Source organism: Pleurodeles waltl, chromosome 10 (genome assembly GCF_031143425.1).
Source record: "Pleurodeles waltl isolate 20211129_DDA chromosome 10, aPleWal1.hap1.20221129, whole genome shotgun sequence".
NCBI lineage: Eukaryota > Metazoa > Chordata > Amphibia > Caudata > Salamandridae > Pleurodeles > Pleurodeles waltl.
In genome coordinates this window covers 1,046,516,104-1,047,013,473 of record NC_090449.1, presented here as the reverse complement: position 1 = coordinate 1,047,013,473, position 497,370 = coordinate 1,046,516,104, and the positions used below count along the sequence as shown (strand labels likewise).

Below are 497,370 nucleotides of genomic sequence, written 5' to 3'. Positions count from 1 at the left end.
AGTAACGCATCAGTGCTCCAGGGGAGGGACAAACACATGAAGAGGAAGGAGGCCTATGTGGCGGACCAATAAGAAGCAAGAAACTCAGAGTGACAATGAAGTCAACCAGAGGTAAGTAATGGGTGGCCTCTAAGCCCACTATTGAAAACAAAAGGACTTGAAGAGACAGCACGCATGCTGTCTTAGGCGAGACCTAAAAAGAGATATTGACCTTATTCTGGTCCCTCTGTATATATATTGGGAAGTCTCTGGAAAATATGGTGACTTCACTGCTTTCTTCTGTTTGATGAACAGTTAAAAGCGCACTGGTCATGACATGTTATGCCGTAAACCACTGTGGCAGTCTGTGCCTGTTGTGCTTCTCCGAAGAACAAAACATGTCTGGGGCTATGAAAATGAAAGATTGGAAGAATTGATTAGGTGTCAGGCTAGGAAAAGGAAATGTTGAAAGAAATGAATAGCTCTCAGGCTTTGCTTTACTGGATAAACTGCAGCTTTGAATAAGATGGAGCACATTGCCCAGAATGCACCGGGAGGGCTGCAGAGACATGTTTCACTTAAAACTCACACATCAAGGGTATTGATGTGTATCAGTCCTGTTTTCAGTGCTGCCAAATGGAGGTTTCTGCTTTGAACTAGGGAAATTTTTACAACTTCACCTACCCTCACATGCAGGGTCTCCATGTTTCTGTTTTATTGACTAGTTTCCCCATTGTTTACTTTTCCTCACTGGTGCAATTATTGTGTACCCATGACGTTTGATATCCTTTATGTGCAGATGATAAGTAGACATACTTTATACTTGAAGGGTGATGTGTGTACCAGACTGTGGGTGCAGCAAAATGTGCTCTTCCTAAACAGTCCAAAGACAGAAATCCTGCTTCTGGGACCAGTGGCCTCTCCACAGTTTCCTTCTGCATGGCCCTGAGGTCAGTACTCCACTCCCTGCAAGACCAGAAGATTCAGAACCCGTGTATCCTTCATTCATTCCTTATCTGACTGCTGCTCTCCAGAGTGCCATCTACTGTTGTGTAGCCATTTTAGCTATAGTTTTATACATGTTATTTTATCAAACTAGGCCTGCCGCTGTGCACTTTACCCTAAATATATAGCTTTGTTATATTAGTTTAACATTAGCCACATTTGCGGCCTTGTGTTAACTTCTCTATCTAGCCGTTCTTTGCCTAGGTCAGCACTTCATTCTTAAACAAGACATTTCTTTCACTCTGTGCTTTCTCAAGGCTGCAGTAAGATAGGTTGCCGGCAAAGTGGTACGCTTTGTTTCTAATGTTCACAGAAACATACACACTCTTACGTGGGGATCCTTTCTTGGAATATCAGATGTTTTATTATAAAAAAAACACTACTTTGACCCATGTATGTTAGAGGAAGATTTCAGCCAAATGACCACGAATGAGTGCTGATTGCTGATTGCTTTGCTGCAGCTGCTTATGTAGACCACAGGCCTCTTGCTCAGGTCTGAGGAATGATGTCTTCCCAGGGGGAACCTGAAGGGCAGAATTAGTGCTTAACATGCTGTTCTCTAACATAGCTTAGGTAGGAACTATCACTAAAAACCTTAGTGACAACATGTTAGCGTTATTCTTGTGTTTTACTCTCCTCATCACAATTTTAATCTTGTTGTGCTTCATCGTCCTAGTTATTGCAATACATGCTTTATCTAAGATGCAGTTACTTTAATAAAACCTTATTGAACTATATTCTGCCTCTGACTGTCCTTGCACATGTGAGACTAATGTAACTGAGAGAAACGGATGAGATCTGAGTGACCACGATTCCCCTGAGGAGTCATGTATGTCATGCGTTCGGTTGTCCCAATCATCCCTACTCTTGGGTGGAGAGGAGGCACTGCTAGTTAGCCGGAACGAACCCGGATTAGGCCGACAGGTGTCACGTGGTGCGGGATCAGACTCAGTCCCCCGCAGTACAGGTGATTCTGCCGCCCGAATCTAGTAGTCTCATTAGGATAATGAGAACCTACGCGACACCACCATCTGTTCCACAGTGTACCCCTCCTACTGTTTCCGGACAAGATTGCCTTGTTCCTCTTTGCAGTATCCTCCCAGTTGTAGAACTGCAGCAGCATCTTCAGAGGATCCCCATGAAAACCGATAGTGAAAAAGGGGCTTATTTATGAGAGGCTCACACGGCTGGAGTGTCACGTTTTGTGACGCAGCGGTGGTGCAAACCTCTCACAAATACCTTTGAGGGCACGCAGCGCCACTTTGTGTGACTTTGGGTGGAGGTGAAGTTGCTGCGTTGCCTTACTCTGCACCAGCGAGTCGTTACATGGACGTTGCGTGGATTTTCCTGTGCAACACCCATTTATTTTGACTCTACCCCAGACTTACTTAATCACGTAAAACATTGGGAAGTGCCGAAACCTTACCCCTCCTGAGGTGAGGCGTAACGAGGAAAAATATTTTTTTACTTCTCATTTTGTTCCCCTTTCTGTGTGTACTGCATTCTGCCAAAACCCCGTAAATAAGGGCCAAAGAGTCTTATACACGCTGCACCCCTATGGTGTTGGTAAAAGTATAATTATTGTACCACTCCTTCACTCAGTTATCTTCACTGGCTCCCGATCAAAGTGAGAACCCTTTGTAAGACACTGTACATCAGCCTTCAATCTCTCTGTGGCTACCGGCTATCTGGCCGAAGGCTTCAAGCCCTCCTTACTAATGAAACCTAAAAAAATGCGGCTTCAAAGTATTAGCGGTCGGCTCATCAACACTGGAAAAGCTTGGAGAAAGGTCTCACTGCATACAAGGTTCTACCCTCTGGAAGACATTGCCTCTCCCCTTAAGGCTGGAAAGGACATCCTGGGGCTCAGAAGAACCCTGGAAATGCACCTCCTAACGTCAGTGTAGTGCTGAGGCTGTTCTGTTTGAGCCCAAGTCCATACTAGGTTTCATGTCCGCTCACTTTCCTACAGGCCGCGTACGTCAGATGGTCGATTGCTCAATGCCGACCTCTACTTTTTGGGATTTCTTCGAAAGATCCAAAGAGATGCTAGAGTCCTGGCCTCCAAATGAGATACTTGAACACTTGCACTGCTCTTCATGAGTCTTACTTCAATTCAACTGTCTCATCCGGTGGTCTTCACACATCTCCACGCTTGTTCCACCTTCTCCTCCCTCAGCACTCTCAGGCAGCAAATTTGTGCACTTTGAGGGCTCCACAAACCCCTATAAAGACCCGTTTGGTCCCGGAGGCCACTATGTGCTCTGTGCGCTAGTTGGGACTATAGCATGAGAAAATTGTGAACTGATATTGGGTGTATTATTGTGCTTGTGATATGACGTGTCCAGCATTATTCCTCTGGCCTACCAAGTCCCCCATCAGAGTATGATGGCCTCAAGCTTGTTCATGCACCTTTCAGCACGGTATCTCTGTATGTGGGATATGACAACACTATGTTAGCATTGGGGGTATTGATGCAGGACATTGTGTTCTGATACAGGACTAATGCATCTGTTGTACAGGTCTGTGTGTCTCCTGACGATTATTGGGTTGAATACTGGTGGGTCATCCTTTCAAATGTAATAAAATGACTTCCATTGAGTTGGGCAATAATTAACATGTCCTCTGACCTAGAAAATATGATATGTGCTACATAACTACATATTAATATATTCCACAAAAAGACTTATTTCTGGTAAGTGAAAGGTTTGGCCTGAGTTACTGGTGGACACCAATTGGTGCCAGCTCTGGTTACCGGGTGCGGTGTGGGGACCCGGCACTTGATGGGTACCAATTACCATTGTAATTTGAGGAAGGTTATGATGATGATGAATTAGTTTTGTAAAGCGTGCAATTAGCTTAGGGGTGTCCTGGCGCTAACTCAAAAGAGGGTGAAAGATGAAGGGAGAAGAGAGAACTCACGATAGGTGTGGAGAGTTACAGAAAAGACAATGGCTGTTTAGTGCAGGATGCTACAGAGGCAAGCATTCCCAGAATTCAGAGCCTAGGTAAGAAAAGCAGGTCCTCAGGATATTCCAAATTGTGATGCTCAACAATGAGCCTCTGATAAGACACAAGAGAGAGAGAATGAGAGCAGCAGGTAGGTAATGTGACAGCTTGAGTGTGGTCTTACAAATATAAACCCAGTCCAAGGCACCCTGGATTCTAATTATGTGAAGATGATGCAGGAGCAGAGGATGGGGGACCATATCGAACATGGCAGATAAAGGTAACAGATTCAGGATTGCATGCCTAAGATCAGAAAATGATGGGTAAAATGTTTGAATCAATCTCTCTCACTGGTATTTACTTTGTGCCGCATCAGAGACCATTATTTGATTCCCACCATGCCACCTTAGAAAGGAACCAGCCTTGGTCCTTCTCAATAGGAACAGTCTAGCCCAAAGTGCTAGGCCAGGTTCCCTCTGAATAAGAAAGCACAAGCTACCCTAGACCAGTAGTGTTGTTGTCATGGGGAGAAGAGTCTGGGATCCAGTCCAGGTCAAACTCAGTAGCCAACACAGGTCTTTGAGGGGGTGGGAGAAAAGTCCTGTCGAATCTGCACCCGTGGTTTATGGTTCCAATCTAGGGCCTGGTGCAGTTGTGCAGCCCAAGTATAGGCCGTTACATCTGGGAAGCCCAAATCACCTTTGGCCATGGTTCACAGAAGGATCAGGAGCGCGACTACTGGGGATTTGCCCTGCCACATGAAATCTAGCATCTTTTTCTGGAAATGTGATAACGTTTGTCTGGGTATCGTGATAGGAAGAGTCCGTAAAGTAGAGAACAAACAAGGCATAAAATTAATTTTCAGGCTGTTCCACCTCCCCAGCCAGGAGATTCTCAGCTTGTCCCACCGATACAGGTCTGTAAAGCGAGCAGTAAATAGAGGGGGGATGTCACTGTGGTATAGATTGTGTGTGTTGGAAGGACTAAGCCTAAAGCCCATATTTATACTTTTTTAGCGCCGCATTTGCGCCATTATTTGATGCAAAAACGGCACAAACTTGCAAAATATAATTGTATTTTGCAAGTTTGCGCAGTTTTTGCATAAAAAAATGACGCAAATGCGGCGCTAAAAAAGTATAAATATGGGCTTAAGTATCTAATGGCCATCTCACTCCAAGACAAGTCATTACGTTGAAGAGGTGCTCGCATCTGTTCAAGTGGGTCCACTAACCCCGTTTCTTGTGATTTGGAATAGTTGATTTTGAAACTAGAGGCCTGTGCGAAGTGGTCAAGCTCTGTTTGAAGAGCTGGCAGTGTTCGATCAGGATTGACCACAAAACAAAGGTCATCATCTGCAATAAGGCCACTTTGTGTTTCTGGCTCCGACCCTTAGGCCATTGATGTTGGGGTTATGAGTAATGTCAGCTACTACACGGTCCATTGCTAGTGTGAAACCAGTGGGGAAAGGGGACACCCCTGTCGTGTTCCCTTGGTTATGGGTATGAGAGAGATCAAATTTTATTAAAATATTAGTGACACAGAAGTTAGCATATGGTTATTAATTAATCTACATGTAAAGGCCTAACAAGGAAAATAACACAAGTTGAAAAATTAGCATGTTTGAAATATGGTGAACCATGTGGCCACCATCTGAATTAAAAACCACGTTTTAACATCGAACGTTTTGCATTTATATTAAATGAAGTACTAATGTGAATTAATGTTCAGTGCTTTATTAAAATGTAGATAAAGAATATAAGTATTAAATGAATATGAATTAAATGCTCTTACTTTGATTTTTTTTTTTTTTTTTAATGTGGGTTACCTGTGTGCAGAAAAATAAATGCATGTTTAAAATGATTCTAACATGTTGTAAATAATGTTTGCAATTAAATAATTTGCTTTGCATATATGAATTGTAAGGTGTGCACTAGGTTTATTAATGTGTAAATGTAATGGATATTAAGGCTTCTTAGCTTGACTAGGCCTGAAAGATTCATTATGCAGCAGTAATGGAAAATCACTTGTTTATTCTGTCCCCTCTGACCTGAATTCTTTCCCTAGGATGTTAATGTGAATGTTGAAGGTCCTATTGTATTGAAGGCAAGAAACATGTTTCGGAATAGCAACATTGCTTTATTTGTTCTAGCTGTTGAAGAGGACCGGAAATTCGTATTTCTCATGTGAAATGTGTTAGCTTAGTTTATTGTGTGTTGTGAAAAAGGATATTAAGTAACAAATAACTAGAGAATGTAATATTTAGTTTGAAATGTGTGCAATCATCCAATGACAATGCACTTTTGCTGAGACGATTCATAAAAGTTGCAAATTCAGTGGTGCCAACTGCAGCCATTGGATGCTGAAACCGACCTCCGAGGTGTGCCCACCTGAGGAACCAATGAATGGATTGTGCATTTTTTAATTAGTGAGAAACTTTAAACTTGGAGTCAGTCTTCACTTAGTCCCACTTTTGCTTCGATGTTGTTCAGAACTCTGTCAGAGTCCACGTCTGTCGTTACCCTCCTATTTTTAAAGTCCTCCGATGAGTTGTCTCATTTTAGTCTTGATTGCCCTATTTTGTTATGTGGGTCAGTACTAATAAGGCCAACCGATCCTGAACTGCTGATCTGCTTTATATGCAGCTCGTGTTCTGCACTGTCCTGATGCTGCTGTCAGCTGACGCCATAAGAAGGTGACCGTCCTGCCTGATGAATCATCTCTGTATGCTGTCCCATGAGCAGAGGTATAACTAAATGTGGTTTCTTGTTTCCTTTTCAGTTAGGTACTTACACCAGTGTATTTTATAGTGAGTTGCCCTAGTTAGATGTTTTTCCAAATTATTTTGTCTTTCTTTTATTCTTGTTTTTGCCTGCATGTGTTAGCTTTTCCCACACATGCAAGTCCCGATTTGTGTTAGTGTTAGGAATGGCCCTGCTCTGGATCTGAAATCTGAAATTGAATCTTAAATAGTATTTTGATGATTTATTGATGTCACCATCATCTGCTTTGAATTGGAGCAATAATGTGCATATTGTGTTGTTGCTAATTTATATTATTCTCTTGGAATGTCTAACGGTATTGATGTTTAGTAGGCTAAATCTTTTCAGACGTTTTGATCAGCCTATGGTTTTCATGTATGTTAATAATTTAGTTTTTTGTACTATATATGTGACATTGATTTTGGGATTGTAATTTTGGAGTTTGATTTAGTGTTTAAAGTGTTCATGGTGTTTAGTATTTTTTATGGTATACTGTCATTGATTTGTGATTGAATGATTCTGACTACTGCACTCTTTGCCAAGCCCAAAGCTTCAGATGACCTCGAGATGTGAGATTGGTAATGGTGTCTCGCCTGCGCGCTGGTGGTTTACGAACCCGGATCGGGAAGGAAATTCTTCCGGGGCCTCAGCGCTTCTTCAGTTTCGGAAGCAGAGCTATGGTTATGTCTTGTGAGGCGGAGTCAGAATTATCCCACATTGTGAGTTGTTCTGGGTGTAATGTACGGGATGATGAAATTTCAGTGTTGTGTTACAAGTGTACGGTATGTGTTCTGAGCAGGGTTTGCACTTGCAGTGCTTCGGCTCAATCCCAGTGAAGTGTGATGTATGAACAGAATAGGTAATTGAGTAAGGAGTTTGCCTACTCCAAGTAAGAGAGTGGGTAGTTGGCGTACTCCAAGTGAATGTTGGGCTTTGTGCTAAAAAGAATTGCCCACATGATTGTTGTTGTAACGGCTCCTGCGAGACTAAGATTCCGGGGTATTGTACAAGTGTATGAAGACACTTGGTTAATATATTGTCAGCAGGTAGGTTGTTGGTTGATTGTGCGCTGTCGAAAATACCAGTAGATTTCCCTTGAGAGTGTATATGTTGTTGGTTGTTAGTAGGTGAATTCTGAGTGCAAATGGAGGATCTTTATCAATTGGGGTGAGGTTTGCGGGTCAAATCTCACTTGCGTTAGTCAGAAAGCCATAGCCGGAAGAGTAGCTGTTTGTGCGAAAGGACACAGTTGAAAGTTCCGTACAGCTTATAAAGCTTTTGAGTCCTACTTGTAGTGAGCAGACAGGTTTTGTGCTCACAATATTTGCATTTAGGTTTTGTTTGAGAGGTGTAGGAGATGGCTCTGAAGTGAGTAACAGCTGCTGAATGGAGCAAGTGCAACGTTATTTGGTCCGCGCTGGGATAGGTCTGCTGGTGAGAAAAGCTGCGCACAGATTGGTGGACAAGACTGCGCTGCTATGGATTGAGAACAGCTCATGCAAACGATTGTGGGATTGAAAATTACTTCCTGGTTTTGTAGATTTTGTGTTTGTGAATAAGATTTGTGTAAAAAGTACGTTTTTGTAAGCTTTAAAGAGTGCATTGAGAGGAGATGTTTTTAATCCAGTTAGGGAAGGTGAGCCTACTTCACCTGGGGGTACACCAGCATTTGAGGTAAAGGAAGAGAGAGGGGTTTCAGCATGTCATTGGTTAAATCAATGGTGCAAAATAACTGAGAAGGAAGGTACCTTAGCTTTTCCTAGTTATGAAACATTTAACTTACGATTTTTAGATAATCTGAGGAGGTTGTTGTATGAATCCAAGCCCCTTTCTAGACCTGCACAATTTGAAGCACTTGCTATTTGGAAATTAGTTGCGAGACAAAAAGAAGCTCAGAAATTTGAAAGGAGAATGAGGAAAGCAGAAAAGATGCTAGTAGAAGCTAGATAGGCTGCAAAGCAGAGAATGTGGAGAGCAGATATGTTACATGCAGTGAAGCTGTTTCCAGCAATTACTCAGGAAGGTGAAGGAAGTGTTAACCCTAAAGCCAAAAAGAAATCTGATGAAGATGCTGAACAGAAATTAGGTGAAAATAAAAGGGTTGCAGATGTTGAAAGTGATTCGGATGATGAATTTATAACTCCGTTGTTGCAGAATCATCCCCCATCGTATAATGCAGTCATACCAGGAAGCCAGAATATAGTTCCAAGGGTTGCAACTGCTCCAGTTGCACAAAGGCAGGTTCAGATAATTCCAAATGTGCCTATCGCAAATGTTGCACAGGTGCCAGCAGGTTATCTGACACTTCCAAATACTAACACAGTTCAGAATGTCCCAGTTCCAGTTATGTCACAGCCAATTCAGAATGCAGGAATGACTCAGTTTCGGTCCACACCTAATGTACAGACACCTGCACAAGTTATGAATCAAAGACAGGCCATGCCAATGTAATCCCCAGTAATGACATGGCAAGATATTGCCCTGAATCAGTCAAATCAAGCTTTTGGTACAGTATTAACTGGCCAGGGTAAAGGATTAGTGTTCCAGCAAAATCAGTCAAATTTGTCAGGACCAGAAGCATATACAGTTCCCATAACCATTGATCCAGTAGTCCCGTTGTATGCCCCGGGTAATAACGAGAGTGGTCCCCAGATTCCAAATCCGGTATCAGCAATGAATTCACCTTTTGGAACTAATGCAGAAATGGAGAGACTGAGCACTACTGTGCCAGCCATGCTCCTCATGAATTCTTTTGGACTGAATCAGACACATAGTGGACTTGGTACACTGATTGATGTGACATGTCCTCCATGCTCCGTGGGATCATCTGCGATGGCTCAAGAGCAGGCTATGAGAGCTCCATGGAACGTACCACAGTTTATGCCCCTAGATAGACGTAATAACATTAGTTTGTAAGGGTTACCAGCACAACAATTAACTGAATGGTTAGACAATTTAAGTGAAGCATCAGTCCTAGGAAACATGCCTGAGGGAGTAAGAACATTGAACATGGCCAGATTAAAATTTGAATTAAATGAAATGATTGAGGGAACACTTGAATTAGACAGATTAGATTCTTACAATGAAAATTAATTGCGCTTCATGTGCAAGGATGTTACTCTTCCATCAGGACAGGTTTATGAGAAATTAGCTAATTTGGCAGAGAAATATGAAATCAATATGAATAAATCCAGACAGTTGAAGAGTTGCAGATTCGAATTTGATGCGAGAGGCATTACAAACATGAGATCATCTGGAGTGAAAATTCACATTACGGAGTTAATTCAAAGCATTCAAACATGGGGAGCATTAGATAAATGGGAAGGCAGATGGGTGAAGAAAAGAGATCAGAAAAAAGCTGAATGCATCTTCAAATGATGTACAGCAGGCTGAAGGTGCTGTAAAAAGTATGCCAATGAGAAAAATTCCTGGAGGGAATTGTGTTCATGTTCCTTGGAACAGAAGTGACATGCTGTCATTTTCAAATGATTACCCAAAGTTGAGGGAGAAACCAGTGGAATGGTACCAGCAAACAGAGAGGTTTGTCAGGCTTGCAAAGTGCTTGTGGGAAGACCTGAACACTTTATTTGAAATTGTGGTTCCACCAGATTTGTGGGTAGAGTGTAAAAGGAGTGTTGATTGGCCAATATGTGAACCACCGAGAGATGCACTAACAGGTGGGCTGTCTAAAGAGGTGATGAAAAACTAATACAAGGTGATTGAGTTTTTGAAAACTAGAGTTTCCCCCAAAGATACTGTTTGGCAAAGAATTGACAGGACATCTCAGGCAGCGAAGGAGTCTATTCATGCTTATTATGAGATACTGCTAAAAGCATTCAGACAATACAGTTTCACAGAGACTACTGAACTGAGAGACATGATCCACTTTGTGTTTAGATTTGTTCAAGGACTGAAGCCTGAAATTAGCAATATGATTCAGAATCATTTGATTTGTTGGCAAGGAAAGCCGATTGATGAAGTGCTGCAATACACAAAATATTGTAGTGATGAGATTGATTTTATATAGAAAAAGTTGACGAAAAAGGCAATGGTGATGCAGATCAAGTCTGACCAAGCAGTAGGTATGCAAGGTCCACAAGGAATGGTGAATGCAAGGTACACAGCAGCATGGTAATATGGTGCCTCAGTTCAGACGTAGAGGTCGTGGGATTAGAGTAGATCCAAATACAAATGTGGCTGATGTTCAGAACATGAGGAAAATGCTTCCTTGTCATGCGTGCAGGAATGTCGGCCATTGGAAACGGGAGTGTCCCTTTAATAATGTAAATAGTTTGGTCCAAAGTGGTGGTGTTGCACAGATGGTTGACAACAGTGAATTTCAAAATCAGAGTTCAAAGGCCCCAAACTTAAAGCATGAATGTTCCCATTGGACCAGTCCCAATGCAGGTTCCCCAGCAACAAGTACAATTTCCCAAACAGCAAATTCATGCCCCACAGCAAATGCAGATACCACAAGCTCCGATGGCACAGCAACTGGTAATGGTTCCTCAGCAGAACACAAACCAAAGAACAGGTGCAAATGTAAATCATTTAATCACACAATACCTATTGATTGATTTCAGTGATGACATGAGTGAATGGTACATGAGTGAGAGTTCAGAAGAGGAGGAATGTGTGTTGGCTGCCTCATTGGAGGTAGATCAGCTTGGTCCTTATGGGAATTTGAGTGTTATGGGTCATGATGTTTCATTCTTGGTTGACACTGGAGCAACTCGTTCCACTGTCAGATCTGCAGAAGTCCCTAATGTGTCCCTTTCCTGAAGAACAGTTCAGGTTGTGGGAGTAGCAAACCAGCATTTAGTAAATCCCATTACAGAGCCTATTCCAGCGAAAAAAGGCACATTTGAGGGTCTGCATTGATTTGTGGTTGGTGATTCAAGTCCTGCGAGTCTGTTAGGAAGAGAATTGCTATGCAAATAAAAATGTTCCATCACTTGTACACATGAAGGGATAGCAATTCAAACTCATAGTAATGATGACACTTTCAATTAAACTGATGAGATATATCCTCTCATTACATTGTTTCCTGCCATGACAGTTAAAGACTTGCCTGATGATCTACAAGAGACAGTAACGTTGAAAGTTTGTAATCTCTCTGGAAAAGATATTGGACTTAGTCGATATGTTGAACCCATCAAAGTGACAGTAAAGCCAAATGCAGTTTTGCCCAGAACACCGCAGTAAAACATGACCCCAGAAGTGACTGAAGGTATTATCCTAGTAATTGCAGATGTTGTTGTCCAGGGAGTGAATTCACCAATTATGGGATTCGAAAGTCAAGTGGGAAGTATAGCATAGTTCAGGATTTGAGAAAAGTGAACAAAATTGTTGTATCCTGTTGTCCCGTGGTGCCGAATCCAGCAGTGATTTTATTTCAGATTCCATGTGAAGCAGAATGGATTTCAGCTATTGATTTGTCACAGGCAGTTTTCTCAGACCGTTTGTACGAGGATAGTCAATTCCTCTTTTCATTCCAATTATGCAACCATGTGTATTCATGGTGTCGTACTCCACAGGGGTTTTTGGAATCTCCATCCATTTTTAATCAGATCCTGAAGAACTTTGAGTCTGAATATGCCGCTTTAGTGCAGTACATTGATGACCTGATGGATGCGTCCAATACATGTGAAGCTTGTAGACTGGGTGTCTTAGCGCTATTGAATAATTTGGGTGAGAACGGACACAAGGTTTACCCTGCAAAGTTACAGTATTGTCAGAAAGAAGTAAAGTATTTGGGTCATCAAATTGAGGAAGGTGCGAGGAAAGTATCCTGAGACAGAGTTGCAACAAATATGCAAATGAATCCCCTAGTTACACAAATAGACGTCAGAATGTTTTTTGGCATGGTGAGCTATTGTCACCAATGGATCCTGAATTCTTCAGTAATTTCCAAACCACTGCAGAAGTTGACACACAAAGAAGTCACAGATCCAGTCCCCTTCAATGAAGAATGCATGAAAGCTTTCACTAAGTTGAGAGAGAGAGTTTGTGCAGAGCTCCAGCTTTGGGAATGCCTGATTACATGAAACGTTTTGCACTGTTTTGTCATGAATGTAATGGTTGCGCTCTTTCTGTTTTGACGCAGTCACATGGAGGCACAGACAGGCCAGTGGCATATTTTTCTGCCACACTGAATCTTGTCGCTGCTGCTATGCCCGGCTGCTTGAAAGCCGTGGTTTGAGCTGGTGTGCGCATCAGTCTATGCAAAAGCATTGTAATGGGACACCCTTTAAATATTTATGTCCCACATTCAGATGAAGTACTTTTAACCCAGTCCAAGACCCAATATTTGACCAATGCCTGTGTTACCCGTTATGAGCTGTTGATCCTAGGATCCCCAAATGTTGTAGTCAAGAGGTGTGCGGTCCTTAACACCGCCACATTAATGCCTGTAAATGTTGATGATTCAGATGATGTTATTGAAATGGAACATGACTGCCTTAATGTCACTGAACTGTGTACCAAATCCAGACCTGATATTCAGGATACTCCTTTAGAGGAGAATGACCAAGTTGTTTTTGTTGATGGCTCCTGTTTAAGAGACAGTGAAGGTACACTTAGAGCTGGATATGCAGTTTGCACTCTCTCAGGAGTTGTCGAAGCCTCATGGCTTCAAGGAGTCATTTCTGCCTAAGTAGCTGGATTGGTTGCTCTTACAAGAGCATGCTGAGTATCTGAGCAGCTCAAAGTGACAATGTTCACAGATAACCAATACGGATTTGGTGCTCTGGCACCAGCAAGGTTTCATGATCTCATCAGGATCACCCATTTGAAATGGTGAGAAAATTCATAATTGGTTGAATGCCTTACAGTTGCCTGAAAAGATTGCTGTTGTAAAGTGTTTGGCTCATCAACGGTCAAATTATTATGTATCGCTGGGCAATGCCTATACTGACAAAATTGCCAGATATTGTCCACTTCGTTGCGTCACTTTCCATAAAGAGTGGAGTAATGAAAGTGACACCAGTGAGACAAATCAAAATGTCCTAATGTCAGTAGTTGGTACCTGGGATGAAATTATGAGATTGCAGGAAGAAGGAACAGAGGAAGAACACAGAGGTTGGATAAAAGCATGTTGTACTCAAACAGAGGGAGATGATGTCTGGATTTCAAATGAAGGGACAGTTGTGTTGCCAGATTGTTTGTTGAACTCGATGGCTAGATATTATCATGGTCAGCTTCATCTTGGCAGAGATGCAATGATTCACACATTCAAACAGACACGGTACAACCCAAGATTCAGATTTGTTGCAGAAGTGGTTTGTCACAGATGTGTTACATCCCAACAAATGAATGTAGGGAAACGCACAGTGGTTAATTGGAGCCACATAGGTAGATCGGGAAGTCCAATTAACACAATGCAACTTAATTTAATTGAGATGCCTGCTTGTAATGGATTGAAGAATGTATTGGTCATTCTATGTGTGTTTTACAGATTGGTTGAGGCTTACCCAACACGAAGGAATGATAATCTCACTGATGCTAAGCTGCTGCCTAGGGAACTAATACCTAGGTATGGATTCCTGACTTCTTTGGAATAAGATTGAGGAACTAATTTTAATAATGAGATCATAAAGTTGTTGTGTTCAGCACTGAACATTAAGCAAAATTTACACTGCAGGTACAGACCAGAGGTATTTGAATTGGTGGAGAAAATGAATGGAACACTGAAAGCTCGATTGGCAAAAGTGTGTGCCTCTACAGCATCTAAATGGCCTGATGCATTACCACTTATCCTGATAAGCATGCGTAGGACCCCTGACAGGAAGACAGGCTTGTCTCCCCATGAGATTCTGATGGGTTTTGCAATGAAGCTACCAGCAGTAAATGCACTTGTGAACAAAACGGATGACTTAGTGCTGGATTATTGCAAAGGTCTGGCTGATGTGGTTCACTCTTTCTCTCGTCACTTTGAAGCAGCACGAGTTCAAACGTCCCAAGAACAGTGTCACAGATTGAAAGTTGGAGATTGGGTCATTATAAGGAAGCATGTGAGGGAGACTTGCTTAGAACCAAGGTGGAAAGGACCGTTTTGGGTTATCTTGGTGATCACAACAGCTGTGAAGTGTGCTGGTCTTCTGAACTGGATCCGTGCAAGCCACACACGTAAAGTCCGTGTCCTCTTGAAAACACAGAGGCCGCTCGCCAAACTCATCACGCCACCATACAGCCATTGTGAGCTAAACCCTGCTGACCCTATTTTGAATTTCCCGCTGAGCCGTAACATTGCAGCCGGCTCGTAACCGAGCCAGCTGCAATGTGGCAGTGCGGCCTGTGCAGCAGCACCCGTTGTGCATTTCACGGCCCGTAATTCGGGCAGGGGACTGCGCGACACGGCTGTATATGGGGGCCCTTGCACTACCCATGCCAAGTGCGTGGGCAGTGCAGGGGCCCACAGGGCCCCCGTGCCCTCATTCTGCCAGCCTTTCCAATGCGGTGTAAACCACCATGGAAAGGGTGGCAGCGCTGCCCTGGTGGATTACAACCGCTCGGACCACCAGGCTGCAGGCAGCCTGGTGGTGTCGGCGGTCAGACCGTGGAGGCTCCACCACTGTCATAATGTGTCGGCCGGACTGACATGATCGCAGCGGTCCAACCGCCACCGTGAGTCGCCAGACTCATAATGAGGCCCAGTGTCTGAGCCAGCAAGAGCGAATGCCGATGAAGAAGTGGTTTGACTTGACCAAGCTTTGAGTACGGAACCAGTGGCTCAAGCAGAAAACTTGCAAAGTGGTGAAAGTGCAAGCAGTCTGCATGCAGATAAAGGTACAGACAAAAGTGCAGAAGAGCAAAGTCAAAGTCATTTGTTTCCTGCCAGTGCAGCAAACGTTGTGAAAGTAGTTGCACCCGAAAAAAAGAACTGTGGAGGGAAGTAAATGGCCTGCAGCTGCACATGAACTGCTTGCTGATAAACTCCCATCAGGACCAGAAGTAGGCAAAGAGTCAAATGAGAGTGAAGATGAAGATGGTGCTGTAAGGAGAACAGAAAGGGAAAGAGTGCCAAGTCGCAGATACTCTTATCCTGAATGGACCTATCTTGTCCAAATGAATGGGAGAGCGAGTTTATGGCCTTTTGTTTTGACGGTGAGAATTCAGTTGAACATTCTGGAACTTGAAGGTGCATTTGAACAGAGCTTTGAAATAACCTTGCCAATTTATCAAATAAGGCATTACACTCTGGAAGTAATAATAAGCGATCATCAGATTGTGTTTTATTGAAAACGAACATTGAACTATTTTTTAGAGCTTTTAGTTGAATCTTGAAGAACAAGAACTGCTGTAAATAGTGCAAAGACTTTGAAAAGTCGCTTTGTTTTTGATTTTTGCTCACTTTTGCTTTTTAATTTTCTTTCTGCTTTTTTCTTTTCTCCTCTTATTCTATAGAAGCCATGAATCCTAAACAGGGCAAACACAGTAGGTGCAAATATGTTTGTCTTGTGGCATGTATGATTGTGTGCATTTTATTGATTGCGGGAATGAGTGTTTCAATGAAAGGAGAGGCGCAAAGCACAGCAGCTCCAAGTCAGAGAATGACAACATGCAAGCAGGATAAGTTTGATAAAGATGAGGGATTGCTTCATTTAGATGACACAAAGGGAGATTTGTTTTCCAATGTTTATTATAGTTTATTGTATGAGTACATGAACACAACGAATGTGCGTGATTGGTATGTGTGTACACAAATTCCTTCATCAGTAGAAGAAGGAATCACTTATCATAGTTTACCACTAACTTATGGAATTAGTTGCATTTTATTATTAACGCATCTGTACAATCAAGAGTACATCAGTACTTCTATTCCAACTATGACTTAGTTTTCTTTTTGTTCCCATTAATCAGCATTTGAGCAGCATTGCAAAATCTAGGAACATATAGTAGGGGGATTTTTTGAGTCTACACTGACTGTTGCCACAGCATATGCACACCAAAATCACTTAACACGTCTTCTCACACAAGTAGAAAAGGAGTTCATTAATCAAGTAGATGATAGAAGACAAGCCATGAAAGAAAGGATAGATAAGGGTATGGTTAGTAAGAAGAAAACAGTACAAAATACACCTGATGACAGGGACGCTTAGCTTTTGATTGGCAGCATGTAGGGAAGCTTTGCAGATATAGGCTGCAATCAAAAGTTGACAATAAGTTTGGAAGAACGAGTGAATGCAGACATGTGTCCCTGTTCAAGAGTGTATAGGATTTTAAACTGAATGGACAAGACCTTGCTGTACCTGATGTTTATTACATCTGTGGTAAAAACACTTATTACTAATTGCCAAAAGGCAGGTATTGTACATACTATTTGGGAGTATTTTTCCAAAAATCTATCCAGTGAACAATATTGACAATCCAGAAAGACCAAAAATGAGATTTAAAAGAGGAGTAAGTAGTTCAGACATTACAGGAGGTAGTTTTAGAACCTTTATTCCATCAGGGGGTGTGATCTTGAATGACTTAAATATAAGGAAGTTATCAACAATTGTAGATAAGATGTCAGCTGATTTTTCAGGTGGAATGCTCCTAATGGACACAGAAATGGGTGTGGTGAGGTCAATGATTCTTCAGAACCGCCTTGCATTAGACATCCTTTTAGCACAAGAGGGCGGAGACTGTTGAGTATTGAAGTCACAGCACTGCTGCCCTTACATACCCAATAACAGCAAGGAGATCTGGAGATAAGGAGATACTTGTTTAATTTGACGAGTCTCAAAAATGACCTATATGGCCTGAAGGAAACAAATGTTTGGGAGACAATAGGTGAAGGATTCTTGAAGGTAGGATCTTGGTCTGGGAACTTAGGAATTGGTTTTGTGAAAATTACCCTGAAGCCTTTTTTGATTGTGACAATGTGCATAATTTGTACACTTGGATTTTACAAAGCTTACAATTTATGGAGAAAAAAAGAGCAAACAATAAACAGAGGAGTGAAGAAGTGGATTATCAGATGATGAATAGAATTGACAATTATCGCAAACCTAGATCTATGCATTATCAAACTACAAGGTTTTGACTTATCTCACTGTGAACGAGAATAGTTATTTTGTGACGGCATGGATTGCCATCAGAGGATGGACTGAGAGAAGTCAAATTTTATTAAAATATTAGTGGCATAGATGTTAGCACATTGTGATTAATTAACCTACATTTAAAGGCCCACAGAGAAAATGATATGGGTTGAAAAATTTGCATTTTTGAATTATTGTGAACCTTGTGGCCATAATTCGTATTAAACACAACGTTTCAAAATGAGAGTTTGGCATATATATTATATGAAGTACTAATGTGAATTAATGTTCAGAGTGTTTTATTAAAATGTAGATTAAGAATGAAAGTATTAAATGAATATGAATTAAGTGCATTTGTTTTGAATTAATGTAATTTTATTAACTCGAGTTACATGTGTGCAGAAAAATAAATGCATGTTTAAAATTATTCTAAAATGTCATAAATAATGTTTGCAACTAATTAATTTGCTTTGCATATATGAATCGTAAGGTGTGCAGTAGGTTTATCAATGTGTTAATGTAATGGATATTAAGGCTTCTTACCTGGACTAGGCCTGAACAATTAATTTTGCAGCAGCAATGGAAAATCACTTCTTTATTCTGTCCCATCTGACCTGAATTATTTTCCTAGGATGTTAATGTGAATGTTGAATGTCCTATTGTATTAGAGACAAGAAACATGATTCAGAATAACAATGTTGCTTTATTTGTTCTAGCTGTTCAACAGGACAGTAAATTCGTAGTTCTCATGTGAAATGTATTAGCTTAGTTTATTGTGTGTTGTGAGAAAGGATCTCAAGTAACAAATAACTAGAGAATGTAATACTTTGTTAGAAATATGTGAAATCATTCAATGACAATGCACTTTTGCTGAGAAGATTCATAAAAGTTGTAAATTTGATGGTGGCATCAACAGCCATTGGATGCTGAAACTGACTTCCAAAGTGCGCCCACCTGAGGAACCAATGAATGAATTGTTCATTTTTTAATTAGTGAGAAACTTTTAACTTGGTGTCAGTCTTCACTTAGTCCCACTTTTGCTTCGATGTTGTTCAGAACTCTGTCAGAGTCTAAGTCTGTTGTTACCCTCCTATTTTTAAAGTCCTCTGATGAGTTTTCTCATCTTAGTCCTTATCGCCCTATTTTGTTATGTGGTTCAGTACTAATAAGGCCAACTGATCCTGAACTGCTGATCTGCCTTATGTGCAGCTCGTGTTCTGCACTGTCCTGATGCTGCTGTCAGCTGACGCCATAGGAAGGTGACCGTCCTGTCTGATGAATCATCTCTGTATGCTGTCCCGTGAGCAGAGGTATAACTAAATGTGGTTTCTTGTTTCCTTTTCAGTTAGGTACTTACACCAGTGTATTTTATAGTAAGTTGCCTTAGTTAGATGTTTTTTCCAAATTATTTTATCTTTCTTTTATTCTTGCTTTTGCCCGCATTTGTTAGCCTGTTCCCACATATGCAAGTTCCGATTCGTGTTGGTGATAGCCCTGCTCTGAAATCTGAAATTGAATTTTAAACAGTATTTTGATGATTTATTGATGTAACCATCATCTGCTTTGAATTCGAACAATAATGTGCGTATTTTGTTGATGCTCATTTATATTATTCTTTTGGAGTTTCTAACAGTATTGATGTTTAGTAGGCTAACTATTTTTAGACGTTTTGGTCAGCCTATGGTTTTCATGTATGTTTATAATTTAATTTTGTGTACTATATATGGGACATTGATTTGGGGATTGTAATAAAGCTTTGAAACTTTATTAGTTTGGAGTTTGATTTAGTGTTTAAAGTGTTCATGGTGTTTAGTATTGTTTATGGTGTAATTTAATTGATTTGTGATTGAATGATTCTAGCTACTACACTCTTCGCCATGTCCAAAGATTCATTCGACCTCGAGAGGTGAGACTGGTAATGGTGACTCACCTGCCTGCTGGTACTTTATGAACCCGGATCAGGAAGGAAATTCTCCTGGGACCTCAGCACTCCCTCACGTATGTCTGCTGTGTATTCCTCATTGATTTTTTAGCTTAGCTGTTGGGTGTTAGAAATTGGCTTGGATGAACGTTCTCATTTTGGGTCCATTACAGTTCTTGGTGAGAAATGTTGATAGGTAGCGCCCGTCTACTTTATTGAGGGCTTTATCCCCGTCAAGGAAGAGGAGAGCCATCGATTGATTCCTCTTTTTGGAAGCTTCTATTACGGTGACTGTTAGCCAAGCGTTATTGTTGGCCTGCTGATTTTTGATGAAGCCTGATTGACAGGGAGAAATTAGAGGGGGCCATACGTGGTTCAGGCGTTGAACTAATATAGATGTGAATATCTTTCCACCACAATTGAAGAGGGCCATTGGTGTATAATATAGCAGTGTGAGAGATCCTTACCCGGTTTAAGAGTGCAATGTTGGAAGTCATGAGAGTGTCTGTTACCTGCCCAGTTGACAAGAAAAGATTCAAAACATTCACTAGGGGTAGCCAGGAGGGAGGCATATGCTTTAAAAAAAACGGGCCATTTAGCTACTTGGGCCTGGGGACTTGCGCACAGGGAGGCATTTACTGCATCAAGTACATCTGTTGTGGAGATATCTTGTACTAAAGAGCGCAAGCCAGCTTCCAGGCCTGGAGGAGAGACGTCCCCAAGGTAGTCGTCTTGGAATTCAGGGTCCAGCACCTGACTATGAAACAGCAATGAGTAACACCTGTAAGAAAATTGACTTAATCTCTTCTGTGTGGGTTGCTGTTTCGCCATCGTCAGTTTTGAGTGCCTGAATGTGATTCCAGTTGAGTGATTTAATATCAGAGTTTATAGGCGAATAACATGTCCTCCTAATCACCGTTTTCATAATAGATTTGGCCTATATACAAGAACTTCTTGGCCACATCCTTCATTTGGAGGTGTTCTAATTCGCCCCTTATTCTGCGCAGGTCTTCCATTTTTCTGAGGGAACCCCCTTGTTTTTGTCTCTGCTTGGGAGAGCTTGAGCTCCAGGTCACCTCTAGTCTGTTTGGCCAAGTGTTCGAATGTCGCTGTGTGGGGAGCTTAAGTCTCCTCGAAACACAGCTTTGGGCGCACCCCACAGGACAGAGGGATTAAACTCTCTGTTGTCATTTTCAAGCGAAGTAGTGCTCTATAGTATATTTAACACAGTCCCTCAATGCTACTTCATTAATAAAACAGGATTTCGGCTATGGTTTCTGTGGTCAGAGCAGACAAGAGGGGCCTCACATGGCTATTTCTAAGGAAAGCTTCATGCAGCATTTAAATCACCACACCTAGAGCACAGTTTGTGTTAAGAGTTTTATTCCCCATCACAAGGCTCACTTGCCGTGAAAGCAAACACTTTAAAAACATTCAATTCTAAGTTAAGAGGTAAAAGTACTATTTTATTTTTTCTTATCAGGTAAATGGGGCTAAGCTACAAATTCCAATGATGATGCAAAAAGAGAGAAGAGAAGGCAGGTCAAGAAGAAACGGGAGGAGGCAAATAAAACAAGCATTTCCAATGCAGTGGGTCTTCCATTTGCTCGGGTTACAGCTATTGCTGTTGTAAATTCCTAACTGGACTTTTCTTGCCACTTAAATTGAAAATGAAAAGTAAAACAGTTGACATATGCAAACTGATTTCAAAGCGCCACAGCCGCCATGATTGTGAGTGCAAAGGAGAGACACAAAAGGAAAAAGAAGTTCGCTCGCAGTCAAACGTATCTGCAATCGTGTATTTATGCATGTAACAGGGGCAGCCTGCAAGGCGGTAACAAAACCGTCCCAAGGAGGAACAAACGTAACACATTTCCCAATGATAACAAAGGGTTTTTGAAAGGCAAGCGCATGAACGAGTGATAGTGATGGGCGTGGGTAAAGGCCCACAATACTTACAACAGGTCAAAAACCTAAAAAGAGCTAAAGATAACTGAAGAGATACTTAGACAAAACAGAAGTGGCGGTGTGAAAAGGAACGCAGCAAAAGAAAGAAAAGTGAGAATCAAAATTTGTGACAGTTGGGGTTAAGGGAAGAATGGGAAGAGGTAGAGAAAAAGCTATTCACACAGAGAAAAAATATTTATTTTTCCATTACACGTTTTTTTACAACTTAAGATAGGACTGCAACCACTAATTTCATAATTACATCAGCATATAAAAGCTATGTTACAAAAAACATATCTTCTCCAAATATACAAATTTATTTTTAAGGGTAGCTTAAAACATTTGTCACCACAGTTTGCAATGTGTACATATGGATATATATTTTTGTGTGAATATATATAATATATATCTTTATTGTTTTTACTTTTTTCAGGCTGAAAAAATATGACGTTCTGTCTTTCTTAGCAATATCACGTAACACTGTTTTGCAAAGTAAAAATATACCATCCCAGAGCTTCTATGTCCTTTCTTCTTTCCCTTACAATGTGGTGCTTGCATTCTTGTCAGGACATGAGTAAACCATGTAGGAAAGATTTCTTCATTTTAATACAGTCTTGAAAAATAGCTTTTCTAAACTTTTAAACTTTTAAAACTTTACAACTGAGGCGGCCCCCAACTTTGTGGAATTCAAACAAACCTTTCTGCCCTGCATTTTTGTCCAATAATCACAATGCACACCAGATTCAGTCTGAAACCTGGTGAAAAAATGTGAGGATCTTCCCACATGGTATGGACATGTAACTCAAGGCCTTCATGTACACTTTGCAAAGATACCTGGATTGTTTGAGAACACATACATTTTAGAAACCAAGTCTTGCAGAATTGTATCTGACCATTTAAGAAAATTGTGTAAGATGCGTCTAATGATGACAACATTTTCATACCCTGATGCCATCTGTGCCAGGCGCACTCTGGCAGAATAAAGTGCCTCGTCTCAATATCCTATACCACTCTCAGCAAAATACATATAACTTTAGGCGCACTGTGGCATTAGCTTTGGTCAGAGCGGTAGCCAGTCTTAGCTTCTCGTCTCAAAAGACAGTTTTCACATCTCTATTGTACTGATATTCTCATTTTTGAGCACTTTCCATCTCTGGAGGTGGACTCTAAAACTTGCTAGGCTACACTGAACCTAGACCTGTCAGAGGCTTCTCCGGACTTGAAAGACACCGAAGACTTGTGGTGTCCCCTTGTTTTCTGGCTTCTTCTCTATGTCTGGATCCTGCGAACGAGGCATAAGTAATCGTAAGGGGTAGCTCGCACCCCTAAGTCAAGTAGGGGAGAAGGACTGCAAACAAATTGAAATCAGAAAACACAGAAAGAACCAACCGATCACTGCAGATTCTCCTCTACTCTTTGAGTTGGAGATATATTGTCCCCTGACCGAACTTGGTGTATTGGCTGTCTTTACACAATATCTTGTGCTTCGTCAACCAATCCCGAGCCAATGTAGCATGACAGAGTTGATGGGGGGGGGGGGGGGAGTCAGTCAATGTCAAATCTTTACATGTTCTAGAATGAAGCTCCCATAGCCCATTCAAGAGCAGTGATGCAAAATGTGTTCCTTTTCATAACCTAAAATTTGACTTAACAGGACCACATGGCTCTAGATGGATAAGCACGACAGGCTCGATAGGGGTGAGTCAGTCACGTAATGTAGAAAGTTTAGAGGTTCCAAAATAATGTTCCTATAGCTCACTCAAGATAAGTGTGGGAAACGCTGAATATGTCCCTTTTCAAAACCTAAAATCTCACTACATGGTTCTAGTTCAATTATTTAGAAGAAATATTTTCGTTGAATCTGGAACATGCGCCTGTTGGAAATGAAAAGAGGCAAAGCATGTAAAGGCTAGCAACTTCAAATTTGAGAATTACAATAAAGGTAAAAGGCCAAGTTTGCAGATAATCCGCTCTCCCTCTGTCAGGACACATACAAAGACGTTTGTAGTGAGCACACGATTACTAGTCGCTACTCAAATGACTGGTAGTGGGAGACCCACACAGGCAATGGGCAGAATTCAGTTCCTCTCTTCCTACATGTCTCCCTGAGAAATCTGGGGCTAAGGTGTTTTCTGCCTCCTTGAGACCCTCCTATAAATACGGACATGTTGAATGAAGTGGTGTTGGAAGTTATGCCAAACTCTCCCAGTCTTGGTCAGTCTTACAAGAAAGTGGTTTACAACATCAAGTTTGTATCCACGCTTGGAAACCTGAGTATTTGGCGATCACAAAAGGTAATGGGTTTAGGACCTGAAAAATGAAAAGATGGTACTTTGTTGGAAAAATAATTCTAAAACCAATCTTAGACACCAACGGACTTGACATGAACTGGGTAGACTTCCTGCTGGCTGTGTTTTGGCCACCGGCTGGGGGTAAAAAAGACCTTTCTGGGGGTACGATCTGCAACCCCTGCTTTAAGGGAAATGATCTCCATAGACTGTTCCTGGAGATGGAAAGCAAACACTGTGGAACAAGATAAAGAGCCAGAAAAGGAGTTGTGATCCTCAATTCACTTGTTGGTCCTAACTAACTACGTGCTCAATTTCTTCATTGTTCGTACTTGACAAGGCAGTGCCAGATGCCGCAAATGTGCTACACTGCACTACCAGTCAATTTAACTCTCATGCTCTATCAACAGTGCCAGGATAGACTTGGGATTGCATGAATGGATTTAAAGTGATGTGACTATCACATTTTCAACATTTGCATAGATGGAGTACCTGACAAACAGAGGGATTCTTTGTCTCCTCACCCATTAGACTTCCATGAGAAGAAACTGTCCACCCGTTGAGATGTTGGTTGTGGAACCAGTTAAACCAGATCTCTAGTACCCGCTTTTTCACTTGAATAAAATGTGTAAACCAATTCAGATCACGATCTTTGACTCCTCAGTTCCATAATGTGCAAAACTTTGATAACTATAAAGCAACCCCCAAAGTTAGGCCTTTTTTCATTTACAATAACGCAGTGCCCTCGGGGGGTAGCTAGGGTGCTGTGGTCAAAAGGGGCAAATCATTGTACAAAGCCCGGCTGCTAATGTGCTATTTACAAAGAGTTTCTGTAGGTTTGTAGATGGCTGAGACAGGTTAGCTACTAATAAATTATATGTTACTTTGGTCAGTAATAGAAAACAATGTGCTCACTGCACACCTCATTCCTGTACCCACCGACTGTCATGCCAAACCCATGGCACCATAATCAAAGACATTAGAAAGAAAGGCTCACTGGCGTGCGGCTGGCTACGGCTCTGGTGTATTTTAATATTTGATTGTCTTTTGCAGAAGTAGGCTAAGCTTTTAAAGAAGGCAAGCTACATTAATGGGCTACAAGCATCACTTGCACAATATTGCTTCCGACCTTTCAGTATTGACATACGGACATACAAGACATTCATACTTTCGCTGCTTGTTCCATATATATATATCTACATATACAACACAGGCGAAACGTTGTGATAAGGCCAAACCTTGTTTTACCCCACAATCATTTTTTTTTTATGACATAACATTTTTTTGTTTTTTTTTCTTAAAAATACATGTATTCTACTTTTAATCAGAAAATAAATATATCACACTATAATACAGGATCTCTCTCTCTATAAAATGTAAATATGGATCATCTTTCAGTATCAAAAGGCTAGCTTACTAGATCCATACTCTCGCCATACTAGGAGAAAAACATCAAATGGCTTTGCAACCTGATCACCTAAACTTTGCCAACTACTTAAATCCATGCCCAACACCTCAAGGATCCATGTTGCCCCTGAAGGGATTTTATCAATCCATTTAACAATAACATGTGGGGGCTGATTTAGATATTGGCGGACGAGTTACTCCGACAGAACCGTGATGGATATCCAGTCAGCCAAAATCTATATTCTATAGGATATAATGGTACTTGGATTTTGGCGGATGGGATATCTGTCATTGTTGTGACGGAGTAACTTGTCCGCCAATATCTAAATCAGGCCCGTAGACTTTATCGACATTGGCTTTAGCTCTGAGCAATAAAGAAGACTTCAGCACTTCAGGGAGATCCATGCAGTGAGAGGTCAACGTGACACACACATGTTCTGCAGAACAATACAAGGACACTAGACTGTGGCTAATAAAGAAGCAAAGACCTGGGGATGTGATCAGCAGCAAGTCCCAGAGTTGTGCGTGAGAACGCAGTAAATTCATCACCACTGCCTTCTGCAAATCTATGGAAAATGGATTTGATGACCATGACCAATGTGGGACTAGATGGTCGGGAGCAGATAGTTATGTCCCATAAAGTGCGACTAAGAGAAGTATCCTGTATTGTAAAAAGGAATTTAGAATCCCAAATTTAAACTCCCAATCATCTGAGACTGTGTCTGGAAAGAGGGTAAAGAAACATTTTCCAAACAACACAATACAAGCACTAACATCTCAACATGAAAGTGCACTAAGGTGAAGAAAGATGACACAAGAAAAAGTTAGTAATCGACTCAATAATGTATTTGGTAAGTAATTAGGAACTTATGCCGAAATTGTTTAGTTCAGTGGTGAAAAAGGCACCTCTCTCCGAGCAAGATCTAACAGCAACATTCATCTAACTCTCACAGCATTATGGAAAAAAGTAACATTGTAGCTTTCTGAGAATGTCTGTAACTTAAGGCCTGATTTAGAATTCGGTGCAGAGGTTACTCAGTCACGATGGTGGCGGATATCCCATCCGCTGAGATCCAAATCTCATTATCTTCATTAGGATTTAGATTTTGGCGGACGGGATATCCGTCACCGTTGTGATTGCTAAATCAGGCTCTGGATTTCTTGCAGACGTACAAAAAGGGCTATAAGATAGCATTGGAAGGTCTCATCAGATAGAACGCGTGACCCATAACAGTTGGAGGCACCATAATAAGTGCAACGTGGAAGCTTAGATGAGGATTCTATTCCACATCAATCACGGAGAGATTAAACACTCAATGGTGCATCTCTACTCTTTGGAAAAACTAAACATTCTAAAGTCAAATAGGATTTGGCAAAATGGAAGACACTAGGATGTGTCCTAGGATCATGAAAGGGGGATTACAGGTAGTGATTTTACTGTTTCAAGCCCTGAAAAATCTCCTTGGCTGCTTGAAATTGCAACAAGGTTCATTTAAAGGTAAAGTGATTTAGCCTCTACTCGACTGAAGTGGCAAATTCATTGATTTAACCTCCCTGTTATAGGTTCAAAGGATTCGGAAGCAACCAGTCACATATCTTCCTTGTAGACTGATGGTCGACTGCGAGTTCTGGCTTATCAACCAACAGCAACCTACAAGCCCTAAATGGCAGAGTGCTGTTGGCTAAAAATCTGAGCCTGGTTGAAGGTATCACACATGAGAAGGGACAACTCAGCAGCAGAGTCATCTCTAAACGACGAGCAGGCCTGGAACAGAGACTATTACATGTCCGCATTACCACCCACATGCTTCCAGGAGTGCAGAGAGATCATTCAAAGCCAGGATCACCTGTAAAAGGCCAGTAGGGTTTGGTAAGGGCCGATCAGTTCATAGATTTGCTTCTGAAGTCCCGGTAGGGCTGGTTCAGATTTAGTCACATCAGATCAGTGAATGAATGGCTAGTAGTGCTTGGCACCATCAGTCACATCTAAAAGGCTGCTGGACTGAAAAAGAGCTTGTCGTACCAACCTTGCATCTGAAAGGCCAACAGAGTTGAGGCAGAGTCAGTCGCATGACATGCAACCTCAGCAATCTAACTATATCTGTGTCACTTGATGAAATGTAATTTTTTCCAAAGCTGGGATATTTGTTGAGTGAATATTCATCCAAAATGGTCTCATTGAGCTATTGACAGACAAGGATGTTTATTGTTACCCAACTCGTTTTAACAATATCAGAGGTATGAAAGGCTAAGTTGATTCAAAGGTATTTGAACCCGAGCCCGGGGGTCAAGTGATGTATTTGACCTGACTGCCAACAGTCCTGATTAAAGGCAGTAATTTTGACAAACCTAAAAACCTATATTATTAAAATATATATTTTACTCCTACGTTAAGAAAACATGGTTGAGTGGAAACCTAGTGGGCCAAGGCTTACTCATTTTATTAGGTACCCAGATAAGATGAATGTATGGACAATGATTCTATTAAGTCTACATTTACATTGTCCACAGTGGTTTTCATGAAAATGTGACATGAAACTTGACCCTTGTGGACCTAAGTTGTACAACTCAATTTTTACGGAAACTGTTGCTGAAAATGTAGTATTTCCACCACCAGTGCTTCTGAAATGCCAAATAGATGGGACAGGGAATGGAAGAAAATTGTGGAAACTACCTTATTGAGATGAATTCCTAGACCATCCTCATCATGAACCTCGAAAAACATGATACTATGAAGTAGACACAGAAAGAGCAGATGGATGATTATATCTTGCTGGCCTCTCCAACCAAGGAAAATGCTATGGAAAGGTCATGAAAACTGACAATTCTTCAAGCCCAGCAAAAAATGTTGTATGCCTAAAACATCAATGTGACATAACATCAACAACTCCATTTGCAGAGAAGCATTTTCAAGACGCTGGCATCCAACTACACTATTCCAATGTAATGCACTAATATTGCAGTCCAATCAGAACCCAGAGCAGTGCATGAGATGAAGATTTCCCGTGTGTCCGAATCAAGCACTTTTAGTGGTCTCAGAGGCAGATGGCAATGTTTTATTTTCTTGCTGTGCACAAAAACATAGTGGAAATACTGCAGTACTGGGTTGCTTTGTGATTATTCTCAAGTAGGATGCGAAGAGGCTTTATTGGCAAATTTATTGCTGGAGATATGGATGTTTTTTGGAGTGGACTCTACTTAACTGTAAACATACATCCTCCTTGCCTTAGTCCTGTTGCAGTCAAGGTCTTGCTCTGCTAACCCCAAGTACAAATGGGTGTAGGTGAAGATCACCTGCTTGGTGGCATCTTTCTTACATCCTGACTTTCTTGTTCTCCAGATTCATAATTGCTGTTCAACACAAGGAATTGAATCGAAGATGTATCGTGAGTGAATGTCACATGACAAATGACCTGCAATAGGGCTACTCACAGAGTGCTCTCACCAGCTGCTGGAGACAGAAGGTGAAGAGTACTGTTGAGTGAAGCATGTGAGACTGAAGACCAACAAATGTCAATCAGTAAATCCAGGCCACAAAGGCCATCCATTGCATGAATGGATGGGGAGGTCCTTCCACTCATCGTACCAGGAGGGATCTAGATTTAATGCCGTCAGACTGGCCAATCAGTGAGGGAGAGAATAAGGGAAGCCACTGGGATGCTGAGCTGAACTAGACGAGTTGCAGCTGTTGTGATGCAACTGCAGACATCATTGGTGAGATCCAATCAATATCTGAGACACAAACCTAGAGTAGAGGTGATGGTGTCACCACCAGACTGGTGCAAAGTCTGCACTATGATGCTTAAAAGGACAAGGTTGATGACCTCACTGGAGGAGATAGGGGGACATATCACAGAACCATTTAGGTAACTCAAGGCTCTGAAAATTGGTTTTGGGTTATATTTTAAGATAAAATAGGCTGTAAAAGAAAGGGCAAACCAAAATGTTAAGGTTTTGATGCAAGAAACACCCAGAGAAGTACTTTTTTACTCAGAAAAGATGATGTTTGCTTCTAGTTGAAACAAGTCTGCATCTAAGGGGTAGACTAAATTCAACATGATATTTGTGGGGAGCAATCCAAGTGCTGAACTAATGAGGTAAAGGCCAGAGGCCACAAAGAATCAGCTGAAGTGCATAGGTTAACTGCTGAGCAGAAAGGATAGGCCCACAGCCCAACTATATCTCGCTTCTGAGTTCTGAAAATGTATAGACGTCTCACAAGCGAACAGAGGTAAGAATTGCATTTAGAGCAAGTGAGCAAGAAACTGGTCTCCTCGATATGACTCGAGTCAGGATGAATGCTTTATTCACCGCCCTTTACCCGCTAAATGTTACGAAATCATGCATCTCCTGGCTGATGACTAGGTGACCCGGACCAGGCAAGATCTGTGAATGAAATGAGGAGTTAAGTAGAAGAGACTAGGCATGCGTAGAGTTCTATGTTACATCACGCTCATCTGAGAGGTCAGTCTATGTGGTGAATAAATGGAATATTGCACTGTGTCATCTTTTCTGCTTACCACCCTTTGTCACAAGCATAAGCACAAGCGATGGTTCAATGGTGAATAATGGAGCTATGGAGGGAGAAACTGAGGAACCAAGCCTCCAATCTCAAGCCTGAACTGAACATTAACCTGCAGTCGCATTCACTGTCAACATTCCCCGCTCAACCTCAGTACCAAAAAGAACCAGAAAATCCATCACCTATTGCCATCATCAAGCTTGGCTCTGGGCTGAGTATCAGGCAGTGAAAAGCCTCCTAAAACCCAAAACATGTCTACTGTGTGTATTCCCCATTGTAAAACCCTGTTGAAGTGGCCACCATAGCAGCCAGAGAAAACAGCGCAGAGTCAAAACAAGCATGAGGAGGAAACTGTACCCCAGACAAGCAAAGCTCAAAAGAAACTAGGTCATCTACTAGCATGTTAAGAGTCTTTATCCAATCATGTCTCAGTTAGGGTTGAGGATTTTGTGTCCGTCACCACATGTATGTGAAGACATAGCCCAACTTGGAAACACAGCCCTCAAGAACAGTCCCACAAATGTTTTGGCTATGGAGATATTTCGGATCACATTCTTCGTTCTGCGTTTCTGGACAGTTTTCTGCAGCCTGGAAACAAATTCTGAGCACACCACAAGAAATGAAAACATCTCATTGCACAGTGATCGTATTATCATAAGTGTCCTGAAGTAGCTTCGAGTCGCTGCTACACCGATTGAAGTCATTAGCGGCCAGGCAAGAAGTTGTTTTCTGGAGAAGCAAATGTGGTTCCTTTTCACAGGAAAAGTTTGATTTTTTTCCAGTACATAGATCCAAGCAGAGAGGCGAGTTCCTGGTGATTATGTAGCTTAGTTTTTTTTCTGCTTTGTATATTCTGTTACCTCCACACCTCCCCGGAGGGGCTGTCCCCGGGCTTGGTTACTTGGCAACATTTTGAAGCCCTCTGAAACTTGCTTTAGAGGTATCCCAAAAGGTCTCTCTGTGTGGGCATGAAGATGTTGGTATGGCTTCCCTCTTCCACCATGAACAATAAATGACATTACAGCTACAGGCAGTGATCTAACTGCTAAATAAAGTGCTTCTCACCCGGGTTACCAAGAGCATGGCCAGCGATGATGGCATCCACCAACCAGAACACAGTTGGAGAGGATCCTTTTTCAGTGGTAAACAAAACAGGAGATCATTCCTTAGCAATCTAATCCTCTTTTGAATACCCTGGTTTGCTTTATGCCAGGGACTTCTTTTTTTTTTTAATTTGCTTCTTCGTCAGAAAGGCAGGTTGGGCGCTGGTGATCACATTCGGCAAAGTCTGCTGAGAACTATCGCCCAAGGCACAAATTGGGGTAAGGTGTGTGTTAAGGGGAAGGTTTTTGGAAACAAACAAAAAAGACATTCAGGGAATATGTTCATTAGTGTCGGTGAACATGTGTACTTTGCCGTCCCTCGCACTTACATACAAGGACAGAAGGAACGGAAATGCTATAATCACAGGGTACCCGCTTTACAGGGACATTTTCACTAATGTCTAAGCAATAATAACAACATAATCAATAATCCAAAAACATTAAATAAGTGCTAGGCCATGGAATGAAACACCGCCCATCCTCATCCGACTGCGACCCGCCCTCGCGAGCGCAGCGGGCGCCGTCGTTCGAGTTAGAAAGCAAGAGTCCTCTCTAATCCTCGAAGACCTCCAGGAAGAGAGGAGGGAAGAGTTCTGTGGGGCACTCCACCTTCATGTGCAGGAAGCGGCTGGCGTGGCAAGCGCCAATCATGCGGAGGTCCGTCACCTTCATCAGCAGCTTGGGCCAGAAGTGCGTCACGTTGTGCTTCCGGTAGTTGATGTAGTGCTCGAACGCCAGGAGGAAGCCCTCCTGGAACTTCTCAATCTGCTCCACGTTGCAAAGGCCCGGGCGATCTGCAGCGAGAGAAAAGAGTGAAGCATCAGTACGTGCAAGACAAGGATGCAGGCCAGGCCCTGCAGCGGGATCATGCATGCTATTGTTATTGGGTCCATCATCTCATAGCTAAAGGATAGACTAGTAAGTACATGAGGATAACTGGGATTGGGAACTATCAGATCATAATTTCCAATTTTCTTCCCACATTTTGTTTTTAACCTTGGCATAGGTCCTACTGCCCATAGCAAAATTACAGCCCAGTACCTACAGCCAATTTTAATCCACCTATTTTTCCAAACCTTCACTTTCTTCAGCTACTGGAACAGACTTTATGCTCAGTATCTGTTGGCACCCACTGAAAAGAAATCTGGCAAATAGCCCTCTTGCAGGGCCCGTCGGGCATTGCAGCGCCAGCCCGATGAGGAGCAAGCCGGATGATGAAGCATGCCACCTAGTGGTGGGTGAGGGGTTTTGCTCCTTTCAAGCAATTGCATTTGGGTGACCTAATGGTCCTTTTCTAATGAGCACTGAGGAGTTTTCACATACAGAACAGTGTACCTAGCTAGTGTTGCTAACAAAGAGGATCCCTGAACTACTCTTTGTTATCTAACTGCTTCACAATGAGAGTTCTTCATTATTGCCTCTGCAGGTATCCAAGCACTAGAATTACTCCTAAGGCACACACTGCAGAAAGTATATATGTAAACCGAAGTTAATGACGCCCCTCTGTTCAGTGATCTGGTGTCCACCAAAAGTTGAGCCCGCAAGGGTTGCTGCTCCCTCAACAGCTGCTCTGGAATCTTAAGGGGACATAACATGCATTCTCTCCAATTAAGTTGGGAAAGTTACGATGTCATCAACTGGTCTGTTCTCCCTACTCCATTTGGTAAGTTGGCGCACCTGTGCTTGCCTGAGGGCCAAGGGGAATCTACCCTATTTTGATTTTGGAAGAACCAGCCAACGTAACATTGAGGCACCTCCTATTAAACCAGAAGGTGTGTCCCTTCATAATAAATGCTTTAACCTCAGACCACAGCATGACAGAGCACAGTGATCACCAAGCCACAGACCTATTTTGTAAATTACCAGCCTACATATAGTCACCCTATCTGAAAAGGAAACACCTAAAGGGCTGGAGATGCAGTATTAGGGCATTATAAGAGACTGTCCATTCCTTTTTGTCAAAGTGATTGACCAAGAAACAACAGTGCCATGGTCAGTGACTGCTTTCAGCAAACTCCAAACTATGGAAAAGAGGCAATACAGTTTGTAGGCACAAGGGGGGGGGAGTAATCCACTTTATATATTTTGTAAGTGTTGTGCTTCCGGCTGAGCTGTGTAAGCTTCACCATTCAATATTTTTCAAGGAGGACAAGCTTCAATCTCCTTTACCAGAATTCAGGTCTGGTGTACTCATGCTTGCAGGAGAGCCATCACCAAACACAAGTATGTGTTCCTTGAGCTGAAATGGCTGGACCAGTTCAATACACACTCATATAGACATGCTCAGGATCGGATGAACACCTGTATAGCATGACCAGCAACAACGATATCTACTAACATGCACCCCTACATGCCCTCATTGGTTACAAGGACACATCACCAACACGGCTAGCAGTAGCAACCAGGGCATGCACAGACAGGTTCAACTGAGGGCATAAGGAGGAAGTCTGGAGACACACACATCTCTCTCTCCATCTCACACCCACCTAGAGACATGAGAAGCATGAGGATGAGACGTACATAAACCATCTCTCTCTACCACTAACTCACCAGAAGACATGAGCAGGACGGCCTGCAACAGAGCCACCTCGGTATCATCCAGGTTAAATGCCGACAGCGACACGCCCAAGTCGAAGATGGCGTCAGACACCACACCCAGTCCCCCATTTTTCAGCTGGTCTCGGGTCACTGCCATTTCTCCATTCAGCGTCAGTGTCTGGCTCTCGGGGTCATAGCGCACGGCTGCCCTGAGGGACATGATCTCCATGCAGCAGCCCTTCAGTAGGATGATCTGGTCTTCACAAGGCAGCTGGGAAGAAGCAGAAGAATGGGTCAATTAAATTTCAACGTAGTTTATACTAACAGTACAAAAGCACACACGTACCACAATCAATATATTGTATTTCTACTACATATGGTTCCTGGTCGCTATTGCATCAGGGCTCTTCCACGCCAGACAGCTCGGCAGAAAAGTATTTTCGACCACGATTAAATAATGAAAACAGACATGCGCAAGAGCAAATGCTGAGAGAAGGATCATACTGAAAAACAAGTGTTGAAATAAAGATATTGGAGGAAGAAATGTTAAAAAGCAGAGGAGGAGGGAAAGATGCAGAAGAGAGAAGAATGTGCGGAACCATGGAGGGTTGATGAACACAAGAACAGAAAGGAATTTCACTTTCATTAGGAGACAAGCTAAGAGAGTGGGCACCCTGCTAGCAAGGCTCTGTGGCTGAAGGACTGGAGACTAACAGGATGTGTAAAAAAAGACCCACTCAAAGCAAGGAGGAAGATATATATTTGGGTGCTGTCAGCAGAAAATGCAAAAGTAGACTAAATTAAAATATAAAATAACTATTAACAAGGTGCAGCGGTAAGAAGAAAACGGAAAATCATGACACCTTATGAGACCCTGTGTGAAAAACATGTGGCCTTCAGAATCAGAATTAAAGCTAGAATTAAAACAAGTGGAAAACAGGGCACAATCATCAACCGCAGTAAGAAAGAGTCCTGAAGGCATCTTTCCACATTTGCACCAGACATAGACTTTGTCCAAGGTGTCATTGCTAAAGTCTGATCCATTGAAATGAGGCCAATGGCTTTTTCTTAAGGACTCAGTGAGAGAAAGGATGCTTGAGGCACACACTTGCCATTACTGGTGATGGTGGATTGCATTTGTCACATACCACCCATTTAGGCCATGTCAGCGCATCAGCTCTAAGGCAACATTTGCCTTCTTTGGCTCAGTCCAAGAGTGCCTGGTATCTTTTCAGTGAGAAATCAGGATCCAAGTCAGATAGTTGGTCCCACATTGGTTTGTTGAAATCTAGCACGAGCATCAGGAACATAGGCCACCCTGAAGGAAATTCTTGCTGTCTAGTAACAGTTGTTGTACCTTTGCTATCTCTTGGGATCCTCTGTGGGGCAGCCAGGCCACTGCTCCATCCAAGGGGAGCCACTATGGTGCACGTTGGGCTAATTCTAAGAGGAAGGAAGTGAAAAGAGCACGACCATGGCATCTCCTGGAGCCAACAAGTTATTCTCACTAACTTTGGTCATGACCTGTAATAAGAGAGGAGAGATCATCTCTGTAGGGGAGTGAAATGACACAAAACCAATATTGGTACATTCACATAGGTTTCTGATCTTTAAAACTCAATGGACAGTGTTTAAAGGGACACCCATCCTGGTGAACTATGTAACTCTGGTGAAGCAGGCACACATACTTTGGTGGTACTATATTGAAAGTTTTTATTTTTCCTAAAGTGGGATGTTAAGCGTCTATGAAAGTACGTAACTATTATACCTACCTATGACTTTTAGCCTTCAGAAGAAAACACAGCTAGAAGGGGCCAAACACATGTTGTCTGTGAATCATCAATCATGGCAATAAACCAAACACACACCCATACACACACACAGAGACATCAAGTTTAAAAATTATTTAAGCCATAAAATGTATGGGTCGTTATTTTAGCTAATGGATTATCAATCTTTGGAGATGATATTACCAAACAACCGCCAGATAAAGCATGCTTTGCATCAGGTGCCCTGTGCCCATCTTATTCTCCTCTGACAGGTATTTGCCTTCTGGTGGAAAGAGGGCAGTGCACAAATTCGAGGACTTACCTCACTAAACATAGGTAGCTTTTTGGCAAAATCCACCACTCTGGTAATGGCAGGTGTGATGATTTTTGTAAACTGGCTAAAGGCTTCCAGGTCGACTTTCCCACTTTCCGGAGCATTCATGATTGGTGCCTGCCCAATAACTTCCGGCTGTAGAGGCAAAAATAACAAAATGTAACTTATCACCCTCTGAACATTGCTCCATTGAGTCATGATGAGTATAAGAATCAGAAACTTAACAGGGCATCCAGAAGAATAACTTTCCTCTATCTGGTAACATTTTCTAATGGGTAGTCAACCTTTCCCAGATTTATCATCTAGAAGAATTTTCAGACAAACGTTTAAAGAATCCATCTATCCGGCTTTAGGCATTGATCCCCGCCACCAAGCGGAGATAAGCTGGTGCATCAAAAGTGAAAGGAGTGAATTGTCTCAAAGATGGCTTCGCTCATGCCTTTGATGTATGTTTCTTTCAATTTCCACGGTCTACAGAGATCAAGACAACTGTTCATGGTCATATGCTCCAATCATTAGTTGTAGTCTACTGGCTAGTCAACATAAAAGCTCAGATCTATTTGGGTGAAGCCACTGGACATGCTCCTTCCTTTGGAAGGATGCTATGGTGGGAAGAAACCTCAGAGACATCTTTGAGAACGATGTGATTCAACGTTACGCAAGAAAGGCTGGCAAATCTGGAGAGAATATGTTTATAAAAAGGGCATAAGGACCCTGCAGGAAGAAATATCCACTGGCAATAGCATGTGTGCTTTAATAAAGTGGCTACATGCATCAGGAGAGTGAAGTACCGAGCATTTCCAAAACAAAGGACAACAGCAAAAAACAAAACTGATACAACCCTCTGGTGCATTAATGGATTTAGAAGCAATACTTCTGCTTGGCCAATGACACAGCACCCTCAAGACCCAAACTTACAGAGACATTTGCTTATTGTTATTAAAGGTTCCCTAACCCTCCGTGGTTTGGTCCCTAATACCTGCTACGCCCCAACCCTCCTGTTAAATACATAATTACGTAGCGCTGGGGCAACTAAAACCAGTGTATTTTGACAGCCACTACCTGAGTCTCAAGATTTCTTTGCTGCTAAACTCAAACTTAGGTATGTTAGTTCACCTGAGCATTTCAGTCCATAACACTTAAGTTCACAAGTGTTTTTGGCCAGAGAAGTCCTAAGTGAGGGTTGGATTATTCTGCATTTAGAGGGGAAACCTGAGGAACTGCCAGCAATCAACTCATAACGGTCAGTCCGGAGCTCCATAAATCACTGAAAATATATCTCCACCTCAAAAGCATCCCATACAATATCCTGCAAAGAATGTTCAGGGTCCCAGGAAGAGGAAGCCATGTCTATGGTACTAGAGAGCTACTCAATCCGAATCACAGGAAATGTTTGTGACCTGCCTCCAGATTATGAGATTACAGAGAGCTTTGCCTGGAATCCTTGAAGCTAAAAAAGCAGCTGGTGATTCCCAGTAGGGATCTGCCTATCTACTGATCCTGTGTGTGTTTGAATCCTCTGCTAAATTCTCAAGCAAAAGGGCTGCAATGGCGTGAGCTGTGGGTATATGATCATGAGTAATATTTCAATACAGAGGTAAATTAGAGGATTTGAATTCATCCCATAGTGAAATCTAAGAATTGCTTTTAGTTACTCAGAAAGTTTTGCAATGCACAAGGTGATCAGATAACGCGTATAAGACAAATCCCAAGCCAACACATGCTTCGTGACCTGTACTATAACTGGGTAGCTTGATCAAGCCTTGAACTAATTTTAAAATTCCAAGAGGAAAATAATGCTAGTCTCAAAAGACAAAACACTCATATGTCTTGAATTCCAAAGTTCTGCATTCAATTGGTTGATCGTCTGATAGGATTATTTACATTCTTAAAATCTGATCACTTTTATTGGTAGCATCAAAAGAGCAAAAAACTGGTGACATAACTATGATCTTCAAAGTAAAATCAATCTTGTTGGTGGCATGATAACCCCTGCTAAAAGACAATAAAACAGAGGCTATTAAGCAGCAAAAACATAATGATTTTCTCATGCTCCACCTCACTATGAAGGGTTTTTTCTCTTTCTATTACTTGTCACATCACTTATGCTGTCTGGTTTAGCCACATCACAGAAGTTTCCATATTTCTCTAGATCCAAGGTGGCAGTGGTGGGGGTGGGAGCACCTCCATGGAGTTCCTGTACCGGAAACACCCCGCTGACCGCCCCATCGTCCTCTCCCCGAAAACCTAGCAGGCAGGATGGCACAGAGTGGTATTCCACCAGAGTTGCTGGGGTGCAGCTCTGCACCTCTGGATGGGCCGGGCTGCTTGCAGACGACAGCTGGGAGAGCAGCAGCAAAGCATCTGGCAAAGGTTATGGCAGTGGACCTGGGTGGGCGCCTCCTTCTGGCGAGACTTTGGATTATCAGTCAACAGGACTGTGAAAAGGAGGAGGGGAGTCCCGATTAGGGTGGGGGAGTTGGAGGCCTCGTGAAGCAAGGGGAGCACTAATGAAGAGGAGTCTGGGTCTCCGGAGAGGCCAGGATAGACTTGGCCTCTCCTGGCTGCTTTGTACAGAAGTGTTGCCCTTTCTTCCTCTTGTCCTTCAGTTTGCCGTGTTTGCCTTTGGAGTGGTGACCACCCTCAGACAGAGTAACTCATGACATCTCGCTTCCCTTGGACAACTTTCTTCGACAGGAAAGATCCTTCTGACATCAAAGAAAGGGAAGAGCTTTCTGACATCAGAAAAGTGAAGCTTGTTTGCCATCAGAGAGAGGCAAGGAGCTTTCTTCATCAGAAAAGTAGGAGTGTTCTACCAACAGAGAGGGGGAAAGAACCCTCTGCCATCAGAGAAGTAAGGGTTGGCTATCATCAGAGATTTGAAGCTAGTGCTATCAACGAGGGAATGGTGGTCCATCGTCTGAAAGAGGTAATCCGCTTATAGCATCAGAGAAGTAAGAGTATTCTACAGTCAGAGAGGCAAGAGCCCTCTGCAAACAGAGGTAACAGTGTTCTAAAATCAGACAGAGGTATGAGGCTTCGGTCAACAGACACGTAAGAATATTCTACCTTCAAAGCGAGGCAGGGTATTTCTACCACAAGAGAAGTAAGAATGTTCTACCTTCAGAGGGAGGTAGGCTACTTCTACCACAAGAGAGGTAAGAATGTTCTACCTTCAAAGGGAGCTAGGCTACTTCTACCACAAGAGAGTTAAGAATGTTCTAACTTCAGAGAGAGGTAAGGTACTTCTACCACAAGAGAGGTAAGAATGTTCTACCTTCAGAGGGAGGGAGGCCACTTCTACCACCAGAGAGGTAAAAACGATTTGCAACACAAAAAGATGATGGACGGAATGCTGAACATTGTCAAACATTCACAGATCTGGATTTAATCCATCGTTATTTTGCTCGTCACGCCATTCCAGTTGGGACCCACCCGTATGCAAATCAGCCTTGACCATGCTCCCCATGGGAACAGTCCAACCCGAACTGCCAGGCCATGTCCTACCTGGACCAGGAAATGATTTACCATCAGTGAGGCACCACCCTCTTGCATCAGAGAGGCAACAGTCGTCTGCCATCAGCGAGGAAATAGCCTTTTATCATGAGAGAGGTATGAGTGATCGATGATCAGAGGTAAGAGTGATCTACCATCAGAAAGACAAGACCCATCTGTCTTCAGATAAGTATGAGAGGTCTATCATCAGAGAGAGGTATGTGGTTTCTGCCATCCATCAGAGAGGTAAGAGTGATCTAACCCCAAGAAGTGATAAAGGCCTCAGCCATTAGAATGAAGCAAGAGGTCTCTTCCATATGAGAAAGATGTTGGAGACTTACATCCTTTGAAAGAGTGTACAGGCTTCTTCACTGAAAGACAGGAGGCCAGGCTCTATCCCTAGAAAGGCTGCTGGTTCTGTCTTGTATAGTGCAGTCCCCCCAGACACACCCCGCTCCTGGGACTCGCTCCAGGAACTCTGATTCTAATTTGAGCTATTTTTGTCTCCTATAAACAACATACTCCTAATTGAGATGAAGTTGCATATGGACCATACTGACTGACCTTTGAGTGCCCTGAAGTGAGGGAAGCAGTACATAACCCCTTGAAAATGTTCCTTTTTCTGCTGTCAATCATGCTTTGTGTTACCAAGTGCTTTTCCGCCGCTTTGAAAAGGAAGGAGAAACACTGAAAATGTAATACCATGTGAAATGGAGGATCAGCAAGGGCTGCTGCATGATTTACACAATAGAAAAAAGGATGCTGGTAGAAGATGAAACTGAGTTCCGGATGCACTTGCGTGCTGACCATGAAAAATCAACATTCATCGGTGTAGATGTTGTTTGGGTCAAGGTGTGATTTAGCGATTGCAGGCACTTGTACAATCCTCAGCACATTGCCTTGCATTGTGAGCTGCTACTCTTCTGGCCTCATCCCCAGATGTATGCTTTAGCCGCTTCCCAATACAGACTGTACAACAATGTGGGGCAGGACACACCGAGGCTCCTACCAGGAATTTCCTCTTTTGCTTCCAGTGGCTTCCCTGTGCGTTGGTGGCCACGTGTGCCTCGGTGACGATGTGGATGAGCTCCCACTCCTCCAAGTTTGGCTCCGGCCGGGTGATGAGCGTCTTCTGCAACTCATCGCGCCGCCTTTTCTCGCGGTTTTCTTCGATGAGCTTTCGTTTTGCCAGCCTTTTGCTGTCGTCCAGCACCACTGAGATGAAGGAGGGGAAAAAAACAGTGTGTGAGAAACAGCAAAGCATCCATTTTTGTGCCGGAGACATTGGACAGGATGAGGAGAGTGCTGTCTTTGGGGTGAAGTTTGAAAGAAAGTTAGAAAAGGATAAACTAGGTGGAAGAGAAAGGTAGAAGAATAAAGAAGGTTGAACGAATGGAGGGAGGTAGGAAGGACAGAGAGAGAAAAAGCTGATAAGGAGAACAGAAGCAAGAAGGTGAAAGAGGAAAGGGTGGAGCAAAGAAGACAGGGAACAAGCAGACAAGAAGTATGGAAGGTAGGGAGTAACAAAGGTAGGAACAAAGGAAGGAATCAAGGAAGAAATAGGGAGAGAGGTTGAAAGTTATAAGAAAAGTGATGGGAAGAAAGAGTTAAGGCAAATGACATGTCTACAAAGGATGGGAGGAAGCATAGTTATAAATGAATCAGGACAGAAAAAATAACAAAGGAAAACAGCAAGACACAAGAGTGAATGACAAAGTAAAATGAAGAAGGAAGAGAGGAAAAACGAAGAAAGAGAGAAGTACAAAGCTGATAAAAATAAAAGAACAATTAAAAGGAAAACGAAACAAAGAGGAGGAATAGCTAAAAGATGAAGTTATAGGAAGGGAAGAACAAAAGATCAGAAAGAAAGGGCTTTGGGAGAAGTAAGCAAGGAAGGAAAGGAGAAGAAAGAGGTGAAATGAAAGGTCAAAAAAGAGAAAAAATAAGAAAGAAAAGATTGTGAGAAAATCTGAAAGAAGTAGGGAATGAAACAAACGATGAATGAAAAATGTAACAGTAGGAAGGGTGATTGGGAACAAAAGGTGTAAGAAAAAAGGGCCAGGTGAAGTACAATAAATAAATTAAAAATTCAAGGAAGAAAGAAAGAAGAATGACAGAATGGAAAATGGAAAAAGTATAGTAAGAACAGAGTGGAAGAAAGGATAGAAAGAATAAAGAAAAGGAAAGTAAGAAAATATAAACGAAAGAAATAAGACAAACTGATAACAAAAGGGTGATAGAAGAAAAGAACAACATGGACAAAAAAATACCTGTGAACCCTTTATTCTTAGATCTTTGGGAGTCAGGGCTATGGGTGAGGGGGAGACCAGCTTCCCAGCAGCTCAATGGGAAACATGTTACTATGTCAAGAAGCAAATACAAAAATGCAACTGGGCCAAAGTTTATAGTTCAGGACTAAAAGTTTGCCCCTAATCCCACCTAAAAAGGGAGAGATGCTGAAATGGAAAAATAAGGAGTAACGCTTACGGTCGGTGGCCATGCCAACGTAGGTGCATTTCTTGAAGCGACATTCTTGACACTGGTTCCTGGTCACTTTGTCGATTACACATTTTCCTTCATATTTACAGGAATACGTCGGGTGGAGGTTTTTTTGGATAGTTCTCCGGAAAAAACCCTATGAAGTGGAGGAAAAACACGAAGCAGATATCTGTGTTAGGCTGTATGAATGCTCTGATTTGCATGAAGTTATTCCAAGCAATGGATCTGCAAGGACGCTTGTCTGCTCTCACCTGTGTGCAAGAGCTGGTGGCTACCTGAGTCCTGGAGAAGACCTCCCTAAGAACAGCAGTGCTGCATGTGGAGAAAAGGCTACATACCTGTAACATGGCATGTTCTGCATCATATCATTCCCAAGTTTGCTTGGAACTATTTAGGGATGTCTTGCTTTTATTGCGTCGCATCATAGTGGGCAGAGGATTCACTTCTTGGAGCCAAATGTGCTTCATTAATCCCTGGCTCATCTTCCTGCATGGCGCTATTTTGAATGTATTGACTTGGGAAGATCACAACTGTGGCACAGTGGGGCGATGGGACACATGTGGATCTACACACTCAGGTTCTTGCTCCAAAATGGGACCTTCTTGAAAAAAAACAGTTTATATTTAAAGGACAGAAAAGATTAGAACCTAAAGAAATGTGGGCCCTGATCAGTAAAATGTCACTTGAACAGACTTTTGAGGGCCCCATTGTCTACGTGAGCTTCCGCCGCTAGGGCAGAATCCAGCCGACAGGGTGTGCAGTGGGCAAAGATGACAATTGCAACATAAGGCTTGATTCAGATCTCGACGGAGGGAATACTCCGTCCCAAATATAATGGATATCTGTCAGCCGTGTTATGATCTCCGTAGGCTATAATGGTATTGTAATACAGTGGATGGGATAGCCGTCACGCTTGGGATGGAGCATTCCATCCACCAAGATCTACATCAGGCCCAATGAAAGCAACTTCACAGAAAAAGTGAATTATTCACATCTGTGAACGGGTTCAAACTCGATGTCACTGCTGCCGCTTACCCTCAAAACTGAAGCATCCTCAAAGTCAGAATAATGGGGAAGGTGTGAAAACTGCACAAAGCCCATTAAGAAATATTGAGGGGTGGGTACCCTAGACTTTTGGCTGCACGAACACCTATTCTCGAACTGCGACGTGAGCCCCAGAGCAAATGAAACGCATCAACTGCTATGCATTTCCCTCAGAAATGTTCAGCAACCCTTCAAGTGACAATCGGGATTGGATACAACTTCCCAGAAACAACCTGCCAGAGAAATAATGTTTCCCAGATGGACAAACCCCTGTGCAGAAGATACTGTTGAAAACCTGCCTCTAGATGATGGAAAAACATGGAAAGACAAAAATCCTATAAGATTGAAGTACAAAAATAAACCTCATCAAGGTATTTGACCAGAGTGACTTCATCTCTCCGTTCTGCTAAGGCTGGAAACAAGTCTTGTCCACAGGAGAAGTCCTGCTCGTCTGCTCTGGAGAGGAGAGGAGCTGCCTGAACATGAATGACCACAGCAGGAGTCATCTGATTTAAAGTGCCTGGAGGATTGTAACGATACATACTTCCTGTCGTCAGGATCACTCTCTGGACATGTAAAACTTTATACTTACTACATGGGAATACACCCTATATCGGAGCAAAATTGGTGACTTTGGGGATTTAAGCCCTGAAGAAGTCTCAGGCAAAACACCAGTACGACAAAACGTGTTGACTAGAGGCTAGAAGCTTGTAGATGTAATTAAAAGACGAAAGTTGGAATCAATTGGATTAATTTATCGTGGAATCTTAATGTTGTATACTCAAAGGCGTTTTTTAATATTAGAATGTGTATGGTTCCTAAGGGTTGTTTGGGGACCACATTTCCTTTTGGAGCACCTTTGAAATAACGAGATTTATAGATAACTTTTTTACTGTTTGTGTGCGCTAACATTTATACCCAGTCACCTTGAGATCTGAAATTTGCCTGGAGGATAGGTTGGGGAAATGTGCCATCTCTGGACGGTTTCTGTCTTGGTTGAAACCCAGTGAGTTGGCCCCTCTTGTCCTAAGAAGCACTGAAGACAGAGGATGAAGTTAGTACCATAGCACACTGGGTAGAGTTGAGACATTCTCTCTTCTCGCACTGAAGCCCACAGCCAAGAAGTGAAACTCAAAGGCTTTTTAACATTGCTGGAGATGCACAATCCCTGGTTCACAGAATGACTGTACCACAGACACCCATGGTATTCTGATTATAGTGCCCATCTGCTTGAGCACAATAAATGTATTTAATATTGTATCTTATTCCTAAAAGGAACTCTGATCTTCGACCTTTTGTTGTGTTCCTTGTTGTAACACGTGCTAGATGTACATAAAGGACTACAATGTACGCAGACATAACTAGGACTGGACAACTGAGCCCAGTTCACCAAGAAAATTAGAATAATTCGAGCAGAAATGTATACTTAAGCCTATATATATTTTCCAGCTTTCTGGAATTCACAAACATTCCCAGGAGTATGTCTGGAGAGCTGGGCCAGACACAAGGTTTCAGATGTACTGACATCGTATTCCTGCTGTGTGGGATGTCCCATAGTCCACAGATAGGATTCTCTGTGCAAACGCACACTTACCTTTCACTAGTGAGAAACCCCTTCCCCCACACTCCCACCAAATGTGGGGGTGATCCAGGCCCCTATTCACCATGGAAAGTCTAGTCTCGTTTCCAGGGTGGAATTGGGAGGAGTTTGTAAACATAGGGACAAAAGTCCATGTGTGTGGGGGTTCACAAACCTACAAAGTTCACCCCATGATTTGAAACACCCATTCGCCCACCCCTCGACTGGGATTTACTGAAGTGGAGAATCACTTCGCGAATTTCTGGCAGGCTTAAAACAGGCAAATTCGGTCATAAACTTATGTTTGCAACCAAATTTAACTTTGTGAATAGGGCCCTGTGTTTCTAGTGTGTATTGATTGTGTCAAACTGTGAGTTACAAGCTTAATGAGGCTCAGTTGCTCAACCCGGACACTGTTGACACAACAAAAGTATTCAAAATGAGTAACTTATTTCTACAGGTCAGCAGTGACCAGGACATTTATTCAAACTTTAGGAGCCTGTACACTCCGTATGATGAGCGGGAACCACAGAAAGCACAGATGCGACCCGACAACATACAACATGCATTCATCCCCAGCTTAATGTTCAAAACTCTTCAATTACATATTGAGGTTGTTCCCTTACCTTACAACCTTCGCACGTGATGCAGCGATAGTGGTACCCCGTGGCCTTGTCACCACACACTACACATAGCTCGTCCTTTTCTAAGTAACTGGGGATGTACCCTGAGGGGAAAGAGAGACAGGGGGTGAGATTACGGGTGAGTCGAATCTGTCAAGCAAGCATCACATCCTCACTTACAAAGAGGAAATGCACCATTTGAAGAATAATACACCCAAGGCACAAGTTTTGTTTGGTTAAACTTCAGGGAATTGATTGTAGCAAAAAATATATTTCAAATGATCCCAAGGAGGTGCTCCATGAATATTCAAGGGAGAGTACTGTGGTATGGAAATATTGAGGGAAAATATCGAAATTGAAATACTGAAAGGTAAGTATTGATTTCTATACTTAACTCAATATACATATATCACAAATATATATATCCACTTCGCATTCCACCAATATTTATAAACAAAAAGGACCGAAGCTTGCTGTGTTCCGATACTTGCAGAAAGTTTTAATCAATTCACTGCTGCCACCGTCGATATATATATTTTTTCATCCAACGAAACTCCCCACACAACCTTTCCTTATTTTGACAGAAGTAAACGTATATATATATATATATATATATGTATATATATATATATACACACACACACACAAATATAGATACATATGTACACATATACATATCTTCAAATCTTCAAGGTACGTAAATCTGGATTTAGGAGCAGTAAATCTATACTTCCTATATATGCACTTACATTTTGATTGTTTGGTCTTCGATATGTTGTCCAAGATATTCTTGAATCATGATGTTCATATTGTCAATATTCAGTTGTGCAATCACCCCTAGCAATATATTACAAAAAACTGATACTAGACAAAACATATGAGATCATAGGTTTCAGGTAAATGATGGAAGATAAACAATTCTTAATAAGTGATTTGGAATACAAGATCCCCAGTAATGGATTCTTATTTGCAGAAATGTGATTCTTGATAACGGATTCTTGCTAACTGATTCTTGATACATGGTTTTACAGATTGGTATTAGACTACAGATTGTATTATCTACACTCCAGTCAGGAGTTCTGAAAAATGCCTCTCTCTCTCTGCTGAGAAGCGTTGCCCTCCAGTCAGAAGTTCTGCAGACTTCCGGTCTCTGCTGACGTGACCTCTGCCCTACAGCATGGAGTTCTGCAGACTACTTGTCTCTCTGCTAACATGACCTCTGCCCTCCAGTCGGGAATTCTGCAGACTTCCTGTCTCTCTGCTGACATGACCTCTGCCCTCCAGTCGGGAATTCTGCACACTTCCTGTCTCTCTGCTGACATGACCTCTGCCCTCCAGTCGGGAATTCTGCAGATTTCCTGTCTCTCTGCTGACCTGACCTCTGCCCTCCAGCATGGAGTTCTGCATACTTCCTGTTTCTCTGCTGACATGACCTCTGCCCTCCAGCATGGAGTTCTGTTAACTTGACCTCTGCTCTCCAGTCAGGAGTTCTGCAGACTACTTGTCTCTATGCTAACTTGACCTCTGCCCTCCAGTCAGGAGTTCTGCAGATGTCTCTGTCTCTGCTGAAATCACCTCTGTCCAGTGGCGTAGCGTGGGGGGTGCAGGGGGGGCCGGCCGCACCGGGCGCAACATCTTGGAAGAGACTAAACTAAATCCACGGGTTAGGGGGCGCAAATTACTTGCCTTGCCCCGGGTTAGGGGGCGCAAATTACTTGCCTTGCCCCGGGTGCTGACAACCCACGCTACGCCACTGCCTCTGTCCATGTATTCTTATCACCTTCTGACCCAGGCACTGGCATCATTTAACTGACCGTTGCCAGCGCCCTGTGTCTGTGACTAGGCTGGTCCGAAGTCAGGGGACATTAAGGCAACGACAACCTCACTGAAATGTCTTTCTGCTACTGAGCTAGGCCTGGCACAAGTGCGACAATCAGAGAGAGAAGATGATGTGGGAGGCCACTTGTAGCCATCCATCAGCAGGCTCGGCTCATGTGGGCGTGGGACCTGTGCTTCTGAAACCGGAGGATGCACTAATGTGTACCACAAAGGGAGGAGAGTGAAGTGCTGTGGACTACAGTCCACCTCCAGACTTACAAGTAATGGTATACTCTGCAGGCTGAACAATGTACCGTACATCAGAGGTCTTCACGCATTTTTGTTCCAAGTCCCCCTCTGAGCAGAATGTTTGCAAGCTGGGCCCTTTACCAAAATGTTATGCTAAGGAATTGGTCTGAGGGAAGGGGTTGGGTTTAAGAAATAACTTCGGAGGCACCCCTTAATCAGTCTATAATACACGCAAAAGTGAAAGTTTTAATAAAGCAATTGTATGAAACTAAAACAGAAATTGACCAAATACCCTGCGCCACATACTCGTGGTTCGGCTGTCTGCCTGTGCCTATGGGCCAGGTTTACCTGCACCTACTGAACTGCATGCAATGGCCTTGAAAATCAGTCTGTCACCTCCATGTCTGTTGTCTCCCACCCCAGGGACATTGCTCCAAGACTCGAAGCTGCATCGAAAGCTAAAAAACGAGCTGCAACATATTCGATAGAGGTGGGCAAAAAAGGTTTGCTCCGCCGGCAGAGTTCGCAGAGTTTTGTCCACTCTGCATTCCACTTGGAGCACAGAGCTCCGGCAAACTCTACCCAAACAGTGTGTCACACTTTTTTCATGCGCACGACTCTCCAACTGAAAGTTGCCAAACGCCAGCGAGAATTTGCATCCCCTAGTACAATTTTTGGGCGCTATAACACCTCCTGGTGATATTTCTAAATGCAAGCGGCTGAGGCAGGTCGCGACTGTTCATGCTGAGAAAGGCGCTCAATCTACTTGAGCAGCAGAAGGAAGCAGCGCCCTCTGGTGCACCGCGTGGTGCAGTTCGTGCTGATTTTACCGCGCAGAAGGTGGTCCTGGTGCTAAAAATCAGTGCAATCAGCGCAACATGCCTGAATTCCGCCCACTCGCAGAACTCTTACGGAGTTTTCAAGTAACCCTGTGGAATGCGGCAGAATGAAACTCTGTAAGTTCTGCCCACCCCTAATCTTTGACCCTTTCTACACCAAAGGGACTGGGTCCTATGCGAGCAATGCAAATGCCCCCCCCCCCATTGTGGGCAGTAAGACAGTGACCTCTCACACTGATGGAGAGTAGGCGGGCATGCATAGTGATGCATGCTCAAATATGCATCATAGCCCCTCGCGTTATGGTGTATACGTATGCAGCGAGCACACTTTATGATGAGGTGAGCATTTTATTTTTATTTTTAACTTACTGTTCCATGATGCAGACACCTACCTTGCAGAGCTCCAAGGTGTATTTTACACAAGAGAGCCTAAGCAGCTAATTGTAGCTGCCAGGACCTCTGAAAACATAAAGAAAATGTTTAAAGAAGTGTGATGGGGAGACGGTACAGCAGGCGGGGGGCAGTGCCCATTGTTAAATGCTGGTGAACATCTAGCGCGGAGCAGCTGGGTGGGGGCTGTGAAATTAAGTAAAAAAACAAGCAGGAAAGAGTGGGGGAAGCAACCAGCACAAATGGAGATCTGAGTGGAGAGCAAGACATAAAAGAGAGCATGTGCACGCTCACTGAGCGCTTAAAAGAATAGTTCCTTGAATAGAAGCAGTTGAAAGACACAAGTCATCCATTCGAAAGGATGGTAAAGAAGCTATGGTCCTGAGGAAGGAAAGACAAGAGGAGGAAGAAAAACTATCCAATGAGAAGTAAGCAAATGAAATTGACAAGAAAGTCAACCAATGGCACGCATGGGCTTACCCAAAGTGTACTGTAAGTATAAATATCATTCGCCTCAAAACCCTCCTCCGGCTCTTTAAAAGAGGAAGCCTGTGTGTGAATGAGGACAGCCTGGAAACATGCCAAACGAGCACCTTCTGGGTCACAGACCATCTTTATTGACATTACATAAACAGAAAGGCAGTAGTGAAATATAAATTGCACCTCCTGTTGAGCCAACATATATGTGGATAATCTAAACAAAGGACACAGCTGAATAGGGTGGTGCTGGACAGGTATCACGCGCCCTGCTACCAAGGCACGAGCAACAATGGTCCAATAGGTCCACTGTATACTAGAGTATACAAAGATACCCAAGCACTCAAATAGTATCCCAAAAGTAATTGTAGGTCCATAGAGTAAGGATTTGTAGATGATAACCCCAGTCAAGTGAGTTTTATTGAAATGTGGAAAATTCCGTGCTCTAAATTGCATATTTTATCACAACAGGAGACACGTGTTTTGTCACCATCCATAATAAGTATAAGAATTTATGTTGCCAAATTTCCCGAGTATGGTTTGTGATTATTTTATGTACATTTAGAAACACATGTTGACTGTTGTGATAATACATGCAATTTGGAGCATGGAATCTTCTACATTTCCTTGGTCAAAAGAGGTGAAGGACGAGCCTCTGATGAAAGGAGGGACAGGGTGAGACGAGAGCCTATAAGGCACCTCTGGATAGGATAACAAGGCGTCCCGGATTTGTGGGGACAGTCCCGACTTTAATTTAGCGCATGTCCCGTTTTAGGGAGAGGGCGCCTTTTTATGTTTTCCAAAGCAGAGATAGTTTAATGAGCACATTATTAACAGGCATATATACTGGCTTAAAAATTGCATTTAATTTATGTTCTTAGTTTCTCTTCTGTAATTCTGTGCTGGTGGGCGCTATGTAATTCTGCGGGCTCGGTTAAAATAAAAGTGTAGTACTTTTTCTATTTTTGTGAAATGTCCCGGTTTTTGGCTTTAAAGTTCTGGCACCTTAAGCCTCTGTGGAAGTGCCACAATGGTGTACTGAGATGAAAGGAGTGACCGTGTGAGAAACAGAGCACTGGTGAAAGGAGGGACAGGATGACGATGAGAGCGGACAGAGCTTTACAAGGTGAGGGAGAGATAGCCCGTGGGGCACCTGGAGGAGTGCCACAGGATAGACAAAGGATGGGGTGAAAGGCGGAGTCAGGTTAGAAGCAGAGAGCCTCTGGTGGAAGGAGGGGCAGGGTGACAAGGAGAGCCCGTGGAGAGCCCGTGAAGTACCGGTGAGGAGTGCCACGAGGATAGACTGACAGGCTAAGATGAAAGGCTGAAGTCAGGTTAGAAGCAGAGAGCTTCTGGTGGAAGGAGGGACAGGGTGACAAGGAGAGCCCGTGAAGTACTGGTGAGGAGTGCCACAAGGACAGACTGACAGAATGAGATGAAAGGCGGAGTCAGGTTAGAAGCAGAGAGCCTCCGGTGGAAGGAGGGACAGGGTGACAAAGAGAGCCCATGAAGTACAGGTGAGGAGTGCCACGAGGATAGACTGACAGGCTAAGATGAAAGGCTGGAGTCAGGTTAGAAGCAGAGAGCCTCTGTTGGAAGGAGTGACAGTGTGACAAGGAGAGCCTGTGAAGTACTGGTGAGGAGTGCCACGAGGATAGACTGACAGACTCAGGTGAAAGGCGGAGTCAGGTTAGAAGCAGAGAGCTTCTGGTGGAAGGAGGGACAGGGTGACAAGGAGAGCCCGTGAAGTACCGGTGAGGAGTGCCACGAGGACAGACTGACAGACTGCGATGAAAAGTGGAGTCAGGTTAGAAGCAGAGAGCTTCTGGTGGAAGGAGTGACAGTGTGACAAGGAGAGCCCGTAAAGTACTGGTGAGGAGTGCCACGAGGACAGACTGACAGGCTAAGATGAAAGGCGGAGTCAGGTTAGAAGCAGAGAGCTTCTGGTGGAAGGAAGGACAGGGTGACAAGGAGAGCCCGTGAAGTACCGGTGAGGAGTGCCACGAGGACAGACTGACAGACTGCGATGAAAAGTGGAGTCAGGTTAGAAGCAGAGAGCTTCTGGTGGAAGGAGGGACAGGGTGACAAGGAGAGCCCGTGAAGTACTGGTGAGGAGTGCCACGAGGATAGACTGACAGGCTAAGATGAAAGGCTGAAGTCAGGTTAGAAGCAGAGAGCTTCTGGTGGAAGGAGGGACAGGGTGACAAGGAGAGCCCGTGAAGTACTGGTGAGGAGTGCCACAAGGACAGACTGACAGAATGAGATGAAAGGCGGAGTCAGGTTAGAAGCAGAGAGCCTCCGGTGGAAGGAGGGACAGGGTGACAAAGAGAGCCCATGAAGTACAGGTGAGGAGTGCCACGAGGATAGACTGACAGGCTAAGATGAAAGGCGGAGTCAGGTTAGAAGCAGAGAGCCTCTGGTGGAAGGAGTGACAGTGTGACAAGGAGAGCCCGTGAAGTACTGGTGAGGAGTGCCACGAGGATAGACTGACAGACTCAGGTGAAAGGCGGAGTCAGGTTAGAAGCAGAGAGCTTCTGGTGGAAGGAGGGACAGGGTGACAAGGAGAGCCCGTGAAGTACCGGTGAGGAGTGCCACGAGGACAGACTGACAGACTGCGATGAAAAGTGGAGTCAGGTTAGAAGCAGAGAGCTTCTGGTGGAAGGAGGGACAGGTGTCAAGGAGAGCCCGTAAAGTACTGGTGAGGAGTGCCACGAGGACAGACTGACAGGCTAAGATGAAAGGCGGAGTCAGGTTAGAAGCAGAGAGCCTCTGGTGGAAGGAGTGACAGTGTGACAAGGAGAGCTCGTGAAGTACCGGTGAGGAGTGCCACGAGGATAGACTGACAGACTCAGGTGAAAGGCGGAGTCAGGTTAGAAGCAGAGAGCCTTTCGTGGAAGGAAGGACAGGGTGACATGGAGAGCCCGTGAAGTACCGGCGAGGAGTGCCACGAGGACAGACTGACAGAATGAGATGAAAGGCGGAGTCAGGTTAGAAGCAGAGAGAATCTGGTGGAAGGAGTGACAGGGTGACATGGAGAGCCCGTGAAGTACTGGTGAGGAGTGCCACGAGGACAGACTGACAGGCTAAGATGAAAGGCGGAGTCAGGTTAGAAGCAGAGAACTTTCGTGGACGGAGGGACAGGGTGACATGGAGAGCCCGTGAAGTACCGGTGAGGAGTGCCACGAGGACAGACTGACAGACTGAGATGAAATGAGTGACCGGGTGTGAAACACCCTTTGGTGAAAGAGGGAGAAGGAGACAATGACAGGGGAGAGACAGCCCGTTCGGTCACCAGTGGGAAGTGCTATTAGGAGAGATTGAAAGGCTGGGTGAAAGGAGGAGTGTGGTAAGAAAAAGAGACAACCTCTAGTGAAAGAGGAGACAGGGTGATAAGGAGAGCGGAGAGACAGCCACGAGTACCGGTGGGAGAGACGGCAAGTCTGTGACGAAGGACAGACTAAACGGCTGAGATGAAAGGAGGGACCGGGTGAGAAGCAGAGAGCCTCTGCTGAAAGGAGGGACAGCATGACATGGACAGACAGCCCGTGAAGTGCCGTTCGGAAAGACTGAGATACAAGAAGGACCGGGTGAGAAACAAAGAGCCTCTGGTGAAAGGAGGGGCGGAATGGTGAAAAGGGGTGACAACCTTTGATGAACAGTAGGGAGAACGTGAAAAGGGGAGACTGACAGCGTACGATGAAAGGAGGGACGGGGTGAGAAAAATAAGCAGGAAGTCCCGTGATGAATTAAAGGAGCTAGGGGCGAAGAGAAACAGAACTTGGGATGGATGGATGGCAGAGTTGGGGATGGATAGATGGGAGAGCCGATGATGGCTGGCTGGCTGCCTGGCTGGGTGGATGATGGATCGATGGCAGAGTTGGGTGATGGATAGATGGGAGAGCGGATGACGGCTGGCTGCCTGGCTGGATGGATGGGAGAGTGGATGATGGCTGGATGGATGGAAGAGTGGAGGATGGATGGATGGAAGAGTGGATGATGGATGGATGGAAGAGTGGATGGTGGCTGGCTGGAGGGACGGGGTGAGGGGAGGCAGGGGCCTGTGGTGAGTGCGGAGACAGGCGGGGGGAGACGGGGAGATTGTGTTGAATGGACGGTCGGGGGAGAAGAAGAGACTGGGACCCTGTTATGGGTGGAGAGACATGATTACAGGGTTGGGAGAGAGCTGCAGATTGAGGCTGATAGGGTGGGGATGAAGGAGAGAGAGCCTGCGACGGATGGAAAGACAGGGTAAGAGTAGAGAGACACCGTGGAAGAGTGTACAGGAAGGAGAGACGGAGCCATTATCGGGCGTAGATTACTGAAAAGGAAAGAGCGCCCCGCAGCGGAGGGTGGACCGACAGAGTGAGAAGATGCAAATGCCCCCCTGAGGGGTGCACTCCCTCGGTAGAGCTGCAGGGGGCAGTGCCCGGGCGGGCATCACTGAATGTGAGTGGAATGGGTTCGCACGCCCATCTCAGGCCCGCGGTGCCCCCACGCCCGTGGTGCCAGGGCCTCTCTGCAGACGTGTCCCGACCTAGGCGGGCAAGCGGCCCGGGGGGCTGGGGTCAGAAAGGGAGCCCCTGCCCACGGTCTGTGGACACCTCGACTGGCACCTGCGGAAGAAAATACACTTAGGGGCAAGCAAGAGGGTATCTAATGTGTCGTAGCCCATAGTGTAAGAAGGACGTGCCCCCCGCCACCTACACCCCCCCCCGGGGCTGCTTGAACTGTGAAATATATCAATAGTCACAGTTTGGTTGTCCCCTCTGGCCCAGGTGTCACTGCACCCGCTGCACCAATGGAAGCTACGCGGCGATGTAGCTTATAAAACAAAACCGGATGAAGAACACAAGATGACTAAGGAGCACCGATATTGGTCATACTGTTATTAAAAATGTAAAATTCGCACGCAGGGAGCTGTAAAATACACATTGTTCTGCCGCGAGAGGCGCGAACACAACACACGTGAAAACTTTGACGGCGGCATTAAGTACATGCGACAGAGAAACACAAGGACACGAGAACAAGGCACGCGCTCACCTCCTGTTACCCCTCAGGAAGAACCCTTTTCATAACTTGTCTTATTGAAACATTTTATAATGACGCACACAGTCGAATTGCCTACACTCCAGGGGGGGCGTAACAGCTCCAGGCAAAGTATACTTTAATAGGTAAAAGTGTTCTGGAGAATAAAGCGCGAAGAACACTTTAATACGGATATTGACAACGCACTGTCCTTTCCAGACCTCCAGCGGCGCAGCAAGTACAGCGCACTGAGGCGTGCTGAGCACAAGGACACAGTACAGAAGCCACAGCTGCCTGACGTCACTTCCTCGAGAAAGGCCTGTGCCCTGCTTCCGGTGCGGGGTCCACTCCTGCAATCTGTCTCCCCACTTCTGAGAGCACGCTCTCCGGCCATTGGCTATTGCACCGTGCCTTTCCGCTTTGCACCCATTGGCTATCACCATGGTCGGCTCCACTGTCCTGCCATTGGCTAGCACCATGGTCCGCTCCACTGTCCTGCCATTGGCTAGCACCATGGTCCGCTCCACTGTCCTGCCATTGGCTATCACTGTGTACCGCTCCACTGTCCAGCCATTGGCTACCACTGTGTACCGCTCCACTGTCCTGCCATTGGCTATCACCATGGTCCGCTCCACTGTCCTGCCATTGGCTAGCACCATGGTCCGCTCCACTGTCCTGCCATTGGCTATCACCATGGTCCGCTCCACTGTCCTGTCATTGGCTAGCACCATGGTCCGCTCCACTGTCCTGCCATTGGCTAGCACCATGGTCCGCTCCACTGTCCTGCCATTGGCTATCACTGTGTACCGCTCCACTGTCCTGCCATTGGCTATCACCATGGTCCGCTCCACTGTCCTGCCATTGGCTATCACCATGGTCCGCTCCACTGTCCTGCCATTGGCTATCACCATGGTCCGCTCCACTGTCCTGCCATTGGCTAGCACCATGGTCCGCTCCACTGTCCTGCCATTGGCTATCACTGTGTACCGCTCCACTGTCCAGTCATTGGCTACCACTGTGCACTGCTCCACTGTCCAGCCATTGGCTACCACTGTGTACCGCTCCACTGTCCTGCCATTGGCTACCACTGTGTACCGCTCCACTGTCCTGCCATTGGCAATCACCACGTTCCGCTCCACTGTCCAGCCATTGGCTACCACTGTGTACCGCTCCGCTGTCCTGCCACTGGCTACCACTGTGTACCGCTCCACTGTCCTGCAACTGGCTATCACTGTGCACTGCTCCACTGTCCAGTCATAGGCTGCCACTGTCTTCTCTTCCGCCATTTAGTCCTCTCCAACTAGTGTTCGGCACTATATAACTTCATTTTACTCCACTCCATGGTGTCATCCCATGCATTCTAACTAGACCTGAGCGAAATTTTAATTACGCCGGAGGAATTTTAGTAATTTTGCATTACTCTTGTGATGTGAAAGTACCAAAAATGATGCGATTTCGCCAGTTCACTTAATTTAGAGTAATTTAGGACAGAAATGTCTACCGCAAGAGCACAGGAAAAGAGCACGCTGGACTGCTGCGGTTCATGTTCTGTCGCATTTAGCATTCTCTAGTTCATTTTGGACACAAGGGTGCATTTTGGGTAAGAAAATATGGGTTCTCCCATTTGTAATGTAACCTGATGTTATACATCTCCACATACGCAGGGCCACTGGAATCATGCGCCGGGATTGTACCACGTTATGCAGAAGGGTTGAGTAAATTAGGTGGCAATAAAAGGCAAATTACGCAGCATAATGCGGCACATTATGTAATAGTATTACTTCATTATTTCATCATCTTTAAAGTTGGTAACACTGGGCATTGCTTGCACCTCGTTAGTATCAAATTGCTACCAAAATACATCAATAAGCAAAAAAAGGTGGCAAATCCAACTTTGCAAAGAGCTGCTGCACTTTTTAGTAAATTTTGAACCGTTTGCAGTTGAAACAATGTCATTATTTTTGTTAAAGTCAGCAGATTATGTGGCAGATGGATTATGTGGCAAATGCAGCAAATCTATAATTACTCAAGAATCTCAGCGGCTGTACGATTGCATAATTCCAGTGTCCTTGCACATATGGTACAATGCATCAATTCACTACCTGAACCCTCAACGGGGCAGACATATAAAGTATGACAGGTCCTGTGAACCTTGCTAGTAACGGAAGGGCACGGATACAGGCTACTGCAGTCCACTTAACTAACCAGTCAATACTAACCAGACCAACCTGTGAAGACCGGAGAGATCTGCTACGCAGTCCTGGCCACAACAGGACTTCGATATAATTCACTCTGCAGGTCCTATATAGTCACATGGTCTACAGACTGACATCGTATAGTGTCAATGATAACAAGCGTTTGCAATGCAATGGGTCTCGTGTTTGCTCGAGTTAGACCTATTAGCATTATAAATTCCTAACTGGACTTTTCTTGCCACATAAACTGAAAATGTAAAGTAGAACAGTTGACATAAGCGAGCCGATTCAAAGCGCCACGACTGCCAAGATCGCCGAGAGACACAAAAAGAAAAATGTCAGCTCGCAGTCAAATGTATTAGCAAACGTGCAATTATCCATGTAACTGGGTCGATGGCCAAGGCGGTAAAAAAACCGCCTCAGGGACAAACGTAAAGCATTTACCAATGATAACAATGGATTTTTGAAAGGCAAGCCCACGAACGAGTGATAGTGATTGGCGTGAGCTGGGCCTGATTAAAAGCCCACATAGATACCAACACGTTGGAAAAGCAGAGTTTGCGCGGTGCTATGCTCGACCTAAAAAGGATGTATTTAATTCAATGTGTCTCAGTAAATCCCCTTACTTGACATTTGATAATGGCGGTTGTATAAGGGAGAACCAGAACACAGTGCACCCAGGCAGGTCTCTGATTCCTCTCTCTCCTCCTCTACATTTGGTAGATGCCCTGATCTGTAAAGTCTCGGAGTAGATAATATCCTACAACAGCCAGCATAGGGAACTGGAGGGAGAACATAAAAAAAAACATTGCAACACAATAAAGGAATTTTAAGAGCTGATCAGAGCCGCTAGGATACCAGAAGGTATACAATTGTGTACCATTTTCTACACATTGTCAGTCATTACATTCTTTCATCGTGTTCTACGCTGTCCTCAAGCTAGTATCTGCCTGTGTGACGACCCAGCTTACCACCCTTGTCTACACCGCTCCATCCTACTGGCAGGATGTGCCCTCTTTCTGAATACCAGCCCGGTTCCTTTAAGTTCTGACCTGCTCCTTTATCCTACTGCTGCCCCAGTGCTCACACCTTCTCTGCCTGCTATTGTGTTTCTAATTTATTTGAGTCATTTTTGAGTTTTCTATAGCACTAGCTAGACCTGGGAGTATCAAAGCGCTTTACATGCCATGAGAATAAGTTTACGTGACGCTGAGTTCCCTTGTGTTCTGTTCAGGATCCTCAAGCAGTGCCCATCACTGAGCCACCCTGCCTTCCCTGTCACTCAGTCTTCTAACTCATTCCAAGCAGGAATGGGGAGTGAGTCACGGGTGCAACCTCAGCCCAACCTTCTTCAACCTGTACATTAATGACTAGTCAGGACTAAAGGAATCGCAGGTGCCAGGTCAGATGGGGATCTGTTTTATGCAGATGATCCAGTCACCCTGAAGTCCATCACAGAAGAACTCTAGAGCAGTGGTTCCCAACCTGTGGTCCGGGGACCCCTTGGGGTCTGCGAAGTCTCCTCAGGGGTTCTGCGACTGCTTAGAAAATTAAATAATATTACACCGATTAGGTCCCCGGCTTTCAGTAATGACTCAGTGGGGGGTCCCCGGATTCCAAAAAACGATTCAGTGGGGGTCCTGGGTTCCAGTAATGATAAAGTGGGGGTCCATAGAAGTCAAAAGGTTGGGAACTACTGCTTTAGAGTATTAATAGTCAAAAAGAGGATATAGAACATTCAACCCTATGACAAAAGTCTAAAATAATGATTTTACAAAAAAAAAGTTTAAATTCTTTCTTAATCGAGCAGAATTGGGCAGAACACAATCTACACATGACCAGTGCTTAAACTAAGCAAAATACAGAGTTTTAAAACGGCGACAAAGACACTTCAAGAAAAAAGCCCTGCATGTTTTGTTCGCTATCAGTGGCACAATTCAACCTCCCAGTGAGAATAATGCGGTAACCCTCTGTGGCAGCAGCACTGCTTTAACTGGCCTGGTACTGTCCGGTACTGGGTACCGACACTTTTCTATTTTGAGAGGAGAGTACCTGCACTCCTCAATAAAAACGCAATACTTTTAATTGGAGAGTGCCTGCACTTCTCAGAAACAAGCAGGCACTCTGGCACAGAGTGCCTGCACTTCTATTTTTCCATTCCAAGCACTGGGCAGCAGCATCCACAGACCTTGGTGCCGGGAGGCGAAATGCTTGGCCTAACACAACAAAAGGGTTAACAGAATGGGGCAAACCCTTAACACAAACTCTGCACCCCCAGGTCTGCAAAGAAGTTTGTTGTATACACAGAAAATCCCAAATCGTGGGTGCAGAGCAGAACTGGGGAGAGTTCCACTGCCCCTAACTCACGAGAAGTGCATCTCTACATGGTGGTGTCACATCAAGGAAAGTGACGTAAACGCCCTCCACTACCAGACACTGAAAGTACAAGTTGTAAAATCATCTAACGAATGGCACCTAACACCACCAAAAATCACTCAGAGAAACCCACGCAGAACCCTACCACAGGAGGCCAAACACAATAGGTGGGACTGACAGAGGGCTTAGAACAGGCCCAAAAGATGCTCTACAGCAGTGGTTCCCAACCTTTTGACTTCTGTGAACCCCCACTTTAGCATTACTGCAACCCGAGGACCCCCACTGAATTATTATTGGAATCCGGGGACCCCCAATTGAGTCACTACTGAAAGCTGGGGACCTAATCTGTTAATATTATTTAATTTTCTAAGCAGTCGTGGACCCCCTGAGGGGGCTTCACGGACCCTCAGTGGTCCCTCGACCACAGGTTGGGAACCCCTGCTCTACAGCATGTATTGTGAGGCACACTTGAGACAACACAGTAACCTAGAATGCTAGAGATCACTGGGAAGAAAGTGGTGTCTTGTAGAATGCCTCACTCTGGTGAAAAGCATAAAACCCAGACAGAGTGAGTACAGTCTACGCTGGCATAGAGACTGAACACAGGACAAACCGCAAACCCATAGAGGAGAGTTAGAACAAAGAGTCACTAGGGAGATGTAGAAGACTGGGAGAAACTTTACCCTCCACTGCCCTGCCTATAAATATCAACGAGACACGTACTTCCTCAAGCAACGGAAGTCTTTACTCCTCAAAAGTCAAAGCGTTGAAAAAGCCAACTGGTCTGGCTTGCATTTGGAGTCATGACTAAAATATTTGTTAAACAGTCCGGTGCAGTGGAAAACTGAAATAAAAAAAGCTACTTTCCCCTTACAATGCTAGTATGAACCAAATAATTTACTTGGTGCGATTCCAGAAGTCTTTTGAGATGCAAAACCGCCCCTCATGCACTGCAACGCATGCTCTGCCGAGGAGGTGAAATGATCCATCAAACCACCAATAGCACGAGGCGAGGCGCTCATTCTTCTGTGGGGCGGAGCCTAAGCCCGTCTATATTTACATTAAAGAATTGGTAACAATAGGTTACGTCACAACTGTGCTCCCAGGCAGACCTAAATAATTGCTACCATCCCGGAAGACCTGACGCCAGCAGTTGAGGACGTTCTTTCTGTTTGTGTTCGTCTCCCCGCCCCCTGGTGTTATTTACCACTCGTGGGGTTCACCCCTTCTCCCCCACGGCCTTGCCACGCGACTTACCGCAATCCTTATTGTTCAGGTGACTATATGTGGTGGTGTAGAGTCGAAATGAGGCCACACCGGCTAATTCTCTGAACCAGGAATGTATTTAATGTATGGAATGTGGCATTTCTTGCGGCAAAATGCAGACAAATCATTGCACATAACACCCATCCCTGCCACATTTATACACAAATGCCGCAGCTAATTACTAGATGTCTTGACCTGATGTTCATCTCGCAGTGTATTATGGGATATGTTGACCCCACAAACTTCTGATAAATCCAAATGTATTTCAGCAAATTAGAAATCTCTCTTACTGAGGCGCCAGGTCAGATGTTCTGTAGCTACCTATCTCCTGTTTACTCAAGAATAATAAAAGAGATTGACACTATAAAGTGTGCTTTTACTGTTGTCTTTTTGTTATTAATTTGTATTTCGCAGGTAAGAAGTCTCTGTAATAATATCCTTGTGCCTGGAAGCCACAGTATTGATGTGATTAACGTGTTAAGGTGCTCTCCATGCCAGAAAGGAATAATTTGCACCATTAGTGTGACAGGTGTAATCACCTCGAACACTATGTGATCAGTCCTTGTTCACAACAAGTCTAAAGGTGATGTCTCTATATGGTGACCGGAGAAGGTTTACATAGGGACATTGAGTACACGGCCTGCATATCATTCAACCTGGATTCGTAGTATATTTATAGATATGGTCCTATCACACATTTATTGTTGCTAATGTATACTCTAGTGTTAGTGTTAATTAAGAAATCTTGTTAAAAACTCATACTTTTTTCGAGTTCAGGGTTGCACAAAGTTATAATTCCACCAGACAAAATTTTGTAAAGACGACAACCTTCGCGGCATCACAAATCTGTGAAGCTTTTCCCTTTGCAAAACTTTATTTACGTGCACAATTTCCATAAAGAAATTTATTTTTGGTGCGTTTTCCTACAAATATATAAGAGTATGAATCCTCCTGCAAAAAGCAGTTTTTCAATTTCCTCCTCCCAGAATATCTAGTTTTGCTGGATTTGTCAACTGCTTGTTTTTCTTTTCGAAAATCCCCAGCTTCATGAATTTGGTGAAATTAAAAAAAGACACATTGGTGAAAGTCACTTTTGCACACCATGGGAAGAAGTGAATTAGTTTAATGCTTTAATAACGATAAATTAAATTTTAAATGTATTGTACTGTGCTTTTTGTAAAATGTTGTCTGAGCCCAGATCAAGCTAACTGTCCTCTAAACCTCAGTCGCAGTGGAACAGGGGGGAGTTTTGGGGTCCACCCATAGCTGGGTGACCATGACCGATGGGAAGTAAGTTTGGTGCGTCCACTGGAATAAGATGAGCGGCATCTATCCATTCATTCATTCATTCATTCATTCATAAGTCTTCCCGAGTGCAGGTCAGTTGAGTTTCTGTAAGGTAGGTAGGCCTATAACAGCAACAAGTGGTAACAATACTTCTGCGAGAAAATACTGTATGAGGCCTGCGTGTGGGGAAAGGTAGGCGTGCAATCTCCTGCACAAGGCAAGACAAGTTGGTTGTGATTTGTGAGGTTCAATAGTCACATTCATTCATAGCAAGAAATTGGGAAATGCAGACAAAGTGGATGGGGGTGTGAGAGAAGGTCCTGCAGCCTCCAAAGGGGTGTCAATGTCCTTTAGATCAGAAAGACATTATGCGTCATTTTAGGCAAGTCCACGCTATATTAAGAAACAGTTGTTAGGTCTACAAGCAACATTGATGGTCTTGCTGTGCAACAGACCGAAGCCGATCTAGGTTTCAAGACTCGACCATAACATAGGGGCTGCGAGTTCCATAAAGGCTGCTGCCCTCGTGACCCAATTTACCAGGGTCTGCCCCAGAGATGGATGTTGGACCTTTCCTGGGATGGGGCCGGCCATGTTGTGAACAATCCCAGGTAAGATCGAGGGATAGTGGAACCTACCTGTAGTAACATGGAGGATACTGGGTTATTTCAAAAGCTGCACCTCAAACGCTTTACAAGGCCATTTGGAAAGTTTATACCCGGATCACCCGTGGTCAATGCTACTTGGAGAAACACCCCCAAAACTGCCTTGGTCAAATCAGGGTTGTCCATGGCTAAGCCAGGGATCCCCAGAGTTGGTCCGTGGATACAAGAGGGAGTGAATGCAGCCCCATCTGGCGGAGTCCACTTCAGAGGTGGGGGAGCTGATCTGAAAAGATGGGTTGTGGACCTCCCTCCAGAAATCATTTGAGAAAACAGAACTTTCTCGAAGATTCTTGTAGATACTTGTAATCGACATAAAAGCAAAGGTCCCACTTCCCACTAGGTCTGATGGGCGGGTAGATTTCTTGTGTAATTCCCCATGGTTTGAAAGGTGCCCACTTCAGGAATCATTTGACAGAACAGAACTTTCATGAAGATTCAGAGGGAACCAAATACAATTTCCACTCTTTCTCAACCTAGCCTTTAGCAAAACAGATCACATTTCCCTCATCAAAATGTTGCACTCATCGACTGAGCCTCTGCCCACTGATCCAAAACAAACACTCTGTGGATCAATTTATTGGATGCAGAAATCTGAGCGTGTCCTGAAACACCCCGGGTGCAAATCTCAGAGAGTCAATGATATGAAAAAATTGATCACAAGAACTCTGGTTATTACAAGTATTAGACTGAATAAAATTAGAAACCCATGTGGAGGCCAGAAAAACAAATGAATAATTTCCTTTTTTATTCTGCAGTGCCTAGCGACTCTCTGAGCTTCAGAGCACTATATATATATATATATATATATATATATATATATATTCTGCTTTAACACAGCATAGGGTTATTCCTTCCTTCGAAACATCCCTTTGGACCCCAGTCTACCACAACCACACGCTTGTAGTCTCCTCAACTCTAACATTGTCTGCTTCGTACACATTTCACCTCTCTTTTCCGTCCTTCGACTTGTCCATACATCATGCATGGCTCTTAAACTACATGGTTCACCCGAATTACTCGCTTAGCAACCTCAGCAGATGCTACTTCCAGCTTCGGCCAGACATCGCTCATGGTGGTCGTCGCGACAGGTAAGAAACGCAATATTCACCACCACTCACTCTGCAACTCAACGAAACAACTCAGCCAGACACAAAGACGCAGTGAAAAGAAATAGATGCCCCATACCTTTCTTCAGAGCGTAGGATGGCGACTGCGCTTGTGAAAAAGACGACTTTTCTTCGGTGAAATACTCTGTTGGGCCATAGTGGTTGAGTGTGGTGTCCATGTCAGAGTACTCGCCTTTAAACATGTTTCCAGGGTAACCACAGGCGTAAGGCTGATTCAGCGCCCAGGCCTGTTCCATATAGATGTGGCTGTTGTGTAGGGCAGCCGCATCACAGGCACCGTAACCCTGGTTATCGTCAATATATGCGCAGAAGTCTGGCGGCTGTAGGTAGCAGTTGAGACCAGGTCCTGGGGGAGCTTCCGCCTCTTGCATGCAGTAGTTCATTTTGAGGTCTGTGGCTGGCTGCTACGTTGACCTACACTCAACAGCCAATGCATGTGCATGGGCGTGGGGCGGCGACCAAAGGAGGACCAGGGCAAGCGCTGTCCAAAACCTCGCCTCCAAATGCAAGCTGGTTCAACCTCCCTGGAGCTCCAGGCGTGCCAAAATGCGACTTGTAATCGGTGGACTGCCCTGCCAGTAAGCGCCCTGGGAAGGAGGTTTATGACAGTTCAACCAACTAATCTGTGACTGCAGCTAATTCCCAGGCAAGATGGCGGCCCAGGCCAGGTAGAGAAGGCCCGCCACACTGGGAGGAGGCTTAGAGACACTGCGGCGGTTCCACGGTGTGTAGACAATACATTGGCCAGACCCACAACTCAGCCCCTTTTTCTAGGTGATTAGGGAGCAATTTGCAACGACTTCTGTCACTTCTGATGAGATCTTAAGAGGAAAAGACTGAAAAGTAGCCAGAAAGCTTCACAAGATGCCCTGGAAATCCTTAAATCAATACCTTGGGTTTTGTTTAGGGATAATCTCATTGACGATCGAATGGCGCCATTTTGACCCTCCAAACAACAGACTAGTTTTGCAAAACTGAACATCTTAATCCCAGGTTCGCTCTATTGATTTTCCTCTACAGCTGTGAAAGCCGGCAGCTCCTCTCTGCCTGCAGAAGTAAGCTGATTTCTGTGGGCAGAGGGGGTTTAAAGAAATTCCAGACCCAAAATACTAGATGTGAACGTACTTAAAATATATATCTATTAAAAAAAAAATATATATATATATATCGTTTTATATATATATATATATATATATATATATATATATATATATATATACACACTTATTGTGTATTATATATATATATATATATATTTATATTTGACACAAAGATGTCCGAAATTATTTGACCAAATTAATGATTTACAAAAAGTATCTGTTCTGCCAAAACTTGAACTTTAAAACGAATATCCAGCAATATTTTTCTACTAATGGCAGAAAAGATAATTCACTCTGAGAAAAGAGCAGGCAGGCAATTATTAATTTGCGATTTCTCAGCCAGTTACACAGTTGATGACATTGTTTGCAAACACTTTTCTTGCCAGGTACTGATCCGTAGTAGGGCAGATCCTGCCGGGGGAAGGCGAGGGACTCTGCGGCGGGTTAGGGAGGACTGACTATTATGAATCTGCCAACTTTCGGAGGAAGATTTAAATCGTTGTGAAAAATCGACTTGCAGGATTAGTGCTAACACATATTCTGTATGACGGTGGCGGTTCTCAACTGATGGAGAATCTGCTAAGAACAGGTTTGTCAACTTTGCGGCAAATCATGAAATTGACCGTCACCACCACCTCCCATTCAGCACTGATGCCTGCCCAACCCCAGTCTGACGAGGGGGGTGGTGAACAGATGTATGAAGCGTGAAATGATACTCGAAGGGGGCCCTGCCACACTCCCATGTACCTGAGGGGTCCCCTGCCACACTCCTATGTACCTGAAGGGGTCCCCTGCCACAGTCCTATGTACCTGAGGGGGTCCCTGTCACAATCCTATGTACCCGAAGGGGTCCCCTGCCACACTCCTATGTACCTGAGGGGGTCCCTGTCACACTCCTATGTACCTGAGGGGTCTCATGCCACACTCCTATGTACCCGAAGGGGTCCCTGCCACACTCCTATGTACCTGAAGGGGTCCCCTATGTACCTGAGGGGTCCCCTGCCACACTCCTATGTACCCGAAGGGGTCCCTGCCACACTCCTATGTACCTGAAGGGGTCCCCTATGTACCTGAGGGGTCTCATGCCACACTCCTTTGTACCCGAGGGGGTCCCTGTCACACTCCTATGTACCTGAGGGGTCCCCTGCCACACTCCTATGTACCTGAGGGGGTCTCTGTCACACTCATATGTACCCGAAGGGGTCCCTGTCACACTCCTATGTACCTGAGGGGTCCCCTGCCACACTCCTTTGTAGCCGAGGGGGTCCCTGTCACACTCCTATGTACCCGAGGGTGTTCCCTGCCACACTCCTATGTACCCGAGGGGGTCCCTGCCACACTCCTATGTACCTGAGGGGGTCTCTGTCATACTCATATGTACCCGAAGGGGTCCCTGTCACACTCCTATGTACCTGAGGGGTCCCCTGCCACACTCCTTTGTACCCGAGGGGGTCCCTGTCACACTCCTATGTACCCGAGGGTGTTCCCTGCCACACTCCTATGTACCTGAGGGGGTCCCTGCCACACTCCTATGTATCCGAGGGGGTCCCTGTCACACTCCTATGTACCCGAGGGGTCCCCTGCCACACTCCTATGTACCCGAGATGGCCCCTGCCACACTCCTATGTACCTGAGGGGGTCCCTGTCACACTCCTATGTACCTGAGGGGGTCCCTGTCACACTCCAATGTACCTGAGGGGTCCCCTGTCACACTCCTATGTACCTGAGGGGGTCCCAGCCACACTCTTATCTACCTGAGGGGGTCCCTGCCACACTCCTATGTACCTGAGGGGTCCCCTGCCACACTCCTATGTAACTGAGGGGTCCCCCTGCCACACTCCTATGTAACTGAGGGGTCCCCTGCCACACTCCTATGTACCTGAGGGGTCCCCTGCCACACTCCTATGTAACTGAGGGGTCCCCTGCCACACTCCTATGTACCCGAGGGGGTCCCTGCCACACTCCTATGTACCTGAGGGGGTCCCCTGCTTCACTCCTATGTACCTGAGGGGTTCCCTGCCACACTCCTATGGGTGGGGGTCCCCTGCCACACTCCTATGGGTGGGGGTGCCCTGGCGCTTGCTGATGCACTCCGTTGATGTTTTAATCACTGGTTCCCACTAACACTCCTTGGTCAGCTTTATGTCCGGTGTGGGCTTCACACAGCGCTTCCAGAGGGCAGATTGGAAGCGGGGATGGGAGTTCCCATTCCTAATGTATTTATATAGCGCTTCACACCCGTCCCCTGGGGAGGCGCTTGCTGTTGATCCCTTGAAGATATCACACAGTTTATGCCGGTAATGCAAGATGCCACGCGATGGTTAATCATGATGTGAAATCCCCAAGCGCCCACTTCCATGACGTTTGTTTGAGGACTTGGGACACGGAAGTCCCAGTTTTCAATGGGGATTCGATTTTCTGAGACCTCGACACGGGCACGCACGAGGCTCGTTGCCTCAAACCGTGAGTAAAACCTGTGTACTGGGACAGTGTAAGTGCTTTAAATGGAAATACAGAAGTGCAGGTACTCAGTACCGGAAAGCACCTGCCCATTTAAAGCACTGGACATTACTACAAGTGCATTTAATATACAAGGCCAACAAACGTGATGTGCGCAAAGTACGTAGGAAAGCCTTTCAGAATATCACAGAATCCCCTCTCTACACCAGGATATAGCTGTATAGCGCTTGGACCACATTTAGGCTGCTTCAAAGCCCCCATCGCTTCAAAGTATGAAGTGGGTAGGTGGGCAGTATAAAGTGCGGTGGTCAGAGGAAGGCAGGCCGGAGACTTGAGTGCAAGAGAAATGCAACAGTGACATAAAACAAGCATTGGCAAAGCCACCGAGCCTCACCTTTGGGACCTACCTGGCCTGCGGTAGAGCGTTGGGACGCTGAGCTGCATTGCCAACATGCAAAATAAACAATAAATGGCAAAGCTAATAGATTTGGAACCAGTGGTTTTTATCAATGTTACTGATTGTACATTACATATTTTATGCAATACTGTAAATTAACTATTTGCTTTAGTGCAATGTTGTATTGTAATTAGAATTCAGTAAGCACTGACAAAGCCAAGAGGCTGAGTTATTGGGTCTTCCAATGCTTGTATAGTACATGTGAGTTGAGTGGCACTTAGGTGACTGAGTGAGTTCTGCCTGTGGGAGGGTGTACATGATGGAGCACGACTGAGAGCTCTGGAGCTGAGGCTGAAGGCAGTGTGAGTCAGTGGGCCATAACAGTGTTCGAGTTACATGCTCACCCAATCATTGGCCTCTCTCCACTGTGCACATAGAGACATACCATTTGTAATTACGAATTCAAATTATGTACAACAAAATCATTGTTGCCTCTCATTTATATCAAACTGGTAACAAGCACTCACAAAGCCAATAGGTATAGCATTATTATAGCAGAAAACTCACAAAGAGGCACTTACGTGCTGATTAGTCAGCATACTGCGTAAAGCACAGGATGGTAGTTAAAAATTTTTTAAGCCACACCCTTAATTGTTTATGCCATTCCCAGTCGCGGCTGGTGACTTGAAAAAGTGACTTGGCGGGGGCAATGAAAGAAAAATAAACAATAAAAAAATATATATATATTTCACTGAACGTCGCCGCCGCTCTCTGCTGCACTGAAGGCACAGGCTCCCAGCCTGCCCTGCGCCATTCATGACGCTGCTCAGAGCAGCGTTACGATTGGCTGGGCGCTCGAGCGCAGACTGGGAGCCTGTGCAGGCTCTCTCCAACTCGGCAACACAGTGCCAGGTTGGAGAGCGCCCTTGTGTACATGTGTTTTTGGCCGGCTTGAGACGGCCGGCCAAACATACATGCGCACTGAGGGGAGTGCACAGAGCACTCCCCTCACCGCTCGTCACCCCATGGCCCGCCCTTTTAGAAATAATAGGATAACAAACATTGCTTATTATCCTTTTATTTTTAAAGGTTTGCAGCTCCTGTTGCTGCTGGTAGGTGGAGGTGACGCTTCTCCGTCCAAGCGGAGAAGCCCCCTTGGCCACACTTCTTTTAGAGTCTCCCTCAAGTTTTTCAACTCACTTAAAGCACTGTGGGCCATTACAGGTTTTTGCATGCAGACGGCTAAAAGCTGTCTCATAGGCGAGATCTAAAAACAGTGCTGCTGTAAAACTGTGGAGTCCTTGGAATCAAATCTAAAACTTATGGAGCAGAAATAGGGAGCGACCACTTTGCTCCTCTGGGGCGCTCACTCTGCGGTGTCCCTGGGAAGGAAGGAGCTCTGATAGTGGGATGTACCAGAAGGGGGAGCTGTGGACTTGAGTGAGTGAAAGTTAAGGCCACACCTCTTCCACTGTGGCCCCTAAGCTGTGATTGCAGGGCCCGGGGCCCTTGGTGCCACCTCAGAAGAGGAGCTGCAGTATTTGTTCCCGGCGGTGGTTATGCAAAAGTCCTGTAGGTCATTTGCTCCTTGGCAAAGCAAATACAAATATCCTCAGCTTCTCTGGGAGTCAATCGCAAAGGGAGAAACACCTGCAAGAGACAGCAACGTGGAGCAGAGAGGGCAGGAGCAATACGGAGCGTGCGGGAGCAGAATAACTAAGGACAGCGGTAGGGGAAGCAACAGTGGTGGGGAAGCATCACATGGTAGAGTGGAAACAACACAGGAATACAGTGGGGAAAGCAACATGGAGGAGGTGGGGAGGAGAGCGAACTAACAAGGAGCGAGGGAGAGGGAGCAACGTGGAGTGTGGGGGAAGTAAATGGGCAAGACAGCAACAGGTGCGGGGAGAAGAGAAGTAAACAGACAAGATAGAAAGTGCAGAGGGGAAGAGAAGCACACTACACAGACAGATGGAAAACACATCCACCATTCTGTAGTGCTTAAATAAAAAGAAAAAAAAGCACCTAAAAATGAGCAGTGGAAGTAATGCGTCCATGTTCCAGGGAGGGACAAACACAAGAAGAAGTAGTAAAACCCACACAAGCTAACAAATAAAAGCTATGCAAATGTGAGTGGCACTGAAGACAACCAATGGTAAGCAACGGGTGGACTCTAAGCCCACTGTAAGTTGACAAAATGTTTCATAACACTCAACGCATGTGCTGTCTAGCAGGTGAGGCCTAAAAAAAGGTGTGATGGTAGTCACGTCATTCCTGCTGAAGCATGAAGGTGTCAGAACGCATGACCATACCAGCTGAATGATGCGGGCACCATTTGTTTGATTTTTAATTTACCGGTCCATGAGGTAGCAGACAGTTTACCAGCGATGCCTAGCACAGGGTAAGTGTGCCAACAGATGCCCACCATGTGGCACAATGCGCCTACAGAAGCCTAGCACAGGGCACAGTCAACTAACAGACTCCTTCCAGAGGGCACAATATATACCTATCACACAGCACAATGTACCAGCAGATGGCAAGCATGTGGCACAATGCACCAACAGACACCAGCACATGGCACAATTTAGAAACCACAGAGCACAGTGTACCAACAGGTACACAGCAGAGATCACAACGTACTAGCAGATACCCAACACAGGGCACAATGTACCAACAGATGCCCAACACAGAGCACCATGGATCAAAAGACACCTGCCACAGGGCACAATGCACATACAGATGTTCACCATGGGACACAAGGCACCAACAGGGCACAATGTACTTTTTTCGACAGAGAGAAGCAAAAAGGAAGGGAACTACTTCCAGAGCTTTTCTTGGGTGGGGAGCTTTGAAGCAGTGTAGCAGAACACAAATAACCTGTGACCTGGCAAGCACTTGCCAACTCTTGCTTTATCCTTCCTCAAGAGGCTGCCATCTCATTACCGTTTCTAGGTTGGGCCTATGAGACAGCAAAGCTGTTTGGTTGCAAAAGACTTATTGTCAGATTACCAAGACCTAACACTGGGCTTAAAGTCCACCCATTGCTTATCATTGGTTGGCTTTATTTTCACTCTCATTTGCTTGCCTCTTATTTGATGGCTTGCCTTGTCCATCTTGTCTTTATCCCTCCTTGGAGGATATCCTCTTTACTAGTGTCCTTCCACTGCTCACATTTAGTGAACTACTTATTACTTTTTGCTTAAGCACTCCACAAGAGTGCATGTGTTTTCCAGCTGTCACCCTAAAGTTATTTTCTCTCCCTCCGTGGTGCTCTTTTGTGTCCATCTGCTCCCCCCGTGCTGCTCGGTCTTGTTTTTTTTTGCTGAAGCACTACACAAGTGCATGTTTTCCAGCTGTCTCCCAAGTGTGCTTGTCTTCACCAACCCTGCGACCCATGTTGCTCCCTCTCGGCTGTGAGCTTCTTTGGTGTTCTTCCCATTTTGTGTTTCTCCCCTCACTCCAGCCTCTGTGTGCTGCTTTTTTCATTCTTTCTCACAACCTGCTCCTCCATTACTCTCCAACACTTGCAGTCCTTTTTTTAATTGGTGATTTCACTGTAAAAAAATATTTATCTGATAATCCAAGCGGTGCCGGCCATCTTACTGCCCCCTCCGTGGTACTTCCATTCATCCTCACGCATCTTCTTATCCTCCATGGTCAGCCTAGGACTTCGACTCGCTTCGGCAAGAGGGGGCGCTCTCTGCTCCCTCCTCAATACAGCTCTCACTGGCGGGAGGTGGATAGAAACCGATGTCCTGCTGGGAGGCAGACCTGGTCTCTACCATGGAGAAATTGGCAACAAGGACAGATGTGACAGTAAACCTTTTCTGACTTACTTTATTGGTCACCAAGAGCGGCATTTGAGGGGGATAATAATAGGTGATTAAAGCACTTCCTGAAGAGGCCTCTGTTTTGACTCACCATAAAGCAGCACAGAGGGTTAATGAGCTTGCTGCAGGGCACATGTGTAACATGCAGATCACAGATTTGTATTTTACAGAGCTAGCTCAGTGGGTTCCTGATCTGTCACAGAGATACTTTTAACTTGCAGTTCATAAGTTACAATCATTCTAATTTAGCTCAGTAATCTATGAACTGGCATCAAGGCACTGCATGTGAACCGCAAAGCATACGTTTAGAATCTTATCATTTTTTTTCTCATTTTAAGGTCAGTAAAAAGGCTCCTTTGGATGGTAATAAAGTCTTATTAGTAAAAACAAGCCCACTACAATACAATGTATTAACTTTTAAATGCTCAGTTTGTGTTTCTCCAGAGCAAGCACTCTAAACATATAATGCCTACCAGCATGGGTGATGTGTGACTTCTACACCCTACAACCCTAAAATGTGGAGAGTGAACTCAACCCCCACACTCCCAGATTAGCTTCTTTCATGAGCAGCATCCTAAATACAGACTCCATCACTGCTGCTCCAGGAGCTCTACGTGGGACTATTTAAGGTGCTGTGTGCATGTTTATGACATTTATAGCAACAAGTGGGTGGACCAGATACTCCATTTTATGAGATGCAGGTCGATCATAAAGATGCAAGACTGGGCCAGGCATGCGCAATCCACTAGACATGCTCCTTTAATGAAGTGCGAATTCCAAGCACCGGAAACCACTGGCTCAAATTAAACTCTGGGCATAGATGTAGAGACAACTTCAAAGAGATGAGGAAGAATGAGAAACTTCACTACCATAAGTACTGGAGCAAGCACACCAGGAATAAGATCTGAACATTCAATACTTTGCAACACACTTCAAAGAATGTATGGAAGTTTGTGTTCTCAGAGAACATCATCACAATTTGTGCAAATCCCTTAAAAAAAAAAAAAAAAGATTTAAAAATTATGCTATAAAAAACAATATTACCAAAAACACAAAATTGAAAGAAATACACACAGCTTTACAAATATAAAAAATAACATTCAAAATCAAAAGAAGTCAATCAAAAATTGAAAATAGAAAAAAGTTCACAGATTTTTTTTTTTAAAGATACCTGTCAAAACAAAATCTGCTTCTTAATTTGTTGGCTGCAGATTGTGGTCTATGGACAGACACTGTGGACTCAATGTATTGTCTGTAACTAGAAGGTATGTACAGCACAGTTTTTACATTTGTAAACAAGTATTTGCAATGCAATGGGCCTCGCGTTTGCTCGAGTTAGAGCTATTAGCGTTGTACACTCCTAACCGGACTTTTCTTGCCACATAAACTGAAAATAAAAAGATAAACAGTTTCACATAAGGGAACCGATGGCTGCGAAGCAAACACACAAAAGGAAACAGAAGTTAGCTTGCAGTGAAACGTATTGGCAAGAGTGCAATTATCCTTGTTACCGGCAAAAGTGCAATTATACATGTAACCAGCAAATGTGCAATTATCTATGTAACAGCATCGATGTCATGCAAAGCGTGCGACTACTGCCCAGTGATGTCGCGCTACCTACGAAACAAAGAGAAAAAGTAGTCCAGAAACCATACAGAAAACATGGAGCCTCGTATGTTTTCAGTAGTTGGCCGGTGTGCTCGAGGCGGGCTAAACACCGGAAAAGGCATAACGTACGCATGCCTTTCACTAATCAAATCAAACGAATTTTAAAAGGCAAGCCCACGAACCAACCAAAGTGATGGGCGTGGTTACAAGCCCATAGAGAGATAACAACATGGACAGAGCGCTTTGTGCGCTCGACCCTAAAAATGGAGTGTAAAATGCTATCAAAGGAAAAAATGTATAGGCAATTATAGTGCACTAAGTACAACAGACTGCTCTTAGACACTGTACTTAGGGTCGAGTAAAACGTATGATTTACATAGAGGAGCAATGTCAAAGAAAGAAAAAACAATATGAGATAAACCATAGAAATGTATTGAAAAAAAAAAACAAAGATTAAAGTGGTAATGTAGGTGTGCTTACTAATAAGATCTTAAAGTACCCTAAACAAAATACTGAAATACTGAATTTCTCTGACAAAAGAAAGGTTTAAGTGGCATTATAGTTAGGTGTGGAACTGAAGCATAGACTTACTTTTCAAAATGAAAAATTACTGAAAACCACAAATTACAGTTTAGTGAACTAACTGTAAATTACGCCCCTGTCATGCACGGCTTATGATCTCACATATTTCATCACTCATGACATGTGCTGATTGATGCTCTGAAAACAGCACTATTTTTTTTTACCAACACTGATAGGAACAGGAAGTGCTTTAAGCTTCCCTTCAAAGTTTTAATTTGTTTAGATGAGCTAAATACCTTGCAAACTGATTCAGCATTGTGTATTACAGAAAATAATTCACAGTTACAAACTCTTTGATGTAAAATGCAAGCTTTACTGGAAAACATTCAATAGGAAGGCTTAGCTATGTAATTTTTATCTGCTCCTTTTAGTAAAAAACACTTCTCATGTTTTGTGTTGTGATCACCGACACAAAAACCCTCTAGGCAGAGAACACCCTGGCCTGTGCTTTTAATGGGAAAGCATTTCTACCAACCATCGGATTACCCACACTGCCTCGCTGAGATAAGTCTGCAGGCGCTATTTAGGACCGCGAGGCGAGTGTTGTCTTTGATAGCAAAAACCTATGTTCATATTTTGGCGTTATGCCAGAATTGATGTAACACAACAATTAACAAATATATATATATATATATATATATATATATATATATATAGAACCTACATCAGCTGTCTGGTTTCACCAAAAACATAGAGGGGCTTCCTTTCTTGGTCACCATTGGTTGGCTTTACTGTCACTCATTTGTCTGTATACTTGATGACTTGCCTTATCCATCCATCCCCTGAAGCACTGGCAATTTCATGTATCATTACAATCTTGTCTTAAGTACTGCATTAGAGTGCATGTGTTTTCCAGCTAGCTCCCGTTGGTGGTTCTCTCCCCCCTCAGTGTTTTGTGTTGCTTCTATTGCTCACAAGTGTTTCTACCCTGCCCTCCTTCGAGATCCGCTCGCCCTCATGCGTTCCTGCCCCCAGCGCCATGTTGGAGTCTCTATTGCCTATTTGCTTTTCTCCACATGCTCTATGTTGTCCTCTCTCACCCGTTTGTTCTTCTCTTTCCCGAGTTCTGTGTTGCTGTATCTCACCCGCGGGCTTTTACCATGCCTTCATCTGTGATACGCGCCCCCATGTGTATTTCTCTCCCTTTCTTGCTTTCTCCCCCATATGCGTTTTCCCCTGCAGCTCAGTGATGCTCTCTCACTCACTTGCTTTTTGTTCCTATGCACTAGGTTGCCCTCTCTCGCTTGCTTTTCTCAGTGCCCCACCTGTGCCTTACGTGTTGCTCTCCCCACCCGCACCCCCTCCATTGCTTTCCCCCACCTGTGACACCTGTTGCTTCTGCCCTCCCCTATGTAACATCTGCCTCCCTTGTTACTAACCCCTGCATGAAAAAAACACTTTCAACTTGGACTGGTAAATTAAATAAAAAGTGCTTGCATTGTTTTGTAGGTGCGCACATTCGCGGGCCACCAGCCTACAAAATTATGTAGGCGGATGAGTCATAGGCACTGCTTTAAATGGGCCGGTACTGTCCGGTACTGAGTACCGGCACTTTTTTATTTTGAGAGGTAGAGTACCGGCAAATCTCAAGAAAAACATAATACTTTTAATTAGAGAGTACCGGCACTTCTCAGAAACAAGCAGGTACTCTAGCACAGAGTACCTGCACTTATATTTTTCCATTTTAAGCACTGGTCATAGGTGTAATGTTGGCGCCGTCCGACATTAAATTTTTCGGTGTGAAAAGAAAACACCTGGCACCAGTATATTTAACTGTGTGGCCGAGGGTGGCTAGTGGAGGCTACTCGAACTTGCACCGGCCTCATGCAGTGCCTCACTGCCCGCCTCCGGCCTCGCCCTTTTTTTATATGTGCTCACCTACGACCTCAGGGCGAGCCACTCGCAAGGAAAACTACAGGGGTACAAAACATTCTGGCACGGGTGGCTTCCACACCCTCCCACCAGTGGTAGTGTCCGGTGACCAGTTGCGTCACTGGCACACGACACTACCATAGGCTTCTTTTTTTTTCTTTTTTTTTTTATGAATGCTCTACAGCATTGCTAAAAACCATCGGCAAAGCCAATAGGATACAAAAGCGAGTCCTATTGACTTTGCAAATGGTTATTTTATGTACTGCTACAAAACAACGCCAACACTGTGTGAAACAGAGCACAAGTCGGGGGTACGCAGCGTCCACCCACTATTTTCTCCAGGTGGACGCCATCCACCCTGCCAAGTAGTTACGCTGCACTGTAATATGCTGAACTCGTCCCGTCGTCTGCTTTCCTTCTGAGCAGCAACGTGCAGGCGGCAGTGAGGGGGACTTTTATTTATTTTAAATTTGAGCTCCGGCCAAAACAAAGGCGGAAGTTAAGCGGCCACTAGTCTTCCTTTTGTTCTCGCAGGAGCTATCTAGAGCCTCACACCTTCCTGCAAATGCAACGGAGGCACCGGGCTTGTTGTCACTTCACAGGTACCTATGGAAGGCATGATTTGGACTTCGGTCAGTCCCTGGGCATACAGAAATGCATGCACAGTAAGAATGTCAGATATGCTGGTCTGTTCCTGTATTTACAGAAATAGCAATTTAAATATCACTATTTTTTTTAAATTTCTTTTATAGTGCTACCTATCCCAGTGCAGGGTGTCAGAGCGCTTTGCATCACATGTACAAATTATACACTGACAGTAAATCAGATAAGTGTAACTCTGTTTACAGGATGTGTTACATGGGATAGTGAGGGTTACAAGATGTAGGAGCCACATGTCCTTCATAGCTCACTGTGCTATATAAGAAGGATTACAATTTGTGAACTGCAAGTTACAAAAGGATCCCCATGTTAAAAGCAGTAGCCTTCCTCCTTTCTGCATAAAATAAAAATCTGTCATGATGTGCAGTGCAGGAGACACATTAACGCTTCATGCTACGTTGATTCGAAACTGGAACTAGACATGACACACGTCTCCAGCAAATGTGTTAACCACCAGAGTGATCTAACAATTATTCTTATTACCTGAGAGTTAAGGGAAATACCAAGCTCTCTGCAGCAGGTGCCTTAACCCCATAAGGTTTTTTAAAATGCAGTCTGTGCAACCAATTCATCAGTACAGATTTATTGCCAAATTTCACCTTGTGTCAATTTCGTTGTGGCAGATTTAAAAATATAAATATTGAAATTGAGACCTAGATTTTGCGTTGGGGTTGTGCCACCTTTCTGGCACAACCCCAACTCAAAATCCAATTTGTTACACCTGGTAATTAGCTCATCTATACTCCTTATAGACCTGGTAAGGATATGTGTATGGCCTTCAGATCACATGCCACTTATTTTGATGTCATTTCCTGTGATGACGCTTGCGATGTCACGCGCCATGATGTCACAGGTGTAGTGTCCAACTTAGTTAGTCCCCCCACGTCTGTTTTTTTAGGACTTTGCCCTGGTGCGAAACAAGGCAGCAAAGCACACCCTTTCAGTGTGTACAGTAAAACATTTTTGCTACATTTTATAAACATTTATATAGCGCTTCACAGCACACTTCTGCGTTTCTAAGCGGTGTAAATGGCAGGTGTTATTATAACCGAGTCTATTGTTAACAGAGTGCTAAAGAGCATCGGGGTGCGATCAGCCCCAGCCGGGCAGTTCATATAATCCGGCCCATATACGCCTAAAGCAATCGTTAGCAGCACTTGTGCACAAGTTTCCTTCGAGACAAATCCAATTACAGCACACGGGTAGCGCTGCGTGCTGTGCAGCTGACATCTCAGCACGCGGGGTGACGCTGTGCTGAACTTGCATCCCTCAGCAATGCTCCGATCGAGGCCCTGAGATCGATACATTAATGCGCATAATTGGATGCCCACACGGCGGGGGTTGCTCGGCCATACTCCGTGGAGTTAAGTGGCCTGACCCCTCCGCACCCCAAACACAGATGGCTGCGAGTTAAGCAAGTGTGCCTTGAGGCGGAGAGCTTAACACCGGCGGGAAAATATGGTTCAAAGTCTGCGCCGACTCTGTGAAAACTGAGGGGGTGGGGTGACAGCTGGGGGGCACCGGACCCATTAGACACGAGAAGTTTACTGGATGAAACGAGACTTTGGGGGCGCTTCTTACGCGCGTGCACAGTAGTAATGTTTAGGGGGGAAACAAGTGGAAACACCACCTTGGGAAGAAAATTTAAATATGCTGCTAGTATCGGTTCATCTGCCACATTACCAAGGCTCCGCAATAATGACAGAAAAGGGTACCTCTCGTGAAAGTGTCGGTGTTTAAAACAGGTGCGCGCGCAGGGACATGAGGGCGTCGTGCAGCAAAGTGAGCATGCATTCCATGGGGTAGAGTTTGACCTTAAACCCGGTCAGAGTGTGAACACAGCAGACACTGGACTGGAGTAAATATGTACTGGAGTAAAGATGCAAGCTCTGCCTCTGCAGCTCCTCGTCCATTTAACCGCCACCTGGAGCAACCTTATGAATTCTTCCTCAGTGCTCGACGATGGTGACCAACCGCCAAGGCGTCAAAGTAACACGGAGGTAGGATCAGTACTGCAGGAGTATTTCAGCGCAGCATCACTACTACATTACCAGTCTGTAATAGCAGAGAGTACCTGCGTGCAACTTCAGTATTACAGTACCAGTCCCTAACGGTAGAGTACCTGCGTGCAGCATCAGTACTATAGTACCAGTCTGTAAGGGCAAAGAGTACCTGCATGCAGCATCATTACTATAGTACTAGTCTGTAACAGCAGAAAGAACCTGCACGCACTACAATGTATTATACTAGCAGTCTTTAAAGGCAGAGAGTACCTGCGTGCAGCATCAGTTCTAATAGTACTAGTCTGTAACAGCAGAGAGGAACTGCACGCACTATCATGTATTATAGTAGCAGTCTGTAACGGTAGAGAGTACCTGCGTGCACCATCAGTACTATAGTACCAGTCTGTAACGGCAAAGAGTACCTGCATGCAGCATCATTACTATAGTACTAGTCTGTGACAGCAGAGTGGACCTGCACGCACTATCATGTATTATAGTAGCAGTCTGTGAAGGCAGAGAGTACCTGCGTGCAGCATCAGTTCTAACAGTACCAGTCTGTAAAGGCAGAGAGTATCTGCATGCAACATCAGTACTATAGTACCAGTTTAATGGCAAAGAGTACCTGCGAACAGCACCAGATCTAAAAGTACCAGTGTGTAACGGCATAGAGTACCTGCAGACAGAATCAATTTTAATAGTACCAATCTGTAATGGCAAAGAGAACTTGCGTGCCCCATTAGTACTATAGAACCTTCCTGTAAAGGCAGAGAGTGCCTACGTGTAGCATCAGCTCTAATAGTACCAGTCTGGAACCCCAGACAATAACCTGTGTGCAGCATCACTACTATAGTACCTGTCTGTAGCGGTAGAGAGTTCCTGCATGCGGCATCACAGAATAATACCAGTCTGTAAAGGCACAGAGTACCTGTGAGTAGCAGCAGTACTATAGTACCCGTCTGTAATGTCAGAAAGCACCTGCATGCAGCATCAGTACAATAGTACCAGTCTGTAACCACAGCGAGAACCTGTGTGTAGCATCAGTACTATAGTGCCAGTCTGTAGCTGCAGAGAGCACATGCATGCAGCATCAGCACTAGAGTACCAGTCTTTAATGAAGAGAGCAACTGTATACAGCATCAGTACTACAGTGTCATTCGGTAATGGCAGAGAGTACCTGCTTGCAGTATCAGTACTAATAGTAGCAGTCTTTAACAGCATAGAGTACCTGCATGCAACATTAGTACTATACAACCAGTCTGTAACAGCAGAGAGTACCTGCATGCAGCATCAATTCACCCAGTACCAGCTCGAAATGGCAGAGAGTACATGTGTGCAGCATCAGTTCTGATCGTACCACACTGAAATGATAGAGAGTACCTGTATGCAGCATTAGTTCCAATAGTACCAGCCTGCAACGATACAGAGTATCTGCTTGCATCAGTACTATAGTATCAGTCTTTAATGGCAGAGAGTCTCTACGTGCAGCATCAGTTCTTTCAATACCAGTCTGTGATGGCACAGAATGCCTGCAGCATCAGTACTAATAGTACCAATCTTTAACAGCATAGAGTGACTGCATGCAACACTAGTACTATAGTACCAGTCTGTAACAGCAGAGAGCACCTGCGTGCAGCATAAGTTCACAAAGTACCAGCCGGTGATGGCAAAGAGTAGCTCCAGTTTTAATAGTACCAGCCGGTAATGATAGAGAGTACCTGCGTGGAGCATCAGTATTATAGTACCGGTCTTTAACGGTAGGAAATACCTGTGTGTAGCATCAATACTACAGTACCAGTCTGTAACAGAAGAGAGTACCTGTTTGCAATGTCAGTACTAATACTACCAGTCTGTAACAGCAGAGATTACTTCCATGTAACGTCAGTACGATAGTACCAGTCTGTAACGGCAGAGACTACCTGTGGTAACAACGGAGAATACCTGTGTGCGGCATCAGCTCTAACAGTACCAGCCTGTAATGTTAGAGAGTACCTGCATGCAGCATCAGTACTATTGTACCTGTCAGTCCCGGCAGAGTACCTGCTTGCAGCACCAGTCTTATAGTACTTATAAGTTATATACTGGTACTGGTAGGTTAATGGAAGAGGAGGTGAGGGGAGAGAGATGAAGGGACTAATGGAGGAGGTGGTGAGGAGAGAGAGGTGAAGGGACTAATGGAAGAGGAGGTGAGGAGGTGAGGGGGAGAGGTGAAGGGGCTAATGGAAGAGGTGGGGAGAGAGGTGAAAGGGCTAATGGAAGAGGTGGTGAGGGGGAGAGGTGAAGGGGCTAATGGAAGAGGTGGTGAGGGGGAGAGGTGATGGTAATGGAAGAGGTGGTGAGGTGGGAGAGAGGTGAAGGGGCTAATGGAAGAGGAGGTGAGGGAGGGAGAGGTGAAGGGGCTAATGGAAGAGGTGGGGAGAGAGGTGAAGGGGCTAATGGAAGAGGTGGTGAGGGGGGAGAGGTGATGGTAATGGAAGAGGTGGTGAGGGGGAAGAGGTGATGGTAATGGAAGAGGTGGTGAGGGGGATGGTAATGAAGAGGTGGTGAGGGGGGAGAGGTGATGGTAATGGAAGAGGTGGTGAGGGAGAGAGGTGATGGTAATGGAAGAGGTGGTGAGGGGGAGAGGTGATGGTAATGGAAGAGTTGGTGAGGGGGAGAGGTGATGGTAGTGGAAGAGGTGGTGAGGGGGAGAGGTGATGGTAATGGAAGAGGTGGTGAGGGGGAGAGGTGATGGTAATGGAAGAGGTGGTGAGGGGGAGAGGTGATGGTAATGGAAGAGGTGGTGAGGGGGAGAGGTGATGGTAATGGAAGAGGTGGTGAGGGGGGAGAGGTGATGGTAATGGAAGAGGTGGTGAGGGGGGAGAGGTGATGGTAATGGAAGAAGTGGTGAGGGGGGAGAAGTGATGGTAATGGAAGAGGTGGTGAGGGGGAGAGAGGTGATGGTAATGGAAGAGGTGGTGAGGGGGAGAGAGGTGATGGTAATGGAAGAGGTGGTGAGGGGAGAGGTGATGGTAATGGAAGTGGTGGTGAGGGGGAGAGGTGATGGTAATGGAAGAGGTGGTGAGGGGGGTGAGGTGATGGTAATGGAAGAGGTGGTGAGGGGGAGGGGGGATGGTAATGGAAGAGGTGGTGAGGGGGGAGAGAGGTGATGGTAATGGAAGAGGTGGTGAGGGGGAGAGGTAATGGAAGAGGTGGTGAGGGGGGAGAGGTGATGGTAATGGAAGAGGTGGTGAGGGGGGAGAGGTGATGGTAATGGAAGTGATGGTGAGGGGGAGAGGTAATGGAAGAGGTGGTGAGGGGGGAGAGGTGATGGTAATGGAAGAGGTGGTGAGGGGGGTGAGGTGATGGTAATGGAAGAGGTGGTGAGGGGGAGGGGGGATGGTAATGGAAGAGGTGGTGAGGGGGGAGAGAGGTGATGGTAATGGAAGAGGTGGTGAGGGGGAGAGGTGATGGTAATGGAAGTGATGGTGAGGGGGAGAGGTAATGGAAGAGGTGGTGAGGGGGGAGAGGTGATGGTAATGGAAGAGGTGGTGAGGGGGAGAGGTGATGGTAATGGAAGTGATGGTGAGGGGGAGAGGTAATGGAAGAGGTGGTGAGGGGGGAGAGGTGATGGTAATGGAAGAGGTGGTGAGGGGGAGAGAGGTGATGGTAATGGAAGAGGTGGTGAGGGGGAGAGAGGTGATGGTAATGGAAGAGGTGGTGAGGGGAGAGGTGATGGTAATGGAAGTGGTGGTGAGGGGGAGAGGTGATGGTAATGGAAGAGGTGGTGAGGGGGGTGAGGTGATGGTAATGGAAGAGGTGGTGAGGGGGAGGGGGGATGGTAATGGAAGAGGTGGTGAGGGGGGAGAGAGGTGATGGTAATGGAAGAGGTGGTGAGGGGGAGAGGTAATGGAAGAGGTGGTGAGGGGGGAGAGGTGATGGTAATGGAAGAGGTGGTGAGGGGGGAGAGGTGATGGTAATGGAAGTGATGGTGAGGGGGAGAGGTAATGGAAGAGGTGGTGAGGGGGGAGAGGTGATGGTAATGGAAGAGGTGGTGAGGGGGGAGAGGTGATGGTAATGGAAGAGGTGGTGAGGGGGAGAGGTGATGGTAATGGAAGAGGTGGTGAGGGGAGAGGTGATGGTAATGGAAGTGGTGGTGAGGGGGAGAAGTGATGGTAATGGAAGAGGTGGTGAGGGGGGTGAGGTGATGGTAATGGAAGAGGTGGTGAGGGGAGAGAGGTGATGGTAATGGAAGAGGTGGTGAGGGGGAGAGGTGATGGTAATGGAAGTGATGGTGAGGGGGAGAGGTAATGGAAGAGGTGGTGAGGGGGGAGAGGTGATGGTAATGGAAGAGGTGGTGAGGGGGGAGAGGTGATGGTAATGGAAGAGGTGGTGAGGGGGGAGAGAGGTGATGGTAATGGAAGAGGTGGTGAGGGGGAGAGGTGATGGTAATGGAAGTGATGGTGAGGGGGAGAGGTAATGGAAGAGGTGGTGAGGGGGGAGAGGTGATGGTAATGGAAGAGGTGGTGAGGGGGGAGAGGTGATGGTAATGGAAGAGGTGGTGAGGGGAGAGGTGATGGTAATGGAAGTGATGGTGAGGGGGAGAGGTAATGGAAGAGGTGGTGAGGGGGGAGAGGTGATGGTAATGGAAGAGGTGGTGAGGGGGGAGAGGTGATGGTAATGGAAGAGGTGGTGAGGGGGGAGAGGTGATGGTAATGGAAGAGGTGGTGAGGGGGAGAGGTGATGGTAATGGAAGAGGTGGTGAGGGGGGTGAGGTGATGGTAATGGAAGAGGTGGTGAGGGGGAGAGGTGATGGTAATGGAAGAGTTGGTGAGGGGGAGAGGTGATGGTAGTGGAAGAGGTGGTGAGGGAGAGAGGTGATAGTAATGGAAGAGGTGGTGAGGGGGAGAGGTGATGGTAATGGAAGAGGTGGTGAGGGGGAGAGGTGATGGTAATGGAAGAGGTGGTGAGGGGGGAGAGGTGATGGTAATGGAAGAAGTGGTGAGGGGGGGAGGTGATGGTAATGGAAGAGGTGGTGAGGGGGAGAGGTGATGGTAATGGAAGAGGTGGTGAGGGAGAGAGGTGATTGTAATGGAAGAGGTGGTGAGGGAGAGAGGTGATGGTAATGGAAGAGGTGGTGAGGGGGAGAGGTGATGGTAATGGAAGAGGTGGTGAGGGGGAGAGGTGATGGTAATGGAAGAGGTGGTGAGGGAGAGAGGTGATGGTAATGGAAGAGGTGGTGAGGAGGGAGAAGTGATGGTAATGGAAGAGGAGGTGAGGGGGAGAGAGGTGATGGTAATGGAAGAGGTGGTGAGGGGGGGTGAGGTGATGGTAATGGAAGAGGTGGTGAGGGGGGAGAGAGGTGATGGTAATGGAAGAGGTGGTGAGGGGGAGAGGTGATGGTAATGGAAGAGGTGGTGAGGGGGAGAGGTGATGGTAATGGAAGAGGTGGTGAGGGGGGTGAGGTGATGGTAATGGAAGAGGTGGTGAGGGAGAGAGGTGATAGTAATGGAAGAGGTGGTGAAGGGGGGAGAGGTGATGGTAATGGAAGAGGTGGTGAGGGAGAGAGGTGATAGTAATGGAATAGGTGGTGAGGGGGAGAGGTGATGGTAATGGAAGAGGTGGTGAGGGAGAGAGGTGATGGCAATGGAAGAGGTGGTGAGGAGGGAGAAGTGATGGTAATGGAAGAGGTGGTGAGTGGGAGAGGTGATGGTAATGGAAGAGGTGGTGAGGGGGAGGGGTGATGGTAATGGAAGAGGTGGGAGCAGGAAACGAGGCATGAAGCAGGTAAGGAGGGGTGAGGGGGGGTGAGGGCGGTTATAAAATAGGCGGGGAGGGAAGAAAGGAGACTACTGGGGCCTTTAAGAAGGTTTGAGCGGGAAGGTGAGTTGCAGTGGGGGCTGACAGGGGAGATGGGTGGGTTTACTTTTGCCATTTCCTTAAAGAACACTTTATAAACAAGCATAGGCAAAGCCAATATCCCTCCTCATAGTTACCAGCTTTTTGGCTTTTTGAGTCTTTATTTTGTTTTCCTGGGCTTTTACGGGACACTCCTGTGGGCGCTGCCACGTCCTCACCAATATAAAAACAGAGCAGTAAAACGTGAAAATGATTTTTGTATGAAAAAGCGGATATTGCCACAGTAGACCCTGGCACCTAACAGAGGCACTATGGGTACGAATTTGCTCTTCGTGGAAGCAGCGCCTGCCCCGTGAAAGCCGAGTTTGCCCCGTGGTGTAGCGGGCCGATGAAGAATCAAAGTGGCGGAACAAAGGGCCAATTGAAGAAGAGAGCTGGCTAAAAGTTCATTCAAGGAAGTGTATTCACTTTTTTACTCGATAAAAGGGTCTTGAAAGTGGTACATTTAAAAAAGAGACTAAAAGTAGCTACAAGCTGGTCTCATGCCTCTCAGATAGGCTGGCACCTCTGCCTATAGGCGAAAGGTTGGGGCTGTCAGTCTCTTGTCCGACCCTGCCCCAGCCCCGTTGTCTTTTCAGAGTCACTGCTCTCTCGTGCACACCTCATTTCCCTGCAGGCCACTGTCTCGCAAAGCCTGGAACCGGCACTGAAGAGACAGGAGACATCACTGTGTCGTGTGATCCCCAGAAGAAATGAAAAACACAGGTGAAAACAGTAATTCGAGTGAACAGGGACCTAGAATCGAGGGAGTGTATGGGGTGTTACCCCCTTCCCCCCCAAAAGAAATGTATTCTGCCGGAATAGTGGGGTATAGGGGCAAACAGCCGGGCATGGAAAGGTTTCTGTCTGATTTCATCTGGCCCTTTAAACACTGACACCGGTGACAACACACAATCTCTTGCTCTCTCTTGTTCCCTCTCTGTCATTCTCTTTCTTTACCTCCCTCCTCCCAGCCCCATCTTGGAGAGAATGTTGGTTGTTTTGCAAAGTATTGTGTTTCCTGTCACTGCTTTGCTGTCCATAACAAACCGCACCCCCTCCCACCCAACCGCCCCTTAACCCTCCCTCATGCCATTATGTAATGTATTTTAACTGCAGCATCATTGTTGGATAGTCTGCAGATCACACACTGCCTCACCCCCAATATTTCTGCCCGGGATACGCCCCTGAGAGGGAGTTATTCAGAGCATTTTATGGTTAGTTAAATGCACGCAGACGTGCATGTATATGTGAGACCGGCTGCCTTTCCGAGGACTCGGGCCTGTGACCCTGAGCTGCCACAGAGCACACAATTAGTACCTGAACCGGCTGAGCTGCGTCCGTCTAAAACGAAAACCAGGTTCCACTGATATGGTGTTGGTTGGTAAAAGACTGGTTGTTTAATAGCAATACGATGGATTTCTCTCTGATAATCTGCAAAGTGCCTTATGTTCGAGGGGGGCTGGGCGGGGGAGACATTCCTGGGGTGCCGAGGGACCACCTCGGCTCCGCGCACAGGGTGTCTCCTCGAACAGGCGGCCCCACAGATGGCGCCCGGATCAATACAACGGTTCAGACATCTTATTGAGACCTAATCGGGACATCCGAAGGGATGCGCATGTGTTCACCGTTATCCTCAACACCGGGGGCGCAGAGGATCTGTGGACTTGTCTGAGGATGCTGCAGTAGCCCATCTCCTGGTCCTCCGGGTGGAGGAGGTCCACCGGTGCCGAGGCACTGGTGGATGCTGATGGAGGCCTGGCCCTAATACAGCATCCTGTGCCCTTGTCCTAGCTGTGTCCTTCAAGGAGCCTTCCCGAAGCATCTTTAGAAGATAAAGTGATGGGCAGATGTCGATGGAGGGGCGACCTAAGGTGAGCAACCGCCTTATCCTAAGAAATCAGGTGCTTAGAGCAGTTTAACTTTTGTTTTGAGGTGACACCCTCGCTGACACCGTAATCTCGCCTTACCTGCTGCTCAAGCCTTTAAGTCGCCAGGAAGCCAATCCCCAACCTCTCCGCCCCTGCGCGTGACTCATGTGCCCAAGTCAACCCCGGCAGAACGACAACAAAAAACTAACAAGGTGCCATGGTACACACATTGACACACAGTTCCAGGGAGCAAAATGCTGTGGGGCAGAGCTTTGCAGGTATACACCAATGGCTATTGTGACACCGGTCCAGCAAAGATCGTGTCACAACAGCTCTAATAAGGTTGTTAAATAGGGTTTGAGGATGATGGGCTCTTGAATGGTACTCATGGGAGGGCACATCAGCATCACTCATGCACACCTGGACACAGTGCTGCTATAATTGATGTCCTCTGCTGCCCTAATGAGCTACTTTGCACCCTTGTTACCTGTCTTGTTCCATTCGTTGTCCTCCTTCACTGCGATTGTCCCTCCATGGAGCCGGTGGTTGGAGCGATTGGTCCAAGCTGATGCTGGAAGTCGCTGCACAGGGTGGTCCTCTCTCCCTCCACCATCCACCATCTTCAGATGTCTTCTTCTGTACATAGAATGGTTGGGAAGCTCTCCTGATGTTGTCCAATGGTCGGCGTGCAGCGGACGGCTGCTCGGCAAGTCTCTCAGTGGAAGGCCATGTCTTGTAGCATTGGATGGTGCAACCTAGCTGGGTCTCACCATTGTCAACATTTTGGTCAACTCTGGCATGCTGGATATTCCGCTCCTGCAGACGTCTTCCTTGCTGGTGGTCCCTGCCAGCGTCTCTCCTTGGCACAGATGGGGTGCCAGTGTTTTTAGCCATGCCCACTCTGCCACCATTGCCTGAGATCCTGTGGCGCGATGTGATGGTTCTCAGACGGAGACTGCAGGAGATGCAACCTTCCTGAACACTCACCACCAGACGCGTGGGCCTGAAGTGCAAGCGTCCTGCATTTAAGAGCGCGGCCCCATTGATCACTTGAGGTTTTGTAGGTCGGGGCTGGTCAGGAAGGGTTGTCAGATACCCACACCACAACCCACTGAGGATTCAGCCCGGCGTGACTGCTCTTAGCGTAGGCTGACCTGACCCGAGCAGGGCTTCCTGAGGTGGCCACCATATTTATGGAAACTTCTCTTCTTGTGGGGACTTGCTCCTGTAACACTTCACATGCCACCAGCACGTCACATTAAAAATCAAAATAGTATTATTTATTATAAGCACACGTATATTATATTTATTTTTGTGTGTGTGTGTGTATATATATATATGTATATATATAGATATATATATAGCTATAGATATATAGATGTATATACATATACAGTTATATTTGAGACAATTTCTACATTTTTATCTACACAATTTTAGTGGCACAACATTTTAGAGCAATTTGATTAGATGTGCTAGGGGTTGTTCATTGTTTTCATTTCATTTGCTGTAGGTATGTTTCGTGCTTAAACATTGCATTCCCAAAGCTTCCGTTCCTTAGCTGATCCTGTGATAAGGACTTAATGCACCACGGTAAATTTAGACTTTCGTGTAAGTTTATCATTTTTTACCATTTCCAAACTACGAGTTTAACTTTCCTAATGTTTGTTTACGGCTGTGGAGACTCCACAGTTGGGGCAGAGAAGTCCAGAACTAAAAAATATAGGATATGCTTATCTTTTTATGTACTGAGTCTCCCTAATTGTGAAAATAATATTAGGAAAATTAATCTCGTAGTATGCTAATAACAAAAAAATAGTAAACGTTCACAAAAGAACTAGTTTACCTTTCTGAATCAGTGGAGGGCGTGGTGGTGGGCAACATAAGTAATATCAGAAAGGGAACCAACCCACGACAAAGAAATGCTATTTTACAATTACAAATATGAACATATTTAAATGAAACTTGGGTCGTTAAAGTAAAACTATGAAAGACCCCAAAGAAATGCTTCTCAAGACAGAACACGTGTCCTGCTGTACAGAATAAACAAACGCATAAACGTGCTTCCGTCATCACCACACGGGCCATCAGAGATGGCGTCTTTGCCAGGAGTGGCTCACAGTGCTTTTTAGGGGTGGGCAGGAGGGTTGGGTGGGGGTGGGGCAATTAATTAAGAAAACATTTACCTGTATTGCCGCCAATACTGCGCCGCTCCTCTGCTACAGCTGCAGGCACAGGCTCCCAGCCTGCCCTGCAGCCAATCCGAACGCTGCTGTCATGTGGCTGGCAGCATGACAGCAGCATTCGAATTGGCCGGAGCGCCCAGCCAGAGCGCTCCCAGGCAGAATGGGAGCCTGTGCCTGCTCTCTCCAGCCCGGCAACACTGTGCCGGGCTGGAGAGAGCACAGTGCGCATGTGTGTTTGGCCGGCCCGAGACGGCTGGCCAAACATACATCCGTCCCTGTCATAGCCCGTGGCCCCGCCCCTTTTAATACAAAATGATATTAAACATCGTTTATTATCATTTTATAGTAAAAGGTCTGCAGCTGCTGGCGCGGGGCAACGCTTCTCCGCCACAGAGTATTCCTGTAATGTATTTATTGAACATAAACTAAATGATGCGATGATACTGGATTTTCAATGTTTCTTTTCAATACATGACAGTAGACCTGATTAAGGCAGGAGACTCCCAATTTTTGAAGCAAAAAATGTTTTTTATTTGCTGCCTCCCGCATGAAATTGCATCTGCTTCAATAGAAGTCAATGGGGGAAATCCATTCTTCCGATTATTTTTTTTAAATCTACCACTTTCCCCATCTGAAATGTTGGCATGTATGCTTTCCTGAGTCTGGATATAAGATAAATAACTTGGCATTCTCGTCTGATGGTCAGGGCTCACTGGACAATACAAAATAATATGCGATTCAGCGCGCACTGTTTGGAAGACAGCGCATCATGTGCGCTGCGAGCGCAGTGGAACGCATGTTAAAGGATGCACCCTTCTCACGCAGCATGGTTCCTCCCAGGGCTCTGGAAGAGTGGGGGCCTTGCACAACCCTCCCTGTTTAGGGCTAAAGGAAATCCACCCCTCACCCTCCAAATGCCCGTCATGCTAAGCCCCTGCCCCTGTGAGCTTTGGGCACCATCACGTCCCACCCCACGCCGATGCCAGCCCAAGTGGTGCTATGCAGTGGTGTAACAAAACTTGAGGGGTTTCCCTGCAAAATACATGGAGGGGGCCCCCATGTTACGGACCAGGCACGAGCTCTCATCCAGGGGCCCGCTGCCCATGCACACTGCCTGAGGGGGGCCACCTGAAGCTCTGCCCCCCCCCCATGCGCACCGCAGGGGCTGCGGGGGCTATTGTGACAGCACTGCTGATATCCAGTCCTAACAGGCACAGTCCGTGCACAGGCGCCCAGGAAAGAGAGTAAAGTTTTATCCTACTTCTCATTGCTCGAAGTTTCACCACAATTGAGGCGGTATCCCCACTGGAAATACTTATGAAGAGTAAAAAAATAAATAAATAATAAAATGAATCAAAAGGGATTTACAGATTGCCATCTATTCATCTATTCATAAGAGGGCTGCCTTGGAAACACATGATTCTGTCCATTGACTAGACTGCCAGGCAGCGAGATGAAGGGAGAGGGCGACGTGATGGCGCTCCTACGACGTCAGTAGAGCCAGCAGGACTATCTCACCCAGAAGGCTTGTACCCACCTTGGGATGGGAGCCATGGTGGTGAGTAGCGGCCCTCTTTGCAAATGGGTTACCATTACCTTTCAGTAGTCTGTAAAATATTATTGTTTTGCAAACTAATTTTCGGTGAAGGGAATCGGTATTTGGAAGGGACGCCGTAAATACGCGAATCCAAATCCAGATTTGGTATGGTTTCCTACTGCCATTAGCGAATCAGTAACCTGATGCCGAATCATTAAATGGGCTTAGTACGTTCCAAAAACACAGTTAAAGGTTGCAAACCCTGCCATTTACTGAATCGCAGGAGCAGTTTGTGCATTCGTACATCCGGGCATAGGTTAGTTTTAGGCCGCGGATTCGGTGACGCGGATGATGCTACACGGAATCGCAGGACTCGAATACTCGGGGACTCGAGACCCAGTATTATTTTAGCTACAGAGCTCCACTTCTGAAGGGACCACTCTGGCGAGTCTTACAGCAGCTCACCTGCAGCACACGCGTCGCCATGCCCATGTCATGCAAGTGGTCATGTGAGGCACTTGAAAGCACAACAAAGGTCCACCCAGGAAACAGAGGCGCCCGCACAGACGCCATCTTGTCCCCTGGACTCTTCAGACATGTTCACTTGCGGTCCCAGCAAGGGTGGGCGTGGAGGGTCTTTCACATTCCCAGGGGCTCTCGCTATGATGGGCAGAAAGGTTCTTATCAGTCCCTCCTACCTCAGGGGAGTGTGAATGTTTCCCCTTAGCAGTGACACCCACACTGAGGTCACTCCCCTACTGTGCAGATGGAGAGGGCCTTTCAACAAACCCTTTAAATGCAACATTACACCAGATCTGGGCAACATACATTTAGTGACAGTCATGGGATTTATTTTTACGTTTTTAGTAAAAGATACCGGGAAAACCACAAATTTGACTTTTGTTGTGCTAAATGTATTTGCCCTTCTATCTATCCCTTCGTGTGCCGGTTTTTGTGAATTAATTCGACAGACTGAATCTCACATCAGGCGCAACAGGCTGCCGCTGAGCAAAGTTTATGTTTGAACAAGAGGGCGCTGGACACTGCACACCTGTCATCTAGCAGAGGGCAGTGAGTGTCCAGGGGCTGCAGTAAGTGGAAGGGTGGTGTTAGAGCATAGGGAAGGAAGTGTGTGAGCAGAGGGGGCAGTGTGTGAGCAGAGGGGGCAGTGTGTGTGAGCAGAGGGGGCAGTGTGTGTGAGCAGAGGGGGCAGTGTGTGTGAGCAGAGGTGGCAGTGTGTATGAACAGAGGGGGCAGTGTGTGTGAGCACAGGGGGCAGTGTGTGAGCAGAGGGGGCAGTGTGTGTGAGCAGAGGGGGCAGTGTGTGTGAGCACAGGGGGCAGTGTGTGAGCAGAGGGGGCTGTGTGTGAACAGAGGAGGCAGTGTGTGTGAACAGAGGGGGCAGTGTGTGTGAACAGAGGGGGCAGTGTGTGTGAGCAGAGGGGGCAGTGTGTGTGAGCAGAGGGGGCAGTGTGTGAGAGCACAGGGGGCAGTGTGTGAGCAGAGGGGGCAGTGAGTGAGCAGAGGGGGCAGTGTGTGTGAACAGAGGAGGCAGTGTGTGTGAACAGAGGGGCCAGTGTGTGTGAACAGAGGGGCCAGTGTGTGTGAGCAGAGGGGGCAGTGTGTGAACAGAGGGGGCAGTGTGTGTGAGCAGAGGGGGCAGTGTGTGTGAGCAGAGGGGGCAGTGTGTGTGAGCAGAGGGGGCAGTGTGTGAACAGAGGGGGCAGTGTGTGTGAGCACAGGGGGCAGTGTGTGTGAGCACAGGGGGCAGTGTGTGAGCAGAGGGGGCAGTGTGTGAGGGGCAGTGTGTGAGCAGAGGGGGCAGTGTGTGTGAGCAGAGGGGGCAGTGTGTGTGAGCACAGGGGGCAGTGTGTGTGAGCACAGGGGGCAGTGTGTGTGAGCACAGGGGGCAGTGTCTGTGAGCAGAGGGGGCAGTGTGTGTGAGCAGAGGGGGCAATGTTTGTGAGCAGAGGGAGCAGAGAGTGAGCAGAGGGGGCAGTGTGTGTGAGCAGAGGGGGCAATGTTTGTGAGCAGAGGGAGCAGAGAGTGAGCAGAGGGGCAGTGTGTGTGAACAGAGTGGGCAGTGAGTGAGCAGACGGGGCAGTTTGCGAGCTGGTAGGGGCAGGGAATTGGGTGGGCAGTGTATGAGGAAAGGGTGTGTAGGAGCAGAGGGGGTAGTTTGTGAGGTGAAGGGGCAGACAGTGGAGAGGGCAGTGACTGCGGCTAAAGGGGGGGGGAGGGCAGGAGCCGAAGAGCAGAGACCGGGAAGTGAATGAGCAGATGAGATAATGTGTGCGCGCACGCGAACGCGCACAAAGGGAGTCGGAGCCGCCGAGATTTGGGAACTAAAAGCAAGGTCAGTCTTAAAAATAGATCAAATTGCACACGTCACAAATGGGGGAGCCCCACCCGGGTCACCTGCAATGCCTCCTAATTTCTATTCATAAATGGCTAATGTGATGTGAGTCCACTCGATAGTTGTATGAACTTGGCTCCTAGGCTTGGAGCTCATTCTAATGCTGGGAAAGAAACAGGGTGAAGCAGGGTGGGCCCTGGCCTGGTCTCGCCTCTGGTACAAATGTAAGTGATGCTGATGACGAGTTGGTGGACACCCTGGACAAGAGGTTGCAAGAAGGCTCGAGCAGGTGGCAGCCTAAACACAATGCAACCGAGAGCCTGGTCCTTCAGTGAGGCGACCGACATCTCCAAGGGCAGCCCAGGGCAGGCGGGTGCCCTCGGAGGGAGCCCAGACAGGAACATTGGAGGCATCATTTTAATGACCTTAAATTGGCCAACATGAAGAACAGGTGGCAGGGCAGCAAGGGGACTGAACAAGGCTAGATAGTCCACGCAGAGGCAGCCCTCGATGTAGCACCCAAAATGCCCCAGTTAGGGCAGCGTGGAGGTTTTAGTCTATCTGGAGAAAACCCAGAGAGCTGCTTTTGAAATAGTAACCCGAGTGTACGACACACCTTTCAAAGATGAGCTCCAAGTTTCATTCACACAGAAAGAATGGGGAAAAATAGATTATTGTGGGCTTCAAATTGCCAAGTTTCTTGGGGAACAATACTAGAGGTGTGGGGTCTCATTCCAAGGTTAGAAAGAGGTGGGGTCAGGGCATCGAAACTAGTTTCATACGGGAAAAAGTGAATCCATGAAACTGTCTCTTAAATAAGGACAGAAAAAAATCTGTAATTGATTAGAAAAGTGTTGCATGCCATCATATAGAAGTTATATTTATTTACAAATGTAATAATACGTAATACGTTACTGGGGCCAACTCAGTGCACTCAAGGAAAACAGAAATAAGAATAACCCCCCCCAAAAATGAGAGGAAGAGGTTAGAGTCCGAACATTTTCGGAAACCTGTCCTGTAACCATATTTTTTGATGTCTCTTCAAAGTGGTAAAACTCAAGCAGAGAATTTCAGCCTTTAAGAGTTTTCTGAACTGCAGATAGTTAGAGTTGGAGCAAAGCTGTGGACTGATGCAGTACCAAAGTCTCTGGCCTCAGTTCCTCAATTGCCCCAGAGATGTTCCCAGTGCTTAATTTGTAAATAAAGAGTTGCCGGTGCCCAAAGCCCTCCTCTTAAACACTGCTGCAATTAAATGTGCGAATACGGAATACTGAGGCACCGTAATCCTGAAGCCATCTCGGGCCTCTTCAATCCATTTAAAGCCACTCCCTGCCCCTTCAGCTCCCTCTTGCAGCTTTCTGCTTTCTCCCATTGTGACGCTTTTTAGTTTTTTCCTCCTCCGTCTTTCCCATAAGTGTCTTTTGCTCGCAGCAAATGCTTGAGGCAGAAGAGCAAGCGCCGGCCTCAAAAATAAGTGCCGTGCTCAGCACCGGAAACAACAAGCACTAATTAAGCACTGGATGTGCCTCAATGCTGGACTCCTGGGGTCTTTTGGAGAGTCACCGATGCCAGTCTTAAGTTCCCAGCAGGGATATAATGTGAAGGCAGACTCCGCATGCAAGAACAGACTTTTAAATTTGACTCTGTGCTCCACCAGGAGTTTCTGGAAGGCCAGCACAGGCTGGCCAGGAGAAGCCAGGAGAGGAGTGGTACTAGGGGCCCCTACACACCACACATTTGAGTCCTTCAGAAACGGCACCGCCAAATCTCACATCAGCTCCGCTGCCATTTGGCTAGGTTTGTGCTACACAAAAACACCTACACACTCAGAGTCCATGCACTTATGGATCTGAAAGGGCAGGAACACTGAGTGTAAACTGATGGTTTTCACCAGCACACTGAGTTGTGGGGAGTAGGTGAGATGTGAGTTCAGAATCAGTTCCAGGGTTCTTACCTGCTGTGAGGGTGCAGGGGCTGCCTGGAGGGTCACAAGCTAAGCCCAGGATGAAGACATTTTGTTCGAAGTAAGCGCAAAAATAAAGCTTTATAACATACAAGGTTCAAGCACAGGGGCCTGGAAATTACCGAATGAACATACACACTTTATTTTATTCAACTTGATGCAACACTTGTAGCTTGTTTGGGGGCCACAGAGTTCACTTTGGACTGCACCCCACTTCTCTTCGCCATGGTTGCAGTTCTTGTCTATTTTGCTGTTCCCCCAGTTCTGCAGCTCTTTGGCATTACCTCTGCTGTCTTAAATTAAAGTATCTCAGTTCTTGGAATGAATACATCATCACAGCACTGCAGTGAGGAGATGCCAGAAACGCACTCTTTCTCACACAAAACGAAGATGAATTGTTTTACCCCAAGTACACAATAAAATACCACCACATTTATGGACAGCCAGCAGAAACATAATCCAAGAATTTGGAGGGAGGTTATGGTCAGAGCTAGTTGAATTCTGCGAGTCAGAGGCTGTAGTACATATTCCACATAATTATGGATTTATCGCACTTGCTACATAATCAGTCATCTGCTGCATAATTTGCAGATTTTATAAAAAAAAAAGAAGTGTTTCAAGCTCTGATCAAAAGTGAGTTAAAAAATGTTGCACACATTGGAAGACAAAGGACAAAGATTAGCTGCTCACCTTTCTGTTCCTAATTGTTGAACATATACTAAACTGGTACTACTGAGGTCAATTTTAGTCGAGACGATATTCATGTGCGTCCAAATTAAAATCAGAGCATGATAACATTGCTACAAAAATTCCAGATGACGCTGACTAATTTGCATCTTCTTGCATTATAATTTATTCAACCATGCCACATAATTTGATCCTCCAGTGCCTCACACCAGCTGTCCTGGCAATGGTTTATTAGTTCGAAGTTTTGGCTCCGGAATGAAACTCTTTTGTTCTCAACACAATGTTTAAACAACAAACCAGGCTAAAAGTGAAATATACTTGTCCCCATCTCCTATGAGGCCAGTGACCACGTCTGAGCCAAGAAGCGATCATTGAAACATCTAATCGGGAGATAAACAACTGCCCCTAACCCCCACTACCCTGCCGCTATTCACTCCTCCATTTGCAGTTTCTTCACATTTCCCCCCCCCCGCACAGCCCCCAATGAATCATCCTCCTTTCCCTTCCGGTTGTCTTCTGTTGACTGTGATCACTGCTAAAGACTGAGGCCCTGTGCAGGACTTCAAACATACGGTATTTGGTGGTGTTGAGACAGTCATTTGGACCCCTGTGGAGAGCCAGAAAGTTCATTCACTGACATAGGAGTCCTATTTCTGATGTGTGTAGTCAGTCCATGGACAGGAGACTAATGTCTTCTCCAGGTCAAGCCCCTCCCTCGATACACTTAAATAAAATAAATAAATCCAGGATTTGTAAAGCGCGGCAAATCACCCGTGAGGGCCTCAAGGCGCTGAATTGTAGCACGGGGAGATTATGTGATTTGTCCAGAGTCACAGGATGTTGCGCCCACGCCGGGACTTGAACCTGGTTTCTCCAGCTCCGAAGTCAGCAGCTCTGGCTGTTACGCCTCATTCTCTCAGCTTCCACAAGTTATGCTGAGTAACATACAACACACAAATAGGAGTTACTTTCTCACCTATGCAATGCCATCTCTGCTTGAACGACTCAATCAGAACACTATTTTTCTCCTAAGATGTGGCATCCAGTTGCCCACCAGAGATGGAGTGGTTGGCCATACCACGTTACGTGGTGTCACCCCACAGGTCAAGGACAGAAGGCTAGTTTCTATATGTTCTGTGACATCTATATATTGTCTATACTGTGTACCACGGAGTCCACTTATAGTGGGTCCTGGAGTAGGCCCCCCGCGCTCGGACTTGGGCACCATCTTGGCTCAGTGAGTGTGGCACATGAACCAAGGTGTCCAGCTGGCCTTGACGCAGCATTACCATTAAAAGGTGGGGGTTGAGACGTCAGCATTCACACGAAAAAATGACTAAAGATTGACCATCTGCATAATTCATCGTAGCCTCGGGTGCCCTTCGTTTCCTTGTCTCAGGCCACATGATTATGCGGAAGGATGAAACTGCACTTTTAGTTAAACAGCTGCTACAAATGTCTTTCTTATGCATGAGGCTTAACTATTGTTCTGCCGTAAACAGAGGCTTCCCAGAGCTCTTGTGTTTCATCCCATGGTACAAACTGTGCTGCCGGTTCACCTGCTTCTAACGCTGATGATGTCAACAAGTGCCACATGTCATTAGTTTCCTACAGCGATATCTTGATTGTAACTGCATTCTTAAATATGCATGCACCAAACCCTTACTCTAAATATTTATAGATAGATTAATGATTCCAGTAAAACATCAAACGGCATCTCCATGGTGATCCCAGCACATCCAGGATTCACCACTCCCTCCCATTGCCTAAAGATGGGAACTTGCTCCCTCTGCCTGCATGTCCAGGAACTACTGCAGAATAAAAACATGACACAGGGCGTTGCTGTGCATGCGCACTTCTCCAGCAAGGCGTTCAAGCTCTTGTGTAAGTTTTCTGCAACCGACCACCAGGGTCGGATTGGGAAGGCATGCAGGCGGGCACTGGGCAATGGGCCGGGGCCTTAGGGTCACCTGTGGACCTAGAGCATCAGGGCTTGATTTAGATTTTAGTGGACAGGTTACTTCATCACAACTGGCAGGCCCTGGCAGACTTTAGCTTAGCCCCCAAGAGGATGGCACAGACCCCTAGAAGCAGTGTCCCGCTCCCCTTCCGTGCTGTCAGACTGAGCCAGGGGACGGGAGAATACAGCAGCCTCCTGGGAGGTAGATGATATGGTCGTTGAGTCATCTTCACCCCATCAACAACCCCCCCTGCCCAAGCCAGGCTGGGGGCCAGGTGTTGCTCTGGCCTTTGGGCGATTCTCACCTCAGCCCCCCCCATGTGTCTGACCCAGTCCAGCAGCAGTTCTTTTCCTCTGAACGCTGCCCAGCATGCCATCACATACAGGCCATGGTGAGTGGGGGAGGAGGGAGTGTACAGGGACCTCGCTTGGGGCCAGGTGTTGTCACCTTGGCCCCTGTGTATTTTAAGCCTTTCTGGAGGGACTGTGCCTTTGCATAGGCCTCGCTATGAAGCCGCCTTTCCCACCGAAAAAAATAGAGAGGATGTGAACTACGTTTCGATGCCAGTGTCGGTTCAGCATCCCGTGCAAATCAATTAATTTCCCAAGGCCTTGAATAAAAATGAATTTGATCTTGTGTAATGTAACTTGTGCACATGCAAAGTGCTCCAATGCCTTTGGGCCAAGGTCACGTTATATAAAACTACACAAACACAAAATAACTGGGCAGATCCTGCAAACGCCTGAGCATGATAACTAAAGAGGACTCTTTATATAAAAACATTTGTATTCATTTTTAACATGGCTTTTCTGCCTTTATCTAGCTTAACTATCAGTCAAGGATAATTACTGTAGCATTAGTACACATTTTCGTAATAGCCAGGACAGTAAAACACCAGTGAAGCTGGTGAGAAAAACGGCCATGTGGCAACCCTAGCTAGATCAGGTGTTGTGGCCTTTTGCCCTTTTATTTCACCTCGACAGCCGGCCAAACTGCAGTGCTTCTAATTTCCATCAATTTCACTAGCTCTAAAAGCTTTCAAATTCTTACCTTAACAAACATTTCTCTAAAATTTAGTCCAATGACACTAACCAAATGGTGATCCATAAAGGGACGATCTGCGAATGGCCATGTTTTTGGGAGTGCCTTGTCCTGTGACCCCAATCCGCTCCTGCCCATCACAGGCAGTTCAGTGTTTTTGAGCACAAGCCAAACTTTGCAGGCAAAACATTTAGAAGATGTTCTGTTTTTGTGGAGAAGCCCGTGTCTTCTGTATTAAAGAATGGTGAGGAATTTGGTGAGGTGGGAGCAGAAAAGATTCATTTATCAAATTTAAGAATAACAAGCATTTGCAATGCAATGGGTCTCGCATTTGCGAGACTTAGAGCTATTAGCGTTGTAAAGTCTTAGCCAGACTTTTATTGCCACATAAAATGAAAATGAAAAGTAAAACAGTTTTACATAAGTGAGTCAATTTAAATTGCCTCGGCATGAGCGTGAAGAAGCACACAAAATGAACCATAAGTTTGCTCGCAGTCAAACGTATTGGCAAATGTGCAGCGAAATCGCGCTGCGAAGGAAATAAAAAGAAAAAGTAGTCCAGAAATCATGCTGAAAACATGGAGCCTGGTTGCTTTCAGTAGTTGACCAGTGTGCTCGAAGAGGGCTAAATACCAGAAAAGGCATGATGTATGCATGCCTTTCACAAATAGAATCAAATGATTTTTAAAAGGCAAGCCCACGATTGAACAAGACCAGTGGGCGTGGTTAAAAGCCCACAGAGAGATTACAGCATGCTAGAGCGCTTGCACGCTCAACCCCAAGAAGGAGGGCATTGAAGCCAATTTTCAATCTAAGCACAGAGTGTGATAGGAGAAACTTGAAGTGACGTTTAAGGATTTAGAGATTGTCAGGATAAGGGATGGTGGAGATTGACAAAGGCTCCACCAATTTGGGAGAGCTGCGCGTATTCCACCAAGCTGGGCCCTAACTAGGGTTGTGGCACGGGGATTGACTGGCTGGAGCGTGGACCCAGAATCACTAGCGTGCTTCCAGGGTCGTTCCCAGCAATGAAGCAGCCCCGGCCATAAAAGGTGGTGCGAGGTGGCAAGCTGATCTCTTTTTGCCCACTCTCCACCCCAGACAGACGCACCTCCAGAAGCAGAGAGCCCCACACATCGCCCGCATTTGACCTAATAACGTTGGAGAATTTGGAAGTGCATTGCAAAATCCTTTGCAGGCAGCATAAGGGCAATTTTAATCCTTACAATTTCTAACTGCACCCTCCACCAAAAGCCCTCTTAAAACACTGGTCTCTGGCTCTTTAAGCTGAAAGAGAGCTTCAGTTTGTCCAGTTTGCAGCTGTATGGAATACATGTAGATTATGTACAGTAGAGATAGATGTACATGAGACTTTCAAAGCGAAAAAAACTATACAAAACTACAAATAAGTAAATGAATGAAATAAATGCCCCTGGACTCTCCGAGTCACCACGACCTACTCAGCATCCACAGAAAATTTTGTGGATGAAGGCGGAAGTCGAGGTACTTTTCATGGACCTCAACTCTGGAACCCAGGGCCCCCCTCAGATCTGGCATCTGGATGTCTACCGGACCTTCAGGAAAATCTGACAACTCACCCCACTGTGCCTCGAAGCTCCCATCACTTGGTTGTGGAGCGACGAGGTTGCGCATTAGAAGCCCACATATCTCTGTGCTGCATTAATAGAGCAATATAGAGTCATGTGGGCTTCGTAGGATTCTGGTGTGTGCAGGTTAACTGTATCCTTATTTGTGCTTTATTTGCTTAGTAATTCTTCTATTGCTCTATATCACTTCAGACTCGTGGCACTTTCCAGTAAGGGTGAGGACAGCATCTGCTATGAGGTAGGGCCATTGAAGATTTGAATGTTCTCACTCTGCTAGCAACAGAATGATTTCCTGAAGAACTAGGTGTCTTTGACTTTTTGCTTGACTTTAAACCTTTAGGTGCAAAGACTCCATTGTTAGGTTTGATAAGTAACTGCACTTGCGCCATTCATGGCAAAAATATTGTATTTTATATATATACATTTTGTTACATTCAGTTTTCTACATTTCTTTACAGAAAACAATCAACTTCTTTTTTGCACTGTAACAGGTATTAGTTTTATTTCATTTGCCTGTGCTTGGGTTCATGCCTGACCCTGATATGGGTGCACGAGTTAGCTTCATCTGCACCTCGGAAGAGCCTGACTTCAAGATGGTCGAAGTCTTACTAGAACAACATGGAAAGCAGTGATCCCACCAGACGTCAACCATGATGGGATCAGGCTATCAAGCGTGCCACGTGGAAGCCAATCAGACTTACAGTACACACTTCACCTGTGGACTCTAAAACGCTTTAATCCATCTTGAGCCAGACAGCGGTTCTGCAGGCTCTGTCCATCTATCTTCTTACCTACGACAGCTCGTGAGTCACGAGCGAACAATCTAGTGCAAGGCTGCAACAAATACACAGCATCGCTAAGACAATGCTGCCATTCTATTTCATCGAGGTGTATCAAATTAAATACTCCCTGAATTTAACATCTCATCAAAGCTGCCCCTCATCTCAAGATATCATGGTTACTGATTCTAAAATTCGTTCATGTGTTACCTTAACACCAGCCATTTCAGTCTATGATGTTCTGTTTTCTTCCCTGTTGTTTAGTTATCATTATGTCCCATGAAGTCACGTGGTCTCAATTGTAGTTGGCAAAATGTCACCCTGCATTCTTTCTACATTTTTCTATAGCTCTCTGGTCTGGATTTAAACCTTAATTTGAGGACTTATCATGCTTTATCAACCATTTAAGAAATATTTTTTACACTGAACAAACCTCAAATACCCGTTGTCTCTGTCGCCTTGCAGGGGTTTTGCTGTTGAGGGCAGCTTTACTGAGACTGTTCTTTTTGTTTTCCTCATTAGACGAACTTGAAAGACAGGAATTTAAGTCGTATTGCGGGAGGACTTTTAATATGGCTCGGGTCATCCTGTGGGTGATTGCCCTTCTTATCAGGATGCCTTGCTAATATAATACTAATGAAAAAGAAATATTGAAGCTAAATAAATCCAGGATTTTGTAGAGTGCGGCAAAGCACATATGAGGGTCTCAAGGCGCTGATTTGTAGGCACGGGGAGATTAAGTGATCAAGTTGATTTAATTTGTTTGAGTATAGTATTGCACTTTGTAGAACAGTCTTTATTCAAGAAGGTGAGTGAGGATGATTATTTGCCATATACGGTGGTGCTGGTACAATTTTCAGCGTTGGCAGTTCTGGGGAAGAAACAAAGATATTGAAGGGTGAAAGGGTGTTCCCGGAGCAGAGGGAGACTGTAGAAGGAGAGAAAAGTTAAAGAACATGAACATTCTAGAGTTAGAAACATCTGTGGCTGAGTCTATGCTTACAAAGTTGTTTTGAGTGTAAGCATTATTGGAGTAAACGGAGAATGCTAGCCTCTGTGTTTTTAATAAAATTATCTTGCCATGCTTAGGAGACGCATCATTCTTGTTGTCATTTTTGCAGCCAGAGTAACGAATGTCTTGCACGGGTTTAATTACTTACAATCTATTAGATCCTCTGCTCATGTCTTCACTTATAACCTTTCTGCATTTGTTTCAGACAGTGCTTAATTTGAGTCAGTGGTTTCTGGTGCTTGGGCACCAGCACATAACTCTCAACACCAGCACTTATGACAGTCTTCCATATGGTGGCGCTGTTTGACTAATTTTGAAATAAGCACAATAATAGTTATTTAATAATTTAACACATCTAATACCTGTAGTTCAAGGTTTAGGTGGCTTGGAAAAGTTTGAATTGTCACACTTGTAGGAGTCTGATGGTCAGTAGTTGTGTTGGTACTGGCATTGGCAGGGGCAATGGATGGCGCAAACTGCAGTGGTCTCTGGACGAGGACCCTGAACTTATTTTTTAGTTATTGTTTACAACTAGGTACTGGATTCAGACACTTCTGGACTTAGGACTGAATATAAATACTAAAAAAATCTGAAATTCAGAAGTAGCAATTGCTTAACAATTGAACATTTTAGCTAAATAAATAATTATGTGTTTTGGGAAGTATTTTCTGCAGTCATATCTTATTCATGTAATGTTTTTTCTAAAGTTTGAGTAAAACAATATGAAAAAATGCACAATTATTACATGTAACAAGTGGTTAATTCATTGCTGGAAAAACGGCAGTCCTGCCGTGTTAGGAAATGTTTTGGAGACAAAGTTAAATGAGAAATCCTTACACACTTCAGGCTTAATGAAGTCTTACAGTGGTATAAAGTTATTGTAAGTGCAGACTTTAGATTAAATTAGAAAACAGAATCCATGAATATCAGCTCCCTATTAGTTCTATTTCAAATCCACATGTCCCAAGCCTCCCTTTCTTGCACATTGCAGCATTTTTTTGTTTCTAAGAAAGCTTATTTTTTCATTATTCCAGCTGAGGATGCTGAATCTAAATGTTAGCTGGCTGAAAAGAGGAGTTTGGGACACTTGTGCAAGCATGCTGGAAAATACATAGCATCTTGGTCAGAATCATCATAAAAAATTGTTTCTTCGGCTGATTATGTAAATTGGTAAGTGTCGTGTAACAGCGCATGGATACTCTCACGGTGATTAGTTGCGCCGTATAAATCGACAAAACAGACTGAAATCAGACAGCCCCATATTTGCTTTCAGGAAACTTGGGGCCATATGTACGAACACATTTCCCCATAGACACAGAATGGGTAAAGCCCCTTGCTACATCTGGCCCCTGGTGATTTCTTTGACATATTGAAAGAGGTCTGTAAGCTTTACAGTAGTTGCATATTTTGTTTGATTTAGTGCTGCACTTGTATCCTGATGTTTTGTGAGATTCCTGGACCAGCTTCTAGATGCCAGATCATCTGCAGATAACTGGACCTGAAACTATGAATCTTCTCAGTGTTTTGAACTGCAATGGGAAAAGGTCAATATACAAATCAAAGTTTATCATCGAAAGTGGGTAGCCTTGTTCCTTGTTATATGCAGTTTTTTTGTTTACAGATTAACTGTGATGGGGTCCAGTGTATGTTATACAATACCAACATTCATTTTGTGAATACAAGGCCAAAACCCATTTGCTGCAAAGCAAGGACCAAATATTTCCATCTTAGATGATCAAATGCCTTTTCACAATATAATCCTTAGCATTTAGGAAAACATAGTTGCATTATCAACGATGTCCTTTTGTCACGAAGCCTTGCAGATTCATGTGTATTAATACCGACATAGATGCTTTAAGATTTTCTTGTCTGAGACACACATACCTCTTTCTGTTATGATTGTTTGATAACGTCTCTCCACACCCCATGAAGCCAACTTTAAAAAATCTGTATTTTACAAACTGTTCTTAAATTAGACTACATTACATGTTCAACTGTCACTCTAAGGGAATTTCAAGAAGTACGGATTGATGAGACAGTGTTTTGTTGGAACAACTGGGCTTACACCAATACCAGGTTGGGAAACAAATGTGTTTGTGGATAAAGATACTATGCACCATTCTAAGGATTATAGCAAAATAGCAAATGCAGGCTTATGAGCAACTCTTTATATTGTTGTAGTGAAAGAAGGCCTCAGAATCAATTTAGGAATAAGCGGAGATAAATTTCACACTGGTTAATTCTCAACTGATGTCTTTACTCTGGCTTGTAGCTCACAGGGGTGTTTCAAGCCATTGGCTTCAATTCTATCAAATTAGTTATTTGACAGCAAAGTTCACTAAGCAGTGTCATGACTTTCAAATTCACAATGTCCCTTTGCATGTCCCCTTATCAATAGGAGGTTCTCATCTCAAGAAGTAGCATGTGAGACGCTGAAAGCTTTTTATATGGACATCTTCAGATAGACTAATGGTTAGTCCAATAAAAAGTATCCAAGTTAAAATGCTTGTTTCCTGCACTCAAAAAACACATTAAGAGAGGTTAACTATCGCCCTGCAGGCGGGTGAGGGGAGAGACAGCCCCTACCTGCAAGGGCATGTCTGGGTGTCCATAAGACCTCCTTCACCACCTCTGGAGGGCTTCCATCAGTGGGTGCACTGACAGTGTGCCACCGTCAGTGCATCTCCAGAAAGTTTCTTTGCCTTTGCGCCCACTTCTATAGTACAGCGCAGAGGCAGAGAGATTTCTTTATTTGCATGGGGCCACACCCCCATGCAAATGAGGGAACGCCCTCTGATAATAACGCTGGCGCATGTGCCTGTAATACAGAAGGCGCCTCACAAGCATCTGTGGCACCTTCTGTAATACCAAAGAGCCCCGTGGGTTTGTAAAGTGAGCCCAAACACCTGTTGCGCCCCTGGGCACTTTGTGTACTATAGCCCATATATGTTACAAGTATAGTAAAGCTACACTTGGTTTCTGGATGTCTTGTCCTACAACATTTGCCCGACGCACTTTGCCCCACACCCTGGTTGTGGGGCCACCCCGCATGGTGGACAAAAACTCTAGTTAACCAAGGCATCCTTATGTTTCTCCAACAGGGCTCTTTGGACTGAACACAGACCTAACAGGGCCTCTCTGTCCCCTCCAACTATTTCTATTTGTCACTTCCGGGAGTAGGCCCCCTACTGCCCTTACCCTCTCTCTGCGGCGGGGGACTTCGGTGCCTGCCGGTGTGTGATGGAATAGTTTGTCACTGGGGCCAAGAACACTGTGCACCCGTGCACCACAGCATTGTGTGCCTATGTCTCCTGCTTATTATGCAATAATCGCTGTGTATTTGATTACAGACCTACTCAAATCAACTCTGTAAACCAGGGATATCTTAAGGATTTTGGGTCCCAGGCCCAAACTTCTGTTCGGAACAGCTGTGAATTTATGATCCAGTTTCAGCTCTTTCGTGCCCTCTTTGGCCAGGGTGCTGACACTGCACAGGCACACGCGTCCAAATTCTAATGCGTTTACTTCTAATATTCAGGGATTGATACATGTTTTCAATATTGCAGCACAACACCAGATGAATAATATTAATGCAAACAACCTCTGTGACACCCTCCCATGCCTCCTATGTGAGGTCCTTCTTGGATCTGATATCAACTTTTTTTATGACATAAAACAAACACAACATTTCTCTGCAAAATGCCTGTAATAGACTCTCACACATCACCCACATTAAAAATTAATTAAAGGAAAGCGGTATTTAAAACAATCCCTTTAAGAATTATTCAAGATCATCAGGCCAAGACTTCCTGCAGAACGGAGCTGGCTCTATCAGGGCCCCCTGAAAGGCAGGGGCCCGTGGCCAGAGCCCTCTTTCCCCATCCCTTAGAACGTCTCTGCTGTAAACTTGGGAGCTTTCGAGGTCTTCGTGTGGACAGATCTATTGCTGCCTTGATCTCACCACGAAGGAACCGATGTACACACGGGCCCACTGCAGAGAACTGTCCATCCCTCTGCAGGGGTGCTGGCCAGCTCTGTCCAGATTCAGGGTGGACAGGACTCCCCCTCCCCCTCCGTGATGTGCTCACCAGCAAAGCGCCCAACGACACTTGCACACAGTGCAGGCACACCGAGGAGGGCTTGTGCAGGCACTCTGCGCCTAGATCACTTGCCTCACAGCACCAGAACTCTGGGGCCATGCACTGGTGTGCCCCTCGCACAACACTGACGCTCTCACGGTTGTAAGTGTCCCACACTGGTTTTAGAGGCGCTGCAATGGCATCACTATTAACATATCATATAGAGATCATGGGCGCCACCTGCTGGCCACATCAAAGCAGTTCAGGCAGCAGTATGAAAGCAACAAGCAGAACTTGATTTAAAGTGATATAGGGCTGTGGGAAATGACTGCTGGTTCTGCATCAATGCTTGTTCGTGCTCCTAGTGTGCATTAGTTTACTGAAAAGGTGATGAGATAGCTCAGATCGCCCTCTAGATATCTGTGAATAACTGGCTCGTCACAAGTTTGTGTCCTAGTGGCCAGACTCAGCCTTTCATCCTTCAAATGCTGATGAAATGAGCACCATAAAATCAGCACAATGCCCAAAAAGTGGCATTGTGCTGAGCGCAAAACAGTCCAATTTAACCCTGAAGTTGTTCCTAATGTCCACGGGACAGATGACCCCTTTTCGTTGCATTCGCCTTCCTCTTTTTTTTATTTTCAAGTTTTATGTCTTCCCTTCAGTAAAAGGGAGATCGTTTTGTTCAATTAAAAAATAAAAAAAATAAAAAAAAATGTCTCTGATGCACAGAGAGATTTCTCCCTACGTGTCAGGCGATTCTACATTTCGTCTGCCCAAGGCGCATAAGAGCAGGGACAATCAGACATTCATCCCACCCTAAACAGGGTCGGTCGACCACCACTTTGACCCAGCAATCCTCTACCAGATAGACCTTTGGGCCAGTGATTTCCATTGGTGGAGCCAACTAAGGCTGACAGCACACCCTACAAATGGGGTGAGGAAAGCAAGACTTTGGGGCGAGGGAGCCCCAGTTTACAGCACTCCTGCTGCGCCCGTTAATTACATATTGCACTCATATTTCAACATAAGGAACTGGGCATTATCGACAGACACATTGTCAGACACACGTTTCGCTCCCTCAAGAACCTTTCTCAGGGCCTGACCAGGCGCAGTAACTAGAATGTAAGATTGCTAATTCTTGGTAAATTCCTTCGCAGGTGCGGTTTTCAGTTCTGTGTGTGCAGCTGATGCCAAGCACATGAATAATGATGATTTTCAACACTAGAGGAGATACTTTAAATCCAACATAATGAATGAACTACAGACATGACCTCTTTGGACAAGAAAAAAGAAAGTCACAAAAAGAAGAAATGGAATTAAATAAATGAAAGATATAACATGTTTTTGCAGTGCAAAAATGCAAACATTATTTTGATTATCTTATATTATGGCATATGTCCACGATGTACACAAACATTTTTCAGCTCAAATGCATAAGATTTAAATTGTTAAGATTAAATACATAGTAAAATGTCAAGACGCGGGTCAGGGTTTTAGCGGTGGCAATCAGAAAGGACTATGGTAGGGTAGGTGTTGTCCTGTTCTCTTTTAGGGATAGTTACCCCTAAGTGTGTCCCACTAAAGCCTTTATTCCAAGCCTTCTATGCCTGGTTTTACATTTACACTCATTGCAGATTACAACACATTGTGCTCATTCCTAAGCTTGCATTGGTCACTTCCTCCAGGTCCCACATGGAGGACACTGTGTGGCCAGAAGAGGGCAAAACGTGCCTACTTATTGTTCCCCATTAAATGTATGAAAAGCAGTAATGTTGCGCACAGACCAAACATACCGCATGTAATCTGTGTTTCACCATTGTTAATGGCGAGAGAGAGATTTTACGCCTGGTACCACCATGGCACTGAGACCTAGGCCATGAGTGTTCTGATTGATGATGGTGATCTACTTCTCCAAGTGCCTAGATGACAGCTGCCTAGCTCTCCAAGCGCCTAGATAATAAATGTCTAGCGCTCCAACGCCTAGATGACGGATGCCTAGCTCTCCAAGCACCTGGATAATGGATGTCTAGCTCTCCAAGCACCTAGATGACGGATGCCTAGCTCTCCAAGCGCCTAGATGACGGTTGTCTAGCTCTCCAAGCGCCTAGATGACGGTTGCCTAACTCTCCAAGCACCTAGATGATGGTTGTCTAGCTCTCCAAGCGCCTAGATGATGGTTATCTAGCTCTCCAAATGCATAGAAGACGGTTGCCAGCTCTCCAAGCACCTAGATAATGGATGTCTAGCTCTAGTAGCACCTAGATGAGGGTTGTATAGCTCTCTAAATGCCTAGATGACGGTTGCCTAGCTCTCCAAGCGCCTAGATGACGGTTGTCTAGCTCTCCAAATGCCTAGATGACAGTGATCTAGGTCTCCAAGCGCCAAGCTTCAGAAAACCATTGAAAACTTGTATTTTTCCCAAGTAACCACACATTGCCTTTCATTGTGTATAGCTGCAGTTGTTTTGTCCCGGCCGAGGTGGCAGGATACCAGTTTGGTGACAGTGCGCTTTATAAATGTTTTAAAAAAAATAAAATAGAAGAGCTGACTAGGAATGACTGAGAAACAAAGTGAGGCTCCTACACAAATCACATGCACACATTCACTCATCAGAGTTTAGATACCTGACATGCTGATGGGCATCAGGGGAGAGTCGTCATCCTCATTCTGCTCTGTCTCTTGGAAGTCAACTGCGAAGAGAACAAAAGGGAAATTAGGTCTCTGACGTACACCACTAGGGGGTCTCTAGTTACCTGAGCACAGGTAAGATACGAAGGTCAAGAGACAAAATAACACCTGAACTGAACTGTATCTAAAACATCACCATCTTTAATCTCTGCAATTTCAGTGGAACAGAAGCCCTCAGAGAAGTCTGCAGGGGGCAGCGTAGAGCAGTGCTTGATTTGTAAGAAGAAGTAAGTGCCTGGGCCCTTCTTGGGAGGCCCCTCTCCCTGCACTGCCCATGCCAACCCTTTCGGCAACAGTACCAACACAACTCCAAACCATCACACTCCCACAACTGTGACAATTCAGACTCCTTCAGGCCACCCAAAGGTATATTAACGGCAGGAGAAGCAGGTGCTATTTTTTTTAATGTATATTGATTTATTAAACACATTTGTTATCCTCATCTCAAAATTAGACCGCACGCCGTGCATCTGTCACAAGAGCCAGAGCTGACAATTAAGTGCCGGTGCCGAGCACCAGAAACCCCCGGCTCAAATAAAGCACTGGTGTGGAGCAATCTAGCACCAATTCTACCAGTTTCCTATCTCACCAGTGCTTTGAGACGCGAATGACATGCTTCTGGGGAACAACATATGGGAATCTGTCTTATCAAGCTTAATCACACATGTTTCTTCTCAGTATTCCACTCGTAGACACAGTCTGCATTCAGCAGTCGAATCTTAGGGCAAAATAGGACTACATCATGGGCCAGTGATTGGCCATCAAAATGCAACAAGAGTCGCATTTTGATTAAGAAACGTTGTGTGAGTGATTATTTCATCATTGTCACTTATTTCAGAAGAACTGGTCATTAAAAACAATTAATGGATCCTGAAAACTGATTTTTAAGTAATTGAATTGCTGAAACAATTATCAACACATCCAGTTTTGATTGTACATTTAGATGTTGCATTAATACGTATTGTTTCTCAGAGAATGTTTTTAGATCGAGCCTACCGGATAGCAAAGCTGTCTGCCTTAGAACGATAATTGCTGTTTACCTAAAACATGCAGGGGTTTGATGCCAGTCCGCTACTTATCACTGGTGGGGATTCCCGTCACTCATTTCCCTACTTATTATTCGTCTTCCATCTTGTCAATCTTATGTTTGTCCCTTCCATGGAGCACAGCCTCTTTACCATCTCGTGATTGGCTAGCTTCTATGCTTTCAATGCTTGCTTTTCAAGCACTACTTTTTAAGGTTGAGCACGCAAGCGCTCTGTCCCTGTTGTAATCTCTCTGTGGGCTTTTTTCTTTTGGGTTAAGCACTCTATGAGAGTGCATGTGTTTTCCACCTGTCTCCCTCGTACACTTTCTTCTCCCTGCACTGTGTTGCTCTCTGTCCCTCTGCTCATTGCTTTCTCACCTACGTACTTCTCCCCACCTGCTCCTCGTGGCTTTCTTGCCCATTGCTTCACTTCTGTTTCTCTTCCCTACCCCGTTACCCATGTTACTTCCTCCCACCCAGGCACTTCTTCTCTATCACATGTTGCATATCTTCACCAACACCGCCCTCTCTTTTGCTTAACCCAGCATAGCCCTCTCTCTGCAGCTTCCCCCTCCCAGGCCCTTTATATTGCCCCCCATCACAGGCTCTGATATCTCCCTCCCATCTGCACTAACAAAAAATACATGCTTTCAGGCTAGTTATGTTTTTCCTACAATCCAACTCAGTGAAAAAGAAAAAGAAAACGCTTGCGCCATTTTGTACATACGTACATCTACAAAATGACCACCGCATCATAGTATCTTTTTATTTTAGTTTGTATTCCTTAGTAATGTTGCACAAAATCAGGGGTGCTGTACAGTGTGGCTAGAAAACAACTAGCAAAACTAATAGGTCCCAAAGGCAAGAGCTATTGGCTTTACCAATGCTTGATTTGTATTTATTTATTTTGTGTGTGTGTATATATATATATATATATATATATATATTAAAAAAACACACATGTATAGGCCACACATTCACGAAGCTACGCAAAACAACGGTACAGGCCAAATATGAAAGTGAGAGTAAAGTCTTTAGTTCTTCTTTTATGTCAGACCTGTCCCGGTTTTTGCTCCTCAAAATCTGGTCACCTAGCAAGCGCAAATGTTCTTCTGCACATTAAAGCCAGGCCTATTGGCTTTGCCAATGCTGGGGAAGGGAGGTTGAGAATTTCCAAAAGATATTGATTTCTGTGTAAAGTTCAAAACAAGAAGGTGGAGTACAAAACAGGGCAAACTGTGCAATTATTCAGTGTACTTGTCATATTTAAAAAGACCCGCATAACAGCCAATGGCAGCACGCCCCAGAAGGCGGAATGATACACTAAACAGACAATAGCATGAGGCGAGAGAGTTATTTCTCTCCGTACAGCCAGAGCCTGTTCTAAGTATATATTAAAGTACTGGTAACAATTGGTGAATCCTGGTCCAAGAACCGTGGGAGTTCTGCTTTTTCTAAGCACTTCAAGTTTTGGCAGATAAAGGGACAGTGATTTGCTTAAGAGCGCACTGTTTGGTTCCACAGAGAAGCCTGGATAGTGACTCAGAGCTGAAGTGAAATAATGTGACTTTCCTCACTTCACTGGGTGACAGAATGCGGCAGGTAAAATGATTCATTGTGCATCTGGTGCCACCTAGTGGAGCATGGAAGTTCTGCCGCAGCCGGATAATGCTCACAGGGAGAATACAGTACTCGGGCGGATTAAATGCCCACACAGCCTTCACAGGGACATTTAATAAAGCTCAGTAAATCCGCACACACCACGTTTCACGAGTCTTTCCTGGAAACCGCATCTGCAAAAGAAATTACAAAAGTAAATTAAGATTGGAAAAGTTCGGAGAGAATTATTTTAACTTTTCCCGCAGGGGAATGTACCGCGAATGCAGAGGTCAGCGTTCACTGAACGCTTGAAATGAACATTTATCTACCAATGACAATGTGTTTTATCTAGCTTTCAATTGCATCTTTGGCACACAGTGCTCCCGTGTGTGCACATAACCGTGATATGATGATCTCCAGATGGAAACAGAAGTTGCCTTTGTTCGGTGCTTGCAGACGGTGCAGGAAATACGCGGGGGTTGCAGCCGGATTCCGGATCCAGAAGCTGAACCGGACCCGGGATCAGGACTGGACCTGGTGGAATATGCTCAATTTGTCCCGGAACACACCCAGCAGCGCCTGAATATTGACTGCTTTCTGTTCGGAGAAGCAACCTGCAGACAGGGGGCTTTCACTTCTAGCCTGCCACACCCAAAGGACTCATTTAAGGGGACTGTCAGACACGCCTTTCTGTGATTCCAACACCTGTGACTTCACCGCCTTTCAGCTGCTATTTTCATCCCTAATTCTGGGGTTCCTGGAGTAACTTTTCCATTTCCAGCACTGCCCACAAGCAAATATACCATCTAGTCAATGTGCAAAGCGTGCCATTTTCAGGAGATGCTTGCAGAGGATCACACCACTTGCTGCCTTATTCATTTCTTTAGATGTTATGTTTTTGATTTTGGAAACACCAATGTGGCCCAACAACAGTGTGTGGCAATAGTCCACTTCATCCAATGACAGTCTGGGGTTAAGGAGGCTCTTCCGTCCTGCTCCCTAAAGTGACTTGGATTTAGCAGGAAGGAGATGTAATAGTGGTCAGGGTTTGAAGTGGGCGAGGCACATACAGTCAGTAATTAAAAAGTGACTTTGAAATGTGTCCCTATTGGGCCCTATAGTCATGATCTTAACCAAACACACAAAAATATGGGTTCATTTCTCGACAATGACTGTAACCCCCCTGGAGGTAATCCAGGTCAGCAATACAATTTATGTTGACATTTAACGTTTTACACCATCCTCAATTTCCTGAGATGGTTAACTTTTTCCAGATGTGTTTTCGTAGTTTTTTTCAAGCAACATGTGGCTCTCGTGTAGTGCCTCCTAAGAGCAGAATCACTTTGGGCATTTGGGTGAGTTCATGTTGTGGGTGGATGCGTATGGCACAGAATGATTAGAAGCAAGTAAGCCGAGGCTGAAGGCAGTGCATGTTTCTCACTGCGGTTACAGAGGTGGTCAGAGTAGTTGCACATCCAATCTTTGGCCTCTTAGCTGAATGTACAGAGAAATGGTCACATGTGTACCATCAAGAAGACATCGCTCTGCCTCCCTGTCACTTGCCAATACTCCCCACATCTACCAAAGCAGAAGTGGAGGACGTTCCTTCTCTCACATCGCAGCAAAGACCTGGAACAGCCTCTGCACGCACCTCCGGGCCATCGCCACACTTCCAGAATTCTGAACCGCCCTCAAGACCTGTTCGAATAAACATCCGACACCTGCAAACACCTGGATACCCTATCGGGTGATTAGCCGCGCTTTACAAATCCTGATTGATTGAATTGTAATTGTAGGGAAGTGTGTGAGGGAGATAGCAGTTGAAACAGCACCAAAGGAAAAGAAAATGCAGTGCTTACCGGTGAGTGGGTGGTTGTGTGTGCTGGCGGGATGGTGAAGTGAGGGAGAAAGAAGTATGTGCAGACGGAGTGGCTGAAAAGATGGTGCTGAGGACGAAAAGGGTAATGTCAGATATTTAGACTGAACATTTCAGAAAGATGTGGGCAGGAAAAGGGCGTATCTAACAAAAGGACGGCAGAGAAAAGTGGCGAGTGATTGAGACACTGCGAAGACCGCTAACTCTCCCGCAGACCGTAGTAATGTTTGATTCACAGTCTCACATTTTCAGAATTAAAACATTTTCAAATCTAATCATCCAGAATCAAATCATCAATATTAATGAATTTGATTCTGCTAACAAGCATTGGCAACTACCCTTGATCTGGCCTCTTTTAAGCATATGCATGGTGTTATTTTATAAGTCTGGATGCAAACACAGAAAACTCACAGAACGGTACCCAAGTACTGTTCAGGTGGCATGCTGTGTGAAACAAAGGATTCAGTTTACATGCTTTAAAGCCACACCCTTAATTACACAGGTCATCCATCTTTGTAAAGAGTCTTATACTTCTTTGACCACGCCCCTTTTAGGGACCGCCATCTTTTTCTTCCCACTTAAGGTGCTGACGGCATCTCGTTTGTGGTCCTGTGCACGGTGTGATCTACGCTCATTACCTCCTCACCCTACACTAAAGACTCAGATGGACACCCTGGGTGGACAGCAGTGAGTTTCTAGACACTGGACTCTCTCTTGCAGCCACTTAAAGGCAGTCTAGGCACTCACATCTTGCACCAATACAGTTTTCAAAATTTGTGGCTATATTGCAAAACTTGTAAATATTTTGGAAAAGTGTGGACATGTTCATCAACATGCCAATTTGCGAATGATTTTTGTGCGAACAGTGTAGTTTGGAATGTGCCTCAGACTATGGCAAGCGGAAGAGCACACATAAGGGGTCGAGGGGAGTTACCAGAGGTAACAAACGTAATCTCATTCAATCGTGTTCTTTCGTTAGCGCTTCTCCAGGGGTGCGTATAGTGCCTTGCATAATGTGCACATAGGCCTCGGACTCTCCCATGTCTCACAGGTATCCATAGGCTTTGCACTAAACTTGGGGCCCCACTGAGGAGTAGGAGCCCTCCTCCACTACACCGCGCCAAAAAGGCCCTGCTTTCGCCCCTAGCCTTCTCAATGACTGTATCAACTCTTAACTATTTCACACTTACCACCTGTAAGGTACACCTGTGCCCTCCACGTAACTGATTTACCAAGAAAATGTATTTGTATTAAAATATCCCATTGAGAAGTAACTTCATCACTTAAATACGCGCCGTCCTCACTGAGAAGTCCCCATCAAAACTTCCCCACTGCTGAAATTAGGGTTAAAACATTTCCAAAGCCAAAAGCCAACCAAAGTGCCCTAGCAAAGAATGATTCTGATTAAAAGATGCATTTTCTGCGAAAGACCCAGGCCCTGAGTGCCTGGCAGTGTTCCCAGTTCTGACATTGCTATGTTTAAATTACACTTCCCTAGGAATGACACAAGGTCCACAATCTCTGCTTAGATGTGATAACTGACCGTGCGAGTCAGGAATGGATGCAGAACACATAATGAGAGCGTATGATGCCTTCAGTGGTGTGCAATTTGTGCCCATTAAGGGCTCACATTTTCTTTACAGTCATCCTCTGGAGTCAAGTTTCCCAAACACGGGCTGTCATTAATTGTTCTACAGTTCCACGGGGAGGCAGGAATGGACGGAAGCCCAGAAGTATGAACAGCATGCATGAGAAATGTCAAAACAGTGGAAGCAGCCAGGCCCAGAGGTCTAACTCCACAGACGACTGGAGGCCATGTGTACCAAAAATCAGTGTCAGACAGGGGCGGCTCCTCCATGAGGGTGGAGGAGCGTCGCCCCCCCCGCCAGCAGCGGGAGCTGCAAACCTTTTTCCCAAAAAATGATCATAAACTGTGTTTATGATGGTTTTTATGGGGGAAAGGGGCGGGGCCACGGGGTGATGAGAAGTGAGGGGGAGTGCTTAGCACTCCCTCTCACAGCGCATGTGTGTTTGGCCAGCTGTCTAGGGCCGGCGAAACACGCATGCGCACAGGGCTCTCTCCAGCTCAGCAAAACAGTTGCCGTGCTGGAGAGAGCCTGCACAGGTTCCAGTCTGCCTGGGAGCGCCCTGGCTGGGCGCTCCCAGCCAATCCTAACAGTGCTCTAAGCAGCGTCAGGATTGGCGCAGGGCAGGCTGGGAGCCTGTGCCTGCAGCGAGACGGGAGGAGGCAGAGAAGCGGAGCGGGAGCGGAGGTGTTTTCTTTAATTATTATTACTTTTTAATTTAATTTAATCCCCCCCAGTCCCCTCACGCGTGCATCACCCCACCCCTTTCAATTAGCCTGAGCCGCGACTGGTGTCAGATGAATCATGCCCTGACAGAATATCTCAAGGAAGAGACTTGTGCCCAGAAGATCAGAGCCAGGGCAGACTTCTCAGCCCCACTTTCTCTGACTATGTTTTTCGTTCTTGGCACCTTATCTTCAAAGGTGGGAGACGGGCACGGAGGGTGCAGAATTTGAGCAAATGAGCAGTGCAGAGATATTTAAGAAGTAAAAAAAAACACTGCAGGCAGAGACGTTTAAGGCATTGGCAAAGTGGGTTCTGGCCAAGGGCCCCAGCCTTTCAAGGGGCCCCTGATAGAGCCAGCTCTCTTCTGCAGAGCATGTTGCCCTAATGAACTTGAATAATTCTCAAACAGCTCTGCTAATAATACCGGTTTTCTAGAATTTATTTTTAATGTGGGTAATGTTGAGAGTCTATTACGGATATTTTGCAGACAAATGTTGTGTTTATGTTTCGTGCAAAATCCGTGAAAAGGTTTCAGTTCAAAACAGGACCTCACATATGAGAAATTGGAGGATGTCACAGATATATTTTGAAGTAATATTAGTTAGTTGCTGTTGTGTTACAAAATTTAAAGAACATGTCACTATCCCTGAATATTAGAGGTTAACACACTTAGAATTTGGATGTGCCTGTGTGCTGTCACTGAGCTGGCCGAAGAGGGCAGGAAACAGCCGAAATTGGATGATAAATTCAAAGTTGTTCTGAACAGGGGCCCCCAAAATATGTTTGGCCCAGGCCCCCCAAAAACCTTAAGATGTCCCTAAGTACAGGTTAGGTTACTGGGAACCCATGAACTAGTAAACTTAGCTTGGTCCTCTTGTGGGGCCTACCTAAGTCTGTTTACAAAAGACAAGTTACCAAATAACTCAAGTTCCACACAAACCCAAGGTTGGGGTTAGTGGTTCAGTGTCTGAGTAGCACCAAATATTTAGCAGCGGCTGCCCCATACCTCAAGGGAAGGGGCGGGACAGAGACAGAGGGGGTGGTGAAATAAAAAAAAAAAAAGAGTACCTTACTACGATGCCGCCATCTCCTGCCGCCTCGCTCGTTCCTCCTCTTCCCTCAATGTGGTGTCCCCGCAGTCCCTGGCACACCAGCCCAGGCTCCCCAGCAATCCTGGTGCTGCTATCATGCTAAACTTAGCATGAAAGCAGCATCAGGATTGGTCTGCAGAGCTTGGACTGCTGCTCAGACACAACCCTGAGGTCTGTGCAATTTCTCCAGCCCCGCCGGGCTGGAGAAACCCAAGTGCGCATGTGTGTTAGGCCAGCCTATGACAGCTGGACAAACACACATGCGCACTTAGGAGCACTCTCTCCTCTTCCCCCTTCCCACCTCCCATGGCTTAGCCCGCCCCTTCATGAACACGCTGCTGGCTGAGCCAGCAGGTGAAAAGATAAAACTATTGTTTTATTTTTCTGCTGCTGGTTCAGCCAAGGGGGGACGCTCCTTCGCCATTGCGAAGAAGCTGCCCCTGCAAATATTGTGAAACAGTAAAGGAATTTCACAAGGAAAGGCACTGTGGACAACTAGTCCCATCAAGGTCAATACCGCCTCCTAAAGACAGTGCCACCAGCCTTTACATCACCAGAAACTACAACAAAAAGAATGCCAACACCATACGCACCAAAGATGATGCCAGAAGTAAAGGCAGAACCATCGTAAATGCCAGTACCGCTGGCAATGCCATTATAATTGGTGATGCTAATACCACCAGTAACATAAACCCTGCTGGTAATGACAATACTGCCAGTCAAAAGCATAGCACCAGTAAAGACTCCACCTTGATTAAAGGCAACATAATCAAGAAATGCACTGGCACCCATAAAGACAATAACACCTGTAATGAAATTACAACTAGGGCTGGGTGAAATTTTAATTATGCCAGCGTAATTTACTTAATTTGGGGAATTTACCAACACCACCATCAAAGGCACTGCCTGCAGTGACATCAGTAGCAAATGTGATTACAACACCACCAGCGAAGGCACTGCCAGCGGTAACGACAGCATCAAATGTGATTACAACACCACCAGCGAAGACACCGCCAGCAGTAACAGCAGCAGCAAATGTGATTACAACACCACCAACGAAGGCACCGCCAGCAGTAACTACAATAGCAAATGTGGCTACAACACCACCAGCAAAGGCACCGCCAGCAGTAACAACAGTAGCAAATGTGATTACAACACCACCAACGAAGGCACCGCCAGCAGTAACAGCAGCAGCAAATGTGACTACAACACCACCAGCGAAGGCACCGCCAGCAGTAACGACAGTAGCAAATGTGATTACAACACCACCAACGAAGGCACCGCCAGCAGTAACGACACTAGCGAATGTGATTACAACACCACCAACGAAGGCACCGCCAGCAGTAACGACACTAGCGAATGTGACGACAACACCACCAGTAATATACTTCAGTGAAGTTTGGTCATTCAAATGCCCCTCAAATTTCTATCCATGTGTTTATGATTCAACCACATTTGAATAGTAGATGATGTTCTGTTTCCAGAAACTGAGTAGAAAACCTGAAAGACTTCTTAGTTTTCTCCTGTAATCCATTCTCACTTTACCATAAACACTGGCAAATGGCCTAGTGAAAATACATACCCTGTGTCTGGTGTCCGGCAGAACTTTCAAATAACATGAAATTGTCATGTTCTTTGAAACAGTCATTTAAGTACTTAAAGGTATTTAGAGGGTAGAAACCACAGTTTGCAACAATATATAGAGTGATTCCATTATTATAGCCGAGATCACCTGTTTGAGAAAAAAATCAAAATTTTCTTGGTCAGAAGCACCTTATTGTAGTTGGAGCTAATATCCAATTCTTCCCCTCGTGTTAGTACAGAATTCAGCTTGCGAGTCCCCTCAAACTCGGTCAAGGTCTAAGAGCCTGATGTAGGACTTGGCTTCTGTCACAAACATGACGGGTATCCTGTTTGCCCTATTATGATCCCATGATGTCCTATGGGGCTCGTAACATGGCGGACGGGATATCCGTCACATTTGTGACAGAGTATTCCATCCGCCAAGATCTAAATCAGGCCCTGATATCCTTTGTATCTGTGTACCAACATAGAAACACATGCTTCTGCTAATACCGGAGGTAACTGCAGTCTCTCTAGTAATGGTAATAACTCGAGAACATCCGATCCCACCTGTAATAAGAATGACACAGTAAAATCAATGTTACCAGCAATGATAAAACCACTTTTAATGGCAAAACTACCAGTGACAGCAATACAATCAGTAGTGCCAAAACCATGGGAAAATCATCAGTAAAGATAATACTATTGGAAATATCAAAACTGATAGCAAGGGCAATATCTTCAATGATGGCTGCATCACCAGTAAATTTAATGTGACTAAAGAAAGCAATGCCACCAGTAGAAACATCAGTAAGGACAACACTACCAACATGGAAAAGATACTGCTGAACTTGTCCACCCACCAAAGAAGAAAATTCAGATACATATTGAGGCTATCCACCATGAATGGGAGTGTTCAACGTATACAAGGCCCCTCTCGCTGTCATCGCCAGAAGCCACGGAATGAACATGGTGTCATATGCCGATGACACACAATTCATCATTTCCCTCACCGAAGACCCGGACACGGTCAAAAGGAACTTTCATGCAGGAATGGAAGCCATCGCCACCTGGATGAGAGAAAGCTGCTTCAAGCTCAGCTCCGACAAGACAGAGCTCATCATCATCAGAAACACCTCCTGGTGGCCCACCTCCCTCAGCGCCTCCCCCTTTACCGACTGAGCATGCCCATAACTTAGGAATCATCCTCAACTCCTCCCTATCCATGACCCACCAGGTAAACTCTGTTGCCTCCTCCTGCTGACACACACTCCACAAACTCCAGAAGATCTTCAGATGGATCCCAGGCTGTTGTAGGGCAGTCACCCACGCCTTAGTCACTAGCAAGCTCAACTACAGCAATGCCCTCTATGCAGCACCTCAACTAGGAACATCAAAAAACTACAACTCATCCAGAAGGCTGCCGCCAGGCTCATTCTGGACCTCCCCTGCCAAGAACACGTCTCCCAACACTTGAGGACCCTCCACTGGCTACCGGCCGAGAAGCGAATCACCTTCAAACTTCTCACCCACACCTAAAAGTCCATACACAACACTGGACCAGCCTACCTGAACTACTGTATCTTCTTCCACCCCCACCAGATACCTCCACTCCATCCAGATGGCCCTGCCCACCATCCCTCGCATCCGCAAAACCACCGCTGGAGGACGATCTTTCACCTACACTGCAGCAAAGAGCTGGAACAACCACTCCCTGCACCTCAGACAAAGCCAGCCCCTCACAATCTTCAGGAAGAACCTCAAGACGTAGCTTTTCAGATGAGGATCTTCGGATGAGGCCCCTCCTCCACCCCCCAGCGCCTTAAGACCCTCACGGGTGAGTAGCTGTGGTCTACAAATATTGATTGACTGAAGAAAAGATACATATCTTGCTTTCCAGAGGAGATTATTTGCCTGTGTCTTAGTGACTCTGAAAATCCCAGAGCCACTTACCATTTGGTGTCCTAAGAAGTCTGCCCTTAGACAACACAACCAGTGAGGAAATTTCACTGATACCAGCAATACCATTAGGAAATGCAATAAGGAGTAAAGACAGAAGAACCAATAATATCCTCACCATTTGGATTTCCAATGGCGCCAGCAATGCCAATACCACATGTCATTACAACGCCAGCCGTCTAAAGGCAGCATCAATGGTCAACACATAGGACCCGTAGTGATAATTACATCAGTAAGGCCAAAACCACCAGTAACTAAATCCCACCAGTAAAAGCAAAAAGAACAGGTAATCACAATACCACCATTTGTAGAAATACCTTCGATCAAAGCAACCCCACTGGTGAAGGTATAGACACTAGGACTGCTAAGGCTACCACTAGTGGCAATAGCCTCAACAAAGTCAATCCTTCCAGTAGAGGGAAATACATCAGTGATGCTAACACCATAGTAAACACAATGCCACCAGTAATACTAAAAATACTGCTTATGTCAAACACCAATAGGTACATTGCCACCAATACAGGCATACTAGAAGAAAAGTCAATGCCATGAATCTAGTAGTGGAAATACCACTAATAACAGCAGTACCACCAGTGATACAGTCCACTAGTACATTAATGGCAATATCATCAACAACAGTAAATACCCAGGTCAATGGTAATGCCACCAGGCCTAGATACTGCACAGGGCGAGCTCTTGCCTTGCCAATTTTTGTTTGTAAAGCATGGCTAAAAAAAGTAAAAGAAAAAAAATGTTTCAAAATAATGGAGAAGACAAATATGGCTTATGGCATCTCACAACTGTACGTTGAATTCAATGTTTTCAAACTTTTCCAATGACGTGGTTTATTTTACAAATGCTTTCACTCAGGAAGCTCTGAACAGAATTGGAAAGAATACAGCAGGGTCAGAATGTAAAGAGATCTGCATGCCAAGACCTGTTTTACTTTTCATAGGTTTCAGGCATTTGGCCATCTGCAGTATCCCCGGGGACAGATCCGTGGGCTCCCAGGACACCAGCTGAATGTTATAGTACCATTTGGGTGTCTGAGCTTGTGTTTTCATGCAATTTGTGTAATGCAGAAGAACAAAAAAAACAGCTCTCAAAGTCTGCTCTTTAGCCACACCCCAGGATACACATCACTGTACTGTGCTTTTACAGACAAGCTGGGAGGGGTGATGAGCAACACAATGGAATGGCGGGTATTTGAGGTGCGGAAAGCAGCACAAGTGTGAGAGAGCTAGGAAATACATGCACTCTCATGGAATGTGGAATGGAAAAGAAAAATGTAATACTTGCAATGTGACCTGCAACACCGGAGCACCCGCACATCCAACCACCACCACCATGCCAAAGACGTCTGCACCTGAACAACTCCACTGCCTCCTGCACACCTGATCACTCTGCAAGAGGGTCACTGAGATCTGGGACACAGTTACCTCCCGCACCCCCATTGTCTTCTTCCTCACCGAAAACTGGATCAACTCTGCAGCCTCTCCAGACATTGCCTCGGCTACAAGATAGCATACTGGAACCACATCAATAAACACGGAGGTGGAATGGCCATCATCTACAAAAAATCTATCCACTGCACCACTGCCGCAGACAACACCCCGTTCCTAGAAACTCAATTTTCAACCCCAGATCTATAGCAAAACCAACGTCAGGGGCACCCTCGCCTATGAACCCCCAGGAACTTGCCCCAGCTTCTGTGACACCATTCCTGAATTAATCGCCCCAATCAAATTCAAACTCTACTTCTTCCTTGGACACCTTAATTTTCACACAACCCCAGCAATGCCAACACTGCCAAACTCGTTGAAACCATGAACATTGGACTCACCCAACTAGTCACCGACCCCACACACTACGCAGGTCACACGCGTCACCTCATCTTCGCATTCAGCGACAGAGTCAAATACAGTCATGCATGACACCGAGCTCACCTGGACAGAGCCCACCATCGTCCACTTCACCATCACAGAATCCCCGTGCACTGACTCCAAGCTGCCCAGCACCTCACACCACAGCTGGAACATGGGTATCAGAGAGCCAATGGACTGGCACCCTCAGCGCCACCTGCCCTAACACCACACCCATCCTAGAGCAAGGTGTCAAGTTCTTCTCCGTCTGAATCACCAACTACACCAACAGAGTCACTCCTGCCAAGCACAAAAACCCAAGCGACCCACCAAACAAGCCAGTTGGTACACCTCAGAACTGAGAATCAAGAAATGCAACTGCAAGTGAGTAGAAAGAATACGGCGCTCCAGCAAGGAGCCCACAGACCGAGCTACCTTCAAATCATCCCTCAACCAATACCACCAACTACTGAAAGAGGCGAAAAGGAACACCCTAGCCAACCGCATCAAAAACAGCTCCAACCACAGCAATAAACTCTTCAACATCATCAGAGAGTTCTCCAACCCCTCAGCCACCGAAAACACCATCACACCTTCTCAGGATCTCTGCAGCTCCCTGGCGGACTTCTCCCACAACAAGATATCTACCATCTACAAAAACTTTAAACCCCAACCTACCATCGTTGACATCCTCAGCCTCTTAGCCCCCACAGATTCCAACCCTAATGCGGTTTCTGACTACCTGCTCACCACCTGGGACCCGCTCACCAAACAAAACCCCACAGCCATCATGAACTTGGCCCACTCAGAGGCACCCACGGATGCCTGTCCCACCAAATCTACAACCTCGGGGGCAAGATGCTCAGCAGCAAGCTCACGGCCATCTTAATTTCATCAATAACCACGGCCTCCTTCCTCGAAATATGGTAGCACACAGAAGTCAAACCCCTTCTGAGAAAATCTTCAGCTGACTCCAGCTAATGCAAGAAAAAGCTCCCCATCTCGCTGTTCCCCTTTCCCACCTAAGTCCTCGATAAGGCCATGAACCACCATCTCATGCAACACCAGGAGATCTACCACCTTCTGGAACACTCCCAATCTGGATTCTGCACCAACCAAAGCACCAAAACTGACCTGATCGTTGCCGCTGACAACATCAGAACCCACCTCGACTGGGGAGAAACGGCAGCCCTGATCGCCTCAACCACTCAGCAGAATTCAACACCAAATGCCACCACACCCTTATCAAGAGACTGAATCACATCAGAATCCAAGGAAACACCCTCAAGTGGATCACCTCCTTCCTCAATGGAAGAACCCATAGAATCTGCCTACCATCTTTCACCTCAAAACCCAAGGACATCATATGTGGTATCCCTCAAGGCTTGGCCTTCAGTCCCACACTGCTCAAAATCTACATGATCCGCTAGGCTGACATCCTCAGATCCCACTGAATGAGTCCTCTCACTATCAGAAGATCCCCACCACCACCACCACCACTAAGGCCACCTTCTGCAGGTGCATGATGGGCATCGCCAAAAGGATGAAAAATAATTGCCTAAAACTCAATACAGACAAACCTAAGTGCTGATCTTCGGAAACAACACCTCCCTGTGGAATGCCACCAGGCGGCCTACAGATCCTAGACCAGCACCCACCCCAACACACCATGCACACAACCATGGCATCATCCTGGACAGCAAGCTCACCATGAAAAACCAGATCAACAAAGTTTTTTCTGCCTGCTTCCTAATTCTGTGCATGCTTCATAATACATTTAAATGGCTCCCCGTCAACATCAGATGAACCGTCACTCAAGCCATAGTCACCAGCCAGCTGGACTACGGCAATGCTCTCTACGTAGGAATCAGCACTCACCTCCTGAAGAGACTGCAGACAATACATGACTCAACAGCCAGACTCATCCTCGATCTCCCCAAACAGACCCACACCACCCCTTACCCACTGGCTCCCCATTCAGGAGAGATGTCAATTGAAGATGCTGATCCACACCTTCAAGGCCCTTCACAACCAGGGACCAGTATACATCAACCACCGCCTGACCTTCCACCAACCCTCCAGACTCCTGCTTTCCGCCTCCCCCTTGGACACCCCCGCATCTCTCAGAGCAACAGTGTAGGATGCTCCTTTTCCTACCTTGTGGTGCAACTTTGGAACGACCTCCCCCTTCACCTTTGGACCTCACCCTCTCTTCTGGATTTCAGGAATGGTCCCAAGACCTGGCTGTCCAACTGAACTGAGCTGCTAGCTTTGAGCACTAGGATACCGTTGTGAGTGATCAGCCAGTTCTATAAATGCACTTGTATTGTAGTGGGAGGATAAAAATCAGCGAATCAAAATAATTTTAAAGATCCTATGCTTATCAAGGAAGAGGGACAAACACATGAAGAGAAAGGAAAACCCACACATGCTAATGAATGAGAAACAAGTAAATGAGTGTGACAATAATGCCAACCCAGGGTAAGCGACGGACACACTCCAAACCAACTGCAATTTCACAAAAGCTTGCACTGTCCGTTAAGTGAGACCTAAAAATGCATGATGCAGACTAAAGTCTTTTGACAATATCCAGTTTATTTCTGATATCATCACAAATGTTTCAATCCCGTCAATGGGACAAGATCAATATTTAGTGGGCAATCACCCTCGGCTCATCATTTTATTGATAGTTACCAATTTAATAAAGTTAATGGCCGGAATGGTCCTACGGTCCACATTTAGTAGTCCACAGCTAGGCGCTCCTCTAGTTTATGGGTGGATAATTTGGGGCGACTGTGCAATGACCTGATTCCCACAACCTTTTGCAAACTATCCTCCGAGTATAGCCTGCAGCGAGCTCTCCCCACCCACCTTGAGTAGTCCAACAGGACATCATCTGCTGATACTATGCACGCTGCATAGGGCTCTACCTATTTCCATCGAACTCTCCCTGTCTGAAGTGTGCATTCTCATTAACCTTTACCTGGAAACTCTGCATTTCCATAAACTCTACATGGCTGCACCGTGCATTCCCAGTAAGCTCTACCTGCCTTCATGGTGTATTCCTACAAAGCCCCAACTGCCTACAAGGTGTTTTCCCATTTCCCATAACTCTGTAATCCCATTAAAACTCTGCATCCCTAAACTGGCCATTCCCTGAAGGCCATCTTGCCTGCTTTGTGTATTCCCATAAAGCCCTTTCTGCCTCACTGTGCATTCCCATTAAGTTGTACTCCGGCTGTTTATTCTTATTAAGCCCCACCTGCGAGCACTGTGTATTCCCATTAATATTTTCATTAGGCATGATATAGTTACACTGTGTATTCCCATTAAGGGCCGTCTCCCGGCTTCCAATTAAGCTCTGTCTGGTTCCACACTGCATTCATAGAAGAAATAGGACCTGTACTACAGTGCTTAATTGTAGAGGTGGTTTCCGGAGCTTGGCACTGGCACTTAATTGTCAACACCCGCACTAATGATAGTCTGCCACTCGGTGGCACTGTTTGCCTAAAAGAGAGATGAACACAACCACAGTTGTTTATTAATTTAATATACATTAAAATGACTAGTAACTGCTGCCCAACACATTCTTATAGCTTCGGGAGCCTGGAATAATCTGACTTGCCACACTTGTAGTGTGTGATATTTAGTAGTTGTGTTGGTTAGTCACTGGTGACGCTGGCGGGGGCAATGAGGGGTGCAAGCTGCAGTGGCCCCCTGACGAGGGCCCTGGCCTTTTTTTTTTTTTTTTCCCAAATTAAGCCCTGATGTACAAACAGCCATAACCTGCCTACAAAGTAGAGACTTTAGCAGCACTCCTCAAAGACAGTCTAGGTTTCTGTAGCCTAAAGCTCTGAAGCCACCCTGAGCTCAGCGGGGGAACAAGCACTCCCTAGATAGGAGTGAGCACGGTGCACTGTCAACAGCGAAGGATCACTCAGTACTTGGTCACTCGCTTACTTCACACACAACTCTCCCAACATTTCTTGTGTTTGCAGTCGTATATCAAATAATACTTTTTTTAAATGTGTAGTAACCAAGGGAACCAAACCAACATATTGGCTCACTGAAAGTAAACGCCATACTTTGCACCCCTCTCCACACTGGTACTCATCTAAACTTGTCTGCACCAACTGGAAGAGCAGGGCCTTCTGACTGCCTGCCGGGTGCCAAGCCCAACTTGTGGTGTACAAGAAAGGGTGCCATGATTAGGGCACCCTCTATTAGGGGATGTGACATTCAGGTAGGCTGCATTACCTGAAAAGGTATCAAATGTCCACCACAGGGCCCCTGTGTTTATTTAAGGCAAGGCTACTTCTTATGTTGTTCATAACCCTGGCATAAACTTTGAAGAGGGCAGATCTTAATTCTTATTACCCTGCCCTAGAGGTCAGCCCTACTCATACCTTGTAACTCTTCAAGCTCCAATCCTGAAGTACCAACGATAGTGCCTAGATACACGTAGGAGCGCTGAAGGTCAAAAGGTTATGATAGCTCAATTTTGTTCACGCACAACTCATCCACTTGAGTTGGCCAACCACCGATAGTGCTTGATGGATAATATAAAGATTGCCTAAGTGGAGCAATATTTTCCTAGAATTCGACTATATCACTCGTCTAATTTAAAAATGAATCACTTAAATTGCGCTTCCAAAGAAGCGACAATTTTGGAGGGCAAAATATATCTGGACACTATTGGACAATGGTGGCTCCTCCATTTTGGCAGGAGAGTGGCCCCCGCAAGCCGTGGCAGCTGCAAAACCTTTACCAGAAAACTCATCATAAACTTTGTTTATGATGAGTTTTCTGGTAAAGGGGGCGGGGCCATGGCAGTGACGTGCACTGGAGCACATGTGTGTTTGGCCGGCCGTCTCAGGCACATGCGCACAGGGCTCTCTCCAGCCTAGCAACACGGTTCACAGTCTGCCTGGGAGCGTTCACCCTGGGCGCGCCCAGCCAATCCTGACGCTGCTCTGAGCAGCATCCCGATTGGCGCAGAGCAGGCTGGGAGCCTGTGCCTGCAGCGCCAGTGAGAAAGCAGCAGAGCGCAGCGTCAGAGAAGGTAAGATTTTTTGTATTTAATATTTATTTCCATCCCAACCCACCCTCCCGGGCCTGCGAGCCGCTGCTGCTATTGGAATCAGCACATGTAAATAGAACTGGCAAAGTTCTAACACACTAGGACTACAATGAGCTTTGAGCGCCCCTGACGGCCATTTTTTGGAATAGAGGAGGTGTTCCAAAAAAGTACACTTTAGCTCCACCCTTCATGCCCAACAATCCAAACATGCGTGTTTGTGATGTACCCTACAACATGCGGCATAGGACATCCAGCATAAAAAGCAATAACAACAAAAAAACTGTTTTGTGTGTGGGGGGAGAGGCAGGGGGTCCAGATTATTTATTTAATATGCAACTTTTTTAGTTCACAATGAAATGTCTGCATTTTCGGAAACAGGCAAGCTGAGAGTTCAATCAAAATGATATTGTTTCCGAATGATATTGAAAGTTGGCACATTCGGAATCAACCATGTAAAGTTCCAGCGGCTTATTATGATTTTGGTTGCTTGGTAGCACTTACTGCTGCGGGTGGTGCGTGTGTGTTGTATGAGTGATTTTAGAAATATGCAACAATGGACGCTTTTTTTCTTACAAGCAGAGAAGAACAGGCTCAAAGGCTGTAAGTGGTGCTTTTCATCCAGCTCCTGTGTGGTCTCACATCATGTGTGATGTGTGACGCCTTTATTTATGCGTTTTTATATAGCACGGACATTACTCAAAGGTGATAGAGCGCTTTACAATAGACCTTCTGCAAGTCTTGTTTTTAGGACACAGTACGTTACTTGGTGGGACATGTAGGCCCAAATTTCCAATAAAAACTGAAGTTTCGGGATGCGGGGGCTTTTGGGTACAAAGCCAGGACTGGCTGAAGGTACTGGACAGGGCATGGCGCCAGCTAGCATTTGTACTGTTCAGCCAAGCTCTAAGAAGCCATCTCAGACCTCTCATTAAAAAGAAGTAATGTCGCCATCTTTCAACGAAACACCAAGTCTTACAACAGTAATTCCCAAAAGGGGGCAGCAGCGAGGCCGTAAACGTAACGTGCGCCATTAATGGTGGCAGCTGTGGCGGTGTTGCATGCAGCACCCTGATGCGTGTTACTGATGTGCACTGCCACTGCAGCATGGGCAACCTGTCGATTCTACCGTTCACAGGTCCCCCAGAGGCGTAATGCGGGTCTGCGCGCCACCGCTTTACGACACTAATGCATAAAATCCCATTACCATCCTAGTAATGAGAGAAATTAAATCAACGGCGGTATAATCCGATATGATTCATCCAGGTGAGCCACAACAGGCTCCATTCACAGCGGTATAACGGAAGGTCACCTGAAGCGGACCTCGTCTAATATGGCAACCTTGGCGGGAAAGGCTTCAAATGGAGCCATTATGGTTCAGCGGCACAAAACAAAGAGGCTCTAAAATCTAATGTGTTAGTTTAAAATGTGGGACGGGAGCCCTGCAGCAAGCGAGGAAGAAAAAGTAGTGTTGCTCAGATTCAATTGGCCTCCTTGACTCTCCTCTTTCCATTGTTAGTGAGAAACGAACAGCGTCAACATAGACAATGGCCCTCACTTTGCAGTAACAATCAAGTGAGTTACAAAAGCGGAGAGAGAACACAAGGTCTTGTGGGTTCAGGCTTATGTTCTCAAAGCAGGGTAAACAAGTTCATTCCTGATATGCACCTTCAATGTTCTCAAATTGTTTGTGATTTAATTAACTCTGTGGCAAAAGGGTCTCTGCTGCCATGTCTACGTCTCAGTTGTGGCCATGTTTACGTCAACACTCAATTGCACACAGTCGTTAAGTATGCTTTCCTGTAAGGTTGTTATCAAACATGTGGCCATGTTCAACTCTCAAAGACCTTTGCTCCATCCCGACTGGTGTTGGACATGTCACAAGTTTGACTTTCAACCAATGAAGATTTTTAAGCTGCCAGTTCTAAGCATGCGGAGCCTTTCAAAGCTCACTGTGCCACAGCAAACAAGCTACACCTGACTCAAGAATCCCAATCAGGCAAAACAGGTCTGGGGTTGCTGGAATTCCAGTTTAGGGAGGACCTGGCCTGGAATTCCAAGCTGGAGTGTTCCTACTAGAGCAGGGTCAAGACGGATTTGCTTATGGCTGGGTCCAAACTGAAGTGGTATGGTGGGAATAGGAACATGGGTCGGAATGCTTTCCTCTGCAAAAGCTAACGTTTAGACTTTTTGCAAGCATCCTCCCATCACCTTCTGTGTGCTTGTTGGGTCTTTCAATTTTACCTTCCCTGTCTTAAATGTGAAGCTGCAAGTCCTAGCATGATTAGCACTTTTGGCTGAAAATTAGGACTGGTCGAAAGTCACCCTCATGGCAAGGGCCCCCCAGACCTGACACCGGCCAGGGGACAGGAAGCGTGATGAACGTTCGCCTCAATATGCTACCTTCATGGTGTGGGTGTGAACAGCCGTACACATGAAAAAGAACAGTTTAATCCAAGCCCCTATCACTTGCCAAAGACAAAGAACTATGGGGCAGCACAAGCTTTGCAGATAGGAAGAGGATTATAGAAAGACACTAGAGTTGAAGTAATCGGACGAAACATTTTCATTGCCATCCAGCAGGTCACGGTCAGTCTGGAGGAAAGTGGCTTTTTCCCAGATCAGTCAAGGAGTAGAGGCCACCGACACATAATCGCATGCAAGGTGAACCTGAGACCGCACGTGTTCCCAACACACCAGGAAGTTAGGTGTTTGGACTATGATGGAAATATGTCTCCCAACGCCTTCTCGGTTACTCTAGGCAGCTTGGTCAAGCAGTCACAGACTAGACACTGGTGTGTGATTTGAGGGTTGATTCAGATACAGTGTAACACAATATCAGCAAACACAAGACAACTACATGAACAACCAGGATTACTGCTTAATTTTTTTTTTAACACTTTAAAATCAAAGCACAGTAATAAACAAAGTACAATGGTTTTAGTTTCAATTTTCCAGACCTAGCTTTTCTTCAGTAACTAAGGAAAGTGTGTTTAGGGCTATGACCTTTTTCTTTGATTCAAAGACAATTTCTGGCCACAGAGGAGACTTTGGGTGTCATCTTGTGAGGCAAGGGGACTTCCTAAACCTATTACTGCACCCCTCAAGAAAGCCACAGATGGCCAAAGATCCAGGACCACAAGGAATCCTTTCTCAACACAGGGTGGGAGGAACTAGCCTCTGGAAGGAGTGCCATCCGCATTTACAAAAGGAGGCCTTGCAGGAAATGCGTATATAAAGACATAGTTAAAGGACAAACTTCGTAGTGCGATTGCGCCACATATCCGGCCTCCATACATGCTTCCTACAGGAAGATGAGAAGATCTGAGATATACCGTCCCATCAAATAGGGATATTAAAAAAAAAATTAGAACAAGGAGAAGTGCATTGGTCGAACAGATGATGAAAGACAGTTCGTGAAGTGCCTTTGCATGCAAAGACAGGGATCTCGTTGTTGTTTTCTTTGCGGAGGAGATTTGGAGTTATGAAGTATTATGGCCCAGGGAAAGGTGTGCATGTCAACATCGTTGGATCCTGGAGTCTAGGTCTTATGGGAGTCCATTGTGAATGCACTGGTGGCCCATGTGCCGGTATTACCAGATTGTGGGTTCTGTCCTTGAGGTAAAATTGTGGGGACTGTGGGACCTTGGTTGATCGACTCATGGACCTCATTCACTACATAAGAGTGAGGCTTACTCCCAGAAATTCAGGAGAAATGCACAACTGGATCAGGAATAAGTCACATTTACAGAAAAAAACATTGTGATTCATGATGTAATTCTGCAGTAGGAAAAGATATGGTTCACGAAGGCCTGTTATTGAACAGTGTGATCAAGAAAGTGGGAATGAAAGACAAACCTGTGAAAGATGAACCCAGAAAGAGGTGGACAGTGTGTCATGTAGGGCTTATTGTATCCAAAATATTGATCTAAGACTGTCAGTATCATCACTTCGGAGATTTGACATTTGCAGCAATCCAGTCTGGAAAGAAGAAATGAAAAGGTAATGGGGTTTAAAGGACAGACATACCACTATGGCCAGGTTTGAAGTACCTGGTGAGTGCCTTCGTTGGCCGCACCATGACAAAGTCCATAGATAGTGGGCCTTTATCCAAGGCACGAGATGCGTTTAATGTGAGTGAACATTTTGCCAGTGGCTGCCATTCAGATGACATCTGCTTCATCACTGGGACGATGCACAGGTTCTGCTAGTTAGAGGAAACTGTGGTCAATGGACCACATCTTGGTTCAGTGGTACCAACAATGCTTGATGCAGCCTCTTTGTACCACATGCCAAGTCAACTGACATGGGAGCTGGGAGGTGAAAAAGGCCTGGGGAGGTTCACAAGTACTTTTCAGAAATTGGTCGATTACATGAGGCACTAGATAGAACTTAAATAAAGCTTCGGACTAACACATGAAATGAAAAAGGGATTTGTAAAGCACACTTAACCCGCAGGTATCAAGGCACTGCACCTAAAGAATTCCAAGCCCTGTCCAGGATCCCAACAAAACAAAAACAGAAAACAAAACAAACCTAAGCTAAAAGGAATAAGAAGAAAGAGGAAGAAGCCACTGATCTAATACATCTTTAAGAACAGGCCTAGAGCGTAAAAAGCCAGGTTTTTAAATGTTTTCAAAAGGAGACAAAAGAGTCAGTCTCCCCGATATATTTGGGCAGGGTGTTCCATAATGTAGCCTCTTGCTTTATTCAATAATAAAATACATCACGGACCCAACTTACAAAGCCACCTTCCCAAGGAGGCACCACAGAAGACATGAAGGATGTGATCCTGAACATTGAAGGAACACCTCACTCTCATTGTGGCAGAGCACATTCTCCATCTTCCAGTTTCAAGATCAGAGGAATATAAAGGAAAGTGATGGGTGGAACGCTTGAATTAATCTCAGCCACTGGTTATTACTTGGAGCTGCATCCCAGTTCATCGTTTTTCAATTTCACGACCCGACATCTGAAAGTCTAGTTTTACTCATGCGATCAATTAAGTAAATGAACAGACATGGATGAGTTTAACCCAATTAAGAAACCAGCCAAGATACAAGGCATGCTATTCTGATGGAACTGGCGGAATATGGCAGTTTTTTCACGACATGTGTGATCTAGGAACTCACTGCGGCTATTCATAGAAATAAACGCTTGTTGAGAACCCATTGCTCCCATATCTGTGGCTCCTCTTCCTCATATACACACCACAAAGACAGCTTTGAGACACTCCTCTACAAAGGACTGCACAATTCACATTCTTCCCGCTCTGGCCTCCATAGATCTGTCTTTTACCTAAAAATATAAAAGTACCTAACTCAAGGCCATCTTTTCTAACATTGACAATGTATACACATATAGCACACAACAAGGTTAGATGCACCTCAATACAAATTCAGCAACTATGCTGCAAAGGCCTGCCCTTGGAAAGATTTCAAAGAGACCACAAAAGGCAAAAATAAACAGTGGGAAAGTATTTGTGGTATACAACTTGCCATTTGGACTGCACATCAAGGATGACACTTTAAAATAACCTTATAAGAGAAATCCTTCAATGAACAGGCATAAAGAAACCCATAACCATCTCCTATCATCCTCAGGGTGATGCTCACACTGAATGTGCCAACAGAAGCCAGCTTGAAAAGCTGGGTATCGTGAAATCTCATCAGAAACTGAAGTGAATACAAAATTCAGTAACCCAGGGGTATGCATACAACTGGAATATTTTACCTGGGTTTATCGTCTTGCCTGATGTACTAAAAAATGCTAGCAGCATCATGGCCCAGTAAAACACCTGCAGTCAAAATTACATGAGCAAAAATGCTACATCTGCAAATCATTGATCTGCAGCCAAGGAATTCTAATATACTTGTTTCTATGGTCGTAGAGGGGACTTACTTCTCTGGAAATTTTGTAAGTGTGCTTTGGTGGTGCACTGCCAATGGATTGGGCACCCACTGATCTATACCTTTGTTGATATTCACAAGTATTTTAGATACCTTTTCTCACACCCACTGCTCTTGAAAAAGTATTCATCAAGAAGATGGAAGTTGGGAAATGAGTGTGGGAAACTGTGTCAAACAACTCAGGGAGTGTAGGGAAAGAAATTCCTTCACAAATGAAAACAATTTTCATGCCTGCAAAAAAAGAGTAGAAAAATGTGCTGGAATTGTGTATTTTCAGATCTGCGAACAATCCACACTTGTTTGATATATTTAGGCCGGAACCTACCCTAGGTGGTCGTGAGCCTATTGCCTTCTCATGAGCCCTGTGAGGGTCAGAGTCCAATACCTGCCTAACACCCCTCTCTGAAGCCCTCTGTGGTCCTGCGCCTGATGTTTTATTGCTTCGGATAAATACATACCTTGTCGCTTGCTAATTTCTGCTACTCATAGCGGCATATGACATTATGCACAGGATTCTAGCTCACATGTTTAGGCAATGCCCTTAATTATATAGGCCACAGCCCTTGTAAACAATCCCTAGCTATGCCTCTTTGGCCACGCCCCTTTTAGCGCCTCCCACCCCACCCTGGCATCCCACTTCAGGCCATGCATGATGTGACAGCACTGCTGGTGCTGCTTGTGGGTCAGAGGCGATCAGAGGAGCAACCCACGGTCGTCCTCAGGCTACTTCTCTGGATTCCCGCCAAACCTGGAATGCAGTTTAAATCCCTGACACATGTTTAGACAGAAGTGGATGGAAGGCGTCCAGAATCCATAAAAAAGACATTTCATATCCGTAAATCACATAGAACTCTGCGACCACAATACTAACAAAAACAGAACGTTCCCAGATGTAAGTGGAGAGCCGCAGGAGGGGAGGCCAGGCCGGCGTGCGGATGGAAGTCATTCAACGTCGGCAAAAGCGCTACATCCCGTAACACGAAAACTGCACCCTAGGGGTAATCTCACACAACTTGAAAAAGTTCTCATTGAAGTTTATAACCATGCCACTGGAATTATGTCATTTGGCATTTCCGGCGATTTTCATATATTTATGGATTTGCCACATAATCCATCACCTGCCTCAAAATCTGCAGATTTTATCCCAGAGAAATGTTTCAGGTTTAAGAGGATCAAAACTTTATAGAAACTCAGCAGCACTCACCGCGCAGTGGAAGATCCTTTGCAAAGGTCGACTGGTTACGTTTCTGTTACTTATTGTGGTTTTTGTGTGTTAAACCGGGATTAATGAAAACACTTTCTGGGCAAACGTTTCAACAAATGTAAAAATGACTAAATAATAAAGTAATACTATTACAAAATGTGTGGCATTATGCCGCATAATTTGCCTTTTCTTGCCACATAATTTAGTGAACCCTTCCACATAATTTGGTCCTCCTCTGCCGCATAACTCAAGCAGCCATGCTCATAGCAGAGACAGCAGATTTTCAACAATGTACCCTGCATGGTGTAGCGTGCTATTCGTGTATTAATCTATTCAGTGCACCAACCAGGGCCAGTAGGCGCTATGCAACTGCAAGGTGCCATCACACACACATAGAAACACTTTTCACACAGGCTCCTAGCAGAGGCAACAAACTTCCATCACCACTTGCCACATGGTATAACGTGCTGTCCGTGTGGATAAGTGCTTCAGCGCCCCAAATAGTGACAGTAAGCGCTACGCAGATACTACAATATAATAGAGGCATCGAAGCGCTAGGGCCCAACATCCACATTTCTGGCGCCTTCTCTAAGGGTAGATGACGACCTTCCATAATGGTGACTAACAGCAAAAGACACCAGGCAGGAGGCAGGAGAATGAGTTATTATTTCATATTATATACACAGTGGTGTCGGTTCCCAAGCGTTGTAAATGACAGATTATCCATCAGTTTTTATATTTGCATCAGAGGTCTGATAGCACTGACATGTTATGTCTCAAAAAGTTTTTTTGCATTTTATGTTAATTTGTATTGATGTTTTTCCATCTGCACCAGCAGTCTGATAGTAGTTTTTAATTACCGGAAGGTGTTGTCGGTGTATAACCGATTATATTTTTATACTGTCTCTTTTATGAATGATTTGCAATGATTTTGAGTAATCGTGCAAAAAAAAAAAAATTAAACATTACCCAGCTAAATTGAACTAAACTGATCACCAGAGATGAGTGAACGTCTAAACTGACCTCTGTATGCTAGTATTATTTCTTCTGAAAAAACGGATTCAAACCAAAGCCACAAAAATAGCTGAAGGAAAGAATAAACAAAAACAGAAAGTATAAGACATGAAAAAAAACGACATTTGAAATGAAAAAAAATCCAAACACACAAAAATAAAGCTAATAAAGAAATATGAATTAAAGGGGAAAACATGATGAACACAGGTCATGTGTCATGGCACGTGCCCCTTGACATGTGCGGTGCTATTGAGGCGGAAACTGATAAAGCTGGAATGTGTCCTGTGCTGAGAAGAGATGGTAGAAAGCCACTTGTATCACATCAGGCTCTAAACACAGACATCACTAAAGTCATCATTCAGTGCAAAATGAAACACTGGCCCTGACAGGAGCTATTTTTGTGTGGATCTGCTCCTTGTGAAAGAGCAAACTGCAGTCACTCAAAGTGAAGTTACTCAGTGGCTGAAGTAGACTGAGCCATCACCCCATGTGGTAAGCTTTATTGGGCAGAATCCAACTGTGAATGACAACTGGCCAATGGGTGAAGAGATCTGGCTGAAAGGCCCTTTAAGTAAATATATTATACATATCATTTTTGTAAAATCAAAAGGTCTTGGCTAATGCCACACCTAAGAAGAGTAGCTCAATCCCTTGAAGACTGTGATGGATAAGGGAAATGAAGTTGAAATTATTGCCAATTGTGAAGCAGATCTGATAAACTATTTTAGATTGCATTTTGAAATTAAAACTAGAAATAGGAGTTCTTTTCAACAGTAGAAACACAATACACCAAAACTTTGCTAATTTGATGTCAGTTCATGAAAAAATACAATCTAGGTCCCAACCCTCAGAATTAAGGATAATATTCATACATTTACTCTTATAGGATAGCAGCTACATTTAGAGCAATGGTGAACTCTTTTGGTATTCACTAATGATCAGTAGAGCATATTTATAAAATTACAATTGTTCTAGATTTTCAGGTGAACTTCACCATCGTAAATTTTCACATGCATAATCTCCACCAGGAAATTTGAGAAACATTTAACTTTTTATTTTCGTTCCTCCTACACTCCTCTCCTGGAAACTAGTTTATAACTTATCGTTGCAGGAGTTAACTTGCTTGCACTTCAAGAGTGAGGAATTACCCCCAAGAGGTTATGTTTATACTCACTAACTTCAGTTTGTGGCTAATACCCAACTTTTGCAGGTAGGACCTTCAAATACCACCCACAAAGCCACTCCAACCATGAATCTGTGGGCACAAGAAAGTCACCCAAACCAGCAGAATTTGCATAGTCTCAAGCTCCATTTCTCAAGTTGGAACTCCACCATCCCTGATTCTCTGACTCAGGGTTTAGACAATGCTGTGATAAATGTACAAGCAAGCCCTAGATGAATCGAGGTGTCCAAACACCTACGTGAATCAGGCCCCAGATGCTTGCAATAAGTGAGTTACTTAAAAAAGCACGATTCACTGGAGTCCAATCCTGTTTCTCTATGTAAATCAATAGGGGATTTGATAGAAACCTCAACTTTTAAACAATGTTTGGCTTGCACAAGGCTAGACCTAATTTCAAGGGAATACTGTGAATGACAGAGGAAAATGTAGGTAATCCAAGGAAAAGAACTAGTCCACTGGAAAGTCCCTCCTGGTTGAGGTTGCGAGGAAGGAATGCTAGAACTGCGCAAAATGTTCCAAAACAAAAAATTCTAGGAGACTCTCCTTAAATCATGACTCCTGTCTGAACTTTTTCTGGGAAACATTGAAGCAAAAAGGCGGGGCCGCCTCGATGAAAATCTGCATTTACACAACTACCCCTTGTTTCTTGATTGAAGTTTGGAAAATGCTAGAAACAGCTCCAGATTGGTGTGGGGTGGGAGTAATCAGGGGGTCACCATTGCAGATCCCAGTAAATATGCTTCATCCCACACTTGATATACTGCCCGGGGTGATAACATAACATGTTCCCAGTGGAAGCATAGGCTATAAAAGGCCAGCAGGTCTCCTGTTACAGCTCTGTTATGGGACTGTCATTCGTAAAGCGCACAATTGCCATTTCTGTGGCCTTCTAGTGCTTTGTCGGCCACTTAACACCTCCTGATCACAGTTTTGCAACGGAACCCCCCACTCAGGCAAAACCACTGCAACCGAACGAATAAAAATGTATAAGGCCCATTGCTGTTTACAAGTTCACACCCAAAGAGGGGAAGACACACACCTCCGTAAGCTTCTTGCCTTAAAATCCTACAGATTAGCTGTGCAGCCCACACGCGTGTGGGCTTACTCTGCAGCTGTGCATGTTGTGTTCCCCTACTTCTACTGTCTCCCCAGCAGTGACAGCGGAAGTGGTACCTCTGGAAGGTGACCCAGGACCTAGTCCTTCTTCACTTTCCACACTGCAGCTCAGTCATGTGACCCACGAGGCAACCCGCCATCAGGGCTCACCCTGCGGAACCCTCCCACAGGCCACCCAGGTAAATGAGGGTAAGGGCGTCTTCCTATCAGGTCTTCCCTGTTTGGGCCAACTGGGGCCACATAGGTCCCAGGATGAGAAAACCCCACCCTAGACTCCCCACATCAGTTCCCTTAATGCCCTCGTCATGTCCCCACCTTTTTATGTTCCTAAACCTTCAACAGGATTGGCCACCATTCTCCCCCTAGTACGAAACACCCTTGTGAGTGGCACTAAGTGAGGATCCCTCCGAGTAATCACCACGGTTGGTTGTATGATGCCTATACCCTTGGGCTGCTCCCTCTGCTGCCCCTGCGCGGGCCCCTCAGAGCAAGTACAATGGGGGGTCATTAAACAATTGCTCCTCGGTTACCCCACAGTAGACCCAGATGGGAGTATCCCAACGCCGGCTGTATAAGGCCCAATCATCTGAATTTCTTCTATACGCCCATTAGGGCATATACATACTGCCCATTCCTATGGATTGCTACTCGGGCACCTCTGTGTGGACTTCAAAGCATATATTCAGTTGAAGAATGAGTATCTTCAAGGGTAGCACCCTTCACCTCTGGTGAGATGGTTGGTATATGCAACAGTGTTTAGTCTCACGCGTTTTGATTACGCCCATGCATGTTTGAAGACATAAGCTGGCTGTGACACGGTCTGAGCAGCGTGCTTCATACATGCATTGTGTCAAGAGGAACCACAAAGCAGTTACCCATTTTCTATCCATGTACATGCTAGAATTGCATGTATAGTTGTGCTGCATTCCATGTTGGTTGAATTTACCAGGGCACAGACACAAAACACAAGGGCACAACTTTGGCCCTTACGCACATCGAATTCTCACCCACATAGACCACATGACAGACACACACTCCTCTATCCAAAGAGGGGAGTGTACCTGTCCACAAATACACTTCAGCACCTCCCCAGGAGTACGTATAACTCTATAAAGACATCATCAATACAATACAATAGAGCTCCTCTTCCACAAGGACTCCCCTCCAACAATCCATACGGCTGCACTGTCTCACGCGCATGCCCGGGTGGTACCGCAACTCACCAGCAATGGGGGGTCCCAGGGTCCATCATTTCCTTCAACATTCCACCTATTCTAAAAGTTGTTTCCATTGGAGGGTGAGTCTCCCAGGACCAGTGCCCCCACAACACCACACCACACCTGGCATCTGTGCCAGTATCTAGAGACTTCTGCATATAGGGCGCCTTCTGCGTTCTGTAGCGCCCATCACTTCCACCTCAGAGCAAAAAAGATATGGGAGACACTATGGGCCTGATTCTAACTTTGGAGGACGGTGTTAAACCGTCCCAAAAGTGGCGGATTTACCACCTACCGTATTACGAGTCCATTATATCCTATGGAACTCGTAATACGGTAGGTGGTATATCCGCCACTTTTGGGACGGTTTAACACCGTCCTCCAAAGTTAGAATCAGGCCCTATGTATGTCTCTACATGGGAGGCACTGTCCAGGGACCACCCAGACCTGGCATCAAGGATGCCAGCCGCAGACAGATCAGAGGTGAACAGGATACACCCGAGCTCATCGGTTCCTTTTCCAGCTATAGCTTTCGGTGGATTTTGAGTTTATTGAGAGGAATTACTTACTCCATACAGTATGAGAATTCCAAACCCTCGGCCACATCCCGGAGTAAGCCCAGCCAGCTTGTTTTCAATACCCAAGCAGAGTAAATGTACAAAGAGTAACTTTGTTAACTGCTGGGACACCAGAGGTAAACTACAGTGCCCCTCAGAGATTCCACCCAGTAGCCACTGAGAGCCCCAGGATTCACAGAAGAGACCTCAGGCCACGGTGTTATAAAGTCAATGTTTCTACTTCTGCATGTAATTCTGCTTCCTTGAATACCCTAACATTTCCAGACAACCGATTGAAGCAGACACGAGCGTTACACAGCATCTGAAGCCCTGAGGGCTGCTGCAAAGCTCCAAGGCCTTGCATTGTGCGCACAGAAAGCAATACTTTACCTTCAGCTAGAATACCCAGGACGAAAACAATGGCTAAGAACTCAACGTTCCAAGTGTCCTGGTGCGACTTAAAAAAACACTTAAGAAAACTATTTAACTGCTTCCTAGCCACGCGGTCAAATCATAGATACATCCATCCAGGTCTTATAGAGAAATCGAGAAAGGACAAGCACCTCTCACTTGCTCTGATCCAAAGTCTGAGAATAAAAGATAAGACCACAGGTCCCTAAAAATGGGTTCTGGTGGCCACCACCTGCAAGCGCGGCGTAAAATATTCACTGTGTAAGATACATGGGAAAGAGTCTGTCTGCATCGTTCATAAAATAATTGATTTGGAATATTAAGAGCCTGGCAGTGTATACAGATACAGGTTATGTGGGTGTTAAAATCTGCCATCAAAAGATACAAACAAAATGTTTTTTTAGATTCATATGGCTGAACAGATCAGATGGCTTTGCTGAACAAATAGAATACGTCACTGAAGCCTTATATGGATTGGAGGATCTTTAAAAACATATTGCCACCGAGTCAGGGCACCAGCATGCTTGCATCGATAGGCAGATTCATAATGTGTTTTGTCCAAAAAGATCATCTTCAAGGACTGGCAAAGGTTGGCTCCCATCAGGAAGGTTCATCACTGGTGGCGATATTCAGTGACATAAGTTCTTAAAATGTAGATAGCACATATGCGGGTGTTAAGGGTGTAATATGTCATTTATTACAAGCTGAATGCGGCGAGAGACCGTCGTTCACAAGATGTGCAGCCTCAAATCTGCATTTATAGCTTATGCCATGCTGTTGTTTTCATGTGCAGTACTTATTAAGAAAGGCGTTTAACCATAACCAGAACAACAAGGGGTTAAATCTATGCAGAGAAATTAAACCACAGTAATTAGGCCTTGTAAATATGTAATCAATTGTTTACTCCACCCCCTCCGCATGGGATGACTCCTGGTGGCCTACCACTCTGGGAACCACTCCGACTCCCACCGACCACACACGCAACCTAGGATTCATCTTGAACCCCTCACCATCCATGACCCAGCAAGGCAATGCCATCTCCTCATCCTGCTTCAACACCCTCCGCGTGCTCCGAAAGATCTACAAATGGATACCCACCAAAACCAGAACAGTCACCCAAGTCCTCGTAAGCAGCAAACTGGACTACAGCAAAGCCTTCTACGCAGGAACCACGGCCAAACTCCAGAAGAGGCTGCAACGCATCCAGAACGCCTCCACATGCCTCATCCTGGACATCCCCCGCCACTGCCACATCACAAACCACCTGGGAAACCTGTACTGGCTCCCAGTCAACAAGAGAATCACCTTCAAACTCCTCACCCACGCTCACAAAGCACTGCACAACACCGGACCAGAATACCTCAACAGACGGCTCTACTTCTACACCCCGGCCCGGCATCTCCGCTCCGCCGACCTCGCCCTCGCAACTGTCCCACGCATCCACAGAACTACAACCGGCGGTAGATCATTCTTGCACCTCGCCGCCAAAACGTGAAACACTCTTCCCACCCACCTGCGCCAGACCAAAGACCTCCTTACCTTCAGCAAACGTCTCAAGACCTGGCTGTTAAGGCAATAGCTGCACCTCCGTCCCTTCTCTTCCCCCCCTCCTCAGCGCCTTGAGACCCTCACGGGTGAGTAGTGCACTTTACAAATTCCTGATTGATTGATTGATTGATTGACTATGTCTGTAAGTGATTATACAATGAAATGTGTAGGCATTAATCTGAGTTTTCTAAATGTAGACATGCTATATACTATGGTAATAAATTCTGTTTTCTTTTTTACTAGACTTGTTACTATTACCTTTGTTAGGAACACAATCCATAGCATGCACAGCAGCAATGCAAATTGTAACTCGCACACCAAATGCAGTGCTCATGGAGTCAGAGTTAATGCAACAGAATCAATTACAAACTTTATTAGTATGCGTACACATTAAATGACATGCCACATTCTAATTACCACTTAAAAGGGGATGAATGCAGTATTATGTGTGACTTTAAGCAGCTCTTTGAAGCACATGGCTCAAATTAGAATTACACAGTTCTGTAATTCATGCAAATTCGTCAGAGTTATGGGCAAATAAAAAGGAGTCCTTTTCAGCTGCAAGATATCACTAAAATGTAACTTCTTCATGTTCAACCTAAGTATCTTTTTCAATATTCATTTCTGAAAAACTACTGAACTGGCTTACACCAAACCATGAAAAACACAATCCTTACTTTCATTGTTAACCTTGTGGTAAGTTTGGAGTAATTCCATTCAGCTGTTTTTCTGTAGCGAAGACCAAAGAACCCTGTGGAAATTGAAATGCTGCATCAGTTCCCGTCGGAGGAGCAATCCAACAAATTCAGGGCTTTTGGCTCTCAAGCATCCAGGTCTCCCTGGGACACCTTTTATTTGTCCACCTTTATAACCCAATATTTACTAACTTTGGTATTAGAAGTTCTTGCTGCTGGGAGCCGAAGGATACGGAAGGGAGGATGAGCCTAGCTCATGTTGAAAATGGAAGACATACAATGTAGTTTGTGCAGAAGCCTCTCATCCCAATTGTCTATCCTAGGATGGTCCATCTCAAAAGGATGAACCCCTCCCCTTCCTCGAGTAAGGACTGGGATGAGGAAAACATGGACTCTTCATACTTAAGATTATCAATCAGTAATGGTTCAGGGTCTGCCAGGGACCCTCTTCTACAGGAAGAAAGGCAAGAACCGTCCATAAGGCAAAAGGAAGTCACATGGGACTGATGGGAGGGCACTGGGGTGAGACACGCATTCAAGGTTTTGTTAGAACCTTAAACCCATCAGGGACGTATGGACACACGCCAGTAATGACAGGGAGCCTTGACTTTTAAATGCAAAGTCTGCCCATTTGTGGGAGGCTATAAGATTTAGGTTTGCCTGTTGCTGGGGCAAGCATTTCTGAGTTAGGAGTCCAGATCTCTAGTCAACATTTAGAGATTATGAGTACTTGGGAAACTCACTCAGGGCCTGATTCAGATCCTGGCAGAGGGGAATACTCCGCCACAAACCTGAGAGATATCCCGTCCTTCATGGTACGATCCTATTATATCCTATGGGTATTGTTATACGGCGGACGGGATGTACATCACACTTGTGACAAGACTATTCCATCCACCAGGTTCTAAATCAGGCCCATAATCTCCTATGTCACTGACACGTTCACCAATGCCATGCACCCCAGTGCCATCATCATAGACATCAAGGGCACCTACCACCATGCCAACCAATACACAGACCAATGCTGCATGCCCCAGTGCTTCCATTGCCTGTACCAATGCCAGAAACCCTAATGGCACTAACACATAGACCAATGCCACATGCCCCAATACCACAAACACTTAGACCAATGCCACGTACACCAGTGCCATCAAAATGTAGGCCAATGGTGCATGCCTCAAGGACCCCCTGTACCAATACCAGAAACCGTAATGTCACCAACTTATAGACCAATGCCACATGCCCTAGTGGCACACACACACCAATGACACTAACACATAGACCAATGCTGAAGGCTCCAATGCTACCTATACCAATGCCACACACACCTATGTCACCATCACATAGACCAATGCCACACACACCTATGCCACCAACACATAGACCAATGCCACACACACCAATACCACAGACACATAGACCAGTGCCACACACACACCAATGCCAAGCAACACAGACCAATGGCAAACACACCAGTGCCACAAACACATAGACCAATGCTGCACACACCAAGGCCAACCAACACATAGACCAGTGCTGCATGCTCCAATGCTACCAATAACTGTACAATGCCAGAAACCCTAATGCCACCAACACACAGACCAATGCCACAAAAACATGGACCAATGCCACACACCAATGTCACCAACACATAGAACAACACCACACACACCAGTACTAACCAACACATAGACTAATGCCAACCAGCACTGCAAACCTCTGAATCCAAGGGACTTGTTCTGCTTCCGAACTGCTTGCTTGCAGGGTGCTCCTTTGGCAAAAGAAGTGTGTCCATTGGTGCTTTTCTGTTTGCCTAAACTGTTGGTGAGTCACTGAGAGGTAACTCTTCCTCCCTCTTGGCAATAAAAAGGACCTGTTGCAGAGTGGTCTCTAAAACAGTATAAGCATGTGGCCACCCTGGAGCAAACGTGGCCATTCTGCAGCATGGCCAGCTTCATCCTTAACACTGTTGTTATCCAAGCAATGTTTCTACCGCCCCTTGGCTTTACTGCTGCCTAGTAGAAATCTCTACTATACTGCTTCACCGTACTGCTTTACAATGGCCATGTTTCCAGCTGTCCCTTCACTGCTTCTGCAACATAAAAGGATGATGGACGGAGAGCTAAACAATGCAAACACTCACCCCCAGTCACAGATCTGGGTTTAATCCATTGTTCTTTTGCTCACCATGCCACCCCAGTTTGGACCCAGCCATATGCAAATCAGTCACTGCTTCCGGCACAAGCAGCTATCCCTGTGCTCGGCCTACAGTCACTGTGGTGGTGGAGAACCTGGGAGCCCACCGTCCGGCACATCTCTGTCCTGGTGCTATCATGCAACTGTTGTCAGTGCTGCTGGGGTCATTGTTGACATACTGCTTTGTTGTGACAAGTTCACTGCAGTCCACATCGCATCGAAAGAGACAGAGGAGTGAAACAATATGGCTCATCCGGTCTGTGCTACCATTTCTTAAAGGTGACATCCGGTCCCCCTTCTCTCTGCATCCAGCCCTTCTCCATCTCCCAATGCCAAAGGGTTTGAGACTTGCTAATGTCTAAGAAACCCTTTCTCTTGGTAATTCAATTCTTCAAATGTTGTTAACAAAAGAAATAATATGTCTTTGAACCAAAGAGTATGTCGACCATTCTGGGGACCACAGAGTATGTCGACCATTCGGGGGGGACCAAAGAGTATGTGGACCCTTCGGGGGGGACCAAAGAGTATATCGACCATACTGGGGGACCAAAGAGGTCCCCCTGCAACCTCACAAAAATGAGTGCTTCTAGGAAAGACAAACGAATAGTATTTTACAAACTGTATTTCAATGGGAATCACAGAGTTTAAGGAGACAGGGGCAGTACACAGGTGGCAGAGGCTGAGACCATGGGAATGGAAGAAGGTGGCCTTCAGTTGTTACAAGAATGAAATATTTGTAATGTTTCCTCTTGAGAGCTAAGATGTGATAGGAAGGCTTGGAACACCATAGACTGGCATTTCCTTCAGGCACTGATAGCATGAGCCAGAAAACATGGCCGCAATAGCTACTTGGCAGCCAAGAAGGCTTTCAGGAAGGCACGGCTGAGAAATGCTGGGGTGCCAGGGTGGTACACCCTGCCTCCAAGCACCATGAATTGAATGTTGCCAATAAAACTGTTTCAGGTGGTCTGCTGTGAACAAGGGAATGTGGGATTTGGTTGGTCAAACCCTTGTGGTGGCAACTGGAATTGTATAGACAGCTCCTCCCTCATCCCCCCTTTTGGCCCAGTGTCCATCCTCTCAACTAGAGATATATATTTAATTTGAATGTTTGTAGAGTTTTAAACCAGATGAATTTCAGAGTGCTACTCTCAGTACGTGTCTGTGAGTTATTGCCATTTGTAGCTGCCAAGACTACTTTAGAACTGCAACTTTTAATATCTCTGTTTTCATTTCTTCTCTGATTTTTAATAACTTTTTTCTGTTGGTTTAGCAATGCATCCCATATGCCTGGGCCTCTTGCCACACTCTGTTCCCCATACAGCGTATTAAAACACAGTCCTTTTCAATGCAAGGGTTGCAGTGTTTTATAGTTGGTTCACCTAAGCATCCATGTAGGGTCTTACCACTGACATTGGGCGTTGTACATGTTGTGTGCACCTGCTCCTGAATTCGGAACTGTCAAATCCACAGCTGGGATCAGTGGTGATGTCACTACTGATCTTTACTTGTATGGTATTCATCACTCCGTAGCAGTGATGCAGTTGAGACATATCTAGGTTTTTAGTGTGCGTATGTGTGAAAATTGCATTTCTGATGTGGGACACCTTAATTTTTGTCTATGTACATTCAGATAACATCTGATCTAAATTCTATGTTTAGAGTCAATTTAGCAAAACTGCATCTACCAGGTTGCATTTAAAATATGAAATCTGGAGTATACATGGTGGGCACAGTCCAAGCTCTGAGACAGTGCTTAATTTGTAAATAAAAACATGCCGGTCCCCAAAGCTCTCCTGTAAAACGCGCGGCTAATGCAATTAAATGTGTGAGCACGGAAAAATAAGGTGACGTAATCCTGAAGCCATCTCGGGCCTTTTAAATCCATTCACAGTCACTCCCTGCCCCTTCAGCTCACTCTTGCAGCTTTCTGCATTCTCCCTTTATGAAGCTTTTTTGTTTTTCTCTTCCTCTGTCTTTCCCAAATGAGTCTTTTGCTCGCCGTAAATGCTTGAGGAAGAAAAATAAGTGCTGGTGCCCCGCACTGGCAACCACCTGCTCAAATTAAGCACTGCCTGAGGTAGACCCATTTCAGACCCTAACCCACTTTTTTAGGGGCGAGCCTGGGTTGCATGCACTTGCACATGTGTTTCACTTGCGAAATGCTTTAGGAGCTGGAAAAGGGCTCGGAGCCCCGTCCATGTCATGTCAGTGTCTTTCATTGGTTCGTGGGCTTGCCTGTTAAAATCTGCTTGCTTTCATTAGTGGAAGGCGCGCATACGTCATGCCTTTTCCGGTGGTTAGCCCTCCTCGAGCGCAGCGACCAAGTACTGAAAACATGCGAGGCTCGCTGTTTTACATCCGGTTTGTGGAATACTTTTTATCTTTGTTCGCAGCGCGATCTCGCTGGGCAGAAGTCGAGCGCTTTCCAGGACATCGACCCTGTTACAAAGTTAATTGTACTTTTGCCGGTTACATAGATAATTGCACTTTTACCGATAGGTTTCACTACGAGTGAACTGTAGCAGCGCGATCGCGCTCTTTTTTTTTCATTTAATGTGGCAAGAAAAGTCCGGTTGGGAGTTTACAACTGCTAATAGCTCTAACTCGGAGAAATGCAAGACCCGTTGCATTGCAAATGCTTGTTTTATTTGTGGCAACTCTTACTGAGAAGGCCAAATCCGTACCAATAGGGATATACAGAGTGCGAGCCACTTTAAATCGTGGCCCTGGTAGGCGCAGAGCTGAATGCAGCAGCACGATGGTCTCCCAGGATTAAGCAGGACGTTCATCCTGCAAGAGTCAGCAGTAAGTAGAAAATGAGCTGAGAGAGAACTACGGGTGCTGAGGGCTGGTTAGCACATGCTAAGTGACAAATACAGTTTACACCGTTACTTAAGTCCTGTTATGCATAAGAGAAATGCTGTCTGAGACCTAGAATGATTTTTCCAACAGGGAAATCAGAAAATTACCCAATAAATCGATAGCCGACCCTGCTTCAGCCAGTGCTTAATTTGTAACATAGCGAGTGCCTGTGCCCATGCTCAGAAGCTTGCGGCTGGCTGGTGGTATTAACTGTTTCCGCGCCGAATACCACGGCTGCTTCGTCCTGAATTCGCCGCATGCCTCTAATCCACTGCCAGGTACGCCCTGCCACTTCATCTCACTCTTGCAGGTTCCTACTTTCTCTCTTGTTGAGGGGCATAACAAAGGCCCTCTCGGCTCCTTGGGGGGAAGGGTAAGCTTCAGTGCCCCTCAGCACAGCTCCCGGCCTGAGTGACTCCGGAGGGCCCCCCACCCTCCATGTTCTGTGTGTGTGTGTGTTTGTGTGTTTGTGTGTGTGTGTGGGGGGGGGTTGGGAGGGGGTAGTGGGCTTCCTGTTTCGTTACCCCAGTGCCCTTGTTGGCAGTTTTTCCGTTCTCTCTTCTTTCCCGTTTTGTGTTTTCCCCTCTTGTGCTCTCGGGGAATATGTGACAAGGAAGGAATGAGTGGTAGTGGGCCCCACCGGCTCAAATTAAGCACTGGCTTTAGCCTGAAAGTGGTCTTGCGGGGAGAAGCGCCCCCTCAGCCCATGATGCGCCACAACCCCACAAGTCACGTGATTCGACGGGTCCCTAAGAAGCTGCGTCGCTCCCCCTTGTGCAGCTCAGGTGCTGTTGTGAACAGGGCTCCAGGGACCGGGGGTACAGGATCTCCCCCCCTCCCCCCCCCAGAGGAGCATCACACAGCAGGAGGGCCTCTGGCAGGGACCAGGCAAGGACTGGGAACCCAAAGCAGCCCTTCAACTGTCCGATGAGCCCGTGGGTTGAGGTGTGGGTGTGTGTGTGTGTGTGTGTGTGTGTGTGGGGGGGGGTTAGTACCTGGACGCAGGTGCTGCTTACTCAAGCATCCTGAGAGCCCCGCACAGGCTCTGAGCACTGAAACCAGCGCTCATTCCCAGGCACGTGAGGGGTCTGGGGCGCAATGTGCTTTAAATGTTGTACCGGGGGCCAGCTGTGCTACGGCACTACCGATCTGGTAATACTTGTAGTACGGAACAGGCAATGCCAGGGGGTACTGAACTGGCAATGCTGGCACTACTCATCTGGTAATACTTATAATACTGAACTGGCAATGCAGGGGGTACTGAACAGGCAATGCCGGGGGTACTGAACAGGCAATGCCGGGGATACTGAACTGATAATGCTGGCAGTACTGAACTGCCAATGCCGGGGTACTGAACTGGCAATGCTGGGGGTACTGAACTGGCAATGCTGGCGGTAATGAACTGGCAATGCAGGGGGTACTGAACAGGCAATGCCGGGGGTACTGAACAGGCAATGCCGGGGATACTGAACTGATAATGCTGGCAGTAATGAACTGCCAATGCCGGGGTACTGAACTGGCAATGCTGGGGGTACTGAACTGGCAATGCTGGCAGTAATGAACTGGCAATGCTAGGGTACAGAACTGGCAATGCTGGCAGTAATGAACTGGCAATGCTGGGGGTACTGAACTGGCAATGCTGGGGGTACTGAACTGGCAATGCTGGCAATATTGAACTGGCAATGCTGGGGGTACTGAACTGATAATGCTGGCAGTAATGAACTGGCAATGCTGGGGATACTGAACTGGCAATGCTGGGGATACTGAATTGGCAATGGTGGCAGTAGTGAACTGGCAATGCCGTGGGTACTGAAATGGCAATGCTGGCAGTAGTGAACTGGCACTGCTGTGGGAACTGAACTGGCAATACTGGCAGTAATGGACTGGCAATGCTGGGGGTACTGAACTGGCAATGCCGGGGGTACTGAACTGGCAATGCTGGTTCTACTGATCTGGTAATACTTGTAGTACGGAACAGTCAATGCTGGGGGTGCTGAACTGGCAATGCTGGCAGTAATGAACAGGCAATGCCAGGAGAACTGAACTAGCAATGCTTGAGGTACTGAACTGGCAATGCTGGGGTACTGAACTGGCAATGCCGGGGGTACTGAACTGGCAATGCTGGGGGTACTGAACTAACAATGCTGGCACTAATGAACTGGCAATGCTGGCACTAATGAACTGGCAATGCTGGCAGTAATGAATTGGCAACACTGGGGGCACTGAACTGTCAATGCTGGCAGTAATGAACTGGCAGTGCTGGGGACACTGAACTGGCACTGCAGGCACTAATGAACTGGCAATACCGGGGGCACTGAACTAGCAATGCTGGCAGTAATGAACTGGCAGCGCTGGGGGCACTGAACTGGCAATGCTGGCAGTAATAAACTGGCAATGCTGGGGATACTGAACTGGCATTGCTGGCAGTAATGAACTGGCACTGCTGGGGGCACTGAACTGGCAATGTAGGCAGTAATGAACTGGCAGTGCTGGGGGCACTGAAATGGCAATGCTGGCAGTAATGAACTGGCAATGCCCGGGGGTACTGAACTGGCAATGCCGTGGGTACTGAAATGGCAATGCTGGCAGTAGTGAACTGGCACTGCTGTGGGAACTGAACTGGCAATACTGGCAGTAATGGACTGGCAATGCTGGGGGTACTGAACTGGCAATGCCGGGGTACTGAACTGGCAATGCTGGTACTACTGATCTGGTAATACTTGTAGTACGGAACAGTCAATGCTGGGGGTGCTGAACTGGCAATGCTGGCAGTAATGAACTGGCAATGCCGGGAGAACTGAACTAGCAATGCTTGAGGTACTGAACTGGCAATGCTGGGGTACTGAACTGGCAATGCCGGGGGTACTGAACTGGCAATGCTGGGGGTACTGAACTAGCAATGCTGGCACTAATGAACTGGCAATGCTGGCACTAATGAACTGGCAATGCTGGCAGTAATGAATTGGCAACACTGGGGGCACTGAACTGTCAATGCTGGCAGTAATGAACTGGCAGTGCCGGGGGCACTGAACTGGCACTGCAGGCACTAATGAACTGGCAAAACCGGGGCACTGAACTAGCAATGCTGGCAGTAATGAACTGACAGTGCTGGGGGCACTGAACTGGCAATGCAGGCAGTAATGAACTGGCAGTGCTGAGGGCACTGAACTGGCAATGCTGGCAGTAATAAACTGGCAATGCTGGGGATACTGAACTGGCAATGTAGGCAGTAATTAACTGGCAGTGCTGGGGGCACTGAAATGGCAATGCTGGCAGTAATGAACTGGCAATGCCCGGGGGTACTGAACTGGCAATGCTGGGGGTACTGAACTGGCAATGCTGGCAGTAATGAATTGGCAATACCCGGGGGTACTGAGCTGGCAGTGCCGGGGGTGCTGAACTGGCAATGCTGGGGGTACTGAACTGGCAATGCTGGCAGTAATGAATTGGCAATGCCCGGGGGTACTGAGCTGGCAATGCTGCTTCAGATGCTAAAGTCCATGTGCATTCATATATGGGTTTGCAGTTGTAGATATGGCAAAGGGGCTTTACACCCCGTGGCAGTCATGGCAACTGGCATGCCAGAGAGGCCCCCATGCTACCAATCGCGGCATGGGAATTATATGTTGTGGGCAATGAGAAACCTGACAAGACAATGATTACTTTACATACCAGGGAAGGGTGGAAACTAGCATTGTGGCACAATGTGTAACACACTGGGTAGACGTTCTGTCTGAGCCTGTAAGGTTCTTTACCTGTGGGTGGTCGGTAATCAACACCACTCCCGCCACACTTCTGAACATAGTATTACCATGAGCTGGCGCTGTCATGTGAACATCCTTGGAGCATACAGTAGGACAGTGGCACATCTGGGCAGCACCCCTGGCAGGATGTAACACCGGGCACCGTATTATTAGCAGAGCCTAGAAAAATACAGCAACACCCAAATGTGGTGGCCACACCTTGGAATATCTGGGCCACAGTCATACTTGTACAGAAAGTAGCCTATCATGATGACAGCACTTGGGCATTTAATAACACACCTTCTTAAAGGCACAGAAAGCTTCATGGGCTACTGGCTGACACCAGAAAGCATTCTCTCCTGAAAGTGTTCAGAAGTGGTGTTATTGTTCTTTCAGTGGACTTTCCACTGGGATCAGACAGGAGCTACATCTCCTGTGGCACACAAAGGGCCTGATTTAGAGGTTGGTGGATGGGGTTGCTCTGTCACAAACGCAACAGATATCATGGCTGACACATTACAATCTTATTATATCCTATGGTGATTGTGAAGTCGTGGACGGGATATGTCACGTTGTGACGGAGTAACCCGTCCACCAAACGCTACATAGTGACAACTTGCATCAAGAGATTTGTATCAGTCGCGCCACTTTCTGGTTGCCACGTAGTCGACGTGCAACCACATGAAGATATCACTTCTGGTTATCAGGACAAATCCTGCTGGATTAAAACCTTTGTTAGTTCTTTTCAGAGATCATTTAATCTGTACCTTTAGGTTTATATTTTAGCGATGTACTTGAACAAAGACATTGATTCACTATATTTTTTCTCCAAAATGTTGTTGGTAGGTGGGGCAGCGAGTGTTTGGAAATTGCCTGTCCTGTCTCCAAATCTCTGGAAAACGTCAGGCCTGCTCACTACTTTTCTTTGCAGTTCAAGGTTGGTCAGAACCCTGGAGACTTATGAAGACGAGTGGGACACAGGATTGGGGTTTGGAATAAATGGGCACAAGGATGCGGTGACGGTATATGTGCTGGTGGCACAGGGCATGTGGCATTGGTGGCACTGGGGCATACAACACTGGTGTATATGTTGGTGGCACTAGGGTACGTGGCACTGGTGTATCTGTTGGTGGAATTGGGGATGTATTTATGGTGCAGGTGTTGGTGGCATTGGGGAACACAGAATTGGTGTATGTATGGGTATGTGGTGCTGGTGGCACTGGGGTAACGTGGCACTGGTGCAGGTGGCACTGGGGTATGTGGTAACGGTACAGGTTCTGGTGTTATTGGGGCAGGCTGCAGTGATGTATGTGTTGGTTGTACTGGGTATGTGACACTGGTGCAGGTGGTGGTGGCACTGGGGTACGTGGCACTGGTGCAGATGCTGGTGGCAGCAGGGTACACAGCACTGGTGCATGTGGTAGTGGCACTAGGGTATGTGGCACTGGTGAAGGTGCTAGTGGAACTAGGGTATGTGGCACTGGTGCAGGTGCTGGTGGCACTGGGGTATGTGGTAACGGTGCAGGTGCTTGTGGCATTAGAGCATTCTGTACTGTTGTAAGTGTTGGTGGCATTTGGGTATCTGGAACCGGTGCAGATTTTGGTGGCATTGTGGCCTGTACAACTGGTCTCTGTGTTGACTTGCATTGGTGCATGTGTTGGTGGCTGGTTGTATGCTATATTGTGGTATGTGTTGGTGCCACTGGGACATGCAGCACTGGTGTATGTTTGTGGCATTGGTTTATTTGGCATTGGTGCATGTGTTGGATGCACTGGGTATGCAGTTATGGTAAAGGTGGCATTGGGGCATGCAGGATTGGTGAATGTGTTGGTGGCACTGGGTATGTAGTTATGGTGAAGGTGCTGCTGGCTTTGGGGCATACTGCAGTGCTGTGTGTGTTGGTGGCATTAGAGTATCTGGTACTGGTGCATGTACAACTGGTCTCTGTGTTGGCTTGCACTGGGGTTTGTGGCATTGTATACATGATGGTGGGATTGGTGCATGTGCCAGTAGTAGCCCTGGAACATGTAGCATTGGTGCATGTGTTTGTGGATCTGGGCATTTGGTAACTGTACAGATGTAGGTGGCACTGGGGTACGTGGCACTGGTGCAGATGCTGTTGGCACTGGTTATGTGGTAATAATGGGACTGGGGATAAGGTAATGATGTAGGTGCTGGTGGCACTGGGTATGTGCTAGTGGTGTAGATGGTAGCAGCACTGGGTATGTGGTAAATGTGCAGGTCACGGTGGCACTGGGTATGTGGTAGTGATGCAGGTGCTAGTGGCACTGGTTATGTGGTAATGGTGGCCCTGGGGATATGGTAATGGTGCAGGTGCTGGTGGCACTGGGTATGTGGTAGTGATGCAGGTGCTAGTGGCACTGGTTATGTGGTAGTGTTGTAGGTGCTGGCGGCACGGGGTACATGGTAGTGATGTAGGTGGTAGCAGCTCTGGGCATGTGGTAATGGTGCAGGTCCTGGTGGCACTGGGTATGTGGTAGTGATGCAGGTGCTAGTGGCACTGGTTATGTGGTAGTGATGTAGGTGCTGGTGGCATTGGTTATGCGGTAGTGATGTAGGTGCTGGTGGCATTGGATATGTGATAGTGATGTAGGTGCAAGTGGCACTGGGTATGTGGTAATGGTGATGGTGGCATGAGATATGTGGTAGAGATGTAGGTGCTCATGGCACTGGGTATGTGGTAATGGTGTTGGTGGCACTGGTTAAGTGGTAATGGTACCGGTGGCACAGGTTATGTGGTAGTGATGTAGGTGCTAATGGCACTGGGTATGTGGTATGATGTAGGTGCTGGTGACACTGGGTATATGGTAGTCATTTAGGTGCTGGTGGCACTGGGTATGTGGTAATGGTGCTGGTGGCACTGCGACACGCAGCGTTGGTGCGTGTATTGGTAACTAAACATCGGTCCCATTAGCACCAGGAAAGGCTTGATGGGCAGACATCCACAGACTCTAAGCTAGCGGCTGGAAGGCTGAAGAGAGATGTGGTAAACAGGCCCGCAGGACCAGCTCCCACAGTGAGGCAGGGTCATGGTGCACAGTTCCAGCACAGAGGTGCCGCACCAGAAGTCTGTTGTCTGAACTTCCACCAACCGGTGAGAATATTACACTCTGCCTCACTTTCACTTGCCCATAGTCCCTGCATCTACGGAAGCGGAAGTGGAGGATTCTCCTTCACTCACATTGCAGCAAAAGCCAGGAACAGCCTCCCCATGCACCTCCAGACCATCATCTCACTTCCGGAATTCCAAATGGCCTCAAGACTTGGCTGAATAATCCTCCGGGACATACAAGCGCCTGGATACCATATTGGGTGATTAGCCACGCTTTATAAATCCTGATTGATTGATGGACTGGTGCGTGGCAGCTCCCGCACACTGTGACACGGCACGTGACTTCCTCAAGTTTGGAATCTAAACAGGAACACTACCCACTGGGCACCTCTATGACACTCATCTTGTAAAACAGGACAGCAGCCCCTGAAGTGACAGCTCTGCCTGGATATTACTAAACAAAAGTGGTGAGAATGTATTGCAAGGACATCGGGGTGGAGGTAAAGAAAGGGACAATCCCAAAACAGAACGCTTTCCCCCTCGGTCCTCCATCCCTGGGACATTAGTACATCCACCAAACTAAATTGTCTATCCCTTTGGGTTAAAACATCTCACTAGGGACAGAGATGCATGCAGAGGCTCTGTCAGTAGCTAAGCTCTATGCTTAGTCATCAAACAACCAAAATCTGGGTTACAACGTAAATCATTCGATAATCCCAAAACCACCAATGAAAAGAGAGTAAAAACACCACCAACTGTCCACGTGCAGCATCCAACAGTGAAAGGCAGGATGTGAAATTGTTTTTGAGATTCTTAAGAGTCTGGCATGAGGGAAAAAGTATCAAAGTCTCAGGAGACACAGAGTGGTGCAGTCTGTGGGGGTTAATGTCCCCAAGCAAGGGTACCATGGGTTGTTGACATCTTCTCTGCCTGCCTTCCACCCTTTCCTCTTATTGCCTTCACCATGTACGAGGTATACAAGAAGGCACAGGACCTGCATATTATGCCACGATGGAGAAACAAAAGGTTAAAAGCAGTGGTTCCCAACCTTTTGACTTCTGTGGAGCCCCGCTTCATCAATACTGGAGCCCGAGGCAGCCACTGAATCATGAATGAAATCCGGGGACCCCCACTGGGTCACTACTGAAAGCTGGGGACCTAATCTGTTAATATTACTTAATTTTCTAAGCACTCGTGGACCACCTGAGGGGGCTTTGTGGTCCCCGGACCACAGGTCGGGAACCACTGGTTTAAAGTACTAAAGATGGTGTCACTGGAGGCAGAAAGGGCCTGGTCCTCAGAGAAGTTTATGTAGGAGTGGTGAAATAAAGCAAAACAGTTCTTCTGTGTCAACAGGTCTGGCCTAGGAAAGCCCGAAATAAGTTCCATTTATTTTCACAAACATATACAACAGGGATTAAAAGTGGCATTAAAAGCATAAAACTGATGAAAAATAAAAGCCTGGTGTCTACAGGTGGCACACATAAGTTTGACCCCCAAAAAAAAGAAAATAACGACCTATCAAAAAACATAAAGAAGCCAATGAAATTAAAACAAAATCAAAAGGAGTGATTGACCTACCCTATCTGCCCTGGCACTGGACTACTTTCTTTGCGCATGTGCACATGGGAAATGCCGTCACTCACAGTGAAGAGAACCAATGGCTGAAGTGGACTGACTCATTGCCTCGTGCTCTACGCTGTGGTGGACATAAGCAAAATGCAAATGCCACTCTAATAAACCAGTGGACGAAGAGATCTGACCGAAACCCTCTACAGGCATATTATATATTTTTACTTCATATATATATTTTTTAATGAGGCTGACAAGTAGGCTAAAATACAAGGGGGTGCCAGATCTCAAAGATCTGGGGCCATACTATATAGGCGCCCTGGGGGTGTAATGGGCGTTTGTGCCCACTGAGTGCCCCGGGGGCACTTTGGTATTACAGAAGGGGCCGCAAACGCTTGTGTGTACCCTTCTGTAATCTAGATAGCGCTTGCACACATATTGCACCAGCGATATCACTGCAGTGTGTTCCCTTATTTACAAGGGAGCGTGGTCCCATGCAAATGAGAGAATCACTTTGCCTTTGCGCTCACGCTGTATTACCGACATGGGCGTAGAGGCAAACATGCCTTTAGAAGGCGTACTGAAAGTTTTCCACAAAAATGTGGCACATTTGATCCCAGATTCTCAAAGGTTTAGCATTAGTTTAGCGTTACAAAACTAAAGCTAAACTAATGCTAAACTGTTTTGGAGATTCACAAACCAACGCAAATTGGTATTTGCTTTGGCTTGTGTGACAAAGTAACACAAAGCAGTGCAATGCACTGCTTTGCGTTACTTTGTGTCAAGGCGGCGTTGCATTGGTGGTCCATGGGCATACCCATGCTACAACCCATGCTTTTTTATGCTAAACCCTATACTCAAACATCAGTATAAAGAATTTAGCACCAAAAATTAACACCGCTGAAAAGCAGGCGTTAAACAGAGAAATGTTTACATGTGTGCTGCACTTTACAGCAACCATACAAATCAGGAAACACATTTCCACTGGTTTAGACATGGTATTTTGTACAGGAAGTTTAATCTTCCTGTACAAAACCTATGCTAGACTCACGCACACACCCTAGCACTATGGCGTGTGCATGGCAGCTGAAATCTGCACCGGTGCTAGGGAGAGGGGAGGAGAGAGCCATTTTTATGTGAATATGCCGCTCTGTTGCTCCCTCCCTGTCACGCAGCGCAGCAACATTGGGTGAAGTGCTGCGTTGCCTGTCACCTACCAGAACCTCGGCATCAGGGCACCTTCTAAAGGCAGAAAAGGGGTCCTGTGGACCCTTCAAACATCCCCTCGCAAGTGAGTGCAGTTACTCACTGCACCCGCCTGCAAGGGCATCTCTAAAAGCCCTTAAAGGTGCAGGCGGGTGCCATCTGCACAGAGAAATGCAGAGCAGCTTTTAAACAGCTGCTCCATATTTCTCTTAAATGTGCTGCCCGTAGGGCGTCACGAGGTTACAGGTGCCCTGGGGACACAGGGGCAGCGCATTCAATAGAATATGGCGCACTCTTGTTGTTTGCGCCGGGCACACCTCTGAAAAGGTGCGCATGGCGCAAACAAGGAGATTGTGCCATATTATGTAATATGGCCCCAGGACGGCAGACCAGCTTGGTCATTTAAATGGGCTCATTCTAGATTGGTTTTGGGTACCATGCACACTCTGTCAAGCCTACCCAGGTGCCATGCTGGGCTTAAATTCTGCATCGCACTAAAATTCATATCACCCAAGGCATTTATGTGTTGTTCTTAAATAACTGTGAAAAATTACTTTCTGAAGAACTTAAGATGTTTGTGCTTGAGTACGTTTTGGAAGAAAAGCAAGTGAAAATGATTCAGTACTGTTGCTGCCCAGGGCACAGACTCTAGGAATTGGCAGTGAATGTACATAATAACTCTTATGTGAACAGAGAAGCTGACCCTTGGGAAGCAAAACTTCCATACAGATCATGGCTTCCTGAAATGAGGAGAGTTTTTCCCATCACTTGATAGGACCATTGATTTGGAACTCAGCCAATAGGTTAGTTCATCACAACGTTGACGGGTATCACGTCCGCTGAAATCTAAATCCCATAGGAAATGATGATACTTAGAATCTGACGGACGGGGTATCTGTCACCGTTGTGGTGGAGTAACTCATCCACCAAGTTTTAAATCAGGCCCTATGTCTTTCACTCGAATGAACTCATCAAATCTTTCAAAATCAATTTCAGGAACACTTAAACTCGCTGGAAAGGCTGAATTTACTGAGAACCAAGCTGTCTGATATCCAGGATTATATGATTTTTAAAGGCATCCTGCACAGATGTCTCCCTTAAAAACATTCCTGTTACGGACTTTTGGGATTGATAGAATCCTTCTTTACGAAGCTAAGATGCTGCAAAATCCAGCCTGTGTCATGCCTGATGGATCTATAAAGATCTTTAAGAACCCGGGGATCGTCTGCTGGTCTCCATCATATGTTTGTGCGCCTCAGAGATGAGGGTACCATGGTTACCTATTGATTCTATACATACATCAGTTTCCTAGGAGACAAGATATGCCTTTCGATTTGCACAGGCAGGGAGATGGCCCCTTCCTTTCAACTTATTGAGAATGTTTTATCTTTGTGGTGCAAATATTTCCAATATGGGTAGATACACAGGACAAGGTTGTGAATAAAGAGACACAAGCAAGGGGGTTCACAGCTAAAACATGTAACAAGATGAGCAATAAGTGATTGCAGCACACCTCTCTAATCTGCTTCGCACCGGCCCTTAATGGATCTGTGGTCACACCAACGTAGTCTTCATCTTCTTCCTTGCCCTGGGTCTTACTGTATCTGAAATAGCACCAAATAGGTCTCTGTAGGCTTCTGCCCACCTTTACCCATCCCTACTTTATCTGTAGTCCCACAACATGGTATTCATCACCTTCTTCTTCTCCATGGTCCTTTCTGTGTCTGTACTCGTACTAAAAGCGCTTTATAGTCTTTCTTGCCCTCATCCTTACCGTGCCTGTACTTATAGCAAAGGAGTCCTCATCTTCTTCCTCGCCCTGATCCTTACTGGACCTGTACTCAAACAAAAGTAATCTTCTTCCTCACTCTGGTCCTTGCAGGACCTGTACTTACAGCAAAGGGTTCGTCATCTCCTTCCTCATCCTGAGCCTTACCGGACTGGTACTCGCATCGAGTGTACTCGCACAAAATTAATCTTCTTCCTCACTCTGGTCCATACAAAATCTCTACTTGCACCAAAGTGGTTTTCATTTTATTTCTTGCCCTGATCCTCACCTGACCTGCACTCCCATCAAGTGTACTCACACAAAAGTAATCTTCTTCCTTGCTCTGGTCCTTACAGGATCTGTAGTCACAGCAGAGGGGTCTTCATCTTCTTCCTCACCCTGATCCTTACTGGACCTGTACTTGCATCAAGTGTACTCGCACAAAATGAATCTTCTTTCTCGCTCTGGTCCTTACAGGATCTGTACTCACAGCAGAGGAGTCTTCATCTTCTTCCTCGCCTTGATCCTTACCAGACCTGTACTTTCATCAAGTGTATTTGCACAAAAGTAATAATCGTTCTCGCTCTGGTCCTTACAGTATCTGTACTCACTGCAGAGGGGTCTTCATCTTCTTCCTCGCCCTGATCCTTACTGGACCTGTACTCGCATCAATTGTACTCGCACAAAAGTAATAATCTTCCTCGCTCTGGTCCTTACAGGATGTGTACTCACAGCAGAGGAGTCTTCATCTTCTTCCTCGCCTTGATCCTTACTAGACCTGAACTCACATCAAGTGTACGCACACAAAAGTAATAATCTTTCTCGCTCTCGTCCTTACAGTATCTGTACTCACAGCAGAGGGGTCTTGATCTTCTTCCTTGCCCTGATCCTTAGTGGACCTGTACTCGCATCAAGTGTACTTGCACACAAGTAATAATCTTCCTCACTCTGGTCCTTACAGGATCTGTACTCACAGCAGAGGAGTCTTCATCTTCTTCCTCGCCTTGATCCTTACCAGACCTGTACTCGCATCAAGTGTACGCGCACAAAAATAATAATCTTTCTCACTCTCGTCCTTACAGTATCTGTACTCACAGCAGAGGGGTCTTGATCTTCTTCCTCGCCCTGATCCTTACTAGACCAGTACTCGTATCAAGTGTACTCGCACAAAAGTAATATTCTTGCTCGCTCTGGTCCTGACAGCAAAGAGGTCTTCATAATCTTCCTCATCCTGATCCTTACTGGACTGGTACTCACATCAACTGTACTCGCACATAAGTAATCTTATTCCTCGCTCTGGTCCTACAGGATGTGTACTTGCACCAAAGTGGCCTTCAGCTTCTTTCTCCCTCCAGCCCTTATGTGATCCGTACTCACACCACAGTGGTTTGAACCTTCTCCCTCGCCCCAGCCCTTACTGAGTCTACACTCTCTCCAAAGTGGTCTTCACATGCTTTGGAGAGCCAGGCACAAACTCCCGACAAAGTGAATAACACCAGATTTCTGGTATTTAATGGCATCAGGCCTACAATCCAGAGAGAGATCCCTGTGCCACTACCCAGCACACATTCTTGCCCTTGAAGAATATGACCAGGACTCCAACTGGCAGTGCTCCCATGCACACAACACAGGCCACAGAAATGTGGTCTCCCACCCACTTGCATTTGGTGGAGGTGGCTCCTTTATTCCCAATCTTGCTGGTCAACAGTTACAAACAGACCTGAAGGCATACTTCCAGAGATCCCTTTTTTGTGTTAAGGTGAGTTACAGAACCGAATTGTCCCACTGACACAAGGATGCTGATCTCCCCAGAAAAGTGTCCACTGCTCAATGAAGCATCACTTCCTCCGTAGAGAGGAAAGATGCAGGAAACAAAATCAACAACTATTTAAATAAGCCAAATGAATTAATGAGATGTGATAGAAAGTAGGCAAGTACGCTTGTTTTATCATTGTCTTTCTTTCTGTAAATAAATATAATAGGAGACTGAAGAACATTAGGCTTGTAGAGCCCTGAAGTCCCCTTGGACCATTCTCTTTGTAGTCAAGGGCCCTATAATTTATTTTGGCCAACACGGTGACATCTGTTCACCTACACCATGTGCTTCTGTCTTTCCCCAAAATGGATACTACTGAGATAAGCTCCATCCCTGTGGTCTAGCACCATCCAGGGTACCAAATGTACCTTCTCATGCAACTCCAATGAGTAAAGGTTGAGTCACTAACCATGGCTGCACATGATGGGAAGATTGATGCAGCCTGCCTCTTAATGAATATGCGTAAGCCGGATCTTACCTGATTGGATGGTGTTATCGGTAAGTAGCTGTTCAGGTAGAGCCACACCCGTCTTCAGCCTCTTCCTGCCGCAGCCTGGGATATGACTGCGAGAACAGGAGTCCAGTCCTGCTGGCCGCAAGTCACTACTCTATGGAGAATTAAACAAATCCACATCACAAAAAGAAACCCCTTTCTATGTACACAGGAGACAGAGGGGCAATTTACCGTCACAGATGTATGGGAACGCTTGAGTAGTCGAAGGGGCACATGTGACGTCAAGAAAGCAAAGGGCATTAACACTGTCGCCACCACCACCACCAGAAATTGCCACCACTTTTGCACAGTGTAGTAATGAATAAATACCCTTAATGAATGAGCAGTTATGGAACACTAAACAGTAATGATTAGGGAACTGGATTCTTAAATTGCTTCCCTTATTGACACATTGTTCAGAAGAAGAGTCTACACGATGATGCAAAACCTACTTTACAAACAATCACGGTTTCACCATTGTTAGAGCTCATCAAAGCAAACCAGTTGCAAGCTTAAGCAAACAGTCACCGATGTAATGTGGAATGATAATTGGCAGTTATTGTTCTTTGTGTGCTGGGTGGTGATCACAGACAGGTCAAGGGTTGCACGTGTATTTCCACCCTACAACACAGGTAAAAAGGGCTAAGTGGTCTCTTGGACAGCACCTCCAGAAGGAGGGCTCTGCCAAGGATTGATGGTGGTCCTCAGATGGATCCACTATTAGCAGGTCTGTGGTAGGCCTAACAGCTGGTCCAAATGTTCTCAACGCGTGGACTCACAAAGCTGCAGAACAGAACCTTCCTTTTTTTATGCAGTGTTATATCACGCAAACTCCACCTGAAGGTACTGGAGCGCTTTACATGAGCACCGGTTACATTGCACAAGGACACATCCATTATTGGTAGCATGAGGAGATTAAGTAACTTGCCCAGAATCACAGGATGTTCAGCCAATGCTGAGACTCAAACCGGGTTCCCCGGCTCAAAGTCGGCAGCTCTGGCCGCTAGACCACATCCTCTTCCATGTGAGGCGGTGGTGCCCAATTAGCATCAGGATTTCCTGTAGGCACATCAAGCCCACCCACCAGTAGCCTTTGAAGACTCCCATTGAAGAAGGCATCGTCTATCTCTCTCCTTGGCTCCTCCTACAATATCCAACACCTTTCACCAGGCGAAAAGGGGTAGCCCTACCTACTGGTGGGAAGAAAGGTAATAACCGGACGACTCCGTGAGTTGAACAGCTGCCGCTGACATGCAATGATCTGTCATTAACGGGCAAGAAGGCAGGGCTGATACAGCTCTACATCAATCTAAAGTCAATAAAATCATGACCATTAAATAAGGTAATAGTTACACCTGTTACTTGCAGCTATTAAAATAACTGAATTGCTCTGTAAAAGTAAGTTATTAATATGAGTAGTTGAGTAACGAGTACTCACAGATTTACTGTCTCAAAGCAATGTGGCTTGCAGAGCATTCATTCATTCATTCATTCATTGTAATCGAGCAGTCCCCGCGTTTCTATGAGCATGAGCTGGGGATCGTGCTTATCTCTCCTCCTTTCTCAACCCCCCTAAACCTACAGAGCACAGCCATTAATATTTAAACTCTGTAAAAGCTGAGGATAAACTCTCAGACCTTCAACTTTTTGGGGATACCTCAGAAGACAAAACCAATACTCACAAATTGAAAATCAAAAAAAAAAATGGGAGAGACGTACTTTTAATTTCTAAGACCAAGCAAGTTTTTGAATGTTTTGCACTTCATCTGGATGGAAAAACTGACCAGGACAGTTTCGGGCACCCCTCGCTGGATCATCTCTTTCCATTTTCCATGTTTGTTTTATTATGTTGTCCCTAGCGCTATATAAATATTGTCCAAAATGTCTTCTATTAAACTACTCACTTTTTCTGGGGGAAAACACCCCAGAAAGAACATCAGTTCCAGAACACCTGCAGTTACAGTGCTTGGTGTGCTGTGAAAAAGTGCACATCCCAGCCTTGGGATGACATCTTACAGCTCATGGAGAAGTGGAACATCTTCAGTCAAAGGACTGTTCCATGTAGTTGTGTCACACTGTACACCCTGCAAACCTCAGACTGCACCGTACACTGGGCACCATGTCTGTGAAGGAGCGAATGGTCTGGTCACGATGAAGTGTAGTGTGGGACTGTGATGGCACAACCTTCACCACTAGGTTTGCTCTTATTGTGTCCATCTACCTTACTCCGGGACCTTTGGTCCTGGGCTGTTTTGGTCCAAAGAGCACACAGGTCTGGGGCTCTCACTCCTGGGCCCTTTGGTCCTGGGCTGTTTTGGTCCAAAGAGCACACAGGTTTTGGTCTCTTACTCTTCAGTCCTGGGCTGTTTTGATCCATGGTTCACACAGTTCTAGGGCTGTTACTCTTCAGCCCTTCGGTCCTGGGCTGTTTTGATCCATGGATGATACAGGTTTGGGGCTCGTACTCTTCGGTCCTTCAGTCCTGCGCTATTTTGATCCATGGATCACAAAGGTCTGGGACTCTTACTCTTCAGTCCTGGGCTGTTTTGATCCATGGATGATACAGGTTTGGGGCTCGTACTCTTCAGCTCTTCGGTCCTGGGCTGTTTTGATCCATGGATGATACAGGTTTGGGGCTCTTACTTGACACGTCTTTGCTGCATACAAGGAGTAGATGTTCCTTCAAGTGACAGGAATTCATCTCTCTACCTTGCATCCTCTTCACCCAGGCATCGATCCGCCTTTTTGGTGACCAGGCACCGGTTTGTGGCTGACCTGTGTCTGTAGTGAGGTTTCTTCTTGCAGGACCACATTGCATAAGTCACTGAGGTAACCAGGGGTTGAGGAGAAACGTTTGCTCCCTGAAGGATATGAAGTGATACCAGCACTGGTGGAACCCACTGCTCCAAGGAGTTATAATACACAGCTTTTTGGGTTCTTCTGGTGTTACCATTTGGCCAAGCCACCTTGGGTGGTTCCCTCCTCTATGTACCGTTCTACATTCCAGTGGGTGGCGGGAAGGGAATTGGGGCACATGCACTGTGACTGAGTGCTGGAAATCCAACGGCAAAGTCAGGGCCGGTTTTAGTGCTGGTGGCACCTGGTTCGACAGTCATTACCCGCCCCCCCCCCCCCATTGCCTTCTACTCGGTTTCCCTCACTACCACCATGCAAAAATGCCCCTCATCTCTCCATAGCCCCTCTCTCACATACATTTCATTTGTTTTAAAGCGCTGGTAAAAGCTGGTTTTAGCAACACAAATGTATATCTATCCAAACAAACTTTTTTAGCAACATTAGGAATAGAAAAAAAACCCTGTGACAAAAGCAGTAATCCACTCAGCTATCCACATAAAATACAGATATGTGATGTGCACAGAACGTGTTCTTTGCAGCAGGCATATTAACCCTCTGCACTACTTTATGGTGAGTCAAAACTGCCCCTAGGCAAAACTCTGATCTCTGTCTCTAGCAAGAACATTGATCACAAGTTATCTTGACAATTTTATTGCTGCCTGAAAGTTGGCTGTACAAGGAGCTCTACAGGTGTTTTTAAACCATAGGTTATTGCTAAACATAGCAACCCCCCCCCTTGAGGTTTGCACCCCACTCCCCAGGTCAGCACCCAGTGAAGCCGCACCAGTCGCACTGCCCTAAAGCCAGCCCTGGGCGAAGTCCTGAGCAAAAGCGCCCTTCCTACCGGCACGTCGCACAGAAAGAGGTCTCAACCAAAGATACGCTAAGGCCGTTGCTTGCACCGACAGCCAAACCAGGCGGCTGTGGTAGAACATCTGCTGAACCGGAGAAGACACCGCGAAGGACCTGGAGACCTCAGTCTTCAGTGGCATCTAGTCTAGAAGACACCACTTCACCTTTCCTGTAAGTGCCTAGTATTGCCAGAGCTTCTCGGCGCTCTGCTGGGCACCAGCTGACTGGCAGGGTAAGTGCCAAAAGGCTATAACTCTGTGGTTTGACCTCAACTGCCGACCTGAAACACAAAGGTGGCTAAATATCTATTTACCTGCAATAAATGTTATGACAAAGCAAATGATTACTTTAGCTTGAGATAAGGAGCGCCATTAATGCCAGCAGCCAATCGGCTCTGCCTGCACACCATAAACTGGAAGTAACTTCCAACCACTTCCAGTGGGAAGCCAGCCCCTGCAATGGGCATGTCCCTAAAGCGCAGCACAATGGGTTGCCCGGAAGGGATCATCAATAGAAAATGGCCTAAAAAGAGACAAAACATGACAACACAGGCTTGGCATAGACAACTGTCTCCCTGGTCTAGATGTCTACATGGGGTGACCAGATTTTAAGAAGCAAAACAAGCATTTGCAAGGCAGTGGGTCTTGCATTTGCTCGAGTTAGAGCTATTAGCGCTGTAAACTCCTAACCGGACATTTCTTGCCACATAAATTGAAAATAAAAAGTAAAACAGTTTCACATAGGCGAGCCGATTGACAGCGCCACCGCCAACATGAGCATCAGCGTGAAGAGACACACAAAAGGAAAAAGAAGTTCGCTTGCAGTGAAACTTATCAGCAAAAGTGCAATTATCCATGTAACGGTCAGTGTGCAAGGGCGTAACAAAACCTCCCCAAGAAGGGACAAATGTAAACTATTTACCAATGTCAAAGGATTTTTGAAAGGCAAGGCCACGAACGAGTGGTAGTGTGAGGTGGGTGTTGTTAAAAGCCCAGATACATACCAACACGTTGGAAACGCAGCGCTTGCGCACTGCTATAATCGACTTAAAAACCGGGACACGCCAGACACAAAAGTAGGACTAAAGCCTTTGACCTTACTTCTGTCTCTGACCTGCCACGATTTTTACGTAGCCCTGTGAAAAAAAATATATCTATATATCTATCTTTATATACATGTATATATATATATACAGATATATATCTATCTATATATATATATATATATATATATATATACAGATATATATATATATATATAAATATATAATCCATATGTAACATTAGCTATGGCCTGACCTCTAACCTCCACCTTTAGCCCTCCCTGTACTTTGTCTCCCAGGCGCATGAAGCCCATGCGCTGCTTGTCCTGGGAAATCCTTGATGTGTCATCACCCTATGTCTACATAATGCTTTAGGTATCAAACTCGAACTTGATTTTGTTTTGATGCATCACATTCTGAGACCCCTGCTTCTGAAAAGCATAAGACTTCCTCTTGCCCATACACTTTTTTCCAAAGAGGCTGCATTTCTGAAAATCACACAAGTGCAGGAGTGAGAATGAAGATCTAGACAAGCATTGGCAATGCCAAAAGCTCCAGCTTATTAACGAAAGTGTCTTTTGTGTCACTGATGGACTTGGGTAATCGATAATTCATCATACATGTACTCTGTCAGTCACCTTTGCATTCATCCATCCACTGACTCATCCTTTCATTCACCATCTGAAAAAAACAGTAGTAAAACGCAGACAAACTCAACATATGCAAGATAAAAGTAGAAACAAGGAAAGATGCTGCTCACTTAACGTGGCGGACATGTGCCTTCAGTAATGAAACTAAACACAGCAGCGGGTGTCCATCTTGCAGTGGCTTTTGAACCGAAAAAGTGACCTTGAAAGAATAAAAAGCCTTGCTTAGCTAGTGAGAAGACTTGTATGGATCACACACAGTGCTTCATTTGTAAATGAAAAAGTGGGGGAGGGCAATGTTTTGCTGAAAAATTGTATGTTAGTATGTCGATTCCCAAGGCTAGTGCTCTAGATTCCACCTCATGCCTCTTGAATCCACCATCAGACATTTTCTCATTCTTGTAGGTTCCTGCTTTTTCTGTTTTTTACGTTTTTCAGTCTGTCTCTTTCCACTGGTGTGTTTTTCACTTTCCTCCTGAGAGTCTAACACTGAAGAGGAAAAATAAGTGCTGGTGGGCACCACCTGCAACCACTGGCTCAAATTAAGCACTGCTCACATCACTTAGAAACTTGCATTTGACCATGACTATTTTGTTCTCCAGGAGTGATCACACAAGTTGTTACCTTCAAACAGGAGGTCAGTGGTTTCTCCCTGGGCCTCAGGTGCAGAAAGTTCAGCCAACAAGCCTGCATACTGCGAGGCCAGTACTCACGGTCATACTGGAGGTCCTGATGAGACAGTGCACCATCAGCTGTTTCTGCTCACCGATTATCATGCCTACATTGAGCTTAAAGGTATACTCATCCTCTACATGGTCTGGAAGCACTCAACCCAACCCACATGTGGAGCCCACAGCAGCCATGCTGGTCCTGGGTTTGGCTTGCCTGAGTGAGAGTCCCCTAGACAGTGTCAATGCCCTGTAGGAAGTCACCAAAAGTTCTGCCTTCTTTTGCACGTGGAAGGTCCTTCAGAGGTGTCACCCCTCACTTTAGGAGTGTCCAGAGACAAATTTTAGAATGTTTTGGGTGAATGATACTTACTGTTCTGAGACTTTAGGATTGACTCCTAATGGCAGGATGTCTATCAGACCCCGTGAGCCTGTTTGGAGCTCCAGAATGAGTCCTGGGCGTGCTGGAGGAAGAGGAAGATGGCACCACAGCAGAAATGCAAAAATTCTCAAAGGACAGGAGATGAGAGAGAGGATTGTTGGACTAGTCCTGGATCTAAGAAAAGAGCGACAGCCTGGTCAACTCAGGATCCAGCTCCACCTCCGATGGGGTGGGGTATCAGTCCATTCTACCAGGGAGTCCACCTTCCCAAAGTGGGGGGGGGCGGTCAAAGGTGAACTTTGAGTAGTGGGATCCTGAGAGAATTGACCGCTGGTACCAGCTGTGGATATGGGATACCTAGAACTGCACCTGAGACTCCTGGCCCTCCCAGGATCTGATGATCTAAGGTCATGCATGCCAGGACTGGTCCAGTTTGGGGGCAGCTTCGCCACAAACATGCTCTTGGTGATCAACCGGAGAGGAGGACTCAACTTGAAGAGGTGCTTATTGGTGCAAACTTGTGTCCTCTGCACTTTGGGGTATCCAGGGAGACTGAGACCATGTCCAAGCAATTAGGGAAGCATGCGTCTTTCTCATCCTCTTGAGGGAGTTAGCGTCAAACTCAATGCAGGAGACAGAGAATGCGGGTGGACCTTGTCAAGCTGGAACGGGAAGTGGGTGCCCACAAAAAGAGAGGCTATCCTCTCCTCCCTGGTGCAATTCCCTCACCTGCTCCAGAGTTACAGGACCAGAATGACAATGGATTCCTTTTGCTCGCTGAGGGGGTGAGGCATGCTCAGTTGTTTGGTGCAGCAAGTCAGCAATACCACACTCAGATGGAGAGAGCAGCCCGACAGCAAAAGGTGCCACAGCAGCTCAGGACCTCCTCGTAACATGGAGTAGGACTAGACCCAAAGGCGCAACAGACGCTGTGGTGTGATCCACTTCAAGGCGCTTGACACCCATTCACCGTTAGAATTGAATACATACAGGTTTGCCTGCAACGAGGTAGAATGGTCATGGACTCTGAACTTTCCCCACTCCCTGGGTTACTGAAGCCACATTCCTGCGACTAGTAAGGATCTCTGGATAGGATGCCTGATGCTTCACGGACAGCGGTTGCTGCCTCTCCTGAAGGAGTCTCCTGCAGGATAGGGCTGACCTTACCCACGCACATGCACGATGCACAGTCCCACAGGGTCCTCGTAACAAGTGCAGCACAAAAAGCACATGTGCAGCAAACGAGTGTCACCCCAGCAAGAGACCAGGCATTGGAGGGCCTACACTGAAAATAAAGTGTAATTTATGTGCTTCAGTCTTCCCTGTCTCTTATCCTAGTGCTTAATTTGTGGAAAAAAAAATGCTGGGGCCCTCGTCAGAAGGCCACTGCAGTGTGCACACCCCAAAGCTCCTACCAGCACTGCCAGTGACAGAACCAACACAACTACTAACCATCACACCCCACAAGTGTGACAATTCAGATTATTCCCAGCCCCAACGCTGTAAGAGTGGCTTGGACTGCAAGTACTAGTTATCAGTAATGTATATTGAATTAATAAACAAATTGCTTTGTGTTCATCTTTCATAAAGACAAACAGTGCCACCTAGTGGCAGACTGTCATAAGTACCCGTACTGACAATTAAGGGCTGGTGCTGAGCACCGGAAAACACCAGCTCAAATTAAGCACTGTCTTATCCCTACCCACACCTAAGAATGGACGCCCCATTGCTGCAGTCTCCCACTTGCTCCTTGAATGTTTACATCCAATTCTCTACTCTCTCTCTCTCCCCACACCCACCAGCCCACTCTCGCTATGACCACAGAGTGCTCTGAAGTGGTCAACAACAGAAAATAACACACAAAAATCTAGTTTATGTGTCCTTTCTTTCTGATATCCCAGTGATCAGGTTGCTGCCTTTGATGCTCATCTCAATGTGTTCGGTTTTCACGCTGCAGCTTGACGCCCTCTGGAGAGATCGACCTGTAATCGAATTGTACTTTTTATTCCTTGTTGCTGGGAGATTCAACTCATTTTACAGACCATTTCTTGTAATTCCTCCACCTTCGAATCTAAGTTATTAAATGGCTTTCTGGATGCTATCATCCCATATTCAGTCCTCCAGCAGCCCATCTGCTGCCTCGTTATTCTTAGTAAAGTGACCATAGGGTCACCTTTCTAGATATATAATACATTTTCTAATTTTCCTGCTGCCTTTGCTGCCTTTCAGAATTTCCTTAATTTCCTGAGGGTTTCCACGGGGAGCCACAGACCTGAGATTGTTGACCCCCCCCGCCCCTGTTAAACACAATGTCCAATAGAGTGCAGACACCATGTCTGTGTTTGCTTTTATGCTAGTGTGACCAACAGAGATTATGTGGCCTTCTGCCAGTGATTGGTTTAGGCATGAAGCCCACAGCCAGGCTTCTGATGAAGTTCCAGAGAAACACCCTGCCCGGGCCTTTTTATTAATAGTAATATTAATGTAAAGCTTTCTCGCCTTAGAGGTAATTAAAGAAAAACACATTTCCAAACACAACCTTTTTACTGTTTGCATGACTGTCTTTATTCTGATAATCATTTGAAGAAAATGAATAATTTTAATTAAAGTTTGCAATCTACCTTTTCCTATATCACATGACAATACAGTTCAGCATAATTCAAGCTCTCTAAATATTTGCACAAAATGGAAGTGAACCACATACAGGTGAGAAATAGTAATTTATCCAGGATCACTCCATTTCGTCAGATGGCGAAGCCACGATTGGAATCAAAAGTTGCCAGGGTGCACAACTGACGACAGATAAACTTTAATGCATTGCTTTTCTTAACCTAGGGGTGCAGTAAACTTAATCTGAGTCACTTGAGCTATACTAAACTTCTGAATCCTAGCGCTGTCCACGGATTTTTATTTTTATTTTACAAATTTCTGGGGCATGTTTAACTTGTTATTTCTTCCCTCCCAACCCTTATATCACCCCCTGAAGCTGTTTTTTGTTAGCTCTGCATTGCCCTCATCCATTGTAACAACAGAAAAGCCACTTAGAAGCGGTGTTTTCTGACGTTTTACGGGTGTCCAATGGACACAGAGGTTGAAGGTTAACAAAAATGACCTCAGCCAATTAGACTAATTCGGATCCTGCCGTTCACTAAGGTTGCTTGAGGAGTCTCCAGGATGGGTCAGAGAGTGGAGTAGGGAAATGAAACTGACAGGGGTGTGTTTGCCTGTGTTGGGTGAGAATGGGGGGCAGTTGGTGCTCTCTTGCTACATGGCACGAAAAACAGTTCATTACTGTTTCCCTTCATAGAGCACCCTTGACTTTGCCACGTTTTCCCAGTCCATATCCTTGGGACACAATTCACTTGGATGGATGGATGGATGGATGGGTGTGTGTGTGTGTGTGTGTGTGTGTGTGTATATATATATATATATATATATAAATACATCCTGTTTTGGATGTCACCCCATGCCCCCAGGAGGTTAGGGCTGTGTAATCACTCATGACTGAGTTCTTTTTGCTTCCGGTGTTTTTGCTTGCTTGCTACAATGAAGGCGGGTGAGATGGTTAACGCTGAATTCCTTGATACCGGTCACATTCACTGTTATTTATTTTGTAATCTATGCATGCCTGGTGGTTCCCCAATGTGTATCATTTATTTGCCAAGTTATTTGAAATCATGCTGCTTCTGTGTGTGCAAAGTTGCTCAAAGAAAAACAAAAAAGCTCAATTCTTATAGGTAAAATAAATAACTGGAGTCTAGGCTTCCTGCTCACAGCCTTGTGGCTGCCCCCTGGCTTTGCCTCCAGCTTCTTTTAACCTGGTAGATACAGGATGTGCAGTGGCCAAGAGAGGAAGTTACAGCCATGGGGCGGGAATAAAATAACAAGCATTTGCAATGCAACGGGTCTCGCGTTTGCTCGAGTTACAGCTATTAACGTTGTAAATTCCTAACTGGACTTTTCTTGCCACACAAATTGAAAAGGAAAAGTAAAACAGTTGACATAAGCGAGCTGATTCAAAGCGCCACAGTCGCCATGAGTGTGAAGGAGAGACCCAAAAGGAAAAAGAAGTTCGCTCGCAGTCAAACGTATCTGCAATCGCGCAATTAGCCATGTGATATGGGCGGTGTCCAAAGCAGTAACAAAACCGCCCCAAGGAGGGACAAACTTAACGCATTTACCAATGATAACAAAGGATGTTTGAAAGGCAAGCCCACAAATGAGTGATAGTGATGAGCGTGCAGTGGGCGTGGTTAAAAGCCCACAATACTTACAAAAGGTCAAAGCGCTTGCGCGTTCGACCTAAAAATAAAAATGAATAGAGGGCTAGTGGTTTGCCTGTTTTCAGGAATAGGACACAACCATCAGAATTGGGGAAAGGAACTCTGGACTTGGAATAATGGAGGTTACTAGTAATCTGAACTTTGTCATTGGCAGACAAATAACACTGGTTAACACCCTGAAAGGCGGGTAGAAATGCCCTAAGCAGACTACAATGTTTGCTTTAGTCCCAGATTTCAGGAGAACGGTGGGCTTCACTTTCCCACGAGGTCTGCTTAAAGCCTCTCCAGGCTGCAAACAATGTGCCTCTCGCTGGTGTCTCCAAAGTTTGAAAGAAAATACTCATAATGTGCCAGATTTGTCCACCGCCCTCAGTGTGAATAATTATGGGGCAGGGGGCAGTAAAGTCTGTTTTCAGGGCCACTTCTGGTCTGCTGCACTGCATATCTCCCTGCTAGCTAAGTTACCCCTCTTGCTTCTGGGAACCTTACCACCAAGACTTTTCTTCTGGTGACCATACTTGCCAGACTTCTCTTCTGGGGACCTTACCTGCCAGACTTCTCTCCTAGTGACTTTACTGCCAGACTTCTCTCCTAGTGACATTACCTGCCAGACTTATCTTCTGGGGACCTTAACTGCCAAACTTCTCTTCTGGGGACCTTACCTGCCAGACTTCTCTTCCGGGGACCTTACCAGCCAGACTTCTCTTCCGGGGACCTTACCAGCCAGACTTCTCTTCTTCGGGACCTTACCTGCCAGACTTCTCTTCTGGGGGACCTTACCTGCCAGACTCTTCTTCTGAGGACCTTACCTACCATACGTCTCTTCTGGGGACCTTACCTGCCAAACGTCTCTTCTGGGGACCTTACCTGACAGACTTCTCTTCTGGGGACCTTACCTGCCAGACTCTTCTTCTAAGGACCTTACCTGCCAAACATCTTTTCTGGGGACCTTACCTGCAAGACTTCTCTTCTGGGGACCTTACCAGCCAGACTTCTCTTCTGGGGACCTTAACAGCCAGACTTCTCTTCTGGGAACCTTACCAGCCAGACTTCTCTTCTGGGAACCATACCAGCCAGACTTCTCTTCTGGGAACCATACCAGCCAGACTTCTCTTCTGGGAACCATACCAGCCAGACTTCTCTTCTGGTGACCTTGCCTGCCAGACTTCTCTTTTGGGGACCTTACCAGCTAGACATCTCTTCTGGGGACCTTACCTGCCAGACTTCTCTTCTGGGGACCTTGCCTGCCAGACTTCTCTTCTGGGGACCTTTTCGCCAGACTTCTATTCTGGGAACCTTACCAGATTGACATCTCTTCTGGGAACCATACCAGCCAGACATCTCTTCTGGGAACCATAGCAGCCAGTTTTCTCTTCTGGGGACCTTATCAGCCAGACCTCTCTTCTGGGGACCTTACCTGCCAAACATCTCTTCTGGGGATCTTACCTGCTGGACTTCTCTTCTGGGGACCTTACCAGACAGGCTTCTCTTCTGGGGACCTTACCAGCCAGACTTCTCTTCTGGGGACCTTACCAGCCAGACTTCTCTTCTGGGGACCGCCTCTCTGACCCCTTGGTGAGTTCCTGGCCTAGGGGTCAGACACTGACTGACACCTCATAGTCCTTTCAACTTGCCACAGAAGTCACAATTTGTATGCGTCAAAGCACAGCTCCCGGGGGCGCGAATTTGCGCACACTGGGGACCCAGTGACCCTTTTTAAACACCCCCCCCCCCCTCACCCCCCGGTACATTACAAGGGAGGGAGGACACTCACGCACCTGGTGAAGGAATGTGAGGGGCCGAGCGCTCAGTCCTACAACAATATACAACCTATAAAGAAGGAAGTGAGCGGGGGCGGCCTGGCTGTCCTGGGCTTGGCGCTGGCCTCGGGTGACCCTCTGCGTGAGGCTGGCACCGCGGTCTGCCCGACCCCCCGCACCCCTCCCAGCTGGAGGTAAACAGCAGACTCAGGTGCCGCGAAGCCCGACCCAGGCACGCACTCATCCTCTTTCCATAGCTCCCAGACAAACAAACACTGCGCGCAGCACCGCCTCCCGGTCTGTGCAACCAGGCGTGCGTCCCTGCGAGGCCTCTTAAAGGGGGAGAGCACCAACCGCATATCGGGGTTGTCCTCAACAGATCCTGCAGCATTACAGGGGCGCCCGGCTCTGGGTAGCAAGGGAGTAGCCAGAAAATTAAAATAGCCCCCACTTCGAATCAAAGCGCTCCTGTCACCAAGCAAGAGATGCAAGTGAGCCAGGCCCTTCATGAACAGCCTCCTCGTCTAGCTATTCATTCTTTCACCCTTTCATCTACCTGCTTCAACTTTATATTCTTTCATCCATCCATTCGTCCATCCATCATTCAAACTTCTGATTCTATCCATTCATCCACCCAAACACCCAATCTACCATCCGTCCATCAATCCTTCCATCCATCCATTCTGCCACCTATCTATCCATTCTTCCAATCTGCAAACCATCCATCTAGACACTCTGCCATTCATACATCCTCCCCTACGCTCTGCCACCCAATCACCCTTTCACTCATCCATGCATCTAATATTTTGCTGATCCATCTCTCCATCCATCTATCCACTCATCCAGCCACTATTTACTCATTCATCCCTTTACCCTGCCATCCTATTACTTTCCATCTATCCCTTTTCTCTGCCATCCTTCCACCTGTCCAACCCCCTGTCCATTCACTCATCCATCCATCTATCCCTTAACTGACTTCCTTCCACCTGTCCATTCACTCATCCATCCATCTATCCCTTAACTGACATCCTTCCACCTGTCCATTCACTCATCCATCTATCCCCTAGCTGACATCCTTTCACCTGTCCATCCACTCATCCATCCATCCATCCCTTAACTGACATCCTTTCACCTGTCCATTCACTCATCCATCCATCTATACCTTAACTAACATCCTTCCACCTGTCCACCACTATCCATCCATGCATCCCTTTACTCTGCCACCCTTTCACCTGCCGATCCACTAATCTATTCACTCATCCATCCATCTCATAACTCTGCCACCCTTTCACCTGTCCATCCACCTATTCACCCACTCACTCATCCACCCATTCCTTTGCCATCATTTCACCGGACCATCCACCTATCATTCACTCATTCGTCCACCCACTCATTGATCCATAGTTCCTTCTTTTCACCCTTCCTTCCAATATTCCTTTCCGTCTTCTATGCGCCCAGCTGATGTTTCTCCTCGCTCCAGCTGCTCTTCTGTTGACGCTGTGCATTAATGAAGAGCCTATGTCTGCCGAGTTGCCCATCAAGAACTGCACCCCCGTTGTAGCTGCTAAAGCGGGGGGTCAGGGTGCCCCTTGCTGGGTACCCTACATGACAAGGCTGCCCAGCGGACCTTGTGTTTTACCTCTCAGTGCCGTCAGACTGCGGTAAATTGCAAAGTGGGGACAGTAACATGGTTGTATTGTAAGGACATTTATATAGCGCTTCATATCCCTGTCGAGGCGCTGAAGAGCAATAGTTTGTGTACTGTAATGAAGTACACGGCTGAACTATTATTAAGCTGCAGAGTGGCCGAAGTGGAAAGCAGTTTCTTGTCCTACGTCAAAGACAAGAGTTCACTCTTATGTTACGTCACGTTCCCTAAACCATTGATGGAGGGAGAGAGTGGGCTGGGAGAGGCAGGGCCTTGTGCCGATAAGTAAATCACACAACAGGTGGTTTTAGGGGAAATTTGGCGCTCACAGTCACACAATCCTTAGTGACAATAATTATAATTCTGGTCCAAATCTCTTAGGAGGCGGTGCTCTTAAGAGGGAGCACACCCACAGCCCCCAAACATTAACTGTCAATAACGGACTGTTAATGTTTGTCAATAACAGCTTATGACAGTCAATAACAGGAAATCACTGCCATTAACGGGAAATGACAGTCAATAACAGCAAAATTGAACATAATAAACAGATGAGAACTATAACCTTGACCATTAGTTTACTATCATAACCATCTCAGTCCTGCTGTAGAGATCATACATTTTCCACAAGACAGCAACTACAATACAGGCACTTTTTTCCAGTGGAAGCACACCATTTATGTCCAAACCAATGCTGTACTTAAGTGTTTAGCATGTGGGCGGAGCCAAAACCCCTCGCTCTGATAAGCCCTCCCAATTTTCTGTTCATTATAAAAAGTAAAGACAGCTGAGCTGTCAAGACGGACCTAAAAAGCAGGAGTAAACTAATGGCGCCAGAAAAAAATGTACTAGGACAGGAAGGAAAGAACTGTGAGATGGGGTCCCTGCGCACTGTACCCTACTGTGACCTATACCATAAGGAAACGGCCTGGAAACTCGGGAAGCCAACATATATGTTGGGGGAGGAGTCTTAGCAATGCACGTGCCTCGGCTTTGTGCATCCATGCTGTTTAGAGGCCATTCAGTGCTTTACATACAAAATCATACCACATTCAACTGTTAATGCAATAGTGCATTTGCCAGTCTCAGCCAAATAAAGCTCCGTAGACCAAAGTTCCAAGATTTGCTTTGAAGATTTATTGAAAGCCAAGTCCCGCTGCACGTATTCTTCAGAATATATCAAGAAACAGCCAACACGTGTTTCGTCAAACAAGGTGGCTTTCTCAAGGCTGTAGATATACAAACAAAGTCTCACTTAGAAAAGGCCTCGCTCACACCAGGACAGCCTTTCGCGCAGGCGTGACAGCTATTCTACGTTCAATTTACTATGTGGTCATTTTACGGTTAATGAAGAGGGATTTTGAAGTTTTCATACTTTTTTGGAGGAGCTATTTCGAAGTCACATTTGACAAAAGTGGTGTGAAGAACCAAGAAATGTTTGAAACACTGAGCTGCCAAAGATCTCCCTCCAATGGGACCTTTCAGCTGGTGTGAAATATACACAACCATGACTTATATTTGCATACGTTCTATGCCAGGCCAAACTATGCCGTTTGCACAGTTAAGGAACAATGATAGACCAAGCTTCAGAACAGAAAAGCTCCAATAAATACTCTAGCACAGATTAATTGAAACGAGAAATGGCTATGAATATTACGGTGGATTCCTGGAAGTATTAACTATTGCCGGATGCTAAGGAATTGGAGCGGATATATGCAAATTAGCCCAGGGCGCCAAAAGTCCTCGCCCAGCCCAGACTTGGTCTGCTCACTTTTTCAATGGGCCGCTGACCTTTGGCTCTGTAATTGTTACAATTGGTACACCGTGTACCAGTGAGTTTAAAGCCAGACGTCGGCTTTCATTCCCTTCCACACAAGTGGAGGCGGCGGATGCCATGGTAACCGGTGCGTCAAGAGGAGGACGCACACTACGTCTTTGCACTCGGGTGCCGAGGACCGCCATTTAGTTCTGCAGACGCTGTTCACATCATAATGAAAGAGACTGTGGCTGGAAACCCAGGTACATTACTGAGTGCGCACCGGAGGGCTGGACCAGCAGAAAGTACTCCCTACTCAGAGTACCCCCTTACTACTAGGAAGCTGAAGTATTCCCCCTTTCAAATTAAAGAAGTGCAGGTACTCTCCCATTCAAATGAAAGTGCAGATACTCACCCTTTCAAATTAAAGTGCACACACTCTCCCGTTCAAATGAAAGTGCAGATACTCACCCTTTCAAATTAAAGTAGTGCAGGAACTCACCCTTTCAAATTAAAGTGCACACACTCTCCCATTCAAATGAAAGTGCAGATACTCTCCCTTTCAAATTAAAGTGCACACACTCTCCCATTCAAATGAAAGTGCAGATACTCTCCTTTTCAAATTAAAGTAGTGCAGGAACTCTCCCTGTCAAATTAAAGGACTGCAGGAACTCTCCCTTTCAAATTAAAGTAGTGCAGGAACTCTCCCTTTCAAATTAAAGTGCACATACTCTCCCTTTCAAATTAAAGTGCACACACTCTCCCGTTCAAATGAAAGTGCAGATACTCTCCCTTTCAAATTAAAGTAGTGCAGGAACTCTCCCTTTCAAATTAAAGTGCGCATACTCTCCCTTTCAAATTAAAGGACTGCGGGAAATCTCCCTTTCAAATTAAAGTAATGCAGGAACTCTCCCTTTCAAATTAAAGTGCACATACTCTCCCTTTCAAATTAAAGGAGTGCAGGAACTCTCCCTTTGAAATTAAAGTAGTGCAGGAACTCTCCCTTTCAAATTAAAGTGCACATACTCTCCCTTACAAATTAAAGGACTGCAGGAACTCTCCCTTTCAAATGAAAGGACTGCAGGAACTCTCCCTTTCAAATTAAAGGAGGTCAGGAACTCTCCCTTTCAATTTAAAGGAGTGAAGGTAGTCAGTGCCGGACAGTACCTGCTCATTTAAAGCATTGCAGGCCTGTGTGCAGCAGAGTACCTATGAGGGAACTCACTCTACAAGCAGGGGGCCTGCATAGGCCTGGACTGGCAACCAAAATGAAACCTGGACAAAATGTTCAAAACAGCCCCCGCCCCTCCCCACCCACCTGCTAGAGGCCTCTCCTCGGACAGCTGCCAAGTTTTCCAGGCTTATGCCTGATGTGCTGCTCCAGTCCAGGTTATTTCGACCAGTAGTCTTCTTTAATAATGGAATAAACACGACTACAAGTCCCAGAATTCAAAGAAAAACCCGGGACTGGAGCAGTACATCACACAGGGATCTTGGAAGCTGAGGCAGGGCTGGCATGGTCGAGTCCTGGCATCCTATTCTGCTCTGAAACTACCTTCCAGGAAAATTCCAGGGAGTCACAGTGCTGGGTCTACCTGCCCCCTCCCCCAGGCCTGTATATTACATCGTAGAAGATGGCCAGGTGCAGAAAGAGAGGAATGATAGGACCAAAAGAATGAAACAGGAAAGCAAAAGAAAACAAGTAATGGCAAAGCCAATAGGTCTCACCTCTCAATGGTGTTATACAACCTTCTGGCTTTGACCTTGTCTATTGCGAAAAAGAAACAAGCATTTTTAATGCAACGGGTCTCACATTTGCTCGAGTTGGAGCTATTAGAGTTGTAAACTCCTAACCGGACTTTTCTTGTCACACAAATTAAAATTAAAATAAAACGGATCGCCCTGCGTGGAAAATAAACAGATAAAGTAGTCAGGAAACCAAGCTGAAAACATTGAGCTTTGTATGTTTTTGGTACTTTACCGGTACTGTGTAGGTGGGCTAAACACCAGAAAAGGCATGACGTGTGCATGCCTTTCACAAATGAAAGCAAGCGGATTTTAAAAGGCAAGCCCACGAACCAATGAAAGTGACTGGCGTGACATGGGCGTGGTTGGTGCCCCAAAGAGAGATTACAGCATGAGACGGACCACTTTGCGCGCGCCCATAAAAAATCTTGCCTGCCGACGTTGAACAGGATTGGCAAAAAAAAGTGCAGACGCATGATGACATAAGCAGCACGTGCATGTCAACAAACAGGATCTCTCGTCATGATGACATAACTTTTAACTTACTGTTTCAAGATGGCGAGCGTCAGTTTTGGAGCGGTAAATTAAAAGAAATATGTCAACATTACAGTAAAGAAAAGAGGAGCTGCCCATTAGTGAACTGGAGCTGTCGGGCCTGCCAAAAACTACAACAAAGGTTTTTTTTAATGAACATGAGAGTGAGAGTAACACGTTGGTGAAAACTCAACGCTGAAGCGGAAGCGAGTGAGTAACAGAGGAGTTTAAAAAAAAGATTTAAAAAAGGTTGAATGAGAGCGGTGGGGGAAGCAACAGGAGAGCTGGAGGGCCAACATAGGGATTTGAGGAGGAACCACCCGACGAGGGAGACAGCAAGAAAACACATGCACTTCCATGAAGTGTGCAAATAAAAAGAAAAATAGTTCACTGAATGCAAACAATGGAGTTATATGAAACGTCTAATCGAAAGGGTGGTTAAGAAGCTGTGGTCCAAGGGAACCAAAAGAACCCTGGCAAAAATGCTCACACCAGCCCTTTCCCCCCCTCCTCTCTCCCTTATCTGTCTCTCATTCTTTCTCTCTGTCTCCCACTCCTGAAGCCCCTCTGTGGAGACTGTAGTTACCTGGGGAAACTGGAGAAAATGAGATGTCTACAAAAGCTACAGCCCACCAGGGAAATGCCCAGTGGAAAAAACAGGCAGTGTAGGAATGCAGGGGAAGGACAGGAAACCTACTGAATAAGAAATAAGCACATGAGGTTGACAAGAAAGCCAACCGATGCTAAGCAATGGGGTGACCCAAAATCCCTGTAAGTGTTGATGTTCTTCACAACATGTCTGGAGCAACAGACAGCTAAAAGCTGAAGATGTTTCTAGGTAACAACTAAAAATAGGGAAGGAAAGGTTATGAAAAGATGAGAGACATGTACAGGGCGGGAAGCAAAGAACAGGAGAGCAGAAGTAGTGTAATTCTTGACGCCTGCAAAACATCAGATACTAAAAGATCAAAAAATGATGGGAAAGGGTGCTAATAATCATGAATCAGGGTTGAATGGGCCCCTCAGGACTCGGTGCCACTGCACCTGCTGCACCAATGGTAGCTATGTGCGTGATTTGAACCTCCATTCATGGGTGTAACGCAAGCCCTGGCAGCCCCTGTGGCGAGTGGGGTGGAGGCAGCCCATCCTAGCCCTCAGGGGGCCCCAATTCAGTCCAAGGCCAACGACTGTGTGAGATGTTGGACACTAAGGGGCCCCTCTTCACATTCTCCTACTGAGTTCATCTTTACATTGTCTGTTGGAAGACAGTGGCTCTGAGCTCGCCTCATCACCTCAGTCAGGTCTGTGCGGCTGCAACACTGGCTCAGAGCCGGTGTGAAAAGCATCCTCAGTGAACTCAGGAAGGGTTGAAAACTAGAGAGTGCAGACGAGAGGAAGGGAGGTGGTAAGAAAGGGAGAGAGAGAGAGAAGCTACCAGCAAGAAGAGAAAATAATGGGGGAGAAAACAGAGAGAATAGAGTGGAACAGCATGAGGGGAGAAACCATGAGGGTGCATTAGGAGAGCGAGTGGTTCTCAAGTTTGACTGGTGCTGGAACCCAGGAGATTGCACCAGATCTCGGCTCTGACAGCCATTTCTATTACTTGGCTGGATCTGGGATGCTGAGTTGGTCCTGCTGTCATTTTCCGACACTGGGACACATTTAGCAGCCCTCACAGTGTTGTCCGCATTCCTTTCAGAGCAGCAACCTGCAGGCAACCAGGCTTCCTTGTTGGACTTCCAATTGGGCACAAACAAAGGACTGATTTAAACAGCCAACAGCCCTTCTTTTGTTCAAGTATCATCCTGGTTGGGAGCCATGTAGAGCCTGGCATCTAGATGCCAGTGCAATGGAAGAAACGAAGGCAGCTTATCGCTTCACAAGTGCTTTAGAGAAACCATGAGCTGGAAGTAGGGGTTTGACATTGTTCATCCACCAAAGTAAGAAATGTGGACGCACGGTAAAAAATTAAGATTTACCTGCGTGTGTGAGTAATTACACTAATAAAGATTTGAATGGCACCTACTAATTTATTTTTTATTGAATTCTTTAATAGAACAGCAGGCGGTTTCAGAGCGCTTTCCACAACACACAGCGACACACTAAATCATTCAAGTATGTAAAAAGACAACTGATACATAGGACAGTGAGGATTATAGGCAGGGCCGTCAAAAAAATGGAATTCCGCAGCGATGGCTTTTTTTCGTCTAGTTATGAATTTGCCACATAATCCATCATCTGTGGCATAATCTGAGACTTTCAACAAAAATAACACAGTTTTCTGCTCAAATGGATCAAGTGTTACTAACAATGTTGTGGAGTGCTCACATGCAGGGAAGGCCCATCACAAAGGTTAACTAGCCATCTTTCAGCTGCTTATTTCTGTCTTTAGTAGTTAAAGTGCTACTAATGAGGTGAAATATTTGCCCAGACAGTATTATCATATGTACAAATTAAAGAAATAATGTGATAACAGTCAAAAATGTGCCGCATTGTCATATAACTTGCCTTTTCTTGCCACATAATTTATTCAACCTTGCAGCATATTTGGGTGCCCCCTGTAGCACAATTCCAGTAGCCATGACTAGAAGGTGTAGGAATCACATACGGTCCATACTTGAAGACATTACATGCTAAGAGTGGACGATCAGAAGACACAAAGGGGGTTATTACAACTTTGGAGGAGGTGTTAATCTGTCCCAAAAGTGACGGTAAAGTGACGGATATACCACCAGCCGTATTACGAGTTCCATAGGATATAATAGACTCGCAATACGGCTGGTGGTATATCCGTCACTTTACCGTCACTTTTGGGACGGATTAAAACCTCCTCCAAAGTTGTAATAACTCCCAAAGTACCGATAAAAAACACTGTAAAAATCTAAACATATAACTTATTGTTTGCAGGTAGAGCCTTGATGCCAGCGAACAGAGCACTTTGATATATCGGAACAGTGATTCCCAACCTGCGGTCCGGGGACCCCCTAGGGGTCCGTGATGCCTCTTCAGGGGGTCTGCGACAGTTTCAAAAATTAAATAATATTAACAGACTAGATCCCCAGCTTTCAGTAATGACTCAGTGGGGGGTCCCCGGATTCCAATAATGATTCAGTGGGGGTCCACAGAAGTCAAAAGGTTGGGAACCACTGTATTAGAAGAATTGTAATGCATGAACTAGAAAGAACAAAACCTCAGCGTCAAAAGCAATAACCAACATACAGTCCTACATAAAAAACGAATCTGCGATCCTTATGTTACATAATTTACTTTACAGCAGGCACATTAACTCTCTATGCTACTTTATAAGTCAAAACTGTGACTGGACAGAACCGGGAACTCTCCCAGAGCTACATTACCGATCAGAGTTACTCTACCCTACTGTAATCCCCTCAAACTTTGTAGACACTCAAAGACATCTGCAGCAGGTGTCTTAACCCTGCCAGATATTTTAAAATGCAGCCACTCTTTTTGTGACCATTTAAGTAAGCTAGAACAGATTGTGTGGTATTTGTTTGCAATTTCTTTGCAGTAGATTTACAAATGATGTTTGGGTGACTGGCTCTGCTGTTCAAGCCCCACCACTTTTAACTCCACCCTCTTTCCTGTGCCACACACACCTTGATCCCCAAATCATGAGTTCCTGGAGTAATTTTTTTCCCAGTTTCAGCACTGGGGGCAGTCACAAGGCTGTGGCGATGGCGCTGCGGTGGAATAGGTCTGGGACCCTCGCACAGCTCCTCTTTCAGGGTCACCCGAGGTGAGGCGCTTCATTCACTCGAGGAGGATTTGGTGCATGGTGGAATGCTGTATGTACCACCCCCGACCCCCTTCCCCCACGCCCCTTCTCCCCCCGCATGCTGTAACAGTGTCCCTGAAACAATTGCAGTCCTGACGCCCCCGGAGACCGTCTCTTTCATCTGGGCCCAGCCGGGATTACCTGCAGAGCGCCCGGAAGATTCCTGCTCGGCGCACCGCTCCCCCGTGCGCGCACGTCTGACCCTCTGCACACCGAACCTATCTTCAGAGTGCACGCACTCAAGGCGTTCACCCCAGACGACCCGAGATGGCATTCCTTCCAGGGACTGATGTACACACCGCGTCATCCACTGAGTCACCGCACGCAGCGCCCCCGCCTCCAGGCGCCGTGTATGTAAGGACTAACATGTGCTACAATACCACCGGTGTGTCATCGTTCTCCCCAGCCTGTCAGTGTGGTAATTTACCACGGCATTTCCGCGATGTAATGCGGTACTGAAGCATCGGACGTGTGATTACCCACTGGCATATAATGTTTAAATACTTCACACCACGAGCAGGGTGCATGGGAGGGGCCCTAGGAGCAGTGGCGAGGGAGAGAAATGCGGATTGATTGGTAAGTAAGAGAAAATACAATATTCTGTAATATAAGCAATATTTTTGAGGACTTTCACAAAGAGTGTGCGTGCGTTTTTTGTCTGTAAAAAATACCTGAAATCCCACTGGAATCTCACAATATCAGACTGAATTCACCTGTACCCAACTTTTTTAACAAAATAAATTTATAGGGGGGTGTAGCATCCCAAACACCGCCACCCCCCACCCCCTCCACGAAGCTACGCCCCTGCCAGCTGCTGTGGCACCGGGATCTACTGTTAGCGGCTACTGATGTTTTTACTATGTCACTAAAGACGGGGGCTCAAATTTTATGCATACATTAGGGGCCACAGACCCCCAACTCTGCCACTGTTACTTAGTGGCGTAACGAAACTTGAGCCCCCCCCAGCAAAATTACATGGACCCCCCCCCCCCCAAATTCCACTTTTGCTCAGGTACTCCTCCCCCTAGACCCCCCCCCCCCCAACACACACTCAACACCCCCGTGCCGCAGGGGCTATGCCTAGGGCGACCGAATCTTGAGACCCAAAAACTAGTACATTTTTAAAAAACGGAAGGACTACAATTTGACATCAACGTAGCAAGGCTGAATGATAGCTCTCATCAACATAGGAATACAGAAGAGGCACTATGAAAAGAAATATAATGTAATTTTTAAAACCAGCATCATACCTGTTAATAAAATTGTTTACTCATAACAGCTGCTAACTAGCACAGATTTTGAACACTTAAGAAAGTGCCTTTCGCTGTTTCTAGTCGACCCCCTTTAAAAACCGGGACATAAGCCATATCTGCTGAAATCTGCCAGAGTAGGTGGTGAAAAACCGGGACTGTCCCGGCATAACCGGAACGCATGGTCACCCTAGCTCTGTTACACCACTATTGTGCTTAATTTGCAAATAAAACATGCTGGTGCCCAAAGCTCTCTTTTGAAACACCTGTCGCTGCAATTAAATTTGCGAGCACAGAATACTGAGGCATCGTAATCCTGAAGCCATCCTAGACCTGTTTAATCCATTTACAGCCACTCCCTGTCCCTTCAGCTCACTCTTACAGCTTTCTGCTGTCGCCCTTTGTGACGCTTTTCTGTCTTTCTCCTCCTCTTTCTTTCCCATAGATCTTTTGCTCACAGTAAATGCCTAATGCAGAAAAATAAATGCCAGCCCCCCAGAATCAAGTGCCACCCCCCCCGCAACCACCGCCTCAAATTAAGCAATGGCTGTTACCCTCTTGTGTACCGTTCCTGGAGCACTCCAAGCTGGGCACAACTTGTGGATACACTGGAAATATCCACTCTTTTCACAGGATGGACGTTACTTACCCTGCTTAGAGGTTGGTCCCACAGAAATATGCTAAAAATTGTCCAGTTTAATTTTCAGACCCAGATACACATTGAGTCAAATTTCAAGCAGATATGTGCAGGAGGGGAGGGGCTTATCAGATTCCAGCTGGGCCCATAACAAATGCTAAGTTAGGGGCCATCAGGCCTCCTTTGGTTGGAATATCCTGGCTGGGAGCTATCAGGACCATCACACACAAATGCAATGAATGGGAAACAAAGGCACACTGCTTATCTCTTCAAAGGAACTTAAGAAAAGCAGCTTTCAACTATGTTGAGATACCCATGCACTGTAAGATGTTGGCCTGTCCCAGTATTTTCACAAATAACAATTTAAATACCACTATTTTGTTTTATTTCTTTTATAGCGCCTCTCATTCCAATGCAGGGTGTCAGAGGGCTTTACATCAAATGTACACATTATAAATTGACAATAAATCATATGTGTGTAAACCAATATGTAGGGTCTGTTAAATAGGAGAGTTACAATCTGTAGGAGCCACATGTCCTTCATAGCTCACTGTGCCATATTAGAAGGATTACACTTTATGAACTGCAAGTAAGAAAAGGATCCCTTTGTTAAAAGCAGTAACCCACGCACCCATTTACATAAAATTAAAATCTGTCCTCTGCGTGTTATATAATGTGCTTTGCAGAAGACATATTAAACCATCCAAGGCTACCTAGATTCAAAACTGGGACTAGACAAAACACAGATCTCTCCAGCAAAATATGTTAACCTCCAGAGCTATTTTACCTTTATTATTATTCCCCGAGATTTAGTTGGCAAACAAAGACCTCTGCACCAGGTGCCTTAACCTCATAGGATATTTTTCAATGCGGACTTTGCAACCAATTAAGCAGAACATTTTCACTGCCACGTTTCTCCTTTTTGCCAATTTCTTTGTGTCAGGGTTTTAAAAAATAAATGTATATGTTGTGGTCCAGATTTTACGTCATGGTTGTGACACATTTTTGGCACCGCCTCGACGCAAAACGTAATTTGTGAAATATTGTAATGCACCCAAATGTACTAATGATAGACCTGCTAAACATATGTGTTTAGGATCTGATGTCACTTCTAATGATGTCACTTCCTGTGAGTTCATGGGTCATGGTGCCACCGCCTGCGAAGTCACATGCTGTGATGTCATGCACTGTGATGTCACGTGCCATGATGTCCCTTACATGCTGCCTAAATTGGTTAGTTCCCCCCACTTCTTTTTTTTAGGACTTGTGCCTTGCAAAGTGCCCCTAGGAAAGTTGGACATTCAGTTGTGAGTAATTTTCCACATTTTTAGGAATTATCACACAATTCCTGGTGCACTCCCTGGATGCTGTAACTGTCGGATATTCCCAGAGTTATTTACATGTGTATCGCTTTACACACAAAAAAACACATAATGGTGTACTTTTCAGGTTAGAGTTGAACAAACAGCACAGCTATCTGGTTTGCTTACAACTTCTTGTGGGCATTTGGAAAGCTTTCCTGGGAATGCATTCTGCCCATTGCTTACCATTGGCTTTTTGGCTTGTAAATCATATTTTATGGCTTCTATTTGTCGGCTTTATTTGTTTTAGTCTGTTGAGCTTATGTTTGTCCCACCTGTTACCAAACTTTATTTACGGTATCCTTCCAAGTGCTCCCTTTCTGTAAACAGGCCTTTAAATCCTGTTCTTATCTTGTAAAATTTGCTGCAGTCAAAGACAGAGGTCGAATGCCAGGCTGTGTCTTTCGAGGGAGCTTGGTGTTTACTTTTCTTTCTCCGACTTCAAAGTTAGAGGATTTATGTGACAATCATGCTGGTTACTGGGGGGAATTCTGATAATTCTGAAGTCTGGTGGAAACAAATATTTGAATACCATCAAAACAAATCAATACACTAGGTGATGACATTTCCACACATTTTCGTCTGTGCACTGTATACTTTTATCAGTAAAAATGCACGTCTGTGCAAACTGAAGATGTGTTGCCTATAATGGCAGTGCTCTACCTCATCATTCATACTCTACTCTACTTCACTCTACTCTGCACCACTGCACATCACTGCACTCTACTCTGCACCAGGAATCACTCCGCCACTCTAGCTGTGCCACACTGTGTCACTGCACTCTCCTCTGCACATTCCACTTTGTTCTACACCTCTCTACTCTGCATCACTCTACGCTATCCCACTGCACTATACGCCACTCCTGTCTATGCTACTCTACTCAGCAACCACGCACTCTATGCCACTGCACCCTGCCCTGCACTACTACAGTCTACTGTGCACCATTCCACTCTACACCACTTCACATTACTCTGAAACCACTGCACCCTATGCCACTGCAAGCTATGCTGCACCACTCTACACCGCTCCACTCTATGCCACTAGCACCCCACGCCAATCCACTCTGAACCACTGCACTCTAAGACACTGTACTCTACAGCACTTTACTCTATGCCACTGCACAATACACTGCTTCACTCTACTCTCAAACAATTTACTCTATGCCACTGCATTGTCCGCCACTCTAATCCACTCTGCACTACTCCACTTAAGACCACTCCACTCTATGCCGCTGCACTCAACACCACTGCGCTCCCCGCTACTTTACTCACACCCAATACAGTATTCGCAACAGTACTGTGTACCACTGTGCTCTACGCTTCAACACTCTACTCTATGCCACTGCACTCTATGCCACTCTATTGTACGCCACTTCTCTCTATGCCACTTTACTCTGCACCACTCTACTCTATGCCACTGTACTCTACACCAATGCACTTTATGCCACTGCACTCTGCACAACTGCACTCCACTCTGCAACCCTAGACTCCCTGCCACTGAACTCTATGCCACTCTACTCTGTGCCCCTGCAGTCTATGCCACTGCACCAATCTACTCCACCACACTATACACCACTATAATCTACTGTGCACCACGGCATTCTACACCATTGCACCCTACACCTCTTTACTCTGCACCACTCTACTTTATGCCAGTGCATTCTACTTTACTATGCACCACTGCACTCTACATCACTCCAGTCCAGGCCGCTCCTCTCTTCTCCAGTGCACCCTACACTGAAACAATCTACTCTACGCCACAGCAATTAACTCCACCTTCCTCAATACTGTGCAACTCTATACCAGTCTACTTCAGACCTCTGCACTCTACGCCACTCTACACCACTGTACTCTGCCCAATGTACTCTACACCACTTTACTCAAAACCAGTGGACTCTATGCCAACTACTCTGCACCACTGCACTCTATACCACTATACTCTATTATGCAACAATCTACTATATACCACTGCACTCTACACCACAGTATGCTATTCCTTTCTACATCATAGCACTCTGTCATTGCACTGTACTCCACTCTATTCTACCCTGCACCACTGTACTGTACGCCACTACCCTCTACTTCACTTTATTCTGCAACAGTCTACGCCCTGCAGTCTACGCTAAAACTCTATGCCACTGCACTCCAAGACACTCTACTCTGCAAGACTGCACTCTCTGCCACTGAACTGTACTCCACTACATGCAATGCCACTCTACACCATTGAGCTTTATGTCTGCACTCTACTCCACTCTAATCTACTCTGCACCACTGTACTGTACGCCACTGCTCTCTACAGCACTTTACTCTGCAACACTCCAAGCTCTGCAGTCTACGCCAATGCACTCTATACCACTGCACTCTACACACTGCGCTCTAAGACACTCTACTCTGCAAGACTGCACTCTGTCACTGAACTCTACACCACTGCACGCAATACCACTCTTCACCATTGCGTTCCAAGCCACTGCACTCTACTCCACTCAATTCTACTCTGCACCACTGTACTGTATGCCACTAACCTCTACTTCACTTTATTCTGCAACAGTCTACGCACTGCAGTCTATGCTAATACACTCTATACCACTGCACTCTGCACACTGCAGTCTAAGACATGCTACTGTGCAAGACTGCAGACTGCACTGTCACTGAACTCTATGTCACTGCATGCAATGCCACTCTTCACCATTGTGCTCTATGTCACTGCACTCTACTCCACTCTATTCTACTCTGCACCAGTGTACTGTGCGCCAATGCTCTGTACAGCATTTTACTCTTCAGCACCCTACTCTAAGCCACTGCACTGTATGCTAATGCACTCTATAGACTCTTTCCTCTGCAAGACTGCACTTTCCGCCACTGAACTCAACGCTACTCTGCACCACTGCACTCTGTCACTGCACTCTACTCTTCTCCATTCAACTCTATGCCAGTGCACTGTAGACCACCACACTCGATACCCCTCTAATCTACTCTGCACCACTGCACTCCGCACCACTGCACTGTATGCCAATTGAAACTCTATTCTGCACCATTCCACTTTACCCTGCACCACTTTACTCTGCTCTGAAACAATCTACTCTACAAAACTGCACTTTACCCTGCTCTACTCCACCCTGCACCACTACACTCTATGCTATTGCACTGTATGCCTCTGCAGTCTACAATGAGCCACTCTGTCACTGCACTCTACGCCAATGCACTCTACAACAATTTACTCAAAACCAATGCACTCTAAGCCACTGAACTCTATGCCATTGTACTCTGCACCACCGTACTCCTTCTAGGCCACTCTACTCCACTCTATGACGCTCTGCTCCATTAAACTCTACTCCACAACACTCCACTCTATGACACTCTACTCTATTAAACTCTACTCCACTCTACAACACTCCACTCTATGAGGCTCTACTCCATTAACCTCTACTCCACTCTACAGCACTCCACTCTATGATGCTCTACTCCATTAAACTCTACTCCACCTTGCAACACTCCACTCTAGGACGCTCTACTCCATTAAACTCTACTCCGCTCCACACCACTCCACTCTATGACGCTCTGTTCCATTAAACTCTACTCCACAACACTCGACTCTGACGCTCTACTCCATTAAACTCTACTCCACTCTACAGCACTCCACTCTATGATGCTCTACTCCATTAAACTCTACTCCACTCTACAACACTCCACTCTATGACACTCTGCTCCTTTAAACTCTACTCCACTCTACAACACTCCACTCTATGACGCTCTGCTCCATTAAACTCTACCCAACTACACAACACTCCACTCTATGGCGCTCTACTCCATAAAACTCTACTCCACAACACTTCACTCTATGACGCTCTGCCCCATTAAACTCTACATCACTCCACAACACTCCACTTTATGCCGCTCTACTCTATTAAACTCTACTCCACTCTACAGCACTCACTCTATGACACTCTACTCCATTAAACTCTACATCACTCCACAACACTCCACTCTATGACGCTCTACTCCATTAAACTCTACTCCACAACACTTCACTCTATGACGCTCTACTCCATTAAACTCTACTCCACAACACTTCACTCTATGACGTTCTGCCCCATTAAACTCTAAATCACTCCACAACACCCCACTCTATGACACTCTGCTTCATTAAATTCAACTCCACTCTGCAACACTCCACTCTATGACGCTCTGCTCCAGTAAACTCTACTCCACAACACTTCACTCTAGGACGCTCTACTCCATTAAACTCTACTCCACTCCACAACACTCCACTCTATGACGCTCTGCTTCATTAAACTCTACTCCACTCCACAACAGTCCACTCTATGACGCTCTACTCCATTAAACTCTACTCCACTCTACAACACTCCACTCTATGACGCTCTGCTTCATTAAACTCTACTCCACTCCACAACAGTCCACTCTATGACGCTCTACTCCATTAAACTCTACTCTACTCCACAACAGTCCACTCTATGACGCTCTGCTTTATTAAACTCTACTCCACTCTACAACACTCCACTTTATGACGCTCTGCTCCAATAAACTCTACTCCACAACACTTCACTCTATGACCCTCTGTCCCATTAAACTCTACATCACTTCACAACACTCCACTCTATGACGCTCTACTCCATTAAACTCTACTCCACTCTACAACACTTTACTCTATGACACTCTACTCCATTAAACTCTACTCCACTCTACAAGACTTTACTCTATGACACTCTACTCCATTAAACTCTACTCCACTCTACAGCACTCACTCTATGATGCTCTGCTCCATTAAGCTCTACTCCACTCCACAACACTGCACTCTGTGATGCTCTGCTCCATTAAACTCTACTCCACAACACTCCACTCTATGTTGCTCTACTCCATTAAACTCTACTCCACTCTACAACACTCCACGATGCTCTGCTCCATTAAACTCTACTCCTACCACAACACTCCACTCTGTGACGCTCTGCTCCATTAAATTCTACTCCACAACACTCCACTCTGACACTCTACTCCATTAAACTCTACTCCACTCTACAACACTCCACGACGCTCTGCTCCATTAAACTCTACTCCACTCCACAACAGTCCACTCTATGACGCTCTACTCCATTAAACTCTACTCCACTCTACAACACTCCACTCTGACGCTCTACTCCATTAAACTCTACTCCACTCTATAGCACTCACTCTCTGACACTCTACACAACTCCCTCTATTCCATTCCCAGCTATTTTACTCCACCCCACTCTACGCCACTCCACTAATCCACTTTATGCCACTCTGGTACTCCACTTCACACCACTCAGTGCCACTACACTTTACTCCACTGTATGCCACTTTACGTCATTCCACTCTACTACACTTTATGCCACTCAAATCTGCAACAATCTACTCCACGCCACTCTACAAGAATCTAGTCCACTGTGCACAACCCCCTGCGCACCACTCCACTCTGCTCTACACGATTCTATAACCCTCAGTGCCACTCCACGACACTCCACTGCACTCTACCCCACTTACCTATGTGAGACCCTACTCCACTCTAAGCCCTTTCACTCTACGACACTCTGCTCCCTCAACAAGTCTATTCCACTCAATGCCACTCCATGACACATTACCTTATGAAACTCCACACCACTCTTCTTTACCTCACTAACTGTTAGCCATGCTCAACAGCAGTCAAGCCGGTGTACAACTTGGCTTGAATAGGCGAGACTTACTGTCTTTGTGGAAATGTGGAAATGTTGCGGAAAAATCCATTCACATTACCTCTATATCAATTCCAGGAGTTTCTCCCCATCCCTACCCTGAAAACAGATTTACTTCTGTCCTTGGCTGGTGTTAATCTACAAGTAATGTCAGGATGAGAATCTATTAGAAAAAAAGCTGTTTTCAATACCTACTAAAGTGCAAGTCTGTGGATGTTCAATAACCTGGAATGCCCATAGATTCGCCTCTCTGAGCAGGTTTGGTCACAGGGAAATGCCCCCAGGTTGACAGAATTTCAGTTTGAGTTAACTGGATTTACAAGAGCCAAGTCGCACCGTATTACCCTCATGTGTGCTTTGGTTTGCATCTTAAGTGAATTTAGGTAGTTTAAAACGCTGTGACTCAACCTCAATGATGACCTGAGTATTTGGGGTTGCTTTAAGATTTAGGAACAGTGTTTAAACTGCAGTTTAGGGTTACAGCCGGTTGGTCTAAAGCCCAGTAGTAGGTATGGTTAAGGATGAGGGTTAGGAGTTTAGTGAGGTTTATGATAAAGGAAAGGGCCATGTCAATTTCTTTACTGTTACCACAATTAGTTACTGTAAAGTTTCAAAGTCGCCAAAAAGCTTTGCCGATTCAATGTTGCAATCTGAAGCCACACTCCTGTGACCTCACAGAGGGTAACCGAGAGGTCACCACAGCCTATGGATCGAGTGCCAGGGATACCGGTGTCTTTGGAGCAAAAATGTCTCCCTTCACCAGCCCCATGACTCTGGAACTCACTGGCCCTTGCTGTGGGGCACACAGAGAGACATCTCCTTTATCCCAAATCCATTCGGCCACTTAAGATTTTCATGGCACTTTAAAGTGCATTCATCCAACATAACAAATGTAAAGCTATGCAAGTCTTCAACCGTGGCAGCAATTTACAAATCTGACTTATTGGATCAGAAAACAGAATCCAGCGTAAAACTGGAGATTGTGTACATATTCCAAGTTACATCTAATGTGAGACTGATTAGCCCCACTCTAATTTATTATAATAGCATAACCTCCCACACACCACACATGGCAGCACAATATACTTATCAAAGTATATATCAACATCTCACTAATGTCAACCAACTGCCCTGTGGTTGCCCAAGCATGTGATTATCCGATTACCACCGTCCAGCCCAAGTTCTGAAACAGAGCACTCTGCAAGGCCCAGACACAAACATTATAGGGAGTTTCATTACAGTTCAAAGACAGCTGCATAGCGCGGCGAGAGAACCACAAATTCAGTTTTGGCACACGCCAGACCGACAATAACAGGGCATGGAAAAGAGCTGGCAGGGACCCTGGTGCAGGCGGCCAGTGATGGAAAGGAGGACTTCAGCGATGCAAGTCACTGTGGGCAAGTGGAAGAAAATTGATTATTAATTGGGGAGGATGTGAATCCTTCCCAAGTACTAAGTCTGAATTCTTTCCAGGTCCCATCCACAAATTTAATAAGTCAACCTGGGCTCAACTCCTGCTATTTACTGCACAGGGCAGACAGGCTTAACTTAGGGCAAAATGTGAGAGCCTTTTAACAGTACCAAAAGTCAAAACACAACACTATGACATATCCCACAAACAATTTCTAAAAACAGAGAAAATTTTAATGAGAAAATGACACAAACATGATTAAAATCCATTTAGGGGAATTAGAGATGTGTATTTTTAAACTTTTAGGGTAAAAAGTGCCAAGAAAAAGTAAAATGCTAATCAGACGTCCCTGTTAGCATTTGACTGGGACTTAGGCGCAATCTCAGGCTGTCCCGATGAAGCAGAGGTCAGATACACCAAGCGGGTCTTCCCGGCCAAAGATTTTACCTTCTGACTTAGTCTCTACAAAGGAAGTCAAAATCTTCCACTAGGGAAAGGTTGAGGGCTGTATTCGGCGAAGACCTTAAAAAACTGGGATGCCATTGGCCATGAATTTTGGTGGGAAAAGCTCAGAGTGTGAAAAATCAAATTTGGGGTCTGATAAAGCCCTCTTGTCAGTGACATACTTTTCACACGGTCACACACTGAAGATTTCTATCTCCATACTAAGTCTCATTTTTTGGAGCTCAAAATCCTACAGCAGGGCAAGCCAAGAAGCAGTATCCAACAAAGTCTTTTGGAAATCAGACACCTTTAACACGAGGTCCTGCTGGATATTCTAAGGTCTTGCAAGTCCAAAAAATGTGGGCAACTTTTCAGATTTTCTGAAGTAGTTACTTGTCGTTTCTTCTAAGACTCCCAGGACTATAGGGATCACACTTTGGCGCCAGGACTTGCTCCAGCAGAGGTCACCAGTAAGCTCCAGTCTAGATCCAGTTCGTACTGTCAGCTGGACACTCCTGGAAGAGCTCCTCTTGCAGCTTGTTTGTTTCTTTGTAACCACACATGAGATCAGACAACTGACCCTTGGAGTCTACTTCTCAGTCCTGGGCACAAGAGGAAGCACGTCCAACTCCCCACTTCTCCTAGCATGTCACAGACAACAGATCTAGTCCTCTTCTGTTCTTGCACGGGTCCATAACGTGTTCTCATGAGCTGGAGGGGTCAGTTGCTATTACTGAAGGATTCACTAGCCAGTGGGAGGGAGGAAATCCTGGAAACTCCCTAATCAGTGAGAAAAAAATGTAGAAGAGCAAACTGTTCTACTTTTGCAGCACATTCTGTTTGCCATACTGCAAGCCATCCCATGGTGTGCTATTCCGAGTAAATTCCAACATGGCAGAATCCTTCTGCACTTGGAGGAGGAAGAGACTGTTCTCTTCTATAGACACACTTGAGGTTGGGACAATAACCAGGCGTGTGTCCAGGGATCTGAGCAGTCCTCTCCTCCTCAACCATACTAAACTGGTTCTTGGACCAACTCCTCCTCCCTCTGACCTGGCTACAGTTGGCTGTGGGAACAAAGTCTTATCCCCCCTATGTGCTCCTCGACACTTAACTATGATTGGGCAGGCTTCTGCTTGGTACCTTTCAAGTTAATGACATTCCTGAACCCTCCTTAACTGCACTTTCTGAGCTGAGGGTAGCGGCGTACTTCACAGTCAGGCCTTTCTGCCAAATGCTTAAGCCATTGTTTCTGCTCTGGGAGCAGTTTTCACACCTCATTAATGGCGCTGACAGCTGCACAAAGGCGAACACTATGTGTCCTATGGGAACTTCAGGTACACAGAGTCTAACTTTTTACGTTTTTTTCCTGCATATTTATCAAAATCCAACTTCACAAGTTAATTGAACTTTTAACAAATATAGAGCTCGGTGGTTGAAAAAATGTGTGTAGTGTATCCCAACCCAGAAATTGTATTTTCATTTCACTTTAGTTTTCCTCATAGATTGAGCTGCAACATTGTGCAGTGAAAATAGCTTCTAGGTGCTAGGAGCATGCCAAAACTAAACTATAAATGTACCACTTTTACATACAAGGCAAAGTACCTCAAGGGCTACATAGCATTTTTTGGGTGACTTATTTAGTATTTAAAGGTAGCATTATTTCCTGTCAAACAGAGGTACTCTGACAGGTTCACCTGCAGGTTTAAAGACAGCAGCAATCAGGCTACAAATGTAAACCTGAACCCCATGCTTTCATTGTCAGCTTAGTGGGTGGCACAACATGTGCTATAGTTCACAGGTGACATTTAACTTTTGATGCCACTGGTATATTCTCCCCTATCAAACTATGGATTTACTGGAAAGTTAAAATTGGGGATTAGCAAACTTTACCATGTTTTAGGGGTCAGAGCACATACAGTGGGGACTGGACAGCAGTGCTCCACAGTGCAGAGTTAAAAAACAAAAAACACTGAAGCCTGCCAGGAAAAAAAGTGTTCATGCAAAAAAGGAGTAAATTCTCACAGCCAGCAAACACAGAGGCTTCCAAGTTTACCAGGTCGGTGCACGAGGAGCTCATCCAGCCCAGGTTACTATCTTTACAGTCTGGGATTTTGAGTAAGGTGACTAGATATTTAAAATCAGAAACTGGAACAGGCTACAGAAATTGGAGAATGACTTCCAAATGGAAGTATTATGATAGCCTACACTAATAATACCACTCTCCAACAAACAGCCGTGGTAACACGCAGCTCCAGAGACAGCTCTATTCTCTTCACATTTCAGCCTACAAGCAATAGAACCACCTAAAAGTAAAACATAATTTTGGCATTTTCATTGAATCATATAGTAAAAATAATAAAGGCATAATTTGTGACCCGCCTTAAAAGTTAGTTTTGTGATTTGGGTGATGAGAGACGGTGAGCCTGTCATGCTATCTGGCCTGGAATGTTTTGAGAAATGTAAGGCTTGCTTTGTATGAAACAAAACAATACAATAACAAATTTGCAAAGAGTTCATAAAAAAGGCACAGGACACAAAAGTTTCTGAGCATGACATGTTGACTGTGCCGCATGTCAAGCGTGGCTGCTACCACTTCTCTCAGAGCTAGTCTGCTGTATTATCACACTGCATGGGGAGAAGGGTCCTTTGAGCTGCAATGATGAACATTATTTTATTTAAGCGTTCAAAACCACTCACATTTCCCCCCAAACTGGAAAAATTATTTTGGTGTGGTAAAATATGATGCCTGAACCATCAATAAAAATAAAAAAAACTGGGAGTATGCGTGGAAATCCGGGACATCTAGTCATCCTAATGTGTGGTGCTTTCACGGCGCTATAAAGTCAGGACTACACTTCCCACAATGCAATGAATACATCTGGGCTGCATGAGCGGACCTGGGAAACTTGAGAGCTCTGTAATGTCTATTATATATGTAAGCAAGATGGAAAGAAAGAAAGGCTTATGAAGGCCAGGCAAGTTAGCTTTGCCAATGCTTGTTAACACTATAAGTTAAGGCTTACAAACCCAGTTTGAAGCAGATAGCGCTTAATGGAAGAGTTACAGGGCTACGCTCTACCCACGAGTTACTTTCTCTCACTAACACAGATCAATCCTTTGGAATTTTGTTTCACCAATAGACAGAGACCCTGTTGCAGCCAATTAGAAACATGGCACAGGCGCCAACAGGCCCAAAGCCCTGAGGGTGACTTTCAGCCAGTCCTCGATTTTCAGCCGTAAACACCAAACCTGGGCTGTCCAATAGGAGCCCAGGAGAGCCAAATCCATGACAGGTTGTCAGAGATGAATATGAATGTAAATAATTGACATAGTTGGGGCATCCTGAAAAACAGGCACGAGTCTCACCATCCTTGACCCTAGGTTGGGTACCCGTATAGCCCATAATTGCAGACATAAATCTGATACTACAAGTCCCAGCATGCTTCACCCGCTCTTAAGGCTCCCCCACCTGCCATGGTCCCAGATGCCAGGGACTGAAGGGCTGTCTGCAGAATCTAACATACCCAGGGCCACTGGAGATATGCGGCAGGTGAGGGCCAAATTAGGCGGCAGGGCTGAATAATTAATGCGGCAAGAAAAAGCAAACTATGTGGCACAATGCAGCAGATGTTGTTATAGTATTACTTCATTATTTCATCATTTTAAAACTTGATGACACTGTCTGGGCACTGGTTGCACCTCATTGGTACCAGTTTAACACTCAAATACAGCAAAAAGCAACAGGAAGGTGACCAGTCCAGCTTTGCAAAGGTCCTTCCACTGCGCAGCAACGTTTCTGAACTCGAAACATTTTTTTTGTTAAAATCTGCAGATTATGTGGCAGATGATGGATTATGTGGCAAATCTATAAATATCTGAAAATTGCCACAGCCACACAATTGCATAATTCCAGTGGCCCTGAACATACTCAGCTCTGCTCCGACAGACAGATCTCACTGCCATGCCAGGGACGGGGGGTGATGCCAGCCACAACCAATGAGCTGAGCTAAACAAACACTGCTGAGTGCTTAGCATAAGCTCACACACAAAAAATTCCGAATTAGCACTAATTCTCAAAATCCCTTTCTCTAAAGGGCTCCGAATACAAGCACCGAGCAGGAATCACAGAAAAACTAACAGGCTGCCTTAGCTCGCCCAAGTGAAATTGTAAATGTAATTATAATTGTAATAATAGTATTTATATAGCGCTTACTACCCCTGATGAGGCATCAAAGCGCTTTTCGGCGAGTAGCACACTACTCCAGAAGCCTTGAGGAATTAGTGGTAGATTAATATAGGAAAATATGAGTACAGTTTTAGTATTAGTATGAGTTAATTTGAGCCGCGGATATGTGAGGTTGTTAGTTGGATTGACTAGAGTAATGGAGGGGTAGGGGAGGAAAGAATCCAGAAGTGTTAGTTGGGAGTTTATAGTACTAGGATGAGGCTTGGGATGAGTAAAGGCAAGATGGAGGAGAGAAGAGCCTGTGGATGGGGTAGGGAGATCACAGTAGCAGGAGGGGTTTTGGATGAATCAAAGGTGAGATAAATGAGGGAGAATTTTTGAGGGTTGTTTGGGAGATCATGGTAGTAAAGTGAGGTTTGGGTGAGCTAGATGTGGAAGAGGAGGGAAGAGCTTAGGCTGGGTTATTTTGAAATCATGGAATCAGTCACAGACAGGAAGACAAGAAGAGCGGAAAGTTGGCAACCAGAGGACGCTGCTCCTTGCTCTGATGGGGTCTTTCAGGTTCCAGATGCTGAGCCTGGCACATATTTACATATCATAGTCCTCAGGGCCTCTGTTTACTGATTACGCAATGAGTGCACATTCAAGTTAATGGGCTTGTTTAATAAGATTAAACTTTTGGATAGTAAATATTTTAGCTGAATGATACACTGGAGCACTGGAATTATTCGGCAGGGGAGGGTTCAATTTTTGCAGCAACGCTGACTATATTATGCGGCATGAAAAGGCAAATTATGCAGTGTAATGCGGCACGTTGTGATAATATCACTTCATGAGTTTGGTGTTTTTGCACTTTTTTAACACTGTCTCGCCACTGGTTTCACCACCGTAATAAGAGTTTAATATCCATCCATCCAGCCATCCATCCATTCAACCAGCCATCCATCCATAATTTCTTTCTTTCTCCCCTTCTCTAACCTCTCTCTTCTCCCTCCCTGATCGCTTTCTCTCTTCACTGTCTGGGGGGAGCTGGGGAAAGTGACAAGACAAGGGTTTTCAGAACTGCAAGCTCCATCCCACCAGGGAAATGCCTAGTGCAATCAAAGGCCTGTCCGGCTGACGGCGCCAGAATAGGGAACACATCCAGTTGTGCGATGGAAGGGCACCATTTACTTTTTCTTCACATGAAATTCCAATCATGGCAAAACTAACATTTTTGTTTAGGTTTCTCCGTTTAGGCAACAGTTCTCTCCTTACCGCTAGCCTTCAGAGAAGGCATAATGTCTATAACATCTCTAGAACCACGTCATCCAGTCTTTTTACTCCCTTCTTTCCAGCTGTGTGATCCTGGGCACTTGAAAGCATCTCCTCGTCTCTCACTTTCCTTCTCTAACCCAATTAGGAGAATCTAGGAAACAATCCACCAACAGGCGCTATATACACCTGCTGATGAACATTTCTTCACTCTGAGGGTGGCCCCCTCAGAGGATGGACTTATGCCTGTGACAGAGACAAACCGACCTGCACTGATGCTTGAATTTATGACAACAATGAGATCGATCGCATGGGCGCAGCAGTGATTGCAACATCAAAAAATAGCATTTGCAATACAATAGGCCTCGCATATTTAGAACAAGTTAATTGTTATCTTTTGACGATAAAGCCCACCAGCAAAAACAGAAGAAAACATGAGAAGAAACTGAGAAAAGAAGACTTGGCAAAAAAATTAAGGTTAGCTTTTAAAAATAAAACTTTGCAATTTTGTTTGTCCTTCTGGGCACGTTTTTTGCCAGTCACAAGCCTTCTGTTTGTGGGGCACTAAAAGTTTTAAAAAAATTAAAAAATACTACCTCAATCACGTCGGGAGCAGCTGACGGGCACTTATTAAGTTGAATTAATTAGTGCTTGATCCCTGCTCCAGACAGAGAAACGGAAATGATGCCAGGCGAGCCTTGATGAATTACGAGGCTTTAAAGAAGAGTGCCACGAAAACCCCTCAAATAGTGAGCACAGTTGGGGTCGAAGTCCTTTACTGAACACAACAGAGGCTCGCAAGCGAGACGCATGCACTAGCGCATTCACCTGCAGGCTCGACCCTAAACAGAACAAGACCAGAGGATGCCACACCCCTTCTTACATTTCTAGGTTACTTTCCCCTGTACAAGGCTGCAGGCATGACATACGAGGTTATCCACCTGACCTGCATGTGCAACACAGAAGGATATCCACCTAAGCTGCGTGTGTCACACACATGGTTATCCACCTGAGCTGCATGTGCAACACACAAGGCTACCCACTTGAGCTGCATGGATCACACACTAGAGTATCCACCTGACCCGCGTGCGTCACCCACAAGGTTATTGGCATATGCTGCATGCATCACACACAAGGTTATCCACCTGCGCTGCATGTGTCACACACAAGGGTATCCAGCTGACCTGCAGGTGCCACACACAAGGTTATTCATTTGTCCTGCATGTGCCACACAAAAGGATATCCACCTGAGCTGTGTGCATCATGCACAAGGTTATTCACCTGAGCTGCGTGTGCCACGCACAAGGTTACTCGCTTAAGCTGCAGACGCCACACAAACGGGTATCCATCTGACGTGCAAGAGCCACACATAAGGGTATCCACCTGACCTGCAGGTGCCACACACAAGGTTATCCACCTGACCTGCAGGTGCCACACACAAGGTTATCCACCTGACCTGCAGGTGCCACACACAAGGGTATCCACCTGACCTGCATGTGCCACACACAAGGGTATCCACCTGACCTGCAGGAGCCACACAGAATGTTATCCACCTGACCTGCATGTGCCACACACAAGGTTATCCACCTCACCTGTAGGTGCCACACACAAGAGTATCCACTTGACCTGCAGGTGCCACACACAATGTTATCCACCTGACCTGCATGTGCCACACATAAGGGTATCCACCTGACCTGCATGTGCCACACAGAATGTTATCCACCTCACCTGTAGGTGCCACACACAAGAGTATCCACTTGACCTGCAGGTGCCACACACAAGGGTATCCACCTGACCTGCATGTGCCACACACAAGGGTATCCACCTGACCTGCAGGAGCCACACAGAATGTTATCCACCTGACCTGCATGTGCCACACAGAATGTTATCCACCTCACCTGTAGGTGCCACACACAAGAGTATCCACTTGACCTGCAGGTGCCACACACAAGGTTATCCACCTGACCTGCATGTGCCACACAGAATGTTATCCACCTCACCTGTAGGTGCCACACACAAGAGTATCCACTTGACCTGCAGGTGCCACACACAATGTTATCCACCTGACCTGCATGTGCCACACATAAGGGTATCCACCTGACCTGCAGGTGCCACACACAAGGGTATCCACTTGACCTGCATGTGCCACACATAAGGGTATCCACCTGACCTGCATGTGCCACACATAAGGGGTTCTACCTGACCTGCAGGAGCCACACAGAATATTATCCACCTGACCTGCAGGTTCCACAGACAAGGGTATCCACCTCACCTGCAGGTGCCACACACAAGGTTATCCACCTCACCTGCAGGTGCCACACACAAGGTTATCCACCTGACGTGTACAAGCCACACACAAGGGCTCCACCTGTACCGCCCTGAACAGCTGCCCCACAAAGTACAGCCCTCCGTAGAAACAGAACGCTAAGAAGCCGCGCCCTGCACAAGGCGGACCCTCCCTGACTTCTAAAGCACGCACCCCCCACCACTCCTTCTCTGGAAGCGCGCCAACCCCCGGGGGTGTTCTCCAGGGGCACGTCAGGCAGGACCTTCCACTTACCCGGGGACCCCACCTTACAGCGCACATAAAACAGCTCTGCAGGAACCTCTGTTTAATGAATACAACACCCGCAAAGCAACCCGTGGAACCCCGGTACCTGATTAGTGCACACCTGCCTGGCCACGGCACACCTCCCAGCTTTGACTATGTAAATATATACATACCATGGTGCAGCTGGCCACAGTTGTCACTCTCTGTACGAAGTGTAAAACGCTTCGATGTCTCATGTTGTCCTCAACATACAGAATTTAAAATAAACACTCCCCACACAAAGTGCACCTGACATCATAGTATGTTTATCTCGGGACTGAGTACGTGCATCTTACACCTGCCGACAACGTAAACCCATCTTCTTCTCTCTTTCTGCCTATCACCGTGCACTGTGGTAAAGAGCTCTGCCACCGTGAGGTAAAGAGCTCTGCCACCCTGCCCAGCGCCTCTAGAGTGCTACATCTAGGAAGCATCATACGGCGGGGGAGGGGGGAGAGATACCCCACGCCAACCCCTCCGTCTCAGTAAACACAACCCTCTGATCAACCACGGGTCTCATCGCCTGGCTTCCTTCCTCCTTCTCTGAGGCGTAGGGGTGGGGGCTACTGCCAGCAGTGGCCTAACAAAAGCCCCTGCGGAGAGGGGGGGATCCTCCATGCACTTTGCAGGGGGGGCTCAGGTTTAGTTCGCCACTGGCCACCAAGTCCCTACCCCACAATCAGATGACCAAGCACAGCACCTGTTTTGTCAATAACATTTGTGTAGCACATTTCTGCCATCTGCATAGCCTCGTAGCGCTTTATTTCATATAGTTAGGGACTTAAGCACAGCGCTTTAAGAGGGATGGAAAAAGTAGGGGGTGATGGGAGGTGGTGGTGGCTTCAAAGGGGGCGTGGCCTGTGTAACGAAGGGTGTGGCCCAATAGAGGGGATTAGAGCCCTGCATTGCACAAGTTCATAAACAAACAGATCTTGACAAAACCACAACTTGAAAACATTAAAAGGTTATACAGAAACATATTTCTGTGCCATTAGAAATAGTAAATCTGAAAGGGAAAATTTGGGGAGAACACTGGTATGCCTAAACAGCTGACTCATTTTCTGGATTAGTTATTAAAGACGTTGCGTTGTCGTACTGCATAGAGACGCCTAATGGAGATTGTTAGAGCTCCCTGGATTTATCAGCAAACGGAACAGAAATGGTCACTTTCCGTTTGAAAATGTTATAATGTGCAGAAGTGCGATACCTACAGGTTCTGTTTTATCGGGAGAGTCTACTCTAGGCACAGAGAGCAGTGTTGGGGGGGGGGGGAGGGGCGAGGGGCAGGGATGTTAATGTATGTCTGCTGAGAAAGTCATTTAAGCAGGACATTCGAGCAAAGAGTTTATCATTGTGACCAACCCACGAATGAGAAATATAACTAAATCCACTGAACAGAACTCTGCGTCAGTGAGCGCGGGGACTTTCTACCCTAACAAAGGCAGGGTTTTAAAAGGATGCCTTATTCTCCGTTTTAAAACCTCTCCTTTTAGTCTCAGAAGCTGAAACTGCGCCAATATTCGCACGTCCTCTCTCAACTTCTGGTTGGACAGAGCACCACTAGGGACTTGAATGAAATCCTTGGACAGTGCTTAATTTGTAAATAAACACGCGCAGGTTCCCAAAGCTCTCCTCCGAAACAGGCGGCTGCTGCAATTAAATGTGCCAGCACTGATTACTGACGTAATCTGAAGCATTCTCGGGCCTGTATAATCCATTTACAGCCACTCTCTGCCCCTTCAGCTCACTCTTGCAGCTTTCTGCTTCTTCCTTTGTGACGCTTTTTCGCTTTTTACCTCCTACGTCTTTCCCATACGTGTCTTTTGCTCGCAGTGATGGCCTGATGCAGATAAATAAGTGCTGGTGTCCCCCCCTCCCCCCGCACCGTCAACCACCGGCTCAAATTAAGCACCGCCGTTCGCAATTATGTACTTTTTAAAAATTATTTTAGGTTTGGAAAGTGTCCAGGAGCTGCTAATACTGCGCAGCAGGAGCCCACGTAGCCGCTTTACCGCCTGGGGTCTGCCCACCACGCCCTCCCTTCTTGCCGCCTGTGGCTTCCGTGGCCTGCACTTTTACCTTCCTATTAGCTGCTGATGGGGCAGCAGACGGTCCCTTTGAATTTACCTCTGACCCCGGGAATGGGGGTTACGGCTACCGAGGCCAGATTCTTTTCACGTCGCGAGTAAGGGCAACAATAGATGGCCCGATACAGACTCGTCTCAGCGCCTGGTTTTTAAAACCCCCAGTGCTGAGCACCGTCAGGACCCGGATCACTTAAAGCCCCGCGTTAGCACATACAGATCACGTTACTGGTGCTTCCGTTATTACACAACTCAACGGTAGCCAATTTATTGACCTACGAAGGATGAACGGCTATACTAAGCCTCACTCCGGTGTACAACCTATGGATTGAAGATCACAAGTAGTTAAGTGGTACAACCAAAGAAAATGGATATACATGTTTGTCACAGAAACCCTTGGCACAGAGATGTTTTAAGGCAGGGGCAAAGTTGGCAATTGCCCATGGTCCCCTCTTTCCAAGACCCTTCCTTCCCCCCAAATGGTAAAGTTGTCTTTCTTCCAAACTTTGTTAATTTCTCTATCAGAGCATCTCTGTATTTCTCCCTCTGACTTCATCTACTGAATACCATTTTGTTTTAGGAATTTTGAGGTCCCAAGAAAGACATTCAGCTTTTTTTTGTTAAATTGTTTAGTGGAATTCAATATTATTTGGTATCATGTAGGTTGAAATAGCAGAAAATAGGTAATACAATTTAAATTTCTTCTGATTAGGGGGTCCAAAACATTCCTTGGCCAGGGCCCCGAAAATTCTTTAGATGGCACTGACTTGGCACATTCCATTCCGCCCTGTTAGCTCTTCGGTGCCATTAAACATGGAACAGCGACCTCACGAACGTCTGATCTGTGCAGCAGGGATAATCCGTCTAAACTGTCTGGACTCCGCCTCGCTGTGTCACGGATCAGGAAATGTGATTATCCGGCCTAAAAGGCTACAGAAGGCACCTGAGCTGCAGGTCTGACACCTTGAATACCATGGGAAGGAAGCGCCTCGAAACAGCGCTGGTACTTGTGCTGCTGCACTTCCAGACGAGGGGGACACAGCTCTGTGCTTAATTTGTAAATAAAAACGTGCCGGTGCCCAAAGCTTTCTTCTAAAACACGCGGCTGCTGCAATTGAATGTGCGAGCAGAGAATACTGAGGCAGCGTAATCCTGAAACCATCTCGGGCCTCTTTAATCCATTTACAGCCACTCCCTGCCCCTTCAGCTCACTCTGGCAGCTTTCTGCTTTCTCCCTTTGTGACGCTTTTTCGTTTTTCTCTTCCTCTGTCTTGCCCATTAGGGTCTTTTGCTCACAGAAAATGCTTGAGGAAGAAGAATAAGTGCGGGCCCTCACAAATAAATGCAGGTGCCCCGCACCGGAAACTACCCGCTCAAATTAAGCACGGGCACAGCCTTCGTCAAGGGGGGCCGGTGGCTTCTGCAGTCTCAGGACACATTGGTGAGCCTAGCAGTGGCATAACAAAGCTTGATTCCCCCCTTGCGAAGTACATGGAGGGGGGCCCCTTTGAACTCACTCAGGAGCTCTCAGGCCTGGGTTCTGTGCCCAGGATGGCCCTTTAGGGCTCGCCCCCCGCACCGCGCGAACTGCGGGTCCTTTGCTACGCCACTGCCGAGACGGCCATTACCAAGTCCTGATCTAAGCTGTTTTTAGCATGAAAGTACTAATAGATTTCTTCATATTCACGCGAAACCCACCCTGACACAGCCGAGGTTAGGGCAAAAGACCGGGCTCCCTGGCAGGGAGCATGCAGTGTTTTTCAAAGGCTAACAAGGGCCCTGTGGTTTCTTAAAAAGCATCAGCGATGCCACCTCATGGGGACAAACCCCAGGGGACCCCTCTCCTCACAGTTTCCGAGATGATGTTTGTCTTGGGAGGCCGAGTGTTTCTGCTGAACAGTTTCCTAGCAGCAGTGATCTGAGTTTCCCATAATAAACACCAATAACTTATCACCTCATGTCTTATAAGTAGGGCTCACGGTTTTATGGTGTTCGTTTTTTGACATTTCCGTCTAAAGTTATCCATATTTTTTCCTAAATTTATCTGTATTTATCCATATGTATTTTGGGCAAAAAAATAAGCAAAAACGAGTATATTTCTACATTTACCTAACCGCTAAAAGTGGACTGATATCCGAAGGCCTGACATGTTTCAATGATATGGACACCACAGATGATAAATCAATGCACTTACGTGAAACATGCAAACTGTAGTATTAACCTCCTGCAGATTAACTGCTGTTTAAGCCTCATGCCTACAATTCCTTTATTTTTTAACCCCCATTACCTGAGCTGATGGCCTGACACTCATGACTGACGGCATATAGAAGCACTCAAAAACAAACTAATTCCAGTTTTTGTCTACATTTAAAAATAAATACAGAGAGGACAATAAAAGGGTTTCTGTGTATTTATCTGTAAAAAAACAGTAAAAACGGAAAACAAGGAGCCTTACTTATAAGGGCCATGATTAAAAGGTGTGCGTGTTAGCTGATTTAATATAAGGAACTACTTTTCACAGCATGGGTCAATGCCTGGACTATACATCTAATTTAAGAGTGAGCAGAACTCGCGGAGTTTTACTGCACTGAATTCCGAGGAGTTACATAAAAAGTCTGCGAGATTCTGCGGTCCTCCACGAGCTGGTGGGAAGCAGTACGCTACGCTGCCTGGGCTGATTTTTAGCACAGGGAGCTTGTTCTGCGACGAGAAGTCAGTGCGAATGACACCTCGCTGCACGCCAGAGGGTGCTACTGCTTGAGCTGATTTTGCTGCCACTCGAATAGATTTTCTACTCGAGCTTCAGCTTTTCCAGCGCATATGTCGCGACTCCCCGAGACCGCCAGCTTTGGGAAAATCTCACCAGGTGCCTGCCTAGTGTCTGAAAATCACACAACGGGATGCTAATACTCGCCATGCAAGCTGCAAGCAAGGAAAAACTCCGCCCAGCGCTGGATTGCGGAAATTTGTTTGGAACTCCATTTTACATGCGTAACATGGATAAGCCAAAACTTCTCAAACTTAGCCAGTGGAGCGGACATTTTTAACCCACCCTTAATATAGTTCCAGTACAGGTTTCTTGAGCTCAGTGCTAGTAGAAAGTCTGAAAATCACCTCACTTTCAGGACATGACAAGAAACCAAAGGTTTGAATCCTGCAAAATAACTAAGAGTAGGCCTAAATGACCTGAACTAAGAATGTAAGCATGAAACTGACTCCAGGAAGTAGAAGGCTCCAAGAACTTGCCTTGCATGAATCTTTGGCACCTTCTGGGCACTGCTATGATCGCATCTCTGGGGACGCTATAGTACCTGGAGGTCTGTGGCCTTGTTGATCTGCTCGCCTGCCTTAGGACCACGCATGGGAAGCCACCATCCAGAGAAAGCATACCTCTTGGTTGCCACCCATGTGTGCCTACAGCCCTCCAGGGACCGTCTTACCAGGCACCAACAAAGGGCTAAACGTTCAGGTGGGAACGTTCTTACTAGATCAAGGTGAATATATTGGTGACCCCAGTGGCCCAGCGAATACACATACAGAAGGCTGGTATGTGTCCCAGAATCATTACCAGTGGCAGAGTTTAATTTAAGCATTCCATCCATCACATTCCTCTTCCTCAGATGCAGTGCTTAATTTCTATTAAAAAAAATAATAAAAAAATAAGTGTCAGGGCCCTCGGCTGAAGGCCACTGCAACTTGCACCCCCTCCCCCCCCCCTGATTGCCCCAGCCAGCATTGATAATGACAGTGCCAACTAACGGTGGCTTCTCCTTCAGGGCATAGGAGCATCACCCCTCTGCCTAAAATGCCTCCCAGGGATAAAAAATAAAATGGTCATAAAGCTAATTTATTGCCATTTTGTTTTCCATCCTCCCTTCCTGAACCGAGTTTCAGGATGGGGCGGGGCCACTGCTGCAGAGTGGCAGCCAAGAGCTGTGCATTTAGGTTTAAAGTGCGCATGTCTTTTTGGCCGACAAGCGCACTTTAAACTTCTCTAACCCAGCTGTCATAAGACAGCTGGGTTAGAGAAAGCACAGGGCTCCGGCGCTATGGTGAGTGCCGAGACAGGCCGCCCACTCCAATCCTGGTGCTTCTCTCATGCTGGTTACCACCATGAAAGCAGTGCCAGGATTGCTCAGGGAATTTGCTGCAGTGAGGACCAAGTAAGTGTTTTTTTTCTAATTATTTACACCACTCACCTTGCATGTACGCATCAACACCACATTTGCTCACCCCCCCCCCCCCACTCTGCCTGCATGCCAGCTGGTACCAACACAACTACTAAACATCAGACCCTACAAAAGTGACAATCCAGACCCCTGAAGACACCAAGGATAGCTTGAGTGGCAAGCATTGGTCATTTTTAATGAATATTGAATTAGTAAACAACTGTTGCTATGCTCGTCTGTAAATCAGACAATCACTGCCACCATGTGGCAAACTGTTATAAGTGTCAGTGTTGAAAATTAAGTGCTGGTGCCAAGCACTGGAAACCACTAGCTCAAATTAAGCACTGCTCACACTCTCTAAGCATGCCTGATGTTGCTTGTCACAGCTCCTATGCTCATTGTACCACTGGAGTCAAGGCCTACCTCACAGATGAAGCACAAACAGCCTGTCTGTGGGTACCTTGGTTCGCATTCAGAGAGCACGTCCCTTGGAGGTTTGGAATGCACTGTTCTTATTACAGAAGGGCCAGGAATGATGTCCATAAGGTTGGTGGCTGTCTACAGTGACCCAGTGAGCAGAAAAGAGACGGACTGGAGCACGGCCCAGAGTAATCACCAGCAGCTGAAACTCACTCAGGTGCTTCACCTGTCACCTTTTTGTTTTTCTGACAATAGATTGCGGCACGTGACCCTTATCCATAAGCTAGTTTCCTCGATATTTAAACTGCTACGGCTAGAAACTTGTTCACTTTTACTTACCTGCATTTCTAATGTGTTTTAATCAAGTGTTTTGGCATTTTAAAGCTATAGCCTTGACTGCAGGAGATCAGGGAAACAGAGAAAGGAGAGGCAATAGTTGTGTTATGTATACTGTGGGAATTAGGGCCGGCTTTAACACTGCTGGCGCCTGGTGCGACAGTATTTTTTGCTCCCTCCCCCCACAATGACCTCCTCTTCGGATCTACTTACTACATCCTGACAAAAGTGCCCCTCATCTCTCCAAAGCCCCTCTCTCACATGCATTTTGTTTTAAAGCGCTTGTAAAGGCTGGCTTTACTAATCCACACAGCTATCCACATATAAAATACAGATCTGTTCTTTGCAGCAGGCACATTAACCCTCTGCGCTACTGAAGGGAAAGTCAAAACTGCCACTAGACATAAACTCTGAGCTCACTCTCTCTAAATGGGAACATTAACCACTAGAGTTATCTTGACATTTTTATTGCTGCCTGAAAGCTGGAGGCACAAGGAACTCTGCAGTGGGTGCTTTTAAATGTTATGTTATTGCTCAACACGGCGCCCGCCCTTGAGGTGAGTGCCCTGCCTCCAGGTTAGCGCCCTGTGCAGCTGCACCAGTCGCACCGCCCTAAGGCCGGACCTGGTAGGAATGTCCCAGTCTTCACAACACCACCCAGGAGAGTCCAGGAGCTCTCAGCTGTCAGCCTTTGTTCTAAGTGTGACCATCCATTTCTAGCGACTGACAGTGGCCGAAAATGTTTGTTTCTTGCACCTCTGGAGAGATTGAAAGCAAATGAACAAAGAGTACGAATGTAAGAGACTCAGCGGTCCCGGAGGAGTGAGCAATCTCCTATGACGACCACGAGTGTGATGCGATCTCGGCGCCAGGACTGTGGGTAACGAATGGACATAGATATACTACACAGAACACAGGGGTGGCACATTTTAATATTTGTCATCTAAACCAGTGCTTAATATGTGCTTGTTGTTTCCGGTGCTGAGCACCAGCACTTATTTTTGAGGTCAGGCGCTTATGAGAAAAAACGAAAAAGCGTCACAGAGGCAGAAAGCTGCAGAGGTGAGCTGAAGGGGCAGGGAGTGGCCGTAAATGGATTGAAGAGGCCCGAGATGTCTTCAGGATTACGCTGCCTCAGTATTCCGTGATCCCACATTTAATTGCAGCAGCCGCGTGTCCAAACAGGAGGGCTTTGGGCACCGGCACGTTTTTATTTACAAATTAAGCACTGATCTAAACTGAATTTGTAATGTTTCTGCCTTAAATTTGGCCGTAAAATTGCTTGGGATGAACTCGCAAACAGAAAAAGAGACTCGTCAACTAAAAAAACATAAAGAAATTACATGAATAGTTAAGCCTACTATCATTTGGTTGTGGGAATGTCAAGGCACCACTCAACTTTGAAGCCATTCTCCGGAGCAGCCCGTGATGACTCGGGCACAGTGAACGTGCGGCCACTTAACACCAGGAGAACCGCAATATCTCCGCTGGAATGGCCATTATTACAACCCGGCAGGCTAGGTGTGACATTACTCTACGGATGCCACGTGGTACCTTATTATAGCTCATCACTGACGTCAGAAGGGGCCTGTGACGACTTACTGCACTTTGCTTTGACGTGACAGTGTCTTCTGCCAAGTTACAAAAGCGCATTAAAATCACCTCCTTGGCAAAGAAAGCATTGGCCACTGGTGCATTTATTAAAAGTTTCCTTTCCTTTTCTGGTTCTCTCATCCTCGCTCTAAAGGTCACAGACATTAGGTAAAAAGGACGAGGCTTCCTCTACGTCTGCAGTGCGCTGCTGAGACCAGGGCAGGAGGGGCCCATCTGCATCTCACCGCAAATCAGGACCAGGCGTCCGGCTTGCGTCTCACAATAAACAACCGAAAGAATGTGTTTAACCCAAATTATACTCGACATCCTGCTTTGTTCTAGCTCCAAATGTCAGATTCCACATGCTATGTGCACCCGAAGGAGTCGTACAAGTAAGAATGACGTCACCTGTCACAGAGGGATCTGCAGATGTACACAGGGGAGAAATTATTGCTATAAATCAATTCTAATTCAAGTTACAGCAGCTTTTCATGATCTTGTACAGAAGGTCGCTCTTAGTCTTGTCCTTGGGGGATCCCTTGCTTAGTAAGCAATAATAAAAGCAATATTTGCTGTTTCGCTCTGTAATACAAACTTATATGGGCATATGCGCATGCGCGTCTTACTGCGGGCCTAGAGGGATTTAAACTTACCTGTTCTTTCCTGGGTCCCATCAGTGTGGGACTTGGAAAATGCAACTGTTGGAAGAAGTCTAGTCTAAAATGTTCTCCCCGGACACTCTCTGCCTAACACCGGAAGCTAGTCCAGATCCAAGACCCTACACCGAGGATGGACTGGAGGTGATCCTACAACAGGCCAGTTGGCAGCTGGTTGTCACTGGGGCAGAGAGACTTCACACTCTGGTTGATTCCGTCCATTCTTGGACCCAGTATTCTCCAAAATAGGGGTACGCCCATACAACCCCACTATACATGGGGAGTCAATACTTTACATATGATATGGTATATTGTGGGAACTAATCATAGGGTACTTCAAGCCTTAATAATGAGCATATAAAATTACTCAATGGCCTACAAATGGAGTTATTTAGTGTAAACAAATCTTTAATAAAGTATCTTAAACTGTAACAATCCACATTCTTCGAACTGTGAATTTGAAAGATACTTAAGTTTTTGTATAGTGTAAACACGTGACAATACAAATTATAGAGTAACACAAAAATTATCTTTACAAAAAAATAATAATTCTAACAAACAAAAAATCCAATTTGCCTTCGGTCTTCCAGCTGGGGGTCGCGTAACTAGTTAGCACGGAGGAGTCTCGTTCGCGACCCCCAGTTGGAAGACCGAAAGCAAATTAGATTTTTTGTTAGACTTTTACATTTTTTGTAAACATCATGTTTGTGTTAGTGTATACTTTGCTTGTGTTGTAATAAAAAAAAAGTATCTTTCAGATTGATGGTGCAAGTTTGAAATACTTTATTAAAGTTTTTGTTTTCACACTAAATAGCTCCACTGAGTCATTTATATGCTCATTTGCAAGGCTTGAACTACCTATGATTAGTTCCCACAGTATACCATCTTATATGCAAAGCACTGTTGGGCTCAGGCCTGGACAGGGGGCAGGTATCCTGGCTGTGTCATGGGAGAGGTGCCTCGGTGAGAGCCGGGTGAAGGGGGCAGATGGAGTTAGAGTGGTGCTTGGAAGAGACATGAGGGAGACGCGGTAAGACCCATGGCTACCGGGTGCTTCACACCATGAGTGACACATTCAGCCACTCCTGTCGTTCCAGCCAACAACAAGCCTTTGCATGTTGTGCTTTTCAAGCCCATGCTTAAAATGGAAACACGAATCAACTACAAGATCCAGAATGCAATGAGCGGTTTCGTAAAAGCCAGGACTGGATGATGGAGCACGCATGGAATGGGGCCAGTCGCCAAGAGGGAGATGTGACGAGTATAATGGTAAGAGAGAGACGGACAGACGAAGCGCGAGAGACATAGCAAGAGAGAGCGAGAGACTGAGATGGGTAGACAGCAGAGGGGACAGTGCGAAATAGTGAACTGCTTCTGACGAACTCAAAAAGGCTCCCAAAAGGGCTCGATCTCCACTTGTTTCAGTCAAGTTGAACATAGTCTGGGGGGCTCTTATACCCTGTGGTCACAGTATGTGAGTACTGCTTGGTACAGTCTCATTTAAAACCAAGTTGATGACGCGTTGACAACAATATATCAGACGAATAAATGACTTCAGCCCCCAGTACCATCCAATATATTTGAAAATTATTGTAATTTGAAATTGTATTTATATAGCGCTCACTTCCCAGACGTGGTTTTGAGGCATTGAAGCGCTTTGTAGCGAGTAGCCCAGTATTCTGGAACCCACGCTTAGAGGTGAATAGTTAGCAGACTGGTAACATGTGCTTTCTTTACCTTGTTGGATTACCTGTGTTAAGTTTGTGCTCCTGAGATATCATGCATTTACTCCTCTGCTTTGATCAGAAGTAGATTATTTGAAGTGGATTAATAATTGGAAGATTGGGGGTGGTGGGCAGGTATGTTTACAACTTTTTTCAATTCACAAAAGAATTTCACGAGTAGTATTTTTGCTACTGTGGAGCCTCTGCACTTGTGGAGGAAGCTTCTTAAAATACTACTCAGAAAATTGCTATGTGAATTACAAAAAATCGTAAACGTACACAATAGCGTAAGTTTACATTTGTGAATTAGGCCCTAAATGTCTTTACAGATAGTGACCCGTTTTCAATACTGTGACACAGCTGCAACTCACTCGTATTACTGCAAATAAGCTCTGCCATCCCCCCATTTCTCATTCCTGAGCTCTTTTTTCAGCTAAAACATTTTTTTATGAATGTTGCATGAATGATAGATACACTTCTCTGCAAAATGTAATAGACTCTCTCACATCATCTACATTAAAAATACATTAAAAGGTATTTGAAACAATCTGCTTAGGAAGTACTGAATGCCACCAGGGCAGGACTCTCTGCAGAAGAGAGCTGGCTCTATCAGGGGCCCTGGGCCATAGCCCACTTTGCCCAGGCCTTAAAACGTTGCTGGTGGTGGGCATGAGTGCCAATTGTTGAAGCAAATGACGAGGAAGGATTGCAACACCCTCTAAGTAAAGGTAACATGTACGTCAATAAAGGGGTGGAAGTAGCTGCCACCCACCCACAATGACCATTTACTCTAGATCAGTGGTTCCCAACCTGTGGTCCTGAGACACCTGGGGGTACACAAAGTCTTCTTAGGGGATCCGCGACTGCTTAGAAAATTAAATAGGATTAACAGATTAGGGGCCATATGTACAAACACTTTTTCCCATAGACATAGAATGGGTAAAAACCTTTGCGACATGTGGCCCTAGGTCCCCATCTTTCAGAAAGGACTCACTCGGGGATCCCTAGATTCAAATAATGATTCAGTGGGGGTACCAGGGTTCCAGTAATGATAAAGTGGGGGGCAACAGGAGTAAAAAGGTTGGGAACCACTGCTCTAGATCCTTTCTTACAATATTACAGGATTTAGAATAAAATAAACGCCTGGACTGGGTAGGATTTACTGGTGCAGACCGTGCAAATCAAATGCAGAAAACAGGATCACCAGTAGCAAGACCACATGAGTCAATCCCAGATTCAAGCACTAAAAGGAGCAAGTCTGAAGGCAGTCAGCACAAGGTGACAAGGATCACACTGAGTCCAGTGCTCACCTGCACCACACAAACTGAAAGTGAGTTCATGGCCCTGATGTTTCAGATTCAATTGAAGCAGTGCTTAATTTGAACCGGTGGTTGCAGGTTGCGCTCGTCAGAATTTGACCCAAAACAAGACAAAGAAAAAAGGAGGAAAGACAATACAGAAAAAAACAGTAACAAAAGGAGAAAAACAGTAACAAAAGGAGAAAAACAGCAGGAAAGGAAAAGCTTGGAAGAGTGAGCTAAAGGGCAGGGGATTGTTCGCTGGTGGATGAAAGGGGCACGAGTTAGAATACACACAAGAGGGTGGGGATAGACATATCGGACATTCGGTACTACTAGCCACAGGCTTCTGATTTGAGCAAACCTTTGAGGCCCACCATTTAATTCTGTACAAATTATGCACTGTAATGACCCTTTAATCCCAGTCTGAGTAATGTGAACATTGTTACGGAAAGACCGGGGCCTTCTGGTGAAAGCCCTATGCTGCAGTGGAGAGCAATGAACACAGAAGGCAGTAACAGGGGACCCCCAGCAGAAACGATGACGTCAGAAGATGCTCTGAAGGCCGGGTCTCTCTCCTCACTTGTCGCGCGGCGGGGAGGGTGGCCCGGGATCTGTGGCACTGCAGAGATATCCTTTGTCTGAAATGTTTGTTTTCTGATGTGTGAGGTGCAGAGGATGTGCGAAATGGAGAAATGAAGCCTCCTTCACTGGAATCTCTGATGATCACGTCCAGTTGGGTGGAAGCTCTGGTGATCAGTGCCAGGGGGTGAATCCCATCCTCTCTTCCCGCCAGGCAACCAGTGAAGAGTGCGGGGAACAGGGACAGGCAGCCACTGGGGAGAGCAGGGCAGAGGCGCAGGCAGCCACTGGGGAGAGCAGTGCACAGACAGCCACTGGGGAGAGCAGTGCATGGCCACAGGCAGCCACTGGGGAGAGCAGTGCACAGGCAGCCACTGGGGAGAGCAGTGCACAGGCAGCAACTGAGGGGGGAGAAGCAGGCCAGGGGCACAGGCATCCACTGGGGGGAGCAGGGCACAGGTAGCTACTGAGGGGGTGGGGAAGCAGGGCTCAGGCACAGGCAGCCGCTGGGCGGAGGGGTGGGGCAAGGCACGGGCACAGGCAGCCGCTGGGCAGAGGGGGGGCAGGGCACGGGCACAGGCAGCCAATGGGTGGAGGGAGCAGGCCAGGGGCACAGGCATACACTGGGGGAGCAGGGCACAGGCAGCCACTGAGGGGGTGGGGAAGCAGGGCTCGGGCACAGGCAGCAGCTGGGCGGAGGTGGGGGGGGGCAGGGCACGGGCACAGGCAGCCACTGGGTAGAGGGGGGGCAGGGCACGGGCACAGGCAGCCAATGGGTGGGGGGGCAGGCTAGGGGCACAGGCATCCACTTGGGGGAGCAGGGCACAGGCAGTCACTGAGGGGGTGGGGAAGCAGGGCTCAGGCACAGGCAGCCACTGGGCGGAGGGGGGGGGGAGCGGGGAACAGGCAGCCACTGAGGGGGTGGGGAAGCAGGGCTCGGGCACAGGCAGCAGCTGGGCGGAGGGGGGGGGCAGGGCACGGGCACAGGCAGCCGCTGGGCAGAGAGGGGGGCAGGGCACAGGCAGCCACTGGGTGGAGGGGGGCAGGGCACGGGCACAGGCAGCCACTGGGTGGAGGGGGGGCAGGGCACAGGCAGCCAATGGGTGGGGGAGCACGCCAGGGGCACAGGCATCCACTGGGGAGAGCAGGGCACAGACAGTCACTGAGGGGGTGGGGAAGCAGGGCTCAGGCACAGGCAGCCACTGGGCGGAGGGGGGGAGCAGGGCACGGGCACAGGCAGCCACTCGAGAGAGCAGGGCACAGGCAGTGACGGGGGAGAGCAGGGCACAGGCAGCCACTGGAGCGAGCAGGGCACAGGCAGTGATGGGGGAGAGCAGGGCATAGGCAGGCAGTGTTATGTTATATTGATTTGTACGGTGCACTAATCCCTCGTTAGGTTGTCCAGTGGAGGGAGTAAGGACAGGAACGGGCAGCCGATAGAGATGGCGATAAGCAGGGATGTGCAGTCAGTAAAGAGTTGGGGGGCAGGAACCGGCAGACAGTGAAACGAGATGGAGGCAGGCGTGGGTATTCAGAGAATACAGCGAGGACTAACAATGCGCAGCCAATGAAGGGTGCGGGAAGCAGGGATAGGTAGCCAATGAAGAGAGCAAGAAGGGGTAATGAGTAGCCAATGAAGAGAGCAAGAAGGGGTAATGAGTAGCCAATGAAGAGAGCAAGAAGCAGGAACAGGCAGCCAATGAACAGCGCAAGAAGGGGTAATGAGCAGTAATGAGCAGCCAATGAAGAGAGCAAGAAGCAGGAATGAGCAGCCAATGAAGAGAGCAAGAAGGGGTAATGAGTAGGCAATGAAGAGAGAAAGGATCAGGAACAGGCAGCCAATGAACAGCGCAAGACGGGGTAATGAGCAGTAATGAGCAGCCAATGAAGACAGCGAGAAGCAGAAACTGGCAGCCAATGATGACAGCAGGAATGGGCAGCCAGAATGGCAGCCAATGAAGACAGGAAGAAGAAAAATGGGCACTCAATGAAGACAGCAGGAAGCAGGAACCGGCAGCCAATGAGGACAGAAGGAATGGGGAGCCAATGAGGAGAGCAAGAAGCAGGAACAGGCAGCCAATGAAGACAGCAAGAAGCAGGAAATGGTCAGCCACTAAATAGATCAAGAAGCAGGTCCTGGCATCCAGTGAAGAGAGCAAGAAGCAGGAATGGGCAGCCAATGAAGAGAGAGACAGCAGAAACAGGCAGCCAATGAAGAGCTCAAGAAACAAGAATGGGCATTCAATAAAGAGAGGAACAGTAGAAATGGGCAGCCAATGAAGAGAGCAAGAAGGGGCAACCAATGAAAGAGTAACAGTATAAATGGGCAGCCAATGAAGAAAGCAAGAAGGGACAACTGATGAAGAAAGCAAAAGCAGGAATGGGCAGCCAAAGAAGAGATCAAGAAGTGACAGGGGGCAGCCAATAAAAAGACTAAAGGCAGGAACAGGAAGCCAACGAAGAGCTCAAGAAACAGGAATGGGCAGCAAATGAAGAGATTAAGAAGGCACAGCCAATGAAGAGATCGAGAAGCAGGAATGGACAGCCAAAGAAGACATTAAGAAGGGACAGCCAATGAAGAGATCGAGAAGCAGGAATGGATAGCCAAAGAAGAGATTAAGAAGGGACAGCCAATGAAGAGATCGAGAAGCAGGAATGGACAGCCAATGATGAGAGCAAGAAGCAGTAATGGGCAACCAATGAAGAGATCAAGAAAGAAGAATGGGCATCCAAAGAAGAGAGCAAAAAGCAGGAATAGGCAGCCAATGATGAGAGAAAGAAGCAGGAATGGGCAGCCAATGAAGAGATCAGGAAAGAAGAACGGTCAGCCAAAGAAGAGAGCAAGAAGCAGGATTAGGCAGCCAATGATGAGAGAAAGAAGCAACAAGGGGCAGACAGTTGAAAGAGTGGACAACAGGGATGGGCAGGCAATGAAGAGAATGGGACAGGGACAGCCAGTCAGTGAAGCCAGATTGGAGCAGGGACGGGCAGCCAGTGTAGAGAGCGAGAAGCAGAGATGGGCAGCCAGTGTAGAGAGCGAGAAGCAGAGATGGGCAGCCAGTGTAGAGAGCGAGAAGCATAGATGGGCAGCCAGTATAGAAAGCGAGAAGCATAGATGAGCAGCCAGTATAGAGAGCGAGAAGCAGGGATGGACAGCCAGTAAAGAGAGCGAGAAGCAGGGACGGGCAGCCAGTGTAGAGAGCAAGAAGCAGGGACGGGCCCAGTGTAGAGAGCGAGAAGCAGGGATGGGGAGCCAGTGTAGAGAGCGAGAAGCAGGGATGGGGAGCCAGTGTAGAGAGCGAGAAACAGGGATGGGGAGCCAGTGTAGAGAGTGAGAACCAGAGGTGAGCAGCCAGTGCAGACAGCGAGAAGCAGGGATGGGCAGCCAGTGTAGAGAGCGAGAAGCAGAGATGAGCATTCAGAGAGTGAGAAGGAGAGGCGAGCAGTCAGTGTAGAGAGCAAGAAGCAGAGTTGAGCAGCCAGTGTAGAGAGCGAGAAGCAGAGATGGGCTGTCAGTGTAGAGCGCAAGAAGCAGAGTTGAGCAGCCAGTGTAGAGAGCGAGAAGCAGAGATGGGCAGCCAGTGTAGAGAGTGAGAAGCAGGGACGGGCAGCCAGTATAGAGAGTGAGAAGCAGAGATGGGGAGCCAGTGCAGAGAGCGAGAAGCATAGATGGGCAGCCAGTATAGAGAGCGAGAAGCAGGGATGGGCAGCCAGTATAGAGAGCGAGAAGCAGGGACGGGAAGCCAGTGTAGAGAGCGAGAAGCAGGGACGGGCAGCCAGTGTAGAGAGCGAGAAGCAGGGACGGGCAGCCAGTGTAGAGAATGAGGAGTAGGGATGGGGAGCCAGTGTAGAGAGCGAGAAGCAGGGATGGGCAGCCAGTATAGAGAGCCAGAAGCAGGGACGGGCAGCCAGTGTAGAGAGCGAGAAGCAGGGACGGGCAGCCAGTGTAGAGAGCGAGAAGCAGGGATGGGGAGCCAGTGTAGAGAGCGAGAAGCAGGGACGGGGAGCCAGTGTAGAGAGCGAGAAGCAGAGATGGGCAGCCAGTGTAGAGAGCGAGAAGCAGGGACGGGCAGCCAGTATAGAGAGTGAGAAGCAGAGATGGGGAGCCAGTGCAGAGAGCGAGAAGCATAGATGGGCAGCCAGTATAGAGAGCGAGAAGCAGGGATGGGCAGCCAGTATAGAGAGCGAGAAGCAGGGACGGGAAGCCAGTGTAGAGAGAGAGAAGCAGGGACGGGCAGCCAGTGTAGAGAATGAGGAGTAGGGATGGGGAGCCAGTGTAGAGAGCGAGAAGCAGGGATGGGCAGCCAGTATAGAGAGCGAGAAGCAGGGACGGGCAGCCAGTGTAGAGAGCGAGAAGCAGGGACGGGCAGCCAGTGTAGAGAGCGAGAAGCAGGGATGGGGAGCCAGTGTAGAGAGCGAGAAGCAGGGATGGGGAGCCAGTGTAGAGAGTGAGAACCAGAGGTGAGCAGCCAGTGCAGACAGCGAGAAGCAGGGATGGGCAGCCAGTGTAGAGAGCGAGAAGCAGAGATGGGCAGTCAGAGAGTGAGAAGGAGAGGCGAGCAGTCAGTGTAGAGAGCAAGAAGCAGAGTTGAGCAGCCAGTGTAGAGAGCGAGAAGCAGAGATGGGCTGCCAGTGTAGAGCACAAGAAGCAGAGTTGAGCAGCCAGTGTAGAGAGCGAGAAGCAGAGATGGGCAGCCAGTGTAGAGAGCGAGAAGCAGGGACGGGCAGCCAGTATAGAGAGCAAGAAGCAGGGATGGGGAGCCAGCGTACAGAGCGAGAAGCAGAGATGGGCTGTCAGTGTAGAGCACAAGAAGCAGAGTTGAGCAGCCAGTGTAGAGAGTGAGAAGCATAGATGGGCAGCCAGTGTAGAGAGCGAGAAGCAGGGACGGGCAGCCAGTATAGAGAGCAAGAAGCAGAGTTGAGCAGCCAGTGTAGAGAGCGAGAAGCAGAGTTGAGCAGCCAGTGTAGAGAGTGAGATGCAGAGATGGGCAGCCAGTGTAGAGAGCGAGAAGCAGGGACGGGCAGCCAGTGTAGAGAATGAGGAGTAGGGATGGGGAGCCAGTATAGAGAGCGAGAAGCAGGGATGGGCAGCCAGTATAGAGAGCGAGAAGCAGGGACGGGCAGCCAGTGTAGAGAGCGAGAAGCAGGGACGGGGAGCCAGTGTAGAGAGCGAGAAGCAGGGATGGGGAGCCAGTGTAGAGAGCAAGAAGCAGGGATGGGGAGCCAGTGTAGAGAGTGAGAACCAGAGGTGAGCAGCCAGTGCAGACAGCGAGAAGCAGGGATGGGCAGCCAGTGTAGAGAGCGAGAAGCAGAGATGAGCAGTCAGAGAGTGAGAAGGAGAGGCGAGCAGTCAGTGTAGAGAGCAAGAAGCAGAGTTGAGCAGCCAGTGTAGAGAGCGAGAAGCAGAGATGGGCTGCCAGTGTAGAGCACAAGAAGCAGAGTTGAGCAGCCAGTGTAGAGAGCGAGAAGCAGAGTTGAGCAGCCAGTGTAGAGAGCGAGAAGCAGAGATGGGCAGCCAGTGTAAAGAGTGAGAAGCAGGGACGGGCAGCCAGTATAGAGAGCAAGAAGCAGGGATGGGGAGCCAGTGTACAGAGCGAGAAGCAGAGATGGGCTGTCAGTGTAGAGCACAAGAAGCAGAGTTGAGCAGCCAGTGTAGAGAGCGAGAAGCAGAGATGGGCAGCCAGTGTAGAGAGCGAGAAGCAGGGACGGGCAGCCAGTATAGAGAGCAAGAAGCAGAGTTGAGCAGCCAGTGTAGAGAGCGAGAAGCAGAGATGGGCAGCCAGTGTAGAGAGCGAGAAGCAGGGACGGGCAGCCAGTATAGAGAGTGAGAAGCAGAGATAAGCAGTTAGTGTAGAAAGAAAGAAGCAGAGACTAGCAGTCAGTGAGAGAGTGAAAAGCAGAGGAGAGAAGCCAGTGAAGAGAGCAAGGAACAGGGACGGGCAGCCAGTGAAGAGAATGAGGAGCAGGGATGAGGAGCCAGTGTAGAGAGTGAGAAGCAGAGATGAGCAGTCAGTGTAGAGAGCGAAAAGCAGGGATGGGGAGCCAGTGTGAAGAGCGAGAAGCAGGGACGGGCAGCCAGTATAGAGAGTGAGAAGCAGAGATAAGCAGTTAGTGTAGAAAGAAAGAAGCAGAGACTAGCAGTCAGTGAGAGAGTGAAAAGCAGAGGAGAGAAGCCAGTGAAGAGAGCAAGGAACAGGGACGGGCAGCCAGTGAAGAGAATGAGGAGCAGGGATGAGGAGCCAGTGTAGAGAGTGAGAAGCAGAGATGAGCAGTCAGTGTAGAGAGCGAAAAGCAGGGATGGGGAGCCAGTGTAGTGAGCAAGAAGCAGAGACGAGCAGTCAGTGTAGAGAGTGAGAAGGAGAGACGAGCAGTCAGTGTAGAGAGTGAGAAGCAGGGATGGGGAGCCAGTGTAGTGAGCAAGAAGCAGAGATGGGCAGTCAGTGTAGAGAGTGAGAAGGAGAGATGGGCAGTCAGTGTAGAGAATGAGGAGCAGGGATGGGGAGAGAGTGTAGTGAGCAAGAAGCAGAGATGAGCAGTCAGTGTAGAGAGCGAGAAGCAGGGATGGGGAGCCAGTGTAGTGAGCAAGAAGCAGAGACGAGCAGTCAGTGTAGAGAGTGAGAAGGAGAGACGGGCAGTCAGTGTAGAGAGTGAGAAGGAGAGACGGGCAATCAGTGTAGAGAGCAAGAAGCAGAGACGAGCAGTCAGTGAGAGAGTGAGAAGCAGAGACGAGCAGCCAGTGCAGACAGCGAGAAGCAGAGACGAGCAGCCAGTGCAGACAGCGAGAAGCAGAGACGAGCAGCCAGTGCAGACAGCGAGAAGCAGAGATCAGCAGCCAGTGTAGAGAGTGAGAAGCAGAGATAAGCAGCCAATGTAGAGAGCAAGGAGCAGAGATGGGCAGCCAGTGTAGTGAGCAAGAAGCAGAGACGAGCAGCCAGTGTAGTGAGCAAGAAGCAGAGACGAGCAGTCAGTGTAGAGAGTGAGAAGGAGAGACGGGCAGTCAGTGTAGAGAGTGAGAAGGAGAGACGGGCAATCAGTGTAGAGAGCAAGAAGCAGAGACGAGCAGTCAGTGAGAGAGTGAGAAGCAGAGATGAGCAGCCAGTGCAGACAGCGAGAAGCAGAGACGAGCAGCCAGTGCAGACAGCGAGAGGCAGAGATCAGCAGCCAGTGTAGAGAGTGAGAAGCAGAGATAAGCAGCCAATGTAGAGAGCAAGGAGCAGAGATGGGCAGCCAGTGCAGACAGTGAGAAACAGAGATAAGTGGTCAGTGTAGAGAGCGAGGAGCAGAGACGAGCAGCCAATGCAGACAGCGAGAAGCAGAGATAAGCAGCCAGTGTAGTGAGCAAGAAGCAGAGACGAGCAGTCAGTGTAGAGAGCGAGAAGCAGAGGCGAGCAGCCAATGTAGAGAGCAAGGAGCAGAGATGGGCAGCCATTGAAGCGAGTTTGCAACAGGCTGAATACGATGGCTTGGTTTCAATCTTTAGATCGCACAAGCGGCGCTGTTCTGCAGAAACCAAGGCCCCTTGATGAGGTTATTCAGGATTCCATCCTTTTGGGAATTCAAACCTGGCAAGCAACAAGTCACAAAGGGGATATCACAAATGTGTGTCTGAGGTTCGGTGAGGTTCTTGGCCAGTTTAACTTGACAGCGACAAGGTGACTGCCAGAGTTCTTGACTCCCAAATGGCTCATTTGCAGCATTCTTATCTGCAGAGGTTGAAACAACAGGGAGTGTTCTGAACTAGTGTGTAGCTGTAATTCTCACTCTTGGCAAGAAAGCAAAATCTCTGCTCCATGCTCAGCCACCAACTGGCTTCTGAGATGCCGGAAATACTCCCGGACTCTGGTCTCTTTCCAGCTGGCAACGAAAGACCACAGCTGCATGTGTAGGGCTGGTTATAAATACACATCTCTAACACTGAGGAATGCAATATCTAAGAGGACACTGGCCGCCATGTAAATCAGCTGGCAAAACATGGCCACCTAGACCGGCGCATCGTTGACTGATGGAGGGCATCCAGGAGACGGGGCGACGGAGCCGATACCAGGATTGCCACCAAAGGACGCGATGATGCCTCGTGTTTGGAGCAGTACACTGTTGTGTTCCCATAAAACCAGTGCTTTAAATGGGCAGGTGCTGTCCGGTACTGAGTACCTGCACTTCTTTAATTTGTAAGGGAGAGTAGCTGCACTTCTCAGCACTGGTACAACACTTTTAATGGGAGAGTACCGGCACTTCTCTGAAGCAAGCAGGTACTGAAGAGTGATTATCTGCACTTTTGTATACCCATTTTAAGCACTGCATAAAACACTGTCACCAAATGTAGCTGTCGAAATACAAAACCTGTCCTTTTTCACGCCGGAGATCCCTCCCTCCCTTTCCTTGTTCCTGGATGTGAAGGGATGAAAGACACAAATTTGGAATTTGCATGTTTGCTGGGTTTCAGCATGCTTATTCATGCATGCTGATCCTTGTTCAACTTAATATGTGCATTGAGTCCTGTGGCAAAGAACTGCACCATTCTGAAATTAGGACAATCACACAGGCAGGGCCGGTCTCAATGTGACAATAAATAAGCTCTTAATAATTGTTTACAACTTCATTAAAATCAGTTTTATTAAAAGGTGGATGTAGGATTAGTGCTCACTCAGCAGCCTTCATAAAAATGCATAGAAGGTTGGGATGATGGCCCGTGGAGGCCTCACAGCCTCCAACTGTCCATGTGGGATGTATTACCTGCCCTTTGGCTATCAAAATTAAGGAAGGTGGCTGTTACCTATTTTGAGGATTGGCAAGAAAGCCCATTCCTAAAGCACCTAGATGCCATGTTATGCATCTGGACACTGTGCAGTTCCACTGAGGTCCATAAATTAGCGCTGCAAGAGGAGAGGCTGAGAGAGGCTATAGAAATAAAGCGCTTTAGCTGTGCTTTCAAAACATTCCAAATCCAGCACTTCCGGCAAGAGATGGGCCTATTTGCAGTATCCGTGGCTTCTTGTTTGGGGACCACTTGGTGGGTGGTGGCAGGGCCAGCTTTAGGCCTGGTTGGACAATCTTTTTTGGCGCCCCTCATGACCTCCTCCTCGGATTCCCTCACTACCATCCTGCAAAAGTACCCCTCATCTCTCCGTAGCCCCTCTCTCACATACATTTCATTTGCTTTAAAGAGCTGGTAAAGGCTGGCTTTACTAATCCAATACATTTGTGTGATCTGCACGGTACACATTCTTTGCAGCCGGCACATTAACCCTCTGTGCTACTTTATGGCGAGTCAAAACTACCACTGGCAAAACCCCAATCTCTCTCTATAGCAGGAACATTAACCATAAGCGTTATCTTGACATTTGTATTGCTGCCTGAAAGCTGGACACACAAGGAACTCTGCAGCAGGTGGTTTTAAATCGTATGTGCTAAACACAGCCACCAAAGAGGTCAGTGCACCCCCTTTAAATCAGTGCCCAGTCCAGGCGCACCAGTGGCAACACCCTAAAGCTGGGCCTGGGGGGGTCTGGTTTCTTCTTGACCCTGACCAATGCGGAAGATATGGGGAGCAACAGACACAATGCAGTTTGGTGAAGGGCTAAAGTACTCGAAAACATAAGGTACAACCAATGGCGGAGAAGTTTTTATACAAATATTTAAAATATATTACCACAATTAAAATAGATTTCACCGGCTCATAGCAGTAGTCTATGACGCTTTGTATGAACATTTTCAAAGGATGCCTATTGTAGCCTATATAAGGAAATACAACTGTTCAGAAATTAATGTATCTGTTCTTATAAGCCATTTTAACAGCACTGGGGAAAATCACTAAGCGAGGCCTTTGGTGCATGTGGTCACCCTGGAGTGGAGCTATGGAGGATAAGGAAAAGGTTTCTTTTAAACTTGAAAGAATTCTTGGATTTCAGTTCTCTCCAGCAGAAGATGGTAGCAGGCAACTTCCACAGCAGGCCAGCAGGCTCTGGTTAACTGGACATGAGCCATTAGTAACAAGGGTCTGAGCCGAAGAACAGGTTCCAGGCAGGAGAAGAAACCTCGGAATACCAGGTCATCAGTCCTGTACATTTAATTTCTCCTAGCCTTTGTTTTTTTATTTTTATTTATTTTTTACTATTTATAAGTTTCTCAAAATAGGTAAAGGTCTTTCCTGTGGATCACAGACTGTGTCCCAAGAGGGTTCCACAATCTCAAATTGCCTTAGCAGGAACCCGTTGAAGGGTCTTTTTGGAGACAAAAATACTACATACTTGGATGATGATTCAGAAGGCAGAGAAAGGTGCAATAATGCTAGATGATTGAGATAAGTCTCTCCCAGTTGGCGATTTTGGCAATTAAACTGGAAAGGACCAAAACGTTTGCATGAAATGCCATATGGCAGATGTTCTAGAACCAAAGCAGTTAGTGCCAGCTTCCAGATACCAGTGAACAAAGGTGAACTCACCAAGAGTCAGAGGCCCCTGCTCTGGGCTTCAAAGATCTCGTTCGCTCATCTCCGCAAGGGACATCTGGGGCTTGGTGGGCTAATGGTCCTGTTCCTTCAAAGTCAGAGAAACCGAGCACCATAGCTACCAAGAACTTCTCAAAGGCCTTTCAGATGCTCAAGTTCAGAAACGAGCCAATGAAACGCCTTTCATTACACACAGAACGTTTTGCTGTCCTGGAAGCAGGCTCAAAGGACAGGCCAGCGAGCTCTAGAGGCGGCCTTCAGCTCTGCGGGGACCTCTGGCTGCAAATACCTCTCCGTTGGCACGAAGACTAGAAACGAAGCGAGGATGTTGTGAGAGGTGGACCAGAGGATGGAATGTTAAAATGAGTTCCTATCCTTTGACTGATCGAATATTCAGGGTATTCAGTTTACTAACCGAAAACCTCTTACCTGTGCCACGTACCCAACTTTAAGAAAATATTGGAGACCAGAAAATCTCTTTAGAGTTGTTTTCTGGGCCCCAAACCTCACACTAAACTCCATCACTTCAAAAAGGAGACAGAGCGTTCTTGGTGAAAAGTGTTTTCTGCTTCCTCCGTCTTTTCTGTCAGTACTTCTAAGCGCATGATATCTGAGTGCCAAGGGATGGGAGGACCCGTCTCCTCTTTAGAGATCGGAGTATACGTTCACAGGATGCTGTCTGGAGGTAACAAAAACCTGTCTGAGGGGAACCCCGCTGCAGGACGTTTCCTTGACAGTTAATTCAGTAGGGGCTGGACAAGGAGTAGAATTTTATTTCGGATAAAAGAATGCATTTGGTACCAGTACACAGAATCTAATTGAAAATTCTGAATTATATCAGTTGCCCTAGCAGTGCTGCAGTGATGGAGCAGCTAGAAGTTTCCTCAGCGGAGGTATAAGGCGCTAGTTTGTATTTATGAAGAAAGGGGAGTAATGTAGCCTAGACCAGTGGTTCCCAACATTTTGACTTCGTTGGACCCCCACTTTATCATCATTGAAACCCAGGGACCCTCACTGAATAATTACTGGAGTCCGGGGACCCCCCCACTAAGTCATTACTGAAAGCTGGGGACCTAATCTGTTAATATTTAATTTTCTAAGCGGTCGCGGACCCCTGAGGAGGCTTCGCGGACCCCCAGCGGTCCCCGGACCACAGGTTGGGAACCACTGGCCTAGACCTACCATGTTACACATATGAGATGTGCTCAGCACAGAGACACACTTTAGTGTTTAGGAAACGGAACAGGACTTCCGTGGACTCCACAAAACAGCATTGTGCCCGGCAGAAGCAGCTAACCGCCCCAGCCCCGCTTACACCTTCACTGAAAACTGGTTATTCGTCATGAAGATCAATCACCTGCTTACTGAAAGAAATTAGAAGATTTGACAAGAATATGCAAACATCAAAACTCTAATGGCATCAATTTGAAGGTTGTAGACAAGAAAAACACGGGGTACAATGAAGGGCTGAGCAGCCCCCCACAGAGTTAATGTACCACTGCTTCACAGTATTTATGTGAGCAGGGAGTACTGAAACCTTAAATGCCACTCGGCAGCTTGCAGAGCCGTGGTTATGTAAGACTAGCTGGTGTGTGTCAAAGCATTAAATGTGGGAGCCCTCGTTTACTCTTTTATGGTTTTTTAAGAACAATTATTAAGAACTAATGGTTTAATGAGTGAAGCAGACGAGGTGGATGAGATGGAAGAACAAGGTGAAAGGTCAGGGAGCGGGGGGGGGGGGGGCAGGGCCTGCATGCACCGAGGCTTGGGGTCAGCAGCAACAGGTGAACTGCTGATGTCCAGGGTGGGGGGCTGCACCCATTTATGGAAGCCACATTTAGGGGGCATCAACAAAGGTGAAGGAATCCAGAACGAGGGTACCACTGAGTTCCAAGAGGTGCTGAGGCTGTTTACTTACAGACTTCTTCGCCACAGTCGTGATTCTTCCAGTGGAAGGGCCAATGTGTCACGGGCTCTAGTGCCAAGAAGGAAAAGGCCTCTGGCCGCTGTCTGAACTGTCTAATGCAGCTGTATCCGGGGTTTAGAGCGCCCCTCAGGCCTCTGGGCCCCGGTGCCACTACACCTATGGCAGCTACACCCCTGGATTCTTAGATTTTTCCTAGTCTGTGTAATTAGGATGAAACGAAAGGGTTAAATGACAGCAAAAAAACATGTTTCATGGCTTGGTAAATGTATTCCTTCAGAAGAAGAACTGAACACCCTCCCACTATAACGTGAATAGGGTTACAAACCGGTTGCCGGGACACGTTGGAACCGTGTGAGATCTCTGCTGTGAGAAGGATTGTAAGAGAAGCTAGAACAGACGTCATAATTCACTCGTTATAGAACAACACTGCCAAGGCCAAAAGGTCTGGCTTTTCTTGGGGAATGTTTGCTACATTTGAATGACTTTGTGTGTGTTGTCCCATGCTGTGACAAAAACGACAATCACACGATGAAGCAGCATCTAAAAACTGCAACTGTATAGAAGCTGGACCCAGGGCATCTTTGCTGAACAGACTGCATGAGTGCACAAGAGTGTACATCTTGAAAACAAAACAGCTGTAACTACAGCATAATGTTATCATCAGAGCAAAGCAAACCAAATGAATGTGCAATGAGGGCTTAGCACTGTCTTTATAACAGGCGAAAGCATCCAGAAAGCAAACACTTTCTAACCTAAAACAAATAGCACTTTCTGAAATCACAACACAAATCAGTAATGAAAATGTTTCCCGGTCAACAAAGTTAATCCATCAAAGAGCACACACTGGGATTCAACCACAAGCTACACATTATGTCACACCTGCGGCCCAGCAAAATGGCTACTTATTGCCCCATAGCCAAGCCCTCCTGGAAATACAAATGTCACAATTTGACCATCCACAAAAAGCCATGTGGAAACTTTTGAGAGCCAAAGGCCACTCCCTCTGTCTGCAATTCTTCTTGTACTTTTTTTTTTAAACAGAATTGATGGCATGAGGTCCTCCAAGTCCTGTAAGTCAACTGAACCCAGACCTTAAAATTAGATACTCCTGCAGAAAGTTATGGGGCAGAACAGACTGTACACTGACTCTCACACTTGAGGGATATACTCACACGCGAGGCAAGAGTGCGCTTAACCATGTTAAGACTGTGGAAATAATAATTCTATTACTACACCCCAAGTCGGGAACTCCACTGTATTACCAGGCAGAAAAAGCCATATTAGATTCAGAAACATGATAAAGCAATCCTATTCTACTGTCGCTGTGAGAGAGATGTCACATCTATGCACCTCAAACAAACAATGAGCTTGCTCAAAGATGAAACTCTCAAGCAAAGTACCAGTACAGAGATTTGAAAGATGATTCCCAACCATGGCCACTTAGAAGCTAGACTACTATCCCTGAGCTGCTTGCATGGCACATTCCCCTGAAATGGCAAGCCTTTCCCACTACATATGTTCCTGGACAAAGTCTGTGCATATGAGGTTACAAAGTGCAGAAGTCACTTAATGATGTGATGTGCACTTTTATCATCTATCTATCTATCTATCTATCTATCTATCTATCTATCTATCTATCTATCTATCTATCTATCTATCTATCTCTATGTGTATATCAACATTATCAACTTCCATCTTTCAGCTATGATTAAACCTCATACCAAGAGAAATATATGTCAACAAACATGAAAAATGAGTAACATTTCATGTGTATTTCTATATCAGTGGCCTCTGAGTGCATCATGTTTCTAGGCAGAAGATGTGAGCAGTAATAATTAGGGGTCTATATTAGTCTAGATGTAAATATTATACATTATTTGCATCACTTTAGTGGAGCAGATTGATTTCGATTGTAATAAAACCAGGGTTAGGCTTCTTCTGTGTCTCTCGCGCCCACCGACCTCTAACTGCATAGAACATGTATGAGAACATGTATCTGCATGGTACGTGTGGCTGCAGAAACAGACATGGCCCCCGGGTTACTGCACAAAGTACCATCTAACCCGCTTGGCCACCATATAAGGTGCTGGCCACCTGGCTGCAGACCAGTGTACACCACCCCCCGTCACTGCGGTGAGCAGTGACCACACAGACCGCAGGGAGCCGCTTCCCACTTTAGCTCACTCCACAGTCCTTTGCTGGACACCCGACAGTCCAGGTCCTGGCAGATGAACTAGTTGAAAACTGCACCTCGGAGCTGTGGGGTGTTGGCAGCTATGTTTGTAGAGTACCTAAAAGAAGGCGTGTGAGGCACCAGGTCTAACTTTCTTTTCTTCACAAGCATCTGGCCCCAATCACCAAGTGAGACGTGTTGCTGTGCACCTCGTTTGTTATAAAACTGCTCTTGTAAACACAACCAGGTTATTTGTGCAAAAGACACTCGAAGGACTCTGATCTGCGATGGTCCCTTGGAGGCAAAACAACTATTTGTGGAGCCTTAGTGAATGTAATCACAAGAAAGGAAATACACAGAATTAGCCCGACGAGGCCCCAAATATAGCAATGCAGCCAGTTAATTCATCATGTCTTTCAAAACACTAGCAGCATTGTACTGAGCAGCAAAGGCTGACAGCGCAAGATGCTATCTAACTTAGATAATGGCATCAGCTGTTACAACTATAGAGCTGCCTTGTTACCTTAAACACAAAGATATCTGTTGCTGACAAATGTCTGGAAGAGGACATGGTGGGCTGTTATGAAACAACAAAACCAAAAACACAAATTATTCTCGTTTGAAAACCATTCCTCAGGCACCGAGCCAGATATTTGAATTAAAATGTACTTCTGTACATCTCAGACAGACATACACAGAGGTCACATCCAGCGCTCTTCAATGGTGGGTAACACAAAATCCATAATTTCTACCTATGGTGATAGCTAAATCTGCTTTAAAGAATAAAAGACGTGAAAAATCACTATTTGCATGTGGCTGTAGAATATTCACTAAAGATTGCCTCGTAAAGATGCAAACCTCCAAACAAGGGCAAAAGACACCATCTCAGGCTTCCGCTGAGTCACTACTGAATGATCGAGGACGCCTTTTTAACCAATTCTAGGTCAAATTGTGAGAGCCAAAACAGGGCATTATTTGGTTGCAATGTGCCCCAATAGATCTGGCCTTGCTTAGCTGTTACAATGTTTATTTTTTTGCAAACATATGCCACAAAAAGAAAAAATATGCCGTCATTTAAACATGACTGCCTTATGCTGGCAAAATATTTAAAATGTAAAACATTAAGATGCAGCTGTTTACAAGTCATGTTTTCAGACAAGGCTTTCAGTCATACCCCGCATTGTATAATTGCCACCTAACCAAGCAGATACAATGTAAAAAAATCACTTCCACACTTTATGGCAAACTTTAACAAGGTGCGCAGGCAAAATAAGCAGCATGTATTTAAAGTTCATATAAAAAATAAAAAAACACATCTTGAATCGGATTTGCAAATAGAATATTTTTAGGCAGCAGTGGGTAATGTGCACAGGCTTTGTGTCGCTCAAAGGGGAAGTGACCAATGGGTAAAGTGGGCTGTCCCACTGCCCCGTTCTGTATTCGGTGGTGCGAAGAAGCGAGATGGGAATGACAATTTAACAGACCAATGGATGTACCCGCTGACCAAAACCCCTTCTAGGCATGAATTGTATGTATGACTTATTTAGGGATAATGGATAGTTTGGCGAGACAGCTAAAACTGTCTCATAGGCCGGACCTAAGAATCAATCAATCAATCAATCAAATAATTTCTTATGCGCACTACTCACCCAGTAGGGTCTCAAGGCGCTGGGGGGTGTGGGGTTGAGTGATTGTGAGAGGCCACTGAGGAGGTGAGAAAGCAGGAAGGGGATTGGACTGTACTCAAATGGGAAAACACACCCGCCAATGGCAGGCGATTAAGGAAGCTTGGCTCGAGATTGTGCATTCTAGTGACTGGCAGAGTCAGACAGCACTCACTCTGGAAAGTATTTTCTAATCAAGCTCTGATCAACACTGCCACAGTAACAGTGATTATTTCGGATGTTATCTGGGCATTTATGAGCAATAAGACACTAAGTAAACTTGACAGTGCAGAACTATGCAACTTTTCTATTTGTTCGGACACTTACAAAACACTTTACTTTCCTGGCTACACTTTAAAACCAGTTTTAAACCTGGTTATGGGCTAATTTATGGTTATGGGTTCTGCTATCGTTATGGGTATTTAATGTTATGGGTATGCACTGTTATGTTATGACTATTGGTTATGTTATGGTTATGTTATGTGTTATGTTTATGTGCTATGTTATTGCTATGGGCTATGTTATGTAATGGTTAAGGGCTATGTTATCTTTATGTATTATGTTATGGCTTTGGGGTATGTTATGGTAATGGCTTATATTATGGTTATGGATTATTTTATCGGTTATGTTATGGCTATGGGTTATGTTATGGTCTGGTTCTGCTATGGTTATAGGTATGTACTGTTATGGGAATGTAATGTGTTAGGATTATTTGTTATGTTATGAGTTACCATTCTGTTGCGGTTATGGGTTATGTTATGTTTATGTGTTACGTTATGGCTATGGGTTATGTTATGGTAACGGCTTATGTAATGGTTGTGGGTTATTTTATCGGTTATGTTATGGCTATATGTTATGTTATGGGTTCTGCTATAGTTATGGGTATCTAATGTTAAGAGTATGTAATGTTATTTTATGATTGTTGGTTATGTTATGTTATAGTTATGGGTTATGTTATGTTTATGTGCTATGTTATGGCTATGGGCTATGTTATGTTTATGTGTTATGTTACGGCTATGTTATGATATGGTAGTGGGTTACGTAATGTTTAGGGGTTACGTTATGGTTATAGGTTATGTTATGGTTTATGTGATGTTATGGGTTACGTTATGGTTATGAGTTATGTTATTTTACGGGTTGTTACGTTAAGGGTTACGTTATGTAGAGTTGTAGAGCATACTATCACCGAGAGCATCCTGGCACTGACAGGTGTAAGTCTAACCCTACCTAGAGCCTAGTCGGACTACTAGAGAAGGCAACTCTTCGGCTTCTTGCAGAAGTCTAGAAGTCAGGGGGGCTCTGATGCATAGCAGCAGGTCGATCCACGCTGCAGGAGTAAGCACAATATTCAGTCCATGTCAGTGGCGGTAGTAGTGGTTCTCAGTTCTTTCTATGTTCTCAAAAGAGATGAAACGTGGGTTTTCCTGCTCTGTTTTGACCAGCAACATTTGAACTAAATCAAATCAAATAGGTGACTTGTCCTTTGCAGGTGGCACCTGGCGCCAGAGAGCTGTCCAAGAGTTCCCAAGCACATCTCCAATCACAAGTTGCAAAAATCTGGATATAGGCCAAATTCAGAGGCCATCTGAAAAGCAGGGATGATTATATAAGAGATAAAAAGTGGTTGCGGTATTTGCAATGCTTTTAGACAAACTTCTTTGAGCACGTGAACACCTTTTTTACGTAGGTCTACACACTGCCTATTTTATCACTGCTAAGTGCTCTAAGAAACCGGTGCCAATTTAATGGTACTCTGTGTACTACCGCTATAAGAATAGCAGGCTATGTTGGCCTTGGCAGGATTGACATTCATGACCAACAGTCCACAACAGACGTCGGTGGTGAGCATTAAACGGAGTCGATTTGTTAACTAATTTCACAATCGGTGCTTGTCACGAAGGAAGCTGCAGGCCGAAGCTTTCCATACCAGCAGGGTTGTCTAAGACTTTCATCCTTCTCAGCTCGGTGGAATGTTTACCAAAGAAGGAGGTAACAGAAAGCTGCTATCATGTCGTGCGGATGTGGGAGAGTGAATTCTATAAAAAGAGCAGCGGTTAACTCAGTTCCTCAGGTGGGGGAGTTCTTGTTGGGTGAGCGCATCACCCGCAGGCCCCCATGAATGACGCCTATGTGCGGCACCTGGACACCCATCACAGGATGGAGCCGGGCGAGCCAGCACCAACGTCTCCATCTTAATACTCCCGCCTCATTAGTGGGTCCACAGAGAGCAGGATGTGGTCAGGGGGTGGCTGACTCCTTCTAATGTTCAACCTAGCTGGCTCTATTTGCAAGGAAAATTAGGGTCTGGGTTTTCTCATAAATTCGTGAGCTTTAATCTTAGTTTAGCATCACTGAGCTCAGAAGTGGAGGGGGTGGAATGGGAGGGAAGAAAGAGCCAATGTTCCAGGCTTGCGGAAGCTGTCCTTTCTTGAAAAGGTCGGATGAGACCAAAGTGCGTCAAAGTGAGCTCTCAAGGCAGATGGGGGCTGTTGTGCACCACACCCCAGGGAGGAGCTGGTCTCAAGGTGCACTTTTGCTCCTTAAACAGCAATGTCAGACAAAACACTTATTTGCAAGGCAAATTCAGGCTCTTTTGATGCTCACGTTAGCGTGACAGAGATTACCACAAACCCTGAGGCCTTCCGCTGCCGAAGAGTTGGAGGCATGTACGAAATGGAGATATGGAGGTAATTTATGTTATGACTGACTAAGTCTCAGGCCTAGTGGCCTCTCACAGGCACAACTCTCTCGATCTCCTTGCAGGCCACATGGATTCTGTTTGCACCAGTGTCACTTTAAGATATATTTTTCAAAAACGCCATTGCTACAACAGTCTTGCCATTTAGCAGTGCTGTAAATATCAAGCTTTACTAACAACCATATCAATGATGCTTAATTCATCCACCTTGGAAAAATGAAAGGCAGAACCAGCCCTGCCTTGATTCCAGCTGACGACCTGAAGATTATACACAGTGATCTCATTCAGCCATTTTACTGCTTCAGCTTGTGATAAAGTTGGTGGATAATTCACCAAGTGCAGTGCTGGCCCTGATATGCTCCACGGACAGGTGAATTACTACAAGATAAGGGAGTACGGAACTGTCCAATCTTCAGCCAGCACTAATTTACTTTAGTAAAATGCTGGTTTATGACTCGGTGTAGTATCCCATGTGCCCCACTCCCTGTATGTCTGAGCTGGTGTCTGGAATGCTGGGACTCAAGGATGTAACAGGGTCCTGGTGTGTAGTGTGCAGTGGAAGCCGGGAAACAGAAACTGCTGGTCGGTGGATCGAGCCATGACAGGACTTACCTGCCATTCCATACCCTAAACGTCTAGCATGAAATAAGGAGCTGGCCTCCTACCTGAATGGATCCAGACCCTTGCATGAAGACCCCGCCCTCTAACCACAACACTGGGCGCTGCCCGCTTTATAGGTGGCAGTGGTACATTCTGCCCTCCATCAAGCTGTGCATTAAAAGTGGTGGGGGCCCTTTTATTTTTTTGCGGTTTTATATAGTGCAACCTCGACGCAAAGATATTGGAGCACTTTACATGAGCACCAGTTACATTACAAAAGGACACATTCATTTTTGGTGGACACTGGGAGATTAAGTGATTTGCCCAGAATCACAGGATTTTGAGCTGATGCTGAGATGCAATCTTGGTTCCACCGCTCCAAAGTTGGCAGCTCTGGCCTTGTCGCCACATCCTCTCTTTGATGTGCCAGCCATGACATGTGCCCTCAGAGACCTGATAAAAGCCAACTGCTGTGACCAACCCGGGGGTACAATACTCGAGCAGCAACAACAGACCGGGCTGAAATTCAAGCACCCCCTGCACTCCATCTGAGACTAACAGAAGGGTTCTTGAGGGCTAAAACCCTAGCAATACTCCTCAGCACCGTTTGCACTGATTTTACAGTGCAGAACAAGCTCCCTTCTCTAAAAATCAGTGCCAGCAGCGCTACGTGCAAGAATTCCGCCCGCTCGCTGAACTCCATGGAATCTCGCTGAGTTTTTATGTAACTCTGCAGAATTCCGCAGAGTGAATCTCTGCAAGTTCCACACAGGCCTAATTAGAGCATTTCACAAAAAAAGTGAGAAAGTGGTGGGAATGCGATCATCCTATTCCCTCCATAATAATCATGCAAAGCCAAAAATCTGTGCTTTCCAGCCTCTCCTACCCATGCTTGCCTTCTCTGCATCGCTTTTGCCCCTCCCACTTTCCCTTCCACTGTTTCCATCCGCAATCTTCGTCTCTTTTATTCCTTTCTCTAGTCACATCTTCTTCTTTCCTAATATATTAGGTTTCCCACTGTCTAACATCTGCAATAGTTTGCTCTTTTGTTGCCTTACGCATAACCAACAAATGCATAGCTGCTCTTCTTGCTTCCTGGCTGGAATACTGCTAGTCTCTTTGTTGGACTCCCTACTTCCTCGCGAGTCCAGATCCAGTTTCTCGTTTTTCACCTGCATCCTCTTCTGTTCATCTCCCAGGGCTCCCACCTCTCCTTCTCAGAGGTCCATTTCCATGGACTTCTTTACTGCTGGTTCTCCCGTCTTATGTTTAAATGGTTCCATGGTCTACACTCCTATCCATGATCTCGGTTCTCGCGCACCTCCTTCAGCTGGTCCTGCTTTGTCCACCTTATCCTCAGTTTCGGTGTTGACTCTGGAATTCTCTCTGTTTCTCCCCCTTCTAGTCCCAACTCATCTACCTGAAAAAACATTCTTCTTTCTTTCGCTCTTGGCACCTAGGGCGATGAGTCTTTTAAATTTTTAGTGCAGTAGTATTTAATCTACGACCCTTTGGTGAAAGAGCTCTATATGGATAAAAATAAATGCAATTAATTAGAATGATCTAAGGCATGTCCAACTAAGATGCTTGATGAGGGAAAACAGGGATGGGGGATCCAGGCAGAGAAAAAAAGACTCCCTGTAGAGAAAAGAAATTGCAGAAGAACCTCTTGGGATGGTAAAACAGCAAAGCCACACATTTTTTACCACAAGAGTAGGATGCGAGATGTGAAGATGTGCTGGATCGGGAAATTTAATTCAAACGCACTTCTTTCCACATGTGTTCCTTTCTGTGCCCAGCTGGGGTTCAGAGGCAACCCTCGGTCACAATTTTACGCTCATCAGGTGTCCCATGCACAGTCAGTACCCAGCAAACCTCAATTTCTCAGTGACAATTCCCAACAAAATGTAAATGCCACCACAGGCCTAGCTACAACGAGGTGGGCTTCAGCCTCCAGGGCAAAAAAAAGGCAGTATCACACCTGCCATCTTAACAAGAGTGCAAAGTTCAAGAAAAGGGAAAGACAAGGTGTGACGTTTTTTTTTCTTCTGAAATATTTTGTTTTTAGGTTGAGGCGGATTAGAAGTAGTAAGCAACCCTGTGCTGTGCGAGAGCAGTGTTTGATTAAATGTAATGGATATTACAGCATTCGATTTAAAGGGCTGTTTGCCTCTTTATGTGGCGGGGCTTTGTGACATCACCACACTAAGGCTTCCTGGGACGTGTTGCTTCACCAGGCAGTGGGGGGGGGGGTGATATGTATCAGAGACAAGGGGGTATCATTTTGCAAGACCTGACACTCACCATCGTGCCAATTGATGGAGACTTCCCAAAAGTGTGGCTCTTTTGAGGGAGTCTATCATCCGCCATATTAAGGCTCAGGGTATTTAGACAGATTTCAGTGCGCTTACCATATATTTCTTTCTATAGGGTTTTGTAAAGCACTACATTGTCACCTGGCACAGTGGCGTAGCGTGGGTTGTCAGCACCCGGGGCAAGGCAAGTAATTTGCGCCCCCTAACCCGGGGCAAGGCAAGTAATTTGCACCCCCTAACCCGTGGATTTAGTCTCTTCCAAGATGTTGCGCCCGGTGCGGCCGGCCCCCCCTCCACCGCCCACGCTACGCCACTGACCTGGCAGTCATATCGAAGTGCTAGTCAGTGCAGGCGTTAACACTGGAACAGCTACTACACAAACTGTGGAGTAATAGAAGCCTACCTACCGAGTGACTTTCCACCATGTTTCAGCCCCTTTTGTTGGATACGGTTGGAAGGCGATGATCAAAGGTCTCTAGTTATAATGAAGGTCACATTTTCACTTGCCCAAGTTTGTGGCATTGTGGGACTTACGCATGGAGGCCAAAACCTTGAATTTGGTTTCTGATACAACCAACAGCCAGCGGAGTGGTTTCAGTGTAGGTTTCACATGGTCTTGTTCCCTGAGCTTGAGGAAGTCTTCCGGCCTCACGTTCCCCTCTCTGTAATCTCACCACGTTTCATTCGTAGACCAGCTGAAACTTGCCCTGATCTGCAGGTTTCAAGTTCAGGCCCCAGCATGGGTGACTGAGGCTTCTATCAATTCAGTACCACTGAGATGGGTAATCTTAGCATCTGTTGTTTACAGTCCTTAGAAATGTAAAAGTGCTGAATTAATAATTATTATAGCTATTACATGATTTTACAGTAATCAAAATGTACAATAACCAAAGCTAGAGTTAGCTCCAATCTGTTTGGTCTGTAGGAAAGGGAAGATTTTCTGTAGCATTAATAGCCTGCCATGTTTATCAGGCAGGCAAGCATGACCCCTAGGCAACCTATGTCCCGATATCAATTTGTGGGTGCCCAGAAAATGGCAATCCGTTCGAGTGAAGATATAGTGGTGGTTGAATTTATCGTTAGGCAGACAAGGCTTTGTCATCTATTGATGCATGTGTGCGAGGTATCTGGTGCATATCTGGTTGACTTGTGTTGTCCTCCAGACTGATGAAAGTTTGGGTACCATCTCTGTACACTGGAAATTGATCTGGTAGTTCTCCAGCATTTGGAAGCACGTATGTGTTTAACCATGTTGGTGACAGGCGAGAGGAGCAGGATAAACGGCAATATGCCACATTGCGTGTGGATGACCTCACGGATCCCACCCAAACCCCCGGACTGTAACTGGAGAGGGAGGAATAGAGTCACTGAGTGAAAGTACCAAACTTTACGTTGTGTTTTTTTTTTTAAGAAGAAGAGGTGGTACCAGGCTCTTGATTGTGTTTTATTTCAGGTGCCCTATATCCCACTTCTTAATTTATCGCTTGTTGTAAACATTTCCTGGAAGGTCCCACTGAAGTCAGGGGCTCGTTTGATAGAATTTGAGGATCTCGATTCTTCAGAAGTTTTCATCAAACTTGGTGCATTGAATACTATCGGTGGCTATGAAGCTTTGAGTCTATGAACCAGGTTCAAAACATTCCCCACTTCCGTCAGTCTGAAGGACCTAAGCTTGTTTGCTTGCTGTGTGTGGGGGGAGGGGCACTGGCTGGGACAGGATAGACTCGCAGCTTTTTCTGACTTGATAAACAAGAGAAGTTGCTTGCAAAGTTGTTGGGATGTGGTCAGACTGTTTACAATTGCGTCTCAACTGCTTAAGTCTTTGAAAATATTAATGACTTCCTTTGTCTGGTGAGAGGCTTCGCTAATGTGTTTGAGAAATGAAGCTTTTTCTTTTCTCTTAATGACCTCACTATAAGCTCTTGCATGATTGTTGCACCAGGTCTTGTCTCTTTCTGACCCTGTTCTGACCCATCCATGCTCAAGTTTGGGACCAACTTTAAGTTTTGCCAGCTTCCTGCAGACTTGGTTTTTGTTAGCCTTGAGGAATGTTTGGAGACATCTAAAGACTTGGCTGTTCGAGCAGTAGCAGCCCCCCCTCCCTCAGCGCCTTGAGACCCTCATGGGTGAGTAGAGTGCTTCACAAATTCCCTGATTGATTGATTGGTTCTTTGTTTTTTCTATCCACTCAGTCAACAGCAACCTTGTGCAAAGACTATTGTTATCACAGATAAACATGAAATATTTATGAAGAAAACCGAGGCCCCTTGTAATAAATAGCAGCTGGTTCCTTTCTATTCCCACACAAGAGCTTACCTTGTGAAATTGGCCTTTCTAGAGACGTAAATAAAGTTCTGTCGGGTAATGGGACAGGTCTTCTGCCCGAACCCAGTAGAAGGTAACTGCCTTTGGTCATTTAGATATTGGTGAGACGAAGACCTATGAATTGGTCATTGCTGTTTTTTCAAGGCCTGGCGTCAGTCACTCTGGACAAGTGTCATTCACATCTTTCTTCTTTCTGCCCACTCAAGGATACCATACGGCCGGCTCCATCCATTGACTGTCTACCTAGCTTAATCCCATGTGCACCATCCCCTGAAAGCGAGGGCACTTCAGTGCCAGGGTTTGAACGACTTTTCCTTTTTTTTATGTTACCTATAGTTTTATCATTTTTGCATATAACATGTGCTAAAATGAAAAAAGAAATTGTCAATCAAAAAAAAGGGTGAAAGGAAATGGCAAAGCAATCGCTGAAGTTGAAGAGAATTACTCTGTCTGTGCCTAGCGCTTCTTGTGAAAGTGCAAAATGCTGTCACTCACTGGAAAGTCAGCCAGGGGCTGACTCACTGCCCCATGCTGAAGTGGAAGGTGGAAATAAAATGCGAATGAGATGATCAAGAGGGCTGGCTGCAATCCCCGATATAATATAACATAATATAGCATAATATGACACAATATAGCATAACAATATAACATAATAAAACATAATATAACATACTATAATATAACTTAATATAATATAACATAACATATATATATAAATTTACAAAACATAATATAACATAACATAATATAACATAACATAATATACCATAACATAATAAAATATAACATAACATTACATAACAAACCACAATATAACATACTATAATATAACATAATATACCATAACATACTATAACATAATATAACAAAACACAATATAACATACCATAATATAATATAACATAACACAAGATAACATAATACAACATACTATAATATAACGTAACATAATAAAATATAACATAATATAACACAATATAACATAACAATATAACATACTATAATATGACATAACATAAAATAATATACCATAACATAATAAAATATAACATAATATAACATACCATAATATAATATAATATAACATAGTATAATATAACATAACATATACTATACATACATTACAGTATATATTATATCATATTATGTTATATTATGTTATATTATGGTATGCTATGTTATATTATGTTATATTTTATTATATTATGGTATATTATTTGATGTTATATTATGTTATATTATAGTATGTTATATTATGTTTTATTATGTTATATTGTTATGTTATATTGTGTATTTGTATAGAGCTACTAATCACCCATGAGGGTATCCAGGCGCTGGGATGCAGGGCTCAGTCGAATAGCAAGGTCTTGAGTTTCTTCCTGAAGTCTGCCAGCAAGGGTGTTGTCCGAGGTGGAGGGGAAGGCCGCTCCAAGACTTGGCAGTAAGGTAGGAGAAGGAACGGCCTCCGCTGCAGCCTCGGCAGATGCGCGGTGTTTGTGCGAGGGTGACGGAGCGAAGATCTCCGGATGGTTGGTAGAAGTTCAGGCGTTGGTTGATGTATGCTGATCCTTGGTCGTGAAGGGCTTTGTAGGAGTTGGTATCTTGAATTGGCATCTCTTCTGGATGGGGAGCCAGTGGAAGTTCTAAGGTGTGGGGTGATGTGGTCTGTTTGGGTAGGTTGAGGATGAGTCTGGCCGCTGAGTTCTTTATCGTTTGAAGTCTCTTCATGAGTTTGGTGGAGGTACCTGCAATACAATGCATTGCCGTAGTCCAGCCAGCTGTGACGGTTTTCCTCGTGTCAGTGGGGAGCCATTTGAAGATTCTTCGGAGCGTGTGGAAGCAGGTGGAGGAGACTGGGTTGACCGGATGCTTCATGGTTAGTTTGCTGTCCAGGATGATGCCAAGGGTGCTGGCGTGGTCTGTCGGTCTGGGAGTGGGCCTGAGTTCTGTGAGCCACCAGGTGTCATTCCAAGGAGCGTGTAGTTGCCAAAAGTCAGCAGTTTGTTTTTTATATTCGATTCTATTCTACTTCATGTTATAACATATTATATAAGCATAGGCGCGCACGCGCGCAAGACACACACACATACACAATGTACAGAGGGACACTGAATATAGGGGCCATCAATCGTATTTACAAATCGCACAGACGTCAACAGAGACATTCTAGAGCCCTTATTGTTCCTAAATTCTGATGATGTAAGACTGGGTAAGAGAACAAGCTTTGTTCACTGAAAGGTCCCTTTAAAACAGGCCCAAAAGCTGGCACCTAAAGAGTGCCCAGGCAACCAGACGGACACTCCCAAAGCATTCGGTAGCTCTGTGTTCTGCTATTTTAGGAGCGTGTCCTCAAGAGTCTGTTTACATTACATGGTCATAGGTACTCGTGATACACAGGACAGGAATGTACCCTCGTTACATGCTGCTCCAATGCGTGTATTCTCAAGACACTTCCTCACAGTGCAATTTCTGTTTCTTTTCTGCTTCTCTGTTCCTAAGAGCTAATTTTAGTGCAAGAGGCAGAGCTGCCTCGCCTTGACTGCGCCCTGCTCAAGGCCAATCTGTCGCTGTTCCAGCCTTCTGGGTCACAGAACAGGTTTCTAGGGGCCCGTCATGCTGAACTCTGGAATTTATGCATTGATGCAAATTAAAGGGGGAGGGTGTGGCGTAACGGCCTGAGATGCCGACTTTGGACCTGGGGAACCAGGTTCGCGTCTCAGTGTCGGCTCAACATCCTGTGATTATGGGCAAAGCACTTAGGGCCCGATTTAGATTTCAGTTGAGAGGTTACTCTATCACAAAGGTGATGGATATCCCATCTGCCAAAATATAAATACTATTATTTACTGTGAGATTTATGTTTCCGCGGACTGGATATCCGACACTGTTGTGATGGAGTAACTCATCTGCCAATATCTAAATCAGGCCCTTCATCTCCCCGTGGCTACCAGAATATGAATGTGCCCTTGTGTAACATAACTGGTGCTCATGTAAAGATCTCCAAGTGAACTGGAGCCTGACCTTCAAAAAAAGTGGAAGATGTCAGTCGCCCTGAGCACTGGCCAGCTCAGCTCATGGCACCTAGTGCCATTTCTTACTCTAAGACACTGACACACTTTTGTGCACCACACTAATATGTCCCTGGTGCTATGATACCCTTTGCGTATTGGCTGATCCACACCATGCTGGTCTGGGTCACCTGATGGAAATAGTCTGCTCATCATACCGGACTCGCCTGGTGGCCAGTTACTAGGACAGTTAATGAGGCCATGAGCGTCACTAGTAAAGCCACACACATTCAGGTGTGGTCAGGCTTAGTTTCTTTCCGTGCCAGAAGTGATAAAATTGTGCGCTTCAAAGAGCCCTGGTGTGGTGCTGCCCACCACACTCCAGGACAGTCAAGGAGCAGCGGCCGGGGACTGACTCACAAGTGAAGTGAGAGTGCAAGTGTGAAAAACTCACAATATCAGTATCACCTTCTGGGGTCGTGCTCCATTGCACTATGAAGGAGTATTGCCCGGGTCACAGTGAGGGAGGACCACTCTACCTGGACACTGCGCCTTGAACAAAAAGTGAACATATCCTGGTGCAAACTACAGTTACTGTCTCATATTGACCCTGACTAGGGTTACAGAATGACTCCAAGTCCATGGGGACAGAGTGCTTTCGTCCTGGGCTTTGAGCTAACATAAGAATGCATTCTGGGAGTTGTAGTCTTGGATCGCTTCTGCCTGAACTACCAGATTACTGTGGTTTACTAAACAAAAGGTCGTGACTAGAATGTTATCCTACTGACATGGAGCCCAACTAGGATACATCAGAGCTTCAAAAGTAACCATGACGAGGGTGACGACGAAGATGACTCTGTCTAAAGATAAACAGATGCAAGATGTGGTGTGAAATGTTCAACACCAACAGTGAGAAGGATGCATGTGGGAACTGGACAAGGCCATGCCTCAAAAACACAATACTGCTGTATGAAAAGAAAACCGGAAACAGATTAAACTAAACACTGGCTCCTGACAAAACATGAGGAAGTTTGTAGACAAACCCAGACTCATGCACCATCATGGTAGCCCCCAGGGACTCTCAAACCAGGCCTGCACAGAGATGCATTGGTATAGGTCCCTTTAAGACTAGGCCTTGTATCAGCGTCCTAGAGATGAAAGTGGGTGGGTGATCACGGTGGCCATCTTGAAGTGGCATCAAACTACAAAAACATCCAGAAAGGGAGAACCGTGGGCTCCTCTGATAGGGACATCGAACAAAAACATGATCTTAAAAAACTATAAAATCTCTGTTCCTTGTTCAAAATGCAGGCGAATAAGAATGTGGATCCTATCTTGGAAATTTTCACTGACACAACGGGCATATAATAATAAAAAAACCTCAGGGCCTGATTTAGATCCTGGCGGAGGGGAGTACTTCAGTCCACCTTATTACGATCCCATGATTTCCTATGGTGATTGTAGTAAAGTGGAGAGGATATCTGTCACGGTTATGATGGAGTATTCCCTCCGCCAGGTTGTAAATCAGGCCCCGGGTCTACCATCACAATGTGCACATCCGAGCAAACCAAGCCAGCAGCAACCAGAATGCAGAACTAAAGCAAGATCAAGAAACAACAATGTCAAAATTCATCTACATATTTACAAAGAGAGCACCAAGCATTATGTCTGTAACTAAAAAGAAAATCACCATAACAAGAGAAATAGCAGCAAACATCATCTCTATATATAAGGAAGCCCAAGCAATTAATACTCAACCAACAAAGACAACACCAAATGTTATCAATATAACCAAATAAAAGCACGAAACACCCTCTCCATCCCACGCATTAGCCAAAATAATATAGCAAGAAACATTCTCTTCATGAAGAAATAGTCTTGATCATCTTCTATACAATCTATAGTTGGTGGATGGGATATCCTAAGGCACATCAGCAGAAAATGTATGCCTAAAATGTACTGGACACAATTAATTAACATTTCGATGGGTGCTAAGTGACTTTGGGAAATTAAATAACGTGTTCTGTTAACTCTGAATGTGCCATTGTTCGCTTTACAAACAGACAAGGAAACCGTGCACGCTTTATCACCTTCACCAGACAGGTTAAGGGCAGAAAGAGGTGGGCGTGTAGGCTACAGTCCCACAATCAAGAATAAAATCTTCATACCCAGCATCGAACCTGCTGCGGACAATAACAATAGCCACAACCCCCAATCAGACATCTTTGCACAAGCTCACCCACACACACATGTATGCACACAGACACACATACAGCGAGCTAAACAAGTGTGCATGTGGTTAACACAACAAAGCTACAACCCTTACCTTTGTAAGAACCTTTAAAGGCATTCCACTGGTAAGACAGCGTTCATAGACTGCTCAAAACTGCCCGGCCTCCATGCGCTTTCCGATTGCACCTGGAAAACAAAGACAGATAGGTAAGAAACATGATATAAAAGAGTGTGATGCTGCGTTACATGTATACGCTGCTGAAGGTAATGCCACAACCCTACCCTGGGGGAAGCAACATTTTGCTGCTGAGAAACTGTCATGGGGGCAACCTTTGCTTCAAGCAGTGAAAATGTCACCCCCCATGTTAGATGCCCAAGAATTGGCCCTGATAATATAGAACAGGGTTCCTGATATTGCCCATCATCAGATTACAGCAGATCGGTGAAAACGTAGCAATTTTTTTAGGGGCACACTTGTTCCTATACGATCTCTAACAAACGCAGTGACTTGTGATAGGCTAATCAGATACAGAAGAGGATACCTGGGGGCATATAATGGACTGATATGAAGATAAGTAAACCTATGTTGATTCAAGCGTAAATATATTTACTATGCACATTTCTACGGCTACCAGAAAATACGCCTATTGTTAATGATATTTCTATAAATGTTTGCGTACGCAGGGTCATCGCTGCAATTCCGATAGATCACAACCAAAGACATGATGGAGAAAGCCAAGGCCTGCATCAGGCCATGTACAATGCATGCTCAACACTGAAAGGATGTCAGTGTGCACAGTGAAAGTGCTCTACTTAAAGATCCTTGGACTTTTCTGCAGAGTATGACACTGATCAAACAACTGACCTCCCTCACCCACTCCCCCAGAGCCTCTTTCCCTCACCCACTCCCCCAGAGCCTCTTTCCAGACAGCCTGGTCTCTATAAAAGTTTTTAAAGTTTTAATAAAATATGAAGTCTCACTCCAGGCTCAGTGGAATGATTGCTTTTAAGAATGTGTTGTTTCAGAAACAGTGTCCCCTGAAAAGTGAATTTTACATGCAGCTAAAATACAAGATTAATGTGCATTTTGTGTTGTTGCTCTTGATGTACTGGCATAAAGCAAAAATAACTTGCAAAAGTCTAAGAACTTATCCATAATTGAACTATGGAAGACAATTCTCCTGCCCTGAACCCTCTTCACTGTTTATTGAAAAGTGCCTTCTTCAGGACATTCGGCAATCACCCAAGGACACAGTTTACAAAGATTTTGGGAGCAAATATCTCTCCTCAACATTCCTTGATCATCCACTTCTACACACTGTAGCGAAACCTCTAAATGTCATGTCCGGCAGTGTCAAAGCAACCAAACACATATCAAGCTCATAGAATGACTCTGTCCCGGCCCTACAGGCATGCCAAACTCACGGTGCTGTGTAGAAATGTGATTTCTCTACCTAATTCTGCCTTCTACCCATATAACATCCCCATTTGTAGGCAACCAGAGGCACCATTTAAAGACACAAATGGACAGAAGAGCGTTGAAATGAAGAGTTTTCTGCTATCAAGCAGCTCCTCCAATACACCAATTGCCCTCTGAGTTGCAAGTCTAACTTTATGTGCCTGGTGCTTTTCGTATATCATCACAAGGTCTGGGCACGCTCCATGCTCAATACCTGCCAGATTCTGCATTGTTTGCCAACATGCTGCACACCATTGGTGAGCCCCACTGGGAGTTCAGTAGGGAAAAGGAGTGAATGTCTGTACTTGGGAGTACTCTTGAAGCCCATGAGAGGAGACATGTGAAGGGTGGGGAGCAATGTGCAGAAGTCATGGCGAGACAAATCTGCTGTAGGGTATTCTCTGGGGGGAACGAAAAGCTGCAGCTGATTGACACTGGTACACCCCCACAGCCACCCACAGAAATGATCATGGTGTAGTGCAAGGGTTGACGAGAGTACACAGGCGCTCTGACCAGAGTCTGATAAGTTTCTGTCTAGCACAGCATATGGGAGCTAGGAGTGTCCTGCCTAACACAGCACAAGGGAGATGGGAGTGTCCTGTCTAACACATCACATGGGAGATGCAAGGATCCTGTCTAGCACAGCACATGGAAGATGCAAGGATCCTGTCTAGCACAGCACATGGGAGATGCAAGGAACCTCGTGGGCAGCTGGGAGTGTCCTGCCTAACACAGCACAAGGGAGATGGGAGTGTCCTGTCTAACACATCACATGGGAGATGCAAGGATCCTGTCTAGCACAGCACATGGAAGATGCAAGGATCATGTGTAGCACAAAACATGGGAGCTGGGAGTGTCCTTCCTAACACAGCACATGGGAGATGGGGTAACCTGTCTCATACAGCACATGTGAGATGGAAGTATCCTGTCTAACACATCACATGGGAGATGCAAGGATCCTGTCTAGCACAGCACATGGAAGATGCAAGGATCATGTGTAGCACAACACATGGGAGCTGGGAGTGTCGTGTCTAACACAGCACATGGGAGACGCAAGGATCGTGTATAGCACATCACATTGGAGATGCAAGGAACCTCATGGGCGGTGAGAGTATCCTGCCTAACACAACACATGGGAGATGCAAGGATCCTGCCTAGCACAGCACCTGGGAGATGCAAGGATCTTGTCTAGCACAACACATGGGGGGTGCAATGATCCTGTCTAGCACAGCACATGGGAGATGCACGGATCCTGTCTAGCGCATCACATGGGAGATGGAAGGATACTCTCTAGCACAGCACATGGGAGATGCAAGAACTATGTCTAGCACAGCACATGGGAGATACAAGGATCTTGTCTAGTACAGCACATGGGAGATGCAAGAATTATGTCTAGTACAGCACAACGGAGATGCAAGGATCCTGTCTAGCACAGTGGAGGTGCAAGGATCCTGTCTAGCACAGCACATGGGGGATGCAAGGATCCTGTCTAGCACATAACCTGCTGATACAAGGACCCTGTCCAGCGCAGCACAAGGGAGATGCAAGAAACCTTTACAGCACAGCACATGAGAGATGTAAGGATATTGTCTGGCACATCACTTGGGGCATACAAGGATGCTGTCAAACTGCACAGAGGAGATGCAAGGAGCCTATGTAACACAACACATGGGAGATGAAGGTCCTGCAGGGCTAGCCAGATAAACATCACAGGCAGCCCCTTCTGTAATCTAGGATGTTGGGGAGCCAGGCATTTGGGGACTCTTGCTAGAGTACAACATGCTTTTACAAAACTTGTCTCTTCAACAAAACATTTAACCAAAGAAACCCCACCAGCAGGCAAGTATACTCTCTACTACATTTATGTGCTCTGTTTTCTGTCTACAGTTTAACCTCGCTGTGCACAGTTTGAGGGACCTGGACTCCAACTGAGTCAACATTGGTCTTGCCAGGGCAACTGTCAGCTCTTTGTCTGAGGGAACAGCAAATAATGCAGCAACAATTCTACAAAACGTATAAATTGCATTGCTGCCCAAAAGCTTCTGTTTGCTATTGTGAAATGTTGCCTCTAGGGTTCTACAAAGAAACCAGGATACTGTGTGTATTGTACTGTATTCCGGCAGGGAAAAGTGACTGCAAATGTAGAACTGTCTGGGGAGAAACTCGTTTATTGTATGTTGCACTCCTTCTTAGGTCTGGCTTGATAGTGCAGCTCTATGCACGACGTATTGTAACCAACTCTCTCAAACAGGGTAGGCTTTGACCCCACCCAGAATAGTCTTACCCTCTCACAAGTACAATCACCACAATCTTTGTCTCTTTCAAATTTGTATCTCCTATATGCATTTTATACAGAGAGCAAACATGTTCGCTGCTTTTTCCCAGCACTGACCAAGCCAATGGGGCAAACTTTAGTACGAACAGCATTTTTGAATGCAATGCATGCAAGCAGCATTTGTGCATGCCTGTGTTTGCATGCATGAGTGCATTAAAGCCAAATCTGGCTCTGCCAAAGCTTGTTTGAATTGATTATTCATTCAGCAGAAACTTATGTTGGTGGCTTTGGAACTGTAAGAAAAGAGGGACCTATTTACCCACTGCCTGGCTTCTCTGGAGTGACTGTCTTTGGCTATCTATCAGTGGAGTAACTATTCTCAGGATGTCCTAGAATAAAATGCTGGACCTCTGCAAAGTATATTGTGAAAAAGGACAAAGTTGTGAACACATGAGCTACTCTACGTGTTACTCTAAGTCAGGGCAGGGCCAGTGGAACTATGGGATTCTGTAACCACGGTGATGTTCGCATAATAATGGATTTGCCGCATCTGCCACGCAATTCATCATTTGCCGCATAATCTGCAGATTTTAACAAGAGTGTTTCTATCTCAAACGGATCTAAATTTATGGTGACTTAAATTCCTGCACACGGGAAGGCTTTTCGCAAAGGTCTGCTCTTTCAGTGGCTTATTGCTGTAAATGGATGTTAGAATGGCACTAATTAAGGTTAGTGAACATTTTTCTCAGACACTGGTACCAGGTCTAAAAATGACAATAATTAAGTAATACTATAGAAAAATGTGCCGCATTATTCCGAATATTTTGCATTTTAGTGCCGCATAGTCAACCCTGCCTCATAAATGAATCCTCCGCTGCCACATAATTGTAGTGGCCCTGGTTATGGGGAAGCCTACTCAAGGTTATTCCCTCCTATCAAAGCAACTGTGAGCAGAGGGTCAAAGGGCATGTTCGTCTTGCAATGAGGAGAACAGTGGGCATTCATCGTGGCACTGAAACAGTTGGAATGAACTTCTATGGGAATGTGCCACCATATTGCAAAATGAACATTAACTAAACTATTTGGGCAAATCAAACTTTCACCATTGGAGCAACAGCAAACTACTGTCTTCACAATTTGCTACGATTCCCTCAAAGCAGCCAGTGGCACAGACACAGGCCTGCTCCAACTATCAGAGAACAGTGCAGCCTGGAACACCTGTGACCATAAGATCTTGAACCGGAAGCAGTGGACTCAGCCCGGACATGTTACATTTTTGCAATCCTTACGGTGATTCTTGGTATGAGAGAGATACGAGCTGGGATATATACATGAGTTAAAGCACTGATGAAAGCCGTTGACCCATAGAGGCACAGAAAAGACTGAAACATGCACGCAAAGTATACATTTGATGGATGGTTCATTATATCTGATTATATCTCATACATTTTCATCATATCTGGGATCCCGCACCAATAAAGTTGAATATCCTATAGATGTATACCTAAAGGTATTTTTATCAGTAATCTGGATCCCTGCAAATATCCAGTTGATTTTATCTGGACTCTGGAACACTGGTCGAGGCCGCCAAGGTGGTAACTACCTGCCTGGGCGCGGATAGGTCACTGATGATGCAGCCTGCAACAATAACAATTGCAACAATAACAATTGCAACAATAACAATTGCAACAATAACAATTGCAACAATAACAATGCCTGCAACAATAATGGGTGAGATGATGTATCCCTTTCTCTTGGAAAGCTGCTGTTTACATAAAGGAGTGCACTAATTGCTCGCTCCATGGACCTAAGCACCTGTTATGTGCTACATATTTTTAGTACTAGAGCTTGAGGAGGGCTTGTCTGGACAATAGCCTCTTTCTTGCCACCGAACAATAGAAGCCACATTTTTTGAGTGGATTGGATATTGCATTGTTGTCACCTGCATGCTTTCACTATTCTCGGTCATGAAACCATCTAGCTCCTTCAAGGATGACATCTGCCTCTTGGAAGCCTCTGATAAGTGACCTTCTTGCTCACTCGTCTGCTTTGGAGCCTGGACTGATACCGACAATGTCTTGGTGGTGCCCAACACCTTTTGTTAATATTTGTCTTTATGGTGCTGAAATGATGGTCAATGCCTCTGGACTGGGTTTATACTTTTTCTGTGACCTGTGCCTGTCGACAACTTTGTCCAAGAGTGTGTTCACAAGCTCCTGTGAACTCTTGACTGAGTCTTCGCTTTGAAATGCACCACCCAGAAGAGGAATCCCACAAGAATTGTTGAAATTATCTGGTAAACATGTGAATCCCTACAAGTTATCAGAGATGGAAGATAAGTAATTTATGGCCTGATTTAGAGTTTGGTGGGGGGTTTATTCCGTCCCAATGCTGACGGATATCCCCTCCGCCGAAATATAAATCCCATTATATCCAAAGGGATTCATATTTTGGCGGATAGGATACGTGTCACTGTTGTGATGGAGAAACCCCTCTGCCAAATTCTAAATCAGGCCCTTAATGTGTGAATCTGCCCGAGAATGAGGATCCGAGAGCTAACGCAAGATTGCTATTATAAAGGGTGTGGACGCTCGTCCACCCAAGCTCTACGAGTGTTTCCTTGATAATTATACAAAGACTTGGCACATGCAGAGGGGACACTCCATAGGAATCAAAGGTGCCCTTCCAAAGCATTTTTGGGAAATAGGTACCTCTGGGCTGTGTTAATACGTAGCCCACACAGGCGGCTGCATATGGTACCTCTTAAGACGGAAATGTCACAACCCAGGCACCGCCAATGTTTGCCCCATGCTTATTAGCAGCAGGGCTGGGGCAGCAAATGTTTAAAAAAAAAAACAGGAATCTGGAGCAAAACTCTACTCAATAAATACCTTGAAAGCTCCCTCTATGTAAGGTGCAGCTTAACATCACAGCCTCAAGGCTTGGCAGGCTGAATGGGTCTGTGGGAAAGTATCCGACACCCATATTGACATGTTTCCTTTAGGGGCACATGCAGAAGTGGCAAAGAAAACTGAGTGTATATAGCACGGTCAGCAGGGCCAGAATAAGAGAGCGCTTCATTCAGAGCCGGGGACCAACCTCCTGGCTGCCAGCCTCCCCGGCATCTTATAAATCAATTTATGGGCAAGTCCTAGATCCATATGTCTGCCTCTGGGCATTTTCCAAGCCTTCCACGACCAGATGATTCTGGCACAGATCTACTGCTCTGGGAATTCAGTGAAACCCACAGATGTGTTTTCCTTGGCACCCAACAAGGGTTTCGGTCTCATAAAGTTTTGTTCGCGAGATGTTGAACACTGGTTGAAGGTTGTCCTTTGAGCCCATTTAATCCCACTGCTGGGTGTTATTTTACATGTGTGATAATTATAGGCTGGGTGGAATATGCAGGGTTTATGTGGACGCCACCCTACTGGCTTCAGCTCAGCGTCAATACTGCATAAAATGGCTGACACTTGACGGGCGGGGATTTTATTAATTGCAATGGCAATAAAGTTATTTTGATCTGTTGCTACTATGTGCAGTTGACCTACCCCCATGGAAAATATTTTCAATGACAAGGCTCTCAACTTGATGGACATTTCTTGAAGGCTTAATGTCCAGTGTGATTTACAGTCCTTTATGTAATGTTTTATTCTGTGACTTCTCCAACTAATGTCCATAAAGATGTCGGATCCACTGGGCGATAGGAGCCACCTGGACCGTGCAAGCTGCCCAAGAGCCACTCTATGAGGTCTCCAGCTTTACCTTTCTAATTACACTACGTGTAAAGTTCACGACTGACCTGTAACTCTCGCATTACGCCACTGCTGTAACAGAACAGCAGTCTCACGCTCATGCCTGTACTACAATTCTATGCATTACATCAGTGCATGAACAGAACAGCAGTCTCCAGCTCAAGCCTGTCCCACAGTTGTCTGCATTACTCCAGTGCATTAACTCAACAGCAGTCTCCCGCCCATGCCGGTCCCACAATTCTATGCATTACACCACTGCATTAACAGAGCAGCAGTCTCCCACCCATGCCGGTCCCACAATTCTCTGCATTACACCACTGCATTAACAGAACAGCAGTCTCCCGCTCCAGCCTGTACTACACGTCTATGCATTACACCGGTGCATTAACAGAACAGCAGTCTCCCGCTCCAGCCTGTACTACACGTCTATGCATTACACCGGTGCATTAACAGAACAGCAGTCTCCCGCTCATGCATGTACCACAGTTCTATGCATTACACCACTGCATTAACAGAACAGCAGTTTCCCGATCATGCGTGTACCACAGTTTCCTGCATTACACCACTGCATTAACAGAACAGCAGTCTCCCACCCATGCCGGTCCCACAGTTGTCTGCATTACTCCAGTGCATTAACTCATCAGCAGTCTCCCGCCCATGCCGGTCCCACAATTCTATGCATTACACCACTGCATTAACAGAGCAGCAGTCTCGCACCCATGCCGGTCCCACAATTCTCTGCATTACACCACTGCATTAACAGAACAGCATATGCATTACACCGGTGCATTAACAGAACAGCAGTCTCCCGCTCCAGCCTGTACTACACGTCTATGCATTACACCGGTGCATTAACAGAACAGCAGTCTCCCGCTCATGCGTGTACCACAGTTCTATGCATTACACCGGTGCATTAACAGAACAGCAGTCTCCCGCTCATGCGTGTACCACAGTTTCCTGCATTACACCACTGCATTAACAGAACAGCAGTCTCCCGCTCATGCGTGTACCACAGTTGCCTGCATTGCACCAGTGCATTAACAGAGCAGCAGTCTCCCACCCATGCCGGTCCCACAATTCTCTGCATTACGCTAGTGAATGAACAGAACAGCAGTCTCCCGCTCATGCGTGTACCACAGTTGCCTGCATTACACCACTGCATTAACAGAACAGCAGCCTCCCGCTCATGCGTGTACCACAGTTCTATGCATTACACCACTGCATTAACAGAACAGCAGTCTCCCGCTCATGCGTGTACCACAATTCTCTGCATTACACCGGTGCATTAACAGAACAGCAGTCTCCCGCTCATGCGTGTACCACAGTTGCCTGCATTGCACCAGTGCATTAACAGAGCAGCAGTCTCCCACCCATGCCGGTCCCACAATTCTCTGCATTACGCTAGTGAATGAACAGAACAGCAGTCTCCCGCTCATGCGTGTACCACAGTTGCCTGCATTACACCACTGCATTAACAGAACAGCAGCCTCCCGCTCATGCGTGTACCACAGTTCTATGCATTACACCACTGCATTAACAGAACAGCAGTCTCCCGCTCATGCGTGTACCACAATTCTCTGCATTACACCGGTGCATTAACAGAACAGCAGTCTCCCGCTCATGCGTGTACCACAGTTGCCTGCATTACACCAGTGCATTAACAGAGCAGCAGTCTCCCACCCATGATGGTCCCACAATTCTCTGCATTACGCTAGTGAATGAACTGAACAGCAGTCTCCCGCTCATGCGTGTACTACACTTCTATGCATTACACCAGTGCATTAACAGTCTCTTGCTTATGCCGGCCCCACAATTCTCTGCATTAGTCCACTGAGTTAACTGCACAGTTTGTCTCCCGCTTGTTAGGGATGCGTCTTCGCGAAGGTGTAACAACTGACAGCGCAACTGCTGCATGGGAAGAGAATGTTCTGTCATGGACATGCCTACTGGGAGGCATTGCCTATGGATAGGGGACCTGCCCAGACCTAATAAACAGTGTTGGTACATGATGAGGCTCCATCCTTGCTTTTAACTTTGCTTTTGCTTGAACTTTCCTCTCTTGCGATGGTCTCCATCACGTCTTATGCAGCACCAAGTCTGCAGGGAAGTCCTGCACTCCTAGTTTCATCCTGTCATTAAACATTCTTGGCTCCGGATTCTTGATTTCCAGGTACTCCTCCTGAAGTTGCACATCATGTTCCATCTGCATTTTCCAAACTCACAGATCTGAAGGCCTGTCTCACCTGCAGGGGCCGAAGGAAGAAGATGGATGCCTCTGCGTCACACACCAGCTCCTGGTCAGGGGTTCCTTTCAGTACGACCCTTAGTGGAAGGCTCACTGGAGGACGAGGAAACTCAAGGTCCCCTTCTAGGTCTGAATTTTAAAGTGACAGCTGCTCTATCGCCAAATCCTTCATCGCTTAGGGCCTGATGCAGATTTCTGCAGAGGGGTTACTGCGCCACACCAGTGATGGATAGCCCATCCCCGAAATATAAATCCCATAGGAACAGTGACAGAGTAACCGGTTCACCGAAATCTAAATCAGGCCCCAAGTCTTTCTGAGAAGTACTACTTTTTTTTATTTTTTGAGGCGGTCATAAATGACCTTTTGTAAAACAAAGCATCTTCAGCATTAAGCTATGAGGCTACAATATGTTTGTCTATTCCCAAGGATCAAAAATGCTATTAGCATTGGGGCAAGCTTCGATTCCATGGTAGGTTAGACTCTACTTTTGTAAGAAGATGTAAATAACTCCGGCTCATCAAGAGTTGGCAGGTGATTCAACAGCCGCCTGCTTTGTGAAAGACTTCACCTGCGCCCCTGGAAGAAGAGAGTCCACCATACCCAGGGATCCCGCCCACCCTCCAGGGGATCTCTCTGCCTGGAGAGCATCAGCTGGTGTGGCATAAGCAGTGTAGACACAGCTAAATGCTAAGTGGAGATCATACTTTTTGGCCAACTTGGGATTTTTGGGTCCCTCAAATTTTAAAATTAGGAGTTTCTTTGAGAAAAAGAAGAAAAAGGTAATGGTCGTCATGTGTTTTCAACCTGTGCAATGGACCACTGCTTATCATGACTCAGTATGCCAAGTCTCAAGTGGCAGAGCCAAGCAGGGAAATTCGCTGGTGGTAGCCCCACTCCAAACAGGGAAGGGCAACCCTAAATCAGCAGTCTTTTGGCTGAGGGCCACAGGACGGAGGGTTTCCAAGTGTGGATCCAAATGAGGCTCAGTCGACAGAAGTTCTGCACTTCCCCCACCTCACCACCAAACGGATTGGCGGAACTGTGGGCCCGATTCACAAATTAAAACTTAAACCAAAAGTTTACGTTTACGGCTTTTGGTGTTCACAAAGGTAAGTTCTGAGTAGTATCTTTATGTCTGCACTCAGGGCAGAATCTCTACACTCTGGGCAGAATATCCACACTCAGGGCAGAATCTCCGCAGAATCTCTGCTCCCAGATCTGAGTGTGGAAACTCCTCCCTGAGTATGGACGTAATAATACTACTCCCAGCTTACCTTTTGTGAGTACCGCAAGTTGTAAACTTGACTTTTGGTGTACGTTGACGTTTCTGAATTGGGCCCTGGGTCTTCAGTAGGGCAGGAGCTCTCCATATTTGCTCCAAATCTCCCTGTCTGTCTTCAGAATCCACCTGTTTGTAAGGTATCTGGGTTCTGGTTGACTCTGGGATGAAAATATTATCCGTTGGGTTCTTCCTGTGCAGAGGACTTTCATCTTTCTCATTTTAGCCTTGCTTAATCCTGCAGTCAGTGTTCCTGATTCACTGAGCTAACATAGGTTATGGATGGAAATAGATCCAATGATGCCTGTCAGGAGCTCACGTAATAATTCCCGACAGGTGTAAGTAGTATTCCTGTGGTGGATTCTGCAATGACTGCTGGGAAATCTGCATTAGTAAACCCCACTCACAAATGTGGGGGGGATTAAGTGCGTGATTTGCCTTGCCAGTTTGTAAGCACCCACAAACTTGTGAGTTTGTTGACCTCAAGAAACTCCAATCTGACCCTTTTCCACCCTGGAAATGTTTGGAGTCACTTTATTCTAGAGCAAAATTCTAGACAGAAAGCAAAGGTAGAATCAGTGCATAGACCTCAGGAGGGCCCGGACCCTCGAGGGATGGAATACACACCCACGATGCTGCTGCAACACATAAGAGAAACCTACTACATGGCTTTGTCCATGCGCTGATCTGTAAAACTGAACCAGTATTGCACCCCTTCTATTCCTCATATACTTCATACCTCCTCTCCTTCTTCTAAGAGCACACCTGCCAAATAATTCGGTTCCACACGATATCGGCTCGGCTCACATGGTCTCCCAATGAACAGCCGATGTCACATGGCAGCAGCGAAGACGAGCGAGAAACCATTGCACAGTTTCTTTTCAGCTCGTCTTCGGAGGCTTTGAACAGCCTTTGTCAGTGGTTCCCAACCTGTGGTCCAGGGATCCCAGGGGGTCCGCGAACCTCTTCAGGGGGTCCGTGACTGCTTAGAAAATTAAATAATATTAACAGATTAATACAGGGTATATAAATAAAGTGGACAAATATACAATGAAAAATTTATAAAACGTAGTGTAAATGCCAAGGAATTTGAAATTGAATTAGTATCCTCAGATTGATTTGTGGGAGCAGCGCGGGTGCGTCAAACAGAATATATTATGGACAATGCATTGCTTAAATTGAATTTAGAAAATATCCAACCTTCCAATGAAAAATTAATTTTCTATTATATTTGCTTGCAAATTAAATAAAATGTGTTATCATTTGTGTATGGGTTTGATGAATGCTCGTGCCGGTATTTTTTGTGTACTTGTTTGGGGTTCAAATAATTGACAATGTTTAAGCCGCGTCCCTGGCTTTCAGTAATAACTCAGTGCGGGGGTCCATGAATTCCAATTATGATTCAGTGGGGGTCCCCGAATTCCAGTAATGATAAAGTGGGGGTCAACAGAATTCAAAAGGTTAAGAACCACTGGACTATGTCCACTAAGTTATGTGAAATCACCGATGGAATTGTGTGGCTTCAGCAAGCTTTATTCTTTTTTTGTAGGAGGGGTTTAAAGGGGGAGGGGGCAGAAGTCCCTCTTAGGTAGTTCTTAGAAAAAGCTCTCACCCTCTCCAAGGCCACACCCCTTCTTCACACGGTGAAGTTTTTTTTTTTTTTTTTTTTTTTAAGTTGCCAGGACCGTAATGGGTTGTAGAACAAAGACTGCTACACAAAGGCCCTTTTCTAAAATACAGTAGAAAGGGGAAGCAAAAACATTTGAGGCAGTGCATTTTTCAATCCATTTTATGGTCTTAAAATTAGTTTTGAAGAGTAGAGAAGTGCAGTTGTCTACTTCCAAAGAGTCCATCTCTGCTACTCTCAAGCTTGCATTTGATTGGCTGTCTGTGATATCGGCTGGAGACGGCCCCACTTATCAAAGTCCGCTGTGTGCCTGACACAACCAACCGCAGTGGGCCCGCGTCCGGTCTTTGATATCAGAGTCCACCGAGCTGGAATAGAACAAACAGCGGCTATATTTAGAAACAGATGTTGATAATCTGAAACCAACTCCTCAAAAGTATGAGCACTTCAGTTACTTTGGGGGAACATATTAAGTAGTTTAACATAGTCATGGGGGGCAAACTTTGCTGACTTTAGAGGTCAAATGGGCAAAGCACTTATATTTCACATCAAAAGAAAGCATGGGATGCTTTTAGAAGGATTGAGGGTTCAGCCACTGCATGCCATCCATCGCTACCTCCTCTACTTAATTTGAGATGGTGCTTACCGATGCTCAGCACTCGTTTCTGCCCACCGGGACTTTGGAGTTCTTCCGCAGACAGTAGTCCTGAAACGTATGGCCGGGGCATAGTTTGGTCAATAACTTTGGTGGTGGTGGTGGGTGGGTTCGAGGGGGTAGATTTAGATTTTCCAATAATCACAATGGCATATAATGTTAACATATATTATGCGACAAGCAGGGCGCCGGATAGGATTTTAGGGGGCAGTGGGAAGGGAGAGGAAGGCTGATTGGTAGTGGTACTAAGTGAGAGAAATCACAATATTTTGCAAAATAACTAATGTTTTTGAAGACTTTCAAGTGGAGAGAGTATGTGCGTGTTTTTGTCCGAGTGTATGTAAAATATTTGCAGTGAAATCCAACAGACACCCCAAAATACTCGACTGAAAGCACCTGTACCTATTTACCAGTATTTACATGTATGGGGTGGGGTGCAACATCCCAACCCTCCACCCCCTCTGAATCTACACTTCTGACCATGGCACTGACTGCTTGCCCTGTCCTGTACCACTGGCCCCGCCCAGTCACAGGACTGGATGATACAACGCAAACTGCAGCTAGTGCCTGACATCATCTTCATGGCGCTCCATGTATGTCACGTGACAATTTAGCTTTAAAAACATGCTGGGGATGTTTACAATCATCCTCATGCCATCTGATGACTATGGGTGCAAGGATTGATGGGTTGAACAAAGTCTACTGGGGGTACTGGGTAGCTCTGCGGCTTAGAGGGGGCTGGACGGGTGAGCTGCGGACCATGTGGGGTCTGCAGGCTGGGTACTGTCACAGGTGTCCTAGTATTTGTGTCTGTCCAGCTGATGTCTTGGCCATGCTGCTGGCTCCAAGGTGTCCTGCCTGGCCCACCCCAGTGCTTGTTGCATGCCCTGTGCGACCACGAGTGACAAGTACCAATCTCTTGTGCGGCATAGTCGGTGCTGAAGCCTGCAGGCGGCTGCCTGGCCTGACGATAGCGTGGAGCCACTGAGAGGACCAAGGCCCGCCCCACGGCGCCGGAAGAGAGTATAGCCCAAGACCAGCAGTTGGAGGCTCACGCTGGGCAGACCCAAGAACGTCATCCTTCACTTTGGGAAGATCTGCCAATGTGAATGCCAGTGCTCTGCTGGAAAATAAAGACAAGTTGGGTCCGGGTCCTGCCTTTGTACTAGCGGTGGCAGCGAGCCACGGCCATAGTGGAAGAGGGTGGTGGGAGGAACAGTCTGGGCGATGATGTTGTTGTCATCATCATCACCATCATCATCAAATATTATCATTATTATTACTATTATTATTACTGTTTTTCTTCTTATTATTATTATTTGCAGCCGACTGGAATTTCCTCACTCTTCTTCCACTTCCAGCCTCCTGCCGGGGCTGCCACTGCACACTGTGGCCTCTTACTGAAGACGGTGGGATGGGGAGAGAGCGGCCATCACCGACAAGGAAAATGAAGACCAGTGCATGTGCTGATAACTGCCCCAGTCACCTGGGGATCAACCGTACCACTAATGCAACCAGCCTGACACAGCTTATCGCACCTGTCCCGTACACCGCTAGACATGAAACAAGGGTGGAAGAGCCACAATCGTGCAACGGCATGGCACAAAACCCATTATTTATCAAGTACCCCAACATGTGTATTCTCTGACACTCACAAGTGAGTTTATATTCTACAACTCTTTAAATCAGTATTGTGTTAACATCACTCTCAGGTTCACTTATTTCCAAGAGCCGCCATTTTCTAGAGACACTCTACTGTGAGCCATTTCTTACAGTTATTGTGTCACAAACGTGCCCTTTGCCTCTGAAAATGACCCCGTTTGTTTCCTCTTCTCAACAACATTTTTGATGGTCCCCTTAAAGGGACAGGTACATGCAGTGCTTAATCTGAGCTGGTGGATTTTTTTTTGGACAGTTTTATATAGTGCAAACTCCTCCCGAAGGTATTTGAGTGCTTTACACGAGCACCAGTTACACTACACAAGGACACATTCATTTTTCAAGGCACAGGGAGATTAAGCAATTTGCCCAGAATCACAGGGTGTTCAGCTGATGCCGAGACTCGGACCTGGTACCCCGGCTCCAAGGTCAGCAACTCTGCCCGTTGCGCCACTTCACATCCTCTCCCCAAAGAGGATTTTGCAGGTGGGGCCCACTGGCACTCATTTTTGGGGATTGCCACTTATTTTGTCTTATCAGACTTTCAGCCAGAGCAAGAAAAAGTAAAACACAAAAGGAGGAAAGGAAGAGAAAGACAGAAAAACAGTGACAAAGAGAGAAAGTAGAGATGAAAAATAACCTGCAAGAGTGACATAAGGGGGCTGACGGTGTCTGGGGGTGGAGGAAAGAGGAATGAGATGAATCAAGCGAGTGCTGTATTGGTATTTGGCAAGCCCAACATTTATCACTAACCACTGTGGGCTTCTAATAAAGATTTGGTCACCATACTTATGATTTTACAAATTAAGCACTGACTTCATTGTGCCATTTTTAGGGTCGAGCCTGCGATAGCATGCGCTAGCGCATGCGTATCGCTTGCGAGACGCTGTAGTAGTTAGAAAAGGGCTCGGAGCCACGCCCATGTCACGTCAGTGTCTTTCATTGGTTTGTGGGCTTGCCTTTTAAAATCTGCTTGCTTTCATTAATGGAAGGCATGCATACGTCATGCCTTTTCCGGTGGTTAGCCCTCCTCGAGCGCAGCGACCAAGTACTGAAAACATACGAGGCTCTCTGTTTTCCGTCCGGTTTGTGGACCACTTTTTCTCTTTTTTCGCAGCGCGATCTCGCTTGGCAGAAGTTGAGCGCTTTGCATGACACCGACCCTGAGACCGTTCCTATTTCCATGTCCATTTTTAGCCTTGCGATCGTGCTCATTTTTTTCCATTTAATGAGGCAAGAAAAGTCAGGTTGGGAGTTTCCAACTGCTAATAGCTCTAACTCAGAGAAATGCGAGACCCGTTGCATTGCAAATGCTTGTTTTAAAAGCCACCTGGTACATTCTGATCTACCGGATCACGCCTTGTGGGCTCCAAGCCAAGCTGTCATCAAGACCCATCCCCAGTCTGCACACAGAATGACAGGGAAGAGAACTCACCCCTCCAGCAACAGGCAGGGACGGTACAAAGGCACCAAGCATTGCAAAACAACAGAACATCAAAAAGAACATTACAAGTGATTAATGTGACCTCAGTGTGCCGTTTATCATTTCTAAATGATCCCTTATGGAGACAGCAAACCACAAATGATGGATTTGCATAATTATAACTAATTACAGCACGTATCAGTTAATCAAGGCAATCGGGGTCAACTTATCCATTAAAATATCTTCGTTTCATTGTGGTTTAAAAAAAAACCATAAGGATATCATTTGCAAGAAAATCGCAAAAACACATAATTGCAACCACTCCCTTCTTAGAGACGGGGTTGTAGGACGTGTCTGTTCCCACATTCAAGTATGAAAATAGTTTTCCAAGACGAATGGAAAAGAAAAACTTCACCTCAGAAAGTGCAAGCTTCCCCCTGCTCTAGTGATATCCCTGTGTGATGGATGCAAGTGCCGAGAAGCCAGAGAGATCACGCAATTAAGCTCTATTCAGTCCTCATGAAAGCTTTGCTTAATGCACAAGGAAAATTGTGTCTGTCCAATAATTTCGTTAACTGTGCACAAAAATGGAAAGTCGATTACTTTTGCAAAGGTCTTGCAGAATCCATCAATTTTCTCAAACAAAATGTGCAAAATCTCATATCTAGGTAATTAAGTAGCTTAGTAAATTTTACAAGATTATCTGCAGCATTTTGGAAGGGTTTCTAGAAAATGGCACTTTTTCAATGCAGATTTTGGTCCTCAGGGAGTCTAAGGAGAGTGAAGCCGCTGGAAAAGAGAATGAGAGATGATTTCTCTTTTTGCCCGGATTAGTATTGCATGCCATCAACTCACTGCCAATGATTTGCCAGGGAGGCTCCCCTGATCTTCCTAAATACACCTTGGGTCTCTTGTGGCTTCCCGCCTGCCACAACCTTGAATACAAAAAAGGGGTGGGGCTAATGCTGATTTGCATATGATTGCTTCTAGTCTGGAGCGGCACAGTGATCAAAAACATTGTAAGCAAATGTAATTCTCTACATCTGACATTAATTCATAACACTCCATCCACCATTTTATGTTCTGGTCAGTGAGTTGCTCTGTGCATCAACAGTGTGCCTAGACCCTTAACTCAATGTGCCATAGGGAGAGGGCGTGGCGTAATGGCCTGAGCTGTCGACCTCAGAGCTGAGGGAACAAGGTTCGAGTCTCGGAGTTGGCTCAACATCCTGTGATTCTGAGCAAATCACTCAGTTTCCCTGTTCCTACAATTCAGCACCTTGAGACCCTCACGGGTGATTTGCTGCGCTCCACAAATCCTCGATTATTGGATCATATGAATCAGGCTGCCCTTCTCTGATGAGGACCACCAAGGCCTAAATATGTCTCAGGCTTCCCCATACACGGGGGCATAAGTTAACAGTTCAGGCTAGACCACCCCTTTTGGAGCATTTGAATGTGGTAGGTTTCCATCTGGAAACAACAAACGTACTTGAAGTCAGCTACAAAAAAAATTCTAAGCACTCACAACCACAAAAAGCATTGAGTTTGGTAAGGGGGAGCAAAACACACAAATCTTACCAGACCCGAAGGGTAGCCATTTAGAAGGCTTTCCCTATCTGCGTAATGAGGGAGTGGTTTGTTCTCCCTGGTTCTTAAGAGGATGGCCCAGAAAACTAGGGAGTGTAACACGGTTTCCCGCACCCCAGGCAAGAGCTGGGCTTGACAGGGGCACCGAGTCTGTTTGCACATTTTCCTGCCATGTTTTCTGCACTTCAGATCCATCTAACCCTGTCGCCAGTGGTATCTGGTTGTGTGTAGGCAAGGTACCTTCGAAAGGTGGGTTCCTCTTGAAAAAAGAGCCACTACGCTGGGTCAATTTCTAGGCTCCTCTTGTCAAATATGGAAGGAGTAGATCATCATTTTGCGGTTTGCTATTGACTGAAGGAAAGACCCGGCAAGCCAAAGCTCATTCCTGCTGTCCATCAACCACTTTAAGAGTGAAATAAAAGCCGCCTCCCCCACATGTATCGATACAGAAATATCACCATAGAGTAATCTGTACGTAACTGGGCCGGGGCAAGAGAGGTGTAATCGGACAGTGTTCTCTTCATCACCGGGCAAAGTTTGCAAGAGGGATGCGAATGCACAAAACCGAGTTCGAAGGTGTCCATCGGTAGGGTGGAAGGTCAGCAAAAGGGGATTCCTATCCAAGCCACCTTCATGGCCAACAGTTCTTGTTGAGTCAACTGCAAAGCTGAGAAATTTGTAAATTAATTTTAAGGAGAAAAGAAGAAAGCGCATACAAGACAAAACAAGAGCAGGTAGTTTGAACAATGAGGACAAAGACAAGCAATTGAACAGTCTAGGTCAGATTTGTGATCCTAGGTCTGACATCCCTTAAAAGTACTCTTCATGAAATCAGACGATGATACCCCTGTTCATGGCACGTTGCTTTTTTGATGATGTTGATGAAGAATTTTACATCTTTTCCTTAAACTCCTACAAAACATTTTCCATGAAGCGAAAGATTTTTTACATAAACGGAGCAACAAAATATGGCTGCGTCCTACAATATCTGCACATAGGAAATGAAAAACAGAGGTGTCAAAGAGCTGAAGATTGTCAAGTAAACCCTCTGTGAATGTGAGAGAAGCCTGCCCTTCCGACGGAGAACACTGAATTTACCGAAAGGCAGCAGTTGACCCAACACTCCATTAGCCCTTGGTTGGCCATCTGAGTTGGGCCTTCTACCCATCTCTTCCATTTACGGGAGGAACTTTGCAATCACCTTGGTTGGCTATCCCACCTTGACTCCAAAGGTCAATTCAGTAGTCACGTCTTTCTTCCACCTCCTCATATTTTCCTTTCCTGAGACTCCGACGTTGAGCACAAGCCACCGTAGCCCAGGTACTCTGCTCTCTGGATTATGCCAATGGAGTTCACCTTGGTGGACTAGACGCCCTTCTTGCCAGACTCCAGTAGGTTTGGAGCTCGGCTGCAATACTCTGTCACCTCTAAAAATGGGCCCACATCCCTCCAGACTATCAAACCCTTTGTTCAAGACTCTCCGAACTGACAACTAACTCTTCAAAGAATTAAACCATCATTCCCACAAGAAAAGCTGTGGTGGTATCAGTCTAGACACAGTCTTCACTCAAAGACTTGACACTGGTCGCGTTACAGAGGCACTTCCTTATTGGTTCAAAGTGCCAAAACTTTTAATCCATACCATGAAAATATAAGACCACCTCTCGTCCCAAGACCTATACAAATATCTTCTGCATTTCATGGAACATCGTCCACCTCCACACATCTGAAATGTTCTTGTTGATTCGTGGTTCTTCCTAATGTGGCCACTACTCTAGCGCTGAAAAACCTAATCACTAACTCTAAACCTGACCTTTTCCCTCTCCAATGACTATCTAATCGAATATACATTTCTGTACCACCTGCAAGAATGGATGCAATGTGAAGGTTACTGTGACACCTGGGGCACATCTCTGGCCCTACTGAATGACACCTAGATCTTCCTGGCGAGGACGCCTTGAACTTACTGACCATACAGCTTCCAATCCCACAGACAAGAAAATAATACTCCAAGACCAGAATGGCAGGAGCTGAGTGCTAGACAATGAAAAGATAATAACAGAAGCAGTTTTGGAGATCATTCTAAACCTCACATGACCAAGAGGCATAAAACATGTGAAAGCTTTCTGAAGCTAAATACAGTTTTTCGTGGATGCCACCGAAAGGAGACAGCTGCCATCTCAAATGCTATTCGGTGCAATACCCGGAGTGCAACCAGAAAAATCAAGAAAATCAAATAGCAGAAATTCACATACAACTAATCAATATGGAATGCATTTATGCAGTCAATGGTTATCCTGAAAATGTGTCATGGATCTGATTTGTTTGGAGCGATACTGAACTGCCTCTGATAATCCATCTTCAACAGAAATACGAGGCATCTCTGACATGGTGAGGAGCACTTAGGAACACGTTCAGATGGCTACTTCTGTAGCTGCAGATTATGTTTTCCTCTGTAATATACATGATCCCAACAACACTATTCCGGTGGGCCATGCGGGCACTTTTAGTGGTGATGCATGCATACTGGTCAACCAAAGGTGGCATAAAGGGTGTGACGTTCAATGGGAGATCGAGACGGGTGAACTACTTCTCCAATAATGGCCGTTCTTCTCCAAGATGGCGCTGGCCAGAGACAAACTTTCATGAGTAACTTGCCATGCACTTGCCCAATGCAAAGGTGGAGTGAGACGGACTAGCCACTGTGCCGCCAGAGATCTAGAGCACAGGTGGAGCACCCTGCAGGACAGACACACAGGAAGTGTCCAGGCTATGCAGCTTACAGAAAAAACATCGAGTAATGTCCAGGTGGCAACTTGGAGGATCTCCGCGAGGTATTGGTACTGTCACAGGTGCAGCAACCTGCAGGACAGACACACAGGAAGCGCTGGTCTATGGAGCTTACAGAAGGAACAGGGTGATGTCCATGTGGAAGCCTGTAAGATCTCTGCAAGGTAACTGCCACAGGTGGTGGCAAGAGAGTCATACAGGAAACCCCAGGTCTAATAGGTGGAGGAAACTGTCAGACAGTTGGACAGGAAGTGCCGGTCTATGCATCTTACAGGAAGTATAGAGTGATGTCCATGTGGCAGCCTGTAAGATCTCTGCAAGGCACTGCCACATGTGATGCAAACTGTAAGATAGTTAGACAGGAAGAGACAGGTCTATGGAGCTTTCAGGAAGTATAGAGTGATGTCCATGTGGCAGCCTGTAAAATCTCAGCAAGGCACTGCCACAGGTGATGCAAAGGGTAAGACAGTCAGTCAGGAAGTGCCCTGGTCTATGCAGCTTACAGGAAGTATAGAGTGATATCCATGTGGCAGCCTGTAAGATCTCTGCAAGGCACTGCCACAGGCGGTGCAAAGGGTAAGACAGTCAGTCAGGAAGTGCCCTGGTCTATGCAGCTTACAGGAAGTATAGAGTGATATCCATGTGGCAGCCTGTAAGATCTCTGCAAGGCACTGCCACAGGCGGTGCAAAGGGTAAGACAGTCAGTCAGGAGGTGCCGGTCTATGCAGCTTACAGGAAGTATAGAGTGATGTCCATGTATCAGTCTGTCAGACCTCCACAAGGCTCTGGCACAGTGACAGGTGGTGCAAAGGGTAAGACAGTCAGTCAGGAAGTGCCCATCTTTGCATTTTACAGCAAGAGTAGGCTGTTGTCCAGGTGGCCGCCTGTAAGGTCTCCGCACGGTGTCGGCGCTGTCTGAAACAGAAGGATTCCTAGCGCTGCAGTGATGGATCTCCGTGTAAGTCACAATACTAGTCAATGAAAGAGTTTCTTGCACAGGTAACCGAAGAAAAGTGCAAAAATCAGGAATAAAGTACAAGAAATCAAATAAGAGTAGAGTGCTTGGTTTTCCAAGTATTTTCCCCACCGAAGGTACCACGAAGTGCACGGAGCACGACTCGTCGCGTGACTCACTTGCTGTGTAAGGGAGGCTGGGCACGGCGGGGAAGGGGGCGCGTTTTATGATTAATCTGTCAAAAGTCGGTGACTTTCCTCGGATGACCCTGTTGGCGAGCTGCCCGGACCGGCTCCTGTCACTGAATCTGCGCGTAATCCTGGAAATCTAGCGGCGAAGGGCAGGCTGAGGGTAAACAAAGGACTCGCGAGCACCGTGAGGTAACAAGGGCTTAGGGCCGCTCTCAGGGCCCTCCAGCCGCTGCAGGCTGACTTCCCACAGATGTCTAGACACGGCCCCATCAGAAGGAAAAGACAAATTAGGGGGCGCGAGGAGGTCGGCGGGAACGCCACCCTGCCAAGCGCGTGCTTTCATAACAGCGGCATCTGTAACAATAATAACATTAATAACGCATATTAAATGCCCTGCCAAATCCAGAAGAGATATCCGTGCAGAGCCTCAGCACCGCGGCCGCAGATGAAGCTCTCCCGGAGGACTCGTATGTTTGGATATATTAAAGAAAAATCCAGGCTTGGGCCAGCTGCGAGAAGCCCAGCTCAGCACGAGGGTTGTGACTTATGTGGGCAATAAATCGATGTTAGTGCCTGGCCGGTCTGTTAATGCGCGTTAATACACCATTTCACACTTTAACATGGTGCCCTCTGGGAATCCTGCAAATTGTACAACGTCACAATGGGACTTTTAATAAAAATTAGTTTAGATACATAAGTGACAATTACTCAGCCCTCCAGGATCCGTGAAGCATTAATTCATGCATCCACTTGCTTGTGTACCGATTTACAGGCATGCATGGGTGTCTGTCTGTCTGTCCTCTCGCTGGCCAACCACCTTTCACTCTCTGTGTTTCTCTTCCACTCTCTCCCTTTCCCGGTCCCCGCACCATTTTTTTTGTGCCCGGACGGAGAGACAAGATGTGGCGTAATGGCTGCCGACTTCAGAGCTGCGGGAACCAGGTTTGACTCTCGGCGCCGACTCAACATCATGTGATTCTGGGCAAATCACTTGGGGCCCGATTTAGATTTCGGGACGGGTTACTCCATCCGCCAAAATATAAATCCCATAGGAAATAATGGGACTTATACTGCGGCGGACAGGATATCCGTCACTGCTGTGACTGAGCACCCTGCCCGCCACTGCTGTGACTGAGCACCCTGTCCGCCACTGCTGTGACTGAGCACCCTGTCCGCTGGAATCTAAATCAGGCTCTTAATCTCCTCATGCCTACAATTCAGTGCCTCGAGGCCCTCACGGGGGATGTGCTATGCTTTCCAAAACATGGATTATTACTGACAATAAGCAAGTCGCCAAGAAACTCCAAGCCCTTGCAAAGTTCTCCACCAGCTGCCTGTCTACAAACGAGCCCTCTTCAAGCTCCACAACCGCACACAGTTCCACACTGAGACCAAACACTTCTGCATAGTGAGTCTCCTCGCACACGTCCCCCACACCTGCCGAGCCAGGCCGGTGCCTTTTCCTACGTGGCTCCCAAAGCCAGGAACGACCCCCTCCACATCAGCGCCACCAGCTCCATATTAGAATTCCACAAGAAACGAGACACGTGGCTCCTCCAGTAGACTTCCGTCAGGGCTGCACCTCCCCTCCTAGGTGCCATGATGCGCTCCCGGGTGGTATGGCACCTAGGCATGCGAAGAAGTATACCTTAACAAGTCCGCCACAATATATGTTTTGTTTCTCTCTGTTTCGCTTACACTTTTACCCGTCTCTCTATTTCTTTTCTTAGTTTTTAGACAGTGGGGAAAAAAATCATCAGGGCTCCCCTCCAAAGTTTTCACAATTAATATATTAAACTGGCAATGTTTAAATATGTCTAGACTTATTTAAATATTACAGTTAAGTTCTGTTACTGTTTAAAAAATGCAATGCAGTGCAATGCAGAACATACAATTCTGGCCAGGCAGGCCTTACCAACACGTGGAAGTAACCAAAGTGTGATCATTGGGGTGGGGGTATTATAGAGTATTTGGGGTCCCTTCCCTTTTGACACATACTCCCAGCTTGGATATAAAGGACAAACACCTTAGTAAGGGCCCATTACAGAGGGGTTTGTTGTGATCATTTTTTTCAGCTTAAAATAAAGCACTGTTTTCAGCATAGTGCTTCTTTTGACCAGTGCCTGGTCCCCTCTGGGAGTATCCCCCTCACCACTTCCCCCCGAGGCGCGAGGACACCCCCCCCCCCCCCCCAGTTGGAGATTCCTGGTTTAGATACACTTAAAGCTCTCTCTCGCCCACACTGTGTTTCTATTCCTACCCACATGCATCTGTTTAGGGTAACAAGTCTCTTTACAGTTCATCTCTCAATACATAACACATCACTCCCTATGAAGACACACATATCATACCATCCAACCAGAAGTTTCTATGTCTCTGCCATTTAAATTGTTCTTTCTTTTAGACAAATCATGGACTGAGATTGCTTCTCAATTCCACAAACCTGCCTTTCTCCAAATTCCAGTCTCTCCGTCTGCCTTCACTTCCTTCGGCACCATATGCGTTTCTCTTCCTGAAGCATTTCTCCCCCACCCTCCCCCCATCACTCAGTCACCATCCGCATCTCTACCACTCTCCCCCGATCGTAGCAAATTTGATAAAAAGCAAATGGAAAAAGTTTACCCAAGCTATTCGTCCAAAGTCTTGATGAAAAGTACTCATACATAAATGCATGGACGGAGCCTTGACGTCAGCCGCGCGCCTGCGAGGAGCCCAATCTGCCAGTCCGCATTAAAGTCACCCGGGCTGGCATGGCGCACAAGGAGAAGCCTGCAGGATGCATGGCACCATTCAGAGAAGAACGCAGGGCGGCCTCTGTGCTCGGAGTGGCACTGGGCCGGAAGTCGCTCGGGTGGCTTCCTGTTTTGTTAACGTGCACACAGCAAGCCGCGGTCCTTCACCTGTGCGCTCGGCTTCGCGCACGACATAGTTGCGATCCTGCCAACATGAGTGGCACCGACGGAATGCTGACGGGGAGCCTTGATTGCAAAGTAGGCTTTCACGGAGTAACTGCCCACACAGCACAGTGATTCGGGTTGAAAATTGCAGCCACTCCTGAGTAAACCTCTCCTTTGTCACGGTGCCAGTTGCAACAAGCCAACACCTGAACTTTCTTGTTGACTGGCGTTCTCCCCACCTTCACTAAGGCCTTACTATCTCCTAGGTATTCATGCATTGATATAACCTACTTTTGAAAACTAAAAAAGTTGGGTGCCAATGGTCTGTCTTCATAAACACCATTAACCCATCCATCGGTCTTACGGATGCTCTGAATTTCCAAGGCTGCGAGTGTCATTTTGCGTCATGGTTAGTAGAACCAATGGGCACTGCCAGAACACTGTGAGGTGCTGCTTTCCCACCCCCCCTCTTCCAGGTGCTGCCCTGGGCTGAGTTTCCCTTTCTTGCTACCAGACCCCCCTGGCTGCTGGAGCCTTCAAACCGTACAGCTGGATGGCAGATACAGAACAGGCCAGAGGCACATCCGACTTGGTCTTCAGCTAAACTCCTGCTTCCCCACTACACAAGCTGAACAATCCTTGTCCCCTGCACAGAATTAAGTATCCTAAAGGTCTATGTCTCTGCAGTTGGGCCTGTAACACTTCTCCGCCTCGCCCACTGTTTACGTACCTGCTTGTGATGCCAGCCTGGGGCCAACCCAGTTGCATGATCCAGGTTATTCAGTATCACCCACACAGCCCGGTTCATAGCTCACAAGTGCTCCATTGCTAGGATAACCCAACTTTCCAACCACATAAGAGGCCACCACGGGTGTCCTTCTCTTCACCAAGCATCATTCACAATGTCCGCACGAGGGTGTCTTAGCACAGCGTGCATGAGCAATGATTCATCCTCATTTAGGCCAGAGAGTGAATGAACCCATGCTTGATGCCCGACACTACCCCAGACCCCTCATTTACTGATTACCACCAATTTACCTACTGAAGATCTCATTGTGTCATCTTAGAACACTGGAACGCTGCGAGCTCCACTGGAGACACTGGACAGCCAGCGGGCCAATAATGCCCGGTATGGACCGTCTGCGCCGACGTTCCAGTGTCTGCCTTTCTGCTTCTTTTCGTTTGATTTAGAATATTCTTCCCTCTGTGCATTGCAGCCCTTGTGCAGGCTTTCATCTTAAGAACATGCACACATATGAAAGATTTCATCTGCAACCATCATGCGGCTTTGGCAAGAGTAAAGAGAGATGATGGGAAAAGGAAGCTTTTCAGTTTTTTTCTGAAGTTACAGGTGCAAGTCTGCAGATGCAGGAGGAACCCAGGTTGTTCCAAAGAGATGGGGTTCAAGGATGGAGAGGATCTCTCCCCAATCCTTTGTTGACATTGATGAAGCAAGCTCTACCGGACTACCAGAGAAGCTCACAAGAACATAACCTTCCAAGGTGGCCTGGGAAACCTCTGCCCAGGTCTTACCTTCAGTACACAAAACATTATTTTCAACCAATGGCGTCCTTCTGATGATAAGCAATAGAGGTCGCAATGCTTGCTGCCCAATATTGCTCTGGCTGCTGCGTTCTGCACACGCTGTATTTGCTGGACGGCGCAGGGTGGCGGCCCTAGCTACGCAGTCCTGTAAACCAATCAGGAATTCACTTAAACTTGTAAACCAATTAGAAATCCCCTAACTCTTGTAAACCGACCAGGATTCCCCTAACACAGACTGGGACAGCTGTGGATGCTCTCCTTAGGCAAGGTGGAGACCTTGCATTGACCCCAAGATGATGGAAACAGGGCCCATCAAATGTACACTAGTTTGCTGATTTATGACACGCCGGGAATTAGCAAGAATTACTGGTTCAGCTGCAAATTTGAACATGTTTCTTATTTACTGAATTTCTACTGCGAACGCTGGCTTTAAACCCTTCCCCGACTACTTAGATGCACTGTTAGCCCAAGTGCAAACCTCAAAGCCTCCAACTCCTTATTACATTAATGGCTCAACTGCATTCACAAAAGCGTGACACTACATAATGCATTACCTTCCAGCATGCAAGCCTGAACTTTTGCCATCAAGTACTACATTACTAGCAGTACTGCAGCCCCAAAGTGCCCGCTGCTGGATTAAGGGCCGATGCAAGCCTGATGGTTCAAGTTTAAGAAGACACCTGTCCCCCGCCTTAGAAAACACAAATGCACAAAGGCAAATCGTGCATAAGAATGGGCTACGTGCCACACTGCCTCGAGCACAGCTCCAAAGCCTCCAAGCGCTCAACTCTCCAACTGCTGAGCAAGGAGAGGAGGTTCCTCAGATAAGCACTGGTCTTGGAGAACAGCAGATCTTCGCTCTTCTGAATGGGTAAAGTTTGTGTCTTTTTGGTGATGTATCATCAAACAGCAGTCTCCTGTGCTGATAAGTTACCACTTCAGGTGATTTTCTTATGTCCCAAAGTAACAAGTATTAGCATAGCATAGATGTACCCACAGGTACCGGAGAGCTAAAAACAGGCATGTATTGCTACCCAACTCAATGGTACTCGTTCAGCAGTAATAAGAAGCTTGTAAGTTGTCTCTCAATGTTTGGAAGATATAAACAGTCAAAGTCACATCTATGCTTCATTTCTGAGATCCTAGGGCCAGAGTCCGACTGTGGGTGAAGGCGCAGAAGCTTTCGGCACACGCTTGTACCCACGGACACTGATCAATGCACTGATACAAGTTCACTGTAGGTGAAGAACCACCAGATCTCTGTGGAGTATTAATTGAAGCAGGCTCTGGAAGACTGGGTGGTCATCAAAGCATGGCCACCAGGTATGCACGCGATCCACACTAGCCTGTCGCAAGTGCAAGGGACCCACCAACATAGCCACCCAACACCGAGCGGAAGGCACATGTGCTCGGCTCAGAAGACATCTCTCCTAGGCAGGACCAGCCACCTTTGCTGCTCAGGTACCACGCTGCAGAAGAGGTGTGCTGAAAACAGAGTGCAGGATCCCACTGCGGTTTCACCAGGATTCGTATCCCAGGTACGTAAGGGAGATGTCAGGGTGGACCATTTGCAAATACGAACAAAAAGAATCGAAGCCACAGCAAACACTAGTGAGAACCAAATCTGATTCATTCTAGAAAAAGAAGACAACAGCATACCCGCATTAAAAAATAATCTGAAAAATGACAGCTTAATTATGCGTAACAAGCCCCATCTCTACCACCAGCAAAACAGCTCTATTTATTTGTTGGCTTAAAACTTTAAGAATTATCAATAGAGCTGTTTGCCCTGGAGGTCCAACCGACCTTCTGGTTAGAGGCTTGCAGGGATTATTTTCCACTTTGCTAACTTGGTGCTAGTGAGTTTCAATGTATTACTTTATCATAATAAACAGTATTTGTCTTTTTTTGATGTAATGTTAAAACTACGCCTTCTCTTGTTTAACAAGACTTAACAGAGGACTACAACGTCTGGTGTTTACTGAAAAGCACAGACAAGGGCGGTGATGATCTTGCATCAGTGGACAAGCGAGCAGGTTTCTCTGCAGTGAGAGATTTGCTGCTTGTTTTCTGCCTTAAGTTTGTAGTCTCTGTAACTGAGTGCTTTGTATCCTTCAAACTGGCCTAGATACCTGACCATTTCTATGGCTGGAAGAACCTTCTCTACCTTTATACATTAGGGTTTCTTTGTAGGTCAGCCCTCCTTTCACATCCACCAAAAACCACAACTTCAGCATGGAAAGCTGTTTAAGGCGGCAGGAGATTAAACTATGCATTATATGGGCCAACAAAAACACACCAACTTCTATGAATGATCGGAACAGAGGATACATAGTCAGTCATATGGTGAAGGCACAGAGGTCGACAAAAGCAAACAAACACAAATGATGGACGGAATGCGGAACCAATCAAACACTCACCCCCAGTCACCGATCTGGGTTTAATCCATCAATTCTTTTGCTCACCACGCCACCCCAGTTTAGAACCAGCCATATGCAAATCAGTCTTGACCCTGTTCCCCACATGGGAACAATCCAGCCCGAACTGCCAGGCCAGGTCCTCCCTGGATCGGATCAGGAAAAGTGTGTGGTGTTATAATACCATACAAACATTTTTCAATGCATGTGTCTGTCTTCAATACAACTTTCCTACCCTACATGCCCTGATTTGCACTGCAGGCAAGCCCTAAACAGGAATCCAACAAGCAGGTTTTACTGGTATTTAATTACTCACAGTTTGAAAAGATTTCTAAACACCACCCCTTTCTAGTAAGCCACTGAAATTGTCTTAATCAACTTAAAATATTTACAGCATTGCCACATCTCACCAAAACCTTCCAGCTCTTTAATCACCTTTTTATCTGCCTTGTCATCGTTTTCTCAGCCATTAAACTTCTGAGAGCAACCCCTGTTATTTTAAAAAGAAAATTATGGCTCAGGTCTCCTCAATGACCTCCTCACGGTCCTTCCCAATTTAAGATGGAGTCTGTTGTGCTTCTCATCATCCAAGATTGATACTTCTCAATTTACACCTTAGATTCTGCTTTTGGTATCTTGCCTTTAGATATGCTCATATAATTTCCTGTGTTCTATTCTTTCTCCTTATACACACCCATGTGCTGCCTGGTTTTCCCTTCAATTCCCTTTATCATTGTTTTCTACCTTGCCCATGTATTTCCCCACATTTCTCACTTTCATTCTTAATGGTCCCAAACTTTGGAATTCCCAGTCTGCTGATAATTAGTCCTCCCTTTGTCTTCAAAACTTTACACATTACAAATTTCTTAAAACATTTCTTTTTTCAAGGCTGCCATTCTCTCTTTGACTTAAAACTTGAAATGTTGATTAATCCTACAAATTTAGCCTGATGAAACATATTTTTACTTCAAGCGCAGTCTGTTGACACTATAAAAAGTTCTTATAAAAGTACATGTAGGCTGTACTATGATTAACAAAGTATGTTGGACCAAAACTTCTGAATTAATGTTTCTGTGATTACAAAATTAACAAAACAGATTGATGCCTTGGTATCACAGAAGGGAAGAACAACTAAATTACAATTTTGGATTTATTTCCTAAAGTTTATACTGGAAGTTTAAGAAATAAAAAGTATCAGAGTATATAGCTGGAGGTGATATGCAGAACTGTGGGTAACGGTGGAGCAAACATACATGACATCAACAAACATAGGCTTACATTAAGAATAGGCTGCCAAGTGGCATATTCATTCAAAACAAATTGAACAATCTCAAACGTTTCTCCTTACGTGACAGTAGGATGCTCCTTCAAGGCATAGCTCCATTGGAAAGGAGAACATCATCTTTAAATTAACAGAACTAAGATACTGTGTTGCAAACTGAGATATAAAGAGTGATCAAATATATTTCAGAAAAAATATCTGCTACTACCTTTCAAGCTGGGATTCCTATCTGATTTACGACCCACGGGTATAAGCATCTGAGCCCATCAGGACAAATACTATTTAATATCAATGATATAAACATTTTACTATATCAAAGGAAGACTCAAAAAGCTGAAGTCATATAAGACACTTATACAACGTCAGAAAACACCAAGAGTAAGTTTCTGTTAATATTAAGCCTTATCCGAATCAATTCAATGTGTGTCTATTTATTCTCACTTGCTTTCTAAGTCCTGAAGAAGGCAAAAGCTGGTAAGTGTAGGCATGAAACGTGTCAACAACCTTTTCAATTAAGCAAGTCTGAAACTTAGGTTTTCAGTTACTTGTATTCTTTGAGACTAACATCTACTGACTGCAATCCAAGAACACTTTGGTGCTGCAGGAGGTGTAGTGCTTTGGCCATCTGGACTGACTCCACCCCTCTGTCTGCGTCAAGCACCCTCTGATGCATTAGAATTATGGACAGGTGGTGAGGGATGGGGGACATTACATTTATTAACAAGTAGGACAAGACAGCACCCCTCAAATAAATATAGTTTCCTATACATTGTGCATTGCTCCGAGCGTGCTATAAATGGTCGGTGCTACTATAGCCAAAGGACCATAGTACCTATTTTCACTATCCAGTCATTAAGAAGTCCTGCGCTATACCATCAAGCAAGGATGGGGATGTGAGCTATGATGTTGCTGAGGCAGAGTGGGACTAGTAGGTGGACAGGACAGTTCTTTACCTTGAGTGAACAGTCTTCTCGCACTATATTGACAACCTTTGTTCCCCGCTGCGTTCTTGCGCAGTGGCATCCTGCTTGCAGTCGGGCCCAGCCACAAAGCACTACACTAACTCGCTGTTCTGTTTACAAGAGCAGCACCAATCTCTGCACTTTTTACTTGCCTTGAGAAGCAAGAGATTCTTTATCCTAAAGATTTGGGTGAATTCTGACATGCAGCGTTGATCTGGGGGTTATAGATACGACTAAGCCAGTCAATAGAATTGTTTTCATGTGTGCACTCTATACAGTTGAAGGGCCCAAAAATATTATATTACCAATATGTCATCCAGAACCTTGAATATATTCTACTATATTCATTGAACTTCCCATGTGAAATAAAGAGAAAACAATTGAAAACAGAACAAAAATAAAAACAAATGATAGTGATATACATAAACAAAAACAGTTACATATTTTAAAATACTAAATACATCAAATATACAAATATAGGGTTAAAATATGTATTTATTCTCTTAATGGGGGGAGCAGATTCCCTACTTTATTAGAAGTAAAAACACAAAGAAGGTATCAACAGTTGTTGCATGCAGAGTACTGCACAACACTTCAGTCACACGTGCCAACTGCAAAAGGGACCATCAGCATTGGAGCTCCCAGGGAGCTCAAAGCAGTTGTTGCATGCAGAGTACTGCACAACACTTCAGTCTCACTGCAAAAGGGACCATCTGCATTGGAGCTCCCAGGGAGCTCAAAGCAGTTGTTGCATGCAGAGTACTGCACAACACTTCAGTCTCACATGCCAACAGCAAAAGGAACCATCTGCATTGGAGCTCCGTGGGAACTCAAAGCAGTTGTTGCATGCAGAGTACTGCACAACACTTCAGTCTCATGTGACAACTGCAAAAGGGACCATCAGCATTGGAGCTTCAAGGGAGCTCAAAGCATTTGTTGCATGCAGAGTACTGCACAACACTTCAGTCTCATGTGCCAACTGCAAAAGGGACCATCAGCATTGGAGCTTCAAGGGAGCTCAAAGCATTTGTTGCATGCAGAGTACTGCACAACACAAGGGACCATCAGCATTGGAGCTCCCAGGGAGCTCAAAGCAGTTGTTGCATGCAGAGTACTGCACAACACTTCAGTCTCACATGCCAACAGCAAAAGGAACCATCTGCATTGGAGCTCCGTGGGAACTCAAAGCAGTTGTTGCATGCAGAGTACTGCACAACACTTCAGTCTCATGTGACAACTGCAAAAGGGACCATCAGCATTGGAGCTTCAAGGGAGCTCAAAGCAGTTGTTGCATGCAGAGTACTGCACAACACTTCAGTCTCATGTGCCAACTGCAAAAGGGGTCATCTGCATTGGAGCTCCGAGGGAACTCAAAGCAGTTGTTGCATTCAGAGTACTCCACAACACTTCAGTCTCACTGCAAAAGGGACCATCTGCATTGGAGCTTCCAGGGAGCTCAAAGCAGTTGTTGCATGCAGAGTACTGCACAACACTTCAGTCTCACATGCCAACAGCAAAAGGAACCATCTGCATTGGAGCTCCGTGGGAACTCAAAGCAGTTGTTGCATGCAGAGTACTGCACAACACTTCAGTCTCATGTGACAACTGCAAAAGGGACCATCAGCATTGGAGCTCCCAGGGAGCTCAAAGCAGTTGTTGCATGCAGAGTACTGCACAACACTTCAGTCTCACATGCCAACAGCAAAAGGAACCATCTGCATTGGAGCTCCGTGGGAACTCAAAGCAGTTGTTGCATGCAGAGTACTGCACAACACTTCAGTCTCATGTGACAACTGCAAAAGGGACCATCAGCATTGGAGCTTCAAGGGAGCTCAAAGCATTTGTTGCATGCAGAGTACTGCACAACACTTCAGTCTCATGTGCCAACTGCAAAAGGGACCATCAGCATTGGAGCTCCCAGGGAGCTCAAAGCAGTTGTTGCATGCAGAGTACTGCACAACACTTCAGTCTCACATGCCAACAGCAAAAGGAACCATCTGCATTGGAGCTCCGTGGGAACTCAAAGCAGTTGTTGCATGCAGAGTACTGCACAACACTTCAGTCTCATGTGACAACTGCAAAAGGGACCATCAGCATTGGAGCTCCCAGGGAGCTCAAAGCAGTTGTTGCATGCAGAGTACTGCACAACACTTCAGTCTCACATGCCAACAGCAAAAGGAACCATCTGCATTGGAGCTCCGTGGGAACTCAAAGCAGTTGTTGCATGCAGAGTACTGCACAACACTTCAGTCTCATGTGACAACTGCAAAAGGGACCATCAGCATTGGAGCTTCAAGGGAGCTCAAAGCATTTGTTGCATGCAGAGTACTGCACAACACTTCAGTCTCATGTGCCAACTGCAAAAGGGACCATCAGCATTGGAGCTTCAAGGGAGCTCAAAGCAGTTGTTGCATGCAGAGTACTGCACAACACTTCAGTCTCATGTGCCAACTGCAAAAGGGACCATCAGCATTGGAGCTCCCAGGGAGCTCAAAGCAGTTGTTGCATGCAGAGTACTGCACAACACTTCAGTCTCATGTGCCAACTGCAAAAGGAACCATCTGCATTGGAGCTCCGTGGGAACTCAAAGCAGTTGTTGCATTCAGAGTACTGCACAACACTTCAGTCTCACTGCAAAAGGGGTCATCTGCATTGGAGCTCCGAGGGAACTCAAAGCAGTTGTTGCATTCAGAGTACTGCACAACACTTCAGTCTCACTGCAAAAGGGGTCATCTGCATTGGAGCTCCGAGGGAACTCAAAGCAGTTGTTGCATTCAGAGTACTGCACAACACTTCAGTCTCACTGCAAAAGGGGTCATCTGCATTGGAGCTCCGAGGGAACTCAAAGCAGTTGTTGCATGCAGAGTACTGCACAACACTTCAGTCTCACTGCAAAAGGAACCATCTGCATTGGAGCTCCGTGGGAACTCAAAGCAGTTGTTGCATTCAGAGTACTGCACAACACTTCAGTCTCACTGCAAAAGGGGTCATCTGCATTGGAGCTCCGAGGGAACTCAAAGCAGTTGTTGCATGCAGAGTACTGCACAACACTTCAGTCTCACTGCAAAAGGGACCATCTGCATTGGAGCTTCCAGGGAGCTCAAAGCAGTTGTTGCATGCAGAGTACTGCACAACACTTCATTCTCACTGCAAAAGGGACCATCTGCACGGGAGCTCCCAGGTAGCTCAAAGCAGTTGTTGCATGCAGAGTACTGCACAACACTTCAGTCTCATGTGCCAACTGCAAAAGGGGTCATCTGCATTGGAGCTCCGAGGGAACTCAAAGCAGTTGTTGCATGCAGAGTACTGCACAACACTTCAGTCTCACTGCAAAAGGGACCATCTGCATTGGAGCTTCCAGGGAGCTCAAAGCAGTTGTTGCATGCAGAGTACTGCCCAACACTTCATTCTCACTGCAAAAGGGACCATCTGCACTGGAGCTCCCAGGTAGCTCAAAGCAGTTGTTGCATGCAGAGTACTGCACAACACTTCAGTCTCACATGCCAACAGCAAAAGGGACCATCAGCATTGGAGCTCCCAGGGAGCTCAAAGCAGTTGTTGCATGCAGAGTACTGCACAACACTTCAGTCTCACATGCCAACAGCAAAAGGAACCATCTGCATTGGAGCTCCGTGGGAACTCAAAGCAGTTGTTGCATGCAGAGTACTGCACAACACTTCAGTCTCATGTGACAACTGCAAAAGGGACCATCAGCATTGGAGCTTCAAGGGAGCTCAAAGCAGTTGTTGCATGCAGAGTACTGCACAACACTTCAGTCTCATGTGACAACTGCAAAAGGGACCATCAGCATTGGAGCTTCAAGGGAGCTCAAAGCAGTTGTTGCATGCAGAGTACTGCACAACACTTCAGTCTCATGTGCCAACTGCAAAAGGGACCATCAGCATTGGAGCTCCCAGGGAGCTCAAAGCAGTTGTTGCATGCAGAGTACTGCACAACACTTCAGTCTCATGTGCCAACTGCAAAAGGGACCATCAGCATTGGAGCTTCAAGGGAGCTCAAAGCAGTTGTTGCATGCAGAGTACTGCACAACACTTCAGTCTCATGTGCCAACTGCAAAAGGGGTCATCTGCATTGGAGCTCCGAGGGAACTCAAAGCAGTTGTTGCATGCAGAGTACTGCACAGCACTTCAGTCTCACTGCAAAAGGGACCATCAGCATTGGAGCTTCCAGGGAGCTCAAAGCAGTTGTTGCATGCAGAGTACTGCACAACACACCAGTCTCACTGCAAAAGGTTAATCTGCACTGGAGCTCCCAGAGAGCTCAAAGCAGTTGTTGCATGCAGAGTACTGCCCAACACTTCATTCTCACTGCAAAAGGGACCATCTGCACTGGAGCTCCCAGGTAGCTCAAAGCAGTTGTTGCATGCAGAGTACTGCCCAACACTTCATTCTCACTGCAAAAGGGACCATCTGCACTGGAGCTCCCAGGTAGCTCAAAGCAGTTGTTGCATGCAGAGTACTGCCCAACACTTCATTCTCACTGCAAAAGGGACCATCTGCACTGGAGCTCCCAGGTAGCTCAAAGCAGTTTTTGCATGCAGAGTACTCCTGTGCCAACTGCAAAAATTGACCATCTGCACTAGAGCTCCCAGGGAGCTCAAAGCAGTTGTTGCATGCAGAGTACTGCACAACACACCAGTTTCACTGCAAAAGGTTAATCTGCACTGGAGCTCCCAGGGAGCTCAAAGCAGTTGTTGCATGCAGAGTACTGCCCAACACTTCATTCTCACTGCAAAAGGGACCATCTGCACGGGAGCTCCCAGGTAGCTCAAAGCAGTTGTTGCATGCAGAGTACTGCACAACACTTCAGTCTCATGTGACAACTGCAAAAGGGGTCATCTGCATTGGAGCTCCCAGGGAGCTCAAAGCAGTTGTTGCATGCAGAGTACTGCACAACACACCAGTTTCACTGCAAAAGGTTAATCTGCACTGGAGCTCCCAGGGAGCTCAAAGCAGTTGTTGCATGCAGAGTACTGCCCAACACTTCATTCTCACTGCAAAAGGGACCATCTGCACGGGAGCTCCCAGGTAGCTCAAAGCAGTTGTTGCATGCAGAGTACTGCACAACACTTCAGTCTCATGTGACAACTGCAAAAGGGGTCATCTGCATTGGAGCTTCCAGGTAGCTCAAAGCAGTTGTTGCATGCAGAGTACTGCACAACACTTCAGTCTCGCTGCAAAAGGTTCATCTGCACTGGAGCTCCCAGAGAGCTCAAAGCACAGTAACAACTGAAGTATACAGCAGTAAGGACAGTCTGATCACGAGAGGTGTAAACACTTCTTTCATGCAGTTCTTCTCAAATGAGTCTTCATTAATTTAAAGAGAATTATGACAGCACAAGGGTCCACTGTGATAGGCAGACAGTACTGTGCTCTTGTGGACACGTGGCACAGTGTCCCCAAATAAAAAAAAAACACTCTAAACAAATGAATACAGTATTTTAACATTCACAAAGAGATCTTTATATTGAATTGGCCCATTCGACGTTCCTTTTTTGCAAAGCATATGTTGTTTTCTTAAACAGAAAGCAATATGTTCAGCTGCCGCTCAGAGTTTCTGGACCTGGATTCTGACATCCCTGAGCTGCCAGCCCCTCCATTCCTAGGATGTGTAATACAGAAAACTTCATGTTCAGGCAGCAGTGACTCTTCTTTGGTGGTTTTCCGCTGTAGATGGTTGTTATCAAGTCTGCCAGTCAATGAATGGTTCTTGCTTCTTGCCATCACATCTGTGTTATCTCTGCCTTCTCCCCAAGGAAGGCAAGTATATATCCGTTGACCTCAGAATATCAAGGCACGTACTTTTCCATTTTAGTCAGGATGAAGTGAAAACACATGCCAGATGACACAGTTTTTCCAGAAGTAATACAGTGGTTCTGCACTCTTTCTGTAGCTGACATTGCAGTGACATAAGCAGGTCTACCACATTTAGTGAGCTCCAAATCTCTTATCCCACTGATGTGTTTACCCTCTGATCAAGACCAAAGGTGGTCAGGGCAGAACAGGCCAGGCAGCAGGGCGCTATATTGAACCTTAGACCCAGCATCTCATATCAATGTCCATGGGTTCTTACGCATCTAAACTTCAACCTAAATATCTCAAGTCAGTATCCTTCAGTTCTTATGCACCCTAATCTCTACCTATGACCTCAGTCTCTTAGGGACTTCTGCATCTAAACCACAATCTCGATCTCAAGACAACATAATGCAGGCCTTATACATCTAAACCTCAACCAAAAATCGAACGTCAATGACCTAAGGGTTTTGCACATCTAAACCTCAACCTAATATCTCAAGCCAATAACCTTCAGTTCTTATGCATTTTACTCTCTACCTAAAACCCCATGTCCGTGTCCTTAGAGTCTTGTGCATCTTAACCTCAACCTAATATCTCAAGTCAGTATCCTTGAGTTCTTATGCATCATAATCTCTACCTAAGACCTGTGTCTTAAGGTCTTGTGCGTCTAAACCTCAACCTAGATCTGAAGGCAAAGTCCTTCAGTTCTTACCCATATAAACCCCAACCAAAGATGGCAAGTCAGTGTCATTAGGGATTTGCATTTCTAATTTGCAACCTACAACTAAGATCAGTGTCCACATGGTCTTGCATATCTAAAAGCCCTACCTAAGATCTGAAGTCAATGTCTTTAGGGATTTTCTCATCAAAATGTCAACTGAGTGTCTCAAGTCAATGTCCTTATGGGGTTGCACATCCTCACCTTAACCTAGGCCTCAAGACAAAGTCTTTCATGTCTTACACATATAAACCGGAATCTAATATTTCAAGTCGATATTCTTCAGTTCTTATTAGTCTTAATCTCTTCCTAAAACCTCAGTGTCCTAGGGTCTTGGGCATCTAAACCTCAACCAAATATCTCAAGCCAATATCCTTCATTTTGTATGCATCTTAATCTCCACCTAAGACCTCAAGTCTGTGCCCTTAGGGTCTTACGCGTCTAAACCCCAACCTAATATATCAAGTTGATATCCTTCATATCATTTGCACCTTAATCTCCTTCTAAGACCTCAGTGTCTTAGGGTCTTGTGTATCTAAACCTCAGTCTAGACCTTAAGACAATGTCATCCAGGTCTTACACATCTAAACCTCAACCAAAGATCGCAAGTCACGTCCTTAAGATTTTGCACATCTAACATGCAACATACATCTGAAATCAACATATGTATGGTCTTGCACATCTAAAACTCTACCTAAGATCTCAAGTCAATGTACTTAGGGATTTTCACATCAAAACATCAACCGAAAATCTCACGTCTGTGTGCTTGGGCATCTAAACCCCAACCTAGAGGCCTAATGCATTTCAAACTTGACCTAACATGTCAAGTCAATGCCATTAGTAACCTACCCATCCAAACCTCGGCCTTCGCCCTAAGGCTTATTTTTCCCAGGTGAGGCATAACAGCAGCAGAAAACGAATTCTAGATTTCACTGGTGTCTCCTTCATGAGCACAGGACTATGAAAAATAATAATTGAGCGCCATGGAAAAAGAATATTCCTCTTCTAATCGTTTCTGTACAAACAATCATGAGCAGCATTTATTGGGTTCATAATCTTAGCATTTGTACCTTGGTTGGCACTTGGAATCCAAGAAGGATGTTGTCTCCTTCTTATAATTTGCATCTCCTTTTTGTGTCTTGCTAGGGTAAGCTTTAGCTGTATGCTAGATGGGTTGTGGCATAAAAAAGGAAAAAAAGAGTATAGAGAGATGTGGTTTGGATGATGATAAGCCTCTTTATGGCTTGTCCACATATGACTGGCCAACAGGACTGGCGGTGTGGGCAAACTTGCATGCCCTGGTGAGTTATAAGGTAGGGGGCTGCTTTTAGGACTGCATGGGCTGCCATGCTCCCGATATGACAGGCCTTAGCTAATACATTGAAACATCTGCACAGCTTTTGGCCCATTTGTTCCTAAAAATAATTTTGGGGAGTACACACTCCTCTACACACAAGCACACAAGCTACAAAGACAGGCTTGCTCACCATCAAAGCAATGTGGGCTGATCTGGCCATTTTTGCCAGAGCTGATTGCAGTTCCCATTAGCCAGCAGTATTAGTCAACCAGAGTGTTTTCACGGCAGTGCATGGGATACGAAGAATCCTTGCACTGCCATAGAGACACACTGCTATGTATACCCCTCCTGCCTTGTGTGGCAGCATCAGGAGGCCTGCAGTTTCCCGCTTTGCACCCCAGAGGTGGCCAGCCCCTTCCAGAGCGCCCTGAAAGTACAGATGTCCGAGTCCACATAAAAACCAACTGAAATGAGTGCAAACACTACAGCACTAAAGCTCAAAGCAACTGCAAGAAGCAGTCCTATTGGATGGAAAGTGGATTCCCCTGATATAAGATGGCTACTGTGTTCAAATGTAAAGACGGAGCAATGTGTGGGTTAGCATCACTCAAGCATGCCTTATTACATGAGATCCTGAGGACTTGCAGTGTTTTCTCACAGTGTCTTTACACCTTTACGCAATCTGCTCCATTTGTGCTTGCTGATGCTGTCCCATATGTCTTGTGCCATCTATGGAGATACCATCAGAGTCACTGAAGGGATTGTGATGGGCCCAACTGCAACATACCAAACCACTCAAGAGCAAGCCATCAGTGCGTGGAGTTCAGCATCTCATCAGAGCTCTTGCTTGTTCTGGGCAGCCCCCTTGCTGCTCAGCATCGCTTGATGTGCATGGAGACTTGCCTGCCTGGAGTTCCTAGCATCACCTCAGTCCATCAGCAGACCTCCAAGGAAGCCGTACTGAGGTTAAGAGTGCCATGCCCTGTGTGCTCACCATCTTGTATACTATAGCAATTCAGTGCTTGTACGGGAACCTGTACAGCATTGCCCCACATATGTGCAGGCCAGTTCTGTGACCCAATACAGAGCCAGCAAAGAAGATCTGTGGGGCCAGTTGTAAAACCACCTTTTTGGTGTGGTCATCCCACATTTTTCACCTTTTGCTGGACCCTATTTTCTTGCTAGCTTTAGAACTCTTTGCATTTTACCACCTCTAACCAGAGATAAAGTGCATGTGCTCCCCCTTTTAACTTGGTCGATTTGGCTTATTCCTGATTAGCACATTTAATGTGCCTGTAAATCCCTAGGATATGGTGTAAAAAGGGCACCCAGGGCCTGAAGTTAAAAGCCACTTGTGGACTGCATCGTCTACTGTGACATGCACTATAGCGGGTGTGCAAACATGGCTTCAGGCCTACCACTGTAGACTGACTGTAACAGTCCAAAACATGCACTGTGACATGCCAAAATAAACCCTATTTCAACTCAGAGAATCTCTCTTTAAAATACAAGTTACCCCCAAGTATGTCCACAAAGCAAGGTGCATGGTATTTAATAGTGGGACGTGCAGAAAATTAGAATTATCATGTCGCTACAGTGACAAGACCCAAAACACTATTTTCATTGTGCCAGGCCTAGCTGACCTATGTAGAAACCCAGAGTACATATTATAATACTAATACTGTATCTTGGGAAGGGGACCAGATAGAAAATCATTAAACCATCATTCTTACTAGTTAGCAAACTCCAAATCAATATTGAAGTCAGATTTTTATGATATATTAATGAAGAGTATCATTTATGAACTTAAGAGTTAGCTGCATTATTTGTGAGAAGACTAATTATCATAAACTTATGCCAGCTCTCAACCTGTCCTCAGCCATGAATAGGTGTGAATGAGGTTTGAAATGCCTCCCAGAGGCAAACAGGCCGACCTCAATAGGCAGAGATGACTCCATTGAACTCTACAGAGTATTCAGAATGGGGGCTGTGGGTATCTTGCTCGAGTGCCAAATCCTGCTTGACAGGTCTGTTGGGTTCACATATAGCACTTGTGGCACACTTCAAAGGAAGAGAACAGGATGCCAAGACAATTCTTGTGTACCCACTGTCTGGTTGTTGACGGGCCCTGCTTTTGTCCTACCAGACTTCTGTCTCTGGGTCTGTTGCAGGTACAGTATCTGCCCCAAACTGGATTTTCTTCTAAGATGTGGGTGGGCACTAGGATTAACACATTACACTCCCCCAGCCACCAGACCCAAGTTTAGTGTGGCAGAAAACATTTCTTATCTTGACAATGCCTTGACACATTGCAATCGGTTAGAGAGGGGCCAAGGGCCATCCCACCCACAAGCTCATTTCAGGCATAAATGTGGCAACTCCAGGAATCCACTTCAGAACACTTTCTGGACATGTGGAAGATCAGAAGAGAACTCAATCTGCTGTCAGCAACCTGGGGGGGGGGGGGGGGGGCTCTAAAGGTCTGGACCTGCTCCCTCTTGTACCCAGGACAAAGCAGTGGACTCCAAGGGTCAACTGACTGTCCTTCTGTGTGACTATAGGGGGAAAACAAGCTGCAAGAGGCCTTGACCTGACCAGAGGCAGATGGACTTAAACTAGATCCTACTGGTGCCTCTAGCCTCTAGCCTCTGCCTGACACACTCTACGCGGCTCCCCTGAGGCCCTTGGTTGTGTTAAAAGTGTACTGTGGTGGACTGGGACTTAACGATTAGGGCAGAAGGTAAAGCCTTTTGCCAGGATGTACCAATCATCGTATCCGACCTGTGATTCATTGTGGTCAGCCTCCAATTGTGCCTACGTCCTCATGCTCCATCACCATGGACTATGATGCTTTTTGCTCTTTAATGCTATTTCTACTTAAAATTTAAAAAATGTAAACCTCCTGGTCCACTTGTTGGATTTTTGTAATTTATGTGTCATTATATTTTATTCAATTATTCTAATTCAGTTTGGGATTGTTATTATTTTGCATTTTGACTTTATTATTGTTTTGATACTTCGTAAATACTTTACACATTGCCCTAAGGTAAGGCTGTCTTCTCTGTGCTTTAGCTACCTGGGGGCTGAGCTCAGATTAATTTTGTGACTTTGAGGGTTCACCCTGACAAGAGTTGTGATTATTGTTTGAGGTGGGTCGTCACCCGTCCTAAATAATATTCTCATTTCTTACATAGGGATATCTGCCACTGCACAAAAATAAAAAAATAAATCGAGAACTGAGCCACTGCTTAAAAATAAATTATCAAAAAATTACATGAGATTAAAAACATGAAGTTTACAGAAAGGAGGCGGATGCTGTGTTTTTCATGTGTACCTCTCTGTTTGTTACCAATGCTGTACCCCTGCATACAAGCAGGGGGGCGCTGTCCAGCGTACCTATGTCCTATCTGGTGCATCAGAAAATCCCCAAAACCGATCAATAACAAGAAAATATAGTACTGATTGGTAACGCAGGAGTACAACTATGGAAGTAAGGGCTCTGTTCAACATTTATGCAGCTATGCAAACAAACTGTGCACTCAAAGGAAAGATCTGAGGTGGACGTAGCCTGTCTGGGCCTCCAAATCACATTCATGCCTGAAGGAGCATTGGCAAAGCCTACAGGTCTGGGTGTATTATGATGAAGCAGGCAAAGATATGCTGGTGCTTGCATGTGTTAGTACATTAAAGCCAGCTCTGCAATAAGTGCTTGTTTTAGAGTTGTCTGAGCCCCACCTCAACTTTTTGTTAATATGACTATACTTATTTTATGTAGTGCAGACCTAGCAACTGGAATGGCACGGCAAGCAAAAAAACATGGATTAATCCCAGATCTGTGACTGGGGGTGAATGTTTGATTTGTTCAGCATTCTGTTCATCATCTGTTCCTTTTGCATTTGTCGCCCTAAGTGGGAAGGGGATGCCCAGATGTGGGTCCCATGCTTGCTCTACCACCAGATTTAAGGTAGCCTGACAGATGAGGGGTGATACCCTAATACTGGTCCTAGGATGCTTGTTTCTGGTCCAGGGAGGACCTGGCCTGACAGTTCAGGCTGGACTGTTCCTATGGGCAGCTGGGTCAAGACCGATTTGCATATAGCTGGGTCCAAACTGGAAAGGCATGGTGAGCAAAAAAAAAAACAAAAACAATGGATTAATCCCAGATCTGTGGCTGGGGTGGGGGGGGAGGGGGGTGAATGCTTGATTTGTTCAGCATTCCGTCCAATATCTGTTCTTTTTCCATTTGTCAACCTAGCAACAGGGCTCAGGACACTTCACAGCAATAATTTTAAAAAATACATACAGCTTAACTACAAAAAAAACAAAGCATTGCCATTAAAAACAGAAAAGGCAGTGGTACGGGGGTAACATCAGCCCTGAGGCCCCTGGGATGACAGGGATACATTTACCCTTCACGGGGTCACCCACTGATTGACTTGCACACAAGGACTGTGGAAATCTGTGAAGCAGGCAGCGGGCGCGCATTTTTTTGGGCCCCTCGTGAATCCCTGTGTTACGTCATTAAAACAGCAACCAGTCAAGCACCGATGAAAGAGACGAAACGTGTGCATTTCTGGGCGATAAAAACTGGCGGGGGCGGGTCTTCCGCAGTCCTCTTCCGGGCATGTTCGGATTCCTCCCGCAGGAACAGAGAGGCTCCTGCAGGAAGTGGCGCATTAGTGCATTGAAGCGAGAAGGATGATGAGGTTAGCTCAGTCGAAATTAAAACTGCTGTCTGGCACTTCAAGTGCCTGGTAGGACCTGACTAAGTTATTTATAAGGTGCGAAAAAGAGGGGGGCTCGTGGGTGCGTTGTCAAAGAACGTCTGAGGAAAAACAGGAAGAGACACAGGCATTACGGGTAAGAAAGGCACCGGCAGGGGCAGGGCTGGCCATGACTGACTGCTCAGTGAGTCTGCTGAGGGAGAGGGGGCACTGGGGTAGGCACAGGAGCTGCTATGTGCCCAAAGTACCACCGAGCTGTGCATAGGGATGGTTAGACAACATGGGGGGAGAGTGGTGAGAGGGCAGGAAGTTAAAAGACATTGAGGCTATGAACTCCCTGCGATTGGGGGAAAGAAAGCTCTACCAGCCCTTTTGTGGTATGTTGGGCATGGGGTTCTAAAAACATAACAAGCATTTGCAATGCAATGGGTCTTGCATTTGCTTGAATTAGAGCTATTAGCGCTGTAAATTCCTAACTGGACTTTTTTTGACACATAAACTGAAAATAAAAAGTAAAACAGTTGACATAAGCAAGTCAATTCAAAGCGCCACAGCCGCCATGAGCATGAGCGCAAAAGAGAGACACAAAACGAAAAAGAAGTTTGCTCGCAGTCAAACGTATCGGCAAAAGTGCAATTATCCTTGTAACAGGGTCGCTGGCCAAGGCGGTAACAAAACCGTCCTAAGGAGGGACAAACGTGAAGCATTTAGCAATTATAAAAGATTTTTGGAAGGCAAGCCCACGAACGAGTTAAAGTGATGGGTGTGCCTTGGGCGTGGGTAAAAGCCCACAATACAACAGGTCAAAGCGCTTGCACGCTCGATCTAAAAATTAATCAGGCCTGGTCTAAAGACGTATGACCTGCAATTTAAGTAAAGGGCCAGGGGATGCCCACCTGTCGTCCTTCTGTCCTCACTCAATCTTGAATTGACTACAAAGAAGGTTGAGCTCCCACGGTAAAGACCTCCCACATCCCACACACAACTATGACGTGGGAACACATAAGGATGCACTGCAGGTCCAACAGCAGGTATCCCTCCACGAGTAGGAACTGGCAAGGCTGTTCCACTTCCTACTTAGTCTGGTATGTCTGGAGCCCTCCTGAATTCACCACGGATGACATATTATTGTGACAAAACAAGGTGAAAAGTTCAACAAGACAAGTATAGGTGGCCCAATATCCTGTAAAGTCTTCCTTGGTGATTAACTGTGCTGTCTTTGCCCCACATGAAGGGTGGATCCAAGATTGTCCTAGATCCAGGACTCCGGGAAAGTAATTATCCGATGACTAAAGAATCAGTTATTGTGGCTGGAAATTAAAAAAGGCTGTGGTGACATAACTGCTGGATCTAGGGCAGGCATTTTCATTGAACAGATGACAACTCCATACTTAACATGTGGCAATGACGTATTCACTACGGACTGAAACCCAAGGCACAGAGACTCGATAATCCATGGATTAGTCTTAATGCACGTGTATCATGTTTGGACACTGAAGGCCCAAGGACATAACAGGACCCATTGTGTGCAAGTGCCACTACTGAAGGGTTGATGGTTTACAGATGCAGGGAAAGTGCACAGGAGTGTAACATCAGATGGGTTGCCATCATGGTTAGCAGAAGATTGGTAATTGTACCAAGGAAGGAATGCTGCCATACACTGCACAGGGTGAGAGAACTGGCTGACAGTGAGGTTGGCCAACAGAGCAAGTGGGACATTCAAGGACTTTGAGAATGGCACTCCGGGTCAGTGCTCTTGTATTCGAAAGGTGGTTTGCTCAGTGGGTTTGGGGTTTTCCTCCACCAATGTTTTTTATAACCACAAATTCCTAAACGCTGGAGAGAATGTCCTAGCCCACTTCAAAGGCACTTGAGGTCCTAACCTGGAGATGTTGATGAAATCTTTACACAATTTTCTTGATGTTACTGTTAAACTAGGTAGCAGGATTTTTTTGTGAAATAATTCAGGGGTAACTGGTCTGAGTTTCTAGGAGTGTGGCTTCTTTACCAAATCTTAGTTTTTTGCCAAGCAGCGGCTGGTTGACGTTCAGCATGGCAAAAATGGCTTATGTAAGCTGTGTGTAATTAAAGGGCAACCAGTAATCTAACTAACAAGTTTCTTGTGGGTGAGGCCTCCATATATTTAATGTAGGCAGATGTTCCAGCCCTGTAGGCGGGTTGGCGGCTTTAATTTTTTTTTGTGTAGTCATGTGCAAGTTAGTGCACAAACTAAATACCTTGATTAGAATAATAACATCACTTGACTTCCCTGAGGATGATCAGTGATCATATGATTTGACTGCCACATTCACACTATATCCTTCCTCCAAGGCACACTATGGTTTTCCAACCTCATTCCCTTTTTCCTAATCCCTACACCACCACCCCGGCCATCAGTCTGCTCAACCACCCCCCCCACCCTTCCAGGGAGAGAGGATACGTAACTCGTAGCCATAGAAAATGGCCCAATATTGCCTTTGAGAAGGTCTGCTAACATCATAAGCAATGAGGACCAGTGTCCCCAGATCCGCAAAATTGCAACATAGAACCCTATCAGTCAGGATATCCGTTATGCATTTTTGTATAATACAAGTTTCTTTCGCCTTAGTTTGCTTGAGGAAGCTGTTTGCTACAGACTGCGGCTAACAATGGCACTGGTTGTCATTTTTCATTGACTCATTTTTTACAATATTGTTAACAAAACAATGGACAGTCATGAAGGCAAGTGGACTTATGCGATTCTGTGGTGCACCCTGCCTTGCCTATTTATCAATTTACTGCATTTTGGACCATAATTTGCATAATTCTTATACAAAAATGTTGTTTCTGGCCGCACTGGGTGCAAATGATAGCATCTAAGAATATGCCGCACTATAAGCAACTTATGCCAGATAATATGGGAAATGTTGCAGCATAATTGGCCTCCATGCCACATAATACTAGCAAGCTCAACAATGTTGCTTCATTATGTGCCTGTTTCTTATGTATGTGTACATCTGAGTAACAGATGAATGTATGTACATGTGTGTATATATATATATATATAAATAAAACATCTGTTTAACATCTTTCATGAGCACCCTGACCTACTCTCGAAGCTCAAAGTACAGAGATGAGCAGTCACACTACACGGTGGGATAAAGTGCAGAGGTCACTTCTGTGGGAGGCAGCAGTCCTACAGCTTGGGCGTCCTGCACCGGTCTCTTTCTCCTTTTCACGCCGCACTTAACACCTGTATTTCCCCTCAGCACCCTGTACTTCCCCTAACACTGCTTCCACAGGGAAACAGGAATGAACAACACATCTCCACCAGTCACACTCTATGGGAAGGAGGCACATGCTGTACTATGCAATCACCAGCAGGAGGTGTCGTGAGCTAGGCCGGTTTGCGTGGGAGGAGCCTGCCAGGAAATGTACAGAGTTGGTGCCCCTGGGAAATCCTGGAGACTCACAAGATGTGCCTCCCTTTTAGAGGTCTTTGGCCTTTTGTCTCAGGTGCTCCTGGCTAACAACAGCAAAAAAGGCATCAGCCCTTGCTAGGCATGTGACAGGGAAAGAATCTCTTACATAATCCATAGATATGTCATGGCCACATGTTCAAGAATCTGACTGCATTGTGACTTACAACACTCGGGTCAATTTCCTTGGCATGAGATGATATATTATGTAACATATCTTATTGTTAGAAGGAGCTGAGCCCTGGGCAGTTACTGGCCAATGAATGAAGGACAAGACAGAGGCCTCTTTAGAGCACTCATCAGATGCCCTGGAAGCAGTACACTTTTTATCCAACCAACGCATTGGGGGTCTGTGGAATAACGCTTAAGGATGTCACTAAGATTACTGCAAACCCCATCAGTGTAATACTTGTCGACCTATTGTGTGAAGGAGAAGTCTGGGACCCAACAATGACAACTATCGAGAGTGGCACAAACCAGCCACAGAACACCCGGGGGTGAGAGGATTTGTGTACCCAGAAGTCACACAAAGAACGAGGACACCAGGAACTAGGAAGTTATTCCTGGCTACAAAGCACCTAGAAACGGATTGTTATAATCTAGCTTCAACCAACAAAAAAAGTGAGACATTCCACTCTGAATCCAGCCAGCAAGTGGACGGAAACAGACAACAAAGCAATCACGAACACACTCCAGGCTACGCAAACACCACAAGCCAGGACTACCAAAGCACGTGTGACGTCATCTCAAAAGGTCCAAGATCCAGGAATACCATCCCCAGGTCTATCGCAATCACCATCACAGGCCATAGGATGTCGGGCTCAAGACCCTTTTCTATCTCTACCTGTCCTGAAAATCCCCCACCGTCCATGACCCCAACCCGTCTACAGATGGCATCAAATTACAATGATGTATTTGTGATCAATCAATTTTTCTGTGCCTAAGATTCCTCTCATGTTCAGAAAGAGCAGAGGAAAAGGTGTGGTGATTTTTTTTTTTCCAGAGCTTCCCATGAAAAAGAGAGATCCCCATCTGTTACAATTAAATACCATTAGCATTTATATCACTTAATAGCTTTGGGAATCCTCTTATCAGTTATGCTGATAAAGTGAATGTTATGTTGTTTGACTCCTCATAGTGTCTTTAATGACTTTAAATAAGACCAGGTTGTGCACATGTTGTTCTAAAAGGTTACCAGGATGCCTGGAAAATGTGAGCATAGACTATTACAACTTGGTGTACGCCAGCCTTTGCATAAAGCTTGGTGACAAATTGAAGTGGACGCCCAATTAGGCAGCCGGTCAATGTTTAGTCAACTCTTCAAGCTCTTTGCTGACCACAGGTTGAAATTCAAGGTCTTGCAGACCATACATTTGACTTTCTGTACAATCCCTGGGGATACCTGGAGTACCACTCAGAGGGTGCCAACCAGTCACCCACCCCTCAACATCTCCACTGTCCAAGAATCAGTAAAGCCATGGAAGCAGCTGAAATCAGAGGAATTTAAAGAAGCCTTCATCTGAGAAGGATGCTGATGTACTCCATCTTAGTGCCTAAGTAAGAGACCTCTTAGGACAACATTCAGAAAAGTGCCAAAGTCACAAAATATGACCCGCCTCGACCCCTTCTGCTAAGTACATCCCTGAAGCAGCTAAAAAGTCAAACCTAACATATAGTAATAACCTACTGCGCCAGATACATCTCTAAAAACCCAATGCATAAGTTAAGAGCAGGCATCTTCCTATGTAAATGCGCCTCAAAGCTGCTGATGGGCGGCATGTTTGGGGCCATAGAAAGAATCACTAATAAATAAATAAATACATAAATAAATAAATACACATGCTTTAGTCACTAGGAAGAGACACACCAAGCATCAGAGGTATAATTTGCATAAATTATGTGGGTGTGCTCTTTTGGGGGCAGTGGGCAGCTTCTAAGCTTTCTACGTTTTCATTTCCGCATATTGCACTTTTACGACAATTTTAAAGTGTTTTATTGTATTTCCTTAAACTGCGCTTTTATGGCTGGTATCTCAGCGAATAAAGTTATTTAATGATGATGATGTTGATGATGATGATGAATACTTATATACAAGACAGCAAACAAATCCCAAGTATTGGCAAATATGCCCAAGCTACCTCCAGAACCATTTCAAAAGCGATACCCAAGCAGGCCTAGGATGAATCAATTTTTTTGAAAAGGGGAGCTGAGTTTAAGGGAACGTAAGATGTTCAAAGCCGCTCGACACAAACAAGTTTTTCGAGTCAGCGAGGCAAGCAGAACATGTCAGAGAATTCATGAAAGACATGCAGGTTCTCTTTGAAGACAGTTTCTGTTGGCCAGGTTCCAAATTATACCATGGCGGAGAGAAGAGGAAAGTACAGCTACAAGGCAAGGCGAAGGGAAGAACCGTGGAAAATTAAACGTGTGGGTTGGGGTGGGAGCAAATGTAAAAAGCAGAGGTGGCGGAGAAGTGAGAGGCTTATGCTGATTGTGAACAACTATGTTATATATTAATCTGGTGTTCACTTGTGCCTCGGAAGTCAAAAATAAGATTGTTGTAAAGCACACATTGTACCCGGGGACACCCCAGGATAGGACTTCTGAACGAAAGTGGAGCGCCTGTGATCAAATCTAATTCACCAGATACAATATTCTACAGCAGTGGACCACCAAACTCCTGTAACTTCTCTTGAATAAACTAATAGATGCAAATATTATATGGAATAAAGTACCCTCTACCATACATTATAAGGATATTGCAAGCCATGTCTCAGCAGAATAACATTACTTTCAGAATAAGTGAAGTGACTTTGATGTTCCTGGGTGCAGCTCTGCAGCAAAACCACCACTAATTGCCTTTGGAAGGAAACCTGGTGGGAGAGATCCTGGCCATCATCAGATCATCATTATTGGAGAAGAGACCTAAATGGATGACCTCTCAATCCTCATGGTCTACGTCCGCAACAAAAGCAATTATCAGAAGGAATAAAGAAACTGACCTCGTATGAAGCAACTGCTTAACAAGAAGATAACTAGACTGTTAGTGGAGAAGGCCCATGAAGTCTGAGAACCACATCTGGAATGGACATACCAAGACTATTACTATAACTATAACTGTGCATCCAGTGCTGCCATATATTTCTTACCACTCACAGTCATGTGGGTGGAGTGAAAGGCCCAGAGGGTCATTTCCAATCATTCTGCATGATAACATTTCATGGGATCTGAAAGCTCCAGAAGGTAAACATGTTGAAATTGTATGTTAAAGAGGAGGAGAAACATGCACATGCAAGTCATCTCTAGGCCTAAAAGGCACAGCCTTGGGCTGCCTGGTTGAGCTGCTGTGGGCAAATGGAAATGATTAGGAATTCTACTGAGACATGTGGGACCAAGAGCTTCTTTCTTGTGGTGTGTATGTGAGGTCATAGCAGAGGAACAGGAGGCACGAGCTAGAGGCGAAACATAGTCCATAACTTGGAACACTGAAAATCCTCCAGTGATAGGGACCAGGATTGAGGTCCGGCCAGTGATGCTTTACTGCAGATCATTGACTGGGGTAGCGTCTCCTTGGAGATATCACAGGCCACTCTGATCTGTTTGTCCTGAATTTGCTTTTAGATCAGAAGCCTTCAGCCACTCTTGCTACCTCATGGATAGGCCCTTGTTCACTGACTGAGGAGCAAAGTCTATTAGATCCCTAAATAAGTACACTCCACCGTAGTTGCTTTTTTTTACAGGTTGGGAATTAAATGATCCTCTTCCAGGTTTTGGAGCAGGGATGTATAGCATTAAAATCTGTGCGAGGAATGTGAACCACAGACTGCCACAATGGCATTAGGGTGTCTGAGTAGACGTCAAGAGCACTGATAGGCATTGTTGAGCAAACTGAGGTTACTGAGCAATAAGCGCACAAAGTCGGGAGAGGATGTGACATAACGGCCTGAGCTGTCGACTTTGGAGCTGGGGAACCAGGTTCGAGTCTCAGCATCGGCTCAACATCCTGTGATTCTAGGCAAATTACTTAATCTCCAGGTGCGTACAATTCAGCACCTTAAGACCCTCACAGGTGATTTCCCGCGCTTTACAAGTCCTAATTTTATTCTTTATAAAGCTTTAAAGACAAGTCTCTTTCTCAAAGGCAGCTCTTTTAACAACTAGACCCAGGACTGAGTGTTTAGGAATTTTTTGCTATTGTTTGAACGTTAGAATAGGTTTCATTGATTATCTGATAAATGTCTTGTCTTTTTAACTAAGCCAGAAGGACTGAACCAGACAGCATACCACAGAATCACTCATACTATAGAGGTTGGCACACAGGAGTTCCTTTACTGAAAGATTTCAGAGCAACAGACAGGGGTCAAATAGTGGTTTCACTTTAGCACCTGAGCTGTACTCAGATCTTGTTATTAAATACCAAATCTCAACAAGGTGAACACATTGGTCTTTTATAAGTCATAAAAAAAGGTTCCCACTATGAGTTTTGTCCCTGGTTTTGTCCTAAGATGGTTTCAGATTTTCGGAACCTTCAAACATCTGTAACCATCCTATTGTGCTAAAAGTGTAGTTAACCCTGAGTTGGAATCAGTCGGTTCTCAATGCTGCTGTGAAGCTAGATTATTGTAAACCCCAATAATACTGCTATGGTGTTTGTATATTTAATACTCTGACTTGTTCTTAATATCTTGTAAACTCTGCAGCAATTATATTATATTGTAAACCTGTCTGTGTTGTTGGTGTGTTGTAAACACTTCGGTGCCGCTATGAGGCAAACCCTGCTGCTATGTTGGAGACATTCAGAGGACTGGTGTGTATTTGGTGTTTTGCTTCTCTGCGAGTGCCCATATATCTATGATGTCCAGTGTAACCACACTCCCTGTCCTCGAGACTATGTGTTACCTGTCCCATTATCAGGGCTTCCCAGAAATGACCACCCTGGAGAGATGTAATAATGAGATCACTGCAAGGTGTTTCATACAGGGGATTCAGCCTGAGTTCAGTGCTTCTATTTTGTAAATTTAACTTTTATAAATAATCTTTCACGCCTCTCCCTATAATGTCACTGTGTAGTAGTGTGTGCTAAACTTGGCTTAAGTATTAAAACAACTGTCCATTTCATTATTATGGAGTTTTTCTTTGGTTATATTTTTTGGTCATTTTTCCCTTGGTGGGAGAACCCCAAAAACCATATTACTCCAACTCGACCTCCTCATCACCCTGATATTTTCTCAGCATGTTTCAGGGAGACCCTGGCACACCCACCTTTCTTGTTTATTTCACCTTTCACTGTCTCACCTACATTTTCCTTGTTTTTATTTTTACAGTTTGTGCAGAACTGCACCGTGCCCACCCACTGGCCGATGGCACAGTTTGTGCAGAACTGCACCATGCCCACCCACTGGCTGTTGGCACAGTTTGTGCAGAACTGCACCGTGCCCACCCACTGGCCGTTGGCACAGTTTGTGCAGAACTGCACCGTGCCCACCGTGCCCACCCACTGACCGTTGGCACAGTTTGTGCAGAACTGCACCGTGCCCCCCAACTGGTCGTTGGCACAGTTTGTGCAGAACTGCACCGTGCCCACCCACTGGCCATTGGCACAGTTTGTGCAGAGCTGCACCGTGCCCTTACTGAGGGCAGGAAGAAGCCGGGGGCTGCATGAAGCACGCACGCAGAACATTGTGGGTGCCCAGGCGATGAGACTGAATTGTGAAGTCCTTGGTGTGGGTTACAACAAGCCACAAACCATCTCCGCAGACAGGAAGAGAAAAAAAAGGAAACCCAAGAGACATCCTGTGTTGGGCTCCTAGAGCAGCCGGAAGCAGTTTCATTTTCACCCCTTGGCACTTGCATGCAAAAGTGGTTTGTTACTATCAAAATTACTCATAGTTGATGCCACAGGAAAGAATCAGATGTCTATCAATGACCCCACATTCATAACAAGCATTGGTGAAGTCAATAGGTCTCACCTTTGCAAGACCTATTGGCTTTGCCAATGTGTTTTAGCCATGAGTACACCAGCGTGGCTGAAATTTAATAGCATAGAAGAGCTTGATGTGGAGTGTTGTAGAGTGGAATGGCGAAGAGTAGAATGGAGTGGCATAGTGTTGTGTACTGGAGTGGCATGGAGTGGAGTCACGTACCATGGTGTACAGTGGATTGGCGTACAGTGGAGTTGACTGTGTTGAGTGCATTGGTGTAGAGCATTGCAGAGTAAAGTGGTGTAGAGTGCAACCCCAAAAAAATATGTGGCATACAATGCAGCATCGTAGAATGCAATGCTGTGGTGTAGAGTGGTGCAGAGTATAGTAATGTAGAGTGCACTGGTGCAGAGTGGAGTGCTACAGCGTGCAGTGGCATAGAGTGCATTGGCACAGAATACAACAGTGCAGAATAAAGTGTCAAAGAGTGCAGTGGTCTAGAGTGCAATGGCAGAGCAAAGTGGTGTCGAGTAGAATAGTGTAGAGTGGAGTTGTGCAGAGCAGTGTGCAGTGGTGAAGAGTGCAGCGGCATAGAGTGGAGTGGTATAGAGTAGAGTGGACTGGTCTATAGTGGATTGGCATAGAGTGTTCCAGAGTATAGTGGCATAGAGTGAGTGCAGAGATTTCAGCGGCATACCATGCAGCGTCTTAGAATGCATTGGCATAGATTAGAGTGGGGCATAATAGAGTGCAAATTCATAGAGGGCCATGGTATGGAGTGGTGCAGAGTAGAGTGGCATAGAATGCAGCAGCATAGAGTGGTGCGGAGTGTAGTATAGTGGCGTGGAGTGCAGAGTACCATGGCGTACAGCGCAGAGCAGAGTGGTGTTGATTTTAGTGGTAGAGAGTGCAGTGTTGTAGAGTGCAGTAGTGTAGAATGGCAGAGAGCGCAGTGGCATATGGTAGAGTGGTGTAGAGAGCTGAGGCACAGACTATAGTGCAGCGACGTAGAGTACAGTTGCCTAGAGTGCAGTGGTGTAGAGTGCAGTGGCATAGAGTAGGTTGTTTCAGGTGTAGATTGGAGTGGTACAGGGTGGAGTGGTTAGTGTGCAGTAGTGCAGAATAGAGTGCAGTGGCATGGAGTGGTGCAGAGCAGAGTGGAGTGGCGTAGTGTGAGTTTTCATGGTGTGGAAGCACACTGCCATTACAGATAGCACATTTTCAATTGAAATGACCATTACATTTGCAGAGACATACAGTTTTGCTAATAAAACTATACAGTGCGCAAATGAAAATTTGTGCAAATGACATCACCCAGTGTATTGATTTGTTTTCATCATATTAAAGTATGTTTCTAACACACTTCAAAAAAGAACATGTGCTTCATTTGTGCGTTGCTAATTCAGAAATACTTGCACAGTTTATTTAAATATTGATGTATGCTAGAAAAAAAACATTTCCTTTTCCAGTATCCAGCAAGATTGCTACATATCTTCTCTTATTTTGAAGCCAGAGAAAGAAAAGTAAACACCGAGCTCACTTGGAAAACCGAATCTGACATGTGACCTCTGTTTTCGAATGCACCGCTAATGCGAGAAGATAAAAACAAGATTTACAGGCCTGTTTACAGAAAGGAACACTTGTTTGAAGAATGCAAGAAGAGGGAGTGTCAAAAGGCTTCGCTCCTTGGGAGGGACAAACTAAACCTGAGCAGCCTAAAACAATAAAAGTCAGCAAATAGAAATGCCAGAAAATGTGAGTTACAAACCACAAAGCCAATGGTAAACAACAGGTGGAATGCAATCCCACGGAAGCCCTCTGAATGTCCCCAAGATGTCTTTAACAAACCAGACAGCTGCACTATCTGGTAGGCTTCGAACTGAAAAATAACTGTGACCTAAGTCCAATAAAAGACCATAGATTGCAGTGTTACAGCAGGAGGTTTTACACGATGATACACAGGGCTCTAGTTACTAATGTCTTACGCAATGTAGTAGTGGTTGAGAAGATGACACATGGACCACTACACCATCAGTACATTATTGCTTCCATATGTTAATATAGGGGGATGGTGCACGCTATGGCCCCAGGAGCCCAGGAGCCCGACAGCATGGAGCTGGGCTGAACATGATATCCACAGGACCTCTTAAGTTCATGTGGGAAGATGAAAAGGTGTTTACATACAAGGTGTCCCCACCCATGAATAAAGATCTAGTATTTTTGATTACTGAATCCCTCTACCACCGAGTTGTAACAATATTAAAACCTCATAACTGAGGAATATATTTGGACTTTGCAAAACTTGGGTGTGCCTTTTGAAACACTGAGCTTCACAGTTTCTCCAGATCAACTGGTTTTGCCTCGAGGTCTTTAAAGGAGGGACCTTCCATCATCCTTAGACAGTTCAATGGGGCACACAAAAATTCATAATCACGAATAATAGGATGAAAAGTGCAATTAAGTGCTGAAAAAAACAAAAAAGATACAAAAAGAAAAGGAGAAGTGCGTTTGTAGGGGTTAAGATGAAAATTTCCCACGCCTCAGACTTCAAAGCATTCACACCACAAAGCACATGTGTTCGCCGTTGGCAGTATTGACAGATTACAGGACAGAGCTACATAGAAAATGATGACTTGTGTTAATGAACAGGCAACATTACAGCCTAGTCTCATGCAATGAAAACATGCTCAATCCTTATTTGTTGGTCCCGGATTAAGGGTATGTTGCTGAGGGTTGAGTTAGCTCGCTCAGTGATGACTTTAGTTCTCAGGGCTGCCTGGTGCACAGCTGCAGAGCCATTCTCTGGCTGCCAGTCCATTTTTGGCAGGTGGCTGCATGCCAACAGTGTGTTATGCATGGGTGGCAGTCAACATTGTAAGGCTGAATTTCAGGAAACGAGGATCCTACCTGTAGTAACACAAATGTGCCAACAGATAATACAGGTCTAGTGACAAGGTCCCGCCGGCTGCCAACCTACAAGACACCAGCTCCTCTCGGTGCTTAATTTGTAAAATAGGAAGTGCCATGGCCCAAGATATTTCTCAGGAAGTCACTGCAGTTTGCACCATCTACGGTCTCTGCCAACACAGACGAAAACTAGCACCAGCGACACCTGCTTACCATTAAAGCCCTAAAAATGTGACAGTGTGGGCTACACTCTGTGACCCAAAGGTAAGAATGTCCTGAGCACCCTAGTATTACTGTTTTAGGAATCATATATCAAGTTGTTGAACACTTGGTTCACATGCTTTTTTTTTTTTTTTAATGGACCGACAGCGCCATCACCTGGTAAACATGTCTTGGTGTAACTAAATAAGTGCTGATGCTGAGCGCTGACAAGCACCACCACAAATTAAGCACTGGTCCCTCCGAAGACTGTTTCTCATTACTTGTCAACTGATAATCTAAACCTAGCCGTACAACTCTATTGGAGCCTTTCATACTGACTGTAGAGGAGCAAAAACGGTCTTGGCATATTCAAATTCTATATGCAGAGGAACATATTGTTTCTTGATCATTAGCTGCAGAATTAGATCTCAGAACTGCTACTGAGGTTGAACTCACTCTCAAATTACCTGGATGTAAACATACTTTGGTATAATTCTCTGTAGTCTAGCCGTTGTTACCAGTGTATGAACGTGGGATCTCTCTTATGACCAAATAGTTCAGATGGGTAAAAAGTATTGTAGTGATTAGAAATATCTTCTCAAAGCTCTAAATTCTAAAAATAGCCATGAGGGTAGTTTGGGAATACCTATTTTCCTGTGCAGCCGTGTCCACTTCAAAAAGCTAGCTCTTCGGTAAACCTACATACAAATCAGACGTGGAGGGTGAGCCTTGCCAGAAACTGGGAGCATAGGAACCAAGTATAAGTTTGCCGCAATTAGTTAAAGGTTTAAGAACTACTTTATTGCCAGGCTAGATACTGAGAGGTGGTCCAAGAAGCCAAAGATCTAAGCCAGCAAGCTGTGAAAATCAGCAGGAACATTCTGCATGAAGCGTCCACTCGGATTCAACCGAGCACTGCTTACAGAATGTACATGTAGCCCAAGAGGATGCTGTATAGATAACCACAAGATGAGGAGCACTTAGGGCCTGGTTTAGAGTTTGATGGAGGACTTAAATCCCATAAGATATAATGGGATTTATATTTTGGCCAATGGGACATCTGCCACCGTTGTGTCGGAGTAACCCGTCGCCAAACAATAAAACAGGCCCTTAATCTATTTTTTTTATGGTCCTCCCAGCATCAATATGATATAATTCATGTCACCACATCTTATCGTACATTAATTCATTACCTGATCTCTCATCATCAACGGGCAGGCATATAATGTATGACAGGGCCTGTGGAGCCTTGCTGCCAACCGGATGGCACAGATAAAGGTGATACCAGCATGCTTATCTAATCACGCAATACTAACCAGAAAGACCTGCCAAGATGAAAGAAATCTTAGGATACTCCACCCTGCAGGTCCCATGTAGTCACATACTCTGAGCAGCCACCTCCTACTATGACAAAAAAAGGCAAAGAACACAGACCATCCGGGCAAATCTCTTCAATTGGTATCTGACAATGGCAATCATAAACAAGAACTTGCAATGCAACGGGTCTCGCATGAGCTCGAGTTAGAGCTATGCGCTTTGTAAACTTCTAATTAGACTTTTCTTGCCACATAAACTGAAAATGAAAAGTAAAACAGTTTCACATAAGCGAGTTGACGGCCACCATAAGCGTGAAGGAGACACATAAAAGAAAACAGAAGTTCGCTCGCAGTCAAACGTATCGGCAAAAGTGCAATTATCCATGTAAACAGCAAAAGTGCAATTATCCATGTAACAGGGTTGATGTCATGGAAAGCGCTTGACTACTGCTCAGCGAGATCGCGCTGCGTAAGAAATAAAAAGAAAAAGTAGTGCAGAAGCCATGGAGCATCGTATGTTTTCAGTAGTTGGCCGGTGCGCTCGAGGAGGGCTAAACACTGGAAAAGGCATGATGTATGCATGCCTTTCACAAATAAAATCAAGCGATTTTTAAAAGGCAAGCCCACAAACCAACTAAGCTGATGGGCGCGTGGTGGGCGTGCTTAAAAGCTCACAGAGAGATTACAGCAGGCTACAGCGCTTGCACGCTCGATCCTCCAAAAAAGACTATAGTGCAGTGTGTACTGGCAGAGCTGTGACCCCACCAACCTGCATTAGAGAATGAGTCAGCCCCAGCAGAAAAGATGCTGTGAGGACATGGTCAGTGGAATCCAAGGGGAGGAGAAAGGGAGGTTCCACTACACTGTCCTAAGCAACAAGGTACCTACTCAATCCTGCAGGACGGTAGGATGGGACTACAGGTGGAGTGTGGAGGCTTACACTGACAGAGGGTTTAATCCATGAGTACCATCTTCCATCTTTTGCAAATACTACTACTAAGGCGCCTAGAAACGACGTATGTAACCTTGCACACAATGGAAAGCATAATCTGTGTTTGCACCAAGCTGGAACTTTCAACTGGGATAGGCTATCTCTTGTGCACTTCTCATTATTGCTTCCGCTCTTAGAGTTGTCCGTCTTTTCTTTCACCGCCCATGCGCAGTCCAAGCTCTGCTGAGTATCCCGCGCGGAGACGAGAGCACAACGCCCTCTTTATACACGAGGGCAATCTTCCACGTCCTCTGCTCCTTCTCCAGGAGGAAAAGCGCAACATTACGCTCGTGAAATGCAGTGAGAATGCTGGGATTCTTTTCATAGTTTGGCGTAAAGGCGAATCAAATTAGGAGGAACATTCCACAATTGTTTTCTAATGTTTTGGCTAATCAGATTGGACGAAAAGTCCTGCGGGGGAGATGCGGATTACAAGCATGTACGGTCAACAATATTTCGACAATCCATTTGGGAATTCTGCCCCGGAATATCCCCCACACTCCTAGTTGCCAGAGTGCGCCATACAATCGCTGTAGAGCAGCTGATGTCCAGCAACTCGAGAATTTTTAATATCACACACGTTCAACTCCTGAGTCCATCTGGAAAGTTCCCTGAAACATGGCAGAGCATCACTGACAGACGGCACTTCGAGTTTAGTGCAAGATGTCTACAAACAGCAAAGAGACTTTAAGTATTTCAAATTTTGCTTGTGGAAGTGTGGTCTTGTGGAAGCTGGCGGAAGAACAAGGAGTGAACCACCGAGGCCAGTACATTGAGACAAAACTTCAAAAGATCAGAGCACTGAACATGGCAATAAATTGCTAGTTTAGCCTGGCTATTGCGGTCTGAATTAGCAACAGGGCTGCTGAATCTGGAAAATTCGGTGCCCTGGCCACCTGCCAACGAGAAATGATTGCCCATGACAGGTTCACAGGAGCATCACATGTGCTTTAAATAGACCACATGACCATGATACATTAGATCAGTGGTTCCCAACCTGTGGGCCGGGGATCCCTGGGGGTCCGCGAAGCCTCCTCAGGGGGTCAGCGACTGCTTAGAAATTTTAATAATATCAGTAATGACTCAGCGGGGGTCCCCGGACTCCAATAATGATTCAGTGGGGGTCCCTGGGCTCCAGTATTGATAAAATGGGAGTCCAACAGAAGTCAAAAGGTTGGGAACCACTGCATTAGATAGATAAGATAACTCGAAAATGTTATCACATTTATATAAGGTGATAAAAATTGACTTCCAAATGCCAACAGATGCTGGAAACGTGGTACATGAGCGTACCGTGGCCAAATGAGCCCAGAGTGATGGCTTACCAAGTGATAAAGAGTTTTAATTTTATCCATTAGGATAAAAAATAGCGAAAAATGTGGAAAATTTAAGGCGATGCTGGGCTGTGATTGACACAAGAGATTAAAGTTTTACACATAGGATATACAGAAGTTATTTCAGACCAAAAACAAAAGCTTGCTAATATGGTGGAACAGCGTCAGTCTCATGCGCTTACATCATGGTGAACAACGTTTCGACCCCTGGTAGTCCATAGGCCCTTAGGCCATCATCAGGATATACATGAATTGCTGAGCAACTGGAGATCTCTAGGAGGTCTGTTAATGGGGCCAATGGACCCTTTAGGGCACGACAGAATTAATCAAAACAGTCGGTGGCAATGCTGTCACAAGCGGTTCACGTAGGCATCGATCGGTGGCTAAATGGAAAGCTTGTAAGAGGCGCAGAAGGGTCATCAATCGAAGGGCCAGTGAGGACATTGAAATAATGGTGCCCACTAGGTTGATTAGAAATAGGTGTGGTTGGATCGTCGCCTCGCCTGGAGGTCCGCCAGCCAGCAGTGGTGCAACGGATGGTCACCCTCCAGTCATGCAGAAACCTCCAACCACACCTTACTGGTGTAGAGGGCCTACTGGCTGTATACAGGATTCCCACTGGTGCTCACAGCATTGAAATGCATCTCAGGTAGATATCTTGAAAATTCGGAGTGATTTCAGTCCCTCTATTACTAACTTATATCTCCTCACACGAGGCAATTCTGAAGGTGCAAGTGATAACAGCACAGAGCACAGAACATTCCCATCTTCCCATCTTGAGATACTGACTTTTTAACCCTTGTGCCTTATAGCTATTTTAGTGTGTATATATATATACATACATATATATATTTGGTGATGGTATCCGAAAAGGTGTTAGCTTTAACTAATTTATGCAGCTCTGCCAATGAGGTAAGAACCATGGTTAGATGTCGCGGATGTTCTTCTGGGAAGTTTGACCACCAGCACTGAGTTTTGAAAGTCAGACTGAGAGGAGACATAGCCAATGGTCCTGTTTTACCAACCATTAAAGCCACATTTAATGCAGTAAAGATCCACATTACTCTGCCTAGTGGGCCTCGCACTCATGATTGCACAATCTTGGAAGGGGGTGCTGCACAGAGGCACTCTCAGAGAGCTGACCAGGGCAGTCGGTCTGTGGCAGTGGCGTAGCGTGGGGGGTGCAGGGGGGGCCGGTCGCACCGGGCGCAACATCTTGGAAGAGACTAAATCCATGGGTTAGGGGGCGCAAATTACTTGCCTTGCCCCGGGTTAGGGGGCGCAAATTACTTGCCTTGCCCCGGGTGCTGACAACCCACGCTACGCCACTGGTCTGTGGGGCATAGCTCAGGCCACTTATTAATGGCCTGCTGGTCGTTCACCGGGGATTTCCACATTCTGGAACACCGGGCTATTTTACCAGGCGCCAAAATAACAGCGGAGAACAGAGGCTCAGCATGACCCCCCCCCCCCCCCCCCCCCAATTTCACTATCAGAGGAAACTTGCAAAGCTCTTCCCAGGAGCCTTTCCTAAAGACCTGGCACTGTGCCCCCACCGCAGAGCAACTCGCTGTGGCACCTCCCCCTCCTCAAAGTCACTTAAAGCAGCTGGTAAATGGAAGCCCCCCCCCAACGAACTGAACAGACCCTGTGAAAAGGACGTGGTTATTATTGGTCTGGTGGGTTAGTCCCCATTCAAGGGTAGAGGAGGGGGGGGGAAGCCTTCTGATCCTCGTTAATAAACCATTAATTTTGGCATCAGTGTCTCCCAGACGAAAGGGGGGAGGGGGTCTGGGAACACGTAATACGGCCCAGCAATAGTCATTTTGGGTACAGATTGAACAAACCGGCCTCACTGTGCAAATGGAAATCCGCCCCTTTGACCTGTTTGCAGGTCAGAGCACCGTGTATTCATCATTTTTAATGTTGTTTCCGACAAACAAGTTTTAGATTATCTTTTCTAAAGCAACTAGTTAAATTTGAAATAAGGACCGAGGATGTGTATTAAGACCACCCGCAGAATAGTTAAATCTGAAGTCAGTTTGTCTATTTAATGTGAGCTCAGTGGCTCTCATTCACCGAGATGTAGGTCACCAATAAGAGTGCCACCAGGGCCAACTCAGCCCTTTACCTTTCCGAGGTCAACAGAATGAGTACATTAGAGAAATATGACAACAAAATATTAATGGTGGAAGCACCTAGAGGCAGCGGGGCCATATGCAGGAAGGTATTTTAGACGTAAACATGAACATTTGTGGGCATTCTCAAACCACCATGTGTTTACCGCCCTGGAAATGGTGGTAAGGTTACTACAGCCGGTGGCAGAAGAAACTCTCCCTCTCAGGACGGACCAGAAATAAATTACCTCCTCGTTTGGGTGGATTTTAGGGAAGGGCTTTCCTCCCCCCGGAAAATATTTTTCTTAATCAATCAGCAATTTGTATAGCGCTGCTTATCACCCATGGGGTCTCAAGGCGGTCTCTGCGGAGAGAAAGAAAATGAAAGTGTGTGTTGGCACGGAGGGGTGCCTCTGTGCAGAAGTTGATGCTCCGTGGAATTCCTCATGGGTTCTTGGGGGATGGGGGGCATGGGAGGGTAGGAGCTCTCAGGAAATGACATACAATATTCATTGAAGCCCAGCCCTGGCCCAGCTTTACAGGTGCATTTCTGTGAATAGTGCTGAACAGAAAAAAAACATTTAACAGTAGGCTCTGACGCAGATGTAAAACTGTTTGCACTGTTAAGTGTTTTTGTGAAAAGGGCGCTGGCACTATATGGTTTGTGCTAAATGGTCAACATTTCATCAGCACCAGAAGAAAGCAAATTATATTATTTGTTTTACAGCATGATCAGTTTGTGGAATTCCACCTTTATTAAATCATACTCACTGAATGCCCTCTCCTATGACACCACAGCCAGTACATATCGATATTGTACCATAGCTAGCCGGTAAATATAACTACCTCTCTATATGACGCCATACCCAGTACATCTCTATCCCATCCTAGCTAGCCAGTAAATACTTCTACATCTCTCTATGACATCATAGCCAGTACATCTCTCTATGACATCATGGCCAGTACATCTCTCTATGACATCATATCTCGATGACATCGTAGCCAGTACATCTCTGTATGGCACTACAGATAGCCAGTGAATACCTCTAAACCTCTCTATGACATCATAGTCCGTACATCTCTCTATACCATGATAGCCAGTGCATCTCTCTATGAAATCATAGCCAGTACATCTCTCTATGACATCATAGTTCGTACACCTCTCACCATCATAGCCAGTACATCTCTCTATGACATCATATCTCGATGACAGCTAGCAGTACATCTGTCGATTATATCGTAAGTAGCCAGAAAATTCGTCTACATGTCTTTATGACATCATAGCCAGTACATATATATATATATCATATCTAGCCACTAAATACCTCTATGACAGCAATCACTAAAAATAAACTAGCCCAAAGGCGTTCTTTCATTTTGATATAACCAATGATACAATGGTTCCCTGTGTAGAGCAGTTTGACTCCAACACACATGATGGAAGGAAGCATGGGGGCCCTTCTCCCTCCAGGTATATTTAATCCCTAGGGGTTAGTTCACCCTGGACTCCAAGGTACCCACGGATATGGTTCAGGGCAGCACACACCTCTGTGGTGCACACTGACTGCTGCGCTGCAGGTGGGAGCTGAAATAACGCGCGTGGCCTTACTTCTGGGCCCCGGGCCTCCTTTGTCTGTGAGTTCAATATTTCTGTTACCCTTGAAAGGACACAGTTGGTAAACACGCATTGAGAAAATAGGAATGCATTATAGAAATAACAGAGCCATCTTCAAATTTAACTTCCAACTGGGGGCACAACTCTACAGAAATAAAAATAATTTCGAGCGTGTTCACTGATCTTCAGATAACATCATTAATGCGCTCACCTGGTCGAAAGGCAAGCCCAGCGCTTTAGAAAAACTCTAAATTAAAGTATCGACTCATTCATTACACGCCTACGTGTAATAATGTAAACTCGTGTTAGAATATGGATATTATTCATTCACGTTGAGAGGGTTTCAGGTAAAATAACCCATGAATATTATCACTCATTTTAAAAACAGGTGAGAAAGTGCATCGGCTTAAGTGACATAGAAACACGTCTTAAGTGCGCTCATTGGACGCCATCTTGGTGCAGGTATGGACAGGTGACAACACTCGGGACAGGTGTGAGCACCGCGGAGATGCAGAGGTTTGTAATCCACGCTTCAGTGATGAACAGAGCCACATTATAAAGCAACCAGTGCGCCCTCGGGTGAACTCATTGCGCAGCAGGGTGGCACGGGGAAGTAATGCAGGTACTCACTATCCAAAGTATCTGTTTGACCTGATAAGTGCTGGTACTCTGCCAATTAAATGTACCGCAGCAGTGCCGAGGGACGCAGGTACCGACATTAAATGTATTGTAGGAGTGCTGAGAAGTACCAGTACTCTCCCATTAAATGTATTGCAGCAGTGCTGAGAAGTACCAGTACTCTCCCATTAAATGTGCTGCAGCAGTGCTGAGAACTGCAGGTACTCTCCCATTAAATGCACTGTATCAGTGCTGAGAAGTGCCAGTACTCGCCCATTAAATGTACTGCAGCAGTACTGCGAAGTGCCAGTACTCCCCCATTAAATGTGCTGCAGCAGTGCTGAGAAGTGCAGGGACTCTCACATTAAATGCACTGTAGCAGTGCTGAGGAGTGCAGGTACTCTCCCATTACTTGTACTGCAACAGTGCTAAGTGCTGGTACTCTCCCATTAAATGTACTGCAGAAGCGCTGAGTAGTGCAGGTACTCTCCCATTAAATGTACTGCAGAAGTGCTGAGAAGTGCAGCTACTCTCCCATTAAATGCACTGTAGCAGTGCTAAGAAGTGCCAGTACTCGCCCATTAAATGTACTGCAGCAGTGCTGAGAAGTGCCAGTACTTGCCCATTAAATCTACTGCAGCAGTGCTGAGAAGTGCAGGTACTCTCCCATTAAATGCACTGTAGCAGTGCTGAGAAGTGCTGGTACTCTCCCATTAAATGTATTGCAGCAGTGCCGAGAAGTACCAGTACTCTCCCATTAAATGTACTGCAGCTGTGCTGAGAAGTACCAGTACTCTCCCATAAATGTGCTGCAGCAGTGCTGAGAAGTGCAGGTACTCTCCCATTAAATGCACTGTACCAGTGCTGAGAAGTGCCAATACTCGCCCATTAAATGTACTGCAGCAGTGCTGAGAAGTGCAAGTACTCGCCCATTAAATGTGCTGCAGCAGTGCTGAGAAGTGCAGGTACTCTTACATTAAATGCACTGTAGCAGTGCTGAGGAGTGCAGGTATTCTCCCATTACTTGTACTGCAGCAGTGCTGAGAAGTGCTGGTACTCTCCCATTAAATGTACTGCAGAAGCGCTGAGTAGTGCAGGTGCTCTCCCATTAAATACACTGTAGCAGTGCTGAGAAGTGCCAGTACTCGTCCATTAAATGTACTGGAGCAGTGCTGAGAAGTGCCAGTACTTGCCCATAAATCTACTGCAGCACTGCTGAGAAGTGCAGGTACTCTCCCATTAAATGCACTGTAGCAGTGCTGAGAAGTGCAGGTACTAGGTACTCTCCCATTAAATGGATTGCAGCAGTGCCAAGACGTGCAAGTACTCTCCCATTAAATGCACTGTAGCAGTGCTGAGAAGTGCTGGTACTCTCCCATCAAATGTACTGCAGCAGTGCTGTGAAGTGCCAGCACTCTCCCATTACATGTACCGCAGCAGTGATGAAAAGTGGAGGTACTAGGTACTCTCCCATTAAATGTATTGCAGCAGCGCCGAGAAGTGCTGTTACTCTCCCATTAAATGTACTGCAGCAGTGCTGAGAAGTGCAGTTACTCTGCCAAGAAATGTACTGCAGCAATGATGAGAAGTGCAGGTACTATATCATTTAATGTACTGTAGCAGTGCGGAGAAGTGTTGGTACGCTCCCATTGTATGTATTGCAGTAGTGCTGAGAAGTGCAGGTACTCTCCCATTATATGTATGGCAGGAGTGATGGGAAGTGGAGTTACTCTCTCATTAAATGCACTGCAACAGTGCTGACAAGTGCTGGTACTCTCCCATTAAATGTTTTGCAGTAGTTCGGAGAAGTCCAGGTACTCTTCCATTAAATGTACTGCAGCATTGCTGTAAATCCAGCTACGCTCTCATTAAATGTACAGCAGCAGAGCTGAGAAGTGCAGTTACTGTCCTATTAAGTGTACAGCAGCAGAGCTGAGAAGTGCAGTTACTGTCCTATTAAGTGTACTGCAGCTTTGCTGGGAAGTGCAGGTACTCTCCCATTAAATGTACTGCAGCAGTGCTGAGAAGTGCAGGTACTCTCACATTAAATGTACTGCAGTAGTGCTGAGAAATGCAGGTACTCTCACATTAAATGTGTCGCAGCAGTGCCTAGAAGTGGAGGCACTCTACCTTGCAAACTAAAGAAGTGCAGGTTCCCAGTACCAGACAGTACCTGCTCATTCAAAGCACGGGTCCATTATCTCTATAAAAACTGATCTTCAGGTGCTAAGTGTGCCTCCACCTTCACCTCTGCCCCCTGCCGGGTGTAGCCCGCATTGCATCTGATGAATCAGAGGACGGGGACAAACCAGAGACCACCAATGAGGCAGCTTCTTACCTTGCAAATGTCATCATCCTTAGGGATGTGTGAGCAACACTGCAGTGCCTTTTCTACCTTGCACACGCCATCGATCTTAGGGATGTGTGCGCAACGTTGCAGTGCCTTTACTACGTTGCACACGCCATCATGCTTAGGGATGTGTGCGCAACGCTGCAGTGCCTTTACTACTTTGCATACGCCATCATGCTAAGGGATGTGTACGCAACGGTGCAGTGCCTTTACTACTTTGCATACGCCATCATGCTAAGGGATGTGTGTGCAACGTTGCAGTGCCTTTACTACGTTGCATACGCCATCATGCTAAGGGATGTGTGCGCAACGTTGCAGTGCCTTTACTACGTTGCATACGCCATCATGCTTAGGGATGTGTGCGCAACGCTGCAGTGCCTTTGGGGTCCTAGGGTGGTTCTGGCCACTACACCACAGAGCAAAGAAACAGGCCTTTCTGCACACCAGAAAGATCTCCAGACCAGAGGAAGACCCTTGACACCTGCGGAAAGGTGCACCTGACTGCTGATGTCCACAATTCCACCTTACCTGTCCGGTCCACCTGCACTTCTACAACACCAGTCGTTAGATTTTAACAAGTTGAGTTGTCAATGTGTAGTGAGGGAATCCCTCAGTGATGCGCCCTTTCAATATCACTCAAGCTTTTTACCATCTTGGGTCTCCTACTGTGTCCATGGCACTTAACCTCAGAGGAAACATCTATTTCTACCTAGCGCTCTGTCTTCCACACTCTACTGTTGCGCTCTTACCTCTCCTGTCCATTCTCTCCCTCACGCCTTTCTCCTGCTCCTCCTCCCATCTTTCTCCATGTCTTCCTCTTTCAAGTCAATTCAATTCAACAATGCTTTATTGCTTGGTGTCTTAATTCAATTCAACAATGCTTTATTGCTTGGTGTCCTGATTCAACAATGCTTTATAGCTTGGTGTCCTGATTCAATTCAATAATGCTTTATTGCTTGGTGTCTTTATTCAACAATGCTTTATTGGCTTGCTGTCCTGATTCAATTCAACAATGCCTTATTGCTTGGGGTCTTGATTCAATTCAACAATGCTTTATTGGCTTGGTGTCCTGATTCAATTCAACAATGCTTTATTGCTTGGTGTCCTGATTCAACAATGCTTTATTGGCTTGTTGTCCTGATTCAATTCAACAATGCTTTATTGCTTGGTGTCTTGATTGAACAATGCTTTATTTCCTCAGTGTCTTGATTCAATTCAACAATGCTTTATCCGCATGGCGTCTTGGTTTACAGGCTGATTGGTACTGCAGTATCTACTCTCAGGCGAGACTTAGGGTCTCGCTGGCGTCATGGGCTGATGGCCGTTCAGCTGCCATTCCTGTCACGTCTACTTTCTTTCTGTGAAGGATGCTGATCTTCTGTCTAACCTTGAGCCCTGTGAAGCTGGTGATCCTGCGGGAGAATTCCCCACAGCAGCAGCTCCTTGTTTCCATGTATTAGAGGCAGTTCATCTCTGTCTGCCTGTCTCTTTCTGCATCCTTCAAGACATGTCTCATCATGTCCCTTGGACTCTTTTGCTGTAGCAACTGAATTCACTGGCCTGGGCACATCACGAAGTGCCTTTTCTATGACTGAGTGATTACTAAGGTCACCTGGCTCTCTTCGATCTTCCTAATCACACCTAGCCTCACCCAGTACTCGCTCTTCCATTCAAGATCTGTCTTCAACCCAACTCTAGAGAGAACTTTCATTGGTGCCGCCCAATTACCGGCACAGTGTGCCTATTGGAGCGTCTTCCCCAGCCTGGTACTCGCTGAATGACTAGGCCATACATGAAGCTGTAAATCACGTCTTTATTCCTCTGCGTGTACCTGCGAACTCCAACATTCTAAAGCAAGTTTTCATACAATCTATTCTAGCGAATATGTCACATATTGATATAGAGTCATTGGAGAACGAGAAGAATTCCGTTCTAAATCATGCAAGACACTACAGGTATGAAGTTGTAAAGACGGCTCTGGACCACACATGAACCCAAGTTTCTCAGGGAAATTGGCAAATTCACCTTCATGAGTTGGAGAACTTTCTAAAAATCTCACAGACTGCTAAGTCGAATCAAGCCCTCACTTTTTGGGTTTAATCAAGTGGAAACTACTTCTAGCTGTTCACTGAGGAGTGGGGGGTGTGGGGGTCTTCAAATCTTTAGCTACATCTACACGCTGCTGATATAAGACCTGAAAACACACTCGGGCCACTGAGAGGTGTGCGGGCACCTGATGGAAAGAGATCCCCTCCCAATCTCCACCAGTCCCCTCAGAAATGTGCAACTACAGCCAACACCTGCTGGTTACACAAATGTGAGGATTGCTTACTTTTTATTTTTTTAATTTATTTAATTTTACAAAAAACATAAGTGGCGTGGCTCACGTTTTCTTCACAGTCCTGCAGCAGGTAATATTGAAAGTCGGAGTGCCAAATACCAAGGCTGTGTAGTCTTGATTCTATCACCCACCACCAGACAATCCCGGTCTCTTTATTTCCCTCCTAAAACTTCTTTTTCATCCCTTCCTTCTCCCTTTTCCATCCTTTTTTGCCTTTCCTTTCCTTCTTCTTTCCCTCTCCTGTGTTTTTCTCTCTCTTGCACTGTCTCACACTTTGTTGGCGAAAAAAGTGCCCAGTCCCTAAAATGAATGCCTGTGGGCTCTTTGCGCAACCACCGGCCTTAAATTAAGAGCTGGGTGTGACGGGATGTGATGGTCACCGTCATTAAGAGCTGCAGGCAGACTAAGTAACTCCAGTGTAGTCATTTCAAAATTATTACAACATACTCAGTGATGGCTCCTCTGTTAGGGTGGAGGAGCATCACCTCCCCCCGCCAGCAGCAGCCGCTGCAAATCCTTTAACAAACAAAACAATAGTAAACCATGTTTATTATCATTTCATGTGTTAAAGGGATGGGGTCACAGGGTGATGAGCAGTGAGGGGAGTGCACTGTGCACTCCCCTCAGTGCGCATGTATATCTGGCCGGTCGTCTCGGGCCGGCTAAACACACATACGCACTGTGCTCTCTCCAGGCTGGCACTGTGTGGCTGGAGAGAGCAGGCACAGGCTCCCAGTCTGCCGGGGAGAGCAGAGAGAGCAAAGAGTACGCCTGGGATCCTTTCTGAATCTTTGAAATGACAGTTACCTGCTCTAAAAGTGGGAGGCATCCCACAGAGACAAACTGAAAAAAATTTGGATTGCCACCCTGTGAATCAGACCTACCAAGTTTCAAACATGAGTTTAACATTTTCCTCTTTGTGGAGGTATCCTGCTTTGTTCAGTGTTGAATAAACCTGCAACACCCCTTACCTACTTGTTGCATACAAATGGCACCATTTTGTTCGGAACTCTATTGCGTAGGAGATCAGCTCTCCACCATCATCTCACCAGGTAAAGCCTTGACTGAGAAGAGAAAACAGGTTGAAGCTAGGTTCCTGAATATGTGGAAGCGCTAACAAGCTAGAAAATTGGCCCTAAATTTGCCCAAATCCCAGGTTCTACTGGTCCAAGGACGCAGCAGACTCTGGGCCCACAGGTGCTTCAGGTGTTACAACATCTGGCCAGACTTCACAGCTGTGGTGGAAGGTTGCTCCTCCATAACTTGATGCTGGAAAAACAACTTGCTATTGTGCTACAAGTGAAATTTGAGGAGGTTTTGCGATTTTGAAGGTTTTTCGATTTTTGGTGATTTAGGCAAATCCACCATGAGACTACGACTGTGAAGGCAGAAGTACTGGTCACTCACTCATAGGATAGCAAACCGGCCTTTCACCACTCAGTTTTGTGACTGATTCTACGATTCATCCAAAGAACGCAACATACTCCAGAATAATGCTCATCTTTGTAGTTAAAACTTTGTGTGAGTTAACGGATGCACAAGAATATTTACGGAGGCCTTCTGACTGGTCAGTACAATGGGCCGGATTATCAAAGCTATTTCAGGTGTGCGTGGTTTCCACTTACTGAGATCCTTGTTTACTTTTGACTTCCACAAGTCTCGTCTAACTCTAGGTAGAAGGTTTACTCACAAGAAGATGTACCTGTGAGTACATCTATGCCTGGTAGAGGGTGAATGGGCATTGGGATCCTGTTTGTTCTGGAATAGAAAGCAGTGCTTAATTCGTAAATAAAATTGTGCGGGTGCCCAAAGGTCTCCTCTTAAACACGCGGCTGCTGCAATTAAATGTGTGAACAAGGAGTACTGAGGCAGCGTAATCCTGAAGCCACTCCGAGCCTCTTCAATCCATTTAAAGCCACTCCCTGTCCCTTCAGCTCAGTCTTGCAGCTTTCTGCTTTCTTCCTTTGTGACGCTTTTTTCGTTTTTCTCTTCCTCCGTCTTTCCCGTATGGGTCTTTTGCTCACAGTAAATGCTTCAGGCAGAAAAATAAGTGCCGGTGCTCCGCACCGGAAACAACAAGCACAAATTAAGCACTGGTGGAAAGTACCTGACAGTTTGAAAACACACACACAAATGCACTTGTCTGTGGTTAGTCACACACTTTTCCTGGATATGGTTGGAGATTTACTCCTGTCAAGGGCAGGATTAATCAATCTCCAGGGTATGAATGGCCAGGGGGGACCTCTGAAATTAGAAGGGGGAGGGAGGAGGAAGTAGGAAGTAGGAGGAGCTTCTCAAAAGGAAAAAATATTTTCCCCATGAAAGAAACAACCTAATGATTCTTACTTGTGTCGATGCAAAGGGCATTATTTACACAGTGACAACTGTTGCACGTGTTGTGGCAACAGTTGCAGGTTTTAGGAGTTCCAAACTTTGGAAATCTGCACCTTTGCAAGCTAATAAACCAGCGGGAGCAAGTTTCTTTCAGGGATTCTTCCCAATATGTTTCATGCATTGCTCTTCGAAGTTATTAAAAACAAACCCGCCTAAACAGAAGAAAAAAAAAAAAAAACAATTCAACCATTCTGGAGTTCATTGAGTAGGACACAGTAACCATGTTCAAATATTCCGGATCAGTGCTGCATGGGGAAACACCGCTTTTACAAAGCTACTCCTTAGTAATACTTGGGTAGGAGTAACGTTTTATCATATGAGTAAAAGTTGGAAAAAAAAAGTCTCCTCCACTAAATACCTTCGAAAATGACTTTTAACTCTGGCAACGAGCTGTCCCTCTGAACTCACCCAAGGGCCATGGATGAGCCTGATGGGAATACTGCAAATGTCCTTTAGTTCCAAACTCTGGGCATCTGATGAAGGCAGTTAGTGATTTACAACCCTGACTAATCCAATCCTGAAACAACACAGCCAGAACAAGTACAAATAAGCAGGGAGAAAAAACAAAAGAGATTAGATGGAAAAATATTAGGAAGTGCAAACAGTTCAGGCTATTATGAGCCCTAGCAGATACAATTTCTTCCTTTTCGTATTTGGCTTTCATGTGGAAACACACTTCTCCATATTAAGTGAAAAGTCTTTCTTTCATTTGCAGAAAGCAAAAGCCAATGATTCCTGCCATCAGTAGACATTTGTGTCCGCCAGATGAAGCTCTAGAAGGGTCTGAGTGAGTCATCTGCACAAAGAGCTGGCTTCAGTGTGGAAGTCACACACTCAAACTTTGGGCATTATCTTAGTGTCTGCAGGACAGAGCAAGCTCTGGGGCTTGTCTGTGGCCACAGGACACTGCAGCCTTTTGTGTTGCCTGTTGACTCACACAATCCCAAGACCAACATCATGAGGACCGTGGTGACAACAAGCCACACTTGTCTCGGTCACAGGCACCCTGTAGAGTCGCTGGCTTGGGCACAGGGCGCTGGGTACTAGTTTTGTGCCAAAACAAACACAAGGCGGAGAAGGAGTTATGAGTTTGTGAGGCAAACAATGAGCATTTATTGTGCAATGAAGATGGCTATGACCGCAGCGACTGGGAAGGAGTCTGAAAAGTGCTGGGAATAACTCTCAATGGAGGGGACTGTGCTCGAAATGAACTCTGACTGGATGGCCAGAAGGACCCTCTGGGTTAACTCAGGACTTGGAAGACGCGGTCAGTTGACTGACCTAATGGGCAGCGGGCCAAATGTGCACAAATCATTTCTTTGAAAAGATGGCGGACAAGTGCCGCGACGGGCAGTGGCCAAGCCATGAACAAATCAATTCTTTGAAGACGTGGCTGGTTGAGAGTCCTAACGGGCAGTGAGAAGGCCATGAACGAATCAATTCTTTGAAGACGTGGCCTGTTGAGTGTCGTAACGGGCAGCAGACACGCCATGAACAAATCAGTTCTTTGAAGAAGTGGCTGGTTGAGTGTCCTGACGGGCAGAGGGTAGCCTGTAAGCAAATCATTCCAGAACCTCTACAAGGGATTCCCCATGACTACCACAGGCAGAGAGTACCACCACTCTCCACACCATATGTGTATTATGGCTTCCGTTCACCAGTGGAACTTAAAGCGTCTTAGTTCTTAACTTCAGCCTGAGTAAAGAAAGAATTACCTTGTTCACCAATATTTTGCTGACGCCTTGGAAAAGTTGGACCGTCCTGTCTAATGTAATAAATGCTACAATCTTTGCTAAACAGGGCCTGGACACACCTCCACCTATGGGACGAGGTAAGAACAAACCTTGTCCTGCATGGATTTTGCCATTCCAGCAAAGGTGAACGTCTACCCTTTCAAGACATAGGCAGGCCAGACACAACAAAGCCTGCGTGCATTTCAAGCCCGGTTATCCTCAGTGATGGAAGTAAAATGCACTAAGCCTGGCAGACTCACAGCTGGTGCAATCAATTATTCATTGGAACCTGAAAGTTCAGTGAAACCACAGCTTTCCCTCAAGGTGGCACAATCTACTTTACGCCGTTTGCATGCTCGCCTGTCCTAATACTACTGATCCCAAATAACCAGTCACAGCTTGCGGCATACAAAAGGGGCGGGGCGGCCCGGGGGTGGCGGTATTAAATAAAAAAATAAAAAACAAAACCACTTACGTCTACTGCTGCTCCCTCTGCTCCTCCCGGCCCTCCCGCTCCTCTGCAGGCACAGGCTCGCTCCCAGCCTGCCCTGCGTCAATCCTAACGCAGCTTATAGCAGTGTCAGGATTGGCTGGGAGCGCTCAGCCAGCGCGCTTCCAGGCAGACTGGGAGCCTGTGCAGGGTCTCTCCAGCCCGGCAACTTTGCTGCTGGGCTGAGAGAGCCCTGTGCGCATGTGTGTTTGGCCTTGACGGCCGGCCAAACACACATGTACTTTGATGGGGAGTGCTGTGCCCTCCCCCTCACTGCTTGTCACCCCAAGGCCCAACCCGTTTCCCAAAAAACAATAATAAACAGAGTTTATTATCTTTTGGTAAAAGGTTTGCAGCTGCCGCTGCTGGTGGACGGGCAACACTTGCCAGGCTCTTCCCTCTTCTATCCCTCCTCTATCCCATTCAGTCCAACTAACAGACTCACACGCCCACCGCTCAAATGAGCTCGTATTGCCCTGTACTAATCCACCACTAATCCTAGTTGGGTTCCAGAGTAGCGTGATACTCGCCGAAAAAGCACTTTGATGCCTCATTAGGGGTAATACATGCTTCATAACTATAATTACTGAGCACAAGTACACTTGCTGTTCCCCCAAATCTTTAGATATTGGCCCTTTCTTGGCTTTTCTCCTTCTTGTGTTCCCACATATAAACCACTCCCTTATTTATGTTGGTAATTATCTCAGTCTTCCCTATGGGAAACAGTAATCAGTGGAGTCCATATGTGCTGTATAAGCATAGAACTCCTCCAGTAAAACGAACCCAGTGTGGAAAAGGTTTTTTTTTGCCTTCAGAAAACATGTAGACTCAGGCCTCACGGGATGGCAGAGCTGGTTAAGTTAGGACATTTAAACAACGTTTCTCTTCTTAGCAGTGTAATGGGATTCTGGGAGTGCAATATGTTTTGGCCTCCTCTTCAAACCCACCACATATTTGAGAAGTATGTGTTAGTAGATCAACTACTTACAAAAACATATTGAGTGTGGAGTCCTGGAAAACTCAACTCTTAATTCACTTTGCTTCTGGCAGTATTTTGCTGAAAATACCATACAGCACTAAACAGATTGTAAATGTCAATTATTGTTGAATTTCTGCCAAGCTCGAGATCTTTTTAAAGATTAAAGCTGTTCTGCTGGCCACCTGGCCCAGTCTCTCTCCTGCAACATTATATGAGAAGCCACATAACACATAAAAAGGTCGAAAATGTCTCCTCTGTTGGGCGAGAGGAGGCCAGTCTGAACCATATGGGGAGTCCCAACCCTACCAGCACTCTGAACAGGCGAGAAAGAAGGTCATTTACAGATTCATCCAGCAAACAAGGATGATGCAACAAATGTGAATACCTGCCCCCCCCAGCATTGCATTTATCATAAGCACGAATAAATAACACAATAGTGCGACTAATAAGTATTCATCAATGCCTCTTTGAGCTGCATTCTTCATTTACCATACTGAAATCGCGCTTTGGTGATGCAGGAGGCTACAAATATAAACTCACGACAGATGCCTTAAGGAGTCGTCACGCGTTCGTGCAAGGGTAGCATCTCTGTACTGTCTCCTGAAACATGCTACAGTTGTTGATGCACAGTTAAGCCCAGTACTATAGGTCTGGTAGCTCCAAGCTCCATCAGTATGAAGCCCTATGTTCAATCCTGTCTGCCTTAGAGCCAACTTGGAATGGACTCATTGCATCTGGCAGAGCACTGTGCAGCAGCTAATAGGCCAACCTTAACTTTACATCGGACACCCGTGTCACCTGTCCCTCATGGGGCAGTGTCTCTGCCCCACCCCTGCCGGCTCTGGCAATCAGCAGAGGCCTTCCTGTTTCATCTGTGGTAACACCACTGCTAAGCTTAGTCTCTTTGAAGCCCCTGCGTCAATACCGCCAGGTTCCTTGTGGCACTCTTCTTTATAAGGCAACTGATGGAAAATTAGGAGAAAAAAAGTCAGCATTCCTTCTTCAAACTTTGCTTCCTGGTCTGGGGATCTAAGCAATGCAAGGCCGGCTATGAAAAAAATACTAGGGACCTGATTACAGTCTTGGCAGAGGGGGTTAGTCTGTCACAAACGTGACGGATATCCCGTCCACCGTATTACGATCCCATTATATCCTATGGAAATTATTATACAGTGGACGATATGTCTATCACGTTTGTGTCGAAGTATTCCATCCGCCAAGATGGTAATCAGGCACCAAATTCCCGTGACCTCATGTGCGACTGCCCCTGCCCACCTTCTGCACTCAATGATAGCTCTCCTACTCACATTGCAGACCTTCTCTCCGCAAAGGTATATCATTCACAATAAAAAGAGTCGATGACTAAGGCTGTGGAATATACTTTATCTGCACAAACTCAATATCTTGTGTGATAATGCATGGACTTTTCAATTCATTTTTTCAGACATCTGCTCAGGGTAGGTGTGCCCAGCACATCTACAACATTTCTACATATTTTGGTCAACAAACCCTCTAGGTGCTCCCTTGGCAATTTCCTCAAACTGGGCCAAGACACGCATGGCATCTTGAAGAACACAACAATTAGGAAGGAGTTGATATCTAAGCCAAGGACCACCACCCTATTCTCAAGGAAACAATGACAATCTGGATGCATTAGGCTTCTTTCACATACAAGGGTATCCCGCACATCGGGTGTCTCTGTAGAGGTCATTCTGTTCTGGCTGATGCCCCTCCCATGGTCAGATGATGCTCACCTTAGGTTTTTCAGTGAAGGAGGGGTCAGCTAAAAACACTGTCCGCACCCAAGGTGGGTGCAATGTGCATCTACCAAGCCCGGGAAGATGCTAGCCCCTGAAGCCCTTGGGTGAGATACAACAGTTGAAGTTGACCAGATAGTGCAAGAAATCCTCCAAAATCTTAAATCAAAAGTTGGGATCGATTTTTTAAAAGGTGTCTCCTTCGAAAATCATTACACCTGAAAGAAGAAACATAAAAGAAACCAACTGGTTCAACGAGCCATGCAACAATAAACAAGGAAGCACAGCGATTGCCAGAAGATTTCACAAGTCCCAATCATGCAAAGGTCCCTCTGAGTGTAGAACACTCTCCAAGGGCTTGGCAATTGCCAGAGATCACTAAAGCAGAAAGACAAAATTCAGTGGAAAAAATGGTGTCACCAAGCTCAGCCGTCTTTGCACAAGCCCATGTCTTCCCAGCAACAAACTGGTGACATTTTTCTACAACAAAGCAAGTCCATCACAAAAACATTGCTCCTTCACCTCTGCAGAGGACAACAAGTGCCTCAGAGCCTCCGGTTCAACCAATGTTTGGGCGAAAGCTGCAACATGAAAGTTTTCTAATTTAGTCGTCTAAGATCTTCCCCTCACATCAACAACCAAATTACCACGTCACTTCCCATTTGTGAAGTGCCAGTTATCACCTCAATCCTAAAAGGGAACAAACATTTATCACAAAATCCCAGCAAACAATTAAACCAAGTTAGTCCTCTCCTGTGCTGCAAAGATGCTTGAACCAATAATAACAGCACCACGACCTGCCAACCTGCAGTTCCATAACCTGCTAAGGAACAAGAAGTCAGGATTTTGTCCACATCATGGCTGAAGCATTATTAGCTGAACATCAAGCAAAAGTTACTGACCATTGGGATGAAGGCCAAGTGCATAATTCGGCCTCTCCAAAGTATTTGACAATATTGACCATAGAGTTCTACCTGTTCCATCCAGTTACCTACAGTGGCGCAACTGTTGACGATATTCTGCAGTTCACATTATTCACCTAAAGATGCACAAATCACATCACATTGGGATTAATTCTATCAGCATCCATTACCATCACTTGCAGAGTTCCCCAAGTTTCAGCCCCTCTTGCAAACCTTCTTCAATGCATACAAAGCAACGCTTTCCAGCGTACAGGGAACACCAAACAGTGACTCCAGCCTTTATGCTGATGTTACAAAGGTCTATCTTAAACTGGAGGGGAGATCCGAGGCACATCATCAGTTAGGCAGGTGTCTCAAGCACATTCAGTGCTAGATACAACTAAATTGGTTCTGCGGAACTGGTTAACATATTGAGATCGTGCTCATAGACATGTCCTAAATCCATGGGACCCAGCTCAACATCAGACTTTAAAGTGTGCAACAAAGATATCCTATTCAACAACAAAATTCTATTCCCTTACAAGAGGAACCAGTTACCAACATCACATTCTGTCAATAATGACCGCTCTGGTGTACTTAAGCCAATTAACACCCCGATTATGTCCGCGATTACTTCAAGTCCGGGTAAAGGTAATGGCTTTCAACTGTGTGCCTTACAAAAATATCTCCAATGTTCTTCAAAGGCTACAGAACCATGCTACATAGGTTGTACAGCTTAGACCACAATAAGCACATTATACCCACCCTTAAGACTGTTAGCTAATTACTATTTGAAGAAACACTGCAATTCAAGATATTCTTTGCAGTCCACAAAGTGGAATCCAGGCTCTCCAACCAAGGTCCTTCTGCCCCACCAGCCACCCGTGTCCCTGAGGTCAGCCTGCTGCTCCCACTCACCATCAGAGGCCCCTGAAGACTTCAGAAGAATGGTTGAAGTTCATAAGAGGTTTGATGAAACATACCTTCTGCTCTAAGCATAGAGGTTCCAAACTGTGGAGCCACATCACCCCAACTTCACCAACTCCTCTTGTCTTTTGGCTGTCAGATGCCCAAGGCCCACCCTCTGCATGTGTCTACTACATGGGAAGTGACTCGAAAGCGTGGCTGCTCCAACCTCAAGGACTTAAGATTCTTACATCAACATTTAACTTTAAAGAGATATCTATGGCTACATTTTTCAGAGGATGCTCTCAAACTAAGACATCAACACGGTCAAACTGCCTTCCTGGTATAAGTCTGTGCAGTGCCAGATAAAACCTACATTGCACTCTAGCGCCCTCCTCTGATAGCCAATGAAGCACCAGAAAGAGTTCACGCAGCATTTACAAAAACCTTCAGATAAATAAAATAAAGTGGTAGATAAGCTTCATGCCTGACATTTGATCCAAACTTGTTCTCACTTTAACAATGAAAGACAGAAAACCTGAAGCAGTGACAGGAAAAGAAACCACGGAGGGATAAAGTTGCATCATGTACCTTATGAATGCGTATTAAAGTTTGGTACTTATTTTGAGCACTTGTTTGTTGCAGGTTATTTTGTCCTGAGTTAATGCCATTAACCACCACACCTAGATCTATAAGTGGAGAGGTATCATATAATTATAATACGTAACTACTGAACAACTGCTGAACCCAACCTGGCATCAGTCCACGCATCAATGACCATAAGTGATATAAATTTAAAGTATGGGGTGTTGGGTCAAAGGTAACCATACATACTGTAGACAGACAGAGCCATCTTGTGATGGGAACAGTATCTGCGGTGATGTATTCATGGCTGCCTGCTGATCCTTGGGCCTAATTACGCACTTCAGAGGTAACTACCTTACACAAACTACTAAGATATTGCCCCGATTGGATATGATTTACAAGAGACGTTCACAAAATAGTTGGAGCCTCTTGAAAGAGAATAATGGAGTGATCCGCTAACTTCAGTTCATGAAACAGTTGGTCACAATTTATTCTGCTGTACATTAAGACCAATCACAATGAAGCAGATTGATTCATATAATGACACCACATTTAATAACAAGCATTTTCAATGCAACAGGTCTCGCATTTGCTCGAGTTGAGCTATTAGCGTTGTAAACTCCTAACCAGACTTTTCTTGCCACATAAATTGAAACAAAAAATTTAAACAAAAAAACCCAATCGTGCTGCATGGAAAATAAAAAGATAAAGTAGTGCAGAAACAAGTCTGAAAACATGGAGCCTCGTATGTTTTCAGTAGTTGGCTGGTGCGCTCGAGGAGGGCTAAACACCAGAAAAGGCATGATGTATGCATGCCTTCCACTAATGAAATCAACCAGATTTTTAAAAGGCAAGCCCACGAACCAATGAAAGTGACAGGCATGACATGGGTGTGGTTAAAAGCCCAAAGAGAGATTACAGCAGGGACTTGTGCGCTCGATCCTAAAAATACTTTTGTCACAATTGGGTATATAAAAAGATTCTGAACTTTCGTACCAATGTTGACAGATTTTAGGATGTATACTTGCATCATTTCACATAGATAGAACAAAGATGGACATTACCTTCACTGAACTTTAGACGCAGCCAAGCGAGGTGATTTCATTCCACAGCTGAGCGATTGAACCTGTATGATGAGCAGGGACATCACATCACCTGAATTTGCATCAAGCCTTCTAGAAGAAGGCTTTCTAGAAAGCAGCATGAAATTCATGCACAGAAAGCCTGTGCAGTGCATGCAGACAATGCATACAAAGGATTAAATCTTGAACCTCTATCTGCTCAACTGTTGAACCTACCAATTCACTGTGGCTTTAAGGGAGTTAAGGGCTATATCATTGTTAAAGGACCGTAACTTGTGACATAACATGGACCTGACAGTACAATCTGGACTTGCTGTTGGAGCTCGCTAGAGCAGCTATGCTGATCCTACCTGGGCCTACTGAGATTATGAGCCTCAGGACGGCTTTATTTTCTCTAATGTTTCCGGCTGCCTGTGATCATGCAAAAGAACTTTAAGGAGATAAGGCAGCTGCCCACTGACAGGATTTTGACTCCCACCCCCATTTCAAGAAATGCATTTGGTGTACACCTAAAAAGTCAACACGTCCATGTCTTGGACTGAATCCAAATGTTGAACGTAACAACTTGAAGATCCGGTTCTTGCATCAAGTAGCATTTTCCTGCTGAGGTAACAGAACACGGTTTGTGTCAGCTTGAAAGCACAAGACATAACCTGAAAGCACAAGTAATAACCTGAAATAAAAGCCTAGTGTCACAAAAGAACTCCTTGTGACAAGGGAAAAAATTGCTATGCACCAGTGGATTAGAGTTGCATAGTCTTCTAAAACCAATGCACTCACATCCATTTCAAATGCAAAAAGAACAAGTGATGGACGGAATGCTGAACAATGTCAAACATTCACCCCCAGTTCAGAGATCTGTGCCTAAATCAATCGTTTTTTTTGCTACCCATGCCGTTCCAGTTTGGACCCAGTTATATGCAAATTAGTCTTGACCTTGTTCCCCATGAGAACAGTCCAGCCCGAACTGCCAAGCCAGGTCCTCCTGGATGCTTGTTTCCGATCCAGAGAGGACCTGGCCTGGCAGTTCAGGCTGCACTGTTCCCTCGGGGAACATGGTCAAGACTGATTTGCATATGGCTGGGTCCAAACTGGGGTGGGGTGGTGAGCAAATAAACAATGGATTAAACCCAGAACCCTTTGCTTTAGTCTATAGAATAGGACCTTACCCCAGAGATACTGATTTCTTTTTGCTCCAGATTACTGCGCACCAAGTACGTATTATATGACCCTTTCCTCAGTGGGAAAACTGGAGACACTCATAATATCCATGGCACATAATGCACTGGTCCAAAGTAACCTTATTACAGTCTCAAAAATGATGTCCAGGTATGATATGTTTATACTACAGTCAAGATCATTCTTAAAAGCAACCTCCAACACTGCAGACACCATGTCAATTCACTTACCACCTCTTAGAAGGGACCATATTCGTCTCCATTCTCAGGGATAATCTATTCTTCATTCAGTGTTTGCATAAATCATCATATGTCATCAACTTCCCTCCCAATAATCACACAGCCAGACAAAGAATGGCAAGGGGTATATATAAATATATATAAATATATATATATATATCTGAGAGAGAGATAGAGTATAGGAGAGAGAGAGAATGTTATCACTGCTTTTACTGTGAATAGATGTCTCATTAAAAAAGAAAAGCCTGTGACGATCGAGATGCTGCTCAGGAAGATCTAAATTTAGATTTCCAAGAATTCTCTGAGTTTCTGGGTCTCCAATGCGCGCTCTGATGAAACACTTTCTATTAGAGTTCTGTCTACTTCCGATGAGAAGAGGGAGAGAGAACAGTGTGTGGGAGCCTTCATGGTTGTCAGGACACAGTCAAGAGTTCTCTCTAACCACATCTGAAGCAAAAATGTGTGATTCAAGGAATGGCTGCTGCTGGTCAAGGTTAGACCCAGACATCTGAGCATCCGCGTGTCTTCTTACAGCAACACGAAGCGCTCTATAAAGAATATCTAGAACACCTCTCAGAAAGTCTGCTTTCCGAGGAACATATTATGCTTCAGGTTGCTTCTCAAGAAGCCAGGGGTGAACATTTTGTATAGAACTCCACATGACACTCAATAAAGCAAATCTGAAACCCTTAGGATTGGCCTCCCACACCGTAAAACATGCCTCACTAAGCCAATCCCATCTTTAACTATCTCGGCCCGGTGCAAGAGGCAGCACCAGATGACTCATCCCTCCCTTTTGTGCGAAAATAAAATCGCTTTTTGGATCGGCTTATAGCAAAAAAAAATCAATCTTTTTTAGAATGTGGTATTATTTTATAAAACATTTGGATGCTTCCTCGCCTGAAGTGTTTTTTTGTTTTCAATAATATTAGAATGTACTTAAAAATAACCTTAACCTACTTCTGAAGGGCTGAGAATTTATTACAAATTGATGGCTTCCTCAAGTCTTCTTTTTACCCACTTGGGCAGTGCATTGCTATGCAGAGGTTGGTCATGCCATGTGCTCGAAGCATCCTGAAGGATGTGCTTCTCGGTGGCAGTAGTCCGGATCCTCTCCGGCACTGCTGAGATAATTTCTTTATGCGTTTTATATTCACAATAATTTGCACCATCTTCAACCACAAAGATTACAGGGGCCACAGCCTTCGCCTTATAAAAGGACTAAGACAGAGGCAAACTGGGTTTCTCTATTCTAAATCAGGGGAGGGATGGTGGGTGCAATAGCAGGCAGAGGCCTTTGCATTCTGGGTAATTGTGCCTCCTCATGAGGTGGAATATGATGTTGTTGGAATCAAAGAACTGGACACCTAAATGTTGCCTTCCTGCTCTAGGGTCTCCAATGGAACAGTACAGGGGATGGGGTGATGCCAGGAAACATGGGCGCAGTAATGCTGCGGAAGTGAGAAGGTTGGACCGTGCCACCAAGCACAGGTCACCGTGCCGCAGACACACTAGGACAGTGACATCGCAGGGCTGATGCGAATCCTAATGCAGGGAAATAAAATGTACCCCTTGCCCCTCTCGTAGGAGAGTCAAACGCAGCCATAACTGGTGTGAAAGGGGACCCGGTGCCAATGCACCTTTTGCACCGCCGAGGCAGACCACAGAAAGCGCAAAACATGTCATCCATCGGTCTATAATTGTGCCACATCAACCGGGCTCTTCGCGGCAGAGCTCAGAGCTGTGCTTAGCACCTCAGGTCTCACCTTTGAGGAAAGAGCTCTAGGCACTTCAACCACTGAACAGGCCCACATCAGTGCTTAATTTGCAAATAAAAAGGTGCCAGTGCCCAAAGGCCTCCTCTTAAAAACGCGGCTGCTATAATTAAATGTGGGAACAGGGAATACCGAGGCGGGTAATTCTGAAGCCACCTCAGGCCTCCTCAATCCATTTACAGCCACTCCCTGCCCTTCAGCTCACCCTTGAAGCTTTCTACTTTCTCCCTTTGTGGCGCTTTTTCGTTTTTCTCTTCCTCCGTCTTACCCATATGGGTCTTTTGCTCGCAGTAAGTGCGTGATGCAGAAAAATAAGTGCCGGCTCTCAAAAATAAGTGCCAGTGCTCCGCACCGGAAACAACAAGCACAAATTAAGCACTGGTCCACATCAAGTTCAGCAAAAATCTGGAAATAATGGACGAGAAATAAATACTTGAGCTGCCAATTAGATAAAAACACTAGATCAGTGCTCACACTCTGGTGCAGGCACTGGGGAAGCAAATGCAAACTGCACGATGATCGATTTAGAGTTTTCTGGTTATAAATCATAAACAACTTCTGGAAACAACATTTATGGAAGTTTTAGCACATTTATGGGTATAGGTAACAAGGAGTTATTTTATTGTTACAATATGGTATTACACTATTACAAACCTTTGTAATGTGGCATTACTGTTGCACCCAGAATCTGCAGAAAAAGTAGGAATGTTTGGTTGCCCTGTGCCTATTTTATCTGGGCCCCAAAAATCAGCTTGGTCAAGACTTATTTAAACAGCATCGCTTAATATCGTTTAAAAAAGTTTCAATAAATGATAATGCTAGCTCAAAGAGATTGCCCTAAATCGCACACAGCAACAATGCAATTTAGAAGATGGACATCTTATCCATCATTTTGGCATGAGTGGTGTGATGTCACATAATGCCACAGATTCTGAACTTGTTAGGTGGGGAAAGGGATGAAGGTCAGACGAGCTCACAGGCACACCAGTGCTTAATTTGTGCCAGTGGTTTCCTGGTGCGAGGCACCAGCACCTGTTTTTGAGGGCCAGCTCTTATTTTTCTGCATCAAACAATTACTGTGAGCAAATGACACTAATGGGACGGAGGAAGAGAAAAACGAAAAAACGCCACAAAGGGAGAAATCAGAAAGCTGCAAGAGTGAGCTGCAGGGGCAGGGAATGGCTGTTAATGGATTAAAGAGGCCCGAGATGGCTTCTGGATCACGCTCCCACAGGATTCTTTGCTCAGTGTTTCTGAGGAGAGGTTTTGGCACCAGCACGTTTTAATTTACAAATTAAGCACTGTTAGAAATGGGGTTTCTGGTTGGCTAGGGTATGCACCTCAGCCAGGCAGAACTTACCCACTCTAGTCAGGGCAAGGGAGTTATACGTCCAAGATAACCCCTGCTCACTCCCTTGGTAGCTTGGCACGAGCAGTCAGGCTTAACCCAGAGGCAATGTGTAAAGCGTTTGCACAACACACATACACATGTGACGCAATATCCCCACCACAAAGGATACACAACACCAGATTATATGAAAATATACTGTATTGTACACAACGCAATTATCAGACCAAACATCACATATGAGTACTATCCTGCTACCTTAGCAGTTGTCAGAACGTTACACATTAGTTACTCTGCAAATTAGCAGTAGTCACACATAACACACAGGTTACTCAGTATTCTGCAACATAAGCAGTAGTCAGGAAACACGTTATCACATTAGAACACTTGTCATAAGAATATCATAAAACGCCCATAGTAGGAACATTAGAAAACATATGGCAAGTTAGAAAATACATATCAGCATGTCATGCCCATAAAAGGAACATTTGCATACACATATGTAAAAACATCAAACGCAGGTAGGTAATATATGAATCAAACAAAAGTCTGTAGAAAGAACTTTGGATTGCAACTATATTGGTCCTTTAAACAGTACCTGGTTGGATGAAGGCACCTCCAGTGCCTAGAAGGCGAACAATGGGGCCCGGCGATCCTATGAGCAAAACGGGGGCCTCCCTTATACTCTGGGGTCAGAGGAGGACGACATGCACCTCCTCTCTTTTATAGACAGGCCCTTCCGGGGACCGTGATTGCTGGGGGCCCCCCAGTGCCTCAACCGGCCCTCACGAGTGGGGCCAAAGCCAGCAAAAACAACTTAGGGCAGGAGGGGGGCACCACCCACCCCCTCCCGTTTAATGACAGGCCTCTCCCGTTGACCCGCGATCTCTGGGGCCCCCCGGGCCTCCACTGGCCCTTCCACCAAGAGGGGGGGGGCCACAATAATGCCCGTTTTTCCTAACAGCAGAAAAGGAGCGTCCTGTTCCTAACGCAGAGGCCAGGGGGAAGGGGGCACTCCCCGCGCCTTCCCCAGGTCCTGCCGTGAAGCCACAAGAAGATCGGACCCCTCCTGGGGCCCGAGCAGACACTCGCCTGCACCCGATGCGGTGCGCGAGTGTTCTTCCAGCTTCCTGGGCCGCTGTGGTGATCTTATTTAAAGGGGCACAATGCAGCAAGGAGCCTACTAGCTCTCAAGGCTCCATAAGCGCGCTGCAATCAGCGCTATGACAGCCGCAACCCCGGAGAATCACCCCTCGTGAAGAAATGGATGCAGGGGTCAGGGGCCACAGTACCCTGCCCCTGGGGAGCAGAATCTTAAGACAAGGTCCTCAGGTGAAGGGCCCAGCTACAGGCCAGCACAAGGGAAAGGAAGCAAGTGGCAAGTCCTTCACAGTGACCAGGCAGGTCACAGGTCAGCACAGCAGCAGCAGTCCATGGCCGTTCCTGGTGAGTCCTTTCAGCCTTTGGTGTCCAGTTCCAAGATGATTCCAAGAGTCTCCAAATTGTGGGGAAAATTCCCCTGTACTTATTGTCAGTTCTTACAATGTTTTATAATGGTAGGGAGAGGAGGTTCCAGCCAGTTACAACTGGTTCTGGGAGTGCCCCCTCTCTCCTTTCAGCACAGGCTCCAAACATCAGTGGGGGGTTAACGACCCTATTGTGTGAGGCCAGGGCACAGTCTTTACAAATGTAGGTGTGCCCCCCCTCTCCCTTCTCTCAGCCCAGGAAGACTATTCAGTATGCAGATGCACCTCTGTGACACCTCCACCCTCCCTGTGTACAGGCTGTCTGAAAAGTATGCACAAAGCCCCAACTGTCACTCTGCCCAGACGTGGATTGGAGTCAAGATGCAAAACACCAGAGTCATAAGTACAGATAAATGCGCACTTTCTAGAAGTGACATTTCTGTGATAGTAATTAAAAATACACCCACACCAGTAAGCAGCATTTATTATCACCATCACAACCATACCAAACATGCCTACGCTACCCCTCATAAATCAGACAATACCCCTTACACATAAGGAAGGACATTTCTAATGCAATCCTATGAGAAGGCAGCACTCACAGCAGTGAGACATCAAGTTAGGCTGTTTGTCACTACTAGGACAGGCCACGCAATATGGCACATGTCCTGCCTTTCTACATACATGGCACCCTGCCCATAGGGCTAGCTAGGGCGTACCTTAGGGGTGACTTACATGTAGTAAAAGGGAAGTTCTGGGCCTGGCAAGTAAGTTTAGATGCAGGTCCCTGTGGCAGAAAACTGTGCACTCAGGCCCTGCGCTAGCAGGCGTGAGACAGGTTTTGAAAGTCTACTTCAGTGGGTGGCGCAAGCAGCGCTGCAGGCCCAGTAGTAGTATTTAATTTACAGGCCCTGGGTATAGAGATACCACTGTACAAGGGACTTATAGGTAAATTAAATATGCCAATTAGGTATAAGCCAATCATACCAACTTTAGATGGGAGAGCACCTGCACTTTAGCACTGGTCAGCAGTGATAAAGTGCTCAGAGTCCTAGAGCCAACAGCGAGAGGTCAGAAAAACCAGGAGGAAGGAGGCAAAAAGACTGGGGATGACCCTGCGTATGGCCAAAAGTCCAACACAACCCCCTACCAGCCAAAAGCCAGGGGAGAACAATCAATACCTTGATGTACTTCCCTGATTGGGGCGAGAGAACAAGGACCCAGGCCCACAACAGCAGGGGCATGTTCCAGTTCTACGCTTTCCTGACTCCACTTGGATCTCTCTGTCAATGCTTCCCAGGCAGCCTAGCCCAACCCACGGGGGTTCTCTAGCTGCCAATGGCCAGAACCAGGCCCCAGTCCATCTAGGAACCTCTGGTCTCTGAAACCATAACGAGTGGGGGGTGGTAGCCCCAGGTGCAAAGCAACCTGTCTCCACTCCACTTCCAATCAGTTCTGGGGATCTACCCTGCCACTGATCCACCAACCTGGGGTCTGCACCCATAGGTTCTACAGGGGCTAAAGGCGAGGCTCTCCTCCCTCTACCCCTCCTTCTAGGATCCCACCCTCCTCTCCTAGGAGGGTTATCACCAGAATCCACATTTGCCAGGGTGCTGGGTACAGCAGCCCTGCACAACTCTCTTGCCAGCCCAGGATCACTACCTGGCGACTGACCACCCAACCTAGGGACGACACCCTTGGGTTGCACCGGGGTCCAGGGCAGGCTTCCCCCTCTCTGAACCCAACTTCCAGAGTCATGCGTCTCCCCAACGTGGGAGAAGCCACCAGAAATTTCACACGGGGAGGTGAGCACACTAACTGCCCCCCCAACCAGGTTAGAGTTTACCCCCTGAACCTGTCTATCTAGTCCAGGGACGACACCCTTAGACTGGACCATTGCCCAGCGAACCATACTTAATTGGGAGCACACCTACCCCCTACCAGATCGGAGCTTACCCCCTGAATCTGGCAATCCAACCCAGAGTCACTACCCAGCAGTTGAACCACTGCCTGGCACACCAGTACTTCCTTGGGAGCACACCTACTCCCCATCAGGTCAGAGTTTAACCCCTGAACCTGATCATCCAACCCAGAGTCACCACCCTGCGGTTGAATCATTGCCTGGCGCCCCAGGACTTCCTGGGGGGCACACCTACCCCCCCACCAGGGAAACACCTTCCCCAAGGGCCAGACAAGAGTCTGGCTGGCGCAGGTCTCCTGACCTCTGCCCATCTGACAGAGTCTGGATTCCCCCCCAGCCCAGAAATGGTCTCACCAAGGTCATTCCTGGGGGGCTCTGCTCTCAGAGCTGACCCCTGACCCTCCAGGTTTTCCACTGGGGCCCCCAGCCCCCTCTCAACCCTATGCCTGGATTTCCGCCTCCGCTGTAGAGCGAGACTACCAGACACCAGGACCGGCGGAACGCTATCACCAGCCACCCGCCCAAGTCCTATTGACAAAATGGGATCCTTCTGAACAGCTGGCCCTACACCACATGCTAGGCTCACCTCCTGGCGTTCACTCATGGAACCCTCCAGGACCTGGGACTAGACCTCGGGTACCCTGGGCCTCAGCCCAACCCCATTCCCTCTCTTCTGAGACTGGACATGGGGTGCCTTACCCGCCCCAATACACTGGGACCTACCTGGGACGCAAGCCTTTCCCACCACACCTGGTTGGGAAACAGCTAGACCACTCTCATTAGGAACACCCTCTAATGCCACACCAAACCCTCTGGTACGCAACCAGAAGTCTGCCTCCTTTGCAAGCTCCCTGGGGTCAGAGAGCTCACACACTGACAAGTGTTGGCGTAACTCTGAAAAACAACAACGAAGCAGGTGCTCTCTGACAATCAGATTAAACAGCCCTTCAAAATTGTTTACTGTGCTACCCTTCACCCATCCATCTAGTGAAATGCAGCAATCCTCCACAAACTCCTCCCAAGACTGGTGGGACAGTTTCTTACCACCCCTAAACCTTTTTCTGTATTCCTCAGGGGAAAAACCATACTTCACAATCAGTGCATTTTTTTTTACAGTGGAGTACCCCTCCCTGTCACTCTCTTCTAGAGTCAGTAGGGCATCCCTCCCCTCCTCAGGAATAAAGCTCCCTAGGCCAGTTCCCCATTCCTTCTCAGGGATCCTGCGCTCTACCAGAGCCCTCTCATATTCCTTTAACCACTGACGTATATCACCCCCCTCTTGGAACCTAGGTACCAGATCTATGGGTATGTGAGGAACATCTTTGCTACAGCACTGTACATTGCTGCCACCACTGGACCCCACCTGCAGCGCTGGTGAGTCCAGAACCTTCAGACTGCGCTCTAGAGCGAGTCTTTCTCTGGCAAAGGCCCTCTCCGCCTCTGCCATGTTCTCCTGTACTAAGGCCTTCTCTACCTCAGCCCTTCTCTCCTCAACAGCTAGGCGCGCTAACTGCAACTTCAGGTCCCTCTCTTCCCGCCTATCTCTTAGCTCATCAGGCGTCAAGGAATGAGAGGTAGCCCTGCTTCTTACACTGGACCCAGCAAGGGACTCCCTATCACTGGGGCCTTCCCTGTCAACTGGCGTCCCCAACCGGTCATTCTCACCCTCCTGATCAGTCTCTCTACCACTCTCTAGGGATGAGGTCTGGGAGCCCTCCCATTGGGAACCCTCGCTACACTCAGGATCCTCTGGGTACCCCCTAAGCATACTCCCTCCCTGGGTAAATGTCACAAACCTTTCAAAGAAATTCAGAGATCTCCTGAGGTCCCCTTCTACAGGCAGCCCTCTCTCTCTACAGAACCCCTCTAATTCCCCCTGCGTGCAAAACGGCAGGTCCTCTAAATCAAAGGTAAGCCCCATCTTGAAAAGGTACAAATAACTCAACTGTGACAATCACAATACCCAAGCGTGAGAACTGAAAACAGGAAAAATGACCAAAGAGAGAAAGTTAAGAGAAGCCAAACATGTGATGGTCTAAACGCAATCCTTGTAGTGAAATAATGAGTCACAATGGTATTGTGCAAGCGCAAGTCCTATCCCACCGCTGACGACCAATGTTAGAAATGGGGTTTCTGGTTGGCTAGGGTATGCACCTCAGCCAGGCAGAACTTACCCACTCTAGTCAGGGCAAGGGAGTTACATGTCCAAGATAACCCCTGCTCACCCCCTTGGTAGCTTGGCACGAGCAGTCAGGCTTAACCCGGAGGCAATGTGTAAAGCGTTTGCACAACACACACACACGTGACGCAAAATCCCCACCACAAAGGAAACACAACACCAGATTATATGAAAATATACTGTATTGTACACAATGCAATTATCAGACCAAACATCACATATCAGTACTATCCTGCTACCTTAGCAGTTGTCAGAATGTTACACATTAGTTACTCTGCAAATTAGTAGTAGTCACACATAACACACAGGTTACTCAGTATTCTGCAACATAAGCAGTAGTCAGGAAACAGGTTATCACATTAGAACTCTTGTCATAAGAATATCATAAAACGCCCATAGTAGGAACATTAGAAAACATATGGCAAGTTAGAAAATACATATCAGCATGTCATGCCCATAAAAGGAACATTTGCATACACATATGTAAAAACATCAAACCCAGGTAGGTAATATATGAATCAAACAAAAGTCTGTAGAAAGAACTTTGGATTGCAACTATATTGGTCCTTTAAACAGTACCTGGTTGGATGAAGGCACCTCCAGTGCCTAGAAGGCGAACAATGGGGCCCCCGGCGCTCCTATGCGCAAAACGGGGGCCTCCCTTTTACTCTGGGGTCAGAGGAGGGCGACATGCACCTCTTCTCTTTTATAGACAGGCTCCTCCGGGGACCATGGTTGCTGGGGGCCCCCCAGGGCCTCAACCGGCCCTCACGAGGGGGGCCAAAGCCAGCAAAAACAACTTAGGGCAGGAGGGGGGCACCACGCACCCCCTCCCATTTAATGACAGGCCCCTCCCGGGACCCGCGATCTCTGGGAGCCCCCCCAGGCCTCCACTGGCCCTTCCACCAAGGGGGGGCCCACAGTAATGCCCGTTTTTCCTAACAGCAGAAAAGGAGCGTCCTGCTCCTAACGCAGAGGCCAGGGGGAAGGGGGCAATCCCTGCGCCTTCCCCTGGTCCTGCCGTGAAGCCACAAGAAGATCAGACCCCTCCTGGGGCCCGAGCAGACACTCGCCTGCACCCGATGCGGTGCGCGAGTGTTCTTCCAGCTTCCTGGGCCGCTGTGGTGATCTTATTTAAAGGGGCACAATGCAGCAAGGAGCCTACGAGCTCCCAAGGCTCCATAAGCGCGCTGCAATCAGCGCTATGACAGCCGCAACCACGGAGAAGCACCCCTCGTGAAGAAATGGAGGCAGGGGTCAGGGGCCACAGCACCCTGCCCCTGGGGAGCAGAATCTTAAGACAAGGTCCTCAGGTGAAGGGCCCAGCTACAGGCCAGCACAAGGGAAAGGCAGCAAGTGCCAAGTCCTTCACAGTGACCAGGCAGGTCACAGGTCAGCACAGCAGCAGCAGTCCATGGCCGTTCCTGGTGAGTCCTTTCAGCCTTTGGTGTCCAGTTCCAAGATGATTCCAAGAGTCTCCAATTTGTGGGGAAAATTCCCCTGTACTTATTGTCAGTTCTTACAATGTTTTATAATGGTAGGGAGAGGAGGTTCCAGCCAGTTACAACTGGTTCTGGGAGTGCCCCCTCTCTCCTTTCAGCACAGGCTCCAAACATCAGTGGGGGGTTAACGACCCTATTGTGTGAGGCCAGGGCACAGTCTTTACAAATGTAGGTGTGCCCCGCCTCTCCCTTCTCTCAGCCCAGGAAGACTATTCAGTATGTAGATGCACCTCTGTGACACCTCCACCCTCCCTGTGTACAGGCTGTCTGAAAAGTATGCACAAAGCCCCAACTGTCACTCTGCCCAGACGTGGATTGGAGTCAAGATGCAAAACACCAGAGTCATAAGCACAGATAAATGCGCACTTTCTAGAAGTGACATTTCTGTGATAGTAATTAAAAATACACCCACACCAGTAAGCAGTATTTATTATCACCATCACAACCATACCAAAAACGCCTACGCTACCCCTCATAAATCAGACAATACCCCTTACACATAAGGAAGGACATTTCTAATGCAATCCTATGAGAATGCAGCACTCACAGCAGTGAGACACCAAGTTAGGCTGTTTGTCACTACCAGGACAGGCCACGCAATATGGCACATGTCCTGCCTTTCTACATACATGGCGCCCTGCCCATAGGGCTAGCTAGGGCGTACCTTAGGGGTGACTTACATGTAGTAAAAGGGGAGTTCTGGGCCTGGCAAGTAAGTTTAGATGCAGGTCCCTGTGGCAGAAAACTGTGCACTCAGGCCCTGCTCTAGCAGGCCTGAGACAGGTTTAAAAGTCTACTTCAGTGGGTGGCGCAAGCAGCGCTGCAGGCCCACTAGTAGTATTTAATTTACAGGCCCTGGGTATAGAGATACCACTGTACAAGGGACTTATAGGTAAATTAAATATGCCAATTAGGTATAAGCCAATCATACCAACTTTAGATGGGAGAGCACCTGCACTTTAGCACTGGTCAGCAGTGATAAAGTGCTCAGAGTCCTAGAGCCAACAGCGAGAGGTCAGAAAAACCAGGAGGAAGGAGGCAAAAAGACTGGGGATGACCCTGCGTATGGCCAAAAGTCCAACAAGCACTGAGCCACACCGTCCATCAGATGCAGTGGTACCAGAGTTCACCACTCGGTCCATATTGATTTCTGCACTGGGTTCTACCACACTACCTTGCATCACTACTTTACAGCTCTCTATTAGTCTACCTAGCAGTTGCGGCTCACATGTTGCTGGTGTGGCGGCGCGCGCAGGGAGGGAGGGGGGCCAAACTGAGGGGAGAGAGCGAGGGTGATTAAATTAAAAATAATAAAAAAAACACTTACCTGGACCGCCGCCGCCTTCACGACCGTGCTGCTCCTCTCCTCTTCCCTGCTGACAGCCTGCAGGCACAGTCTCCCAGCCTGCCCTGCGGCCAATCCTGACGCTGCTTGGCTGGGAGCCTGTGCCTGCTCTCTCCGGCCCGGCAACTGTGTTGCTGGGCTGGAGAAAGCTCTGTACGCATGTGTGTTTGGCTGGCCCGAGACGGCCGGCCAAACATACAGGAGCTCTGAGTGGGAGTGCTGAGCACTCCCCCTCATTGCTTGTCACCACTGTGGCCCCGCCCCTTTTCCCAAAAACGCTAATAAACAAAGTTTATTATCGTTTTGGGGGAAAAGGTTTGCAGCTACCGCTGCTGGCGGGAGGCAACACTACTCCACCCTTATGGAGGAGCCGCCCCTGCTACCTAGTAATCCCCTAGCTTGGAATCAGGGGTGCTGCAGCGCACCCAGATCATCCTGAAGGAGGGCAAAAGAAAAACAAGCATGTGCAATGCAATGGGTCTCGCGTTTGCTCAAGTTAGAGCTATTAGCGTCGTAAATTCCTAACTGGACATTTCTTGCCACATACATTGAAAATGAAAAGCAAAACAGTTGACATATGCGAGCCGATTCAAAGCGCCACGGCCGCCATGAGAGTGAGTGTGAAGGAGACACACAAAAGGGAAAATGAAAAGTAAAACAGTTTACATAAGCGAGCCGATTCAAAGCGCCACGGCCGCCATAAGCGCAGAGAGACACAAAAGGAAAAAGAAGTTCACTCGCAATCAAACGTATGGGAAAGCGTGCAATTATCCATGTAACAGGGTCGATGGCCAAGGCGGTAAGAAAACTGCACCAGAGGGACAAACGTCTACCATTTACCAATGATAACAAAGGATTTTTGACAGGCAAGCCCACGAACGAGTGATAGTGATGGGCGTGAGGTGGGCATGGTTAAAGGCCCACATAGATACCAAGACATCTGAAAGGCATCGCTTGCATGCTGCTATGCTCTACCTGATAATAAACAGGCATTTGTTTTTTTCTTGCAGCATTTACTGGTGTCCAAGACAGAATGCAATACACCAGACATTTCTTCTCACCAAATGCCGACTGTTGTTTTAGCACCATGGTTTCTTGTGATGTGTATGGAGCAGTAACATGTCACTGATGATGGACGTTACATATCCTGAGCGGTATTTGTTAAGGGTATAACTTCTGCTGTAGCTTTAGAGTTTAGGCGTGTGATTTCTGACACTGCTAAAACGGAGTGAAAAATGTCTCTACTTGGAATAAATAAGGACACTTAGAGCGGAAAAGGAGCCCTCAGTCCTTTGAATAGGAATATAAAAGCACAGACGCTCACTCTGCAGAGAACCTGTTTGCTCAGAGTGCTGGCACTCTCCCACTAAATGTACAGGATCAGTGCTGAGAAGTGCCAGTACTCTCCCATTAAATATATTGCAGCAGTGCTGAGAAGTGCAGGCACTCTCCCTATAAATATATTGCAGCAGTGCTGAGAAGTGAAGGCACTCTCCCATTAAATGCACTGCAACCGTGCTGAGAGATGCAGACACTCTCCCATTAAATGTACTGAGCAGCACTAAGAAGTGCTGGTACTCACCCATTAAATGCACTGCAGCAGTGCTGAGAAGTGCTGTACTCTCCCATTAAATGCAGTGCAGCAGAGAAGTGGAGGTACTCTCCTATGAAATGTATTGCAGAAGTGCTGAAACTTGCAGGTACTCTCCCATTAAATGTATTGCAGCAGTGCTTAGAAGTGCAGGTACTCTCCCGTTAAATGTACTGCGGCAGTGCTGAGAAGTTCAGGTACTCTCACATTAAATGTATTGCAGCAGTGCTGAGAAGTGCAGGTACTCTCCCATTAAATGTACTGCAGCAGTGCTGAGTAGTGCAGGTACTCTCCCATAAAATGTACTGCAGTAGTGCTGAGAAGTGCAGGTACTCTCCCGTTAAATGTATTGCAACAGTGCTTAGAAGTGCAGGTACTCTCCCATTAAATGTATTGCAGCAGTGCTTAGAAGTGCAGGTACTCTCCCGTTAAATGTACTGCGGCAGTGCTGAGAAGTTCAGGTACTCTCACATTAAATGTATTGCAGCAGTGCTGAGAAGTGCAGGTACTCTCCCATTAAATGTACTGCAGCAGTGCTGAGAAGTGCAGGTACTCTCCCATTAAATGTACTGCAGCAGTGCTGAGTAGTGCAGGTACTCTCCCATAAAATGTACTGCAGTAGTGCTGAGAAGTGCAGGTACTCTCCCATGAAACGTATTGCAGCAGTGCTTAGAAGTGCAGGTACTCTCCCATTAAATGTACTGCAGCAGCGTAGAGAAGTGCAGGCACTCTCCCATTTAATGTATTGCAGCAGTGCTGAAAGAAGCAGGTACTCTCTCTTCTAAATTAAAGAAGTGCCGGTACTCAGGACAGGACAGCACCTGCCCATTTAAAGCACTGCACCTGGGGCACTGTGAGAAATGATGATGTATTAAATGATTTCTTGTGGTTGCTATCAGAGCTGGGTTTCTAATTAACTCTTTTGCAGCTGCAGCCTGCCCTTGATGGCAGAGGGGCCCAACCCCGACCTTTCTCTAAAAATACAGACTGACAGCAATTGTGTAACAAAATGTGTGGGGGGGGGGCTGCTAAGTACATAGTGGGGGTCCCCCTCCAGACTCACTCAGGAGCTCTCAGGCAAAGGTACTGTGCAGAGAGGACCCTGGAGTTGGGGGACCCCCTCCCCTTCTCCCCCCACACTGCACCGGCTGCAGGTGCCTATGTTAGGCCACTGCCTATCAGGCTGAAGAAAGTTCAACCTGACAGACACTGTTCATGTTAGACAGCTAGACACTATATATCCGCTAAATGTACGGGCGCCTGGCTGCCTGATCTGAACATTTCCAGGCTGAAGATGTCCCCGCCCCGTGGGCGTGAACTTACAAGCCTGGCAAAGTGCTTGAGGCTCTTCTCCCTCATAATCAGTGACTGATGGCCTTGGACCTGGGTGCTTCAGTTTTAAGCCCTTAAGTGCCCAGAGCTGAGTATCTATCAGTGACACTCGTTACAAAGTGGGGTCACTATGACCCCAACCCACCCTGTGACGAATAAGGGACTGCTGCCTCCTCTTATTGGCTGACCCATGACAAGGTGAGCCAATGAGAGGCCGCGGCAGTCTCAATTGTGAGGAACCACCAAGAATCCCCCTTCCTCCCCAAACTACCCCCGCCACCCGAGATCACCGCTGTGCCCTGTACGTTTTTTTTTGTAATGTTTGATGTGTGAGTGTGTGTATGTATGATTTGTATGTGCTGTTGTGAATAGGTGTGTGAATGCATAAGTACGACTGAGTTATTTTGGTGTTCTTGTCTGTAGGTAGGACACAGACTGAACGCTGAGGACTGAGAATTATTTCATGAAAATCCTTTTCAAGTGACCAGGTGGTAGCAATAAGTGACAGGCAGATTCCCTCACAATAGAGTGTCTGAGAGAGCATGGGTGAGAGAGAGAGATGGAAGTCCTTTGTAAGTAGTGCTGTTTCATCACCTCTCCTCTGAGGAACAAATACTCAGTCCTGCAGGATGCGTTAACTGTTGGGGGGAAGGGGGGAGGGGGGAGAGTAATGAGGTAACCAAGAGATACATTCCTCTTTTTCATTTTTCACGAATAAACATGCCATAATTGTGAATCACAATCAAAGATGACGGTAAATAAATACTGCTTTACATACTCAACAGGTACTATTTTTTTAATACTAAAAATATCGAACTAGAGCATTTAACTGCACAAAATGCTCAGTGACCTAACTTCATCTGTCTTCAGAAGTCCTACAAATGTAGCTAAAGGTTCAACAAGACGTCATTTTTATGGGACGGTGTTATCTATAAATGACAGTACCCCAGCACCCCATGTTCTTGCCATGTGTGCAAATGGACTGCAGAATGCTTGATTGGATTTACCCACTCTCCCCCCCACCCGATCACGCCCTACCTCACACCTACTGCTGACTTGGGCAGGCTTATTTGGCTTTTGAATAACACTCGGACTTTTCACCAGTCTTTTCGCTTTAGTAAGATGGCGCTCTTGGCCAGCACCCTCTACAGAGAGTGGGCGGGCCTAGTTTCACTTTCGGTTTCAGCACTCAGTGAGGGAGCCCTGGCCAGGTGGCAGGTAGGAAGCCAATAGCTGCCGGCGGATTTTATTGTCTGCCCTGAATAACCCCGCTGAGCCGCCAGCCCAGACAGCTCTTTGTCCTGGCACTTAGACGCTGATCGCAGAGCATAAAGCACATTATTTAATCAGCAGATAAAGGCCGTGACTGTTGCTTTGCGCTGGTTTACCTTTGATTGCCGGATAAAGGGCGCCAGGCTGGTAGGGCTCAACAAGGGATGCCAAGTGGCCGGTGTTTTACCACCTTGAGGCCTCACTTAGGATGCTCCGGCAACGCAGGTAAGTGAGAATGTGTCTGCTGACCGGCGTGCTGGACGGTACCATCTCTGCTCAGAGGAAGCATTGTTAGTAACTACTGTGACACAGGGTGGTAATTACCACCCAGATAAGCAGCAGCTACAAGATGGGGTAATACCCTTAAAGATGCAGAACTCACAGTCATTACCGTCGATGCCACAGCAAGAAACAGTACACAACATCTGCACCCTCAGAGGAGGGGTGGCAACTCAAACTGCACCTGCTGGCCTTGTAATACCAATCCCGGAACCTACCTACACATGTTTTTAAATGTCTTAAGCTGTCTCCCTTTTGGGAACAGGTATGGACAAGAAAAGGGGAAGTCACCCACGTTCACATTCCATTCTCCCTTGTAGAGTTGTTTCTTGGGGTGGGGGGTGGGGGGAGGGTCGTTGTAGTAATTCATGGACTCAGAATAAAATGCTTCGTAAACTAGTTGACTTGTTGATTGAAGTTGGCTTACAGGTAATTAAATCTAATTGGAAATCGTCAGACAATATTCACCTTTAACAGTGGTGGAATTTGGCATGTCACAACCGTCGACTTGATCGCCACAATTTCCATTCTGCATTGTTATCAGTCAAACGTGAAAGACTGTGGGAACTTTTAGCTCGATACTCGACTTTACATGCAAGTGATACAGTTTAATTACCTTTCTGTCCTAATATATAACGTTTAGGCCATTTGTTTTGTTCTGTGGTATGATCTTGTTTGACCTATCTAAGGATATGGGCCCTACATTTATTTATGTACGAAGTAAACCATTTATTGATTTATTTGTACAATAACACTTCAAACAGAAATGTTTACATAGCAGCATCTGCAGTGGAAAGAGAAGTGCAAAAGTGGCATAACCTGGACAAAAATCAAGTCTTGGTTCTTGGAGACCAGCAGCATTCAGTTCCCAGGGCTACGCAGAGTTCCGGGGGCCAGTCGTGGGGAATATCAGAACACACTAGAGGAAGCACACATACAGAACTCGCTGAACTAAATTTCAGGTAACAGCGCTCTATTTTCAGTGGTTATGAAACCTCTCAGAGCAGTTTTGAAGTCCAAAAGGGAGCAGTAGGCACGAATGTTGGATGGTAAGAATTCCAACAAGGGGGTCCTGGAAGGTAGAGAGAGCTCCCTGGGCCTGGAAGAGGCATATGGTGGTTAAGGTGATAGTTAAGTGTTGGTGGCTGACATATAATTGCAGGTGGGCAGGAGTATAGAGTAGGAAGGTATTCAGAAGAGAAGTTACTACTGTAAACAACATTACAAGTAGTTTATAGATGGTGCCATTCTTGGTGTTAAGCCAGCCAACCTGTTGCCAGTACGTAGACAAAGCAGTTAGCTGAGGGTGCAAGTTATAAAGTTGTTGATTTCGTCAAGTGAATCAATTAAAAGTTTTGGGGGGGGGGGCAGCAGGCTGATGCATTGATCAACTCTGCTGAATACTAAGGCGTGAATTAGTGTTTTGGTAATGTTACAGGGTGGCAGACACTGGACTTTCTAGATGAAATCATGTTACAGTAGCTGGGTTTGCATTTCTGCTAGAAACACCAAGGGTTTAGTAGGTGAACTTAAAGGTAGTAGTTGAGGATGAGAGAACAGTGCATCAGAAGGGAGTGACCTTTAGAGGCAGGGAAATGCAAAACTTCAATTTCTGAGGAGTTGAGCATCCAAGACCCAAGTATCATCCAGTAACGAACTGCGGTGAGGACTTTGGAGATGTGTGATTGGAGAGGAGTTGTGAAAGTGGAGACGGAGGATGATTTGGGTATCTTCGGCACAGAGGTGGAATGAGAGCAGTCGAAGTAGGAGATGATATCGTTAAGAGAGGTGGTGCGGAGAGAGAAAAGGAAGGACCAAGGGTTGGTCCTGGTGGAATTCCATCTGGGAGACAGGTGGGAACGGAGGACTCATCATTCCATGGAACCATGTAGGATCAGATGGAGAAGATAAGTCCTAAACAGTGAAGAACTATGCCACTCAAACATAGATGGAGAAGGGAGTGGGGTGATCGTCTGTGTAAAAGTCAGTAGAGATATCCGAGAGCATGAGGACAGCCGAGTGGCGATTGCGACGGACAGTGCAAATTAATTTACAGACGTGGGTGAGCGCTATATCCAGTGAGTGAAGATTATGGAAACCAGACTGGAGAGGGCTGATTAGGCTGTTGTTGAATAAGCAGTCTGTGAGACGATTGAAGACACGTTTCTACAGGGAGCTTTGAGAAGAATGGAAAGAGAGATACTGAGGGATTTTCCTTTCACTGGGGAAGCCCCTGCTTATTATAGTCAAATTAGCAGGGCAGTGAGGATGTGAACTTAAATGTGTGGCAGAGTAGAGGGTTGAAGAAAGCAGCAGACGTTTGAGAACTGTAGGCCTGAAGGTATCAGATCAGGTGCAGTCCAGTACTTGTCCTCTGGGCCCACCTTTGCGCTTACAAGCAGAATGCATGATCAAACTCAAGACATCTTGTTAACTGTACTCCACGCCTGAAAGTGGCCTGTACTTTGCCTGACAACACCCGCAATAGAGTACATACAAAGTGACTTTGTCAGTGTCCTCCTTACTATGAAACCTGGTTCATTACCCCTTCTACAAGAGATTAAGAAGGTATCCCTCCTATGTTTTTAACCCTTCTTGAGAGATCCTATGCTTTTTTGACTTGACACTGTCCACATTTAGAAGGAATGATGGCCGTGTTACAAGTACATCAGGAAACGTCAATCTAGAGCAGTGGTTCCCAACCTGTGGTCCGTGAACCCCTGGGGGTCCGCAAAGCCTTCTCAGGGGGTCCGCGAGAGCCTAGAAAATGCGAAAATATTAACAAATATTGACAAATTCGGTCCCCAGCTTCCAGGCGGGGGTCCCCGGATTCCCATAGTGATTCAGTGGGGGTCCCTGGGTTCCATTAATGTTAAAGTGGGGGTCCACAGAAATCAAAAGGTTGGGAACCACTGATCTAGAGCACATATGGGGGAGGGGCACTATGGAAATAGGAGGCAGGCCTTACACTTATAACCATCTCATTGGAGGGTCTCAGCAACTTACTAACAGATCATTCTACACAAAACCAAAAAACAACCAAGAATCACAGATTCAAAAAAAGAACAACCACAGGTGACGCATCAACAAAGGATAGTGAAGATAGAAAAAAGCACTGTGCTCACTATGTGGACCAAGAACTCTGCCACAACCCGAAATATTGGCGCTGAAGGTCTGCTCACACGTCCAACTAAACTTTATAGCGCCACATGGATGCTTGTTGCGGCTTCAGTCGTGCCGCCAAATACCCATTGGGTATTGAGGACTTTGGGATTGGGATTGGGATTGGGTTTTGAGGACTTTGGGATTGGGATTGGGATTGGGTCTTGAGGACTTTGGGATTGGGATTGGGTCTTGAGGACTTTTGTTTTAACCACAGGATGATATCGGACCTACAGTGTGCCCACAAACATCTACGAGCGCTTTATTGAGAACCACCAATTTATTCTGACATTGGTACAAATCTCAGATGTTTACAGTGCTGTTCGCGCCACCACCCACTGCAGAAGATTATGGAGTTTGCTCAGCCTACAGAAAATTGTTGACAAGGAAAGACTATGTGAGGGCAGAGGGATTTTCCAAGTAGAGTTTACTGCAGGTAAAAATGCATAAGCAGGCTGGAGTGAACTCCGATTGTTGCTGGGATTGTGGAAGGCACAATGGCTGCTAAGGTCATGTGTTCCCTACCAGGGAATGGGGGGTTGATTTCTACCAGAAGGCTGGACGTGTGGGATTAAGATTTAGAGTTTGGTGGACATAGTAGTCAATTGCAAATGGGATGGAGTTGACCAAACCTTCGGTCCGCCTGCCTCATTTCAAGATGGGAGGACTTCAAGCTTTCCGTCGGCAGAGCCCCTTTGGCTCACTCAATGGGAAGCTTCCTCAGAAGGCCCAATGGAGTACGAGTAGTCAGAGTAAAGCCATCATACCACCCATCACATTTAGAGCCGACGGTATGTTTATGTGCGTCCCTGCCAGGAAAAGCCTGTCATGAGATACAGAACCAAAACAATAATGAACTCCACTTAAGCAGAGAAAACTCTCACAGTGAAAGTCATTCATTTTTTTAAAGTTTTTTTTTTTTTAGAAGAAAACTTAAGCTTTTTGGAGTTTGTTTCTGGAAAAGTTAAAGGTTTGGTACACTGCTGTTACAATTTAAGGCTGCCACAAAACAAACGTTTCGCACCTTAAGGAAAGGACAACTGGAATTATGCAGCAGTGGAGGGTCAAATTATGCAGTAGGGTTCAGTTAATTATGCCGCAAGAAAAGGAAAATTGTGCGACATCGTGTGTCACATTTTGTGATAGTATTACTTCATTATTTTGTTATTTTTACACTTGTTAACACTGTCTGGGCATCGGTGGGACCTCATCGATACCCATGTCACACCCACATGCAGACAGATGAACAGTCAACCTTTGCAAAGACCCGTCCCCTGTGTGTCAATGTGTACAGCTGCATTTTTAGTAATTTATTAACTGTTTGAGCTAGAAACAACATTTTTCGTTATATCTGCAGATTATCCAGCAGATGATGGCTGCACAATCGCATAATTCCAGCGCCATGCTTATGGGTAACCAGCGTGGCAGTAGTTACTTTCAAGGGACAGAAATGACCACTGGGATGGGAATCATCTCTATATTTCATAGATGGCATCCCGCAGAGATGGCAGACCTAATGCCATCCCTATGGATGCTAGTCCATCAGCCAAACAATAAATGAGGCCCTAAATCTTCTAAGGATATCACTTACTGCAGTGGAATATTATATGCCACATAGAGCATTATTTTATGCAAAACATGGCATTTTGAAAGTATGAAAGACAAAAGTAAATGTTCTATATATGACTTAACAAATGGTTTGCCTTTATCCGCTTCCAACAAAAAGTCTTTCGGTTTTTAATGAGCTTAAGGGATTCTATTGCATTCTTTTAGTGAGTTATATGATCATTTGCTTAATATCTAAGCGATTGCCTGGGTGTGTAGTGCACCTTGTTCGGTTGTGTTGGTGGATCTGTCCTTCTAGGCGCTATTTATTTCCTTTCCTGATCATTTAATACCAAACGAAAATATACCAAGTCATAGGTTTTGCATGTCGAGCTAACATGCATTTGAATGTTTCTTCTATTTACTGTAACTTATATAATGTTTTTATTATTTACTGTAACAAATAATTTTCCATTTCCCTGTGATTTTGTACACTCTTTGTTGCATAGAAAATAAGCGGTATTCTGAGCTGCGGTTGGCTGGTGCATTAATATTCACTCTTGTGTTAAATCTAGAAGGATATATAACTCAAGGGCACAGGCCTGATGAAGTTACAGCTGTTTCCTGCAGCACCTACAGAAAAGGCCTGCTCCTTCATTTTCAGTGTTTTGGAAAAAAAGCTGGGTGTGTCCAAAAAGTATATTAATTTGCTCCTCATAGGGAGGTTCAATGCTCTAAATAACTGGAAAAATCCCTTCTCTCTGCAACGCTAGGGAGAGTGTGATATTTTCACAAAGCACTAGCCTCTCACTCATTACTGAGTAAGATCATCCATCCATCCGCCTTTTACCTGAGGCACGGGGACAACATTAGCTCCTGGCAGAGGGATCCTGGAGCAGACTAGTGATTGTGCCAAAGCCACCTGCCTCGGACTGCCCGGCCCTACCACAGATCTTGCTAAAACTATTCCGCATAGGAGTGAATGAGGCCTGGAGAGAATGAGCAGAGAAGATGAACAATATCCCACAACATACCACCTCCGCAGTGTTCCACGACATACCACCTCTGCAGTGTTCCACGACATACCACCTCTGCAGTGTTCCACGACATACCACCTCTGCAGTGTGCCACAACATACCACCTCTGCAGTGTTCCACAACATACCACCTCTGCAGTGTTCCACAACATATCACTTCTGGAGTGTTCTACAACATACCACCTCCGCAGTGTTCCACAACATACCACCTCTGCAGTGTTCCACAACATATCACTTCTGGAGTGTTCTACAACATACCACCTCTGCAGTGTTCCACAACATATCACTTCTGGAGTGTTCTACAACATACCACCTCTGCAGTGTTCCACAACATATCACTTCTGGAGTGTTCTACAACATACCACCTCTGCAGTGTTCCACAACATACCACCTATGCAGTGTTCCACAACAACCACCTCTGCAGTGTTCCACAACACACCACCCCTGCAGTGTTCTACAACACACCACCTCTGAAGTGTTCCACAACACACCACCTCTGAAGTGTTCCACAACATATCACTTCTGGAGTGTTCTACAACATACCACCTCTGCAGTGTTCCACAACAACCACCTCTGCAGTGCTCTACAACACACCACCCCTGCAGTGTTCTACAACATATCACCTCTGCAGTGTTCCACAACATATCAACTCTGCAGTGTTCTACAACATACCACCTCTGCAGTGTTCTACAACATACCACCTCTGCAGTGTTCTACAACACACCACCTCTGCAGTGTTCTACAACATACCACCTCTGCAGTGTTCTACAACATACCACCTCTGCAGTGTTCCACAACATACCACCTCTGCAGTGTTCCACAACATATCAACTCTGCAGTGTTCTTCAACAAACCACCTCTGCAGTGTTCTACAACATACCACCTCTGCAGTGTTCTACAACATACCACCTCTGCAGTGTTCTACAACATACCACCTCTGCAGTGTTCCACAACATACCACCTCTGCAGTGTTCTATAACACACCACCTCTGTGGTGTTCACAACACATACATCTTCTGCAGCATCCTACAATACACTGCTTCTGCAGCATCCCACAACATACCACTTCTGCAGCGTTCTACAACGCGCCACCACAGCAGCATCCCACAACACACCACCTCTGCAGCGCCCCGCAACAAACCATCACAGCAGCGTCCCACAACACACCACCTCTGCAGCATCCCACAACACACCACCTCTGTAGCGTCCAACAACACACCATCACAGCAGCATCCCACAACACAAGACATCTGCAGCATCCCACAACACACCAACTCTGCAATGCCCCACAATATACCATCACAGGAGCGTTCCACAACACACCATCACAGAAGCATCCCACAACAAACCAAAGGAGCATCGCAAACACACCACCTCTGCAGTGTCCCACAACAACCCCCTCTGCAGTGTCCCACAACAACCACCTCTGCAGTGTCCCACAACACACCACCTCTGTAGCATTCTAAAACACGCCACCACAACAGTATCCCACAACATAAGCCACTGCAGTGTCCCACAACACATCACCACTGCAGCATTCTAAAACACACCACCACAGCAGTGTCCCAAAACACACCACCTCCTGCAGTGTCCCACAACACACCACCTCTGCAGCACCCCACAACACACCATCACAGGAGCGTCCCACAACACACAATCACAGAAGCGTCCCACAACACACAATCACAGAAGCGTCCCACAACAAACAATCACAGGAGCGTCCCACAACAAACAATCACAGGAGCATCACAAACACACCACCTCTGCAGTGTCTAACAACCACCACCTCTGCAGTGTCCAACAACAACCACCTCTGAAGTGTCCCACAACAACCACCTCTGCAGTGTCCCACAACAACCACTTCTGCAGTGTCCCACAACACACCACCTCTGCAGCATTCTAAAACACACCACCACAGCAGTGTCCCACAACACGCCACCTCTGCTGTGTCCCACAACACACCACCACAGCAACGTCCCACAACACTCCACCTCTGCAGTGCCCCACAACACACCACCACTGTAGCGTACAACAAAACACCATCACATCAGCGTCCCACAACACACCACCTCGGTAGCGTCCAACAACATACCATCACAGGAGCGTTGCAAACACACACCTGTACAGTGTCCCACAACACACCACCACTGCAGTGTCTAACAACCACCACCGCAGCAGTGTCCCACAACACACCACCTCTGCAGTGTCTAACAACCACCACCGCAGCAGTGCCCCACAACACACCACCACTGCAGTGTCCCACAACAACCACCTCTGCAGCATTCTAAAACACGCCACCGCAGCAGTGTCCCACAACACACCACCGCAGCAGTGTCCCACAACACACCACCGCAGCAGTGCCCCACAACACACCACCTCTGCAGTGTCTAACAACCACCACCGCAGCAGTGTCCCACAACAACCACCTCTGCAGCATTCTAAAACACGCCACCACTGCAGTGTCCCACAACACGCCACCTCTGCAGTGCCCCACAACACACCACCGCAGCAGTGCCCCACAACACACCACCACTGCAGTGTCCCACAACACGCCACCGCAGCAGTGTCCCACAACACACCACCTCTGCAGTGTCTAACAACCACCACCTCTGCAGTGTCTAACAACCACCACCTCTGCAGTGCCCCACAACACACCACCACTGCAGTGTCCCACAACACACCACCACTGCAGTGTCCCACAACACGCCACCGCAGCAGTGTCCCACAACACACCACCTCTGCAGTGTCTAACAACCACCACCTCTGCAGTGCCCCACAACACACCACCACTGCAGTGTCCCACAACACACCACCACTGCAGTGTCCCACAACACGCCACCGCAGCAGTGTCCCACAACACACCACCACTGCAGTTTTTACAACATCTCTGCAGAATGTCTATCCTGTTGCAACAACTTGCAGGCTCTCTGATAGAGCACAGAACAAACAGAGAAGATTAAAAAAGCGCTGACTCGTTTTTTTTTCTCCTCGTGTCGGTAGGGAGCAATAAATGTGTGTTCTTCTCGAATAAACTATCATAATGGGAGCGGGCGCTTTTCCCACAGCCTCCAGGCCCTTCCCTGCAGAGGTGCTTGGCTCTCACATCACCCGCGGTATGCGAGGGACGCAGCCAGAGACCTGCGGCCGGGCCCAACATACGGTGTCACTCTATCTAGGCTGGAAAACACATGTCAAGTCTCTGCGCGGAGCCCGAATTACTCAAAACGGAGGTTACATTTTTGATGACACCATCCCAATATTTCACTTTCACCGCAAACACTGGAGAAGAGAGCTCAAATAATTAAGGGCAGACATTCCCCTGTGGCACTCGGCTCTGACACAGATTTACAGCCCCAGACAGAACAGAAGAGTGCTAGCGCGCGCGCAAACTTTTCCTACTGGTCCCTCGCGGCCTGGACACGAGTTCATCGTCACAGCCAGAGAGCGCAGCTGTATCCCTCCGCACCTCTGGTCTGCGGTGCTGTTATATAACATACGGCTCGCGCCTAGGAAATAAAATCCTTAGGCTTGTGCCCCACCAGTCTGCTGCATTATAAAACTTCTCAATTACAGCTGGAGTCTGGGCTCCGCTTGCAACAGGGCACTTGCATTACTATAAAAATATTAACATCACGAACGTGCTGCAGTTCTACTTACCTGTCCGAGGGGGGTGAAGCAAAACTGTATATTTATAGATGTATTAATAAGAATGGAAGGGGCCATGAATCCCAAGACGTGCGCGTCACAAGGCCCCTCCTCTCCCTCAACAATGTAAATAAATAGCAAACTACACTGTGCACATCTGGATACGTGCTTTATGTCATAATGTTGTTTTGTATGCATTTGTTAAAAAAAAAAAAAATATATATATATATATATATTCCCTTGAAAAACAAAGGTTACAGGGACGTTATAGTTAGGCTCACATTATAAACATACCAAACCATTGAAATTCACCTGCTAAAGTTAGAGTTTTCTCAAGGAATTGTAACTCGTGCACTAAAGTAACTATATCTCGCGCGTATGCATAGTTTTTCTCATAAAAAATTGTATTGCAAATATTACATTGATATTATCAATGATGTTCTCAAAGATGTACTGAGTGCTGTAATTTGTGGGGTAATTAGCAGTACATGGTGAGTGCATGCGTAATTAGCAGTGCATGGTGAGTGTGCGAATTATAGTTACCTTAGGGTACGAGTTATAATTACTTGAGACAACATTAACTATAAACGAGTGAATTTTTATGGTTGGGTACTTTAAAATGTGAGCCTAACTGTAACGTCCATAACGTTTAGTTTTTTAAGTGAATTGCTATGTTTTTAAAATATTCTATCTCTTTACTTTAACGTCCCTCTAGCCTTTGGTTTTTTTTTCAATGAATTTCGATGTTTTTTTTAACAAAGTAATTTTCATTACTTACGTTAATCCGACTACCACTGCGCACGGCTGCGGCAGTTGGCCGCAGGACCTGGCCTGTGGCCAGACCCTGTGGAAGAACCCCTACAACCACCCAACCCCAAGACGCACACAGCCTTTGGCCATGCACAGCAGTAGTTGGCCGCAGAATCACAAGCCCCGCCTCCCCCGGCTGATTTCGGCCCCGGGGAGCACATCACTCAGGGCACGGTCTAAATATTACATTATTATTTTGGTGAAGGGGGGTGCGTGGATCCCCTCCCAGGATCAATCTCGGCCCGGGGGCCTCATTATCCAGGTTACGGCCTAAATATTGAGTTTTCCCCTCCCCAGGCCAATCTCAGCCCCAGACTCCTCATCCCCCAGGGCCTGGCCAATTGATCTGGGTGCCCCCCAGTGCACCCGGTGACAATGGTGGGGACTGTGGGGAAACGTGAAGGCCCCCACAGTCCCAGCCGGCTCCCCACCTCCTGTGGGTGCTGGCGTTGCTGTCACAGAAATTGAGGTGCTAAAGCAGCTCACTCTCTGCGAGAGCAATGTTTCCTCTGTTTCCCTGCCTGCTTCTCTGTTAGGTTTCCTAACTATAACTTCCCTGTAACCACTGTTTTTTTCAGTGAATTTCTATGTTTTTTTTTAACGTAAAGTAATTTATCATTACAATACGTTAGTCTAACCTGAGGCCAGGCCCTGCTGCCAACTCCCTAAACCATCCAACCCTGTGCTGCACACAGCCTTTAACCATGTGCAGCAGGGATTGGCCGCAGTGCCTGGTCTGAGGCCAGGCCCCATAACCACCCAAACCCATGCTGCGCATGGCCTTTGGCCATGCACAGTGGAAGTTGCCCGCAGGACCTGTCTCTCTGGGAGCGAGAATAACTGTTAAGAGGGTGTCTCTGGGAGTGAGAGTGGCTGTGAGAGTCTCTGTCTGGGTACGAGTGGGTGTGAGAGTGTCTGATTGCCCTCCAATGGATGAAAGACGTATACACCTCCACAAAGGATTGCAGATCATTTTTCAACATGGATTTGTGGAGTTAACACTCTTGCTTTGCCAAGCCCAGGAGTTAGGATAATTTGTCCTTTCCAGAAAGTGGAGCTTCTACATTTAGATTTGTAAGTGCTTTCTGTTGAGGTTTAATTTCTGTGAAATGAGCATCATGACCAGAACGGTAGCTCACCTGCTCGTTTATCCAACAAGAGTCCACAAATTGCGCTAAACGCCTAACCAACTGGAGCACTTCCTACTGGTTAGGTAGTAAGTGATACCTCATTGGGTAAATGTCCAGTGTGGGGGACGGGGGCCATGCGGCTCCTCTCCCCCAGCTGATTTCAGCCCTGGGGACCCCATCCCCCTGGGCCAAAGGCACCCAGTGTGCAAGGGAACCGCGGGGGAGCCTCAAGGCCCCACGGTCTCAGCCAGCTCCCCACCTTCTGCGGGAACTGGCATTGCTGTCACAGAAAGGAAGCTGCTAAACATGCAGGTCCCTGTCTGTGAGAGTAATTGTTTCCTCTGTTTCCCTGCCTGCATCTCTGCGGGCAGGGCAACCGAGGAATCCTCCACTTCCATCAAGCGAGAGCTGTTAGACTGGAACCAAAGTGTTTGCTCTGACTTGGTGGGAGCTGTCAAAGCTCCTGACAAGTCACAGCAAACAACTATGTTCCGGGAGTGGGCACCCTGGGACCCAGCCCTGGGGGGTGGTGATCCCCAGGACCATTATTGGCTCCACAAGGGGGCTGGGCAACCCCACCAATATTAAAGCTAGCCCCGTGGAGGTGGTAGCCTACAGGTGCCGGGAGACTGCGACAGACCCCCTTCATTATGCTTTTTTTTTCATCCCCATGGAGGTGGAGTTCCTTGGGGCTCCATGGTGGCTGCGCAGCCCCCCCTTATTGTGAATAAATTGCTCCGGAGAGGTGGGGGTGCACGCGGCCCGCATATAATTTATTGTTAGCCCCGGGGAAGTGGCGGCCCATGGCCCCCCCATACTATTTATTTATGCTTCAGGGAGGTGGCGGGCCCTGAGGCTCAGGGGTCCTACAGACCCCTCCTAGTATAATCAGCCAATTTTGTATTGGTGAGGTGGTGTCCCATGGGGCTCGGGGGGCCACACAGCCCCACTGTATACTATTTAAGCCCCGGGAATATGGCAGGCGGTTCCTGGGGCTTAAATAAGCCCCAGGAGGAGGAGCCTGTGCACCCCACTAATTTTTCAAATGCCCCCGGGACCTAACCCTTCCGGGGCTTTATTAAAACAAGCACTGAGCCCGTCTTTTTTTTTTATTATTTTTTTTATTTTTGCCGGATCAGCCGCAAGTGCTTTTTTGACACTTTATTGTGGATATATATATAAAATGGCCAGTGGAAGGGTACGGCCAAAACGCGTCGCTATGACCTGGAAATGGAAGTCTGTTTGCCATAAGTAAATAAAATTGTGAAACGAACCAGAGTGTGCCGCTGTCATCTGTGACCTCTATGTGGCTTGTGAAGGGTTACTGTGCCACGGATGGGAGTCTATGGCGATTTAATACAATACATATATATATATATATATATATACATATATATATATATATATATATAAATATTAGATGAAAGGGATTAGAAATGTGTAGTGATATAAACATTTCACTGGGGATTTTAACTTGTCAAAGTTGTCTGCCTGTGCAAACTTATTGCAACATACAATCTTTGAGGCAGTTAACTATTTTTCTCATATGAGATTCAAAGTACTGTCACAAGAACATGAAATTTGACCTTTACACTGTAGTAATAAACGTGTGCACGTTCATTGATAAGTACAGGTGCTCTAAATAAGTGGGGCAGGTTTATTTTAATGGGCAGTGCTTTATTTGTCAATAAAAACGTGCTGGTGCCCAAAGCCCTCCTCTTAAACATGCAGCTGCTGCAATTAAATGTGCGAGCACAGGATACTGAGGCAGCGTAATCCTAAAGCCATCACAGGCCTCTTCAATCCATTTACAGCCACTCCCTGCCTCTTCATCTCACTCTTGCAGCTTTCTGCTTTTTCCCATTGTGGCGCTTTTTCATTTTTCTCTTCCTCCGTCTTTCCCGTATGCGTCTTTTGCTCGCAGTAAATGCTTGAGGCAGAAAAGTGCCTGCCCTCAAAAATAAGTGCTGGTGCTCCGCACCGGAAACAACAAGCACAAATTAAGCACTGTTAACGGGTGTTGCAAATATTATGCATATATTATTTTATAATGTTTGGTTGTGTAATAAAGCAGGAATTGTTTGACTTTCTGGCTGCTAATCCTACTCATGCTGACAGCTGGTTTTTGTGCCAAGCCTCTGACCACATGTTGTTCTGAAGCCACTTCTAGATCGGAAATACAGATGTTTTGCAGATGTTGCATATAACCCCACTTGCACACAAATAACAGAGTGTATTCGGCCTTTCTCTAGTGCTGTCATCTCACCGGACCAAGACCATTAAATGCTTCCAAAGTTCTTTTCAACCAAAAATCTGCAAACACTCCTTCTCAAAGCAGATGGTGTTTTTGTCATTACATGACACCTACATCTTGCATGTTCTGGCCCCTCTACAATCCTTACAATTACTGGCAGTAAGCTTCAATTTCAGGTCACAAACCTTCACCTCAGCTTCTTTCCAAGTCACTGTAAGAAACTACCCTTTTTTGCTATGGTCCCCCAAATCTGCTTGAGTTTTTCCTCTCAAACATGTGCTGTATATTGAAACTCCTCATTTAGTCTATTCAACTCTCTATAGGTCCACTGTAAATGATGTCTAAAGTGCACCTATGGCATGGAAAGTTGTGTGTCAAAGTCAGGCTGCAATATTGATTTTAAGTAACCACGCATATGACAAACTTACATCTACAAGGAGCAGCACTGTGTTCTGGGTTTCTATTTTATATGCACTGCAGAGACACATGGCAGGTAAAAATTACATTGCCAAACAGGAAAAGACAGTTTTATATGTTCAGAAATCCTCCCTAAGGTGAGCCTTATAAGCCCACAAGGCCTGCTGCTAATATATACAAAGAAAATAGGCCATGATACATATTGGGCTTAGAGCAGGGTTTTGCAAAGTCGGTCCTGGAGAGCCGGGTCCATGCCAGTTTTTTAGCATATCCACATTTAGAAACAAAATGTTTCAGAAATCTACATTTTTCTAAATGTGGATATGCTAAAAATCTGGCATGGACCCGGCTCCCCAGGACCGACTTTGCAGAACCCTGGCTTAGAGTATCCTCACACTGAAATGAAAGCTAAAATCCACTTCACTGTGTCAGTCTTGCTAGGCATTTCCCTAAGAAAAAGAAAGCTTAGATGACATTACAACCTTAGCCCACCATCTCTACTTCAGAAAAGTCTATAAGAATGCTTCAATTTTATTTCCTAGTCGGTTTTTAAATTCTGATGTATTGGTGAAATCAGATTTTTGATAAGTTAAGCAGAAACGTAACTTTGTAAAGGTGTACTTTATGCTGTCTGAGCCAGAGATGGCTTAACACCATCATACCGCCACAGATGCGACATGCTTCCTTGGCTGGGGGAGTTAAGGACCCCGGCTCAGAGCACAATGGCCTGCCTCTGAGCCAAGGAAATGCTGATGTGTATTAACTATTGTCAACTTAGTAAGAGTTAGCAAGGAAAGGAGATACTATAAAAAATGTTTGTATTGTAATATATGTGTATATAGTGATTGGTCCTGTGTTTGTTGTGGTCATAAAAGTGTTTATGAATTTATAAACCCAGGGACTGTGAGCAAACTAAGAGCATATCCCCTGATACTGTTCTAATAAATAAAAAAAATTGCTTAGCCATATATTGGGCTTTCCAGTGATTAATTTACGTTTTCACTTGGTCAAATTATGATATACGATTTTTTCTCATATGTCTTGTTATTCTCCTGTAGGATAAACCCAACGCCTTAAGCAGGAGGGAGACAATCATATATTTAACTTTGAGGGGCCATAACTAGCCACAATCTTGGCCTACGCTGTGCTGGGAGACATCAACTTCCAAAGAAAAAGACTAAGTCAGAAGCCAAAAACTTGGGCTGGGGCAAACCGCTTGGAGTATTTGCCCTCTGCTCTATCGCGGTCAGCATGAAGCCACACATAGACCTAGCCATAACCTGTTTGGATGAGCTTTGTGTATTTTTGCTAAATTGTTCTCTATTTTTCTAAATTGATTTGGGAATTTTACTGTGTTGTGTTCTTTACTTTAAATTTGGATGTACTGCTTGAACGTAGCACACACTTCTCTGAGGTTTTCCTGCTGTTTGAACCACATCTACCAGGGGGTGAGCAGAGAGTCTCCCTAGAACTGTGTTGTAACCTAAACAGAGTAGGTTTGTTGTGTTATTACGAGTACCAGTTCACCAAAAACAAGAACCCCATTTCTGATTGTTACACTTTAGAATGTACCTTGATTTACCAACGCCAACAGGGAATCTGAGCACAAGAATCTTCCCATTCAAGGCTCACAACAAAGCCACAAGCATTTATACTACTTCTTGGATGAGTTTTTACTTGGGATTCTTTCCACCTGCAGCTTTGACGTTGACATCTTGAGATGATAGGAAGCCAGTTCTTGAAAAGCAAAGCTATAAGGTTGAGCAATGGATAGGTGACTATCGCACTGTCCCAGTAAGGATCGGGAGATCAGATTAAAGAGACAGGCAGTCATCGACATGGGAAATCAGAACCTCTGAGCCGTCTTGGCTGTTACAACATTCCAAAATCCCTTTGTTCATCTATGCAAGGGGAGCGTTGGAATGCAGGACCATTCCTGATGAAAGAAGTGATTAAAGAGCCCTGGACCTGATCAAACAAATGACATGGTGAAGAGTCTTGGACGTCAACTGGTGGCAAAGAGACAGACTGACAGAAGTCCCCTCGTTGACCGACCACCCAATGGGAGACTGGACAGCTCACTTGAAGCCTGTATACCTTCATATTCTTTAATCTGGTGCAATGGCTTGTGACAGCAAAGATGTGGCTACCAGAGGTGCTTTATTTGAGCCGGTGGTTTCTGGTGTTTAGCACCGGCACTTAATTATTAACTGGGCCTTATGACAGCTAGCCAGATAAAATAAAATTAAATCAAATTTATATATCACCTGGTTACTCCAATTGGAGTGTCCCCACGCTCAGGTCCAGCTCACCATCCACAGAGGTTAATTCTGCTTGAATCTAAAATAGCCAAGTTTTCAGTTTTTTCCAGATGACTAACACCAGCCTTAGTTCGAGTGGCAGAGTGCTCCATATTTTAGGGGCCAGGTGTCTAAAGGAGCAACCTCCCTTCCATGCTCTCTTGATTCTCTGGACTGCTGCTAGGGCCATGGCGGAGGATCTTAGACTCTGAGAATTACAGACCCATGACCCCATAGGAAGCAGATGTCGGGGGCTTTTGCACTGTAGTATTTTGTAGCAAAAACAAAGAACCTTAAAGGACACTCTCTTTCTTATTGGGAGCTAGTGTAGGGATCTAAGGGCCTGTTTCATAGAAGAAAATTCTGGGTGGTTGAGTATCAGACGTGCCACGGCATTCTGCAGCCTTTGAAGTTTAAGGAGTCTGCTCTTGGTGACTCCAAGGTAGAGAATGGTACAAGGCAGAGCGTGTTACAGTAATCTAACCTTGACGTGACTAGGGCCTGTACCACCGTTTTCCTGGTGTCTATTGTCAGTAGGGCATGATTTTCCAAAGCATCTTTAAGATGCCGAAACAGGTACATGCCACACTCGAGACCTGTTTTTTAAAACTCAGTTGAGAGTCGAACCAGATCCCGAGATTTTTCACGGCCATCTTGGGGGCCGGCACTGAGCCCATAGCATCCGGCCACCAAGCTGATGACCTGATTGAGGGTTGTTTTCCAAAATCAACCACTTCATTTTTTCCAGCACTCAGTTTGAAGCAACTCCGTCTGATCCAGCTTGCAAGGCTAGCCAGACATGATCTAAAGCATTCAGCAGACGACCCCCGGTTCTGGGAAAGATTATTGCTCAGTTGGGTGTCATCTGCATAGAACACTACTTTAACACCCCAGCTTTCAACCACTTCTGCTAAAGGGCAGATATATAAATTGAAGAGCGGAGGGCTTAGAATTGAGCCCTGGGGCACTCCTTGTTTTAGCGGAAATGTTTTTGAGGCGCAGGCTTGCTGGACCATTTGAAAAGTGCGGTTGGAAAGATAAGAAGCAATCCACTTTAGAGCCGATCCACTAATGCCCACAGACCATAATTGTTATAACAGAATGGCATGGGATACGGTGTCAAACGCCGCACTTAGATCTAACGTTATTAGTGCGCGGAGTTCCCTTTATCGCGATGTGCTTAAGTGATTCTGAGGCTGATACAGGGCAGACTCAGTGCTGTGGTGCGGGCGGAAGCCAGACTGGCTCACATGAAACACATCACTTGCCTCAGGGAACTGCATCAGCTGCTGGTTAATGCATTTCTCAGCTACTTTGGCAATAAAAGGCAGGAGCAAGATGGGTCTCAGGTTTTCTGGCTTGCAAGGGTCTAGCGAGAGCTTTTTCAGGAGAGGGACCACAGTAGCGTGTTTCCAATCAGAGGGGACCGTTCCTAACTTCAGAGATAGGCTCACCAGCTCATAGAGAGCGGGGGCAATGACCCCCTAGCATCGTTCCAGATTCCTAGGCTGGGCCTGGTCAATTGGTGACCTAGACTTAATCTTGACACTCTCTTGAAACTCGGTCAGTGACACTATTTCCAACTTTGTCAGGCCTTCTCCAGCCATGCTGGGAGTAAACCATGAATCCTAGCAAGGTCCTTCACTAAATTCTTGCAGAAAGGAGGAGTAGATCCTATCTATCTTGCCAGCAAAAAAAAATTCTATTTCATTACAACTTTCAACAGAAGAGACCGGCAATGCAGCGATGCGTTCTACGGATGACAGATTTAACAATAATGAAGATCTCCTGCGCTGAGTTCTGAGCCAGGTCAATTTTCTGAGCATAAAATCGTCTACGACTGGCCCTAATTTGCTTGTGATAATCTTCTAGGGCTTATAAATATATCTCTCTATCCAGAGTGCTGTAGTTCCTACGCCATTGGCGCTCTAATTGTTCGCAGCTTTTTTTTGACCTAAGCTCTTCGTTAAACCACCCGGCTGAGGGTGCAGAGCGGGCAGAGGAACATCTCCCTGTTGGTGCTAGATCGTTTGAAGAATTGCTGATCCAGTTTGTAAGACGTGAACTGACTACACTGACGCAGTCACAGGGAGTCAGGGTGGACGCCTCTAGTGCAGTGCAGGGTGGCGCAGTCGGGTGGACGCCTCTAGTGCAGTGCAGGGTGGCGCAGTCGGGTGGACGCCTCTAGTGCAGTGCAGGGTGGCACTGTTGCCCAATTTTGTGATGAACACAGCTACCATTGTTTAATAATTCTATATATATTCCAAATGACTAATACCTGCCACCCAAGCTATAAACATAGTTTAGGTGGCAGGTATTGGTCATTTTAATGCATAAAAAGTCTAAATTGTCCTTAGTAGCGCAATGGGAGGTGCAAACAGCAGTGGTCCCCTGACAAGGGCCCGGGCAGTTATTTATCTACAAATTAAGTGCTGGCTAAAGGCAACTTCCCACATTCCCAATGCCAATTGAGGTGGTGGATGCTTCCTTTATTGTGTGTTCAGTTTAACACAACTGTGGTGGAGTCTGTGTAGCCCAGGCTGAGATGTCCTTGTACACCGACAGGATGTCAGGGGCAGAAGGATGGCCTCATCTTCTGGAGAAAGTCTTCCCCTGACCAGAAGCCCTGATGGAACTGAGTGGTACAATAACTGAACCCAGAAGAGCTTTTGTTATGAAAGCCATGGGACCAGGAAAGGAAACTCTTTAAATGTGTTAGAGTGCAGGGCAGGGAAGCAGGGCTAGAAAACTGGGTGGGCTTGAAGCCCTATAGATTGAGGCCTCCTTTCCCACATTCATTGACAACATACCTTTATATGAACTTTCATTCTGAACCTGAATGGTACACCTAGAGGGTTGTGCAATGCCACCCCTAAGGGCTTTGTTGAATCACAAAGCTGTAGTATTTTTAGGTCTAGCTTTTAACAGCACAGCTGTGAAACAGACCTACTGCTTACAACATACACTGAGCAGGCCCTGGTTCAGCATCTTTCAAACAGTGGCTTTCCAACGAAGCTTCCTTCAACCACTGGCTGGAAGCTGTGTCCATCACTTCTTGGTTAAGTCCAGTGGTCTATTCATCCGTCTCTTAAAGCTACTGGACACCAGGGAGTGTCCTTCTGCCTCCGCTCCAGTGCCTCGCCGGTCTGCACGAGTCTCTGTCAGCGACAGCCCTCTCTTTGTCCAATCAAGCTGTCTCTGTCTCGAGTGTCTCTCTCTAATGTACTAGAGCAGCACTTGTTAGCACCTTAAACTCAGACTTTGCCAATGCTTATTTGTACTTGGAAGGAGGAGTTTGTCTCTTTGAGAAGACTAAGTCTGAGCAGAATTTCAATTACCCTGTAGGAAATGAATAAAATCAGGAATTCTGCATCACTCTTCAATGCAGAATAATGGATAATTATGTAATTACTCATACTCGCGTAATATTGGGAGAAAAAATTCCCACTGCGAGAACACATTTAGCGAGCAAAAGGTTAATTGTGTTCTGCTGTATTTCACGCTATTTCTTACTGCAAAAATGCATCCTGGCATCCATTTTTTATGTGAGGGTGCACTTTGCGCTAAAAAAATAGCAATAAATGCCAGGAGTAATTTGGGGAAAAATCCTACCCAAGAGCACATTTAGCGAGCGCCCACTCATGCCGGCTGTTTGTGTTCTTTTGTATTTAGCGCTATATCTTTTTGGTCCATTTTGGACACAAGGGTGCAATTTGAGCTAAGATATAGTGCTGAACTCAGAATGACTTTTCTTGCGAAATTTCTGGGCAATTCTGCGATGATGATGCTACACGGTACATAAAACCTTGTTTGAGGAGGAGAAGTTCTACTCCAGGCCCTTGTCCAGGTTGCAAATGTTGACCACAGCCCTTCGATGGCGCCAGAAAAGCCCTGGCTGATTGACGAGGTCTCTGGTTTCTTGGCTGAACAGCATCTTGAGACTGTGGTAATGCAGTCCCTTGATAGTGGTAATCCTGTAGTCTTTGACACCACAGATGCTCCACCATGGAGTAGAAGGGGAAGCTCACGCTGACAGCTGCCAAGTAGTGCTCAATTTTAGCCGGTAGATGCCAGTGGGGGGCACAGCACTTATTTTTGAGGAACTGCACTTATTTCTTCATGTCGGGCATTTCCTGAGACCAACAGAATGAAAAATAAACACAATGAAAAGATGGAGGAGGAGAAATACAAAATAAATCCATCACCAAGGGAGAAAGCAGACACCTGTAAGAGTGAGATAACAGGGCAAGGAGTGGCTGGCAGCAGTGCTTTAAGTGGAAATGCCGAAGTGCAGGTACTCACTCTTCTGAGTCCCTGTATGCTCCTGAGAAGAACCGATACTCTCCAATTAAATGTATTGCAGCAGTGCTGAGAAGTTCCAGTACTCTCCCATTAAATGTATTGCATCAGTGCTGAGGAGTGCCTGTACTCTCCCATTAAATGTATTGCAGCAGTGCTGAGGAGTGCCTGTACTCTCCCATTAAATGTATTGCAGCAGTGCTGAGAAGTGCTGGTATTCTCCCATTAAGTGCACTGCAGCAGTGCTGAGAAGTGCCAGTATTCTCCCATTAAATGTATTACAGCAGTGCTGAGAAGTGCCTGTACTCTCCCATTAAATGTACTGCAGCAGTGCTGAGAAGTGCCTGTACTCTCCCATTAAATGTATTGCAGCAGTGTTCAGAAGTGCTGGTATTCTCCCATTAAATGTATTACAGCAGTGCTGAGAAGTGCCTGTACTCTCCCATTAAATGTATTGCAGCAGTGTTGAGAAGTGCCGGTATTCTCCCATTAAACGTATTGCAGCAGTGCTGAGAAGTGCCGGTATTCTCCCATTAAATGTACTGCAGCAGTGCTGAGAAGTGCCGGTATTCTCCCATTAAATGTAATGCAGCAGTGTTGAGAAGTACCGGTATTCTCCCATTAAACGTATTGCAGCAGTGCTGAGAAGTGCCGGTATTCTCCCATTAAACGTATTGCACAGTGCTGAGAATTGCAGGTACTCTCACTTCCAAATGAAAGAAGTGCAGGTACTCCATACCGGACAGTACCTGCCCATTTAAAGCACTCGCTGGCAGTGAATTAGAGAGGCCTGAGGTGGATTCGGGACTGCGCCCTCTTGCTATTCGTGCTCTGCCATTTTATAGCGCCAGCCACGGGCACCAGCGTTTATCACTTTACAAATAAACCACTGCTGGCAAGATAAGATAGAGGATGTTGTCATGCCCAAGCATCGCAATCAGTGCTTAATTTGTAAAGAAAAAAATGCCGGTGCCCAAAGCCCTTCTCTTAAACATGCGGCTGCTGCAATTGTATGTGCGAGCACGGAATACTGAGGCAGCGTCATCCTGGGGCCATTTGAGGTCTCTTTAATCAATTTACAGCCACTCCCTGCCCCTTCAGCTCACGCTTGCAGCTTTCTACTTCTCCCTTTGTGATGCTTTTTTCGATTTTCTCTTCGTCCGTCTTTCCCATATGGGTCTTTTTCTCGCAAGTGCCGGCCCTGAAAAATAAGTGCTAGTGCTCCGCACCGGAAACAACAAGCACAAATTAAGCACTGAAATATGTTCATGATGAGGAATGTTACTTCAGCCTAGACAGATGCTCACTCTCCTCTAGAGTAGGGTAAGGAAAATTGTTGTTTGTGAAGCACTTGACACTGCACTTATGCAGTTCTGAACCGTTATAAGAAACAGGACTTACTCTTCCCCAGTGTAATTGTGCTCAGTTTTTTTTTATTAGCAACATTTTATTGTTTTAAACATGAACCACAAGATTACGTAAGATACATCAGCATCATAAAAGGCGCGATTGCAGCAAACCTTGCAGTGCAAGCCAGTATTAGCCCAGCCCATGATAGGCTAGCCAGTCCCTCCACAACGGTGCTCAATTTAACGGCATCTGGAAGGATGGATGGAGGAGTGGGCCTTGCCAGGAATTTAACTTATCGCCTGTCGATCACAGCAGACGTCAGAGGTGAGCGTTTAACTCACCGCGCAGTTCTACTGGCTGATGCCCCCTCCTAAGTCAGCCAGAAGGAGTACAGCAGGGGCATTGGGAGTGAGGGTGAATCTAAGATGCATGCCTCAAAGATATGGAGCACCCCTAAAAACACCACAATGTAACAGATGATGGGCACGCCACGCAATTAAAGGCAGCAAGCTTACACTGCCCTGAATGTTAGACAATAAAGCGCCCCCTGGCAAGTGTACCAGGTCCGTGAGTGTTGTGCTGATCCAGTCCAGGGGTTTTCTTTGAATTTTGGGAGTTGTGGCGTTGTTTATACAATTATAAAAGACTACAAGTCCCAGAATTCATAGGAAAAAAAGACTGCAGCAGCGCATCGGGCATGGGCCTGGGACACTCGGCAGCTATGCCAATGGAGAGAGATGGCCAGGTTTTTCTGCGTCTAGTTAAACTATATAATGTGCAGCAAGCAGAAGCGAGACTTATGGCACTGCCAGGCCAGCATGCATTGGGAAGACAAGGGGCGTTGAAGTCACCCCACAGATGCAATTACTGCTGGATGCCACCGAGGCGAGGCAGGGCAGGCCGGGAGGAGGGGGGCCCGCACTTCACTGGTCTGAGACATTTGTTGTGACTTCGCAGCCCTGATCGAGTGGGTGGATGAGGAGCAGAGGGTGGTGCGGCGTGCTGCACAGTAATGATTAATGCAGAGTGCAGCCCCGCCTTCCTCTGGAGGAGGCGTTGATTCCCCAGTGAAAGGCCAAAGACTGTGGGGAAATGAACATTATGTAAAGCACCCTACGGAATGTAAATACCCGCAGACAGTGGTATCAGCGGCGGCGTGCGTGGGTGCACAGACATTTGCACGCATGGACGTCATTTAGGGGTCGCAGCTGCGACACCTAGCTTGGCGCTTGCGACCCCTGGCACTGCCTCTGCGACCCCTGGCCTCAGAGGTGGCCAAATCAGAGCCGGGAACACAGTCGCAGCTCGTCCTCATGGACATCGGATGGGGCCGCAATCTCCTTGTTTTTTGTCATTTTTTTATTACCCTAATAGTAAACAACACTATGGGGGTCATTTTGACCGCCTGGCGGGGACCGCCAGAATACCGCTGCGCGGTCAAAAGACCGCAGCGGGTATTCTGGGTTTCCCGCTGGGCTGGCGGGCGACCGCAAGAGGGCCGCCCGCCAGCCCAGCGGGAAACACCCTTCCATGAGGATGCCGGCTCCGAATGGAGCCGGCGGAGTGGAAGGGGTGCGACGGGTGCAGTTGCACCTGTCGCGATTTTCAGTGTCTGCATGGCGGACACTGAAAATCTTTGTGGGGCCCTGTTACGGGGGCCCCTGCAGTGCCCATGCCATTGGCATGTGCACTGCAGGGGCCCCCAGGGGCCCCACGACACCCCATACCGCCATTCTGTTCCCGGCGGCCAAAACCGCCAGGAACAGGATGGCGGTCGGAATCCCCATGGCAGCGCAGCAAGCTGCGCCGCCATGGAGGATTCCCCAGGGCAGCGGGAAACCGGCGGTACACCGCCGGTTTTCCGTTTCTGACCGCGGCTGTACCGCCGCGGTCAGAATGCCCATGGGAGCACCGCCAGCCTGTTGGCGGTGCTCCCGCGGTCGTTGGCCCTGGCGGATTTTACCGCCAGGGTCAGAATGACCCCCTATATTCACTACTGGTGTGATAGAAAACCATGGAATACAATTAGCTAGAATATAACTCTCCCTGACACCCGAGTTAAAAAAAAACTGCTTTTAAATGTACGTTGTGCGCAGGCATGCAGGTGAGAGTGTATGTGATAAAGAGCGTATGCATGTGTGATGGAGTATAAGCATCTGTGGGTGAGTGAATGTATACGTCACATGGAGTGTGATGTCACTTCCGCCACCCCTCGCCTTTGGGTGAATTGACGTTCATGTATGCACGGCCCGGACTTCACACGAGTCTCCCCCCACTGCAGACATCCCGGCTGAGGAAGGGCCCACTTCTGTATGAAACGTAAACAGTTCCCCAAAGTTTACCTGAACTATATCTGAAAGACTCCCCGTTTTCTAACCCTGGGCAGGAGTGTAGCACGTGAAGAATGGGGGACGGACAGCCTTTCAGGGACCCCCCACAAACCCTTTAGGCGGCCGGCAGTGAGCCCTAGAAGAATGAATATCTGTGATGGGGGGGCTAGGGGCCTCTCCGCGTCCTGCAGAGGGGCCATCACAGATCTGGACAGATCGCAGCTGCGCATTTGCGCCAAAATACAAGTGCACGTCCGCACGCGGAACTCAACATCGATATTCTACACATTTATAGCGGATGTAAAAATGTATCTGCACTTAGCTTTTTTCCCCTCCCTTCGTTTAAACACTCATGTGCCCACACGTTGCCGGGGCTTCTGATCTTGGAAAGAATAAATGTGTGCGATTTACCAGAGAGCAAAGCAACTGACAAAAGACACGAGCAGTTTCAATCTTGTGGGTGTTCACTCACTTTCATTGCAGTATCTGTTCCTTCAGTGCCTCTCTGCAGCTGCAGTATCTTTTCCTTCAGTGCATCCCTGCAGCTGCAGTATCTGTTCCTTCAGTTCCTCCCTGCAGTATCTGTTCCTTCAGTGCCTCTCTGCTGCAGTATCTGTTCCTTCAGTGCATCTCTGTAGCTGCAGTCTCTGTTCCTTCAGTGTCTCTCTGCAGTATCTGTTCCTTCAGTGCCTCCCTGCAGCTGCAGTATCTGTTCCTTCAGTGCCTCTCTGCAGCAGCAGCATCGGTTCCTTCAGTGTCTCTCTGCAGCTGCAGTATCTGTTCCTTCAGTGCCTCCCTGCAGTATCTGTTCTTTCAGTGCCTCCCTGCAGCTGCAGTATCTGTTCCTTCAGTGCCTCTCTGCAGCTGCAGTCTCTGTTCCTTCAGTGCCTTTCTGCTGCAGCAATATCTGTTCCTTCAGTGCCTCTCTGCAGCTGCAGTATCTGTTCCTTCAGTGTCTCTCTGCAGCTGCAGTATCTTTTCCTTCAGTGCATCCCTGCAGCTGCAGTATCTGTTCCTTCAGTGCCTCTCTGCAGCTGCAATATCTGTTCCTTCAGTGCATCCCTGCAGCTGCAGTATCTGTTCCTTCAGTGCCTCCCTGCAGCTGCAGTATCTGTTCCTTCAGTGCCTCTCTGCAGCCGCAGCATCGGTTCCTTCAGTGTCTCTCTGCTGCAATATCTGTTCTTTCAGTGCCTCCCTGCAGCTGCAGTATCTGTTCCTTCAGTGCCTCTCTGCAGTATCTGTTCTTTCAGTGCCTCCCTGCAGCTGCAGTATCTGTTCCTTCAGTGCCTCTCTGCAGCTGCAGTATCTGTTCCTTCAGTGCCTCTCTGCAGCTGCAGTCTCTGTTCCTTCAGTGCCTCTCTGCAGCTGCAGTCTCTGTTCCTTCAGTGCCTTTCTGCTGCAGCAATATCTGTTCCTTCAGTGCCTCTTTGCAGCTGCAGTATCTGTTCCTTCAGTGTCTCTCTGCAGCTGCAGTATCTTTTCCTTCAGTGCATCCCTGCAGCTGCAGTATCTGTTCCTTCAGTGCCTCTCTGCAGCTGCAGCATCTGTTCCTTCAGTGTCTCTCTGCAGTATCTGTTCCTTCAGTGTTTCTCTCCTGCATATCTCTGTTACTTCAGTGTTTCTCTGCTTCTGCAGTATCTGTTTCTTCACCGCCTCTCTTCTTCATACCTGTTTCTTCAGTGTCTTTCTGCTGCATATCTCTGTGTCGTCAGTATTTCTCTACCACTGTAGCATGCCTGTTTCTTCTAAGTTTTTCTACTCCTGCAGTCTCTGTTTCTTCAGTGTTTCTCTGCTGCTGTGCACCTCTGTTTCTTCAGTGTTTTTCTGCTGCTGTGCACCTCTGTTTCTTCAGTGTTTTTCTGCTGCTGTGCACCTCTGTTTCTTCAGTGTTTTTCTGCTGCTGTGCACCTCTGTTCCTTCAGTGTTTCTCCGCTGCTGTGTACCTCTGTTTCTTCAGTGTTTCTCTGCTGCTGTGCACCTCTGTTTCTTCAGTGTTTCTCCGCTGCTGTGCACCTCTATTTCTCTGCTGCTGTGCACCTCTGTTCCTTCAGTGTTTCTCTGCTGCTGTGCACCTCTGTTTCTTCAGTGTTTCTCCGCTGCTGTGCACCTCTGTTTCTCTGCTGCTGGATACCTCTGTTTCTTCAGTGTTTCTCCGCTGCTGTGTACCTCTGTTTCTCTGCTGCTATGTACCTCTGCTTCTTGAGTGTCTCTCGGCTGTACACCTCTGTTTCTTCAGTGTTTCTCTGCTGCTGTTTACCTCTGTTTCTCCGCTGCTGTGCACCTCTGTTTCTTCAGTGTTTCTCCGCTGCTGTGCACCTCTGTTTCTCTGCTGCTGTGCACCTCTGTTTCTTCAGTGTTTCTCTGCTGCTGCGTACCTCTGTTTCTCCGCTGCTGTGTACCTCTGCTTCTTGAGTTATCACTGTTTCTTCAGTTCTTCTTAGGGGCTGAACTGTACCTCTCCTTTTTAAGCCTAAGGCAGCACCAGAAATCACATGCAAATTTATGAAATGTGGACAATGCAGAAAGTGAACTGTGTGAGACGCAGGGCCTGATTCACAAAGGGCCTCTGCAGTCGCGGCGGGACCTCCGCAACGGGAAACTGCACTATGGAGGTCCTCCCACGAGTGTGGGACTCCCGCTAGGAGTGCGTGGCCTCCGCCGCGACTGCGGAGGCCCTTTGTGAATCATGGCCGCAGATTTTGAGCATCCCCTTGCTTTGCTGCTCGGTGTTACCACTAGCGCCGTTCACACGTCACCCGTGGAGTTAGCCCTCTGAACGTGGTCTCCACACTGCCGAAAGCTCAGTGGTGAACACACACACCCCGTGATTCCACTGGTTCCCACATATGCACAGTCCCCACAAGACAAGCTGAAGTGTGGTCTCTAACCTTCGCCTCACTGCACTGGTGCACTGCACGCCCCAGGGTGACCTTGTAGAAGGTGGACAGCCCTCTGCAGTACCAAAGGCAGCTATACTCCTCCTAGCTCTGCTTACGAGTATTTTGCTATTAGCAGATGCTTGTTTTTTATGTTTTTTCTTTTCTCTCTTCTGATCTTTTTAGCTTTGTTTGGGTCTCTTTCTTCTTCCTGCGGGTAGGCTTTGATTCTTGGAGTTCGATGGTGAACCAGCTGGCCTTCTTAGGTACGCGTTTGGCGCTGTCAGCCGGAGAAGGGCTAGAGTGTTGGCGCATTCGGTGATCCATGCATTGAGATTGTGCGCTGCTGTGATGTCGTTATCAGAGGTGGGAGGGAGGGATTTGGCGAGCGATGAGGTGAGTTGCTCGTTGAGACCCTCACGGGTGAGTAGCCACGCGTTTACAAATATTGATTGATTAATTTCTTGGTTAAGTTTTCTCTCTGCCACAGTGCCGTGATTCCTTCGGGTTCAGCGCACTTTATAAAAATTTTTTTTTTCATTTCAAAGAAGACTGATCGGGTACGTCTAAGAAATGCTCTACACCTCGACCCCGTAAAGTCACACTGGCTTCCTGTAAATGCAGAAACATTCCCCCTCGTGCCCCGCCCAGGTCCTATCACTTTTCCTACAGCCATTTTCTCTCCAGGGTTCGGTAAAGAGTGTTGTGTAAGCTACAGAGACTATTGAAAGCGTACAATGTGCAAACTAAGCTTCACACTGTCCATTAGCCAACGGTCCTTTCCTCTAGCCAAACCAGCAAGGCATGGGGCTGGCTCCCAGTCATCAGGTGTGTCCTCTTTCTTACCTGAAAGTTCTAGGGTCACCAGACGTCCTGGATTTACCGGGACAGTCCAGTGTATTCAATAGATGTCCCAGCAGATTTCTGCAAATTTGGCTCATGTCCCGGTTTTCAGAGATGGTTGACTGAAAACAATTGGATTCACTTGTGTGTTAGTCCTAAAGCTGAAGCAACCCTGCCAAGTTTCCCAGGTCCATGCGTGAGGTGCTGCACCATTCCAAGTTTTTTCTTTGAATTCTGGGACCTGTGTCTTGTTTTTCAATTATAAAACAGGAACACAACTCCCAGAATGCACAGAAAAACCTGGAGAGGGGCAGCACATCACACATAGGCCTGGGAAACCTGGCAACTATACCAAAGTAGCAATCATCTGTTGACGCAAAGCAATATGATCAACAGTTTTGATAACACTGGCTTTAAATAAATTTATTTATTTCCTTAGAGCCTTCCTGTGTGTGCTTCTATGTTAGTGAGAGCTGTCACTGTCCCCTTCGGTTGATGTAGCGTTGTAGTCCCTTTTCTATTTTTAAAGAATGTCCCAGTTTTGGGATTTCAAAATTTGGTCAGCCTAGAAAGTTCCACACTCTGAGGTGCTACCTTCGTTAGTAAAAAAAAAAAAAAAACACAAGATGGAATATTTTTTTTAAAAAGCACCATTACGGCCAGATCATCTCCCTTCCTATGTGTTTGAGAAACACAAAATTAGTGACTGAAGGACTCCCCAGTGGCCTGAATGGCGATTAAGGTTCCACTTTGACCGCTAATGATAAACATTCTAAGATTTGGAAGATGCTGGCAGGACCCTAAAGTACTTCTTAGATGCCACATTTGTCATACGATATTCGTATATTTCCTGCATCAAGCCAATCCCATCAGCAGCCTGTTTTTAAACCTGTGTCAATGGTGCCTGTCCTGGACGTCATTTAGGGTCACAGGTGCTACCGCCAGCTTGCCCTTTGCGACCCCTGGCACTGTCTGTGCAACCCCTGCCTCAGAGGGTGTCAAAATCAGTGCCAGGAACACAGGGTAATTCGGCTGGTGCCCCACCCTCCTCCTTTTCTGCAATTTATGCTATTACACTAATATTACATTATTCACTGTTAGTGTAATAAAAAATCGAGTACAAAAAGCTGGAATATAGCCTTCCCAAGTAGCCGAGGTAAGTAAAACATGCTTTTAAATGTTTGTTGTATGCCTGTTTGCCAGTGCGTGTGATTATGGGAGGGACATTTTGTGGATGTGTGCGTATGTGTAAGCATGTGTGCCTGAGTGAAAGGGAAGGTCAAAGGGCATGTGATGTCACTTTCCGCTACCCCTGGCAGTTTGGTGAATCGACGTCCATGGTGACTGTCTTGAGGCCTCTTTGTGAAATGTGCCAACTTTGCTCTCAATCGAAGTCCTTCTTCTGTTTTTACGCCAGACCCGTCTTCTGAGGTTTCATTTAGCCCCTGGCGCGGCACTGACGCAGCACTCCTGCTGAGCGACTAGACCGTACATTGACTCTGCTGTTCTTGTGACCCAAGCTGCCGTTCACTGAGGAGAGAAGCCCCCTGAGGCCAAAATGCAGCGCGGGTCGCATGTGTTGACATGCAGAGGGGGCTCCGCTGAGCAGTCTGGGAGGAACGCTTCTCCGGGTGTCGTCAGACTTATTTGTATACATTACTTACCCTGTTCTGACTCGAGAGTAAACAGTTTTGATTTGTTTTGATCGTATAAAAATATTTGTTTGCACCACACTTCGGGGATTACAAACAAAAACTTTCCATTTGTGCTCTCCTTACAGTTTATTTTGAAATATTTGTACAGTTCACTTATAGGTGCTTAAATGTGCGTTAGAAAAAATGAGAAACTACAACTTTTCTTTTCACACCAGCAAGATTGTCACATTGTTCACTTTACAAAACCCCCGCACTTTGCAGTAAAAGAAAGAAAATTAAACACCAATCTCCATCTTAAATGAAAATGCAGCAATTTGTCAGAAGACTAGACTGAAATTTGACTCTGTCTTTGAGGACAAAGCAAATGTGACAAGATAAAACCAAAATTTAAAGTAATCTTTAATGCTTGTTCACCTTCAAAGCTCCAGCATGGCTAATTTGGGGTTGCTGCAGCACCCCCGGTCCCCTACGTCCAGCCACTACTCACAGAGGTATCCCTAATGGTTAAGAAGCTTAGGCCTAAGCATTTCTTTCAAGCATGTTGTGGTTGCTGTGCCAGACTGTCCACAACATTGCACTTAGGCAGGGCTTAATTTGTGCTTGTTGTTTCCGTGGCGGAGCACCAGCACTTATTTTTTGCGGGCCGGCACTTATTTTTCTGCCTCATGCATTTACTACGAGCAAAAGACACAAATGGGAAAGACGGACGAAGAGAAAAATGAAAAAGCGTCACAATGGGAGAAAGCAAAAGGCTGCAAGAGTGAGCTGAAAGGGCAGGGAGTGCCTTTAAATAGATTGAGGAGGCCCGGGATGGCTTCAGAATTTCCCTGCCTCAGTATTCCATGCTCGCACATTTAATTGCAGCAGCCGTGCTTTTAAGAGGAGAGCTTTGAGCACCTGCACCTTTTTATGTACAAATTAAGCACTGTACTTAGGGCGTAGCGCACAGAAGCACCCGGCACAGCACTGCACTTCCCCTCTGTTAGAACAGACCAAGGGATGGAGTCACTTCAAAATTCCTCACCCCGGACTGAAAATAGTCAATAAAAATAGAAGCAGGTCCTGGCTTACCACACTCTGGCACTTCATCAAAAGAAGTTGTGCAATGGTTCTCTAAGCGCTTGTCAAGTCCACTTCCTCCGCATTAATGCATCTTTATGATATGGAGGGGATAACCTCTGGCATGTAGCTACTGAATCAGCACAGCTCTCATTCCACGCCTTCTTCCTTGTCTAATGCAAAATAAGAGTCCAAACCAGATCTGTTCTAGTCCATGTTTAAAATTCAACAAATCATCTTTACTGCATCAGAAAACAGGCAGGGAATTCATGTGCAACAGCACGCAGGCTTGGCAGAGCTCCATCCTAGACAGACATGCCTATTTGTAGGAGATCCAAGAATCAATTCATTAGTTGCAGTTCAGAGGTCAGCAATGTGGACTCATCCAGGCAGCCACTGCTCTTGAAAGAATGATGCAAGCTTAGACCCCACTCAGGTTAACAGCTCCCATTAGGAACCTTCTGACCGTGAGTTTAAGAAAACGTTGTCAATTTAGGACCCGTCCCTTAGCATCACTTCATAATTTTTTATCCTTGATTTCACCACTGCCCCCACTAGCCCCAGCATTAATTATATCACACATATATTCATAAATCTTGAGGAGGTTCACAAATAAAAAGAAATACACGTACTTTGGAAACAGTGGAGACATTTTAACTCCCCGATAATTCACACAAAGTTAGAATCACTAAGACACTTGTACAAAAAACACATTTGATAAACTAAATCAAACGTCTTTCTAGCACAACTCCGGAAGTCTTATAACTAGGGCTCTCGGTTAGATAATATTCCGTGGTTTGACATTTCTGTATTTATTGATCCATATTTGATTTTTGGTCTTTTTTCTGTATTTATCCATATTTATTTTGTACTAAATGTTAAAAAATGTAGCACCAATAGGTATGTTTCCACATTTACTTAACCAACAAATGTTTAGTTATGATTGAATGTTCAATGGATATTAGCCATGTAAAGTAATTTGAAACCACTTGCACAGTGGGACAGCTTAAACAGCTCTACTGTTGCAGTTATTTAAGCTGAATTAAGATTCTTATTTTTTTTAACCTTCCCTACCTATCAATCTTCACAGCTATGGTCCTAGCACTCACGATTGATAGTAGTGATTTCAACCAAAAGAAAACGTATTTTCCGTATTCATCCATATCTACAGATACAGACAAGAAAAAATATAGTTTTCTGACTGTGTTTATCTGTAAAAATCAGTAAAAACAGAAAACTGGAAGCCTTACTCATAACCCTTCAAGGGCCTTCTTCCATTTCATGATCTCCAAAACATCACTGCCAGCCAAGCCCATCTCTAACTCCTCCACTGGGTTATGCAAGTCTCTCTAAAACTTCTTCACCAACACAATTTCCCCCTTACGTTGAGGCTCTGTGTTTTTCACCACACAAGCGGCAATCGCAGCCAAAATAACAAACACCTAGAATACTTTCAAAAGTATTTCTCAATCTGACCTCATCAACATTATTTAAAACCTAAACCCCACCACTTATTGAAATGACCTCATCCCTGTGGCCATCATCAAAGATAATTTCTCCTTATTCTCTTAAATCTGTGAAAAAAATGATCAATGACTATCTGTCAAGGGACCTTCCCTAGGCAAAAAACCCAGCCTCGAACCCAACGTTCAGAAAATTACAGACCAATCTCCAATCAACCCCTGACTTGGCAAGACCAAGAAAAATCCCCCCCCCCCCCCCCAACAACTAACCAAATTCACCAACAAAGTAAATATAAAAGCACTCTATTATTCCGGGGGGGTCACAGCTGTGCACAGAATTGAAACAGCCTCCTCCCCCCCCCCTAAAAATCCTAGATCTCATCCACTGTGTTCTGGGTGATGGTGATTGCTGTCTGCTTGTTTTACTGGATCTAAATCCAGCTTTCAACACAACCAGTCACTCCAGATTGCTTAATGTTCTTGAACATCGCCTCAGATTCAATGGCATAGTCCTTAAAAGGTTCGCATCTTTTCTCGCTAAATGCTTGCAGATTGTAAAAATCGATAACTGCATCTCTGATCCAGCTCCTATAATTTGGGGAGTGCCTCGAGGACTCGTCTTAGTTCCAACACTCCTCAACCCATATGTGCAGCCACTAGCTAACATCCTATCTTGGATAGAAAAACATTTTCTCATTCTAAGCCCTAAAAAGACTGAATTCATCCTAGTCTCACACACCAAAAATGATCTTTCAACCCTGATCTTCTACAGCACTTTAATCTACCTGATTTCACCCCAGTTTATCTCGGACGGTCCGCTTGCTAGGAATAATACTAGACTGCCAGATTTCCAACTACACACGCTGAAGAAACTAAAACCTATTCTGCAACCAACCCACCTAAAAGCGTTTATCCCTGCTTTGGTATTATTGAGATTAAACTTTGGCAATACCTAGGTTTTGCCTCGCAGACCACAGTTACCCCTGCATGAACCAGTCGTACACGCATGAACCAGACTACTCCCATCGACCAAGAAATTCGATCACATCTTTCAGATGCTCACATAACTACATTGACTCCCCTTTGAAGCCGCAATCCAATTTAAGATGGGATACTTAGCTTTCAAAGCAATCCATGAAAAAGTTCCACCATTCTTATCCAACGTTCTCAAGTCACCTGGTGGCTTGTGGCCTCTAAGAAGTAAAGAAAACCTTCTCCTGGAACCACCTTTATTCCAAACCTCCCATGCGCTACAGAAGTCCTTCTCAGGAGCGGCCCCCACTTTCTGGATCTCCTTGTCTACAGATATCAGATCTGCAAAATGCCTCCCCTCCACCCAACGCCTACTAAAAACCCACCTCTTCAAAGTTTACCTGACCCGGTAACTCCTGCTTTTACAAGAGTAGCTGGTATCCCTCTATGGGAAACGTATGATGTGTATTTTATTAACCCTACCCTTGCGTTCCACTACCCTCCATCCCCACCTTCCTTCAGTCTTACCATCTTATCCCTCCCTTCCTCTGCCCATACTCCCCAAGTGCCATCCTTTACCCACCTCTATCAACCACAATTTCTTCGAGTCTCTCTACTCTAGAGCCAATACCTCAATTTCAACATCTTTCTCAGCTACAACAACATTGCCTGTTCTTTGTAAGCCCAAGTATCGCAGATCTTTTCAAAGATGTAAAGCACAACTATACCTTGGGGGAACTGTACGCTATAGAAATATGCTACATAAATACATATTTTGTATTATATTTATATATCTAATGTACCTCCCTTGCAGCACTATTAATTAGGTGTTAATGGCCGCTGCTGTGGGTAATGATTCCTATTAATTGCCTCCAAGGGGAGACAGGCCCATCATCCATTGCAGGCCTCCTGGTTTCTGCAGCCATTGCTTGTCCTCATCTTCTCACTGCTCAGAACAGGCTCAGTGACCACAAGCAGTGCCTCAGTGACCACAAGCGGTGCCTCAGTGACCACAAGCGGTGCCTCAGTGACCACAAGCGGTGCCTCAGTGACCACAAGCGGTGCCTCGGTGAGACACCTTCTGCACCACTGGGCATGGAGAAGATTGGGCCTCCTGCAGAATGTGGGCACTAAGTGCCTTCAATGCACCATTGCAGCATCTGCCCACTCGTCTCCAATGACTATCTATGGTCCAGCAAGAGCTGAGTGGATGAGAAGCCTTGGAATTAGAAGAAACAGCAGTCACTGCCAACATCTCTGACTGGCAGAGACATCATAATCATGTCTACTGGGATCTTTAAATAAACAGGTGCTACTGTCATGGTCAGATGGATGAAAGTCCAAGGCAGCCTCTGACTTGACCTTTCCCTTTGAACCCTGGTCCACACAAGTAATCAAGAAAGAACACTTCAAACATCTGAAACTCAACAAAATCAAATTGTTTTTCACACAAAGTGAAGCTAACCGAGGTTGCAGTCCTACAAAGATAGGTGCAATGACCTGCAAAGGAGGTCAGAAGGAAAAGGAACCATTCCCCCTTATTACACACACTTCATGGCTACAAGACTCGTGCGAGGCTTTGAAGAACTCCGCTATAACATACAGACTTCCACCTCTTTTCATTGGCCCCGGAGTGACAGAAATATATACGAAAACAGTGACTCAGTCTGCACTCTGCTGCCCAGGCCAAGTACCTAGCTACATTATACTTAAAGGTAAATGTACATCCAGGGTGTCACCTTAGGTGTAAGAGGGTTCGATCTATGGCATATCTTCAGGATTTCCACAGAATATAAATTTGTCTCCAACTAATCTAAGTGGAGCTCAGTAACATAGTCCCTGATTATCCTGAGATTCTTGCATAAATCTATAGATCTATAGTATATACTTCCTACTCCATGGCAAAGGACATAATGCCTAGAACAAACCAAACCTGGACGTAAGATCTCACAGAGGCCACTGGATGTTCAGGAAGATGCTGAAAACATTCCTTTCCCACTGAGACCTTGACTAGGCCGTGTCACTGCACCGCTGTCCAACATCTTCCTCGAACGTGTCTACATGGGTGTTTACAGTCGTGTCTACTTGCTACACCCTGGAAATGTCTCACTGCAACACGTGATGTCCTACGAATCACCAAAATAAATTGATCTACAATTATATTAGTGAATGATTGTGTAAATCCGGCTAATAGCACATGCACACCAAAACCCAACCAGCTCCTGGCACCGAACACTGCAGTGGGGGGCCACAGATGTACGCACTGACCTACCTCTCATCGCCCCTACGCCTCTAATCTCCACCAACATCCAGCTGGTCAGCGTCTCTGTTACTACGATGATCTGAAAACTAATACTGTGAGAAGTTGTGTCCAGAAATTGTTGACAGCGAGGGCACCTGGGTAACCTGCCATCCTCTGTTGAGACCTGCTGAGAGTGTGGCGAATAGTTCTATGCTGGAGACTTCGATGCACTATCAAGAGGGAGCTTTCCAAGCACTGCTTCTGTTGGGGTACCACTTTTAGGGATCCCTAACATTGGCTTGACAGTACCGCAGCCAGCTGAACACCATCAGCTTCACCTACATGCGTGTGAGTGACGGAGGCTTCTTGGCACTGCAGCTCAGTTAACATATCTGAATCAGGGGCCAAGCACTATACTCAGTCAGCTGCTTCTGCGTCAGACCTCTTGAAAGGTGGGCATTGGAGACGAGGCGTAGGCTCCATGCACCGCAGAGCCTCAAAGAGGTGGCGGCTGTGGACAAAATCCCTCCAGGTCATCATCACCTTCAGGAAGGGATCCAGGACCTTCCTGTTTACAAACTACACTAACTGGTCACCATAACTACAGTAACAGCTGAGAGAATTCAACAGGATGCGGCGAACAAGCACAGTGGCATCTCAAGCAGACGCCAGCTTCTACTGGCATGATGTAACAAGCAAACATGGCATACCAGGCTGTAGTGTACAAGTAGGTCTGATTTAAAAAGACAACATGTTTTAACATGCAAAGATAATGCAATAAGCAAGCATACTGTAACAAGCAACTATAATGTAACAAGCATACAGTAACAAGCAACTATAATGTAACAAGCAACTATAATGTAACAAGCAAGTATGATGGAACAAGCAAGGAAAGTGTAGCCAGTAAGCATAATGTAACACGAAGAATACTGTAACAAGCATAATGTACCAAGTAACTAGAATGTAACAAGCAAGTATGATGTAACAAGCAAACATGACATACCAGGCTGTATTGAACAAGTAGGTATGATTTAACAAGACAACATGTTTTAACATGCAAAGTTAATGCAACAAGCAAGCATACACTAAGAAGCATAATGTAACCAGCAAGGACAATGTAACAAAAAGCATACTATAACAAGCATTTGCAATGCAAAGGTCTCACATTTGCAAGAGGTAGAGCTATTGCCATTGTAAATGACAATGTCTTTACCTATGTGTGTTGGTCTGGAGTTTAGTGGATATATGTGGTGTGGAATGGAATTATGTGGGTTTTATTGGAATTGTTAGTTGTGGAATTGTGTAGGGTGGAATTGTGTGGTGTGAAGTGTCTTTGTGTAGTGGAATTATGAGGCACGGTGAATAGACAGGAGTGAGGGCTGCACAGACTAGATAGAAAGGAAGATAGAGAGGGATAAGTAGTTTGTTTAGGAAGTGGTGCATGAACTTGAGACAGAAGAGAAGAAAAAGTGTTTAGCCAGAGCTATTGGCTTTGCCAATGTCTTTAAGCTATGTTGTAGAGCATTGTGGCTGCATTTCCAAAACATATGTAAAGCTGATATGTGGGTGATAGTGGGGAGACTTTGTACAGATGGTGTTATCTTGGTACCAGAGGCATTGCAGCTATGGCTGTTATGTGTTATCCACGAAGAGTTGTTCCATGTCGACAAAGCCTTTATTAAATTACCGCTGGCAAATGTGCCCGATGCACTATGGTGATCAGTGCAGGTAGTGACCTGGCATATGATGAGCACAAATGTAATCTCATGTGACACCGTCACTATTACAACACTAATAACATTAGTAGCTCTCGATGAGTTTCATTGAACATAAGCAGCTCTCATTACAACAAAGCAGAATGTATTAAACAAGCGTAAAGAAAGTAAAGAGCTTAATGTTACAAGAAGATACGCTGTAGCCAGCTTGCATAATGTAAGAAGTGTGTATGATGTAACAGGTATACACAAACTAAAGGTTTGATTTGATAAGAGGGCATGTTACAGCAATTAAGGCGTGAAAGTGGGTAAAATGTAGCTGGTAGGTCCACTGTAACAAGTGGGCATGCCTTTGCAAGCGGGTCTTACGTATCAGGCAAGCATCATCAAACAAACAAGCTTCACTGGCACACCATGACATAACAAATATGCTTAATACCACACAAAGGTATGATCCTCGTTACTGATTTTTAGATAGTGGTACATAACCCACAAAGAGCAATACTGGGGCTCATTATGAGTTAGGCAGATGGTTTACACCGTCCACCAAACTTCCGACGGGGAGGTTGCGCCCATACAGGCTACCTCCCCGTCAGCCCCATGAAGAGTTTCCCGCTAGGTCAGCGGGCGGGTCCCTGAGTTTCTGACCACTGGCCTAGCCGGCAACAGCCTACAGTATTGTCTCCGGCTCGTAATCAAGCTAGCGGCAATGCTGTAGAGCGCAGGGTGCACCAACACCCTCGCAATGTTCACTGTCTGCAAAGCAGGGGTGAGGGTGCTGGCTATGGGGTCCCCTGTACTGCCCATGCCAAGTGCATAGACAATTCAGGGGCCCCCCTGAGGCCCCCTGCATCTGATCTCCGCCAGCACTTTCATGGTGGTGGTGCCGCCATGAAACTGCTGGTCGGAGATGGGGGTTATACTCCCCAGGGCAGCGCTGCTGTGCAGTGCTGCCCTGGCGGATTAGGACCACCACCAACTCCCGACCACCAGGACCTCTGATCCTGGCAGAGCTGGCGGCTCCCTGGCAGCCGGACCGCCAGGGTTGTGGTGAGGTGCTTGGACCGCCGCGTTGGCGGCAGTCCTACCGCCATCCGCAAGTCTCGTAATGAGGCCCACAGTGTGCAAAGTAATCCAGAATATAGTATGATTAGAACACCAAAGTTGTGGTCTGTTTAAGCAACAAAAAAAAAATGGATGGTGTAAACTTCTCATAAAGATACAAGCGGTGAGGTCTGCAATTTGCAGGCCTTGATTTAGAACAGTCTCCATCTAGAGATGTCCTGGACGAAGTTTTAACTACGCCAGAAAGATCGGAGCAATTTTGCAAGACACTTTTAAGGCAACATTACGGACATTATGTGATTATGCCAGTTTGAGCAATTATGAGTGATGTGGCACAAGAAGCGTACCCCAGAAGCACAGGAATAATGAACTTAGCAAGTGTGAGGGGCTGCTGCTGTTCTGTTGCATTTAGCACTATTGTCTTCCCGCAAAATGCATCCTCGTGTCCATTTTAGATGCGAGGGTGCAGTTTGCGCCATTGCGTGATCTCTCATCATTATGTTGTCATTTCACATAATTACGCAAGTTGTGCCCACCTCTACTTCTCGTAAGCATATATACTGGTGGACTAATTTCAAGTACAGCTTTACAGGGACACAGGTGACCTTTCAAATTCATTTCAGCCTGCACTGAAAATAAGTGAAGTCTGCGGTAACAGGCATACATGATGGAGGAGAGAGCTTCATGTGACAAGCAGGCCACATCACTGGCGACACCAAGTTTAGGTGCAAGATACTAGCAACATACATAGATCAAATTCATTTCTAGGGCGAGAAGTTCCCCATTGTGCATTGACATTCCTCCCAAAAAGTGCTTCTTTGCACATTTAAAAACAAGACATCTTTTAGAGGGGTGTCAAAAACAAAGTTCTCAACCCATAGCTGTCCACCAGGCCAAGGTTTTGGCAGAAGTCTTCAGACAATCTGGGGATACTCTCTCAGCACAGTCCACAGACCAGTCCTGCGGGTTCCTACATGTTTTGATCCTTTACTTCTATTATTCATGTTGATTGTGGTTAACATTTAACAGTATTACTGCACTTTATACAACACTCTTTTAATCCTATCTGGTTTCATAAAACAAATAAACTGCAATTCTTGGCAGCTGCAGACTATTACACTTCTTGGAGTTAGCAAATATTTATCTGTCCATAATTTTATCTTGAACTATATTAATATGATAGATTTATCCTTGTTCCCTCCATTTTTCGGATGAAAGCCTTATGCTTGTGGAAGTTTTACAAAAAAAACATTAGTCTTGGAGACGTCAAGCGTTTACTGGTTGCTCATTTGAGGTCATGCTGGACGTCGATTTGGACTTGGCCAATTATCATTCTCTCCCACGATTCAGATCATTAAAGGCAGATGAAATCCTACATCCTTAAGTCACACAAATGAAAGAGGAGCCTGGGTCTTTGGAAACCCCTCGCTTTGACAGACCCCTTAGATTGGAACCCTAAGCCAATGTGGCAAGACAAAATCAGTGAACTGTAAAAACTGTAAACTTCGCACTTGTATAGCGCACTACTCACCCGTTAGGGTCTCAAGGCGCTGTATGCATACCGCTGTGGAACCCCTCCTGGCTTTTCCCTGTGAGGCACCCACTCCTGGGCCACCCCCAGGGTGAAGCCAGGCATCCAAGCGCTGTGAGGGCAGTTGTGGAGATTAAGCAAGTTATTGCCCAGAGTTACAGAGTGGGACCCATTAATTAGATTAGGCACCGAGGCAAGAATTATCTGGTCCAAGGGAATCGAGCCCAAGACCGCTGAGGCGGGAATTGAACCCTGGTCCCGGGCCAGATCTCTGCATCAGGGTCTGCCGCTCTCACCATTGTGCCACACTTCTCCACAGTGAGGATTGCTACTGCCTCTTCTGCTCATGGTCCCTGGATCCAAACTACTAGGCAATGTAGAGAAGTACCACAGCCATACTCCTCCACCTGCACCTGAGCCAAAGACCCCTACGCAGAAGAAGCAGCTCCTAGTATACCCGAGGAGGCAGCCCTCGTACAACTAACAAAACACAAATACATGCCAGAGAACCATCATCAAGAACACATAAGCAGACACTCCACCAGACTGTAAGACAACACATCCATCTTCCACTTACCGCCACCTACTGGGTGATCCTAATAACATTCTCAAAATCTTTAGGGTTTGAGTATCTGCTCCTTCTAGAAGTGTGTTCAGTTATTTAAGCAAACATTTTTAGTTTCATCAATGTGATTGGCAATTACCCCGTCATTCCAAGGTACCGATACAAGCACTTAGAGACCTCTGAAGTATTGAGTCATACTGAAACACTACCTAGAGAAACCATGACTCTAAACACACCTTCAAAACAAAAAGGAGGGCAGTGCTCAGTTTTTCCACCTGCTGCTGTTTTGTAGACAACCCCCCACAAAAACACAGGTGTCCCACTGTGTACAGCCAACGCCCACAGGCTCTTCGCGCTAAGATATACAGCACAAAACATACATCAAGACGCGAACACGAGAAAAACTGAAAAAGATGACCACAAGTCTTAGAATTCAGTAGCCTTAGAGATTTGTAAAAGATATCCAAGTATCACAAAATCACAAAACGAAAACAACAATCTCAGATCTTCAATTGGGAGACATGCGGTGTGTACTTACGAGTTGAGGAAAAGAAGCCCAACGCAGCAAATATAGAGCCACAAGCATATACCTGCGCTCTGGAGGAGCAACAGAGAACCTGGATGGTTGCCAACTCTGAAATTAATACAACCTTACCAAGGAAATCATGACTAACATCCATTATGCGTACTGCCCAAACAACGCACGGGCTACGCCCCAGTGTATCCGGGCTTCCCTAAACCGATGTTTATGGCTTGAACATCAGTTTTGTCTCTCTGGAATCTTATGCTAAGGTAGACTTCTTCAGGATAAGGTGGACATGTGGGCTGTTGTAAAAGTCCCTATGACTCTGTTTTCAGTGTTTACTGATACTGGTACAGGACAGAGCATTCTCACCTCACTTGTCCTCATTTTGCGCTTGTTGGGAGAAGGTGTGGTCCGCCGGATTAAGGAACCTGTTCTGTGATGACTAGAAGTGGGGATGCATAATGACTCCAACTGTTATCAGAAAATATTGTAATACAAGTAGTATAAATAGACAGAGAAGTAGAATTTAGAGCCACAAAGCTACATATTCTTCAAACATAACTCCCTAGACTGAAAGTAAAGTCCATTCTCGCATTACTACAATGAGCACTACCCGCAGCAAAAGTGATGCCAAAAGTGATACCATGTGTAAACTAATTCTAATAGACGAGGACAGTGGTAAAGAAACATTGCTTCCCGGTAAAAACACAAACCTGCAACGCAAGACGAACACTTGCTGTTGTTCCAAAATCTGAGCGTAACTCTTTGCACGAACGGAAATCATGGGTGTTGGTTTCCCAATTCATTGAACAGCCTGTTACCGGAAATTAGATAAACTAAGCAGTCTCTGTCTATTTTATGAAAAAGGTAAAAAGTGGATGTTTAATTACCTTCAAGCGATGTATATACAGTTTTTGGAAAATCCCTTACTTTTTAATTTTCTAAAAATGTAAGATGTCTCCTTTACCAACTACTGAACTTCTGACATGGCCACGGCCTTATCTCTCACCAATACAGAGGCCCGGCTCTCTCTTAACCTTGCAATTTGTTCGCTGTCTCCACAGAGTAGCCTTTCTCTACGCTTTGTAACCAATAATAGTCTAAGCTTACACTAGAACATTCAATTTTGCTTAGTTTTGATTGTGTTATCCATTTTGATGTTCTTCTATTTAACAATACTTTTAATTTCTATACCAACACAATATCTTTGTAGCATCCTGTAAATAAGAATGAAGATGTACATAAAAAACTGTGACCACGTGGACAGAAGTAACTCAAGCAGAGAGCATTGGGTATTTGTTTGAGGAATGCAAGGACTTAATGAATGACTTAACTACCTGCGACAAAGTGATCTTTCTGGGAGATTTCAATCTTCACTGGGGAACCACAGAAGACTCTGCAGTAAACCAAGTTGTCTCTACTCTCCACAACAATGATCTGATCCAACATAACCTTAAGCCGACACACATTAAAGGATCCCTTCTCGATCGAATAATCTCTAAAGCTGCCACTCTCTCAGTGAATGAACTCATCCCAGTAGACTGGTCCGATCACTTCCTCATTCCCTTTAGCCTGCGACTCTCTCACGCCGGGACAGTGGGTCAACTGAAATGAGCTTCACCACGATAGTGGTTCAACCAAAAAGAGCACCTACCTGGTTTTCCAATACCAGAAACATGGCCATCAATACCCTTAGCAACACTGTTAAGAAGAGACAAGCCTCCATCGGCCCCACTACTATTGTGAAGGACATGACCTCCTGGTATTGGGACAAAATGTTGAGTTGATAATAGCGAAGCACACAAATACTGAGTTTTTAATATTGTGATACTAATTATTGGGATGCAGGAATATTGTTGGCAAAAATATCAATTTTCTAAGATAAGTAATATCGATGTTAATACTATCTATGTTGTTAATATCATTCACACAAATATTGTTGTAAAGAATTTCGTTTTTTAATCATCTTTATGTATTTTAGCATTTAATTGTATATGTTATCAATTGTTTGTACAATTATCATTTTTAATACAGTTTGTAGATTTCTAGTTGTTTTTAAATTTAATTATTAATTGTAATATTTAGCGTTGTAGCGGGTTGCAGGGTTTGCAGGGGCACAGGATGAGTAGTAAATTAATTATAAGTAATTAATTTAATTATTAAATATGTAATTGATAATGGTGTAAATTCTGTGACTAATTTATTTTTTACGTTATGTTTAAGGTGTGGGTTGTGGAGTTGGTAGGAGTAAAATTTGGGAAGTTAATTATAATTCAATAATTAATTTTTAATGACTAATAATTATGTAATTGATAACTATGCAAATTGTGTAATGAGTGTATTTATGTTATATTTTAGGTGCAGGTTGAGGGGTTTGCAGGGGCAAAGGGTGGGAAGTTAATTATAATCAATTATTAATTACTTTTCAATTAATATTAATTTCATTGATCATTAATTATGTAAATTGTGTAATTAAGATTTTTTTATATTTCCGGTGTGTGTTGTTGGGGTTGTAGGTGTAAAGGGTGGGAAGATAATGAATAATTTATTGATAATTATTAATTTATTATTGAATTTATAATTTCTTCATTGTGACATATTTGTTAAGCTATATTTTAGGTGTGTGATGTTTGGGTTCTAGAGTAATAGGGTGGGAGTTATTTAAGTAATCATAAATTAAAATGTGTTAATTCATTTATAAAAATTTGTATTACTTAATATGTTAATTTTGTTATACTTTATTTCCATTATATACCAATAATATTTGTTTTGATTGATAATTATTTAAAATTGTAATAATAATATAATTTGCTTTATTTTTGTTAAAATTTAGACATATTCTTATATTTAAAACTTTATATTTTTGCGTATTTAAGAGAGTTGTTAAAATATGTTATTTGTTTGAAGTGAATTATTCTCTCTCTACGTTTGCACTGAATGAAGTGGAAGTAGTACATTTCACCCCTCCTGAGTCCAACGCTTTCCCTACTGTTGCACTGACTGGAGTGGGAGTAGTACATTTTAGCCCTCCGAGTCCAATGCTTTCGCTCCTCTTGCACCGATTGATATTTTTTTTATATAGTTTTTTATATTGGTGTAACACGATATTTTTTTAACATTTTGTTTATATTAGTGTAAATGTTTTCGATATTTTTGTACTTACCTTTATAGGTTAAAAATATTTTTATGATCAATATTTGTGACACAATATTTTTGTATCCAATATTTCTGGTTCAGATATTATGTGAGTGAACCAACCTCTCACAGCTTTGAATACCTCTCTGTTGTGCTTGATGCTGTAGCTCCACTCCAAAGCAAAAAAATACAACCTAACCCATCAGCACCATGGTTCAACAAAGCTCTTTATTAAGAAGGGAAGTGTCTAAAAATCTTAAAGAAATGGAAACAGTCGCCCTCCACCATCAACCTCACCTGCCTCAGAAACTCCTTGTCCCTGTACAAAAAAACATAACGTTTGGGAGAATCCAACCACTTCAGAACCCTGCTGGACTCAGCCAAGAACGCACAAAAGCAACTCTTCGATCTGGTCAAAAACGGCAACAACTCCTCCATGCATACATCCATCAATCTGAACACTCACCATCAAAAGCAAAGGAGTTTCTACACTTCTTTGACTCCAAAGTTCAACTGCGTCTACATCATGATGTCCATCCTACCTCTCTCCTGGTATGCAAATCCAATGAAACCTAGCAACTATTTAATACCATTACACAGAAGACATACTCAAAATTCTCAAAAGAACAACACCCTCCAACATTGCCAATGACCTTTATACCCACGTGCTTTCCCACAGGACAAAAGTGGTGAATACCTCTCTCAGCCAAGGTACATTTCCTAACTGCCTAAAAATTAGACAAATTACCTCTCTCTGCTAAAAAAAACCCTCTGCAGACACTAATGACCTCAACAACTGTTGCCCACTCGCCAACCTGTCCTTCCTCTCAAACATCACGGAAAGATGTGCAGCAGAGCACCTCACTCAACACATCAAAAACAATGACCTCCTAGATTAATTCCAATCTGGTTTCAATCAGGAAGTTAGCACAGAAACTTCTCTATAAGAGGTGGATGATGATGCTTTCCAAATTCTAGACTCAGGCAAACCCTACCTCGTGATTCTTCTCGACCCATATCCCCTTTGAAATCAAAACATCTGCTGCAATTCTGAAATGACATGTGCAACATCCTCAACAGTAAACCCACCATTGTTGACAAATCTCTAGGCGTTACCCTAGATAAAAGGCTCGACCTACATTCCCAGATCAGCAACATGGCCGAAAACACACGCTATTTACTACGTCTCTTGTTGGGAATCCATTGTTACACTGTGGAGCACACTCATATATTGGGGCTCTCTAGATTAGGACACTGTAACATTATCTTGACTGGTCTTCCCAAAACTTACCTCACCCCCTGACGTTGATCCTACACTCAGCATCACGGTTTGTCTGTGGAGCCAAAATGAAGAATCACATTATACCCATGATGATCACTCTCCGATGGCTGCTAGTTAAGACCAGGATAATTTTACAAAATTGCCTGCGTCATCCATAAAGCTCTGCACACATCAACTGCCAGTAACTGGGAGGACAAACTCAGGCTGTCGGGCGGCTCTAGACCATCATGTAACACTAAAGCGATGCTGAGGCAACGCTGCTTGAACCGCCGTCCGTCAGAAAAGAACATCTTATGGCATAATCCTTCTCGGGCAGCGCAACCAGAATCTGCAATTCACTACCTCCAAACCTATGCACAACTACCTCCCCAGTGACTTTCAAAACAGATCTGAAGTCCGTTCTCCTCCAATAAAATTTAAACTAGGACACGGTAACCAACTCTTGGCACAGACACCTACACTACCTAAATCACCTTATAGCTGTTGTACTTTCTTTACTTTAAGTAAAGATCTACACTGTTGTATTCTCAAACTTTGTAATTACTTATTGTTGTATTTGTACCATTTAATTAAATACTTCTCTTGTAGAGCAGTTTAGCACCTTTGGCTAATGTCTGCAATATATAACTATTTATAAATAAAATACAAATAAACTAAAAAATAAATAAAACCAAAATCTGAACTTGCCTTGGTGTGAGACTTCTTCCTAGTAATTTCAGATCCTTTATGTGCTGCTCTTGAGACTAATAATATAACCCAACAATGAACAAAGCATCAGGGTATTATCCAGAGAGAGCATCAGTATAAAGATGTGACTAGGCTGCTCACTGTGGCAATGTGTGAACAATGGAGGACGACCGAATGCCTTAGCCAGCCCAGAACAACAATTCACCTGGATCCCAGCAAGATGAGGCCATACAGGACAGAACACCACCAAAGGACACAACATCAGAAAAGAGTGTGGATGGAAAATATGAAAAGAACAGGGAAGCAGGAACCCACACAGATACACAACTTGCATCACAAATCAGTACTCCTAATTCAAAATGCCAGTGTCATAAGAAGGGCGATATTTTATTCATATGATTCGTCATCTTACTTACACAAGCTCCATCACTATCACAAGTTCACGGTACACGGAAGGAGCACCATAATGTGGGTTGCAGTGGTTCTGTCACTTTGTCTACTGGTCTGTGGATTATGCATATGTATTGTGATGTATTTTGCTAAACAGATTTATCATATTTGTATCACTTAAAGAGAGCCATTTAAATTGTAATGATCCCTTCCTTAGAGAAGTATCAAAAAGATACTCATAAAAATGTTTTTTAAAGTCCTCTGGTCATGTACAACAATTTGGGCTATTTTTTCCGGTATGCATTTCCTTAGGTGTATGAGGAAGGGAATCATCTGCATTATGGAAGCATTACATCACTTTAGGTGATATATAGACCATAACAGACTGGAAAGGTGCATTACACTTTCAACTGTACATCAGATTCTCCCATCCTCTTCTCCTTCTTGTTTTTATTAACATATCTTTCAAGGTTTTTTCATATGATTTTTCCTGCATTTTAGGAAATTTCAGAGTAGTGACCAGCCACAGTGTGTTGCCTTTTCCAGGCATGGAGACAAGCTGGCCCTAACCCCTGCTCACAATGCTTGGTGCATTCTGATCTGTCTTTCAAGTTAAGGCACACTCAAAGCTCAGCTAATCTCAGTCTTGAGGGGCTCCATCCTTAACATGACAAGCTAATGGACAATTTTAGATAATTCTGCAGGGCATAATAGTTTTCATAACTCATGAGGGAAAGGATAAGTGATTTCACCCCTCTATTGCCAAAAGTCTGGCCTAAAACAACGAAGCACCCATTAGAGAGGAAAAAAAACATGGACTGTCTTGCTTCAAAAAACAATTATTCATTATTTCTGAGGTCAAACAAGAACATGTGGTCTGTGTTCAATTAACTACTAGACCAGTTCACTTTCAGAGACAAGGTTTTGTGAACAAAAGCAGCCTCATTCAGATAACTTAACAAAGGAGTAGACAACAAGATCAGCCTCATTCAGAGCACATGGCGCTGAGTCCATCTCTCAAGTTCAGGGCAGGAGCAGGTATTGTTCAGCGAGGATGCCTCTGACATCATCAGGCAGCTTATGAACACGTCTAGTAACAACTCAAGAGTAAGGCTATTAGGCCATCAGACATGTTTGGGACAAGAATGACTCATGTTCACAGAGACTAAGGGCCTGATTTAGATTTCGACTAAATATAAATTCCAAAGGGAATAATGGAATTTAAATTTCGGAAGATGGGAAATCCATCATCGTTGTGACGGAGTAACCCGTTCGCCGAAATCTAAATCAGGCACTATGGGCCTCATTACGCAGACAGGGTGGTCCGACTGCCCTATTATGACCATGGCGGAGCCGCCACGGTCCAACCGCCGACACCGCCTGGCTGCCGTCAGCCTGCAGCCTTGTGGTCCCGGCGGTTGTAATCCACCAGGGCAGCGCTGCAGGTATCACTGCCCTGGGGATTACGAGTCCCCATCCACCAGCCTTTCCATGTCAGTTTACACCGCTATGGAAAGGCTGGCGGAATCGGGGCATCTGGGGAGCCGCTGGGGGTCCCTGCAATGCCCATGAACTTGGTATGGGCAGGGCAGGGGTCCCCCATGGACAGCCCCATCGCCCATTTCACTGCCTGAATTACGGGCAGAGAAATGCGCGACGGGTGCGGTCGCACCCAATGCACCCCAACATTGCTGCCGGCTCAATTACGAGCCGGCGTCAATGTTATGGTGAGTTTTCTGCTGGGCCAGCAGGAGGAAAAGCTCTTTTCGCACGCAGGCCCAGTGGAAAACTCCTAATATGGCGGGCAAAAGACCACCAGCGCTGGCGGTCTTTTGCCTGCAGCAGCTCCGGCGGTCCCGGAGAGAAGTAGCAATGAGGCCCTATGTCTTTTAAGCTATAGTAGATTCTTAGAACATGTTTGGTTCCTATCGCGGGAAGATTGCGGAGGGCACTGAACACGTTTAGGACAAGAGTAGACTCCATTTGGGGAACATATATTTGGATTTGTTTGTCAGCTCAGAACTGGATATCTTCCTTTGTTGGAATGAAAATGTATGGCTGTTCCATGTTTTCAGGATAAACTAAGGTTCAGTATAGGCCATGAGGTTGTCAGCTGTATTCAAAACAAAACCCTCTTCTGTTCGAAGAACATAACTTTGAATTAGTCACTCAAGATTAGTACCAGACTAGCTCCCATTCAGAGAACTCGACTTTAGACCTGTCCTTCAGGTTTCGTACCAAGCAAGTTCTCAGCCAGAGAAAGTGACTTTGGATCTGTCCGTCAGGTTTAGTAGCACCCAGACCGACTCCCGTTCACAGAACGTGACTTTGGACCTGTCCGTCAGGTTTAGCGTCAGGCGGGTTCCCAAAGGAGAACGCACCTAAGGATCTGTCTGTCAGGTTTAGTGGCACCCAGACCAGCTCCCGTTCACAGAAAGTGACTTTGGACCTGACCGTCAGGTTTAGTATCATGCGGGCTCCCAATAAGAGAAAGTAACTTTGTATCTGTCCGTCAGGTTTATTATCAGGTGGGTTCCCAATAAGAGAACGTACCTTAGGATCTGTCTGTCAGGTTTAGTGGCACCCAGGCCGACTCCCATTCACAGAACATGACTTTGGACCTGTCAGTCAGGTTTAGTATTGGGTGGGTTCAAAATAAGAGAACATGACTTTGCATTTGTAGGTTCAAGTTCCTGTTCAGAGAACATGACTTGAAGGGAGTCTGGTTTGTTGAGCAGCTCCCACTCAGAGACATGACTTGACCTCATTTTTCAAGCTCTGTTGATGGACTCCGGAGACTGTTACCTAATAAACTTCATTTCGGGAGCAGGGCAAAGTGGACACAGGCCACCGGCATGGGCGGGAAGGTGAGTCCCACATTGCAGGCATGTGTGTCATCATCAGGTGTCATCTGCAGTTATGACAGAATGCATAACTTAAAAACTTGTTGCTCTGTTTGCAAGATCAGGCAGATGGACCACACGGTATAACATACACATGCCAAATCCACTGCGTGCTGCCTCGTCAGTGACGCGGATGCCCTTTGGTGCGACCATGGCTTGATGTGAACACATCAGAAAAGCCTGAAAAAGGCGAACCTACACAGATTTAGAGAATATAGGCACGTGCGTCTTCAGGACACAAAGAAAATATATGTACAGTGTCTTAAAAGGGAAAAATATTCCAAACATTTTTCAGAACAAGTCTCGAAGGAAGACGGTGGTCTGGATTTATCTAGACCTTCGAAGACACTGACATTTTGCTTTATTTTTGTTGCTGTATTTGTTTTAATAATTAATACATCCATTTACTTTCTTCACCTGCTTGTTTGCCTTGTTTCACATAGATTTTTATATATTTGTAAATAAGACTTCGCAAAAGCTATAAAGTATTGCACAGGGGCTTGTCTCCTGTGTCTGCTAAAACATTACGTTCTTTGTAAATGTAATCTGTATTTGACTTAGTCACTGGGTGTTGGCGACACTTATTGCTAAACTGAAGTTAGGTATGGGGATGTGCAGAGTTTACTCTTCACTTGTAAATTTTTGAAATTTTTCCTATTTTAGATGTTCTCAAAGTTTGCAGATTCCTAGTTTAACATTGGCATGCTGAACAACACCTCTAAAACCAGCCAGCTGAGAGGGAAAACTTTTCAGAAATGTTTTCTGCAGGTTTACCTATTGCAGAGCCTCTCTGACCCAAATGGCAAATGAATGCACAGCTTTTCTATAAAATAAAAAAATAAAAAATAGTAATCTTTCGGGAGCCTTGCCATGCACAGCAACAGTGCACAAATAAGGCAAACTGAAAAAAAGTCACAGGTTTGGAAGTTTTTCCTAGACCTTCAGAAAAGTTGCTCAAACTAACTTGCCAACTTCATTAACCCTAGTTTGGTCCTGTACTGATGGTGCTGAACATGGAAACACACTGTAGTCAGGCAGGGCAGATCCCCGTTTACTCTGTGGGAAGGAACCAAGGACCAGGTACACTAAGGGGAAAGTAAACTGAAGTATAACCTTAAACCATTAGCAATAGGAAAGGATGAGTATGAAATATCTGGATTGATTTGTATGCATTTAGACTTCGAATAAGGCCACAGATCATTTGGAAATTGATACAGATGAACTACTTGAAAGATAGTTTATTTCAATTAAGTTGGGTATGAAATGTGTATGCGATTCTTTGTTTCATAGAGAAGTCAAATATGAATGGACAGGTGACATTTTTTTACTTTAACGTCCTTCGTGTTCAGATCTTGGCTTGAGACAGCCTTAGCTGTCTGCTGAAGAACTTCTGTTACAAAAATTAAATAAACCTAGAGTGTGCTTTGGGTCAGCCCCTTGATGATTGGATGACTTTGTTCTCTATCTCATGACCCTTCTCCTGATTTGAGGGACTGTCCTGCTTTTCTTGCACTTGTGTCCCCAGGAGCATTTCAGTCTCATGTGCTTTTGATTGGATGAAGTATCTTTCCACTACTGGCCTAAGACCATGTATTACAGTGCATGTCAGGGGCTATTTTTTCTCCTGCACTCTATTTCCCTCCCTGCTCTCCCTCTTTTTATTCTCAGTCCTTCCCTAACCCCATCCAGGTGACGCTTGCACCCCAAGTCCCTATTCGAATGGTACACACACATATACAAAGTGGCCATCTTTGACTGGGGTTTGCTCACACATAACAAAGCACATTCCTAAACAGGTGCTGTGGGTGCACGCACGTCCACGGTGGCCATCTTTGAATACTTTTTGTAATAATTGAAGATACCCCAAATCAAGATGGCAGCCGCAGGCGAGTGCACGAGCGCATCTTGCTGGTGGGAGGTTGAGGTGGAAGAGATTGCATTAGCTAAACCAAAAGGATTATTTTACAGTCCAGCTCCCTTCGAGAGACAGTCTCTTGTCTCTGTGAGACATACGTCTCATCTGCTGTTCTCCGGCATGATGAGAAATCTTTTTCACCAGCTTCCTTTGAGAGACAGCCTCCTCTCTATGTGAGACATACGTCTCCTCTGCTGTTCTCTGGCCTGATGAGATATCTTCCAAACAAGCTTCCTTTGAGAGACAGCCTCTTGTCTCTGTGAGACCTACGTCCCCTTCTTCTGTTTTCCGCATGATAAGATATCTTCCAACAAAGCTCCCTTTGAGAGACAATCTGTCTCTTTGTGAAAGCTACCGCCCCTCTGCTGTTCTCCAGCATGATGAGATATATTTAACACTTCCTTTGAGAGACAGCCTCCTCTCTGTGAGACATACGTCTGTCTCCTCTGATGTTCTCTGGTGTGATGAAATATCTTCCAAACGCGCTTCCTTCGAGAGACAGCTTCTTGTCTCTGTGAGACCTACGCCCCCTCTGCAGTTCTCCGGCCTGATGAGATATCTTTAACACTTCCTTTGAGAGACAGCCTCCTCTCTCTGTGAGACATACGTCTTCTCTGCTGTTATACGGCATGATGAGATATCTTCCACACTTTCTTCGAGAGACAGCCTCTTGTCTCTTTGTGAGACATGCGTCCGTCGCCTCTGCTTTTCTCTGGCATGATGTGAGGTTTCACAGCAGGTTCCTTCGAGAGACGGCCCTTCTGCCCTTCTCTGGCCCCGAGTGTCACAGACCATGACTCAGCATCTGGACCATTAATCGGAATCTAGATCCCATGACTCGCAATCTAGATCCCATGACTCGGTATCTGGACCACGATTCGGAATCTAGATCCCATGACTCGGCATCTAGACCATGACTCGGAACCTAGATCCCATGACTCGCAATCTAGATCCCATGACTCGGCATCTGGACCACGATTCGGACTCGGCATCTGGACCATGACTCGGAATCTAGATCCCATGACTCGACATCTAGATCCCATGACTCGGCATCTGGACCATGACTCGGAATCTAGATCCCATGACTCGGCATCTAGACCATGACTCGGCATCTAGACCATGACTCGGCATCTGGACCATGACTCGGAATCTAGATCCCATGACTCGGCATCTTTTAAGTTTCCAAGAAGACCAGCGCCCATCAGAGGTGGCGTCGGAGCTGTCCAGCTCCCTCTCTCCTGCCCACTCATCACATTAAAGAACTGAGAGGCGTGGATAGTCTCAGGGTCCCCGGGGTGACAATGAAACGAGATAACGACTTTACAGCTCAGCTGAGCCCGTGTGCGTCCATCAGGACGAGGCTCGAGTGTTGGAGAACAAGTGAGACAGCGGTGGGAGCTAGAGACCACCCGACAGCAAACAGGCCGGACCTGAAAGCTGAAATGCTTCAGCAACTTAAGGACATTTTATATAAAGAGCACCCACCCCCCCACTCCCGGGTCCTCACCCCCAGGGAATGAAAGTATTTTTCCAATTATGGTAATTATGTCGTAGGTTGGAGAGTTGGCACAGGCACAGAGTGTGTCCCCATGTTTAAAAGGAAGTCTGGGAGTCTGAGGGGTGGCGGGGGAGGGGAGCAGAAGGAGCATGAATCTCTACGAGACCCTAGATACGGGCGAAGCACGGCTCTGCCGTTAGCCGGTGACCCTGGGCGCATTCAGCGAACAGGAGGTGCCGCGGATCGTGACTCTGGAGCGGACATTGGCTATTTTTCGGTATAAAAAAAACTCGGGAAACAAATGTCGGGGAATAAAACCAGGAGAACAAAAGCAACAGATTAAGTAAAACGGAAAGGGTGCAGGTAAGATTTAACGGCGGAGGTAGGTGACGCAGTTACGGTTTAGTAAGGTGCATCACAAGACTTTAATGACGTGTAGCGTCGGGGAAGGTACCGCTGACGTTAACACAGAAAGGAGGAGCTCTAGGCGAGAGGGAAAAAAGATTTATCTCAGATTTCGGGAACATGTGTAATTAATGTTATTACCTGTATAACTTCCATTCACTCTTGGGAGTTTCTTGTTTCCCACAAGAGGAAGCTTTCAGGGACTCCCTGAAAGAAGGATGTTTCTGGAGAGCTCACAGGCGAGGGCTGCAATGACTCCACAGTTCAGGAGGTAAGTCAGTGAAGGGAAGTTTGTAGCCCTTGGCGTGTGGCCACTCAGGCTCCTGGTCTATGAGTTTTATACTTTACACACAGGTACAGCGCTTTGTCCAGAGTATCGAACTCACAGGCGAGAACGAACCAGCCCATGATGTACCTCGTACCTAGGGCAGAAGGCCTTACCACAAACCCCTTGCACCATGGGGAGCCGGCGGAGAGGTCTTCTAGATGCTGACACGTGACCCAACTCTCTAAGACCTGCGCCTTCCTCATCAGCGAGTTCTGCACCCACTGTCGTCAGGTAAGATGGCGCCAGGAAGGTCTAGAGAGGAAACTCTGCCCTAGTCTGCGAGGGACGGAGCACGTACTAATTAGATTTGAAAGCCTTGGGTACCAACAGAACAACCTTCCTCGGCTTCTATAAAGCATGAAGGTACATGGGCAGAGATATGATCCCCACTCGTTATGGTTGATTGTTTTAATTGGATCAACATCTGCATATGGAAATCAGGACATCAGCACTTATTCTTCGTCCCTCACACTTCTGGATCCTCGGTACCCTACACTGTAGGATTTCCATGCCAAGCACCCGATCACTTCAGACGAAGCAGAGTCATTAGATGTAATTTACTCAGCAATGAGCACTAGGGGCAACCTGTACCCAGAGGGAACAAAGATAAGGCGGACAGATTAACCAACAGTGCCAATCCATCACCCACTGACCCACCCTCTCCCCAGAAAGATCAGCACAGAAGCTGTGACCACCAACCTCCTTGGGCCAACTCCAACCACAGAAGTCACCTTGTCCGATGAAAACTCCTGCATCCTCCTTCCTGCACCTGACATTAGCGAGAAACTCCGTAGATGCTTCAAGCTGAGCAGCACCACCTTTACCCATCAACCTAAGTTGGCGGGAGTGGCTTGGATGTTCAGCTCTTTCTTCATGGCGAAAAACTTTACTACAATCCAATGCTACAGGGCTCAGGACCAGAAACAGAAGTTCATGGTGGTGCCCACTTAAAACTCTTCTCAGCATATAGCTGACCTTTAGGGTTGTCTATCCCTCGCCTCCGCAGTCTCCATGGTGCCACCTGCCTTTGACCCTGCTGTGGAGCCATTCCTGGGCAGACGGTAAGCCGTCCTTGTTGGTAGATGTCCCCTCACTAGTAGACCAGCATGGACGCACCTCAGCTTGCGGCCTACGGTTTAGCTATGTACCGGTCACTTCGGATATCCTCAGCCTTGACCTCACTGAAGGTTATCCGCAGCCTCCATCTTGGATCCATTTTACTTTCACTTTGGTCAGACAGCCTCCTTAAGTTCCAGGGAGCCTTCCCTAGCTTCATTCTTCTTCTGGGCTCCATCGTCTCTCGCACTTCCTTCGGATAGGCCCTGTACCTTTACATTAACGTGATGGACAGCTAATGGAACCTGCCCCGCTTCACTACCAAGAACTGCATGAACAATTTGCTATATCATCAGGACCATCATAATTGTTAAACTGGTACTAATGAGGTGAAACTTTATCACAGCCAATATGAATATATGTTCATTTGTCAAACACTGAAAACGCACTGCCTAAGCTTGTGCCACATTATGGAGCATAATTTAATTTATCACATAATTTAGTCAGCAGTGCTGCATAATTCAGTCATCCATGCCGGATTATTTGGCTGTGGACTGCAGTATAATTCCAGTGTCCCAGTTTTAGAGTAATATTAACATTGCCTTTCTTAAAGTCCCTTCAAGTGAGGTGCATAATAACAAATAGGTAATGCACCTACTTCTCTGTAGGGCAGGGTCACTCTGGACAGAAGCGCTCTCAGAACCCCCAGCTTGCAAACAAAGCACAAAGACTCCACTAAATTAAACGTGTAAAACAAAGCTGGGATGCACAGATTAAAAGTGGTGCACCTTTTATTTCAGGACGGTGCCCATGAAGGCTGATCTATGCTCACTGAAGGGAGTGCATGGTTTTTAAACTCTATATTGTTCTGCGAGATTGAAAGAGCTATGTTCTTAAACTGGTGCGCCCATGCCACATGTAAAGAAAATCACGGATTATAAGTGAACACAGCTGTTCCCTCATATACATGTGCTGTAATGTTAAAATAGCTAATTATTTCGCAGATTTTGCTGCATAAATTGAACTTCATTGGCTAATATGCCGTATAATTTGCCACTTTCCATTTATTTTCCTTTGCTGCATAATCTATTCAACTCTGACAGATAAATCTCTCGTCCACTGTCACATAAATTCTGCAGGTCTACCTACTGCAATAAACGCAACCACAAAAGGGGAGTGATAAAATTAAATTTATAGGCTTTGCAGTACAGCGGCAGAGACTTGCACCTGTGCCAGATGTACAAGGAAACACAGACTGTCAAATGTTTATTTTCCAGAATCTGTTTATGAGATTTTTTTCATGTAATAACAAAGATAGATATTCAAAACACTGTAAAAAGAGCTTGGGGTGCTTACGATTCTGGCTAATATTTCAATCAAGGTTTACAGCACTGCAGACTACAAAGTTGGCTGCAATAACCAGTTACAAGCACGGAGAAAAAGAAAGTAAACATGTTTTTGTGTTTATTTAACCATCTCTTAAACTGCACCTTTTCTCACAATCTGCAGAAACTCAGATTGTGAAATTAGAGAAAAGAAACATTTTGAAGACTTGAAAAAAAACACTATATAACTTTCCCATTATGAGCCAAAGCTGGCAATGTTCTTCCTCCCTCTCACTTCCGGGCCCTCCGTACCCCACACTGCAGGGGTTGCCTTGCCAAGAACCCCAACTACTCGAGAGCAGCGCCACTCTTACTCTTGGACTCTGCTGCCGCAGATTTCTCCATCACTGCGGATTTTTCCGCATCAACCGCATAAACCTCAATCTGCCGCATAATTTGTAGATTTCATCCCAAGAAATGTTTCTACCTCAGACGGGTCGATATATAAAAATAGTGCCAGAACGTGGTTCTGCCACTGCCAGTCCCTTTGCGATGATTAAATGATTACCATTCAAACGCTGGAGGTGGCCTCGGATGTTAAACTGCTAACAAGGAGCAACTTCGACCATGCAATATTAAAATAAAAATAGTAATCTCACAGATTGTGCCACATAATTTGTCTTTTCTTGCTGCACAATTTTCCAAACCTTGCCGCATAATGTGTCCCTCCTTTACTGCATAATTTCAGCGTCCCTGGTAGAAAGTCACGGGGGGCTCACTACAGAGGAAAAGCCATCTCCCCTGCGCCCTTCCCTAGGGTACAGCCAAGCAGGTCTATATGCCAACCCCAAGTAACAGAAGAGATGTACCAACTGCAAACACAACTCAAGCAGAACGAGGCAAACACAGGTACCCGCAGCAGAGACACTCGGTGCACAGGTCCTGCACTCAGTGCTCAGGCATTGCACAACGCCGCCCTGGGCAGCCTGTTTGTGTACAACACTGAGTCGCACTCCATCGCAACTAATGGAAAATTCCCAAACACAAACATATTCTTTCCGGGCCGATGCTGGCTGAGAAGCAAACACGAGAAGGGGGAGACGAGCAGACTGGCAGAATAAACCCAGGGGGCACCGGGATCAGGGCTCGTGCGCCACGGACTCCGTAGCGCAGCATCCTGTGCCAGCGCCCACCGGCCCTGCCTCTGGGCGCCCCCTGCGTGACTCGTGGTCCAGACACAGTGATGCGCGCTGGGTACCCATGCCCTGGACTCACCGCTCTTCTCGCTGGTTGTTTCCTGCGCTGCTGGGCTCGGGGGGGCGCGCACAGGCATGTCCTCCGGGGGATGCCAGCGCAGGGTGACCTGGGTTCCTCCCGGTGCCAGCCTCAGACGCCCGCCCGCAGGAACAGCAGCCAGCCGGCGATCCTCCACATGATGCAGTGACTCAGCCCCGGCCCTACGGAGGCGGCGGCAGAAACCACCGATCCACGTGCAGTCTCTGCACAGCAACACGGGGCGGGGAGCGGACGCTCCTCCCAGCTGTGACTGGCCGACTGGGTACCTGCCGCAGCCGAGCGGCACCGCCCCCCCGCACTCCCGGGCCAGACTGTGCCCGAAGAGAAGGGGTACCGGGGAGCGGGGGTGGGGGTGCGGTGCCATGGCATTAACTGGCATCATGGAAAGGGATTCTCAGCAGGGCTTCTGAGCGACGCTGCAATGGGCACTGCCAGGGCCTCTGAGCAGAGCTGTTATACTGGCCAGTGCCAGGGCTTCTCAGCAGAGCTCAGGACTGGGCATTGCCAGGGCTTCTCAGCAGAGTTGCAGTACTGGGCAGTGCCAGGCCACTGAGCAGAGCTACTGGACTGGGCAATGCCAGGATTTCTCAGCAGAGCTGCTGGCCTGAGCAGTGCCAGGGTCTCTAAGCAGACCTATTACACTGGGCAGTGCCAGGGTCTCTCAGCAGGCCTGTTACACTGGGCAGTGCCAGGGCCTCTCAGCAGAGCTGCTGGACTGGGCAGTGCCAGGGCTTCTCTGCAGAGCTGCTGGACTGGGCAGTGCCAGGGTCTCTCAGCAGACCTGCTACACTGGGAGGTGCCAGGGCCTCTCAGCAGAGCTGTTATACTGGGCACTACCAGGTTCTCTCAACAGAGCTGCTGGACTGGGCAGTGCAAAAGCCTCTCAGCAGAGCAGTTATACGGGCAGTGCCAGAGCTTCTCAGCAGACAGAAGAGCTGTTAATCTGGGCAGTGCCAGGGCGCCTCAGCACAGCTGCCGGACTGGGCAGTACCACCACTTCTCATCAGAGTCTGTTATACTGGGCAGTGCCATGTCTTCTCATCAGATCAGTTATACTGGGCAGTGCCACCATTTCTCAGCAGAGCTCATATAGTGGGCAGTGCCAGGGCTTCTCAGCACCACTGCTACATTGGGCAGTATCAGCACTTCTCAGCAGAGCTGTTATACTGGGCAGTGCCAGGGTTTCTCAGCAGAGATGCTACACTGGGCAGTGCCGAGGCTTCTAAGAGCAGCTGGCATACTGGGCAGTACCAGCGATTCTCAGCAGAGCTGTTATACTGGGCAGTGTCAGGACATCTCAGCACTGCTGCTATACTGGGCAGTGCCAGCGATTCTCAGCAAAGCTCTTATACTGGGCAGTACCAGTACCTGTCAGCACAGCTGCTATAATGGGCAGTATCAGCACTTCTCAGCAGACTAGCAAAGTTGGGCAGTACAAGTACTCTTCAAAGCAGCTTGTCCCGAGCAGTACCAGCGCTTCTCAGTAGAGTTTACAATAGGCAGTGTGAGCACTTCCCAATAGAGCTGTTGTACCGAGCAGTACACATACTTCTCCACAGACTTTACAATGAGTAATACAAATACTTCCCAATAGAGCAGTTGTACCGAGCAGTACAAATACTTCACAACAGGCGTTACAATGAGTAATACAAATACTTCTCAACAGAGTTGCTTCATAGGGTAGTACCAAAACCTTTCATTACAGTCATCATAGGCAGTACCAGCACGCCTCAGTAGAGTTTATAATGGGCAGTACTATAGTTACTCAACACTGCTGGTTAACATATAATGGGCAGTGCCATGACTACTCAACACAGCTGGTTAACATATAATGGGCAGTACCAAGGCTTCTCAACACAGCTGGCTTACATATAATGAGTGGTATCATGGCTACTCAACACAGCTGGTTAACCTATAATGGGTGGTACCATGGCTACTCAACCCAGCTGGCTTACATATAATGGGTGGTACTGGGTCATCTAAGCAGAACTGTTGTGATGGGCAGCACTGACATGTCTAGATGGAGCAGTTGAGAAGAACAACACTTATTAGCAAACATTTTACAGCTACAGTGGGCAGTCCAAGCACTTCTCAGCAGAGCGCTTATATTCAGAATCAGCAGTACTTCTCAGCAGAGTTTTCAGACCAGTAACATGCAGTACTCATACTCCCTAGCACAGCTGTTAAACTAGTAATATGAAGCACTCATACTCCCCAGCAGAGCTGTCATACTAGTAACAGGCAGTACTTATACTCCCCAACAGAGGTGTCCATACTAGTATCAGGCAGTACTCATACTCCCCAGAGGTGCTGTTAAACTAGCAATATGCAGTATGGTTACTCCCCAGCAGAGTTGTTATGCTAGTAACATGCAGTACACATACTCCTCAGCAGAGCTGTCATACTAATAACAGGCAGTAGCCATACTCGTCCGCAGAGCTGATACTATTAATATGCAGTACTCCTACTCCCCAGCAGTGCTGTCATACTAATAAGAGACAGTACTCATACTCAGCAGAGCTGTGATACTAGTAATATGCAGTACTCATACTCCCCAACAGTGCTGTTAAAGTAATACGCAGTACAAATACTCCCCGGCAGTGCTGTTAAAGTAGTAATACGCAGTACTCTTACTCCCCAGCAGAGTTGTTATGCTAGTAACGTGCAGTACACATACTCCTCAGCAGAGCTGTCATACTAGTAACAGGCAGTACTCATACTCCCTAGCAGTGCTGTCATACTAGTAACAGGCAGTAGCCATACTCGTCCGCAGAGCTGTGATACTAATATTATGCAGTACTCATACTCCCTAGCAGAGCTATCCTGCTAGTAACAGGCAGTTTTCATACTCCCTAGCAGTGCTGTTAAACTAGCAGTATGAGCTACGCACACTCCCTAGCAGAGCTGCCATACTAGTAGCAGGCAGTACTCATACTTCCCAGTAGCGCTGTCACAGTAGTAACATGCAGACACATACTACCCAGTACAGCTGTGATACTAGTAATATGCAGTACTCACATTCCCCAGCAGACCTGGTATACTACTACCAGGCAGTACCCATGCTCCTCAGCACAGCTGTCATACTAGTAACAGGCAGTACTCATGCTCCCCAGCAGAGCTGTTATACTAGTAACAGGCAGTACTCATACCTCCCAGCACAGCTGTGATACTAGTAATATGCAGTACATGCAGTTACATACTAGTAACAGGCCAAGCTAGCACCCCCAGCAGAGCAGAGAGGAATATACCTCTATTTTGCTCATTACGAGATGCCTGTTAATCAGACGTGTACATATAGGGGTCAGAATTATTATTTCTAGTACATCCCCTCAAGTAACCAGACAACAGTGGAATGAGTAATAACATGCCGGATCCGGAGTTACTCAGGCCACCTTCGTATGTGGTCCCAGCTTACTAGTCCTTTATAACGACAACTTTCAGCCTCCTTTGAGCAGGTGGAAATGTCTGTGGGAACACAGTTCGTTGTAGCGGGTTGAGTCGCGCATCCAGTATAACTGGGTAGCGGCAGAATTTAAGGAAGTCTAACAAATGTTGAAGGTGGCATGTGGCAAGGTGCCCTGGTAAAGTAATCTAGCCTGGGGTGGGTGGAACACGTTTGCAGATTGATCCACCGGGGATCCATGCATATGTGAGAATGAAAATAGCTCAGAACTGGGAACATATGGGATCTCCCTACAGCAACTGCTACAAAGGGAACCACAGTTCACACGGAGTGAGGGAGGCGTTGCGACAAGCCCTCATTTCTCATCGGGACTTCCTTGGCGTGTCGTGGTTCGAAATTCTGTCATCAACAAATTACGCAAAACAATTGTTTTATTTTATTTACTGTTTATTCCTTTATTATTATATTTCCTAATGAAGAAACTGTACCGAATCTACTTCAGTAGACAAACCTCCAATATGTGAACCTCAGGAACTTGTTTCGCTCTGTGGCAAAACAGCCATCTAGCTTTCTCCTAAGCACCTAAGCCCCTCCCAGCGAGTGACATCACGCGGTGTGCCACTGCACTACTGTCTGTGAGGCTGAATGTTTTGTCAATCTTTGTACAGGATTTGGAGTAACAAAAGTTTATTGCCTGTTGATGGCTGGTGAAGAAGCCTAACAACCACCTACCGTCCACCCCCCAACCCCCCAGTATAGCAAGTTGGTGGATTGGGGAGGCTGCACCTCAGTCCGACAAGAGCATGGCCTTGGCTGTAGGGGTCAGGTGGACGGAGTCTGTGGATGCTGTGGAGCAGGACAAGTTAGAAAGTCACTGAAGGAGGGCAGAAAAGGATCCTTTGCCAGTGCCGTGGGTGCAAGTCTGCTACCAAGGGTCACTATTCCCGGATAACTCACCTGCCCAGCCGTCACTTTTCACTTAGGTTCTCTCTGGGCCACCGGACCTGCTTCTCTGGCCATCTCCTGGACTCCAACTTGCCTGGTGCAGCCGGTCCTAGAACTTCTGGGTCCACAAACTCCAGACCTGGTATTTCAGGGCCTAAAGACACTGGACCTATGTGCGGGGTTTTGGACAGCCGCTGGTCCTTAATCCTCTGCCTGACCTTCTCCTGCTCCATGGGGACCTTCAAGGGCTCCCCCCGCTCCCCTCACATGCTCCGAGCTCCCCCTGGTTACCTCACACCTGCACAGAGGACCTGCAGATGTGGTCTTGGCATTGCCAACAAGCGGATTTGAGCTTAGGATTCACAGGTAACCACCTTATTCTCTCTTCTGGTGAAACTAACTCATAATCGCTGAATTTAGGTGCAGAGTCACCGGCTAGTATCAGCCTCTGGTCGCCATCTGTATTCGTAGTGAGATCCATCAACAGTCATACTGAGTGCTCCTTGACGAGGCAGAGCCCAGCGCTGCCTGGTTGCATATCATATGTAACACCTCGGTGATCTAGTGATCCAGGTGAAAAACCTAGTAGTCAGGGAACTTTCAGGCTTAAACAATAACATGATGGTAGAGCCGCGGCAGCGAGTTTTTTACGTCGTCCTTACATCCTGACACACTGAACAGACGTCTGGGATCTGGTGGTTGTCGTCTGGAATATCAAGGAGAAAATATCAATTTACCCGAACATCATCGCCAAAATACAGAGGATCCAAATATGGAGGAGGTTAATGCACGTAGGAAAGTCCAGATTCACAATTCTTAACTCCATATCTGGGGGCCCTAGAGATCTATATATCATCAAGGTACACATATGTGTAGTTAAGTAAAGCTAGTCTGATGGGGTGGCCTCCACAGAATCTGGGGCTATGCACAGGCAGCCCCTCTTCCCACAGTCCCGTGGTACCAGTGCGCTGTGGGACACCATCAGGCGCTTACAGGAAACTTGACCTTCTCTGCTTCCTATGCCACTAAGGTCCTTCTCTCACTGTGCATATGGCCATCTGCCCCTAAATCCTTGACCCTCGGGTAGGTTGCTTCCCCGCCGCTGCAGCTCCACCTGCCCAGGCCCCTGCCACTTGTGTGTAGGTCTTAGACTCTACCTTTGCGCTTTGCATCTGATTTGCCTTCTTCTCTCCCGTTGCCTTATTTCTCTCCTGTTGCCTTTATCTCTACTGTTGCCTTTTTTCTCTCCTGTTGTGCTCTGCCTCTGATTTTCCTCTTCTCTCCTGTTGCGCTCTCCCGCCTCCCACTTTCCTGCCGCTGCCCCCGTGCGTCCCCGCCCCCCCTGCTCCCATTCGTTGTCCTCCCTCCCGCCTCCCAGCCGACCCCTCCTCCCCCCCCTTCCCTCTTATGGCGGCCGCTGCACGGCCCCGCCGCTGGCGCGCAAAAGGCAAGCCCGTCTGCGCCTGGACCGCGCCCAGCGCCAGAACCCCTGGCCCCCACCGCACTCAAAACACCCGTCTAAGATACGACGCCGCCTCCCTCAACGCCCTCAACCCCAAACGTACAGCCACCTGCCACCAAGCCAGCCCCAAACGCACTCACGGACCCTTCACCTGTCAAGCCTGCAAGTACACATTCCACCGAGCCTGCAGACCTCCTACCGGCACTTGCACCAACAACCACCTCAAGTGCATCCTTCTCAACACACGCTCCGTCCACAAGCAGGCCATCGAACTATGGGACCTCCTGGACACAACAGCACCAGACGTCGCCTTCATCACAGAAACCTGGATGAACGCCTCCTCGGCTCCCGACATCGCCTTAGCCATCCCTGACGGCTACAAGATCGCCCGGAAGGACCGCGCCAACCAAATCGGGGGAGGAATCGCCATCATCTACAAGAACTCCATCAACATCACGACCACCACCGAAGACACCCCCCTCGCCGCCGAACACATACACTTCCAGATCCACACCGACCCCAGAACCACCCTCAGAGGAACTCTCATCTACAGGCCCCCGGGCCCACGCGCCCTATTCAGCGAATCCATCACTGACTTCATCAGCCCGCACGCCCTAGCCTCACCAGACTACATCCTCCTCGGGACCTGAACTTCCACCTGGAGAAAAACAACGACAACAACACCGCCATCCTGCTCGACAACCTCGCCAACCTCGGACTCAAGCAACTAGTGAACACCTCCACCCACACCGCTGGCCACATGCTCGACCCCATCTTTTCCGCCAGCAACAACATATCCTTCAGCCACTCCTCTGAACTACACTGGACCGACCACAGATGCGTCCACTTCACCTTCAGACGGGAGACCCACCACCAACGCACACAACAAATCCCTCGCAGACTCTGGAGCAAAATCTCCACAGAGCAGCTCCTCTCAACTCTGAACCAAAACCAACCAGCCATCACCACCGACGCCAACAACACAGCCCTCAGCCTCACACAATGGATCACCAACTGTGCAGACAACCTCGCCCCACTTAAAAGCCACCCAAGAGGGACCAACATCTGGAAACCCCCGTGGTTCACGGACGCCCTCAAAGAATCCAAGAAATCCTGCCGTACCCTCGAAAAAACCTGGCGCAGAGAACACACCGCAGAAAACATGTCAGCCCTCAAGATCGCCACCCGAGAACACCACCTGCTGATCCGCTCCACCAAAAGGGCATCTTTCAAAGAGAGACTTGACAACAACACCCACAACAGCAAAGAACTCTTCAACATCGTCAAAGAGCTCTCCAATCGCAGCGCCAGCTCCAACACCATCACGCCCTCACAAGAACTCTGCAACTCCCTCGCTATTTTCTTCCATCGAAAGATCGCTGACCTACACGACAGCTTCGGATCCCAGATCCCACCGTCCACCACTGAACCAACAGCCCCCGCCACTACCCTCAACGCCTGGACCCCCATCAGCTCCGAAGAGACCAGAATCACCATGAACACCATCCACTCCGGTTCCCCCTCGGACCCGTGCCCCCATCACATCTTCAACAAAGCCGACTCCATCATCGCCCCCTATCTCCAGAGCATCATCAACAGCTTGTTCGCATCTGCCACCTTCCCCGAGAGCTGGAAACACGCGGAAGTCAGCGCTCTGCTGAAAAAAACCCACGGCTGACCCCAACGACCTGAAGAACTTCCGCCCCATCTCTCTTCTCCCCTTCCCGGCCAAGGTCATCGAGAAGTCCGTCAACAAGAAACTGACCAACTTTCTTGAAGCTAACAACCTGCTCGACCCTTCCCAATCTGGTTTTCGTGCCAACCACAGCACGGAAATCGCCCTCATCGCAGTCATCGACGACATCAGAACTCTGATGGACAACGGAGAAACAACCGCCCTCATCCTCCTGGACCTCTCGGCTGCCTTCGACACTGTATGCCATCGCACCCTAATAACCCACCTCCACTCCACTGGAATCCTAGGACAGGCCCTGGACTGGATCATCTCGTTCCTCTTGGACCGAACCCAAAGAGTCTACCTCCCGCCCTTCCGCTCAGAACCCACCGAGATCATCTGCGGCGTACCACAAGGATCTTCGCTCAGCCCTACCCTCTTCAATATCTACATGAGCCCCCTCGCCAACATCGCTCGCAAACACAACATCAACATCATCTCCTACGCCGACGACACCCAGCTGATACTCTCCCTCACCAAAGACCCAACCACCGCCAAAACTAACCTACAGGAAGGAATGAAAGACGTCGCGGAATAGATGAAGCTCAGCCGCCTGAAGCTGAACTCAGACAAGATGGAGGTCCTCATCCTCGGACATTCCCCATCCGCCTGGGATGACTCCTGGTGGCCCACGGCTCTGGGCACCGCACCAACCCCAACAGACCACGCACGCAACCTCGGATTCATCCTGGACCCCCGCCTCACTATGACCAAGCAAGTCAACGCCGTCTCGTCTTCTTGCTTCCACACCCTTCGCATGCTCCGAAAAATCTTCCGATGGATCCCCGCCGAAACCAGAAAAACAGTTACCCACGCCCTCGTCACAAGCCGCCTGGACTACGGAAACACCCTAAACGCAGGAACCTCCGCAAAGCTACAGAAACGTCTTCAACGCATACAGAACGCCTCCGCACGCCTCATCCTCGACATACCGCGCCACAACCACATATCCGCCCACCTGAAACACCTGCACTGGCTCCCCGTCAACAAAAGGATCACCTCCAGGCTCCTCACCCACGCACACAAAGCCCTCCACAACATGGGCCCCGAATACCTCAACGGACGCCTCTCGTTCTACACGCCCACCTGTCAGCTTCGCTCAGCCAGCCTCGCCCTCGCCACCGTCCCACGTATCCGCAGAACCACCGCTGGAGGTAAATCCTTCTCCTACCTGGCAGCCAAAACATGGAACTCCCTCCCCGTCCACCTAAGAACTACCCAGGACCACCTCGCCTTCAGGAAGCGCCTCAAGACATGGCTTTTTGAGCAGCAGTAACCCTCCCCCCCCCTCCCAAGCGCCTTGAGACCCTTGCGGGTGAGTAGCGCGCTCTATAAATGCATTGATTGATTAATTGATTGATTGACTAAACCGAAAGTAACCAGCAAGAAGGGTCTTGAGCGCGACGGACCCTAGGAGAAGCCAACCGTAGGGTGTATCTGTGCCAGTGCATCACAAAGCGGCGGGAGACTGTCAGAGAAAATACACCCACTGAGCGAGGAGTGGCCGTCTTCAGTGCAACAAACAAGTGCCACCATGCAAAGATTTTCGCTTGATCCCATGGTGGAACAGTAGATGGGGTTGCTGCACCCAAGCGGAAGGTCAGACTCGTCACGCTGTTACAACAGCCTCTCTGAAACAGAGGGAGGTTTTGTCCCGCTGGAATCAGCAACGCCTCGGCAGGAAGTACCCAACCACTGGACGTCTGAGACTGGATCCAATCAGAGTAAGGCATTAATCACTGGGGAGGAAGGTTGTGGGCTCTGACGCTCTTCCCCTCCCAGGGTTACTGTAGGTCAGGGGGTTTGACCTCCACACTGGAAGCAGAGTGACCTTGACAGGGTGCCTCCCTGCTCCCATGGCTCCTAAAGGACTTGGTCCGGCAGTGTGAGACCTTGTGCCTAACCCTTGACCCCCAATGAGGTCACCTATAGCCAACCTCTTGTGGACCTTGTTGTGATGCAGACCCAGGCAGCACAGGCCTAGGCAGGATGAGGTTCCCTCAGCAGGACACATGCTATCTATGAGGGTCAGTCGCTGCCGGCTGATTCTGGCGCAGTGTGCATCTCTCAAAATCAGTGATGAAAAATGAGCCCACATAGCGCCAAGAAGGAAGAGAAAAAAGTGTATTGAAAAGAAGAACACAAACTGTGTGGTACAGTAAAGTGTTTGCAAGAGAGTCTTGTTCAGCTTCACAGCGACCTGCAGAAAAGCGGGAACAGACACTAGTGCGCATGCGTGTCCCAAATGTTCGTGTGTGCTTCGTACCAGCTTGGAGAAGTGGTTTCTGTTCCTGGTGGTGGGGTAAACGGGAGTGGGCAGCAGAACAGAGACAAAATGTGGAACTTCAAAACACTTCACAGTCTAATTAAAGCCTGGACTACCATTCCCATTCACAAACTAGTGACCTTCACTTTGCACACCTACTGGTTTGCAAATGTCAATGCAATTTGTGATTCGACCAATACACTGATAGTTAACATTGCAAATGGTCTATTCATAGGGGGGTCGCAAAGCAGGCAGCATGGTGACTAATAGGTAGGCAGGTTGCAATCTACAACCCCCTGGGAATGGCTTCCAGTTCCGAGGTGGAGGCCTGCAAGTGACAGCAGTCCTTTCTCCCTGAATTTGCTCTCCAAAAAGGGAAACATTTAAAACAAAACAGCAGTTCATATCCATTAAATACACAGGTGCTGCTTAAAAAAAACCCATTTGCAAATACTGGATGTATGGTTTAATCCCCTGGGTCAGTGCCTGCTCCCCCTGAGACTACCAACATGATTCCCAAAGAGGAAGCTTCCCCAAGGGGGGCACCTTCCCACAGTTACCACCCTAGCTTGGGGGGCTGGAAACTGATCAATGGTTTGAACCACACAGCTTTAGTCACAATTTTTTTTATATATTCCTTTCCAACTTACAAATAGGAATGGAACTCCTCTTTCCCGCCCCCTGCTAGCTGCGATTCGGAAACAATCGCAGAACCATTTTATGACTCAGAAATAACTTTCTGACTGGTAAAAGGGCTCTTGTACATTAAGAAAAAACCTTTGCACGTGCAAGACCTTGTTGTTTTTTTAGTTCTGCAGGGTTTGGAACCACAAAAGGGCTTCGGACGACTGACTATTCCCCTGCTGGTAATTGCAACTGGTCACCATGTGAAACCCACCCCAAAAATGTATGTGTGCGGCCAATAAAGATGAACCACTCAAGCCGACACGTGGAGCAGTGAGTGAAAGTCACGCTGTAAGCGTATACATTGTGTGCTGTGCAGTGCGTCATCAGGCTGAGATATGCAAACAGTATGGCGGATGCAATATAGGTCTTCTTACCACCCTCGAATGAGTGATTTATCTAATTCAAGGACAAGTCTATTCGGTGTTTCTGGTTATGTGTCAGTCATCTGCATTAAGCCAGGTAAAATCTTAAAGGGGGATCGCATCAGTGTGTGGTACCACACTTCAACAAAAGGGAAGAAAAGCTGCTAGATTGCTTATTAGTGGACCGGGAGAACTCCAGAAGGAAAATTATATGTTGCCAGGACTTTGAAGAGTCATTGACCCGTTCCTGGCAATGATACACACTCCCATTCTAGCTATCACCCTTTCCTTTATAAACGAGAGCTCCCGTTCTTTGTCCGGGTGCCCAGAGTGGTGCACACCAACTGGACCTGGCCTTCTGCAGTCTCCTGCACTTTCACTGCACCCTGAATTTAAAAGCCTGTCCTGGATTCCGGGGTAGGACACAGGACATTTCTGACCATGGAGCACACCAGGACAGGACATCAGGTATTTTTCAATGGGATAAAATCAGAACACCCATTCAGTTGTTGATTCAGGGGAAGACTAGAACCATCTATTTTTCTAAGTGAGGAGAAAGGCACGTCACATTTCCTTTGGACTGAACCCAGATATTTTTTGGGTTGACGGGCCGGAGACCAGGTATGTTTTGGACTTGGGGAACACAGTAGCTATACTTTGGATTCCAAGCAGAGAGCAAAGTATGTTCTGAATTGATTGTTTAGGATTTGGGTATATTATGTAATAATAATTCAGGGGAGGGCAGACCCCAAGGTTGCTTTTGACAGGACATTGGCTTTGTCTTGCATTACTAGAAGCACAGCAGGGCTCTTTCCTTTTCTGCATGTTTATAAAGCTCTGTTCACCAGTAATGCTGGGAGTCACTGGTAAGATGTTAGTTGGTGATTGGCAGAGGCAGTGTGGTGACCTTCAGCACAAGGGCATCTGGAGATGAAGCTGATCAACAAGAGGAATTTTGGAAAAGCCTGGCAGCATGACACATCATGGGTGCCAGGAGGGTGAAGCAGGGGGCGGCTTAGTAAGGCAGAGCTGAACACAGCCTTGTAAGGCTCGAAAGAAGGATGTCTGATGATCGTTGGCAGGAGATGGCTTCAGATGGGTGACCCCTGGCAGGAGGCTTGTTTCTTGAAGTTAGCTTGGCGATGGTGCAGGCTTGAGTACAGGGTACCTGGTGATGAGTGGCATGAGATATTCTGGTGACGCGGTAACAGTTCTTCATTTAAGCCTTTTGTGATTTTTTTCCAGTCCAGTAAAAACAAAAAGACCTCCAAAAACCGTAAGAGAGAAACTTCAAGACTTCCTCAGACTATGTTGTTTTTAAAATATGTATTATATGTAGGCTCTGAGAGTTATCCGGTAGAGATAAGAGATTTTTATCTTCAATATTTTACCGGGTCCATCTCTCTCCTCCCTCACAGGGATTGGGCCTCTAACATATCCCTTTGGCTGCTCAGTTCCTATATTGCTACCAGGGATGAAATAAACATTTCTAATGACAGCCGACACTTGAGAGGCATGAAACAGGGGGCTCATTGGGCACTGGTAGGAGGCAGAACGAGATGGGCAGCTGAACACGTGACCATACGGGTCCCGAAATCAAGAATGATCCGGACACTCAAAAGACAGTGCACCCAACACAATAAAACACAAATCCACTGGATCGAACCTGCTGGCGTCTTCCGCTGGTCATCACCCAGTGCCTCAGTTGATTGCCAACTATGCTCGTCATAGCGCACAAAACACACGAGTATGTGTAGGATGAAAAAAACAGTCTCCAAAAATGTTCCCTGCAAAATCTCTCGCTTCTACATCACCCTGCACCCCAAACAAGGTCACCTTTCAAGCTCTCACAAATAATTCCATTATATTTTCTCAGGACGTCAAGCGATGCTACAAGCTGTGTTCGCCCAGCAGCCCTCCGCTTTCCATGTACTGGTTAACTTGACTCCCAGCCACAACAATATTCATTACAAGCAAAAATAGCACAGGGACCGGAGTGTACAGTGGTGGGGGGGGGGGGGGTTGGGCGAGCAACCCACCAGCAGAAGAGGCAAGCGAGCATGCTGCTAGGACGTCTCCTGCTGGCTAGCGTCATCGCCACCCTGCAAAATACTGAGCTGGAAACGCAAAATTAACCAACAGCGCAACGCAAACACTCAACCAGTCACCACCTATTATCAAGGCTGGCCGGCTAGGAAGGCTCAAGTGCAAAACTGGGAAGTTTTAATTCCTTGAACCTCAGAAGAGTGGCAGAAGGTGAAATGCAGAGAGGCTCTTGGGATCATGATGTGAAATTGATGACGTGAAGCCTCCCGGCCAGAACTGAGATGAAATGTTGGCCACCATCGGAATTCAAGGGCATCACGCAGTTCTGTTCTTCCAGATTTGCTGCAAGAGGAAATTTCCCATTCTGTCCAGGCCCTGTCCTTCATCAGACAGCAGCGGTGCCTAGACACTCGTGTGTGTCCTTCACAACACCGTGTTCTGGGATCTCCAAAGCCCTTCTGCAACAGAACTATCTTGTACAAGGATTTCCTATGGTGTTTTACGTCTCTTCTCTCTGATCGCCAACTCAGTTATCGATTCAAGAGATAAAAACCGTGCCAACTCCATAACCACTGCCAGGAAGTACTGTATCTCTTGGATGTTCCACAAACCATGGGTACCTAGCGCTACCTGCCAAAAAAAACTGTAAAAATATTGGGGACCTTGGGCAATTGCAATCTTGGTGATCACGCGGACGTGAACATGAGGCTCTCCGGTCCAATGACTAGATAAAAACTGCAAGTCCAAGAGCAGAGTAATATTGTAGTATCTAACCCCACATCCCTGCTTGTGAATTATCGAAGCATATATTGTGGGAGGGGCCTGATTGTGAGGTGTGGCGTGTTACAGACCGGGACATCTGAGAGACAGACCGCTGTGGTGTAACAAAGGCCCTTTCAGTCCCCATGGTGCAGGGGGCCACCAAGCTCTAGGAGGGCCCCTTCAGCACAAGCAACATGGCCAGGGAGCTCCCGAGTGAGACCAGAGGGGGACATCTCCATGAGCTTTGAAGAGAGCCTCCTCCAGTTTCATTACGCCACTGATGGACCACCCGTATGGCTGTGCTCCAAATCCGTTTGACCACACGCATTCCCCCAGAGTGGATCACAATGTACATACTGTCTTTATCTTAAATGCTGGAACAGGGCACTAGTCATCAATAGTGCTGCAGGTGCAGTGGCATTGGAGCCCACTGAACCCCGATTATTCCTGCATTTTAAAATCCATACAGCTGTCAGGAAGCCTTTCACTAGGGCCCTGCGTGCCCTGGTCATGCCACCTTGCTGGAAGCACACGGTCTGCATTCACGATGGTCCTAAAAGCTGCATAGTCATAGGCGCACTCATGCAATGTTGCAATTGTGGTCAGGGCAAGTAACTTTTATAAACACTCAGCTAATATTATTACTGTGGAGCCTGGGACATTCCAACTATTGCTGTTAAGCAATGCCAACGTAGAGGCATTGCACACAGACAAAGGCTCTTTACATTACTGCTGGCAACCATGCCGCGCATCGTGGTAATCACTGCAGGTAATTTTGCATAGCGTATCCACTGTGATCTAGTCTGATGTGGTCACTTTTGCAACACCAATACTATTAACAGCCGTGGATCATTTTCATTATACATAATTAGCTTTTTTTAGTTGTGTTTCTTATATCTCCGCCTTCGCCTCTGAAGTTGCATCATTGGGGGAGCAGAGACCCTGGGCACCGCCAATCCCTTCAATGTCTTTAAAAAACACCCTCTCAGTGATCTGTATATTATGAAATAAGGCTCATATTAAAAACTCCCCAATGGTCTCACTTATGTGTCTAGGCTTATACTTTTAACTTCTACTTACCAAGAAATGTATTTTTTCCTCCAGGTCAAAACTTAAATCCCTGTCAATGAGATGTCACCTTCACTTACTAAAGGATATTTCACTGCCCTTTATCCAAAACCTTTATTTGTGGCTGGCTGAAGGCGACAATCCCCGCAGCCCTTCCTGTGATGCACATAAAAGAAAGGATTGGTCGGGCCAGGGACTCTGTCCAGCCAATGATAAAGCGGCAGAGGAGAGTGTGGGGATGTAATGAACACATCAATTTAAAAGAAATAGGGTCTCACAGGAAATAACTGTGCCATTGGGAAAGAGCGATTTTATTAAGAGTTTATTTAGAGTCAGAAAAATTATATGGATAGGTTAAGTAAATAGAATTATCATTTCTAGAATGTAAATGTGAATGGACATTAGTGTATTGGTATAATGGCTATTGGTAAATTGATATTTTCCCTTTATTCTTAGAATACAAAGAGAGACTGATGTACCCCTATAATTGAAATGTACGCATGACAAAATATTTCTTATTTGGTGTGGGTACAGGGCGATAAAAGTCTGAACAGTCAGGATGAGAAACGAGAATTAATAATATGAATGTATCGCACCTTAAGTTGTAGTTACTTATGCCTGTTTATACTACAATGTAAACTATTTGTTTCTTTTACAGTTTTATTATAATTTTCAAAATATTCAGTTTTTTATGTCCTGAAGAAGGTGAGACACACCAAGAAACCATCGAAACACCAGTCAACAGTTTCTGAGTTTTTATTGTCAATGTTGAATGGATATTTGGTTCAATATGTTTCTAGTAACAGAATGTGAAACATTGTAATTCTTTGTGCACATTGATAATTGTTGATTTTATGAAAAATGTTAAGACAAAGTAAAATTCCCTTTACAATAAATGAGTGATAACATTTATATATTTTTAATGAATGAGTGATATGTTCTGCGGTATACAGAAATGATTAAAAACGAATGAAATCATGGTAATCAAAAATTTACTTAAATAATATAAGACAGTTCATCACAAAGGAGAGAGTTCACCTTTGTTTGGGTTTCTTCTTTTAATGCTCACTATCTGCTGTATTCCATCCTTTAATACTGAGTTCCTCTAGGGATTTTCTCAGCGACTTCCTCCTATGGGATGTCTTCTGGGGAACCCCCCTTTGGTTTGGTCACCTTGCGATGCTCTGCCAGCAGATGAGTTGCCATTACTTTGCAGTCACCATCATTGTTCTGAGCTGAAGAGCCTTTTGTGGCTCTAGATGTCAAGTGTGACGCAAAGGCACCTGGGAGCAGCTCTGTGTGGTTCCCATCACAGGGAAGGACCAGGGTTTCCAAGATATTGTACATTTCCATGACGGATAAGCGTTTTTCGTCCTGATATCCAAGGTGGATGAAAGAGTGTACGTGACTAACCTTTCAAGATCTTTACTGCAGTTGGATGTCACTATATTTAGTCACATGCTGTGCAAGTAGACACCATCTTAACCTATGCCCATTATTCTACTGAAAGGACCCCATAAAACCTCCACACTATTGGCTTATGACCAAGGTCTATGTTACAGAATCTCCCTTAAATTTTCCAACTCAACTTTATTGGCTAAAGGGTTAGTTTACACTTTGCACTGAGTTTAAGATCTATGGTACGGTTAATGTCTACTCCCTTTCATTGAACATATATGCAGAAGTTTTTGCTATAAGGTTTGACGTTGCAATACTCTGTGGGATAGTTGCATCAAATTAAGGATCACTCTCTGAACTTGCAAATTTTTTGTAGCACAGGTGGAGCAGACCAGTTCACAGTCCAACTGCACAATCTGCAGTGTTTCAAGAGTCGCTTCCGCCCTGGCCAAGCAACATGAGAGTAATCTGTGGTGTTCATTATCCGATTAAACTGCTGTATTGCTCACGCCTCCGTATGCGGTCACTCTTGCATAATGTGAGTCTCCGCCTTGACTTCTTATTCTTACGTAATGTAAGTCCCCACCTCAGTGCTGGCTCCCAGCCTCTGGCTCTCTCATAGGTTCCTCTTGGCAACTTCGCAAGAGGCAGGAGGCCAAGCCTCTCAAACCGCTCGCATACCGCAGCTTAAACTTGTGCGCTGTTATGACTGTGTGTGTGTGTTTGTGCACCCGCTTATCACCTGCAAGTAGTGTATTTCCTTGCTGGGCTTCTCTCACCAAAGGGCAGAGCACGTTTACGACACAGGGGACTTAGCCAAAGAATTAACATCCAGTGAGCATATCACACACAGAGGCTGAGGGAAAGCCTACCAGCTGTGCCCCTAATCCTTGCATTTAGTTTACTTGTCCATGAGGAAAACCAGTGGTAAGTACGGCTGAGATGCTAAAAAGCTGAAGATGCTTGGGGCAAACCGATAAATCAGTTTCTTATTATTCAAATAATATCTCTCTGTCACCTGCACTCTACAGTCCTGTTCCTTATATCTCCATAAGCCTTGTAAAGGACCATCTCACAGCTGTGCAGTCCAATCGTGGGGTGGGTGGGTTAAATTTAAATAAAATAAGACCTAACCAATCCCGACACCACCAACCTCTTCGAAGACCTGTTCAACCTTGGACTCCCCCAGCAAGTAAAAGGCCACACACATGCCCCCATCTTTGCCAGCTTCAGCAACATCATAGTAGACAAGCCCACACCCTTCACCTGGTCTGGCCAAATCCTCATCAACTTCAGCATACCCATCCCACAACGCCACAAAAAGACCATCACTAAACCTTCTCAATGGGACAGGAACAAGATCTCAGAAGTATCCTGGTCTTCCTAACTCCTACACCACTGGCCTCGACACAACAAAAACCTCCACGCCCATCTCCAACTTCACTGCCTGCACAGATACCTTGGCTCCTCTGAAAGCCAACAAAGCCGTGAGAACCAGACTGCGGGCAAGCTGGTACAAGGAAGAGCTCAGGCTCACATTGAAAACAGCACCAACAGCAAGAAGGAACTCTTTGCCATGGTGAAAGACTTCAACTCTCCTGAAGCAAACCCCAAAAGTGTAGCCCCTTCTCAGGACCTCTGCACCCAGCAGTCCCTATTCCTCAGCAACAAGAAAACTAGCATCTATGAAAATCTCAAACCCCAAGCTGACCTTTACACACTCGTAATTCTCCTGCCCATCTCTATCAAAAACCAGGGACCACCCTGATCACCTGGCCCACCATTGCCACTCATGAGACCACAGAAACCATGCAGTTCATACACTGTGGAGCACCCTCACCACACCTTCATCAAAGGACTGGACCCTATCAGCGCAGCCCTAACCTCTATCCTGAATGTACCAATCATCACAACCACCTACCTAGATGCCTAAAAACACTCAGTACTCCCCTCCTCTAGAAAACCATAGCCATTACAAAGAAGCTGGACAAGTACCGGCCTATCTCCCTGCTACACTACCCAGCAAACGTCACGAAAAAGATGATAAACAAATGCCTTGCGATCCACCTCACTGACAACCATCTCCTCGACATCACTCAATCCAGAGTCACGCCCAACCACAATACAGAAACTGCCCTCATCACCACAACGGACGACATCCAAATGATCACTAATAGAGGTGGCACAGTAGTCTTGATCCTACTGGATCTTTCCACCTTCGACACCAGAGTTCCACAAGGATCTTCACTCATCCCCACTCTGTTCAACGCCTACATGGCCCCACTCACCAGCATCATCTGTGTCCAATGAATCATCACCATATCCCATGCTGACAACACCCAACGTATACTCACCTTCTCTGACAACACATCGAAAAGCTGGACCAATTTCTCCCCTTGCATGATCAAAGTCACCAGATGGATGAAAACCAACTGCCTCAGGCTCAAAACAGACAAGAAGGAAGTAGTAATATTTGGCTCTGGGACTCTAACTGGTGGTCTGACAAACTCAGACCTACAAACCCCGCCGGCAACCCAAGCAAAGAACCTTGGACTAGTAATCTACAACCAACTCATCATGACAAGCCAAATGAATGCAGTTTCTGTCTCCTGCTTCCAAGCACTGAAGAGGATCCTCAAAAGGCTCTCCACCAACTTTCGCATCACTACCACCCAACACCTCATCACCTACAAGCTGGACTACGGCAACACACTCTATGCTGCACTCAACGCTCAACTGACTAGAAGACTCCAGACCATGAATAACTCCACAGCCTTGCTCACCCTCAACCTTTCACCTTGCACTCACATCACCCAAATCTCAAATACATCTACTGGCTTCCAAACCACAAACAAGCAATCTTCAAACTCCTCAAGCACACACACAAAACCTTACATACCATTGGCCCCATGTAACTCAACAACCGCATAAACTTCACACATCTACCAGATACCTCCACTCAGCCAGATTCAAACTCGCACACACCTCCGCACATACTCCCAGACCCGGCAGTCATGTCTTCTACATCACTCCTAAAGCCTGCAATGACCTGCCTCTGGACATCAGAGCCGCCTCTTCAGTTCTTGAATTCCACAAGAAACTGAGACTCTGGTTCTTCACCTGGCCTCAACCTGGCTCGGCTCATACTGCGCCTACAGCAGGATACCTTCTGGGGTGAGTTGTGCACTATACAAATAGATAAAACACAACATAGCTCCAAACTTTAGAACTGCAGCATAACCAGAATATGCTGGCACTCTTCAACATAGTTGGTGAGTGTTGAGTTTTACAGCAATCCTGCAAGGCCAAAATAGTAGGTTCTTTAAATCTAGCGCAATGGGCTTCCTAGCTGCTTCTCTACAGCTACACCATAGCATCCTACATATTAATGACGGCCACCTGCATTTAAAGAGGCCATCTAATATATGATGTCACAATGCACCTCAAAACCCAAATAGACATCATCGAACCAAGCAACATTCAAGTGTTCTAGTTGGTGACTGTTAGAGACGCGGGATTGGACAAAGAACTGTGTTTTCTTTGCACTGGATGGAACATTTAAACAGTGGCAGGGATGAACAATCCCCATGTACTCCAAGAAACTAAATCACAACTCCTCCGCTGTACGTATATGGGTGCATTTGTAGGATTGGCACAATTGCCAAGGGATACTTTTTGAAGGGCAGCAAAAAGACCAGCATGGAAATATGAAATTGAATGAAACATTCTCATTCAGGGTACCTGACCATCTTCTATGGATAGAAAAATGTCCAGACCGGACCTGACATCAATCGATCAACCTATTTACAAAGAACATACAAGACTTAAAGTAGAGAGACTAAGCAGAGTTCTAGAAACATTAATCAAACAAGAGGGCCTTTAAAGCCTTCCTGACAGGGAGGAGTGGTCTCACATGCTCAAGCTTTTCAGGCAAAGCATTGCTAGAGATGCTCAAAACTTGAGTAAATCATCCAGCCCAGCTTATCTCCACACACTTGTTGGTTCTCCTGTCTAAGAAACTCCGTTGTGCAATAAGGTGTAAAACACTTCAAATACTGGGGGGCACACCCACTTAAAGTATTGAGTTTAAGTGTCATAAACTCAAAATGAATACATGAACTCATTGGAAGTCAATGCATATTCCTCAATGAAGAAGAAAAGTGTAGACTTTGGTAAGTTTCAAACAATCCCTAGAAGAGAGTTTGGAGAACCAGTAAGTTATTGTTGCTCGTTTTGGAAATCCAAGCCAACACAAAGCTACCATATTCCAATTTTGCCACAATTATGGCTCTGGCAATACACAAGAGGCCTTTTGTATTAAACTTTCATGCACAAATATTAGGCATTACTTTGATGACTGAAAGATAGAATAGAACTGACCTTGCTAGACATACCAAGGATTTCACCTTAGTTTTATTTGCCATTTTGAAGATGTTATCCCTGACATAGAAGATATGATAATCCACACCAGGATTCTTCAATCCATGGCTGGTGACAGGAAAAAATAATTTCAGTTTTGGAGACATTCAAATCAATTGTCCGGCATCCATCCACTCCCTCGACTCAGAAAAAATCACTCACTTTCCTGCGACCGACTTAAGAGGAAGGTACAGAAAAACACTGCAGGGGAAGTCGCTGACGAAGTTCTGAAAACTAACCCCGAAGACCAACAGCAGTTGGTAAAGAGTTGGGTGTAAACATGAACAAGATGAGAGGGGTTAACAATACTTACTCAACAGCTACTTCCTGCTACAGACCCGCCACTACCATGGATTTCCCACCCATAAGGAAGGATTTCATGCCACTTAGTGAAGTCCCAGCCACCCCCTGCAATGGTTCTAGAACAGTCAAAAGTAAAGGAGGAATCTGGCAAAAGTGCAAGACCATTGTAGTCTGTGGTATTCAAGAACATGGGATGCGCATCGACTAGGGCCGTCCGCACCCGTATTAGGACGAAAGCGTGATTGAAATCGGGTAAATAGTACACACAGGTTCTTGGAATAGTGTCATACTTCCCTAATAATTTTATATGCATAAAATATTGGAAATGAGGAAGAGATAGAGCGTCAATTTCTTGGGAAGCGTTGTGCTTCATGCTTGCTCTAGGTTGAGATAAACCTTCCCTAAATTAATTCTTGTTAATTTCTGTAGTACACAGAGGCATGTTCCGGTCGGACGGACCAATTTTAGTTAAACAAGGGGAACCCTGACAGATCGATGGATAAGCATACTTCATATTACTGGTCGTTTCTTGATGCAAGCTTTCCCAAAAGACAAAACAAGGATGGACCCTATTGATGTAGGAGACTCTTATTCAACATCTGAATCCCGGGAGGAAAGTTTGCTCAGGATCTCATGTAGTTTATCATGGAAGTGCGCCTTTTCACTGCTACATCAGTCATTGGTTAAATCCGATAAAGATAGCCCCTTAAGTTTAACAGTATCCATCAGAAACAAAGTCTTCGTGGCAGTACCCTTTTCTCAAATTTGCCTCACAAGTGGTCTTTTTAGCCTTAAGAATTTTTTTTTAATCTTTCTTTGCTTCAAGAGTTTGAGTTTAGTGAATTCATTAATATGGTTCAATTTCCTCACTTCACCCTGCGCTGATTTAAGCTCTTAAAAAAAGTAGGCTTGACATTTACTAAGTTTCCAACTATGAGAAAACTTAACGGGTGAAAATTAATTCACGCACACAGTCAGAATGCTGTTGTGCCATGCCGTTGTGGGACGCACAGTTCCAACATGTAGCCAATCAGGTAGTATTCTGTGACTGATCACTGACAACTTACCTGTGGACAAAGACCTGAGTTTTCATCAGGAGCCCATATATGGTTAACACTTGGGCTTGCAGAGAGGCACTGCAATACAACGAGAGGGGTCAACATCTGATGATTAGACCAGTACTCTAGGGTGTTGCATGACCTGGCCAATATTAAGCCCCGTCGCGATCAGCCAGTCCAGGGTATCGTCCAATGAGTGTTAATGAGATGCTGAACTCCACCTCTTCGAGCACATCCTTTAAATTCCGCGCAGCTTTAGCAGACCCGTCAGGATTAAACAAATCAATGTCACCTAGGATGGCTAGTTAGGAAATGATCGACAGCATTGAAAAACCACATTTTCAAAACCCCTTACCGGTTTAGGTGAGTAATTGAGTTTTGTTTGTATTTACCAACCACAGGGCCAGATTCTAAACTTTAAAACGATGTGCTCAAAGTCTCTTGAACAGGTGATGCAAGCTAATGTGCAAAAACCGCGGCCCGCAATTGGAAGGACATTACGGCATCTGAGCCTGGCCTTTCTGTCCGGCGGACCGACCCTCAAGCAGCTGCACACAAGCATGTACCCACAGCACGATTGGAAAAACGCCAGACCACGGCGTCTGCAATCACGGAAGCACCATGGACCTCACTGATTGATCATGCTGTGGAGGATTGAATGGGCACGTTGGGGAGGATTAATTAGAAGACTGAATCCCGCAGAGGTTTGACACACCAGTGTGCAGAGTGTACAAAGTGGTCTTTTGGTACTTGCCTGATCACCTTTGGATTTTTTGGAATAAGAAGGTGAATGAGAACCCTGAGACGACATAAAGGGCATTTTCCTTGACTTCCTTGGTCCTGAAGAGGCCTGGAGACATTATAGGCCGAAACGCGTTGACATACATTAGATGAAGGAGTCACTGATCATGAACTAGTATTAGATGAAAGCATAGTCAGGAGAACTAGTAGGCCTTGGGCCCAGTCTCCATGGTTAGAATAAGGACTACCTTCGGGTGGATTGTATATTAGGCAGCCATAAGGGAATATATGTAATTGAATGTAATTTTTGTTGTGTTTGTTAATGTCTAATGTATGATACACGCGATGAGCATGACAATACAAACTCTGTATCGTGTGTGTTTGTGATTAAGACATAAGTGAGTAAAAAACAATACCTAGTGACAATTTATGGTGCTGTTGGCGATAAATGTAAAATGCAATCGATCCATTATTTTTCCATAGTGTACGGTTACTGCGAACTACTGTGCACGCATGACAATAAGGCCTGCACACAGAAAAATCCTGCACTGTGAGGAGGTGATGCCCAACAGATATACTCTAACAATTTTCAACAACTCCTTCAATGCTGCTGCAAAATCCACTGCCCTGAAATAAGAGATCCGCTGGGCCATTCTTTATGGCAACACGACCAGGAAGATGCTGGCCCAGAAATGCTACCATTCCAGTTCAGCAATAGACACCCTAGGACCAGACGACATAAAAAGATTATTACCAAGCGCTGTGGCGTGCAGCGGACGTTGCAATAATGGACTTCAGAGTTATCTGGTCGGGCTGAGGCCTGACTCCCTTTAGGTCCACTACTGGAGAGCGGTAACGTACCCACAAGAACTGCAGAGCTTAGCAACAGTGATAGGTATTAGCCCACGCTGACTAATGGGGAGTGGGGGTGGAGGGGTAAGAGATTATAGCTAGGGCTCACAGTTTTATGGCATTTATTTTATGAAGTTTCCGTCTGTGTTTATCCATATTTAGTTTCTGCTGATCTAATTTGTATTTACCATATTTATTTGGGGTTTTGTGAAATAAAATTAGCTGAAACTTGTGTATTTCAACATTTATTTAACTGCTACATGTACACTCTCTTACTGCCTGGCAGGTTTCAATGATCTGAAAACCTGCAGATAATAAATCACATATATAGGAAAATACACAAATTTTAATATCAACCTTGTGCATCTCCACTGCTGTTTAAGCTTCATTATTAAAATTACTTTTGTTTTTGTTAACCTCCTTACCTGTCAACCGCACAGCTATTGGTGAGGCAGTCATCACTGACTACATTTAGAACCACTCAAAAACAACCTAATTTCCGTTTTTATCCACATTTAAAAATAAATGCAGATATGAAAATAGATGTTTTCTGTCTGTATTTATCAGTGAAAATCAGTAAAAACGGAAAACAGGGAGCCAAAATTATATTTAGTATTACTGAGCAGCTACATATTGTCAATAACACTGATATTGAACGAGGGTGCCATCACTGCACACCTTACCGTATACGAGAGGGAGGCTAGGCTTAGGTCCTCTCCAGCTTATCACAACCCGATTCTGAGAAACTTCAATGGTTGTCCTGCTGCCAACATTCACATGACCTCAGCTAACCTGGTCAATAACACTGATATTGAATGAGGGTGCCAGCACTGCACACCTTACAGTATACGAGAGGGAGGCTAGGGTTAGGCCCTGTCCAGCTTATCACAACCCGATTCTGAGAAACCTCATTGGTTGTCCTGCTGCCAACAATCAAATGACCTCAGCTAACCTGGTCAATAACACTGATATTGAATGAGGGTGCCAACACTGCACGCCTTACCGTATACGAGAGGGAGGCTAGGGTTAGGCCCTGTCCATCTTATCACAACCCGATTCTGAGAAACCTCATTGGTTGTCCTACTGCCAACATTCACATGACCTCAGCTAACCTGGTCAATAACACTGATATTGAATGAGGGTGCCAGCACTGCACGCCTTACCGTATACGAGAGGGAGGCTAGGCTTAGGCCCTGTCCAGTTTATCACAACCTGCTTTTGAAAAACTTCATTGGTGGTCCTCCTGCCAACATTCACATGACCTCAGCTAACCTGGTCAATAACACTGATATTGAATGAGGGTGCCAGCAGTATACGAGAGGGAGGCTAGGCTTAGGCCCTGTCCATCTTATCACAACCCGATTCTGAGAAACCTCATTGGTTGTCCTCCTGCCAATATTCACATGACCTCAGCTAACCTGGTCAATAACACTGATATTGAATGAGGGTGCCAGCAGTATACGAGAAAGAGGCTAGGCTTAGGCCCTGTCCATCTTATCACAACCCGATTCTGAGAAACCTCATTGGTTGTCCTACTGCCAACATTCACATGACCTCAGCTAACCTGGTCAATAACACTGATATTGAATGAGGGTGCCAGCACTGCACGCCTTACCGTATACGAGAGGGAGGCTAGGCTTAGGCCCTGTCCAATTTATCCCAACCTGCTTTTGAAAAACTTCATTGGTGGTCCTCCTGCCAACATTCACATGACCTCAGCTAACCTGGTCAATAACACTGATATTGAATGAGGGTGCCAGCAGTATACGAGAGGGAGGCTAGGCTTAGGCCCTGTCCATCTTATCACAACCCGATTCTGAGAAACCTCATTGGTTGTCCTACTGCCAACATTCACATGACCTCAGCTAACCTGGTCAATAACACTGATATTGAATGAGGGTGCCAGCAGTATACGAGAAAGAGGCTAGGCTTAGGCCCTGTCCATCTTATCACAACCCGATTCTGAGAAACCTCATTGGTTGTCCTACTGCCAACATTCACATGACCTCAGCTAACCTGGTCAATAACACTGATATTGAATGAGGGTGCCAGCACTGCACGCCTTACCGTATACGAGAGGGAGGCTAGGCTTAGGCCCTGTCCAATTTATCCCAACCTGCTTTTGAAAAACTTCATTGGTGGTCCTCCTGCCAACATTCACATGACCTCAGCTAACCTGGTCAATAACACTGATATTGAATGAGGGTGCCAGCAGTATACGAGAGGGAGGCTAGGCTTAGGCCCTGTCCATCTTATCACAACCCGATTCTGAGAAACCTCATTGGTTGTCCTACTGCCAACATTCACATGACCTCAGCTAACCTGGTCAATAACACTGATATTGAATGAGGGTGCCAGCACTGCACACCTTACCGTATACGAGAGGGAGGCTAGGCTTAGGTCCTCTCCAGCTCATCACAACCCGATTCCTGAGAAACCTTATTGGTTGTCCTGCTGCGAACATTCACATGACCTCAGCTAACCTGGTCAATAACACTGATATTGAATGAGGGTGCCAGCACTGCACGCCTTACCGTATACGAGAGGGAGGCTAGGCTTAGGCCCTGTCCAGTTTATCACAACCTGCTTTTGAAAAACTTCATTGGTGGTCCTCCTGCCAACATTCACATGACCTCAGCTAACCTGGTCAATAACACTGATATTGAATGAGGGTGCCAGCAGTATACAAGAGGGAGGCTAGGCTTAGGCCCTGTCCATCTTATCACAACCCGATTCTGAGAAACCTCATTGGTTGTCCTCCTGCCAACATTCACATGACCTCAGCTAACCTGGTCAATAACACTGATATTGAATGAGGGTGCCAGCACTGTACACCTTACCGTATACGAGAGGGAGGCTAGGCTTAGGTCCTCTCCAGCTCATCACAACCCGATTCCTGAGAAACCTTATTGGTTGTCCTGCTGCGAACATTCACATGACCTCAGCTAACCTGGTCAATAAAACTGATATCCAATGAGGGTGCCAACACTGTCATACCCTGCCCTTTGCGAGACGGAAGCCAGGCTTAGGAGCGGTGCCCGCCGAGAAAGGCCATGCAACACACAGACCAATTTAGTTCCTTGGCAAATATTTAAAAATAACCTGCACGTGTTTTTGTCAAATAATTTCGTAATATCCGTTCTGCTGTCCTGATGGGGAATTTCCTGTTTGCTCACAGGCTGCTGTGTAATGTTCCTGGGCTCCGTGTCAGGGCCTAAAAACACCGGCAGGTGCCAGGAAACACCTCCTGCATTAGCAGCAAACGCCAGAGTGTGCATTTGAAAAGCACTTTTCTTTGAGCAGGCCTGGGCAGGGTCGTGGTGGCACAGCGGATTGACAGCGCCTTGGTGGAAAGATGCCCCCTTTAGTCCAAGATGCACTTCCAGCTGAAAGTACAGCAGACGCAGCCGGGTGTTCGATGCCTGACCCGTGACGTCAGTGGTCCCAAGTCCTCACACTGGACACGATCTGTCTCCTGAGTCACCACGATGTGCATCTTGTACAAAACGTGTGTCCCTGGGCAGGCACCGTCCTTCTGCCGGTTCAAGTTTGGCTTTCACATTGTGGGCTCATGGATAGCATCCATCTTGTCTAAGCACATATTCTACCTTCGGCTTAGCTTAGTCAGTATGACTGGGGGGTCCAAGAGTCAGATTTTTCAACGAGTATGCTGGCATAGCATATTAAAATATATTATATGAGAAGCAGAAAGTGGGGGCGGGCTTAAGATGCAAGGGAACGGGGGAGGAGTGCGGGGTATTTAAAACACAATTTTCGCAAAATAAGCCAATTTTGTGAGACCGTCAAAATAGAGACGAGAGGGCGCGCGCATGTGTGCTTTTGCTTGTGTGTATGTAAATATCTCAGTGAAATCCGACAGACACCTCACCATAACCGATTGAAAGCACTTCTACCCAACTACTTACTCGATAATACATTTATTAGGAGGGGTGTCAACTACACACCCCCCCAAACACCCTCCTCGATCTGAGGCCCTGGGCAGGGGTCTTACACGGCCCCAGCAACCCCCCCACCCCAATGGAGGCTCTATTTAGGTAAAATCTTTGGAATATCTGTGAGACAGGGGCCTCTCACCACATTCTGCAGAGAGTGGGGTGACAGGGGGGTGGCACCACCTTCTGTTACACAACTGGAAAGGGGGGGGAAGGGTCCTTCTCAGAATAAACGCACTGTGTGCTCCTGTGCACACCCACTCTCGCTTACTGTTCACACTGTACACAGCACGTGCTCCTGGGGGAGCCCTTCCACATGCCTGTTCATAACAAACACATTGTGTGCTCTTTGGCAGACTTACCATCTCCCTGTTCAACCAAATCCATGCCCTCACGCAGTGCTTTATTTGTAAAATCATAACTGCCGGTGCCCAAGCGCTGCTCAGACACCTGCTGCTGGCGCTATAAAATGTCTGAGCCTGAATAGCAAGAGTGCCCAGTCCCGAATCCACATCAGCCATCTTTAATTCACTGCCAGGCTCTCCCTTGCGTTAGCTCACTCTTACAGGTTAAATCAAGCACTGCCTGCATGTCAGCGGCTCTTGACAATTACCACTTGTGTACCTCAGGGCAGGTCCTTGCTCCTCAGAACTGCAGTTCCAAACCGGAAGTGCGGAAAAGAGAGGCCGTTTTGTTGAGATGTTCCTCTGAAGAGCAGCACTTGACCCAGTTTGCCAGCGACTGTTTCCCTTTCTTGTCTGTGAGATTAGTCTGCAGGGCCGGCTATAGGGCTGGTGGCACCCGGTGCAAGAGCCTTTTTTTGGCACCCCTCCCCCCAATTACCTCCTCCTTGGATTCCCTCACTACCACCCAGCAAAAGTGCCCCTCATCTCTCCACAGTCCTTCTCTCACACACATTTAATTTGTTTTAAAGCACTGCAAAAGGCTGGCTTTACTAATCCACTCAGCTATCCACATAAAATATAGATCTGTTCTTTGCAGCAGGCATATTAACCCTCCGCACTGCTATATGGTGAGTCAAAACTGCAACTAGAAAAAACTCCACTCTCTCTCTAGCAGGAACATTAACCACAAGAGTTATTTTGACATTTTTATTGCTGCCTGAAAGCTGGATGCACAAGGAAGCAGGTGCTTTAAAATCATAAGTTACTACTCAACACAGCACCCTCTCTGAGTTCAGTGGCCCCCTCCAGGTCAGCGCCCAGTGAGGCTGCACTGCCCTAAAGCCGGCCCTGGCCGCCTGGGAGGACGCCAGGCTTTTGTACAGCCTCTATAATAATAGAAAGATGACGCCCCTTGAACTCCTCAAATGGAGTGTACTAACAGAAAAATTAAAACAACACCTATTGGTTTTAGAAAAACTCAAACTTCTAAACATCACCTCACCTGACTGTCTTCCCTCAGATTTCGGTTAAAGTTTCCGCAGGTAAAGTACATTTTAATGTGTAAATCTCATGAACTGTAAAAGTTGGTACAGGTTGATGTAGCAATCGAGGTGCACACAGCAAACACGAAAAGCCACAGCCACAAGGCCACTATGCGCTGGCAAACATACCGACTGCCATTTTGTCACATGCAAAAAGCTCCTTGCCTGCAGACTGCTTAGTGCAAGCAGCCCACAGAGACCCACTAGCAGCTGCCTGCTTCTTTTACAAATCCACCTACAGCCGGTCCACAAAAGGCATATCTTGCTAACAAAATACCTGTTGCCTAAAGCTGGTCCGATAACACCTTCCTGCTGTTGTCTGAGACTGCGGTGTAACAAAACTGGAGGGGACCCTCCTGTAAAGGAGATGCTGTGCTGAGTGGGCCCCCTGGAGGTTGCCCCCCCCCTCCGCACCACAGGGGCTGTTAGGATATTGTCATATACAGGAAGCACATCAACATTGTCACTTTGAGTAACTAAGTGCTCGTGGAATCTGACTCCATGGAATTCCACAGAGTTACAAAAAACTCTGAGATTCCGCCGAGTTCCGCCAAAGGGCGGAAAACTGACACGACGCTCGACTCGTGCTGTGATTTAGCGCAAGAAACTCATTCACTGAAAAATCAGCAACACGGGGCATGCCAGAGGGTGCATTTACTTGAGATTTTCGACTCTAGCAGCAGCCTTCTGATCGCGAACGGCCACGACCACCCGCATAAAAAAAAAAAAATCTCCGGATGTCCTCCTAGCAACCGGGAATCATGCTAGGGGATGCCAAATCTCATTTGTGCTCGCCAACTTACCATCCTGCTTGTGAGAAAAATATACTGCTGCAGGCGATTGGTGGAATTTGGTCAGAAGTCCGCTTTACAAGAGTCACGTCAACTAACTTCCACCAATTCCACCAGCGGAACATAATTTTTCGCCCACGTCTAGTTATCAGGAATTACCTCTGAATAAAAACTCAGTTTTGATTCCGTACCATTGAGGTCTTAATTGCTTTTCACAAATTACTGAAGTCTATTTCAAAGAAAGATCGGAAACGCCATTGTGTACATACAAAATTCCATGAACCTTCCACTCAGCGCTTAATTTGCAAAATAACAAATGCCGGTGCCCAAATCGTTTCATAGACACCTGCGGCCTGTACTGCAAATATTGGGTTCCCAAATACCAAAGGAGTTTAATCTTGAGTCCACCTCAAGCCTTATTCATCCACCACACCCTTCTTTCTCTCACTCTTTCAGGTTATTTTTCATCCTTGCTTTCGCCCCCTTACATTGTTTTTCTCTTCTTTTTCCCTTCTCCCTCTGCTCCCTTTCCTGCTCTTTTTTTGTGTCAAAGTCTGTTGATGAAAAATAAGTACCGGTCCCCAAAAATAAGTGAAGGTGGCCCCACCTGAACCCACCAGCTTCCAGTCCAGATAAACATGTTGTATCCCATCATGTACACAAACCAATGTGTTGTGACCTGAAACCTTAGAGTCCATCTGAAGTGTGAACCCCTTTGTTCAGGTGCTTCCAGTCACACAGGAAGTATATCCTTCAGCCGCATAGTGTTGCGTGTGTCATCTGGGGGCTCACCCACCTCGCACTCGGGAAGAAGCCTGCAGGTCTTTCATGTACCTCCTATGTCTGTAATCTAGACACTTTAGGTCTTGATTTAACTAAGGCCTGAATCCCTAATGCTGTTGTTTACTGATGCTAAGTGCAGCACTATAGCTCCTCACTAAAAGTCAAATGTGTAAAGGTGAGCCGTAATCATTTTTGCTTTCCCATCACACAATCACAAACCACAATAATGCTTAATTGAGTTTTTCTTATTTCATTGGTCTACATATTCTGCACTCGGTGCCGCTAATGGTCAGGTCCGTTTATTAGAACAAGTTTGGTTTTTAATAAGCGCTGTCACCCGAGTGGCTGTGCAAGCATGAATCGAGTTGGGCAAAAAATTCCGCTCAGAGTTTTGCCCACTTTGTGATACGCTTGGAGTGCAGAGTTCTGGCAAAATTCCTCCAACTGCTGCGTAGCAGAGTTTTTTCACGCGTGTGGCTCGCAAATGTTAAGTTGCCCCTCGCATGCGATTTTCAGGCACTAGACCACCTCCTGCCAAGATTTCTCAGAAAATCTACTCAAGTGGCAGAGAGAAGCAGCAACCTCCGGTTTCCCGCGTGGTGCAGTTCACGCTGATTTTAACAGCGCTGAACAAGTTCACAGTGCTAAAAATCAGCACGAGCAGAGCAACCTGCCTGAATTTCACCCGCGTGCTGAACTCCATGGAATCTTGCAGTTTTTATGTAACTCTATGGAATTCAGTGAAAGTCCGCAAGTTCCGCCCACCCTTATAAATAATGTCCCATGTATGATGCAATTCAAAGTAAGAATCTATATATCTGTACTGTACGAGGAAACTGTGCTTCTCAGAGTATGAGCCAACAAGAAACATGTAGAACATTATCAGAGGTGGCTTTCTACTAAGCAGAGATATTGGGGCACATACCATCTTGTGTCAGATATCAACCTATTGGCAGGACACCATTGCACATATAAAGAAAAATTACACACTGGCAGGAAATCATTGCATATATATAAAAAAGTGCACATCAGCAAAAGCTCACCGTGCCAGTTTGCGTACCCCTTTTCTCACAAATCCATAACACGACTAATTGGTTGATGCCCATTTTTCTGATTTCCCATTTTTTATAAGTGTTTCCATATATTTTTGCACATGTTCTTATTACATTTTACTGGGGGACTAAGCACTCAACATGTGTGTTGCAAATGCAACATCACTTTGGTTTTAGTGCAGCTGTACAAATGCAGGTCAATTACAATTTTTGCTCTTTGCACTTCATTCCGGAATGGGCACTATTTCCAGGAGGTTTTTTCTCACATGTACAATTTATTTTATTACTGGTAAACAGTATCTCTTAAGCAGGTCTACTCCGAAAATGAGAGGAAATTGGAGATCTGCACATTTTTACCGCTTGCCCAGCACGCAATACAATTGTAAATATGTAAAAAAGGGATATGGGTCTGATTCCCAAAAATAAATGGACAAGTATGGGCAGAGTTTTACTCCTTTGACTGAGCACACGTTTTTAGGTCGAGCGCGCAAGCGCTCTGACTTGTAATCTATCTGTGGGCTTTTAACCACACCCACCGCACGCCATCACTATCACCCGTTCATGGGCTTACCTTTCAAAAATCCTTTGTCATCAGAACTCCGCCGCCGCACCGATCCTCGACATACCCCGACACTGCCACATCTCGCAACACCTGCGCACACGGCACTGGCTCCCCATGGAGAAAAGAATCACGTTTAAGATCCTCACCTACGCACACAAAGCCCTCCACAACACCGGACCTGCCTACCTGAACCAGAAACTCAACTTCCACGTACCCCACAGGGCCCTACGCTCAGCCCAGCTCTCTCTCGCAGAAGTACTTCGCATCAGGAAAACCAGGACAGGAGGACGCTCCTTCTCCTACCTCGCAGCCACCGCATGGAACGCCCTACCCATCCACATCAGACAAACCACCTCCCTCCCCAGCTTCACGAAGGGAAGACATGGCTTTTTTAATCCCCCTCCGGTACACGTTCAACCCTCCACCCCCAGCGCCTTGAGACCCTAACGGTCTAAGCGCTTTATAAACACTGATTGATTGACTGGTTGGTAAATGCTTTCCGTTTGTCCCACCTTGGGGCAGTTTAGTTACCGCCTTGGACACCGACCCTGTTACATAGATAATTGCACATTTGCCGATACCTTTCACTGCGAACGGACTTCTTTTTCCTTTTGTGTCTCTCCTTCGTGCTCATGCTCATGGCAGCTGTGGCGGTTTGAATCGGCCCCCTTATGTCAACTGTTTTACTTCTCATTTTCAATTTATGTGGCAAGAAAAGTCCAGTTAGGGATTTACAAAGCGAATAGCTCTAACTCGAGCAAACGTTAGACTCCTTGCATTGCAAATGCTTGTTTTGATTATTTCCTACTGCCTAAGATGTCTACGAGTATGCCTGAAAAGCTGCACCAGGCACGGGTTTCCAGATGTACTACTAGGGATGTTAGGTAATTTTGTTTTTAAATCTCCAATTCTCCCTGTGCAGAATTTTTCAGAGGAGAGAAGTCGGCATTGGGGAAATGGCATCTTGTATGCAACTTTTGTTTTCCCTCAGTGACAAAAACAATTTTCTCCATGGAAAAAGGCCTTCCCTTTTAGGAAACCATTTCTAGAGTCGAATGAGGGCAGAGAGGAGTTTGGGCCTGCCCAAACTTCCAAGGCAAAGCACACATTGGCACGCCCTCTCCCACCCACTGAGTCGAACCTACACTAGTGATGGAGAAGGTAGGTAAATGCTTAAATTTGAAAGTGTCAATACATTCTTTTATACACCAAAGCTGTTTCACTTAAAGTCTTCTGCACCACATCAAAGTGTCACTTGGTTGAAGCTACAAAATATCAGCCTGATAAAGAAAAGTATATATAGATCATTGTGTTTAAAAAATGCAGAAGTTTGTCAGGAACTATTGTCTGCTTCGGGACAGCCTGTTATAAATATTCAGCAAATACACATAGGGAAAAAAAACAAATAAATGACCTATTTATTGTCTACTCTCTATCTGCACTCTTTCTAGATTGTCTGGGGGTACTGCAGCACCCCAGCATTTCCACTTCGAGCACATATGGGCACTTGGCAGTGTTTAAACCGCAAGCCCGCCTGCCCTGTCATGCATGCCTTACATTTTAAGATGCATATCCACCAGCACAAGGGAACTATTACTGTCTGACCTGAATACCCGTAGCCACAAAGCACTTTATTGTTTAACGTGCATGCCTGCCTCCAATGCATTTCATATTGTTGAACCTCTATGCCTGTCTGCACAAAGCATGCAGAATTCAATCTGCATTCCATGCACCGTCATGCACACTATCCTTATTGTAACTGTAACTGCAAACAGGATCAATTCTTTAAACTTCAAGGGAAGCTCTTTCATGCACTTCCTTCTGTTTAGGTCTGTCTTGCAAGCACAGCTATCGCCGAACCTTATGTGATCAGCTAACAAAGAGCTTTGAAAGGCAGCCCTGAGAGGAGGGCTGTGGCTCCACCCTCATGTTGGTCATCTTCATCACACCATTTGATAGGGCACAAGTCATGTGCTTCCGCCTAATGAGTGCTTGTAGCACACTTCTATGGTTTATGGATGGTTTCCACTCACCTTGATTATTTTTTTTCCAATGTTTCACTGAAATCATCACAGGTTGCCTAATTTATATAAATTATGTATTGCCACCTTCTAAGTGAACTATATTTGATTCACTTGAGTACAATCACACGTTCAAATAACCTCTATGGCAAAAGAGTACAAATTTGAACAAAATGAGAATCAACATTGTTTAAAAATTGACAAACTATACCTTGCAGTATAGACAGTGCCTGTGCACCTTGGGTCTACTCCCCCTTTGTTGTTTGAGTAATTTTGTTTCCTCAAATTGTGCGTCCTTGGCCAGCAACATGCCCAGGTAGCACAACTTTATGTGATGCTGTGGACTGTTATGATTGCTTAAAGTACAGTGCATTGTTTGGAAGGCCATATTTTGTTGCAAACTTAATGCTAAGACAGTAGAGCAGACGCTTCAGTGGAGCTCGGTGGGACGAGACGCAGTGAAGTCGGGCGTCCGCCACTCCAGGAATGGGTCTTAAAATGGAAGAAACTCCAGTTTTAGGCCCATTGTCCCTTGTAGTACCGGGAGCACAAATTCCAAACCTTATCGTATAGATGCCTTGAAAGGAGGACCCCAGTAGCACGAAGAGACAACCCCGCTCGCACCGAGTGACCCTCTGCCTGTTGCCCATAGCCCTCGATGGGCCTTCTGGTGCCCTGGCTTCCACCGATCCCCTGCTAAAGTGTTCTTTCTGCAGCCCGTGTCCCTGATATTGATGATAACGTACTGGATGGCAGAAGCACATTAGAGCCAGCTTTACTGCCATTAATAATGCTCGCTAAGAATCATGTCGGCCTCCACGAGGCAACTTTCATTGTTAAATCTGCACGCTCGCCTGAGGTATGGACTACTTATTCTTTAGAGAGCATGCCTGCCTCACCAGGACATTACTATTGCACCACTACAAGCCTGCCTACACCAGACAACATCTGTACCGCATTTATTAAAGTCATTCAGAGTCATATACATTGCAATAACATAGGGAAGGAAGAACACGCTGAGTTGTTACCTAAATTGTTTTTTAAAAGGCAGTGGATTCATTAGATCCCATTCATATTTCCATAACATACGTTCGTTATCAATCAGGACAAGGAACTTATCAGATCACGCAATAATGCAATACACATCAATGTATCCATATATTAAATATACCAGTATTATTGATCTACATACTATTCTTCAGCGGCTAAACTATTACCTTAAAAATTAAATAAATAGGTGAATAATTAGATAGATACATAGCCAAATAAGCACATCAGTAAATAAGTAAATAAACCAATAAGTGAATATGAGGGTGCAATGGAGTCTAATATCTGACACATATTTCAGGTGCCATTCCTTTTTTGGAATTTTGACCAAGTGGTTTTAAAGTAGACCTGCTGCCTCTCTGACTAAGTGGTTTTAAAGTAGACCTGCTGTCTCTTGGACCAAGTGGTTTTAAAGTAGACCTCCTGTCTTTTAGACCAAGAGGTTTTAAAGTAGACCTGCTGTCTCTTGGACCAAGTGGTTTTAAAGTAGACCCGCTGCCGCTTGACCAAGTGGTTTTAAAGTAGACCCGCTGCCGCTTGACCAAGTGGTTTTAAAGTAAACCCACTGCCTCTTTGACCAAGTGGCTTTAAAGCAGACCCGCTGCTCTTTGACCAAGTGGTTTTAAAGTAGACATGCTGCTTCTTGGATGAAGTGGTTTTGAAGTAGAACTGCTGCTTCTTGGACCAAGTGTTTTAAAGTAAACCTGCTGCTTCTTGGACCAAGTGGTTTAAAAGTAGACCCACTGCCTCTTTGACCAAGTGGTTTTAAAGTAGACCCGCTGTTCTTTGACCAAGTGGTTTTAAAGTAGACCCGCTGCTTCTTGGATGAAGTAGTTTTGAAGTAGAACTGCTGCTTCTTGGACCAAGTGTTTTAAAGTAGACCCGCTGCTTCTTGGACCAAGTGGTTTTAAAGTAGACCTGCTGCTTCTTGGACCAAGTGGTTTTAAAGTAGACCTCCTGTCTTTTGGACCAAGTGGTTTTAAAGTAGACCTGCTGTCTCTTGGACCAAGTGGTTTTAAAGTAGACCTGCTGTCTCTTGGACCAAGTGGTTTTAAAGTAGACCCGCTGCCGCTTGACCAAGTGGTTTTAAAATAGACCCGCTGCCGCTTGACCAAGTGGTTTTAAAGTAGACCCGCTGCCGCTTGATCAAGTGGTTTTAAAGTAGACCCGCTGCCGCTTGACCAAGTGGTTTTAAAGTAGAGCCGCTGCCTCTTTGACCAAGTGGTTTTAAAGTAAACCCACTGCCTCTTTGACCAAGTGGCTTTAAAGCAGACCCGCTGCTCTTTGACCAAGTGGTTTTAAAGTAGACATGCTGCTTCTTGGATTAAGTGGTTTTGAAGTAGAACTGCTGCTTCTTGGACCAAGTGTTTTAAAGTAGACCCGCTGCTTTTTGGACCAAGTGGTTTTAAAGTAGACCTGCTGCTTCTTGGACCAAGTGGTTTAAAAGTAGACCCACTTCCTCTTTGACCAAGTGGCTTTAAAGTAGACCTCCTGTCTCTTGGACCAAGTGGTTTTAAAGTAGACCCGCTGCTCTTTGACCAAGTGGTTTTAAAGTAGACCTTCTGCATCTTGGACCAAGTGGTTTTAAAGTAGACCCGCTGCCTCTTGGACCAAGAGCTTTTAAAGTAGACCAGCTGTGTCTTGGACCAAGTGGTTTTAAAGTAGACTCACTGTCTCTTGGACCAAGTGGTTGTAAAGTAGACTCACTGTCTCTTGGACCAAGTGGTTTTAAAGTAGACTCACTGTCTCTTGGAACAAGTGATTTTAAAGTAGACCTGCTGTCTCTTGGATCAAGTGGCTTTAAAGCAGACACGCTGCCTCTTGACCAAGTGGTTTTAAAGCAGACACGCTGCCTCTTGACCAAGTGGTTTTAAAGTAGACCAGCTGCCTCTTGGACCAAGTAGTTTCAGTGGCGGACGGCAGCTTTAGGAGGGAGGGGGGTGGGCAGGAAGCACACACACACACTAATTCTTTCACACACAGACATGCACACACATCCATTTACAACACTCATACCATTCAAACATGCACGCACGCACCAAACATTCATTTTAAAACATCACACACACACTCATTCTTTCGCACACACACACACGCACATCCATTAACAACACTCATACCATTCAAACATGCATGCACGCACCAAACATTCATTTTAAAACATCACACACACACACTCATTCTTTCACACACACACACGCACATCCATTAACACTCATAACATTCAAACATGCATGCATGCATCAAACATTCATTTTAAAACATCACACACACACACACACACACTTACCTTCAGCCTCGAGGTCCAAGGAGGGTTGGGACTGCTGCCTTCCCTCATTGGCTGACCTTAGGTCAGTCAATGAGGGAAGGCAGCAGTCCCAGCCTCGTCACAGAGTGAGATGGGGTCAGTGAGACTGCTGACCCCATCCCACTCTGTGATGAAGTGTCACTGATTGACACTCACCCTGGGCGCTTCAGGGCTTAAACCTGAAGCGCCCAGGGTGAGTGTAAATGGGTGACGCTTTCCTCGTCACCCAGGGGAGGGCCTCGAGGCACCTTTTCTGAGCCGAGGAGGTCACGCCCATAGGAGCTGTGATCTCCTCAGCCCAGCAAAGTTCAGCTCAGGCAGCCAGGAGCCTGCGCAAATCGCGCATGTCTTACTCCTGGCTGTCTGAGCTGAAAATGAAGAGTATCTGTCAGGCTGACCTTTGTTCAGCCTGACAGACACTCTTCATGAGGGGCAAAAGGTGGGGGAGGGGCTGGCCCCTCCGCCCTAAAGGACGGGCCGCGCCTGAGTAGTTTTAAAGTAGACCCGCTGCCTCTTGGACCAAGTGGTTTTAAAGCAGACCCAGACCAAGCAGTTTTATATCAGCCCAGCTGCCTCTTGGACTAGCCAGCTTGTACATTTCATTCCTCCTGTCCTGCACCTTAGACCAAACTGCTCAGCTCCATTTTCTGAAGGTAACTCCTTTCTTGACAGTGATTGATTGTTGAAACTCAAGTTTAGACTCCTCTGGAGTATCGTTATCCAGGATCAGGTAACTGAACAGAATCAAAAGACTGGCTGACAAGACAATCCTTAATGAGTGCCCTGAATATATTCAGCTGAAAATATTTATTGTTCAAGATATGCCTGCTTCTCCAACCTTCTTCTTGTTTATCCTGCATGCCTGCCTCTACATAAACCTCTTATTGTTTAGCCTGCAACCCTACCACCAATAGGCATTGCTTCCTGATTACCATGAACACTTGCATATACAGAGCTTGCATTCATCAACCTGCAAACTAACCTCCACCAAATACTTCTTACTTTAAGATTCAAGCAATCCTCCACCAGGCAATTTTAGAGTTTTAACCTGCATCTTCCAGGCACTTCTTATTGGTTAAACATCATACCTGCCTGAACAAAGCACTACTTATTGTGCCACCTTCTGCCTTCCTGGGCATGACATCTGACTCAGAAGCAAGCATGCCCTCTTCCACATGCTGCACGTCTGTGTTTGCGCGCTCACAGTAAATGAACAAGTGTACATACACTACTGTCATCTCGCGGCACGGATTCAGCTTTGTTGCTAGGCAGCTTCCACGATGAGCTCTTGACATATGTGGTACAGAGATAATTTTACACTGAGCATTAAATACAAGTATCTGTGCCAATAAAGACAAGGCAAGGGGAGTTTGAGCACAGGGGAGAACTGGGTGCACAACATTGAATTTAAGCGCTCAAAACAACTTTAGAAAATGCAATTGCAGACACCAGCTCTGATTAAGAACACTGGTTCTCAATCTTTTCGACTTCTGTGGACCCCCACTTTATCATTACTGGAACCTGGGGACCCCCACTGAATCATCAATGAAATCAAGGGAACCCCCACTGAGTCATTGCTAGAAGCCGGGGACCACGGCCTAAACATTGTTGATGATTTGCACCACAAAACACTACACAAAAAATACAGAAACAAACATTCCAAACATACACAAATGAGAACTCATTTTATTTAATTTGCAAACAAATATAAAGAAAAAAATTCAACATTTTAATAGACAGGTTGGAGCTTTTCTAAATTCAATTGAAGCCAGACATCGTCCACACTATATTCTGTTTGACGCACCCGCACCGCTCCCACGAATCAATCTGAGGATACTAATTTAAACTTCAGTTTATAATTTCAAATTCCTTGACATTTACAGTAGGTTTTACATTTTTCAATTGTACATTTAACCACTTTATTTATATACACTTTATTAATCTGTTATTATTTAATTTTCTAAGCAGTGACAGACCCCCAGGGGACCCCGGTCCCCAGGTTGGAAACCACTGACTCAGCCAATCAGACTGAATCACTTTGACTATTCAAAGATGTATGACTGAGTAACAACAATGTTTCTAAAATGTGCCTTCCTGATGCCTGCTTGACGCATCGGTCAAAAGTCAGTTTTAGTGCCTACTCTGGCAGACGCTGCGGAAAAATGGGCCAGGAGCAGCTCCCAGAGGAACCACTGTGGAAACTCTACCAACTCTACACCTTCATGTTGCGCTATATTTGTTCTAGTCTATAGTGCCTTTGAAGCACAATACTTCCAAGAACTAGCCCCTGCAGTGAGACCTATCTAAACTTACTGCTCCAGGTGCTGAAATAGCCAAGTTTCCATTATGGGTCTATAGGATAAAAAACAAAGTACCATCAGGTTGAATTCCAGAGGCTGGTGCAGCGCTGGAAGTGCCCAGCCTCCCATTTGAGATTTCAAGGAGTTTTGAAGGGGGAGTGGATATAAGGGTAGACGTTTGCAGGGGGTAAAGATGGAGGAAGGGAGATGGAAATAAGTAGGGCCTGGCTGGAAACCTCTTAACACTCCTCAGCAGTAATCCTTTGGCGTAGGCAATGGGGGAAGGAGCACTGTGTGAGTACACGTAAGGATGCAAGTAAACTCCATCAACGCTGATAGTAATGCTTCCGGCAGGAGGTGCTGCCATGTCCCAAGTAGTGATTGGCAAGTGGGGAAATGGGAATGTCTATGGGTAATGGCAGCAGCCTCCAAGAGCCCCAGGCATCGCCTGACGGTGCCTAGTTCCTCAAGGCTGCTCCACATAGCATGTGACTGGCTCTGGTTAAGTTGTATTTAAATTGATTATTGCTGCTAAGAGTGTAAGGTAGGAGAAATGCACAAAACAAGAACCTACTGTCTTGATGTAAAATCTTATAGCAAAACCAACCCAGTGTGATTTCATGAAGCTTTACTGCGTCTTAAGAAGAGCATGTTTTGGGGAGCGCCCCATTTCACCCGCCTCACCGCTTTCCTTTTTCCCACCCTTTTTTTATTTTTGCTGGAGAACCAGCAAATTACTGCAGGCCCATCCACCTTAAAATCACTTTTGTGCTACCTTTTTTTAAATTTACCAAGCCACATTGGCTTGGTGAATTGCATAGTATTGTATTGCACCATTTATATAGCACTAAATACCCCTATCCGTATGTGGGGCACTGAAAGGCCTGCCTACACGGGAGGGACCAAGCTGCGCAGTGTAGTGTGGTTGGAAGGGTGTTGTCTTTGTTTTTTAACTCCTGTGTGGGAAGTGTTTATAATATGTCATGCGTGATGCCCTCTGGGGCTCAGTTAATGCATTATGGGACACAGGGCTTAGCAGTGTGGCGGACGTGGAGGTGTGAATGAGAGATGCAGAGATTATGGTTTTCAGTACCCTGACAGCTCTGAGCAGCTCTGCAGGTCCCTTTATCATATTTCTTCAGACCATAATCTACTTAGCTGGCTACTAGACTAGGATGTCCAACTTGATACTTGTTCTAAAGTTTTTGGTCCTGAGGAGGCATGGTTGGAGAGAGGAATAGTGAAAGAGATCTGCTGTGATGGGCTTTGTTACTATCATCCCTTGTCTTAATGTTACTGCAAGATGTAAACAAGCGGCCACGGTGTGCAGCCTGTTCGGATCTGCAGTGGTGGACTAGATTAGAGTCCTCCGATTGGCCAGCAGTACTTGACAGATCTCTTCAGTTATTCCATGACTCTTCAGGTGGGGATGGCTGGTTTATTGGCTGGTACAGTATTGATGACAGACACGACCTCTAGCATACATCGCTTATGCGAGTGTAAGAGTATTGAGCTACTTGGCTGCTGACAATGAGGGTTATTAGCTATTAGCAAAGGCCAGAAGGGTAATATATGAACTGACATTATTATATAACACCCAGCTAACCACAGATCAGCCCTCATAACTTATCTGTGAGTTGTAAACTGTTGATTGACCTTAAAGATGTAATAATAATTCTTGGTTAATTTTCAAAGGTTGTGGGCTGGTGCAGTTATCTTGGAAATAAACATATTTTCAACTCTCTTCTGAAGTGTCTATATTCCTGCATGCTTTGCGCCTGGCTGGCAGCAAGGTCCAGTCTTGGAGGCTTGACCTGAAATAACAGTGCCTCTTACGGATTTCTTATGATAAGGTGGTTTGATGATTTGTGGTGCACGCCTAGAGTGCAGTGTTCTGTTTTGTTGGTACTGCTTGAGTTTATCTCCTTGGTACAGTGGTTCACGCAGAGTGCCTTGAACATTGCAGTTCTCGCTATCTAGAGCCCTGGGAGTAATAGCGAGACTAGAGTCATGCGTTCTCTTGGGTGAAGGCGGAGGAGTCGTCTTGTGGCAGCATTTCGGATTAGCTGTATTTTACATGTGATCATTCTGGCTGTGCACGGTATAGGCTGTTGGCACAGCAAAGCTTGCAGATAACGAGAGTGAGGATACTCACTGTATGGGAAGATGTGACATTATTTCCATTGTGCAGAAGGCACTCTTTGTGATGCTGTTAACATGTGGTATCAAGGATAGGTCTGAATCCATGGTTAACCCTAGGTTTCTCACTTCTTTTGATTGAGGGACCCTGAGTCCCTTGGGTCATACAGCTGCTACTGTTTGCCATTCATAAAAAAAGCATCTGTGTCATTTATTAGATGCACATGCATAATAGAGCATTGAGATGCCTACAAAAAGTGTTTTAGCTTTTCATCGTGCTGAACAGCATCTTCCCAATGCTTTATAGTATGGCTAAAATGCATTGGCAAAGCCAAAATGCCCCAAAAGTGAGACCTAGTGGTTTTGCCAAGGCTTGTTTTAAATTCATGAGCAGTCCGACAGGTAATCACAGGTCATGGTCACAGCCCCCGTCATGGAGGACCACAGCCATCTCTATCTAGAGTTTCCCGCATTCCTGGCATGGCCGCAAATGGAATGACAGCACAAGAGAATCTAGACCAGATGCCATGTTTGTGTGGTCCCCCTTTCTGTAACATGTTGCTAAAGTGTTCGTTTGTTTCAATAACACAAAAATACAATGGTCCTGGCTTGTAATTCAGGACCACTGTTTGTTTTCCCTGCCCAAGTCGGCATGGAAAACCTAAGGCAGTAACCTCACTCTAATGAGCACTTGGTTACGGCCACTGTGACCTAAGCGATATTTGGTGGACACAGAGCCACGTCAAGGCAAAGCCGGCTGAAAACCTGCATTAGAACTCCAATGGCTCCCCGACTCTAAAAGAGTCAATGGTACTGTCAGTTTGGTGAGGCCGGACCATCACCCCTGCTCAACCAAACTTTTAAAGTTGACCTAGGAAATGCATATATCAAACTGTTCATACGGAGGAGGCTAAAACAAATACTGAAGATTAACCGTCCCTTCCAGGAAGAACCGCCTTTCTTGTTGGTTAATCAGAAGATCTGATTACCTACATCTAAGGGACCTCTGAATTGGAGGAAATCTGGACTATTCCATTATCTGATCTTCTGAAAAATAAATATCCTAAGAATGAGCAGCTAAAGAGATTTTTTAAAACCTTCTCTTGGGCTTTGGTACATTCAATTCGGTGCCCTCATTAGAATGCGTAAAAGAAGGCAGTTTCCGGGATGGATTAGTCATGCAGCACTTGGAAGCAGCATACACATTTTAGATTTCATTCTGCGAGCAGTCGTAATCAGTTGTTAGAGAAGAAGGCAGCACTATCTGACCCTAGGAAAAGGGAGATCACAGTCACTGATAGGGAGGTCAGAAATAAGAAAAGAAAGACACTACCTTATAGGGTTACACTGACCAAGAGCCCTGCATCCCCAGCCTCACGGGCGCGTCAGACCTCTCATTCTCCGACAGGCAAGACTAACCGCACCCGTTCAACAAATCACAAATTCTAGTAACCTCTAAATCCACCAACTTTGTGCCAGTGTGTTAAAGGGCTGGATTGTCTGTTTCAGGCAAATCACCCTTTCAAGGACAGGAAGCAGCCATTCTTCCAAAGGCACTGGTGAAATTGTTGCCCCTGATGGTCTCCATATAGTATTCCTGTCCACTCAGCAGTACTTTCAGAAGTTTCAACATCTGTTGCTCCTGGGTGAATGTCCTATACTACTCCCCGGTCTCGTAACAGAGTATCAAGGAGCTGGGTTTCTTTAACTCCTGAATGGGCTCTAAATTCACTGACGGGCTTCGCTGATCCACATGATAGTTTGTATTTTGTAATACAGACCGTACCAAAATGATGATAAGGTGGCAAGAATCTACTATCACTACAGCATCCATTGGCACACACTACAACATTTTGTGGTTAAGCCCAACTAAACTCCTCGCAGGGGCCTGGGAGGAATTGAAATAGATCACATTCCATCACAAATGTCTCACTCCACAATCCTGTTTCTGAGAGTACTTCCAGATGGTCTCCTACCTTGTCTACCTACCTCACTGAAACCGGTTGCTGGCGTGCCTGGAGACCATGATCTCCTGGTGGGCTTGCCAACTTAGAAATAACTACAGTTGCTCAGACAGCACGGCACCCGACACCGCTGTAGTCTGGTGCTTCAATGAAACCATTCTTCAGTGCAGTGCCTTGCTTAGCAACACATGTTGAGAAGATGGCCACCTGGAGACCTGAGGCAGAGTGCACTGTCCCTGCACAGTCCTGTGATGCTCTAACAAGTGGCGCCACACAGACGTCGGGCACATTTGTATCAAAGAAACTCGTCAACAATCTGCAATTTGCTACACAAGACTAACAGGTTTTCACCATGATCGGCTCTTCCTAACACCTTGTGCAACCCTGAAAGTTATTATCCTCTGATGTGTATGCATGGACCATGGAATATAGTTCCATTATGCTGCTGCAGTACTGCGTTCTATCCCTGATGCCTTGTTTTTGCTCTACGCTACCGTCGGAGCCTGGAGGTTTTGTGCGTAAAGTAGAGTGACAAGCAGAACATCTGGTGGAATAAAGCCTTTGTGTTCTGCAACATGTATTTCTCCTTTTTTGGACAAAGCCTGTTTGATGCTTGATTTGTCACTTTCTACCCACAGTCAACTAGCAGTTGCTAATTATCTTTTGGTGTACATCCGTGTATCTCGAAAACATCAAGACCGGTGTCCTGCTGTCACACTAAGGACCTGATTTGTTAATCGAGTCAGAACAAGGTGGTACCAAAGATGGGGAATTACCTTTCCTTAAGTACCAAGGAAGATACCACGCTAACAAAGTTTGCACCGTAAGTACCCCGGATGGTACAGAAACCAATGGTGTTTGCTGCTCACCTCTATCGCCCAGTTGTACTTTATTTGATTTTGTTATGATGGAGCATGGAAGAAGGCTCAAGATGCGTAGAGTTTGGCAGCAGGTTGCCTTCCTTGTTATTTGAAATCCTACCTCTGCTTCCTTGCAGTTTATTGAAAGAGGGAGTTGACTTTTTGAGTTCTTCCCTGCAGCCGCACAGGATGCAGGAAGTTCAGGCACCGGTGGCTTAGTTCCAGGGCTTGAAGAAATAATTGCTCAAGCTGTGCGGGAAGTAATTTTGCACAACACATTTGTATAATGGTAGGAGATTTGAAATTGAAAGTCAATTTGACTCCAGGGTACAACAGGCCAGTCTGGAGGGCGACCAAGAAAGGAGCAGTCCTTTGTCAAACCGTGTCTACTTTATTGAGGGTGAAAAGGCTGAGGATGCTGAAGGAGGCCAAGTCTCGCAATCTGCAGAGTTCACGCTAAGAGGTACGACACATGCGTACACGTGGAAGGCGTATCACCCAAAAAGTCCTTAAATGGGGAAGTGACCAGCGCACCAACATCTCTAGACTGTGCTGATCTGCAGGCCGTGCCCAGACTTAAAGGCTTCTTACCCATGTGCCCAAATTCTGTCCTGCCAAGAAATTAAGGGACTTCTTAGGAACCACCCCCACTGTTGCCTTTGAAAGGAGGAAGTTCAGCAGTGGCCTCTGACAAAACCCTGCATACGGAAGGGGCGAGTTAGCTGGAATAAAGTTCTGAAGACCACACATAAAGGGTGTCTGTAGGTCTGCTGACAGGATCTGCCTACAGTGCTTAATGTACTGGTTTGAAGCATCTACCGGGAGGGAGGCAAAGGGTATGTTCCTTTTTTGTGAACTGAAAAAACAAGGCAGCCCACCCTTTCAGGGAAGGGGAGACAGCAAAGTATCCTAGGACTAGGAGGGTGCAGTATACCTTCCCCTCTGTTGGACATATCCTAGGAGTAGCACGGTGCAGCATACCCTCACCTCGGATTAGGAGGGAGCAGTATACCTGCCCCTCCGTTGGACATATCCTAGGAGTAGCACGGTGCAGCATACCCTCACCTCGGACTAGGAGGGAGCAGTACACACTTTTACCTCTGTTGGACATATCCTAGGAGTAGGAGAGTTCAGTATACCTGTACCTCTGTTGGCCATATTCTAGGAGTAGGTGGGTGCAGTACACACCTGCACCTGGACATATCCTAGAAGCGGGAGGGTGCAGTACACACCTGCACCTGGACATATCCTAGGACTAGGAGGGTGACGTATACACCTACACGTGGACATATCCTAGGAGTACTAGGGCGCATTACACACCTGCACATGGACATATTCTAAGGATAGAAAGGGCAGTATACCTGCACCTGGACATACTCTAAGGATAGAAAGGGCAGTATACCTGTGCCTGGACATATTCTAAGGATAGAAAGGGCAGTATACCTGCGCCTGGACATATTCTAAGGATAGAAAGGCAGTATACCTGCGCCTGGACATATTCTAAGGATAGAAAGGGCAGTATACCTGCACCTGGACATACTCTAAGGATAGAAAGGCAGTATACCTGCGCCTGGACATATTCTAAGGATAGAAAGGGCAGTATACCTGCGCCTGGACATATTCTAAGGATAGAAAGGGCAGTATACCTGCGCCTGGACATATTCTAAGGATAGGAGGGACAGTATACCTGCACCTGGACATACTCTAAGGATAGAAAGGGCAGTATACCTGACCCTGGACATATTGTGAGGACAGGAGGGGCAGTATACCTGCACCTGGACATACTCTAAGGATAGAAAGGGCAGTATACAGACCCTGGACATATTGTGAGGACAGGAGGGGCAGTATACCTCTGCCTGCATATTCTAAGAGTAGGAGGGGCAGTATACCTGCGCCTGGACATATTCTAAGAATAGAAGGGCAGTATACCTGCGCCTGGACATATTCTAAGGATAGGAGGGACAGTATACCTGCGGCTGGACATATTCTAAGGATAGGAGGGCAGTATACCTGCGCCTGGACATATACTAAGGATAGGAGGGCAGTATACCTGCGTCTGGACATATTCTAAGAGTAGGAGGGGCAGTATACCTGCGCCTGGACATATTCTAAGAATAGAAGGGCAGTATACCTGCGGCTGGACATATACTAAGGATAGGAGGGCAGTATACCTGCGCCTGGACATATTCTAAGGATAGGAGGGACAGTATACCAGCACCTGGACATATTCTAAGGATAGGAGGGGCAGTATACCTGCACTTGGACATATTCTAAGAATAGAAGGGGCAGTATACCAGCGCCTGGACATACTCTAAGGGTAGAAGGGGCAGTATAACTGAACCTGGACATATTCTAAGGGGGCAGTATAACTGTACCTGGATATATTCTAAGGGTAGGAGGGGCAGTACACCTGCCGCGGGACATATTCCAAGGACAGGAGGGGCAGTATACCTTCGGCTGGACATACTCTATGGATAGAAGGGGCAGTATACCTGTGCCTGGACATATTCTAAGAATAGAAAGGCAGTATACCTGCGCCTGGACATATTCTAAGGATAGAAAGGGCAGTATACCTGCACCTGGACATACTCTAAGGATAGAAAGGCAGTATACCTGCGCCTGGACATATTCTAAGGATAGAAAGGGCAGTATACCTGCGCCTGGACATATTCTAAGGATAGAAAGGGCAGTATACCTGCGCCTGGACATATTCTAAGGATAGGAGGGACAGTATACCTGCACCTGGACATACTCTAAGGATAGAAAGGGCAGTATACCTGACCCTGGACATATTGTGAGGACAGGAGGGGCAGTATACCTGCACCTGGACATACTCTAAGGATAGAAAGGGCAGTATACAGACCCTGGACATATTGTGAGGACAGGAGGGGCAGTATACCTCTGCCTGCATATTCTAAGAGTAGGAGGGGCAGTATACCTGCGCCTGGACATATTCTAAGAATAGAAGGGCAGTATACCTGCGCCTGGACATATTCTAAGGATAGGAGGGACAGTATACCTGCGGCTGGACATATTCTAAGGATAGGAGGGCAGTATACCTGCGCCTGGACATATACTAAGGATAGGAGGGCAGTATACCTGCGTCTGGACATATTCTAAGAGTAGGAGGGGCAGTATACCTGCGCCTGGACATATTCTAAGAATAGAAGGGCAGTATACCTGCGGCTGGACATATACTAAGGATAGGAGGGCAGTATACCTGCGCCTGGACATATTCTAAGGATAGGAGGGACAGTATACCAGCACCTGGACATATTCTAAGGATAGGAGGGGCAGTATACCTGCACTTGGACATATTCTAAGAATAGAAGGGGCAGTATACCAGCGCCTGGACATACTCTAAGGGTAGAAGGGGCAGTATAACTGAACCTGGACATATTCTAAGGGGGCAGTATAACTGTACCTGGATATATTCTAAGGGTAGGAGGGGCAGTACACCTGCCGCGGGACATATTCCAAGGACAGGAGGGGCAGTATACCTTCGGCTGGACATACTCTATGGATAGAAGGGGCAGTATACCTGTGCCTGGACATATTCTAAGAATAGAAGGGGCAGTATACCTGTGGCTGGACGTATTCTAAAAATAAAAGGGTAGTGTACCTGCGCCTGGATATACTCTAAGAGTAGAAGGGGCAGTATACCTCTGCCTGGACATATTCTAAGGATAGAAGGGGCAGTATACCTGCGCCTGGACATATTCTAAGAATAGAAGGGGCAGTATACCTGCGCCGGGACATATTCTAAGGATAGAAGGGGCAGTATACCTCTGCCTGGACATATTCTAAGGATAGAAGGGGCAGTATACCTCTGCCTGGACATATTCTAAGAATAGGAGGGGCAGTATACCTCTGCCTGGACATATTCTAAGAATAGGAGGGGCAGTACCTACACTGAAAACATTGCAACCACTGAATCCACCAGACCCCTGCCTCTGAGGCCAAACCTGCTACATTTTGTTAGGAGAGATCTGCAAGGCCTTCTATTCAAGGATGTCTTACTTCGACCCCGTCACAAACCCACTGCCACGCTATCCAATTCCAAAGACATCCTCGGAGCCACTGCAAAGAAGAGACGTATATTCCCAAATACGTGCTGGAGATGGCCAGCAATGACTAAAGGCAGTGATGCTCGTTTGACACTCTTTGAATTTATTATCTGCGTCTCAGATGATTGTTTTCATAAACTAGAGTTTGACCAAGTGCCAGTGCATACTGACTGCTAATTGAGGGTCCTTTCCCCAAAGGCAACCAACGACAACCTTCTTTACTAGTTTGCTGACATCAGCCAATGATATAAATAGATTTATCAAAACATATACCTCCCACCTATAATTCAAGGCCACTGTTCTTAGCTTTTCTCACGTGGTTACAAAACAGCAACTTGATGCTATACACAAAATAAATTAGTATGTTTTGTGAGATTAGGCAGTGCGCTTTCGAAACTGAATTATGTTGCATTTAAACAATCTAGCTGCTGGCAGGCAGAGCCGAGCACTTCATGTTTTAGCAGAAGGTTCTGAGAAACTTAGTTACAAGCAGTTCTTTTTGCTTACTTTATGGTGGGGACGCTTCTCCAGGCCAGAAACAGCTTTGTTTTCCAAGGATTCACTTTCCCAGAAGTGCTTTGCTATGTTTTATTTGCGAGAGCATGTGAACAGTTACAGAAATCAGGTGTAAGTTTTGACATGGCATTTATTTAAAGGAGGCATGGACAGGCTGGCACAACCTTACCGACTGAACAAACTAAGCACCCATTCATTCATTCTTTGTGTGCAGACCTATCCTGACAGTGAAGGTAAGGTTCAGTTCACCGTACTGCCATTTCTTACCACAGTCACCCCAAGAAACTCGCTTTGTTGCAACTGAACAGTCACCAATGAGGGAAACCTCTTGGGCACATTTTAATCTGTTTACAGCTCCAACCACAACACCTTCTTAGGATGGTAGAGGACTCTCTCCAGACTCTTGTCTATGACGAGTCCTGCCAACCATTTTACTGGCTTTTGTCCTCTCCTTTTGACACCATCGACCATGGCATCCTCACAACTCTCCTTGAAATTCCACTCATACATCTCAAACTTCTTCCAACAAGCGTAGATTGCGAAGTCGCCCACTGCCGCTGTTTCATAACCCTTCTGGTGCTCCAAGGCTCCCTCCCATCTTTAACCCTCCTCACGGATATGTCAAACCACTGGGGGAACTGCAGCAGAAGCAGAGCATCGCCGTCAGTCAAAAGTTGGATGTGACACAAATCTACCTAGAAATGGACTGTCCCCACCACCTCCAGATGTCAATATACAGCTTAGAGGGCATCCAAACTGGATCTATCACACGAAACTGCCACTAAATCCACAGAACACGTAATTTCTTGTTTTCTACTACAAAAAGAACAAATGATTACTCCCACCATGGCTTGCAAACCTAGAGACAATTAGGTGTTACCCTAAAGCCATCTCATTGGTGAAGTGCCCTGTCATGCTGGAATACAAACTGAGCCTCAATATTCACATCAAATATACTGTTAAATAGGTCTCCATCTTTCTACAAACTCTAAGAAGCATCAGGCATTTCTTTTCCAGAGTGGATCGAAAAGCCTTGTTTCAAGCGCTGGTCATATCTAGAATGAAAGATTGTAACACACTTTTCATGGACCTCCATAAACAAGTGCACCTCTGAAACAATACTTCACTAGGCGGCATGACTTAAAGCTGGGCAAAAGAGATGGGACTGTACCATTAATATTTATAAATATTTAAACTAGCTACCCATAGAGGCACACCACCTTCAAGAAGGTGGACCTCAACCTGCACTCAGAATGTCCTTCATAATCACCCTCCAAACTAACCCGCTCAGACTGAATAAGGGAACTGAGAGGACAAGTCACCTTTCACCTCAGACTCAGAAGATGGAAAACTCATCCACCATGAGACGAGCCTTCTTCTCATTGTTCAAATCTAAATCGAAGAAGCATCTAATGGATACCTGCTGGACTCATCCCTCGTAGCATGACACTTTTCTTTCGCCAACTAAAACCGTAGCCTACTTCTCGTTTCTCTCGAACTATACTCGTCTCTGCATCTTCTGCAATATGCCTTCCCTCTGACTGTAACATCATATTGTGTAGTACCGCTTGTTTCTTTTGTTCCGTTACGTGTACTGCCACCCGCCCCTCATCAGAGCTGAACTATATAAGAAAGAAATAAAAAACATTCTGAAAACAGCCTATGGATGAAAACTAACAGATGTACAGCAAACATATCTTTACGCTATTATTAGATCTTGGTTGCTTCCCATTCTCAGCTTTGTAGGAAGACTTCACAGTGGATGAGACTGAGAAAGGCAGAAGAGGTTAGCAACAAGCAGGCTAGCCCTCTACAAAGAGCTAACAAAAGACTGCCTGGAAAAACAGCACTGCTCCAAGAGGAGGCCCCAAGAGCAAAGAGTTGGTCAAGCATACATGAGAAAGCCCACATAGCCACCCAGTAAACATCTAATAGGTAAATGGCTGGAGACTACCACAGCTGCCATCTTAACCTTGGTGAAGTGTGCTTTGACAACGGAAGGAGACTGGTCCTGATGCAAAATGTTCTAATAGATGATACAGGGCGTACTCCATCTGGCACTGATGACTTTAAGAGCTGGCTGCGTTGCTACCTAACGTCACCATCAGTTTGTGGGTAGAATGCTAGTGCCCAATGATATCAGGGTAAAAGAATACCAGTTTGAAAAGTGTCTCCTTAACCGAGGGGTTATGTAAATGTGGAATAATGTCAGAAGAATTATATAAAGAATATTGGGGTGTAAATGTGGGATGAGTTCACAAGACCACCTTGTCCTGGAGGTAAACAGGGAACGGTTCTGTGCAGCAAAGGCTCTGCAGATCACAGAAGTACATGACCCAGGGTATAAGCAAAGAAATAATTCTTCCATGAAAGACTAAGACCAAAGTGTTCAAGCATGAGCTCCTCAAGCATTCTCTCTGCAAAGACAACGTTATGATCCCAAGAGACCTTCAACGTCAATCTAAGAAAATACATCCATAAGTCCAGTCAGATCTGTTTGATGCACTTATTGGCTGTGGAGAAAGAAGGCTTTTGTAGGCCTGTTAGTGGCCACATTGTAGGTTTTGCTGTGGCCCAATTACACATCCACTTAAGCCACATGACACACCAAAAATAAATTACATCATCCATTGACCACAGAAGTGAGTTAATTTAGTTCAATTGTGACCAATAGCAGAATTTCATTTTTGTAGGAATCCCCAGGTTCCTGGTGTTGGGCATAGGCATGAACATTGTATCCCTTCAAATACCGCTCAGACATGCTGATCAAAAGTGGAGAGGAGTGAAGCTCTTTCTCTCGCAAATAAGAGAATGTTTCTACTCACAGGAGGCAGAACATTAAAATACACCAAAAGAGATCAAAATGAAGAAATACGGTGTGTTGTTGATTATACTCATTTGTCCAGCTGGCTGCTTAAATGTGTGTGCAAACATTGGTATATACTATATGCGGATGATAGTTTGAAGCAATTTATTACAGACAGACCCAACTTTAGTTATCGGAGGGGCAAAAGTTTGGAAAGTATGTTATGCCCCAGTTACCTTTTGGACAAACCCAATGAGAATTGATTAACAGCACTCACTAAAGGTTTCTATAAATGTGGCCATTGTGGTATGTGCAGATGGGCACATGATGGCAAACGTACATTTGATAATAGTGCCAAGAAACAATTCTACATACTGTCTTATATTACTTGTAACACCAATTATGTGGCATATGTTATTGAATGTAAATATGGACAAATGTATGTGGGAAGCACGATCAGGGCTCTAAGACAGAGAATCAGTGAGCATTCTAGGTCTCTGAGACAGGCGTATTTAAGGTATCCAATAGCAGTGCACATGAAGCACAGGGACCAGTCAGAAATTTCACATTTTTTGGTATAGAACAAGAAGAAAGAAAAAACCCAGTGGGGTCAACAGAGAATTGTTTTGGAGAAGAAGAGGGTGTACTTGGATACTATAATTAAACGCAGTAGAAGAAGGTTTGAACACTAACCATGAACTAGAATGTCTTTTAGGAGAATGAGTTATTAGATGGGTGATTATGATATGATTTAATTATTTGCGCATTGACTAGTCTCTAGATTGAGGGGAGACGGAAGTGCACAGATTTACATGTGTATAGGACTATGTAATGATTGTCAAATGATTTGTATAATTCTTTATGTGGGAGTTATGGCGGAAATTGGTCTGTTAATTATTGTTTTTTGTTTAATTCCTCCTGTGAGTGGCTTGTTTTCGTATGTGGTGGTCCGATACTGAGAAAGCAGAACACTATATAGAGTGCCACACAAGTCACTACTAAAACGTATTCCAATATGCAGACTTAATTGCTATGGACACATAGTCCTTTCTCAGTGTCGCTACTTTAAGTAAGCCAAGTTTGTGCATTGATAGCCATGTAGAGCCTTCTTCAGTGTTATACATATAATAACGAGCCAAAGATGGCGCCTAGATAGACGATTCAGGAACGTACACGCTCATGTGGAGGCTGCGGGACAGTAACGTGCACATTGAGATATCTGGGGTAAGTGTTTATGCAGTTTTGATTTATGGATACTTTTCTGACTGGCAACATTTAAAAAAAATTGCAAGTCGTTAAGTCTAACAGAAATAGCGTGCACGCTCTGTTCGAAATAGGGAAATCGAATAGTTACATAGTTCCTGTCTAGTTCAGTACTAGAGTAAGTAAGCCAAAATTTGGTATTAGGGCAGCCACATTGTCCTTTTTCAATGTTGTGACTTTGAAAATTGAGGCAAAAATGGTGAGTGGATAGAAGATTAATGATCATCGTTGCACGAACAAAGACGTAAAACATTGTTTGCAAGTTAAGACACATATGTATATGGTTAGCGATCGTGCTCTTTATTATGGTTAATATTCTATTTGATTGCACGTAGATAGAAGATTAATGAGCGTTTACGCATGAACGAAGGTGTAAAACATTGTTTGTCAACTTAGATATGCATGTAATTGCCTAACGATGGTGCTCATTATTCTGGTCAGTATTCTATTTGAGGTTTTGGTTGCTACGTATCACGTAATCATATTTCTTATACAGGATAATTTTAATTATAATTTTAATTTCTCTTTTACTCATGTAGTTCTAATAGTGAGACATTCATGATTATCCATACGGTCTCCAATGAATTACGAATGGTAATACCAAGGATAGGCATAATAGTCAGGTAATATGCCACAGGACTGTACAATTTGGTTGACACTTGCATGTATTAGAGGAGGTTATTTGGTCTAATTTCACTCAATTTTGGGACCAGCACATTCGGACACTTGTTCTTCCAGTGTAAATTTGCAATTATACATGTCCCATCTTTCTTAGAGAATATTTTTCTCCTCGAGATATTAGTAATTAATTAATCCTGTTGTGATGCAGATGACTCCGATGCTATGATGAACGTTTGTTTCATGGGTGTTCTAGGGTTTCCAATTGTATTTTCTTTCTCTGTAGTGTTGGCACAAATTTGGTGAATGGGATGTACATCTTTATGGTTTATATATAGAGTTTACAATGGCAGTTATGTAGGTTACCTGTCAGCCCTGATGAAGTCTCAGCGACTATTCTTGCTTAACGAAACACGTGTTGGCTGAAACAGTGGCTGAAATTGTGAAGAACCGTGATTGTATTAATCGGAAGAAAACTTCACAACATGGAATAAAGCAACATGGAATTGGAGAATATATTAAAAAGACTAGCATGGACTTTGTTTGAATTGGGAACGCGTGCCTTGGACTATTATATAAAGGAGGCAGAAGCGTCCATCTCGTGTATGGAGCTGCTCCAGGAAACTTACTCAGTGAGATGACACTAGGAAGACCACAGATCCTGGGTTGTCCTCAGAATTGGAGGTGGTGGGGGACAGAGGTAAACCTAGCAATGGGCCACGCCTAGGAATCGGGCGCTTGGCTCACCAAGAAGGTCAACCGAATGCAACTGGTGCTCAGGTGAGTAGCAGATGCATCTAGAGCTGAGCGACCCCCAAGCCTCAAAGACAAGGTAGAAATCTCACTGGAGTATTTCTTCCTTGTGTGGGTAGTGAGGACTTTCTCAGACCACGGCTTGAGAGTATCTCACGTTTTAGGATGTGGTCTACTGTGGGAGTGTGCATTTAGCCTCTCTGGGGCAGGCTTTCAAGAGGCAGGTGCCGTTCAGAAGAGCTCAGAGGAACTGATTTTTCTTGATGGGTGCTGTACAGTACACGTTACCTCACTGAGAACCCTAAATTGAACAGGGTACCAGAGCTAAGAGAAAGATCAGATTCACCCTCTTTCATTAAACTCTGACGAGATATTGGTCCGGGTAGAGCTGGTGCAATGGACCTTCTCCAGCCTCAAAGAAACTGCCACCAAGATCTTGGAAAAAACCAAAGAACTGGTGGCCACATCAAATATTAGTCATTGTATTGGTAGGGTTTATCATCCTACGTAACACAGAGGTACTCCCTCTGTTCCTCCATGATCCAGGTATCTGAAGGTAAGTATCCTGCAGATCCACTGAGCGCAGCCAGCCAGGAGACCCCGCGTACTCAAGGCCCGAAAAATCTGTTCCAATCCCAGCAGGGAATGCAAAGGGTGTTTAAATCGGTCGTAAATCAAGAAAGTACTTGCAGTCCAATGAACACACACCTGAAACTCCATGTTTTGGCAAGTTGCATCTTCATGAGCACCACGCATGTGACAATGTTCTAGGTGAGTGGTTCCCAACCTTAGAAAATTAATAATATTCACTGATTAATAAAGTGTATGTAAATAAAGTGGATAAATGTACAATTGAACATTTTAAAACAAACTGTAAATATGAAGGAATTTGAAATTGGAGGTTAAAAATTAAATTAGTACCCTCAGATTGATTTGTGGGAGCAGCGCAGATGCATCAAACAGAACATAGTATGGACGATGTGTGACTTCAATTGAAATTAGAAAGCTCCAACCTCTGTATAACTTTTTTTATTTATATTTGTTTACAAATTAAATAAAATGTGTTATCATTTGTGTATGTTTGATGAATGCTTGTTTCTGTATTTTTCTGTGCAATGTTTTGCATTTCAAATCATCGACACTGTTTAGGGCACGGCCCCGACTTCCAGTATTGACTCAGTGGGGGTTCCCCGGGTTTCGATAATGATTCATTGGGGGTTCCCGGGTTCCAGTAATGATAAAGTGGGGGTCCAAGAAGTCGAAAGATGAAGAACCGATGTTCTAGGTGATCAACATACAGCTCTCATATTTGAGTGGGGGGGGGGAGGGGCCATTCATTCCATGGGACATTTCCCTGAGTGACTGGAGCCAGCGAAGGGCAGCTCTGGAAAGTGAAAGGCCACTGCCACCATCTACAGCTCTCGGGGATTCAAACCACAGGCCAGCAGGCGACAGAGCGAGAGATCAGAAAGGAAGAGACAGCAATGGAGTGGAGCTGGTTTGAATATTTAAGGGGGTGGGGGACTGGTTTAAGCATATTTGCCCTGGCTGCTGTCGGTTCCTAGTGCAGCTCTGCAGATGTAGGGATTGAACACCCCGATCATTTGACTGTGACCTTCGACGTAAGTTTGCTTTGGAAAGATTCACAAGGAAACGGGACAGATTCTCCATGACTGGCTGTGCTCAAAGGTTCACTTCCTTTTCCTTGAGGCATAGTTCGCCTCTTTGTTTTCCTTGTTCACCTTGCAGTGTTTATCAACTACACGAGCTGCTTTATGTTACAAAATGTACAGAACCCAAACGCTGCATGATATCTGTCGATGGCCAGAGCAGACCCTGCCCCGGCCCTGCAGGCCCTTTTGCAAGGATCTAGCATATGGTTATATTGTATCTTCTAATTCCCCCATCAGCCAGAGTCCTTGAAGACTCCACCGGGTGACTGGAGAGAGACACCAGGCGCAGAGGCCTGTGAAAGACTTACAAGAAGCCTCCTTTGCTGGGATGGGAGTCGGGAACAGGTTTTCTTTGTTTGCAATACATTGGCATAGCTTGCTGGGTGTGCCCGTCGGAATGCCCTGCTAACTGGTTATGCCAGGCCTGGCAGCCTCAGCAGATAGTTGTCATTGTTTCAACAAGCCTGGCATTGTTTGGTATCCAAATCCGATTCTTCTCAGGGTTCAGCTCTGTCAAAACAGTGGCGGCTTCCCTGAAATTGTGGGGGCAAAAACACATATGTATCGGGGGGAGAGGGGGGTAAACAGAAACTTGAGAAGCAATAAGCTGCCATAACCTCTTATGCTACCGAGGCCCCCAAAAACGTGACTTTGAAGTACACATTTTCTTGAAGCAACCGCAAGCAGGCGGGCGCTTTGTCAACCTACAAGAACACCTTAAGGGACTGAAGGGCCTTGACAGCGCTGCTGACCACCACATGGACATCTTCCAGCACGCAGAATGATTCAAAGGTGGTTGTTCTGCTTAAGCAGCTGGTAAACGGCTCCACCTTCCAGTGCTTAATTTGTGGTGGTGCTCAGGAGACCAAAACTTATACTTAATCATTATTCTTCGGCCAGAAGCAAGCGAGGGGAGAAGAAAAGGGAGACAGAGGGGGGAATGACAGGCAGAAAACAAGTGAAAAATGGAAGAAGCAGGGATGAAAGAGCAAATTTGAAAACGGTATCAACATGGAATTTAAAAAGAGAATTCGTGTGAATGTCATTTCTGCATCCTAACATACTGCCGCTGACTGGCAGTCCATTTTTCAAGGACAAAGGTAGAACTACAGTCCTTTGTGTTAACAGGCGAACTGTTCAGCATCGCCAGGTTATTCACTCCTGCAGGTATTCAAACAAGAACAATTGGCACGTGTATCGACAGCCTGATATGCAAAATGGCTTCATGTGATGTGTGCAGCAGACAACACTGAACAAGCATTGGCAAGTCCACGAGACTGTCTACCAGGGGCTAGTGCAGGGCGAGAGATGATCCATCCTCTGCCACCGGCGGGCCTTCCAGTCAGAAACACTGACTTCTGAAGGTATTTCCCTCTGAACTGTACACAGGTGATTCATGCTGAAGAAGGCGGTGACCAGACAGCAGCCTTTGTCCCTGAACCGGGTCACACACAGTGTGAACTCCTCCTTACCCTGGGAGACTGGTACATACACGATATGAAACCTAAGTTGTAGATAAATGCCTCTTTCCTCAAAGGGAACAATCTTCTTCTATTCATCCTCAATTTAGAATGAGAATGGAAGAGATCTGAGTAGAAGAGGGGAAAGAACCAAGATCACACAGTCTGCTCTAGCTGGGCAGTGAAGTTTGGGATTCTGATCGCCCCGGTCCTCAGCCTTCTCGAACCAGACGCTCTACACACACGTGGACGCGGGTGTCTCACAGCCTCCCAGAGTGATAAACCCTTATAACGTCACACAAAGTGTTTGTAATTGGAGGGCCCCTGGTAACAGGGTAGCACAATCTCTCCCGCTGCACTAGCCACCGGATACATATTACAACTTCCGTGGTACGGGAGCAGCTACTATACACACACGGGGACGCGGGTATTTTACAGCCTCCCAGAGTGATACAACCTTATAAAGTCACACAAAGTGTTTGTAATTGGAGGGCCCCTGGTAACAGAGTAGCACAGTCTCTCCCGCTGCACTAGCCACCGGATACATATTACAACTTCCCTCTTACTGGAGCAGCTACTGTACACACACGGGGACGCGGGTATTTTACAGCCTCCCAGAGTGATACAACCTTATAAAGTCACACAAAGTGTTTGTAATTGGAGGGCCCTGGTAACAGAGTAGCACAGTCTCTCCCGCTGCACTAGCCACCGGATACATATTACAACTTCCCTCTTACTGGAGCAGCTGCTGGATACAAAGTACTAAATCTTCCGCTCACAGGCCGGTGGTTAAACCGGGAGCCAAATGCAACATTGTAGCCCTAATACCGTATCCTTAGCCCCGCGGTGCTCCCGGAGGGGAGCCGGAGGTAACAGTTGCCAGCACGCTTTACGCACGCGCCTAACTACTTCCTGGGGCTTCTGTCCGCTGTGGGATTTCGTTTGGTCCCTGTCACTGAATGTTGGGACCGACCCCAAACAAACCCTCCCCGTAGGCGTAAGTACCCAGGAGGGGTACACAGGAGGGACCCTCATCCGAGCCGTGAGACTCCTGCAAGCCCAGCACTTTCGGACCTTCCCAGGGGTACAGCCCAGTGCCAGACGACCACCTACCTGTTTAGATAGAGCACTCACGTGCGTCTGGCACTTTTTAGCCACTCAACCTCCAGGGAACATATTTTCATCATCAAATATAAGGCTGTCCTCTTTCAGATCCTGGAAACAAACTTACTCCTGACTTTTCTCGGATTACACATCTATCCATTTTCAGAAGATGGAAGTGCATGGAAAGTGTTTGTGAATTTCCTTAAACTTTACATTTTATGAGTATTTGTGAGTCGATGTTCACACTGGAAGCCTGATTCTGGGAATCACGAGCCCCTGAACCGATGCCGAAAGCCTGTTTTTTTTGCAAATGCAGGTAATACCTATGGGTGTAAAAATCTTACGGAGTCAGGCTCAAGGTAAAAATGCAAAGGCACTTTCAAAATCCCCCTATCATTTTCAGCCCCACAACTTCCCAGGTTAGAGGGGGGTACTTTCCAGACACAGAGAAAGTGCTCCTGGCACATGGACGTTGGTTGAAAGATGGTGTGAGTTAATTCTTTCATATCTAGCGCTTTCTGCAAGTCCAGGAGATCTTAAACTGACAACCCATGCGACCTCCTCATGCGGCTACTGATGACCAGGTTTGTTTACTTGAAGTTATTCGGAGATTCACAGACAGTCAGGTCAACTCAGCCTTTCATTCTTCTGTGGTCGACAGGTAGGGTAGATTTAAGTGGGGTAATAGTAACACCTGTTACCTACAGTACTAGGACCCCATGCACTGGATAGAGAATATGTTATTTTTACATTGTCATTAACAGAAAAGCAACACAGAAATGATGTTTTGTTTTTTATATTTTGGGGTCCTGTGTATTAACAAAATTCATAAGCCCTTGTTACTTTGCTGAAGGGGCAAATGCCACCCACTAGAGACTAGAAACCCAAACACTGGTGCATGGAGTGCAATCTTCACGCCAGGTAGCGATGCACAGGTGTCCTACAGCCGCAGAACCAGCTGTGAGAGGAATTATTTACAGTACATTCCACTTTCTGCTTGTGACATCAGAGACACTGAGGACCTGTTGTAGTCAGTGCTTAGATTTGCAAAATAGTACTGGGGCCCAAAGTTTTGCTCAGAAGCCCGAAGCTTGTGGTGATGAATGTTGAGGTTACCAAATACTGAAACTAACTAGGGAGTCTTGATTCCACCTCACGCCTCTTTGTTCCCCCACCCTAAACCCCTTGTCTCTTTATTTCACTCTTACGGGTACTTCCTCGTCCCCGGTTTTTATTTTTCTTACTGTTTTTCCATCCTTTTCAGCCTCCTTCTTCCCCCTTTTGTATTTTTCTCTCTCTTGTTCTGGATTAAAGTCTGTTGAGGAAAAATAAGCACTGGTCCCCAAAAATGAGTGCCGGTGGGCCCACCTGCAACCACCGGGTCAAATTAAGCACTGGCTGTACTCCACCACTCTCGCTAGCATCACGGCGCAAAAACAACTTAAGAGCAATTCTTCAAATGTGTGCTGGGTGAACCTGCGTTTTATTAAAGACCTGGTGGCTGGCGCTGCGCATGAAACAATTTATTGCGCTAACCTCAGCAGCACTTCCAAGAACCACTGAGTCCTCAAATAAAAAGAATGCTTCCGAAAATCCTATAAAGTTCAGTTACAGTCTGGAGGCTCTCTTGTAGCACTATGACCACACACACACCTCAAAACTGTTAATTCTTTTTAAAAAATGTGTGTTTCAAGCTAGCACATTACACTGCAGTGCTGTGTTAAGAGACAATTTCCAATTCACAATTACTAAAGAAAAAAAAAACATATATTTAAAAAGGGATGACGCCTAACATGAAGACGAGGTACACTAAGAGACAGCTTAAATATTTTGTGGGCCCCGGGCCAATCATATTTTGGGATGTACCAGTCCCCAACAATTTTGTATTTATGATCCATTTTCAGCTAATTCAAGCCTGTGGGGTTGATAGAAACTGTGAAGGACAGAAGATAAACGACAGGCAATCACTTACATACAAACTGCAATCCTATAACAACCCTCCTTTTCTCGATCTGCCCTTTGACTGCCTTGATCAGCGCCTTGAGACCCTCACAGGTGGTTTTCTGTGCTTTATAAGTCCCTGATTGATTGATCCACGTATAGCGGACAGACTGGCAATGAAGAGAACCACGCAGTAGCCCAGTATAGCGCTATGTTATACTTGCCAGCACCGTATGACCAAAAGAAGTGGGATTTTTCATATTTCTAACGTCCTAGTTTGCATTATGAGTACTTCACAGGAAAGACATTATCTGACCTTTTACCTGCCACAAGATGACAGGAAATGACCACACACCACGTGACTGTGAACAGACTGCAGCTAAGATTCTAAAAGGACCAGACTGGCCGTAGCAAGCATCGGGCAGTTTTCCCGGTGGGCTGGAAGGGTAGGGCTGATTTTGCAGCAGTGGGGGGCGGTTTTGCAGAGATGCTGCAATATCAGCCCCCAGTAACAAAAGCAGCAGCATACCCCCTAGCCCTGCCCTACCCCCACCCAAAATTGCCAGGGCTGATCTGGGTTACCAGCCCTGCCTGGGTTCTATGGCCTTTGATCCTGAGAACATCACTGTGGAGGGCAGGGGCTGGGCTAAAACTCATTGTGCACCATAGAAAAACAATAGAAGATCTGGACTGCGATCCCTATCCCTCTAGGTATTTGCTACCCATCGCTTACTTAGCGACTATGTGTGGTCTCCAGCCTTACCCTTGCTTTCCCCAGTATTATCACCAGCATAGACTGGGCAGCTGGAGAATCCTTTACGCCTGTTCTTTACTCCCCCACCATACCTGGTCTCCGGCTGTGGTCTTCTGCACACAAGTGCAGTAACCCTGGACCTCCAAGGAAAAGAGGCGGAGAGACAGAAGTAAACGGAGGAAAGAGACTGGGATAGAAAGGAGAAGGGAAACAAAAAGAAGGTAGGATAAGGAAAGAGTTAGAGAGGATTAGGGGAAGAAGAGAAAAGGGTTTTAAGCAAGATAAAAGGATGAAAGAAAGAGCATCGAAGATTAGGACGAGAGCTCGAGGGGAGGGCAGGGAGAAGATTGAACAGAGTAGGAAATAAGGGACGAACCAAAGGGGGTGAATGAAAAGGAAATAGAGGAAGAAGGAGTTGAGGTGGAAAAGAAAAAGACAGAAGTATAAAAGTGGAAATTTATAGTAAGAAAATTGGAGTAAAAAAGGGGGGGGGCCAGGGAGAAAAAGAACTGAGACACAGGATGAGAGCAAAATAAAGTGAGGAAAATGAGATGGAGGGAGAAAGGCGCAGGAATGGAGAATTTGACACGCAAGCAAAAGTGATGGAGGTGAGGAGGATGTAGAGAACCGAGCAGGAAGCAAAAGAAAAGTGACAGAAGAACCAAAGCATGAGCAGGATAAGTGCAAAAGAAAGGACCGGAAAGGTGGGAGAGTGTGGTGAGGGGGAATGCTGGGATGATCTAGAGGGAAAATGTGAAGACTAGAGAGAAGGCGTACAGAGAGAGAGAAGTTTAAGGAAACAGGTGGACAGAGGAAGAAAGAGAGGCAAAATGGGAGGCAGAGAAGTGCAGAGCGAAGAAATGAAAGCGGGTTGTGCAGAGGGAGGCAAGGAAGGAGAGAACGGAAGAAGAACGGTACATCTGGTGTTGACAGGATTAAAGAGGCTCGCGAGATGCAAAGAAACAAGAGGAATCAGCTGGGATTCGATATGCTCCCCAATAGTGCAAGATCATTCAAGTGCATCATCTGTACCCCCATTTGGCCAGCTTCCTCTCACCACGTCAAGGCACCAGTTCCCACAACACACACAATACAATTTAATGAAGGCCAACAATAAAGGCATTTCATGCTTCACATGAACTAACCAATAATATTGCAATTGAATAACCCCCTTATTAAAGTGACTAAACATTGATAACATACAACAGGGTGAGAAGAAAACCAGACTAATGTCTGACTCCAACTTTAAGAGCTAAAAACCGGGGTACACACCGGGCGCCATCTCTTTCCTTCTAACATGACACTGTTTACAATTGGAGACATCATTAAAGTTTTACCAAACACAGTGGGACAATGTTTTGCAGCTGGAGTGCACCCCACTGCCTCTGGCATCCAGTTATTAATTCACCACGCTGCGTGTGTGGTGTGTTTCAATCGTCCGCCTCTCCCTCAACCGTCACAGTGTCCTTTCGGAAAGGCCACCTGGGTGTGCAGTGTTGGCTTCTCTGCCGGGGACCTCGGCCGCACCTGTCGCTTCTCCCTCCCACTTCGTGAGATTTTTGAAGGACAGTGAGCTCTAGCGACCCAGGTGCCCCCGGCCTCCTCTGCAGACTCTGCGCATGTTAAAGAGAACAGGTGTGGGGTAATCAGTAGTTAATTTGTAAAGAAATAACTGCCAGGGCCCTTGTCAGGAGACCACTGCGGCTTGCACCACTCACTGCGCTACTAAGGACAATTTTGACTTTTTATACATTAAAAATGACTAATATCTGCCACCCAAGGTGTTTTATAGCTGTGGGTGGCAGGTATATGTCATTTTTAATGTATGTAGGATTACTGAACAACTAAAAACAAAACTGGACAAACAGCGCCACCATGTGGCTAGCTGTCATAAGTTCCGGTGTTGACAATTAAGTACTGGTGCCGAGCACTGGAAACCACCGGCTCAAATTAAGCATTGGGGGCGGTAGTTGAAGTGCTTCTAATAGTGCTTTAGGTAAGCAGGTCCTCTTAGGTACCGAGCAGCTGCAATATTGCAATTTGAACGGAAGCGTACAGGCACTTCACAGAATGGCTTCAATACTTTTAACAGGAGAGTACCAAGACTTCTCATTAGTGAACTGGTACTCTGGTACTGTGAGCACCTGCACTTTTAGATTTATACTTGTAGCACTGAAGTGACCATGTCTCCTCACACCCCCTTTCCTTTAGCCCCACAGTGCAGTATATAGAGTGATATAAGTATCTATGAAGTCTCCATGAGCACCGATACTGAACCCTTGAGTGCCAATGGGAGTTCAGAAGGAAGAACAGCTGAAGTGCGAAAACAATGCGCCTCATCTCCAGCGGCTCTTGGTTTGGGCAGATCAGGAAGAAACGCTTAGCAGCCACTGATGCCAGTGTGCATTGCCATCTACAGCGTCACATTTGGTTACGGGAGCCAGTGCTTACTTTGTAAAAAAAATGGGGGCCAGGGCCCCTTTCAGGAGGCCGCTTCCACTTGCACCACCCACTGCCCCCCACATTGCTGCCAATGACAGCACCAACACAACTACTAACCATCACACTCCTACAGGTGAAAATTAAGAATATTCCAGGCCCCTAAAGTTATAGAAATAGCTTGGGACACAGGTATTATTCATTCTGAATGTGTATTGTTTTATAAACAACTGTTGTTGGGCTGATCTGTAAATTAGGCAAACAGCACCACCATGTGTTAGAAAGTCATAAATACTGGTGTTGATAAGTGCTGGGGCCAAGCACTGGAAAACACCAGCTCAAATTAAGCACTGCTGGGAGCATCCTTCAGATTCTACTGGCTGGAAGCCAGACCCATCTCACAGCAGCCCACAACGAGAGGGCAGTGCAAAGACAGCAAATAGCTTTAGGTAATGTGTCAACCTTCCTACTTCAAATATAAAGCCTCAGGTTTTTGCCCCTTTGTATGTTAAGTTTGGACATATATGTTCACCGCCTGCAAGGGTGCAAGTGCTTGGAACTGGGCACACTCCCCTTCAGTTGGCTCTTTGAGAGAAGAATGAAAGGAGCATTCAGTAGGGCCAGACATGTCTACTTAACAAAGGCTCAGCCAAGCCCAGAACCTGACTGCTATGATGTCATCATTATTGACTGCTATGATATCATTATTAACCCGTGTTCAACTTTGTAAGTTCTAGTGAGGCAGGGGTCTGGCTCGCAAAACAATAAAAAAAATGAGAAGAACAAGAAACTTTTTAAATAGGTATTACAGTGACTGACCTGGTGAAATAAAGAGGATCTCCCATGAAAGTTGTAGTCCGAGGCCAAAGCGCTCTTTGAGGATATCTTACAAGCCCTGGTGAACAAGTTCTATTTTATTAGCGAGTGTTTAAAACAGTCAACATGAATTAACATATGTCTCAAAATTATAGCTATGAATGTGTTCTTGTAATGTTTAGCACATGCTTCAACGCTCAGTTTTTGTATGCCATCCCTAAGGTTGTCAGTTAAAGATAATAGAATAAAATGAGGTAAAGCGACCTGCTCAGGATCACACAATTTGGCAGAGTACTAGAATTTGAGTACGTTTTTCAAGACACACAATTCACAACCCTCTCCTTATTCTTCAAGATTTACAGAACAGACCACTGCTTTTCCATAGCTGGGTTTCATAATTACATCAATACACCTGTACAGAATGAACACGACTACAAAAACCTGACATTACACAGAAATATTTCTGCAAATGAAAAAGGCAAACCAAGAAACCAAGTGCAATTCAATAGCTCGATCAGCAAAAGTTGAAACGAGTATGAAGATCCTCAAAATGTGTATGGGGGGAGAAGGGGGGTTAAATTACAATGCACCTCTCCAGAGAACAAAAGTCAATGCAAGTAAACAGAGCAATTTACTTGCATGTTAAGAGCTCCGACCTCCCATGATTTAACAGCAAAGTTATTTCACAAGATGTACCCAGGATCGGTTTCCCACCAGATGAAATACTCAGTGAACTCAAAGAATCTGTGAAGGGGGCGCATGCGTGGAGGTCAGCTCTGCTGCTAGACACACTTGCACCTTCTCGTGAAACATTTACTTAAGCTGCCATCTCAGTGGGACCAGTTCAATACATATTTCAGAATAAGAAACCAATACTGTGTTGCTGCAGCCCTACCTGGTTTAGCAGGCTGTTGTGCTTTTGGGCACAAATCCACAAGACAGACAGAGGGGAGAGGGGCTTCAGTCTTTTAAAAACTGCAGAGCAAGGATGGTGCGTGCAATACCATTGACTGTAATGATGAACTATGACTGGGCACTGCCTGGCATTCTCAAGAACGCAAACATGCTGGCCAACCCTGCCTACCTCCAGCACCTGGCCATCCATCCTCACCTGCCTCCAGTACCTGGCTATCCATCCCTTCCTGCGCCCAGTACCTGGCCATCCATCCTCATCTGCCTCCAGTACCTGGCCATCCATCCTCACCTGCCTCCAGTACCTGGCCATCCATCCTCACCTGCCTCCAGTACCTGGCCATCCATCCTCACCTGGCCATCCATCCTCACCTGCCTCCAGTACCTGGCCATCCATCCTCACCTGCCTCCAGTACCTGGTCATCCATCCCTTCCTGCGTCCAGTACCTGGCTATCCAACCCTACTGGCGCCCAGTACCTGGCCACCCATCCTCACCTGACTCCAGTACCTGGCTATCCATCCTTACCTGCCTCCAGTACCTGCCCATCCATCCTCACCTGCCTCCAGTGCCTGGTCATCCATCCCTTCCTGAGTCCAGTACCTGGCTAGCCAACCCAACCTGTGCCAAGTACCTGGTCATCCATCCTCGCCTGCCTCCAGTACCTGGCCATCCATCCTCACCTGCCTCCAGTACCTGGCCATCCATCCTCACCGGGCCATCCATCCTCACCTGCCTCCAGTACCTGGCTTTCCATCCCACCTGTTTCCAGTACCTGGCCAGCCAACCTACTTGCATCCAGTACCTAGCCATCCATCCTCACCTGCCTCCAGTACCTGGCCATCCATCCCCACCTGCCTCCAGTACCTGGCCATCCATCCCCACCTGCCTCCAGTACCTGGCCATCTATCCCCACCTGCCTCCAGTACCTGGCCATCCATTCCTTCGCGCCGCGGACCCTTAAATTAATACATCAATGCACAATAATAAAACGAGTGCAGTGGTCCATGTTTTTCTTTGAATTCCTGGGCTGATGCTGGCAAATTCCATGAATGTGGAAAGCCATAATTTCTAACTGTGATTCCACCCCAGCCCCTCCATCATTCACTTCTGTCTCATTGTCTCAGGTCGTCAGCTTCTCTGCTGTCCCTGCTTTCTCCCTCTGTCTCCATTGTACTATCTTTGTCTTTCTTCTTCACTCTCTCTTTTTTCTGTCTTTTTCTCTCTTACGTGTCAGGCTGAAAACTGAGCGGCTGTGCCCACCACCTGCAGCAGCCGGCACAAATTAAGCACTCGTGTTTAAACAGCACCAAGGTGAAGCCTTGCAGGGTTCACAGGGTCTAGTGTAGGCAGGACCCACAACACATTAACCTCTCATATGAGGAAAACACGAGGCCCACCCCCTTCCCCCAGTTTTATATTTTTCAGTTCGTTTTATTATACCAAACCGGACCGTTTTAAATGTCACACTGCTTGACATGGCATTCTGATCCTGTAATAGAACGTTAGAAATGTTTGTAAACACAGATTAAAATGTATGAGTTCACATTGCTCATAATGTTTACATCTATTTGTGTGTTTATCTCACGTCATAAAAAAAACAATGTTTAAAAAGAAGAATAAAATTGCCGCCCGTGGCAATCCCTAATGATGTACTGGGCGCCCCAAACATGCCCGGTGCTGGGGGAACGCAGGGAGGCCGGACCCTTCTTTCCAGAGCCAGGCAGGGTGGTCAGCTGACCTGCGGCCTGCTGAAAGGAAACAGTTGTGGCCTCAGATCACTCAGTCTGTGCCCCCCCAGCCCCGCCCTCAGGGCGCCCTTTAAAGTATTCTCAGCAGGTTGGGCGCCTGCCAGCTCGGGTTCACGCACGGTTCCTCCCATCACTCTAGTGACACATTTAGTGGGGCTCAGTGCTCCGGGCACTCAGTCTCGTCATCACACTGCTCAGACACCAAAGGCTTCTGAAAACCATAACATATATAGGTTTCTAAGAGCTGGGGCATAAACGTAGTCTTTATTATTCAAGAGGAAACAGTGCTCGGGGCTTGTTACGTTTCTGGCAATACTGCATTTTGCAAAATTATAAAAATGGTTAACTTTCTCAAGAGTGACGCAATATATGGCGCCCTTCCTAAACCCTGCGTATGTTTGTGTTTCAAGTCTTTAAACTGCTGTAGTCATCTCTGGACACCTGCGTTTCTTTCTCCGTTCAAGCCGCTCCAAGCGTGACTTCCAAAAGATGAGTGAGTTTTCTAGTATAGCACGCACTGTTACCTGAATCGCTTCTAGGCGCTTGGGAGAATCTAGGGCACGGCTCTTGTTGTGATGAAAAGAAACAGACAAAGCAGTGGGAGAGGGGTGTAACGCAAGTCCTACCGGGGTTGGGGGGGGGGGGGGGGAAGGGGTGGTGCAGGTAACAACCCTTTAGGGGGTGTCAATTGAGCTAAAAAAAAAAACAATATATCTGAGATATAGAAGTCCAAGATTTGCAGCTGCCAGCATGGAGCACCAGGCTTCACCAGAGGGTTGAGGGACCGCTCCTTGGCACTGTTCTTGAAGATACTGCAACAAGCAGTGGCAAAACGTACCAGCTTTCTTGAGATACCAGTGTAATCCCCAGGCTTCGAGGGCACCAGATACCGGGTTCTTGTCAACTGAGGGCAAAACTTCTGGTAACTCAAGAAAGAGCTGAGGCAAAACACATATAATGTATGAACAGAGCTTTAAACATGCCATTGACTCGATCCAGTGTACGGTGGCCTTGACAACAGGGGTGGGGGAGCAAACAAATTAACTGGCAGAGCCGAGCCAAGGGTCTAGCTTGGCTCTTAGAGCCCGGGCCCCAGTAGAGTGTGGATATGCTTGTCACATAAATCGTACAAGAAATACCTTGGGCGAATCCGATGAAGTCTCTCCAAAATTACAAAAAAAGTATTTCTTTGACATGTGGAAGCTTTTCACCTTAGTACATCAAAATATATTACTGCACTGACAGACATTTATTTATTAAAAGTTTATAAATATGAACTTACAAACATTCCTTCCACCACGCTTTCCCTGACAATAATGCAATTTTTGCAGTTTTAAATAGCATGAAGTCGACCCAAATGTATTGGAGCAGTTTACATTAACAACAGTTACATTATAGAAGGAAATCTTTATGTTTTGTGTTAGGCACGGGGACATGAAGTGATTTCCCCGGAATCACAGGATGGTGAGCGGACTCGAACCTGGGTCACCAGTTCCAGAGTCGGCAGCTCTGCCCGTTAGGACACATCCTCTCGCTGTATATGGTCTTAATCCTTACATGAAGTAATATTACTCTATTAAATCACATCAGGTTTTTGTACTCTTTGTACTATTTAATAAAGAACAGTGAGGCATTGTGCGATAAAGTATTTGCCCACGATCACACAATTTGGTGAAATTTGGATTGGTTTCATGTTCTCTGGCTTTACTTTGTACAATTCAGCCACTAGATGGATATCACTTTCTTTTATTTTGTGTTAATGTTCCTCTTTAATTCTTGTTGGGTGGCAGAGAGAAGCCACACGAAAACAACTCACTTAGGACTCAAGGCTCCAAGGGGCCCTCAAGCGGAGCCAGAGATGGGCACCTGGCTCGAACCTTCAGTGTCGCACCTCTAAGTTGGCACACGTAACTCGGAGTAGAATCCACTGTTGAGGCAATAACAGGGGTATTACTGGCAGGGAGTGGTGGCATGTACTGGAGGCAGGCAGGCCTGGATGAACAGGTACTGTAGGTAGGCAGGTTAGACCAGCATGCGGAGAGGGCACTGGTGACCAGGGCCTGGATGCCGTCACCTGACCTGCATGGGACTTTCCCCTGTTCAGCCATCCCTGGTTACTGTGCCTTTCGCGATGGATCTCGACCAGGCATGGGCACATTTCTTGTGCCCATAAACGTCAAGAGGTGTATCGTGGCCATTTCCACCCAATGACCCCCATCTTCACAGAACTGCTTTGCATTAGAAGGTATATAAAAATGAAACACGGCTGACCAAACCCAATTAATGTGCAACACGACAGAAATGATTAATGGAAAACTAAATATATTCTGGAAAAAAAGCACCTCAATGAATGTTTCACAAACCAAAAGGCTACAAAACAACTCAGTCTCCCGTTCGACGGATCACAGGCTGGCAGAACTTTGGCTCGACCCACAAATGTTTCAGTGAAACTATCTAGAAAGTTTGCGACACTTAGGATGTGTTCGCGTGGAGCTTCGCAGGTTTTTATTTTAAGTCAAACACTGGGTTCACCTGGTAATTGCACTGATTATACAGAAAATACTGTCTTCGCCTGGCAAGAACTGGAATGGGGTAAACAGCATTCTTCATATACAAGACTCGAAACACGAGTGCTTGCCACCGGGCCGGCGCCTTACTCTGCACTTTTGAAATCATTTCTACTGACATGCCACGTTTTAAACCACAATACCACTTCTGTCGCAAAAGCAGAGCGCGTGGGCGTCACGCCAGATGATTCTCGCACGCTAGACACATAAAACCAGGCGTCGGCAGCGCCACCTGGATGCACAATCTTAAATTGCATCAGATGTAAACACGCCTTTCAGAAAATGGTTCTTTTTTCAGTTCTGCCAAAATGGATTGGCCCTGCACACAAAAGTGAAAGTAAATGCTCATTCTTCTTAATCGCTATTTGGCGTTTTTCTAAGCGCTCTAAATTGTATTTGCATCAGGTGTGACGTAAGGCAAACTCGATAGGTCACCTCAGATGCCTGCACACTGATAGGGCAACCTCCACTGACAGGGGTTCGCCCTCAGCAACAAGAGACATTCAGTGGCAGGGCCTTCGCTCACACCAGGTGGGCAGGTCATTCCTTTCACTGACCCCCCCTCCCCCCGGCGAAGCATCTGTCGAGGCCAGGGCTATAAGCGAGATGAAAAAAAAGTGTAAAAAGGGGAGAAAGGGGTCCCTAAAAGGAAGGCCCCATATAATTAAGGTCGTGGCTTAAACATACAAGGTAAAGTTTGCGCGAAATGCCACCCTAGCCACACATTTGCATAGAATCACAACTGCAGCTGACATGTGAGACCATTACTCTGTGCGCTCTGCAGAGAGGCCACGGATTGGATGAGCACGTATTCTGAACAGCTTTTTGTCCTTGACACGAACTGACAGAAACTTGCACTCCGTTCAGCCACAGCTCAATTGTGCCCCGTTATAAACACCCGGATGGCACTCACTCCAAACTGTGCACTAGACAGGGCTAATATGATGCATCCTGTAAAAAGCAAACACTCGTAGGGAATACAAGATGAGGTCGAGCGTGCGAAATGTAAGGCGGAACGGCATGGATTGCTTTAACGTTGTTACCCTCATTGCTCAGAAACTGACCCTGTTTTTCCCAAGAATAGTCAAGCAGAAGAATACAGGGCCCGAAAGGGACCGGTTTCAAATTACTACCGGGTCTGAGACCCGGAGGGACCCGGCCCACTTAAAGTGCTGTCCCAGCCAGAAAGGTCCTCCTTGCGTGACCCTGCACGGCCCCCCCCACTGATCGGACACGTCTCCGCGCTTTATGTTAGAAAGGGCCAGATGGCGACGTCACCCCGTACGGATTGATCACCCAGACTGCACCCCTTGATTAATTCACATAATAAACTTCAGTGATGACTAGTGCAGCCACATATTGCATCAAGACGTCTACACATTCAGACTGATTCGACACAGTCTATTCCTACAGGATAAGGGGGCATCTCCCACTGGGTGGGCAGTGTGCCCACTGACGGGGAAACTAAATCCCTCTTCTGACAGATAATTCCATCAAAGGTGAAAAATGAGCCCTTGGCACCACTGTCTGGGCATTCCCAGCGCTGCGGGCATTCTCTTCACTGACAGAATATCTACCCGGGGAAACAGCAATCCCAGCGCTCATACAGTGGACCCCCCCTCACCCCCGGCATCCCTGGCACTGCTGACACTAAGGGGCATTCTCCCGCGTGGAAGGCATCGCTCTCCCCACTGAAAAGGCATTCTCGCCTTTGCAGGACATTGCCCACCACACTGACGGGGCGCTCTCCACACTGGCTGGCACTCCTGGCACTGATGAATATTCTCCTACCTGCAGCGGATTTCCTCGCCACTGACGGGGCACTCCCTCCCCGATCGGGCATTCTCCCACACTCGGGGCATTGCCCTCACCACTTTACGGGGCACTTTCAACACTGTCTGAGCATTCCTGGCACTGAGGAGATAGTGCTCCCGACTGACAAGGCAGTCTCCCCTTCGTATGGCAATGCTGGCACTGAAGTGCACTCTCCCATGTGCAGGGCACTGCTATCACTCTCCCACTTGCAGGGAATTGCCGTCCCCACCGACAAGGTAGTCTCCCCCCTGGAGGGCACTGCTGGCACTGGAAGGCACTCTCCCACTTGCAGTGTACTGTCCTCCCCACTGACAGGGCAGCCACTCCCCCTTTCAGGGCACTGCTGCCACTTTCCCACTTGCAGGGCACTGCCCTCCCCACTGACACTGCATACTCTGCCTTGCAGGGCATTGCTGGCACTGACGGGCACTCTTTCCCTTGAAGGGCATCGCCCTCCCCACTGACACTGCATACTCCCGCTTGCAGGGCACCGCTGGCACTGACGGGCACTCTCTCCCTTTTAGGGCACCGCTGGCACTGACGGGCACTCTCTCCCTTTTAGGGCACCGCTGGCACCGACGGGCACTCTTCCACTTGCAGGGCACTGCCCTCCCCACTGACACTGCATACTCCCGCTTGCAGGGCACCGCTGGCACTGACGGGCACTCTTTCCCTTGAAGGGCACTGCCCTCCCCACTGACACTGCATACTCTCGCTTGCAGGGCACCGCTGGCACTGACGGGCACTCTCTCCCTTTTAGGGCACCGCTGGCACTGACGGGCACTCTCTCCCTTTTAGGGCACCGCTGGCACTGACGGGCACTCTTCCACTTGCAGGGCACTGCCCTCCCCACTGACACTGCATACTCTGCCTTGCAGGGCATTGCTGGCACTGACGGGCACTCTTTCCCTTGCAGGGCACTGCCCTCCCCACTGACACTGCATACTCCCGCTTGCAGGGCACCGCTGGCACTGACGGGCACTCTCTCCCTTTTAGGGCACCGCTGGCACTGACGGGCACTCTACCCCTTGTAGGGCACTGCTTGCACCGACGGGCACTCTTCCACTTGCAGGGCACTGCCCTCCCCACTGAAACTACATCCTTGCAGGGCACTTTTGGCACTGAAGGGCAGTGCCCTCCCCACTGACACTGCATACTCTGCCTTGCAGGGCATTGCTGGCACTGACGGGCACTCTCTCCCTTTTAGGGCACCGCTGGCACTGACGGGCACTCTACCCCTTGTAGGGCACTGCTTGCACCGACGGGCACTCTTCCACTTGCAGGGCACTGCCCTCCCCACTGAAACTACATCCTTGCAGGGCACTTTTGGCACTGAAGGGCAGTGCCCTCCCCACTGACACTGCATCCTCCCCCTTGCACTGACAGGGGACTCTCCACAGCCGCCAGCGCTCCCTGGGTGGCAGCAGCGCGCCCCCCCTCTCTCCCTCCCCGGGCTGGACACCCCTGGTGACAGCCTCCCTCCCCCTCGCCCCCAGCTGTCAGTGACGGGACACCGCTGGCGCGAGCTCCTCTCACCTGACAGGTGCGCCCCGGGGGTTCTCGCGCGCACCGCGGCCGCCGCTGCTGGCGCTGCTGCTGCTGCTGGAGTGGCTGGTCTCGCGCGCCGCTGTCCTGGGCTGACCCCTCAGGAGCCGCGGCGCGCGCCGGCTGGGGGCACGTGCTCGCGCTTCCCTTCGCACGAGACGGACGAAGGGGGTAAACTGGGAGGGAGTACCGGCGACACTGAAGAGGGACCAAGTCGCGGCTGCACCGCCCTCAGCCCGTTCCCCCCCACCCCCCTCCGCCCCCGGGCCATCTCGCAGCGCAGTTTCGTGTCCCGCACACAACAAAACAGATAATAAGGAGTCAACTCAAAATAACAATAATATTCTTATTTTACTTTACATATAATTTAGTTAGAATGGCTGTAAACGTTGAATACTATAAAATCTAACAAAGCACTTATCCTAATTCTATACTTTAGCGTAATACATATTGCGCTAGCGGAATCGATTATGTTTAAAGCAAATGGGAAATAATAAAGGACATTTGTTTAACTGCGGTAGAAAAATGTGGACCTCTGTCCTTTTCAAGATGGCCGCCGCGATGCCTGACTTCCGGCGCAGGCCCTGCAGGAGCAGCAGTTCAATCACAGGCCTGGGGAGCTCGGCCGTCTGCACGCATCTCCCCGGCTCCGGAGCGGTCACCGCGGGGCTGCCGAGCCTGCTCGCACGCAGGGCAGCCCGGGCACTGCCGTTCTCACAGTGCAGTCTGTACACAGAGCCCTACCACCTCAACCCCCTCTGAGCACAACCCAGAGCTGCACACATCGCATGTTTGTGTTCATAGTTACAATTTATTTAAGCAACTACCGTGGGAACTCGCCATGGTGCTAGAGAGGGCGTGGTGGCATTGGGCTGGGCAGAGTTAAGATCCTGGTGCCAGGCAGCTGATCCAGCGGAATGCCTCTGGCAATGACCGTGCACAAGCATTGCGTAAGCTCAGTTGCTTGCAGACTTTATTGGGCTCTCGGCCATCACTTGCGTGTTATCCACAGGGAGAATGACGCAACAAAAGAAAAGGGGTTCCTTAGAGAAGGCATTGCTTCTCTTCCGTGCCCTGCATATGTCCTGGTGCAACTTTGTTTTCATAAACAGTGTATGGCAAGCCTTCTGCGCCGCTGTCAATTGGCTGCCTTCGTTTGTCACATGCTGCTAACTTGTTCAGCAGCTTTTTTTTTCCTGTCACCTCACTGTTTTCACCTCGCAACTTCTATTCATCATTTATCTGATTTGCTTTTCAACCCCTCATCGAAACAGCATCCCATGATTGTTAGAGTGGACACGATTGTAAACTTCATCTGCAATACATTATTGTTTCAGACCCTGCCTTAGTCTGTTTCCCGTGTGGTCACTTACCCAGCATTCGATGATTGTTTGTGTTTAGTGATTTTTATTTTCATTAGGAATTTGGCAAGGTTACAACCCTTCTTCAATAAAGTGTAACTGTTAATGCCTGGTTACCTACCGGTGAATCTCATTAATCCTTAGTCCCTCCGGTCCTCGTCACAGTCATTACTTTTGAGGTGCACTCCACCTCAACCAGAAAACAAACAAAAACAGGAAGTGGTGGAGTAACCCTACCCAGTGGTAATCTTACTCACTCACTGCTCTTTTATCTTGCATGATCAAGATGGGAACCTGGACATGGGACCCCTGCTATGCTTGGGCCATCTTTTGATGCCTAAGTTCCCTTTGTGCTGGCAAAAGGGGGATTATTGCATTTTATGAAAGGATGCGGGGGGGGTGGGGGTGGGGGGAGAGATCAGGATGTGGAACATCTCCCTGTCCCCCAATTATGGAGAGTTCTATCATCGAATCAAGTTGTTGGTGGAGGGCTCTGGGATCACTTGAGGGTCTGTGGAACGGGCTGGTTTCAGCGCACACTGGGCCTTGACTGTTCGGTGGAGATGTGCATTAATTTGGGTTGTACACTGGCATGGTGTGCTCAAGTGCATTGTCCCTTTCATAGCGGATGCGAGGGTTGAGACTTCCGACATGCACAATATGTCTCTTCCCGCGCTAGGGTACGCCTTCAGCTGACAGGTCAGGTGCACTTAATTCTGTAATGGAGCGCAAGTTATAGGGGTTATTTAAATATTGACTTTGGGCATTTCTTTGCTTCTATCTCTCTGTTTTGAGGTAAAACAGAGTTGCTGAAGGTGTTTTACCTAGGGGATGCGTTTTGCAGGCAGGTATTTTGGGGCTGTATTCTATATTTGTTTGCAGGATGGGCAAACATCCTAGAAAGAGGAGGTTTTCTGACCCATCCGTATCCTTCTCTTCTCCCTCTAGATATAGGATATGGTGCTCAGGGGAGGACAAAGGCTTGGAGGACAGGAGGAAAGGGACAGTACTGGAGACCATGTCCTCTGTCAATAATCCTCAGGCACCTAAGCCCTCGAATGACTACAAATACTCATCTATTTCCAGTTTTAGAGCTGAGGAGGAGAGTGTTGATGTCCTTCTTCCTGATTTAAAAGCCAATCATATTGCAAAGGAGATTTTACCTAAGATTCTGGCCAGAGTTCTCTAGAATATGGGATTTCCTGTGAAGGAGTTAAACTGTACCTCCCATGAACCTGCTCTTTGGCAATTTAAGCACCTAGAGCGTTTGGTCTTCCTGTTTATCAGCACGTCGGGGGTGTAGGGATAATCTTGTGTTGTGTCATTATTTGTTTCTATACTTCCATATGTATATTTCTTCAGTTTCCTCATGCTAATAGTGCATGGATACTTTTTCTCAGGTTTTATCCACATTTGTGTGTTTACTGTTTTAAAGTGATGGGTTTTGCTGTCAATTTGGTTTATATGAACCTCAAAACCCTATTTAGTAGGTGACAGGAGTACTGAGGCATTTGCATATACGGTGTAGAATATGATTCTGTCTCCTGAACTTAGACCTACGGCTGATGACTCCTCCAGAGTGAAAGACAGGTCACGTGTATTAAAGAGAGTAGGTCTCAGACAGCACATTTGTTCCAAACCTTCCGCCTGTCTGAAATATGAAATGGCCAGAATTTATGTTATCAGCTTTGACACTGCACATGGCATAGGGATACATTTCCTTAATTGCATCAAATATAATGTATTTTATACTGCTTTGGGGAATATTTAATAATAGATCTGACTACCTGATAGAGTGAAATGCTCTTAGGAATGCAGGTTAACAGAAAAAAATATTTTTGTTTTTTACTTTAATGGCTTAAAAATGTATGCAGGGTGTAGATGCGAGCCACGGCACCTGGTGTGGGATCACTGAGCCGGTTATAAACTGAGCAGAGCAATATCCCACCTGGGGATACCACTTCCTCCATCTTGTAATTAAGGGCTCAGAGGCAGAGCAGAATGTGTGCTACTAAACCACCTCCTTGTAGACCTGCAGGCCTACCTTGTGCCTAGCACAAGGTTCATGTTTTCTATCTATGGAAAAAGCATTGTTAACGACACTGACCTAAACCAAAAAATGAGGCACACATTTCACACATCTAACAGTAGTGTGTCCAGTCCCCCCCAAAAAACATGTGTGTTTGTTTTCCCAATATCGGGTCCAAATATGGATATGTGGAATTTTCAGCCTGTACCCAGTTGATCTTAATTAAGGCTGCACATATCTGTAAATATATATATTTTTAAAGTTCTAGGAATCTCAAAGTTACTTCTGAGGTCTTCAAAAGAGGAGACACACTGCCAGTGCTTGATTTGAACCAGTAGTTGCAGGTGGGGCCAATCTGCACTCATTTCTGAGGACTGGCATGCATTTTTACTCATCAGACTTTGACCAGGAACGAAAGAGAGAAAACTAAGAAAGCCAAACGAAGAAGGAAGAGAAAGAGAAACAGTGACAAAGGGAGAAAACAGGGACGCAAACGGATCTGAAGGAGTGATTTGAAGGCACAGGGAGTTTCTGGTAATGGATGAAAAGGGCATGAGGTGAAATCAGCACTAGACAGCTTTGGTATTTGGCATCCGGGCCATTCTGCAGCACCATTTGTGGGCTTCTGAGTACAAAGTACGCACAGCACCATGCCTTCAAACAGCAGCCCTATTTGATTGTTGTGTTCAAGTGTCATTAGGATGCTTATCTACAAATCTTCTGTGACCACATTTAATTTGCGATGGTACCCTTCGAAAAGCATGAATCAATTAATTATAAATATCTTCTGAAATTATGCTGTGTTAGCTCTCTCATATTAAGGGGTGGTCTAAGACAATTCCATGATCCTTGAATCTCAGTAGAGGGTCTCACAAATCTATCCAGAACATAGGAAGACTGCTTGACAAAGAAACCTTGAGATGGTCACCATGTTGACCAAATTCATGGTCCCATTTCAGGTAAGTAGTAGAGTTTGACCGCAATATAAGGTTTTTAAGACTTCTTTATAAACGTGTTTCCAAGCTCCCTCCTCAAATATGGCCTATTAATTGTATCAAGTAACACCTAAATATTCAAATGAGTTTACTTTGTGATCTAGCACAACATCAGAACAATTTTAGGATATTATTTTAATTTAATTAGAGTTTATCAGAATTTAGTTTGAAAACATGGTACGCATAAATAGTTATTGTTTAACACAAGTATTATTACACAATGCAGTAAAACGGGGGGCTGTAAGTCCACTGTATGCCTTTATACCTGCATTTAAAACCCCATTCAAGATGCCACTGGGTAGGCAGGGGCTACTGGGCCCCAGCTGTGTGGGCTGGGGTAATTTGCCACTACTGACCTATGGCCTGCCTTTACGGCCCTGCAAACTGGGTTGAGTACAACCCTTTCAGCATTCGACTCTCAGTAGTAACAATGGTCAGCAGTCACAGGCTTCTAAGGGAGGTTAGTTTGGGGGTACTCGGGCCCAATGCTCAAAACCACCCCCAGTAGCACCATAAGATCAATGTCCTACCCAGCGCTTCTCTTTATAAAAAATAAGTACTTTATTACACAGAAAGTACACGCTCCAACCATGTGGGGATACCTGATTTACAGGTGTCAGTCTTGAGCGCTTCAAAATGGGTCTGCTCTCTTTAGGCCCTCTCTTTCTTTCTGAGGGTCATCAGGGTTTGTGACGTTACTTCTAAGTAGCGGGCTGTCTTACGTTTATTAGTGCACACAGTCTCTTGAGTACGGGGCCTATTGGACTCTCTCACCTGTTCTTGTGTGGCACAGGGGCCATATTTGTTCTTCCAGCGATGGCAAACTCACCAGCGATAGGTGGGACTTTCCCACACAGCATGCAGCAGTCCCTCTGGATGCAGGTAGCTACTGGCCGAGCAGTGGTTGTCAGAACAGGGGCAGCAGAAGCATGGTGGCCGTCCTCTAAGCATAGACGTCAGTCAATACAGGAAGATCCGGAGACTTCAGTAGGCTCTGTCCTAGTGCACCACTGAGTCTCTTTCTATCAGTTTTGCTTGGACCTTCCTGGGCAGAGGCAGATGGCCTTCCTCTTCTTTAGGTGTGGGGCTCCTGTCACAGTTGCGCACTTCCAAGCACTGTCCTGGAATGCAATGGCAGTCATCCAATCGGTCACTGAAGTCTCCAACACCTCACCCACCAGGTGCTATAGGGAACCACTTCACAGTAGGGCAGTCTCCAAGTGGAGCACCTACCACCAAGGACATACAAAAGAGGTGTGAGTAGGCTTCACCCTGGCCACTTTCAACCACTTCTGAGAGAGATCAGGAAGAGATAAATAACTGCTCCCACTCAAAGGAACTCCTCATCCTTGTCACCCTTAACCCCTTACCATCCACTAAATACAAGTGCAGAGAGGAAAAGTAATAGCCCCTTGGATTAGAAAGGACCAAAACAACCATTGAGGGAAAGCTGGTCTCCTCTTTCCTCACTTCAGCGTCTGGTTTTTCACTATCCATTTCACGAATGTCAGCAATAGACTTCAGTCATCTGAGGAAAGCAACCCCACCTCCATCTTGTATGCATGCCCAGGAAAGTGGTTCCAAACTGAACCCACAGGCTTATATTATTATGACTCATTGTACACACGTACTGCATAGCAGCACACACACACAAAGTCAATGCTGAGGATCTCAGTGGTAGGATTCCATGCTCAGCGTGTGCAGCAGAATGTCACATGAATGGACCAGTAGGTTGACATTCATATGAAATGTGAAATGACCTGATCACTAAAATTATTTACAAAATGAGGTATGCTGCCACCACCGACCTACACATGCCAGAACCTACCATAGCCAAGGTCAGCCCTCGGTTTCACACTAGATCAGTGGTTCCCAACCTGTGGTCCGGGGACCCCTGGAGGTCCGCGAAGCCTTCTCAGGGGGTCCGTGAGAGCCTAGAAAATTAAAATATATGAACAAATATTGACAAATTAGGTCCCCAGCTTCCAGTAATGACTCAGGTGGGGGTCCCTGGATTCCCATGATGAGTCAGTGGGGGTCCCTGAGTTCCATTAATGTTAAAATGGGGGTCCACAGAAATCAAAAGGTTGGGAACCACTGCACTAGATAGTGTGCCACGAGGGCGCAATCCAAAAAGCAGGACCACAGCTTCTCACAGTTTCGGCACACGGGGCAGCTGACATGACTCTACATCCTGCAAGGAACAGGTAGTTGACACTGCTGTGAACTTTAATAAAACATCCCAAAGCTTTCTCACAGTGTGTAATTAATATAAGAAGTTGTCTATTAATAGAAACTTTTGGCAAAAACTATCGAGCTTCACATTCTCTAAAAATTCTAGTGGGAACCCTATGTTCCCCATCTGTTGCCAAACATGCTGCCATCTTGCTCTTTAAAATTAATTTTCTGCCCCAAAATGTGTAGCAGCCAAAAGAAGTTTCTTTAGCATCAATATTTTTAAACAACGTTCTCTGTTTAATTTCATGCACATCTGCAATTGTATATTGTGAGTGAGTTTTAAATTTCTGTTTTTTCATGTTTTTTCTAATTTTTCAAATTTGATTGTTTTTTTAATGATGTTAGCTCTGATTGAAACTCCAAAGTATCATAATTTAATTGTATCCTCGGACACCATTGATAGATACTCCTTCGATTAAGTTACAGTAATGTTGAATTTTTAACTCGACAACACTAATGGATTATTTGTCCTTGATTAAAGTCATAGTCAAATGGCCTCTTGTCTACCCTGGCTGGCAAACTTTCACCAGGTGTGAACCAAGAGTCTATAAGACCTAAAAAGCTCACAATCTGAGTACAGCTTTTACAGTTATGCTACATCCTGAATTTAGGCATTCACAGTCACCAATCCATAATACTTTTTGAACCAATTGTTAGCTTGTGGGCTGGGGGGCAGTTTGGTATGTAGGAGTGCAGCACAGACAGAGTGCATCAGTACCCCGAAACTTAGTCAACAGTGCCTGCTGATGTGCAAGGATCTACCTTTATCCACACAAATGAGTATGTATATGTGTTTGTGTGAGTTGTGTATACTCCATATTCACTGCACATCTTGTCTGCAAGTGCAAAACAATCCTGTTATGTGGCAATGCACAAGCCACACTAAAAGGGACACTATGCACAGCACGTAAGAGAGAGAAATGTCTGAGCAAATTGATATTGAGAACCTACCTCAGCACAGGCACGTCTGATTATTAGCTTTTTCGTTTGCATTTGCATATGCTTTGCATGGTGTGCGCTGTGTGATTTTGCCTTGGCCTTGCTTAAAGGGACAACCGAAATTTACACAATTATTTATAATAACATTCATTCAAAAAACAGACAAATAAATCTATTGCTGCATAGATTGGCAAATTTTGTGGCACCAAAGTGGAAATTGTGAGGCATACAATTGTGTTTTATGCTGCATTTTGTGGCATTTAATTAAGACTCGTATCTGATTGTCCTATCCCTAAAAACACCGAGCTTTAAGGTGTCACTTCTTAATTGCCCAATAAATCTCAAACATGAATTTCAGTAAGTGTGAATTTTTTTTCCTTCATTCTTCAGCTAGTCATGTCTTGAGTCCCTCAGCCAAAACAGCTTTCAAAGTAGCAGTCTCTCCAGTGGGTGTATGTTTGAAGCTATATTTAAAAAGCACAGGAAAGGAACCCTAATAAGGAATCCCTACATCTTATCATGGTGCCCGTAAGAAGTCCCTAGGTTTGGGACGAAACGCGTTGGCTGTGTCCATGTCCATATTTTAATTGCAAGTAAGACCCACACCTGTTCCATGATATTCATCTTTTCAGATTGAAAATTTACATGATCTTGTGTTTTGATATCCGATGGGGCACTAGGCTCCTCTTGTTCTTCCTCTGTTTAACAATTGTCACAAATATTGATATGCAAGTGCTTTTCCTTCTCTTGTGGTAATTGAGTGTCATGCAGGTTCATGTGTGCTTCCAGTGTTGTCCCTCTCCCCATCATTCAGTGCTCCATCCTCTGGATTCCACCCAAGTATGTGGGACATGATGGCCTCAGATAAAAACACAACCATCACTTCATAATTTTCATTAGGTACAACTTCTGGCCAGTTCCTGGGGTGCACCTACCATACGCAGGCCTGTGAAGCTACTTGGAAATTTTTCAAATCGCCCATTGGGTGGTCAATGCTCTCCTTTAGTACTGTTAGAAACATGCAAATTTTTTAACTCAGACATATCATTAATTTATGGTAACATTAGCTGCACACGCGAAGGCTCTCCAAAACCCAGTTTACTAGCCCTTCCAGCAATTCCTCTCCCTTTTAGTTGATAACAGAAACTGAGCCACCCTCTACTAAACAAAAATACACTCTGCTTTATTTAAAAATATATAGACAATTTTGTATGTGAAGGGTTGAATAGGAGTTATGCTTTTCTAAATTTCTTAACTGCGAGGGCTTAGATGATTTATGCACAAAACGTACGTTTTATCAGAGCTGCATATCCCAGTGGGCCAACAAGGCTTGCTGAGCAGATAAAAAAAGAGGAGAGATAATTGAAGATTCACAGCAGGTGTCCACTATCTCTCCTCTGTGCCATTACCATAGCATGTTGGAGCTGGAGGGGGAGCCGTGGCTGTTTCATTGAGGCCATACCTCTGATGTGTGTTTATCTCTAACTGTCCTCTGATTCTTGGGGCAAGAAGTGTGCAAATGTTGCTGCTAAAGAATAGAAGAAAGACCGCTCTTGTGCCCGCGCCAACACTTCACGCAGAGCGTGCGATCACATGCCGCTTATCAGAGCCGAAGGCAAGGCATCCTTTCATGATAATACAGAAGCACCACGACAACAAAACAAACATAAAGGGGAGAAAAAATGCAGGCCATTCCCAATCTAAGTTAATTTAGTTTAATTGTCTGGCATTGCAGGACTGTACAAAAACTGTGGAAAAATCATGAATCACAAAATTGCAATATGCTGAATGGTCTGGATAGTAGGGCGCGACAAAAAAGAGGGAGAAGGAGGTTGTGGGGCTGGGTCTGTCCTCCTTATAGCCTATGTAACATTACAAAAAAGGTCCAGCCCAAAGAACTACCACAGGATGGACAGGGAAAGGATTTTCCGGTTAAAAAAACCCTCACCCCCACAGGGTTATCCCTTGTGGCATGCTTCATCATTGGGTTGCTTCCCGTTCCGCTGCTGTGCTACGACCGACGGGATACGGGGGAACACTGATATAGTTTTGTCAATGTGAGTCACAAGAGGGAGAGGAGTGGTGGGGTCTTGGGTGAGTTAATAATACCTGCCTCCTAGTGGTTCTAATGATTTAATAGATCTCTCGGAGGTGGTATATTTAAAAAGGGGGCTACGGAAGTGGAGTAAGTCAAGTACTTTACTTCCTGGTCCTCATGTTTCAGAGCCTTTCCCCTAGGCTCCTCTTCAGGGCCAAGGTTAACTCCCTGGTGCCACTTCTTGTTGACTACCCCTAATGAAAGCATAAATAATTCATGCTCTGTGATATGGTGCAATTCACCCAATTAATGTGGTATCTTAAGATGATACCTATTGTTTATGTCTGTCATTAATACCTGTGGGAAAAAAAAACATAGTTATCATAGCCCTCATGCATATTGGGCTGTTTTATATGTTGCTTGTGGTGCCACATATTTGCAAACTGCACCCCACTCGTAGGAAAAGGCACTCGTGAATATCAGAAATGAGAGACCAATGTACTCTCAAAATAGACAATACAAGACATACTATATTTATAAAACATTAAACTACACGTAAAGCACACCAACAATGCACATGTGGTGCATACGTAATCTACTCAATAGTGTTTAGACTCTCATATCATAGATCCTCCGGGAGGGGGTGTGTACTTCTAGTCACACTCTAAAGATTGGCAAAGTTTCAGACTTGTCTTGTTTCTCAGTATCCGTGACGCGATGTAAAAAAGTGTAAATGGCACTTACTTCCTCAAAGCGACACTCCTGCTCAGTACCTAATGCTCACTTCCCCAGGGTCTGAAACTCGCAGGCTCACATCAGAGCTGAGTTTAATTGAACTGCAGCCTTTGTGTCTCAGCGTGCTGCAACATGCAGTACTAGACTTCTAACTCTTCAAAATGGTGTCCTCCCGTGGATCGAGGGAGGTACGCAAGGGCCCTCAGAATAGGTGTCCCTCCTCAGTGCCTGTAATAGTACGGAGGTCAAGGGGGCACTTCAATGGCTTACAATGTTAAAAATGGAAATTCCTTTTAGTCGTAAAATTATTTAATAGTACCAGAGACTATTTATCTTATGTATAAGGAAGGGTTACTCATTCCCTTTTTTTTTTAGTGATGACAGTATATATGTGATTGACAACACTTTTATTTATATTGATGGAGGATTACTCTTGGAGGCACTATGGTATGTGAATGAAAAATGGATAAAAACACCTTGTTGTGCTACCTAGGTGTACCTATCACATGGAGTTGTGTATCTGAGTGATGGTCACTGTGATGTTAACGCTTCATCAGCTGGCTCCACAGCATGTTTTCATTGCAGCCTATTTGGTGTGTGCATAATTTATAGACCCACCGTTGTACTCTTTCAAACAGTATGAACTTGCAATTAATCTCTTTATGATGTTCTAGGATAACCCACTGGTAATCCTCCACTGTGTGTGCTTTTTCTTTGTTGTGAGTGGACATTTTAGTAGTAGCACATCCACATCTTATGTTTCTACGATGTTCACAGATGCGAGTCTTAACCTTGCGGGTGGTCATCCCCACATAATGTAAGTTGCATGGGCAAGTGATCATGTATACTGTTCGCTGAGTGTTACAATTGGAGAAGTCTCTGATGTCCCATGTTGTATTGTCATTAAAGGTGACCGGTTTAGTAACCTTCGTTAGATGGCACACACTACAATTCCCACATGATTAATATCCTTTGGGTGGTGGTAGGTAGGTGATACCGTCCGGTTTCTTACGGAAATGGGGTGGACGGGTGTGCACAAGCATGTCTCTAAGACTTTTTCCCCGTTTATGTGAAAACATGGGTGTGGGGATATTCAATGAGCCACTGTTGAGGATACGCCAATGTTTGTTGATGATCTTACTTACTTGTCTGGAGGCTATATTAAATTTTGTAATACATATCGGTCTTTCCTCCTTCCCCTTTTGAGGAGGGGTGTCCAGAAGGGCTTCTCTGTTGTTATTGAGAGCTCGTTTCATGGCTCGATTGATTATTTTTTGGGGGTATTTCCTTGCCTCCAGTTTTGATGCCAAATTCTGGGCTTGTTTTTTGTAATCCGATATCTCTGATCAATTCCTCCTCAATCTGAGGAATTGTCCAAATGGAAGGTTCGCTCTCAAATGGCGGGGTGGGCACTATCAAACAGAAATAAACAGTTTTTAGCTGTTGGTTTTTCATGAGTGGTTGTTTTAAGGGCACCATTGGTGGCTATAATGTTAAGATCCAAAAAAGACCAATTGCTCCTTGCTCATTGTGTGGGTGAATCTCAGGAACTGGTCCTGTCTGTTTAACAACTCTAAGAATGTCCCTACTTGTGCCTCATCCCCTTTCCAGATGACCAGTATGTCATTAATGTATCTTTTCCACAATACAATGTATTCTCGGTATGGCTTAGTAGGGTTGAGAATTCTCTGTTTCTCAAGATGATGGACATAGAGACCGGCCAGGCTTGGAGCACAAACATTTTTAAGTTAAGGCCCATAAACAACATTCCATAAATACATTCTGTGGTGTTTGGTAGTCCCAATCTATGTCAAAGATGACCTTCTCAATTATACGTAATGTGTCAGGATGAGGGAGACTCATGTATAGGCTCACCACATCCAATCCTATCAGTATTACATTTTCTGGGTCAAAGAGTTTGTCTTTAAAGAGACATAGTACGTCTTTCATATCTTTGAACTAGGTATCTGTGTTTTGGACTATGGGTCTTAAAAAGCGTCTGCGAAACAGGACAAAGGTTCCAAGATAGAATTGATGCCTGATATGATGGGTCTACCAGGAAGTGTTTCGAGATTTTTGTGAATTTTTGGGATAGTATAGAAGTATGGAGTTACTGGATTTTTATTGATTAGAAAATCTCCTTCTTTCTGGGAGATCCAGATGTGCGCTAGAGCTTGTGCCACCATACTGTTGATCTTAATCTTAAGGAAATCAGTAGGGTCCTCCTTGAGTTTTTCGTAGTTGCGTGTATCGCCCAATAGTCTCAAACATTCTTTATGATAGCTTTCTATGGTTTGGATTACAATGGCACCTCCCTTATCTGCTGGTTTTATTACTATGTTTGTGTTGTTAGCTAGTTTCTGTAAGGCTTGTTTCTCACCCTTTGTTGTGTTATGGAACACCTTCAAAGTGTTAGGATTGATCTCACTGATATCCTTCAGGACTGCTTTTTCAAAGGAGAGGATTTCTACTGTGATAGATGTACTGGGGGTTGTGAAGGATGACTTTTTGTGTAGACCAGTGTCCCCTAGTATTGAACTGTCTGCTGGTGGCTGACTTTCGCAAAAGGATCTTAGCTTGATCTTCCTAATAAAATAATTTACTTCGATGCACTATCTGAATTTGTCCAGGGGGGCCATTGGGACGAAACCCAAACCCTCCTAAAGGACGTGTATCTGTGCGTTAGTTAATGGTACGTAACTTAGATTTACTACTAGACTGTGCAGCTGCTTGGGCCTGCTTTATTGTCCAGACTCTGTGTACTTTCCATTGTCAGGCTCTGTGTCATCATCCTCCTCTGATCTTGATCGGGTGCTCATTGGACTAGGGGTTGTCTCTTTGATTTGGCCCTTGGGTGTCTCTGGCTGGTCCTAAAAAGGGGGGACGGTACTGTGAAAAATGATCTCCTTGAGGTTCCCAATGTTCAAAATGAGGAGGATACATTTGGAGTGGTGGGGGGCCTTGTGCATAGGGGGCTGGGTACATAGGATAAATGCCCCACCCTCTCCCTGTTCTGAAGCCAACTCTCCTGTTTCTTCTCTTATTCCATCTCCCCTGATATTGCCCTTTCATGTTGGATCTGAATTACTGGAGCCTGAGTCTGATGAGTCGGAGTCTGTATTGAATCTGGATTCCTTCCTGAGGGGACATAATCTTCTCTGATATAGGGGTATACTTTTTCATGCAAAAACTTGCGTACGTCTTTTTTAAGTTTTTGATATTTTGCCTGTTTTAAGTAGACCTCACATTCATTTATAGTTTGATTTAATTCCTCAAGGCATTTCTTAAGGGCCCCTGTGCTTAGGTATGATTTTAAGTGGACCTCTATAGTGAGAATCTCACCCTTTAGTCCCTCCAATAGTTGTGTTGCAGTTTTTATAATGAGAATCGACTAGTCTTCGGTACAATGCCAAGACATAAGTGACAAATCTTTTTTAAAAGTCTTATCGTATTGCAGTCGCGGCTCGCAGCTCCTAAAAGGGGCGGGACGGGTGTGGCGCGACGGGGAGGGGCAGGGGGTACAGGGGGAGGGAATACATTAAGTTATTAACAAAAATAAAAATAAAAAACTTAACTTAACTCGCTGTGCGCCACTCCTCTGTCTCTGCTGCCTTCTGCTGCAGGCACAGGCTTCCAGCCTGCCCTGTGCCAATCCTGACGCTGCTCAGAGCAGCATCAGGATTGGCTGGGAGCGCCCAGCCAGGGCGCTCCCAGGCAGACTGGGAGCCTGTGCAGGCTCTCTCTAGCCCAGCAACACGGTTGCTGGGCTGGAGACAGCCTACTGCGCATGTGTGTTTGGCCTGCCCAAGACGACCGGCCAAACACACATGCGCTCTGAGGGAGAGTGCTGAGCACTCTCTCTCAGTGTACGTCAGCCCCAAAGCCCCGCCCCTTTCAGAACGAAAGGATGATAAATCTAGTTTATCATCCTTTCGTTCTGAAAGGTTTGCAGCTTCTGCTGCAGGCAGGGGCGACGCTCCTCTGCCAATATGGAGGAGCCGCTCCTGCCGTATTGGAAAATGAAGGGTTCATTTCTTACTATGAGACCCTGTTGGTCTGCATTTGCTCTGAGGTACTCTGTCATGATCTCATGGATCATGGTTTTCACTCGATTCCTTTTCAGGGTGTTGAGTTCCTCCCAGTCCTTGCTGTCTCCCACATTCTCTGATATTGGTGTGTCACCATAGGATAGTAGGATAGTCATAAAGGTGTGGTCTCAGAATCGCATAACCAGTCAAGCTATATAGTCCTTCAGCCTCAAGGAAAGGCATGGCTGACCTCACAGATGATATAGTGATCTGAAAGTTTACTGAAATTTGGGCTCCCTAGTACCATTCTATCAGTGGTCAGCCCTTCTCATAACTTGTCGGGTTCTTCGCCACTGTCCAATTGGAGTCCCATTGGGGATGGACATGTCATGAGTTTGTCTGTCTGCGCACCGCCATTTCTGCTGCTTGTCTGTGGAGTCTGAAAGGGAGGCTGAACTTGCCTTCTGCATGTTAGTCCTTCAGGCAGGTCACCAGGTCGGATCGCGAGGCTCCATATTGCCTATTGGCTTTGCCATTGTTCTTCTTTCTCTTTTTCACTTTTGAAGAGTCAGGCTGTGCAGGAGCCCACATGTGGTAAAATGGGATCATTCTCACTATGGGATGTCCCAGCAGCTTGGTTAATAGGACACCTTCAATTGGGGAGTGTGGCTTATTCCGACAGTCCTTGGGCAGGAGAAACTGATTAATGTTGGAACTGAGGCCTTACCTAGCCCTTTCTGATATTAGACCAGGAGGAGCCTTTCACAATCAATAATTATCGATCTCCGCAGCCTACATTGTCTTGGAATTACAAAAGAGATTGCACAAGGTTGAGAGGAATAGTACAAAGCATATGGATCCCAGCAGTACTGGCAACGACAAATAAAAAGGGATTTGTAGTGGACCCCCCTTCCAAAGGTGCAGCATTAGCAAATTGTTAATACCAATCATCCAAATGAGATAGTGTTTAATGATCTATGCAAGTCACATATGTACATTAAGAGAGTATCACCCAGTACAAGAGAGTTACTTCTGCAAGTTCAGCAACTCCCCAGCAGAGAAGCCATTGGACACTGCAAAGCAGGTTTCACCTACAGCACAAAACAAGCTGAGCTGTAATGATAAATGTAAGCAAGAGGGAGCTGCCCCTAAAGAACTATTGCTGCTAGCCCTGATGAGTCCCCAGCAGAAAACGTAAACAAACCTTTCAATGCAGACCAGCCTCCCCATCACTTCCATAGAATAAATGTATTAAATATCCTTGTGAATAATTAAGAGTGGATGGTATCAAATTAAAACTGACTAGTTTAAGTACTTTGAGTAAGCAACTATCAATATTAATAAAACCTGCCAATATAAGTAGATCAATCTCTGAAGCAAGAGTTGGCTAATGATGTGGCTCTAGACTAAAACGGACGATAGGGTCTAAGTATATGGATTAAAAATATCAGAGGCTAAAGTAATCTGTCCCAGATCCAGGTTATCAGTGAAAGAAAGGCTGGTGGTCATCATGGAGTGTCAATTTTGGAGTAAGGTTGCGCATTCATGGAGAACGCGCTATGGAGCGGTATACTGACAATGAACTACAGTTGTCTCCAGGCCATGAAATCTCAGACACAGTGTAACTTCCCCTTGTATTCTAGTGCCTTTGCTGGGCAATCGTGTTACAGTGTTGCTGCCAAAAACAACTTGCACAGAGATTTCAGATTTTACTTGCTAAAATGTATTGATTCCTAAGAATTTGTTTTGAAAGCCAGTAGAAATGTAGAGAGTGATTCAGAAAAGTCATGTTTTTAATGAAAATTAACTGTAACCTATTTTTTGAACATTTCATCTGAACTTGTCTAAGGCTTGTGGTTGCTACATTATACACAGGGTTATCTGGTGATGGAACAGGAAGAAGTCTTAGAGGGGACTTTGTTACACATGTTTATATGAATGTCATACACAAGTTCTACAGAAGACAAATAGAAGCTATAACTCAACCTCCATAGGAAAGTTTTTAGGAATTATCAGTTTCATGTCAAAGTGCAGGGAGTCAGTTAAACAGAGATATTGCTAAGATATCAGCTACACCCTGCAGGCATCTTTGTCAATAGAAGTGACAAGTCAACATGGTGGAGTCCCGTGTCTCTGATTACTTGCTTATCCCAGTGCCCTTTCAGCATTTTTACCACCAGTTCTCATATTCCTGGTTATATGGTCACTCGTGCAGTGTGTGAGGGATTCATCATTCCCATTGGATTCCAAGCGCAACAGTTACTGCATCCTGCCAACGTAGTGCTCCACCTAAAAACAGGTGGATTATGCAACTTTAGTGCATCTTGAGACTGAGGGCCTTATTACAACCCTGGCGGTCTGAAGACTGACAGGGTCGCGGTGGTGGTTGGACCGCTGCCAGTGTGGCGGTCCAGCTGCCACATTATGACCATGGCGGTTGCGCCATGGTCGGACCGCCAGCACCTCCAGTTTTCCTTCATAGGACAGGCTGGTGGTGCTGGCGGTCCTAATCCGCTAGTACAGTGCCGCATGCAGCTCTGCCCTGGGAATTACGACCTCCTTCTCTGCCAGCGGTTTCATGGTGGTAGCACTGCCATGTAACTGGTGGCTTAGATGGAGTGCATGGGGGCCGGGGGGGGCCTGCACTGCCCAGGCACTTTGCAGACTGTGAACATCGCGACGGGTGCTGGTGCATCCTACGCACAACAGCATTGCCATATTATGAGCCGGAGACAATGCTGTTGGACCGTTCCCACTGGGCCAGTGGGCGGTAACATCGTTTCCACCCGCTGACCCATTGGAAAACTCTTAATGGAGCCCGCAGGAAGGCAGCCGCACTGGAGGCAACCTACCCGTTGGGAGTTCGGCGGACGGGCTTTTCCGTCTGCTGAAAACGCAAGGACCCCCAGAATTACAACTATTAAGAGATGAGATATGTGACCTGTGTGCTCAAGGTATACTTGTATTTGGTGACTGTGATCTTGCCCATTCTAAAATGATGTTTCAAACCAAGGTTACCAAAAGCAAAGTGTGGGACACCGGAAGCTGACATGTACAAGGAGAAGAATACTGGAGAGAAATATTTCCAGTCTATGTTGCTTGCACGCGGCCTCCGCAGCTTGAATAGCCACACCAGATCGACATATCAGTCCACTTTTAGACTTGCTACCAGGTCTAACAATCTATTATTTTGCATTAAGTTAGACATTTTGGCTTCTAGTGCTTGATATGGGTGTGGAAAGATGCTTAGAAAGTGAAAACAAATCAATTGTGCTTTTTCTAAAAAGCTGAACCAAATTAAACTTTGTTTTACATGAGTTAATAACTTGCTATGTGTAGTGAGGCCAGCTATGTCTAACAATCATAGACACTGTAAGTGGAAAGTCAGCAGTTGGGCCAGGGTTCTCCCTCAACCATGAAGGCGGAACTCATTGATTTAGATGCATTGCAATGTTTTCATATAGGGAACAGCAGTGAGTGACGCCATAGATTTATTTGAGCAAACCATCAGCTCATGTTGTATGTTTGCCGCTGCCACTGCTGGCAGAAAAACATCTATTATTTGACAATATGATTGGTTTGAAAAAAGAGTGTGCTATGCGGAAGGGAGAGTTAGCCACCTCCCTGATAATGTGTCATTGTTCTAAGGCTGAATAGCAACCATGTGTTCCAAGAGAGGATGCAAACAGCTTCTCAACTACAAGTTGAAGAATGCAAAGCATAGTATCTGGGCAGACCTAGTATCCTCTGCCCATGAAAGACACTATAGATACTTCTGGGAAAATATTTCCTTGGAATGCTTGGGAGAGACAATCATATGGAAGGATGTCTAGGGGTGAGTAATTGGTGATAGATTTTACCTTATGCAATCAGTCAGATGGCGGCGGGGTTCTTGGATACATCTAATTTAGTTGGTGGTGGTGCTCTCCCACTTTGAGTTTTTCAGGCCTAAGGGGTGAAAGGTGAATGGGCAGCCATAGGATCCATGACCTGATAATGTCTCGGTTGATTATTATTGTGCAGAATCACAATTGTGGGCAGCAGTGTTGGTTAAGAGATTTATTGCTATTGTCACCAAATAGTCTAGTCACTAGGCCCTGGTGAGTAGCAACGTTTTCCCTTGTATGAGAAAGATGGGGCACGAAAAATATATGTGCTAAACTTATAATAAAGCATATACTTCAATGATACTTAATACCATCGAGGATGTATTTGGGAGAAGAATAGAGATCTTTAAACATGCATTGAGATTATATTTACAGAGTACCTGATAAGCCAACCTCAGCGGAATGCTGTTGTCTATGACCATCACAAATTTGAAACCTTGTTTACTGGGACTGCATGAGGTCCTCATTGAATAGAAAGTGTTTGCCAAATTCATTGGTCACGGCAATCCTAGGGCTGCATAGCCAAACTGCAAACAAGGTTTGCTGTGGTAATCAAGGGCAATCTACAGATGAGTTCCCAATCAACACAAAGGTGTGTACTCACCCTTTATTTTATTTTGCTGCTCAGTGGTTAATTTGTAAATAAAAACGTGCCGGTGCCCAAAGCCCTCCTCTTAAACACGCGGCTGCTGCAATTAAATGTGTGAGCACTGAATACTGAGGCAGCTAATCCTGAAGCCATCTCGGGCCTCTTCAATCCAATTATAGCCACTCCCTGCCCCTTCAGATCACTTTTGCAGCTTTCTGCTATCTCCCATTGTGAAGCTTTTTAGTTTTTCTCTTCCTCAGCCTTTCCCGCATGTGTCTTTTGCTCGCAGTAAATGCCTGAGGCAGAAGAACAAGGGCCGGCCTCAAAAACATGTGCCGGTGCTCCGCCCCGGGAGAAACAAGTACAAATTAAGCAACTGTATTTGCTTCTTCTGAACAATGCTTGAGGTTATTTGGTGACTTTAAATTTGGATACGCCCAGGTGAAAAAAATTAAATTTTCATGTTCCCAGATGATGCAGTATTGTTTACCATTTACCAGCTTGCCAAAGCTTAGCCCATTAGCTTTGAATAGCATTGTTTACAGAAGCAATTGGCTATTGATGTACCTATGACAAAGTTTAAATGTAGATACCCTTTAAAGTGAATGTTCTCTGTTTATGGTATCCCCCTGGAATGTGTACCTTATTAAAATTATTTGGGGATACAGTTTGATTCAAGGTTTCATGGGTCCAACAGAAGCAGAATGTAGTGTCTATATTGAAAGAAACCAACAGGGACTGATTTACATTGTCAGGGAGGGACTAGGGGTGATCCATTAGTTTAGGTCTACAGGATTTCTGCAGGTTTATAGGATGAAGGTTTATAGGGTGCAATTTGTGGAGCGGATCTATGGAGGTTTAATAACGCTGCAGGTATACAAGTGACACAATATATTTTTGAAGATTGTTATTACAGCTAGGCCCAAATACACAACAATTATCTCTGAGCCTTAAAATAGGTTGATGTTGTAATTGCAAACATTTTTGTTTTACGCATAGTAATATACTGGGCTAAATTGCATATACATGCCTAAGGTAGAAAGTACCTTGCAACATACTTGGGTATTTCCCCTAAAAAGGGTTTAGTAGTTCCAGCTGGGCAAGCCATGTTAAGACTATTTTGTAGGAAACAGCCCGGGAAGATCTTTGGGTTAATCCACCTTTAATAAATTCTTACACACTGAGGGTAATTTGGGAGAAATACTGGCAAGGGAAACAGGCGGCAATGTTTCTTGAAGCTGGCATGTTATTATCAGATTATCTAGTGAGTAAAGCTTTTATAGGATTTGAGTCATATTTAGATGCACTGAATCCGGAAGTATGACAAACCCTGTATATTAAATCCATGATATGTACACTGCTTGTCCATCTATCTCATTGGATGGAGAAAATCCAAGAGTAAAGTTGGTTTATGTGACTGTAGGATTAGTGTTACAGGCCCCGATTATGAGTTTAATGGTATAAAGCCGCCAGACTTGCACATGAGGTAAACATCAATTCGGGGAGGTTCAGTAAATTACACATGAAATGAATTGCACTGGTTATGAGTTTTTACTGTGCATGAACCAGTATTTACCACCTGTGTTAAATAAAGAATGTGTGATATTTACAGTGTGTGGTAAATATCACACCTGATAAATAGCACATGCAAAAACATGAAAAAAGTGTCCATTTATAGGCATTGGAAGCTCCTGGAGTGAGAAAATTAATTCCTAGAGAGCGGAAACAGCCAGAACAACACACAGAAGGACCTCAGGACACAACTAAAGTACAGAAGCAACTCCTTCCTGTGTGGACGTGTGCAGGCATTCATTTTGTGTGGACAAAACACCTCAAAACAAGACAAACAGAATCCATTGTCATCCTCTCATTCTGATATCACTCAGTCATCACAAGCAGAAACCTATCAAACTCTTCCATCATCAGCAAGAAAAGGAAGGAGAAGCTTATGGATCCTGAACTGGATGTCCTGTCCAAGGAGGTGGAAATGCACCATGACCGTCTAATGTGTCATCTCATGCTGAAGATGCCAAAAAATCAAACAAGAAGATGCCTGTGGAAGGAGATAATCAACAAAATCAATATGGTACCAACATATTTACATGTTGCTAAGAACATTCAAACCCAGAATCAAAATCTTGACATTCTAGGCACTTAGGTGAGTTGCCAAGCACAAACACAAGCACTAAAGCATGGCAACTGATGGAAGTTCCCCACTTCAGCTCTTCCGCGAGCCCTGGGAAGAAAAGATTGTGACCATCCTCAACCTATCCTAAGTGGAAGGCATGAAATAAGGGCTCAACAAGGTCTGAAGAATGCAGGGTCAGAGACATGAGAGGGCAATGGAAGTACATGTGGTTGTTATAAAGTTGACCTGGCTGAGAATCATCATTGTTGTGAAGAGTGGGTGATGTAATTTGCTACAAATATTCACATTGATCCACTCTGTATGTCATAGCAGCTAACAACTCTATGATGGTGCTGCTAACATGTATTGAGATTGGACTACAACAATCAATGCATTTTACTCTTGTTGATGAAGAGTTGATTTGTCTGCCCGGTATGTTGAGAGTGTGTGTCACCACAGTATGACTAATGTTGCTTGTTTGCAGGATCATGGCGTTGTGATTTAATCCAGGGCACCTAACACAGCACTTCTATATGCATAGACCAACATTGCACATCATTGAAACATTAATAGTGTGCTTTATTTTAGGTTCTAGCACACTGGTTCCTTGGTACATGAGGCACCAGGTGTAAATGAACATAGTCAATTGGCCCTACAATATCAGTAAATCCTTCTGTAGCACTGATGTTTGTTTTGCTGGCATTGGCTTTGCAGGCGTCCAAGTGGAACTGCATTTGCTGGCCACTCACTCTCTGCAAAGCACCCAACACTTAACACACTGTTGTGCTAAAGTTTGACTGATAAATGGCTGAACCAACTCTAGTGTCTGCTGTGTGGTGCCTGTTACAATGAATTCCAGTGCTGCTAGTATTTTAAGGAAAAGGGGATGGCAGTGGATTCTTATGTTGGCCTCCAAGGTAACCGTACTAATGAAAATATGTTTTGAATGGTGCACATATCCAGTCTTCTGGATCTCAAGCTGACTCATGTTTGTGGGTTCAAGCCTTACTCTGTTAATCCTGGCTCCCATTCCTGCATTGCTGCACCATTTAGGGTATTGATTGGTGGCATGGTTTCCATCCTCTTACTGCATGGTTTATTGTTGTAAAAATGGATCTGGCATAGCATGATATAGTGGTCTAGCAGTGCTGCATTAATGGGGGTGTACTGTGGCATGGAATCATGACCTGCTGCAATCAATCTGTGAGAGCTTCATCCGTGCATGGCTGTTTGTGTAGGTCTGTTAAGTTGATTTTGATAGGCCTGGCTCTATGTGCAGTTGTGTGTGTGTGTGATGTTATTTCTTTCAGCTCAAACAGTGAATGTAGTGTGTTTTTTGCATTATTGTGTTGGTTTTAATTTTTTGCATTGTTTTACAACTTGTCTTTCATTCTCTACAATTTCACGAGTCTTTATCACCTGCTTTTGACTGGAGGTGTTTTATGTTGGTATTTTCCACTAGTTTTCAATGACCTCTCATACTTGTAATTGGGTGTTGTTTACCACGTCCATTATTTTTCTCAGGTGGTAATTGTCACATGCGGATCACAGACATGGTATTAAGTACATGTGATAAATATCACATGTGGTTTTTCACTTGGGATCAGAGAAGATGGTAAATATATGTGCTATTTACCATACATGTGGTAGTTACCACTACTACCAACTCATAATCAGGATCATAGAAACGATAAGGCATATTATGCTAAAAAATGTATGCTATACAAATGAAGAACCCATATGGTACATCCAAATATATGCATGCATTGGGATTGCGTTATAGGTCAGATATGTCTGTGTGCAATTTTACCCTAGCTCCTTATGTTTGGCAGCCCTGATAATCTCTCACCAATTTAAGTTGATTTTGCAGTACAAGCTATACATGGTTATTGAATATTTTTTAACCGTTTGCGGCACAGTTTTCACACAGTTTTCTTCTATTTACTTGCAAATGTTTGTTTCATTGCACATTATGGGTTTTATTGAATTCTTTGTGTACTTTTATGGTTTTAGCTGCCAACATAAAGTTTTAATTGAAACTGCCAAAAGACACTGATCAGTTGCATGTCCATGCCTTGCTCCTAAATGAGAAACTTCAATCAAGACTACAAAGAGTCCAGAATGCAGCAGCCAGACTCATCCCGGACATCCCCCGACACAGCCTCATCTCCTCCCACCTCAGAGACCTACACTGGCTCCCGGTCAACAAGCGCATCACATACAAACTCCTGATCCACACCTTCAAGGCACTACACAACATAGGACCAGCATACCTCAACCACTGCTTCACCTTCTACGTACCCAACAGATGTCTCCACTCCTTCCAGCTCGCCCTTGCAGCCATTCCCAAGATCCGGAAAAGCACAGCAGGAGGAAGATCCCTCTCCTACCTCACAGTCCAGACATGGAACGCACTACCTCTGAAGCTCAGGCAGACGCATCACTGACGCAGAAGGGCCTGAAGACCTGGCTCTTCGACTGAGCAGCACACCCACAAACAGAACCTTCAGACCCTACGGGTGATTAAAAGCGCTTTATAAATCACTGATTGATTGATTGATGTAGACTGTTTTCTTGAGGGCATGTTAGTCTTTTCACCATTTTATTTGTCTGAGGCCATCCGTGGTCACCTATTTAATTATAAGGCCATCTCTAGCTTATTTATTTCTCTTTCACCTTTTTTCACACTAGAAAGGTGATATGTGGAGGACTTTGTGCCACAGGGTGATGTGTCATCATCTCTCTGTTTGCGATTAAAACACCGTTGTGGCTGAAAAGGGCTTTTACTCATCCAGAATGTCATCCCACATGGGTGCCCACTGATTTCAGTATTATTCAGCTGCAGCGATTACCAGTGTTGCAACTCAATGGACCACCTGTTCTGACTTCAGGAATAAATATACTTGGGTTAACTTATGTTTTCCCATGAAATACTGCTGTCTAGAACCTTCCTTGGAGTGGGATGGGGGTGGCGGGAGTAGCGTAAAGGTGCCTGATTCCAAGAGCATATGTGCAATGACCCAGCATCAACTTCTCATCTTCAGCAGCATCCTGAGAAGGTGCTCTGGCCTCAAAGCTATTGTAAGGTCAGACATGCTGCAAAAATACAAAGGTCACAGCAACACACACCAAAGCCTGCGCAGCCTGACAGGACAAACCACAAGTCTTGCATCACCCACAAAACCACCACCAACAGGAATCTAGGGAGAAGAACAAAGACTAAAAGAAAATACCAACAATAGATTGAACTTACATTACACAGTACTGACCCTTCCTGGTTGAAGAATGGTATGGGAAGCTCCCCAAGAACAATATATCTGCACCCCTTAATGTTGTCATCATCAGCACCCCTTTGTGTTTTCCTAATTCCGCCCTGCACACATGGACGTCAATTCACCGAAATGCCTGGGTTAGCATTATAGTTCCTGTAATATGTCTGTAGCCTTTTTAGCTATCTTTCGTCATTGAGGAGATGAATCTTTTGGTGCACTCCATGTTTACCATCAGTGAGGGTCTGCCTTTTTGCAGAAGGTTGTGCTCCTTAGTAGTTCCTTAAGGTGAGATAAGGTGGCAGCCGCAAGGTGTAACTCAATGATGCTACCCAATGACTGCAAAAAGATAAAACAAGCATTGGTAAGGCTAATAGGTCTGCGAGGAGAGGCATGCTCAAGTTTGCATTTGTGCACATGTCAGCAATGAGGAGCTGACAGATGGAGAACTAGTTCCTTCTTGATTGCAGCGCATGCACTCCATTGGAGGTGCAAGGATACATCCAATCTGCCAATATCAATAGGTGAGAGAGGAATACTCTTGCGGGCTGAGGTGGGATGTTACTGACAAACTCTCAAGCCAATGGCTGAAAGAAGCTGGGTAAAAGGGCCAGTCCCAGAGTACATAGTATGTGCAGAGGAAACAGTAGGTCTGTTTAGACAGCTGTACGGTCTAGCACAGATCTAAAAAACAAAGTTTTTTGTTTGGAATCTTCACATCATTCCAGCTGTTCACATCCATTCCAGAATGCACCATCAAGCTGGTGCCGTGGTACACACTAAGGTAGCGGGACATCCAGGACAAAGAAAAAAAGCATTTGCAATGCAATAGATCTTGCATATTTCAAACAAGTTAATTGTCATGTTTTGACAACAGCGCCCATGAACAAAAACAAAAGAAAACATGAGAAGAAACGGAGAAAAGACTACTTGGCAAAATAAAATAAAGTTAGGTTTAAAAAATAAAACTTTGTAATTTTGTTTGCCCTTCTGGGCACGTTTATGACAGTCACAAGCCTTCTGTTTGCAGCGCACTAGAAGTTAAACAGAACAAATAGTACCTTGATCACAGCTGACGGGCACTGATTGAGTTGCATCAATTAGTGCTTGATCCCTGCTCAACACAGAGGAATGGAAATGATGCCAGGTGTACCTTGACGAATTACGAGGCTGTAAAGAAGAGTGCCACGCAAACCAACAAATGGTGAGCGACAGGCGGGCTCTAAGCACTTTACTGAACACAACAGGGTCTCGAATACGAGATGCCTGGGCTGGTGCATACACTCGAAGGCTCGACCCCAAAAACACAAGCAGCAGAGAGATATGTATGCAGTTTGTGCCCTAGCTAGGCATAGATATTTCAATCGGACATCTCTTTGTCTGCTATGGTACCTCTTGGGCCTTGGCACGTGGTCATGTTGGGTTCTGCGCTAGAACTCCCTGGGATGCTGATACCAGTTTCCTACTCACAGGTCCCTCTCAAGGAATTCTGGAGCCAGTTGCCCTCCCCACACATACACTGTGTGCGTGGAAAAGAGGCATGAATGATTCACTGCATGGACTTCACAAACGCTGCTGTTGAAGAAAATGTATAAACAGCTCTCAGTTTTGTCAATCAAGGAAACTGAGGCAAAGAGAGGTAAGTGATGTGCTCAGGATCACACAGTTTGATTCGGGGGTGAGAGGTGGGATTTCAGCTCAAGTTTCCCATCTACGTCGTCCAGATCAAATCTCTTCCTTTCTTTAATTTCATTCATAATGTACAAAGTTTTTTTGTGTACCTTTGCTGTTTTAGAAATTGATCTGAAGGTCTCATACATCTTTTGTAGGTTCATTGACCATAAGTCTGCTTTGGGCTTTCACAATGTATTAACATCTTGATGTAAAGTGCTTACATTAAAAGGTCAGTGTTCAATAAGAGAGTACATATGCAACTTTCATTGACACCCCGCAGCAGGGGGCTCAATGGGAATGATTGCCTATGGCTTAATATGCCCAGAGGTAGACAATAAATAATGTATCAAACTGGGACACGCTATCCCTGGCAGAGCCTTACTAAAGCCTCTCAGTTGATCTTTTGAACCTGCAGAATATCCCCTGTGCATCAATTTTTGATGGAGGTTGCTGGTTATGCTTTCGTTTCTGGCAGCCACTTGCAAACCTGTTAGGGTCAGAAGTGCATCTGTCATTCGCCTATCACCCAGCACCCGGCAGACTGAGTCCTTAAACAATGCGGCAGTATTTATGCGGCAACATCAGACGGCTTAATACCATAATGACTCGAATGCCACTGAAATTGCCGATAACTATTTGCGGTCTTCTTCAAAGGTGCCTCCCTTCTTTGGCACGTAGCGATTTCAACCTCATATGATTTTTCATATCTGAAGTCTCCTCAGGCAGGACAGCAACCCCCCCTCCCCCGCCCCTCCACCCCCCCTTCCCGCCACCACCTGCCCCAATTCCAAAAATCTACAGAGAGAGCATCCATGCGCCCTATCACTGATTATTTTGTTTGCAGCTAAAGAGGCCCAGCAGAAATATGTGGCTTGTGTTGTGTGGTAACCCAGTGGCAAAACAAAGGCCCCCGCGGTGCTCCCCTTTTTGCCCCCGAGCTCCATGGGGCACCCTCAGCACAGCCCCTGACTAGGTCCAGGGGGAGGTTGCCCCCTCGAGGTACTTTGCAAGAGACCCACCTCAAGTTTCGTTACGCCACTGTGGTAACCACCAGGTCCCTGATAAAGGAGTGTTAATTACCACTATTTTCACATTCCTGGGACTCTGAAACGTCCACCCAGGTACACTACTTAAGTTTAGACATCATGAATCTTTTTTCCTGCTCGGTGGAACATTGTCCATCGCTGAAACCAGTGGCTCTGGTAACTGGTGCCTTTTCCAAACCTCCAGTTTTCTGAATATCCGGTGAGCTGCAAAATGACGTCAGTCATCTAGAATCTCCTATGGAATGAAACGTTCTGTAATATTAACGGATTGGCGTGCATGGGCCGGAAGACAAGGCCACGGGAACCTGCAACATCTGCTCATGCACTTTACCTAGCTCATGGAAAAGTGCATCATCTGATCATGCACTTTAAGCAACTTATAAAAACGAGGTTTTGAAAAATCTGTTGCTGCACTTTTTCTAGGCTCATGAAAACCTGCACCATGCGTTCATCTACTTTACCTAGGCCCATGGAAATCTTCGCCATCTGCTCATGCACTTTATCTAGGCTCATGAAAACCTGCACGACCAGTTCATGCACTTTACCTAGTTTTATGAAAACCTGCGCCACCAGTTCATGAACTTTACCTAGGTTTATGGAATCCTGCACCATTAGTTCATCCACTTTATCTAGGCTCATGAAAACCTGCACCATCCGTTCATCCAATTAGGTTTATGGAAACCTGCAGCATCTGTTCATGCACTTTACCTGGTTCATGAAAACATGCACCATCATTTCATCTACTTTACCTCGGTTTATTAAATCCTGCACCATCAGCTCATGCACTTTATATAGGTTCATGAAAACCTGCGCCATCCGTTCATGCACCTTGCCTAGGCACACGGAAACCTGCATTCATTGTTCATGTACTTTGCCTGGGTCATTAAAGTCAGTGCTTAATTTGTGCTTGTTGTTTCCGGTGCTGAGCACCGGCACTTATTTTTGAGGGCCGAGGCTTATTCTTCTGCCTCAAGCATTTCCTGCGAGCAAAAGACTCATTTGGGAAAGACGGAGGAAGAGAAAACCGAAAAAGCGTCACAAAGAGAGAAAGTAGAAAGCTGCAAGATTGAGCTGAGGGGGCAGGGAGTGGCTTCATATGGATTGAAGAGGCCCGAGATGATTTCAGGATTACGCTGCCTCAGTATTCCGTGTTCGCACATTCAATTGCAGAAGCCGCGTGTTTAAGAAGAGGGCTTGGGCACCGGCCCCTTCTTG

General features: G+C 45.9%; 1 protein-coding gene across 6 annotated transcripts; it reads right to left on the bottom strand.

Moving 5' to 3' along the window:
• Positions 1-30,639: 30,639 nt before the first annotated feature.
• Positions 30,640-469,415, bottom strand: THRB (thyroid hormone receptor beta). 6 transcript variants are annotated; one of them, XM_069212034.1, is made up of 10 exons: positions 469,191-469,405; positions 241,764-241,855; positions 158,594-158,723; positions 106,592-106,657; positions 44,789-44,889; positions 41,528-41,675; positions 40,050-40,255; positions 35,534-35,680; positions 33,455-33,713; positions 30,640-31,698 (listed from the first exon to the last, which is right to left on the bottom strand). In XM_069212034.1, the coding sequence occupies exons 2-10, from the start codon at positions 241,785-241,787 to the stop codon at positions 31,457-31,459; spliced, it is 1,323 nt and encodes a 440-aa protein (XP_069068135.1). In that variant the 5' UTR covers positions 241,788-241,855; positions 469,191-469,405; the 3' UTR covers positions 30,640-31,456. The 6 variants fall into 6 exon arrangements, with proteins under 6 accessions (XP_069068135.1, XP_069068139.1, XP_069068136.1 ...); XM_069212035.1 differs by lacking the exon at positions 469,191-469,405 and adding an exon at positions 395,646-395,886 and having other exon boundaries at positions 31,038-31,698; XM_069212038.1 differs by lacking the exon at positions 158,594-158,723 and having other exon boundaries at positions 30,643-31,698; positions 469,191-469,415.
• Between the last annotated feature and the right edge of the window lie 27,955 nt (positions 469,416-497,370).

Coding starts and splice junctions, on each gene's coding strand:
- THRB (XM_069212032.1), bottom strand. CDS start 62,882: ATGAACTACTGCATGCAAGAGGCGGAAGCTCCCCCAGGACCTGGTCTC. Junction 41,676..44,788: donor TCACGTGCGAAGGTTGTAAG/GTAAGGGAACAA, acceptor TCCACTTCATAG/GGTTTTTTCCGGAGAACTAT. Junction 35,681..40,049: donor AGCAAAAGAGGAAATTCCTG/GTAGGAGCCTCG, acceptor TTGCCTCTACAG/CCGGAAGTTATTGGGCAGGC.